Source organism: Hypanus sabinus, chromosome 16 (genome assembly GCF_030144855.1).
Source record: "Hypanus sabinus isolate sHypSab1 chromosome 16, sHypSab1.hap1, whole genome shotgun sequence".
Classification (NCBI taxonomy): domain Eukaryota; kingdom Metazoa; phylum Chordata; class Chondrichthyes; order Myliobatiformes; family Dasyatidae; genus Hypanus; species Hypanus sabinus.
Window position 1 is genome coordinate 53,176,849 of NC_082721.1, and position 576,716 is coordinate 53,753,564.

At 41.2% G+C, this 576,716-nt stretch overlaps 3 protein-coding genes across 18 annotated transcripts in view; 2 read left to right on the plus strand and 1 right to left on the minus strand.

The window, feature by feature from the left end:
• LOC132406313 (calcium and integrin-binding family member 3-like) overlaps nucleotides 1-20,347 on the plus strand; it is an 80,797-nt gene extending 60,450 nt beyond the window's left edge. For both annotated transcript variants that reach the window (XM_059991813.1, XM_059991811.1), the window contains 3 exons: nucleotides 16,292-16,439; nucleotides 19,028-19,223; nucleotides 20,229-20,347. In XM_059991813.1, coding sequence (XP_059847796.1) covers nucleotides 16,292-16,439; nucleotides 19,028-19,223; nucleotides 20,229-20,250 — 366 coding nt within the window. In that variant the 3' untranslated portion in view covers nucleotides 20,251-20,347. The remainder of the gene's footprint in view (nucleotides 1-16,291; nucleotides 16,440-19,027; nucleotides 19,224-20,228) is intronic.
• Nucleotides 20,348-58,494: 38,147 nt separating this feature from the next.
• Nucleotides 58,495-103,458, minus strand: rab8a (RAB8A, member RAS oncogene family). Its single transcript, XM_059991810.1, has 8 exons — nucleotides 103,282-103,458; nucleotides 101,171-101,231; nucleotides 86,897-86,957; nucleotides 85,792-85,869; nucleotides 77,614-77,703; nucleotides 66,046-66,111; nucleotides 63,004-63,054; nucleotides 58,495-61,894 (listed from the first exon to the last, which is right to left on the minus strand). The coding sequence occupies exons 1-8, from the start codon at nucleotides 103,445-103,447 to the stop codon at nucleotides 61,805-61,807; spliced, it is 663 nt and encodes a 220-aa protein (XP_059847793.1). The 5' UTR covers nucleotides 103,448-103,458; the 3' UTR covers nucleotides 58,495-61,804.
• Nucleotides 103,459-103,545: 87 nt separating this feature from the next.
• LOC132406305 (E3 ubiquitin-protein ligase Arkadia-like) lies at nucleotides 103,546-294,125 on the plus strand. Of its 15 annotated transcripts, none has more exons than XM_059991777.1 (15): nucleotides 103,546-103,738; nucleotides 106,769-107,199; nucleotides 126,222-126,565; nucleotides 153,354-153,483; nucleotides 162,354-162,478; nucleotides 193,193-193,396; nucleotides 204,585-204,973; nucleotides 205,504-205,690; nucleotides 232,411-232,819; nucleotides 236,506-236,626; nucleotides 264,758-264,856; nucleotides 266,575-266,670; nucleotides 271,432-271,529; nucleotides 279,708-279,846; nucleotides 288,789-294,125. In XM_059991777.1, the coding sequence occupies exons 1-14, from the start codon at nucleotides 103,679-103,681 to the stop codon at nucleotides 279,823-279,825; spliced, it is 2,811 nt and encodes a 936-aa protein (XP_059847760.1). In that variant the 5' UTR covers nucleotides 103,546-103,678; the 3' UTR covers nucleotides 279,826-279,846; nucleotides 288,789-294,125. The 15 variants fall into 15 exon arrangements, 13 of the variants coding, with proteins under 13 accessions (XP_059847760.1, XP_059847770.1, XP_059847771.1 ...); XM_059991782.1 differs by having other exon boundaries at nucleotides 103,630-103,746; XM_059991783.1 differs by lacking the exon at nucleotides 103,546-103,738 and adding an exon at nucleotides 103,741-103,850.
• Nucleotides 294,126-576,716: the final 282,591 nt, after the last annotated feature.

Genomic DNA, 576,716 nt, shown 5'->3' on the forward strand with positions numbered 1-576,716 from the left:
GAGTCATGTCATCTGCAGAAATTCTCTGATCACTGAGCAATAGTTTGGTGTAGAAAGGGAGGACTGGAGGATGAATACATGGCCCCAGTTGAGGATGTTGTCAAATGTGCAAACTGAATCATCTGCAGCTCAACATCAGTAAGACAAAGGAGATGGCAATGGATCAACACAGTCTGTGTACAAGAAGGGCCAGAGTCACCTCTACTTCCTGAGGAGACTGAGATCCTTAGGAGTATGTAGGCCTCTCCTTCACATGTTGTCTGCTGTCCATATAACCATATAACAATTACAGCATGGAAACAGACCATCTCGGCCCTTCTAGTCCGTGTCACCAGTACAATCGTCTATGCGGTGGTGTGCTGGGGCAATGGCAGCAACATGGGTGATGCCAACAAAGTCAGTAAACTGATTAGAAAAGTTGGCTCTGTAATAGGAGACAAACTGGACACATTGGAGGCTGAGGCAGAACAAAGGGCCCTACGGAAAATCCTTGCAATTTTTCATCCTCTGCATGCCACCTTGGCTGAACAGAGGAGCACTTTAATAATAAACTAAGCCAACAGCGCTGCTCCAAAGAGTGCTATACGAAGTCATTCATATCCTTGGCCATTAGGCTCTATAATGACTCAACCTACTGTATAGCCAGGGAAGTGATGACCCTTTGCTGTTTGACTGTTTGTGGTACCTTATTTTTTATTTTTTTACTTCTGTTCTGATATTTATATCTGTGCATTTGTAATGCTACTGTGACTCTAAACTGGTCACCATGGGGCCCCCTGCTAGGATGTCCCCCTCAACAGTATCCGAAGTATGTACTTAATTATTGAGGGAAATGGCCACAGGGGTACTCTGCGTTAGCTTCCCGTTTCCTTTCCTTCTCCTCACAGTCATCCAGTTACCTGCTTCCTGCAACTTAGGGGTAACAACTGTATCTCCTATTTATCACTTCCTTGATCTTCCAAAAGTCTTCAAGCTACAGCTCCAGTTTCTCAATACATTTTTGGAGGAGCTGCAGTTCAGTGTTGCTGGTGCAGATATCATGATCCAGGAGGCTGGAGGTCTCCCAGAATTCTGACATCTGACACACAGAACAAAACACAGCCCCCAGAGCCATTCTCACCACACTAACTGTGCCCTAAAAGATGAGGAAGGAAGTATAAAGAAGAAAAAGAAACTTACCAGATACTTAACTTGCATGAGCCTGATCTCGCCGAAGCATGATAAGCCGAGGCCAATCCACTCACACAATGACTGCTTTTCTTGCTGCTGGATTATTTTTATTTGCCCTTTCCATTGAATCCCGCTTACTGTTTGGGCACAGTCCAGCTGTGAAAAACTGCTGTAAAGCTCTGCCTTTTTAATCTTATGTGTGAACCTAAGTGAAAACATAGCTTTGCTCCTGAGCTTTCGACTAAAGGGACTTAGCACAAGTATATTAATCCCTGGATATGGTGTCATAGGTCGACATGCCTTTATCAATCAGAGTACTGAATATAGATGTTGGGGTGTTATGATACAGGTGTATGAGACTTCGATAAGGCTGCATTTGGAATATTTTGTTCAGTTTGGTCACCCTACAAAAGATGCCATTAAGCCAAGAACAGTGCAGAGGAGATTGTGAGTTTGTTGCTAGGATTTGAGGATTTAAATTATTTGTTTTCTTATTTAGCAATACAGCAAGGAGTAGGCTCTTCCAGCCTTAAAAGCTATACCACTCTTGCAACCCCTGACAAGCCTGATTAACCCACTATAAATCACGGGACAATTTTGACAATGACCTATTACCCTACCTGGTATGTCTGAACTATGGGAGAACCAGAGCACCTGGGAAAACCAAACACATTCCACAGGGGAAAACGTACAGACTCCTTACAGATGGTGCCAGAATTGAACTCTGAGCTCCAGAACAACCTGTGCTGCAATAGCATCACACTAATCACTATGCTACATGGCTGTGGCATGCAAAGTCTGGAGACCGGTTGAGCAGGTTGCAACTGTTGCACTAGAGTGAATGAAAATGAGGGGTGATGTTATAAAACTGTGCAAAATCACAAGAAGCAGAAATAGGGTGAATGCATATAGTCTTTTTAGCAAATTTGAGGAATTGAGAACTAAAGGGCATAGGTTTAAGGTCTAAAAAGATCTAATAGAAATCTGAAGAGGAATTGTTTTATTCAGAGAGTGGTCAGTATATGAAATGAGCAGCCGGAGAAAGTGATTGAGGTGGGGTACTTTAACAACACTTCCCATTACTTGTGAAAGTACATGGATGGAAAAGGTTTAGTGGGATATGAGACAAAGGTGGGCAAATCAGAATCAGGTTTAAAATCACTGGGAGATATCATGAAAATTGTTGCTATGCGTCAGTGATACATTGAAATACATAATAATACAAAACTGTAAATTACAGTAAGTATGTGTGTGTGTGTGTGTCTGTGTGCAAAGAATGTGTGTGTGTGTGTATATATATATATATATATATATATATATATATAAATATATAAAGAGAGAGAAAAATGTGGTGGCATACTGTCTGTGGGTTCAATGTCTATTCAGAAATTGGATAGCAGAGGGGAAGCAGCTATTTCTGAATCAATAAGAGCGTGCCTTCAAGCTGAATGGTAGCAATGAGAAGCGTGATGGGTGATGGTGTCCTTCATGATGGATGCCACCTTTTTGGGGTATTGCTCCTTGAAAGTGTCCTGGATGCTGGGGAGGCAAGTGCCCAAGTTGGAGCTGACTGAGTTTACAACATTCTGTGGCTTACTTCAGTCCTGTGAATGCCTCTCTCTGACCCCCGCCCCACTGCCAATACCAGATGGTGATGCAGCCATTTAGAATGCTCTTCACACTTCGATGGGAATTTTGGTTGGCAATGAACAGTTGGATCAAGAGACCATCTCACCCACATCTTTCCTATAGTGTGATGACTAGAACAGCATTTATATTGAGTGTTTTGTAAAGTTGCAATGTAATGTGTCAATTTATATATTCAGAAATCAGATGGTAGAGGGGAAGCAGCTATTTCTGAATCAATAAGAGTGTGCCTTGCGTACGCCATGATGCAGAATTCTTCTTTTGCTGGCTCCGTCTCTGAGCTTATTTCCTTGGCAAGGACTCTCCTACCCCCACTGATGACCCCCTTCTCCCATCTTCAACCCTCCCCTGCTTTATGGACACCCCGCTCTGGTCTTCTGCCTGCTCTGGATCTCTTTATTGCTAATTGCCGACAGGACATCAACCGTCTTGACTTCACCACATCGTATTCCAAATCCTACCCCACTCCTTCCGAACACTCTGCTCTCCGTTCCCTCCGCACCAATCCCAATCTTACTATAAAACCTGCTGATAAGGGGGGAGCTGTTGTAGTCTGGCGTACTGACCTCTACCTGGCCGAGGCACAGCGGGAACTCTGATACCTCCTCTTATTTACCCCTTGATCATGACCCCACTAAGGAGCACCAGGCCACTGTCTCCTATACCATCACCAACCTTATCAGCTCTGGGGTTCTCCCATCCACCGCCATCAACGTCATAGTTTCCACACCCCGCACTTCCAATTTCTACCTCCTACCCAAAATCCACAAACTGCCTGTCCAGGTAGACCCATTGTCTCAGCTTGCTCCTGCTCCACCAAACTCATTTCTGCATACCTTGACACTGTTTTATCCCTCCTTGGTCAATCCCTCCCCACCTATGTTCGTGACACTTCTCACGCTTTGAATTTTTTCAGTGATTTTAAGCTCCCTGGCTCCCACAGCCTTATTTACACCATGGATGTCCAGTCCCTATATACCTCCATTCCCCACCAGGAAGGTCTCAAAGCTCTCTGCTTCTTTTTGGATTCCAGACCTAACCAATTCCCCTCTACCACTACTCTCCTCTGTCTAGCAGAATTAGTTCTTACTCTCAATAATTTCTCCTTTGGCTCCTCCCACTTCCTCCAAAGCAAAGGTGTAGCCATGGGCACCCGTATGGGTCCCAGTTATGCCTGCCTTTTTGTAGGCTTTGTGGAACAGTTCGTTTTCCAAGCCTATATGGATATCCATCCCCCTCTTTTCCTTCACTACATCGACGACTGCATTGGCGCTGTCTCCTGCACGCATGCTGAGCTCAATGACTTCATTAACTTTGCCTCCAACTTTCACCCTGCCCTCAAATTTACCTGGTCCATTTCCAACACCTCCCTCCCCTTTCATGATCTTTCTGTCTCCATCTCTGGAGACGGCTTATCTACTGATATCTACTATAAGCCTACAGACTCTCACACCTACCTGGCCTATTCCTCTTCCCACCCTGTCTCTTGCAAAAATGCCATCCCCTTCTCGCAATTCCTCCATCTCCGCCGCATGTGCTCTCAGGATGAGGCTTTTCATTCCAAGATGAAGGAGATGTCTTCCTTTTTTAAACAAAGGGATTCCCTTTCTCCACTATCAACTCTGCTCTCAAATGCATCTCTCCCATTTCCCGCACATCTGCCCACCACCCCACTCGGGATAGGGTTCCCTTTGTCCTCACCTACCATGCCACCAGCCTCCGGGTCCAACGTATAATTCTCCGTAACTTCCGCCACCTCCAACGGGATCTCACTACCAGGCACATCTTTCCCTCCCCCTCTCTTTCTGCTTTCCGTAGGAATCGCTCCCTATGTGACTCCCTTGTCCATTTGTCCCCGTCCCCCCCCCAATCCCTTCCCACTGATCTTCCTCCTGGCACTTATCCACTTATCCTTATAAGCGAAACAAGTACTACACCTGCCCTTACACATCCTCCCTCACCGCCATTCAGGGCCCCAGACAGTCCTTCCACACTTCACCTGTGAGTCTGCTGGTGTGGTATACTGTGTTCGGTGCTCCCAGTGTGGCCTTTTATATATTGGTGAGACCCGACGCAGACTGGGAGATGGTTTCGCTGAACACCTACACTTTGTCCGCCAGAGAAAGCAGGATCTCCCAGTGGCCACACATTTTAATTCCACATCCCACTTCCATTCTGATATGTCTATCCATGGCCTCCTCTACTGTCAAGATGAAGTCACACTCAGGTTGGAGGAACAACACCTTATATACTGGCTGGGTAGCCTCCAACCTGATGGCATGAACATTGGCTTCTCTAGCTTCTGTTAATGCCCCTCTTCCCCTTCTTACCTCATCTCTGATATATTTAGCTTTCTCCTCCCCCTCCTTTTTTTTCTCTCTTTCTGCCCATCACTCTGCCTGTTCCCCATCTCCCTCTGGTTCTCCCCTCTTCCTTTCTTTCTCCTTGGGCCTCCCGTCCCATGATCCTTTCCTTTCTCTAGCTCTGTATCCCTTTTGCCAATCACCTTTCCTGCTCTCAGCTTCACCCCACCCCCTCCAGTCTTCTCCTATTATTTTGTATTTTTCCGTCCTCCTCCTCCTTTCAAATCTCTTACTATCTTTCCTGTCAATTAGTCCTGATGAAGGGTCACGACCCAAAACGTTGACAGCGCTCCTCCCTATAGATGCTGCCTGGCCTGCTGCATTCCACCAGCATTTTGTGTGTGTGTTGCTTGAATTTCCAGCATCTGCAGATTTCCTTGTGTTTGCTGTCAATTTATATTCTATTTTCTCCCCTATCCATCTGTGGTGCAATTTTCACAGAACTATGGACTTGGATCCTGAGATCTTTATGTTAATCAACATTTCATAGTGACCAACCATTTACTGTACATATCCCACCCCTATCTGCATACCCTCACACCTGTTAGTTAAAATCTCCCAGTATTATAACCCTTTTACTTTTACATCTTTCTGTGGTTTGCTTCCATATGAGGCCAGGAAATTGATAAGTCTTCTCTTATCCCTATGTTTGACCTACATAGGCTCAATGAAAAATCCTTCTGGGATATCTTCCTGACATCCTGCTGTGATCATCTCCCTCATCAGTGTAACACTTACCCAATAGGCTGGTATATGTCTAGGGGAAAAGGAGATCCAGCCACTCACCAACCCCACCGCCCGTACACGCAGGGGCTGTGGGAATCAAGGTTATGCCGCGCGTACACACACAATATCAAACTCACACCAGATACCATTACGGAACACACTTAAAAGAGTTTACTAAAACTAAAAGAGTACTAGACAATACAATATATATGAAAGAAAAAGAAAAAGCAAAAGGCGCCAAACTTATCAAAGTCCAAACTACTTTGTGCACAGCTGTTGGAGCTCAATAACTGAAGTCTTCTGGCCACCATTCGACCCCCTCCGAACTCCTTGACTCACAACTCAGGACCATCCGAAGTGGTCAACCAAACACATCTATCTTTGTGTCCTCTCCTCGGGGTACCTCCTGGCCTCGGACCCCCCCCTTGAGGTACGTTCCTCGCCCAGTTTACCGTCTCACGTTCTTGCTCTCTCACCCCCTCGCACCGATCTCCCAAAAGCCCGCCAACAATAGTTTACAGACTCAGAAGAAAGAACAACATTAATCCCAATTGGTTAACAAAGGAATACAATTCTTCTTATCAGTACATTTTAACCCAAACAAGCTTCCAACATTCTCTCGCAACAAAAAAACATTCCTACTTTTAACAAAACAAAGAAACCATTCTGAGTAACATACGCAGTAACAATGAAAAAGAAGATACCCCCTTTACATCAGTATGACTCTTTGTGAGGTCCAAAACTTCTACACCTGTTAAGGATCCGGCCTGAACACTGGGTCAAAGGGGCTCTGCTGATAGCTCTGGACCACGACAGCCCTTAAATTTGACCTTCTTTCACCTGGCCATGTGGGCTTTGAACCAGCCCCTTCCCTAATTGGACTCTCGCCAATTACCCACTTACCTCCTCAATAGCACCCACCTGTTTCTGTTCTCGCTCATTACCCAGCCCATTTAAACCCTGCCTCGACTCACACTCTCTGCCTGTTTGTCCCAGTCCTGAACTGAGTTGTTTTAGCCTGCTGCAGTGACTACTGCCAACAGAAATTGTTGAATTCTGTGTTTCTGGATTCTGCCTGTTTGGAACCTGATTCTTGCCTGAAGCACCCGTAATCATCTGCCCTCGCCAGACAGCCTTTCCCGGGTAAGACCTCCGCCTGCCATTCTGGCTTCGTGCCTGCCTCCTGGTGTTGAAAGACTGTTGCCCCTGTGGCCGCTAATAAAATCCTGGTAAAAGAACATTCATTGGTCTGCACTTGAGTCCCACCACAACCGGCCCCTCCTGACAACACCTCAGAACATTAAACTACCCAGCCACATATCTGTGATTGCTACAATATCAGAATTCCTGGCACTGATCTGTGCTCATCTGAGTTACCCATGAAACTTTTTGCAATTAAAGTTGAACCTACCAGTCCTCACTTGCTCCCTAACCAGTCTCTCACTACTCTGCCCAATGGTCCTCTCGGATATATCCTCTATATTCAGACCAATCTCCCAACTACCATACTGACACTGACTTTGGAATTGGTTCTAATTAATTGGTTTACTAACAGAGACAATATGTAGTGAGACTCATAACAAAGAGAGGCTGATGATAGGAGCAAAATAGCAGTCAACAGGATGAGCTACAACATAAAAGGTGGGTAAAATCGAAAAGTGTGAACATAGGACTGCAGGTGTTATGTTTGAATGCATGCAGTATACAGAATAAGGTAGATGAACTTGTAGCACAGTTACAGATTGGCATGTATGATGTTGTTGGCATCACTGAATCATGGCTGAAAGAAGATTATAGCTGGGAGCTTAATGTCCAAGGATACACATTGTATTGAAAGGATAGGCAGGAAGGCAGAGGGGACAATGTTGTTCTGTTGGTAACAAATGAAATAAAATTATTAGAAAGGGTCAGAAGGTGTTGAATCATTGCAGTTAGAGCTAAGGAACTGCAAGGGTAAAAGGTTCCTGATGGGAGTTACATACAGACCCCAAGCAGTAGTAAGGATGTGGACTACAAATTACAATGGGAGATTAAAAAAAATGCATGCCAAAAGAGCAATGTTACAATAGTCATGGGGGAATTTCAATATGCAGGCAGATTGGGAAAATCAGTTTGTTGCTGGATTTCAGGAAGGGAAATTTCTAGGTTGGTTACCAGATTGCTTTTTAGAATAGCTTGTGGTTGAGCCACCAGGGGATCCAACTATTTAGGACTGCATGTTGTGCAATGATCTGGAATTGATTAGAAAGTTTATGTAAAAGAACCCTTAGAGGAAAATGATCATAATATGATTGAATTCACCCTGAAATTTGAGAAGGAGAAGCTGAAGTCAGATGTATCAGTATTTTACAGAGGAGTAAAGGGAGTTACAGAAACATGAGAGAGGAGTTGGCCAGAATTGATTGGAAAAGAACACTGGCAAGGATGATAGCAGAGTAGAGGTGGCTGGAATTTCCAGAAGCAACTCGGAAAGCAGGAAGAAGTATTCTAAAGGTAAAGTGACACAACCATGGCTAACAAGAGAGGTTTTAAAAAAAGACCACCATATATAGCAGCCATCGTCGTAATGGCCGTCGTTGGAGTAGACTTAGGCAGAGTGGGACGGCTTTGGCTCAACAGGCCAACAGTTTGAATGGGGCATGACTGTGCAAGTGCATGAAAGTCGGCCTCTGAGATCAGCAGGAGAATTTAAAAAGCGAGCAGAGGCTGAGGACGACCTTCACTCCAAGTGAGGTAAGGCCGGGTAAGTTCCTTTAATGAATTTAATTACATTAGGAGTAGGTAATGGAGGCAGCAATTAGGGCAGTTGAGTGCTCCGTTTGCAATATGTGGGAAGTCAGTGCGAGCATAGCTGTCCCTGGTGACTACACCTGCAAAATGTCCATCCAGCTGCAGCTCCTGACAAACTGAGTTAGGGAACTGGAGCTGGATGAACTTTGGATCATTCGGGAGGCACAGGCAGAAATAAAAAGGAGTTACAGGGAGATAGTCACCCCTAAGAGTCAGGAGACAAGTAGTTGGATGACTGTCAGGAGAGGGAAGGGGAATAGACAGGAAGAACAGAGCACCCCTGTGGCAGTTCCCATCAACAATAAGTATACCTTTTTGGATACTGTCAGTGGAGACGACCTACCAGGGACATGTTGCAATGGTTGTGTCTCTGGCACCGAGACTGGACCCTCAGCTCAGAAGGGAAGGAGGGAAAAGAGGAGAGCAGTAGTGATAGGGGATTCGATAGTTGGGGGGACAGATAGGAGGTATCGTGGTAGAGACTGAGAATCCCAGATGGTCTGTTGCCTCCCCGTTGCCAGGGTCTGCGATATCTCAGCTCGAGTTCTCAGTATTCTCAAGCAGCCAGATGTCGTGGTCCATGTAGGGACCAATGATGTGGGTAGGAAGAGTGAAGAGGTCCTGAAAGGTGAATTTAGGGAGTTAGGCATCAAGTTAAAGGACAGAACCTCCAAGATAGCAATCTCAGGATTGCTACCAATGCCACGTGCAGGTGGGTTTAGAAATAGTAAGATAGCACAGGTCAACTCGTGGCTGAAGACATGGTGCAGGAGGGACAGCTTCAGATTTATAGATAATTGGGCAGTTTTCTAGGGAAGGTGGGACCTGTTCCGACAGGACGGTTTACATCTGAACTGGAGGGGGACAAATATTCTTGCAGGTAGGTTTGCTAGAGAGGCTCCAGTGGATTTAAACTAGATACAAGGGGGGAGGGGAAACAGAGTATAGGAACAGATGTATGGGAGAAGGAAAAAAAAGATAGTTTGCACCATTAGAGGGGAAGAAGTGGAGCATTTCGTAAATGCATTTATTTTAAGAAAGGAGCATTGTAAGAAAGGTGGATGAGCTTAGAGCATGGATTGATACCCGGAAATATGATGTTGTAGCTATTAGTGAAACATGGTTGCAAGAGGGGTGTGATTGGCAACTAAATATTCCTGGATTTTGTTACTTCAGGTGTGATAGAATTGGAGGGACAAGATGGGGAGGTGTTGCATTGCTTGTCAGAGAAAATATTACAGTGGTACTCTGGCAGGATAGATTAGAGGGCTCATCTAGGGAGACTATTTGAGTGGAATTGAGGAATGGGAAAGGAGTTGTAACCCTTATAGGGGTGTATTATAAACCACCTAATGGGGAGCGAGAATAGGATGAGCAAATTTGTAAGGAGATAACAGATATTTGTAGTAAGCACAGGGTTGTGATTGTGAGAAATATTAATTTTCCACACATTAACTGGGAAGCCAATACTGTAAAAGGGCTGGATGGTTTGGAGTTTATAAAATGTGTGCAGGATAGTTTTTTGCAGCAATACATAGAGGTACCAACTAGAGAAGGGGCAGTGTTGGATCTTCTGTTAGGGAATGATATAGGTCAGGTGATGGATGGATGTGTTGGGGAGCACTTCGGGTCCAGTGATCACAATGCCATTAGTTTCAGTATAATTATGGAGAAGGATAGGACTGGACCTAGGGTTGAGATTTTTGATTGGAGAAAGGCTAACTTTGAGGAGATGCTAAAGGATTTAGGAGTGGATTGGGACAATTGGAAATGAGGTTGCTTTGGCAAGTAAGATGAAAATAAATCCAAAAGTTTTCTACAGTTATATTAATAGCAAAAGGATAGTGAGGAATAAAATTGGTCCCTTAGAGAATCAGAGTGGACAGCTATGTGTGGAGCCAAGAGAGATGGGGAAGAATTTGAACAATTTCTTTTCTTCGGTATTCACTAAGGAGAAAGATATTGAATTGTGTAAGGTAAGGGAAACAAGTAGGGATTTATGGAAACTATAACAATTAAAGAGGAGGAAGTGCTGGAGCTTTTAAGGAATATAAAAGTGGATAAATCTCCAGTCCTGACAGGATATTCCCTAGGACCTTGAGGGAAGTTAGTGTAGCAATAGCAGGGTCTCTGACAGAAATATTTCAAAAATCATTAGAAACAGGGATGGTGACAGAGGATTGGAATATTGTTCTATTGTTTAAAAAGGGTTCTAAGAGTAAACCTAGCAATTATAGGCCTGTAAGTTTGACATCAGTGGTGGGTAAATTAATGGAAAGTATTCTTAGAGATGGTATATCTAATTATCTGGATAGGCAGGCTCTGATTAGGAACAGTCAACATGGATTTGTGCATGGAAGGTCATGTTTGACAAATTGAATTTTTTGAAGAGGTTACTAGGAAAGTTGATGAGGTTAAAGCAGTGGATGTTGTCTATATGGACTTCAGTAAGGCCTTTGACAAGGTTCCGGATGGAAGATTAGTTAGGAAGGTTCAATCTTTAGGTGTTAATATTGAAGTAGTAAAATGGATTCAACAGTGGCTGGATGGGAGATGCCAGAGAGCAGTGGTGGATAACTGTTTGTCAGGTTGGAGACCAGTGACTAGTGGTGTGCATCAGGGATCTGTACTGGGTCCAATGTTGTTTGTCATATACTTTAATGATCTGGATGGTGGGTGGTAAATTACATTAGTAAATATGTAGATGATATAAAGATAGGTGGCGTTGTGGATAATGAAGTAGGTTTTCAAGGCTAGCAGAGAGATTTAGGCCAGTTAGAAGAGTGGGCTGAAAGATGGCAGATGGAGTTTAATGCTGATAAGTGTGAGATGCTACATTTTGGTAGGAATAATCAAAATAGGACATACATGGTAAATGGTAGGGCATTGAAGAATACAGTAGAACAGAGTGATCTAGGAATAATGGTGCATAGTTCCCTGAAGGTGGAATCACATGTGGATAGGGTGATGGAGAAAGCTTTTGGTATGCTGGCCTTTATAAATCAGAGCATTGAGTATAGGAGTTGGGATGTAATGTTAAAATTGTAGTAGTCATTGGTGAGGCCAAATTCGGAGTATTGTGTACAGTTCTGGTCACCAAATTATAGGAAAGATATTAACAATATAGAGAGTACAGAGGAGATTTATTAGAATGTTACCTGGGTTTCAGCACCTAAGTTACAGAGAAAGGTTGAACAAGTTAGTTCTTTATTCTTTGGAGCGTGGAAGGTTGAGGGGAGACTTGATAGAGGTATTTAAAATTATGAGGGGGATAGATAGAGTTGACATTGATAGGCTTTTTCCATTGAGAGTAGGGGAGATTCAAACAAGAGGACATGATTTGAGAGTTAGGGGGCAAAAGTTTAAGGGTAACACGAGGGGGAATTTCTTTACTCAGAGAGTGGTAGCTGTGTGGAATGAGCTTCCAGTAGATGTGGTAGAGGCAGGTTCGGTATTGTCATTTAAAGAAAAATTGGATAGGTTAATGGACAGGAAAGGAATAGAGGGTTATGGGCTGCGTGCAGGTCGGTGGGTCTAAGTGAGTGTAAGCATTTGGCATAGACTAGAAGGGCCAAGATGGCCTGTTTCTCTGCTGTAGTTGTTATATGGTTAAATCAAAGCCAACATAAAAACCAAAGAGAGGACATATAATAGAGCAAAAATTAGTGTACTCTATTATAGAGGATAGGGAAATTTTCAAATATCATTAGAAGACAACTAATAAGTTATTAAGAAGGTAAAGATGGAATAGATACCAAAAATTTCTTCAGATATATGAAGTGTAAAAGAGAGGCGGGAGTGGATATCTGACTGTTGGAAAGCAATGCTGCAGAGGTTGCAAAGGGGGACAAGGAAATGGTCAATGAAATGAATAAATATTTTCCATCAGTCTTCAATGTGGAAGACAATAGCAGAATGGTGGAAGTTCCAGGTGTCAGGGGTCATGAATCGTGTGGAGCTTCTATTGAGAAGCTGAAAGATCTGAAGGTAGATAAGTCACCTGGTCCAGATGATCTGAAGGTAGATAAGTCACCTGGTCCCAGGGTTCTGAAAGAGGTGGCTGAAAAGATTGTGGAGACAGTAATAATAATCTTTCAAGAATCACTAGATTCAAGAATGGTTTCAGAAGACTGGAAAGTTGTAAGTATAACTCCACACTTCAAGAAGGGAGAGAGGCAGAAGAAAAGAAATTATAGGCCAGTTAATCTGACCTCAGTGGTTGGGAAGATGTTGGAGTCAATTGTTAAGGATGTGGTTTCAGAGTTCCTGGAGGCACATGATAAAATAAGCCATAGTCAACATGATTTCTTCAAGGGAAAATCATGCCTGACAGATCTGTTGGAATTCTTTGAAGAAATAACAAGCAGGATTACTAGGGAGAATCAGTTGATGTATATTTGGATTTTCAGAAGGCCTTTGACAAGGTGGTACGCAAGAGGTTGCTGACAAGCTATGAACTCATGTTATTACAAGGAAGATTCTAGCATGGATAACCAGTGGCTGACTGGCAGGAGGCAAAGTGTGGGAATAAAGAAAGCCTTTTCTGATTGGATGCTGGTGACTAGTGGTGTTCTAAAAGAGTATGATTTGGAACCGATTCTTTTTACATCATATGTCAATGATTTGGATGATGGAATCGATGGCTTTGTTGCAAAGTTCACAGATGATATGAAGATATGTGGAGTGTCAGGCAGTTTTGAGGAAGTAAAGAGGCTATAGAAGGACTTAGACAGATTAGGAGAATGGGCAAAGAAGTGGCAGATGGAATACAGTGTCGGGAAGTGTATGGTCATGTACTTTGGTCGAGGAAATGAAAATAGTCAACTATTTTCTGAATGGAGAGAAGATGTAAAAAACTGAACTGCAAAGGGACTTGGGAGTCTTGTACATGATTCTCTAAAGGTTAAATTGCAGGTTGAATCTGCGGTGAGCAAGGCAAATGCAATGTTAGCATTCATTTCAAGAGAACTAGAATATAAAAGCCAGGATGTAATGTTCAGACCTCACTTAGAGTATTGTGAGCAGTTTTGAGCCCCTTATGTTAGAAAGGATATGTTGAAACTGGTGAGGGGTCAAACAAGGCTCATGAAAATTTGAATGGCTTATATGAAGAGCATTTGAGGGCTCTCGACCTGTCAAATTTGTTTAAACCTTTGTGAACAGTGTAAGTAAACCTCCTTGTATGGCTTCTGTTCTCTCTGACCCCCACCCCCCATCAGTTTAGGAGCAACCTGCTCTTGTACAGATCCCACCTTCCCAGAATTGATCCTAATGGCACCTAAGGTCTCCCTTCCTGTACCAGCTCCTCAGCCACGCATTCATCTGTCCTGTCCTCCTATTCTTATCCTTACTAGCATGTTGCATGAGGAGTAATCGTGAGACCACCCAAAGGGTCCTGCTGTTTAACTTTCTGTCCTACTCCCTGAATTCTTTCTGCAGGACCTCATCCCTCATTCTACATATGTCATTGGGACCAACATGCACTACAACCTCTGCCTCTTCTTCCTCTCCCCTCAGAATGTTCTGTAGCCACTCTGAGACATTGGACACGGATACCCTGTCTTTTCCCCACAATAGCAAACCTCCAGCAACACTGCTCACCTAGACTTTGCCCTCCCCTGCTATACAGCAGAGTCATGCAAAGTGCCACAAACTAGGCTATTGCTGCTTCCCAAGAGCCCATCTCCTGAACAGTATCCTACACAGTACACTTGTCTAAGAGGAGTATGCCCACAGGGGATCCCTGTACTATCAGTTTGCACTGCCCCTTCTTCTCTTTGTCTGTACCAGGTAGTACACTCACTAAATGTATTGTTCACCACATTTTCTAGATCATGGACATTCCATCTGAGTGCAACTTGTTCTGAAATTCCCGTAACTGGATCACTTACCAGCAAAGATAGAGAGGTCCGTTGAAGTCTGATGGTACTATTTTTAAAAGTCTTTATTTATAAAGGGGCACAAGACAAGATTAATACAGACATTCAGATAATATACGTCGTCAATACTCAATCTAAAAACGCAGGTATAATAATAATCATCAGTTAAGCAATAGCTCTATCGTTTGTCTAGGCCTAGGGGATATTGTATTGTCTGGTGGAAAGATAAAAGTCACTGTTCTTTCAAGCTGCAGCTCTTTGGGTTTAAGAGAGACGGTTTTAAACTTGCCCGGGTCTTTTATGAGGCCAATCCGTTGAGTCGGGGGGAGTTGGTTCCCCGTTGTTAGTTCCAAGTCGTTTTCCGTGGTACCAGCCACCAATCCCCAGGCAAGGGAACCGAACGCACGTGGCATCCTTCAAATGGCTCCCCACTATTACGGGATCGCTAGTGTTTCTGCTGGTGCGTCTGAAGGGATTGTTCCCCAGACCCTCTTTTATACTTCCTCACGGGGTCTCAGATGTCAATCAGGTTGGGATGATGCAATCCCTCAACCAGCCCACTCTGGTCATCCCCTGAGGGGCTTCAATGAATAGTACAGTACTCAATACACAACTTGCTCTTCCGGAGACAATGGCCATGTCCCGTAGCTTTACATCGCTATGGGGGGGGGGGGGGTGGAGAAATGTGACATCCTGCACATCTCTCTCTCATTTCCTGGGTCTCCTGACCCAAATCAATAGTGATCTTGCGATTCTCACAAAGGAGGGGGCTACCCCACACCCTTCGGCCCCTCAGAGCTGTGGTACATTCATAACCAGGGGATCCCTGTACTACCAGTTTGCACTGCCCCTTCTTCTCTCTGTCTGTACCAGGTATTACACTCACTTAATGTATTGTTCACCACACTTTCTAGATCATGGATATTCCATCTGAGTGCAACTGCATCTCCAGGTACTCTACGTCAGGAGCTACATCTGGGCACTCTTCCTGCAGGTGTCGTCACTGGAGACACTGGAGATGACCCCCAACTTCCACATCCTCCAGGAGAAGAATACCCTCCTACTGAGAGAGAGAAAATATCTTACCTGATCAACACTAACCCTCGTCACTGAAGACTGAACTTGCACCTCACTGCTTCTCTCAAGGTGGCTGCTTTCTCTCTAACTGTTGCTCCTTCTGTAACTCAATCTTGCCATCCTTATGCTAGTTCCATGATGCCCTAGGTGTTCCCTCTGTTACTCTCTCCACAGATGCTGCCTGGCCTGCTTAGTGTTTCCAGCATTTTATGCTCTTCAAATTAACTTCTGAGTAACAAAATTTCAGCAGAGCTGCCTAATTTCCAATGCTATAGAGTCCACTTTGATGGTCAGTTAAATCCTAAACCCTGAAAAACACCATCCCTCAAAGCAGTCTCAGTCCCCAAAATGTAACCCAAATAAAACACCCTATCCCAACTCACCTAACACACCAGAGATCCTTGAAGTCCAAAGCAAGCCATAGTAAGTCCGAATCCAAACCCCTTATCTCTACAAATAATGAACACAACATAATCTGAACCTGTCTGACCTCCCATTAGTTGTTAGAATTCTGACACAGGGTTCTTGATTCTGTTTCCCTGGTGTAATTATCTTAATGCTCAGTTCTCATCCCATCTGACAGTGGAAGTTTGCATCTGTTGTAACTCTGCTGTCTGTGGCCATCTTCTCTTACTACAGGATAATCCCTTCCGGCAGAGGATTGCAGAGGTGTTCTCCCAGGACAACAAGGGCAACATGACTTTGGACGACTTCCTGGACATGTTCTCCGTGTTGAGTGAAATGGCCCCACGTGATCTGAAGGCATGTTATGCATTTAAAATTTATGGTGAGTATATAACCAGATCAATGACCAGAGGAAACCATCAACCAGGGACAATGTGCAGAGAGATCACAGAATCTCCCTGAGAGTAATACAATAACAAAACTGTCACAATCAGATTCAGTTTTAATGTCACCAGCATATGTTGTGAAATTTGTTATCTTTGCAATACATAATCAGTACAATGCAATACATAACAATAGAGAAACAAACTGTGAATTACAATAAGCATATATATTAAATAGTAAAATTAAATAAGTAGTGCAAAACTAAAAATTAAAGAAGTAGTAAGGTGTCATAGATTAAACTTTCCTAACTCAGAGTGGGACTGCCAGGTAGAGTTCTAAGGTAGAATTTATTAAGTGTGTTCAGGCTAGTTTCTTCTTTTACTGTATAGCCCTTCCAGGGAGTGTGCAAAGCTTGACCTATCCTTGAGAATTGGGGCAGGTCAAGTGACTGAGATGTCAGTGAGAGATCATTTTGGGACCAGTGATCATGGTTCAATTAGCTTTAAAATATGAAATTATGTACCCATGCAGGAAATCAGGAGAGCAGAAATGACAGTAGAATATAGACAATAGGTGCAGGAGTAGGCCATTCAGCCTCTCGAGCCAGCACCACTGTTGAATGATCATGGCTGATCATCCACAATCAGTACTCCGTTACTGTCTTCTCCCTATATCCCTTAACTCTGCTATCTTTAAGAGCTCTATCTAACTCTTTCTTGAAAGCATCCAGAGAATTGGCCTTCACTACCTTCTGAGGCAGAGCATTCCATAGATCCACAACTCTCTGGGTGAAAAAGTTTTTCCTCAACCCCATTCTAAATGACCTACCCCTTATTCTTAAACTGTGGCCTCTGGTGCTGGACTCCCCCAACATCGGGAACATGTTTCCTGCCTCTAGCGTGTCCAATCCCTTAATAATCTTATATGTTTCAATCAGATCCTCTCTCATCCTTCTAAATTCTAGTGAGCAGAATGAGCAGAAAAGAGGAAAATCCAAAGAGATCTTACATGTATTTTAAGGGAAAAAGAATAACTACAGAGAGAATACCAAAGTGGGAGGCAGAAGAACATGTGTTACAAATCTGATTAAGGTTTTTGAAGAAGTAATCAAGAAGGTCTATGCAGGCAAGGTGACTACTATGTAATCTTCAGTAGCCCTTCAAGTAAAGCCTTTGATAAAATTTCCCATGGAAGGCTACCATGAAAGTTAGTTTGCATGAGATCCAGGGAGAGCTGGCTAACTGAATGCATGACTAGCTTGATGGCAGGAAGTAAAGGGTGATGGTAGAAGTTTGTTTAAGACCATAAGACATAGGAGTAGAATTAGGCCATTTAGCCCATCAAGTCTACTCCACCATTCCATCATGGTTGATTCCTGATCTCACTCAACCCCATACACCTACCTTCTCACCATATCCTTTAATGCCCTGACTGATCAGGAAACGATCAGCTTCTGCCTTAAAAATACCCATGGTCTTGGCCTCCACTGCAATCTGTGGCAGAGCATTCCACACATTCACTATTCCTTGGCTAAAAAAATTCTTCCTTACCTCTGTTGTAAAAGGTCACCCCTCAATTTTGAGGTTGTGCCCTCTAGTTCTGGATACCCTACTGTAGGAAACATCCTCTCCATATACACCCTATCTAGTCCTTTCAACATTTGGTAGGTTTCAATGAGATCCCCAGGCATTGTTTTTTGGACATTCTCCAGGAGTCGGTGCAAGGGACTCTGTTATTTTCATTTCGAGCAATGACTTGGATGAGAATATACAAGGTATGGTTAGTGAAAAATAGATGATGTTGCTGGCAGGATAAGTGGTTATCAGGATTACTGTGGGATCTTAATCAGCTGGATAAGTGGTTTAGAAATGGCAAATTGAATTTAATTTGAATAAATGCAAGGTGTTGCACTTTAGAAAAACAGGCCAGGGTAGGAATCTTGTAGAATAGAGATTGAAAGAGCGTCAAGGAAATCTACAAGGATATTGCTACAATTCAAGGGACTGAGTTAGGGACAGAGGTTGAGCAGGTTGGAACTTTATTCATTGGAACATAGGAGAATGAGGAGGATAGAGGTGTATAAAAACATGAGGGGCATTTACAGGATGAATGTGCATTATCTTCTTCCCAGGGTTGGGGAATACATTTGAGGTGAGAGGAGAGAGATTTAATAGGAATCTGGGGTGCAACTTTTTCACTCAAATGGGGGCCCTAATATGGAATGAGCTGGCAGAGGAAGTAGATGAGGCAGGTACATGAACAACATTTAAGAAGTACTTGGACAGGTACATGAACAGGAAAGGTTAAGAGGAACACAGATCAAATGTGGGCATTGGGACTAACTTGGATGAGTTAGGCCAAAGGATCTGTTTCCATGTACACTTCCAGGTTGTCTCTCACTGTTAAACAGTTGGGTGGAGTAGAGTTTCCACAATGAGTTGGGGAAAAGGTCTTTGGAGGAGGAGAGACTTTCGGGCACAGTGTGATAGCTCAAACAGATACATCTGCTACTCAGTTGGTATTGATTCTTTGGACACTGTTTTCATGAATTAAATGAAGTTACAATGTTGTATTTCTTTCAAACAGATTTTAACAATGACAATTTTATCTGTAAGTCTGACTTGGAGAAGACTTTGATTAAATTGACGCGAAATGAACTGTTACCAGAGGAGGTACAGTTGGTTTGTGATAAAGTACTGGGGGAAGCAGATCTGGACAATGATGGCAAATTATCACTGGAGGATTTTCAGCACATGCTTGTCCGCTCCCCTGACTTCCTCAGGTATGGTTCCCAGCTCCATTCACAGCTGCTTGGTGCCATAAATTGTGCTTCCCCTGGCTTTTCTGGGGTTGGGATAGACAGCATTTGTTCTCCATGATGCTTCTATCTTCCTCACTGCTCCATGCTCAGTCCATATCAGTCCATGCTCACTGGTCTTTACACCTACTCATGTGAAGGACCAGCAGAGAGCAGGGAGTATCCTGGGAGTAGGAGGGGATTAGGCCATTCTGCTGACACCAGGTACTGGGACTTCAGAATGCAGTGGGAGACACTGGTCAGCTATATTAGGATTGACTTTGTAATGGTGATGTGGTGGAACTACGGTGAAGTCCTTAAGAGAACACCTGCCTCAAAATTTCATGAAGGTTCTGGTCAGCTTGCTGGTTATCTTAGTGAACATTTGCAGTGTAGTTACACTGTTATCCCTGAACACAACTCTGACTGTTGATCAGTAAGTTACACTGCTGCTGTCCACAACCCTGACTGTTGATCAGTGCAAGTAGACAGCTGTCCCTGTCAGTGCAGGTAAACTGCTGTCACTCCACATGGCTCTGATCAGTGTAGTTACACTGCTGCCCCAGTGCACAGTTCCATTTGGTGATCAGGTTAGTTACACTATTGGCTCTGCACACGCTGAATGTTCAGCAATAAAGTTACATAGCTGAACCTGTACACAGCTGCAATTTTTGATCAGTCTGGCTACACATTCATCCCTGTACATGGCTCCAACTGTTTATTAGTATGGTTACACTACTATCCCTATTTGTGCCTCTGAGTGTTGATCAGGTACTACAATCCCTGTACAACATCCTGAGTGTTAATCAGTACTGTTATGCTGCCATCCCTGAAGATATTCCTACTATTGATTAGGGTAGTACACTGCTGTTTGTTTATATGTCTCCAGCTGTTGATCAGTTTTGTTATACTGCCGTCCCTGTTTACAGATCTGAATGTTAATGATTCTGTACCTGCACTGTCATATTGATTGGAAGATTTTTTTTGCAGCACCTTCCACATCCGAATCTGATTACCACCTGCGACTACGTTTGATACAGAACCTCAAATCGTCAAGAGAATGATATGTTCCTGAGCAGAGACCTACTGCATTTCCCTTGTCATGTAAAGGCAATAAAGTTCAATTCTCCAAACCTGTTTCTCTGTAGAATAATTTCTCAGGCTTGTAACAGCTCTGCTTCTTCATGTGTTATATATCTCCAAGTTATGTTCTTGCATGTGTTCTAGTCTCACAGCATTGAAACAGGTCCTTTGGTCCATCATACCATATGCACCATCGACTCCATGCCTACACCGTGCCTAATTTATCAAATGAGATTCTATTGAACTGTTTCTTTCCAGCATTCCTACATGTTGTGAGCTGCCAGTCTCCTCCTCATTCATGATCAGTGCCTCCAAATCATAGCAGTTGCTAGATGACAATGTTTTCCTCGTGTGATACCCTGCTTTAAGACTATGCTTTATTTTATTAATATGATTATGCTGTGGGGTATTTTATTTTCTGCAGATTTTCTCAAAATGCAATATGTATCCTTTAATTACATTATGCAATCAAGTAGTTCAATTTTGCTGTTTAAAATAAAAATTCAGTTCATTGATAAGTTAGGCTTGTTGAATTAGCCAATGGGATTTGTGTTGGGAACACTTTAGAGAGAGCGCAGGAAAAAGAATAGGGAGCCATTTTCTAGAGAGATTTCTAGACAGCACGGGACTGAAGAAGGGGAAAGAAGCAAGATATTAGATTAGATTCGATTCAACTTTATTGTCACTGCACGGAGGGCAGATACAAAGCCAAATGAAATGCAGTTAGGATTGAACCAGAAATGCAAAGAATAGTGTTATTTATAGACAATAGACAGTAGGTGCAGGAGGAGGGCCATTCAGCCCTTCTAGCCAGCACCACCATTCACTGTGATCATGGCTGATCATACACAATCAGTACCCTGTTCCTGCCCTCTCCTCATATCCCTTGACCCCGCAATCTATAAGAGCTCTATCTAACTCTCTCTTGAAAGCATTCAGAGACTCTGCCTCCATTGCCTCCTGAGGCAGAGCATTCCACATATCCACCACTCTCTGGGTGAAAAAGTTTTTCCGCATCTCTGTTCTAAGTGGCCGACCCCTTATTCTTAAACTGTGGCCTCTAGTTCTGGACCCACCCATCAGCAGGAACATGCTTCCTGCCTCCAGCGTGTCCAATCCCTTAATAATCTTGTATGTTTCAATCCGATCCCCTCTCATCCTTCTAAATTCCAGCGTATACAAGCCCAGTTGCTCCAATCTTTCAACATATGACAGTCCTGCCATTCCGGGAATTAACTTTGTGAACCTACGCTGCACTCCCTCAATAGCAAGAATGTCCTTCCTCAAATTTGGAGACCACAATTGGACACAATACTCCAGGTGGGGTCTCACCAGGGCCCTGTACAGCTGCAGAAGGACCTCTTTACTCCAATACTCAATTCCTCTTGTTATAAAGGCCAGCATGCCATTAGCTTTCTTCACTGCCTGCTGTACCTGCATGCTTGCTTTCATTGACTATTTACAAGAACACCTAGATCTCGTTGTACTTCCCCTTTTCCTAACTTGACTCCATTTAGATAATAATCTGCCTTCCTGTTCTTGCCACCTAAGTGGATAACCTCACATTTATCCATATTAAACTGCATCTGCCATATATTCGCCCACTCACCTAGACTGTCCAAGTCACCCTGCATTCTCATAACATCCTCCTGACATTTCACACTGCCACCCAGCTTTGTGTCATTGGCAAATTTGCTAATGTTGCTTTTAATCCCTTCATCTAAATCATTATTGTAAATTGTAAACAGCTGCGGTCCCAGTACCGAACTTTGCGGTACCCCACTGACCACTGGTCACTGGTCACTGGCCTGCCATTCTGAAAGGGACCCGTTAATCGCTACTCTTTGTTTCCTGTCAGCCAGCCAATTTTCAATCCATGTCTTTACTCTGCCCGCAATACCATGTACCCTAATTTTGCCCACTAATCTCCTATGTGGGACTTTATCACAGGCTTTCTGAAAGTCCAGGTACACTACATCCACTGGCTCTCCCTTGTCCATTTTCATAGTTACATCCTCAAAAAAACTCCAGAAGATTAGTCAAGCATGATTTTCCCTTCATAAATCCATGCTGACTCGGACTGATCCTTCTACTGCTATCCAAGTGTGTCATAATTTCATCTTTTATAATTGGCTTCAGCCTCTTTCCCACTGCTAACGTCAGGTCCATAATTCCCTGTTTTCTCTCTCCCTCTTTTCTTGAAAAGTGGGACAACATTAGCCACCCTCCAATCCGCAGGAACTGATCCTGAATCTATAATGCGTCCACAATTTCTAGAGCCACCTCCTTAAGTACCCTGGGATGCTGACCATCAGGTCCCGGGGACTTATCAGCCTTCAGACCCAACAGTCAATCCAACACTGTTTCTTGCCTAATATAAATTTCCTTCAGTTCATCCATTACCCTAGTTCCTTTGGCCACTATTACATCTGGGAGATTGTTTGTGTCTTCGCCAGTGAAGACAGATCCAAAGTACCTGTTCAACTCATCTGCCATTTCCTTGTTCCCCATAATAAATTCACCCTTTTCTGTCTTCAATGGCCCAATTTGGTCTTAACTATTTTTTTTTCACATACCTAAAGAAGCTTTTACTATCCTCCTTTATATTCTTGGCTAGTTTACCTTCGTACCTCATTTTTTCTCCACATATTGCCTTTTTTGTTATCTTCTGTTGCTCTTTAAAAGCTTCCCAGTCCTCCGGCTTCCTGCTCATCTTTGCTATGTTATACTTCTTCTCTTTTATTTTTATACTGTCCTTTACTTCCCTTGTCAGCCACGGCCGCCCCTTACTCCCCTTCCTTCCTTTCTCTTTCTTCCTCTTTGGAATGAACCGATCCTGCACCTTTTGCATTATTCCCAGAAATACCTGCCATTGTTGTTCTACTGTCTTCCCTGCTAGGGTATTGTTCCATTGAACTTTGGCCAGCTCCTCCCTCATAGCTCCATAGTTCCCTTTGTTCAACTGTAATACTGACACATCCGATTTTCCCTTCTCCTTCTCAAATTGTAGATTAAAACATATCATATTATGATCACTACCTCCTAATGGCTCCTTTACCTCCAGGTCCCTGATCAAATCTGGTTCATTGCACAACACTAAATCTAGAATTGCCTTCTCCCTGGTAGCCTCCCTGGTAGCTGTTCTAAGAATCCATCTTGGAGGCACTCCACAAACTCCCTTTCTTGGGGTCCAGTAACAACCTGATTTTCCCAGTCTACCTGCATGTTGAAATCCCCCATGACAACTGTATCATTACCTTTGTGACATGCCAATTTTAACTCTTCATTCAACTTACACCCTACATCCAGACTACTGTTTGGGGGCCTGTAGATAACTCCCATTAGGGTCTTTCTACCCTTAGAATTTCTCAGTTCTATCCATACTGACTCTACGTTCCCTGATTCTATGTCCCCCCTTGCAAGGGACTGAATATCATTCCTCACCAACAGAGCCACCCCACCCCCTCTGCCCATCAGTCTGTCCTTTTGATAAGATGTATATCCTTGAATATTCATTTCCCAGGCCCTGTCCACTTGAAGCCATGTTTCTGTTATTCCCACAACATCATACTTGCCAATTTCCAACTGAGCCTCAAGCTCATCTGCTTTATTCCTTATACTTCGTGCATTCATATATAATACCTTTAATTCTTTACTCCCCTCACCTTTCATATCAATTCCTATTTCACTTGGCCATACTGTATGATCTCTTCTTGAGCTTTCTGCTCCATTGATTCTGTTTTCCTTTTAAACTTTTTTTATTTTCACTTTCCCTTTAACTCCATCTTTATATTTCCAGTTCATCCCCTCCCCCCACTACATCCATGTTGCAGTGGCAAACCTGCCTGCCAGAATGCTGATCCCCCACCTATTAAGGTGCAACCCGTCCCTTTTGTACAATTTATCCTTACCCCAAAACATACCCCAGTGGTCGAAGAATGGTCCTTGCTTCCTGCACCAGTTCCTCAGCCATTCTGATCCATTATCTCCCTGTTCCTGCCCTCTCCAGCACGAGGAACTGGAAGCAAACCGGAGATAACCACCCTGGAAGTCCTGCTTTTCAGCCTTCTTCCGAGTTCTCTGAAGTCCCGTTGCAGAAAATCCTTCCTCTTCTTCCCGATGTCATTTGTGCCGACATACACTACCACTTCTGGCTGTTCACCTTCACCCTTGAGGATTCCCTGCAATCGATCCGTGATGTCCTGGATCCTAGCACCAAGGAGGCAACACACCATCCTTAAATCTCGTCTGTTGCTGCAGAAACCCCTTTCCGTACCTCTTACTATGGAGTCCCCTACTAACTCCTCGGCTCTGCTTCTGCACCAATTTTCAACTCGCAGACCTGTCCGCCTCTCAGACTGGCAGTATCTTCTGACAGCTTCCACGAAGGTGAACCTGTTTATGAGAGATACATCCCTGGGGTGTCCTGTACTTCAAGCATCCTTTCCTTCCTCATCGTCGCCCCTCCTCTCTCTTCCGGTATCCTCGGTGTAACAACCTCACTGTAGGTCCTGTCCAGAAAACTCTCGTTTTTTGCGGATGAACCTGAGGTCATCCAGTTCTTTCTTCAGTGCTGCAACATGCTCCTTCAGAAGCTGAATCTGAACAGACTTTCCACAGCTATAGCAGAAGGGTGCACCATCAGTGTCCCTGACCCCCCACATCAAGCACGTAGCACACTGAATCAGATTAGCGGTCATGTCTTCACCCTCTCCAATTGTGGCGTAGTCTCCTCCCTCAGCCTCTTCGCTGAAGACTCTTGAGCCAAAGACTAGCACTTTTCACACCAGGCACTTCCCTCGACCAGGCTGCTTCAGGAAATACAAAATAACTGTGAATAAAAAGTAAGTGCTACAGCACACAAATATAAAAGTACTGAGACAGTACAATATGGGTGCAATACTGCTTAGCACTGTGATGTGAGGTTCAGCAGGGTCAAAGCCTCAGGAAAGAAGCTCTTCCTGTGCCTGTTGGTGCGGGAGTGGAGGTTCCTGTAGTGCTTACCGGGAGGAGAGTAATAAGTCCATGGTTGGGGTGAGATGCATCTTTGATTATGCTTTTCGCCCTGCCCAGGCAGCGTTTATGGTAGATGTTCTCAATGGTGGGCAATTGGGTGCTGATAATCCGCTGGGCAGTTTTCACCACATGCTGGAGTGTTTTGTGGTCTGATATGGGACAATTGCCATTCCACACTGAGATGCAGTTGGTGAGTATGCTCTCAATGGTACAGCAGTAAAAATCCATCAGTATCCTGGGACAGAGGTGAGCTTTCTTGATGCTCCACAGGAAATAAAGGCACTGTTGCATCTTTTTGATCAGGATGGAGGAATTCAGGGACCAGGTGAGATCCTCGTGAATGTGGACACTGAGGAATTTGAAGCTTGATACATGCTCCACTACAACTCCATTGATGTAGGTGGGGATGTGAATGTGGCTCCTGGCATGCCTGAAATCTCCTTGGTCTTCTAGGTGTTAAGGGCCAGGTTGTTGTTGGAAGACCACGCGACCAGGTGCTGGACCTCATCCCTGTAGGCCGTCATGTCATCCCCTCTAAACAGGCCAATCACCGCGGTGTTGTCTGCGAACTTGATTATGGAGTTAGAACCATGTACAGGAACACAGTCATAGGTGAAAAGGGAGTACAGAAGAGGGCTCAGCACACAGCCTTCAGGCACGCTGGTATTCAGGGTGAGAGTGGAGGAGGAGAGGTTATCTAATTTAACAGATTGGAGTCTGTCAGTCAGAAAGTCCAAGGTCCAATTGCAGAGGGATGAGCTGATACTAAGCTGGCAAAATTTGGTGATCAGCTTAGAGGGGGTCACAGTATTGAATGCCGAACTAAAGTCAAAGAACAGCATTCTGACTTAAGAGTTGGGGCTGTCCAGGTGGGTCAGGGCAGAGTGAAGTGCCATGGAGATGGCATTCTCTGTTGACCTGTTGGTGCAATAGGCAAATTGATGGGGGTCCAGGGTAGTGGGCAGACAGGATTTCAGATGTGATAGAACCAGTCTCTCAAAGCACTTTGCAATAATGGGGGTGAGTGCAACTGGGCAGAAGTCATTCAGGCCCATGGCAGTGGAATGCTTCGGCACTGGCATGATGGTGGTAATCTTGAAGATATGAACAGATAACAATCATAGTAGAGGAACATGCACAGAACCCAGTTGGAATGATGGATACTGATGTTGGAAATTCCTCACACAGACAATGGTCTCAGGGAGAATGTGAAGATAACTTTCGCTTAGTTAGTTACCATGTGTCCATAGAACCATAGAACATTACAGCACAGTACAGGACCTTCAGCCCTCCATGTTGTGCCGACACATATAATCCTTAAAAAAAAAGTACTAAACCCACACTACCCCATAACCCTCCATTTTTCTTTCATCCATGCGCCTGTCCAAGAGGCTCTTAAATACCCCTAATGTTTTAGCTCCACCATCCCTGGCAAGTCATTCCAGGCACCCATAACCCTCTGTGTAAAAAAACTTGCCCCTGATGTCTCCCCTAAACTTCCCTCCCTTAATTTTGTACATATGCCCTCTGGTGTTTGCTATTGGTGCCCCAGGAAACAAGTACTGTCTATCCACCCTAATCTATGCCTCTCATAATCTTGTAGACCTCTATCAAGTCCCCTCTCATTCTTCTACGCTCCAAAGAGAAAAGTCCCAGCTCTGCTAACCTTGCTTCAAATGATTTGTTCTCCAAATCAGGTAACATCCTGGTAAATCTCCTCTGCACCCTCTCCATAGCTTCCACATCCTTCCCATGTTTACTTCCACACTCCTGGGACTGAGATCAGCATGTTCCTCAGTCCTCCCTCCCTCCAACCTGACATACCACTTACAGGTCTCCCAAAATGTATCACTCACATTTATCAGCCCAGAGCCTCTGTGCAACTGATCCACATTTCACTCACCCTGTGGCTGAAGACTATTTTCTGACACATCCTTTGTTCACCAAGGAGCCCTTAGTCACTACCTAATCCCTGCTCACAATCAGCTGCCTGACTCCTCAGGCCACCAGCTACTGGAAAGCTCATGCCACTTGTCAGGTACACAATAACTCTTACTTCTGACAGTCATCACCAACCCACGCTTCACAATCCCCCATGCCAGCCCCTCACATCTCGAATAACTGTAGTTTGGTTACTTCAGGCACTGTTTGCCATTCCTAAATAGTACATTGAACAGTGCAGCTCAGCTGAGGCCCTTTTGGCCACGATGTTGTGCTGACTGTTTAACCTGCTCCAAAATCTAACCCTTCCATCCCGTATAGCCCACCATTTTTTTTTCATCCATGTGCCTAAATGTCTCTTAAATGTCTCTAACATATCTGCCTTTACCACCACCCCTGGCAGCATGTTCTACACTCCTTGTGAAAAAAAAAACTTTGGTAAGATGGTGAGACACTTAGATATAGTGGCCACTCCAGGTCCAATCAAAGAAGTATTGTTCATCTTTTTTTTATGATGGCAAGTCACTGATGGATGCGAAGAATATCAAGTATGGCAGGAATATCCCATCAACAAGTCACTGAGTAGCAATGGAGCTGAACTTATTATGTACCATTGTATTGTTGCCTGGACTTGCTGTGTATCATTGGACAGTGTGCAGTCCAAAAAGGTGAGAGTGATGGTCTTGGACATTTTCTATTGTGATTGCAAGAGCCTGTTACATGGTAATGTAGAGCAGTGCAAGTACAGCTCACTGGTTCATTGGAGAGTCTAATTGCGGGGGAGCTGAGTCACTTTGGTTGTGGTAAGGACTAGGCCTCGGCTGTAAGGTCACCTGTTATGGTCGTCCAGGGGAGGAAACACTGAATCAGTGTGGGAGAGATCTTTATAGGCACTCTGGAATCCATTCTGGCTTGGAGGATGGCCCCTCCCAACGGTGCCAGCTCCAGGGTTCACTCAGTATAATCTGGACCAGATATTTTAGATGTTTTTCTGAACTCATAACTACTTGTGCACCTTGGCCCCAGAGGAATGCTGTTCTGTTTGACTAACTTCACGTGCGGTTGAATGATAATTAAACTTGAACTTGAAACCTCCTTCCAATTACCTTACAATTATGCCCTCTTATATTAATCATTTCCACCCTAGGAAAAATGTGCTGGTTGTCCACTTTCTTTTACCATGTTATATTCCTTTATTCGGTCACCTCACATCCTCCTTCATGCCAAAGAGAAAAGCCCTAGCTCACTTACTCTTTCCTTAAGATATGCACTGTAATCCAGCCAGTATCCTGGAAAATCTCCTCTGCATCCTTGCTAAAGCTTCCATCTCCTTTCTATAATGAGGTGATGAGAACTGAACACAATACTCCAGGTGTGGTCTGACCAGAATTTTATATAGAATTGCAACATTACCTTGCGACCTCTGAACTAAATTCCTTGATTAATGAAGGCCAGAATAGCATGCACCTTCTTTAACAACCCTATTAATTTCTCTGTCAACTTTAAAGGATCAATGGTCATGGATCCCAAGATCTTTCTGCTTCTCCATACTGCTAAGAACACTAGGAAAATGTATCACTTCACAATTTTCCAGATTAAACTCCTTTTGCCACTTTTCAGCACAGCTCTGTGTCCTAACTCTGTTGTAACCTACACCATCTATGCTATCTACCACACCACCAACCTTCATATCATTTGCAAACTTCTTAAACCACTCTTCCACTTCCTCAATTAAGCAATTTATAATAAGTCACAAAGAGCAGGGATCCCAGAACAAATCTCCACAGAACACTAGTAACTGAGCTCCAGCTAGAATATTCTCTGTCTACTGCCACCGTCTGCCTTCTGTGGCAAGTCAATTCTGAATTTTCACTCAGCCATGTTTCCCTGGATCCCATAGCGATTGAGGGATTTTCTTGTTCCCAATTGCCCAAACCAAATGTATCGCTCTCCTTTTTCCTGATCAGACCCTAATAACTTTCATCAACCAGGGTTCCTTAAACCTGCCACCCTTACAAGAACATGCTACCCCTGGACTTGAGATATCCCTTTATCTAGTTGACTCTATCTAAGCCTCTCACAGTTTTATTATCTTCTATCAGGTCTCCAATGCTCCAAAGGAAGTTCATAGTGAATACCTTCTAATCCAGACAAAATGCTGGTAAACCTCTTCTTCACCCTCTCTGCTGTCTCCACATTCTTCCTGTAATGGGCTGACCAGAATTGCACTCAGCATTCCAAACGTGGCCTTACTGAAATCTTACAAGTCTGCAACATGACTTGTTAGCTTTTATAGACATTACCTGATCAATCAAGAGAAAAATGTCATGTTCCCTCTTTATCACCCTTTTTGCATTAACATTTTCAGAAAGCTGTGGACTGGGACCCCAACGTTCCTCAGCTCATCAGTAGTTCTATGACCCCTGCCAATCGTTTAAAAACTTTGCTGTTACAGTTAACCTCCCAAAAAGTACCACTTCACACTTACCTGGATTAAGCTTCACCTGCCATTTCTCTGCCCACATTTACAATTGGTCTACATCCTGCTGGATTATCTGATGATTTTCCTTACTATCCACAACACTTATTTTTCATGTTATGTGCAAAGTTATTAATCAGCTAACCTACATCTTTATTCAAATCATTTATAAATTTTACAAACAGAGGTCCTGTAGAACACCACAGGTCACAAAGCGCTAGTGAGAATAACATTCTTCCACCACTACCTTCTGTCTTCTCTGGGCAAGCTAATTTTGAATTCACTTTACCAACTCACCGGCTAGAAATTTTAACCACCCATTGTTGCATGGATTTCCTGCATTTTGTTTTGTCAGAGATTAGATACTATTTAATGATAGTGACAGAAGTAAGGGAGACAAACAGGAGTTTGTGACCACAAAAAAGATGCCAAAATAGTGTATTGACTCTCAGGTGCCAGGTTCAAGGATGTTTCTGTGTGACTATAGAACATTCTTGAGGAATAAGGTGACAGATAACAGCCAGAGGTTGTTTTTCATGTTGGTATAATTAATATAGGTTGACCAAGGTATGTGGTTCTGTAGAATGAGTATAGGGACCTAGAAAAAAGAAAGTTAAACAGCAAGTACCAAGAATAGTAATCTTGGGATTTCTCTCATTGCCAAGTACTAATAAGGACAGAGGTATAAAGTTTGGCTAGATGAATCTGTGCCTGAGGAGCTGGTGCAGGGGCAGGGATTCGGGTTCTTGGAACATGTAAGTTTATTATCAAAGTGTGTAGATATTACCATATACTAACTTTAGATATATTTTCTCACAGACATTTACAAGAAAATAAATACAATAGAATTTAAAAAAACCTATACATACTGTAAAGACTGATGTCCAGTCAATGTGCAAAAGAAGACCAATTGAAAAAGAAGACACTGAGAACATGAGTTGTAAAGAGTTCTTAAAAATGTGTCTGTAAAATCAGTTTGGAGCTGTGGTCAGTAGTTATCCATGCAGATTCAGGAGCCTGTAGGGTGATAACTGTTCCTGAACCTGGTGATGAGGACTCAAGGTTCCTGAATCTTCTGTCCACTGTTAGTAGTGATAAGGCTGCATGTCCTGGATGGTCAGGGTCTTTGATGATGGATGTTGCTTTCTTGTGGCAGCACTCCATGTAAATGTGCTCAAAGGTGGGAAGGATTTAAGAGACTCTTAGAAAGGCACATGGATAAAAGTAAAATAGAGGGTTATGCAGGAGGGCAATGCTAAGTTGACCTTGGAGTAGGTTAAGAAGTCCGCACAGCATCATGGAAGCATACAAGAGGAAAATCAGGAATGGCAAAATAAAAGGGTATGAGAGTGATCTGGCAGGCAGGGTTAAGAAAAATGGCATGGGATTCTATAGGTATGCAGTGGTAAATAAAGGTACAGTGAGGCTGGCGGGGTGGATGGTGATATTCCAATCCCTATTTGTTTTGAATGTGCAAAGAAAGCAATAAGTGCCAGGAAGTGGTGTGCTGTTATTGGTGGTTCAGCAAAAATTTGTTTTGTAGCCTGTACTGGCATGTGAGCCCTGCCACAACTGATAGCTGGTCTGGGACTCAATCAGTGAAGGCAAATCTTCCCCATCTGAGAACTGGGTTGGTAAACAATTGGTTGCTACAGTGTCTCATAACTATATCACTCAGGCCATCCACATGTTGTGTGGTGCATCATGTTGCTAGAAAACATTCTGTATCATGATTTTCCACTGAGTTATATAGTATGGAAACAGACCCTTCATCTCAACTTGTCCATGCTGACTATGTCTGTCCAAAATGGTCCCATTTGCCTGTATTTGGCCTATCTCAGTTTCAAAGAACACTTATTATCAAAGAATGTATAAAAACTCTCATAATTTCACTTTTGAATCCTCCCACTTACCAAGTACATCTTTACCAGAAAACAGCCTGCCCCAATCCACACTTGCCAGATCCTTTCTGATGACTTCAAAATTGGCCTCTCTCCAATTTAGATTCTCAACCTGCAGCTTTTTTCATAATTACATTAAAACTAATTGCATTATTATAACTATATACAAAGTGTTCCCTGCAGAAAATTCTATTACCTGCCCTGTCTCATTCCCTAAAAGAGAACAAGTATTGCATCATCTCATAAGGACTTAATGTATTGATTACATAAACTTTCCTGAACAGATTTGACAAACTCCAAATCATCCTGGCTCTTTACAGTATGTGAGTTGCAGTCAATATGTGGGAAGTTAAAATCACTTATCACAACCTTCTGTTTCTTTCAACAGTCTGAGATCTCTCTATAAATTCATTCCTCTAAATCCTGTGGATTGTTGGGTGGTCTATAATACAACCTCATTAATGTGGTCGTGCCTTTCTTATTCCTCAGTTCCACCCATAAAGTCACACTAGATGAGTTCTCCAATCTATTCTGATTGAGCACTACCGTGATATTTTCCCTGACTAGTAACACCACCCCTCCTCCTTTAATCTGCCCTGCTCTGTTGTGTCTAAAACCCCAGAACCCCAGAATGTCAAGCTGCCAGTCCCACCATGCTCAATCTTATGGTTCTTTGTCTGAGGTCTTAACAACATCTGTCTCCACAACTATTCCACTATCTGTTCTGGCACTTAGGTCTCTTCTGTACAGATCCCACCTTCCCTGGAAGAGAACACAATGATTCAAAGATCTGAAGCCCTCCCTCCCACATCAACTCCTTAGCCACATGTTAAACTGTATGATCTTCCTATTTCTGACCTCACTAGCACGTGACACAGGTAGCAATCCTGAGACCACAACACTGACTCCCTGAACTCACTTTGCAGAACCTCCCCCCTCTTCTTACCTATGTTTTATCATGACCTCTGACTGCTCATCCTCACACTTTAAGAATGCTAAGTACTTGATCTGAGATGTCCTGGACCCTGGTGCCAGGTGGGCAACAGACCATCCAAGAATCTTGTTCTCATGCACAGAACCTCCTTACTGTTCCCTTAACAATTCGCACATCGCCTCTTTTCCCCCCCTTCCTTTCTGAGCCACAGAGCCAGACTCTGTGCCAGAGACCTGGCTGCTGTGACAACTGCTATGTCATCCCACAAACCACCCCCCTCACAACGCAACTGTATCCAAAGTGGTATACCTGCTGTTGAGGGAGACGGCCACAGGGGTAATCTGCACTGGTTGTTTAACCCCTTTCCCCTTCCCTTTTTTATCACTAATTTTATAGCAACAACAACAAATTACATTCAATACAACCAGTTGCAGATTACATTTTGACTGTCTAACCCAGCCACCCCCGAACCCCCATCCCTATCCCCCTCTCTCTCACCTCCACCAACCGAGTACACAGACAGAGCATTCCTATTTTAATAGATCTTTTAAGTTATATATCAAATTTGTCCACATTAAGATTGTGTTTGGTCGTGCATCATTTACTCTTGCTGATGATAATTCCAGGTAAGAAATGTCCAAAAAGCTCTGAAGCCAGAGGGTACTTGAAATATCATGAGGAGGTTTCCAACGCTGGACTACAATCTTCTTAGCTGCAGTCAGGCCTGCCAGCCAGATTTTGTGTGTTTTTTCCATAAGGGAAAGGTGGGAGTCATCATTTAGAAGATGTACAGTGGGGTCCATTGTTAATTGTACCCCTGTTATTTCTGTAAGAGTACTGATAACCTTTCCCCATAAACCAAAAACTCTTGACATTCCCATACAACATGTATAAAAGAGCCAACGGTTCCGTGGGGGCAAAATAAGCAATATGGGTCGGGAACCAATCCCATGTGATGTCTAATTCTCAGTGTTAGATACGCTCTATGACAAAATATCAAGTGCATATACCGATGATTTGGGTTTTTCGAAGCACTGGCAGCATTATCCCAAATTGCAACCCAATCTAAGTCTTGTCCCAATTCAGGTATGTCCCTATTCCGGACTTTCATTCCTGATGTAGGCATATATTTCTGTGAGTTTAATTTATCATAGGTATATGACACTATCTATCTTGGAGCACTCTGTATCCAACCTAAAATGGGATGGTCCTTAATATCTGACCCCCAGGGAAGCCCATAGGCTTTACCAGCTGATCTTACTCTAAAGTAGAAGAGAGTGTTTATCAATATTATATTGAAATACCAGTTCTTGTAAGCTAAGGATAGTACTTGCCCCATTAATATCTTGAAGAGTAGTAATACCTTTATCCTCCCAAGTTCTATATGTGAATGGTTCTCCCTCCAGATAGATAATGATCATTGTTCCATAATGGAGATGCACCATATGCTTTTAAATTTTAGGAATTTTTCTGCTGCTCTAAACACGTAGCATATGGGTTAAAATTGGACCATAATACAAATCACATTTTTTGGTAGATATACCTATAAGGAGAAAGTCCTGCAACCTTATTGGTGCTATTAGCTCTTGTTCTATATTTTTCCATGACAAAACTTTATCCTTCTCCACCCAATAGCTAAGATTTTTTAATACAAATGTCCAGATATACAGTTTAAAATTTGGACATGCTAATCCCCCATCCGACTTTTTGATTTGTAGAGCTGACCACTTTATATTGGGTCGTTAACCATTCCAAACATAGCATCATAGTAAGGAGTCCAGTTTTTGCCAATATCCTGCTGGAAGCACAAGTGGGATCGTTGAGCTGATAAAATTAATGCGGGGTAAGATGTTTATTTTAATGACTGATATATGGGCTGGGTCTGATGCTGGCAGGTGTCTCCATCTATTAATACCTTCTTTCATTTGTTTTCAAAATTAAAGGGTAATTTGTTTTAGCCACAGATGATAGGGAAGTATTAACTTTAATACCCAATCAGAGGACCTCATTTGTAACATTAATCTGGGGAGAGAGAGACACCTTACTTTTATCTGTTTAATCAGCATCAGTGCTGATTTTGACAAATTAACTTTGTATCCTGAAAGAAATCCAAATTGGTCCAGTGTTTTTAAAACATAGGGGAGAGCTTGTTGAACATTTGCCATATAAACTAATGTGTTGTCTGCGTAAAGTGATATTGAATGTGATGTTGTACCTATTGTAATAGGAGAGATCCAAGGAGAGTTTCTAATTAAATGTGCAAGTGGTTCAATAGATAAGGTAAAAATTAAAGGAGACAAAGGGTCTCCTTGTCGTGTGCCTCATTCTATGTCAAATAACTCTGAGAAACCTCCTCCCACACATATCCGGGCTGAAAGATCAGCGTACAGTGTTTGAATCATATTGATAAATTTATCGCGAACTTAAATTCTATATTACCATATAAGAATTACAGCACGGAAACAGGCCATCTCGGCCTTTCTAGTCAGTGTTGAACACTTACGCTCACCTAGTCCCACTGGCCCACACTCAGCCCATAACCCTCCATTCCTTTCCTGTCCATATAACTATCCAATTTACTTTAAATGACAATACCGAACCTGCCTCTACCACTTCTACTGGAAGCTCATTCCACACAGCTACCACTCTCTGAGTAAAGAAACTCCCCCTCGTGTTACCCTTAAACTTTTGCCCCCTAACTCTCAAATCATGTCTTCTTGTTTGAATCTCCCCTACTCTCAATGGAAAAAGCCTATCCACGTCAACTCTATCTATCTAATTTTAAATACCTCTATCAAGTTCCCCCTCAACCTTCTATGCTCCAAAGAATAAAGACCAAACTCGTTCAACCTTTCCTGTAACTTCAGGTGCTGAAACCTAGGTAACATTCTAGTAAATCTTTTCTGTAGTCTCTCTATTTTGTTGACATCTTTCCTATAATTCGGAGACCAGAACTGTACACAATACTCCAAATTCAGCCTGACCAATGCCTTGTACAATTTTAACATTACATCCCAACTCCTATACTCAATTCTCTGATTTATAAAGGCCAGCATACCAAAAGCTTTCTTCACCACCCTATCCACATGTGATTCCACCTTCAGGGAACTATGCACCATTATTCCTAGATCACTCTGTTCTACTGCATTCTTCAATGTCCTACCATTTACCATGTATGTCCTATTTTGATTATTCCTACCAAAATGCAGCACCTCACACTTATCAGCATTAAACTCCATCTGCCATCTTTCAGCCCACTCTTCTAACTGGCCTAAATCTCTCTGCAAGCTTTGAAAACCTACTTCATTATCAACAATGCCACCTATCTTCGTATCATCTGCATACTTACTAATCCAATTTACCACCTCATCATCCAGATTATTAATGTATATGACAAACAACATTGGACCCAGTACAGATCCCTGAGGCACACCACTAGTCACCAGCCTCCAACCTGACAAACAGTTATCCACCACCACTCTCTGGCATCTTCCATCCAGCCACTGTTGAATCCATTTTATTACTTCAATATTAATACCTAACGATTCTAACCCTTTGATATTTGTAAAGAATTGTTACAAATATCTCTACAGTCTCATCTTTCTGAACCCTGGGGTGAGTAAATCTGATCCAGGTGACTTATCTACCTTCAGATCTTTCATTTTCCCAAGCTCCTTCTCCCTAGCAAAAGCAACTGCACTCACTTCTGCCCCCTGACACTCTTGAACCTCTGGCACACTAGTTGTGTCTTCCACATCACTGTGAAGACTGACGGAAAATACTTAATTTATTTCATCTGCCATTTCTTTGTCCCCAATTATTACCTCTTCAGTGTTGTTTCCCAGCAGTACAATATCCACTCTTGCCTGTTTTCAAAGGTTCAAAGGTCAAAATGAATGTCAGAGAAACATATACAATATACATCCTGAAATGCTTTTTATTTGCAAAGAACAGAGAAGTGCCCCAAAGAATGGACAACAGTTAAATGTGAGAACCCCGAAGTACCCCACCCAGATCACCCCCCCCGCATGCAAGCGGTGGTGAGAAACAATCCCTCCTCCCCCACTGGTAAAAAAAATGTGCACCTGCTACCAAGCACAAGCGTGAGCTAAGCGATAGCACAGACCAAAGTTACCCCATGCTTCGCATTTCATCTGACATTCGACAAACCACAGGTTCTCTCTCTCCCTGGCAAGGGAGAGGGAGGTGTCCCCCATTTTCACAGTGAGCGGGAGATATAACAACAACCCACTGGTTTACAATGTTAAAAGTCTGTTTCATCGCTTTTCTCAAGCTCTGTGTCCAAAGATCGCAAAGACCTCGGGTCTTCAGGCCCAAAGCGAAAGATTGTCCGGCCTCCCCGACCACACACGAGTCTTCTGCTGTGACATTGACGTTCGATCCACCCGTCTCCAGAGCCCTGAGATCTTAGGCTTCTGAACATGATCGAGACTCTCAGGCCAAACCCTTGGCATGTTGAATAATGGCCAGTCATGGAACCCTGAGAATGGGTCCCATTCTCACAAAGGACCGAAGCTTGCATGTAAATCTAGGTCAGGGTCTTCAAAAGAACCCTGAAAGTGAAAAATAAAGATATTAAAGGTAGAAATAGAGTTGTTTCCGAAGATACAAGCAAAGCAGTCGCCATTAAGCTATCTGTCTTTTCACTCTTTATACATCTGAAGAACTTTTGGCACCCTTTTTTATATTATTGGTTAGCTTACCTTAATATTTACTCTTTTTCCTCCTTTTGGCTCTTTTATTTGCCTTTTGTTAGTTCTTAAAAGCTTCCCAATCCTCTAATTTTTGCTGTACTACATGTCCTCTCTTGCTTTTAGTTTGGCTTTGACATCCCTTCTCAGCCATAGTTGTGTCATCTAGCTTTTAGAATACTACTTCTTTGGGATGTATTGTCCAAATTTCCTCCAGAAACTCCAGCCATTGTTGCTCTGCTGTTATTTCTGCTGGTGAGCCCTTCCAATCAACTTTGGCCAGTTCCTCTCTCATGTCTCTGTAATTCCCTTTACTCTACTGTAATACTAATATATTTGACTTTAGTTTTCCCTCTTAAATTGCAGGGTAAATTCTATATTATGGTCACTGCCCCTTAAGGGCTCTTTTACCTTAAACTCTCTAATCTAATCTGATTCAATACCCAATCCAGTATAGTACTGCCTTTTCCCTAGTGGGCACAACCAAAAGCTGCTCTAAACAGGCATTTTACAAATCCTTTTTCTAGGGATCTAAAATCAGCAGCATCCTGACTTTACAAGTCTACCTGCATATTGAAATTCCAAATGCCTATCATAACATTTTTCTTTTGATGTTCATTTTCCATTGTAATTTGTAGCCCACATATATAACTGCATATAATTCTCAGCAGGGGCTTTTTACTCCTGCAGTTCATTAACTCTGTACACAACGATTTCATATCTTCTAGTCCTATGTCACCTTTTCCTAAAGATTTGATTTCATTTTTTACCAACAGAGCCATGTAATCCCTTCTGCATACCAGTCTGTGCTTTTGATACAATGTGTATCCTTGGATGTTAAGCTCCCAACTATTACCTTCTTTTGGCAATGACTCAACCCTATTCTCCTGCCTTCTTCCTGTTATCTTTTATGCCTTTACTAATCAAGAACCTATCAAACTCCACTTTAAATATATGCAATGATATTGTTTCCATCTGTGTCTAGATTCACCACCCTAGACAGTCCCACTACAAGAAACATCCTCTCCACCTCAACTTTATCTGGACCTTCCAATATTCAATAATGTTGACCGTTCTCAACAGAACTATGTTAGGAAATTCACTGCACAACTTGCAATTAATTGAAGCTCACACTTTATTGTTTCTGCACAAACAACTTAAATATGTTGACCCCAGGCTAACAACTTGGAACATGAATTTTACTGTCCCCACTGTACCAATACTCAATTTTCCAATTTGTAACACTGAAACAGGGGATCTCTGTTTGCCAGTTGATCGATTCTTTCTTTTCCTAGCCCCTGGCATGGGCATTCTTCCTTATGATGGTATGTCTCTTGAGAAGTTATCGCTGATAGCATGCTTGAGGTGTCCACTTTTATATGTATTCCTTAATAATTCAATTAATGCTTTTGTGTTATTGGCTGCAAGTCATCTTGATTGACCTTTAACACCTTTTTATTGGCTCTGCTCCAGGCCAGTATCCATTTATTGCCCTTTTCCCAGCAAGTGACAATCTTTTGTGAATCTTTGTTCTCTTCGGTAACCAGCTTCGGCACCAACCCCAACATTCACAAGCCTGTATATTATATCATATCAAAGAAGACTTCACAATTAACTTCTTTGGAAATGATCTCTAGTTCAGCAGATTACCTGAAGCATCATTGCGCCCACTTTAAAAACAAAGTAACTTCTTACAAAATAGAGAATGTAAAACAAAATGGCATTCTCCATCTCCAAGCACATGGTAGGAACAAAGACCCTACGCTGACCCACTACCACATCTTCGACCATGTGCTCACCCAGATCCGCTACCAAAGGCCCCAAACTTCTACTGTACCCTTTTCTTGGATTTCCAACATCTGCAGATTTTCTCTTGTTTGTGACAGAAGTTTATAAGATTATGAGATATAGATAGACAGGTAGTATATTTTTCTCAAGATGGAAATGTCTAATTTCAGAAGGCATGCTCTTAAGGTGTGAGAGTTGGTGGATCTGACTGTTTAATTCTTAGATTAGACTTCTTATTTGTTATTTTCTTTACAACTTAATAATTATTTATCTGCTTGTATTTTAAACAATTTTAATATGCCTCTCGTGGCTCTAATCCTGAAAAGATTTGTAAGTTTCTTTGTTCTGTGTTTTCACATTAGTTAACTTGGTACCACAGTATTGAATGAGTTCTTTTTCAATATTTTTACTAATTTTCACATAGAGTACATGAAGATATATACAGTATAATGAATCAAAAAAAGATAGAATAGTACCAAATACATTATATTTAAATCACACTTGCAATCGCAGTACCCTATATTCATAATCAAACACATACATTAATTAAAGCAACACACACAAAATGCTAGTGGAACGTAGCAGGCCAGGCAGCATCTATGAGAAAACAATGTCGACGTTTCGGGCCGAGACTAACTGAAATAAAAGGTAGTAAGAGATTTGAAAGTAGGGGGGAGGGGGAAATCCAAAATGATAGGAGAAGACTGGAGGGGGTGGGGTGAAGCCAAGAGCTGGAAAGGTGATTGGCAAAAGGGATACAGAGCTGGAGAAGGGAAAGGATCATGGGACAGGAGACCTAGGGAGAAAGTACGGGGGAGGGGAGCACCAGAGGGAGATGGAGAACAGGCAAAGAGTGATGGGCAGAGAGAAAGAAAAAAAGGGAGGGGGAATAAATAAATCACAGATGGGTTAAGAAGGGGAGGACGGGCATTAATGCCATCAGGTTGTAGGCTACCCAGTTGGAATATAAGGTGTTGTTCTTCCAATGTGAATGTGGCTTCATCTTGATGGTAGAGGAGGCCATGGATAGACATATCAGAATGGGAATGGAATTAAAATGTGTGGCCACTGGGAGATTCTGCTTTCTTTGGTGAACAGAGCATATGTGCTCAGCAAAACGGTCTCCCAGTCTGCGTCAGGTCTCACCAATATATAAAAGGCCGCACCGGGAGCACTGGACGCAGTATACCACACCAGCAGACTCACAGGTGAAGTGTCGCCTCACCCGGAAGGACTGTCTGGGGCCCTGAATGGTGGTGAGGGAGGAAATGTAAGGGCAGGTGTAGCACTTGTTCTGCTTACAAGGATAAGTGCCAGGAGGGAGAGTGGTGGGAAGGGATGGGGGGGGGGGAGACAAATGGACAAGGGAGTCACATAGGGAGCGATTCCTATGGAAAGCAGAAAGGGAGGGGGAGGTAGTGCCTGGTAGTGGGATCCCATTGGAGGTGGCGGAAGTTACGGAGAATTATACGTTGGACCCGGAGGCTGGTGGCATGGTAGGTGAGGACAAGGGGAACCCTATCCCGAGTGGGGTGGTGGGCAGATGTGCGGGAAATGGGAGAGATGCATTTGTGAGCAGAGTTGATAGTGGAGAAAGGGAACCCCTTTGTTTAAAAAAGGAAGACATCTCCTTCATCTTGGAATGAAAAGCCTCATCCTGAGAGCACATGCAGCGGAGATGGAGGAATTGCGAGAAGGGGATGGCATTTTTGCCAGAGACAGGGTGGGAAGAGGAATAGTCCAGGTAGGTGTGAGAGTCTGTAGGCTTATAGTAGATATCAGTAGGTAAGCTGTCTCTAGAGATGGAGACAGAAAGATCATGAAAGGGGAGGGAGGTGTCGGAAATGGACCAGGTATATCTGAGGGCAGGGTGAAAGTTGGAGGCAAAGTTAATGAAGTCAACGAGCTCAGCATGCGTGCAGGAGGCAGCGCCAATGCAGTCGTCGATGTAGCAAAGGAAAAGAGGGGGATGGATACCTGTACAGGCTTGGAACATGGACTGTTCCACAAAGCAAACAAAAAGGCAGGCATAGCTGGGACTCATGTGGGTGCCCATGGTTCCTTTGGTTTGGAGGAAGTGGGAGGAGCCAAAGGAGAAATTATTGAGAGTGAGAACTCATTCTGCAGCACGGAGGAGAGTGGTGATAGAGGGGAATTGGTTAAGTCTGGAATCCAAAAAGAAGCGGACAGCTTTGAGACCTTCCTGGTGGGGGATGGAGGTATACAGGGACTGGACGTCCATGGTGAAAATAAAGCTGTGGCGGCCAGGGAGCTTAAAATCATTGAAAAAATTCAAAGCATGAGAAGTGTCATGAACGTAGGTGGGAAGGGATTGACCAAGGGGGGATAAAACAGTGTCAAGGTATGCAGAAATGAGTTTGGTGGGGCAGGACCAAGCTGAGACAATGGGTCTACCAGGACAGGCAGGTTTGTGGATCTTGGGTAGGAGGTAGAAACGGGAAGTGTGGGGTGTGGGAACTATGAGGTTGGTGGCAGTGGATGGGAGAACCCCAGAGCTGATAAGGTTAGTGATGATGTGGGAGACAGTGGCCTCGTGCTCATGGGGTCATGATTGAGCGGTAGGTAAGAGGAGGCATCAGCAAGTTGTCACTGTGCCTTGGCAAGGTAGAGGTCAGTACACCAGACTGCAACAGAACTTCTAAGTTCCTTATAAGTGGAATACCTTATATTCTGTCCACACTTCCTTGAACATCACCTTATATTCCGTCTGGGTAGCCTCCAACCAAATGGCATGAACATTGACTTCTCTAACTTCCGTTAATGCCCCTCCTCCCCTTCTTACCCTATCCCTGATTTATTTATTCCCTCCTTTTTTTTTCTTTCTCTCTCTCTGCCCATCACTCTGCCTGTTTTCCTTCTTCCTCTGGTGCTCCCCTCCCCCACTCTTTCTCCCTAGGCCTCCTGTCCCATGATCCTTTCCCTTCTCCAGCTCTGTATCCCTTTTGCCAATCACCTTTCCAGCTCTTGGCTTCACCCCACCCCTTCTGGTCTTTTCCTATCATTTCAGATTTCCTCCTCCCCCTCCCCCTCCTACTTTCAAATCTCTTACTATCTTTTATTTCAGTTAGTCCTGACGAAGGGTCTCTGCCCGAAACATCGACAGTGCTTCTTCTCATAGATGCTGCGTTCCACCAGCATTTTGTACGTGTTGCTTGAATTTCCAGCATCTGCAGATTTCCTCGTGCGTATATTAATTAAATTGTAATTTGAATCGTAATAGTTTTATTATAAAAAAAGAATCTAAACGCACTACCAAAGTTGAAGCTGTTTGGTAAAGAAAGAAAGACGGAAAAATATCCTTATCACCTAGTGATTTATGTTATTAGCCAACATCTGTACTTTAACACCAAATCAAAGGCTTTGAAAGTAGTTCAGGAATGGTCCCCACAATGTTTGAAAGTCTTGGTTAGAATCAGAAATTGAACAATCGATTTTCTCTAAATTTAAGCATGACATATCATCACGTAACCATTAAAAATTATTCCGAAGGTCAGCTGGAGACGCTCATGGAGTGAGTACCGTTTTGGATTCGCTCCATAACCTTTACTTTTTTTAACCTTTGATCACCCTTATTCAGCTTATTTTTACCTATACCGAAAGTTTCTTTATTCTTTTTTTTTGGATTTACTGCCAAGAGTTTGTTGTGAACTTTTGAAGATATGCAAACAGAAATGTCTCTCAGGTCTAAGGGACGGGATCCCGGACGTAATCCGAACGGTAACGAAAAAAAGCAGGCTCCGACACAACAAACACAATTAACTTTTGAATTGTTTATGGAGGTTTTGGATAAAAAATTTGCTGAACTACAACAATTTTTTAAAGAAGATATAAAGGCTTTTCAAGAGTACATGGTTAAGACGGATTTAGTAATTAAACAGCAACAAGCTCTTATTGCGTCTCTGCAAGAAGAAGCTCGGAAGCGAGATTTGACTATTGGAAAACTGCAACAGGATTTAATTTCGACCATTAAGCTGATGGAAGCCCTTAAAGCCAAGAGTGACGATTTTGAGAATCGGTCCAGAAGACAGAACTTACGTATACTTGGTCTTCCAGACGGCATAGAAAAAGATGACCCTTCGAAATATTTTGCTCAACTTTTAAAAGAAGCGTTTCCGACGATTTTCCCGAATAACCCTCCTTTATTGGATCGGGCACATAGAATTCGGCGTCGATCACCGAGTGTTACAGACAAACCTTCGGTGGTAATTGTCCGGTTCCATTATGTACATGACAAAGAACAAGTTATAAGAGCAGCTCGTCGGGTAGGAATGATTAAAATCAAAGATTTTTGCTTCCGCCTGATCGAAGATTTTAGTTCAGATCTTTTAAAAAGAAGGCTTCTTTTCAAACCGTTGATGGCTGAATGTTATGAGAAAAATCTGAAACCTGCGCTTCTATACCCTGCGAAGCTTCGAATTGCTCCGTCGAATGCGCCACGACAAGTTTTCCTTTCAACTTCAGAAGCGAGAAAATATCTGGAGGAGAACTTCCCTACTGCTACAGACACCAGTCTTTAATAAATGAATGATTCTGATCGTGTAAGATGGTTCTCGATCTCTTAAACCAGAATTATAATCTGGTTATTGGTGTAGGTTCATCCTACACTTTATACTCAAGTTAAAGTGTGTTTGCGTCATGTTAATTGTTTTGCCTTATACACTTTAATCATTTAACTACATACTTGTCTATTAACTTTGTTCCTTCGAAGGTATATTTTTAATTCTTTGAAGGTAAATTTTTCCTTGATTAAGATGGTGGTTTTTTGGAAAAGATTTTTGGTTTTGCTTAAGATGGCATTATGTTTATATTTTTCGCGTTTCTTCCGTACAATGCATCGCTTATCTTAGCTTAAATATTTTTTGTTTTGTCTGGGCCAGAGCCCGAGTTATAATTGTTTTTTAGTGATTATATTTTTATTCTTTTTACAACTAACTATACTTAGAAATATGGTTTTTATTATAGCGATTTTATTTTTAAAGTTGGGGTGATTCTTTTATATATATCCTTTTTATATGGAGTGTTCTTCAGCTGACATGGGGGTAGGATTAGTCTTACTTTTTCTCTTTTTAAGTCATATTTTGGCTTTTTCTCTTTTTCTCGGGGGGTGGGGGGGATGGTCTGTTTTCTAATTCTATTTTTTTTGTACCAGTTTGTGTTAGTTTTTTTATTCGGGCTGTTTTTGAACTTCAAATATGTCTGTGTTGTCGTCACTTCCGGGTCTTCTCACTACTTTTGTTCCTCTTCCGGGTGCATGAGTTTATGTTGGTTAACCCTTTCTATACCAAAGGGTTGATTATAGAATTATGGCTCAGACCATTAATTTTGTGTTTTGGAATAATAATGGTTTAAATCATCCAATTAAACGAAAGAAGATTTTCAAAGTATTCCAAAGACTTAATGCTCATATCATTTTTGTACAAGAAACTCATGTGAGGAGGGAGGACAAATTTCGTTTTTTTAGATTTTGGCGGGGTCAACAGTATCACGCAAATTCGAATGCTAAAGTAAAAGGAGTTTCAATTTTTATTGACTCCTCTATTTCATTTGTTCAACATGATATTTTTTCGGATCTGAATGGCAGATTTTTGTTAATTACGGGTTTACTTTGTAATAAAAAGGTTGCTTTGGTTAATGTTTATGCTCCAAATGTGGATTGTTCTGACTTTTTTAAGTCTTTATTTACTTGTTTACCCAATCTAAACGAATATAAGTTAATAATGGGTGGTGACTTTAATTGTTGTTTAAATCCTCTGATGGATAAATCTTTATCTATTCAGACTTTACCTAATAAGTCGGCCACTTGTATTAACTCTTTTTTGACTGACAATGGAGTTTTTGATATTTGGAGATTCCGGTATCCTAATGACAAAGAGTTTTCTTTTTTCTCACATGTTTATCACTCTTATTCAAGAATTGATTATTTTTTTGTAGACTCTTGTTTTATTCCATTGGTAATTGGTTGTAACTATGATATTATAGCTATCTCTGATCATGCTCCGTTATTACTTTCTATCAAATTTACGGATACAGCTTCTAATGCTAGACAATGGCGATTTGACTCTACCTTGTTGCAAGACTCTGACTTTATAAAATTTATGGAGGAGCAGATCGACTTCTTCTTCTCAACTAATTCTACAGATATTTCCTGCGGAACACTTTGGGACACTTTTAAAGCTTATATACGTGGACAGATTATTTCTTATTCTGTTGGATTGAGGAAACGTATCAAGATGGAAACTCTTTTATTGGTTGATAAAATTAAAGAGATTGATAAGAAATATTCGATTGCTCCTAGTAAGGAGCTTTACAAACAAAGGGTTGAACTTCAAATGGAAAATAGTTTATTACTTACATCCTCGATTGAAAATCAATTAATGAAAACTAAATCTGATTTTTATATACATAGTGATAAATCTGGTAAACTGTTAGCTAGTCAATTGAAGAATGCTCTGGTTAAACGTCAAATCACTAAGATTGGTCAGCAGAATGGGAATCTGACAGTTAATCATGATGAGATAAATAAGGCATTTCAAGATTTCTATACCTCCCTGTATCAATCTGAATTTCCTCAAGATTATAATACCATGTCTGATTTTCTTGGAAAATTAAATTTTCCAATGTTATCATCTGATGATCTTTTGATATTGGATACTCCTATTACGGATGTAGAAATTAAGGGGGCTATTTCCTCAATGAATTCTGGGAAAGCACCGGGTCCAGATGGTTATACAGTTGAATTTTTAAAATTTTTTTCCGCTACTCTTTCCCCTTGGTGAGGTAAGGTTTTTGAGGAGGCCATTAGATTAGGGAATTTGCCACAATCTTTTTATAGAGCTTCCATTTCTCTAATATTGAAGAAAGATAAAGACCCTACTAATTGTGCTTCTTATAGACCTATATCTTTATTGAATGTAGACTCCAAGATTTTTTCTAAGTTACTGGCATCTAGATTGGAGAAGGTATTACCCAAAATTATTTCAGATGATCAAACTGGCTTTATTAAAAATCGTTATTCTTTTTTTAACATTAGGAGATTGTTGAATATTGTTTATACTCCCTCACATGATACTTCAGAATGCGTGATTTCATTAGATGCGGAGAAAGCATTTGACAGAGTTGAATGGCCTTACTTATTTAATGTGTTGGAGAAGTTTAATTTTAGTCCGATATTTATATCATGGATTAAATTGATTTATCATACTCCAGTAGCCTCAGTGGTTACCAATAATCAAAGATCTCCCTTTTTTCGCCTATTTCGGGGCACTAGACAGGGATGTCCTCTTAGTCCATTACTATTTAACATTGCCTTAGAACCTTTGGCAATTGCCATCAGACAATCACAGGATATTTTGGGTATTAATCGTGGGACAGATATTCATAAGTTATCTTTGTATGCAGATGATTTATTACTATTCATTTCTAACCCGGAGAAATCCATTCCAGCAGTTTTATCATTATTGGCTCAATTTAGTGAGTTTTCTGGGTATAAGTTAAATCTTAATAAAAGTGAATTGTTTCCATTGAATAAACGGGTCCCAATTTATGGAAATTTACCCTTTAAATTAGTTAATGACTCTTTTACTTATTTAGGGATCAAAATCACAAAAAATCATAAAGATTTGTTTAGATTTAATTTTTTACCCTTAATTGATCAGATTAAAGGTTTGTTTACTAAGTGGTCACCTTTGTCTCTATCCCTAATAGGTAGGATTAATGCTATTAAGATGGTTATTTTACCTAAGTTTTTATATATTTTTCAAGCGATACCAATTTTTATCCCGAAATCTTTTTTTACTAATGTTGACTCTAAAATTTCTTCATATATATGGCAGTATAAAAATCCCAGGTTAGGTAAAACATATTTACAGAAGACAAAAAAGGAAGGCGGGTTAGCATTACCTAATTTCAGATTTTACTATTGGGCAGTTAATATTAGATATTTGTTATGTTGGTTGAAAGATGGGGGTGGATCTTTTGGCCCTTGTTGGGTGAGTTTAGAAACTAAATCGGTATCAGCTTATGCTTTGGGTTCTATTTTAGGGACTTCTCTCCCTTTTGCTCTTTCTAAATTGCCGAAACGAATTGACAACCCGATAGTTAAATATACATTGCGTATATGGTTTCAATTTCGGAGATTTTTTGGGTTGACTCAATTCGTTTTAAATAGTCCTATTGTATCTAATTGTTTTTTTCACCCTTCCATTATAGATCAAGCTTATTCAGCTTGGAAAACTAAGGTATTACTAAGATTTTCTGATTTATTTTTAGATAATTGTTTCATGTCTTTTGAACAATTATCCAACAAATATAACTTGCCGAGATTTCATTTTTTTAGATATTTACAGATTAGACATTTTTTAAGTTCTGTACTCTCTACGTTTCCAAATTTTGTGCCTTCAGATACTTTGGAGAGTTTATTTGAATTAGACCCTTTTCAAAAAGGGCTTATTTCAAAACTTTATAATTATGAAGATACGTTCAGAGCCTCTTTATAAGACTAAACAGGATTGGGAAAGAGAGCTTAGTTTTAGTATTTCTAGTGAGAATTGGGATAGAATTCTTCAATTAGTTAATACATCATCGTTATGTGCCAAACATTCACTAATACAATTTAAGGTCGTACATAGGGCCCATATGTCTAAGGATAAATTAGCTCATTTTTACTCTCATATAAGTCCTATTTGTGATAAATGTCATTCTGAAATTGCATCTTTAACTCACATGTTTTGGTCGTGTTCATTTTTGGAGAAATATTGGAAAGATATTTTTGATATTATTTCTGCGGTTTTGAATATTGATTTACAACCTCATCCTATTACCGCAATTTTTGGTTTACCAATGTTAGATTCACTGCATTTATCTTCTTCAACCCGTCAAATGATTGCATTTCTAACTCATGGCTAGAAGATCTATATTGTTGAATTGGAAAGAAATTGATCCTCCCACTGTATTTAATTGGTTCTCTCAAACTATGTTATGTTTAAATTTAGAAAAAATTAGAAGTGGTACTTCTGAGACTTCTATTAAATTTGAAAAGTTATGGAGACCATTTATTCAACATTTTCATATGATGTAATATGACCCTGTGCCAAGTTCATTTGATTTCCCAGCTTTCAGCTTATGTATTTTGAGAGGACCGGAAGTGACGGCATTGATGAATACTTATTTTTGTGAGATATTATAAACAGCCTGCTTTTTTTTCCCTTCTCTTTTGTTTTTTTTTCTTTTATATTACTTATTAGTTATAGTTATTAGATTAGATTAGCTAGTTCTGCATTATATAAATTTTTTTTTGTTTTTTTTTCTTTCTTTTTTCTGTTTTTTTTATATTATACATTATGAAATATTTAGATTTACTATGTCCATACATATATCTTATGGCTTATGTCTTGGTAAACTCATTTATATTGTAACTATTATGTATGTTTTTTTTTCATATGTAATGGAATGTGTATGTTGGTAATTTCTTTATCAATATATCATCTGTATTCTGTCCATATTACTAATATTAATAAAAAGAGAAAGAAAGAAAGAAAAATTATTCCAAAATGACTGCAATGGAAAAACATAATAATGCATTCACAGATGAAATTGCAAAAAAGGCAGCACCGGAGGGAGTAAAAGAAGTACTGAGTAGGTATGCAGTGAACCCAACAACTGGAATTATGAAAACAAAATTGAACTCTCTCACAGACAAACATACAAGATATTCTAGAGAAGCTTCAAGTTCAGGTTTAATTGTCATTCAACCATACATGAACACAGTACCAGAAGTCATACACAAGCAAGTACATGTAGGATAACAGTGAAATACAGTCACACAATAATATATCTATTCCAAGACCCCATGAATGTTGCAGCAGTCTGCAGTCAAACACAATACAGCTTGTCTTCTGCTGAGCATACTCTGGGGGAGGAGTGGGGGGAGACAAACCACTGAATCCAGCTTGGACTGTGCACCACATTGCCTCTGGTCGAGCACACCAACTCGGAAGCCCCTCTCCTGGGTGGCTGTAAACAGGCGACACCACAGTTTGAGGCCTAGTCATTGCTACAACTGAGGCCATGCAGCTCCCCGATGTCCGCCAATAATTCAGTGAATTGGACTTGTAGCATTCCATATTAACAATGTCTAACAGGGTCTTGTAATCATAAGAAAAAGCAAGTAAGATTCTTGTGGTTCTTGGAGGAGAATGGCAGAAAGTTAAACAGTAATGGAGTATGGAAATATGGCAATAGTCATGGACTTGTAGACCCAACTATATTGCTTCCTTTTCTTGCACAGCAAATACACTCTCAAGGAAGCATTGGAGTGCTTAGGTGATTGACAGATTCTGGTTGAATCCGAAGTTCAGGGCACAAGCTTGATAAATGCTTGAAAGTTGCATGACATGCCAGAAAATGAATCCTAGAGCAGTGTAAAAGCTACAACAATTAAGTGCTCCTACCCACCTGGTCCATATTGTTTACACTTACAAGCGGACCACATTGCTTTACCAAAGTGTCAAGGATACTCAGATGGTTCTACTGGAAATAGTAATGGTGGACAAGTTTTCAAGATGAGTGTAAGCTATTCCAGCAAGAAAAGCCACTGCCACATACACAGCAAAAATTCTGAACAAGGATTATATTCCTTGATGGAGATTGACACATCAGATTGACTCTGACCAAAAAATACATTCCACTGGGAGTGTTTGTCATGAATTAAGTTGATTGACGGACATTGAATGGTCTTTGCAATGGCCGCATCATCCGGAGTCATCAGAACAAGTCAAATGAATGAATTGAATCATTGACGAAGTATTACAAAGAAGGCATGCCATGGTCTATGGCTTTGCTGGTGGTATTATATAGCATCAGGGCAATGCCAAATAAGAAAACTAAACTGTCTATTCAAAGTGGTAAAAGAGCATCCTAAATCACTGCCAAGAGCCCCCAGTCTGAGAGAGGCTGATCTACATATTACGATAGACAGTTCTCCTACCTCAGCAAGGGCCTGGACCCATTGCAGCATGCCTATTGCCACAATAGGTCAACGGCAGACGCAAACTCAATGGGCCAAACTCAACTATAGCTCAGCATTTAATACCATCATTCCCACAATCCTGATTGAGAAGTTGCACAACCTGGGCCTCTGTACCTCCCTCAACAATTGGATCCTCAACTTCTTAACTGGAAGACCACCATCTGTGCGGATTGGTGATAACATATCGTCCTCGCTGACAATCAACACTGGCGCACCTCAGGGGTGTGTGCTTAGCCCACTGCTCTACTCTCTATATACACATAGAACATAGAATAGTACAACATAGTACAGGCCTTTCAGCCCACTTGTGCTGACTCTTTAACCCTGCCTCCCGTATAAACCCCCACCTTAAATTCCTCCATATATCCTGTACCTGTCTAGTAGTCTCTTAAATTTCACTAGTGTATCTGCCTCCACCACTGACTCAGGAGTGTACCAACCACTCTGAGTGAAAAAATCTTCCACTAATATCCCCCTTGAACTTCCCACCCCTTACCTTAAAGCCATGTCCTCTTGTATTGAGCAGTGGTGCACTGGGGAAGAGGCGCTGGCTGTCCACTCTATCTATTCCTCTTAATATCTTGTATACCTCTATCATGTCTCCTCTCAAAAGAGTAAAGCCCTAGCTCCCTTAATCTCTGATCATAATGCATACTCTCTAAACCAGGCAGCATCCAGGCAAACCTCCTCTGTACCCTTTCCAATGCTTCCACATTGTAGCGGCCATTGTTGGAGTGGACTGAATAAGAGTGGGACGACTTTGGCTCAACAGGCGTGAACAGGCAGAGGCAAGGGTAGGTTCCGGTAAGTTTTGTTTTTGTTCTTTTAGGGTAGAGAGAATGCCAGGCAGGATGTGGGAAGTCAGGGAGACCTCTGGTCTCCCTGATGACACCTGCAAGAAGTGCATCCAGCTGCAGCACTTAACAAACCGTGCTAGGGAACTGGAGCAGGAGCTGGATGACCTCCTGATCATTCGGGAGAATGAGAAGTTTATAGATTATAGCTAGAGGGAGGCAGTTACACCAAAGGAGCAGCACACAGGTGATAGGGTTACTGTCAGGCGAGGGAAGGGGAAAGGGCAGGCAGAGCAGGTCTCCCTGTGGCCATTCCCCTCAACAACAAGTATATCGATTAGGATACCGTTGGGGGGGGGGGGGGATGGCTTACCTGGGACAAGCTGCGGAAGCCGGATCTCTGGTACTGAGTCTGGTTCTGCAGTGCAAAAGGGAGGGGGTGGAGAGGAGAGCGGTAGTGATAGGGAGTCGATAGTTAGAGGTACAGACAGGAGGTTCTGTGGTCGTGACAGAGACTCCCAGATGGTTTGTTGCCTCCCAGGTGCGAGGGTCAGGGATGTCTCTGATCGTGTGCAGAGCATTCTGAAATGTGAGGGTGAGCAGCCAGATGTCATGGTACACATTGGTACCAATGACCGAGGAAGAAAGAGTGAGGAGGTCCTTAAGAGTGACTATAGAGAGCTTGGTAGGAAGTTAAAAAAGCAGGACCTCATGCTACCTGTGCTACGTGCCAGTGAGGGTAAGAATAGGATGCTCTGGAGGATGATGGACTGGTGTACGGGGCAGGGTTTCAGATTTTAGGATCATTGGGACCTCTTCTGGCAGGTGGGACCTGCACAAGAGAGCCGGGTAACACCTGAACTACAGGGGGACCAATATCCTTGCAGGGAGGTTTGCTAGTGCTACTGGGGTGGGTTTAAGCTAGATTTGCTGGGGGATGGGAACCAGAGTGCCAGAGCATATAGTGGAGCGGGGTTGAAAACAAATGATGTTAAAAATTCTTGCAAAGTCAGAAATAAAAGGGTTGTGTGTGGTGGTAATATTCTTCTGAGGTGTGTCTATTTCATTGCGAGGAGTATTGTGGGGAAGGCTGACGAGCTGAGGGCGTGGATTGACATGTGGAATTATGACATTGTAGCCATTACTGAAACTTGGCTACAAGAGGGGCAGAACTGGCATTTAATGTTCCAGGGTTCCGATGTTTCACATGTGATAGAGGCAGAGGGATGAAGGGTGGGGGGGGGGGGGGGTGGTTGGCATTGCTAGTCAGGAAAAATGTTACAGCAGTGTTCAAGCAGGACAGATTAGAAGGCTTGTCTACCGAAGCCATATGGTGGAGCTGAGAAACAGGAAAGGTATGACCACATTATTGGGGTTGTATTATAGACCACCCAATAGTCAGCGAGAATTGGAGGAGCAAATCTGCAGAGAGATAGCAGACAACTGCTGGAAACATAAAGTTGTGACAGTAGGGGATTTTAATTTTCCACATATTGATTGGGACTCCCTTACTGTTAAAGGTCTAGACTGGTTAGAGTTTGTAAGATGTGTTGAGGAAAGTTTTCTAAATCAATATATAGAGATACTGACTAGGGAGGATCCAATATTCTATTAGGAAACGAGTTTGGACAGGTGACAGAAGTGTGTGTAGGTGAACACTTTGGTTCCAGTGATCATAACACCATTAGTTTCAGCTTGATCATAGATAAAGATAGATCTGGTCATCGGGTTCAGGTTCTAAACTGGAAAAAGGCAAAATTTGAAGAAATGAGAAAGGATCTAAAAAGCGTGGATTGGGACAGGTTGTTCTTTGGCAAGGATGTTCGTTGGTAAGTGGGAGGCCTTCAAAGGAGAAATTTTGAGAGTGCAGAATTTGTATGTTCATGTCGGGATTAAAGGCAAAATGAATAAGGAACCTTGGTTCTCTAGGATATTGGAACTCTGATAAAGAAGAAGAGAGATGTATGACATATATAGGAAACGGAGCAAATAAGGTACTTGAGTATAAAAACTGCAAAAAAAATTTAAGAAAGAAATCAGGAGGGCTAAAAGAAGACATGAAATAGCTTTGGCAGTCAAGGTGAAGGATAATCCAAAGAGCTTCTATGGGTATATTAAGAGCAAAAGGATAGTAAGGGATAAAATTGATCCTCTTGAAGCTCAGAGTGGTTGGTTATGTATAGAACCAAAAGAAATGGGGGAGATCTTAAAAGGGCTTTTTGCATTTGTATTTATGAAGGAAACTGGCATGGAGTCAATGGAAATAAGGCAAACAAGTAATGAGGTAATGGAATCTATACAGATTGAAGAGGAGGAGGTGCTTGCTATCTGGAGGCAAATCAGAGTAGATAAACCCCCAGGACCTGACAGGGTATTCCCTCAGATCCTTAAGGAGACTAGTGTTGAAATTTCAGGGGCCCTGGCAGATATATTTAAAATGTCGGTATCTACGGGTGAGGTACCGGAGAATTGGAGGATAGCTCATGTTGTTCCATTGTCTAAAAAAGGCTCAAAAAGTAATTGGGAAATTATAGGCAAGTAAGTTTGATGTCTGTAGTAGGCAAATTATTGGAAGGAGTACTAAGAGATAGGATCTACAAGTATTTGGATAGAAAGGGACTTATTAGGGAGAGTCAACATGGCTTTGTGCGTGGTAGGTCATGTTTAATAAAGCTGTTAAAGAGTTTTTCAAGAAGGTTACCAGGAAAGTGGATGTTGTCTACATGGACTTCAGCAAGGCCTTTGACTAGGTCCCATATAGGAGGTTAGGAAGATTCAGTTGCTAGGTATTCATGGTGAGGTAGTAAATTGGATTAGACATTGGCACAATGGGAGAAGTCAGAGAGTGGTAGTGGAGGATTGCTTCTGTGAGTGGAGGTATGTGACTAGTGGTATGCCACAGGGATCAGTGCTGGGTCCATTGTTCTTTGTCATCTACATCAATGATCTGGATGATAATGTGGTAAATTGGATCAGCGAATTTGCTGATGATACAAAGATTGGAGGTGTAGTGGACAGTGAGGAAGATTTTCAAAGCTTGCAGAGGGATTTGGACCAGCTGGAAAAATGGCAGATGGAGTTTAATACAGACAAGTGTGAGGTATTGCACTTTGGAAGGACAAACCGAGATAGAACATACAAGGTAAATGGTAGGGGACTGAGCAGTGTAATAGAAGAGGGATCTGGGAATACAGATACAAAATTCCCTGAAAGTGGCATCACAAGTAGATAGGGTTGTAAAGAGAGTTTTTGGAACATTGGCCTTTATAAATCAATGTATTGAATATAAAAGTTGTAATGTTATGGTGAGGTTGTACAAGGCATTGGTGAGGCCGAATTTGGAGTATTGTGTACAGTTTTGGTCACCAAATTACAGGAAGGATATTAATAAGGTTGAAAGAGTGCAGAGAAGGTTTACAAGGATGTTACCGGGACTTGAGAAACTGAGTTACAGAGAAAGGTTGAATAGGTTAGGACTTTATTCCCTGGAGCATAGAAGAATGAGGGGAGACTTGATAGAGGCATATAAAATTATGATGGGTATAGATAGAGTGAATGGAAGCAGGCTTTTTCCACTGAGGCTAGGGGAGAAAAAAAAAAGAGGACATGGGTTAAGGGTGAAGGGGGAAAAGTTTAAAGGGAACATTAGGGGAGGCTTCTTCACACAGAGAGTGGTGGGAGTGTGGAATGAGCTGCCAGATGAAGTTGTAAATGCTGGCTCACTTTTAACATTCAAGACAGGTACATGGATGAGAGGTGTATGGAGGGATATGGGCTGGGCACAGGTCAGTGGGACTAGGCAGAAAAATGGTTCAGCACAGCCAAGAAGGGCCAAAAGGCCTGTTTCTGTGCTGTAATGTTCTGTGGTTCTATCCCTCCTATAGTGAGGTGCCCAGAAATGGATACAGTACTCCAAGTGTGGCCTAACCAGAGATTTATAGAGCTGCATCATTACCTTGCGACTCTTAAACTCTATCCCTCGAATTATGAAAGCTAACACCCCATATGCTTTCTTAACTACCCTATCTATCTGTGAGGCAACTTTCAGGGATCTGTGGACATGTACCCCCAGATCCCTCTGCTCCTCCACACTCCCAAGTATCCTGCCATTTACTTTATACTCTGCCTTGGAGTTTGTCCTTCCAAAGTGTACCACTTCACACTTCTCCGGGTTGAACTCCATCTGCCACTTTTCAGCCCACTTCTGCATCCTATCAATGTCTTTCTGCAATCTTTGACACTCCTCTACATGATTCACAACATCACTAACCTTTGTGTCATCTAGAAACTTGCCAACCCACCCTTCTTCCCCCAGATTCAGGTCATTAATAAAAATCACGAAAAGTAGAGGTCTCGGAACCAATCCTTGTGGGACACCACTGTTCCAAGGACAAGGCTGAGGATGAACCCAAGTGCTGGACACAGGCTTGGAGGCAGAATCAAGAGGTGTTCTTGACGTAGCGAGTGTGGGATCAGTATCCAGGAGTGAGGCTAGACTTAGAACTGGCAGTCCTAAGAACCATGAAACAAGGTTACTCACACCAGAGTCGACCAACGAACTGGCAGCTCCTTGTTGTGATAATGGTACAAAGACAGGATCTGTATGTTCCACAACCGCTGGACCAAGTGTGTAAACGTAGGAGGGGACTATGTTGAAAAATAAATGTGCTAGGTTTTTAAAAATTGACGCTTTCTGACTTAGGTCATGAACTTATCAATCACCCCTTGTATGTACTGTGCCTTCTGACAGCTGCATCACTGTCTGGTATTGGGGGAGGGAGGGCTACTGCACAGGACTGAAAGAAGCTGCAGAAGGTTGGAAATCTAGTCAGCTTCATCTTGGAAACTAGCTTAGAAAGTACCCAGGGTATCTTCAGAGAGCAGTGTCTCAGAAAGGCAGTACCCATTAAGGACCTCCAGCACCCAGGACAAGCCCTTTTCTCACTGTTATCATCAGGTAGGAGGTACAGAAGCCTGAAGGCACACACTCAACAATTCAGGAACAGCTTCTTCCTCTCTGCCATCAGATTCCTAAATGGACGTTGAACCCTTGAACTCGCTTTTTTAACATACCGTATTTTTTTGCATATTTTAAATCTTTAATCTTTTCAATACACATATACTGTAATTGATTTACTTACTTATTGCTCTTTTTACTATTTTATGCATTTTAGACGTCCTGGTCATCCACTGTGATGATCTAAGGTGGTGATCTCTTTAAACTCACCCGGCAGCAGAAGGCAAAGGCAAACCACTGCTGTAACTTACTGAGTACGATTTCCCAATATGTCAGAGTGGTGTGGAGGGAAATTCCAGATGTGACCTAACGACGACGACTACCCATTGACTTCCTTTTCTTCTATCAACTGTTAACAAAAGCATCATGAAGCTTTGTGCCTCGTTCTGAGTTCTAAAAGAGACATGGATTTAAACAGAATCCTACAGTTCCAAGGAAATGCGTAGGGCATTTTCTTTATACACATAGAAATATGCTGCAAGGGATGATGGCAGATGCAAACATGATAGGAGCCTTTGAAGTCATTCTAGGTAGGCATGCAAATATGTAGGAAACAGAAAGGCATGCCCTTTTCTCACTGTTACCATCGGGTAGGAGATACAGAAGCCTGAAGGCACACAGTCGGCAATTAAGGAACAGCTTCTTCCTCTCTGCCATCTGATTCCTAAATGGACATTGAAGCTTTAGACACTACCTCACTTTTTTATTGTTATGCTTTATTTTATTTATTACTATTATTTTTTTCTATTGCATTGAACTGCTGCTGCTAAGTTAACAAATTTCACTTCACATGCTGGTGATAATAAACCTGATTCTGATATGGGCCCATTGTGTAGGAAGAAGGGATTAGCTTAGTTGGGCATTTGATTACTAATTTAATTAGTTCAACATGTCAATGTAGGCCAAAGGGTCCATTCCTCTGCAATACTATTCTATGTCCAGAGCTAGAATTCACTAGCAGCAAATCTATGGGATACTGGTAGTCTTGGCAACTGGGATGTCCTGCATTTTGGTGGAAGGAATAAAGGGAGAGCAAATTCAGAAATCTGAGGTGCAAAAGAACCTGGGAGCCCTAGTGCAGATTCCATAAAGGTCAACTTGCAGGTTGAATAAGTAGTAAGGAAAGCAAATGCATTCATCTTGAGAGCACTAGAATATAAAAGGATACAATTCTGAGGCTTTATAAGCCAGCGGTCAGACCACACTTGGGAGTATTATGAGCAGTTTTGGGTTCCATATCTAAGAAAGGATGTACTGCCATTGGAGTCCAGAAGGTTTACTAGAATGATCCCAGAAATGAATGTACGAGGAGCATTTGATAACTTTGGCCCTATATTCACTGGGGCTTAGAAGAATGAGGGGGAATCTCATTGAAACGTATTGAATATTGAAAGGCCTAGACAACAGAGGATGTTTCCAATAGCAGGAGAATCTGGGATCTGAGGGCACAGCCTCAGAATAGGATGTCCCATTAGGAGAAATTTATTTAACCAGAAGTTGGTGTATCTGTGGAATTCATTGCCAGAGAACTGTGGAGGCCATGTTATTGGATATACGTATTTAAAGCAGGGGTTGATAGGTTCTTGATTAGCAAGGGTGTCAAAAGTTACAGGGAGAAGGTAGGAGAATGGAAGAGGGAAAATACATCAGCTATGATCGAATAGTGGAGCAGATTCGATGGGCTGAATGGGCTAATTCTGCTCCTATGTGACTTTAATCTGACTGAAATTGATAGTTTGACAATATAAATACAAGCAGAATTAACTTGTCTCAGACAATCCTTCACAAGGAGCTAAGAATTCTACAAATTATGACCACTCCTCCCATGGTTTTAATCTCAGCAGGTTGAAAGACTTGGAATAAGTTAACATCAAAAATCCTCAGAGAATAAATAGATCAAAGAACTTGCTTTTTAAAGGACTTACATTTTAATCTCTTTAAAACTCCACTTCTGTCTATAAATCCAGTAACATCAGCAAGTACAGAACAATTATAAAGTAGGTCCTTTTTAATGTAAAGTTATTTACAGTCACCTGAAACAATTCAGCTCCCCTATCTTTTTGAACCAACTGAATTCTGGACTTTGCATTTCATGGTTTGTAGGATTTACATTGGACAATGAGAGTGAAATAGACAGAATATTTTCCTCCCACATTCTTTGTACAATACTGTTATAGCAGGAATTGTTCAAACTGACACAAGGGGACAATGAAGTCTATAGTTTATGTACTGTGCTGTTAGGTCCAACTGTGTTGGATAAGGTTCAGTCTCCTTACAGAGGGGACTTATGCACCACTCTCACAGTGTCACCATCAAACCACAATGCCCTGTAAAAGCAGAAGAGTAGGAAAAACACTGACTGTTCCACACCTGTCAAGAGGTTATAGCTGAAGTAACCACACATCACTTGCCACATACTGGGTCATGTTTCAAACAGCTCCTTTGCTATAAGTTATCTAGTTTTTGAAACTAGAGAGAAATTCATGTGGAAATTTGACCCTACAGAAACACAGTCTCCACTAGTACGACAGAAAGGCAGTTGAATTGAATGGAATGGCCATTTAATTCTGCTTTATTGATGGGGATCCATTTCATTGGGGACATGTCCTTCCCAGTGAGCACCCTTCTCTGGCTGTGTGACTTTCAAGATGCAAAAAAAAATTAACCAAGCAAGGCTTGTGGTGCTAACCAGGGACAATCCACTCTACTTGTTGGACAATGGCATCAATATTATCCATCAGCAAGGGCCTGCAACACAGTTGTTATTTAATGGTCACCACTAGTAATAAGAGCAAAGTCAAATTCATTTGGAAACTTGGAACCGTTTTCACATATTAGATACAGGTATAATCCTTTTCTGTTATCTGCCTCTTGAAACATTGAAAATATTGTTTGCTCTAAATGATGTGAAATATTATGAGAATTCTGCTTCTCAACATAGTTAAAGCCCACTTGAATCACTGAGTCCGGATGGTACATTAAATTCCAGGTGCAGCTGTAAAGTGATACCAACAATAAAATATATCTGTATTATAGTGGGAATTGAACAAACTGTTAATCTAACAACTATTACAATGCCACAGTCATCTTGGATGACTTACATCATGAAGTAATGACAAGATTTAAGGACTATGGGATTACGGGTGGTGGTGGGGGCAGGGAGATGGGGAAGAAAAAGACATTTACATAAAATTAAACTTTTTAAACAACTCAAAACAAACATTTGACAGAAGAGAATACTGTAAGATGACAAAATGGATGGGATTCAGGGAATATGGCCAATTCTAGCCTGAAAACTGCAGGTCACACTCCAGAAAGTGAATAAATAATTTCCTTTCAAGTGAGATCCAAAGTAGTGGAATCAGTGGATATCAAACAAGAATAAGAAATATTTTTAATGATTGGGGCAGTGACAGCTGGAAACTTTAGAGGAGCGAGGCCTTCTACATCCTGCAAAATGCCCCGGGAATTAACTTATTCACCTTAATCACAAGACCATTATATTTAGAAGGAGTAGGAAACAGAAAAACAGGTCTGCAAATGTCAGTCTATTCCTGACTGCTTGGAAAGGGACATTTAGAAATGCTCAGACTGGTGAACTCTGATGAAGTAATCAGCTTAGATATCCAAACAGGTGACATGATTCGCACAAGGCCAGCTTTTTGATAATTACATAGTTTCTATATTTAGGATTAAGGGATGCATGTCTTCACTCCTTCATCCAAACTACACAAAGTGCACAGTGAAATACAAAAGGATATTCTGGTTTCACCAAGTGCAGTACCTGCTAAACCAACTTGCCACATATATGTGGAAAAGCAGTTATCACTGTACACAACCATCTTTGTATCATCAATACAGGAGTATACTCCATTACTAATGCCCACATGATAACTTTAAACACCCATAGTGCAGGTCTTTAACCTTCAACGTTTAAGAATAAGCATTATGTTCAAGGGCTCTGAATAACCATGTACTCTTGGCTTTGTGGGTTTCCATTTCTGTGAGGAGATCTGACAGAGATACACTCATCTCCTTGATCACTGTTAGTGGGCAAAAGTGTGAAAATGGTATGGGAGGAGGTGATGCCAAATGTTGGTCAGAATAGAAGCCACCGTTCTCACTGTCTTTCTAATTAATAATCTAGAAACTAAAATTAACTTCATAGCTACTCATTGGTTTTAAAGGAATCAAAACATTACCATACCTAAAGCAAGTCTGTAACAATTGTCTTATCAGTAAATCCTGACTTACTAACCAATTTATACAGTGATAGGTACAGCCTGGCATGGAAATTTATAACAAAAAATGAGACAAACCACCTGGTGATAAAGTGTGCATAATTCTCATGCTCCACATTCAATTATTACAACATTGACAGCTCTTCAACTGAAAGTGCAATTTATCTCCCTGAGAGAATTTTACTATGTCGATACTCAGGTTCCAGAAATATACATGACGCTTATTAACAGAACCTGCCCATAGTGCATTACCTCTCTATTCTGCTAAACTGCTGATTCTTGCAGCCTGTGAGCTACAAATGAATCAGTTCTGGTCCACTTCTTGCAACCATGGACAGCACCCGCACTGACCTGTGGCTTTACGCATCTGTATTCAGGGAGTTTTCAGAACATAGTTCAGTAAGGGTCTGTCAACCGAGCAGTGCTGAAATGAAGTAATGGCTAATGAATAAGGCTATAAATAAATGAATGGCTAATGCAGCTCAGCTCTAATCAGGGGCTGGGATGGTGGGGGGAAGGGGTTTGTTTCAATCCAGGCTGCCCTGCCAACTCTTTGGTCTCAACCCCTTTGCTACATTCTCTACCCCTCAACAACACCCACCATCCCTGTTCTCTGGTCCTCAGTATACTGAACCTGCACTAATCGGTGCCACTTGCAGGGATAACCTCACAATATAGGCAATCATTGTTTGGAAACATTAGCTTTGGTTGATTCTGGCCGCTTGCCTCTGAAGCCCCAGGAAAGCAGAGCAGTATTGATGCGCTGCCATAGTAAACATCAGGAATAAAGGAAAAGTCTACCCGAAGATCCAATTTTTGTCTGGTGATTCAGGACAAAGTGCCCATTAGCAACACTTAGCTAAACCTGCCACAGATATAACAGTCACAGTGACACTGCTGCACTACATCGCCAGCAGTTTCAGCACACTGCACAACAATGAAAACCTAAATACAGGGAAAGCAATGAGACAAAGAATTCAATAGACATGGGAAAAGAAGTGATCAACTGAGCAGTTTTCAGCACCATAACCATCCACGGAACAGGTATACTTGACTCTCAGTCTGAAAACGGACGTTTGGACTACTCTAACCTTCTCATAATCATCACATCCACCAATATATGGACATTATACACTGGCAGAAAGCAAACAAAGCCCTTCCAGACATAGCAATGTACAAGGAGAGTCACATGTGAAGCAACAACAGTAGTAGCACATTAAAATACTGGGCTGCTGGAACAGGAAAAGGCGCAATGCTGATACCATGTTCACAACACGATCAGTAGGGAGAAACAAAGCAGGAAAAGCAGAGGGAATTAGAGGAAGCAGGATTGCTAGAATTTCACACAACTGCACCTCAATAGATTGGAAATCAGTAATATGGGGGGGGGGCTTTCCCAACAGAGTATTCTGATGTGCACATTTCCATCACTGAGGTAATCATCATTGGACAGGTCCTAAAAGCCAAAAACCTCAACTGTTTGGTCACTGTAAGTCTTTGACTGCACAACAAGGCTTGTCCAAAGGAAGTGTCCATCTGTACAAGAAAAGCACAGTGTGTGCACATTTCATTCAAGTCTGAAAGTGCTTGGACTTTTCCAAAGGCAGAGTTCATCACAGGAGGAGACAACGGAAGAAACTGCTCTTTTTCTGTTCTGAGGTGATTCGCACACCCTGGTTGCTGCCTTGTGGACTGTTACCTTCCTACATAAAAAGAAAAAAGAGTTTAGCCAAAGCAGTCACATCTCATCATATTAATACATTCAGCATTTAAGGTAATTATTTAAAAAACCTAATTCAGGTGAGTCACAGCCCAACTCAAACCAGCACCTCTCTCCCATCAGCAATAACCTCATTGTACATCAAACATGATAGCCAACTCTGTCTGCACCCTCCTGTACTCTACACACCTTAGCAGTCATTGCTGGACTTCTCCCCTTCTAGCTTTCTCTGCCTTGTTGACCAGGGGTGGTACAGTTAGGCCTGGGGCCAGTCCAGGACACTTGGGCACTGAGTAGAAAGAGGCAGCTTGATATTCCACTTGTGTGGTACAGCAGGCCTTCTTGTCACTGCAGGAGTCAGTGCAGTGGGGAAGAAAGATTAAAATCGCAGTGACAGAGGGGATGCCAGTTACATGAAAGTGGTGTAAGTGAAGGATAGTGATGGGGGAGGAGCAACTGACCATACAGCAATCAGCAATCACAGAAATTAAGAAAAACCACCAGGCATCCCTGTCTGTACATTAACAGCAAAGCAGTCAGCTACCCTCTACAGGCCTATTAAGCACAGTTTGTTCAAAGTGACATCAGCTGACAATTTGATGTGAATGCAGAGGATAAAACTCCCCATAAACAATCTCACTGGCAGAGCCAGGAAAAGTCCCTGTCAAGGATCATAGATGGCTTCCCCAGCACAAAGATTCATAGACCTCAGCTTACCTATCTATTTCAGAATTCACTAACCATAGACCCACTGCTTCCCTTTCATTTTTTAAGGCTACATAAGCTCAACTCATTAAACTTTGGTCAACTGGCTTAACATTCAATTCTAAGCGAGGGTCAATGGGATTTTTTCATTCATTTTAGGGGTCAGCAGCAGGGCAAGAGTTAGCATTGTGCCATGTGATGATGCCACTAGTGCTGTGCTGACAAGAAAGATGTGTAGAATTTCATGCATTTAATCCTACTCAGTCATACTAACTTTCGTGTCCAGTTACCAACTCACCAAAAGCAGCCCCTTAAGTTGACTACATGCTGAACTTGTCCTGGGTAATGAGCACAGAAAGGAAGGCAAAGGAGGTAAAAGACACTCACCAGCTTTTTGTCCATTTTTGTTTTTATGTCTCTGGCAAGAGTAAAAAATGCCTGAAACAGTAAACATCAGAATGGTCCATTGAGAAAGAATAAACAAAGAAAACTACAACTCAGCAGCACACCAGCAGGCACTGGTACTGCGGAGGTTGCACAAGATCTCCCTCTGAGGTCATGGCAAGTCACCTACCCATGTGCATACATGGTTTTACCCATGACTCTTCACGTTACTTTACAATTGTTCATCAGACCATTCCTTTTTGCCCCCATTCAGGATGTTTCCTTCTTGGTGGCCACTTCCACGTTTCCTTTGACCCTGTCACTCAAAAACTGACAATAATACTGCACAGAATCAGTTTGCTTCTACTCTAACAAGCTAATGTTGGCTATAGCATTGGCCCCAGTCATTGCAAATTTCTCACAATTCCTCAGCTCTTATTCTTTCCTTTGTTTCAGCCAACTCAAAACCCACCGTCCCCAATACCCATAGACTTCTACAACATAGAAGTGCTTTTTAACCCAACTGGTCCATGCCAAACAAGATCTCCATCTAAGATAGACCCATTTTCCAGCGCTTGGCCATTATCCCTTTAGCATAGCATAGCTTGACCCTATTGCAGCTCAGGGCACTCCAGAGTTCAGAGTTCAGTACAAAGCACTGCTTGTAAGCAGTTTGTACGTTCTCCCAGTGAACCACATACGTTTGAACTTCCTAGACCCTTTGCACCTTGGATTTTTGAATTTTCTCCCCATTTAGAAAATAGTCCACACTTTTCCTCCTACCAAAGTGCATGACCATACATTTCCCAACACTGTATTTCATCTGCTACTTCTTTGCCTATTCTTCTAATCTGCCCAAGTTCTTCTAGAGCCTCCGTTTCCTTAACACTACCTGCCCTCCGCCTATCTTCGTATTATCTGCAAAATTGGCCACAAAGCCATCAATTCCATCATCTAAATCATTGACATATAACAAAAAGAAGTGATCCCAACATTAAACCCTGTGGAACACCACTAGTCACCGGCAGCCAACAAGACTCCCTTTATTATCACTCTTTACCCCCTGCCAATCAGCCAATGCTCCATCCATGCCTGTATTTGTCCTGTAATGCTATGGGCTGTCGCATTGTTAATCAGCCTCGTGTATTGTAACTTTTTCCAAAGTCCTTCTGAAAATTTGTAAACATCCGCTGATTCCTTTTTTTTATTCTGCTTGTTACTTCCTCAAAGAATTCCAACAGATTTGTCAAGTAAGGTTTTCCCTTAAGCAAACCGTCTACTGGTAATTTCTTTGCTATTATTGTCTAGCTTACCTTCATATTTCATCTTCCCCTCCATGGCTTTTTTAGTTGTTTTCTATTGGTTTCTAAAAGCTTCCCTATCCTAAAACTTCCTACTAATTTTTGCTCTATTATGTGCCCCCCATTTGCTTTTAAGTTGAGCTCCTGTACTCAATGCACTGATTGATGAAGCCCAGTGTTTCAAACATCATCTTCACCACTTTGATTACTTATGATACCGCTTTCAGTGAACCACGTACTTATTCCCCCAAATCTCTCTGCTTTCCAGCACTGCCCAGCACACTGCTATTCATTATGAAACCAAATCTGAAGAAAAACTGATTGCACCCATTTTACAGTCGCAAAGTTTTAAGCCAAAAAGAGGTAGCTGCAGAGATAGGTCACAGCAACCGACAGTTCTGAAGGATGCCCGAGACAAACCGAACCAGAATTAGGTTTATTATCATTGTCTTTTTGATGTGAGATTTGTTGTTTTATAGCAACAATAATAAATGGTGTTAATGTATTCAAGAATTGCATCAGATCAGTACACATGACAATAATAAACCAATTTATTATTGGAACAAAATACCTTTTGTAATAAACCTCACCCCTCCACCCCCCACAATATGGGCCATCACCACTGCTGGAATTCTTTGCAAAGTTTCTACATGAAATCTCAGTCAAATGTCAGTGATAATAAACCGGATTCTGACTCATATGGACATCAGATGATTTTTTAAATCTCACTATTTAAATAATACCCTGCCAATATTTTTTTCTACCAAAGTAAATAAGCTCATTTTGCTATACTATATTCTACCAGCCATGCTTCATTCATTCACTTACTGCCCTGAAGTCCCGCTAACTACACAGGAGCTTGTAGACCCATACCTCAAGATTTAACAGCTTTCCCCCACTATCTTTATGTATTCAATTATAATAAATCATCAGGTACAAACTGTCTCTTCACTCCAAACTTACAAGAGTGCAGAAGGCAAAAGGAGCAGGAGATGAACAAGCAAGCCATATCTAAACTAACTATGTAGTTGTATGAAACATAAACAGGTCCTTCAGCCTGACCATGGTGCCATCCAGAGCCAGTCCTCTCTGCCTGTGTTTAGTTTCAAACTTCATAATTGTACCCACTTTACCACTTTCGCTGGCAGTTTGTTTCACATACCAAACACCCTCTGTATGAAAAATGCTTCAGATCTACTTTAAAAACTTCCCCTTAAACCTATTTAGAAAAATAGGACTATGGGTAACTCTAGGTAATTTCTAAAGTAAGTACATGTTTGGCACAACATTGTGGACCGAAAGGCTTGTATTGTGCTGTAGGTTTTCTATGTTCTATGCCCTCTCACTTTGACTTCACTATCTGGGGAAAAGACTGACAGTTTACTTCATCTAAGCTCCTCACAATTTTATATCACCCTCATTCACTCTAGGGAATATAGTTAAAGCCGATCTACTCTTTGTACGTAACTCAAGATCCCTAGTCCCAGTAACATACTTGTGAATCATCACTGAACTCTTCGGTTTAATCACAACTGCCCTATAATATGGTGACTAGAACTGCACGCAGAATTCTTTTGTGGTTTCTACATGTGTGCATGTTCTGTTTGTGACTACACAAACCAGGTGTTAGGTTACCAATCTAATAATTACTGGACCAGAATTCATCTTTCTAATGATAGAAAGTGTTTACATTAAAAGTATAACACAAAAAACAGGAAATGACCAGACAATAATAAACACTTACATTCTCCACATTTATATTTGCCTTTGCGCTGGTTTCCATGAACTTAATTCCATAGTCACCGGCTAACTGGAAAAGAAAGATAAAAAAATGTACAGAATGGAACAATGAAGTGAGGAACGGAGTAAGGGAGACATGTCTCAAGCGCTTAAATCTCAAGCAATCCCAAAATGCTTGAAGCACTTTCAGGTTAATTTTCAAGTACTTTAATTTTTAAACAATTACTCATGAGAGAGGATCATTCTGTTAACCTAAAAAGCAGAAATTGATAGTGTTGATTTAAAATAGTTATAGGTTTTCTCTCCACAACCAGCCAAATGTGATTTTTATAATATCACTCTTCAATTTAATTACAATTCAAATATTCCACTTTATTTTCTATTTACAAAGAAACTAATCAACTTCTTTCTCAAACTATTCAGAATAGTGTCATAGACCACCACAGCACAGAAACAGGGCCCTCAGCTCATGAAGTCTGTGCCAAACCATTAATGTGCCCAGTCCTATCACTTGGAATATGGCCTTCCATATCAGACATATACCCATCTAAATTTCTCTTAAATGGTTAAATTGACCCTGAATCCACTACTTGCATTGGTAGCTTGTTCCAGTCTCACCACCCTGAGTTCCCCTTAAACATTTCACTTTTCACCCTTAACCCATGATCTCTAGTTGTAGACTCACCCAACCTCAGCGGAAAAAAAGACTGCTTGCAATTACTGTATCTTTAATCTTCATAATTTTGAATATATCTATCAAATCTTACCTCAATCTTTTAAGTTCTGACATTCAACAATTCCCAATAACTCAAGTGTCCTTGTAACTTTTCTCTGCACTCCTTCAGTCTTATTTACATATTTCCTGTGGGTAGGTGACCAAAACTAGACACAATATACCAGATTAAGCCTCACCAGCATCTTGTACATAACATAAGTGAAGAAGGCTAATGGAATGTTTGCCTTTATTACAAAGGTAATTGAGTACAAGAGCAAGGAAATCCTTCTGCATTTGCACAGGGCCCTGGTGAGACCACAACTGGAGTATTGTTTACAGTTTTGGTCTCCAGGGTTAAGGAAGGATATCCTGGCTGTAGAGGAAGTGCAGCGTAGATTCACAAGGTTAATTCCTGGGGACTGTTTTACGCAGAGAGGTTAGAGAGACTGGACTTGTACACGCTGGAATTAAGGAGATTGAGAAGGGATCTGATTGCAACATATAAGATTATTAAGGGATTGGACAAGATAGAGGCAGGAAATATGTTCCAGATGCTGGGAGTCCAGTACCAGAGGGCATGGTTTGAGAACAAGGGGTAGGTCATTTAGGACAGAGTTAAGGAAAAACTTCTTCTCCCAGAGAGTTGTGGGGGTCTGGAATGCACTGCCTCAGAAGGCAGTGAAGGCCAATTCTCTGGATGCTTTCAAGGAGCTAGATAGGTATCTTATGGATAGGGGAATCAAGGGATATGGGGACAAGGCAGGAACTGGGTATTGATAGTAGATGATCAGCCATGATCTCAGAATGGCGGTGCAGGCTCAAAGGGCCGAATGGTCTACTTCTGCACCTATTGTCTATCCTAACTCCTGCACTCAATACATTGATTTATGAAGGCCAATGTGCCAAAAACTTTCTTTACAGCACTATCAACCTGTGACACCACTTCCAAGGAATTCCAGATCTGTATTCCCAGATCCTTTTGTTCGACTGCATTCCTCAGTGCTCTACTTCTCACTGTGTAAGACCTACACTGGTTGGTCCTTCCAAAGTCCCAGTGGCCACACATTTTAATTCCACGTCCCATTTCCATTCTGATACGTCTATCCATGGCCCCCCGGTCCTATGATCCTTTCCCTTCTCCAGATCTGTATCACTTTCACCAATCAGCTTTCCAGCTCTTAGCTTCATCCCACCCCCTCCGGTCTTCTCCTATCAATTCGCTTTTCCCCCTCCCCCCACCACTTTCAAATCTTTCCTTTCAGTTAGTCCTGACGAAGGGTCTTGGCCCGAAACGTTGACAATGCTTCTCCTTATAGATGCTGCCTGGCCTGCTGTGTCCCACCAGCATTTTGTGTGTGTTGTTTGTATTTCCAGCATCTGCAGATTTCTTCATGTTTACACCTAACACTTGTCTGCTTTAAGTTCCATCTGCCATTTTTCCAGCTGGTTCAGATTCCGCTGCAAGCTTTGATAGTCTTCCTCACTATCCACAACATCTTCAATCTTGGAATTGTCCTTTGTTATTCAAATAACAAGCCATGGGTAACAAAGGACATTAACATAGAACATAGAATAGTACAGCACATTACAGGCCCTTTGGCCCATAATGTTGTGCCAACCCTCAAATCCTGCCTCCCATATAACCCCCCACCTTAAATTCCTCCATATACCTGTCTAGTAGTCTCTTAAACTTCACTAGTGTATCTGCCTCCACCACTGACTCAGGCAGTGCATTCCACACACCAACCACTCTCTGAGTGAAAAACCTTCCTCTAATATCCCCCTTGAACTTCCCTCCTCTTACCTTAAAGCCATGTCCTCTTGTACTGAGCAGTGATACCCTGGGGAAGAGGCGATGGCTGTCCACTCTGTCTATTCCTCTTAATATCTTGTACACCTCTATCATGTCTCCTCTCATCCTCCTCCTCCCCGAGCTCCCTTGATCTCTGATCATAATCCATACTCTCTAAACCAGGCAGCATCCTGGTAAATCTCCTCTGTACCCTTTCCAATGCTTCCACATCCTTCCTATAGTGAGGCGACCAGAACTGGACACAGTACTCCAAGTGTGGCCTAACCAGAGTTTTATAGAGCTGCATCACTACATCGCGACTCTTAAACTCTAACCCTCGACTTATGAAAGCTAACACCCCATAAGCTTTCTTAACTACCCTATCTACCTGTGAGGCAACCTTCAAAGATCTGTGGACATGTACCCCCAGATCCCTCAGCTCCTCCACACTACCAAGTATCCTGCCATTTACTTTGTACTCTGCCTTGGAGTTGGTCCTTCCAAAGTGTACCACCTCACACTTTGCCGGGTTGAACTCCATCTGCCACTTCTCAGTCCACTTCTGCATCCTATCAACGTCTCTCTGCAATCTTCGACAATCCTCTACACTACCTATAACACCACTAACCTTTCTGTTGTCTGCAAACTTGCCAACTCACCCTTCTACCCCCACATCCAGATCGTTAATAAAAATCACAAAAAGTAGAGGTCCCAGAACAGATCTTTGTAGGACACCACTAGTCACAACCCTCCAATCTGAATGTACTCCTTCCACCATGACCCTCTGCCTTCTGCAGGCAAGCCAATTCTGAATCCACCTGGCCAAACTTCCCTGGATCCCATGCCTTCTGACTTTCTGAATAAGCCTGTGTGGAACCTTGTCAAATGCCTTATTAAAATCCATGTAGATCACATCCACTGCACTACCCTCATCTATATGCCTGGTCACTTCCTCAAAGAACTCTATCAGGCTTGTTAGGCACGATCTGCCCTTCACAAAGCCATGCTGACTATCCCTGATCAGACCATGATTCTCTAAATGCCCAGAGATCCTATCTCTAAGAATCTTTAAGAACATCCCGAATGCGAAAATGAGGGCGTTTAGAGATGGAAATAGGGAGGAGCTGAGGACAATACAGAGGGACCTGAAAGCCAAGATCAGGGAGGCTAAAGACAGGTATAGGAGGAAGCTTGAGTGGAAACTCCAGCAGAACAACATGAGAGAGGTCTGGAGTGGGATGAGGGCCATCACTGGGTTCCGGCAAACTAGCAACAGAGGAGCTGAAGGCAGTGTGGACAGGGCCAACAAACAATCTATTCTTCAACAGATTTGACCCTGTGGCCCCTGCCCATCCCCCACGATTCATCTGTTGTCAGCCCCCAACACATACTCCACTCTTCCCTCCTATGCCTCCTCACAGCCCCCCACCCTGCCCTCATGACTACACCCCTCCCCCACCTGAAATGTCTCCACCCAAGCAAGGCTGCAGGCCCGGATGGTGTCAGCCCCAAGGTGCTCAAAGCCTGTGTCCCCCAGCTAAGTGGAGTACTTCATCATGTCTTCAACCTGAGCCTGAGTGTCCAGGGGGTTCCTGTGCTGTGGAAGACAACCTGCCTCGTCCCTGTACCGAAGACCCTGTGGCTCCAAAGACTACAGACCGGAGGCATTGACCTCCCACATCATGAAGACCCTAGAGAGACATGTTCTAGAGCAGCTCCTGCCAGTGGTTAGGCCACACTTAGACCCCCTCCAGTTCGCCCACCAGCCTAGGAGTTGAGGATGCCATCGTCTACCTGCTGAACCTTGTCTATGCCCACCTGGACAAGCCGGCGAGCACTGTGAGGGTCATGTTTTTTGATTTCTCCAGTGTGTTCAACACCATCCGCCCTGCTCTGCTGGGTGAGGAGCTGACAGTGATGCAGGTGGATGCTTCCCTGGTGTCATGGATTATTGATTACTTGACTGGCAGACCATAGTATGTGCGCTTGCAACTCTGTATGTCAGACAGCGTAGTCAGCAGCACTGGGGCTCCACAGGGGACTGTCCTGTCTCCCTTTCTCTTCACCATCTACACCTTGGACTTCAACTACAACACAGAGTCTTGCCATCTTCAGAAGTTTTCTGATGACTCTGCAATAGTTGGATGCATCAGCAAGGGAGATGAGGCAGAATACAGGGCTATGGTGGGAAACTTTGCCACATGGTGTGAGCAGAATCATCTGCAGCTTAATGTGAAAAAGACTAAGGAGCTGGTGGTGGACCTGAGGAGGGCTAAGGCACCGGTGACCCCTGTTTCCATCCAAGGGGTCAGTGTGGACATGGTGGAGGATTACAAATACCTGGGGATACAAACTGACAATAAACTGGACTGGTCAAAGAACACTGAGGCTGTCTACAAGAAGGGTCAGAGCCATCTCTACTTCCTGAGGAGACTGAGATCCTTTAACATCTGCCAGACGATACTGAGGATGTTCTACGAGTCTGTGGTGGCCACTGCTATCATGTTTGCTGTTGTGTGCTGGGGCAGTAGGCTGAGGGTAGCAGACAACAACAGAATCAACAAACTCATTCGTAAGGCCAGTGATGTTGTGGGGATGGAACTGGACTCTCTGACGGTGGTGTCTGAAAAGAGGATGCTGTCCAAGTTGCATGCCATCTTGGACAATGTCTCCCATCCACTCCATAGTGTACTGGTTAGGCACAGGAGTATGTTTAGCCAGAGACTCATTCCACCGAGATACAACACTGAGCGTCATTCCTGCCTGTGGCCATCAAACTTTACAACTCCTCCCTCTGTGGGTCAGACACCCTGAGCCAATAGGCTGGTCCTGGACTTATTTCCACTTGGAATAATTTACTTATTATTATTTAATTATTTATGGTTTTATATTGCTATATTTCTACACTATTTTTGGTTGGTGAGACTGTAATGAAACCCAATTTCCCTCGGGATCAGTAAAGCATGTCTGTCTGAATCATCCACAAATTTCTTGATCCAGATTACATATTATCATCCAGATTGCTGACTCATAGATGACAAACAGACTCAGCACCACTAGTCACAGTCTCCAGTCAGGAAGACAATCATCCACAACCACACTCTGGCTTCTTCCACAAAGCCAATGTCGAACTTTGAATACTAAGTGACTGAATATTCTTGACCAAATTCCCATGCAGTATCTTGTCAAAGGCCTTGCTAAAATCCATGTAGACAATATCAACTGCCTTGCTTTCATCAACTTTCCTGGTAACTTCCTTGAAAAACTCTAAGATTCTAAACACAAGAGATTATGCAGATGTTGGAAATCCAGAGGAACACACACAAAATGCTGGAGTAACTCAGATTAGACAGCATCCATGGAAATGAATAAACAGTTGACTTTTGGGACAGTTGAAGAAGAGTCTCGGCCTAACAAGTCAACTGTTTATTCATTTCCACATATGCTGCCTGACCTGCTAAGTACTTCCATATTGTGTGTATTTTTTTTAGAATATCACACATTTCATCCCAGCCGGAAAGTCCAGAGCATCTGCTCTAAGATTTCAGTGTCAGCATCAGTATGGTTAAGAAAAGTGCACTGCATTAAAAGTGTACTACAAAGATTGATGAAATTAGAGTATTCATCAGCACATGGAAATGTGACATACTTGCCATCACAGACACAGGGTTGAAAGGAGAGTGACACCAGCAGCTCAAAATTTCAGAGTATACAAGTTTCAGGCGTGATAAGCAGGAAATGTTAAAATATTCATTAGGAAGATCATAGCAATACTCAGACAGGATGCCTTCAAAAGTTTCTTCCAATGAGCCCATATGCATAAAATTTGAAAGTAACAAAGAGTAATCACTTACTTACTTACTTATTGAGAAACTGCACAGAATAGGCCCTTCAGGCCCTTTGAGCTGTGCCACCCAGCAATCCCCAGATTTAATCCCAATCTAATCATTGGACAATTTACAGTGACCAATTAACCTAATGGCTGGTACATCTTTGGACTGTGAGAGGTAGTCATGGGGAGAACGTACAAATTCTTAACAAGGCAATGGCGGGAATTGAACCTGGGTCGCTGGTATTGTACAGTGGTGTGCTAACCACTATGCTACCATGTCATTATCATTTTGCAACACCCCCTCTCCTGGCCAGGCAATTAGGGGACAGAGGAGCAGATACGTGAACAATCCCCCTCCACAAATAAAAATTGCAAATGCTGGAAATCCAAAAATAATGACAGTGCCATAAGTACTCAGCATTTCACAACTTCTACAATAATTTGCCTCAGTTCTCACACTCACACATGCTCCCATCCCTCCTTCCTCACCTTCCCTGTAGCTTAATGCACTTCTTTTGGTCTCCTTCCCTGTTATGATGAAGGGTCATCGAACTGAAATGTTGACTCAGTTTCTCTTCCTATATACGCAACCCAGCCTAATGTGAACTTTATAGATACACAGACAAATGACAGATGCAATTGGGTTATCATTGTGGCAGATTTTAACTCTCAGTTGATTGAGAACACTTCAGTGTGAAGGCTTGGTGGAATTTGTAAAGTGTAGCGATACAGAGCTAGAAACAACGACACGCATACCAACAAACTCCTGCAGGCCTTTGACTGTGTTGGGCCGGGCAAAGTGGCGGATCGCGTCTACCCTGGCAAGCAGAGGTGTTGCCCCATCTTTGGTAATCCTGTGGCCCAGGAAGTCGACGGTTTCGAGACCGAACTGGCATTTGGCTGGGTTGATTGTGAGGCCGAAATCACTCAGGCAGGAGTAGAGCTGGCAGAGGTGGGACAGATGCTCCTGACGACTACTGCTGGCTATGAGGATGTCATCCAAATAGATGAACGCAAAGTCCAGGTCGCGTCCCGCCACATCCATTAGCCGCTGGAACGTCTGTGCGGCATTCTGAGGAATTCGAACAGGCCAAACGGGGTGATGAGTGCTGTTTTGGGGATGTCTTCAGGGTGTACCGGGATTTGATGGTATCCCCGGATGAGGTCTACTTTGGAAAAGATTCTTGCCCTGTGCAGGTTTGCTGCAAAGTCCTGGGGTAGCGGTCTGGAGTTGTAGCCTAGTTCAGTCTGCAGTAGTCGCCACATGGTCTCCGACCCCCGGCTGCTTTGGACACCATGTGCAGGGGGGAGACCCATGGACTGTCGGACCTCCGTACGATTCCCAATTCCTCCATCCTCTTGAACTCCTTCGCCAGGTGGAGCTTCTCCGGGGGGAGCCTTCATGCGCGGGCGTGGAGGGGTGGTCCCCGGGTCGGGATGTGGTGCTGTACTCCGTTCCGTGTCTGGGCCGGCAACTTGGCTTCACCAAGGGAGAACGTCTGGAAAGTCTCTGCATGTACCAGTCTTTTCCCTTGCAAGTCAACCAGCAGGCTGTGGGTTCGAAAGAAGTCTGCTCCCAGGAGTGGCTGGGCCACAATGGCCAGTGTGAAGTCCCATGTGAACCTGCTGGCACCGAACTGCAGCTGCACTGTGCACTGTACACTGTGTTGGTCCATATCGTGCTGCTGTTTGCGGCCCTCAGGGTGGGTCCTGGCTTCCTGTTGCGGGTGTTGTACCCCGTTAGGGGTAAGCCGCTGATTTTTGCTCTGGTGTCGACCAAGAAGCAGAATCCTGACTGTTTGTCCCAGACGTATAAGAGGCTGTCCTGGTGGCCAGCCGCCATAGCCATTAGCGGCAGCTGGCCCTGGCCCTTGCAGAGTGGGCGACAACGGCGGGCTTCTGTGCCCCACCGCTGGTGGTAGAAACACCACTGTTCACTGTCCTGCTAACTCCTGCCTCTTTGTTGTGTGCACCCCCCCTGCCGGGCCTGGTCTGGTCTACTGTTGGGCGTGTGGCTTGTTAATCTGACCAACAGACGCTACGCTCTCCCTCTTGGCTCTCCAGGGCACGTCTGCTCGGGCCGCCACCTTCCGGGGGGGGGGGTCACTGAAATCTGTGTTGGCCATCAGCAGACGTATGTCCTCGGGCAGTTGCTCTAGGAATGCTTGCTCAAACATGAGGCAGGGCTTGTGTCTGTCAGCCAGGGCCAGCATCTTGTTCATTAATGCTGACGGCGGCCTGTCTCCCAAACCATCCAGGTGCAGCGGTGGGCAGCTTGCTCACTCTGTGAGAGGCCAAAAGTCCCAATGAGCAGCGCTTTGAATGCTTCATATTTGCCTTCTTCCAGGGGCGACTGTATGAAATATGCAACCTGGGCGGCTGTCTCCTGGTCAAGGGTGCTCACCACGTAATAGTAACACGTGAAATCAGAAGAGATCTGCCGAATCTGGAACTGGGCTTCTGCTTGGCTAAACCACACACGTGGTCCAGAAAGTTGGCAGTTTTAGCGAAACTGTGTGAACAGATGAAGAGTCCGTCATCTTTGGTCCAAATCCTGTTTGGACCGTCGGAGTCACCAACGTAGCGATGTACTACATACAGAGCTAGAAACAATGACACGCAGTCGGTAAGTCGTTTCGAGACTAGTTTATTCAAACTTCGCGGCGCTGGCTTTTAATCCCTAGCTCCTGCCCCCTCCGGGCGGAAATGACATCATAAGTGCATTACCAAAGTCTCTCCTCGCGCGCGGGCTATTTGTGAGCTGGTTCGCTTGTGCAGAAAGTGGGTCGCCACAAAAGCACTGTCTACATCTTGGGCTAAAGCTCTACATCAGGACTTCACTGTAAAAGATAGATGCTAGGCAGGAACTGCAGTCCCTTGTCCAGTTCTACTCAGCGCAATTGCATGGATGTGATAGCACTGGAGAGGGTGCTGATATTCAAATAAGATGGAAAATTTGAAGTTTTGAGGAGATCATTAAAACTACAGTTTTTTTTCCCTGTGATTAAATACTGATCTAATGGGAATATGAAAATTCCCAATTCTGTGCACAGGTTGGATCTATTTCCTTTAGCAGTCAGACAGAAACAGAATAAAGAGGCAGAGCCATTTGAAAATAAATTTAGTCCAAGACTAACGGGAATTGCCTCACTGCCTGAAATTCATAGCCCATTTATACCTGGATAATCTGTAACCTGCAAGAGCTGAGACACAAAAGGGAACCTAATTATCTGAGTCTGGTAGCATAGAGACAGAGTAAATTTCTTTCTGCATGGAAAACCTGATAATTCCACTACTCTGCCTCTTCTCCCTATTCTTTACTGTCTATTAGGTTCAGTTAAATACAGCTAGAAAGTCTCTCAGATGTTCTCAGAGTGAAGTCCTGATAGCATTGGACCAACGTTTGTAACCCAGTTACCCAACATAGAACTGCCACTGAAAGTGAGGGAATTCCATATACTGTTAAGAACCACCAAGAGTTACCACTGATGATTTGAAAAAGTGCAAAACCTGGACAAAAATATTGATGGATATTAGTGAATTCAGAATGATATAAAGACTATGGATACTATGGATCATGTAGAGAAGGTTACCAAAGTATACAGTAGGATATAGATCAGTTGCAGAGAAATGGCAGATAGAGTTTAATCTGTCCAAATGTGAGGTGTGGCTGATTCAAGATGAAATGTAGAAGGACTGTAATCTGTAATGACAGAACACTTTAATAACTTTGATGGAACCAAGAGGTCCAAGTCCCTAGCTCCCTGAAAGCAGCTGTGCTGGCTGACAGGGTAGTAAAATGTAAAATGTCTTTATACAATTTTGAATTCATTGTATCAACAATTGTAAGCTCTCCAGGCCCAGAGGCAGCAAGCCAGTCCTAAATTCTGATGCCCCTTCCACTATGCTTCACAGTTAGGATGAGGTTTTGGTATTGGTGTGCAGTGCTCTTTTACCTCCAAATGTAGCAGTGTGCATTTCTGCCAAAAGTTCAACTTTTATTGAAATCTCAACTGTCCACAGAACACTGTCCCAGAAGATGCATTGCATGTTTGCTTTTATTAGTCAAGGCACTAAGATAAAGATTTGGGAAGTTATGTTGCAGCTTTACAAAACTCTGGTTAGGCTGCATTAAGTTTTGGTCACCCTGTTTTTGGAAGGATGTGGTGCCTTTGAGAGGGTGCAGAAGAGCTTCAGCAGGATGCTGCCTGAAGGCTATGAACTATAAGCAGAAGTTGCACAAACTTTTTTTTTAATCTCTGAAGTGGCAGAAGCTGAAGGGACATTTGATAGAAGATTATAATAAGAAGTATATAGTGCAGAGAGCAGATACCTTTTTTTACAAGGTTTGACATGTCTAAAACTAGAGGGCATCCATTTAGAGTGGTGGCTGGGGCTGGGGAAGTTCACAGGAGATTTGACAATTAAAAAAAAGTATTAGCAGAGAGTGGCAGAGCCCAAGATCTGCTGCCAGGGCAGTGGTGCAGATAGATACCATAGGGACGATTAAGAGCTTCTTAGCTAGGCAATTTAATGTGCAGAGAAAGGAGGGACATGGATGTTATGTGGGCATAAAGGATGAGTTTATTTAAAGTACTTTGGCATAGATCATGGGCCAAAGGGCGAGTTCCTATTCTATGGTTTGCTGTTTCATCAATCAATAGTTGGGAAGTTGGAAAAGGGGCTGATGGGATTGTTCCAAAGAACGGTCCCCTCCTATATTGTAAAACAATATGAGAAGTAAGTTGGTGGTTAGTTTTATATATAAGTGGGAACTTAAAGACATATCAAGATGAGCAATCGGGTGCAAAGGCTGAAAAGTCAGGCAAGGGCAGGAGGATAGCACTGCAGCCCACTGATAAACCACAGCATGCTCATTACTTAAGTCAAGTAGAGATGACAAATGTTACTGGTTAAAATAAATATAACCATAACGGCTACTCCAGATCTGCTATGACTAAAATAAGTTAATAATTTGTGGACTTACCTCAGTCCCATCTCCGAAGGATACAGACAAAGCTGTGGAGATATTAGGGGATAGCTACAAGATTTGTTTCAAATGAATGCATTTGGACCAACCTTGGATAATCAGATCATCTAATAGTTTACAGTACAGGCAAAACATTAAAGAAACTATTCAAACTTGTGCCGAACACTGTCACAAACAGAGTACTTTAAAACAAAGCCCAGGCTTCCCGTAACAAGGCAGCAGTGGCAGCTCCAAGGCTCCTACCTTCTCTCCACGTTCTTTGCTGACTTGTCTTTTCTCATTTACATCACACTTGTTCCCAAGGATCATTTTCTCTACATCTCCTGAGGCATGCTAAGAAATAAAGCAAAGAACCTATAATGAAAAGGTCACAGCTAAATTTGCTTTTCTAACCTTCCATGCAATCCAGCACGCAATCCATTCTCCCACACACTGAAAGCCATTCCTTGATGGTATCTATTTTGTCGACATTAATAGTTTATTCCAAATAATTTTGTGAAATAGATGTCACAGTTTCAATGAACCAAATTATTAGTTTTGGTAAAATGGGATCTTGACAAATCACTTATCTAAACAAAATATATCTGACTATGTAATCCCAACTACAAAATTCAATTTTTCTTAATCCTTACAACCATTTTCCACAAGAGAACCATTTAATGTAACCTCTACAATATCATTCCAACTGTCATTAGGCTTTCACCTTTCCCACAAGGAGAGTACAGACCCTTTGGTCCAAGATATTGTGCTGACATTTTAACCCACACTAAGATCAATTTAATCTTTCCCTCTTACATAGCCCTCCATTTTCTATCATCAGCATGCATGTCTGTTTCTTATGCCCCTAATTTATCTGACTCTACCAGAAACCCCTATTGGAGTCTGTAAAATACATAACTCTCACATGCTCTCTATTCTTTCCTCTAATCACCTAAAAATTATAACCTTTTGTATTAGCCATTTCTGTCCTGGCAAAAAGTATCTTGCTATCCAATCAAATGCCTCTCATCATCTTGTACATTTCTATCAAGTCACCTCTCATTCTCCTTCTCTCCAAACAGTCCATTCAATCTTTTCCCATAAGCCAAGCTCTCTAATTAGGCAGCATTCTGGTAAATCTCCTTTGCTCCCTCTTTAAAGATACCACATCCTTCCTATCATGTGGTGACCAGAACTGAACACAAAATTCCAAGTGTGAACTAACCAGGGTTTTATACAATTACATTACTTTGGGTCTTAAACTCAGTCCTCGAATACCAAATACCAATACACCATACACCTTCTTAACCATCTTTATCAACTTGCGTGGCAACTTTGACGACTATGGACATGGACCCCAAGATCCCCATGTTTCTCCAAACAGCTAAGAATCCTATCATTAATCCTATATTTTCCCTTTAAATTCTACCTTGCAAAGTGAATCACTTCACACTTCTCAGGTTGAATTCCATTACCACTTCTCAGCCCCAGCTCTGCATCCTGTGAATGTCCCATTGCAACCTTTTATAACAACCTTCTACACCAGGAATTTTCAACTGGGGTTCTACGAGAGGTTATTAGGTCTTCCGCGAGAGATTGTGATTAAAAAAAACAAACATTGCTGTTTGAACTTTGTGTGACATGTAAGGCTAGCACGCAATGGTGGGCAATGATTGAGCAGCTCCGTTAACAATCATTAGAGGTCTCTCAGCCCAGTACGGCAGTGTGCAGTAGGACTGTGTTTATTTGGTTGTCCATTCTCAATTTTCGACATGAGATAGGGGAGGCCAATAATTGCACGGAGGGGAGGATGGTAGGCTATGAGAGTGAAGTACATTTTCTGAGCATTGAATGGGCTCCCCCAACTTGGGCTGTGACATCAGTCTCTCGCTCCCGAGTTACCTCCCACAACTTCTCTCCACAACAAACTCCACTGGTGTAGTAGAAAATTGGAAGAAAATTTTAATTCTAAAGGAGGAATTTTTATGAAGGAATCTACACTATCCACAGTTCATCAACCTTTGTGTCATCTGCACACTTACTAACCTATTTCTGCATCCAAGTCATTCATAAAAATCACAAGGAGCAGGGGCTCCAGAACAGATTCTTGAGGAACCCCATTGGTCACTGACCTCCAGGCAAAATATGTTCCATCTACAACCTTTTATAGAACACAGAAAATCTACAGCACTTTACAGGCTCTTCAGCCCACAATGTTGTGCCGACCATGTAACCTAATCTAGAAGCTGCCTAGAATTTCCCTACCGCATAGCCTTCTATTTTTCTAAGCTCCATTATCTAAGAGTCTCTTAAAAGAACCTATTATACCTGCCACTGCCTCCTTCGCTGGCAGTGCATTCCAGGCATCCACCACCCTGTGTGAAAAACTTACCTCCGACATCCCCCTTGTACCTACTTCCAAGCACCTTAAAACTACGTCTCCTTGTGTTAGCCATTTCAGCCTTGGGAAAAAGCTTCTGGCTATTCACATGATTACAGGTAGTCCCTGAGTTACGAATGTCCGACTTACGGACAACTCGTACTTATGAACCGAGGAAGGCAAACTCTGTCCACCATTTTAGGTCAAATCGTGACGCTGTCCACCATTTTAAGTCTTTGCCATTGACACTGTGTTGAGTGTTTAACTTTGTACTTGGCTTAAATTTTTCTTAGTAAGATTCACCCTGACCCCGCCCCCCCCATTCCGGTCAGCTGGTGGCGCAGTGAGATCAGCACCGGGCTGGAGAACGGAGGTTTCTGCGTTCGATCCAGTGACAGACCGCTCCCGTGCCAGGTTGATGTCGAGCTCGCAACTCGACCTTGTAAAAAAAAGTCACCTCCAGTTTAAATTCCCACGTGGAATATTGTGGAGGATCAAATACCCAAACTCAGCATAGGCCCCACTTGTCCCATTTAACCTGTCTCAGTGCAGAGGTCCTTAGGACCCAGCAGACATCGGGACCCAGTCGAGCTCAAGAGCCGGCAGAGGTTGGGACCCACTGCTCGCCGTGTTTCTGTTCCATTGACGAGAAACGATTGTGATTGAAAATAAAGTGGAAATAATAAAGCATTTGGAAAGAGGTGAAACGCCATCGGTCACTGGAAAAGCGTTAGGCTACAGTCAGTCAACGATCGGAACAATTTTAAAGGATAACAGATAAAGTGAAAATAATGGAGCATGTGAAAGGCCCTGCTCCGATAAAAGCTACAATTATTACTAAGCAACGTAGTGATTTAATTATTGGAATACATACGTTTCTTAAGTGTTTTATATGCATAGAAAGGTAAAATATATACTATATACTAAGATAAATGTTTGACTAACTGATGCTAAATAATACTGGATGTACTTGTTCTGACTTATGTACAAATCCAACTTAAAGACAGACTCAGGAACAGAACTCATATGTAACCTGGGGACCGCCTGTAATGGGCAAGTCAATTCTGTATCCACACAGCCTGGATCAAACATGCCTCCTAACCTTTTGAATGAATCTTTCATGGGGAATGTCATCAAATACATCAAACCCAGTGCTCCAGCTTCAATGTGCTTTGTGACACCCTCAAAATACTCAGTCAGACTCATGAATCATGAACTGCTCCTCACAGTCATGTTGATTATCCCTCATCAGACCATGCACTCCCAAATGTCTGTAAACCCTATCTCCGAGAACCTTGTCCAATAATTTGTCCACCACTTTAGTAAACTCACTGGCCTATATTTCCCAGGGTTATCCCTACTCATTTGCTACCCTCCAATTATCTGGTACTACTCTGGTAATGACATTTCAAATGTCATTAGAAATGGGGATGGTGCCGGAGGATTGGTGTATTGCTCATGTTGTTCCATTGTTTAAAAAGGGTTCTAAGAGTAAACCTAGCAATTATAGGCCTGCAAGTTTGACGTCAGTGGTGGGTAAATTAATGGAAAGTATTCTTAGAGATGGTGTATGTAATTATCTGTATACATAGGGTCTGATAAAGGAACAGTCAACATAGATTTGCGTGTGGAAGGTCATGTTTGACAAATCTTATTGAATTTTTTGAAGAGGTTACAAGGAAAGTTGATGAGGGTAAAGCAGTGGATGTTGTCTATATGGACTTCAGTAAGGCCTTTGACAAAGTTCCGCACAGAAGGTTAGTTAGGAAGGCTCAATCGTTAGGTATTAATATTGGAGTAGTAAAATGGATTCAACAGTGGCTGGATGGGAGATGCCAGAGAGTAGTGGTGGATAACTGTTTGTCAGGTTGGAGGCTGGTGACTAGTGGTGTGCCTCAGGGATCTGTACTGGGTCCAATGTTGTTTGTGATATACATTAATGATCTGGATGATGGGGTGGTAAATTGGATTAGTATGCAGATGATAATAAGATAGGTGGCATTGTGGATAATGAAGTAGGTTTTCAAGGCTTGCAGAGAGATTTAGGCCATTTAGAAGAGTGGGCTGAAAGATGGCAGATGGAGTTGAATGCTGATAAGTGTGAGGTGCTACATTTTGGTAGGAATAGTCTAAGTCGGACATACATGGTAAATGGTAGGGCATTGAAGAATGTAGTAGAACAGAGTGATCTAGGAATAATGGTGCATAGTTCCCTTAAGGTGGAATCTCATGTGGATATGATGGTAAAGAAAGCTTTTGGTATGCTGGCCTTTATAAATCAGAGCATTGAGTACAGAAGTTGGGATGTAATGTTAAAATAGTACAAGGCATTGGTGAGGCCAAATTTGGAGTATTGTGTACAGTTCTGGTTACCGAATTCAGGAAAGACGTCAACAGAATAGAGAGAGTACAGAGGAGATTTACTAGAATGTTACCTGGGTTTCAGCACCTATGTTACGGAGAAAGTTTGAACAAGTTAGGTCTTTATTCTTTGGAGCGTAGAAGGTTGAGGGGGAACTTGATAGAGGTATTTAAAATTATGAGGGGGATAGATAGAGTTGACGTGGATAGGCTTTTTCCATTGAGAGCAGGGGAGATTCAAACAAGAGAACATGAGTTGAGAGTTAGGGGGCAAAAGTTTAAGGGTAACACGAGGGGGAACTTCTTTACTCACAGAGTGGTAGCTGTGTTGAACGAGCTTCCAGTAGAAGTGGTAGAGGCAGGTTTGGTATTGGCATTTAAAGTAAAATTGGATAAGTATATGGACTGGAAAGGAATGGAGGGTTACGGGTTGAATGCAGGTCGGTGGGACTAGGTGAGAGTAAGCGTTCAGCATGGACTAGAAGGGCCGAGATGGCCTGTTTCCATGCTGTAATTGTTATATGGTTACTCCAAAGCCAATGAGCACACAAAGATCACCACCCAAAGCACAGCAACATTTTCCCTTGCTTCCCATAATAATCGGGGAATCTGTCCTAATTGTTTTTCCAAAAGTTCTCGCACATCCTCTTCCTTAACATTGACGTTTTATATAACAAGTCTGTTTTACACCGTCCTCACAAACTTCAAAGCCCCTCTTACTGGTGAACACTGATGTAGTCTTCATCAAAGACCTCCTCCAACTTTAGGCACATTTCCTCCTCTATCCCTAAACAGTTTTATCTTCAATCTAGTCACCCTTCATGTCTTCACATGTGTATCCTACATTCTTAATCCTATGTGCCAAAGCATTCTCATGCCCTAATCAAGCTCTCCTAAGTCCATTCTTCAGCTCCTTCCTAGTTATCTTGTAGCTTTCTGGAACCCTGTCTGATCCTTGCTTCCTAAATCTTAAGTAAGGCTTTCTTCTTTCCTTTGACAAGAAGTTTCACATCTCTTGCCAACCCTAGTTTCATCACCCTAGCATCCTTTCCATACCTCAATGGGACAAACCTATCTAGAACCTCATGCAAATGATCCCTAAACAATCTCCACATTTCTGTTGTGCAGTTCTGTTCCCAATTAACACTCCCACTTTCTGGCCTAATAGCATCACAATTCTCCCCCCTTCCTCAATAAAATCACTTGCACATACTGTCTGCTACTATCCCACTCTGCTACAGTAAAAATCAGTGTATTGTGGTCACTTTCACTGAAATGCTCACCAAAGAGAAACCCATCAATACAAGGAAGTTGAATTCATCATTTCAACAATCCTGTTATTTTTGCACCTTTCCAAAATCTGCCTCCTGATGTGTTCTTCAGGTTCAGCTAATGGTGGGGGGTATCCATTTCAATACTCTCAATAGAGTTATTGCTTTCTTTCTGTCTCTGACTTCTACCCAAACTGATTCAATTGACAATCCCTCAACAATGTCCTCTCTTCTTGCAGCTGTGATACCTTCCCTGATTAGAAATGCATTCCCTGAACTTTTACCTCCTTTCCAGTCACCTTTCAGACATCTAAATCCTTGAACATCCAACAGCTATTTCAGCCCTTCTGACAACCAAGTCTCTGTAATAGCCAGAATGTTCTTCTCCCTTGTTTCTGAAAATACATGCATTAGACACAATTCAACCTTTTCTACTTACAGTAGTTTTGTCCTATCAACTGCCAATCCTTCCTCACAGTCTCTTTACCTGTGCACCAACTGCCCATCCTCTGATTTCTCTGGTTCCTATCCCCCATCAATTCATTCTACCCTTACCTTCACTGGTGCAAGGTACAGGCAGCAATCCAGAGATTACTACCCTTGAGGTCCTGCTTTTCACCTTCCTATTTAGCTCCCTACATTCTCTCCAAGATTTCATCCCTTTTCCTACCTATGTTATTGGTATTGATATGTACCAGTGGCTAGCCCCCCCCCCCCCCCCACCAATGTTGTTTTAAGGAAGAATTCATGCATTAACATGGCCAGCACATTACTGGCCTTCAGTCATCCGGCTGCTGCAGTTTTACAAGCAGACATTGAATGCCATTGCTTCCTACAAGGTAAAACCTAACAGCATAAATAGCAATGATACTACTCCGCAGTGAGAACAATGCCTTTTATACATGCTTTGAAATAGAGAATAACACTACTGTGTGAATCTCCACAGCACCTGGTGACCCACTGATCTCTGCCTCAGAAGCCACTGTCAGAACAACATTCAAAAGGGCAAACTTTACTGCTGGGCCTCGAATGTGAACCTAGCTGGGTATTAAAAACCTATGCTGAACAACTGGTTCAAGTGTTTGCAGTCTGAGGTTCAAAAGGGCAGCATACATACCACTGCTCAAAAGAAAACAGCAAGATAAGCTTCCTTGCTCTTGATCAGAGGCACTCACATTTATAATGATGAATTGCTTTGACAGGTTGGTTATAGTCAGAATTAACTCCTGCTTGAGAAAGGACCTGGAGTTGCTGCAATTCACCTACTGCCAAAACAGTTCTACAGTGGAGGCAGCCTAAATAGTTCTGCACTTGGGTTTGTGGCACCTAGTCAGCAGCAAAACACATGTCATGCTGCTGTTTACTGATTACAGCTCAACATTCAATACCATCACCCTCTCACCTATACCAAGCACTAACTTTCTAAATGGGGGACTTTGCACCTCCATGTGTAACTGGATCCTTAACTTCCTTATTGGGAGATCCACAGTAAATATGGATTGGTAAAGACATCTCTTCCTCAACCTATGCACACTTCAAGGATGCATGCTTAGCCCAATGAATGGCTAAACACTGCTCAAATACTATCTATAAATTTCAGGATTAAACCATTGATGTTAAAATCTCAGATGGCAATGAGGTGGCATACAGGTGTGAGATAGATTGGCTGGTTAAGTAGTGTTGCAACTACCTTGCATTCAATGCCACAAAGACAAAATAACTAATTGTGTACTTCAGTAAGGCCAAGTAGGGAGAACCACTCCTCAATAAAGGGTCAATAGTAGAAAAGGTGAGCAGTTTCAAGTTTCTGGACCCCATACAATAACAAAGATGGCATGCCATCTGCTTTATTAGAGGTTTGAGGACATTGGGTATATCACTAAAGACTCCCGCAAATTTCTGTGGATGGACAACATTCTGACTGGTTTGGAGCCTCCAATGCACATGATGACAAGAGGCTGCAGAGAGTTGTAGACTTAGTCAGCTCCATCATGGGCACAAACCTTCCAACAATCCAAGATATCTTCAAGAGACAGTGCCTCAAGAAGACTGCATCCATCATTAAAGACCATCTTCACTGGGGATTTTACTACTATGGGGAGGAGTTTCAGTAACCTAAAGATCCACACTCAACGATTTTGGAGCAGCTTCCCCATGGCCACCAGATTTCTGAATGATCCATGAACATTACTTTGTTGTTCTTTATTCTGGAAGCTCTATTTATTTTGTGATTCATATTAATTTGTCTTTGCACTATATGTGGGTATCATCTTATATTGACTGTTTTATAACTGGACTAGAAAGGAAGTACTTAACTCCTGGATAATGTTTTACAAAACAAATATAATTAAAACTTCTCAGATGCAAATGTGTAAATGATAAGCCAAGGCAATATGTCAAGTTGAAGCTGCATAAGTTGCTAAAGCATACCTCCTCAATATTCCGGATCCAATTCTTGATATTATCAAAGGACTTTTCATTGGTGATGTCGTACACTAACATAATACCCTGCATGGAAACAAAGTGAAAAATTCATCGCTACAAGTACCATAAAATTTGGCATGCATCATAACCCACATTAACAAATAATGTGACTCACAAGTAACATAGGCTGTGTGGCCATCTAAGTAAACTTAGATTTTTGGAAAGCATTTGTTAAGGCACTGCCTTAAAAATCTAAAGGTCATACTATGCTGGGCATCAGACTAGTATCAATATGACAAAGCAAACAGAGTGGGCTTAAATAGATCTCTCTCTCTCTCTCTGGTTGACATATACTCATTGCATAGACAAATGAGAGGCAATCGTACTGAACATGCACAACTCTGATGGGCTAACAAAATCCCGAGTCTATATTTCCTTCAGTGGGGATTTACAAAGTAGGGACCCAAAGAAGGAATACCCAGGATAAGTAATAGGCAGGTGAGAAGAGGTAAAGGGTCAGAGTGAGGAATAGAGGGAGGATGGGAGTAATTTTATTTTACCAAAAGGAGAAATTGATAAAGGCATAGAAGAGGAACATTTTCTCTTCGGTGTTGTGACTAAACTGATGAAGACTTTGCACCTGACCTTAGTAAACAATTTGGGCTTTTAACAAGATCCCACATAGTAGGTTGGTCCAGAAAATTAAGGCACAAGAGATCTGAGGCATGTTTTTAAGAGTCGGGGATAGTGCTGGATGGGTGTTTTATTGATTAAAAGTCAGTAACAAATGGCATACTGCTGGAATTGATTTTTTTTTGCTTTATATGTAAATGACTTGCCTGAGAACATAAGGTTCTGATGAAAATTAATGAAGTCAGATAATGAAAAACAATGTCCACCACCACTTGTATTCTCTCGCACACAGCTCAAGTAACTAACAGACTAGATCTGATCATACCATTTGTCATTTTTGCACCAAGAAGGGAGTCCTTTTCTTTATTTGGCTGGACAAGTGTCTATTTTCAGATCATTGTATGGAATGTGTATCTTCTACCGCAGCTCTTACTCAGGAAAGTCAACGAAGGAAGCTGGTGTAATATTGACATCTTACCATTGCCCCTCGGTAGTATGCAGTAGTGATTGTCCGAAACCGTTCCTGACCAGCTGTGTCCCTAGGACATGAAGAATTAATTAGAATCTGATCCACTTCACTTTCTTTTACACTTTATCCTATTTATGTCACAACCTTCTCTTCTGTGAACACAAAAACCATTGTTCTGTTGCCAAGATTATCACAACACAACCATGCAAGGTGCATTATGGGATAGCCCACAGTCAAGAACTGGATTTCACCAAGACTTCTTGGAAAGGTTGCTACACGGTTGTTCCAAGGAACCTATTTCAACATGTGAGAAAAATGGTGAGTACAATTTCTATTAAGATTATGCTAAACAAGCTAATTGATGATAAAGAGGTTTGCCAAGTGCCACCAGTGAAGTCCTGCTATACAGGACATCACAAACACAAGGTATCTATAATTAACCAGGCTAGAGAGCATCTATAGAAGAGTAAAAAGTCAGTATTTCATACTTCATCAGGATTGAAAAAAAAGTCAGAGGAAGAAGGTGGTTAATAAAGGGTCAGCCTGAAATGCCAACTGGTTACTCTTTTCCATAGATGCTGCCTGGCCTGCTGAATTCCTCCAGCATTTTGTGCACATTGCTTGGATTTCCAGCATCTGCAGACCTCATCATTCTAGTTAAGTTGTGACCTAGTTTTGTTATACCAACTGACTTAAGATGAAGCAGCAGGTGAAATGATGCTCTTCTCTACAGAAGACAACTTCTGTATAGAATAGGAGCAGAATTAGGCCATTTGGCCCTCTGCTCTGCTATTTCATCTTGGCTGATCCATTTCCCCCCTCACCCCTAATCTCCTGCCTTCTCCCCGTATCCCTTCATGCCCTGACTATTCAAGAATCCATCAAACTCTGCCTTAAATATACCCAATGACTTAGCCACCTGTAGCAATTAATTCCACAGATTCGTCACTCTCTGGTTGAAGAAATTCTTCCTCATTTCCATTTTAAAAGGACACCCCTCTATTCTGAGGCCGTGTCCTTGGGGCTTAGATTATCCCACCATAGGAAGTACCCTCTCCACATCCACTCCATTGAGTTTCACCATTCAATAGATTTCAATGAGGTCACCCCTCATTCTTCTGAAGTCCAGGGAGTAGAGACCCAGGGCCATCAAATGACAAGCCTTTCAATCCCAGAATCATCTTTGTAAACTTCCTATGAACCTTCAATGTCAGCATATTCTTTCTTGGATAATAGGTCAAAAGACTGCTCACAAAACCCCAAGTAAAGCCTCAACATTACATCTTTGCTTTTATATTCAATTTCTCTTGAAATGAATGCTAACATTGCATTTGTCTTCCTCACCATTGACTCAATCTGCAAATTAACCTTTAGAGAAGCCTGCACAAAAACTCCCAAGTCCCTTTGCAATTCAAATATTTGCATTTTCTCTCCATTTAGAAAATAGTCAACCCTTCTGTTTCTTCGATTAAAGTGCATGACTATGCACTTCCCGACACTTCTTTGCAAATTCTCCTAATCTAAGTCCTTCTGTAGACTCCCTACTTCCTTAAAATTACATGCTCACCCCCCACCTATTGTATCGTTCACAAACAGCCTCAAAGCCATCACTTCCGTCATTGACATATAATGTTAAAAGAAGTAGTCCCAACACAGACCTCTGTGAAACACTACAGTCACTGGCAGCCAGTCAGAAAAGGCTCCCCTTCCCCCCACATTTTGCCTCCTACTAGTCATCCAATGCATTATCCATGATAGTATCTTTCCTGTAATACCATGGGCTTTTAGCTTGTTCAGCAGCCTCATGTGTGGCACCTAGTCAAAGGCCTTCTAAAAATCCAACAACATCTACCAATTCTCTTTCATCTATCCTGCTTGTCATTTCTTCAAAGAATTACACAGATTTGTCAGACAAATTTTTCCCTTAAAGTAGCCATGCTGAAGGGCCTAATTTGTCATATGCCTTGAACTATTCTGAAGCCAAATCTTTAACAATTCATTCCAACATCTTCCAAACCACTGAGATCAGACTAACTGGCCCATAATTTCAATTCTTCTGCTTCTCTCCCTCCTTGGAGTGACATTTGAAAACTTCCATTCCTCCAGAGCCATGTCAAAGTCATTGATATCGATGTCATGACCAATGCCTCTATATCTCTTCAGCCACCTCTTTCAGAACTCAGGGGTGTAGAACTCTGGTCCAGATGACTTCCATCTTCTCAAGCACCTTTTCCCTAGTAATGGCAACTGCATTCACTTCTGCCCCTTGATATTCTTGAACTTCCAGCATTGATTTCAACAGCGAAGACTGATACAAAATACTTATTCCGTTCATCCACCATTTCCTTGTTCCCTTTCACTACCTCTCCAGCATCATTTTCTAGAAGTCTGACATCTGCTTTTGCCTTTCTTTTACACTTTACTTATTGAAGAAAACTGATTATGCTCCACATTATTGGCCATCTTACCTTCGTATTTGTTTCCTCCATTTATAGTTGCTTCTCAATCCTCTAACTTCCCATGAAACTTTGCCCAGCTCCAAATCAACTTTGGCCAGCTCCTCTCATGCCTCTGTAATTACTCCACTGTAATAGCGAATTTATCTGACTTTAGCTTGTCCTTCTCTAATCAATTCTGGTTCATTGCACAAAAGAATAGCTGACCCCTAGTGGCCTCAACCACAAACTGCTCTAAAAAGCTGTTCTGTCGGCATTCTACAAATTCTTCCTCTCGGGATGCAACACCAACATGATTTTGCTAATCTACCTGCATAATGAAACCCCCTATAACTGTTGTAACATGCCTTTTTGTCATGCATTTTCTATTTTCCATTGTAATTTGGATACTACATCTCTACCACTGTTTGGGAGTCTGTATATAATCCCCTTTTTTAACCCTTGCAGCTCCTTAGCTCCACCCACTATGATTTAACACCTTCCAACCCTATGTCACCTATGATTTTTTTTTACCAAGAGAGCCACACCATCCCCTCTGCTTACATGCTGATCCTTTTTTTTTGTAAATTTTTTTATTGAAGTTCATCAAACATTTCCATAAGATGTATTTCAGATATTGTACATGTATATCATAGTCATATTTGCCACAAATCTCCACATATTTGTCTGAAGTATATACATAGAAAAGAGAGGCAAGAAAGAACAAACAAAAGGAGAAAACTATGTACAATGTATGTATATGATCCTTTTGTGAACATCATATTCATTGATTTGTGAGAATAAAATCAGGCCTATGAGGTGTTATGTAGTTAAACCATTTTCCCCAGTATGAATCAAATTGTTCCAATAGATGCTGTTATCTTTTCCATTTTGTAAATGTCCATTGTAATTTCCATCCATGCATTTAAAGTTGGGCTCTCCTGTGATAACCATCTCCTGGTAAGAGTCTTTTTACCGGCCAGCAGCTGGTATTCATTATTCATTAAATATTTATCTCTTTTCAACCATTCTTGAGGTATACAGTCAGTCCTCCTTATCCGCGAGGAATTGGTTCTGGGACCCCTCGTGGATACCAAAATTCGCGGATGCTTAAGTCTCTTATTCAACCTGTCTCAGTGCAGTGGACATTAGAACCTGGTGGCAGAACTCTGAATCCGCAGTGTTTCTGTACACAAAAATAATCACGATCACGATTGAAAATAAAGTGGAAATAATAAAGCGATCGGAAAGAGGTGAAACACCATCGGTCATTGGAAAAGCGTATGTCAGTCAACGATCGGAACAATTTTAAAGGATAAAGTGAGAAAAACTCTGCCCCGATGAAAGCTACAATTATTTCTAAGCAACGCAGTGGTTTAATTACTGGGTTTTGGGTTTTTGATCTTCCTATCAACCCTGCACTCGGGAGCGGTCTGTCACTGGATTGAACTCCTGAGCCCGGCGCTGAAACATATGTTCTTAAGTGTTTTATATGCATAGAAAGGTAAAATATATACTATATACTACGATAAACGTTTGACTATATACTAAGACTAATTGATGCTAAATAATACCGGATGTACCTGTTCCGACTTACTTAGTAAGAGAACTTTCGATTTTTTCTGATCCCGATCCACGATAACCCATGCACATCCGCTCGTATGTTTTAAATCATCTCTAGATTACTTATAATACCCAATACAATGTAAACGCTATGTAAATTAGTTGTTATACTGCATTGCTTAGGGAATAATGACAAGAAAAAAGAAGTCAGTACATGCTCGAACAACAATTGCTGGAAGAGAACTTCCGAGTTTTCGTTATTCACGGTTGGTTGAATTCACGCATGTGGAATTCACGGATAAGGAGGGCCGACGGTATACCCAAAATACATGGTCTTACTGTCTAAGGATATTTCACATTTAAAGATGTCTTGAGGGGCATTGTGTATCCCACTCCAATAGTCTTTGATAACAGGGCATTCCCAGAAAATATGATTATGGTTTGCATTTTGATTTCCACAATTTCTCCAGCAAACAGGGAGGTTACTATGATAATGGGATTTCTGAGAGGGTGTAATGAAATACCAAGTTTTTCCATCCGAACTCCCTCCATTTCTGTGAACTGATACACTTCCATAGATACCTCCATATTATTGTCCATTCTTCCTCAGATGTATGAAGTTTTAAAGTATGAAGTTGAATGTGTTTTAAAATTTGACAAACCCTTATATACGCCTGAAATTAGTCTACCACTGTTATTTCAATTATATGCTTTTCTAAATAGCTCTATCAAACATGTACTTGCCTTGGTTACATTTTTTATTGTCCTATTAACATACTGTCGCAGCAATAAATACCGATAAAAGTCTTGTTTTTCTAATAAGTGTTTCTCTTTAAGCATTTCAAAACTGAAGTGCTCCGTCCTTCATTATATTGCAAAGAACTGTTATTCCTTTAGCTGTCCAGTCCTTAAATCTAGCATCCAATTTATTCGGGTGTAAAATCTGAGTCATATGCACACCATTTAAGAATGGAAATATTTCCCTCTAGTTTATATTCTTTTATAATAGTTTTCCATATTTTAGGAGTCCATTTCACCCATGGGTTATCAATAGTATTTATGTACCTTTGCAGGTTGTTTTCAGCCAAAATTGTATGGGGACAGGAAGTATCCCCCCCACAATGTTTTTCCATTGAGTGTCATATGACAGGTTGCACCAACATATCACAGCTCTCAACTGTGCTGCAAAATAATAATGTCTAAGAGAAGGAAGGCCCCACCCTGCCTTTTCCTTGGCTAATTGCAAAGCTTTGAGACAAACTCTAGGCATTTTACCTTGCCATATATATCTCGATAACATTTTGTTCCATTCATTGAATTGATTTTGATTAATCTCTATTGGTAGGGTCTGGAAGATATATAATAGTCTGGGCAGTATATTCATTTTAATAGACTCAATCCTTGAACTGAAACTAAAAAAGAGGAATTAGGTTCCATCTTGTTATATCTTGCTTATTTTTTATATAAAGGCTGATAAATGCATTCTGTTAATTTTGCCAAATCTTTTGGCATAACGATGCCCAAATATTTGAAAGACTCTGTTTGCCATGCCCAGGGATATCTATTTTCAATTTCTTTTGCTGGGCTATAGTTATATGAAAGTAATTGGGTTTTATCTATGTTGGACTTGTATCCTGATAATTAACCATATTGTTCAAAGGGTTGCATCAATTTAGGTAAAGAGTACGTTGGTTGCCCTAGATAGATCAAAATGTCATCCGCATAACAGGCCAATTTATGCTCTGTCCCTTTAGTAGTAATTCCCCTGATATCTTCATTTTGTCTGATGTATTGAGCTAATCGTTCCAGATATAATGCGAAGAGTAGCAGTGACCATGCACAACCCTGTCTTGTGCTCCTTTCCAGGGTAAGACTATCTTATTATGGTATAAATATCCATTGATTTCAATCCTAGCAGTAGGGTTGTCATATAGTGCCTGTATAATTTTAATAATTGTGTCATGGAAACCAGATCTATGTAAAACTCTGTAAAGAAAATTCCAATTAACCGAATCAAATGCTTTTTCAGCATGCACACTTATCACTATTGCTGATTTTATCTCTTTGTACATGATCCATAATGTGAAGTGTCCTTCGTATATTGACTTGTGTTTGGCGTTGTCGTATAAAACCTGTCTGATTGTTATGTATCAGTGTGGGTAGAAACTCTTCTAATCATTTGGCCATGATGGAGGAAAATAATTTATAATCTACATAGAGAATTCAGGAAGGTATCAATTTGGGTTATGCTTCCCCTTGGAACCTTGGAATATAGAGTTTTGTAAAATACTTCAAAAGCTTCTTGAATTTTACTTAGCTTATTTTTTTTTATCATTTTTGTTCTTGGATCCCTAATTCTATGAATTGTATTTTCTGCTATCTTTTTTTCCAGTTTCCACGCCAGTACTTTCACAGACTTAGATCCACTTTCATAATGTCTGTTGCAGAAACATTAAATTTTTCCTGAATTTCTTGCGTAGCCAAACTTGTGTTTTTTTCTAATTCCTTCAGCCTATTTTGTAATTCCTCTAATGTTTTATTCCTTATGTTTTTTATATGAAAATATCGCTAGAATTTTCCCTCTTAAAACAGTTTTCAGAGTATCCCATAGAATGGGACGTGAAACCTCTCCATTATCATTGAACTCCAAGTACAGACCACTTACTTTTTTTAAAATTTGTTCCTTAGAGTAGGGATCATTGAGTAGACTTGAATTTAGTTTCCAAATAGTACCGGTATGCCTTGGTTGTAGGTCAAAAATCTATAGATAAGTATGGTGCATGGTCACTTACATCTATTTTCCCAATTCCACAAGTGTTTATTTTGTCTTTTCCAAATATTATGAAATAGTTAATTCTTGTATATACAGAATGGGGTATAGAATAATGAGTGTAATCCCTTCTGTCAGGGAAAAGGTCCCTCCATATATCAATTAGACCAACATCCTCAGAAAATGTATAGTCGGCCCCCCTTATTCGCAGCGGATTGGTTCTGGAACCCCGTGCAGATACCAGATTTCACGGATGCTCAGGTCCCTTATTCAACCTGTCTCAATGCGGTGGATCTTAGGATCCAGCAGAACCCAAGACCTTATTTAACCTGTCTCAGTGCGGTGGATATTAGGACCCGGTGCCAGAGCTCTGAATGTGCAGTGTTTCTGTTCACAAAAATTATCACAATTATGATTGAAAATAAAGTGGAAACAATAAAGCAATCGGAAAGAGGTGAAATAGCATTGGTCACTGGAAAATGTATACGTTGGTCAACGATTGGAACAATTTTAAAGGATAAAGTGAGAAAGGCTCTGTCCCGATGAAAGCTACAATTATTACTAAGCAACGCAGTGGTCTAATTATTGGGTTTTGGGTTTTTGATCCTCCACATCAACCGGGCACAGTGGAGAGCGCACTAGGGAGCGATCTGTCCCGAGTCCCGAGAACTTCCATTTCTGAGCCCAGCGCTGAAACATACGTTCTTAAGTGTTTTATGTGCAAAGAAAGGTAAAATATATACTATATACTAAGACAAACGTTTGACTAACTGATGCTAAATAATACTGGATGTACCTGTTCCGACTTACTTAGTAAGAGAACTTCTGATTTTTTTCAATCCCGATCCACGATAACCCATGCTCATCCTCCCATATACCTTAAATCATCTCTAGATTACTTAGAATACCTAATACAATGTAAATGCTATATAAAATGGTTGTTAAACTGCATTGTTTAGGGAATAATGACAAGAAAAAAAAAGTCTGTACGTGCTCGAACAACAAATGCTGGAAGCACTTCCGGGTTTTCGTGATTGGTTGAATTTGCGCATGCAGAATCCGCGGATTAAGAGGGCCGACTGTATTAACTTTCTTATGTAAGGATTTTGTTTCATAGGTTTTTCTACTGGAAGAGTCCAACTTTGGTTGTAATTGTAAATTTAAGACTCTCCCACATATCAGGAGACCTTCTGTTCATATTACCATATTAGTAATTTGCTGAAAGGAACCAGTATCACTTCCTGGGAGTGCGTATAGATTCAATAGAGTAACTGAATTTCTGTCCATATTCTCCCTTTACCAGAATATATCTGCCCTCCTTATCTCCCATTTTGAATATTTTTTCAGAATTTAGCTTGCTTAAGAATAGCACCTCCTCTCCTATGTCCTTGTTATGAGGAGAAAAACAAATTAGTGAATCCCATTCTCTTTAGTTTTCCATGCTCATTATCACTTAAGTGAGTTTCCTTTGCTGTGTGCATGCATCTACTGATGCTTCTGGACACATCAGTGATGTTCCTGGAATCATTGGGTGTTTCGGGTCTTTCAACATCATACACCTTCTCCAGGTGTCCCAGCTGGGGCTGATCAGACCCCAGCTTGTGTCCAAATGGCTAGCTATATATGACTCCATGGCTCCCCTCTCTTGAGCCACAGCCACCCTGAGGCCCTCTCTGCCGCATCGGTGGTACTGTGGATGGCTCTCCTCTTCCTCTTCCCCTCGATGCCCAAATTTCTGTAGGCTCTGGCTGCGAATCCCCTGCAACCAACTTCCACTGGGAGACACCTTGCTCTCTATCCAGCCTGCTGGCAGTTGCTGACCAGTCCTGCGTACTTACATAGCTTCCTTTCAAATGCCACTTCCAAGTGATCTTCCCATGGCACTGTCAGCTCCAGCAACACCACCTGCTTCGTAGACTCAGACACAAGGACAATGTCTGGTCGCAGGGTGGTGGCTGTGATATGGTCGGGGAACCTCAGCTGCCTTTCAAGGTCCACCAACAGCTGCCACTCTCTTACAGAAGTCAGGATACCTGCCGAAGTTCCTTTGGCAGGTATTGGCTTCTCCCCAGCTCTTACAAAGGCAATAGTCTGCTTGGAGGGACTTCTGCGCTGATGGCTTCAACGATGGTCTTCAGGACCTGATCATACCTCCATCAGTACCGTCCCTCAGCAAATGCCCTTGTGCAGCTGCTGAGGATGTGCTCCAGGGTTCCTCGCTTGGAACACAGTGGGCATGCTGAGGACTCTGCTTTGCCCCATGTGTGCAGGTTTGATGGGCTTGGAAGCACATCGTACACTGCCTGGATGAGAAATTGGATGCGGTGTGGCTCGGCTTTCCAAAGCTCAGCCCAGGTCACTTTCCTCTCCACCGCATTATCCCATCTTGTCCAAGCTCCCTGTTGCTTCATTCCCACTGCCTTGAAGGTTCTCCTCTCCTTCACTGCTGCTCTCACCTCCTCCTGAACTAGATAGCGCCTTTCCTTCCCCCTAATGGTGTCCATCTGGGGAGTTGGAAAGGATCCTAGCCCAGCTCTGCCTCGTGTGACGCAGCCTTTCCTCTGCTTCCTGAACAGCTTCCTCTGCCCTCCACTTCGTGCGAGTCCTCAGTTGGATGCCTGCTCTAGAAACCTTCGGATAACTTGAGTCCCTGTACTGTATCACTTCTCTGGCTCTTGTAACTTTGAATTCCTCCTCCAGGGATTTGAAGGGCAGTTGCAGTTTATGGTGGTGTCCATAGACTGCGATGCTGCTCAGGCTCCTTGGAAGCCCCAGCCATCTTTTGAGGTGCTTACTGACCCTCCTCTCTAAGGTTTCGACTGTCAAGATCGGAATTGCATAGACGAGGAGAGGCCACAGGATCCTGGGAAGAATGCCATGCTGATACACCCAGGCTTTGAACTTCCCAGGTAAGCCAGACTTGTTCAGATTTCAGCCAGCCATCCAACTCGGTGCAGGTCGCCTGAATTGGATGCCGTGTCCCTTACAGAGCTGTCAAAGACCTTACCTAAGCTCTTGACTGGCTTTTCTGTGATGGTTGGGATGGCTGAACCTGTGATGCTGAACTGGAACTTGTTTTCCACCTTGCCTTTCCGCAGCCATTGATCTTGATTTGGCTGGTTTGAAACGGATCCGGGCCCACTCCACCAGCTTTTCGAGCCCCTGCAGAATCCACCGGCAGCCTGGGACTGATTCTCTGGTGACTGTGAGGTCATCCATGTAGTGTGGTTGCCGTTGAGTGGAATTCATTCTGGGCCCTCTGCACTCTGTTTCAGCAGACTTAGTGAGCATGTTCATGGCTAGGGAGAACAGTGTCACTGAGATAGTGAACCCTGTGATGATGCCAATCTCCACCTTGTGCCAGCTTATGTAATTGCTCCTGAAAATATCCCCATCCTGAAGTTGCTGTAATAATCAGCGATAAGGTCTGTAATTCTGCTGGGGATGTGATACTTGGTCAGTGTGAGCTGCACCAGCTTGTGTGGAATGGAGCCATATGCATTTGCCAGGTCAAGCCACAGCAAAGACAGGTTGCCCTCGTTCTCTCTGGCCTCCCTGATGAGCTGTGTCACCACACCGGTGTGCTCCAGACAGCCCGGCATCCCTCAAATGCCACCCTTCTGGACTGATGTATCGAGGCAGCCTACTGGAAACTGTGCTGAAGAAGATCTTTGCCTCAACACACAGCAGGGAGATGATACGGAATTGGTCCAGCTGAGTGGCGTTTTCTTCCTTCGGGATCCCTACCCCTTCAGCCACTCTCCACTGATCTGGGATCTTCCCCCTTCTTCAGAAGACTCACAGAGTCTTCCACAGACGCAATAGGAGTTTGGAGCAGTTCTTATATACTTCGTACGAGGTGCCGCTTGGTCCTGGAGCTGAGCTTGCCCTTGCTTTGCGGACAACCTCTCTGACTTCCTTTAGCTGCAGCTCTGACATGTAGAATTGCACATCCGGTTCGGGGGTCTATCAGGATGTTGCACTCTCCCAACTCCTGCTCTCCTTCAGGATCACTGTATACCTTTTTCAGATGTTGGTCTATGTCTTCTTCCAAACAGGCTGATTTCCCACTGTGCTTCTGCCCCAGCAACTCCTTGGTGAACTTGAATGGGTTGGCGATAAAGGCAGCACATTTTCGGGCCCTTTCACGCCGCCGCCTCCGATGCCACTCTGCACGGTGGAGAACCCCGATCTTCTTTTGTAGTATGCACGTCAGCTGGGCCAAGCCGATGCGCTCCTCTTCTCCTGCCTCCTTGTACTGGGACTTCAGCGCTTTCATCTCCTGCCTGATGTTGTGGATCCTCAATGTTCTTTGGTTCTTTGAGTAAGGTTTTCTGGACCCTTTCTTCTCCTCTTCTCTGAACCGTTCAGCTGCAATGCTGACCATGATTGTTGTCATGGTTTGCAGCTTTCTATCAACCATTCCCTTTGCCGTCGCCTCCAGAATTTGGTTGACATCTTCGCCAAACTGTTTACACAGTGACATCATGTTAGCTGCAGGCCATTTGATCTGCCTCCTGTTAGAATTGATGTTAGTGGGATCAGTTTGCAACACTTGGGAGGTTCCGGGCACTATGGGATGACTCCGGGCCTGGCACCTCCTTTGTCTCACCAGGCTGGACACCTGCGCGCTGTGCTGCTCCTGCTCTCACCAGACACTTCATCCTCGCTTGGTGGATCTTCAAGCAGTGGTCGTTCTTGCAGATTTTGCCACGTGCACACTGCTTGCTCATAGTCATTTGTCCATTGCCTGGGTCTGTTGCCATCATGTCCGTCTAACTGGGGTGCTCATCCGCCCCCCCGCACACCCCTAGGGGTATCTTTCCCTTAGAATCATAGAAGCTCTCGTGGGGGTCCTCCTCTCAGAGGATACAGATTGGGTTGCCAGCCCGTTCTGCCCTGGTTGCCATCTCTCTGAGCTGTTACTCTCTCTCCAGTCATCACCACTCTTTTCATAGTTGTCACCCAGTCTTTCCTGGCTGTCACTGATAAACTCAGGGTGTGAGCTGTGTGTATACATCTACTGATGCTTCTGGACACATCATCAGTGATGTTCCTGGAATCATCGGATATATTGTAATATACTACATGGGCTTGTTCTGCGTTTGATTGGATTTAACAGCCCATTGACATTAAAAGAAATGAATTTTTGTCCTTAGTCATGTGTATTTATCTGTCAATATATCATTGAAATTAGCAGAATAAAACTAACAAAGGTGTAATTCCAAGTCTCTAGTAGATAACCCTGGTTTGAGCTGGAGGAAATGTCTAGCCATGGGGGATAGCCCCTCCTACCTGTGAGTTGAGGGCCCTCATTGCAGTACCCATAAAAGTGAACAAATCTATGTCCATTACACAGAAAAGGTTTCCCTGTGTATTCCATATTCTCATTTAGGTGGAGAAAAAGGAGTAAATGAAAGAATAAAAAAATTGAGTAATATAAAATCCAGGTTATGATAAGCATTTCTTCAGATAGGTAGAGCACAGTCTATTTTTGCCTCCGTTTAGCTTATCAAAACTTAAAGTTGGCCAAACCTTAAGGCTCTTCTGGAGGGGGTGAGAGCTGTCTTTGGAAAACTCACCGTCTCTTCCTGATATTCTTCTCTCGCCCACCTCTCCCTGCTTTTTCAGTTCTCTTACTATTTCCCAAGCAGATCAGATTAGCTGCTCAGCCAGGCTTTCCCTTGGTTTGATCACACTAACAGGCAGCCCTCTGGCCTTCATGTCTGTAGTCGCCTCTTCCACTGTCTGATACAATTGTGTCCCATTTTCATAAAACACTCACAGTTTAGCAGGGTACGGAGTTTGGAATCTAATCTTTCCTTGCTTTAATATTTTCTTTACTTCAGAGTATTCCTTATGTTTCTGCAGGACCGCCGGGGCGGTGGGGGAGATAATCTTGATTGAAGTATATTAATTTCCTGTTCAAAAACATCCTTTTCTTTCTCCAGGTCCTTCGTAGAATCTCCGCTTTGGTATTATATTGAAGGAATCTAATTACTATTGAGCATAGCTTATCTTCTCTGTCTCCTGTAGGCCTCGGGACGAGCGCATGATGCGCCCTCTCATTTCAAGCTCCATAGTCGAGGGACTATGTAATGGAGATTAGCATTTAAATCACGCAAGTTGTCCCACAGCTTCCCAACATATCATTCCAAGCACACCGTGGTGAAATCAATTACAGATCCCACCACAATAATCCCTGAATGCATCTTGTACCACCAATAGGACAGCTATGGGAGAGGTGTTGCTACAATGGCAAAGAACCAAGAAATGGTGGTTAACCAAATGTTCCAGTTGATAACTTACACGTCAAATGCAGCAAAGAAATTTCTTGCTGATTTTTTTCCTTCTTAGTTTTAATAGTGCTGCCACCGTTGTCTCTGCTTCTTTAAACTGCAATGTACATACAATCCTGCATTTCCTGCTTGACTGCTCAGAGCTGATTACCAGTTTGACAAAACAATTCATTTAAAACCTTGGCAAACTTCTATATAGTAGATGTGTGGTGGAAAGTGGCTGCATTATGGCCTGTTATTGTAGCAGAAAATTCTACAAAAAGTAGTGGATTCAGCCCAGTATATCACAGATAAATCCCTCTCAACCACTGAGCACATCTACCTGACATGTTGCTGTAGAAAAGCAGCATCTATCAAAGATCCTCACCACCCAGGCCATGCTCTTTTCTCACTGCTGCCATTAGGTTCAAGGTACAAGTGCTTGAGGACTCGCACCACCAGGGTCAAGAATAGTTATTACCCCTCAAACATCAGTCTCTAGAACAAAAATGAATAACTACACTGATTCTACTTCTGGTGTTCCCACAACCGATGGTCTCACTTTAAGGACTCTTTATCTCGTAATTTCATTCTTGTTATATATATCTGCATTTCGTTTGTTGTCCATTGGTATTTTTTAAAGTTACTATTCTATAGATTTGCTAAGTACACCTACAGTAAAAGAATCTCAGGGTTGTATGTGGTGATATCTATGAACTCTGATAATAAATTCTACTTTGACCTTTTGAACTTTGAACTCTGGCACTATTTCCAACTTGAGCTGTTAATCTTTTGCTTTAACTCAATATCTTAGATGCAAATACAGTCCTTCCAAGTCTTTTACTGAACCACTGAAGTATATGAGGACACTTTATAATATAGAATGCACAAATTCAAATTGTTTTTTAAAAGAGTTACAGTGGGAGAATGGCAAATCATATCGCACTGTAAATTTAATTTTGTGTTTTGTTGCCCTGAGTTAATACCATGGAAAATGCTCCACAACAGGGATCCCCAACCTTCTTTATGCAATGGACCTTTACCATTAATTGGTGGGACCTCAGGTTGGGAAATGCTGCTTCAAAGACAATTCCTTTGTTAAAAACACAATGAGCTTGATTGGACAGCCGGTGAACACAATGGTTTTTCAAATTATGCATATGATGTTACAAGCAATTAGCTATTAGGGTAAATGCAGTTTGCAGACCCTAGTCAAAGTGGCCCTACATATCCTCACCATATCTGCAGTTTGATCTTCTTTCCATCCAACTCAATAGTTCTGATTTTAAAGTCAATACCTGAAAAGAAAGAAATCAAGTTCAGTCATTTTAAATTTAAAAACTTAACTTGAAGGACAAAGCCCTCAGTCTTAGCTGCAATTAGACATAAGACATAGGAGCAGATTATGCCATATAACCATATAACAATTACAGCATGAGAACAGGCTATCTCGGCCTGTGCCAAACGCTTACTCTCACCTAGTCCCACCGATCTGCACTCAGCCCATTGTGTCCGATCTGTTATTCAATTATGGGTAAATATTTCGATCTACATGTGACAAAATATGCTAATCTCCCTTTATTTTCCTCAACCTCATTCTCTTGCCAACCTTCGATATCCTTACTAATTAATAACGATCAATCTTATTTTAAATATACCCAATGACTTGGCCTCTACAGCATATGTGCCAAAGATTTCCACGGATTCACCACCTTCCAGCTTCAGAAAATTCTTCACATTTCTGTTCTAAAGGGATATTCTCCTATTCTGAATCTCTGCTCCCAGACTCTCATGCTATTGGAAACATCTTCACAATGTTCACTCTATTTCAATATTTGGCAGGTTTCAATGAGATCCCCTCCTGTTCATTTAAAGTTCAGAACGCACAGGCCGAGAGCCATCAAACACTCCTCAGACATTAATCTTTTCATTTGTGGGATAATTCTCATAAACCTCCTCTGGAACCTCTCCAATGATTCCATCTTGTTTTAGATGAGGCCCAAAACTGTTCATAATTCTCCTGATTGCAACCTGACATAAACACTCAGCATTACATCCTTGCTATTACATTCTAGTCCTCTTGAAATGAATGCTAACATTACATTTGCCTCCTGTATTACTGACTGAACCTGCAATTAATATATCCGTATATATTAATCCTGCACTACCTGTCTAGAAAATAATCTATCCCTTTACTGGCTCTACTGAAGTGCAATGTTCTACGCTTCCCTACACTGTATTCCATCGAACACTTTGCCCATTCTTCCATTCTGTCCAGTTCTACAACAACATCCTGCTTCCTCAACATTACCTGCTCTCCAATTATCTTCTATCACCTGTAAACTTGGCCATCAACTTTATCATCCAGATAATTAACATTTAACATGAAAAGTAATGCATCCAACCCTGACGGCTGCTGAATACCACTGGTCACTGGCAGTCATTCTTCACATTATAATGTCAATGTGGTCTCTAACATGGAAGTCTCTCTGAGGGTTGATTTTCCGAATTCAATTCAGCTGTGTCAACAAACACTATGTACACGGAACCATAAAAAACCATTCAAATCCATCTATGTACCCAAATGGCCTAATGAAAATGAGATAAGACAGATTGTGCAGGAACATTTAAGATTTTACCGACTGCTCCCAAGCTTAAAGTATTACAAACCAGAAAGGAAAAAAAAACCTAAATAGCTCAAGGAGCTCCCCGCCTTGCCAAGCAGAAAAAGTAGGAATACTAAGCCGAGTTAATCACAGTTAGAAGAAATGAACCTTAAATTCTAAGTAACCTAAACTGTGCTGACATCATAGAAACGAATACAAGTCTTAAGTCTATCACGGGGAAACGAGAACTCAGTTAGACATCACGACTAAGCTGGGCAGTCCAGAGAGCTATTACAGCCGCTGATCTGTATCCGGTGCTGCCTATATGGGATTTGCACATTCTACCCGTAACCACATGTGACCTTTTGGGGCTCCGGTTTCCTCACGTCTCAAAGTTAATGCAGGTCGGAAGTTTAACCGATCGCTGTAAATTGCCCCGAGTGTGTCAGTAAGCGGCAGACCTGGAGAGCGGGAAAGTTGATGGGGACATTGTTGGAGTAACAGGCCGGCTGTTGAGGCAGCCACGGACTTGAACCATCTCCACCTGGAGCAGACGTCAACTTCCTGCCGACTGCGAGGTTTCAGATGAGAGGGAAAGGGAGATCCGCGTAGCAGTTATCTGGTGGCTGGGCCCGGGGTCTCGACCGGCGGGAGGGAAAGAATGGGGCCGGGTTCGGCCCTTGACCTTCGCACCCTGCACTCCAATAGCCAGAAACGAGAAACTGCGCGCAACTGGCCATACCGATAGTCGAGATGAAGGTGGTGTTAAAGGCGTCCTCGGAGAAGCGGAAAAGGACGCAGGTTTTGCCGACGCCACTATCTCCGATTAGCAGTAGCTTGAACAGGTAATCGTAGGTCTTCGCCATGGCGCCCAGCTCCGCCGGAAGTCCTGCCTCCAAGATGCCCATTGGCCGGCAAAGGGAAAATTACAACGCTGATTGGACAGTGGGATTCGCTCTACCATCAACCGACTGGCAGGTTAGAGCGACAATCATTTGACGGACAGGTGTGTCGTTTTCCTATTCAGGATTGACAACAGTTTCCGGTAGGAGATCGGAACTTGGGTTCGTCTTGATTCGGCTGGTTTATTGTGGAGCCCTGCCACTCCTAGTCAAACCGCACGGCACGCGGACAGATGAATGGGAGGTGATGACGAGCCGGAAGACTTTTCCCCCGGGAAAGCGGATGCTTCTTGCTTTGTGAGTCTGTGAGTGCGAGTTTCTGTGTCCGCGATCCCGGAAGGTGCGTCATAGTACAGGACCCCGGAAATGATGTCACAGAGATTGGAGCCCGGGCAGTGGTAGTGGGTTGGTGAGTGTCGGCCGGCGGGTATGGGGTAGTTTCTGGCCGCGGATGTGCGAGTCCTTTTCCCCTTTCTTCCTCTTGATGACGTTAGGCAGGAGTGTTGTGGGAATGTAGGTAGGGTTCTCTACGAGACCATCGGGCCGAAGTGGTTGGTGCTGTTGCGGGAAGTGAGTGAATGAGTGTCAGCGATGAGCTTCACCACCCCCCCCCCCGACTTAGTGACTGTGGCGTGGGTGGTGATTGTGTATCCCATTTTAACACTTTCCCAACAAATGCAGACGGCGTGATACCTCCTCTTGTCCATTGGTGGTAGCGACCCTGATCCCTTCCCCCAATATGCTCTCTGCCACAACTTAACCAAAATGTGGGGGAAGATTCTACTTTGTTTTTAGGGGTTGTCGATCTAGACAAGCCGATATAAAATTGGTTTAGATTGGACGTCTGTGACCATTGGGTAATGTGCCACAGGGTACACTATTAATCAAGTGTATTGATTTCCATGAGAATGTAGTCGACGTGCTTGGTAAGTTTGTGGATGATGCAAAATTGCTAGTGTAGTGGATGGTAGAGCTGTTAGTCTATGATCAATACACACAAAATATTTGAAGAACTCAGCCAATCAGAGAATATCTATGTTGGGGGAATAAACAGTTGAAGTTTGGATCCAAGACTCTTAATTAGGACTGAAAAAGAAAGGGTAGAAAGCAGAATGGTGGTGAGGGGAAGCTGGCAGGTGTTAGGTGAAAAAAGGTGAGGGCGAATGTGGGTGGTGGAAAAGGGCTGGAAGTAAAGGTCTGAAGAAGGAGGAATCTGATAGGAGAAAGGGAAGGAGGAGGGGTACCAGAGGGAGGCAATGGGCAGGTTATGAGTAGAGGAGTGAGAGAGGAACCAGAGTGGGGAATTGAAAAAGAGAAGGAGGGGAAGGAATTACCTGAAGTTAGAGAAATCACTGTCATGTGATCAGGTTGGCAGCTACTCGGACAGAATGTGAGGTATTGCTCCTCTAGCCTGAATGTGGCATTAGAGGAAGCCGTGGACTGACATGTCAGAAAGGAATGGGAAGTTGAATTGAAATGGATGGCTGTTGAGAAATCCCATCTTTTGCAGTGGACAGAGCAAGAGCGCTTGACAAAGTGATCCACCAATCTGTTGGGTTTCATTGATGTAAAAGAGCCTGCACCAGATGTATTAGCTGACCCTCATAGATGTGCAGGTGAAATTTTGTCTCACCTAGGACTGTTTGGAGCCTTGAATAATGCGGATAGAAGAGGTGTAAGGGCAAGTGTAGCACTTGTCACACTAGCGTGGATTATTGCCCAGAGGATGATCATTGGACAAGGGAGAGTGATCCCTGTAGAAAGCAGAGGGGGATGGAGGGGTTGTGGGAAAGATATAGTCAGTGGTAGGATCCTATTGTAGATGGTGGATGTCTAAGCTTGCAACCAAATCTACAGTGGATCTCCTCAGAAAGTGGGAAAAGGCTGGGACGTGCACAGGATGCATTGTTTCCAGTTAGCAGTGATACAAGTAGACAATTTTGTGAAAAAGTTGTTTGGCATGCGTTCCTTCATTCACGTCATTGACTATATAAATTGGGAAATTATGTTACAACTATACAACACAAGGTGTGCTTTTTTTTTCACTCTGAAGTGGTCTGTAGGGGTCTGAAATGTATTCCAAAGGGAGGTGGTAGAAGTGTTAGGAATATTTAAGAGATTTTAGATGGGCACATGAATAGAAAAAAAAAATGTTATGAGACTACAGATGCTGAAAGCTGGAGCAACACACAGAAAGCTGGAGGAACTCAACAGGTCAGGCAGCATCTATGGATAGGAATTGATGGTTAGCATTTTGAGTAGAGACCTGTATCAGGATTGGATAAGTTAAACCCACTTTTGGGGAATGAAAGGATATGGGCATTGTGCAGGAAGATGGGGGATGATTATTTAGATTAGTGTCATTGCTGTCACAGATATGATAGGCCAAAGTCCTGATCTTGCTGTGCCTCAGATACAGTTTATCCTGGGTATTTTTCCTGTTGATCATCCCTCTGAATCACTGACTTAAGTACCACAGTTGCAATGACATCTGGTATCCGGATTTAAAAATGAGCTTAAATTTTTTAAAGCTGTAATTGTTCCCTTATAGCCCAGGTGTAAATCAAGTCCTATATTATAGCTTGATAAGAATGGCAACACACACAAAATGCTGGAGGAGTTTGGCAGGCCAGACAGCGGCTATGCAAAAAGTACAGTCCAAGTTTCGGGCTAAGACCCTTTGGCAGGAGTGGAGAAAAATGCTGAGGAGTATATATAAAAGGTGGGGTGGGGAGTGAGACCACAAGGTGATAGGTGAAGCTGGGAGGAGGAGGGGTGAAATAAAGAGCTGGGAAGTTGATTGGTGAACGAGATAGCAGGAGTCCAATAGGAGAAAACCGAAGCATTGTAAGAAAGTAAAGGTGGAGGAGCACCAGAGGGAGGTGATGGACAGGCAAGGAGATATGGTGAGGTCATCTTTTTTTTCTCCAGTCCTGCCGAAGGGTCTTGACCTGAAATGTCAAATCTACATTTTTCTGAATATGCTGCCTGGCCTGCTGAGTTCATCCAGCATTTTGTGTGTGTTGCTTGGATTTCCAGCATCTGCAGATTTTCTCTTGTTTGAGATAAGAATGGCCTTGTTTAATAGTCTAACATTTTTCTTAATAATTTCCTGGTGACATTAGTCAGTGGTTTTGTATAAAAGGCAACAGTGTAGACATTATTAGGCCAGTTTTACTTTTTCACTGCAATAAGATGGTTTAAGATAAAAAATTGGATGCTAATGTAAAACTTTAGGAGGTAGCATGGGGAAGGATCTTGTTAAATAAGTTTGCATTATAGCGCTTTCGTATTATGGAGTTCTTCTTTACAAACTTTACACCACAGGTTTCCGTAACATTGGTTTCTTGTTTGATAATGGACCCAGCAGCAAAATTGCCAGAGAATCCCCTTGTTTCCAGTACAGAGCAGGAACTCAAGGGAACACCACCATCTGCAGGCTTCGATGGTTCTTGTCCTTCACCTTTCAATGGCATTATTCAAGATATTAACCAGGTGCCTTTGAGTCCAGAGCTGAAAGAGCAGGAGCCTGTTCAGTGGATGGAGTGTCTGAACCCTGAGCATTCCAGCTTTTCAAAGGAACTCAAACTTGCTTTGCAAACTGATCACCACTATGTGCGGAGCTATATTTACGCAAGCAGTAACTCTTCTAATGCCATCGAGACAGTTCCATCTTCTAGTACCAACCTTGCTGAATCTGGCGATCTTGTATCAGAGAAGAATGAAGGGAGAATGATGATGTGGATGGGAGCGAACAGGTAGGAACAACAAGCATAACAAACTCAATATCTGAACATTCCGGTTTGAAGTTCCTTGTGGATATCTGTCATAAAGAAAGCAATTCTTAAATAATACTGCAGTCATTAACCTCTTTAGCTTGAGTAGTGTGTACATATCTGGTGTGCGCCATTCCAATAGTTACTCAGGCACATAATAAGGTTAGTGAATTTGTCTCCCCATATGTGCTGTAGGTTCTGAATTGAGGGATTAGATATTGATGCTTGTACTAAGGACATCTCTACGTAAAGTCACATTATGAAAATTATTTTATAGTCATTATTTTTTGTAAAGTCACATTATGAAAATTCCAGTAAAGTATTTGTACACAGTATTATCCGCCAGAATAGAATTTGATCAAATTGATGTAGTATAAATGTGTGCCTTGTGGCCCAAGGTAGTGGACTAGGATTGATTCGTCAGTACAGTATCAAGTTGAAGAAAATTGCAATGTTGTAGATATTGGTAACAGGCTAGAAGACAGATGCATTAGAAGCCAGAAGAAAGATAAACAAAAAGAGAGAAAATATATTGAGATTAAGCTATCCTGACATGTTGAGGCAGGTAATAAAATTATTAAAGGTAAGTAAAGGAAGAAGGACGTTAAAGTCATATGTTTAAAAACATTGGAGATGTGACAAAGATGGGGTTAAATGTGGATACTTTGAACAAATATTTTTCATCAGTCCTCTGAGCAGAAAATATCTAAATAACTGCAAGAAAATCTTGAGAAAGGGGTACAGGCTTTGGTGTGTAAACACAAAGTGCACTGCAGATGCTGGGGTCAAAGTCATAAAGTACAACAAGCTGGAGGAACAAGCAGGTCGGGCAGCATCTGTGGAAACGAACAGTCAACGTTTTGGGCTGAGACCCTTTGTCAGGACTGAAGAGGGAGGGGGCAGGGGCCCTATAAAGAAGGTGAGGGGAGGGTGGGAAGAAGGCTGGTAGGTGCTAGGTGAAAAACCAGTAGGAGGAAGGTGGGGGAGGGGATGGGCAGGAAGGGTGAAGAAGGAATGTAAACAAAGAACTATGGGCCGTAGAAGGCAGCGGAATCATGAGAGGTGATGGGCAGCTGGAAGAGGAGGCAGAGTGAAACTAGGTTGGGGGAAGGGGGGGTGAGGGAATTAGTGGAAGTTGGAGAATTCAATGTTCATGCCAAGGGTCTGGAGACTACCCAAACGGTAAATGACATGTTCCCCTCCAACCTGAGTTTGGCCTCAACCTGGCAGTAGAGGAGGCCATGTATGGATGTATCTGAATGGGAATGTGAAGCAGAGTTGAAATGGGTGGCAACCAGGAGATCCTGTTTGTTGTGGCAGACGGAGTGGAGGTGGTCGACGAAGTGGTTCCCCCAATCTGCGTCGGGTCTCGCCGATACAGAGGAGGCTGCACCAGATGCATTAGATGACCCGAATAGACTCACAAGTGAAGTGTTGCCTCACCTGGAAGGACCTATCCTCCCGTCACCACAACTGGGACAGAACTCCCCTGGTCTTCACCTATCACCCCATCAGCCTCGAGATCCAGCACATTATCCTCCACAACTTCCGCCACCTTCAATAGGACCCCTCCACTAAACACATGGACCCCACCTTCTCTACCCCTCTCTGCTTTCTGCAGGGATCGATTTCTCTGTAACTCCCTGGTCCACCCGTCCCTCCCCGTGGAGCTCCCACCTGGCACTTATCCCTGCAAGCGTAAGTGCTACTACACCTGTCCCTACACCTCCTCTCTTACCACCATTCAGGGCCCCAAACAGTCCTTCCAGGTGAGGCAACGCTCGTGAGACCTGACACAGATTGAGGACAGCTTTGTCAAGCACCTCCGCTCTGTCCGCCATAACAGACAGGATCTCCCGGTTGCCACCCACTTCAACTCTGCTTCACATTCCCATTCAGATATGACCATACGTCATGTCCTCTACTGCCATGATGAGGCCAAACTCAAGTTGGAGGATCAACACCGCATATACTGTCTATCACCTCTCTCATGATTCCGCCTCCTTCTACTACCCATAGTGCTTTCCCCTTACATTCCTTCTTCATCTTTCCTGCCTATCCCTTACCCCACCCCTTGATCTTTCCTCTGATTGGTTTTTCACCTGGCACCTCCAAGCCTTCTTCCCACCCTCCCCCCACCTTCTTTATAGGGCCCCTGCCCCTGCCCCTCTTCAGTCCTGATGAAGGGTCTCGGCCCGAAATGTTGACTGCTCATTTCCATGGATGCTGTCCGACCTGCTGAGTTCCTCCAGCTTGTTGTAGATCTTGGTGTATGTGTGAGGATGTTAATAGAAGTCAATTCAGAGAAGGTGAAACTTTCAAGTTTTGCTTAGTTGTTTTTGTGCCTTGGAAAAGTGCAAAATAATACTGAAAAATATAAAGCATTACATTTTGCTGGGGAGAATAATGAAATACAATATTAGGGGTAATTTTGAAAGAGGTCTGGGAACAGAAGCAGTGATGTATGGAACTATAGATATATGTTTTGTTGGAAGTGACAGGACTGGTTGAAAAAGTTTATACATTTACCAAGAAAGAGCAAATAGATCTTTAGCATAATTGTTATAGGAACAACTCAAGAAAGGCATGGTAAATCTTTAAAGCACCAATTCAGCTACATCTGGAGATTACATCTTGTTCTTGGTAACTAAATGTATTATTTCTAAGGATGCCATGGCATGACACAATTCAGCTGGAATTTGGAGTTCAATCCCAGCATCCTCTGTAAGGAGTTTTGTATGTTCTCAAAGTGGAATGTATTGGTTTTCTCCAAGTGCTTCCTTCCACAGTCCCAAAGATGTACAAGTTATTAGGATAATTTGTCATTGCAAGTTGTCCCATGATTAGGCCAAAGTTAAATTGGGTGTTTCTGGGTGCTGTGGCTCAAAGGGCTGGAATGACCTAATATCTCTAAATAAAATGAATAAGCTTGCTGATCAACAATCAGGGTTAATTCCCATCATTGCTTGCAAGGAATTTGAATTTTCTGCTGTGACCATGAGTTTCCTCTGATATTCCAAAGATGCATAGACTATAGTTAGGGTTAATAAGTTGTGGCCATGCTGGTAAACATTCTGACACTTGTGGGCTACCTCCAAGCACATTTATGACAGTGTTTGAGAGTTCTTTCTACTGGAAAGTAGTAACTTTGTTTGTTGTAACTTGGTGAGTGAAATTGCAGTGGTTGGTTACAGATGTAAGGCAATGAAGTTTGCATAATTTTCCACTCTTTGTAGATTAGACCATAATACGTTGGAGCAGAATTAGACCATTCTTTGGGTATCCTCTTTTATATTATTGGCTTGCTTGCCTTCATATTTCATCTTTTTTGCTCCTTGTTGCTTTTTTACTTGTCTTTTGTAAGTGTTTAAAAGCTTCCCAATACTCTAACTTCCCACTAATTTTTGCTCTATTACATATTCTCTCTTTTGCTTTTATAGAAACAGAAATATAGAAAACCTACAGCACAATACAGGCCCTTTGGCCCACAAAGCTGTGCTGAATATGCCCTTACTTTAGAAATTACCTAGGGTTACCATAGCCCTCTAGTTTTCTAAGCACCATGTACCTATCCAGGAGTCTCTTAAAAGACCCTATAGTGTTCGCCTCCACCGTCACCGACAGCCCATTCCACGCACTCACCACTCTCTGAGTTAAAAACTTATCCCTGACATCTCCTCTGTCCCTACTCCCAGCACCTAAACCTGTGTCCTCTTGTGCATGCCATCTGAGCCCTGTGAAAAAGCCTCTGACTATCCACATGATCAATGCCTCTCATCATCTTGTACACCTCTATCAGGTCACGTCTTATCCTTCGTTGCTGTAGGGAGGAAAGGCTGAGTTCACTCAACCTATTCTCATAAGGTATGCTCCCCAATCCAGGCAACATGCTTGTAAATATCCTCTGCAGCCTTTCTATGGTTTCCACATCCTTCCTGTAGTGAACCGACCAGAACAGAGCACAGTACTCCAAGTGGGGTCTGATCAGGGTCCTATATAGCTGCAACATTACTTCTCAGCTTGTAAACTCAATCCCATGATTGATGAAGGCCAATGCACCATATGCCTTCTTAACCACGGAGTCAGCCTGTGCAGCATCTTTGAGTGTCCTAAGGACTTGGACCCCAGAGGACTCTGATCCTCCATACTGCCAAGAGTCTTACCATTAATACTATATTCTGCCATCATATTTGACCTACCAAAATGAACCACCTCACACTTATCTGGGTTGAACTCCATCTGCCACTTCTTAGCCCAGAATTGCATCCTATCAATGTCTTGCTGTAACCTCTGAAAGCCCTCCACACTATCCACAACACCCCCAACCTTTGTGTCATCAGCAAATTTACTCACCCATCCCTCCACTTCTCATCCAGATCATTTCTAAAAATCACAAGTAGTAGGGGTCCCAAAACAGATTCCTGAGGCACACCACTGGTCACGGAACTCCACGCAGAATATGACCCATCTACAACCACTCTTTGCCTTCTGTGGGCAAGCCAGTTCTGGATCCAGAAAGCAATGTCCCCTTGGACCCAATGTCACCCTACTTTCTCAATAAGCCTTGCATGAGGTACCTTGTCAAATGCCTTGCTGAAATCCATATACACTACATCTGCTCTACCTTCATCAAGGTGTTTTGTCACATTATGCTGTCTTTGACTTCGCTCATCATCAATGGTTGTGCCATCCTGCCTTTCAAGTTCTTATTTGTGATATATCTATACAGTGCCTTATGAATTGCTCCTGAAACTTCAGCCATTGCTGCTCTACTGTCATCCCTGCTAGTGTCCCCTTCCAGTCAACTTTGGCCAGCTCGGAGGACTTCCGGTAAGATGGCGATTGTTTAGTCGCTCCGAACTTTTGCTCCGTTATCCTTCTTATCTTTGCACTATATGTCTCCCTTCTTAAACCTTAGTTCTCTTTTACCTGCCTGCGAACACATCTATCTTACCTGCTACCAAAAGTACTAAAACTGGGAAAAAGGAAACTTCTACGGCTTTGCCGGCTGAGATTCTCGCTGTTTTGGAACAACATCGACAAGATACTTTAATGGATTTTAGAACTGAATTTAGAACTTCTTTCAACCAGCTGGATTCCAAATTGGATCAGATTAATGCTAGAGTGGATGAACATGCTGAACATTTATCTCGCATTGACTTAACTTCTGAAGATTTAAAACACCGTGTTCAACATCTTGAAACTTTCTGCTCCAACCTAGAGGAGAAGAACAGTAAACTTTCTTCCAAAATGGTGGATCTTGAAAATCGGAGCAGACGTTGCAATCTACAAATTCTTGGTTTGCCAGAGGCCACCGAAAAGGGCTCTCCCGTTGAATTTTTTTCTGATTTTCTCTGTGAGATTTTCGGGAAAGAATTTCTTCCGACTCCACCTGAGCTTGAAAGGGCTCACAGGATTTATGTTCCTCGTGCAACTCTGGGTTCCCGTCCACGGCCAGTTATTTTATGCTTTCATTAATACCTGGTGAAAAACTGTTTGATTATGGAGGCATGCTGCAGAGGTACTTTTGCTTTTCAAAATACAGTCATTCGTTTTGTGGAGGATTATGCCCCCCAGGTTCTGTAGATGCGTGCTGAGTTTAAAGGTGTAACGAAAGTGCTTTTTGATCGCGGATTCAGACCCTCTCTCCAAAATCCAGCCGATCTTTGAATTACGCTTACTACTGGAGATTATAAGTGGTTTAAATCGGTGAAGGAGGCTGAGGCATTTGTTGGAAGTCTTCCAGCCACCTCGTCTTCTTTGGAACCGGCCTGACCTTCTAAAATGGTTGATAAGTACTTCTCGAAGTAAAACTATTTTTTCCGAACTCAGACTTTAATAATTCAGACATTAACTATTGAAACTCTGAGGGCTGTAGTCAATCTCTCCCTGGACTTGGTGCGTTTTTTCTAAATAGATAATTTAAGTTTAATGTTTCCCTGCGGATTTTTAGATTTTGTGTAATCTATTTTATTTTTGTATAACTTTATCTATAGAGAACTACAATTGACTTTGGAGGTTTGGAGTTTTTATTGAAGGCCTCCCTGTTGGTTGATTTATAGTTTAAGTTTTGCTTTTTTATCTGTACATGGTTGATAAGTACTCTCTTGGAATTTATAATTTCCCCCTTTTTCCCCCCTTTTTTTCTTTTAATCTTTTATAATTTTCGTGGGTAGGTTAGTTTTAGTTTTCTTCTGATTTTTTTTGTATTAAGTTTTATACTTCTGTTGAAGTTGTTCTTATTTGTAATTCTGTTTTCTAGTGCATAAATTAGTTATTATTTGCTATATTATTTATACGGAACTTTTGTTAATGATATGGAACTGGAAGTCATATTTGGGTTAATTTTTTTGGTAGAGCTAGCTGCTTTTTTAGGTAGTTTTGGGTTGCGAGGGTGGGGTGGATTTTCCAGTTCCAACACTACTCACTGTTTCTTTTGTTTTCCTTTGTTATTCAGGACATGTCTCTGTTTTGATTCTACGGATCTATGTTTACATTTTTGCTCCCAGACTGTTAATGTACTGCTTGATTTTTTATAAGCCTGCTACCTTCTATGCACTAACAATTGATAATGGTTAATGCACTTAAATTTGTGAGCTGGAATGTAAAGGGATTGAATCATCCTGTTAAAAGAAGGAAGGTCTTCTCGCATATTAAGCAACTCAAAGCTGACATTGCTTTCCTTCAAGAAACTCATATTCGCAGTTTTGATAGTTCTCGGCTTTTGTCAAAGTGGGCGAGTCAGCATTTTTATTCAGCCTTTGCCGCCAAAGCTGGGGGGGGGGGGGGGGTCTCCATCCTTATTAATTCAGATATTCCTTTTGAACTCTATAATAAGATATGTGATACGAATTTTATTATTGTTTCTGGTAAATTATATAATACTAAAGTTGTACTAACAAACCTGTATGCTCCCAATTTTGATGATGTTAATTTTTTTGAATGTTTTTTCTCCTAACTACCAGATTTAAACTCAAACTCTCTTATACTGGGTGGTGATTTTAATTGTTGGTTAGATCCTAATTTGGATCGATCGTCCTCTGTTACTAGATTACCTACTAAATCTGCCTTAGCTATTCACTCTTTTCTCTCTAATTATGGTATCTCTGATATATGGCGTTTCCTTCATCCTACTGAGAGAGATTATTCTTCTTTTTCACATGTTCACCATACCTTTACTAGAATTGACTACTTTTTACTTGATAATCAACTTATTCCATTTGTCTATTCTTGTGATTATCAGAGTATACTGATTTCTGACCATGCCCCAATTACTTTGTCTTTAAATTTTCCTGGTCTCCCTCAGAGGAATAAACACTGGTGTTTTGACTCGACTTTATTATCGGATGATGATTTTCTAAAATTTATTAAGGATCAGATAACCTTTTATCTTAACACCAATATGTCATCTGAAATGTTATCCCAGATTGTCTGGGATGCCATGAAAGCATATTTGAGGGGTCAAATAATCTCCTATACAGCAAATCTTAATAGAAAGTCCTGTGCAGATCGATTAGACCTCATTAATGAGATTAAAGAATTGGATCAACTGTATGCTCAAACTAAGAATCCTGAATTATATAAGAAGCGTGTAGAACTTCAAACTAAATTTAATCTTATGTCTACTCAACTTGTTGAACGCCAACTTCTTGAAAGCAAGAGTCGCTTTTATATTCATGGTGACAAATCTGGTAAATTTCTAGCCAATCAGCTGAGGTGTTTAAAGCCTAACAACATATTAAAAAGATCCGGAAGGAGAATGGAGACTTTACATCAGATCACTTAGAAATCAATGACGCATTTAAAAATTTTTATCCTGGACTTTATTCCTCTGAATCACTGAATGAGAATATCTCTGTTGATCATTTTTTAAATAATCTGAATATTCCTTCGCTTTCATTTGAACTTAATGCGCCTATATCATCAGAAGAAATATCTTTTGCAATTTCTGCATTGTCTTCAGGGAAATCTCCTGGACCTGATGGGTTCCCCGTAGAATTTTATAAATCATTCTCTTCATTTCTTTCTCCTCAGTTATTCTCATTATTATCTGACTCGTTTAATTACGGTAAATTGCCACCCTCTTTTAATGAGGCATCTATTATATAGGCCGATTTCTTTGCTTAATGTTGATGTTAAAATCTTGGCCAAAATTTTGGCTTATAGATTAGAAACTGTTATTCCCTCTATTATTTCTGATGATCAAACTGGTTTTATTAAAAACTGTCTTCCTTTTTTTAATATTTGGCGTTTATTTAACATTTTATATTCACCTCCAGCTGGGATTCCTGAATGTGTTATTTCCCTCGATGCGGAGAAAGCATTTGATCGTATAGAGTGGAACTACCTTTTTGCAGTTTCAGAAAAATTTGACTTAAGTCAATGTTTATCTCTTGGATCAAATTGCTGTATCTGTGTCCTACTGCCTCTGTTTTGACTAATTTTCAGAAATCCCAGTTATTTAACTTCAAACGTGGCACCCGTCAGGGATGCCCTTTAAGTCCCTTTCTCTTTGATTTGGCTATAGAACCTTTGGCGATAGCATTTCGAAACTGTCCTGAATTGACTGGGATTTGGAGGGGGGGTGTTGAGCATAAAGTTTCTCTTTATGCTGATGACTTATTACTTTGTCTTTCAAATCTGTCTACATCCTTACCTCCAATGTTTTCACTTCTTGATCAGTTTAGCCAGTTCTCTGGCTATAAACTTAATTTACATAAGAGTGAACTTTTCCCAATTAATAAAGAAGCACAAGAATTAACATTCCGTGATCTCCCTTTTAAAGTAGTTCATAATCAATTTACTTATCTTGGGATTACAGCAACAACGAAGTTTAAAGATCTTTCTCGTGAAAATTTTGCCAATCTTTCATATACTATAAAACAGAGTCTGTTACAGTGGTCACTTCTATCTATGTCTTTGGTAGGCGTATTAATGTTGTTAAAATGTATGTTCTCCCTAAACTTTTATATTTATTTCAATCAATCCCAATTTTTATTCCTAAATCTTTTTTTGATTCCTTAGACTCTATTATTTTGTCATATCTGTGGAAGAATAAGCATTCTAGAATTAATAAAGTTTATCTCCAAAAATCTGAAAAAGAGGGTGGCATGGCTTTACCTAACTTTCGTTTATATTATTGGGCAGCCAATATACGTTGTGCTACCTTTTGGTCTTTTTTCCATGGCCAACCCGAGTGTCCTAATTGGGTGGCAATGGAACTGAGTTCCACTAAAGATTTATCTATTTCTGCACTTGTTGGCTCTGTACTCCCTAGTAGTTTGTCCACATTAATTGTTAATCCTCTTGTTAGACACACTTTGCGTATATGGGCTCAGTTTAGGAAATTTTATGGTTTCTATGGTTTTTCCTTTTCTAGTCCGATCTTACATAATCACCTTTTTTTACCTACTACGTATAATTCAGCATTCCATGATTGGTATAGGAAGGGCATTAGACATTTTGAAGATCTTTTTATTGATAATCGCTTCGCATCTTTTCAACAGCTCTCTGCTAAGTTCAATCTGCCCAATGCTCATTTTTTTAGATATCTCCATATTAGACACTGTAGCGGTGTGCTACACGCAGCGCTAAAATTACGACACGGAGTCGGTAACTGCAGTCGAAGGAAAAAACTTTATTCGAAAACTTCAGCCTCACTTTTAAGCCTCCCTCAACCGGCCCCCCATGGCACAGAGGCTCCAAAGCTCTGTGCTCGCAAACCCCCGTAGGCTATCTAATTGTGAGTCGGTTCGGATGCAAAAGGAAATGGGTCGCCACATAACCTCCCCCCCAGAACCGGCGATACACCCCCCAATGTCCACAGTCTGGGCCAGAACCTGCTTGGGAGGTCGGCCTCTGCGCCGAGGCGCCGGAAACTCGGCCGGTTGCGCCAGGTCCACATGGGCCGGTTTGAGGCGGTCCACCGTGAAAACCTCCTCTTTCCCCCCAACGTCCAGCACGAACGTGGACCCGTTGTTCCGGAGCACCATAAACGGCCCCTCGTATGGCCGCTGCAGCGGCGGCCGATGCCCGCCCCTTCGTACAAACACAAACTTACAGTTCTGTAGGTCTTTGGGTACGCAGGTCGGGTGCCGCCCGTGCTGTGAAGTGGGTATGGGGGCCAGGTTACCGAGCTTCTCGTGTAGTCTGCCCAGGACTGCTGCGGGTTCTTCCTCTTGCCCCCTTGGGGCTGGTAGGAACTCACCGGGGACGACCAGGGGTGCGCCGTATACCAACTCGGCCGAAGAGGCGTGCAGGTCATCCTTGGGTGCTGTGCGGATGCCGAGTAGGACCCAGGGAAGCTCGTCCGCCCAGTTGGCTCCTCGCAGGTGGGCCATGAGGGCCGACTTCAGGTGACGGTGGAAACGCTCCACTAGCCCATTCGACTGTGGGTGGTAGGCAGTTGTGTGGTGCAGCTGAGTCCCCAAAAGGCTGGCCATAGCTGACCACAGGCTGGAGGTGAACTGGGCGCCTCTGTCGGAGGTAATGTGGGCTGGTACACCAAAGCGAGATATCCAGGTGGCGATCAGGGCTCGGGCGCAAGATTCGGAGGTGGTGTCGGTGAGCGGGACCGCCTCTGGCCATCTTGTGAACCGGTCCACGATAGTCAGGAGGTGCCGTGCTCCGCGCGACACTGGCAGGGGGCCCACGATATCCACATGAATGTGGTCGAAACGCCGGTGGGCGGGATGGAACTGCTGCGGCTTTGGTGTGCCGCTGCACCTTGGCCGTCTGGCAGTGCATGCACGTTTTGGCCCATTCACTGACCTGTTTGCGGAGTCCGTGCCAAACGAACCTGCTGGAAACCATCCGGACAGTTGTTCAGATGGAGGGATGCGCCAAGTTATGAATGGAGTCGAAAACGCGGCGCCGCCATGCTGTCAGGACGACTGGACGGGGCTGGCCGGTGGCAATGTCACAGAGTAGGGTCCTCTCACCTGGGCCTACGGGGAGGTCCTGGAGCTGCAAACCGGAGACTGCGGTTCTGTAATTCGGAATCTCCTCATCCGCCTGCTGCGCCTCTGCCAGTGCCTCAAAGTCTACCCCTTTGGGAAAGGGCATGAACGGTAGGGCGAGAGAGCGCATCCGCCACGACATTGTCCTTACTCGAGACGTGCCGGACATCCGTCGTGTATTCAGAGATGTAGGACAGGTGGCGTTGCTGGCGGGACGACCAGGGGTCAGACGCTTTCGTAAACGCAAAGGTAAGCGGTTTGTGGTCCGTGAACGCGGTGAAGGGCCGACCTTCTAGGAAGTACCTGAAATGCCGGATTGCCAGGTAGAGCGCCAACAGTTCCCGGTCGAAAGCACTGTACTTAAGCTCGGGTGGTCGCAGGTGTTTGCTGAGGTGATCTGGCGAACGTGGAATTGGGCTTCGGCTTGCTGGAACCATAGGTTCGGGCGCTGTGTCCAGAAACCCGGCAGTTTCAACGAAACCGCATGAACAGAGGTGGCGTCGGTCATTTCTGGTCCAAAAATCATTTGGACCGTCGGGGTCACCAATTGTAGCGGTGTGCTACACGCAGCGCTAAAATTACGACACGGAGTCGGTAACTGCAGTCGAAGGAAAAAACTTTATTCGAAAACTTCAGCCTCACTTTTAAGCCTCCCTCAACTGGCCCCCCATGGCACAGAGGCTCTAAAGCTCTGTGCTCGCAAACCCCCGTAGGCTATCTAATTGTGAGTCGGTTCGGATGCAAAAGGAAATGGGTCGCCACAACACTTTATTAATCCTTTAATTCCTAACTTCTCTGAAATGCCTGAGAAAAATGTTATGGATTTATTTCTTTCTATTAATCCACTGGGTAAAGGGTTAATATCATTTATTCGTGATAAATTAGCATCCTTATGACGTGCCCCTGCGGATAAAATTAGAATGGCTTGGGAGCATGATTTAAATATCTCTTTATCTGATGAGACTTGGGACTCGATTCTCAAATCGGTTAATTCAACCTCTCTTTGTGCTCGCCATTGCCTTTTACAGTTTAAGATTGTTCATAGAGCCCATATGTCTAAATCTAAACTATCTCGATTTTACCCTAATATTAGTCCTCTTTGTGATAAATGCAAAAGGGGCGAGGCCTCTCTTATTCATATGTACTAGTTTTGTCCTAGCTTGGAGAAATTTTGGAAAGATGTCTTCATAACTTTATCTTATATTCTGAATCACCACCTAGAACCTAACCCTTTAATTGCTTTGTTCGGTTTTTTGGGTGAGACAGATTTATGTTTGAGTTCCACTAAGTGTCGAATATTATCTTTTACTTCTCTCCTGGCTAGATGTTTAATCCTGCTTAGATGGAGAGATGTTGCCCCGCCCATGCATGTTCAATAGCTTAATGATATTATGTCCTGCTTAGACCTTGAAAAAATTCATTATTCAGTTCTTAATTTGGATATAAAGTTCCATAAGGTCTGGGGACCTTTTATTGAGTACTTTCATAACCTTCCTCTTAACTAAGGTTTTTTTTTCGGTCCCTTGCTTTCAGCTCCTTTTTTTTGGTAGTAGGCATTAATATCTTCTGTTTTTAAGTGTATTTACAGTTTTGGGGGTTTGAATGTCCTGATTTATATTCTCTATATTGTGTTATGGTTGGTCTGGAGTTCTTTTTTGTTGCGGGGCTTGGGGAGGATACTAATTTTACATGTCTTCAATTTGGGTGCTTTCTCAATGATCTTTTTTTGTATTATATTATTATTGTATGTTTATTTTTGCACTGTATTAATGTTCTTCATTTTGATTTGGGTTTTTTTTATCTGTAGCGATGTAGAAAATGCATAAAAAAAACGAATTAAAAAAATAAAAAAAAACTTTGGCCAGCTCTCCTCTGATGCACGGTAATTCCCTTTACTCCACTTAATACTGATACATCTGACCTTAGCTTCTCCCTCTCAAACTCAGGATGGATTCTATTATAATGGGGTTCTTTTACCTTATGCTCCCTAATCAAATGTGGTTCATTACACAACACCAAATCCAGTCAGAGAGACAACCATCTACTGCCACTCTCTGGCTTCTCTCTCAAAGCCAACATCTAATCCAATTTTCTACCTCATCTCGAATCCCGAGTAACTGAACCTTTTTGATCAACCTCCCATGCAGGGCCTTGTCAAATGTCCTGGTAAAGTTAGCATTGATTTCAGAAGAACTAGAATGTGAAAACAAGGATGTAATGCTAGGACTTTTATAAAGCATTGGTAAGACCTCATTTAGAGTATCGAGAGTCGTTTTAGTCCTCCTAATTTCCTTCTTGAGTGTATTCCTACATTGTCTATACTCTAGGGATTCACTTGAGCGTGGCTGCTTGTACCTGATCCATGCCTTCTTTCTCCTGAGCAGAACCTTAATGTCCCCCTTCATTCAGGGTTCCTTACTGCCAACCTTGCCTGTCATTCTAACAGGAACATGCAGATATTGAACTTTCCACCTTACTTTTTTAAAAACCTCCCACTTGCCAGATGTCTCTTTGCAAACAACCTACTCCTGTGATCTTCTGCAAGCTCTGTCTAATACTGTCAAAATTTGCCTTGCTTTTATTTAGTACTTTGACTGGGATCAGATCTGTCCCTTTCCATAACTAACTTAAAACTAATGGTCACTGGTCTCAAAGTGTGTGGGGTGGGGAAGGAGTAGGTAATTTTTTTCAGCTTTGTTTCTTCATCCATGCACAGATGATGCATAATATAAAGTTGTGATACAGCCTGTTTTCTAAGAGGTCTCAATATGTGGATCACCTGCAGTTTATTTTGGGTGTATTTGCATTTTCATTTGGATGTGTTCCCTCACTGAAATTTGTAATATAGCTGGAGTCTAGCATCAGTCTGTACAATATTACACTGACTACAGAATTCCAACTTGAAAATGACCATAAGACAGAGGAGCAAAATAAGGCCATTTGGCCCATCAAGTCTGTCCTGCCACTTCATCATATGTGATTTATTATCCCCTCAACCCCATTCTCTTGTGTTGTCCTGTAACCTTTGACATCCTTATTAATCAAGAACTTGCAAACCTCTGCTTTAAATATACCTAATGACTTGGCTTCATAGCTGTCTGTGGCAATGAATTCTACAGATTCACCATTCTCTAACTAAAGAGATGCCTTCTCATCTCCGTTCTAAAGGAATGTTCTTTTATTATGAGGCTGTGCTTTGTGGTCCGAGAATCCTCCACTATAGGAAGCATCCTCTCCATGGCCTATTCAGTATTCAATAGATTTCAATGAGATTCTCTTCCTCCCCCCCCCCCCCCCCCCACTGCCAACCTTTTAATTTTCAGCCAGTACAGGCCCAGAGCCATTAAACACTCATCGTATGTTAACCCTTTCGTTCCCAGGATCATTCTTGTGAACCTCCTCTGGACCTTCTCCAATGCCAGCGCATCCTTTCTTAGATAAGGGGCCCAAAACTGCTCACTATACTTAAAGTGCAGTCTGACCAATGTCTTATAAAAGCCTCAGTATTCCATTCTTGCTCTTATATTCTAGTCCTGTCAAAATGGAATGCTAACATTGCTGTTGCTTTCCTTATCACCAACTCGATCTGCAAGTTAACCTGTAGAGAATCACAAACGAGAGAAAATCTGCAGATACTGGAAGTCAAAGTAATACACAGAAAACAGGAACTCTAGGCCAGGCAGAATCTATGAAAAAGAGTAAACAGTTGACTTTTCAGGCCAAAGCACTTCATCAGGACTGCTTGATCCAGTCCTATGAAATGTTTCAGCCTGAAACATTGACTTTTTACTTTTTTTCCATATATGTTGCCTGTTCTGCTGAGTTCCTTCAGCATTTTGTACGTAATACTAACCTTTAGGGAATTCTGCATGAGGATTCCCAAGTCTTTGCACCTCTGATGACACTATTGTTTTCTCCAACTGTCCTCTATAAATTACCTGTGTTCTAATTTTGTTTAATTGTCCTTCCCTTGGCAAGAGGTTTTTCTGAAATCCAAGTGCACTGCATAAACTGATTCTCATTTATCTATTCACCTGGTTATTGTTCTTCCTTTTATACCTTGTGGTACATTAGTGGCATTTTTGCCATTTTATAACATCTGACTTTTTTTACGAGGCTGAGTTGCTGTCTCGATGCTTGACCCAGCACGGATGGAAAACATGCAGGCCAGCTGGATTCAAACTGGGACCACTCGCCTCGAAGTCCAGTGCTCTTGCCACTACACCATTAGCCACCTACTTACCTAGTTAGAACACAAAAATCCAACAGATTTTTTGAACATCTTTTTATTTTCTAAAGCCGAATGTTGACTCTGCCTAGGTGTCCAGTTACCAGTTACTTATAAACAAATTCCAACATTTTATCTTCATTGATATTAGACTCACTAGTCTACCTTCCATTTTATTTTCCTTAGTCTTTCTCCCTGTAGGAACTTCTGTAATTTTATGGGACTTGGACATAGAACAGCGTAGCACAGTATGTGCTCTTCAGCTCATGATGCTATGCCCTTTAACCTACTTTAAGATCAATCTAACTTTTCCCTTCCACTTTTCTCTCCATTTTAATTTTATCCATGTGCCTATTGAAGAATTCCATGAATGCCTCTAATGTATCTGCCTCTGCCACATCCCTGGCAGTACATTCCTAGCACCAACTGCTCTCTGTGTTAAAATAACCTACCTCTGACAAGTCTCTACTTTTTTCCAAGCACCTTAAGGTTATATCCCTTTTTATTAGCTATCTTGCCAGGGAAAAGTCTAACTCGATAAATGCCAATTATCATCTTGTACACTTCTACCAAGTGACCTCTCATTTTCCTTCACTTCAAAGGAAAAAAACCCTAGATTGCTCAACATGTCATCAAAAGACTTGCTCTCTAATCCAGACAGCATCCTGGTAAACCTCCTCTGTGCCCTCTCTAAAGCTTCCACATCCTTCCTATAATGAGCATAATATTCCAGGTGTTGTCTAACTAGTGTTTTATAGAGTTGCAACATTACCTTGTATCTCTTTACTCAGTACCTTGACTAATGAAGGCCAACACTCTGTGTGCATTCTTAACCACCCTCAACTCATGCAGAAAATTGCAGCCAGTACGTGTAATGTTTCCATAACCTTCCTTTCAAAATTTCATGTCACGGGCCCTGAGGATTTATTGCCTTTAAGTCCTATTCAGTCCTACTCAGCTTGTAAGTCCAACTCATAATTTATTTGTGTTCATTTATTCTAAATTTGAAGTCATTCACTATTTCTGTACAGTTTTTCTGTGTTTTTCTGGGAAATGATAAAAAAGTGCAATGCAAAATAGTAAAAGAATTAAAATTTTTTGCTCATCTTTCTGAAAAGCAATATTTTACAGTATTGTGGCGACCCACTTCCCAGCGCACTCGAACCGGCTCACAAAGCCTGCTTCACCAGCAAGGGGAAAAGCCCGCGCGCAGGACGGGACTGTGAATACAGCATTCCCGCCTGGGGAGGGCGGGATCAGGAAGGCTTTAAAGTGAGGCCACGAAGCTTGAATAAACCTCTTTTGTAACTGCAGCTCACTGACTCCGTGTTGTTATTGTAGTGCTGCGTGTAGCACACCGCTACAATTGGTGACCCCGATTATAGTGAGGGGGGAAAAAAGAGAGAGAAAGAGAACCAGACTAAAATAATAGATAGGGATGGGGGTAAGGAGGGGCATTATTTTAGTCTGGTTCTCTTTCTCTCTCTTTCCCCCCCTCACTATAATCTCTCCCCAGCCCTACCTTTCTTTTTCTTTTATTTCCCATAATTCTCCACCTTCCCCCCCCCCAGCCCATTTCCCTCCAACCTATCACTTCCCAGCTCTCTACTTTATCCCTCCCCCCACTTCTTATCCCTTTTCCACCATCCCATGTTACTTCACTCCTGATGAAGGGTTTCAGTCCGAAAAGTCGTCACTACCTCCTCTCATAGATGCTGTCTGGGCTGCTGAGTTCTGCCAGCATTTTGTGTTTTTACACTACATCCACTGCTCTTTCATCAATGTGTTTTGTTACATCCTCAAAGAATTCAGTTAGGCTCATTAAGCATGACCTGCCCTTGACAAGAAGTAATACTCACTGGTCTATAATTTCCTGAGTTATCTCTACTCCATTTCTTGAACAAGGGAACAACATTTGCAACCTTCCAATCCTCTGGTACTTCTCCAGTTTCTATTGATGCAAAGATCGTTGCCAGAGGCTCAGCAATCTCCTCCCTCACTTTCAGCAGTAGCCTGGGTATATCTTGTCTGGACCTGGCAACTTATCTAACTTGCAAACACGAGGAAATCTGCAGATGCTGGAAATTCAAACAACACACACAAAATGCTGGTGGAACACAGCAGGCCAGGCAGCATCTATAAGGAGAAGCACTGTCGATGTTTCGGGCGGAGACCCTTTGTCAGGACTAACTGAAAGGAGAGATACTAAGAGATTTGAAAGTAGTGGGGGGAGAGGGAAATGCAAAATGATAGGAGAAGACCTGAGGGGTGGGATGAAGCTAAGAGCTGGAAAGGTGATTGGCGAAAGTGATACAGAGCTTGAGAAGGGAAAGGATCATGGGAAGGGAGGCCTCGGGAGAAAGAAAGGGGAAGGGGGAGGAACACCAGAGGGAGATGGAGAATAGGCAGAGAGAGAGAGAGAAAAAACAAACAACTAAGTATGTCAGGGATGGGGTAAGAAGGGGAGGAGGGGCATTAACTGAAGATAGAGAAGTCAATGTTCATGCCATCAGGTTGGAGGCTACCTAGCCGGTATATAAGGTGTTGTTCCTCCAACCTGAGTGTGGCTCTACTGTCCTCTACTGTCAAGATGAAGCATGGACAAGTTTCCACTGTTGCACCTGATTGGTCATATTCTCACATACTTGTAGAATGCCTTGGGGTTTTCCTTAATTCTGCTTGCCAAGGCCTCCTCATGGCCCCCTCTGGCTCTCCTAATTTCATTCTTAAGCTCCTTCCTGGCAACCCTGTAATTTTCTGGAACTCTTATCAGTACCTAGTTCCTGGCACCTTTTGTGAGTTTTTTTTCTTAACTAGATTTTCTACATCTTTTGTACACCATGGTTCCTTTACCCTACCATCCTTTCCCTGCTTCAATGGGACATACCTATGCAGAATGCCATGCAAAAGTTCCCTGAACACTTGCCACCTTTCTGCCGTGCATTTCCCTGAAAATATCTGTTCCCAATTTATGGAACCAAGTTCCTGCCTAATATCATGATATTTCTCCCTACCCCAATGATATGCTTTCCCAAATTGTTTGCTCATATCCCTCTCCAGCACTATGGTAAAGGAGATAGAGTTGTGATCACTGCCTCCAAAATGCTGATCTGACACCTGGCCAGATTCATTTCCCAATACTAGATCATGTACTGCCTCTCCTCTAGTTGGCTTATCTACATATCGCATCAGGAAATCTTCCTGAACACAGCCAACAAACTCCACCCCTTGCTCTAAGAAGATGTCATTCAGTGTTAGAAAAGTTAAGATCACCCATCACAACAAGCCTATTATTGTTGCATCGTTCCAGAATCTGCCTTCCTATCTGCTGCTTGATGTCTCTGTTACTATCGGGGAGAGGTCAATAAAAAACACCCAATGGAGTTATTGCCCCCTTCCTGTTTTGACTTACACCCACACTACTCAGTGAATAATCCCTCCATGATTTTCTCCCTTTCTGCAGTCATGACACTATCCCTGATTAACATTGCCATGCCTCCACCTCTTTTGCTTCCCTCCCTGTCCTTTTTGAAACATCTAAAGCCTGGTACACTCTGCAGCTATTCCTGCCTCTGAGTCATCCAAGTCTCTGTAATGTCCACAACATTATCATGTCACTGTTTGATAATTGCTCCTAAACTGCCATATTATTAATTAAGCCTTTTTCATTATGCAATTACCATTCTTAAAAAACCCTATTCCCTGGAAATATTGAACCCAAAAGCCATCATGGTTTTATGGATGATCTTGTCTTTGGCTCTTTTTATGCAATTTTGTCTAACTTGGCTAATTATATGAAATTATTTGATCTTTTTCAGGCTCCCAGATGCTAGCCTATCAGCAAGGATTGCAGAGGAACATCAGGAAAACGTGGCTGGGATTGCCTCATCTTCTGGGACCCAAAATGTCAAAACCGGCAAGTTCAATATTAAGGCAGTTAGCTCATCCTCCCGAAAGCTCCTTCGCTTGAAAAAGAGTCAGAGGACCCAGCAACAGAAAGAACAGATGCATCGAATGCGCAGGTCGAGGGAGGTCATGATCCACAGCAAATGCCCTCCGCAGTGGATAGGCAGCTCTAGTGATGGAGGCTCCAGCAGCAATTCAGAAATTGATGAGGTCATTACCTGTGACATTAACCAGACCAACCATCACAAACCTCTAGGTACAGTATTGTCATCAATTAGAATGGGCTGTTCATAGAAATTACCACAAGACACAAAAGGTCAGCAAGAACTGTTCCTCCAGCTGTTTGCTGTGAGCTGTCCTTCCATTTTTAATTTAAAATGTGTTTTTTTTTAACCACATGGTATTTTCCATAATTTGAAAATTATTTGTAGTTGTTAAAGATTTAATACTGAAATGTTGATTGGAAGCCATATTAAAAGTACATGAATACAGAAGGTTGGCAGGTACACAGCAACATGTTTCAGGGTAACTTGATTTAAATAAGGGCATGCATTGTCAGAAGACCTGTACCTGTGATCTATAGGAGTACAGAAGAAGCACTTCATCTTTCTGCAACACTGGTATACCTATCATACATTCTGTTTGTGTTCTTCATCCTGTCCTAGGGAGGACAAGATAGTTGGTGCATTGGCAGATTTTGCTTATAAGAGGGTATTGGTGCAATAGTTCTCCATTGCAACTTTCTAAAGAGTAAAGTATCCTGCTTGCAGGTTTTATAGCTTGGGTAGCATTCAGGTTCCAGCAGAAACTAATATCTTTTTAAATTAGTGTCAACTGTTGGCAGTTCTACCAAGATTGAATCTATTTCCCCATGGCTCAATACCTTTACCATTTCAAATAGCAAACATCCGCATTGTGAAGTTTGCCAGTAACTGGGAAGTTCATTGAACTAGACCAGTGGCTCTTAGTGGCTGTGTGTTGTGGAGTTAGTAGTTTAGCTGCAGGTTACCCTGTGCCATGCTAGCTTTTAAGATTGTGACAGGACGTTGTCTACCTGCCTAGATGGCCAGAGATCTGGTTTAACATGAAAGCCATACTATCTGTGTTAAAGCAGTATCCCTGATTGGCACCCCATTGTAAGTATTCATATTTTAGATTCACAAGGTTAATTCCTGGGATGTCCGGACTGTCTTATGCAGAGAGGCTAGAGAGACTGGGCTTGTACACGCTGGAATTAAGGAGATTGAGAGGGGATCTGATTGCAACATAAAAGATTATTAAGGGTTTGGACAAGATAGAGGCAGGAAATATGTTCCAGATGCTGGGAGAGTCCAGTACCAGAGGGCATGGTTTGAGAATAAGGGGTAGGTCATTTAGGACAGAGTTAAGGAAAAGCTTCTTCTCCCAGAGAGTTGTGGGGGTCTGGAATGCACTGCCTCGGAAGGTAGTGGAGGCCAATACTCTGGATGCTTTCAAGAAGGAGCTAGATAGGTATCTTATGGATAGGGGAATCAAGGGATATGGGGACAAGGCAGGAACTGGGTATTGATAGTAGATGATCAGCCATGATCTCAGAATGGCGGTGCATGCTCAAAGGGCCTAATGGTCTGTTTCTGCACCTATTGTCTATTGTCTATAGTAGGGCAAATGGGGATGTAACCACTTCTAAGTTGCAAGCTATTTTAATGATTTAAGGAAATGGAACTAAAAATGATGCTGTTCCTAAAAAAAGACATTCAGATTTATATAACACATTAATTTTTCAAGACATCCCAAAATGGTTAGCATCTTCCACCATCTTTTAGTCATCTAAAGCAGTCATTTGTTTTGGACACCTTACTATAAGAAATACATCATTGAACAGGAAAGAGTGTAAAGAAGATTTACAAGGCCAAAGGCCCTGTGTCATATGGAGAGGTTGTGTAGGCTTGGTAATTGCTTGGAACATTGGAAACCTTATGGAGGTGTATAAACAGGGTGAATGTGCATTGCCTTTTTTCTGAGGAAGGGGAGCTAAAAACTAGAAGACATGGGTTTATGGTGACATGAAAAATTTAAAAGGGGTTTGAGGGAACCACCTTATGCAGAGAGTGCTAGGTATGTGGAACAAACTGCCAGAGATGACAGTTGAGGCAGTGACAACAGCATTTGAAATACATGGTTAGAAGTTTCGAGGGAATAGGTTAAACAGTAGTGGATACCATAGTTGGCATGGACTAGTTGATATTAGTATTGATTTATTATTGTCACATGTACTGAGGTACTGTGGAAAGCATAGGTTTGCATGCTATTCATACAGATGATTTCAAAACATTTGAGGTAGAACAAGAGAAAAGCAGTAACAAAATAGAACATAGAACAGTACAGCTCAGGAACAAGCCTTTCGACCCACAATGTTGTGCCAAGCCAATTAAATTAGTTATCAAATGGCCAACTAAATTGGCCTTCTGCCTCCATAATGCCCATATTCTTCACATTCGTGTACCTAAATAAATGTGGAGGCAGTGCATTCCAGATACCCACCACTCTCTGTGTAAAGAAAATTAAAAAAAATACTTGCCCAACTTGCCACTCACATCTTCTTTGAACTTAGCTCCCTCTTACCTTAAATGCATGCCATCTTGTATTAGACATTTCAATCCTGGGAAAATCCTGGTTTTCTTGAGGAAAAATCTTGCTTGATAAGATTTTCAGGAAGGGTGCGAGTGAATGGCTGATTTCCGGAGCAAAGGCAGTTTTTACCACTCGGGGTAAAAGAGAGGCAAGACTGCACAGGCACGTGACGCCAGTCAGTAGAACGTGAAAGGTTTAAAAAGGCAAGGGATCTTCATTGGTTTTTGATTTGGAGCAAGAAGGCTGTGAGTGAATGGCTGATTTCCGGAGCAAAGGCAATTTTTACTACTCGGGGTAAAAGAGAGGCAAGACTGCGCAGATGCGTGAAGTCAGCCAGTAGAATGCGAAAGGTTTAAAAAGAAGACCGCCATATCCAGTGGGCAGCGTTCGGAGTGAGCAGCGGAATGAGAGGGAGGCAGAGTGATAGGGCTTTGGCTCAACGGGCTTAGGCGGTAACGGGACGAGGCAAGGTAGGTTTAACTGTGTTACTTACAGAACGGAGGAAGTATGTACGTGAGTCCAGTGTCCTGTGCTGTGTCAGATGTGGGATGTCTCCCAGCCTCCCAGACGGCCATATCTGCAACAGGTGTGTTGAGCTGCAGCTCCTAAGGGGCTGAGTTAGGGAACTGGAGATGCAGCTCAATGACCTTCGCCTGGTCAGGAAGAGTGAGGAGGTGATAGAATGGAGTTATAGGCAGGTGGTCACACCGGGGCCACGGGAGACAGACAAGTGGGTCACAGTCAGGAGGTGGAAGGGGAAGAGTCAGTTACTAGAGAGTACCTGTGGCTGTATCCCTTGACAATAAGTAGAGTCGGCCCTCCTTATCCGCAAGGTCCACATGCTCAAATTCAACCAGCTGCGAATCAAGAAAACCCGGAAGTGCTCTTCCAGCTCTTGTTGTTCGAGCATGTACAGACTTTTTTCCCTTGTTATTATTCCCTAAACAATGCAGTATAACAACTAGTTTACATAGCATTTACATTGTATTAGGTATTATAAGTAATCTAGAGATGATTTAAAGTATATAGGAGGATGTGTTGGGTTATTGTGGATCGGGATCAGAAAAAATCGGAAGTTCTCTTACTAAGTAAGTCAGAACAGGTACATTGGTATTATTTAGCGACAGTTAGTCTTAGTATATAGTATATATTTTACCTTTCTATGCATATAAAACACTTAAGAATGTATGTTTCAGCACGGAGTTTGATCCAGTGACAGACCACTTCCAAGCACGCTCTCCTATCGTGCCATGTTGATGTGGCGGATCAAAACCTCAAAACGCAATAATTAAACCACTGCGTTGCTTAGTAATAATTGTAGCTCTCATCGGGGCAGTGCCTTTTTTATTAATCTGGATGAGTATGAGGGACTTTGCAAAATGCCTTACTAAAATCCACGCAGACAACATCCATACAATACCCTTCATCAATAATCCTTATGTAACTCTGGCTTCGGCTAGCAGCTTAATATAGGGGGTGAAAGCCCCCGGCGTGGCCAAACTTAAGAAATCTCGTATGGGTGGATGCTGTGCAATGTGTCCCCTGTTACTATTCAGTACCCCGAAATAAACAATACACAATATGAGATTAAACGAGTAAGCTTTATAATTCTTACTTTGACAATATGATTAGTAAAGAAACGAAGAAAGGAAAAAAGGGCCCAATCTTATTAAACAGTCTGTTGCGTAATGTTGGAGCTCACAAATACAGCCATTCATCCACCATTGATTTCACCGATCATCGCTGCCCTTTGGACCCTTGCTCCAAGTCCACCCCGTCCAGCGGTCTACCAACTCTCTCCATTTGCGTCTTCTCTCCTCATCATCACTCCCAACAAAAGACCGTGGAAATCTCTCTTCCAGCTCACAAGAAAGAACAGCAGCATTCCTTACCCCGTTATCTCTAGTCATAACTCAAGTATTGCTGCTACAGAGAAACCATTATCAGTGAAATCTTACAGCATGTTACACAGCAGTGAAACCCTACAGCATGTTACACTTGTCACTTCATCAAAAACCTATTATAACACAACTTGGCACAAAGCCAAGCTGGCTCTCCCTAAGTAAACCATGGTTTTCCAAATGCTTGAATCCCATCCCTGAGAATTCTTTTCAGTAACATCCCTACCACTGACATGAGACTTGCTGGACTATAGTTTCCAGGATTAGCTCTGGTTCTCTTGTTGAATCTTCCCTGTCGTTTTGGGAGATTTTAACCAGGCCAACTTGAAAAAGACACTAAGTAATTATCATCAACAAATCACTTGCGGTACCAGAGGAAACAACACACTGGACCACTCTTAAACCACCATCAAGAATGCTCACTGTGCTGTTCCATGGCGACACTTTGGAAAGTCTGATCACCTGCTGTACTTCTACTCCTTGAGTGTGTGTAGCGAATGCAGCACCAGTAGTAAGGACCATGAAGGTATGGACAAGGGTAGTACAGGAGCACTTACAGAACTGCTTTGAATCAGTGGACTGGATAGTATTCAGCGATTCATCTTCAAGTCTGGATGAGTATACCACAGTTCTCACTGACTTCATTAAAACCTGTATGGATGTGTTGACCTAAGAAAACTTACGTGTACATTCCCAAACCAAAAGCCATGGATGAATCAGGAGGTTTGTCATCTGCTAAGAGCTAGATCTGTGACACTTAAGTCTGGTGATACAGGTCTGTAAAGAAAACCAGGTATGACTTGCAGAAGACTATTTCAAGAGGTAGGAAACAATTCTGAGCAAATTTGGAGTCGACATCAGATGCACAGCAACTCTGGCAGGGTTTGCAGGCTATTGCTTCCTACAAAGTGAAACCCAACATCATGAATGGCAGCGATGCTTCACTGCCAGACAAGCTCAGTGCTTTTTATGCCTGCTTTGAAAGGGAGAATAAAACTAGCTGTAAGGATTCCTGCTGCACCTATTGACCCTGTGATCTCTGTCTCAGAGATCAATGTCAGGCTGTCTTTCAGGAGGGTGAATCCTCACAAGGTGGTACCTGGAGTACCTGGTAAGCCTCTGCAAATGTGCCAACCAACTGGTGGGTGTATTCAAAGGCATTTTTGATCCCACTGCTATGGTCAGAAGTTTTTACTTACTTCAAAATGACAACAATTACACTAGTGCCCAAGAGAGCAGTCTGCCTTTACGACTATCGTCCAGGAATACACACATCTACGGCGATGAAATGTTTTGAGAGTTGGTCATGACTAAATCAACTCTTGCCTCAGCAAGGACTTCGACCTATTGTATTTTACCTATCACCACATTGGGGGACATGATCTCAATGGCTCTCCACATGACCTTGGATTACCTGGACAATATAAATACTGTTACAATTTCGGGATGCTGTTTATTGACTATAGCTCAGCATTTAATACCATCATTCCTGTAGCTAAATGAAAAGCTACAAAACCTGGGCCTCTGTACCTCGCTCTGCAAATGGATCCTCGACTTTCTAACCGGAAAACCATAATATGTGCGGATTGGTAATAACATTTCCTCCTTGCTGACAATCAACACTGGCATACCTCAGGGATGTGTGCTTAGTCCACTGCTCTACTCTCTGTATACCTGAAATGCTATCTATAAATTTGCTGATGATACAATCATTATTGGCAGAATCTCAGATGGAGCGAAGTTCAGGAGTGAAATTTGCCAGCTGGTTGAGTTGTGTCGCAGTAGTAACTTTGCACTCAATGTCAATAAGTTCAAAGAACTGATTGTGGACTTCAGAAAGTGTAGGACAAGGGAACACAAACAAATCCTCATAGAGGGATCAGAAGTGGAGAAAGTGAGCAGTTTAAAGGTCCTGGGTGTCAATACCTGAGGATCTGACCAAGTCAGTTATAAAGAAGGCAAGACAGTGTAGTTATATTTCATTAGAAGTTTGAGGCGATGTGGTTTGTTGCCTAAAACAATCAAACTCCTACAGATGTATAGTGGAGAGCATTCTGACTGGGTGCATCATTGTCTGGTGGTGGGGTGGTGGGGGGGGGAGTTACTGCTCAGGATTATAGGAAGCTACAGAAATTAGTCGGTCAGTCATGGGTACTAGCCACCATGGTACTTAATACATCTTTAAGGAGTGGTGCTTCAGAAAAGTGGCATTGATTATTATAAATCCCTACTGTGCTGGACAGGCCTTCTTATTGTTAGTCAGGAAGGAGGTACAGAAGCCTGAAGAGAGACAGTCAGTGATTCAAGAACAGCTTCTTCCTCTCTGCCATCCAATTCTAAAGGGACATTGAATCCATTAATAGTACCTCACTGTGGAAGTCGAATCCGGATAAAGTCACTCAGAGACTGTATCAGTACAAACTCTTTATTCAAAGCACCTGGGGCCCACTTAGTTAGTCGCTCAAACAGAACAGTCTGTCTGTGACTGTTCCTGTCCAATCCACCAACTAACTAACAATTCCCCTTCCAACACAGATATATTTGTTCAGATACCTCCCACACAAGACAGGCTGGAGTCAAAGTTACCTTCTACATGATAGTCCAGAAAGACAAATTACAAAATAGGCATAATGGACAGAACATACAGAAACAGGCTAGTGTGGTCCTATCTTTACGTATGAGTGCACAAGGAGATAAGCATCCTGAAACCCTAGCTAGCTACCTTCAAGAAGAAATATGGCTCAGCGTGGCTTAGCACATCTATTGATCATCAGCGGTTTCTTTCAGAAAAACAGGCTGCTATTGTTTAACTAAGTGTTAACCCTTTTACATACTTCACTACTTTTTATTTCTGTTTTTGCACTATTTATTTTAATTTAATTATTTAGTACATATACATTCAGTTTTTTTCCTGTATTGATCATGTATTGCATTGTACTGCTGCAGCTGGTGATATTAAATCTGATTCTGAATAATGAAACAACTGTAGCTACTTGCCAGTCCTCTGGGACCTTGCCTGTGCTGAGAGAAGACACGAAGATATTGATCAAGATACCACAATCTCATCTTCTCTCTCCCCCTCTCTCCCCCTCAGCCTGGTGTATAGCCCATCAGGTCCTGGGGACGGCCACCTTAATGGTCTTTAAGAGACCTAACACTACCTCCTCCTTTAAGTTGAAATGCCCTAATTTATAAATATGCTCAGCAATGACCTCTCTATTCCTCCACGTCCTTCTACTTCATAAATACTAATGTAAGGTACCAATTAAGCATCTCACCCACATCTTCCATCCGAGTAATTGTTCCCTCTTTATACTTCAGTGGTCCGACCCGCTCCCGAGTTATACTCTTGCTCTTGATGTATAAAATACATGTGGATTCTCTTTAAATACTACTTGCCAAAGACTTTTCATGGTTCCTCCTGGCTTTCCTGTTTCTTTTTTTGAGTTCTTTCTCACGTTATAATACTCAAGGGCTCTGTTTGATACTAGCTTCCTAATAAGCTTTGCATACTTTTCCTTTTTTTCTTGACGAAATTCATCACATCTCTCAACATCTTTTATCTTGCCATCCTTGTCCATCCTTCTGACTGGAACATACCTGCCCTGTAATCTAATCACAAACAAGAGAATATCTGCAGATACTGGAAATCCAAGCAACACACACAAAACGCTAGAGTAGTGGTCACCAACCTTTAAGCCCAAGATCCCCTACCTTGGTCTTAGTGAAGCGGGGTGCTTGGACTAAGGGTACCGAAGCCATTTTGAAGGCTTCATTGCCTTGGGCAGCCTCCCAGCCCGCCACCAGATGCCTTGGCCAGGTGCGGCTGGTTGCGGATGGGGTGAGAGGGCAAGGTCAGGGCCAGAGAGGTCCCCGTGCCGGGGCCGCGGTGGTCGCAGTCCAGAAAGAGCGACCGACCGAGCGAACAGTGTGACAGGCCCGCCTCCCCCCTTGTAGGATCTATCGGCCGACAAAAGTTTGTTTTCGTAGATTGCAGCGTGGTAGCTGCTCTGATACTTACAAAACCTTGAGCCCAAATTAGGTCGTCTGTGAATATTTTAACACCAGCTTCCCCACGAACATTCGGTGTGGTGAACAGGTTTAGAGGCGGCGCTTATCTGTCTGCGCTCTGGGCCCATAGCAACAGCACTTCCCGCCGGCTGTGCTCTGGGCCAGTATCATTGGCACTTCCTGCCGGCCGCGCTCTGGGGCAGTAGCATCTGCACTTCCCGCCGGCCGCGCTCTGGGGCAGTAGCATCGGCACTTCCCGCCGGCCGCACTCTGGGCCAGTAGCATCGGCACTTCCCGCCGGCCGCGCTCTGGGGCAGTAGCATTGGCACTTCCTGCCGGCCGCGCTCCGGGCCGGTAGCATCGGCACTTCCCGCCGGCCGCACTCTGGGGCAGTAGCATCGGCACTTCCTGCCGGCCGCGCTCTGGGGCAGTAGCATCGGCACTTCCCGCCGGCCGCGCTCCGGGCCAGTAGCATCGGCACTTCCTGTCGTCTGCACTCCGGGCCAGTAGCATCGGCACTTCCTGCCGTCTGCACTCCGGGCCAGTAGCATCGGCACTTCCTGCCGTCTGCACTCCGGGCCAGTAGCATCGGCACTTCCTGCCGGCCGCACTCCAGGCCAGTAGCATCGGCTCTTCCCGCCGGCCGCGCTCTGGGGCAGTAGCATCGGCACTTACCGCCAACCGCGATCTGAGCCAGTAGCTTTGGCAGTTCTCACCAGCCGTGTCAGGCGAACACTGGCACAAGTGTATTACTGCGTTTAGGCGACTGATGATCTTGCGTGCGTTCAAGTTCAACAGTGGATGTGACAGGGAATGAAGAAAAGTGCAGCTGACTCATATTGTTTCCTCATGGCCCAGTGGTTGGGGACCATTGAATTACACTGTGTAGTGCGGGGGAGCTACACGCATGCGTACTGGGCAGAAAGAACGGAACTAAAACCCGGCAACCCGGAAACAATCTCTCAACAGTATTTGTGTATTTATTTTTCATTTTTTTTCGGGATCTACTGAGAAAGTCTCAAAGATCGACTAGTCGATCGTGATCGACGGGTTGGTGACCACTATGCTAGAGGAATCAGCTAGCCTTGCAGCATCAATGGAAAAAAGTACTGAAACACTGTGGCAGGACTGGAGAAAAAAGATGAGGAGTAGATGTAAAAGGAGGGGGAGGGGAGAGAGAAATAAGGTGATAGGTGAAAGGGAGGGATGAAGTAAAGAGCTGGGAAGTTGATTGGTGAAAGAGATACACAGTTGGAGAAGGAGAAGTTTGATAGGAGAAAACAGAAGGCCATGGAAGAAATAAAAGGGGAGATTAGCACCAGAGGGAGGCGATGGGTCAGCAAGGAGTTGAGGTGAGAGAAGGAAAAGGGGATGGGGCATGGTGGGGTGGGGGGGGAGTGCATGTACCAGAAGTTCAAGAAATTGATGTTCATGCCATCAGATTGGAGGCTACCCAATTGGAATATAAGGTATCGTCTCTCCAACCTGAGTGTGGCCTCATTGCGACAGTAAAGGAGGCCATGGATTGATATAGGGGAATGGGAAGTGGAATTAAAAATGTGTGGCCACTGGGAGATCCTGCTTCTTGTGGTGGACAGAGCATTGGCACTTGGCAAAAACAGTCTCCCAATCTATGCCGGGTCTCACTGATAGACAAGAGGCCACTCTGGGAATACCGGACACAGTCTATTACCCCAACAGACACATAAGTGAAGTGTCGCCTCACCTGGAAGGACTGTTTGGGGCCCTGAATGGTGGTGAGGACGTAGGTGTAGGGGCAGGTGCAGTCTTTTTTCAGCTTGCAAGGATAAGTGCCAGGAGGGAGATCGTTGGGGAGGGTTGAATGGGAGCAAGAGAGTTGTGTAGGGAGCGATCCCTGCAGAAAGCAGAAAGTGGGGGCGGGGAGAGGGAGGAAAGGTGTGCTCGGTGTTGGATCCCGCTGGAGATGGCGGAAGTTCCAGGGCTTTTTAGGCTGGATGCGGAAGCTGTTAGGGTGATAGGTGAAAACAAGAGAAACCCTATCCCTGGTAGCGTGGCGGAAAGATAGTGTAAGACTGGGCGTACATGTAATGGAAGAGATGTGGTTGAGGGCTGCGTTGATGGTGGTGGAAGAGAAGCACCTTTCTTTGAAGAAGGAGGACTTCTCCTTCATTCTAGAATGAAAAGCCTCATCTTGAGAGCAGATGCAATGAAGACGGAGGAATTGAGAGAAGTGGGTGGCGTTTGTACAAGTAACAGGGTGGGAAGAGGTATATTCCAGTTGGCTGTGAGAGTCCATGGGTTTATATTAAAAATCAATAGAAAAGCTCTCTCCAGTGAGATCAAGAAAGGGGAGGAAGGTGTCAGAAATGGACCAGGTAAACTTCAGCGCATGGTGGAAGTTGGAGGCAAAGTTAATGAAGTAGGCTTGGAACATAGACTGTTCCACGTAGCTGACAAAAAGGCAGGCGTAGCTGTGACCCATGTAAGCGCCAATGGCTACATGTTTTGTTTGAAGGAAGTGGGAGGGGCAACAGGAGTGATTATTAAGAGTGAGGACATTCCACTGGATGGAGGAGAGTGGTGGTGGAGGGAAACTGGTTGGGTTTGGCGTCCAGAAAGAAGCGGAGAGCGTTGATGCCTTTTCTAGTGAGGTATGGAGATGTATAGAGTTTCTGAGCCAAAGAAGTAGGCTCGGAGACTGAGGTGGAGGAAGAAAAGTTCAGCATCATGGTGTATATGGAACTTGCTGGGTTGTGGGTGCAGGGGGACAAAGGTGAGGCCCTTCCTAAAGGACAGAATGTTCTGCCTTAGAGAGAGGAAGGTCAGAGGGAATGGTGAAGACCCAGCATGGATGGGAGCTGAGATCAAAGGTCGTGTCTGAGGAGAAGGGAGGTTTGGGGTGGTTCTGGGAGGGCTTTTCTTTCATAGATGTTGCCTGGCCTACTAATTTCCTCCAGTATTTTGTGTGTGTTGTCTTGTAGTCTGTGTATTTGGTCTTTATATGACATGTAGTGTTATGGTTACACAGAAAATGCAGTGTAGGCAGACAGCAAGTTGTTAAGGCCGTTTTGAGGTAAACACATGAGAAAGACTTCAGATGCTAAAACACAAAAGGTGGTTGATGAATTCAGTGAGTCAGGCAACATCTGTGGAGGGAAATAGGCATTTGACTGTTATTGTTGAAATCATTCATCAGAGTTGGCCTGTGAGGCAATTACGTTGTAAGGTCAAGATATTATCTTTAAAGTGCAAGAAGTCGGTTCCAGAGAGTCTTTTAACAGCAGATAGAAAAGCTTTACCTTTGAGCTTGGTGGTTTGTGCTTTCAGGCTTCTGATGGAAAGGGGAAGAAGAGAGAATGTCCAGAAAAGTGGGATATTTGATTGTGTTGTTTGTGTGTTTGAGGCAGGGACCATACGAATGAAGATCCTTGGCTCAAGATGTCGACTGTTTATTTCTCTCTAGAGATGCTGCCTGAACTGCTGAATTCCTCCAGAATCTTATGTCTGTTGCTCAATATTTCCAGCCCTCCTGGTCCAAAACATCAACTATACTTTTTTCCATAGTTACTGCCTGGCTTGCTGAGCTCCTCCAGCATTTTGTGTGTGTTCTCTGCAGAATCTTTAAGGCACGTTACCATGTTTTTCTTTGGCACCATAATGCCAATAGATGAAGAATACTTTAAGGAAGAGCAAGATCAGACCCGAGGACCTGGAGGATGTTGCTGCTGACCTTATCACTTGGCGACAGCTGTGTAGAGACAGGGTTCGTATTCTGGAGATGGAAAGAACAACCAGAAGACAGCAGAAGAGAGCCAGGAGAAATGCAGCCATGGTTGGCATCACTACCACCACTACCACATATACATGTCTGACCTGGAGTAGAGCTTGTGGGTCCAGGATAAGACTGTATAGTCATCAAAGATCTCACCGTTAAAGGAGTGGACATCGTCATTGGATTTCGACGGACAACCGAAGAGAAGACGAGAGAGAATTGCCAATAGTCTTCTTAAGCCAGTGGAAACCTTAGATTTGAGGAGGGAGCAATGTTCCCTCCAATTTGTAATGACCAATGTGTGCAAAAGTCTTGTGCTGTGCAAATTTTTGTCTGGTGTCAATAACGTGTGCACTGAATAATTTCTTCAATAATAGTAGTATAAATAAGCCAGTCCTAAAACCTGCAGACAAATCATCGCAAGCTCCATGTTGTTAACACTGCATCAGAAACCAGAAAAGAAAATGTGATTGTGTATGATTGTAAAATATACGTAACATGCCAATTAGGTAGGGGGTGCACAGTTTAAATTCCTTTGTGCGCTAGTAGCAGAAGATGTGTATGTGTGTGTGCGCACACCCTAGAGAGAACATTTGTAAGGAGAGGTAAAAATGTTCGCTTCCTGCCAGCTGATTCACAAAGGATCTGGGTCAGATGCTTTCTACAGGTTCACTCTCTAAAGGGTTGGACTGATATCTGCAATGATGATTGAGAGCACGTGCATTTGAGGTTGTGGGGCAGGTCATGTCAGTTCACAGAAACATAGAAAACCTACAGCACAATACAGGCCCTTTGGCCCACAAAGTTGTGCTGAACATGTCCCTACTTTAGAATTTACTGGGATTACCTATTGCCATCTATTTTACTAAGCTCCATGTACCTATCTAAAAGCCTCTTAAAAGATCCTATCATATCCGCCTCCACCACCGTTGCCAGCAGCCCATTCACACACTCTCCACTCTGAGTAAAAAAACTTACCCCTGACATCTCCTCTGTATTTACTCCCCAGCAACTTAAACCTGTGTCCTCTTGTGTCAACCATTTCAGCCCTGAGTAAAAGCCTCTGAGAATCCACAAGAGCAATGCCTCTCATCATCTTATACACCTCTCTCAGGTCACATCTCATCCTCCATCGCTCCAAGGAGAAAAGGCTGAGTTCACTCAACCTATTCTCATAAGGCATGCTCCCCAATCCAGGCAACATCCTTGTAAATCTCCTCTGCACCCTTTCTATGGCTTCCACATCCTTCCTGTAGTGAGGTGACCAGGACTGAGCACTGTACTCCAAGTGGGGTCTGACCAGGGTCCTATATAGCTGCAATGTTATCTCTCGGCTCCACGATTGATGAAGGCCAGTACACCATGTGCCTTCTTTACCACAGAATCAACCTGCATAGCTACTGATCCCTTTGATCCTCCACACTGCCAAGAGTCTTACCATTATTACTATATTGTGCCACCATATTTGACCTACCAAAATGAACCACTTCGCACTTATCTGGGTTGAACTCCATCTACCACTTCTCAGCCCAGTTTTGTGTCCTATCAATGTCCCACTGTAACCTCTGACAGGCCTCCACACTATCCACACCAACCTCTGTGTCATCAGCATTGCCCTTCTGTGCATAGCCTGCGGCTCTACCATGACTCATGGTTGGTTTGGGATTTAATTTTGGGCTGGTATTGTCTCTTGGCATTCTTGGCATTGAAAAGGTCCTCCCTCAATTTCCTGTGTAGGGCACGGTCACCCAAGTTGAATGCTACAGTCTTCAACTTCAGTAAGGAGTGAATCTCTGGGTTCATCCATGGTTTCTGGTTTGGGAATACCAGATTGACCACTTTGTTACTTTGTTCACTACGCACTTGCTGATGAATCCTGTGATGGCAGTGATGTGCTTATCCAGGTTGGCTGCTGAGTCTTTTTAGAAGCTCATCTATTTTCTCTTTTCTTTTCCAATCTTTTTATTATTATTATTAATATCAGCATAATATTAATACATAGATAATGGGATTACAAACATACAAATTTAAACTGAACATAAAAGGATACATAAGCAATAGTTACAATATAAATGAGTCTTCCCAAATCATGGCCGATACAAGTAACGTATAAACAAAGCAAAACTAGGTATATCATAATATGTATTAAAAAAAAACAGAAAAGAGAAAAAGAAAAAAAAATTATGCTAGAAAAGCTAATCTAACAACCTAATAACTAATAAGGAAAAAAAAGAAAAAAGAAAAAAAAGGGAAAAAAATGATGAACAAAAAAATGGGCTGTTTATAATCTCTAACAAAAGTACAAAATCATCAGTGTCGTCAACTCCGATCCTCTCAACATATGTAAAATCAAAACTGGAAAAACAAATAGGCTTGGAACAGTGTCACATTACATCATATGAAAATATTGAATAAATGGTCTCCATATCTTTTCAAATTTAATAGAAGGGTCAAATACAACACTTCTAATTTTTTCTAAATTTAGACATAACATAGTTTGAAAAAACCGAAAATTGCAGTAAGAGGATGCGGTTGAAAATTAATATTTAAGACTTTTGAAATAATACTGAAAATATCTTTCCAATAATTTTGTAAACAAGGACAAGACCAGAACATATGAGTCAATGAAGCAACATCAGAATGACATCTATCGCAGGCTGAGTTAAGATGAGAATAAAATCGAGCCAGTTTATCCTTAGACATATGAGCTCTATGTACAACCTTAAATTGTATTAGGGCATGTTTAGCACAAATAGAGGACGAATTTACCAATAATAAAATTTTTTCCCATTGCTCAGTAGATATAGGACAATGCAACTCTTCTTGCCATTCCTTAATTTTTTCTGATACATCTAACTGTAAATTCATGATCATCTTATAAATGATGGCTACTAAACCCTTTTGATAAGGATTAAGGGCTAAAATTCTATCTGTAATGTCCAATGGACATTCTTTCGAAAAAGACTGTAACTCATTATACAAAAAATTTCTAACTTGCAAATATCTAAAAAAAAATGGGTTTTAGGTAAATTATATTTATTAGATAGCTGTTCAAAGGACATAATGTTATCATCCAGAAACAGATCACGAAAACATGTTATACTTTTTGTTTTCCATAAAAGAAAAGCTTGATCCATAGATGAAGGCCGAAAAAAATAATTAGATATTATAGGACATCATAAAATAAATTTATTCAAACCTAAAAATTTACGAAATTTAAACCAAATTCGTAATGTATATCTGACTATAGGATTAGTTATCTGTTTATTCAATTTGAATAAAGAAAAAGGAAGTGAAGATCCTAAGATTGAAATCAGTGAAAAATCTTGCACAGATTTACATTCCAAATTTACCCATTGTGGGCAAGTAACTATAGTCCATTCTTGTGTCCAGAATATTAAATACTGTATATTGACTGCCCAATAATAAAATCTTAAGTTTGGTAAAGCCAAGCCGCCCTCCTTCTTAGGCTTCTGTAAATATTTTGTACCCAATCTAGGATATTTGTTCTGCCACAAGTAAGAAGATATTTTAGAGTTAATAGTATCAAAAAAAGCTTTAGGAATAAAAATTGGTAATGCTTGAAATAAATATAAGAATTTAGGTAGTATCATCATCTTAATAGCTTTAACTCTACCAACCAATGACAAAGATAGTGGAGACCACCTAATAGCAAGTTGCTTAATTTGATCAATTAAAGGTAAAAAGTTAACCTTAAATAAATCTTTATGTTTTTTAGTAATTTTAATACCTAGGTATGTAAAATAATCTGTAACAATTTTATATGGTAAATGTTTATAAATATTTAATGGAAATAGTTCACTCTTGTTAAAATTCAATTTATAACCAGAAAAATTACTAAATTGAGCAAGCAAAGACGAAATAGTAGGGATAGATCTTTCAGGGTCAGATATATATAATAACAAATCATCAGCGTATAATGATACTTTATCCGTCCTCTCCCCATGGGTAATACCCAGAATATTATGTGATTCACGAATAGCTATAGCCAATGGTTCTAAAGCAATATCAAATAGTAAAGGACTTAAAGGGCAACCTTGCCTTGTACCACGAAATAGCTGAAAAAAAGGGGATCTTTGATTATTGGTAAAAACCGAAACTAAAGGTTTATGGTATATTAATTTAATCCATGATATAAATTTTGAACTAAAATTAAATTGTTGCATTGTAGTAAATAAATATGGCCATTCAACTCTGTCAAATGCTTTTTCAGCATCTAAAGAAATAACACATTCTGGTATTTTAGATGAAGAAGTATAAATAATATTAATTAATTTTCTAATGTTAAAAGATGTATAGCAATTTTTAATAAATCCAGTCTGATCTTCAGAAATAATTCGAGGTAATATATTTTCTAATCTAATAGCCAAAATTTTACTGAAAATCTTAAAATCCGTATTTAATAAGGATATAGGTCGATAGGATGCACATTCAGTAGGGTCTTTATCTTTTTTAAGAATTAAAGAAATAGAAGCTTCATAAAAAGATTGTGGTAATTTACCTACACTTAATACATCTTTAAAAATTTTACAAAGCCAAGGAGAAAGTATAGGAGAAAAAGATTTAAAAAATTCTACAGGAAAACCATCTGGACCAGAAGCTTTACCAGAATTCATTAAAAAAAAGCCTTTTCTATTTCAGACTCCATAATAGGTGTATCTAAAATTACATTATCCTCAACAGTTACTTTTGGAATATTCAATTTCCGTAAAAATTCATTTATTATTTATTTTATTATATTAATTTTCAACCGCATCCTCTTACTGCAATTTTCGGTTTACCAATAACGGATAATAATAATCTGCTTCATCTCAATGAATGATTGCATTTGTTACATTAATGGCTAGAAGATCTATATTATTGAATTGGAAAGAAATTAATCCTCCTACTGTATTTCAGTGGTTTTCTCAAACTATTTCTTGTTTGAGTTTAGAAAAAATTAGAAGTGTAGTTTTTGATCCTTCGGTTAAATTTGAAGAAACTTGGAGACCTTTTATTCAACATTTTCACATGAGTTGAATTGTCTTTTCCTAAACCTTACTTATATTATCCTTAATCAATTGGATGGAGGTTCGGAGTTATTGGCACTACTGTATATGTACTTAATATTATTCAATGGCCCATGTTGGTTCGTGTTTTTTTTTGCTTTTTTTTCTCTTTTTACTTCTTTGTTCATTAATGTTCTGGGTTTGAGAGGTTATATATTTTTATTATTAATTATATTTTTATTACATATCTGAATGTCTATTTAAACTATTAATTATGTACTCTCAAACATTTTGTATTCATGTTTCATTTATGTTTGTTTAAAACTAATAAAAATATTTAAAAAGAAAGAAAAAGAAAGAGAAAACCAATGAAATACGGTAGGAGGATTAATTTCTTTCCAATTCAACAAAATAGATCTTCTATCCATTAATGTAAGAAATGCAATCATTCGACAAGCAGAAGAAGATAAATGGACTGAGTCCATCATTGGTAAACCAAAAATTGCAGTAATAGGATGAGGTTGTAAATCCAATGTTCAATACCGTGGAAATAATATCAAAAATGTCTTTCCAATATTTTTTCAAAAGCGGACAAGACCAAAACATATGAGTTAAAGACGCTATCTCAGAATGACATCTGTCACAAATAGGATTTATATAGGAATAAAAATGAGCCAATTTATCCTTGAACATATGAGCCCTATGCACAACTTTAAACTGTATTAATGAATGTTTAGCACATATAAATGATAAATTGACTAATTGAAGAATTTTATCCCAATTCTCAATAGGGATAGTAAGGTTAAGTTCTCTTTCCCAATCATTTTTAATCTTATAGAAGGGCTCTGAACGTATCTTCATAATTATATTGTAGAGTTTTGATATTACCCTTGTCTCCAAAATACTCGAAGACTCAAGATTTGGAAAGGTAGGAAGTACAGTATTTAAGAAATTCCTAATCTGTAAATATCTAAAAAAATGAAATCTAGGCAAATTATATTTATTAGATATTTGTTCAAAAGACATAAAACAATTATCCAAAAATAAATTGGAAAATCGTAGTAATCCTTTAGTCTTCCAAGCTGAATAAGCTTGGTCTATAATAGAAGGATGAAAAAAGAAATTGGATACAATAGGAATATTTAAAACAAACTGAGTCAACCCAAAAAATTTCCGAAATTGAAACCATATGCGTAAAGTATATTTAACTATCGGATTGTCAATTCGTTTCTGCAATTGAGAAAGAGCAAAGGGAAGAGAAGACCCTAAAATAGAACACAATGAAAATCCTTGTACAGATTTAATTTCCAGGTTCACCCAATGAGGGCTAAAAGATAAATCCCAATCCTTTAACCAACATATCAAATATCGGATATTAACTGCCCAATAATAAAATCTAAAATTAGGCAATGCCAATCCACCTTCCTTCCTTGCCTTCTGTAAATATTTTTTTACCTAATCTAGGATTTTCATTCTGCCATATGCATGAGGAAATTTTTGAATCAACATTAGCAAAAAAAGATTTCGGAATAAAAATTGGTACCGCTTGAAATATATATAAAGACTTGGGTAAAATAATCATCTTAATAGCATTAATCCGACCTATCAGAGATAAAGATAATGGTGACCATTTAGTGAATAAACATTTAATCTGATCGATTAAGGGTAAAAAATTAACCTTAAATATGTCCTTATAATTTTTTGTGATTTTAATCCCTAAGTATATAAAAAAGTTATTAACTAATTTAAAAGGTAAATTTCCATAAATTGGATCCTGTCTATTTAAAGGAAACAATTCACTCTTATTAAGATTTATACCCAGAAAAATTACTAAATTGAGCCAACAATGATATAACTGCAGGAATGGATTTCTCAGGATCAGAAATAAATAATAATAAATCATCTGCATATAATGATAACTTATGTATATTCATCCCACGAGTAATGCCAAAAATGTTCGGTGATTCTCTAATAGCAATTGCCAAGGGTTGTAAAGCAATATCAAATAATAATGGACTAAGAGGACAGCCTTGTCTAGTACCCTGAAATAAATGAAAAAAGGGAGATCTTTGGTTGTTAGTAAAAACCGAGGTTACTGGAGTATGATATATCAGTTTAATCCAGGAAATGAATGTCGGACTAAAATTAAACTTCGCAAGCACAGTAAATATGTATGGCCATTCAACTCTATCAAATGCTTTCTCCGCATCTAATGAAATGACACATTCTGAGGTGCTATGTGAAGGAGTATAAACAATATTCAATAATCTCCTAACTTTGAAAAAAAAATAGCAATTTTTAATAAAACCAGTTTGATCTTCCGAGATAATTTGAGGTAATACCTTCTCCAGCCTGGATGCCAGTAACTTGGAAAAGATCTTGGAATCTACATTCAATAAGGATTTTGGTCTATAGGATGCACAGTCAGTAGGGTCTTTATCGTTCTTCAATATTAAAGAAATGGAAGCTCTTTAAAAAGATTGTGGCAGATTACCCAATCTAATTGCTTCTTCAAAAACCCTGCATAACCAAGGAGAAAGAGTAGAGGAAAAACATTAAAAAAATTCTACTGTATACCCATCTGGACCTGGTGCTTTCCCAGAATTCATAGAGGAAATAACCCCTTTAATTTCTGTATCCATAATAGGAGTTTCTAATATTGAAAGATCATCTGATGATAATTTTGGAAAATTCAATTTCCCAAGAAAATCATACATGATATTATAATCATGAGGGAATTCAGAATGATACAGGGAGGTATAAAAATCTTGAAAAGATTTGTTTATCTCATCATGGTTAACTGTCAAATCAGCATTCTGCTGACGAATCTTAATAATTTGGCGTTTAACCAAAGCATTCTTCAATTGATTAGCTAACAGTTTACCTGATTTATTACTATGTATATAAAAATCAGATCTGGTTTTCATTAATTGATTTTCAATCGAAGATGTAAGTAATAAACTATGTTCCATTTGAAGTTCAACCCTTTGTTTGTAAAGCTCCTTACTAGGAGCAGTCAAATATTTCTTGTCAATCTCTTTAATTTTATCAACCAATAAAAGAGTTTCCTTCTTAATGCGTTTTCTTAAACCAACAGAATAGGAGATAATCTGTCCATGTATATATGCTTTAAAAGTGTCCCAAAGTGTTCCGCAAGAAATATCATCCGTGGAGTTAGTTGAAATGAAGAAATCGATCTGTTCCTTCATAAATTTAATGAAATCCAGATCTTGCAGTAAGGTAGAATCAAATCGCCATTGTCTAGCACTAGAAGCTGTATCCATAAATTTAATAGAAAGTTTTAATGGAGCATGGTCAGAGATGGCTATAATATCATAATTACAACCAATTACCGGTGGAATAAAACAAGAATCAATAAAAAAATAATCAATTCTCGAGTAAGAATGATAAACATGTGTCTTTGTCCTTAGAATGCTGAAATCTCCAAATATCAAAAATTCTATTATCAGTCAAAAAAGAACTAATATAAGTGGCCAACTTATTAGATAAAGTCTGAGTAGATATAGATCTGTCCAACAAAGGATTTAAACAACAATTAAAGTCACCACCCATTATTAACCTATATTCATTTAGATTAGGTAGAGAAGGAAATAAGGACTTAAAAAAATCGGGATAATCCACGTTTGGAGCATAAACATTAACTGTAGCAACCTTTTTGTTAAAAAGTAACCCAGTAATTAACAAAAATCTACCATTCGGATCCGAAATAATATTGTGTTGGACAAATGCAATAGAGGAGTCAATAAAAATTGAAACTCCCTTTACTTTCGCATTCGAATTCGAATGGTACTGTTGACCCCCCCCCCCCCCAACCTAAAAAAACAGTGATTGTCCTCTTTCCTCACATGAGTTTCTTGTACAAAAATAATATGTGCATTCAGTCTTTGGAATACTTTGAAAATCTTTTTCCGTTTAATCGGATGGTTTAAGCCATTAGTATTCCAAGAGACAAAATTAATGGTCTGAGCCATTTTTCTGAAATCAACCCTTGGGTATATAAAGGGTTAACCAAATTATGAACTCATGCATCTGGAAGAGGAACAAAAATAAGGGGCGGACCCGGAAGTGACAACATCGCGGACATTTTAGTAGTTTAAAATCAGACCAAGTGAAAAAACTTAAAAAAAACTGATAAAAAGAACAATAGATTTAGGAAAAAAAAACCCACCCCCCATCCAAGAAGAGAAAGCCCCTCCCAAGCCAGGAGAATGCTGGGAACAAAGAGGAATGAAACTAAATCTACGCCCATATCAGCAGAAGGCAACTCCGTATATTAAGGAAAAAAAAGATCACTATACTAAAACAAACTTCTTAATATAATTGCTAGTGAAAAAACAAAAAAGAATATAATCACTAGTAACTTATAAATCGGGTTAAAACCCAAACAAACCAAAAAAAATTTAAACTCTGATAAGAAATGCATTATAGGAAGAAGACGAGAGAAAAAAATGGCGAAAGCAAAAAATATTTTAGAGAAGATGCCGCCATCTTAGTAAAAAAAAATTCACCTTCGAAGGATTAGTAATAATGACCAAAGATAAAGTACAATGGTTAAAGTAAGTAAAATAAAAAGATTAGTACGTCGAAAAAAAAAACTTTAATTAGAATATAAAATATAGAGTAAATCTACACCAATAGCCAGAAACAAAATTTTGTTTTGGAAACAAAAACTGTTTTGTAACGATCAAAATCACTCATTTATTAAAAACAAGAGTCAAACAGTAGAATAATGCTCATCCAGAAAGCTTTGAGCTTCAGATGTGGAGAGAAAAACACACCGTGGTGCATTCGGAGGCAAAATTCTGAGCTTTGCAGGGTATAAGACCGCAGGTTTTAGATTTTTCTCATAACATTCGGACATCAGAGGTTTAAAAAGAAGCTTTGCCTTCATAACTTCTGGGCTAAAATCCTCCACTAATCGAAAGTCAAAATCTTGGAATTTGACCATCCCTAAACGCCGAGCCACACGAATAAGTTGCTCGTTGACATGCACATAGTGAAATCGGACAATTACAACCGATGGTTTAGATGAAGAACTTAGTGATCGGCGTATAATTCTGTGGGCGTGATCAAGTAACGGAGGACTGTCTGGGAATACAGAAGGGAACGCATCCTTTAAAAGTTGAGCAAAATACTTCGAGGGGTCCCCTTGTTCAATACCTTCCTGGAGACCAAGTTCTGTCTTCTGGACCGATTTTCAAAGTCGACACTCTTGGCTTTAAGTGTTTCCACCTGTTTAATTGTCGAAGATAATTTCTGCTCCAGTTTTTCGATTATCAAGTCTCACTTCCAAGCGTCCTCTTGCAAAGTAGTGATTAGAGCTTGCTGCTGGTTAACTACTGAATCAGTCTTATCCATATAATCCTGAAAAGCCTTTATATCTTGTTTGAAAATTTGTCGTCGTTCTTCAAATTTTTCATTTAAAAGCTCCAATAACATTTCATAAGTCAATTCAGTGCACTTAGGATCGATCTTTTTTTTCCTTCCGTTCCCGTTAGAATCTTTCCCAGGGTCTCGCCCTTTAGATCTCAAAGTCATTTCTGTACTCATTTCTTCAAAATTCACAATAGACTTAAAGCTAAGTCCAAAAAAGTAGCAAGAATCTTTTGGTGTAGGTAAAAGTAAGTTAAATAAGGGTGATCATAGGTTAAAAAAAGTAAAGGTTATGGAGCGAATCTGAAACAGTGCTCACTCCATGAGCGTCTCCTGTTGACCTCCCCTCATCTATTTTCTCAGACTATCACTTTATGATTTTCAGTACTGGATACTCCTGTTTCAGTTTCTTTTATTACACTGTTGGACTGATTTATCAAAGTTAGATGGGGGTTGGGGTGGCAAGCCTCTTTGGTCAAGGATGCTTGGGGGCCCTGGCAGGCCAGGAGATGTGCTGGTAGTAACACTCTTGAAGTTGCAATATTTGAAGTCACTGGCAATGATGAAGTGGGGCCTCAGGGTATCCTGCTTCAAGGCTATTAATTGTGGAGTACAATTCCCTTAGTATAGGCCTGCTTTTTTACTTTATAACTCTCTTTGATTCCAGGATATTTGGGCATCTTCTAAATAGATGTTTTCCTCTAATTCAGCGAGGAGGATGTTAAGGATAGGAAGTTCACAAATGGGGATATCAATTGTCTGGAGGTGGAGGTGGTGGATGTTTTGGAGCATACCCAGTGCTGAATGAGATCTATCTCAGCATGTTATGAAAAACAAGGGAGGAGATTGCTGGGTCTCCGAGATTGTTGTGTGTTCTTTAGCCACAGGTGAGCCACCAGTAGACTGGAGAATGGTTAATGGTATGGAAACACAGATGCTCTTGAATGGAAAACCCCACAAAATAGTAGATACAGCCCAGTACATCGTAACTAAAACCACCCCCCACCATTGAGCACATCTACATGGAGCTTTGTTGCAGGAAAGAAGTATCCATCACCAATGTCCCCCACCATTTAAGCCATGCATTTTTCTTGTCTCTGCCATCAAGAAGGAGGTACAGGAGCCTCAGGACCTGTACCATCAGGCTGTTGAACCAGACTGGATAACTTCACTCAACTTCAGTTACCCCATCAATGAGCTGTACCCACCACCAATGGATTCACTTTCAAGCACTCTTCCTCTCATGTTCTTGATACTTGTTACTTACTTATGATTTTTTTTTGCATTTCTTTCTGTGTTTGTAGATTGGGTGTTTGTCCATCCTGTTGGGTATGGTGTTTCATTGATTCTATTGATGGCTTTTGTACTTACTGTGAATGCCTGCAAGAAATCTTAGGGTTGCATGTGGTGACATATATGTCATTTGATACTGTGAACGTAAGAGATTCTGCAGATGCTGGAATCCAGAGCAACACACAAAATGCTGGGGGAAGTTAGCAGGTCAGGCAGCATCTGTGGGAATGAATGAACAGTTGACCTTTTAGGCCAAGTCTCTTTATCAGGTTAATATTGTTCCTTTATTTAAGGGCAGCAGGGATAAGCCAAATAACTATAGGTCAGTGAGCCTATAGTTTACCACCTGTCAGTGGTAAGGAAATTATGAGAGTAAATTCTAATGGACAGATTAATGCTCATTTTGAAAGGCCAGAATTGCGCAGGTACAGTTAATTTAGCATAGTGCGAGGTGAGGGAGAGTCCCTTACCACTAACCGTGATTGAATTTTATGAGGAAGTAACAAAGGCAATTGACAGAGACAGGCCAATAGATGTCTCTGTGGACTTCTGTAAGGTATTTAATAAGATCCCTTATGGTAGGCTGTTTCAATGGGAAAGCTGGCTAATTATATCCAAAATTGGCATGGTGATTGGAGGCAGAGTGCTGTGTAGTGAAGGGCATTTCACTGATTGGTACAGTGGGATAGGTACTGGGACTTTGTTGTTTGTGATAGATGTGGATGTTAATGAATAAGGTATGATTAGTATCTTTGTGCATGATATGAAAGTAGGAGGTGTTGTGCACTGCAGGGAGGGTTGTCCATGGCTATAGTGAGTTATAAATCAATTGGAAAGTTGACTGGTGTTTTAATGAAATTTAATCCTGAAAACAAGTACAATATGATGAGGTTGTATTGGGGTAGAATATATACAATTAAAAAATGTCTGAAGAGCATCTATGAGCAAAGGACTTAAGAGTCCATATTTCCCTGAAAGTTACTGAAGGTGTATAGTATTTTTGCTTTTTTATTTCAGGGCATTAAATTATAAGTTGGATTATGTTGAAACTTCACAAAAGACTGCACTTGGAGTATTGTGTGTAGTTCTGAATTGAATTAACTTTATTTCTTACATCCTTCACTTACATGAGGAGTAAAAATCTTAATGTTATGTCTCCATCTGAATGTGCAATGTGCAATCATAGTAATTTATAATAAATAAAACAGTCAATGTAATATAGAGTACACTCAAATCAGTGTGAGTTCATCAGTCTGATTGCCTGAGAATCCTGCGATTCAGGGAGGTATGGTTCTTGTACCAGGCAGTGATGTAGCCAGTCAGGATGCTCCCAATTGTGCCCCTGTAGAAAGTTCTTAGGATTTGGGAGCCCATACCAAACTTCCTCAACCACCTGAGGTGAAAGAGGTCCTGTTGTGCATTTTTCACCACACAGCTGGTGTGTACAGACCATATGAGGTCCTTCTTAACCCCAGATCCATTGATGTCAAATAGGGGTTAGCCCATCTCCATTCCTCCTGTAATCCACAACCAGCTCCTTTGTTTTTGTGACATTGAGGGAGAGGTTGTGTTCTTGACAAGAGAACATAAGAGATCTGAAATAAGTTTTAAATGAGCAGAGGCATAGGTAGGGTAGATAAACAATCTTTTTCCTAGGGTAGAAATGTCAAATTTCAGAGGACATGTGTTTAAGTATGTTTTTACATTGAGTGGCGGTGTCTAGAACAGTCTGTTGGGGAGAAAATACGATGGAAGTGTTTAAGAGGCTATTAGTATACATGAGGTTTGCAGGGAATGATGAAAAGTACTTGGTCCCCAGGAAGTGGCAATAGAAGTGGACAGTGTGGTGGTGAATGTTTTTAGAGTGCTGGCCCTTATCAGTAAGGACATTGTATATAGAAGTTGGGATGTTATGTTGCAATTGTATGGAGGTTGCCTTTGGTGTATTTTGGTTAGCCTGTGATATGAATGATGCCATTAAGCTGGAAAGAGTGCAGAAAAGATTTGAGGATGTAGCTGTGACATTGGATAAAATGTTTGTTAAAGAAAAAGGTTGAGCAGACAAGTGCTTTATTCCTTGGAGTGTAGGAGACTTAGAAGTCTCCTTAGGTGTTTAAAAATCATGAGGTGCCTAGATATGATGAATGTGCTTGACTTCCCAACCCTGAGTAAAAGAGGGCACAGGTTTAAGGTGAGATGGGAAAAATATAATGGGAACCTGATGGACAACTTCTGCATTGACCATGAAACCATGTATTTCACTTTTATGTCTTTTATATCTATATTCTATCTTGAATGTGAATCTGGAACTGTTGGAACCCGTGATTTGCAGTTTGCGGATTGGTTGTTTCAGTGCTCTGCAGTCTCTGAGAGGATTATGGGGAGTAGAAGCTGCATGCGCAGACTTTGTGGCAAGAAAACTGTGAGCCGATGTTCAACTCCATTTCACTGATCAAAGCTTCCGTTGTTTGACAATTAAAGTGATGAATGAGATTGAAAAATCAAGGTGAATGCGGCAAGGTGAGCCTGCCTTTTTGTCACTGGTGGGATTGCTGTCCTGCCAGAGAGGGGAGAGGCTGACACTGTTACCCGGATATTCTGCATTTTGGATATGGATATGAATATGGACTTGGACTATAGACTTCTTATCAGTCTTATAGTTTTTTATATTTGTTCTTCATCCAATTTTTCTCATTTGTGTGTGCTGGGAAGGAGGATTTGGGGGTTGTTAATCATGCTGCTGTTCTTTTCATTCTTGGTTTTATGGCTATCTGGAGAAGAATAATTTCAGAATTGTATACTTTGATAATAAATAAACCTTTGAGTCTTTGATGAACAACTTTTTCTCACTGGCTGCAAGAGAATGTGTTTGAAGCAGGTACGATTAATCACATTTGAAGGTACTTCGTCAGATACATGCTTAGGAAGGTATAGCGGGATATGGGTCAAGCACAAGTAAATGGGATTAGCTTAGCTGGGCATGGATGAGTTGGGTGTAATGGCCTATTTCTATGTTGCATGACTGCAAAACCTTTACTCTAAACTGTATGAAACCTGTTCTCACCACAGAACAAATGGATGAAGATGACGTTTTGGTTGTTGAGCCCCTACCTGGGTCCACGTTGCCAGTTAGTGAAGAAGTAAATATCACTACCATTGACAGTGAGGTGGAAATCATCAATGTTGTTGATGATGAAAGGTAAGGTGATACAACGGTCTGTTCTGGCATCTAACTGTAATTACTTATTGTGGGGAGGACTGTTGAGCTGAGGGTGTGGATTGACACATGGAATGACGACATTATAGCCGTTAGTGAAACTTGGCTACAGGAGGGGCAGGATTGGCAGCTCAATGTTCCAGAGTTCCAATGTTTCAGATGTGATAGAGGCAGAGGAATGAAGGGTTGGGGGGGTGGCATTGCTAGTCAGGGAAAATGTTACAACAATGCTCAGGCGGGACAGATTAGAAGGCTTGTCTACTGAGGCCATATGGGTGGAGCTGAGAAACAGGAAAGGTATGACCACATTAATGGGGTTGTATTATAGACCACCCAATAGTCAGTGAGAATTGGAGGAGCAAATCTGCAGAAAGATAGCAGACAACTGCAGGAAACAGAAAGTTGTGGTAGTAGGGGATTTTAATTGTCCAAATATTGCTTGGGACTCCCATACTGTTAAAGGTCTAGATGGGTAAGAGTTTGCAAAATGTGTTCCAGGAAAGTTTTCTAAATCAATATATAGAGGTACCGACTGGAGAGGATGCAATATTAGATCTCCTATTAGGAAACAAGTTAGGACAGGTAGGAGAGCACTTTGATTCCAGTGATCATAACACCATCAGTTTCAACTTGGTCATGGATAAAAATAGATCTGGTCCTCGGGTTGAGGTTCTAAACTGGAAAAAGGCCAAATTTGAAGAAATGAGAAAAGATCTAAAAAGCGTGGATTAGGACAGGTTGTTCTCTGGCAAGGATGTGATTGGTAAGTGGGAGGCCTTCAAAGGAGAAGTTTTGAGAGTGCAGAGTTTTTATGTTCCTGTCAGGATTAAAGGCAAAGTGAATAAGAATAAGGAACCTTGGTTCTCTAGGGATATTGGAACTCTGATAAAGAAGAAGAGAGGGATGTATCATATGTATAGGAAACGGAGCAAATAAGGTGCTTGAGGAGTATAAAAAGTGCAAAAATATACTTAAGAAAGAAATCAGGAGGATTAAAAGAAGACATGAGGTAGCTTTGGCAGTCAAGGTGAAGGATAATCCAAAGAGCTTCTATAGGTATATTAAGAACAAAAGGATAGTAAGGGATAAAATTGGTCCTCTTGAAAATCAGAGTGGTCGGCTATGTATGGAACCAAAAGAAAAGGGGGAGATCTTAAATGGGTTTTTTTGCATCTGTATTTACTAAGGAAACTGGCATGGAGTCAATGGAAATGAGCAAAAAGTAGTGAGGTCATGGAATCTCTTGAGATTGAAAAGGAGGAGATGCTTGCTATATTTTTTTCAATATTTTAATTAATATATAAATTGCATGAATACAAATACAAAATTCATAAGGATGCAAGTAATATGAATTACATTACATTACAGTAATATATCACAGTATCCCATATTCCAAATCACTCATGTAGACAAAAAGATTGAATTATGAAATGAAATAAGATAATTGTATTTTATTAAAAAAATCTACCTCCAGTACCAAAGTGAGCTGGTTGGTGGAAAAAAAGAGCAAAAAAAACCTTACCATATAATATTATATTAATAATGGCTCAGATCTATACTTTAATAACAGTTCAAAGATTATGAAAATAACTCAGAAAGGGTCCCTATAACATTAGAAAATCAGGTTTAGAATCAGAAATCGAACAACAGATCTTCTCTAGATCAAGGCATTTCAGATAGCCATTGAACATGAATTGGTGGGGCAGCCTCCTTCCATTTGAGCAAGATTGCCCTCCTGGCCATAAGCGACATGAAAGCAAATTAGATGGCTTCAGTTTTGTAATACTATCCTCAACAATACCAAACGTGGCAATCAAGGGATTAGGCTTAAAACTAACATTGAAATGTACAGAAAAAGTTTGAAATACATCTTTCCAAAATTTTTCAAGGCTCGGACATATCCAAAACATATGAATTAGTGTGGCCACTCCATTAGTGCATCTATCACAGTAGGGAGAAATATCTGTGTGGAAACGAGAAACCTTGTCTTTAGACATATGAACTCTATGTACCACTTTGAATTGTAATAAAGAATGATGAGCACATAATGATGAAGAATTAATCAATTTTAAAATACTCTTCTGGCTCTCTTCAGATAAGAAAATCTGTAAATCCTTTTCCCAGTCTCTTTTAATTTTATCTAAAGAGGCCTTTTTCAGTCCCAACAGCAGACCGTAAATGTAAGATACTGAACCGTTGTCAAAGGGTTTTAGATTAAAAATTGTATTTATTATATTCTTATCTGGACTTGTAGGAAATATATGTAGTTGGGATCTTAAAAAATCTCTAATCTGTAAGTATTGAAAAAAGTGAGTACTGGAAAGGTTAAATTTCCTTGAAAGCTGCACAAAAGAAGAGAGATTCCCTCCATCAAACAAATCCCGAAATCGTTTAATACCCAATCTATCCCATTCTTTAAAAGATATGTCAATTAAAGACGGTTTAAAAAAAAAACAATTAGAAAAGCTGGGACTTAAGAGAGATAATCTGAATAAACTAAAATGTTTTCTAAACTGTAACCAAATCCTCAAAGTATGTTTGGCCACTACATTGTCAGTTAGTTTATTTAAAGATAAAGGAAGCGAGGATCCAAGTAAAGAAATAATGGAAAATTTCGTAACAGAGTTGACTTCCAAAGGAACCCATATAGGCCAATTCTCATGGTTAATGTAATATATCCAGAATGTAATATTTTGTATATTAACTGCCTAATAATATAATCTAAAATTGGGTAAGACAAAGCCTCCATTCTGTTTTGTTTTTCGAAGGTGAGCTTTATTTATTCAAAGTTTTTTATTCTTCCGTATATAGGAAGAAAGAATTGAATCCAAAGAGTCAAAAAAAGATTTAGGAATAAAAACAGGCACAGCTTGAAAAAGGTATATAAATTTAGGTAAGATATTCATTTTAACCATATAACGATTACAGCACAGAAGCAGGCCATCTCAGCCCTTCTAGTCTGTGCCAAACGCTTACTCTCACCTAATCCCATGGACCTGCACAGAGCCCATAACCCTCTGTTCCTTTCCTGTCCATGTACCTATCCAATTTTTATTTAAATGACAAAATCGAACCACTTCTACTGGAAGCGCATTCCACACAGCTACCACTCTCTGAGTAAAGAAGTTTTCTCTCATGTTACCCCTAAATTTTTGCCCTTTAACTCTCAACTCATGTCCTCTTGTTTGAATCTCCCCTAATCAAGCACCTCACACTTAACAGCATTAAACTCCATCTGCCATCTTTCAGCCCACTCTTCTAACTGGCCTAAATTTCTCTGCAAGCTTTGAAAACCTACTTCATTATCCACAACTCCACCTATCTTAGTATCATCTGCATACTTACTAATCCAATTTACCAGCCCATCATCCAGATCATTAATGTATATGACAAACAATAGTGGACCTAGTACAGATCCCTGAGGCACGCCACTAGTCAGTGGCCTCCAACCTGACAAACAGTTATCCATCACTACTCTCTGGCATTTTACTAGAATTAATTCAGCCGATCAATGATAAAGAGAAACCAATGAGAAAATGTTTTTTTTAAACATAATTCATTAAAGTTAAAAAATTTTCCTTAAATATACCTTTATAATTCTTAGTAATTGTTACTCTTAAACTCCTTGGTATTAAATTGTTTAAAGTAAACAGTTCACTTTTATGTAAATTTATTTTATATCCTGAGAACTAACTAAAGTTAGTCAGTAGACGGAACACAAATGGTAAAGAGGTATAAAAAGCAATAAGTTATCAGCATAGAGTGATGCTTTATGGATAGTACCTCTTCTTAAAATAACAGTAATCTCTGTAGACTCTTGAAAAGCAATTGCTAAGGGTTTTAGTGCCAAATCAAAAAGGAGAGGGCTCAAAGGACAACCTTGTCTAGTTCCATGTTGGAGTTTAAAGGGTTTTGAATTCTGAAGATTAGTAAGAACCCGAGCGGAGGGAAATGAATAAAGCAATTTAATCCAATGAATAAAATTAGGTCCAAATTAAATTCTTCTTAAGGGTGGAAAAAGATAATTCCATTCAACTGTCAAAGGCCTTCTCCGCATCCAAAGATATCACATATTCCGATATTTCCTTAGATGGAGAATGCATAATATTTAACAAACGCAGAATATTAAAATGGGAATATTGATTTTTAATAAATCCTATCTGATCATCTGAAACTATAGAAGGTATAATATTTTCAAGTGTATGAGCCAACACTTTAGGTAAAATTTTAGTATCAAAATTGAGTGAAGAGATAAGTCTATACGAAGAGCATTCAGTAGGATTCTTGTTCTTTTTTGAGAATAAGTGAAATGGAAGCTTCTTAAAAAGACTGCGGTAATCTTCCTACCTTGAAGGAATCTGTAAGGGTAGAACATAAGTGTGGTATAAGCAAGGAGGAAAAGCCTCATAAAACTCTCCAGAGGATCCATCAGGTCCTGGGGATTTCCCATAATGCAATTTTCGAATATCCTGAGCAATTTCCTCCTGGGAAATGGATAGATCTAATTGCCTATGATCATCAATTGAAAGATTAGAAAAATTCTCTAAAAGTGTCATTAATTTCAAAGTGATCAGTTGTCATATCACCATTAATTTTACGTATTTCTTTAATTTGCCGTTTGGCTATAAATGGCTTCAATTGATTAGCCAGTAGCTTACCAGTTTTATCTCTGTGAATATAAAATTGACTTCTATCTTTTTATTAGCTGGCTTTCAATACATTATTTAGATCATATTTAGTTTTGGTTTCAATACGTCTCTTATATGTTTCTGGATCAGGTACCAAAGCATATTTATGATCCAGTTGTTTTTGAGGCTAGTTCGTTGTTAGCTTTTTTAATGATATTTGCAGTATAAGAAATAATTTGACCCGGATATATGCTTTAAAAGTATCCCATATAATAAGACTACATGTCTCTTCCAACGTGTTTTCTTCAAAAAAAAGAGTAATTTGATTCTTCATAAATTTTAATAAGTCATCATCGGAAAACGGAATTGAACTAAATTGCCAAAATTTACTCATAGGGATAGGACCAGGAAGATTTAGAGATAGTACAGGAGGGTGGTCAGAAATAGCAATCTCTTTATATTTAATTGATCGAATCAATGGAATCATTTGTCTGTCAATAAAAAAATAATCAATCCTGGTATAAGAATGATGGACATGAGAGAAGAAAGAATACTCCCTGTCAGTTGGATGAAGAAAACTCCAAGCATTTAGTTGGATAAACAAAGCTGATCTATTAAGTGTGTCTGGTCTGACAGATGAGCAATCTAATATTGGATCTAACCAGCAGTTGAAATCTCCTCCCATTACAAGAGAGTAAGTAGACAAATCTGGCAAAAATTAAAATATGTGTTCAAAAAATCCTGGATCATCTACGCTGGGGACATATATATTAGCAAAGACAATCAATTTATTGTCTAACCCCCTGATACAATAGCAACTCGACCATTAGGATCCAAAACAATTTTATGCTGAACAAAGGAAACTATTATCTACAAAAATCGAAACTCCACGTGATTTTGCGTTAAACAAAGAATGGAATTGCATACCCTTCCACCACGTAAAAAAAATGTAAACTATCACAGCTGCATATGTGCGTTACTTGTAAGAAAATAATGGATGATTTAAATTTTTTAATATAAGCAAACACTTTGTTCCATTTAATAGGGTGATTTAGCCCTTTCACATTCAAACTAAATAAGTTAATATTTCGCACCATTTTAAATACAAATCATCATGTAATTAAAAGATCTGGCCATAAGTTATTAAAACTAGAAAGCAAATCGTAAGGTAAGGTAGTCAAACAGGCTAGAATCAACCCAACACAGCTGCCAGAAAGAAATAGGCCATAGCCCCTCATCCGCCCAAAGCTAGAAGGCTGACCAATAGACAGTAAGCGAGCTATCAACTTAGTTCCTTCCCTAAAATCCTGTTGACAGAAACTCCGATCCTTCAAGGTTAATTATGTCCCTACCAAGACACAACATAAAAAGAAAAATAACTCGGTATTCAAAAAAAAGTAATATATAGAAAATATATATATAAAAATATAAACAAATTGAAAGAAAACTATATTCAAATAAAGCCTCAAAAAGGGATATAATAAAACAAGTGTCAAAAAAAGTCAATATATGAATAGCCAAAATGTAAGCTTATTGAAACTTTTTTTCAAATTCATATTAACTGAAGAAAAATCATCAAATATGAAATATAAGTTTTAGACTTCAGTCTTCAGAAACTCTTTTGCATCTTTAACCGACTTTATTCTTCTTTGCAATCTGTTCTTCAAAACAATACTCAGACAGGTGGGAAACCGAAGGGATGGTTTAAATCCTTTATTGTAAAGTTCCAACATAACTTCTTTATATTTCATACATTGAGCCATAACTTCAGGTGAATAGTCTTCCACAAATCTGACCTTGTAACCATGGAAATCGATTATTCCTAGTCGATGGGTATGGCAAATAAAAATGTCCTTAATACAAAATTCGTGAAAACTTAGAATGACCGACCTGGGTCTCACTGCCGACGACAATGGCCTCGAAGTCGGCAAGCGATATGCCAGATCGATCTTCGGCTCAGAAGTGAATAAAACAGGGAATAACTGTTTCAAAAAGTTTTCAATGAAGTTCGTAGGGTCAGCACCTTCAATTGATTCTTCAAGACCCAGAATTCACAAGTTATTTCTGTTGTTTCTATTTTGTAGACTGATAATAATTTTCATCATTTTTTCATTGGATAAAGATAACTCTTTGTAGAGTTTAATTGTATCTTCAACATCCTCTTCAAGTGCTACCAACTTCGCAGTATTTTCCTGAATTCAGTTCTCATGCTCAGTGTAAGTTTGTTGGATTGTATCCAATTTGCCATTAAGTTGGTGAAACTCCTCAGAAAATTTGATTTTTGCTGTTTAAGGAAGTCACTGATTGAATCCAAAGTGTCTGGGTATTCATCTTCTGTTTCTCTTTCTTTTGCAAAAGTTTTTGTTCTTTTCCCAGCCATAGTAGAATAGTATTAAAGTAATATATTAAGATTTCAAAAAAACGACTGGTAGGAGACAATATAGTAAGTAAGGTAGGAGCATTCTAAAATGTTGTTACTCCATTGGCTGTCAACAGGGCTCTCTGTGCTTGCTATCTTGAGGCAAATCAGAGTAGATAAATCCCCAGGACCTGACAGGGTATTCCCTCGGACCTTGAAGGAGACTAGAGTTGAAATTGCAGGGGCCCTGGCAGATATATTTAAAATGTCGGTATCTACAGGTGAGGTGATGGAGGATTGGAGGATAGTTCATGTTGTTCCGTTGTTTAAAAAAGGCTTTGAAAGTAATCGGGAAATTATAGGATCTGTTAGCATCTGTACTAACATATAGGATCTACAAGATAGACAGACTTATTTGGGAGAGTCAACAGGGCTTTGTGTGTGGTAAGTCATGTTTAACAAATCTATTAAGAGTTTTTTGAGGAGGTTACCAGGAAAGTGGATGAAGGGAAGGCAGTTGATGTTGTCTACATGGACTTCAGTAAAGCCTTTGACAAGGTCCCGCATGGGAGGTTGGTTAGGAAGATTCAGTCGTTAGATATACATGGTGAGGTAGTAAATTGGATTAGACATTGGCTCAATGGGAGAAGCCAGAGAGCAGTAGAGGAGGATTGCTTCTGTGAGTGGAGGCCTGTGACTAGTGGTGTGCCACAAGGATCAGTGCTGGGTCCATTGTTATTTGTCATCTATATCAATGATCTGGATGATAATGTGTTAAATTGGATGAGCAAATTTACTGATGATACAAAGATTGGAGGTGTAGTGGACAGTGAGGGAGGTTTTCAAAGCTTGCAGAGTGATTTGGACCAACTGGAAAAATGGGTTGAAAAATGGCAGATGGAGTTTAATACAGACAAGTGTGAGGTATTGCACTTTGGAAGGACAAATCAAGGTAGAACATACAAGGTAAATGGCAGGACACTGAGGAGTGCAGTAGAACAGAGGGATCTGGGAATACAGATACAAAATTTCCTAAAAGTGGCGTCATAGGTAGATAGGGTTGTAAAGAGAGCTTTTGGTACATTGACCTTTATAGATCAAAGTATTGAATATAAGAGTTGGAATATTATGGTGAGGTTGTATAATGCATTAGTGAGGCTGAATTTGGAGTATTGTGAACAGTTTTGATCACCAAATTACAGGAAGGATATTAAGATTGAAAGAGTGCAGAGAAGGATGTTGCTGGGACTTGAGAAACTGAGTTACAGAGAAAGGTTGAATAGGTTAGGACTTTATTCTCTGGAGCGTAGAAGAATGAGGGGAGATTTGATAGAGGTATGTAAAATTATGATGGGTATAGATAGAGTGAATGCAGGCAGGCTTTTTTCACTGAGGTTCGGGTAGAAAAAACCCAGAAGACATGGGTTAAGGGTGAAGGGGGAAAAGTTTAAAGGGCTTCTTCACACAGAGTGGTGGGAGTTTGGAATGAGCTGCCAGATGAAGTGGTAAATGCAGGCTCACTTTTAACATTTAAGAAAAACTTGGACAGGTAAATGGATGAGAGGTGTGTATGGAGGGATGTTGTCCAGGTGCAGGTGAGTGGGACTAGGCAGAAAAATGATTTGGCACAGCCAAGAAGGGCCAAAAGGCCTGTTTCTGTGCTGTAATGTTCTATGGTTCTAAGCTTCTTTTAACTTTTGACTGGGGTATCATCTGATCGTTAGAAACATGTAATCCTCTGTCATACTGTAGAGTAATCTGTTGTTGGAGACAGTTCCCCAGTTTTTGTAAGTATTTTTAATGCGTTAAAAAATTTTTTATGGTCAGTGTTGGATGACTCTTATCATTCTATTGTACCTGTACAGGCCATCGGTATCAGGAGCATGGAGTGGCCGCATCATGAAAAAACTAGCAACTTCCAATGTCCAGGCTCCACCTGGGCACCGAACAACATCCGCTGAGGTTGTAGACCTTACGATCGACGATAATGGTACAGATGTGATTTCTTTTTTAATTGCTCCCATATCTTTGTTATTCTTAATGGTTCTTTTCTTCCCTTTTTCTCAACTATCTGTTCAGACAGATACCTGGTACTGTGATAGTTTCACAAATCTAACTGCATTTGTGGAGTTCATTATAATTATACATCAGAGCAACCATTCTTACTTGTTGATATTTCATTTAGTAACAAGTTATTAGGAACCTCCTCTCAGAGACATAAGCAGTGGTTTTACAGTTTTTTGTGTAACAACAATGCTGTATCTGAAACACTTATGAGCAGTTTTTAATCTCAGTGAAGAGGAAACAATGATTTTCATTTACAAATTACCTGTCACAATACAAGTCATACAGCACCATACAAACAATGTGCATTTTGTTGTGTGGTCACTGATGCATTTCAGCAAATGCACAACTCAGTGTGAGAAATGTAACCTCCACTGGTAGCAGTGGTGGGACAATTGGGTGGGATGAGGGATAACTGTTGGCTTGGATACTGGAGCAAACTACTGCTCTGGATTGCATCTTGTAATTCAACACGACAGGTTGGAGACTAAATGGCAATTAGATTTTAGTGCTGCTTTTGAAATACTGCATTTGCTAAAGATTATTCTCAGGTATTTGGATTTGGTTACTTTGACACTGGAGCTACTTGTGTACGTAGGAATGTTAGTTTTGTGATTGGCAGGATCTGGCATTTTTAATCATTTGCGTATTTGTTTGGGTTCTGTCTGTAACAAATGTACGTTGGGGATCTGATTTAAAAAGAAAAATACTGTTCTAAAATGTTCCTTTAACTGGGCCACAGGATCAGTTTTGGGGAAAAAAGAAATTTGATAGTTTTCTTTGATTTTTTAAAAAATATTTTCATTTTCTGAATTGTGGGCAAGACCCTAAATGGTCTTGAGAAGGTGGAAATGAGCTGTGTTTTTTGAACTGCTTTAGTCCTGCTGGTGAAGGCGCTTCATCATTACTGGATATATTTCCCAGTTTAGGATTGCATCCAATTTAGAAGGAAACATGCAGGTAGTTGCCATGCTCTACCTGGCCTTTTGGTGTTACAGGTTGTGGTTTTGGGTGCTGCTGCTCGAGACACTTGAATGAGCACCCCAACAGCTGTATGCTGCTGACAGACGAGATGAATGTTTGGACTGGTGGATGCGATGTAAGACAAGCAGGACTGTTCTGATTGAGTTATTTGAGAGTTTGAAGCAGCATGCATTTGTGCAATTGGAGTATTCTATCCCACTCTTGATTTGTTCATCCAAATAAGGAACAAAGGCTTTGATTTACATGCCTCAGGATATGCAGAACTTGTGTGACTTGTCCTGATGAGTTTCTGGCTGAAAATTGCTTCCTAGTGCTAATGTTATTGAATGTCAAGGGTAGGGGATTAAATTTGAGTCGGAGATGTTTCTTGCCACTTTGATTATGTCTGCATGTTATCTAGATCTTGCTCCTTTATTTGCTGAATTGACAAAGGAACATAAAATTGTGCAGCCATCCTGAACAGTCTGAATGATAAAGTGTTAGGATAGAAAGACGATAGGACAGGGCTGATGAATCTGTGACCAAAAACCTGTTGCAAGGAAGATGTGGGCACTTCTGGGGCAGTTGGGACAGATTATACATAAATGGAGGTGTTTGAACTAAATTGGCCTGGGATGGAAATTTAGCCTCCTGATGCGAAGCATAGCATGGAAGGCTGGTCAAGAAGGTTCAGTTTCTCAGCATTTAGGATGAGTTACTAAATTGGATTAGACATTGGCTCTGCGGGAGAAGCCAAGAGTGGTAGTAGAGGGTTGCCTTTTTGACTGCAGGTCTGTGACTAGAGGTGTGCCACGTGGATCAGTGCTAAGTCCTTTGTTGTTAGCCATCTATATCAATGATCTGGATGATTATGTGGTTAACTGTATCATCAGATTTGCAGATGACACCAAAATTGGGGTGTAGGAAGGCCATCATGACTTACAGAGTGATCTGCATCAGTTGGAAGAATAGGCTGAAAAATGGCAGATGGAACTTAATTCAGACAAGTGCGAGGTTTTGCTCTTTGGTAGGACCAGCCAGTGTGTGTCTTTCATAGTGAATGGTGGGCCACTGTGTTAGAGCAAAGGGCTGTAGGTATTCCTAGGTAATTTCTAAGGTAAGGACATGTTCGGAACAGCTTTGTGGGCTGAAGGGCCTGTATTGTGCTGTAGGTTTTCTTTGTTTCTATGATCTGGGAATACAGATCCATAATTTGTTGAAAGTGACTTCACATGTAGATAGGGTCATAACGAAAGCTTTTGGCGCAGTGGCCTTCATAAATCAACGTATTGTCTATTGTTACTATCCCAGGGAGGCTACTATCATAATGGAATTTCTGAGAGGGTGTAATAAAATAACAAGTTTTTCCATCCAAACTCCCTCCATTTCTGTGAACTGGTACTGTTACGAAATCCCGTAACTGGATCACTTACCAGCAAAGATAGAGAGGTCCGTTGAGGTCTGCTGGTACTATTTTTAAAAGTCTTTATCTATGAAAGGAGCACAAACGTAAGATTAATACAAACACTCAGATAATATACGTAGTCACTACTTAATCTAAAAGCATGGGTCTAATAATAACCATCAATAAGAAACAGCTCGATCGTTTGTAAGGGGATAATATAGTGTCCGATGGAAATAAAAAAGTCACTCAAATTCCTGCAGGCTTCTGGCTGTGGGGGGGGGGGGGGGGGCGCTGGGTTTCCACTTGTTGGAGAGAGAGAGAGAGATTGGTGAGAAAAGGAAAACTTGCCTGGGTCTTTATGAAGCAAATCTGTTGAATCAGGGGAGCGGGCTTCCCCGTTGTTAGTTAAAAGCGGTTTTCCGTGATTCCAGCCACAGACTCCAGGCCCGGAATCTAACGCACGTGGCTTCCTTCAAAATGGCTTCCCGCTACAACGGGATCGCTATCATGTCTTCTTGGTGTGTCTGAAGGGGTTGTCCCCCCCCAGACCCTCCTTTATACTTCCTCACGGGGTCTCAGGTGTCAGTCAGGTTGGGATGATGCAATCTCTCTCTCAACCAGCCCACTTTGCCCGAGGGCTTTACACGTAGTCTCCAATAGTCATAGGGATGCCTTATTTTGCATCCCGGTGGAACGCGGTATTCGGCACGTCTCTCTCTCTCTCTCCCACTTCCTCGTTCTACTGACCCCCCCCCCCCCCCAGTGCTCTTGCGATTCTCACAAAGGAGGGGGCTGCGGCCATAACACCTCCCCTCTTAAAGGTTTTTATCAGCGGTAAAAAAAAAACGGATTCGTAGAGTCTTACAGGATTTTTGAATCTAACACAATACACAAGCTTTTCTTTTCACAGAGTACTACCGTTATACATTCAAGTCAGTATCTAAACAGTTAACGATTACAGTGTCCCTTTCTTTAATATCTTAACATCGCGTACCGTACTAAAGTCTTGTAGCATCAGACTTCAATTTAATAACCACCTATTTTTTTAAAATTTCTTTCCTTCAGCAACAAAACTAAGGAGGTGTGATCTCAGCTTAGGTGCATCTACAAAAGTTTATGCGAATACTAATCGTTTCGGTCGTTTTACTTAACCGGCAGGTCTCCAAGGGGCTGTCTTTATTATTCCCAGGCTTTGGCGCAATCCCATACAACCTGCTTTGCTGTTTAAAATGGCATCCCCATTAACCGTCACCTCTTTTCCGGTGAGTCCCCCCCCGAGGGGAACTTGAGTAATTTGGCGTGGTGAGTTCCTGCCTGCCTCGTTCGTAGGGGTTATTTTATCAACACCATGCTCCAAACTTAGACCATTTCCACCCAATTCTTTAATTTTACCCAGGTGGCTAGCCCTTTTGTCAGGACCCTTCAGGCTATTGGTTTTTAATCCGAACTCTTCGTTCAAGTAGCATTTCGATTTTGGCCTCTTCACACCCCATCCTGGCATAACAATAGAGTGGGGGGCCCCCGCTATCTCCCGGCTCACTCTGTGAGCGATCTGCCAGGTTTAACATTTCTTCATTTGACTTGGGAACTACAGACTTTCTGTTTCCTTCAATAATAATCCTCATCCCCCCATTCTTAAATTCTGCATTAACTTTGAACCCACCTTCGAGTACAAACACCGGGGAACTCACACTTCCCACGGTTACCAAGGTTAACCCTTTTTCCACTGAACCAAGTCTATCTGACCCACAAGGACAGCCGCCCCGTTCCACTGAATCAAATACCTCAGACTTCTTCTGAGCTCCGTTACCAGGTTCAGCATCACGTGCATCCCCATCTTGGACACACTCAAACGGGACATTGGCCTCTTCCAGGCTTTCAATACCCGTACCCTTTTTAAATCCTAAGTTCCCCCGTTTCTCCCAGGTACTCTCTGGGCAACTCCCTTCTGGAGTAAACTCAACCCCGGGGGCTGAAACAACCTCATCTGTCAACCCAGCAGACTTCTTCGAGGTAAGGGCACCCTTTCCGTCTAGGGCTGCCCTAGACGGTGTTTCCGATAAAGGTGTTCACTATCGGGAACACCTTTAGAAGTTTCAACTTCCTCAAACAGTTCTGCCAACCCAGACAGATCATCTATGTCCAACCCTGGACTTTTTAACCGCTCTATCGGTTCCGCATCTTTATTTTCTGTCTCTAGGACCTTTCTCCTCGCTAAAGGCAGATCTACCACTGCTCCCTTCTCCTCTTTCACTTTACTACTCTTCGTTTTACCACCCTCTAAACCCTCGTGGTACAGGGTCGGTAGAAACGTCTCGGCCAAATCAAAACTGGCCCGATTTAAACTGCTCTCATTCTCAGCTGCCTTTCTCGACAGGCTGCGAGTGACCTCGAATGCGGGATGGATTTGGGACCCTAGGGGCGGGGCCACCGCACTCGCCGGTCGGCGGGTCGGCATCATGGCTGCTCAAACCTTACCTCCTGCTAAATCGTTACCGAGAAAGACGTCCACGTCAGTTCTCGGGAACTCGGATGGCACCCCTATTTCAACGGGTCCAGACAGCAGCTCACAATCCATAATGACCTCATGTAAAGCCACCATTTCTATTCTTTTGCTGATCCCCTCTACCTTTACCATGCCCGTTTTTTGACCAAATTCTAGTACCTTACTGCTGATCAACGACAGCTCAGCCCCCGTATCTCTCCAGATTCATACGGGAACGGGTGTGTCTCCCTCCCTCACAGCCACAGTTCCGTGTGACAGACAAGTCTCAGAGCCTTCTCGTACTCTGTCTACCCGGGGCTCTCTGGTCGGTTTTCTGATTACCACGGCACACCCGAAAGGGACTGCGGCTCTTCCTTTTCCTATCTCTTTCCTCGGAGCAAAGCATCGAGAGGCAATATGCCCTTCCTTCCCACAATTAAAACAGGTCAAGCCCGGAAACCTCTGGCCGTCTTGCCTTTCCCCCTCAACCTTACTGCTAGCTCCCGGTGGGAACTCTGCCTCACTCGTTGGACTTTCTTGATCGTTCCCACGGTCTCTCTGGGAACTTTTATTCGAGGAAAACTTTGTCTTGTGGGTTAGGGCATATTCATCCGTGAACCTAGCAAATTCTGAAAAGGACTTATTCGGCCTCTCATTCAAATACATCCGGATCTCCTCCGGAGCACAACCTTTAAATTCCTCAATCAAAAGTAACTCCCTGAGACGCCCATAATCCTCGTCCACTTTTTCCGCGGTGCACCAACGGTCCAAGAGCACGCCCTTCTCATAGGCAAACTCGGTATACGTCTGATTCCACCCTTTTTGTAAATTTCTGAACTTTTGTCTATATGCTTCAGCTACTAGCTCGTAACCCCGGAGAATGGCCGCCTTTACTTGGTCATATTTCTCTTCCCCTCCCCCCTCCGTGGACAACGCCGCATATGCCCGCTGGGCCTTCCCTCTTAACACACTTTGTAACAACGCCACCCACTGGTCTTTGGGCCACTTTTGATTCACTGCCACCTTTTCAAAAAGCAAGAAGTAACTATCAACATCCGTCTCCTCGAACGGGGGTACTAACCTCAACGCCCCACTGACATCAAACCGCTCCTCTCGGTCCGACCCCTGACTTCGTTGCTCTAGCTTTAACTTCTCTATCTCCAAGTCATGTTTCCTCTGTCTCTCTGCCTCCTTCTCCCTCTCGGCCCTCTCCTTCTCCCTCTCGGCTGTTTCCAGCTCTTTTAACTTAATTTCATGTTCCCACCTTAATTTTTCCAACTCTAACTGATCTGCCCCACTAGCTGGTACCTTTTCAGGGATATTTTCCAATACCTCGGCTGTAAACACATTCTTCCCAATATAATACTGAGCTATTGCCCTTCGCACCTCCCGCTTTTTCATCGACAACCTCACCCCTGTGAGGTTTAACTCCTTCGCCAATTTTATCAAGTCCGATTTGGAGGCCCCCTCCAACGCCTCCAGAGTCGGGTTTTCTATAAATTCACCCACGTCCATCTTTGCTGGTTTCCCGTCTGGCTACTCGTGTAACCAGATCCAAGTTTTGGACCTACAAGCCCGATTCACTGGCCCTCCAATTTGGTGTCAAATCCTGAGATGAGAACCCCAACTGTTACGAAATCCCATAACTGGATCACTTACCAGCAAAGATAGAGAGGTCCGTTGAGGTCTGCTGGTACTATTTTTAAAAGTCTATCTATGAAAGGGGCACAAACGTAAGATTAATACAAACACTCAGATAATATACGTAGTCACTTCTTAATCTAAAAGCATGGGTCTAATAATAACCATCAATAAGAAACAGCTCGATCGTTTGTCAAGGGGATAATATAGTGTCCGATGGAAATAAAAAAGTCACTCAAATTCCTGCAGGCTTCTGGCTGTCGGGGGGGGGGGGGGCGCTGGGTTTCCACTTGTTGGAGAGAGAGAGAGAGATTGGTGAGAAAAGGAAAACTTGCCTGGGTCTTTATGAAGCAAATCCGTCGAATCAGGGGAGCGGGCTTCCCCGTTGTTAGTTAAAAGCGGTTTTCCGTGATTCCAGCCACAGACTCCAGGCCCAGAATCTAACGCACGTGGCTTCCTTCAAAATGGCTTCCCGCTATGACGGGATCGCTATCATGTCTTCTTGACATGACCCTCCTTTATACTTCCTCACCGGGTCTCAGGTGTCAGTCAGGTTGGGATGATGCAATCTCTCTCTCAACCAGCCCACTTTGCCCGAGGGCTTTACACGTGGTCTCCATGAGACATTAGTCATAGGGATGCCTTATTTTGCATCCCGGTATTCGACACGTCTCTCTCTCTCTCTCCCTCCCATTTCTTGTGTCTATTCCGCACGTCTCTCTCTCCCACTTCCTGGGTCTACTGACCCCTCCCTCAACTAGTGCTCTTGCGATTCTCACAAAGGAGGGGGCTGCGGACATAACAGTACACTTCCATTGACACCTCCATATTATTGTCCATTCTTCCTCAGATATAATTATCCCTCCTTCTTTCTCCCATTTTGTTTTTGTGTATGTAGTCGAATGTGTTTTAAGATTTGACAACCCTTTATACATACTTGGAATTATTCTACTACCGTTATCTGAATTATATGCTTTTCTAAATAGCTCTAACAAGCATGTTCTTGCCTTGTTTACATTTTTAAGCATCTTATTAACATATTGTCGCATCTGTAAATACCGATTTTAAAAAAATCTTGTTTTTCTAGTAAGTGTTTCTCTTTAAGCATTTCAAAACCGAACAGTGTTCCTTTTTTCATTATGTTGCAAAGAACTGTTATTCCTTTAGCTGTCCAGTCCTTAAATCTAGCATCCAATTTATTTGGTGTAAAATCTGAGTCATATGCACACCATTTAAGAATTGCAATATCTCCCTCTAGTTTATATTCTTTTATAGTGGTTTTCCATATTTTAAGAGTCAATTTCACCCGTGGGTTATCAATAGTATTTATGTACCTTTGCAGGTTGTTATCAGCCAAAATTGCTTGTATGGGGATGGGAAGTACCCGCTCCTCAATGTTTTTCCACTGAGCATCATATGATGGGTTGCACCAACATATCACAGCTCTCAAATGTGCTGAAAAATAATAACCTCTAAGAGAAGATAGGCCCCATCCCCCCTTTTTCTTTGCTAATTGCAATGTTTTGAGAAGAACTCTAGGCTTTTTATCCTGCCAAATATACCTTGACAGCATCTTATTCCATTCATTGAATTGATTTTGATTAATCCCTATTGGTAGGGTCTGAAAGAGTCTGGGCAGTATATATTCATTTTAATTCATTTTAATCCTTGAACTGAGACTAAAAAAAAGGAATCAGGTTCCATCTTGCCATATCTTCCTTATTTTTTTTATATAAAGGCTGATGATTACATTCTGATAATTTTGCCAAATCTTTTGGCATAATGATGCCCAAATATTTGAAAGACTCAGTTTGCCATGCCCAGGGATATCTACTTTCAATTTCTCATGCTAGGCTATAGTTATATGAAAGTAATTAGGTTTTATCTATGTTGATCTTGTATCCTGATAATTGTCCATATTGTTCAAAAGATTGCATCAATTTAGGTGAAGAGTATGTTGGTTGCCCTAGATAGATCAAAATGTCATCCGCGTAACAGGCCAATTTATGCTCTGTCCCTTTAATAGTAATTCCCCTGATATCTTCATTTTGTCTGATGTATTGAGCTAATGGTTCCAGATATAACGCGAAGAGTAGCAGTAGCACAACCCTGTCTCGTGCCCTTTCTAGGGTAAGACTATTTGATAAATATCCATTGATTTTAATCTGAGCAGTAGGGTTATCATATAGTGCCTGTACAGTTTTAATAATTGTGTATTGGAAACCAAATCTATGTAAAACTCCGTAAAGAAAATTCCAATTAACCGAATCAAATGCCTTTTCAGCGTCCACGCTTATCACTATTGATTCAATTTTATTTTTTTGTATATGGTCCGTATGTTGTGTCCTCCGTATGTTGTCTTGTGTTTGGCGTTGTCGTATAAAACCTGTCTGATTGTTACGTATCAGTATGGGTAGAAACTCCTAATCGTTTGGCCATGATGGAGGTAAATAATCTATAATCTACATTAAGAATGCATATTGGTCTTAATGACCCACATTCCATTTTATCCTTGCCTTCTTTCGGTATAGCTGAGATTATTGCTTCCTTCCAACCGGGTAGCATTTGTGCCTTTTTTAGAGCCCAGTTCAGTGTGGGGAGTAAAACAGGAATTAACTCATTTTAAAATCCTTTGTACCACTCTGCCGTATACCCATCTGATCCTGGTGACTTGCTTAATTTAAGCCTTCTAATTGCAGCTTTTAATTCAACTTCAGTTATGTCAGCAGTCATCGTTCTATTTTGTTCTTCACTTAAAGTGGGTAACTAGAGAATTCAGGAAGGTGTCAATTTGGGTTATGCTTCCCCCTGGAACTTTGGAATATAGAGTTTTGCTGTGTTGAGGGCCCCCATCACAGTATTCATAAAAATCAGTAAACAAATCCATTACATAGAAAAGATTTCCCTGTGTACTCCTGTGTGTGTGTGTGTGTGTGTGTGTGTGTGTATTTATATATATATGTACACTCATTCTCTCTCTCTCTCTCTCTCTATCTCTCACTCTCTCTATATATATATATTAGATCTGTATTCACCTGTCTTTGAATATCAAGAAGGATTTTAACTGTTTTGTTTTGTGACTTCAAAATGTTAAATTAATTCAGAGGAAGGCACGGAAGTCCGAAATGTGAGCCTGACTTTGTGTTTACTTTAAGTGAAGTGTGCAGGTATCATATGGTAGCGTCATAACATAGGCAATTCAATTATTCAATTATTTTAACGTATAGCCTGTAACGGATTAATTAAATGAACAATCAAACAATATATTTATAATATTACTCAAATACTACTGAAATGTTAAATACACAACACTCCTCCCTGTTTAGCTATAAACTAACTCAATAGATAATACATCTCAACTATATACACATTATATAATACATTTACAATATATAGGCACCCACAGTATAGTGAATTTTAAGATGTCCCATTCAGGCCCAAAGATTTAATCATTGTGGAGGATTTCTTATTCGAGTGGGATAATGTCTTTCCTGACAGGGGGAATCACCATGTTTGAGGCTGCAAAACAAGTTCTGGTTCTGTGACTGGAGGAAGTGTTTTGACACCTTTCGTCCTTTTTCTTCTAGTTTATGCATTGAACTTTTTGAACTTAGGAAGATCCATTTAGTTCACTGTAATATTCTCTAATTAATCCTATTGCCGCCTTTAAGAACTGATCTCTTCTCTTGGTTTCTTCATTCACAACATCATCCGATAAATCCTCTGTTATTGTATCTCCATAGATTCCTTTCTCTTTGGCTTTCCATTCATCCAACTGGGCTTTGGTCTTTGCATCTACTTCTACAAGCAGCTTTTTGTCTCCCACTTGAACCCCTGAAATTCATAAAATAACCTATTACACACAGAGTAAATTTTGGTTCTTTGTACTCAGAAAAGGCAAAAGCTTGCAAATCTTTGAACTCTCTTCTAGCTTAAAACCAAGCCACGTTTTGCAAGTAACTGCCTGATTAACATGTCAGAATGTATAAACTCTTCTCTGGCTTGAAGGTGGGTACAGGTATGCTGGGAAGGCACTAGATCCTTTTTCATATCAGATGCTTTTTCAAATATGTTTCCTACAAAAACTGTTGTAGTCAGACCACTGCTTTTGTCCCTTTCATGCTTCCTCAGAGCAGCATGGCCTTCCTTGCACCAATATGCTTTCCAAGCAAAGATACAGAGGTTGTCACCAACACCGATTTACCCTCTGTTGGGGAATGATTCATAGTGTGCAACATGGAGACAGCTGTGGCATCATCCAGTACCCTTCTTAATTTGCTTTCTTCTTTCTTTTTCAATCTTTTTATTAATATCAAAATAGTGGATACAACATAGTAATGCTGCACAATTATTGGGATTACATTGTTAATATCTAACATATAAATATATATTCAGTTAAAATAAAGGTAATAAACCTCCCAAAATTGTTCGAGTACAAATGTAATGTGGGACCTACAGTAAGGTGGAGCATATTAATGGACAGTGGATACCCCCGTAATTTTCTAATATGATGGTTATATTATTTTTATTGCTTTGGTTTGTTATTTTGTTAATTAGAATTTGATTAATGTTCAGTTGCACTAGCAACGGTAATATTTTAGTAGGTTAATTGACGGTCACGAGGAGCAAAGCTTATACAGGCACTTGGGGGCAGCTGAGAGATCTTAGGGGATGGCAATGCGCATGTGATAGAGTATTCGAGGACAGCCTGGCAGCATGTTTGGGAAGCCGATGCGCTTGTGTTCCGGTATTTCCAGAAAGGTAAATAAAGTCGTTATTTTAAACTTCTGCATGCCTGGAAGTCCCTTTTGTGTCCAAGTGTGCAACAAATATTGGAGGCACCGCTGAGATTATTAACGTCGTGCTCAGTGTGGCAACAACGAGGACACGGATCGCCGTTGATCCTGCAACCTCGAGGTCAGTGAGGAAATTGTCTGGGGAGGCATATGAGGCACTCCAGGATTGTTTTGAGGTGACAGACTGGCAGGCCCTCTGTGAGCCACATGGAGAGGACATTGATGGGCTCACAGAATGCATCACTGGTTACATCAACTTCTGCATGGACTGCAGTGTTCTGGCAAGAACTGTTATTCAAATAACAAGCCATGGGTAACAAAGGACATTAAGGACATCCTGAACGCTAAAAAGAAGGCATTTAGAGATGGAAATAGGGAGGAGCTGAGGACAATACAGAGGGACCTGAAAGCCAAGATCAGGGAGGCTAAAGACAGGTATAGGAGGAAGCTTGAGTGGAAACTCCAGCAGTACAACATGAGAGAGGTCTGGAGTGGGATGAGGACCATCACTGGGTTCCGGCAAACTAGCAACTGAGGAGCTGAAGGCAGTGTGGACAGGGCCAACGAACTTAACCTGTTCTTCAACAGGTTTGACACTGTGGCTGCTGCCCATCCCCCACATGATTCATCTGTTGTCGGCCCCCAACCAACACATACTCCACTCTCCCCTCCTACCCCTCTTCACAGCCCCCCACCCTGCTCTCATGACTACACCCCTCCCACACCTGAAACCACCATGGTGGGCTTCACAGCTGAACAGGTGAGAAGACAGCTGAAATGTCTCCACCCAAGCAAGGCTGCAGGCCCGGATGGTGTCAACCCTAGGGTGCTCAAAGCCTGTACCCCCAGCTATGTGGAGTACTTCACCATGTCTTCAACCTGAGCCTGAGTCTCCAGAGGGTTCCTATGCTGTGGAAGATGTCCTGCCTCGTCCCTGTACCGAAGATGCCGCGCCCCTGTGGCTCTAATTACTACAGGCCGGTGGCATTGACCTCCCACATCATGAAGACCCGGGAGAGACTTGTTCTAGAAAAGCTCCGGCCTAAGGCCACACTTAGACCCCCTCCAGTTAGCCTATCAGCCCCGACTAGGAGTTGAGGATGCCATCGTATACCTGCTGAACCGTGTCTACGCCCACCTGGACAAGCCGGCGAGTACTATGAGGGTCATGTTTTTTGACTTCTCCAGTGCGTTCAACACCATCCCGCCCTGCTCTGCTGGGTGAGAACCTGACAGTGATGTAGGTGGATGCTTCCCTGGTGTCCTGGATTATTGATTACCTGACTGGCAGACCACAGTATGTGCGCTTGCAACACTGTGTGTCAGACGGAATGCTCAGCAGCACTGGGGTTCCACAGGGGACTGTCCTGTCTCCCTTGCTCTTCACCATCTACACCACGGACTTCAACTACAACACAGAGTCTTGCCATCTTCAGAAGTTTTCTGATGGCTCTGCCATAGTTGGATGCATCAGCAAGGGAGTTGAGGCTGAGTACAGGGCTACGGTGGGAAACTGTGTCACATGGTGCGAGCAGAATCATCTGCAGCTTAATGTGAAAAAGACTAAGGAGCTGGTGGTGGACCTGGGGAGGGCTAAGGCACCAGTGACCCCTGTTTCCATCCAAAGGGTCAGTGTGGACATGGTGGAGGATCACAAGTACCTGGGGATACGTATTGACAATAAACTGGATTGGTCAAAGAACACTGAGGCTGTCTACAAGAAAGGGCAGAGCCGTCTCTAATTCCTGAGGAGACTGAGGTCCTTTAACATCTGCTGGACGATGCTGAGAATGTTCTACGAGTCTGTGGTGGCCAGTATCGTGTTTGCTGTTGTGTACTGGGGCAGCAGGCTGAGGGTAGCAGACACCAGCAGAATCAACAAACTCATTCGTAAGGCCAGTGATGTTGTGGGGGTGGAACTGAACTCTGATGGTGGTGTCTGAAAAGAGGATGCTGTCCAAGTTGCATGCCATCTTGGACAATGACTCCCATCCACTCCATAATGTACTGATTAGGCACAGGAGTATATTCAGCCAGAGACTCATTCCACCAAGATGTAACACTGAGCGTCATAGGAAGTCATTCCTACCTGTGGCTATCAAACTTTACAACTCCTCCCTTGGCGTGTCAGACAGCTTGAGCCAATAGGCTGGTCCTGGACTTATTTCCACTTTTGATATCCACTATCTTAAAATTAAAGAAATAGAAGCCCTCTAAAATGATTGTGGTAATTTACCTAATCTGATTGCTTTTTTTAAAAACTTTACCTAACCAGGGAGAGAGAATAGAAGAAAAACACTTAAAGAATTCTACTGTATAACCATCTGGACCTGGTGCTTTACCAGAAATCATTGAAAAAAATAACATCTTTTATTTCTTCATCTGTAATGGGAGTTTCTAATATTGAATATTCTTTGGGTGATAGTTTTGGAAAATTCAATTTCCTTAAAAAGTCATACATGAAATTAGGATCATTGAGAAATTCAGAGTTATATAAAGAGGTATAAAAGTCTTGAAAAGATTTGTTTATTTCATCATGATTAACTGTCGAATTATCATCTTGTTTATAAATCTTAATAATTTGGTGTTTAGCCGAGGCAGTTTTCAATTGATTAGCCAATAATTTACCTGTTTTATCACTATGTATATAAAACTCACTTCTAGTTTTCATTAAATGATTTTCAATCGAGGTTGTAAGTAATAAGTTATGTTCCATTTGAAGCTCAACTCTTTGCTTATAAAGCTCCTTACTAGGAGCGATGGAATATTTCTTATCAATTTCTTTGATCTTATCAGCTAATAATGTTTCATTCTTAATACGTTTCCTCATACCAACAGAATAGGAAATAATCTGAACACGGATATATGCCTTAAAAGTGTCCCAAAATGTCCAGTTGGAGTTTTCTTCTGTAAAATTAGTTGAAAAAAAGAAAAGCATCTGTTCCTTCATAAACTTAACAAAATCATAGCCTTGAAGCAGATTGGAATTAAATCGCCATTGTCTAATAGTAGGAGCTGTATCCATTACTTTGATAGAAAGTTTCATTGGAGCATGATCAGAAATGGCAATAATATCATAGTTACAGTCAATCACAGATGGAGTTAGATGAGAGTCAATAAAAAAGTAATCAATTCTAGAGTAAGAATGATAAACATGTGAAAAGAATGAAAACACTTTATCCTTGGGGTGTAGAAATCTCCAAATATGCAAAAGTCCAGAATCATTCATGAACGAGTTGATAAGAGTAGCCAATTTGTTTGGTAAAGCTTGAGTTAGGTATGGATCTATCCATCGAGGGATTTAAACAACAATTAAAATCACCACCCATTATCAACATATATTCATTTACATTAGGAAAAGCAGTAAATAAATTCTTTAAAAAATTGGGATAATCCACATTTGGGGCGTAAACATTAGTTATAACCACTTTTTTTTATTAAAAAGTAACCCAGTAATAAACAAAAATCTGTCATTTGGATCCGAAACAGTATCATGATGAATAAACATAATTGAGGGATCTATGAAAATTGCAACTTCTCTCACTTTAGCATGCACATTCAAATGAAACTGTTGACCCTTCCAAAACCTGAAAAAACTCTGATTATCCTATTTCCTCACATGAGTTTCTTGTACAAAAATAATATGAGCATTCAGTCTTTGTAATACTTGAAAAGTCTTCTTCTGTTTAATCGGATGGTTTAAATCATTTGTATTCCAAGAGACAAAATTAATAATCTGAGCCATAAATACGTAGAATCAACACTTCAGTATGTAAAGAGTTAACCATGTGAACTCATGAACCTGGAAGAGGAAGAAAAGCTCAGAGAGGAACTGGAAGTGACGACACTGCAGACATTTTAGTTCTAAGTCAGCCCAAATGAGAAAACTGAAAAAACTGAAAATAATATGGAAACCACCCCCCCCCACCCTCCACCCAGAAAGCCCTAAGACTAAGCCTAAAGGAGGCCAGAAAGAGAAATAATACTAACTCTACCCCCATTTCTCAAGAAGTCAACTCCAAAAATCTATGTTAAAAAAGACCACTCAAAATCCAAAAAAATTAAAGATTGTCCTGTAACAACCTGCATAATAAAAAGAAAAAAATGTCAGCATATTATTAATCAGAAAAAACATGAACAATTAAAAATAACACTTCAAAAAAAGCAAAAAGGCATTATGGGAAGAAGAGTGCAGAAACAAAATAGAAATGGCAAAGTAAAAGAACAAGAGGGAAGATGAGACAAGAAAAACAAGCCGCCATCTTGATTATACGAAACAAAAAGAGAAAGGAGATTTTCCTCCAAAATAATAAAAATCCACCATCAAATCATTAAGAAAAATGTCAAAAATCAAATAATTTAAAAAAATTATTAGCAAAATTAAAAGGAAAAAAAGGATGGGTATATCAACTAAAAAAAACTATAGTTAAACTGTAAAGCATAACTACACTAGTAACCAAAAGCAAAAATCTTAAACTTATAAAGATCAAACTTTATAGACAAATTGTAGACTTTTAAAAAGGTGCATAAGTACAGAGCCAGGACAACAAAGCCATAAATTAATTAAAGCGGAGTGTTTGAAGGAGATGGATAGTGTTCATCCAAGAAACTTCAAGCTTCACTTGTAGAAAGGAAGATACGGCATTGTCCTTCCGAAGGGGAAATTCTGAAGCATGCAGGGTATAATATAGTCAGGGGGGCAGATAGGAGATTTTGTGGGGCAGATCGGGAGTCTCGGATGGTATGTTGCCTCCCTGGTGCCAGTATCCGGGACATCTCAGATCGGGTGCAGGCTATTCTTGAGAACGAGGGCATGAACCCAGATGTAGTGGTCCATGTAGGGACCAACGACGTAGGTAAGGTGAATGAGGGGGTCCTGCTTAGAGAGTTCAGGGAGTTAGGAGTGAAGCTGAAAGGCAGGACCTCCAGGGTGACAATCTCGGGATTGCTACCTGTGCCACATGTGAGTGAGGCGAAGAATAGAATGATTATGCACATTAATACGAGGCATGGTGCAGGAAGGAAGGGTTTAGGTTTTTGGATAATTGGTCTTTGTTCCAGGGACATTGGGATCTGTTTCGAAGGGAAGGTCTACATCTGAACCGGAGGGGTACTAACATTCTTGCAGGAGTGTTTGCTGCTCGGGGGAGTTTAAACTAGATGTGCAGGGGGCAGGGATCCAGATCCAGAGGGTTGGTCAGAAGGAGCATGGGGTTAAATGTGTAGAAGGTTTGGGTGATCTTGAGAAGGTCATCAAAATTCAGGGTGCAGTTAGCCCGATGGAAGTTCAAGGAGCTGGGTTAGGTACAGTAGACAGTGTTTTAAGCAAAGACAGGAGGAATGGGCTCAGAATTCTATAATTGAATGCGCGTAGTGTCAGAAATAAGACAGATGAGCTTGAAGCTCAGATGAAAATGGGGAACTACGATATTGTTGGGATAACAGAGACATGGCTGCAAGGGGATCAGGCCTGGGAATTGAGTGTACCAGGGTATACTTGCTATTGTAGAGACAGAAATATGGGAAGAGGGGGTGGGGTGGCCCTGTTGGTGAGGAATGAGATTCAGTCCTTAGCAAGAGGTGACTTGGGAACAGGGGAAGTAGAGTCTGTGTGGATTGAGCTGAGGAACAGTAAGGGTAAGAAGACCCTAATGGGTGTTGTGTACAGGCCCCCAAACAGTAGCATGGATATTGGGTACAAGTTGATTAGGGAGTTAACATTGGCATGTGCTAAAGGTAATGCAGTCGTTATGGGAGATTTCAACATGCAGGTGAACTGGGAGAATCAGGTAGGTGCTGGACCCCAGGATAGGGAGTTTGTGGAGTGTCTAAGGGATGTATTTTTGGAACAGCTTGTGCTTGAGCCAACCAGGAACGACGCTATTTTGGACTTGGTGATGTGTAATGAACAGGAATTGATAAGTGATCTTGAAGTAAAGGAGCCATTAGGAAGTAGTGATCATAACATGATAAGTTTTTATCTACAATTTGAGAGGGATAAGGGCAGATCAGAGGTGTCAGTGTTGCAATTAAATAAAGGAGACTATGGAGCCATGAGGGAAGAGCTGGCCAAAGTTAAATGGGCGGATGCCCTGGCAGGAAAGACAGTGGATCAGCAGTGGCAGATATTCTTGGGGATAATACAAAAGATGCAAAAGCAGTTCATTCCAATGAGAAGGAAGGAGTCAAAGAGGGGGAAGGGGCCACAGTGGTTGACAAAGGAAGTCAGAGATTGTATAGCATTAAAGAAAAAGAAGTATGACAGGGCTAAGATGAGTGGGAATACAGATGATTGGGAAAGTTTTAAGGAACAGCAGATCTTAACTAAAAAAGCAATACGGAGAGAAAAAATCAGGTATGAGCTCAGTCTAGCCAGGAATATAAAAGGGGATAGCAAAAGCTTTTTTAGCTATGTGAAGAGAAAGAAGATAGTTAAGAACAATGTTGGCCCCTTGAAGAATGAATTGGGAGAAATTGTTATGGGAAACAGGGAAATGGCAACAGAATTTAATGCGTACTTTAGATCTGTCTTCAGCAGGGAGGACACAAGCAATCTCCCAGATGTATGGATGGGCCAGGGTCATAAGATTTCAGAGGAATTGAGACAGATTGACATTAGGAAAGAAACTGTGATGAGTTGACTGGTAGGACTGAAGGCTAATAAATCCCTGGGTCCAGATGGTCTGCATCCGAGGGTTCTAAAAGAGGTGGCTCAGGAAATTGCGGATGCATTGGTAATCATTTTCCAATGTTCCTTAGATTCAGGATCAGTTCCTGAAGATTGGAGAGCGGCTAATGTTATCCCACTTTTCAAGAAGGGAGGGAAGGAGAAAACGGAGAACTATCGCCCTGTTAGCCTAACATCAGTCGTGGGGAAGATGCTTGAGTCCATTATTAAGGACGAAATAGTGGCACATCTTGATGGCAGAAATAGGATTAGGCCGAGCCAGCATGGATTTACCAAGGGCAAATCATGCTTGACTAATCTGTTGGAGTTTTTTGAGGGTGTAACAAGGATGTTAGACGAGGGTAAGCCAGTGGATGTTGTGTACCTAGATTTTCAGAAGGCATTCGTAAGGTGCCACATAGGAGATTGGTGAGTAAAATCAGAGCTCATGGCATTGGGGGCAGGGTTTCAACATGGATAGAAAACTGGTTGGCAGATAGAAAGCAAAGGGTAGCAGTGAATGGGTGTTTCTCGGACTGGCTGGAGGTGACTAGTGGGGTACCACAGGGCTCTGTATTGGGACTACAGCTCTTTACGATTTATGTCAATGATTTAGATGAGGGCATTGAAAACTATATCAGCAAGTTTGCTGACGATGCTAAACTGGGTGGCAGTGTGACATGCGAAGAGGACGTTAGGAGAATACAGGGAGACTTGGATAGGCTGGGTGAGTGGGCAGATACTTGGCAGATGTCATTCAATGTGAATAAATGTGGTTATCCACTTTGGAAGCAGGAACAAGAGTATTGTCTGAACGGTGTAGAGTTAGGTAAGGGAGAAATGCAAAGAGACCTAGGAGTCCTAGTTCACCAGTCAATGAAGGTGAATGAGCAAGTGCAACAGGCAGTGAAGAGGGCAAATGGAATGTTGGCCTTTGTTACAAGGGGCATTGAGTACAAGAGCAAGGATGTCCTTTTGCATTTGTACAGGGCCCTGGTGAGACCACACCTGGAATATTGTGTACAGTTTTGGTCTCCAGGTTTAAGGAAGGACATTCTGGCAATTGAGGAAGTGCTGCATAGATTCACTAGGTTGATTCCTGGGATGGCAGGGCTGTCTTACGCAGAGAGATTGGAGAGATTGGGCTTGTACACGCTGGAATTGAGGAGATTGAGAGGGGATCTGATTGAAACGTTTAAGATAATTAAAGGATTTGATAGGATTGAGGCAGGAAATATGTTCCAGATGTTGGGAGAGTCCAGTACCAGAGGGCATGGATTGAGAATAAGAGGTCAGTTATTTAAAACAGAGTTGAGGAAGAGCTTCTTCTCCCAGAGAGTTGTGGAGGTGTGGAATGCACTGCCTCGGAAGACGGTGGAGGCCAATTCTCTGGATGCTTTCAAGAAGGAGCTAGATAGATATCTGATGGATAGGGGAATCAAGGGATATGGGGACAAGGCAGGGACTGGGTATTGATAGTGAATGATCAGCCATGATCTCAGAATGGCGGTGCAGACTCGAGGGGCCGAATGGTCTACTTCTGCACCTATTGTCTATTGTCTATAATAACGCTGGTTTGAGACCCTTTTCATAACATTATGACATCAGAGATTTTTAAACGAACCATGCCTTCATCACTTCTGGGCTATAATCTTCAGCGAGACGGAATTGATAATTTTGAAATTTAATCATACCTTGCCGATGAGCAATGATGTTCTTTAACATGCACGTAATGAAACCGGACATTCACTGTTCAGGGTCTAGAGCCAGGGACACGTCTTCGGGGAAAGGAGCAGAGCGCATGGTCAAGTAATGGAGGGACGTTTGGAAATTCAGAGATAATCCTGTAACATCCTTTAACAGTTGAGAAAAGAATTTTATAGGGTCCCCTTTCTCGACTTCTTTGGGGAGACCGATTATACATAGATTCTGTCTTCTGGATCGATTTTCAAGATCAATAGTCTTGGATTTAATACTCTCCAACTGTTTAACCGTCGAGACAGAGTTTGTTCCAAGCAATCAATTTTCTGATCTCTCTTCCGAGCTTCGTCCTGTAGATCTGTGGTTTTGGATTGTTGTTCCTTAACTTCGAGACCTAGAGCATCCAAGGAATCCTGGAGTTCCTTAAAGTCTTCTTTAATAGTTTGGCGTAATTCAATAGATTGTGCATTTGAAAGTTCCAACATTATATCATAAGTTAATTCAGTATGCTTATGTTCCCCTCTTTTCATCTTAACATTACCGTCGGCATCCTTCCCATTTGTTGCATCTAGCCTTTTAGATCTTGTACTCATTTCTGTGCTCATTTCTTCAAAAATTCACAATCAAAACTCAATCACAACTTCAAAAACTAAAATCTTCTAGTGTATATAAAAATATATTAAATAGGGTGATCATTAGTTTTAAAAAAAACGGTAATGGAGAGATGCCGAATCAAACCTCACTCTATGAGCACCTAGTGGAGAATCCTTAATTTGCTTTCTGATGACTTCATTGCAGGAGATGTGGCATTCAAATTGTGGATGCATCTCCAATTGTATTGTTGTTGTTTCAGCCAGTCACATCCCCACAATGCTAGTCCAACCTGCTTTAACCACGGACAAGTCCATTGTGGCTTGTTGGTTGTTGTATTTCACTGTTATGAATTTCATGCCCAAGGTTATCTTATCTCCAATATAGGTTCTTAAGTTGGATATTTGCAGGCTTCAGTTTAGTAACTTTCAAATGCCATTCAGCCTCATTTAATTAATGAAACAGCCAAGACAATGTCCAATTTCATTTCAACTAATTAGCTGTTGGCTTCTAGTGTAAGCTATAAGGTTGGCCATTGCTAGTTTTTGCATTGTAAATCTGAAGGCTACATAGTCCTGTGTCACTCTCACCATTAGATTTTTTCATCAATAGCATGCAGATTAGTGCTCTTCTTGAAACTGCAACTTTTTATCTTTTCTCTCATCCTTGTGCAGTTTATTTATTCTTGTCTGCCTGACATGCTCTTTGAAAGCGTCCTACTTTGTTGCATTTTCTGCAAGTTTCACATTTAAATGTACATTCGCCTGGTGATTGCGAGCCTGTGACATCGGTAACAAAATTTGTTCAGTCAGGCCAGTTTCTGTTTAGATGTTGCAATTTTGTTCACACCTTCTTTCATTCCTGATTGCAACCCGATTGCAGCTCTGTCTTCTGTTCCCATTGATACAGCAATTTCATCTGCTCTTTTTAATGTAAGTCATGCTTCATTTAAGAGCAGTTTCTGAATGCTTTCTTGTAAGATTTCACAAACTAAATGATCTCTTAGTGTGTCATTAAGTCAGTTCACATGTACACTGAAATGGACTGCCCTTCTTTTTCATTCTGTTTATGAAACCTAAAGCTTTATGCCATCAACAATGTGTAGTGGCTACTTGAAAAACAAGCCAAAACCACTGAGAGACTGCATGAGGTAATTAGCACTGTGTGACGTCCTTCCAAATAACTGAGTTCCAAGCAAAAAAAAAGTACATTTGATCCTTTAATACGAAACCAAAGATGAATGATCAAAAATATGGGTTATAAAAGTACTTAAATTACCAGAGCAATAGTAAAATTAGCAGTCAATCAAAAATATCCATTGCCTACTCACCCCCTCTCTAACTAAACTAATGGCACAAAGGGTGACTACAGAACTATACTCATTTATTTCTATCACGCTGCAACCCATAATAAAAATATGCAACACAAAATACAATACAGACAAACAGAAAATAGATACGTAGCTCTTACATCCCACTCCCTAATTATTACACTATAATAATTACAACTACATACTATGAAAATAAGAGACATATTTTCAGGAGTCCATGAAGTTGATGTGGCTTTGCTTCACTTCAGTAGACTGTCTGTTTCCTGAGTAAATACAGATGTAAAAGAATTATTTAAGATTTCTGCCATCTGCTTTGGCTCCACACATGGTTTACCATTCTGGCCTTCCAGAAGACCAATTGTGTCCCTTGCTGTTAACCTATCTGTAGAATCCCTTACCTTGACTTTGACTTGACTTACTAACTTGACAAAGAATGGTGGTAAAAATCACTCTGTAATTGGCCTTAGCCAGTAAATTTTGACCTCGCAGACCATTACATGACTTGGCTTAAAGAAGAAAAAGGACATTTGTATAAGTATTAAAATATTTGTCTTTGAAGATATATGTCTTGAAGGTAGCCAACTTCTCTTGCACCTGTAAAGTGGTGTAACAGTGCAGCAGTAACTTCACCAAAATCCAGGAGCTTCAAATTACTAACAACCTTAAAGTCTTCCTACTTTCAAGAGTTGTTACAGCTGTCATGTCCACTTATGAGCAACTGATGTTGGTATAGTGTCACCCCAACCAAACTCTTTCTTACATAGATCTTGTAGGATCTTCTTAGCAGATAGCACCACTGGACTCCAACTTTCTTAAGGATCATAGATAGAACTAACTGCCAAAAAGTTCAAAGGAACATCTAAACAAGCCGGATGCATTTTGGAAACAAGTCCTGTAGACTGATGAAGTTAAAATAGAACATTTTGGCCACAATGAGCAAAGGTATGTTTGGAGGAAAAAAGGTGCAGAATTTCATAAAAAGAACACCACTCCAACCGTTAAGCACGGGGGTGGATCGATCATGCTTTGGCACAGGGATCATTTCACTGGTAGAGGGAAGAATGAATTCAATTAAATATAAGCAAATTCTGAAAGCAAAAGTCACAATGTCTGTAAAAAAAAAAGTTGAAAAGAGGATGGCTTCTACAACAGGATAATGATCCTAAACGCACCTCAAAATTCACAATGGACTACCTCAAGAGGCACAAGCTGAAGGTTTTGCCATGGCCCTTACAATCCCCCACCATCGAAAATCTGTGGATAGACCTCAAAAGAGCAGTGTATGCAAGACGGCCCAAAAATCTCATAGAACTAGAAGCCTTTTGCAAAGAAGAATGGGCGAAAATCCCCAAACAAGAATTGAAAGACTTTTAGCTGGCTACAGAAAGTGTTTACAAGCTGTGATACTTGTCAAACGGGGTGTTAGTAAGTACTGACCATGCAGGGTGCCCAAATTTTTGCTTTGGGCCCGTTTCCTTTTTTGTTATTTTGAAACTGTAAAAGATGGAAATAAAAAAATACTCTTGCTTTAACTTTGCCTTTTGGAAATCGGGTCATCTTTTACTCGCTGAGCTATTCACAGTAACATAAATTTGACCAGGGGTGCCCAAACTTTTGCATGCCACTGTATAAAAAGGTAGTTGCATCCAAGGTGCAGGACACAGAAAACTGGGTGACAGTCAGGAAGGGAAGAAGAGTTAAATAGCCAGTGCAAAGTAGCACTGTGGCCACCCCCCACAACAACAGATGTATTGCTTTGCAAACACAAAGTACACTGCAGTTGCTGGGGTCAAAACAACATGTACAACAAGATGGAGGAACTCAGCAGGTTGGGCAGCATCCGTGGGAACGAGCAGTCAACGTTTCGAGCCGACCTGCTGATATTGCTTTGCATACTTTTAGGGGGGGATGGGGGGGGTGACCTAACAGAGGAAAGTCGCAGTGGTCAGGTCTTGGGCACTGAGTCTGACTTTGTGATTCAGAAGAGAAGGGAGAGAAGAGGCAAGCTGTAATGATAAAGGATTCATTGGTTCATTGATTCATTGGTTCAGCAAGTAGGTTCTGTTGCTGAAAAGTTTCTCAGATGGTATGTTGCCTTCCGGATGCCAGGGTCCAAGATATCTCAGATTGAGTCCTCAGCATTCTTAAGTGGGAGGGTAAACAGCCAGAGGTGGAGGTTCATGTAGGTACTAATGACATAGGTAGGAAGAGTGACAAGGTTGTGCATAAGGAGTTCAGCGAGTTAGGTGCTAAATTAAAGGGCAAGACTTTCGGGGTTGTAATTTCAGGATTGCTAATCGTGCCATGTACCAGTGAGGCCAGAAATAGGGATATTGTACAGTTTAACATGTGGCTAAAGAGTTGGTGTAGGAGAGAGAGCATAAGTCTTTTCATTGAGCTCCTTGTGGGACCTGTACAGAAGAGAAGGTTTGCACCTGAACTGGAAGAGGACTGATATTCCAGTGGGATGGTTTGCTAGTGGGCTTTAAATTGGAGTTGCAGAAAGATGGGAACCAGAGTGCCAGAACAGATAGTGGAGAGGATATAGTGTCATAGAGAAGTTTAGCACAGATATAGCTCCTTCAGCCCATCTAGTCCATGTTGAAACCATTTAAACTACTTACTCCCAATAGAACATAGAACAATACAGCACAGTACAGTCCCTTCAGCCCACAATGTTGTGCTGACCCTTAAACCCTGCCTCCCATATAAACCCCCCCACTTTAAATTCCTCCATATACCTGTCTAGTAGTCTCTTAAATTTCACTAGTGTATCTGCCTCCACCACCGACTCAGGCAGTGCATTCCACGCACCAACCACTCTCTAAGTAAAAACCTTCCTCTAATATCCCCCTTGAACTTCCCACCCCTTACCTTAAAGCCATGTCCTCTTGTATTGAGCAGAGGTGCCCTGGGAAAGAGGCGCTGGCTGTCCACTCTATCTATTCCTCTTAATATCTTGTACACCTCTATCATGTCCTCCTCTCATCCTCCTTCTCTCCAGAGAGTAAAGTCCTAGCTCCCTCAATCTCTGATCATAATGCATACTCTCTGAACCAGGCAGCATCCTGGTAAATCTCCTCTGTACCCTTTTCAATCCTTCCTCTACTGAGGCAACCAGAACTGGACACAGTACTCCAAGTGCGGCCTAACCAGAGTTTTATAGAGCTGCATCATTACCCCGTGACTCCTAAGCTCTATCCCTCGATTTATGAAAGCTAACACTCCATAAGCTTTCTTAACTATCCTATCTACCTGTGAGGCATCTTTCAGGGATCTGTGGACATGTACCCCCAGATCCCTCTGCTCCTCCACACTTGTACTCTACCTTGGACATTGTCCTTCCAAAGTGTACCACCTCACACTTCTCTGGGTTGAACTCCATCTGCCACTTCTCAGCCCACTTCTGCATCCTATCAATATCTTTCTGCAATCTTTGACAATCCTCAACATTATCCACAACACCACCAACCTTTGTGCATTTTTTGCAAACTTGCCAACCCACCCTTCTACCCCCACATCCAGGTCGTTAATAAAAATCACGAGAAGTAAAGGTCCCAGAACCGATACTCGTGGGACACCACGAGTCACAACCCTCCAATCTGAATTCACTCCCTCTGCCACAACCCTTTGCTTTCTGCAGGCAAGCCAATTCTGAATTCACCTGGCCAAACTTCCCTGGATCCCATGCCTTTCCCATGACTTTCTGAGTAAGCATACAGTGTGGTACCTTGTCATATGCCAGGGGTTCCCAACCTGGGGTGCCTGCACCCCCAGGGGGTGCAAGATGGAATTTCAGGGGGTGCGACAAAGAGTGGCTTGTGTCTTTGAGGGACAAAATAATTAACATATAAGTAAGTAACTGATTGTCAGAGTATTGCTTTTAAAATCATTATAAAGCAACATCTGACATAATGATTGTATATTGTTTCACTCATAAATTCACGATTGTGAGAGTTCGTTAGGTATTTCACCCCTTGGGGCCTCTCAGCTCACCCGTCGCCTCTGCTCACACGCACCGTGCCTCCCTCCATCACTTGAATTCACTCGGCCAATCCTGTGCTTTTCCCCACTTTGTCCAGCCAATCAAACACCTCCCTCGTTGCCACTGACTGCCCCGTATATAATGCGAGGGACTAAGGAGCGCAGGGGAGACAGGAGATAATGTTTGTCCCAAGGATCGCAGGGGAGACAGGAGATAATGTTTGTCCCAAGCACACACCGGTCTCCTGCTGCCCGAGTCGAGAGAGACGTAAACTCATGCCAGTCTCCCGCTACCCGAGTCAGCGTTGAGGATTTTCATCAGTGTTACCTGGGAAGTTGCACCTTAGAGTTGAGGAGTCTCATCAATGTTAGCTAGAAGGTTACATCTCAGAGTTAAAAATCATCTCATAATGCCAAAATCTTTATATATCCTGAATCAACTATCGAGTAACGACTTTTCATTAAAACCAAACCCGCAGACAGGAGGTAAATTATTCAATTATAACATTTTAAAAAGTCACATTTTGATAAAAAGCAGTTGAAGTCATTTGTTCGTATTTGTCTTAATGCGTTAAAGAAGTTTTTGAACTTCAAAGTTTTTTTTCTCTTAAAAGGTTTTTTTTTCTTGAATCGTTGATAATTTTGAATTGTGTTAGTTGAGGAGGTATCGTGGTTAGTACCGAGGACTTTGAATCGTGTGATGGGAGTTCATATCTCCGGTATTCATCGGAAATAGGTGAATGTGATCTGGTCGGAGCAATGGAATCACAGGAATTCGCCCAAATGCTGGCTTACTTAGCTGACATTTTCACTCAAATGAATGACCTGAGTGTTTCTCTTCAAGGAAGAGGAATAAACATATTGAAGGCTTGTGAAAAGTTGAATGCCTTCAAAGGAAAGAAGGATGGAAAGAAGCAGTCTCCCAAATTTTCCTTCACTAGAAGAGATGGTTGATGATGCTGGATCCATAACTCCTACTGTGCGTGAAGAAATTGTGCCTCATTTGGAAATGCTGTCAGAATCATTTGATGGATATTTTGCTGCTGGAGACCTGAAGATTTCAGAAGAAAGGATCATGAATCCATATTCCTACAATTTGGAGAAAACGTCAGATGATGAAGAGTTGAAGGAAGATCTTATTGATTTGCGGACAAATCGAGCTCTTAAAATCCAATTTTAAAGCAAGACTTTGGAGGAGATTCGGTGTGCAGTACTGGATATGTTCCCAAGACTTGGTGGAAAAGCACTCCGTGTCCTTATTCCATTTGCAACAACATACTTGTGTGAATCTGGATTCAGTTCTCTTTTGTCAATCAAGACAATATCTAGGAATCCATAGGCAGACCTGGGGATCGCAGTCAGCAAGAAGGTTCCATGTTTTGACAAAATCATGAATGAGAAGCAGAAGCAAAGAAATCATTGAATTTTATGTTCACAATTTGGATTGATTTTACTGTTTACAATTTTTTCTGAATAAATTAGAATCTAATTGCTCAATTTATATTTGCATTTTATGCACTGAGTTAAAAGCTTATTTTTTTAAGTTCAGTTTGTTCACCTGCAGTATTGTATGTGGTTCAAAAATTAGAAATTAGACTGCTTCATCTTCAAATGTGATATTACTTTTGTAGGGCGTGCGAACATTAATCAAACATTTCCTGGGGTGTGGAGCATAGAAAAGGTTGGGAACCACTGTGACGTATGCCTTACTAAAATCCATGTAGATCACATCCACTGCACTACCCTCATCTATATGCCTGGTCACCTCCTCAAAGAACTTTTATCAGGCTTGTTAGACACGATCTGCCCTTCACAAAGCCATGGTGACTGTCCCTGATCAAACCATGATTCTCTAAATGCCCATAGATTCGATCTCTAAGAATCTTTTCCTACAGCTTTCCCACCACAGACATAAGGCTCACTGGTCTATAATTACCCGTTCTATCCCTACTACCTGTTTTGAACAAGGGGACAACATTCGCCTCCCTCCAATCCTCTGGTACCATTCCCGTGGACAATGAGGACATGAAGATCCTAGCCAGAGGCTCAGTAATTTTTTCCCTCGTCTTGTAGAGCAAGACGAATATAACCCTGGCGAATATTCCGTCAGGTCCTGGGGACTTATCCGTCCTAATGTATTTTAACAACTCCAACACCTCCTTTCCCTTAATATCAACATGCTCCAGAACATCAACCTCATATTGTCCTCACTGTCATCAAGTTCCCTCTCATTGGTGAATACCGAAGAGAAGTATTCATTGAGGACCTCGCTCACTTCCACAGTCTCCAGGCACATCTTCTCACCTTTATCTCTAGTCGGTCCTATCTTCACTCCTGTCAACATTTTGTTCTTCACATAATTGATGAATGCCTTAGGGTTTTCCTTTACCCTACTCGCCAAGGCCTTCTCATGCCCCCTTCTTGCTCTCCTCAGCTCCTTCTTAATCTCTTTTCTAGCTACCCTATATTCCTCAATAGACTCATCTGATCCTTGCTTCCTAAACCTCACGTATGCTGCCTTCTTCCATCTGACTAGATTCTCCACTTCACTTGTCACCCATGGTTCCTTCACCCTACCATTCTTTATCTTCCTCACTGGGACAAATTTATCCCTAACATCCTGCAAGAGATCCCTAAACATCGACCACATGTCCATTGTACATTTCCCTGCAAAAACATCATTCCAATTCACACCCACAAGTTTTAGCCTTATAGCCTCATAATTTGCCCTTCCCCAATTAAAAATGTTCCTGTCCTCTCTGATTCTATCCTTTTCCATGATAAATGTTAGAAGCCAGGGAGCAGTGGTCTATGTCCCCCAGATGCTCACCCACTGAGAGATCTGTGATCTGACCCGGTTCTTTACCTAATACTAGATCTAGTGTGGCATTCCCCCGAGTCAGCCTACCAACATATGTGACAGGAATCTGTCCTGGATGCACTTGACAAACTCTGCCCCTTCTAAACGCTTGGAACTAATCAGGTGCCAATCAATGTTAGGGAAGTTAAAGTCACCCATGATAACAACCCTGTTATTTTTGCACCTTTCCAAAATCTGCCTCCCAATCTGCTCCTCAGTATCTCTGCTGCTACCAGGGGGCCTATAGAATACTCCCAGTAGAGTAACTGCTCCCTTCCTGTTCCTGACTTCTACCCATTCAGACTCAAAAGAGGATCCTGCTACATTACCCACCCTTTCTGTAGCTGTAATAGTATCCCTGACCAGTAATGCCACCCTTCCTTCCCCCTTTTCCCCCTTCTCCATCCCTTTTAAAGCACTGAAATCCAGGAATATTGAGAATCCATTCCAGCCCTGGTGCCAACCAAGTCTCTGTAATGGCCACTACATCATCATTCCATGTATGTATCCAAGCTCTCAGTTCATCACCTTTGTTCCTGATGCTTCTTGCATTGAAGTACACACACTTCAGCCCTTCTACCTTCCTACCTTTACACCCTTTATTCTGTTTCTCTTTCCTCAAAGCCTCTTTATATGTTAGATCTGGCTTTACTCCATGCACTATACTTGCAGCTCTCGCATGACCTTTATCCTCCACCACCTCACTATCTGCTCCAACACTCTGGTTCTCCTCCCCCTGCAAATCTAGTTTAAACCCCCCTAGCAAGCCTTCCCACAAGGATGTTAGTCCCCCTCCAGTTCAGGTGCAACCCGTCCCGTCAGAACAGGTCCCACCTTCCCTGGAACAAGGCCCAATTGTCCAGAAGCATGAAGCCCACCCTCCTGCACCAACTCCTCAGCCATATATTTCGCTGTATTATCTTCCTATTTCTAGCCTCACTAGCATGTGGCATGGGTAGTAATCCTGAGATTGTAACCCTGGAAGTCCTGTCCTTCAACTTTGCACCTAACTCCCTAAACTCTCTTTGCAGGTCCTCCTCCTTCCTATCCACGTCATTGGTCCCTACATGGACCACAACATCTGGCTGTTCACCCTCCCTCTTGAGAATACTGAGAACTGGATCCGAGATATCACGGACCCTGGCACCAGGGAGAAAACAGACTCTCGATATTCTCGATCTCTTCCACAGAACCTCTTATCTGTCCCCCTAACTATCGAATCCCCTATCACTACTGCTCTCCTCTTTTCCCTCCTTCCCTTCTGAGCTGAGGGTCCAGTCTCAGTGCCAGAGACACAACCACTGCATCTTATCCCTGGTAGGTCGTCTCCACCAACAGTATCCAAAACGGTATACTTATTATTGATGGGAACGGCCACAGGGATGCTCTGCTCATTCTGTATATTCCCCTTCCCTCTCCTGACAGTCACCCAGCTATCTGCCTCCTGACTTTTAGGGGTGACTATCTACCTGTAACTCCTGTTTATTTCTGCCTCTGCCTCCCAAATGATCCAAAGTTCATCCAGCTCCAGCTCCAGCTCCAGTTCCTTAATTCAGTTTGTCAGGAGCTGCATCTAGATGCACCTTTTACAGGTGTAGTCATCAGGGACAATTGTCTCACCCTGACCTCCCACATACTGCAAAGAGAGCACTCAACTGCTCTAACTGCTGCCTCTATTACCTACTTCTAAGTTAATTAGAGTTATTAAAGGAACTTAACTGGCCTTACCTCACTGGGAGCAAGCGCGTCCTCAGCCACTGCTCGCCGAAGTGTTTCGAGCCAAAGCCTTCCTACTCCGGCTCCCACTACTCTGTTGCCTGCTCTGTTAATCTGCTGGCTTTTTAATCTCTCCCGCTGCCTCATGGGCCGACTTTCACACATTTGCGCAGTCGTGTCCCGTTCCAACTGCCGAAGAAATGACCCAAATTTTACTAACCAAGTTTATCTCTGTCTTACTGATTCAGTGTTTGACTCTTGTGCTGCTACCAGTTGTAGTTTCCACAATTTAATATTGGCAGAGTAACAGTTTTCTCGGCAATAAATCTCATGTAACTGGCCTAACCAAACTTTTGGTCATTCTTAGTGGGGTGGTGTAGTTTATTCCTTCATTACAGAATGTGGTTCATAATTCATTTCTAACAATATGATTTAAAAATAAATGATGAAGTGTTCCTTTGTGCTGCTTTATCTTTCCTTTTGTTCTGATTTCTATGGCAGATCCGCTGACTATACAGGGTGATCAGCCTTTTGATGACTCCTTCAGTAGTCCTGAAGTTGTACAGCCAAGATTGCCTGCTTGTTCATCATCGGCAATATCATTGCCAGTCAGCATTGGTGCAATGAGCTTACCACCTGCATCCTTCAGTACCACAGCTGCTTGTACATCCATCATCAGCTCAGCAGCTTCCCACAGAACATTGGGTAGTGTATCATCTTTCTACCTATGCACCTTTGTTTTATGTCCTATGCCATTACCATACTTAATTTTAATCCTGGTTCAGGAGTTTGTATGTTCTCCCTGTGACTGCGTGGATTTCCTCCAGGTGCTCTGGTTTCCTGTCATGTACTAGTTGATAGGCTAATTGGTCATTATAAATTGTCCCGTGCTTGGGATAGGATTAAATGATAAGATTGCTGGATAGCGTAGCTTGAAGGACCGGAAGGCCTTATTCCATGTTGTATCTTGAACAATCAATCAAAGTAATGTAGCCTCCAGAGTTGTTACTGCACAAAAATGCCCTTCAAATTTGTGAGTGACATTAGGGGAGGCATAGTGAACAGCGAGAAAGGCTACCAAAGCTTGACCAGCTGGGAAAACGGACTGAAAGTTGGCAGATGGAATTTGAATGTGGTGTGGTGGACAAGAATACTTCCCAGCAAGTAGTCAAAACTGCAAAACACATCACCAACACCAACCTACTTGCCATCAAAGACATAAATACAGAAAAGTGCCAGAAAAAGGCCAGCAATATCATGAATGATCTGACCCACCCTGTTTGTCTCATTTCCATCAGGAAGGAGGCTTCTTTGCATCTACACCAAGACCACAAAGCTTAGTTTCCACAAGCAGTAAGGCTGATCAATACCTCCACCCACTAACCGACCCCATCACAAACCCTGGTATTATTTTATCATTTCCTGTAAAAGTCACTGTATGTATAGACACTCCTATACCTGGTGTCACTTTTTATATATATTTTTAAAGTATGTATATAAGCTATCATATGTGTGTGTGTGTATATATATATATATATACACACACAGACACAGATATATACACATGTATTATTATATCTCTCTTGTGTTTTTTTTATTATTGTGTTCTTTGTCCTAGTCTATATGCTGCTTTGGATCTGTACTAATAATTTTCCTTTACATTTGCGTGGTAGAACTGACGTTAAACAATCATGAATCTTGAATCTTTGGCAGGACAAACCAAGGTAAGACTTGTGTAGAGAGCTGAGGTATGTGGTAGAATAAAGGGACCTGGAAATATAGATCCATAGTTCCTGGAAGTGGATTCACAGGTAGATAGGATCATAAAGACAGCATTTGGCACATTAGTCTTCATAAATCAGGGATTTGAGTACACAATTTGGAATGTTATGTTGAAGTTGTATGAGACATTTGTGAAGCCAAATTTGAAGTATTGTGTGCAGTTTTGGTCACCTACCTACAGGAAAGATATCAAAGAGCTTAAAAGAGTGATAAGAAAATTTACCAGAAATATTTAAAGTAAATCTGAGGAGGAACTTACTCATTGAGAGGGTGGTGTAAGTGTGGAATGAGCTGCCAGTGGAAGTGGTAAATGCATTTAATTGTAAAATTTAAGAAAAATTTAGATAGAAGGATGGGATATTGTCTTGGTGCAAGTAGATAGCACTAGCCAGAAGATCTGCTCAGCTTGGATTAGCTGAGTTAAAGGGTCTGTTTCTTTGCTGTAGTACTCTGTGAGTCTAAAGTCTGCCCTGGCTGTCAGAAGAGCAATTTAGTCTATATCATCCCAGTGAATTCAATGAATTTTAGAAAACAAAAAAATCCTGATCCTTTTGCATCTTTTGTTCAAAATTAACTCTCACATCCTGTTTTTTTTTAAACTCCACTTGTGCCATCCACAGATTTGGAAATGTTACTTTGCAGATTTGGAAATGGTATAGTGCACACTCATGTATGCTATTAATGAATATCAAAAAACGTCAGTTCCATTATCACCCCCACCCCCTGGAGTCACCTACAGCTGCAGTTAAGTTTGAAAAGTAATGTAAGGTTGTGATATCTGAGAGCTAAAATAGGTTCGTCCTGACTTCTGCACCATTTCATAATGTGTTGGCTGATCAGATTGTAAGGTTAACATTGCCTTCCTGTTACCAGCACTAACTTTTTACCCCCTGACTCATGTCTCTGCTTCAGAGATTTTGCCCTATAAACCTGGACAAGATTTTGTCCTAAAGACTTTCCTGATTAGATATGAACTGTATACAATATAGCTCACCCTGAAGGATTCTGCTCCCTAGGCAAGGTATTGCAGCAACTTACAATTCCTTTGAGATGGGAGATTCTTCTTCACAGTATGAATTTGGATACTGCTTTATTCTGAGACCATGCTCCCTTGTTTCGACTCCCTTACAACAGAAAATATCTACTAAACAGTTAGTATAAAATAAAACAGAAAATGCATGAAATTCTCTGGAGGACAGGCAGCATTTGTGGAAAGAGAAACAATAAAGCTTCAAATCTGAGACCATTCACTAGGACTGAAAGAGGGAAAGCAAGTTAATTTTCAGCTGCAGATGAGATGGTTGAGGTAAGGGTAGGACAAAAGGGAGTGTGTTTATATTAAATCCTGAGCACTTTAATACAGTATTATTTGTTGCAGGTGAGGTGTTGCTTATTCCTGCATTGGGCTGAGCTGTAACTTTGCAGGAGGTGGGGGCAATTGGGATGGAGAGTTAAAGTGGCAGCAGCTGACAGTGTTCAGGAGCTCCACAAAGCAGTCATTTACTTGACATTTGGATTCTCCAGCATAGAGGAGATCACATTGGACCAATGTCTTTGAAATATCTTATTTCTTCCTGAACCACAGCTTCCTTTGTATGATGCCCTTGACAGACCCTTGACAACATGCCATCCAATTTCTGCACGTCTATGTCTGGGACAGAGCAAGATTAGAATTGTAACACGCTGGAGAAACTCAGCAGTTCGGGCAACATCTGTGGAAATGAGCAGTCAATGTTTCGGACTGAGACCCTTCATCAGGACTGAAGAGGGAGGGGGCAGGGGCCTTATAAAGAAGGTGGGGGGGAGGGTGGGAAGGAGAAGGCTGGTAGGTGCCAGGTGAAAAACCAGTAAGGGGAAAGATCAAGGAGTGGGGGAGGGGATAGGCAGGAAAGGTGAAGAAGGAATGTAAGGGGAAAGCACTATGGGTAGTAGAAGAAGGCAGAATCATGAGAGAGGTGGTAGGCATCTGGAGGAGGAGGTGGAGTGAAACTGGGATAGGGGAAGGGAGTGGGAGGGAATTACCGGAAGTTGTAGAGGTTAATATTCATGCCAAGGGGCTGGAGACTAACCAGACGGTATATGAGGAGTTGCTTCTCCAACCTGAGTTTGGCCTTATCATGGTAGTAGAGGACGCCATGTATGGACATATCTGAATGGAATGTGAAGGAGAGTTGAAGTGGGTGGCAACCGGGAGATCCTGTCTGTTGTGGAGGTGCTCAATGAAGCAGTCCCCCAATCTGCATTGTGTCTCGCCGATGTAGAGGAGGCCACACCAGGAGCACCGGGTGCAATAGATGACCCCAATAGACTCACAAGTGAAGTGCTGCCTCACCTGGAAGGACGGTTTTGGGCCCTGAATGGTGGTAAGAGAGTAGGTGTAGGGATTTACGCTTGCAGGGATAAGTGCCAGGTGGGAGATCTGTGGGGAGCGACGTGTGGACCAGGTAGTCGCGGAGGGAACGATCCCTGTGGAAAGCGGAAAGGGGTAGAGAGGGAAAGATGTGCTTAGTGGTGGGGCCCTGTTGAAGGTGACGGAAGTTGCAGAGGATAATATGCTGGATCTGGAGGCTGGTGGGGTGATAGGTAAGAACAAGGGGAACTCGGTCCCTGTTGTGGTGACGGGAGGATGGGGTGAGGCCCGAAGTGTGGGAAATGGAGGAGATGCAGGTGAGGGCATCATTGATGATGGCAGGAGGGAAACCACTGCTTCACATTCCCATTCAGATATGTCCGTACATGGCCTCCTGTACTGCCATGATGAGGCCAAACTCGGGTTGGAGGAGCAACACCTCATATACCGTCTGAATAGTCTCCAGCCCCTTGACATGGACATTGAACTCTACAACTTCCGGTAATTCCCTCCCCCTCCCTTCCCCCATCCCAGTTTCACTCTGCCTCCTCCTCCAGCTGCCTGTCACCTCTCTCATGATTCTGCCTTCTACTACATATAATGCTTTCCCCTTACATTCCTTCTTCACCTTTCCTGCCTATCCCCTCCTTGCTTCCCCTCCCCCACCCCTTGATCTTTCCCCTTACTGGTTTTTCACCTGGCACCTACCAGCCTTCTCCTTCCCACCCTCCCCCCACCTTCTTTATAGGGCCCCTGCCCCCTCCCTCTTCAGTCCTGACGAAGGGTCTCAGTCCAAAATGTTGACTGCTCATTTCCATGGGTCCTGCCTGACCTGCTGAGTTCCTTTAGTGTGTTGTACGTGTTGCTTTGACCACAGCATCTGCAGTGTACTTTGTGTTTAAGATTAGAATTGCTGTGGTTCATGTTTTCCATTCAGTAAGCAAGTTTGTTGAACTGATTTGTCCTTTGCAACTTTCACCACTAAAATATCAGCACTAGATACTTTCCCCTTCCCTTCCCTTTCAGTATATTTCTGTTGTGTTTGGTGCTGTTATTGTGGACAGTTTCCATGCAGTTTCTATGTAACTTATGAGTAAAAGGAGTAATGTTATAATAATGGGAGAGTTTATTCTTCGTGTAGATTGAGTAATCATGTGGGAAAGGAGACTAATTTGTAGAGCGCATTTGAGATTGTTTTTGGAGCTGTAGATTATAAGAGGATAATAAGTAATAGGACATTATGGATACCCTATGAGCTAACAGTTTTCCAAACTGAATTGATTTATCCAATAGGTGTTTGGCTAACTAGCCCACTGAGTGGTACTATTAGCCAACATTTACAATGTCCAACATTAATCCCATTTTATATTCTTCCTATGTTCTTGTCAACTTCCTCAAAATTCTTCCATTCATATACACTCTAGGGATAATTTACCATCACTTAATCTACTAATTCACAAATCTTTGAGATGTGAGAGGAAAGAAGAACATCTAGAGGAAAGCACTCAATCTGTAGGACCACTCAAGGATAAAAAGGAGAACAATTGCTTGGATGCAAAGGATGTGGGTGAGGTCCTTAATAAATACTTTAATCAGGGAGATGGATGAAGAATTTAACAAGATCAATGTGGAGCTATGATATTTCAAGGTGAAGGAGGAGATAGTGTGAGTCTCTTAAGCTTTAAGGTGGATATCCCCAGGGACCGACGGGATATACCGCAGTTATTAAGAGAGGCAAGAGAAGAGGTTGCTGGGACTTTGACCAATATCTTCATGTCCCCCAACTCCACAGGCAATATCGCAAAGGACTGGAGAAAATTCTTAGAAACATAGAAACTTAGAAAATAGGTGCAGGAGTAGGCCATTCGGCCCTTTGAGCCTGCACCGCCATTCAGTATGATCATGGCTGATCATCCAACTCAGAACCCTGTACCTGCTTTCTCTCCATACCCCTTGATCCCTTTAGCCACAAGGGCCATATCTAACTTCCTCTTAACTATAGCCAGTGAACCGGCCTCAACTGTTTCCTGTGGCAGAGAATTCCACAGATTCACCACTCTCTGTGTGAAGAAGTTTTTCCTCATCTCGGTCCTAAAAGGCTTCCCCTTTATCCTTAAACTGTGACCCCTCGTTCTGGACTTCCCCAACATCAGAAACAATCTTCCTGCATCTAGCCTGTCCAATCCCTTTAGAATTTTATACGTTTCAATAAGATCCCCCCTCAATCTTCTAAATTCCAGTGAGTATAAGCCTAGTCCAATTAGGAATTGGATTTATGAGCATTTGAAAGGGTATGGCCTGATTAGGGAGAGCTAGTTAGACTTTATGTGGGGCAAGTTGTGTTTTACTATGTTGATTGAGTTTTGTGACGAGGGTAATTGATGAAGGTAGAGCTCTGGATGTGGTCTAAATGGAATTTTGTAAGATATGTGATAAGGTCACTCATTGGAGGCTCAGCTAGAAGATTAGGATGCATGGGATCCATGGTGAAGTGATGGTTTGGATTCCCAACTGGTTTGCCCATAGAAGACAGCTGGTAGCGGTCGAAGGAACTTATTCTAGCTGGAGGTCTGTGATTAGTGAAATCCTGCAGGGATCTGTAGTAGAACCTATTCTTTTTGCGATGTGTATAAATTTCCTGGATGAAAATGTAGATGGATGCGTTTGCAAGTTTGCAGATGATACAAAATTTGTGGTGAGAATAGCACAGAAGACTGGCAAAGAATACCATGGGACATACACACACACACACACAAACACACTTTCATTCAGCAGGCTAGGCAGCATCTGTGGAAAAGAGCAAATAGTTGACGTTTCAGCTGAGACCCTTCATCAGGACTGATGAAGGGTCTCGGTCCGAAACATTGACTATTTACTCTTTTCCATAGATGCTGCTTGGCTTGCTGAGCTCCTCCAGCATTTTTTGGCTTCGTTGTTGTTTGTTGTGTGTTGTGTGTTGTTTGGCTTTCCAGCATCTGCAGCTTCTCTCTTGTTTGTGATTGGACAATGAGAGATAGATTATTTGCAGATCTGTTGGGAGATATGGCTGATGGCATTTAATCTGGCCAGATATGAAGTACTGCATCTTGGTAGGTCAAATGCAAAAAGACAGTAAGTATACTGATAAGGGTAAGATCCTTAGCAATGTTGATGAACAGAGGAATCTTGAGGCCCAAGTTCATAACTTCCTGCAAGTGGCTACTCAGGTTGATAGGGTGGTAAAGAAGGCATATGGCATGCTTGCCTTCATTTAGTTCAAAAGTCAGGAAGTTATGTTGCAGCTTTATAAAACACTAGTTGGGCCACATCTAGAGTATTGCGTACAGTTCTGGTCGCCTCATTATAGGAAGAATGTTGAGGCTTTGGAGAGGGTGCAGGAGAGAATTCTTCTCTAGCATTATTCATTACTATAATGGGGTGTTTATCATAAATTCTCTTGTAAATCCTGGTGCAAAATATTTGTTTAAATCCTTTTGCATTTTCTTCTCAACATCAATTTCCCTATTTTTTCTTTAAGGGGCTTCTTTCTCCCTTTTTATATTCTTAAAGGCACTTTTATTGTCTGTGGCTATAACTCTTCATGGTTTTCCCTCAGTTTATTGCTTCTATTATTTTTGCCCCTTGTTGGATTCCAAGTGTATTCCTATTCGCCTCCCAGTCATTTTTCTTAGAGGGCCCAAGTTCTCAATCCTAAAACATCAAATGTCCATTTCTGCAAGCAGGTTTTCGAATGGAGGCTGTCCTATTTGTGCAGGTCCGAACTTCCCTAGCTCGTGTCCCAGAAATCAACCTCCCCTCCCTAGTTCCTCATTTTTTCAGCCAAGGATCCAATTAGTTTATTCTGCTATTCCTGCCCTCATTCAGGATGGTTGGAGCTATTTCATTATCTATTATTAACACTCGCAGAAGAGTGGACACATGCTAAACTGGAGTTGCATCAGGGCAAAAGAAGGTCCCCTATCTTACTACTATCTCTCTGCATTGCCTTGAGAGGCCACATCTCTCAGAATGATGCTCCTGCTGGAACTTGGGTGGCCACGGTGCTTCCCTGCTCTGCTCACCTTCCTCTAGTCTGACTGGCTGTTAGCCATTGCATTTCTGTTGGTGGAGTTTGCACTTGCAGTTTAACCCCCTCACAAAATGTTCTATCCAATTACACCTCAACGTCATGCATGCTCTGCAGCTAGAGCACCAACTATATAATCTGGTTCCTGAGAAACTGTGTGTATTTGCTGCACACAAGGTCACCATAGACACAGGAAATATCTACAAGGAGTGTCTGCTGCCACAAAAATTACCCTCCAGTTTACTGCCCCCATTGTTATTACTAATTATGTTAAGGGATCTTATTCCTGACTGTATTTGCCTTATTGTAAGCTCTATCTAAGCTAATGAATTGAAGAAAGAGTAAATGATGATGGGCAGGCAGATGATAGGACAAAACTATAGCCATCAGGGTGAGTTTCAGTGTATTAGGGATGCAGAATGAAAAAGGGTAGCAAATACAGTACTTGAAGTGTTATATCTCAATGCATGGAGTATAATTAATAAGGTGGATGATCGTGTTGCACTATTACAAATTGTCAAGTATGATGTTGTGGCCATCACTGAATCGTGGCTGAAAGATGGTTGTAGTTGGGAGCTGAATGTTCAAAGTTACACATTGTATCAGAGGTTAGGAAGATAGAGGAGGTAGCTTTGTTCTGCTGGTAAAAAATGGCATCAAATCAGTAGAAAGATGTGAAATAGGATTGGAAGATGTTGAATCCTTGTGGGTTGAGTTAAGAAACTTCAGGTGTAAAAGGACCCTCATGGCAATTATCCTCCCATCCTCTCAACAGGCCTCCCAACAGTAGCTGGGATGTGGACCACACGTTACAACAGGACATTGAAAAAGTGTGTCAAAAGGGCAATGTTATGATAGTCATGGGAGATTTCAACGTGCAGGTCGATTAGAGAAAATCAAGTTGGTAATGGATCTGAAGAGAGCGAGTTTGTTGAATGCCTATGAGATGGCTTTTTAGAGCAGTTTGTTGAGTCTACTAGGGGAGCAGCTATAATGGATTAGGTGTAATGTAATGAACCGGTGATTAGGGAGCTCAAGTTAAAAAGAACATTTAGGAGGCAGTGATCGCAGTATGATTGAGTTCAACTTGAAATTTGATGGGGAGAAAGTAAAGTCTGATGTTGGAGTATTTCAGTGGAGTACTGAAAATTACAGTGGTATGAGAGAGGAGCTGGCCAAAGTAAATTGGAAGGAGATGCTGGCAGGGACAACAGCAGAGCAGTTATGGTGTGAATTTCTGGGGAAAATCCCTAAAGTTTAATTTGCAGGTTGAGTTAGTGGTGAGGAATGTAAATGCAATATTAGCATTCAAGCTGAGGTAGTTCATTGGATTAGATAGTAACTTTATGGAAAAAGCCAGAGAGTGGTGCAAATGGTTGCCTCTTTGAATGGAGATCGGCGACAAGTGGTGTGTCACAGGGCTTGTTGTTTAGTCTATTGTTATTTGGCATATATCAATGATCTGAATAGTAATGTAGTTAGTAGGATCAGAAAATTCATGGGTGACACCAAGATTGAAGGTATAGTGGACAACAAAGAAGACTATTAAAGCCTGCAGCAGAATCTCAACCAGCTGGAAAAATGGGCTGAAAAATGGCAGATGGAATTTAATGCAGATGAGTGAATTGTTGGATTTTGGGAGAACTAACCAGGGTAGGTCTTGTACAGTGAGTGGTAGAACTGAAGGTTTTGGGAATGCACATAGAAACATAGAAAACCTACAGCACAATACAGGCTCTTTGGCCCACAAAGCTGTACCAAATATGTCCTTACCTGAGAAATCACCTAAGGTTACCCATAACCCTCTATTTTTCTGAACTCCACATACCTGTCTGTCTAGGAGTCTCTTAGAAGACCGCATTGTATCTGCCTCCACCACCGTCACTGGCAGCCCATTTCGTGCACTCACAACTCTCTGCATAAAAAAAACTTACCTCTGATATCTCCTCCATACCTACTTCCAAGCACTTTAAAACTGTGTCCTCTTGTGCTGGCATTTCAGATCCATAATTCCTTGAAAGTGGCATCACTGATAGAGAGTGTCATATTGAAAACATTGAGCACATAAATTGGCTTTCATAAATCAATACATTGAGTATAGAAGTTGGGAAGACAAAGGAGATGGTGACGGACTTTAGGAAGACTAAGCCTGCTTTGCTTCCTGTTACTGTTTATGGTGTGGATGTGGGGATGCACCTGGATGACAGATTTACGAGTACCAACACAAAGGCTGTGTACAAGAAGGGCCAGGGTCACTTCTACTTTCTGAATGAGACTGGGGTCCTTTAGAGTATGCAGGCCTCTCCTTCACACGTTCTACCAGTCTGATGACGTCAATATAATCTTCTGTTCGGTGGTGTGCTGGGGCAATGGCATCAACACAAGTGTTGCCAGCAGGCTCAATAAACTGATTAGAAAGGCTGGCTTTGTTATAGGAGTCATACTGGACACACTGGAGGCTGTGGTGGAGCAAAAGACCCTGCCAGTTCCAGACAATATTTCTCACCTTTTGAATGCCACCTTGGCTGAACAGAGGAGCACTGTAGTAATAGGCTAAGGCAACTGTGCTCCTCCAAAAAGCATTTAATGAGGTCATTTGTACCCTACAGGAAAGATGTAAATAAGATTGAAAATAGTTTAGAAGGATGCTGCTGGGACTTGAGCACCTAAGTTATGGGGAAGTGTTGAATAGGTTAGGATTTTATTCCCTGGAACATAGATTAAGTGGAGATTCAATAGAGGTATACAAAATTATGAGGGGTATAAATAGGGCAAATGCAAGCTGGCTTTTTCCACTGAGGTTGTGTGGGACTGCAACTAGAGGTCAGGGGTAAAAGCTGAAGGGTGAAATGTATTAGAAAAATATGAGGGGGAACTTATTCTTTCAGAGGGTAGTGAGAGTATGGAACGAGCTGCCTGGGTAGGTGGAGGATGTGGAGTCGATTTCGAAATTTACTAAATTTGGATAGGCACATGGATGGGAGGGGTTTGGAAAGGACAGGTTGACAGGACCAGGCAAAATAATGGCTTGGACAAACTAGATGGGCTGAAGTACCTTTTTCTGTGCTATGGTGTTCTGTGATTCTAAACGTGGCAGGGGGAAGAGGTTCATTCCAAGAAGAATGTGGAGTTTTGCCATTTTTGTTGGGGAAGATGTGCAGAAATGTAGAGGATCCTAATTAAGCAAGAGGTACTTTTCTGGCTCCAGGTGAAATCTGTGACTTGCTGACTGGCTCTGTAGAGGGAAAGAACCAGTCCCCATGTGCTGTATTACTTGTTCTTTCAGATTTGGTTTGTCATCAAAGACTCCAGCAAATCTCTAAGGTTGCGCTGTGAAGAGCATTCAGAGTGGTTGGAGGTGCCATTGCACAGAATTGTAAAAAGCTGCAGAGCATCATAAACTCAGCCAGCACTAGCCTGCCACATTTGAGAACATCTTCAATAAGCGATGCCTCAAGAAGGCGGATTCTTCATTAAGGGTGTCTTTTCATTGCTGCCTTCAGGGAGAAGGTACTTGAGCTTGGGCTCAGGAACAGCTTCTTCCACTCCACCATCAGATTTCTACCTCACCTTTTGCGCTCTTTTTGCAATAGTTTCTTGTTTTTATAATTCTGTATTGCTGCTGCAAACCAACCGATTTCATGATGTACTGTATGTCAGTGATAATAAACATGATTCTCATTTTGATTTTACAGGAGAGATGCCTATTATCTCAAGCACTACAAGCCTAGTGTCAACATCCTGTCAACACCAGAGGTCATCAAAATACACTGCCTGCTGTACTCAGAGGTGTCTCTGCAGATCAACGAGGCTGGTGTCTCACCAGTCCTGCCCTGGCCAATCTTATTTCCAGCAGTACCATATCACCCAGGGCCAGGTGTACCATGTACATTGTTCACAGCCTCAGCACCTCCATTCTCACTCCCAGCTCCTCAACCAGCAAAGCCAGCAGACCTGGGTACACTCACCATACCCACAGATCCCATCTCTGGGGTTCCAGCACGTTCAGCAGGGCAGTTCGCAATCTGTATTCAGCAGTGTCAGCTCACGGGTTGGAGAATCCTCTGATAACCAGGAGAATCAGGTATCAACACCTCTACTTTGACCAGTGAAAGTGGAGTGACAGTTCGTGTGTGTGGTTAGATGAGACCATAATTCTGTTCCAAATGCCTTTTTTGGCCATAGATTATAGCAATGTAATTAAAGTGGATCTCCCAACTTCTGTTTTTTATTCAGAAATGCATTTCCATTTAAAAGGGAAAATAAGTTGTCAGGTAACGATTAACTGGAATTTCTGCTAAGTATTTCTCCAAAGCCATATTGAGAATCATTCACTTTTTTGCTAGTGTTTATAGTTCCTGGCGTCACTGAATTTGCCGTTCTGACTATGATTTGGGGTCTAATGAGTTTTATTTATCATTGGAAGATGATGTCCATGTGTATCTTCTGTTTCTGTACAAAATGGGAAGGGTATGAGAAACCCGAACAGCTTGCAAGAGGGTGATTTATGACTTCTAATGCATGTTCATTTTATGATTTCACTGTTGATATAAACCTGATGATTTTACCTTGAAGAACCTCTGAACTGATTGTTTTCCTTACTGGTAACTTTAGGCTTCTTTATGTGACCTGACTAACCTGGCAGAAGATGTTGATGGGGTTGAAGCTGTCCAGAAGAGCAGTGTCCAAGTACCATCTTGGCCTGCCCATAGTTCCCAGGAGATGGAAGTGAATGGAAACCAGCCACCGACTGTTTTGTCACCAATCCTTTGGCATTCTCATGGTTCTCCTCTAAATGAGGGTAATGGCAGCAGATATGATGCAAACTAGCTCAACACAGTTAACTCTTCCTCTTGTTTCGGTTCAGCTTGCTACAGTCTAACATCCAGCCAAGTCACGTTCCAGGGATTCAGCATGAATCTCAAGGTCACCAAGGCCATGGTGCACCTTACCATTTTTCCAGATACCTGTTAAGTTTTGCTGGGTGTATGTTTGTTATTTCTTTTTTTTTTCTCAGAGATTATTTATTCAGGGTTTCACTGAAAAATTTATGAAAGAACAGAAACCTTATCATTTCCTGTTGACAACCAGCTGGTCTAATTTCACCCTTTATGTTACTTATAAGTGTTTTATATTTAACAGAGGGTAGCACAAGTACCTTCAGTTCTTTAATATTCTGTCCTGTGTCCGGATCCTTTTCCTTTAATGGACTATCTAGTCTTCAATTACTTTCTGCAAAGCCTCTCATACTCAATCACCTAATTCTCCATTTAGTTTACCATCCCATTGTCTTCTTCAAATGCTACCGAACTCTGGGTTGCCATTTATTCACTACATGCTTATAACGGCCATTTGCACATTATGCTGCAGTGTGCATAATGCAGTATGCTGCATTATGCTCTGGCAGCCCTGTTTAGTTTTCTCTGTAATATGGGTTGGTTAGGCTCTGGGATTGGTCAGTACCTATCATTTGTGAAGCATAAGTGTTATTTGTTACTCTGGTCTGAACTGTGTGGTACTGAGGATACAACAGAGATGTTCTGGGATTATCGTGGTTGGTACTAATAATCACAGCCAGTTTTAAATGGGTATATATGACTGAAGCTAATAGTGATTGTGTCTTAATTCCCATTAATAACCTTTACCAGAGTTCCTTGATGAAAAGAATCAACTAAATATTTGTTGACTATAGGTGCTTTTGATATGCTGTAGCTGGAATTCAACGCTTCACCATTTCCTATCAAGTGTTCATGTCATTGACCATTTCCTTTGGAGCTTTCATTTGATACTTGAAGAATTTTCAAATAATTCTTCATGGTGTTTTCCCTTCCTCATCAACAATCATATGTCTAAATTTGTTATCTCAATTCTTGGAAGTCAGCTTGACTGTACCCAATGCAGTCTAGATTTATTTAAGATTAACTTTTGCACTTAATATCACTGTTACGCTTTATGAAATTCTAACATGTGATCACTCTGTATAGAGTTTCCTTTACTACTAAAGAGTTAAGCAAATCACAGTGTTAAATTGCCTGGAGTATAGGAAACCTCAAATTTAGTCTGTATCTCAGCCTTTGGATCATCCTCCTTAAGCCAATCTATCTAATTTGTGTTAGCGCTGGTACCCCTCGAACCTCAGTTACAAGTGCTTTTTTCAGCAGTGTACTAATGCTGGTGTTCACTATCTCCTGGTATTTATGCCACACTAATGAAAATCCTGAAGTTAGTGCTCAGGTCTTTAAACAAAGCTGTAGGTGCTCATTAAGTGTATTCATGTTTGAGATGGAGAGATTCCAGGATGGCATGAGAATTTGAAGGTGGAAGGCAGAGGAAGAGACTCAATAACATTCATTACATGCCTACACCAATTCCTGCCTATGTTGTGCAAGAAACCCTTAGAAGCACTAGTAGGGGGGCGTCACGTGATGACGTAGGATCGAGACGTTGGGAATCCAGCTCCCTCGTAAAAAGTAATGAAATAGGGTTTAAATGAAGAAGAGTTAACAAATATCTACTAGAATCTATTTATAAGTAACTCAGGATTATCTTTTAATATGGCTCCTAAACCAAAACAGAAGAAAGCTACTACTTCGAAGACAGAGCAAATTGGCGGGGAAAAAGGCCTAACCGTCTCGGCGAAGCCTCGGACTCAAGTTGGATCTCCTCCCGGTGAAGTGCATGGCACTTCTGATGATGCGGGACAGGAAGTTGCAGCAATGTTGGCGGTCCCTAAGAAGAAACGGCAAGAACAGCGCATGTGCGAAGAAACAAGTATGCATGAACAGATATTAACAAAACTACAGATCCCAACTATGGCTGGAAGTGAAATTGGAAGTGAATCGGAAGTGGAATCAGACTCTTCGGGAAGTTCAGAGGGGGAAGAAGAGGAAAAGAAGGAAGAGGTTAAAGGAGACATAAAAGATATCCTGATATATATTATGAATGAATTAAAAGCTATAAGAAGGATGCAGAATACACTCGATAATGTGGTGGTAAAACAAAAGAAGATGGATAATAAAGTTAAAGAGATGGAAGTAAAAGTGGAAGAAAACACTGAAAGAATAGATAAGATAGAAGACAATAATCTTGCCTGGACAATAGAAAGAAAACGGATGTTGGAAAAAATAGATGCGCTTGAAAATTCTAGTAGACGAAATAATATCAAAATTGTTGATCTTATGGAAGGTACAGAGGGAGAAAATGCAATAAAATTCTTTCAAGAATGGATTCCGAAAATTTTGGAAATGAAAGAAGGAAGTCAAGTAATTGAAATTGGAAGAGCACACAGAGCTTTAAGACCAAGACCTCAACAAGATCAAAATCCAAGATCAATTTTGATAAAATGCTTAGTGGACCAAGATAAAGAAATGATCTTGAAGGCAGCTACTCAAGGTGCTAAAAAGAGAAATGGGCCATTGATAATAGAAGGGAAAAGAGTTTTTTTTTATCCAGACATAAGTTACGATCTTCTGAAGAGGCGGAAGGAATTTACTCCAGTGAAAAAATCTTTATGGGAAAAGGGCTATAAATTTTTATTGAGCTACCCAGCAAAATTGATCATTTTCCTGGATAACGAAGAAAGAAGATTTTTCGTTGACTACTGGAAAACGGAGAAATTCGTACAAGAATTACCTGATGTCCATGAAGAGGAGTAAAGAATTATAGAAATGAAATGGACTAATGATGAAGACTGAAAGAAGGTTGGACTTGATGGACATTTATTAAAAAAAAGTTGAGTATTAATTGGGAGTAGAGACATTAATTATTTTCTTTTTTTTCTTCACTAATATATTTTCTTTTTTTTTGCGGGGGAGCCGGAGGAGCTCCTGATCAATGGCTGCGAGTTTCACGTGTACAAACATGGCGATTGACATGACCCGTAAAATGGGGGGGGGGGGGCCATAATGTTGTGTTCTTTTTATTCACAACATTGTTATCTTTCTTCTATTTTTCTTCTCTTTTGCCTGGATGGTTGGGGAGAAACTCATAGCAACATGGAGAATTTTAAAGAGTTCCCAAGGTATTATGAATGATTAATTTACTTAATTTTTAAAGTTTTATTGTTAATGGAATTAATGGACCTGTGAAAAGAAAAAGAGTTTTAATATATATTAAGAAAATGAAAGGAGATATAGCGTTTTTACAAGAAACACATTTAACAGAAACAGAACATAACAAATTAAAGAGGGATTGGGTTGGAAATGTCATTGCAGCTTCATTTAATTCAAAATCGAGAGGAGTTGCAATTTTGGTTAATAAATCTTTACCAATTAAAATACTAAATGTAGTAATTGATTCTGTGGGGAGATATGTGATTATACATTGTCAAATTTTTTCAGAATTATGGACACTTATGAACATTTATGCACCAAATGAAAATGATGCAAAATTCATACAAGAAGATTTTTTGAACTTGGCTGATGCACATGATAAAATATTAATAGGTGGAGATTTTAATTTTTGTTTAGATCCAGTTTTGGATAGGTCAACTAAAGTTGCTACAAAATCAAAAGTAATAAAACTAACTTTATCATTAATGAAAGATTTAAACCTGTTTGATATATGGAGAAAAATTAATCCAAGAGAAAGAGACTATTCATTTTATTCAAATAGACATAAAACTTACTCAAGGATTGATTTTTTTATTATTAAAAAATATTCAAGATAGAGTGAAAAGTGTGGAATATAAAGCAAGGATACTGTCAGATCATTCCCCCTTGACAATGACAATGATAATGATGGATAAGGAGGAATCGATTTATAGATGGAGATTTAATTCAATTTTACTAAAACTTCAGGATTTTTGTGATTTTTATGAAAAAACGGATTCAGTTTTTTTTTGGGATACAAATTTACATTCAGTTGAGGATAAAATTGTATTATGGGAAGCGATGAAAGCATATTTAAGGGATCAGATTATAAGTTATACATCTAAAATTAAGAAGGGATACATGGCAGAAATAGATCAATTGGAAAAAGATATCATAAAGTTAGAAGAAGAATCTCAAAGATATATGACAGAAGAAAAACAAAGACAACCTGTTAATAAAAAACTACAATATAATACACTCCAAACATACAGAAAAAGTAAGTATGAGAACTAAACAGAAATATTACGAATTAGGTGAAAGATCACATAAAATTCTTGCTTGGCAGCTGAAAACAGAACAGACTTCTAAAACAATAAATGCAATTAGAACAAGTGTAAATAAGGTTACTTATAAACCTTTAGAAATTAATGAGACTTTAAAAATTTTTTACACTGAACTATATCAAACAGAATCACAAAATAAGATTGCTGAGATAGATAAATTTTTATCACAAATAATCCTTCCAAAATTAAATTTGGAAGAACAGAAAGGATTAGATATGCCCTTTACATTAAAAGAGGTTGAAGAAGCTTTAGGATCACTTCAGAGTAATAAATCCCCAGGAGAAGGTGGTTTTCCTCCTGAATTTTATAAAAAATTTAAAGATTTATTAATTCCTCCTTTTATGGAATTAATATGCCAAGTGGAAAGAATGCATAAAGTCCCACAATCTTTTTTAACAGCGATTTTAACTGTATTGCCAAAAAAAGATAGGGGCCCTTTAAAACCAACATCATATAGGCCTATTTCTTTGTTGAATACAGATTATAAAATAATAGCAAAAATTTTATCTAATAGAATATCTAAATATTTACCAAAATTAATACATATGGATCAAACAGGTTTTATTAAAAACAATGAATGGATAATATAACCCGGTTACTTAGTATAATTCATTTGGCACAAAAAAGAGAGGAAATGAGTGTGGCAGTTGCTTTGGATGCAGAGGAAGCATTTGATAGATTGGAGTGGGATTTTTTATTTAAGGTATTGGAAAAATATGAGTTAGGAAAATCTTTTATACAATGGATTAAAACCTTAAATACTAATCCTCAAGCTAAAGTAGTTACAAATGGTTAGATTTCAACACTATTTTGCTTAACGAGGTCAACTAGACAAGGCTGCCCATTATCACCTGCTTTATTTGTGTTGGCAATAGAACCATTAGCTGAATTAATTAGAACAGATTCAGACATTGGGGGCTTTAGAGGTAATCAAGAAGAATATAAGATTAATTTATTTGCTGATGATGTTTTAATTTATTTAACAAACCCATTGCAATCTTTGCAAAGACTATCTTTTAGATTGGAAGAATATGGGAAAGTATCAGAGTATAAAGTAAATTGGGATAAAAGTGAAATTTTACCCCTTACCAAAGGAAATTATAATCAATGTCGATTAGTAACTCAATTTCGATGGTCAATAAATGGGATAAAATATTTAGGTATTAGAGTTGATAATGATGTAAAAAATTTATATAAACTAAATTATTTGCCATTATTAAAAAAAAAGAGGATCTTGATAAATGAATGATGTTACCAATAACATTAATAGGTAGACTTAATGCTGTAAAAATGAATATATTTCCTAGATTGCAATATTTATTCCAAACTTTACCAATACAATTACCTCAGAAGTTTTTTCAAGAACTGAATAAATATGTAAGGAAATTTCTTTGGAAAGGAAAGATGTCAAGAATATCATTGGAAAAATTGACATGTAAATTTGATTTAGGAGGGATACAACTTCCAAATTTTAAGAATTATTATAAAGCAAATCAACTTAGATTTATTGCGTCTTTATTTGATGAAGAAAAACCGGCATGGATTAGAATAGAATTAGATAAGATAGGAGAAAACATACCAGAACATTTTATATATAAATGGGAATCCAAATGGATACGGGAAAAAAAAATCTATATTAAGACACTTGATTGATTTATGGAATAAGGTAAATATGGACGATGAGATAAAGACATCTTTATTAGCAAATTTATTAGCAAAAAGAACCTTAATTCAAAATAGGCTTATTCCTTTTACAATGGATAATAAACTTTTACATAATTGGTTCCAAAAGGGGATTAACTATATAGGTGATTGTTTTGAAGGAGGTATATTGATGTCGTTTGATCAATTAAAAAATAAATATAAAATATCAAATAACACCTTTTTCCCCGCCAACTTGCGCAGTCTTCGAAGTAGTAGCTTTCTTCTGTTTCAGTTTAGGAGCCATATCTAAAAATATGGTAATTGTATTGGTAAAGTTTCGATGTAATCAAGAAATTGGTACTTTTTTACATTCTACTTGGTCTTGTTTTAAAATTCAACCATTTTGGATAAATCTAAGACTTTTATTGGAACAAATTACTGGAGTACAACTCCCACATAGTCCAGTATTATTCTTATTAGACATTGAAGGGACAATACCGAAACTTAAATTGAGTAAGTATCAGAAAAAATTTATAAAAATTGCATTGGCAGTAGCCAAAAAAGTTATTGCAGTTACTTGGAAATCTGATTTATATTTAACTATGGATTGTTGGAATAATGAAATACATAGTTGTATTCCATTGTATGTATTGAAAAAATTACATACAATCTAAGAAATGAATATGATATATTTTTGAAAACTTGGCTCCCGTACCTACAAAAGATAGGTCCTTTGAAGATAAAATTTTAAAGTAATTGGGGAAAATTAAAAATAATAATTAAAATTATTTTGAACTCCATGGAGCATGTGAGGATCCTCTGATATCCAGGCAATCTTTCTCTTCTTTCTTTCTCTTTTTTTTTCTTTCTTTAGATGAGGGGGGGAGGGTTAATATTTTTCTCACTTTTTTATCATCACATTTATTCTTTGTAATTTTCTAAAATTTAATAAATTTTAAAAAATTTAAAATTTTTTTTAAAATGGGGGGGGCGTCATGTGATGACATAGGCTCGAGACATTGGGAATCCAGCTCCCTCGTAAAAAGTAATGAAATAGGGTTTAAGTGAAGAAGAGTTAACAAATACCTACTAGAAACTATTTATAAGCAACTCAGAAAGAGATTATTCATTTTATTCAAATAGACATAAAACATACTCGAGGATAGATTTTTTTCTATTATCAACGAATACTCAAGATAGAGTGAAAAATGTGGAATATAAAGCAAGAATATTGTCTGATCATTCTCCTTTAATAATGACAATGATAATGATAGATAAAGAGGAATCAATTTATAGATGGAGATTTAATTCAATTCTACTAAAACGTCAAGATTTTTGTGATTTTATGAAAAAGCAGATTCAGTTCTTTTTAGATACAAATTTACATTCAGTTGATGATAAATTTATATGGTGGGAAGCAATGAAAGCATATTTGAGAGGCCAGATAATAAGTTATACTTCTAAAATTAAGAAGGAATATACGATAGAAATAGACCAATTGGAAAAAGAGATTATAAAATTAGAAAAAGAATCTCAAAGAAATATGACAGAAGAAAAACGAAGACAACTTATTAATAAGAAGTTAAAATATAATACACTCCAGACATATCGAACAGAAAAAGCAATTATGAGAACTAAACAGAGATATTATGAACTAGGTGAAAGATGACATAAGGTCCTTGCATGGCAGTTAAAAACAGACCAGACTTCTAAAACAATAAATGCAATTCGATCAAAAGTGAATGAAATTACTTATAAGCCTCTAGAAATTAATGAGGCTTTTAAGAATTTTTATTCTGAGTTGTATAAATCAGAATCAAAGAATGATGATGTTAAGATAGAAGGATTTTTATCACAAATAACTCTTCCAAAATTAAATACAGAAGAACAGAAGGGATTAGGTATGCCTTTTACATTGAAGGAAATTGAAGAAGTTCTGGGATCACTTCAAAGTAATAAATCTCCAGGAGAAGATGGTTTTCCGCCTGAATTTTTAAAACGTTTAAAGATTTATTAATCCCTCCTTTTATGGAGTTAATACAGCAAGCGGAAAGAACGCATAAACTTCCAGAATCTTTTTCAACAGCTATTTTAATAGTATTGCTAAAAAAAGATAGAGACCTTTTAAAACCAGCATCATATAGACCTATTTCTTTATTAAACACTGATTATAAAATAATAGCAAAAATCTTATCTAATAGATTATCTAAATGCTTACCAAAATTAGTGCATATGGATCAAACAGGATTTATCAAAAATAGACAATCGGCAGATAATGTAGCCCGGTTATTTAGTATAATCCATTTAGCACAAAAGAGGGAGGAAACAAGTGTGGCAGTTGCTTTAGATGCAGAAAAAGCATTTGATAGATTGGAATGGGATTTTTTATTTAAGGTATTGGAAAAATATGGATTAGGAACATCATTTATAAAATCGATTAAAACCTTAAATACTAATCCCAAAGCTAAAGTAGTGACAAATGGTCAAATTTCAACATCATTTCAGTTAACAAGATCAACTAGGCAAGGTTGTCCATTATCACCTGCTTTGTTTGTGTTGGCAATAGAGCCACTAGCTGAATTAATTAGAATGGACTCAGATATTAAGAGTTTCAGAGTTAATCAGAAAGAATACAAGATTAACTTATTTGCTGATGTTCTACTTTATTTAACAGATCCATTACATTCACTACGCAAATTATCTTATAGATTAGAAGAATATGGGAAAACACCGGGTTATAAAATAAATTGGGATAAAAGTGAAATTTTACCTCTTACTAAAGGAGATTATAATCAATGTCGATTAATAACTCAATTTAGATGGCCGGCAAACGGTATAAAATATTTAGGTATAAGAGTTGATAATGACATAAAAAACTTATACAAATTAAATTATTCACCACTTTTGAAAAAAATTCAGGAACATCTTGATAAATGGATGGCATTACCAATAACATTAGTAGGTAGAGTAAATACTATAAAAATGAATATATTCCCTAGACTACAATATTTATTTCAACCATTACCAATACAATTACCCCAGAAGTTTTTTCAAGAGTTAAACAAATACGTGAGGAAATTTCTCTGGAAAGGTAAGATGTCAAGAATATCGTTGGAAAAATTGACATGGAAATTTGATCTAGGATGATTACAACTTCCAAATTTTAAGAATTATTATAAAGCAAATCAACTTAGATTTATTGCATCTTTTTTCGAGAAAGATAAACCGGCATGGATTAGAATAGAACTAGATAAAATAGGAGAAAACGTACCAGAAGATTTTATATATACATGGGAATCTAAATGGATACGGGAAAAGAAAGAATCTCCTATATTAAAACATTTGATTGACTTATGGAATAAGATAAATGTTGATGATGAGACAAAAAAATCTTTATTAGCAAAGAGATCTTTAATTCAAAATAGACTTATTCCTTTCACAATGGACAATCAACTTTTATATAATTGGTTTCAAAAAGGGATTAGATATATAGGAGATTGTTTTGAAGGAGGTATATTAATGTCATTTGATCAATTAAAGAATAAATATAAATGATACTTTATTTTACTTTCAATTAAGGGCTTATTTAAGAGAAAAATTAGGTCAAACAATGTTATTGCCGAAATCTAATGAAATAGAAATTTTAATTCAAAAAGGAAATATTAAAAAATTTATATCTTGTATGTATAATTTGATTCAAAAACAGGCAATTAAACAAGGAGTCCATAAGTCAAGACAAAAATGGGAAAGTGATTTGAATATTAAAATTGAAGAAACAAATTGGTCAAGACTATGTCTTGATAGTATGACAAATACAATAAATGTTCGGTTAAGATTAGGGCAGTATAATTTTCTACATCAATTATATATGACACCACAAAAAATAAATTAATTAAATCCAAATTTATCGGATCAATGTTTCTGATGTAACCAAGAAACTGGTACTTTTTTACATTCTACATGGTCTTGTTCTAAAATTCAACCTTTTTGGACAAATTTAAGACTTTTACTGGAACAAATTACAGGAACACAATTTCCTCATAATCCAATATTACTCTTACTAGGTGATATTGAAGGGGTAAAACCGAAACTTAAACTAAATAAATATCAGAAAGAATTCATAAAAATTGCACTGGCAGTAGCCAAAAAAGCTATTGCAGTTACTTGGAAATCGGATACATATTTAAGTATAGACTCTTGGAAGAAAGAAATCTATAGTTGTATTCCATTAGAAAAAATTACTTATAATTTAAGAGATAAATATGAAACATTTCTGAAAATTTGGAGCCCTTATTTACAAAAGACAGGACTAAATATATAGATGCTCTGAAGATGAAACAATTGGTTATTTGGGGAAAGAAATAAATATATATATTAAAGTTATTACGAACTCCATGGAGCATGTGGAGATCTACCAACAACCAGGCACTCTTTCTTTCTCTTTTTTTTCTATAGGGTAGTCAGGGGGGAGGGGGGAAGGGTTATATACATTTTTTTTCATATTTACTCTGTAATTACTTAAAAATGCAATAAAAAAAGTTTTCAAAAAAAAAGAACAGATATAAGAAGGATGCAGATTACACTGGATAATGTGGTGGAAAAACAATAGAAGATGGATAATATAGTTAAAGAGATGGAAGTAAAAATGGAAGAAAACACAAAGAATAGATAAGATAGAAGACAATAATCTTGCCTGGACAACAGAAAGAAAACGGGTGTTGGAAAAAATAGATGCGCTTGAAAACTCTAGTAGATGAAATAATATCAAAATTGTTGATCTTATGGAAGGTACAGAGGGAGAAAATGCAATAAATTTCTTTCAAGAATGGATTCCGAAAATTTTGGAAATGAAAGAAGGAAGTCAAGTAATTGAAATTGAAAGAGCACACAGAGCTTTAAGACCAAGACCTCAACAAGATCAAAATCCAAGATCAATTTTGATAAAATGCTTAGTGGACCAAGATAAAGAAATGATCTTGAAGGCAGCTACTCAAGGTGCTAAAAAGAGAAATGGGCCATTGATGGTAGAAGGGAAAAGAGTTTTTTTTTTATCCAGACATAAGTTACGATCTTCTGAAGAGGCAGAAGGAATTTAATCCAGTGAAAAAATCTTTATGGGAAAAGGGCTATAAATTTTTATTGAGCTACCCAGCAAAATTGATAATTTTCCTGGATAACGAAGAAAGAAGATTTTTCGTTGACTACCGGAAAGCGGAGTAATTTGTACAAGAACTACCTGATATCCATGAGGGGGATTAAAGAATTATAGAAATGAAGTGGACTAATGATGAAGACTGAAATAAGGTTGGACTTGATGGACATTTATAAGGAATAAGAAGAAAAAAAATAGTTGAGTATTAACTGGGAGTAGAGACATTAATTATTTTCTTTTTTGTTTCTTCACTAATATATTTTTTTTGCATGGGAGTTGGAGGAGCTTCTGATTGATGGCTGCGAGTTTCACGTGTACAATCATGGCGATTGCCATAACCCGTAAAATGGGAAGGTAATGTTGTGTTCTTTTTATTCGCAACATTAGTGGAGGGGTATTTTGTTTTTTTTCTTATATATTAGTTATCTTTTTTCTATTTTTCTTCTTTTTTTGCCTGGATGGTTGGGGAGAGACTCATAGCAACATGGAGAATTTTAAACAGTTCCCAGGGTATTATGAATGATTAATTTACTTAATTTTTTAAGTTTTAATGTTAATGGACTTAATGGACCTGTGAAAATACATGGCAGAAATAGATCAATTGGAAAAAGATATCATCAAATTAGAAAAAGAACTCAAAGATATATGACAGAAGAAAAATGAAGACAACTTGTTAATAAAAAATTACAATATAATACACTCCAGACATATCGTACAGAAAAAGTAATTATGAGAACTAACAGAAATATTATGAATTAGGTGAAAGATCACATAAGATTCTGGCTTGGCAGCTGAAAACAGAACAGGCTTCTAAGACAATAAATACAATTAGAACAAGTGCAAATAAGGTTACTTATAAAACTTTAGAAATTAATGAAAATTTAAAAAAAATTTATACTGAACTATATCAATCAGAATCACAAAATAAGATTGCTGAGGTAGATAAATTTTTATCACAAATAACCCTTCCAAAATTAAAATTGATGGAAAAAGCTGGTCAAGATTATGTTCTGATAGTATGATCAATACAATAAATGTTCAACTTAGATTAGTACAATAGAATTTTTTACATGAATTATATATAACACCACAGAAAATAAATAGATTAAATTCAAATATGTCTGACCATTGTTTTCGATGTAATCAAGAAATTGGTACTTTTTTACATTCTACATGTTCTTGTTTTAAAATTCAATCATTTTGGATAAATCTGAGACTTTTATTGGAACAAATTACTGGAGTACAACTCCCACATAGTCCAATATTATTTTTATTAGGAGACATTGAAGGGACAATACCGAAACTTAAATTGAATAAGTATCAGAAAAAATTTATAAAAATTGCATTGGCAGTAGCCAAAAATGTTATCGCAGTTACATGTAAATCTGATTTATATTTAACTATGGATCATTGGAATAATGAAATATATAGTTGTATTCCACTTGAAAAAATTACATACAATGTAAGAAATGAATATGATATATTTGTGAAAATTTGGCTCCCGTACCTACAAAAGATAGGTCCTTTGAAGATAAAATTTTAAAGTAATTGGGGAAAATTTGAAATAATAATTAAAATTATTTTGAACTCCATGGAGCATGTGGGGATCCTCTGATATCCAAGCAATCTTTCTCTTCTTTCTTTCTTTTTTTTCTTTCTTTAGATAAGGGTTAAGGGGGGGGAGGGTTAATATAATTTTTTCTCTTTCATACTATTTTATCATTACATTTATTCTTTGTAATCTTCTAAAAATTTAATAAATAATTTTTTTAAAAAAGAAGCTAGTAATGTAGAAAAGTTTGGAACATTAGGTTATTAAAACTGAGTGATCATAGCTTTTGGGAAACATTTAACAAGTTTGAGGTTTTTACTTCAGAAAACTTGTATGTTAGAGGTCTTCAAAGTTGGCCAGTATGGCAAAAGAAATGATAAAAAATCTGAAATCAGGAACTATAATTCTGGTAAAAAGAAATAGCTCAGTTTTATTTGAAAGGAAATATGTGGGAAAGACTGAGAGAAGATGGGTGACATGTAAAGAGTTCTAAGTATATAGTGTAGAAATGGGCCATTTCATGAATCCTAATTATTCATCCTACTTCTCTTTATCAATCTTTTTATTAATTTAAAAACGGTATGTATCTATATGTAGATGAGGAGAATTATCTGAAATATGTATATCAATAACAGTTCATATAAAGGGTAAAATAAACATTATCAAGATCATACATAGTATTAATCTAATAATATATAATAAAAAAGATAATTGATTCTCCTCTTATCATTCCATGAAAAGAAGAAAAAAGATAAAGAAACTTTTATAATTTTTATGTACATAAAAAACCCCACTAAACACAAAAAAAACAAAAAAAAGGAGAAAAAAGGAACTGGGCAGCTCATACTGAGAGTGAAAGCAAGAAAAAAGAGAAAATTTCTGATCAAATCCAATGTTTCAAGAAAGTAACTAGAAGCACAATAATTCAAATCATGAAATTATTGAATAAAAGGTCGCCAGGTTTCTTCAAATTCAAAGGATGTATCAAATGTCCGACTTCTTATTTTCTCTAAACTTAGACAGGACATAATGGAGATAGGCCAATAAAAAAACTGTAGGTGGATTATAATCCTTCCATTTAAGCAAATGGCTCTCCTAGTCAATAAAGTTGTAAAAGCTATCATCTGTTGAGCGGAAACAGGAATATATCCTGTTTCCGGTGGAGTGATCCCAAAAATTGCTTTAAGTAAATTCATTTGTAGGTCCAAATTCAAGACTTTTGATAAAGTTTTAAAGACATCTTTCCAAAAATTATCTATCTTGATACAAGACCAAAACATATGTGTTAAAGTAGCCACCTCAATATTACATCTGTTGCAAATAGTATTAATATTGGAAAAGAGACGGGCTAATTTATCCTTTGACATATGTGCCCAATGAACTACCTTGAACTGTATCAAGGAATGACGGGCACAAATAGATGAAGTATTTACCAAATGAAAAATGTTATCCCATTGATTATCTGGAAGTGACTCTCGAAATTCCAATTCCCACGCAGCTTTAATTTTATTGTTAGATAACATTCGCAAATTCAGTAACCATTTATAAATTATAGCTATCAGTCCTTTTTGAAATGGTTTAACCTGGAAAAGAGTATCTATTGGATGAATAAGCAGAGGGAATATTTGGAAGTCAACTACGTAGAAAATTCCTAATTTGTAAATATTTATAAAAGTGTGTATTAGATAAGTCATATTTGTCCGCTAACTGAGTAAAAGACAATTCCCCATAAACATGTCTAAAAAAGTTGTTATTGCTTTGGTTTTCCAAATTAAAAAGGTCTGATCAGAGATTGATGGTTTAAAAAATAATTAAGGTGGATTTTACTAGAAAGAACAAAGTTATTAAACTCAAAGAATCTACAAAACTGAAACCAAATTCTTAATGTATGTTTAATAATGGGATTGAGGTCTCGACTACCAATCTTAGCAAAAAAAAAAGAGGAACTCCCAGTAAAGAGGCTAAAGACTACCCCTTCTCCGAGTTTTTCTCCAAATCCACCCATAAAGGACAGTCATGTATGTAATAAATCCAAAAAGAAATATATTGAATATTAATTGCCCAATAATACATTCTAAAATTTGGCAAAGCCATACTACCATACTTCTTTAATTTCTGCAATAAAGGTTTACTCAATCTAGGATTTTTATTATTCCAAATGTAAGATAAAATTTTAGAGTTTATTCTATCTAAAAACAGTTTGGGAACAAAAGCAGGGATTGCTTGGAATACATATAAGAACTTCGGTAACACTATTATTTTTATAGCATTAATTTGACCAATTAATGATAATGCCATAGGAGACCATTTAGAAAGTACTTGTTGTATGTATTCAATTAATGGAAGGAAGTTATATTTATACTGGTCCTTAAAATTTTTGGTAATTTTAATACCAAGATAAGTAAAGTTATTTTTAGCAATGCTGAAAGGAATTTGATCATATTGATCCAAGTAGTTATTAATATGGAACTTGTGTGCAAATTTAATTTATATCCAGAAAAACTACTAAAATCAGAAAATATAGATAACATAGCAGGAATAGATTTTTTTAGGATCCGAAATATAAATGAGCAAGTCATCTGCATACAACAAAACCTTATGCACTTTATCTCCTCTCTTAATACTTGAACCTTGTTGGAGTCCTGAAGAGCAATAGCAAGAGATTCTAAAGCCAGGTTGAATAACAGCAGGCTAAGAGGACAATCCTGGCAGGTACCTCTATATAGCCTAAAATATGGCGATTTTTGATTGTTAGTTATAACTGCCTCCATAGGGGCTTGATAGATCAGCTTAATCCAGGAAATAAACTCAGACCAAAATTAAATCTTTCTAAAACCTTGAATAAATAGGACCATTCTACCCTATCAAAGGCTTTCTCTTTCTGCTACTGAATAAACTTTATCTATTTCTTTAATCTTGTTAGTAATCACTAAAAGCTCCACTTACGTTTTCTTCTTAAAGCTACTGAATTTGAAATTATCTGTCCCCTAAGAAAAGATTTCATTGCATCCCAAGTAACCAAATTTGACATTCCCCCAGTTGTATTTATTTCAAAAAATAAACAAATTTGCTCTTTAATAAAACTTACAAATGCCGAATCATGCAGTAGTGTAGCATTAAATCTCCACTGAGATGCCTTCCATATGTTATCGGAAAACTTCATTATTAGTTTCATGGGCGCATGATACGACAACACAATAGCGTCATACGCACAGTCAACAACAAAAGGCACCAATCACGTATCCAAGAGAAAATAATCAATTCTTGAATATTTATGATGTACATGTGGAAAAAAAGAAAAAACTCCTTATCTTTAGGATGTAGAAATCTCCAAATATCGACCAAACCGTATTCTAGTAAAAAGGAATTAATACAGGACGCAGTCTCATTAGGGTGCCATGGATTGGTTGATAACCTATCAATCAAAGGGTTGAGGCAACAGTTAAAGTCACTGCCCATAATCAACTTATATTCATTTAAATTCGGCAGCGCAGAGAATAACCTTAACAAATTCAGGGCTATCTACATTAGGTGCATACACACACACCAAAGCCACCTTTTGACCACGTAACAAACCAGTAACAATTAAGTATCTTCCAATTGAATCAATGACAGTATTAAAATGTACAAAAGAGATTTTAAAATTAATAAAAATAGATACCCTTCTAATTTTAGTTACTGATGGAGAAAGAAACGGAGAGCCCCTCCAAAATAAAAAAAAATGGTTTTCATCTAACTTACGGATATGGGTCTCTTGCGCAAAAATAATATCAGCTTGAAGTGTTTTTAATTTCTTAAAGATCTTTCTATGCTTAATAGGTTGGTTCAAGCCATTCAGGTTCCAAGAAAATATACTAATTTTATTAACATCCATAATACGGTTTTAATTTAAAGTTTTATAAAATAAGTTGGTGCGCCGACACAGACCAAAACCGCAGGGAAGAACAAATTATGGATTTGATCAGAGAGGAAAAAAAACATAATTGACAGGAAAACCTCTCAGGACTGCCCAATCGAAAAAAACTAAACTAATAGCCCCACCCCTCTCCCCCCAAAACCCCCAAAAAAACGATCCAATAGGCGGATAGCATGCTAAACTAAACACCCTAAACCCTTTGTCTCTAATAAGCAGACTCCTTATTTTAAAAAAGTTATACGCTGATACCACTGATTAAAGACACAACAACAGATACGTAAAGAAATAAACAGATTCCAAATATTTTGATGTCTAACAGGTTGAAACGTAGTTAACAGTGGCTATCTTAAATTTATTTAATAAAAATTGATCATACATTCAGAAAAGATAGATTCAACCAAATAATATCTTACGACTGGTGTTAAACTCTTATAAATCGTAAAGAAAAAAAATAAAACAGCTAAAACGATGTCTGGACAGACATAAAACGTAGATTAAACTTTCAACGATCCAGCTACAAACCAGCTAAGGATTAAGTGATGGAGTGGCTTGCAAGACAAGCTTAAACTCCTTTATAAATTTTAAAGCCTCTTCTGGGGAGTCAAGCTGTTTTACCGAGCATTGGGCAGAAAAATTATCAAATGAGCTGGATAATGCAGAGAGGGATGACAGTTCTTCTTATAAAGATCAGCCATCACTTCCTGATATTTAAATATTTCTGCATAAACCTCAGGGGCAAAATCTTCAACTATATGAATCTCTACTCCATTATAAATTAGCTTCCTCCGCTTCCTAGCATCTCGCAGAATTGCTTGTTTAGTAGCAAAGTAATGCAGACATAAAATCACTGGACGTGGTTTTGTCTCCACCGAAGGCTTTGGGTGGGGGATTCGGTGAGCTCTATCTATCAATGGAGGAGCTTTGAGTATCACATTAAAAAATGAGTATAGCATATTCATGAAAAACTCACCGGTTTCCATGTTTTCAGACAAACCCAGTATGCGGGAATTCCTCCTATGACTTCAGCTTTCCAGATCAATCATTTTCTTCTTAATTCTTAATAATTCCGAAGAAACCTCCACAATTTTCTTCTCCATAGTAGAACACTTTAATTCTTGTTCTTTAATCACTTGATGCATTGTCTCCTGTTGTTTTATAATTCTGTTAGTGTCCTTTTTAAGCGTCTGATATTGAAATTCCAGATTCCTCGAAGATTCCTGGACTGCAGAGACGGTTTTTTTAAGCTTTTCATTAGCATTGGTCAGTTTATCAATCTTAGTGTCCACCATTCCGATCTTGGAATTAATATCTTGCAACAAAGAAAACATTCTTTCTGAAGTAGAGACTCCCTCTGCCTCCTTTGTTTGTTCAGTTTCAGAAACAATTTTGCCACCTCTTAATTCGATTCCAGTTCGGGTTCCAGCCGTTGTAATTAAATCGTAAATCCTTCATTAAAATCAATAAATCTTCAAAGTTTAAACAAAACTAGCAGTGGAAAGTAAGTTGTAAAAGGCAAGAGTAGAGCCAACAGGCGTCTTACTCCCTGAGCTGCCGAGAAGAGATTCCACCCTACTTCTCACCAACTCCAACCAGCCTATGTAGGAAGAAACTGAGGCCCCTGGAAAAAAACACACAGTAACAGAGTAGATACAGAGTGCCAAAAGTCAGGACTGAATTTGTATCTCTGGTGCTGTGAGTTAGCAGCTCTACCAACTGCATTGCTCTCTCCTGTGGACCATGAATACCAGTGCAGACAATTTTGTCTGATGATTATGTAACATATCTGACACAAATAGACCTATGTTGAGAATAGTGGCAAAATAGGTGAACTACTGCTCCAAAACCAGAAAGCTGAAATAAACATGTCTAAAATTCCTGCTCCGAGTCACACCAACCATTAACCAGCCATTTTGCTAACTTGTTATTAATATAACCATATAACAATTACAGCATGGAAACAGGCCATCTCGGCCTTTCTAGTCCATGCCAAACGCTTACTCTCACCTAGTCCCACCGACCTGCACTCATCCCATAACCCTCCATTTTACTAATTTTACTTTAAGTGACAATACCAAACCTGCCTCTACCACTTCTACTGGAAGCTCGTTCCACACAGCTACCACTCTCTGAGTAAAGAAATCCCCCCCTCGTGTTACCCCTAAACTTTTGCCCCCTAACTTTCAACTCATGTCCTCTTGTTTGAATCTGCCCTACTCTCAATGGAAAAAGTCTATCCACGTCAACTGTATTTAGCCCCCTCATAATTTTAGATACCTCTATCAAGTCTCCCCTCAACCTTCTACACTCCAAAGAATAAAGACCTAATTTGTTCAACCTTTCTCTGTAACTTAGATGCTGAAACCCAGGTAACATTCTAGTAAGTCTTCTCTGTACTCTCTCTATTTTGTTGACATCTTTCCTATAATTCGGTGACCAGAACTGTACACAATACTCCAAGTTTGGCCTCACCGATGCCTTGTACAATTTTAACATTACATCCCAACTCCTATACTTAATGCTCTGATTTATAAAGGCCAGCATACCAAAAGCTTTCTTCACCACCCTATCCACATGAGATTCCACCGTCAGGGAACTATGCACCATTATTCCTAGATCACTCTGTTCTTCTGCATTCTTCAATGCCCTACCATTTACCATGTATGTCTTATTTTGATTATTCCTACCAAAATGTAGCACCTCACACTTATCAGCATTAAACTCCATCTGCCATCTTTCAGCCCACTCTTCTAACTGGCCTAAATCCCCTGCAAGCTTTGAAAACCTACTTCATTATCCACAATGCCACCTATTTTCGTATCATCTGCATACTTACTAATCCAATTTACCACCCCATCATCCAGATCATTCATGTATATGACAAACAACATTAGAGCCAGTACAGATCCCTGAGGCACACCACTAGTCACCAGCCTCCAACCTGACAAACAGTTATCCACCACTACTCTCTGGCATCTCCCATCTAGCCACTGGATGGATTCTGTTTGTTTTTCATTCTCCCCATATTCTCATCAACTTTTCTGAGATTTTCTCCTTCACTTAAACAGCAGGAGCAATTTATGGCTGCAAATTAACCTACCAATCTGCATATCTTTGGGATATGGAAGGAAACCAGAACACATGGAAGAAACCTAAACCACTGCAGAGAGAATTTGCAACTGTACCAGAGTTAAGAATTGAACCTGGATTCCTGGAGTTGCAAAGTAGCAGCGCTATTTGCTGTGCTTCAGTAGAGGGAGTATATCCTGCACATAAATACTCTGCTTGGTTGCCAGTTATTCCTCTTTCCTCTTTGAGTACTAGTTTTATCCCTCCTGGTTATCTAATTACTTAAATAAAAAAAATTCTGTTTCCTCCATCTTTAAAGCCTGAGTGTTCCTAGTCATAATCGTTGTCTGAATTATTTTTCCCACCAAAATATGAATTAGGAACAAGAGTAGGTGACTTGGTGCCATCATTTACTGAAATGGCGGCTGATTGGATTCTTGTTAAGAATCAATTTGCCACGGCCTAAAAGACTCAGCATTCACCTCCCTTTGAGAAAGATTTAAATACTTCTGCAACCCTTTAAGAAATTTTACTTCGTCTACCTTAAATGAGTGATCCCTTATTTTTAAACAACAATCCCTAGTTCAATTCTTCCACTAAATAATCAACTAATTCATCCTGCCATGAATTTTTAGAATCTTGTGTTACAATCATTTTCACTTGCTCTTCTGAATTCCAGCAGATAATAACAGAGTTTGTTCAACTTTCCTTGTAAAGTTTATGTCAATTCTACCTAAAATTTGTGTTTCCTGATCTTTGAGCCATCCACAACTGGGAATAACTTTATCTTCATTAACCTTCTGTGCTCCAGTGAGAACAAACTGTCTTTTTTCATCTAACTTAATAGCTGCATCATTTAACCATTTTCCGTTTCATAAATCTTTCCTAGGCCCTTCATATCTTGGTCATAAAATGTGAATGCAATACTCCAGTTATGTCTAACCATTTTTTAAGAGTTCAAAATGCTTCCCCGTGTATGCTTTGTTAGTACATCTCTCTATCATTTGCTTTACAAACCATTTGTCATGTTGTTCCACTTGAAAATATTTATATATGTATGCACCCAGGTTCCACAATCTCTATTTCCCATAAAGTGGTGCCATTCAATCTATATTTTCTCTCCTTATTTTTCTTTCCAAAATATATCTCATCACTGATCTATGTATTAATTTTTTACGTTACTTCCTTGTTCTTCTTAGACAGCTTATCTGTGACTTCTGGCAGTCCATTCCTGCAAGAAGAGACAAAAAGACTGTGGTAAAGCTACATGATATGGTGCAGTCAGTACCAATTATCAACAGAAGGGAAAAATCTATTAGACATCATCCTTTGTTATCTGTATCTGTACCACTGGTATGAGTAATCACCACTCTGTCGTGAGGACAAGAAAACATCTGCCTATTATGAAACATTTAGTGTGTGGCTCTGTTACTATGCTAAAATAGGGTGATTTGAAAACATCTAGCATTTTCAATTTCAACATCCTTGAGTGTGGTCTTGCACTACAGAATTATGCTCCTCTGTAATCTCACTATCAGTAGTGTTAAGCCTGTGGACCAGTCCTTGTTTAATGAAGAATATAGGTGAACATGACAGGAGAAACACCAGACATAACTAAAAATGTTCAAGGCTTTGCAAACTAGCTAGATTTGCTGTAACTAATCAAATATCTGACTGGATCAGGAATCTTGGTGAATGTCAGAAGTATCAGTACAAGTAGAAGTTTAGGACAGGAATGTTCTCCATCTGTCCTTGATTGCCTGTCATCACGGTCAATATTCACCAAATTAACTTTTCTACAGGTAATGATAAATGGTTGAGAACACTAAACACCACAACGAAGGTGAGACTCAGCCCATCTTGGCTGTTGTATTGTGGAGGTATACCAACAGCACTTGTAGTTACAGAGTTCTATTGGCAGCTAACAGTTGTCCAGGTATGTTCTTCCACAGAAAGAATGGAAAATTTGGTTTGATGATGATGCCCCATTAGAATTCACTCTGCTGAAAGTGATGGAAGATTTTGGGGAGAGTTCTATTAGCTGGCACTTGCCAAAATGGTCAGCACTACTCAGCAACATAGCAACATTACTGCAAACATGGATAAAAGATGTGGTTATCAAATATGGAGGAGAAGTGTATTGGAGGTTGTGTTGGTGGAATATGACATCAAGTAGTAACTTGTTCATTGGAATTTGAGGAGATTACATGTAGGGTAGATAAAGAGGATCCAATGGATGTTGTACATTTGGACTTTCAGAAGGCCTTTGACAAGATGCCACACAAGGCTACTTAACAAGTTAAGAGCCCGTGGTATTACAGGAAAGTTTCTGGCATGAATAGAGCATTGGCTGATTGGTGGGAGGCAGCAAGTGGGAGTAAAAGGACCCTTTTCCGGTTGGCTGCCAGTGAGTAGTGGTGTTCCGTAGGGGATAGGTATTGGACCTCTTGTTTTTATGCTGTATGTCAATGATTTAGATGATGGAATTGATGACTTTGTTGTCAAGTTTGCAGATGATATGAATATTGGTGGAGAAGACAGGTACGCTGCAGAAGGACTTCAGCAGATTAAGAGAATGGGCAAGAGAGTGGCAAATGAAATACAATATTGGAAACTGCATGGTAATGCAGTTTGGTAGTAGAAATAAAGGTGTAGACTATTTTCTAAATGGGGACAAAATCCAAAATTTTGAGATGCGAAGAGATTTGGGTGTCCTTGTGCTGAACGAAGGCAAATGCAATGTTAGCATTCGTTTCAAGAGGTCTAGAATACAAGAGCAGGGATGTGATGCTGAGGCTTTATAAGGCACTGTTGATACCTCATCTTGAGTATTGTGAACAGTTTTGAGCTCCTCATCTAAGAAAAGATGTGCTGGCATTGGCGAGGGTTCAGGGTAGGTTCACAAGGATGATTCCGGGAATGAAAGTGTTATCATACGAGGAACATTTGATGGCTCTGTGCCTGTACTTGCTGGAATTTAGAAGGATGAGGGGGGATCTTATTGAAACTTTTTGAACATTGAAAGGCCTAGACAGAGTAGATATGGAAAGGATGTTTCCCATGGTGGGCAAGTCTAGGACAAGAGGGTGCTGCCTCAGGATAGAGGGGCATCCATTTAAATGCGGAGAAATTTCTTTAGCCAGAGTGTGGTGAATTTGTGGAATTTATTACCACAGGCAGCTGTGGAGGCCAGGTTGCTGGCTGTATTTAAGGCAGAGCTGTGTAGGTTTTTGATTGGACACTGCATCAAAGGTTACAGACAAAGGCTGGGGAGTGGAACTGAGTAGGAAAAAAATGGATCAGTCATGATTGAATGGCAGAGCAGACCCAGTGGACTAAATGGCCTAATCTGCTCCAATACTTATGGTCTTATGAAATTGAGTGAACTTTCTCCACTTACTGGAGTTGTACCTGCAGAAGTATATTTGTAAATGTCAGAAAGCAGCCAGTTCTGTCACTTAGCCCAGGACATTGCCGCAGGAGTTCCCCCACCTTTGTGCTGCTCCAAAGTGTTTGTGGATATTTGTAACTCCCCCAGAAATAAAGTTTACAATATAGTGGGCAGTAGGGCTTAAATGGTGTTCAAGTCTGGACAGCTAATACCAGCAGTTACAATACCAGTAAGAATCTAACCACCCTTGATCTTTGGTATCACCTTTGGACATTACCATCAAATTCTGAACAGATACGCAACTTGTATCTTATAGTCTTACAACTGGCTCAGTCATGTACATGAGCAAGTTCAAGTCTTGTTTCCAATACCTTGAGCGACTTGGCTCCTGACAATCCCAGACTTTTGCTATTGTTGCATCTGTGGCTGAGTTTAGCTGTAACAACACTTGAAGCTGAACCCAAGCCAACACAAACCAACTCACTTCAATACTCTTCATCCTGAACATCTGCTCCATCCACCAATGGAACACTGTAGCTACCATATGTACCATCTACAGATTGTAGCAACCTCTAAGGCTTTAAATAGTTTCAACAGGCTATGTTGAGTGTATGGGTAGAGGACTGGTTAAATAATAGAAAGCAGACAGAATAAATATGAAAACTGCTTTTGTGGATTTTGAGTGTATGAAAAAAATTATATATACACACTGTAAATCCACAATTGGGGCTCTTCTGTGAAGGGTGAAGCAGGTAACGTTTTAAGTTAATGAGCTTTATTCAGATTTTTTCTTACAGCCTTTGCCACAAGTGTATCTGTTCTAGGCTCTCATCGACTCACAGTTTATATTAGTGAATTTGATAATTAATGAGTTTAATGTATTTGTTTTTTGAGAGATCACAACCATCTGGGAAAGAACTGTGAGAAGAAAGAAAAGGTTGCAGAGGAATCTAAAGAGATTGGGCAACACACTAAATCCTCCATCGTATACATCGTATCCCCAAGGAGAAGACCAGAGCTGTTTTCCTCTTGAGGTTTTATTTGTCAGTGGAATGATACATTGAGAATTTTCAAATACTGCTTCATGAAGTTTTTCCTTCCTCATCATCAATCATGTCTAAATTTGACTTCTCAATCCTCTTTAGTATGCTTGTAGGTACACTTATGCAGTTGGCTATATTTAAGTTTAAGATTCTGGCTTTTGCTCTTGATGTCACTTTATGAAATTTTATCATATAATCACTCTTAACCCATGAACGCTATTCGTATTTTGCACTTTTAATTTTATTCTGAAATAGTGTTTTTTTTATGTCTTTCTCTGTGCTGCTGCCACAGAACAACAAATTAAAGGACATACTATATGTCAATGATTATAAATCTGATTCTCTTCCTTGGATTTCCTAGGAACCCAAGGCACACCGCTAGATAACAATACGTTAGGCTGTGGGCTACTTCACCTCACGTTAGTCTGATTTTTCAAAACCTTTTGTCTCCCCTACTACTTTGTGTGGCCTGTTCTATTGCAGTATTTATCATTGTAGATCTGGCTTTTCCTGCTGCCTTTGCCAACTTAAGGTTGCATTTACAATTAAAATTCACTGACTGACCTGCCCTCTTTCTTCAGTCCCATCAACTCCCATTCCTATCCCCCAGAGATCAGAATAGGGATACAAATGCTACTGGGAAAAGAACAAGATCTGCAGCATCATAGGAAGTCATTCCTGCCTGTGCCCATCGAACTTTACAACTCCTCCCTCAGAATATCAGACACCCTGAGCCATAGGCTGGTCCTGGACTTATTTCCACTTCGCTTAATTTACTTATTATTATTTAATTATTTATGGTCTTATATTGCTATATTTCTACTCTATTCTTGGTTGCTGCGATTGCAGCAAAACCCAATTTCCCTCGGGATCAATAAAGTATGTCTGTCTGACTGTATATCACAAGGCAGGAATTAAAAACATGAACTGCTAAAAAGTGGGTGTGAGATAAATGGAACTTGGATAGGTAACGATTATCAGAGCATTTAGGAAATAGATGAAACATTTTTTGATATCGATGGCATGGATGCAAAATGAAGCAAGAGAATAACTTGAGAAAAGTTTTAAATCTTTGGGGATCCTTGGACAATTGATTCAAGTCAGAGATGGGAAGTAAAGATGTTGGCAAAGAGAGCTAGACAAAAGTTATTAAGAAAGACTGGACCATGATAAATACTAGGTGACAATTGAAGCTTTCAGTTTATTGTTGACTCTAGAGAAGGTGTGGAACAAGGCAGGTTAATGAAGTGAGGTATCAACTGGCTAATCAACTGACAGAACAAGCTTGCTGCATGAATAACAGTGCCTCCCTCTTGATTGTGCAGACACACTATCCTTAACAGGAATAATACCAGAAATGAGATGTGATAAGTGTCTTGAAAGATCAAACAGACTTTAAGGGACACACACAAATGCTGGTGGAACACAGCAGGCCAGGCAGCATCTATAAGGAGAAGCACTGTCAACGTTTTGGGCCGAGACCCTTCGAGACCTGACAAAGGGTCTCGGCCTGAAACATCGACAGTGCTTCTCCTTATAGATGCTGCCTAGCCTGCTGCGTTCCACCAGCATTTTGTGTGTGTTGTTTGAATTTCCAGCATCTGCAGATTTCCTTGAGACTTTAAAGTAAATAGGTACCTAATCAATATATTTAAAATTAGGCAAAGATTTTACGAAGTGAACATAGGGTCATCTGTTTGCTTTAAGGTAGGGAGAGTTTAAAACTAAATGTCAAAAAGCACAATTTGCTCGGCGATAAAGCCAGTGGGAAATTCAGGAATTCTTTTTGCTGGGAAAGTAGTGAGAATGTGGAGCTCACCAGCTTGGTGCAGGTGTATGATAATCTGTACTTCAAGAACATCGACACAGGTCATGCTTGTAAAGGCAGATAAAAGATGAGTGTTTTTCATAAATGCTAGCGCATGTTTATATTGCTGGGCATCCTGCTGTATTTTTCATTTATGCCCATGCTCGAGTGATAATGTTGCACAAATGCAAAGTTTGTCCTGACTATTCGGACAGGTTTTGTATCACTTCAAGAAAGCTGTGATCGGAAAATAGTTGGTTCTTTAAAATGCCTGGTGCAGATTTCTGCTGGCCTCATTTGACAGCATCAGCAAGTTATAGTAGTGTGTAGAAGACTGTTCTAGCTTTCTGTAATTTAATGTTTATAATCTTGTTAATTAAGTTATTGTGGAGGGTACAGTAGCGTAGCAGTTAGTTACACAGCACATTACAGTGCTAGCGATCAACATTTGTGGTTAAATTCTCTCCGCTGACTGTAAGGTGTTTGTGTGTTCTCCCTGTGATCACTTGGATTTCCTCTGGGTGCTCAGCTTTCTTCCCACATTCCAAAGCTGTCCAGGTTAGGATTAATAAGTTATAGACATGCCATGATGGCACCAGAAGCACGGCGACACTTGTGGGCTACCTCCAGCATTTCCCTGTACTGTGTCATTTGACACAAATGACACTTTTCACTGTATGCTTTAATGTATATGTGACAAACAAAACATAACTTAGATTAGGTAGTCTTTACACATTCATGTAACAACTTAATGCAAATTAATATAAAGCTGATTTTTTTTTCTGCTCTCTTACAGACTCTGCATTTTCAAATGCTTTATCTCGTCCCACACCCTCTACTCAGGTAGCGAGCCAGTCCTGTCAACCTCCCATATCAGCCAGTTACCCCATTGCCCGACCTGTGCCATCTTATCATGCGCGCATGCAGCCCGGGCTCCTGACCTCGTACAGGCCTACTGCTTCACAGCGGCTTCCGACTCTGCCAGCTACTCAACAACCAGTGCCACCTCTACACTTGGTGCCATTTCAGCAGCCACCCTTGACAGCCACTCCTATGTTGATGAATACCCCATTAGTACCAGCCAGTACTCCACCACAACAGCAGCAACAGTGTTCAGTTTACCAGTACCAGCAGCAGCAACAGTGTTCAGTTTATCAACAGAGAGGCCCTGAGATCCAGAGAAACCATTGGATGGAGACTGTTAGGTAAGAAGTAAGATTCATCTGTACCTTCCTTTAAGTTCTGCAGGATGATCTCAAAAAGTGATTTGGATTCATTCATTTGCAATGGCAAACTGATTGCTTGTGCTCTTAACTTTGTAGCAAATCACAGAACTTTTTTAAACTAAGGAATCTTAATTTCAGAGCCTATTAGACTATTGTAAAAACCTTTCTGGTTCACTTATATTCAGTGGGGATGGTGGGGTGAAGAGGATCCACCACCTTAAACCATTGTGGTTGTCCCCAAACCCCTGTTGTCCGTGTGACCGATAATTTAATAGTCATCATTGATCATAATACCAATAAATAATTGAATTAAATTTCCATGGCCACATTGTTGAGGTTTAAAGTCTGGTCTCTGGATTACTAGCACAGTAATTTAATCACTACATACCAAGTATCCATTACTTCTTTTAGAGCCATACAGTAGTACAACATGGAAACTTGTCCTTCAGCCGAACTCATCTGTACTTGTTCAGATTGTCTTGAGTGTTGTAGTGTACCTGGCTCAACTACTTTTCAAAGCAACATGCACAAACTGTTGGAGGAACTCAGTTGATTTTTCAGGCTGAGACCCTTCAACATGACGAGAGGGAAAAAAGATGGTGGTGGGAGGTGAGAGAGAAACATTAGGTGATAGGTGAAGCTGGGAGGGGAAGTAAAGATCTGGGAAGTTGATTGATGAAAGAGATACAAGGCTGGAGAAGGGGGAATCTAACAGGAGAGGACAGAAGGCCATGAAAGAAAGAAAAGGCTGAAGGAGCACCAGAGGGAGACAGTGGAAGTCAAGGAGATAAGGTGAGAGAGAGAAAAGGGTGAATGGTGAAGGAGGGGGTGGGGAAGTTAGGAAGTTCGAGAAATCGATGTTCAGGCCGTCAGGTTGGAGACTACCCAGACGTTGTTCCTCCAACCTGAGTGTGGCCTCATCACGACAGTAGAGGAGGCCATGGATAGCATATCAAAATGCGAATGAGGAGCAGGGTCTCCCAGTTTAATTCTACTTTCCAGCTCTTTACTGCACCCCTACCCCTCCTGGTTTCACCCATTACCTAGTGTTTCTCTCTCCCCTCCGCTCCCCTATCTTTTAAATCTACTCCTCATCTTTTTTTCTCCAGTCCTGTTGAAGGGTCTCGGCCTGAAGCGTCAACTGTACACTTTTTCAAGTTGCTGCCTGGCCTGCTGAGTTCCTCCAGCATTTTGTGTGTGTTCTTTGGATTTCCAGCATCTGCAGATTTTCTCTTGTTTGTACTTGCTCTTTGTTTAATTTGAGTGAAAAAGTTGCCCCTCAGGTTCCTTTTAAATCTTACCCTCTCAGTTTGAACCGATATTTTCTCATTTTAGACCATAAGACTATAACATATAGGAGCAGAATTAGGCCATTTGGCCCTTTGAGTCTGCTCTGCCATTTCATCATGGCTAATGCAATTTTCCTCTCAGCTCCAATCTCCTGCCTTACCCCTTCATGCGCTGATTAATCAAGAATCTATCAACCTTTGCCTTAAATATGTGTACAGACAGTTTCCACTGCTACTGTGGCAAAGAATTCCTCTGATTCACCACTTTGGCTAAAGAAATTCTTCCTCACCTGTTCTAAAAGGACATCCCTCTATTCTCAGACTGTATTCTTCTGGTCTTTGACTCTCCCACCATAGGAAACATCCACTCCATCAAGGCCTTTCACCATTTGAAAGGCTTCAATGAGGTCGCCCCTCATTCTTCTGAATTCTATTGAATACAGGGCCAGAGGAATCAAACACATTTCATATGATAAGCCATTCCTTTCTGGAATAGTTTTCATGAACTTCCTTTGAACCTTCTCTAATTCAGTACATCCTTTCTAAGATATGGGGCTCAAACCTACTCACAATGCTCCAAGTGAGGTCTCACATGTGCTTTATAAGTTTTCAACATTACATCCTTGTGTAGCCCCCTGGCTAGCCTCAGGCTCACTTCCGTCTAGGGGGAGCAGCCTTCGGCCCCACCAAACTGAATAATCAGCTTGTGTGGATGCTGTGTGATGCCCCACCCCACCAAATAACAGACAGTACACCATATGCATTTAAATGATTACACTTTATAGAGATTACTAAACTAAGTGATTAATAATGATACAGTATATATGAAGGAAAAGAAAATAAAGAAAAGGCGCCAAAACTTATCAAAGTCCAAACCACTTCGTGTACAACTGTTGGAGCTCAACTAACAAAGTCTTCTGGCCACCATTCGATCCCCTCAGACCTCCTCGACTTGTAGCTCAGGACCACCCAAAGTGATAAACCAAGCACCCCTGGCATGTCTGTCTTCATCTCCTCTCCTCGCCGAACCTCCTGGCCTCGGACCCTCGCTTGGGGTCCGTTCCATCGCCCAGCTTACAGCATCGCATCCTCCCTCTCTCACCCCCTCGCGCCAACTCCCCAAAAGTCCGCCAACAGTAGTTTACAGACTCAGAAGAAAGAGAATAACATTAATCCTGATTGGTTAACAAATGAATACAATTCTCATTATCAGTAATTTTAATCCAAACAAACTGCAAGAAAAGCGCTTATCATAACAAAGAAGCATTCCTACTTTTAACAAAACAAAGAAGCCATTTTGATTAACATACGCAGTAACAAAAGAATTCCATTACACAAAAAAAACCCCAAAAGAAGAAAACCCCCTTACATTTGATTTTATATTCTAGTTCTCTTGAAATGAATGCTAACGTTGCATTTGCCTTCCTCACCACAGACTCAACCTGCAAATTAGCATTTAGGGAATCCTGCACAAGGACTCCTAAGTCCCGTTGTACCTCAGATTTTTGTATTTTCTCTCGATTTAGAAAATAGTCAAACCTTTCATTTCTTCTACTAAAGGCATGACCATGCACTTCCCAACACCTCATTACATCTTCCATTTTTTTTGCCCATTTTCATAATCTAAGCCCTTTTGTAGTCTCTTTACTTCCTCAAAATTATCTGTCCCTCCACCTATCTTCATATCTTTTGCAGATTCCATCATCCAAATCATTGACCAGAGTATAAAAAGAATCAGTCCCAACACAGACCCCTGTGAAACATCACTAGTCACTGACAACCAGCAGAAAAGGCTTGCTTTATTCCTACTCTTTTACTCCTGCCAGTTAGCCACTGCTTTATCCATGCTATAATCTTTCCTGGGGTCGTAGCTTGTTAAGCAGCCTTGTGTGGCACCTTGTCAAAGGCCTTCTGAAAATCCAAGTACACAACATCAACTAATTCTCCTTTGTCTATCCTGCTTGTTATTTCTTCATAGAATTTCAAAGATATATCAGGCAGGATTTTCCCTTGAGGAAACCATGCTGACTACGGTCTTTGCAAAATTTTTGTAAATTTTTCACTCTCAAGCAATACTCTTAATGGCCTCAGATATTGTACAGCTGCACCGTAGCATTGCAACTATTATATTCAGTGCCCTGACAGATGAAGGCCAGTGTGACAAACACCAACCTCACCACCCTGTCCAATTTTGGAGGCAGTTACTTGTACCACCCCAGGGTGCTACCCTGATTTAACTTTCAACAGTACATTGCACTATCTGATTGAAAGATGTTTACCATTAATGGGGCCCTTTTTCTAGCTGATCAGGATCCCATCTGTTTTGAGAGCTGATTCTGTTGGTGTAGTTACTAATCTCTGTGTCTGGATTTACAGGGAAGAGAGAGTGACATCAAATTTCCCGCAGTATCACTCGGGTCATGTTCACCTGCATCGATACCAGTTAGTTCCACCTAGACTACACCTGGTCTCCATGGCAGCTCCATCTGTTCCTATGGTAAGACAAAAATGCTTTGAAGGTAGTATTTACCTGTGTGCTTCTGTTGAAATTTTGTTCCGGATAACTTCCCAGTCCATTCAAAACAGTTTATTCTGATTGCTAATACACAGTAATTTCTATTAATTTAATGAAAATTTATTTGACATCTGATTGTATTGAAAGAAACATTGCAGTCCTTTAAAATTTTATATAAAGTTAATGCATGGCTGGATATGTATGTGATGAGTTTGTTGGAGAGGTCAGAATAACACAATCTATATCCCCAGGATTAGGAGAACCACATGATTTTATACACCTTGTACTAGGTCCAGACTCTGTCTTGTACCAGAGGGTATGATCTGAATCACACAAATTTTTGTCTATAGCCATAGGTTCAACTTACATAACCTCACAGCCCAGTGATCATATGATCAGAAATCCCAGGAGTTGGGCTGTGTTGCAAGAGTTCATGTACTGAGGATTAAGTGTGAATTAGTAATGAGCAAAACCTCGACTGTGAAATTTGAATATGGATTGGGGGAATATCAAAATATACCCCCATTCCCCTGTAGTGTTTGGACCTATGTTTATTAATATGAAATTGCATAATAACTTCCCATAGTGATTTCCTTAATAAGAAATTTAGCTTTTACAATATCAGATCATATAATTCCTGGACGCTTCTACTCCATTGAAGTAGACTGAATTGTTCCTCCACAACAATTTCATTCCCTATTCCCATGCCCTTTTTGTTACTGTAACATCCAGAATCCTGTTATGAATGTCATGAATGACTAAGCCTTGAATGTCCTCTTGAATAGGACATTCCAAAGATTTAATGCCCCCAAGTGAAGATATTTCTCCTTACCTCCTAAATGATCTAAACCCTAGCCCAGATTCCTCATGGGCAACCTCCTTCTGCATCTCTCAAGGCTTCAGAAGATTTTTTTCTATTAGCTATATTGTTCTTAGACTCTCCTGGTCACCACCAACAAGCAGTGTTATTTCTAAACTTCCCAATCATATCTTCAATATCCCTATTCAGAGCATTCATGTATGCAACAGACAGTGAGCTCCCAACTCTGATTCCAGTGGTTTGCTCCTGGTCACAGGCTTCACATCACAAAAACAATTCACCATCAGCTTCTCCCTCTTAAGGCATCAGCAATTGCATTGTGCTTAGGGAGCACCACGGTAGAGTAGCAGTTAGTATGACGCTATGACAGCTTGGGGCATTGGAGTTCAGAGTTCAATTCCACATCCTTGGTAAGACTGTTTGTACATTCCTTCCATTGTGCCTGTGGATTTCCTCCAGGTGCTCTGGTTTCTTCCCGACACCCAAAGATGTAGAGATTAGCAGATTAATTGGTCATTATAAATTGTCCTGTGATTAGGGTAGGATTAAGTAAGTGGGTTGTTGGGCAGTGCAGTTTGAAGGGCTGAAGGGCTTGTTCCAAGCTGTATCTCTAAACGAATAAACAAAGAAACAAACATAAACACGAGGAAATCTGCAGATGCTGGAAGTTCAAGCAACAAACGCAAAATGCTGGTGGAATGCAGCAGGCCAGCATCTATAGGAAGAAGCACTGTTGACGTTTCGGGCCGAGACCCTTCGTGAGGGCTCAGTCCTGACGAAGGGTCTCGGCCCGAAAACGTCGACAGTGCTTCTTCCTAAAGAAACAAACATGCTGTGTTCCTCCAGTGATTTAGGTACAATTTGTCCACTTGCCTTTGATCCCAGGGCTGAAATCTTGTGGGTCTGTCTTTCATGTGGAAACATGTTATGTCCTTACAGAAACCTGTGCACAGAACAACATCCTCCCTATTCTTGTCAAGATATCTTGGTGGTATGTCAGAAAAATTCAAATTGTACCAGTAGGATTTCCCCTTAATAAAACTATGCTGATTCATTTTGATTGATTCCAGCATTTCGAGGTGTAAATTAATCCTGTCCTTCTGGATGTTTTCCAATAATTTCCCTACCACTGATGTTAGTGGCTTGTGTTAGAACATAGCAGTACAGCACACTTTAGGCCCTTTAGCCCACAATGTTGTGCCGATCTTTTAATGTACTCCAAATTCAATCTAATGCTTCTTTCTCGCATAGCCCTGCATTTTCTCTCATCCATGTAGCTATCTAAAGGTTACTTAGATGTCCCTAATGATTGTGCCATCATTATCACTCCTGACAACACTTTCCATGCACCCAAAAAAAAATTTAAAAAAAAATTGCCCTCTCATATTAGCCCTTTCTGCCCTAGGAAGTAGGCATTGGTTGTCCGCTCTATCTATGCCTCTCATCATCCGATGCACTTCTATCAAGACACCTTTCATCTCCTTAACTCTGAAGTTTTCAGCCCTAGCATCAACCTTTTCTCATAAGAAGTGCTGTCTATAACCCAGACATCATCATGGAAACATAGAAAACCTACAGTACAATGCTGTGCTGAACATGTACTTACTTTAGAAATTACCTAGGGTTACACATAACCGTCTATTTTTCTAAGTTCCATGTACCTATCCAAGAGTCTCATAAAAGACCTTATTGTAGCCTTCTCCACCACCATTGCCAGCAGCCGATTCCATGCACTCAACACCCTCTACGTTTAAAAAAAAACTTACCCTGACATCTCCCCGTTACCTACTTCCAAGCACCTTAAAATTGTGCCCTTTCACGTTTGCCATCTCAGCCCTGGGAAAAAGCCTCTGACTATTCACGCGATCAGTGCCTCTATCAGGTCACTTCTCATCCTCTGTCACTCCAAGGAGAAAAGGTCAAGTTCACTCAACCTATTCTCATAAGGCATGGTCCCCAATCCTGGCAACATCCTTGTAAATCTCCTCTGCACCCTTTCTATAGTTTCCACATCCTTCCTTTAGTGAGGCAACCAGAACTGAACCACAGTACACTAAGTGGGGTCTGACCAGGGTCCTGTATAGCTGTCACATTACCTCTTGGCTCTTGAACTTATTCTCATAGTTGATGAAGGTCAATACACTGTATACCTTCTTAACCACACAGTCAACCTGCACAGCAGCTTTGAGTGTCCTTTGGACTTGGACCCCAAGATCCCTCTGATCCACCACACTGCCAAGAGACTTACCATTAATACTATATTCTGCCATCATATTTGATCTAACAAAATGAACCACCTAACACTTACCCAGGTTGAACACCATCTGCCACTTCTCAACCAAGTTTTGCATCCGTAGCCCCCGACACACTCCATACTATCCACAACACCCCCAACCTTTGCGTCATCAGCAAATTTACTAACCTATCCCTCTACTTCCTCATCCAGGTCGTTTATAAAAAATCACGAAGAGAAGGGGTCCCAGAACAGATCCCTGAGGCACACTGCTGGTGACCAACCTCCATGCAGAATATGACCTGTCTACAACCACTCTTTGCCTTCTGTGGGCAAGCCAATTCTGGATCCACAAAGCAAGGTCCCCTTGGATCCCATGCCTCCTTATTTTCTCAATAAGCCTTGCATGGGGTACCTTATCAAATGCCTTGCTGAAATCCATATACACTACATCTTGTGCTCTACCTTCATTAATGTGTTTAGTCACATCCTCAAAAAATTAAATCAGGCTTGTCAGGCACAACCTGCCTTTGACAAAGCCATGCTGACTATTCTTAATCATATTATGCCTCACCAAATATTCATATGTTCTTGCCTGTCAGGATCTTCTCTATCAACTTACCAACCACTTACCAATTTACCAATCACTGGTCTATAATTTCCTGGGCTATCTCTACAACATCTGCAACTGTCTAATCCTCAGGAACCTCTCCCATCCCCATTAATGATACAAAGATTATTGCCAGAGGCTCAGTGGGAGGCTCTTTTGCCTCCCACAGTAGCCTGGGGTATATCTCATCCAGTCCCAGTGACTTATCGTACTTGATGTTTTCCAAAAGCTGCAGCACATCCTCTTTCTTAATTTGCTCAAGCTTTTCAGTCTGCTGTTAGTCATCCCAACAATCGCCAAGGTCCTTTTTCATAGTGAATACTGAAGCAAAGTATTCATTAAGTTCCTCCGGTACACACTTTCCATTGTCTCACTTGATTGGTCCTATTCTGTGTTGCTCTTGCTCTCTCTTGCTCTTCACATACTTCTGGTAAATGCCATCTGCATCCATATACTTCCTATAATGGACTAGAACTGAACATAATACTTCAAGTGGGGAATAAGCAGAGTTCTATAGAGCTACTTCATGCCTCTAGAACTGAATTCCCCAAATAATGAAGGCCAACACAGCATAAACATACTTTTCGGGTTGGCTACCAGTGATTAGTGATCTTCTGCAGTAGTTGGTGTTGGAACAGCTTCTTTTCACGTTATGTGCCAATGGTTTGGTTGATGGAATTGATGGCTTTGTGGCCATGTTTGCAGCTGAAATGAAGATAGGTAGAGGGGTAGGTTATGTTGAGGGAGTCTTCAGAAGGACAGATTGGGAAAATGGGCATAGAAGTAGTTAATCCATCTAGTGCAGGGAAGTATATGGTCATGCAGTTTGGTAGAAGGAATAAAGGTGTAGACTATATTCTAAATGGAAAGAAAATTTAAAAAATTAAAGGTGCAATGGAACTTGGGAGTCCTCATGCAGGATTCCCTAAAGTATAACTTGCAGGATGAGTTGGTTATAAGGAAGGCAAATGCGTTCATTAGAATTTATTTTGAGGACTAGGGTATAAGAGCAAGGATATAATGCAAGGATATAAACAACTGGTCAGACTGCACTTGAACTATTGTGCGTAGTTTAGGATGCCTTATCGAAGAAAAGATGTGCTGAGTGGAGAGGGTCCAGAGGAGGTTCATGAGAATGATTCTAGGAACTAAAGTATTAATGTACGAGGAATATTTGATGGTTCTGGACATGTACTCACTGGAGTTTAGAAGAATAGGGGGTGGGGTCCAGAATCTCATTGAAATCTACCAAATACTGAAAGGCCTAGATAAAGTGGATCAGGAGAGGTGTTTCCTGTAGTGGGCGAGTCTAGGAGCAGAGGGTACAACCTCAATGTCGATCTGCCTCTCTACCAGAGGACTTGTTCAGACCAAGGGAATAATTGTTAAACACAGTTTACTTAAAATTACATACTGTTTATTGGCAAGCTTGTATCTCAGTTGATATTACAGAGCCCCTGCTCATAAAGCCTGGAAATCTGTAATCAATTGAGCTCTGAGCACTGTCTGGGGCTGCTTGTTAAACATTCGTTATCTCATATGTACTCTGATTATTGCAGCCACCCTTGATTAGTGTTTACACAAAGCAGCTGTCTCATGCAACAAGTACACTCCATGTAGGCCAGTCCCGATTTTCTGGATTTTATTTACCTCCTTTTGAATGTGAACAGAGAGAGAGGTAGTGTTCTCCGATTCATCTGAGATGTAGCTGCAGCATTCTTGTCCAATAACGGTACATGCAGCTCCTTTTTTGGTCAGACAAAATCGAGAGCCATTCAGTTCTGCGAAACTGTCTCTTGTAGCGCCATTACTTCAGTGGTGATTCCCTCACCTGATCCTGGACCGCATCCATGGCCTTAGCAGTACTATCAGCGATCTCCTCTAAAACTGCTGCCAGGTTGATGATTTCCCTTGAATGGTGGACCACCCCGTAGAAGGGGAAAGCTATTATCTGGAAGCACTCTGGTTGTGAGATCCTCATTTTTGCCATAGGAGGGAAGGATGCTGGTCCAGGGTTTCCAGCATTTGTATTTGGGGTACAAGGTAAACCAGGAAGCAGCATCTCATCCAATTTCTGCTCCCTTGTTGGGTGTCCTATTGGCTAGCTCTCTCTCCTGGGAGCCACAAGTTGGCCCTTTCTCTGCAAACCCATTGAGTTCCATTGAGGTTTGGCTGTTATATGAATGGTACAAGTGCTACTGTCCAGAAAGTAAGTCCCTTTTGAAATTACAGTTGCTGATAGTATTACCTGGTTGGTCAGATCTGACAATAGTGGAGGGCCATGATGTCTGACCATCAGATGGCTTTTCCCGGGGGGGGGGGGGGGGGGTGGTAACTAATGTACCAACCATCAAAGCAGTGGCATCCACCGTCTCCAGTTGCATCACTCATGCAGTTTTGGGCCTCATTAGTCTCAGTGTCATTAGAAAAGGCCCAGGATGACCATTGTTCACTGCTGCTTAGCGAAATAGCTATTAGGGGAAACTCTGTCTTCCCATGGGGAGGAATCGCTGCACACACCCAGCAGGCAGATGAGTCATTTTCCCAGCATAACTAGAGCAAAGCCACAGGAGGGTGTTTGGCTTGGTTACTACAAGTGCTTAAGATTACGAGTATAGACAGTAATAGCTTAGTCATGAATGCACGTTTGACATGTCCTTGATACATCCATTTCGGAAGTCCTTGCAGTTTGACTGCCGTCTGAGTGGTCAGTTACACTTGGTAGGGTACTTTCCAGTGAGTCTCAGACTTCTTTTTAAGATGTTCTTTATGAGAACAAAGTCTCCTGGGTGAACTTGATGTTCCTCTCCCATCCCTCTCCTTCCCGATGGGCGTCCTTCACCTGCGAATGCAACGCCTGGAGAGATTTGGTTAGTGCCAGGATATACCCTATAATCTCATTCAACATTTGATTCAAGTCCATCTCAGGCAATTTTGGGGTCAACAAGGCAGCCTTCTAGAGGGTTCTTAACAGTCTGCCACTACTTCAGCAACTGACAAAATATGTTTGGCCTGATAATGAGTTCTCATCTGGAACAAGACTATCGGTAGCACTTTGAGCCAATTTTGACAGGTTTCTTGTCCAAGTTTAACCAATTTGTTTTTCAGCATCCCATTAGCCCTTTCAATCAGGCCAGCGGCCTGTATTCTGTGGGGGCAGTGGAATGTCCGTTTAATACCCAGAGCCTGACATAGTTGAGTATGTTGTCAGATACAACCTGAATCTGGGAATGATTTTTTTCAACAAAGTACACACCACAGTATCGGCTTTGTTATCTGTGGTGGAATATGCTTCAATCCATCTACTAAAAACATCAAGAATTAGAAGACAATACAACAGTGCATGTGCAGTAATTTGATTAAATCGAGTTGTAGTTGGCAGAAAAGGTATATTCCTTTGGACATGGGGTGCCTTTTCCTGGATTATGTTCTTGGCATATCAGACATCGTCTGGCAACATTCTCTACTACTTTCTCCAGGTCTGGGCTCTACCATGGTTCCAAACATTGCCTTACCATTCCATCCTTGCCAAGGTGAGTATTGGTATGTACAATATAGCTCAGTATAGTTTCAGGTATGCAGACCTGACGGACAGGAGTAAGCCAGAGGTCCTCGGTCGGTGAGTAAAATCATCCAGCCGATTCCCAGGTGGCTTTCCCTTTCTCAGAGGCGTCCCTCTGTAAAAGACACACCTCCTCAATTCCAGGCATACCCTTTGATTCGGAAACAGGGGATTCAGTTTTTCCCTGGCGATTCGTCATTTGGGGAACAATCAGTGCGAAACACGGGCAGCTTGTTTCACAGCTGAGTCAGCTCTTGTTTCCATGGTCAATCTCAGTAATACCTTTAGTGTGTGCAGAGCATTTAATAATGGCCAATTGAGAAGGAAAACAGATGGCAGACAAAAGGTTGTTGTGGTAAATTTTATTAGTGATGGGCATACCAAGAGGAGGTGACAAGCCCTAGCTTTCCAAAGTTGGTCGAAGTCATGATCAACTCCAAAGGCGTATCTAGAGTCTGTAAAACTATTGGCCAATTTCCCAGTGGCTAGGATGCATGCTCTAGTGAGTGTAAGGAATTCAGCTTGCTGCACCAAGTGAGGAGAAAGAAAGGAAGTAGATGCCATGGTTTCTACGTCAAACAACCGCATAGCCTGCACAGTGCTGGCCTTGGTTGTCTATGAAGGAGCTCCCATCATAGAAGACTAAGTCCAGGTTAGCAAGTGGGGTGTCAGTCATGTCAAATCGGACTTCTGTCAATTGGTGATTTATTGTTACACAATCACGGGGTGGTGAATCTAGTCGCTTAGGTGGGCGTTCTAAAAAGATGGCTGGGTTCACAGTAGAAGAGGGGAAAAACTGGAGAAGGGGATTCTGTAGAAGAAGGACCTCATATTTAGTGTGGCAGGCCTGCGTAAGGCCCTGAGATTGGCATGAGAGGTGAGTCTGTCCACTGGCTGGTGCAAGGTAATGTTACTTGCGGCCAGAACCATATCATATACTGCAGGGAGATTATGAGCACAGGGAGGTAAGCCGGAAGTTACCGGATCCAGTTTCTTGGAGAAGTAGGCAACAGGTTGGCGATCACCATGGCTCTGAGAAAGGGCAACAGTGGCTCACCTGTCCTTGATTGTCACATAGAGTGCAAAACAGTAATCATATAGGAGCCAGCCCAAGGAGGGGTGCTATATCAGGGCTTGCTTGAGGGAAGCAAAATCCTCCAGGGCCTGCTCTGAGAGTTGAAAGGGAGTCTCGCATTTGGGCACGGAATAAGGAATGAGGGATTTTGTGAGCAGGGCAACAGCAGGAATCCAAGTGCGGCAGAAATTGACAAGGCCCAGGATTTATGTATCTGAGTCAGTGTGGTGGGGGATGAGGTATTAACAATGGGGGTTATAAGTTCTGAGATGAGGGATCTGTCAGAAGCAGAGATGACCATACCCAGGAACTTCACTGAGGACTTGGGAGGGAGGAACAATGTAGCTACAGTAATGTAGAAAATTCAGAAGGGCTGTAGTATCCTTCCGACATGCTTCCTCACTGGAGCTGGCTATCAGAAGTTTATCAACATATTGGACTACCGTTGAGCCCTCAGGGAGCGTGAAAGTGGTCAGTTGAGATAGCAGACACTGAAAGAAAGTTGAGGGAAAATGAATGAAATCCTGGGGTAGGTGGGTCCATGTATATTGCTCGCCTTTATAAGTAAAGGCAAAGAGATATTGGCATGTGTTGGCTATAGGGATGGAAAAGAAAGCATTTTGCAAACCCACAAGGGAAAAGACTGAGCTGTCAGATGGGACTCAACTCAGTATGGTGGCTGGGTTGGGCACTACAGCTACGTAGGTGCAACCACAACGTTAATGACCATGAGGTCTTGGACTAAGCGATATTCTGAACATCCGGGCTTCTGCACTGGGAAAATGGGAGTGTTGCAGGGAGGGTTGCATGGGACTAGGATCCCCTGTAATAAGAAAGAACAGATCATGGGCTCAGTACCAGATGGCCTCGGATTAAACCATAGAACTCTACAGCACAGTACAGACCCTTCAGCCCTCCATGTCGTGCTGACCCATATAATCCTTAAAAAAGGTACTAAACCCCCACTACCTCATAACCCTCTATTTTTCTTTCAACCATGTGCCTGTCCAAGAGGCTCTTAAATACCCCTAATGTTTTAGCCTCCACCAGGTTTGAGTGGATATTTTGGAATATTGGGTAACTTTACCTCTTCTCTCATGGTAATACGGACAGGGTCAATGTTAACGCTTCCCACTTCAGTTTTACTCCATAGTTCAGGTTCCACACCACTCTTTGAAGCAGTGGAACTATGCCGAGTAAGTACGCCAGCCAAGGTATATGGTTCGAGGTAGTAGTGGATGATTCCTTCAGGAAAACCTTAGATGGTAAAGCACTGAGGGTTAGCCTGGTCCACAAGGAAAACCTAGATCCTTTGGTTTGTGATGAGACGCAACAGTAAGGGTGAAATGTGGAAAAGTGAGGTGGGACTTTTTGCGCAAGGTGGGATCAATAGCTACCAAAAGAGCAGTTCCTGCAGGCCCCTTAATCTTTCGCACACAGAGAAAGTCTGTTGCGGAGTAGAAGGATTCTAACTCTGAATTATTACCAGAAGAATTGCAGGCCTAAGTAACATGAGAGTCTCGAGGGGCAGGAGATGGGATTACTGAGGGATCTAGGTTGAGTGCCCACCATTGTGGGATGACAAAATTAGGACACTGTCGCATTGTAACTGGGCCAGAGACTGATATGTCCTCGTTGGCACATTCGATTTGCAACCCCGGACCATATTGTACATCCGTTGCTGCTACATTCACCCCAGTGTTGCCATAGACAGCAAACTCAACCTCCTTTGGGGATACTAGGTTTTAGGAAGTGGGAAGGGGCTTGGGAAGTGTGCAACTAATTACCGAACCTTCAAATCCTTGGAGGGAGATGGTCTTATCAGAAAGGGAATTGACTGACAACTGAGTGGTGAATCATGTCTGATCAGTTGGAGGAAGGGCATCCTTAGCAGAGGGAACAAATCTTGGGAGTTAGCGAAATTCAGGCTCATGGTTTTGTAAGCAGCAGAACAGCTATCTTGCTGCGATCTACTGAAAATCATCCCTCGAGCCAAACTTTTGTCGGCCGATAGATTCTACGGGGGTGGGTGCGCATCCTGTTGCACTCCTCGCACAGTCGGTCCGTCGCTCCCTCCGGACTGCGACCACCACGGCCCCGGTACAGGAATATCCGCATCTGGCAATGGGCGGGCGGGAGTCTGTCTAATGAGGCAATGAGGCCCTCAAAACTCCTTTGGTACCCTGCGTCTAAGCAAGACAAACCTGTTGAGTTTTTTTCCAGCAGAAAAAAACATGAGCAAGCGGGACAGCAGCTAAGTGCTGAGAGCCATGAAAACTAAATTGCAGAATAGACTGGACATAAGGAACCTGCTTCGAGTAGCGCTGTATTCCGGTCGTGTTTAACACCCCCCCCCCGTCAGCTGGTCCACAAGAATATTGTCAATATTAAACCGGTCTGCGGTGCAAAAAACGTTGGTGACCCCTGGTGTTCATACATAATTTCTATTTCTGGTTTGTGGGGTCTTACTTCCGGTCTTTTCTGCTCCGGCGCACATGCGTGTAACTAATCGATTTGGCATCGATCTTGCCTTTCACTAAGGCCAAGGTAGGGGATTTTGGGCTGAAAAAGGTTGGTGACCACTATTATAGAGCCTGGAAATCTATAATCAAGTGAGCCCCGAGCACTGTCTGGGGCCACTTGTTAAACATTTTTTATCACATACTTATTCTGATTATTGCCAGACACCCTTAATTAGTGTTTACGCAAACCAGCTGTCTCATGCTACAAGCACTCCTTTGTTCCTTGTATCAATCCACAGTTTGCAGATTAGTTATCTTGTAACATTATTCTCACAAGTGCGATTTACTCAAGCTGCAAATGTCAGTCAGGTTTTAGCCCTTTTAATTCTGTATCTAAGACCATAAGATATAAGAGCAGAAGTAGGGTATTTGGCCCGGCGAGTCTGCTCCACCATTCAGTCATGGCCTGATCCAATTCTTTCAGTCATCCCCACTCCCCTGCCTTTTCTCCACACAGACAGACAGACATACTTTATTGATCCCAAGGGAAATTGGGTTTCGTTACAGTGGCACTAACCAAGAACAGTGTGGAGATATAGCAATATAAAACCATAAATAATTAAATAATAATAAGAAGAAGTAAATTATGACAAGTGGAAATAAGTCCAGGACCAGCCTATTGGCTCAGGGTGTCTGACACTCCCAGGAAGGAGCTGTAAAATTTGATAGCCACAGGCAGGAATGACTTCCTATGACGCTCAGTGTTGCATCTCAGTGGAATGAGTCTCTGGCTGAATGTACTCCTGTGCCTAACCAGTACATTAAGGAGTGGATGGGAGACATTGTCCAAGATGGCATGCAACTTGGACAGCATCCTCTTTTCCGACACCACCGTCAGAGAGTCCATTTCCATCCCCACAACATCACTGGCCTTACGAATGAGTTTGTTGATTCTGTTGGTGTCTGCTACCCTCAGCCTGCTGCCCCAGCGCACAACAGCAAACATGATAACACTGGCCACCACAGATTCATAAAACATCCTCAGCATTGTCTGGCAGATGTTAAAGGACCTCTGTCTCCTCAAGAAGTAGAGATGGCTCTGACGCTTCTTGAAGACAGTCTCAGTGTTCTTTGACCAATCCAGTTTATTGTCAATTTGTATCCCCAGGTATTTGTAATCCTTCACCATGTCCACACTGATCCCTTGGATGGAAACGGGTCACCGGTGCCTTAGCCCTCCTCAGGTCCACCACCAGCTCCGTAGTCTTTTTCACATTAAGCTGCAGGTGATTCTTCTCACACCATGTGACAAAGTTTCCCACTGTAGCCCTGTACTCCGCCTCATCTCCCTTGCTGATGCATCCAACTATGGCGGAGTCATCAGAAAACTTCTGAAGATGGCAAGACTCTGTGCAGTAGTTGAAGTCCGAGGTGTAGACGGTGAAGAGAAAGGGAGACAGCTAAGATTTTCTGATTTATTTTTGGACAATTGTTTTATGTCTTTTGAGCAATTATCCAGCAAATATAACTTGCCCAGATTTCATTTTTTTAGATATTTACAGATTAGACATTTTTTAAGTACTGTACTCCCTTACGTTTCCAAATTTTGTGCCTTCAGATATTTTGGAGAGTTTGTTTGAATTAGACCCTTTTCAAAAAGGGCTTATTTCAAAACTTTATAATATAATTATGAAGATACGTTCAGAGCCCCTTTATAAGACCAAAAGGGATTGGGAAAGAGAGCTTAACATTATTCCTAGTGAGAATTGGGACAGAATTCTTCAATTAGTTAATACATCTTCGATATGTGCCAAACATTCATTAATACGATTTAAGGCCCATATGTCCAAGGATAAATTAGCTCATTTTTATTCTTATATAAATCCTATTTGTGATAGATGTCAATTTGAAATCGCGTCTTTAACTCATATGTTTTGGTCATGTCCGCTTTTGAAAAAATATTGGAAAGATATTTTTGATATTATCTCTGCGGTTTTGAATATTGATTTACAACCTTATCCTATTACCGCAATTTTTGGTCCAATGATGGACCCACTGCATTTATCTTCTTCTGCCCGTCGAATGATTGCATTTCTAACTCTGATGGCTAGAAGATCTATATTGTTGAATTGGAAGGAAATTAATCCTCCCACTGTATTTAATTGGTTCTCTCAAACTAAGTTATGTTTAAATTTAGAAAAAATTAGAAGTGGTGTTTTCGATACTTCTATTAAATTTGAAAAGTTATGGAGACCATTTATTCAATATTTTCATATGATGTAATATGACCCCATTCCAAGTTCATTTGACTTTCCAGCTTTTAGCTTATGTATGTTGAGAGGACCGGAAGTTACGGCATTGATGATTATTTATTCTTGTGAGATATTATAAACTGCCCTTTTTTTTTCTTCCAATGTTTCTTTTTTTTTCTTCTTTTTTCTTCTTTATTAGTCATTAGATTAGTGGATTAGTTAATTTTGCATTATATTTTTTTTTCTTTTTTCTGTTTTTTATATCATATTATGAAATATCTAGACTTACCATGTTCATACATATACTGTATGGTTTATGTCTTGGTAAACCCATTTATACTGTAACCATTGTTTATGTCTTTTTTCATCTGTAATGGAATTTGTATGTTTGTAATTTTTTTATTAATATATCATTTGTATTTTGTCCATATTATTATTAATAATAAAAAGATTGAGAAAGAAAGAAAGAGAAAGGGAGACAGGACAGTCCCCTGTGAAGCCCCAGTGCTGCTGACCAACAGTGTTGCAAGCGCACATACTGTGGTCTGCCAGTCAGGTAATCAATAATCCATGACACCAGGGAAGCATCCACCTGCATCACTGTCAGCTTCTCACCCAGCAGAGCAGGGCGAATGGTGTTGAACGCACAGGAGAAATCAAAAAACATGACCCTCACAGTGCTCGCTGGCTTGTCCAGGTGGGCGTAGACACGGTTCAGCAGGTAGACGATGGCATCCTCAACTCCTAGCCGGGGCTGGTAGGCGAACTGGAGGGGGTCTAAGTGTGGCCTAACCATAGGCCGGAGCTGCTCTAGAACAAGTCTCTCCAGGGTCTTCATGATGTGGGAGGTCAATGCCACTGGCCTGGAGTCATTAGAGCCACTGGGGTGCGGCGTCTTCGGAGCAGGGATGAGGCAGGGCATCTTCCACAGCACAGGAACCCTCTGGAGACTCAGAATCAGTTTGAAGACATGGTGTAGTACTCCACATAGCTGGGGGGCACAGCACCCTGGGGCTGACACCATCTGGGCCTGCAGCTTTGCTTGGGTGGAGACATCTCAGCTGTCTTCTCACCTGTTCAGCTGTGAAGCCCACCATGGTGGTTTCAGGTGTGGGAGGGGTGTAGTCATGAGAGCAGGGTGGGGGGCTGTGAAGAGGGGTAGGAGGGGAGAGTGGAGTATGTGTTAGTTGGGGGCTGACAACAGATGAATCATGTTGAACCCTTTGATGCCCTAGCTAATCAATAACCTATCTATTGCTGCCTTAAATTCACCCAATGACTTGGCCTCCACAGTTGCTTGTGGCAGCAAGTTCCACAGATTTACCACCCTCTGACTATAATAATTTCTCCGCTTCTCTGTTCTAAATGGACATCCTTCAATCCTGAAGTCGTGCCCTGTTGCCTTAGACTCCCCTACCATGGAAAATAACTTTGCCATATCTAATCGGTTCAGACCTTTTAACATTCAGAATGTTTCTTTGATATCCCCCCCTCATTCTCCTGAACTCCAGGGAATACAGCCCACGAACTGCCAGACGTTCCTTTATACGGTAACCCTTTCATTCCTGGAACCATTCCCATGAATCTTCTCTGAACCCTCTCCAATGTCAGTATATCAAGAAAAGGAGCCCAAATCTGCATATGATACTCTAGGTGTGGTCTCACAAGTACCTTATTGACCCTCAATATCACAGCCCTGCTCTTATATTCTACAGTGGCATACAAAAGTTTGGGCACCCCTGGTCAAAATTTCTGTTACTGTGAATAGCTAATTGAGTAAAAAATGAACTGATAAAGTCATAAAGTGAAAGATGAAACATTCTTTTCAACACTTTAAGAAAGATTAGTGTATTATTTTTGTTTTGTACAATTTTAGAGTGGGGGGAAAAAAAGGAAAGGAGCACCTCGCAAAAGTTTGGGCACTCCAAGAGATTTGAGCTCTCAGATGACTTTTACCAAGGTCTCAGACATTAATTAGCGTGTCAGGGCTATGGCTTGTTCACAGTCATTGTTAAGAAAGGCCGGGTGATGCAAATTTCAAAGCTTTATAAATACCCTGACTCTTCAAACCTTGTCCCAACAACAAGCAGCCTAGGCTCCTCTAAGCTGCTGTCTAGCACTCTGAATATTAAAATAAATGATGCCCACAAAACAGGAGAAGGCTATAAGAAGATAGCAAAGCGCTTTCAGGTAGCCGTTTTCTCAGTTCATAATGTAAATAAGAAATGGCAGGTAACAGGAATGGTGGAGGTCAAGTTGAGGTCTGGAAGACCAGGAAAACTTTGCGAGAGAACGGCTCATAGGATTGTTAGAAAGGCAAATCAAAACCCCTGTTTGACAGCAAAAGACCTTCAAGAAGATTTAGCAGACTCTGGAGTGGTGGTGCACTGTTCTACTGTGCAGTTATGCCTGCATAAATATGACCTTCATGGAAGAGTCATCAGAAGAAAACCTTTCCTGTGTCCTCACCAGCATTCAGCATCAGAAGTTTGCAAAGGAACGTGTAAACAAGCCTGATGCAATTTGGAAACAAGTCTTGTGGACTGATGAAGTTAAAATAGAACGTTTTGGCTGCAATAAGCAAAGGTATGTTTGGAGAAAAAAGGGTGCAGAATTTCATGAAAAGAACACCTCTCCAACTGTTAAGGACAGGGGTGGATCAATCATGCTTTGGCCTTGTGTTGCAGCCAGTGGCATGGGGAACATTTCACTGGTAGAGGGAAGAATGAATTCAGTTAAATACCAGCAAATTCCGGAAGCAAACATCACACCGTCTATAAAAAAGAATGCTGAAGATTAAAAGAGGATGGCTTTTACAACAGGATAATGATCCTAAGCACACCTCAAAATCCACAATGGACTACCTCAAGGCACAAACTGAAGGTTTTGCCATGGCCCTCACTCCCCCGACCTAAACATCATTGAAAATCTGTGGATAGACCTCAAAAGAGCAGTGCATGCAAAACAGCCGAAGAATCTTACAGAACTAGAAGCCTTTTTGCAAAGAAGAATGGGCGAAAATCCCCAAACAAGAATTGAAAGACTCTTAGCTGGCTACAGAAAGCATTTACAAGCTGTGATACTTGCCAAAGGAGGTGTTAGTAAGTACTGACCATGTAGGGTGCCCAAACTTTTGCTTTGGGCCCTTCTCCTTTTTTGTTATTTTGAAACTGTAAAAGATGGAAATAAAAAGTAATCTTGCTTAAAATGTTCAAGAAATGTTTCATCTTTAACTTTATGCCTTTTGGAAATCAGGTCATCTTTTACTCACTTAGCTATTCACAATAACATAAATTTGACCGGGTGCCCAAACTTTTGCATGCCACTATATACCTCTAGAAATAAATCCCAACATTGCATTCGCCCTCTGCACCACTGACTCAACCTGGAGGTTAACCTTAAGTTATCCTACATAAGAACTCCCAAGTCCCTTTGTGTCTCTGCATTTTGAATCCTCTCCCCACCTAAATAATAGTCTGCCCATTTATTTCTTCCACCAAAGTTCATGACCATACACTTTCCAACATTGTATTTCATTTGTCACTTCTTTGCCCATTCCCCTAAACTATCTAAGTCTCTCTGCAGGCTCTGTGTTTCCTCAACACTACCTGCTCCTCCACCTAGCTTTATATCATCGGCAAATTTAGCCGCAAATCCATCAATCCCATTGTCCACATCATTGACATACGTTGTGAAAAGCAGTGGTCTCAACAGCGACCCCTGTGGAACTCCACTGATAACTGGCAGCTAGCCAGAATAGGATCCCTTTATTCCCCCTCTCTGTTTTCTGCCAATCAGCCAATGCTCCACCATGCTAGCAACTTCCCTGTAATTCCCCATTATCTTGCTAAGCAGCCTCATGTGCAGCACCTTGTCAAAGGCCTTCTGAAAATTTAGCTACACCACTACATCTCCTTTGTCTACCCTGCTTGTAACTTCCTCAAAGAATTGCAGTAGGTTTGTCAGGCAGGATTTTCCTTTCAGGAAACCATGCTGGCTTTGGCCTATCTTGTCCTGTGCCTCCAGGTACTCCGTAATCTCATCCCTAACAATCGACTTCCAACAACTTCCCAACCACTGATGTCAGGCTAACAGGTCTATAGTTTCCTTTCTGCTGCCTCCCACCCTTCTTAAATAGCGGAGTAACACTTGCAATTTTCAAATTATCTGGTACAGTGGCAGAATCTATCAATTCTTGAAAGATCACATCATTAGTGCCTCTGCAATCCCTCCAGCTACTTCTTTCAGAACCCAATGGTGCATTCCATCAGGTCCATGAAATCCACCTGTCACTTATTGGCCCAGCTCTTCATCCTATTAACCTGTGACTCTTCTACATTGTCCACAATACAGCAAACTTCACATCATCTACAAACTTACTAACCCACTTCCACCTTCTCTTCTCAGTCACATATAGAAAATCATAAAGAGTAGTGGTTACAGAATTGATCCCTGTGATACACCACTGGTCATTTGACCTCCAGGCAGAACACACTCCAAGTACTACCACCCTCTGCCTCCTATGGGCAAGTCAATTCTGTTTCCACACAGCCAAGTTTCCTTAGATCCAGTGCCTCCTGACTTTCTGGCAATGGGGAACCTTTTTGAATGCCTTACTAAAATCTGTATACACCACATCTGCTGCTAAATCTTTGTCAGTTTATTTTGTTACTTCCTTAAATAATTCAATCAGGTTTGTGAGGCATGACGTGCCCCTCAAAATGCAATGCCAATTATCCCTAATTAGACAATGCTGCAAATGAAATACATTGTTGGAAGGTGTATGGTCATGCACTTTGGTGGAAGAAACAACAAGCAGACTATTATCTAGATGGGGAGAGAATTCAAAATGCAGAGATGCAAAAGAACTGGGGAGTCCCTAAGGAGATACCCTAAAGGTTAACCTTCAGGTTGAGTCAGTAGTGAAGAAGTCAAATGCAACATTGGCATTCATTTCTAGAAGTATAGAATATAAGAACAGGGATGTGATGTTGAGGCACTATAGATACTCGTGAGACCACACTTGGAGTATTGTGTACAGTTTTGGACTCCTTATTTTAGAAAAGATATACTGACATTAGAGAGGGTTCAGAGAAGATTCATGAGAATGATTCCAGGAATGAAATGGCTACTGTATGAGGAATATTGGCAGCTCTTGGGCTGCATTCCCTGGAGTTCAGGAGAATGAGGGGGTGATCTAAAAGAAACATTCCAAATTTAAAAGGCCTAAACAGATTAGATAGGGCAAAATTATTTTCCTTGGTAGGGGAGTCTAGGACAAGAGGGCACGACTTCAGGATTGGAGGATGTCCATTTAGAACAGAGATGCAGAGAAATTATTTCAGTTGGAGGGTGGTAAATCTGGAATTTATTGCCATGAGCAGCTGTGGAGGCAAAGTCATTGGGTGCATTTAAGGCAGCGATAGATAGGTTCCTGATTAACCAGGACATTAAAGGGTATGGGGAAAAGGCAGGGGAGTGGGGATGACTGGAAGAATTGGATCAGCCCATGATTGAATGGCAGAGCAGATTTGAAGGGCCTACTTTTGCTTCTATATCTTATGGTCTTATGAACTTAAATGCTTGTAAATCTGGTTAATAAGAATCATCTCCATTAGTTTTCTCACCACTTATGATAAAACCCACTAGTCAATATCTCCCAGGATTACTCCTATTACTATTTTTAAATAAAGGACTAACATTTGCCACCCTCCAATCTTCTGTTACTACTTCTGTGGCTAATGGGGACACAAAGATCATAGCTAAAGGCACAGCAGTATCTTCCATCACTTAACGTATTTACCTATGATATATCCCATTAGGCCAAGGGAATTTATCTGTACTAATGTTTTTCAAAAGTGCCTCTTTTTTTAAAGTTGACTTGTCAGCATGTTCTATACTGTCCTCACATTCATCAAGGTTTCCATAACTAGTGAATGGTGAAATAAACATTGATTAAGGACCTCCCCTTCCTCCTCTGACTTCAAGCACATGTTTCCTCTTTTATCCTTGATTAGTCCTGCCCTCACTTTAATCATTCTCAAGTTATGCATGTACATGTAGGACTCTGGGATTTTCCTTATTCCTACTCGGTAAAACTTCTCATGTATCCTCGTCGCTCTTAAGTCTCTTCTTCAGGTCCTTCCTGGTCACCTTTTAAATTGTCGAACACCCTATTTGATCCTTGCTTCCTCAGTATGCTTGCTTCTTCATCTTAACTACATGTTCCTTCACTCTTCTATCCTTTCCCTGTCTCAATGGGACAAACCTATCCAGAACCCCATGCAAGTGTCCAGTACCTGTCTGGCCTTCCTCACAGTCTGTCTACGTATTGCATCTACCTTTACATTAACTACTCCATCCTAGTTTAAACCTCAGCAGCTCTATAGTAAACTGCCTGCAAGGATATCAGTCCCCTTTGAGGTCAGGTGTAACCTATCCCTTTTTTACAGGTCATACATTCCCCAGAAAAGATCCCAATGATCTACAAATCCCTGCACCAAAGTTCAGTCTCACATTCAATTGCTATATCCTATATTTATTATCACTAATGTATGGCACAGGCAGTAATACAAAAATTATTACCTTTGAGATCCTGTTTTTTAACTTCCTTCTAAGTTCTGTATATTTGCTTTCCAGTACCCCATTTCTTTTCTTCCTTAAATTTTTGGTATCAATGTGTGACACGTGGTCAAGTGGATAAGGTATCGGTGTAGTGATCTGAAGGTCGCTAGTTCGAGCCTCAGCTAAGGCAGCGTGTTGTGTCCTCGAGCAAGGAACTTTACCGCACATTGCCCTGTGACGACACTGGTGGCAAGTTGTATGGGTCCTATTGCCCTTCCCTTGGACAACATAGATGGCGTGGAGAGGGGAGACTTGCAGCATGGGCAAATGCAGCTCTTCCATACAACCTTGCCTAGGCCTCAGTCATCATCGAAAATTGATGGACAGCTGAAGAAGAGAAGAAGGTATCAATGTGCACCACAGCTTCCGGCTGCTCACCCTCTCCTTTATAAATACTGTAGACCAGATTTGTGGTGCCCCTGAACCTGGCACCTTGGTATCAAAATACCATCTGGGACTCTCTTTTATGTCCACAGAATCTTGTTTGTTGTCCTAACAATTGAATCCCAATCACTATTAACTTGTTTCTTCTCGCCCTTCCCTTCTGAACCACAGAGCCAGACTCAGTGCCAGAGCCTCAGTCACTGCATCTCTCCCCTGGTAGGGCATTTCCAGCATTTCCCTCCCCCCCCAACATTATCCAAAGTGGTATACTTGTTATCGAGGGGATCTCAATGCCTTGTCTGCCAATGAAATTTCATGCTTCACACCTGCTTTTCCTTCCTGATATCTTTTTTGTTAAGTACTCTCTATCTATAATCTATGAAGGACCTTCACTCATTTCAGTTCTCTTGTTGTTATTTTTGTAGCACCCCCCCACCCCCCCAGCCCACATGTCATGATATTTATGGTTCCCTGAACTTGCTGCCCATATTTTTTACTCTTGTGGGAACATATTGTACCTGAGCTCTCACTATTCCACACTTGTCAAATAGCTTTTTCAATTCCACTTTTATGACATCATACTCAATGACATTGAAATTAATTTTCCCCTAATACAGGACTTTTAAATTTCCTAACCATGACTATCTTGAAACTTAAAGTTATTGTCTCACTCCTTCTGCAAAATGCACTGTCCTGTCAGCCTTCGACTAAGCCTGGTACTTTACATTCTCTATTATGATTATTTATGTACTGGCTCAAAATGCCTTCATAGGCACACTTTAAAAATTCTGTCTCTTCCAAGCCTTTCATACTAAAATGGTCACAGTTAGCTTGGAGGAGGTTGAAATCTCCTTTTAGTATAACTATTACTTTCTTTATGATTTGTCCATGTGTGCATTCCTTTATCTCTACGGCTTTTTGACTGTAAGGACTCTAGTATGCCCACAGCAAAGAGACTGCCCCATTTTTGTCCCCAAATACTCCTCATGTAACCATATATGCTGATCAGCAGATCAAAGTTTATCTTTCTTATTAGTCAGGCTTCTAATATAAATATATTTTGACTTTGCAATCATTTGATATACCCATGTTTGTTCTGCCTACCACACTGGCATTGTTTTCTTTATTGTTTTGACTACGCCTCCTGCACTATGCATCTACTCTACCACATTCCCTGATGAATTAGTCATAACCATCCCCAAAAGTACAAGTACAAGCTCTTTTGTCATTCAACCATACACATGTATGTATGTACATAAACATGTATGTATGTAAACAAGACATTGTTCCTCTGGGGAGAGTTTTCCTGGTTTTGGTTCCAGTGCAACTGGTCCGATTTGCAGTTATTCAAGGGAACCAAAGTGTTAAAGCTTTCCCTCTGACATCACTCTATTAGCCAGACATTCATCTAACCAAAAGCTCTGGTTACTACACTTACTAGAATGTGACATAGGAGGTAATCCAGAGATTATGGCTTTGGAGGTTTTATTTGCTTTAAATTCATATAACAATAACAATCACAGCACGGAAACAGGCCATCTTGGCCCTCCTAGTCCGTGCCGAACCCTTAATCTCACCTAGTCCCACCTACCCGCACTCAGCCCATAACCCTCCACTCCTTTCCTGTCCATATACCTATCCAATTTTACCTTAAATGACACAACTGAACTGGCCTCTACTACTTCTACAGGAAGCTCATTCCACACAGCTATCACTCTTTGAGTAAAGAAATACCCCCTCGTGTTTCCCTTAAACTTCTGCCCCCTAACTCTCAAATCATGTCCTCTAGTTTGAATCTCCCCCACTCTCAATGGAAACAGCCTGTTCACGTCAACTCTATCTATCCCTCTCAAAATTTTAAATACCTCGATCAAATCCCCCCTCAACCTTCTACGCTCCAATGAATAGAGACCTAACTTGTTCAACCTTTCTCTGTAACTTAATTGCTGAAACCCAGGTAACATCCTAGTAAATCGTCTCTGCACTCTCTCTAATTTATTGATATCTTTCCTATAATTCGGTGACCAGAACTGCACACAATATTCCAAATTTGGCCTTACCAATGCCTTGTACAACTTTAGCATTACATCCCAACTTCTGTACTCAATGCTTTGATTTATAAAGGCCAGCGTTCCAAAAGCCCTCTTCACCACCCTATCTACATGAGACTCCACTTTCAGGGAACTAAGCACAGTTATTCCTAGATCTCTCTGTTCCTCTGCATTCCTCAATGCCCTACCATTTACTCTGTATGTTCTATTTGGATTATTCCTGCCAAAATGTAGAACCTCACACTTCTCAGCATTAAACTCCATCTGCCAACTTTCAGCCCATTATTCTAATCGGCATAAATCTCCCTGCAAGCTTTGAAAATCCACCTCATTATCCACAACACCTCCTACCTTAGTATCATCGACATACTTACTAATCCAATTTACCACCCCATCATCCAGATCATTTATGTATATTACAAACAACATTGGGCCTAAAACAGATCCCTGAGGCACCCCGCTAGTCACCGGCCTCCATCCCGATAAACAATTATCCACCACTACTCTCTGGCATCTCCCATCTAGCCACTGTTGAATCCATTTTATTACTCCAGCATTAATACCTAACGACTGAACCTTCTTAACCAACCTTCCATGTGGAACTTTGTCAAAGGCTTTGCTGAAGTCCATATAGACTACATCCACTGCCTTACCCTCGTCAACATTCCTCGTAACTTCTTCAAAAAATTCAATAAGGTTTGTCAAACATGACCTTCCACGCACAAATCCATGCTGGCTACTTCTAATCAGATCCCGTCTATCCAGATAATTATAAATACTATCTCTAAGAATACTTTCCATTAATTTACCCACCACTGATGTCAAACTGACAGGTCTATAATTGCTAGGCTTCCTTCTAGAACCCTTTTTAAACAATGGAACCACATGAGCAATACGCCAATCCCCATTTCTAATGACATATTAAAGATCTCCGTCAGAGCTCCTGCTATTTCTACACAAACTTCCCTCAAGGTCCTGGGGAATATCCTGTCAGGTCCTGGAGATTTATCCACTTTTAAATTTCTTAAAAGTGCCAGTACCTCCACCTCTTTAATTGTCATAGGTTCCATAACTTCCTTACTTGTTTCCCACACCTTACACAATTCAATATCCTTCTCCTTAGTGAATACCGAAGAGAAGAAATCATTCAAAATCTCTCCCATCTCCTTCGGTTCCACACATAGCTGACCACTCTGATTCTCTAAGGGGCCAATTTTATCCCTCACTATCCTCTTGCTTTTAATATAACTGTAGAAACCTTTCGGATTTACTTTCACCTTATTTGCCAAACCAACCTCGTATCTTCTTTTAGCTTTTCTAATCTCTTTCTTAAGATTCCTTTTACATTCTTTATATTCCTCGAGCAATTCCTTTACTCCATGCTGCCTATATCTATTGTAGACATCCCTCTTTTTCTGAACCAAATTTCTAATATCCCTTGAAAACCATGGTGCTCTCAAACCTTTAACCTTTCCTTTCACCCTAACAGGAACATAAAGATTCTGTACCCTCATAATTTCACCCTTAAATGACCTCCATTTCTCTATTACATCCTTCCCATAAAACAACTTGACCCAATCCACTCTCTCTAAATCCCTTCGCATCCCCTCAAAGTTAGCCTTTCTCCAATCAAAAATCTCAACTCTAGGTTCAGTCCTGTCCTTCTCCATAATTATATTGAAGCTAATGCTATTGTGATCACTGGACCCGAAGTGCTCCCCAACACATACATCTGTCAGCTGACCTATCGCATTGCCTAACAGGAGATCCAACACTGCCCCATCTCTAGTCGGTACTTCTATGTATTGTTGCAAAAAACTATCCTGCACACATTTCACAAACTCTAAACCATCCAGCCCTTTTACAGAATGAGCTTCCCAGTCTACGTGTGGAAAATTAAAATCTCCCACTATCACCACCTTGTGTTTACTACAAATATCTGCTATCTCCTTACACATTTGCACTTCCAACTCACGCGCCCCATTAGGTGGCCTATAATACACTCCTATCAGTGTTACTGCACCTTTCCCATTCTTCAATTCCATCCAAATGGCCTCCCTAGAGGAGCTCTCTAATCTATCCTTCCAAAGCACCACCATAAGATTTTCTCGGACAAGCAATGCAACACCTCCTCCTCTGGCCCCTCCTACTCTATCACACCTGAAGCAACTAAATCCAGGAATATTTAGTTGCCAAACACACCCTTCCTGCAACCATGTTTCACTAATAGCTACAACATCATAATTCCAGGTATCAATCCACGCTTTAAGCTCATCCACCTTTCTTACAATGCTCCTAGCATTAAAATAGATACATTTAAGATACTCTCCATCTCCTCCTCTCTTTCCATCCCTAACAATGCATTCAAATTTATTATCCTTTTCTTTCTTCTCCCCTACATCTTCGGGCTGAGCGCATCCCTTCTCCATCACCTGCCTTTCCTCCCTCACACACTGTCTATTTACTTGCTCCACTGGTGAACTAACCTCCTCTCCCATTGTCTCCTCAAATAGTCTCCCGCCCCCCCATCTTACTAGTTTAAAGTCCGCCCTGCAGCCCTAGCAAACCTCCCCGCTAGGATATTGGTCCCCCCACGATTCAAGTGTAACCCGTCCTTCTTGAACAGGTCACTCCTGCCCCAATGATCCAGAAACTTGAATCCCTGCCCCCTGCTCCAATCCCACAGCCACGCATTCATCCTCCACCTAATTCTATTCCTACTCTCACTGTCGCATGGCACAGGCAGTAATCCCGAGATTACTACCTTTGCGGACCTTCTTAACTGCCTTCCTAACTCCCTATACTCTCGTTTCAGGACCTCTTCCCCTTTCCTTCCTATGTCATTGGTACCTACATGTACCACGACCTCTGGCTCTTCACCCTCCCACTTCAGGATATCTTGGACGCGATCAGAAATGTCCCGAACCCTGGCACCAGGGAGGCAAATTACCATCCGGGACTCCCGGTCACCTCCACAGAAACGCCTGTCTGAGCCCCTGACTATTGAGTCCCCTATTACTATGGACCTCTTTCTTCTCACCCTACCCTTCTGAGCTACAGGGCCGTCCTCTGTGCCGGAGGCTCGGCCACTGTCACTCCCACCAGGTTGGCTGTCCCCCCCAACAGTACTCAAACATGAGTACTTATTGTCAAGGGGTACAGCCACTGGGGTACTCTCTAGTACCTGCCTCTTCCCCTTCCTGACTGTAACCCACCTATCTGCCTCCCGTGGTCCCGGAGTGACCACCTGCCTGTAACTCCTCTCTATCACCTCCTCACTCTCCCTGACCAGGCGAAGGTCATCGAGCTGCAGCTCCAGTTCCCTAACTCGGTCCCTCAGGAGCTGCAGTTCGGCGCACCTGGCGCAGATGTGGACGTCCGGGAGGCTCGGAGACTCCAGGATCTCCCACATCCGACACCGAGAACAACAAGCTGCCCTCACACTCATACCTCCCAAATAACTGAAAATACAAGAACTAAAAGATAAGCCTACTGTGCCCTCTTCCGCCTAAGCCCTCTGAGCCCAAGCCCTACACTCTGCGCCCAGCTCACTAAAGCCCTCTGAGCCCAAGTCCTACACTCTGCACCCAGCTCACTCCGCTGCCCGCAAACGAAGCTGCCGGCTTCTTAAGGCGGCTTTCTTTATATATCTTCCCTCCTTCCCGGGCCTCCTTCACGCGCCTGCGCAGTCCCGCCTCTCAGAACTCCGATCTGAGAAGCAATTGGACAATTTGAAAATGGCCGCCGCCGCACTTCCTCTCAAGCCTCGCTGTCCTCTTCCAAAAGAGAACTACCTCACTCAGTATCTCCTTTATATATCTTCCCTCCTTCCCGGGCCTCCTTCACGCGCCTGAGCAGTCCCGCCTCTCAGAACTCCGATCTGAGAAGCAATTGGACAATTTGAAAATGGCCGCCACCGCACTTCCTCTCAAGCCTCGCTGTCCTCTTCCAAAAGACTTTCAGGACTTCCTCTCTCTTGTTACGTATGTCATTAGTATCAATGTGGACTATGATGTCCAGCTATTTACCCTCCTTTTTTTAGAATGATGAGGTCAGTTCTGTATCAGGAAACTTGTGTATATATGGTCACCAGGGGAACAGTACCCATTCCTGATCCCCTACATTTTGCAGGAAATGCATTCCACATGCCCAGGTTCTCCTGACATGGATTCCCCTCTAATCGTACTCTGAAGAAGAGGGCCCATCATATCCCTGTTCGCTATCAAATACCAATTTACACTAATCCCATTCACCAGCACATGCTTTATTGCCTGCTGTCCTTCAGCAATCTCATTGCTCATCCAGGTACTTCCGTGTGTGTCTACATCCAGACAATGTTGGTGGAAATATCCTTCTGCTCCTAAATTTTTCACTCCTCACCTTAAACCCTCTGGTCTTAAATACCTCTGCCTTGCAGAAAAGTTTCCTACAATCTATTCAATCTTTGCTCTTTAATTTTGCCTATCAGATTCCATCCCCCATCTCCCGCCCATCAGCCTCCTCTGATTCAAGGAAAAGAGACACAACAAAACTGCCATTGCTCCTCAGAAATGAAATACTCCATTTGAGGCAACATCTGGGTAATGTCCTCCGCATCCTCTTTGGTGCAATCAGTCCTTCCAATAGAATGATGATCAGAACAGTGCACAGCATTCTAGCTGTGGATTACTCAATGATTTTATAAAGTTGCACCAAGATCTCCTTACTCCAGCTAATGAAGTCCAGTATGCTGGCTTCATCATCTTATCTGACACAGAGCCACCTTCAGGGATCTGTAGATATACACTCTTTGTTCCTTCCTAGAAACATAGAAAACCTGCAGCATAATACAGGCCCACAATGCTGTGCCGAACATGTACTTAGATAGATATTACCTAAGGTTAGCCACAGCCCCCTATTTTTCTAAGCTCCATGTACCCATCCAGGAGTCTCTTAAAAGACCCTATCGTATCTGCCTCCATCACTGTTGCCAGCAGCCCATACCACGCACTCACCACTCTGTGTAAAAAAAAATTACCCAAGACATCTTGTCTGTCCTTACTTCCAAGCACCTTAAAACTCTGTCCTGTCATGTTTGCCATTTCAGCCCTGGGAAAAACCCTCTGACTATCCACACAATCAATGCCTCGCACCACCTGATACACCTCTATCGGGTTACCTCTCATCCTCTTGTCGTTCTAAGGAGAAAAGGCCCAGTTCACTCAACCTTTTCTCATTATGCATGTTCCACAATCCAGGGAACATCCTTGTAAATCTCCTCTGCACCCTTTCTATAGTTTTCACATCCTTCCTGTAGTGAGGTGACCAGACTGAGCACAGTACTCCAAATGGGGCCTGACCAGAGTTCTATGTAGCTGCAACATTGCCTCTTGGCTCTAAAACTCAATCCCACGGTTGATGAAGGCCAATGCACCGTATGTCTTCTTAACCACAGAGTCAACCTGTGCAGTAGCTTTCAGTGGCCTATGAACACAGACCCCAAGATCCCTCCTATCCTCCACACTGCCAAGTCTTACCATAAATACTATATTCTGCTATCATATTTGACCTACCAAAATGAACCACCTCACACTAATCTGGGTTGAAGTCCATCTGCCACTTCTCAACCGTGTTTTGCATCCTATCGATATCCCGCTGTAACCCCCTCATAGCCCTCCACACTATCCACAACACCCCCAACATTTGTGTCATCAGCAAATTTACTAACCCATCCCTCCACTTCCTCATCCAGACTGTTTATAAAAATCACAGAGAAGGGGTCCCAGAACAGATCCCTGAGCCACACCACTGGTCACCAACCTCCATGCAGAATATGAACCATCTACAACCACTCTTTGCCTTCTGTGGGCAAGCCAGTTCTAGATCCACAAAGCAAGGTCCCCTTGGATCACCTTAATGAATTGTGTCAATTCTTATCCCATTGCTGGTGGTGAAAATTGAATTTGAGGCTTTTCTAAAGTTGTGGATGAATGTTTTCTGTGCAGATAAGACTGTGAAACTACTGCGGAATGTACAGTGACTTCCATGTTTGCTCTGCCAGGTAATGCCCGATATCTTCATTCACCCTCATTTACAAGTCTTTCCTCAGCACGGACTGCGAGCGATGCAGAGCCATGTCATGGTGCACAGGGGATATCAGGTAAACACACCTGCTGGAGATGGACAATGACAGAAGTTCATTGTTACAGAGCACATATTTACTATAGGTGGTGATCAAACAGTCAGCCTAACAATGTAACTTTGCTCCTGAGTGAAAATTTGACGGATATTGTCTGCACATCCCATTTCCACCTTCTGTTTAACACTGAGAAGGCAGCTTGAAAGTTCTGTAGAATATTCAGACAAACACTTTCCTCACTTTACTCATGGCAGAGTTCTGCTACACTGAGTGCTCAAGTAGTTCCAATGTGAGATAAGCCAGTTTCTGGATGTGTTTTTTAAGCAAAGGAAGGGCTTGGTGTCTAGTTTCTGAGAGCAAATAGAATGGCTGTTATATTTCAGCAGGAGATATTGAACGGAGCTAGGTTTAACACACTATTCTTTCAGTTCTGTAGTACTTTAAAGCTGTGTACTCGAGGATTTTATATTTTCATCACGGAGAAAAGACTGTGACTATCTACTTTTATCAGGGTCACTGCTCACCCACCGACTCTTCATTCACCATTTACGGCCTCGCTCCCTAAGTTAGGTCCAGCACAGCTCCATCATGGGGGAGGGGTGCTCTATACCTACTGGCACAAGTTTCTTTTAGGATGCACTTTAAAGTTTCAATCTTGTCTAATCCTTTCACAGTAAGACAATTCCAGCTAATAGCAGGAAAGTTAAAATCCCGATAACCCTCTTCCTTTTGCACCTCCTTGTGATTTATTTGCTCCTCTATCTCATGTGGACTGTTGGGACACCTGTAGTGTAATCGTCATAATCTGATCTTTTCTTGTGGGGTAATTCTCACCTTACACTGTTTTTGCTGGACTCCATTTGTTCCTGACATGCAAATTTTCTCAATTCCATCTGAAATGCTCCTCTACTTTAAATCAAGAGTTAAACATAGAAACATAGAAAACCTACAGTACAATACAGGCCCCTCGGCCCAAAAAGTTCTGCCAAACGTGTCCCTACCTTAGAAATTACTAGGCTTATCTATAGCCCTCTATTTTACCAAGTTCCCAACAAGTTCCCAATTGTTTTTATACCATAGACCAATACCATTAAGCAAGAGTTCAGTGGACCCTAGGTTGGGAACCCCTGCTTTAAATGGGCCTGGCCTGGACATTCCCAGGTCCAGGTGGCCATTTTGCTTTTTTTTCTTGTTTGAGGGAAGCGAGCACAATTTTGACCACTCTCTACTTCGTAACCTCAGAGCTTGGAAAAGCGTATTAGATTTGGGAGTGTGGTGTTGGGTTCACCTCTCGAGCTGGCTGATTGGCATTAAGGCCTGAATGCTGGAAGTGGGGTGTTGGCTGGAAGGAGACACTTACTTTGGTTCATTTGTCCTGGCAGTGAATTTGGAGGATTTTGTAAAAGCAGTGTTGGTAGGATTTTCAGTGCTTTAATGTGTTAGCTGTAAGTCATCCAGTTCTTTGAGGAGGGGTGTTAGTGTTTCACAGTAGACTAGTGCCTCTTGATTTTGAAATGTGATCAGATGTGACGGTGCTACCACTGAGACAGACATGGCCCACAGCATCAGGAAGCTTGTGATTTCTCCCATTAAATACCAAATTAATATATTTTTCAGCTTAGTTTTATTGTTGTCATAATTCTGCAGGTTCAGTGAATGTATGAGTGATGTGCTGTAAACCAAGAGTTTTTTTTGAAGACTGCAACTCAAAGTTGCTTTTTTGTTCTTTCATTTTTGAGGACTTCCTGCATTTGGAAGATCAATTTAGTGACTTAAACCATGGAGCAACACAAAGCACCATTGAGAGATGCACGTTCCTGCACAAGTATGAAAAGGTGAGAGTTTTCTTTCTGTTAGAACAGTCACATCATTGTCTGCAGGAATTACTGAGTTGCTAGTGAGTTGGTTGTGTATATTGTGTTATTAGGAAGTAGGTAGTATGCAGACTCTTCAATATTGTCTGATGACCTACCCTAAGCAGAGTATGCATGTAGATGGCACTGAAGTGATAAAATAAGAGTTTGGCTGTATCCCTTGTAACCAGATTCAATCATATTTGAAACTGGTAATGGGAAATAGGGCTCCAGAAATGCAAGCTACCTACGAAGGAGCTGAAGAATGGACTTGGGAGAGCTAGAAGGGAGCATGAGAAGGCTGTGGCAAATAGGATTAAGTATGATGCATTAGAGTACCACAACCCGGGTTCATTTCCCACTGCTGTCTGTAGGGAATTTATACATTCTCCCCGTGAGTGCATGGGTTTCTCCGAGTGCTCTGGTTTCCTCCCACAGTCCGAAGATGTACCAGGTAGTTTAATTGGTCATTGCAAATTGTCCTGTGATTAGGCTAGGGTTAAATCAGGGGTTGTTGGACTCAAAGGGCCTGAAGGGCCTACTCGGTGCTGCATCTCAATGAATAAATTAACAAATAAATAAACAAAGGAAGTGTTCTACACATATGTGAAGAACACGGCGTCGCGATAGTGTAGCGGTTAGGAGTTCATTTCTAACGCCGTTTGTAAGGAGTTTCTGTACGTCCTTCTGGTGGAATGCATGGGTTTCCCCCGGATGCTTCTGTTTCCTTCCACAGTCCAAAGATGTACCAGGTAGGTTAATTGGTCCTTGTAAATTGGCTCATAATTAGGTTAGGGTTAATCAGGGTTGTTGGGGTTGTGTGGTTGGAAGGGCCTACTTCACACTATATTGCATAATAAATAAAAAACAGGAGGATGACCAGAATGAGGATCAGACCGATAAGGGATAGTGGAGGGAACATGTGACTGTAGTTAGAGGAGGTAGTGGAGGTCCTTAACTGATTCTTTCCTTTAGTACTCTTCAGTGACAGAGACCTTGATGTTTGTAAAGACAGTGTAAAACAGTCTGATGTTCATATTAAGAAAGAAGATGTGATAGAACTTTTGAAAAACATTAGGATTGATAACGCTCTAATTCTTCAGTTTTGGAAGGTTGAATTTGAAACCAGAATATTGTGTTACTGGCAGGATTCTTGACAGCATGGAAGAGCTAGAAACATAGAAAACATACAGCACAATACAGGCCCTTCGGCCCACAAAGCTGTGGCGAACATGTCCCTACCTTAGAACTACCTAGGCTTTACCCATAGCCTTCTAGTTTTCTAAGGTCCATGTGGCCAAACAGGAGTCTCTTAAAAGACCCTATCGTTTCCGCCTCCACCACCACCGCCGACAGTCCATTCCACATACTCACCACTCTCTGCGTAAAAAAAAACTTACCCTGACATCTCCTCTGCACCTACTATCAAGCACCTTAAAACTATGCCTTCTTGTGCTAGCCATTTCAGCCCTGGGGAAATGCCTCTGACTATCCACACGATCAATGCTTCTCATAATCTTGTACAGCTCTATCAAGTCACCTCTCATGCTCCATCGCTCCAAGGAGAAAAGGTCGAGTTCACTCAACCTATTCTCATAAGGTATGCTCCCCAATCCAGGCAGCATCCTTGTAAATCTGCTCTGCACCCTTTCATGTTTTCATGTCCTGCCAGAATTGGCAGGAATTGAGGCGACCAGAATTGAGCACAGTACTCTAGTAGGGTCTAACCAGGGTCCTATTTGGCTGCAACATTACCTTTCGGCTCTTGAACTCAATCCCACAGTTGATTAAGGCCAATGCACAGTGTGCCTTCTTAACCAGAGTCAACCTGCATAGCAGCTTTGAGTGTCCTTTGGACTCGGACCCCAAGATCCCTCTGATCCTCCACACTGCCAAGAGTCTTACCATTAATACTATATTCTGCCATCATATTTGACCTACCAAAATGAACCACCTCACACTTATCTGGGTTGAACTCCATCTGCCACTTCTCAGCCCAGTCTTCAATCCTATCAATATCCCGTTGTAACCTCTGACAGCTCTCCACACTATCCACAACACCTCCAACCTTTGTGTCATCAGCAAACTTAACTAACCCATCCCTGAGGCACACCACTGGTTACTGGCCTCCATGCAGAATATGACCTGTCTACAACTACTCTTTGCCTTCTGTGGGCAAACCAATTCTGGATCCACAAAGCAATGTCCCCTTGGATCCTATGCCTGTTTATTTTCTCAATAAGCCTTGTATGGGGTACCTTATCAAATGCCTTGCTAAAATCTATATACACTACTTCTACGGCTCTACCTTCATCATTGTGCTTCAATCACATCCTCAAAAAATTCAGTCAGGCTTGTAAGGCACGACCTGCCTTTGACAAAGCCATGCTGACTATTCCTAATCATATTATGCCTCTCCAAATGTTCATAAAACCTGCCTCTCAGGATCTTCTCCATCAACGTACCAACCACTGAAGTAAGACTCACTGGCCTATAATTTCTTGGGCTATCTCTACTCCCTTTCTTGAATAAGGGAAGAACATCTGCAACCCTCCAATTCTCCAGAACCTCTCCCATCCTCATTGATGATGCAAAGATCATTGCCAGAGGCTCAGCAATCTCCTCCCTCGCTTTCCACAGTCGCCTGGGTACATCCTGTCCAGTCCCAGTGACTTATCCAACTTGATGCTTTCCAAAAGCTCCAGAACATCCTCTTTCTTAATATCTACATTCTCAAGCTTCCCACAGTCCACTGCGTCATCCCTACAATCGCCAAGATCCTTTTCCATAGTGAATACTGAACCAAAGTATTCATTAAGTACCTCTGCTATTTCCTCTGGTTCCATACACACTTTTCCATTGTCACACTTGATTGGTCCTATTCTCTTGCTCTTCACATACCTGTAGAATGCCTTGGGGTTTTCCTTAAATTGTGTCTGCCAAGGCCTTCTCATGGCCCCTTCCGCTCTCCTGTTTTCATTGTTAAGCTCCTTCCTGCTAGCTTTATAATCTTCTGGATTCATATTATTGCCTAGTATTTTGAATCTTTCGTAAGCTCTTCTTTTCTTCTTGACTAGATTTACAACAGCCTTTGTGCACCGTGGCTCTTGTACCCTACCATCCTTTCCATGTCTCATTGGAACGTACCTACTCAGAACCCCATGCTAATATCCCCTGAACATTTGTCATATTTCTTGGGTTCATTTCCCTGAGAACATCTGTTTCCAATTTATGCTTCCAAGTTGCTGCCTGATGGCCTCATATTTCTACTTACTCCAATTAAACATTTCCCTGACTTGTCCCTCTCCAATGCTATGGTTAAAGAAATAGAATTGTGATCACCATCTCCAAAATGCTCTCCCGCTGAGAGACCTGACAACTGACCAGGTTCATTTCCCAATACCAGATCAAGTACACCCCTCTTGTAGGCTTATCTACATACTGTGTGAAGAAACCTTCCTGAAGACACCTAACCACCTGCACCACATCTAAACTCCTCACTCTACGGAGGTGCCAATCAATATTTGGGAAATTATTATCTCCCACCACAACAAACCTGTTATTATTGCTCCTTTCCAAAATCTCTATCTGCTCCTCAACGTCCCTGTTACTATTGAGTGGTCTATAAAATACACCCAGTAGAGTTATTGACCCCTTCCTATTCCTAACTTCCACCCACAGAGACAACCCCTCCATGATTTCCTCCTTTTCTGCAGCTATGACACTGTCTCTGATCAACAGTGCCAAGCACCACCTCTTTTGCCTCCCTCCCTATCCTTTCTGAAACATCTAAAGCCTGGCATTTGAAGTAACCATTCCTGCCCCTGCACCATCTAAGTCTCTGTAATGGCCACAACATCATAGCTCCAAGTGCTGATCGACACTCTAAGCTCATTCACTTTATTCATGATACTCCTCGCATTAAAATAGACACATCTCAAACCATCGGACTGAGCACAACCCTTCTCTGTAACCTGCCTATCCTCCCTTTCGCACTGTCTCCAAACTTGCTCTATTTATGAGCCAACCTCCCTTTCCTCTGTCACTTCAGTTCGGTTCCCACCCCCCAGCAATTCCAGTTTAAACTCTCTTGGATCCATGTCTATAGGTCTTTCAACATTGCTGCACAAATTGATAGGCAGGTTAAGAAGGCATATGTTGTGTTGGCCTTCATTAGTCGGGAGAACTTAAGAGCCGCAAGGTAACGTTGCAGCTCTATAAACCCTAGTTAGACCACATGGAATTCTGTTGTCATCACCTCATTGTATGAAAGACGTGGAGAAGAGATTTACCAGGATGCTACCTGGACAAGAAGGTATAGTATGTCTTTTGAAAATATGTTGAGCAAGCTGAGGCTTTACCCTATTGAGTAAAGGAGGATGAGCAGAGGATGGAACTCTACAAGATGATAAGGCACAAATGGAGTTGATGGCCAGAGACCTTTTCACAGGATGGAAATTCCTAATACAAGTGGCATATTTTTAAGGTGTTTGGAGGAAAGTATGGGAGATGTCAGAGTTAAGTTCTTTACAGTATAGTGGGTATGTGGAATGCCCTACCAGGGATTAAGTTAAAGGCAGATTCATCAGGGGCATTTGTGATAATCACATGGATGATGGAAAAATGGATGCCTATTTAGGAAGGAAGGATTAGATTGATCTCAGAGTAGGTTAAATCGTTGGCAAAACAATGTGGACCGAAGGACCTGTACTGTGCTGCAATATTCTATGTTTTATATTTCAGAGGACACTGGAGACCAGTGAGGAAAGGAAAGAAGCTTCAGAGGTTGAGGAGAAATGCACTATCTGTCTGTCACCGTTGGAGGAAGGAGAAGATGTAAGGTGAGGAAACCCTTAAGGGTTGCTGTTTGTCACATGATCTCCAGACAGCCAATGTAGATGTTGGATGCACCTAAACTGCGAACAGGATGGATGTAAACTTTCTTGGAACTTCCTGACTTTCTCAGGAGTTACCAGAGGTTAAAATGAGAATTTCTAAGCACACCTGCCTATGATTGCCATTTTGTTTGTGGTGTCTGATCAGTCTCCTCTCGCCCTTGCTCTCGCTCTCTCTCTCCCACTCTCCCTCTCTCTCACTCACCCTCTCTCACCCCACTCTCTCTCCCTCCCTCTCCCCTCACTCAGGATCTCTCCCTCTCTCCTCAATCTGGTGTTCTCCCCCTTTGCTCCCTCTGTCCCCATTCACCACCCTGGCTGTATTCCCCCATACCTGGCTTCTCCCACTTGCCTCTCTTCTCCCTGTCTCCCCACCTCTCTTCCCCTGCCCCCCCAGCCTCTCTTCCCGTGCACCTGCTCTCTCTCCCCATCCCTCCGCTCTCTCTCTCCCCACCCCCACCCCGGCTCTTTCCTACCCACCTCTCTCTCCCATCCCCACGCTCTCTCTCCCCCCCCCCCCCCCCCGCTCTCTCTCTTTTAGGATGTATAGTGTATACATTTCTCTGACATTAAATGTACCTATTGATTGAACCTATTGAGAAAAGTGGCAGTAATTTTACCTTTGTAAATCAAACACAGGCAAGTATAACGGGTTTGGACAGATGTCTTGGCAAGGACAGATGTCTATTTTCGGTGATCTCTATGACTATTCAGTTTGAACCAACAGTCTTAACATGTGAACCAAAACTTAAATGACAACTATATTGGTATCAGAAAATTGGTATACTTGCAAACCAAGTTTAAATATACATTAACAAAGTATAATTAATAACTTATTAAGTACAACTGACCTCCAGTAAGATGGTGCCATGCTCGGATGCTGAGGCTTCTGCAGGGGTCAACCAAAGGTGCTATTGTCTATTTAAAACATAATTTTTTTACATTGCAAGACCGTGCTGAAGATTAAGACCTTAACATACTGCAGGTCTGCTCCATCAACAAGTTGCTCATTGGCAGAGAAACTGAAGGAGCTGGACTTGGTGAGAACTGTGATGCTGTCTGCGGCAGAAAGTTGTTGGTGCATAAAGTCTAACAGTGATTGTCTGAGATTGCAATACCCCGTTACGCTGCTACAAGTCCAATTAATTAGTTTATTGGCAAATGGTGGGGAGTTGCATGCCCTCAGTCATAGCAAGAAGCAGACCTCAAGCTCTGGTGTTGCCTGTTTGCAGCTGTCATAGGGAGGTGTCAGATTGAGTGCTCCACAAAAAAGCTGATGGTGGGTGAGGTGTCCATGCTGGAGTTGGTGCTCAGCAGAAGACAGGCTGTATTGCGTTCAACTGCAGACTGCTGCAATGCTCAGGGATTCAGGGACTTGGACTATATTTTTTGTGTGATTGTATTTTACTGCTACTTATATACTCATCGTCTTATATATGCCTTGTGTATATATGACTGTTGGTACTGTGATTTGCACCTTGGCCCCAAAGTAATGCTGTTTCCTTTGGCTGTATTCATGCAAGGTTGAATAACAATTAAACTTGAATTTGTTAGTCCATAAATATTGTAATCTTTGACTTGTAAATCTTGTACATCTTATTTTTAAGGTAACTTATTTATTTTCTTTCTTACTTTCTTCTAATATTTGTACATCTGTGCATTTGTCGCTCTACTGTGACACTGTAATTTCCTTTGGGATTAATAAAGTACTTTTCTATTGATCGATCTGTCTGGTCCAAATCATCATCATGTGGTCCCTTAGAATTGTGGATGTCTTGTTTCTGTGGGATCAACATTAGCAACTCACAAGTTGTCCAGGACCTTGCTTGGAGAATTGGGGCAGGCTGTTTTCTAGCAAAAGTATACTTGGTCTTCAAAAGTGAAATTTTGAGAGCACAAAGCTTGTATATGCCTGTCAGCATAAAAGGTAAAGATAACAGGTGTAGGGAACATTGTTTTTTGAGAGATATTGAGGACCTGGTTAATTAAAAAAAAGGAGGTGCTTGGAAAGTTTAGGCAGGTAGGAACAAATGAAGTGCTTATGAAAGTATAAGAAATGCAAGAGAACACTTAAGCAAGGAGTCAGGAGGGCTAAAAGAAGGCATGGGTTTGCCTTAGACAAGATGAAGGAGAATCTTACAGGACTCTGGATATGTTGAGAGCAGAAGGATTGCAAAGGACAAAATTGGTTCTCCGGATGATCAGAATGGTAATTCATGTATGGAGCCAGAAGAGATAGGGGAGATCTTAAATGCATTTTTTGCATCTGTCTACTCAGGAGATGAACAAATACAGTTGGCCCTCCTTATCCGTGAGTTCCACATGCGCAAATTCAACCAACCACGAATCAAGAAAACCTGGAACTGCTCTTCCAGCACTTGTTGTTTGAGCATATACAGACTTTTTTTTCTTGTCATTATTCCCTAAACAATGCAGTATAACAACTATTTTACATAGGATTTACATTGTATTAGGTATTATAAGTAATCTAGAGATGATTTAAAGTATGCGGGAGGATGTGCATGGGTTATCGTGGATCGGGATCGGATAAAATCAATAGTTCTCTTACTAAATAAGTTGGAGCAGGTACATCTGGTATTATTTAGCGTCAGTTAGTCAAACATTTGTCTTAGTATTTAGTATATATTTTACCTTTCTGTGCATATAATATACTTAAGAATGTTAGTTTCAGCACCGGGCTCGGGAGCGGAAGTTCCCGAGTTCAATCCAGTGTCAGACCGCTCCCAAGTGCCATCCGTGCTGGGTTGATGTGGAGGATCAAAAACCCAAAACCCAAAAACCTATTAATTAAACCACTGCGTTGCTTAGTAATAATTGTAGCTTTCATCGGGGCCGGGCCTTTCTCACTTAATTCTTTAAAATTTTTCCGATCGTTCACCGATGTAACCTAACGCTTTTCCAGTGACTGACGACGTGTCACCTCTTTCCAATTGCTTTATTATTTCTGCTTTATTTTCAATCATGATTGTGATTATTTTCATGAACAGAAAAACTGTGGGTTCAGAGCTCTGCCGCCGGGTCCTAATGTCCACCTCACTGAGGCAGGTTAAATAAGGTCTGGGGTTCCACTGGGTCCACCGCATTGAGACACGTTGAATAAGGGACTTGAGCATCCGCGTTTTTTGGTATCCTCGAGGGGTCCCAGGACCAATCCCTCACAGATAAGGAGGGCCGACTGTAGTCTTACGGAAGTAAGGCCTACAAGCACCAACTTCTTGGACACTGCAGATTACAGGGGAGATTACAAGGGTAGGTCTTACATCGTGATTGGTAGGGCACTGGGGAGTGCAGTAGAGCAAAGTGATCTGGGAATATGTCCATAATTAATTGAAAGTGGTGTCATGGGTTGATGAGGTTGGAAAAAAGCTTTTGGAACTTTGGCCTTCATAAATCAAAATATTGAGCACAGAAAATGGGATGTTTTGTTGAAGATGTCTAAGACATTGGTGAGGCCTAATTTGGAGTATTGTGTGCAGTCTTGATCACCTACCTACAGGAAAGATGTAAATAAGGTTGAAAGAGTACAGAGAAAATTTACAAGAATGTTGCCTGGTCTGGAGGGCCTGATTTATAATGAAAGATTGAATAGGTTAGTGCTTTATTCCATGGAGTGTGGAACATTGAGAGGAGACTTGATAGATGTATACAAAATTATGAGGGGAATATTAAGGTAAAGGCAAGCATACTTTTTCAATTGAGGTTTGGTGGAACTACTACTAGAAGTCATGGGTTCAGGATGAAAGGTGGAAAGATTAAGGGGAACATGATGCAAAACCTCTTCACTCAGAGGGTCGAGAATGTGTGGAACAAGCTGCCGATGGAAATGGTGCATGTGAGCTCGATTTCAACTCTTAAGACAGGTTTGTTGGGTACATGGATGGTTGGGATATGGAGAGCTGTAGTGCAGATCGATGTGAGTAGCCAGTTTAAATGGCTTGATAAAGAATTTTAAAAGCAAACACGAGGAAATCTGCAGATGCTGGAAATTCAAGCAACACACACACAATGCTGGTGGAACGTAGCAGGCCAGGGAGCATCTATAGGGAGAAGCACAACAGGCCTGCTGCATTCCACCAGCATTTTTTGTGTGTTGCTCGGCAAAGAATTGACCGAGGGAAGAAGGGCCTGTTTCTGTGCTGTACTTCCTATGAATCTAATACTTCCAGTATTAAGATAAGCATACTTCAACTTTCATGTCTATTTTCTGTCTCCTGCCTCTCCTTATTTACAGGCTTGTTGGTCATGTCATCCAGCTCCCATTCAATCTCTCCACTTTCTGACCTGGTGCTTTAATTTCTGACCCATGAAACACAGAAATATTAAAGAAATACTTGAGTTCATGTTAAAGCTAAAAATCATATTATAAGGTTAACAGTTTCAGGGTGAAGGCAGGACTGAAAGAACTTGGCATTGGGTTTAAAGAAAAAGTAGTGGAGAAATTTGCATGCTTGAAAAATATTGATTGATTCCAAAATCCTGATGAGATACTTAATGGAGGTCTTGAAAGAGGTAGCTGATTAAATGTGGATAAATTTTACTGTTGTCTCCACAGATTAGAAACTATCAAATGCAACCAATCTTTTTAAAGGATGTGTTAGATGGAGTGCAATCTGGAAAATTGTGGAAATTGCTTCAGCAGAAAAAGAGCAAAAAACTTTTTTTCTTTAAATAGTGGGAGTTTGAAAAACTGTTGGGATTCAGAAGCAACAGGGTGTCCTTGTATATCACCAAGATACAGGAAGCAATTAAGCAATATTTACTGCAAGAGGATTTGAGTGTGATCCTGGTGAAACAACAGAGATTATTTTCCCATGGCAGTGTATTTTCTTATATAAAGGAGGATACATTTGTAATGGGCAGAGTACTTTTAAAGTTCATCAGATCGATGCTGGGATGGAAGATACGTTGTGCGAGAGGAGAAAGTGCAGAATAAAACCATCACTAGAGAAGCTCAGCAGGTCAAGCAGAGTTCTTCCAACATCTATGCTAGATTCAGGTATCTGCAACGTCTATTATAAATGGAGGGATGTTCAGTGTTGGAACACACTCTCAGTAATAAGGCCATAGGATATAGAAGCAGAATCAAGTCATGTGGCCGGTCAAGTCTACTCCACCATTTCACCATGGCTGATTCATTTTACCTCTCAGCACCAATCTCCTCCCTCCCCCCACCATCCCTTCATGCTCTGATCAACCAAGAATCTATCAACCTCTGCCTTAAACACATATTCAAAAAGACAGCTGCCTGTGGCAATGAATTCCACAGAGTCAGCACTCGTTTGTCTCATCTGAGACACTCCCATCTGAGGAAACATGATATCCACATCCACTCTATCAAGACCTTGCACCATTCGATAGGTTTCAATGTGGTCACCCCTCATTCTTCTGAATTCCAGTGAATACAAGCCCAGAGCCATGAAATGCTCTTCATACGACAAGCCATTTAATCCTGGAATCATTTTCATGAACTTCCTTTGAACCCTCTCCAGTGAATAATAATTTAGAAGAATAAAAGATGATCTTGTTAATATTTTTTTCAGGGGTGTCCAAGAATAAAGGAAATAATGCACTCGGTGGAAATGGAAATAAAGGCAAACTCCAGATGCAGGAAATCCAAAATATCACAAAATCAGAGATGCACAAGATTCTGTATATGTTGAAAATCTTGAGCAACACTCAGAATATTAACAAGATGATCCCAACGACCAATGTGACCTACAGCTACATCCTGCAAACAGTTCAGGAAAATACTATTTCTTAATATTATTTTTAAAATGCTTCTACTACTAAACTGTATGTGATTGGAATATGTAATTTACAATTCGATTATGTCTTTTTGGGCCTACTCAGTGATCTGGCCCTTTCACTGTCACTGGGGGAATTCAGCAGGGTTAAGAACAGTGTGCAGCCAAATGGTGGAGTGCAAACCTTCATCAATTGGGGAATTGAATTTAGGAGCCGAGAGGTATAATGTTGCAGCTATATAGAACCCTGGTCAGACCCCACTTGGAGTACTGTGCTCAGTTCTGGTTGCCTCACTACAGGAGGGATGTGGAAGCCATAGAAAGGGTGCAGAGGAGATTTACAAGGATGTTGCCTGGATTGGGGAGCATGCCTTATGAGAATAGGTTGAATGAACTCAGCCTTTTCTCTTTGGAGCTACAGAGGATGAGAGGTGACCTGATAGAGGTGTGTAAGATAATGAGAGGCATTGATCGTGTGGATAGTCAGAGGCTTTTTCCCAGGGCTGAAGTGGTTGCCACAAGAGGACACAGGTTTAAGGTGCTGGGGAGGAGGTACAGAGGAGATGACAAGGGTAAGTTTTTTACTCAGAGAGTAGTGAGTGTTTGGAATGGGCTGCCGGCAACGGTGGTGGAGGCAGATATGATAGGGTCTTTTAAGAGTCTTTTGGATAGGTACATGAAGCTTAGTAAAATAGAGGGCTATGGGTAAGCCTAGTAATTTCTAAAGTAGGGACATGTTTGGCACAACTTTGTGGACCGAAGGGTCTGTATTGTGCTGTAGGTTTTCTGTGTTTCTATCTTCCGGTCCATTACTCCTCACAGATTAAAGTGGCAAGCAAGATTGAAATCGATGAGGATGATGTTGCACTGTCTACCTGTGTTTGATAGGTCTCCCTCTCTCTCTTGCTCACTGCTGCTGGAAGAAGGTGCAGGAATCTTCCTCACACTGTAAGGTTTAATCAGCACAGCTTGTGGCTGCAGACACGTTTCTATGGTTCTTGTTACATGCGCTTCTAGCTACTTTTTGCTATTTTTGCGTTGTTTGATTGGGGTGCTTCAGCATGCATTGGTTCTGTGGTCTGCAGACAACAAATGACACAGCACTATCCTGAACACTCCTGGACTGTTTTGAGGACTCTGCAGTTTGATGTTTAATATTCTGTGTGTTATTCGCTCATTTTTTGCTATTTGCACAAGTTGTTCTTTTTCTCATGTGTTGGGTGTTTGATGTTCTCTTTGAATGGATTTCGTGGTGTTTCCTTGTTTCATGGCTGTCCATGGGAGGATGAATCTCAGGGTTGTATTCTGTATACATACTTTGATAATAAATATACTTCGAATTTTTGAAATGCCTGAAGTACTCAGCAGGTCGGGCAGCAACTGTGGGAAGAGAAACAGTTAATGTTTCAGGTTGAAGAAGTGTTTCTTCTTGTTGTGATGTTTTGCATTATTATGTAAAGAGCATATTATCCTATAAAGTTCAAGTTTAATTATCATTCAGCCATACATGAATATCCATGAATACAACCAAATGAAACCTTGTTATTCTAATATGCAAATCAGTACCAACAGCCATACACAGCACAAGGCACATATAGCACCTATAAAACAGCAGTAAAATACAGTCACACAGAAAAAAAGGATATAGTCCATATACCCGAATGCAAGAATGTTGCTGAAGTCTGCAGTCGAACACAATGCAACTTGTCTTCTGCTGAGCAAACTCTGGAGGCAGCACTGACTCCAACACATTCACTGATGTACACTGCCTACAGTACTCCAGTGCAGCACAAACTAATGACAATGCAACTTGAGGCTTAGTGGTTGCTTTGACTGAGGCCACGGAGCTCCTCCGTCGCCCTTTTGCCAGTGAACCAGTGAATTGGACTTAGTGTTCCTGATTAACAATGTCCAACATGTTCTTCCGATCACAAGAAAAGCAACTAAGATGATCACTCACTGTTAGGCTGCATACCTGCTTTGCACACCCACTCTGACACCTCTCTGATGCAGACAGCAGCATGATCTGCATGAAGTGCAGCTTCTTCAGTTTCTCTGCCAACTTGCAACTCACTGATGAGCAGACTTTAAGTTTTTAATGTCCAGCAGGGTCTTGCAATTGTAAAAAGTATATTTAAAAAAGACAAACTCCTTTGGTTGGTCCCATAGAAGCTGCTGCTTCTGAGCGCATTGCCATTTTACCTGAAAGCATCTTCACCCTTAAATGAATATTTTGATAATATTTATGATAGTATAATTCAGTGATTAGGTTATAAAGAGCATGTGAGACCATTACGACAATGAATGCTGAGGTACTGAAGTAACTAACCAAACAAAACTGGTTTATTGTTCTTCTCAGGCGTCTCCCTTGTATGCACCTTTTCCACCAGATCTGTGTGGATCAGTGGTTAGCCACCAGTAAGAAGTGTCCAATTTGTCGAGTAGACATTGAAGCCCAGATGCCTGTTGACATCTAATTAGCCATTAGAAATAAAAAGGTAAGGTAATTGATGTGAAATTCAATAACAGAGTGGGTGAAGGCACCTTTCTAGTTTTCTCCATTGCTAAGAATTGGAATAATATGTATTAATATATTTAGGGAAACTGCACTGATTATATACTTAATGAATTTTCAATCTTTAATGTTCTCTTGTGTTCATTGTTCTGTGATTAGTCATATCTGTAAGCAGCCACCATGTACCATTACTCAATGATTGATACCAAATGATTATTTCCAAGAATTGTCCTATGTAACTGCCCTATATAATTTTTCAAAGAACCAATTAGTCCCATACAGCTATTTTGTTGTATCTGTATCTTGTCTGAAAAAACTTTAGCCAGCAATGTTCATTTGCCTTTCTTGTTCAACTTTGGAATTGCAGTTGGTTTATTTTGTCACATGTATCGAGATACAGTGAAAAGTTTATCTTGCTTACTATTCATACAGATCAAGTCATTACACAGTGCATTGAGGTAGAACAAGGTAAACCAGTAACAATGCAGAATTAAGTGCAACATGTGCAGAGTAAGTACAGTGAAGATAAGCAATATCATAAGATCATAACAAGGTAGATTGAGATGTCACGAGTCATTCTTATAGTACTGTGCAACCATTTAATAGTCTTATAATGCCAGGGTAGAAGCTGTCCTGGAGCATGGTGGAATGTATCTTCTGTCTCATGAAATAGAGAAGAGAGAATGTCTGGTGTAACTGGGGCCTTTGATTATGCAAGCTGCTTTACTGAAGTAGCAAAAAATAGAGACAGAGTCATAGACCACAAGACCATAAAACATAGCGGCAGAATTGGGTCATCCGCCATTCAATCATAGCTGATCCTTTTCTCCCCTCCTCAGCCCCACTCCCCTGCTTTCTCCCTGTAACCTTTAATGTCATGTCCAATCAAGAACCTATCAAGCTCTTCTTTAAAAACACCAAACAACCTGGCTTCCAAAGCTGCCTATTGAACTAAATTCCACAAATTCACCACCTTATGGCTAAAGTCATATCTGTAAGCTGCCACCATGTACCATTCTCTGCATCTCTATTTTAAATGAACACCCCTCTATCCTGAGGCTGTACCCTCTTGTCCTAGACTCACCTACCATGAGAAACATTCTTTCCACATCTACTGTCTTGGCCTTTCAACATCAACATTTTTTTTTTATAAACTTTTTTTATTGCATTTTTAAATGGTTACAAAGTATGAAAAAACAATGTATATAACCCATACCCCCTCCCCTTAACCCCTCCCCCCTAACTGCCCTATAGAAAAGAAAGAAAGAAAGAATGCCTGGTTGTTGGAAGATCTCCACATGCTCCATGGAATTCGTAATAACTTTAATAATGTATATTTATTTCTTTCCCCTAATAACCAATTGTTTCATCTTCAGAGCATCTATATATTTAATCCTGTCTTTTGTAAATAAGGGCTCCAAATTTTCAAAAATGTTTCATATTTATCTCTTAAATTATAAGTAATTTTTTCTAATGGAATACAACCATAGATTTCTTTCTTCCAAGAATCTATACTTAAATGTGTATCCGATTTCCAAGTAACTGCAATAGCTTTTTTGGCTACTGCCAGTGCAATTTTTTGACGTTTTAGTAAAATTGAATTAAATCTCCATCTATAAATTGATTCCTCTTTATCTATCATTATCATTGTCATTATTAAAGGAGAGTGATCAGACAATATTCTTGCTTTATATTCCATGTTTTTCACTCTTTGAGTATTTGTTGATAATAGGAAAAAATCTATCCTTGAATATGTTTTATGTCTATTTGAATAGAATGAATAATCCCTTTCTTTTGGATTGATTCTTCTCCATATATCAATCAAATTTAAATCTTTCATCAATGATAGAGTTAATTTTGCTACTTTTGATTTTGTAATAGCCTTTGTTGATCTATCTAAAACTGGATCTAAACAAAAATTAAAATCTCCACCTATTAATATTTTATCATGTGCGTTAGCCAAATTCAAAAAGACCTCCTGTATAAATTTTACATCATTTTCATTTGGTGCATAAATATTCATAAGAGTCCATAGTTCTGAAAAAATTTGACAATGTATAATTAAATATCTTCCTGCCGAATCAATTAATACATTTTGTATTTTAATTGGTAAATTTTTATTAACCAAAATTGCAACTCCTCTTGCCTTTGAGTTAAATGAAGCTGCAATAACATTTCCAACCCAGTCTCTTTTTAATTTCTGATGTTCTATATCCGTTAAATGAGTTTCTTGTAAGAAAGCTATATCTATTTTCATTTTTTTAATGTATGTTAAAATTCTTTTTCTTTTTATTGGTCCATTAAGCCCATTAACATTAAAACTTAAAAAATTCAATAAATTAGTCATTATTTTTATTTATGTTACTCCAATCTATAATAATACCTAATCTTTCAACTTTCATTGTATCCTGGGAAATCTTTTTAGAAGTCTCCATGTTGCTATGTGTGTCCCCACCAATCATCCAGGCAAAAGAATAGAAGAAAAATAGAAAATAAAGAAAAAAAACAAAATACCCCCCTACTAATGTTGTGAAAGAAAGGAAACACAACATTACCCCCCTCTATTGTACGGGTCATGGCAATCGCCATGATTACACACGTGAATCCCGTAGTAACCGATTCAAAGCTCCCCAGCACCCCCCCGCAACATAAAAAATATATATATAAAAAAAACATACTATTCTCAATTAATATTTCTAAAATATTACTTTTCTCCCTTATATCGTCCTTAAATGTCCATCAGTTCCATTTGCTTTCTCTGTCTTCGTCTTTAACCATTACATTTAGAAATCTCTGCTTTTAATTAACGAAGAGATGAAAGTTTTTGTGCAAACACTTCCGCATCTTGATAATCAGAAAAAAATCTTTTTCCTTCCTCCAAAAAAATTATCAGTGTTGCTGGGTGACGCATTAAAAACTTATAACCTTTTTCCCACAAAACCTTTTTAACTGGATTAAATTCTTTCTTTCTCTTCAAAAGGTTATAACTTATATCAGGATAAAAAAGAACTGCTTTCTCAGCTATCATCAACGGACCTTTTCTTCTTTTAGCACCCTGGGCAGCCGCCCTCAAAATCTTTTCTTTATCCTGGTATCTTAAACATCTTATCAAAATTGATCGCGGATTTTGATCATCTTGAGATCTTGGTCTTAAGGCTCTGTGCACCCTTTCAATCTCAATTAAAGTTTCTTCTCCCATTTCCAATTTTTCAGGAATCCATTTTTGAAAAAAATTTATTGGGTCTTCTCCTTCGGTACCTTCTTTAAGTCCAACAATTTTAATATTGTTGCGTCTACTAAAATTTTCAAGTTTATCAATTTTTCCCACGAGTTGTTTTCTTTCTGATGTCCAGGCATCATTATCATCTTCCATCCTCTTCATTCTTCCCTCCATTTCTTCCATTTTGACGTCCAAATCTATAATTTTCTTTTCCATTTTTTCCTGTTTCTTTGTCATTTTATCAAACATAGCCTCCATATTTGTTATTTTTTCTGTAATTACTTTTTGGTTACTTTTAATTACTTTTTCTAATTTTAGTAATCTATGCATTATTTGCCTCAAAGTCTTTTTTGTATTTTCAGAGGAACTTTCATCTTCTCCATCTTCGTCTGATTTTTCCAGAGAGTCCGGCTCTCTCTCAGACTCACTTTCACTGTCGGTTTCAGTCGTTGCTGGGTTTTGTAGTTCTGGTTGCTCTCTTTTGCGCATGCTCGTTCCTTTACGCTTGCACAGTTCTCGTTGATCTTTCCCTTTAGAAATGGCCGATGCTGCCGCAGTCTCCTTTTCTGTTTCACCGGTGGTGTGTTGTACCTGAGTCCGCGGTTCTTCGGTAGAAGTAGGCCTTGATTCTGTTCCAACTTGAGCGGTCTTCGCGGTAGCAGTTTTCTTCGTCCTCTGTTTATGAGGCATAGCTTAAAACAATCCGGAGTAATTTATAAGTAACCTTAAAAAAGTATTAATTAACTTTTCTTCACTTAAACATTAATTTATTAACTTTTTTTTACGGGAGGGCTGGGTTCCAGCGTCTCGATCCTACGTCATCACGTGACGTCCCCTGGCCTTTCAACATTTGAAAGGTTTCAGTGAGATCCCTCCTCGTCCTTCTAAATTCCAGCAAGTACAGACCCAGTGCTATCAAACACCTGTCGTATGATAAACCTTTCATTCCTGGAATCATCCTTGTGAACTTCCTCTGAACCCTCTCCAATGCCAACATATCTTTTCTTAGTTAAGGAGCTCAAAACTGTTCTCAATGTTCAAGGTGAGGCCTCAGCAGTGCTTTATAAAGCCTCAGCATCACATCCCTGCTCTTGTGATCCAGACCTCTTGAAATGAATGCTCACTTTGCATTTGTCTTCCTCACCAGCAACTCTACCTGTAAGTTAACCTTCAAGGTGTTCTGCACAAGGATTCCCAGGTCCCTTTGCATCTCAGATTTTTGGATTTTCTCCCCATTTAGAAAATAGTCTGCACATTTATTTCTACTGCCAAAGTGCATGATCATGCATGTTCCAATATTATATTTCTTTTGCCACTCTTGCCCATTCTCTTAATCTGTCTTAAGTCCTTCTGCAGCCTACCTGTTTCTTCAACACTACCTGCCCCTCCACTAATCTGCAAACTTGATAACAAAGCCATCTATTGCATCATCTGAATCATTATATATCGCATAAAAAGCAGTTCCAACAGTGACCCCTTTGGAGCACCAGAAAAGTGTCCTTTTATTCCCACTTGCTGCCTCCTACCAATCAGCCAATGTTCTAAGCAAGCCAGAAACTTTCCTGTAATACCATGGGCTCTTAACTTGGTAAGCAGCCTCATGTGTGTGGCACCATGTCAAAGGCCTTCTGAAAGTCCAAATATACGACATCCACTGCATCCTCTTTATCCATCCTGTGTGTATTTTCCTCAAAGAATTCCAACTGGTTCGTCAGGCAAGATTTCCCTTAAGGAAACCATGCTGATTTTGTCCTATCTTGTCCTGTGTCACCGAGTACTCCGTAATCTCATCCTTAAGAATTGACTCCAACGTTTTCCCAGCTACTGAGGTCAGGCTAACTGGTCTATAATTTACTTTCTGCTGCCTTCCTCCTTTCTTAAAGAGTGGAGTGACGTTTTCAATTTTCCAGTCATCTGGCACCATGCCAGAGTCCAATGAGTTACTAATGCCTCCACAATCTCTACCACTATCTCTTTCAGAACCAACGGGTATAGTTCATCTGGTCTGGGTAACTTGCGTCCCCTTGGGTCTTTCAGCTTTTTGAACACCTTCTTCCTTGTAATAGCAACTGCACTCACTTCTCTTCCCTCACATTTTTTAACATCTGGCATTCTGCTAGTGTCTTCCACAGTGAAGACTGAAGCAAATTACTATTTTATTGCATCTGCCATTTCCTTGCCCCCCCCCCCCACTCCCTGTTATTATTCCAGCTTGATTTTTTTTTTTTAACATACTTCTCTAAGCATAGGTGAAGACCCAGAGGACTGGCAAGTAGCTAATGTTGTACCTCTATTTAAGAAGGAAACAAAGGAAAATCCTGGGAAATTGCTGGAGGAAATTCTTAGGGATAGGATCAAAATCAATGGGATGGCAGTTGAGAGGGTGAGCGGTTTCAAGTTCCTCAGTAAGCACATCACCGAAGGTCTCACCTGGCTGTGCGGCAAAAAAAGCACAACAGCATCTCTTTCACCTCAGGTGACTGAAGAAGTTCGGCATAAACCCCCAAATCCCTTCTACAGGGGCACCATTGAGAGCATCCTGACAGGCTGTATCACTACCTGGTACAGAAACTGCTCCAACCTTGACCGTTGGGCACTGCAGAGAGTGGTACGGACAGCCCAGCGCATCTGTGGATGTGAACTTCCCTCCATTGAGGACATTTATAGCAGCAGGTGCGTAACGAAGGCCTGGAAGATTGTTGGGGACACCAGTTACCCAACTATAAACTGTTTCAACTGCTTCCGTCTGACAAAGGGTACCACAGCGTTAAAGCCAGGAACAACAGGCTACAGGACGGCTTCTTTCTACAAGCCATCCAACTTATAAATGCACATGTCTGTACACTGCGACAGAGTTGTATTGCAAACATTTTAAATCCCTCACATTGTGGGGCAGATTAAGATTTAAATAAATAAACAAACAAATAAATAAATAACTAAGAGCATTTGGAAACCCATGGCCTAATTAGGGAGAGCCATTATGGCTTTGTGCATGGCACGGCATGCCTTACCAAACTTGAATGACGTTTTTGACAAGGTGACTAGAGAGGTGTTGTCTGTATGGGTTTTAGTAAGGCGTTTGACAGAGTCCCTCGTGGGAGCCTAATCCAGAAGATTAAGTTGCATAGGGTCCATAGTAAATTGGCTGTTTGGATTCAGAAATGGCTTGTTCATAGGTAACAGAGGGTAGTGGTTGAAGGAACTTATTTGAGCTGAAGGTCTGTAATTAATGGTGTTCCGCGGGGATCTATGCTGGGACCTCTGCTGTTTATAATGTATATTACTTTATATTACGCTACATTACCTGGATGAAAATGTAGACAAGTGGGTTAGTAAATCTGAGGATGATCCCAAGATTGAGTGATGGATAGTGCAGAAGACTGGCAAAGAATGCAGCATAATATAGACAGGTATGGGCAGAGAAATGGCAGATGGAGTGTAACTGAGATAAATATGAAGTGTTACATCATGGTAGGGCAAATGCAATAAGATGGTACACTGTTAAGGGCAAACTCCTTAGCAGTATTGCTGAGCAGAGAGATCTTGAGATCCAAGTATGTAGGTGCTTGACACAGGTCAATAAGGTGGTTAAGAAGGCTTATGGAAAGCTTGATTTTATTAGTCAAGGCATTAAGTTAAAAGTCAGAAGGTTGTATTGCAACTTAATAAAACTCCGGTTAGGCCTCATTGAGAGTTCTGTGTACAGTTCTAGTTGCTCCATTATAGGAAGGTTGTAGCTTTGGAGAGAGTGCAGAAGAGGTTCACCAGCATGCTGCCTGGTTGGTAGAGAATACCTGTTTCCCAGGGTTGAAATGTCTAATACCAGAGGGCGTACATTGAAGTCGGGGGTGGGGGGGTAGGTTTTTTACTTAGTCATGGATGCCTGGTATAGAGGCTTTTAAGAGACATTTGGATAGGCACATGGATATAAGGAGGATGGAGGGATATGGAATTGGTCTAGGTAAGAGGGAGTAGTATTTGGGTGTTTTTGATTTCCTTTTTAGTTGGTTCAGCACAACATTGGCTGTATTCTTCCATATTCTATTGTTATTACTTACTTATTGAGATACAGCGTGGAATTAGCTCCTCCGGTCCTTCAAGTAACGCCTCCCGGCAACCCCTGATTTAACCTTCGCCTAATTACAGGAAAATTTACAGTGATGAATTAACCTACCCACTGGTACATCTTCCGACTGTTGGAGAAAACCGGAGCACCCAGAGGAAACCTACATGGGGAAAATGTACAAACTGCTTATAGAGAGAGGCGGGAATTGAACTTGAGTCACTGGTACTGTAAAGCATTGTGCTAGCCATTACGCTAGTGATCTAATCACAAATTGTAGAATGAGAGACAGCTTTGGTAGAATCCACACTCCAGTAAAGCTAACTATATAGGAATGAGGCTGGAATTAGATGTTAGATTGTGAATTTTCTGTGCAGATTATGTGAGCTTTCAGCATTTTGCTTTTAGCTTAGATTTTCAGCATCAACAGTTTACAAAAGTTTATATTGTTTTTATATACAACAATATATAAAACAATAAAGGGTAGTAAAAAATTGTAGAGACTATTACAGGAGAAATTAAAGCATTACGCTATTATTTTGCACATTGTATTTGATAAAGTTAGCAGGTGAGGGAATGCAGTGTCAAATGACAGCAAGAAATCATTAATCATTTGTTATGATGGAAAATAACTGGTTCTTTGAGTCTCAACAGTAGAGGCCTGGACACACACAGTTTTAATAATAAGGAATTTATTATTAAAGGGGAAGTCGGGTCAACACAAGCAACTACAATACACAGGAAGCGGTGTGGGGACAGGGTACGGTTACACAAACAAAGAACAAGGAAAAAGCACTACGACAGCTATCCCCCTTGACCTTGGATAGCTGCGGCTCCCTTACCAGGGCAAACAATAGACCTTCCCAAACATAAATCAATACACTTACCTCCAATGTGGTGGTCTGTAAGAGAGGGCTAGCCAAGGCCAAGTCTCACCTTTTAAAGCATGGGGCTGGGCGAGTTAATCCAATTAAGGTGACCAATAATTTAGGTGTGCATTGATTAGTTGGGAGGGACCAAATGTTGATTGGCATGTGGTGTGTCCTCCGACCAGCCAGGTGGTAGTGCATCTGTCACCTGGCCGGTATCTCTGGATACACCATTGCTGAAGAAATTATTGGAAACTGCAGCCAGATACATCACCATAGACGTGATAGACTGCAACCTACAGCAGAGATATCAACGGTTGTGGATACATTAGTGATCAGCTTCAAAAATTCCCTCCAACTTGCAGCAGTCATAGCAACATTATAAGATGACGTAAGTAAAAGTGTTTGAAGAAGAATTACTGAGGTTGAAGGATTTGTTCTGTAAGGAGAGATAGAGACAATTAGACAATTAGTTCCCTGAAGCTCAAACTGGTGATAAAAGAGAGATGATGTTTCTGGAGAACTGAGGAGTGATCTTGAAATTCAGAGCTAAGACTTCTTTAACATTGGCCAATGGGACGTTGATTATTTTTGAATCTCAGGATTCACAACAAGAAGAGAAAACTGGTAGATAATGAAGATAGAAATTGATCAAAGTTAAGAGGAATGTTATTGTGCATCAAAACCAGCACAGATTAGTTAAGCCAAGCTGCTTGTTTCAGTTTTCCCTGTTAAGAGGATTGTCAACAAATGCTCTTTTTTGCTTTGCTTAGGTGTTGGTATTGAGTTCCTTGAGCATGCTGGCTTGCATCTGGAATATGCAAGAGGCTGTGGCGGGCTTTGACTGAAATGCAAAAGGCTCTCCACTACCTGGGCCTGTGTACAGCTACTCTTCTGCTGCAGGAAGAACCATTGCATAACTGAAGATCCAAGCCAGTTGCAGTCTCCAGATATTGTTCCCAGATCAGCCTTACACCAAAGGACCAACATACTTCTGTCCCTGTGTTCTCATCAACTCCTTTGATTTGTTCAGTAGTACTTACCTGACAGTGTTACTGTATACTACGCTGAGTTTCAAATGTCTCCTCAGATATAATATTCTAGCTGTTTGCAAATAATTAAATTAAGTTGCCTTCTGATATTCATTGTTCTGAATGTGCTTTATGACATGTGGTGAAACACATGCGTTTCCTCCCGTGCACAGGTGCCAATTTCAGAGGCCATAGTAAACATATGTATGATGAGGGAAGAAATTGGTGATGCTACAGCTGTCTTTTGATCTGATCAATGCCTCTGGGATTTGGTGTGGCTGCAACTCCTTTCACCCAGGGTTTCCTGGCTTCCTAAATGTGCGCCCTAGAGGTCTATGGATAACTTGGCCTAGCAGGGTCTGCCAGTACTGGTTCAGTGATTGATCTGGTGAGGACCCTAGCTTCTTCTGAAGCTGGCCAGGCTCTACTCACCTCTCTGACGGGAATACTGGTCACTATTTGAAGTGATATCGACTCCAGGTCTCACAGTTCTTAGGTTTTAGAAACATAGAAAACCTACAGTACAATACAGGCCTTTTGGCCTACAATGCTGTGCCGAGCATGTCCTTACCTTAGAAATTACCTAGGGTTACCCATAGCCCTCTTATTTTTCTGAGCTCCATGTACCTGTCCAGGAGTTTCTTAAAAGACCCTATTGTATCTGCTTCTATCACCGTCACCGGCAGCCCATTCCACGCTCTCACCACTCTCTGTGTAAAAAACTTACCCCTGACATCTCCACTGTCCCTGATTTGCTGGACTGATACCAGCAGATGGTGACTTTCCAGAGGGGATGGACTCACTGGGTCAGTAAATTCCCTGATATTAACCACCCTTGCCCACCCCCAGGTCCAGAGACAGCAAATCAGCTCCCCAGATTCCCCAGTCTGAAGGCTGGAGGTCACTAGTTGCAGTCAGGGTGGCTGCTTACCCTGGTGTTCTGTACTGGAGTTACCAGATACCCTGACTTGACCCCAGCGCAGAAGCAGAACCAAGGAGGACCAGGCAAAGAGGACAGGAGACAATCAGGCCTTTCACAGTTACCCAGGGCAGCAGCTCAACTCTTTGGTGAGTATCAACTCAGTGCATGTTCCTGCTGATTCAGGAGTGGGTAAGTAGAACTCAATTATGACCATGACATAGCAACAGAATCAGGCCATTTGGCCCATTGAGCCTGCTCCACAATTTCATCATGGCTGATTGATATTTCCTCTCAGCCCCCTACTCCAGTATCCCTTCATGCCCTGACCAATCACGAATCTATCAACCTTCGCCTTAAGTATACATAAAGACGGCCTCCAGAGCAACAAATTCCACAGATTCATATTTCTCTGGCTAAAGAAATTCCTCCTCATCTCTGTTCTAAATGGATGCCCCTCTATTCTGAGGCTGTCCTCTGGTCTTAGACTCTCGTACCATAGGAAACATCCTCTCCACATCCACTCTGTCAAGGCCTGTCACCTAAAGGGTATAATTCTGACCCAGATCGCAGGTGAACGCTGTTCCATGCAATGTCCCTCTTGAGGTACGTGGGAGAACACAATGTCCCTGCTGTCCAGGTGTGTAGCTGCAGCTCCTGACTGACTGTATCATGTAGCTGGGCCTGTGTATGGACTTTTAGTATGTTTAGGAACATGTCAAAGCAGCAGGGAGCCAGACTATCATGGCCTTGTTCAGTTCAACTAGCATGGTGTTGTGGGTGAGGTGGGGGAAAGTGAGTTCCCACAACAAGAATTTAGGTAGTTGGGTAGCAGATTAAAGAGCACTGTGGTATCTTTATAGTGGAATTGGACCTCTTTCATTTCCCGGTATATGTTGTTGTGGAGGCCAGTGGCCCAAATTTCCTGGGTAGAAATTGGATTAAAAATATGCCATTGGTGTTGTCCTGCATCAATCATATTGGGGATGGGGCAGAAGGGGAAGAACCTTGCATTGAAAACAGTCAGTTTTCCAAGCTGATGCTTGGTTCAGCTAAGTTCAAGTTTAAAGTTGTACAAGGCCTGCTAATGGCACGGAGCCACAATAGTGTAGCTGTTAGTGCAACGCTAATAGAACTCAGGGTTTTCTGGAGTTCAGAATTCAATATAGGCACCATGTGAAATTGGTCCTTATGAAATGAGTGGTTTCTCCTCGGGTGCTCTGGTTTCCTCCCATTGTCCAAGATATCCACCCTAATTTACCTCAGGACAGCAAACGGCTCTGTAATCTGTACAGGGTCTATGTATTTGATGCCATTTTGCCTCATACTGTGTCCAATTAAGTAAATACTGTTGCAAAAAAAAATTAAGATCTCTGCCATCTGTTTTACCAGACAGAATGGATTACCATTCTGATCTTCCAGAGAACAAATATTGTCCCTTGCAATCCTCTTGCTCTTAACATCTATAGAATCCATTAGGATTCTCTTTCACCTTTTAACCTTCCTGATTTCTTTCTTAAGTGTTTTCTTGCAATTCTTATACTTCATAATTACCTAATTTCTTCCTACCTGTCTATACCTGCTATGCACCTCCTCTTTTTCTCTTCAACAGGGTCGCGATATCTCTTGGAAAACACAATTCCCTACACTTGTTATATTTTCCTTTTATTCTGGCAAGCACATACAACCTTATGTGTTTTACAACAGTATGCTGCCTTTCTACAAATTAGTTCCACTAAATCCCTAGGGTTATTGGGTGATCTGTAATATAGCCCATTAACATGGTTATACCTTTCTGTCCTAACGCAGCACTGCTGTGATAATTTCCCTGTCCAGTAATGCCACCTCCCTTCCTTTAATCCCTCTTGCTCTGTCATGTCTAAAACAATGGAACTCCGGAATACTGAGCTGTCAGTTCTGCCCCTCCTGCAACCAAGTCTCATTAATGGCTACAATGTCAGAATTCCAGGTGTTGATCCATGCCCTAAGCTCATCTGCCTTTCCTATGATACTTGGTGCATTGGAATAGTCACATCATGCTCAACATTTTGATTCTTGACTTTGTCTGAGGTATCCATAACCTTGCCACTAACTTTGGATACTATGGTTCCCATCCTCCTGCAACTCACCATGGGTAAACCTTCCCACTAGGATATTAGTCCCTTCCAGTTCAGGTGCAAACAATCTCTTCTATACAGGCCCCACCTTTTCTGGAAGATCATAAGATATGGGAGCAGAATTAGGCCATTTGGCCCATCGAATCTCCCACACTGTTCATCAACGGCCACTCTGTTATTTTTGTCTCAGCCCCAATCACCTACCTTCTCCCCATATCTCTTCAAGTCCTGTCCAATCAAGAATCTATCAAGTTCTGCCTCTGGCAAAGAATTCCACAGAGAAGAGAACCTCATGATTCAAAACTCCTATGCACCCCCCACACCAACTCCTTAGCCATGTGTTAGACTGTATAATCTTCATATTTGTGGCCACACTAGCATGTGGCATAGGTAGCAATCCTGATATCACAACACTGGAGGTTCTGCCCTTAACTTAGCACCTAACTGCGTGAACTTCCTTAGTGGAATCTCGTCACTCATCCTACCCCATACCATCAGCACCTACGTGGAGCATGACCTCTGGCTGTTCACCCTCCCACTTAAGAAAGCTGATGTCCCAGACCTTGACACTTTGGAGGCAACATACCATCAGGGAATATCGTTCTTGCCCACAGAACTTCATTTCTGTTCCTCTAACTAACAAATCCCCTATTGCCACAACACACCTCTTCCCCTTTCCTTCGGAGTCACAGAGCTAGACTCAATGCCAGACAACCTACTGCTGTGATACACTTTTTCAAAGGTTTCAAAGGTACATTTAATGTCAGAGAAATGTATATAATATGCATCCTGAAATAATTTTTCTTCATAACCATTTGCGAAAACAGTGCCCCAAATAATGAATGACAGTTAAATATTAGAACACCAAAGCCCCTCCCCCACATAGCAGCAGCGAAGCAACGACTCCCCCTCCCCACCAGAAAAAATGCATTCCTCCCCCCCCCCCACCAAGCACTCATGCATGCAGCAAAGCATTAATAAAGACACAGGCTTGCAGTACCCCAAAGACTACTCAAATAGCTGTGGTATTCGACATTCCACTGTGTGTGTGTGTCTGTCTGCCTCTCTCTCACTCAGGAAAAAGAGGTGTCCGTTACACAGCGAGAGGGGAGACATGACAAATAGCTCACTGATTTACCATGTTAAAAGTCCGTTGCATCGCTTTTTCCAAGCTCTGTGCCCAAAGAATTCGGGTCTCTGGGCACACAGACAGAATGACACACTGATTTCCCGCAGAGGCCCCGACCTCGAGTCCGCCCGCCTCTAGAGCCACAAAATCCCAAAACTCCGAAGGCAAGCTAATCTTCAAGGCCATGCCTTTGTCATATCGAATAACGGCCAGTCGCAAGACCCCAAGAGCAGGTCCCATTTCCACAAAAAATTGGTCAGTGTGTAACTCTAGGTCAGGGTCATCAGAAGAACCTGGAAAGGGAAAAATAGACATATTAAAGATAAAAATAGAGCTTTGTCTGAAAATGCAAGTAAAGGAGTTGCTGTTAGATGCCATTGTCTCATAAGCTTTATTGAGGAGGATGGCCACAGGGGTACTCTGCACTTAACCTCCTTCCACTTCCTGACTGTCACCCAGTTTCCTGTGTCCTGAACCTCGGATGTAACAACTGTAACACAATGTAAGGTTTCACTGCTAATGTAATGGCCTCTGTAATGTTCCACTGCTAAGACAATGGTTTCTCTGTAGCAGCAATGTTTGGGTTATGACTAGAAAAAATGGGGCATGTTAGCCAATGAACGAGATGCTGTTCTTTCTTGTGTGTCTGAGAGCCAGGAATTCACAGACTTTTGCCATGGAGAGAAGATGTGAATGGCAAGGGTTGGTAGACCGCCGGACGGAGAGGACTTGGAGCGAGGGTCCAAAGGTCAGCAACGATTGGAGGAGGTTGATGGTGGACGAATGGCCTTATCAGTAAGCTCCAACACTGCGCATTAGACTGTTTCATGAGAATGTGCCCTGTTTGTTTTTCTGTTTTCTTTACTAACCGTATAGTCAAATTAAGAATCATAAAGCTCAATCATTTAATCGCATATTGTGTACTGTTTGTTATTTCGTGGTAGTAATTTGTAATGGGACACATCGTGCAGCATCCACCCAAACGAGCTTTCTTAAGTTTGACAGGGTCAGGACTATCATTCCCTATATTAAGCTGCTCAGTTTACCAAGAGTTACACTACCTCTCTAGATGTCATCTTTCACTCCTTCAGCCTCCCAAATGATGGGCTGAGTGCGGGTAGGTGGGACTAGGTGAGATTAAGGGTTCGGCACGGACTAGGAGGGCCAAGATGGCCTGTTTCCGTGCTGTGATTGTTATATGGTTATATGGTTATAGTTCTAGTTCCAGCTCCACCTCTTTAACATTGTTAGCAGCTGCAGTTAGATGCACTTCTTACAGGTGTAGTTGTCGGGGACACTGGAGGTCTCCCTGTCTTCCCATATCCCGTGAGGAACATTCTGTCATCCTGCTGGCATCTCTACTGTTCTAGCTGATCAAATGTAAAGCGGGGGGGGGGGGGGGGGGGTGGAAACTCTACCTACAGCTTTTCTTTGCTTTCTCTAACTGAAGCCTCAAAATCTCCACTCTAACTGTTCACACTAATGATGGCTGGTCCACTTGTATCTATCTTTCTTTAATTTGTTCTTGTTAATCAATCCCAAATGCTGATTGGTCATTAGTCAAAACTCTTCCCTTCTTTTTCTATCCCTCACACTCTTCCTGATTTTTGTTTGCTCCTCATTCTCTCTTCCCTTTATTTCACAATCTTACCATGCTGTCCTCCTCCCTTTCTACCCACTGCTGCCTCTATCCTTCACATGCACTCTCAACTGCAGACTCTTAGCCTTTTCTCCCTCTATTTCTCTCTCCTTTCTACACAATATGTCAATAAACCTACAAGAGGAGAGGCTGTACTTGATTTGGTATTGGGAAATGAACCTGGTCAGGTGTCAGATCTTTCGGTGGGAGAGCATTTTGGAGATAGAGATCATAATTCTCTCTCCTTTACAATAGCATTGGAGAGAGATAGGAACAGACAAGTTAGAAAAGTGTTTAATTGGAGTAAGGGAAATTATGAGGCTATCAGGCAGGAAATTGGAAATAGATGTTCTCAGAGAAAAGTACAGAAGATATATAGCAAATGTTCAGGGGATATTTGTTTGGAGTTCTGCACAGGTACATTCCAATGAGACAGGGAAGTTATGGTAGGGTACAGGAACCGTAGTGTACAAAGGCTGTAATAAATCTAGTCAAGAAGGAAAAAAAAAGCTTACAAAAGGTTCAGAGAGCTAAGTAATGTTAGAGATCCAGAAGATTATAAGGCTAATAGGGAGGAGCTTAAGGAGGAAATTAGGAGAGCCAGAAGGGGCCATGAGAAGGCCTTGTCGGGCAGGATTGAGGAAAACCCCAAGGCATTCTACAAGTATGTGAAGAGCAAGAGGATAAGATGTGGAAGAATAGGACCTATCAAGTGTGACAGTGGGAAAGTGTGTATGGAACCGGAGGAAATAGCAGAGGTACTTAATGAATACTTTACTTCAGTATTCACTATGGAAAAGGATCTTGGTGATTGTAGTAATGACTTGCAGTAGACTGAAAAGCTTGAGCATGTAGAAATTAAAGAGGATGTGCTGGAGCTTTTGGAAAGCAAGTTGGATAAGTTGCTGGGACCAGATGAGATGTACCCCAGGCTTCTGTGGGAGGCAAGGGAGGAGATTGCTGAGCCTCTGGTGATGATCTGATGTTGTTCCTTTATTCAAGAAAGGGAGTAGAGGTAGCCCAGGAAATTACAGACCAGTGAGTCTTACCTCTGTGGTTGGTAAGTTGATGGAGAAGATCCTGAGAGGCAGGATTTATGAACATTTGGAGAGGTATAATATGGCTTTGTCAAGGCAGGTCGTGCCTTACGAGCCTGATTGAATTTTTTGAGGATGTAATTAAGCACATTGAAGAAGGAAGAGAAGTAGATATAGTGTATATGGTAGGAGGTACGGAAGCTTCGAGTCCCACATCATCATATTCAGAAACAGTTATTACCCTACAACCATCAGACTCCTAAACTATCACGGATAGCTTCAGCCAATTCAATTCTGAACTGTCCCCACAACCAACAGATTCACTTTCAAGGGTTCAATAACTCATGATATCAGCTTGTGAATCTGTTGGGGTCGGCTATTGTATCAGGTGCTTCCGATACAGCCTCCTCTATATTTGTGAGATCTGACGTAAATTAGGGGGTTGGTTTGTTAAGCGGCTCCGCTACTTCCACCAAAAGCGGAATTTCCTGATAGCCAACTGTTTTAATTTCTATCTCCTATTCCCATTCCAACATGTCCATGGCCTCCATTTTTGCCACAATGAGGCTTGTCTCAGGGTGGAGGAGCAATACCTCATATTCCATCTAGGTAGACTCTAACCAGATGGCATGAACATCGATTTCTCCTTCTGATATTTTTTTTCTTTCCTCGCATTTCCTGTTCTTTCATTTCCCAATCTGGTCTCTTACTTGGACTTCTAACCTATCTGTCACCCCCTGTGGTGCCCCTCCTTCACTTTCTTGCATGGTCCACTCTCCTTTCTTCCCCCTCCAGCTCTTTTATTTCCCACCCACCTGGTTTCTCTTATCACCCTTGCTTTCCATTCCTGAAGAAGGGTCTCGGCCCAAAATGTTGACTGAATTTATTTCCTAGATGCTGCCTGACCTGAGTTCCTCTGGCAATTTGTGTGTTTCTCGTGTTCTTAGTATTATTTATTTACTTAAAAACACTTGCAAGATTTGTCTTCTTTTGCATGTCGTTTGTCAGTTTTATTAATGTATAGTTTTTTTCATTGATTCTGTTGTCTTTATTTTCCTGTAAAAACAAGTATCAGGCTGGTACATGGTGACATGTACGCACTTTGATAATAGATTTACTTCGAACTTTAAATTTGAAACTTTAGCTCTTGCTGTCTCTACTCTCTTCGCTTTTACGATGAGCTGTGTACCACAGTTTGAACGCCACACCCTCATCTTTGCCATTGCCGTCTTCATGAACTTCGTCAGCATCGCCTACGGCTTTCTCCTAGACAGCATGGCATCATGGTGACACGCTTTCTGATGATGCAAGTTCCTTGTGTTGCTGAAGCGAACGCTGGCTGTGCAGCGGGAATAACCAGGAGCGGTTTGGTCTGCGTGGGGCATTGTTCGTATTATATAGGATGACAATATGGAGTCAAAACATGGAAATATGCCATTTGGCCCATCTTGCCCATGCAAGTTATATAGTATTTGCCTGCATTTGACCCATATCCTTCTGAACCTTTCATGAATTTCAAAGTCAAAGTAAGTTATTATCAAACTATGCATACGTTACCATACACTACATTGATATTCATTTCCATCTATCCACATACCTGTCCTAATGTCCCTTGAACAATGTAATTGTACCTGCTTGTACCACTTTCTCTGGCATTACGTTCCACGCATGTCCTCATCACTGTGAAAGCGCTTGCTTCCACCAGAGCGGTTGTCTTTAAATCTTCCAACCTCAACTTTAAGTTCTTGGTTTTCTGGGAAGAAAGATAGTATACATTCATCCTATCTGTGCCCCTCATGATTTTAAAAGTTCACCCCTCTACAGCAATTATTCTAGAGAAATTAGAGAGATTATTCAAGAGAAAAAAGCAACTCGGCCTGGCCAACGTTCCCCTATAATTCAGGACCCTAGAGTCCTGGCAACATCCTCGTAGATCTTCTCTTTATTGATAATATGTTGACAAAATTGCTTCCCTCTATTAGTCGCATATGCCCCCATTTGTCCCATTTCTATTGAAGTGCATGTTCAAGGCATTTTTTACAGTTGCAATCGTACTCGCCTTTACAAGTTCCTCTGGTAGCCCGTTTCATGTATTTGAAAAAGGTTGCTCTTCGGATCCCATTTGAAACTTTACCCCTTGACCTCTAACCCATAGCTCTGCTACAAGGAGAGGAAGATTGTGGACATGCCTACAGTGACATTACTTTGGTCACATCAGTTGTTTGCCTGAGGGTCAAGAGGGATGTTCTTTATTAGGGCACTTAACTCCGGAATAGCGCGCGTGTTTTGACAAGTCTCTTGGTCAGAGAGGTTGCTGATAATATGCTTCATATTATCATAAGTAGGTCTGGAAACCCTAGGGTTCTAGAATTGTAATTAGTTTATGTTGTCACACATACCAAAGTCAAGTGAAAAGCCTTCCTTGAATACCGTCCATACAGATCAAATCATTAAACAGTGAATTGAGGGGGTACAAGATAAAACTATGTCTATGGAGCTACAACGGCTACAGGAAAGATGTAGTACAGGTAGTCAATAAGCTGCAAAATCACAACGAGATAGATTGTGAGATCAATAGTCATATGGGAGCACGACTGCACTACCACATTGAATTGTGTCATGAATTTATCTTAATGATGTAGAAGGCAAATTTATCCCAGGACGTGCTGCTCCCATAGATTCACACAGATTAATTAATTACACATAACACTGAAGTAGAACCAGGTAAAACTAATATAAAGTGTAACAGCTACAGAGCAAGACAGACAATAAAATGCAAGGCCATAACCAGGTAGATTGTGAGATCAAGACTCCATCTTGTGATGCTAGGGAACCATTCAATAGTTTTATAACAGCGAGATGGAAGCTGCATTGAGCCTTGTGGTGCATGCTGTGAGACAGAAGGTACTTTTGACCCATGGGAATTCTGAAAGGTAAAAGGCAGTTTGCGCTTCTTGAAATTAAGGAGTTTCAGTTGTAATTGGGTGATTCCCCTGTGTTTCACAGCAGGGTTTTGCTCTGGAGAGGAGTTACAGGGCATGGGTAAGAGTCTGAAATATTCACCTGCGTGCTACAGGTGAGGCCACCAAGCAGTTGAGGGAGCAGGGACCGCAAATCTGTCGCAGATGCCAGATGACTTCCCAGGAGAACTGGTTAAGTGGACATACAAACGATTTGTTGGTAGGATGCAGAAGGCAGTGGAGGAAGTTTGCTTTGGGGTCCCAATGAAAAGGAGTCTTAGGCGAGGTGAGACGAGTAAGGGGCGCTGCCACCCAGCTGAAATCTCTGATGAAACAATGATAAAAGTTTGCGAACCCCAGAAATCGCTGGAGTTGCTTGAGTGCCATGGGTGTTGGCCACTCCGCTACCGCCTGGATCTTTTCAGGACGCTTGCCTGCTCTCGATGATGTATCCTAAGAAACTGACTGAAGGAACGTGAAATTCACACTTCTCGGCTTTTACGAATAGTTTGTTCTCTCAAAGCCTCTGCAGAACCTGACAGACGTGGTGGGCATGTTCTTGAAGATTGCTGAAGAAGATTAAAATGTTATCCAAATAAACAAACATGAAGCTGTTAATAAAATCTCTAAGGACATCGTTTACCAGAGCTTGGAAAACTGCGGGGACATTGGTGAGGCCGAAAGGCATGACCAGGTACTCGAAGTGACCAAGAGAGGTGTTGAAAATGGTTTTCCACTCATCTCCCTCCGTTTTCCTGACCAGATGATAGGCACTTCATGGTTCCAACTTGGAGAAGATGGTGGCTCTGTGAAGTGGTTTGAAACCAGAGTTGAGAAGAGGTAGTGGATATTTGTTCTTTACGGTTATGCTATTCAGGCCTCGATAATCAATACAGGGGCGCAGTGAGCAGTCCTTAGAACCATAGAACATTACAGCACAGAAACAGGCCTTTTGGCCCTTCTTGGCTGTGCCGAACCATTTTTCTGCCCAGTTCCACTGACCTGCACCTGGCCCATATCCCTCCATACACCTCTCATCCATGTACCTGTTTGTGATGAGGTCCTGAATTACCCCTGTGAACTGTGCTTTTGAAAAGAAAGAGAGAGTTGTTGTTCAACACCAGACAGCTTGTTATTAAGAGAGAGAGAGAGAGGCGAAGACTGCTCGGAGATGGTGTTATGGTTTCTCTGCAAGCATGTTTACACTTTTGCAAGGACACTCAGCTTCTGTATTCTTATAGAAAGAGAAGGGAGGAGCTGCTTGATGGACAGCTGGTGTTCAGCACAGTGAGATAAATAGAAGGTCCGCTGATGGACCTACAGACACGTGGTTTTGGACACTGAATGAGCTTTGTTGTGCCCACAGAAAAGGTGGGTTTTGGAGAATCGATTAGGTGGATTGATCAGTGGTGCTCGCAGTGTGAAAGTGTGTGACCGGTGGGGAGTTATTAGTGTGTCCAACCCTCGCCTGGGTTGATAGTTCCACCACGGAAGAACAGTCCCCTTTGTTGTGGTCACAGTCGGTGACTTCTAAAGGATTTCGGAGGACAACGGGAAGATCGACGGCTTCAGCTCACCTGAAGTACTAAACATCTCTCTCTCTCCATCACTACTCAATTCCATATCACAAACTGAACTGAACTTTACTCATCACCGTAAGACTGTATCTATTCACCCCTAAGCTTGAAGAAGCTTGGTTTTCATATATTTCCACACATATATATGTATAATCATTGCTAACCTGTTTAATATATCTGAATTTATATTACCATATTGCGTAGTTACTAATAAATACCCTTAGTTAGTAGTAATACTGGACTCCAAAGTTTTTTCTATTTCTGCTGGTTCTTTAACCCATCACGGGGTACGTGACATGTCCAAGTTTTTCTTAAAAGTGAGCCCGCCTTTACCACTTCATCTGGCAGCTCATTCCACACTCCCACCACTCTCTGTGTGAAGAAGCCTCCCCTAATGTTCCCTCTAAACTTTTCCCCCTTCACCCTTAACTCATGTCCTCTGGTTTTTATCCTCCCCTAGCCTCAGTGGAAAAAGCCTGCTTGCATTCACTCTATCTACACCCATCATAATTTTATATACCTCTATCAACTCTCCCCTCATTCTTCTACGCTTCAGGGAATAAAGTCCTAACCTATTCAACCTTTCTCTGTAACTCAGTTTCTCAAGTCCCAGCAACATCCTTGTAAACCTTCTCTGCACTCTTTCAACCTTATTAATATCCTTCCTGTAATTCAGTGACCAAAACTGCACACAATACTCAAAATTCGGCCTCACCAATGGCTTATACAACCTCAACATAACATTCCAACTCTGATACTCAATACTTTGATTTATAAAGGCCAATGTACCAAAAGCTCTCTTGACTACCCTGTTTACCTGTGACGCCACTTTTAGGGAATTTTGTATCTGTATTCCTAGATCCCTCTGTTCTACTGCACCCCTCAGTGCCCTACCATATACCTTGTATGTTCTACCATGGTTTTTCCTTCCAAAGTGTAATACTTTGTCATACTTGTGTCAAAGTGGCATACTTGTCTGTATTAAGCTCCATCTGCGATTTTTCACCCCAATTTTCCAGCTGGTCCAGATTCCTCTGCAAGCTTTGAAAACCTTCCTCACTGTCTGCTACACCTTCAATCTTGGTATCATCAGCAAATTTGCTGATTCAATTTACCACATTATCATCCAGATCATTGATATAGATGACAAATAACAATGGACCCAGCACTGATCCCTGTGGCACACCACTAGTCACAGGCCTCCACTCAGAGAAGCAATCCTCCACTACCACTCTCTGGCTTCTCCCATTGAGCCAATGTCTAATCCAATTTACTACCTCACCATGTATACCTAGCGACTGAATCTTCCTAATTAACCTCCCATGCGGGACCTTGTCAAATGCCCTACTGAAGTCCATGTAGACAACATCCGCTGCCTTCCCTTCATCCACTTTCCTGGTAACCTCCTTGAAAAACTCTAATTGATTTGTTAAACACGACCGACCACGCACAAAGCCGTGTTGACTCTCCCTAATAAGTCCCTGTCCATCCAAATACTTGTAGATCCTATCTCTTAGTACTCCTTCCAATAATTTACCTACTACCAACCTCAAACTTACTGGCCTATAATTTCCTGGATTACTTTTAGAACCTTTTTTAAACAACAGAACAACATGAGCTATCCTCCAATCCTTTGGCACCTCACCCGTAGATAGCGACATTTAAAATATATCCTGCAACTTAAACACTAGTCTCCCTCAAAGTCAGAGGGAATACCCTGTCAGGTCCTGTGGATTTATCTACTCTGATTTGCCTCAAGATAGCAAGTACCTCCTCCTCTTCAATCTGTATAGGTTCCATGACCTCACTACTTGTTTGCCTTATTTCCATTGACTCTATGCCAGTTTCCTTAGTAAATACAAACGCAAAAAACCCATTTAAGATCTTCCCCATTTCTTTTGGTTCTATACATAGCCAACCACTCTGATCTTCAAGAGGACCAATTTTATCCCTTACTATCCTTTTGCTCTTAATATACCTGTAGAAGCTCTTTGGATTATCCTTCATCTTGACTGCAAAGCTACCTTTGCCTTGCAGTCTTCTTTTAGCCCTCCTGATTTCTTTCTTAAATATTTTTTGCACTTTTTATACTCCTCAAGTACCTTATTTACTCCCTGTTTCCTATACATGTCATACATCGCTCTCTTCTTCTTTATCGGAGTTCCAATATCCCTAGAGAACCCAGGTACCTTATTCTTATTCACTTCGCTTTAATCCTGACAGGAACATACAAACTCTGCACTCTCAAAATTTCTCCTTTGAAGGCCTCCCACTTACCAACAACATCCTTGCCAGACAACAACCTGTCCCAATCCAGGCATTTTAGATCCTTTCTCATTTCTTCAAAATTGGCCTTTTTCCAGTTTAGAACCTGAACCCGGGGACCAGATCTATCTTTATCCATGATCAAGTTGAAACTAATAGTGTTATGATCACTGGAACCGAAGTGTTCACCTACACATACTTTCGTCACCTGTCCTAACTCATTGCATCCTCCCTAGTTGGTACATCTATATATTGATTTAGAAAACTTTCCTGGACACATTTTACAAACTAACCCATCTCGACCTTTAACAGTATAGGAGTCCCAATCAATGTGTGGAAAATTAAAATCCCCTACTATCACAACTTTCTGTTTCCTGCAGTTGTCTGCTATCTCTCTGCAGATTTGCTCCTCCAATTCTCGCTGACTATTGGGTGGTCTATAATACAACCCCATTAATGTGGTCATACCTTTCCTGTTTCTCAGCTCCACCCATATGGCCTCAGTAGACTCGCCCTCTAATCTGTTCTGCCTGAGCACTGCTGTAACATTTTCCCTGACTAGCAATGCCAGCCCCGCCCCCCCCCCCCCCCCCCCCCGCCCACCCTTCATCCCTCTGCCTCTATCACGTCTGAAACATTGGAACCCTGAACATTAAGCTGCCAGTCCTGCCCCTCCTGTAGCCTAGTTTCACTAATGGCTACAATGTCATAATTCCATGTGTCAATCCACGCCCTCAGCTGATCAGCTTCCCCACAATACTACTCACATTGAAATAGAGACACCTCAGAAGATTATTACCACCATACACAACCCTTCTATTTGTGAGTTTGCATGAAACTTTAAACCCCGCTCCACTATCTACTCTGGCACTCTGATTCCCATTCCCCTGCAAATCTAGTTTAAATGCCCCTGTAAATCCTTCTTCCCCACAAAGAAGAAACCTGCGCCAGCAGGGTAGATGAGGGTTGGATAATGCCCGCTGGGAGAGATTCATTTAAGTACGCCTCCATTGCCTCCCTTTCTGGCCGGGACAAGTTCATTTTCAATCTTTTTTATTGATTAAAAAAAAGATACAAATCAGAGGAGAAGTTATAGCAAACACATAATGCAAAAAACATACAAACTACAAAAGGGATATATACTGTCAAAGTCATATAAATATAATATTAAGCTATTGTATATAAACAAGAAACCACAACTCCTCTTGGCAATTCATAAAAAGACTGGAAGTTTTTATAATAAAAAAACCCGCTAAACTAACCTAGAACAAAAAAAAAGACTGAGCAGTTCGTTTGAGGCTAAAATTAGAAAAGAGAATAAGAAAATAAAGATCCTTCTAGTCAGATCTGAACCTCTGCGGATAAAGAGGAACAGAAAGAGAAAAAAGGAAAAAAAACAATTATATGGAACAAGTTATACAACCGACTGGTGGATAGAGAAGCCCTGGGGAGAAGGTGGATTGCGCAATCATAAGGGTGGTGTGGCAGAAGGGAAAGGGCCCATTGTTTGCTAAATACTTCACCCAGATCGTGGAACTCTGCTGGAACCTTAGATAGGTCAGGGCTCTCAGCGACAGGCAAGGTTGCGGTGACTTTCACAAGGGAAAGGGCTGATTGATGACAAGTGGCATGACAGAATGGGCTCCAGCTGGCTATCTTCCCAGAGGACCAGTTGATGTGAAGATTATGGTGGACCAACCAGGGATACCCAAGAACTATAGGAGCTTGAGTGGAGGAAATTAATTTAAATTGTACCTACTCCCGATGGTTCCCAGAGAGAATTAGAGATGGGGTGGTGTGCAGTGTGTGACTCAGGCCAGAAGTCCACCATCCAGTGCCTGAGCTTCCAGAGGGGTACTCAATGGTTCCCGAGGATTTCTGGCCTGGGAAGCTATGTCTTCATCCAGAAGATTGCCCTCAGCACCGGAGTCCACTAGAGCTGACAGACGTAGGAATTGTTAACATAAAGTTGCCGGGATCTGCATTCAGGTTCTGGGAATGGAAGGGAATGTTGTCTGGCTCACCAGGATCCCCCTGATAATGGTGAGCCTTCCTTCTTTGGCTGAAGGAAACAGGTAGCATGAAGATGGCCAGACTGACCACAATAGAGACAATCCCTGCTCTTAATTTCCGGAGTCGCTCTGTGGGATGAAGACGGTTCCATCCCAGCTGCATTGGTTCCTCTCCTGGGGTGGTGAAAACGGCCGGACCAGGAGCTATTCTAGGAGTGGGAGGAGGTGAGAGGCTAGGGTTGGGAGAAGATGATAAAGCATGCCGTGGAGTTACCAGAGGTGTAGGATGACCGGTCCTCTCCCTCTGACGTTCTCGGAGTCGGTTGTCCAGCCTGGTTGCTAGGGAGATCAATGAATCCAGGCTGTTAGTGTCATCCCTTGCCACCAACTCGTCCTTTACCATGTCACAGAGGTCTTGCCGATCCTGGAGCATCTCATCATTGCTCCGGGAGTTGACCACTAGCATCCAGAACTCCACAGAGTATATGGCAACACTGCGTGACTCCTGATGGAGGGTGAGTAGACGCTTAGTGGCATACTTACTGCGAATGAGATGGTCAAAAATCTTCCTCATTTCTGAGATGAATGTGGGGAATGAAGAGCAGGTCTCTGGCTGATTATCCCAAATTGCAGTGGCCCATGCTAAGGCACTTCCTTGCAACAACCCCTTGATGTAAGCTGTCTTTGATCTGTCTGTGGTGTATGTGGATGACTGCTGCTCGAACACCAAGGAGCATTGCAGCAGAAAGGCCCAGCACTTCCCCAGATCCCCAGCATAGGGTTCTGGTTCAGGTACGTCTAGCTCTCTTAGCGGTCGTGTTGTCGACACATAGGGCGTTGCCACTACTGGTTGTCCAGGTTGTCAGACAGAGTTCTCGGAGTGGATGGGGTAAGATGAGCAGATACTCGGTCGACCTGTTCACTGACCTTTTTTACATTCACTGACAGGGAATGGAGGTTCTCCATGACATCCTGGTGCAGCTGATCATGCAGGCCCAGTAGGGAGCCTTGGCTGGCGAGGACTTGTTGCTAAACTTGGCAAACTTATTGCTAAAGTCCACGTGGACAGCACCTTCCTGCTGTTCTACACTTCATTATTTATCCAAATCAGGAGGATTAAAATAAAAAAGAATGCAATACTGGGGCTTTGTAAAACTACCCTCTTGAACACAGATGAGGAAGAATTTCTTAAGCCAAATACAGTGAATATATGGAATTCATTGCCACAGATGGTTCTGGAGGCTAATTCACTGGGTATATTTAAAGCGGGGATTTATACGTTCCTGATTAATAAGGGTGATAAAGGTTTTGAGGAGAAAGCAGGAGAATAAAATTGAGAGAAATAATAAATCAGCCATGATAGAATAGTAGAGCTGAATGGCTGAATTCTGCTCCTATGCCTTATGGCCCATGGATTCCTGGTAGATTCTGTCCTTCTTAATCCTCCCCAGTAATCCCATGAATCAGCTTGCCTTGCTCTTCCCCCTTATTGAAATATGCTGACTATGAACTTTTGGATTTTTTTTTCACCCAGGAAAACAGAAACAAAATTTAGAGGGCAACTGTTTGAGGTGAGAGGTGGAAAAACTAGGAAATGAACTGGGGAATCAATTCTTTATGCAGAATATGGTGAGTAGATAGGACAAGATACTTGAGGAACTGTCTCAGGCAGATATGTTAAGCATACAAAATAACTACAGACAGATACATGGAAAGAATACAATAAGATTTAGAGGGATATGGGAAGAGCTCTGATACACTTTAGTGGTCTGTATGGATAATTCAGGACAAAAGGCCTTTTGCTGTGCTGTATTATTCTGTGGATTGTCCCAACTAAAATTCAAAGGGTGTAGATTGAGCGCCAGATTGACAAGAGACTGGGTGGTGGTAGCTCTACACTGTGAATGGGCAAGTGCAGAGGGAGTTGTGGTTTATCAAACTGAAATTGCAGACACAAATCCGAACAGTCAGCAGAGCAGTACAGAGTTCTGAGAGGGACCATAGAGGGATCAGAGAGGGACCATAGAGTGCAAGGTGTCTGGTGCATATTTCAAATTCACAAGAGATTATGTATATGTTGAAATCCAGAGCAATGCACACAAAATGCTGGAGGAACTCAGCAGATCAGGCAGCATCTATGGAAAAAAAATAAGAGTTGACCTTTCAAGCCAAAACTATTAATCAAGACAGGAAAGGAAGGGGGAAGAAACCAGAGTGAGAAAGTAGGGAGAGGAGAAGATGTACAAACTGGAAGCCAGGTGAGGGGGGAGGTGGGTTGGGGGAGAGGTGAAGCATGAAGGTAATCTTTGAAAAGGGTAAAGGGCTGAATAAGAAGCAACCCAATAGGAGAGGAAGGTTGACAATAGAAGAGGGAAGAAGGAGGGGCAACAGAGGAAGGTGATGGGGAGGGGAAAATACTGGAAGTTGAAGAAATCAATATTCATGCTGCCATGTTAGGAGCTGCCCATAAGGAATATGGAATATCGCTCCTCCAACCCGAAAATGGCCTCATTGTGGCAATAGAGGAGGCCATGGACCAACATGTTGGAATGGGAATGGGAAGTAGAATTAAAATGGATGGCGACCAACAAAACCAGCTTGTTGTGGCAGATTAAGCAAAAGTGGTCCTTCAAATGTAGGGTGGCCAGACATCAGGTTCGATCATCACCTTGGATGCATTAGTTTCCTCCCACATCCAAAGACCTTCTGGTTATGGGTTGCTTGACCACTGTAGAAGTCCTCTCAGAATGTGTGCTGACGAGAGGTACAATCTGGGGTCATGAGCTGATAGGAATGTGGAGAGACCAAATTAGCATTAATGTAGAATCAGTGTAACTGAGAGGGAGGTCGACTCAACGGCCTGTTTCTGTGTAATTTTCATCTATGTCCACTGAGAGGGAGCACTGGTTATCAACAGGTTAGTGACCTGACCTGTTGATGGGACTATCCTGATGGTCAGCTCCTCCATGTACTGAGCAACACACAAAAGCAGGCCAGGCAGCATCTATAGGAGGAAATACAGTTGACGTTTCAGGCCGAGACCTTTCGTCAGGACTCAGTAGTTTTGAGCTATTGTATAAGGACTACTGTGGTAACTGTGCATGGTCTGCAGTGAGGAAGCATTACATTCTCAATCTGGCAGTACTGAGAGACAGTGTCCAAGGTCAGGCTGGGGTAGATAGCTGGATTTCTCTATGCACGTGGACAGTGCCCCTCACATCGTGTGATGATCCCTTGGTACCACTGTGCTCCTCCTGTCCTGACAAAATGTGGCACTCCCTGAGTACCGCCCCCGCCACTGTCTAGCATTCCTTCAGTAGAATCCCTCTGACAGTGTTTTGCTCCCTCATTATTGCCATCTCCAATTGCGGCATTCCATCAGCACTGTCCTTCTGACAGCATGGCACACTCCTGAATACTGCATCTCCCATAATGTCACACTCCCTTTTTGATGGTTAACAGATGACAGCGTTCCCTTCTAGAGGGCACAGAAGTGCTTTAGTATAGCCTCCTGAAAGTACGGCCATCCAACTGTCTTTAAGTGCTCCCTTCTCAAATGGCAGGAATTCTACGGTGTAAATAGATTTGTAGAATAGTATATTTAATGATAATATTCCATTGTGGTGCTGATCAGATTTACTTTCTCGACTCTTAGAAACATAGAAAGCCTACAGCACAATACAGGCCCTTCGGCCCACAAAGTTGTGCCGAACATGTCCCTACCTTAGAAATTACTAGGCTTACCCATGGCCCTCCATTTTACTAAGCTCCATGTACCTATCCAAAAGATTCTTAAAAGACCCTATTGAATCCACCTCCATCATGGGTTGTTGGCAGCCCATTCCATGCACTCACCACTCTCTGAGTAACAAACTTACCCCTGACATCTCCTTTGTACCTACTCCCCAGCACCTTAAACCTGTGTCATCTTGTAGCAACCATTTCAGCTCTGGGAAAAAGCCTCTGACTATCCACACGATCAATGCCTCTCATCATCTTATACATCCTATCCCTTGTAGTGTGGTGGAAGGATAGTATAAGAGCAGGCATGCATGAAATGGAAAAGGTGTGGTTGAGGGCAACGTTGATGGTGGTGGAAGAGAAGCACCTATCTTTGAAGGAAGAGGAAATCTCCATCATTCTAGAATTCTAGCTTCATCTTGAGAGCAAATGCAATGAAAACGGAGGAATTGAGAGAAGTGGGTGGCGTTTGTACAAGTAACAGGGTGGGAAGAGGTATATTCCAGGTGGCTGTGAGAGTCCGTGGGTTTATATTAAAAATCAATAGAAAAGCTGTCTCCAGTGAGATCGAGAAAGGAGAGGGAGGTGTCAGAAATGGACCAGGTAAACTTGAGGGCATGGTGGAAGTTGGAGGCAAAGTTGATGAAGTAGGCATGGAACATAGACTGTTCCACATAGCTGACAAAAAGGCAGGCATAGCTGTGACCCATGTGACCACCAATGACTACACGTTTTGTTTGAAGGAAGTGTCCAAAGGAGTAATTATTAAGAGTGAGGACATTCTGCTGGATGGAGGAGAGTGGTGGTGGAGGGGAACTGGTTGGGTTTGGTGTCCAGAAAGAAGCGGAGAGCGTCGAGGCCTTTCCTAGTGGGGTATGGAGATGTATAGAGTTTCCGAGCCAAAGAAGAAGGCTCGAAGACTGAGGTGGCGGAAGAAAAGTTCAGCATCATGGTGTACATGGAACTTGCTGGGTTGTGGGTGCAGGGGGACAAAGGTGAGGCCCTTCCTAAAGAACAGAATGTTCTGCCTCAGAGAGAGGAAGGTCAGAGGGAATGATGAAGACCCAGCATGGATGAGAGCTGAGATCAAAGGTTGTGTCTGAGGATAAGGGAGGTTTGGGGTGGTCCTGGGAGGGTTTTTCTTTCATAGATGTTGCCTGGCCTGCTAATTTCCTCCAGTATTTTGTGTGTGTTGTCTTGTAGTCTGTGTATTTGGTCTTTATATGACATGTAGTGTTACGGTTACACAGAAAATGCAGTGTAGGCAGACAGCAAGTTGTTAAGGCCGTTTTGAGGTAAACACATGAGAAAGACTTCAGATGCTAAAACACAAAAAGTGGTTGATGAATTCAGTGAGTCAGGCAACATCTGTGGAGGGAAATAGGCATTTGACTGTTATTGTTGAAATCATTCATCAGAGTTGGCCTGTGAGGCAATTATGTTGTAAGGTCAAGATATCATCTTTAACGTGCAAGAGGTTAGTTGCAGAGAGTCTTTTAACAGCAGATAGAAAAGCTTTACCTTTGAGCCTGGTGGTTTGTGCTTTCAGGCTTCTGATGGAAGGGGGAGAAGAGAGAATGTCCAGAAAAGTGGGATATTTGATTGTGTTGTTTGTGTGTTTGAGGCAGGGACCACACGAATGAAGATCATTGGCTCAAAATGACGACTGTTTATTTCTCTCTAGAGATGCTGCCTGAATTGCTGAGTTCCTCCAGCATTTTGTGTCTGTTGCTCAAGATTTCCAGCTCTCCTGGTCCAAAACATCAACTATACTTTTTTCCATAGTTACTGCCTGGCTTGCTGAGCTCCTCCAGCATTTTGAGTGTGTTGTCTGCAGAATCTTATGTCTCTAAGACACGTTACCAAGGTTTTCTTTGGCACCATAATGCCAATAGATGAAGAATACTTTAAGGAAGTGCAAGATCAGACCTGAGGACCTGGAGGATGTTGCTGCTGACCTTATCACTTGGCGACAGCTGTGTAGAAACAGGGTTTGTATTCTGGAGATGGAAAGAACAACCAGAAGACAGTAGAAGAGAGCCAGGAAAAATGCAGCCATGGTTGCCATCACTATCACCACTACCACATATACATATCCGACCTGCAATAGAGCTTGTGGGTCCAGGACGGGTCTGTATGGTCATCAAAGATCTCACCGTTAAAGGATTTTGATGGACAACCGAAGAGAAGACAAGAAAGAAATGCCAATAGTCTTCTTAAACTGGTGGAAACCTTAGATTTGAGGAGGGAGCAATGTTCCCTCTAATTTGTAATGACCAGTGTGGGCAAAAGTCTTGTGCTGTGCAAATTTTTGTCCAGTGTCAACAGTATGTGTGTACTGAATAATTTCTTCAATAATAGCAGCATAAATAAGCCTAACTAAATAAATAAATCTGCAGACAGATCATCGCAAGCTCCATGTTGTTAACACTGTCTGCATCAGAAACCAGAAAAGGAAATGTGATTGCGTATGTAAAGGAAGGTTTTTTCTTTTCCTTTGTTACTGATTATGTTAATCAAAATGGCTTCTTTGTTGCGAGAGAGTGCTGGAAGCTTGTTTGGGGTAAAATTTACTAACGAGAATTGTATTCCTTTAACCAATTGGGATTAATGTTCTTTCTTCTGAGTCTGTAAGCTATTGTTGGCGAGCTTTTGGGGAGATCGGCGCGAGGGGGTGAAAGAGAGAGGTCATGATGCTGTAAATGGGGCAAGGAACAGACCCCAAGCGGGGGTCCGAGGCCAGGAGGTACCCCGAGGAGAGGAGACGAAGATAGATGTGCTTGGTTGACCATTTCGGGTGGTCCTGAGCTGCAAGTCGAGGAATTCGGAGGGGATTGAATGGTGGCCAGAAGACTTCAGTAATTGAGCTCCAACGGTTGTGCACGAAGTGGTTTGGACTTTGATAAGTTTGGCTCCTTTTCATTATTTTCTTTTCCTTCATATATACTGTATTGTTATTAATCAATTAGTTCTAGTAACCTTTATAAATTGTACTCATTTAATCGCATACGGTGTACTGTCTGATTTTTGGGTGAGGCAGGGACATCACACAGCATCCACACAAGCTAATTACCCAGTCTGGCGGGGCTGAAGGCTGAGCTGAGTCAGCCTGAGGTGACCCAGGGGGTTACATGGACGATTGTGAAATATACTTAACATGCCAATTAGGTAGAGGGTGCACAGTTTAAATTCCTTTGTGCGCTAGTAGCAAAAGATGTGTGTGCGTGTGTGTGTGTGCATGCGCGTGTGTGTGCGTGCGTGCGCACACACCCTAGAGACAGCATTGGTAGGGAGAGGTAAAAAAGTTTGCTTCCTGCCAGCTGATTCACAAAGGATCTGGGTCAGATGCTTTCTACAGGTTTACTCTCCAAAGGGTTGAACTGATGTCTGCAATGATGATTGAGAGTATGTGCGTTGGAGGTTGTGGGGCAGGTCATGTCAGTACATAGAAAACCTACAGCACAATACAGGACCTTCTGCCCACAAACTTGTGCCGAACATGTCCCTACTTTAGAAATTACTAGGTTTACCTATTGCCCTCTATTTTACTAAACTCCATGTACCTATCTAAAAGCCTCTTAAAAGATCCTATCGTATCCGCCTCCACCACCATTGCCAGCAGCCCATTCACGCACTCTCCACTCTGAATAAAAAAACCTAACTCCCCAGCACCTTAAACCTGTGTCTTCTTGTGTCAACCATTTCAGCCCTGAGTAAAAGCCTCTGAGAATCCACAAGAGCAATCTTATACACCTCTCTCAGGTCACCTCTCATCCTCCGTCGCTCCAAGGAGAAAAGGCCGAGTTCACTCAACCTGTTTTCATAAGGCATGTTTCCAGGTAACATCCTTGTAAATCTCCTCTGCACCCTTTTTATGGCTTCCACATCCTTCTTTGTGGAGCTTTTACACTGTGTTAGCACTGGGTGTCACACACCGGCTAAGATCAGACTGGCGATGAACAGAGAGATTCTGTGCAGTCTGTGTTATTGGAGATCAGAGTCAAAGTTGACATCACTGCACTATGCAAGAGTATCTGCATGCACAGGTGCAATGATAAACTTACAGCAACATTCACAGCATATAAGCAGTATTCACAACAGAACTAAATTAAGCATAAACTTTACATTAATTTTACAAGAAAGAACTATTTTATTGCATAAATTCTATTGTATTTTAGGATTTTACATAATAAAGTGGCCACAGAGTGCAGGTTTGGGATCTTCTGCTGCCTTTGCCCATGCACTGCAATGTTCCAGATGTTGTGTGTTCAGAGACGCTGTTTGGCACACCACTGGTGTAATGCCTGATTATTTTAATTACTGTCGCTTTCCTGTCAGCTCGTGTGAGTTTGGACATTCTCCTCTGACCTCCCTCATTAACAGGGCATTATCATCACAGCTGCTCACTTTTTTCTCATTACTCACACCATTCTCTGTGAACTCAAGAGACAGTTGGTGCATGAAAATACAAGGAAATCAGCAGTTTTGAGATACTTAAACCACCTTGTCTGGCATCAGCAGTCACTTAGATCACATTTCTTTCCCATTCTGATGTTTGCTCTGAACAGCTGAACTATGATAATGTTGGAATACTTTTATGCATTGAGTTGCTGCCATGTGATTGGCTAAATATGTATTTGCATTACAAGCAGGTGTACAGTACATGGGTACCAAATAAAGAGGCTGTTAAGTGCATTCTTACTTCGATAATAAATGTACTTTGACATTCAGTTATTGAGTTAGGAGTGAACATTTTAGCAGCTTCTGCATCAGAGTCCCAGTAACCGTTCCATTTGTGTCTGAATTCTCCAGACTGGAAACCTGTTCAGAGGAAGCGGTCCACGGGAATCATTGGTTCAGCTGCGGTCATCTTCCCAGTGGTTAAGGTGAAATATTTGTCAACATGAATGAACAAGGTTTGAGGGAAGTGAACACATCCAGATCAACACATAAAGCATTGGAGCAACATGTGACACGGAACACTCTGGTTCAAAATTTCATTTTGAGACTCTTCATCAGGACTGCAAAGAGAGGAAGGGCTGATAGCCAGTACATAAAAAGTGGTGGGAGATGGGACAGAAGCTGAAGGAGATGGAAATTGCAAACTTCTTGGACAGAAATGGCTAATATAAGGGAGTGTTATTTTTAGGTGATTAAAGAAAAGTACGGGGGAGGATGTCAGATGCATTTTCTTTACTCCAAGATTAGTGGGTGTGTGGAATGCCCTGCCAAGAGTACGATAGAGTCAATTCATTAGGAGCATTTAAGAAATACTTAAATAGGCACATGGATGATAGAAAAGTGGATAGCTATGTAGAATAGCAGTGTTAAATTGGCATTAGGGTAGGTTAAAAGGTCGGCACAACAACTTGGCTGAAGACCTGCACTGTACTGTGTACATTCTATATTCTATGAGATTGTCATGGTCCCGATCGTTAATCCCCTATTTTCTCCTAATTTCCTTTGATTGTGTCATGGTTCCGACCGTTAATTTCCCATTTGCTCCTAATTCTCTTTGATGACGGTACACCTGGTTTCCATCAAGACCTGCAGCATAAGAACCCCGGCGTTATAACCACCAGTTGCCAGATCTTTGGTTTTGCTCCAGTACCGAGAACTGCCTGTGAAACTCAGACTCTTCGTGTCAAGATCAGTTTTCTAAGTTCTACTCCAGTTCCAAGGTTTACCTGTGAAACCCAGCCTCTCCATGTCCTGATGAAGAGTCTCAGCCCGAAATGTTGACATTACTTCTTCTTATAGATGCTGCCTGGCCTGCTGTGCTCCACCAGCATTTTGTGTGTGTTGCTTGCATTTCCAGCATCTGCAGATTTCCTCATGTTCTCTCCGCGTCAAGGTAAGTCTTCTCCATGCTGAAGCAAAATTTTAGGTTTGCCTGCGTAACTCCTTCTCTCCGTGCTAAGAAGAGTTTTCATTTTTCCATTTCTGTTTCCATTTCTATGCTCCGTGTCAAGATAAATTCTGCCAACCTGCCCTCCCTCCTGTTTGCTGTTCACGTCTGCATCCTAACTAAATCTCCATGCCGGTGTCCTGCAATTGGGTTCGCCTCATTCACTCATTGCAACAGAGCAATCTGGCCACAATGGACCCAACAGACTCGAATACCCTGCAACAAGCCCTCGCCAGCCAAGGCTCCCTACCGGGTCTGCACGACCAGCTCCTCTGAGAGAGAGGTCATGGAGAACCTCCGTTTCCTGTCTGCTGACCAGGTGGACCGTGTATCGACTCATTTTACCCCATCCACTCCTGGAATTCTGTCTAACCAACCCAGACAGCCTGTAGTGGCAACCCTTTATGTGTTAGCAACACCCCTGCCAAGAGAACCGCATGTACCTGAACCAGAGCGCTATACTGGGGATTTGGGGAATGCCGGGCCTGAAATGTTCCTTGGTGTTCGAACAGCAGTCATCCACAAACTCCCCAGATAAGTCTGATGCACCATCAATAACTCCGAAACGTGAGGCGAGATATAGGCTTTTATTGGCTGGAAGAAAGAACAAGCAGCAATTGACCACCACACTACATCCTGGAGACTGAGGCCGGGACTCAGTCTCCAATTGCCTTTTATACCGGGGTCCGTGGGAGGAGCCACAGAAGCAGTCAGCAGGGGGGCATGTCCAGACAGGTATATGTAGTTCACCACCTTCACCCCCACTTTGTTTTAAAAGAGAGTCCCCATGGGGCGAAGTTTCTTACAAGTATATTTACAGGTTAAGTCTATCAGGTGGTCGAATCTGTCACTGTGATCTACGTAGCACTGGCTGTGATTGCACAGGTGCCGGTGGTGATTGCACCGGAGACGGTGGTTGTGCTGGTTACGGCCTAACTGGAGGTGTCAGCCCACTAGGAGTCAATGATCCCTCATGCGTGTGCGAGGCGCCTGGTATATGCGCGTGTGAGACGCCGGGTATAGGAGTGTCGTGAGGAGTCAGTGTAGGGCTCGGTGTGCGTGGTGTCACCTCGGGTACAGGGTTCATAGTTACCGTGGAGTGTTCGGGGTAGTGGTCTGCCGCTCCTGCGGGCGCCAGGTTGCGGACGGAGACCGTGTCCTCCCGCCCAACCGGTAAGGCCACGCAGGCATACTGGGGGTTCGCATGTAGAAGGTGAACCCTCTCGACCAGCAGGGAGTATTTTTTGCTCTTCACATGCTTCTGGAGCAGCACTGGCCCTGGGGACGTCAGCCAAGCCGGTAGGGTGGTCCCAGTGGCAGACTTCCTGGGAAAAGAAAATAGGCACTTGTGAGGGGTGGCATTGGTGGACGTACATAACAGGGAGCGGATAGAGTGGAGTGCCTCGGGGAGGACCTCCTGCCATCGAGAGACCGGCAACCCTTTTGACTTAAGGGCTAAAAGTGTGGCCTTCCACACTGTGGCATTCTCCCTCTCCACCTGTCCATTTCCCCGGGGACTATAGCTCGTGGTCCTACGAGTAGCAATGCCCCTAGCCAGCAGGTACTGGCACAGCTTGTCACTCATAAAGGAGGACCCTCTATCACTGTGGATATAGCAGGGATATCCGAACAGAGTGAAGAGCTGGCACAGGGCTTTTATGACGGACGTGGCAGTGGTGTCGAGCAGGGGATGGCAAAGGGGAACTGTGAGTACTCGTCGATAATGTTGAGAAAGTAGACATTGCGGTTGGTGGAGGGAAGGGGGCCCTTAAAGTCAACACTCAGTCTCTCCAAGGGGCAGGTGGCCTTGATAAGTTGCACCTTTTCAGGATGGTAGAAATGCGGTTTGCACTCAGCGCAGACTTGGCAGTCCCTGGTCATCGTCCTGATGTCCTCAAGGGAGTATGGCAGGTTCCGGGCTTTCACGAAATAATAAAATCGGGTGACCCCCGGGTGGCAAAGATGTACATGGAGGGCGTATAGCTGGTCGAGCTGTGCACTGGCACACGCACCCCGGGATAGGGCATCAGGGGGCTCATTGAACCTTCCAGGCCGGTACAGGATATCATAGTTGTAGGTGGAGAGTTCTATTCTCCACTGCAAAATTTTATCATTTTTGATTTTGCCCCGCTGTTGGTTGCTGAACATGAATGCAACTGAGCGCTGGTCGGTCAGCAAGGTGAACCTTTTGCCGGCGAGATAGTGCCTTATGGCCTGGGCTTCTTTCTCCACCACGGAATGCCGAATTTCAGGGCCTTGAAGGGTACGAGAAAAGAATGCTACTGGCCTGCCTGATTGAGGGTAGCAGCCAGCGCGAAATCAGAGGCGTCACTCTCTACTTGGAAGGGAATGGTCTCATCCACCACATGCATCGTTGCTTTGGCAATGTCCCCTTTAATGCGGCTGAAGGCCGCGCAGGCCTTGGCAGAGAGGGGAAATGTAGTAGACTTGACCAGGGGGCGGGCCTTGTCTGCGTAATGGGGGACCCATTGGGCGTGATAGGAAAAGAAGCCCAGGCACCGTCTGAGGGCTTTGAGGGTGGTGGGAAGAGGGAGTTCTAACTGACGGGATCAAGGCCAATGACCCCGTTCTCCACGACATACCCAAGGATAGCGAGTCGGGTGTTTCCGAACACACACTTGTCCCTGTTATAAGTAAGGTTCAGGGCTTTGGCCACTTGGAAAAGTCGTTGGAGTTTGGCGTTGTGATGCGACCAGCCATGACCGCAGATGGTGATATTATCCAGATAGGGGAATGTGGCCTTCAGTTGGCACTGGTCCACCGTCTGGTCCATTTCCCTCTGGAACACAGAGACACCATTCGTGGCACTGAAGGGGACGCGCAGGAAGTGATAGAGCCTGCCACCCGCCTCGAAGGGGCGGTCCTCCAGGCAGATGGGGAGCTGGTGGTAAGCGGATTTCAGACCTATTGTCGAGTACACCTTGTACTGAGCTATCTGGTTGACCATATCTGCGATGCGGGGTAGGGGGTACGCATCAAGCTGCGTGAACCTATTGATGGTCTGGCTATAGTCCATGACCATCCTATTTTTCTGCCCGGTCTGAACAACAACCACCTGGGCCCTCCAAGGACTTGTGCTTGGCTCAATGATCCCCTCCCTGAGCAGCCGCTGCACCTCCGACTGAATGAAGGCCCTGTCCCCCGCGCTGTACCTCCTGCTTTTAGTTGCCACAGGTTTACAGTCGGGGGTCAGGTTGGCGAACAGCGGTGGGGGAGGGATCTTGAGGGTGGAGAGGCTGCAAGTGGTGTCAGTAGCGTGGCTGTCGGCATGGTGCTGGGTGGGATGTGCGGGTCAGTCGGTGTGTGTGTGTGGTCAGTAGCGGGGACGAAGTCCCACAAAACTGAGGATTCCTGACATTGAGTGGTGGGAGGGCCCATCATATGCCATAGTCACACTTTTGCAGTGGCTCTGGAAGTCCAGCCCCAATAGCACAGGCACGCACAGTTGAGGCATGACCAGTAGTGCAAAGTTTCCGATATTCTGTGCCCTGCACCACCAATGTCACTACACAACCCACCCGGATGTCTGTGGAATGCGACCCAGAAGCCATGGTGACCCTCTGGTTTACTGGCCGTGTCACGAGTCCACAGCGTTGCACTGTGTCCGGGTCAATAAAATTCTCAGTGCTGCCCATGTCAAACTGGCAGCTAATCCTGTGCCCCTCCATCAGGATTCCATCATTGACCTTGCAAGCTGGTGTGGGGCACTTTGGTCGAGGGTTACAGAGGCCAGAGTTGAACCGCCGTCTTGGTGCCCGGTAAGCACCGGTGGGTCGGGGGCGGGGTGAGGCGGCGCCGACAAAGATGGCTGCCCCCATGTCTCGCACGAGGTGGGCAGGCAAGATGGCGGCCCCCATGCCTCACATGCAGTGCTGCCCGACCCCGCTCGTTGTTTAGACTTACAGACCTTGGTAAAATGGCCCTTCTTCCCGCAGCTGGAGCAGGTCGCTTCTCGGGTCAGGCAGCGTTTTCGGGGGTGCTTTTCGAGCAGAAGTAACACTGCGCGGACTTGCGACTGGCAGCAGCTGTGGTCGGTTTCGGGGAGTTCGTGAACGTGACTGGCAGCAGCAGCGGGGTCTGCAGCGACCACGGAACCGGCGGGGGATCACGCTGCTGGTCAGCGTTGTGCAGAGCAGCGTTGTGTTGGTCGCCTTGATCGCCGAGTGTAAAGTAAGATTGGCATTTTCCAGCAGCCGCTGGCGCACGTACACTGACCTGATCCCCGTAATGAAGGTGTCTCGTACTAGCAGCTCCGCATGTTGTTCCGCCGTCAGTCCTTTGCAGTCGCAAGTTCGCAAGAGTGTCTGTAGGGCTCGGAGAAACTCGGCGCTTGACTCGCCAGGTCGCTGTCGTCGCGTTGCTAAGCAATGTCTTGTGTAGACGGTGTTCACCGGCCACTGGTACTGTCTTTTGAGGGCATCCAGTGCCCCTTGCTTGGTCGGCAGGTCTCTGATAAGGGAGAATACTTTCGGACTTACTCTGGATAGTAGTATTTTGTACATTGTGGCAGGCTCAGTCACTGGAATTGCTTCCAAGTATGATTGGAAGCATGCAAGCCAGAGTTCAAAGGCAAGAGCTGCTTCTGGGGCTTGGGGGTTCAAGTCTAATTTTTCCGGACGTAAAATACTTTCCATGTTTACCACAAAGTCAAAGATTGCTTATATCATAGGGTTGTTGCGGGGAAGTGGCTTAGCGTGGGCTACAGCTGTTTGGGATAATCAACGGGAGATCTGCTTTTCTTTCGCCACCTTTGTCGCAGAAATGAGAAAGTTCTTTTACCATCCCGTCCGTGGCAAAGACGCTGCCAGACGTCTACTCAATCTTCAGCAGGGCTCACGCAGTGTTGCCGAATATTCTGTCGAGCTCCGGACGTTAGCAGCTGACTCGAGGTGGAACGATGAGGCACTCCAAGTGATATTTTGGAATGGTCTCAGCAACATGGTAAAAGACAAGTTGGCGGCAAGAGACGATACTGACAGCCTGGATTCTTTGATCTCCCTAGCCACCAGGTTAGCCACCAAGAACGTCACAGAGAAAGAACGGATCGTCCACCACCTTTGGCCACTCCACGGCACTCCCGCCAGAACAAGCCTCTCTCCTCCTGTTCGTAGAGTAGCTCCCAGCCGGGACGTTTCCACCGCTCCCTTGCAGCCGGGACGGAACCGCCTTTCCCCCACAGAACGACTACGGAGATTGAGAGTAGGTGAGTGTCTATATTGCAGCCAGTCCGGCTACTTCCGTGCTACCTGTCCCCTTCGGCTAAAATGGGAAGGTTCACCAGTAGAAACGCGGATCCTGGTGAGCCAGACAACATTCACTTCTGTTCCCCCAACCCGGATGCTGCTGCAAGCTACTTTACGTTACAACCAACAGTCCCTGCCTCTGTCAACACTGGTGGACTCCAGCACTGAGAGAACCATTTGGATGAAAACATAGCTTCCTAGGCCGGAATTCCTCGCGAGCCATTGAGTAACCCCTTGGAAGCCCGGATACTGGACGGTAGACTACTGGCCCGAGGCACACATTGCACATCACCCCTGTCTCCTTTACTCTCCAGGAACCATAGGGAACAGATAAGATTCAATTTAATTTCCTCTCCTCAAGCTCTCATAGTTCTTGGTTAACCTTTGTTAAGCCGCCGTAACCCCCACATTGACTGGTCCACCGGGAAGATAATCAACTGGGGTCCGTTCTGTCACTCCACTTGTCTACAACCGGCCCTTTCCGCTGTGGAAGTCACCGCGACCTCGTCTGTCTCTGAAACCTCTGACTTATCCGAGGTTCCAAGAGAGTATCATGATCTGGGAGAAGTGGTTAGCAAACAACGGGCTCTTTTCCTGCCTCCATACCGCCCTTACGATTGCGCAATTGACTTTCTCTCCGGAGCCCCTCTACCCAAGCTGTAGAGCTTGTCCCGGCCAGAAAGGGAAACAATGGAGGCTTACCTAAATGATTCTCTCGCGGCTGGTATTATCCGACCCTCATCTTTCTCTGTAGGCGCAGGTTTGTTCTTTGTAGGGAAGAAAGACGGCTCACTGCGCCCCTGCATTGACTATTGTTATCTGAATAGCATCACCATAAAAAATAAGTATCCACTGCCCCTTATCAGCTCTGCTTTCGAACCCCTTCACGGAGCTACCATTTTCTCTATCTTGGACCTACGGAATGCCTACCACCTGGTCAAGATAAGGGAGAGAATTGAGTGGAAAACAGTTTTTAACAACCCTCTTGGTCATTTCGAATATCTGGCCATGCCCTTCGGTCTCACCAATCCTCCCGTCGTCTTCTAAGCCCTGATAAACGATGTCCTTAAGGACTTTATTAAGCGTTTCGTTTTTGTTTATTTAGACGACATCTTAATCTTCTCCCGCAATCTTCAGGAACACATCCACCATGTCCGTCAGGTTCTGCAGAGGCTTTGGGAAAACAAACTATTCATTAAGGCTGAGAAGTACGAGTTTCATGTCCCTTCCGCCAGTTTCCTGGGTTACATCATCGAGAGCGGGCAAGTGAGGGCGGATCCCGAGAAGATCCGGGTGGTGGCGGAGTGGCCAAAACCCAGACACTCAAGCAACTCCAGCGATTTCTGGGGTTCGCAAACTTCTACCGTTGCTTCATCAGAGATTACAGCCGGGTGGCAGCACCCCTTACTCGACTCACTTCTCCTGCGACCCCTTTTCACTGGACCCCCGAAGCGGACTCAGCCTTCTCGGAGCTGAAGAGGTGTTTCAACTCCATTCCCATCCTGGTCCAATCAGACCCCTCTCCGCCAATTCATTGTGGAAGTCGACGCTTCCGACTCTGGGGTGGGAGCGGTCCTTTCCCCACCCTTCGGCCCAGACCAAAAACTCCATCCCTGCGCCGCCTTCTCTCGCTTTCCCCGCTGAACGGAACTACGACATTGGGAACCGGGATTTACTGGCCATCAAACTCGCTTTGGAGGTATGGAAGCACTGGCTAGAGGGAGCGGAACATCCATTCATCGTCTGGACAGACCACAAGAACCTCGCTTACATCCAAACCGCCAAACGCCTGAATTTCGCCAAGCCCGTTGGGCATTATTTTTTGGCCGTTTCAAATTCACACTCGCCTATCGTCCGGGGTCCAAGAAAGGGAAGCCCGATGCTCTCTCCTGTCGATACGTCTCCAAGGAGGGCCTTCCCAACCCTAAGACCATCCTTCCACCATCCTGTGTAGTGGCTGCCCTCACCTGGGAGATCGAATTTTTACGTACACGCAACATTGTATAAGTATCAGCAACAATAGAACACCCCTGGAGTCTGGTTTTGCTGTTGACAAAACACTACTTTATTAGTAACTAAGTAACTTAAACCAGTTAAATAGCTCTCGCCCTCGCCCTTTCTCTGGCTGCTGGCATTGTCTCCCTCTGTCTTACAGACATGGTTCTTAAAGGCACAGTCCATAATGAATAAAACTTAAGATTCAATTACAGATTCCATAGTCAAAGAGGCCCAATGTACTCAACCTGACCCAGGCAATGGGCCCTCCAATCACCTCTTCATGCCTGAGTCTGTTCGGTCTCAGGTTCACAAGTGGGGGCACACTTCTCATTTCGCCTGCCATTCTGGGATCTCAAACCAGAAGGTTTGGCTCTCTTCAAAAGACACCCCCCTCAAGAATGAACCCAAGAACCTCACACCTCGCTACCTGGGTCCATTCGAGATTGAGAGTGTCATCAACCTCTCAGTGGTCAGACTCAAACTGCCCGGATCCATGCACATTCATCCCACATTCCATGTCTCCTAACTGAAACCTGTATCTGTCAGCCCTTTTTGCCCTCCTGTTGAACCCCCTCTAGCTGCCCAGGTCACTGACGACTACCCAGCATACACCATCCGACGAATACTGGATGTGCGCCGCTGAGGCAGGGGCCTTCAGTATCTGGTCAATTGGGAAGGATACAGTCCAGAAGAACGCTCCTGGATTCCCTGCTCCTTCATCCTGGACCCTTCCCTCATCCATGATTTCCATTGAGACAATCCAGACAAGCCTGGTGGTTCACCTGGTGGCTCCTGTTTGGGGTACTATCATGGTCCTGATCATTAATTCCCTATTTTCTCCTGATTTCCTTTGGTTGTGCCATGGACCTGACCGTTAATTTCCTGTTTGTTCCCAATTCTCTTTGATGATGGCACACCTGGTTTTCCATCAAGACCTGTAGTATAAGAACCCCGGCATTACAACCACTAGTTGCCAAATCATTGGTTTTGCCTGTATAGTAGTCAACATTTCCAAACTGCTTAGGACTGTGTGTTCTAAGTTTTGCTCCAGTACCGAGACTTACCTGTGGAACTCAGTCTCCTTGTGTCAAGATCAGTTTTCTAAGTTCTACTCCAGTTCCAAGGTTTACCTGTGAAACCCAGCCTCCACGTCAAGATAAGCCTTCTAGAGTTTCACTTCAGCACCGAGGTTTGCCTGCATAACTCCTTTTCTCCGTGTTAAGAAGAGTTTTGTCTGCCATTTCCATTTCTATGCTCCATGTCAAGATAAATTCTGCCTGTCTCCTGCCTTCCTGCTCTCCTTCCTGTTTGCCATTCATGTCTGCATCCTAACTAAATCTCCGTGCCGGTGTCCTGCACTTGGGTTTGCCTCATTCACTCATTTCAACAGAGATAGCATTTGATATGAATAACTGGAATAAATTGAGGGAAGCAGGAAGGGGAACAGGAGAGAGTAATGTGTAGGTGATGAACAGAAAGAGAGCACAGGGGAGGGAAAAGGGAGGAGGTGATAGGGAGGAGGTTGGAAAAAAGAAAACAAAAAGGAACAGAGACAGAGAGGAATGCCAACTGAAACTTGGGGAAATGGATATTCAAGCTGACAGGTCGGCATCCACCAAAGCACAATTTGAGGTGTTGTCCCTCTAATATGCATCTGGCCTTGATTTGACAGTACAGGAGGCCATGGACTGGCACATCACTGTGGAAAGTGGGTTAATTTCCTGTACCACCTGGATGACAGGTCCATTGAGCAATAGGTGCAAAAACATTGGCAAGAAGTGAATTAGAAGGATGAGGCCTCACTTAGAGCATTGTGAACAGTTTTGACCTCCTCATCTGAGAAAAGATGTGCTGGCATTGGAGAGGGTTCAGAGGAGGTTCACAAGGGTGGTTCTAGGAATGAAAGAGTTATCATATGAGGAATGTTTGATAGCTCTGGGTCTGTACTCGCTGGAATTTAGAAGGATGATGGGAGATCTTATTGAAGCCTTTTGAATGTTGAAATGCCTAGATAGAATCGATGTGGAAAGGATGTTTCCCGTGTTGGTGGAGTCTCGGAAAAGAGGGCACAGCCTCAGAGGACGTCCATTTAAAACAGATGTGAAGAAATTTCTTTAGCCAGAGGGTAGTGAATTTGCTGAATTTATTACCATAGACAGCTATGGAGGCAGGTCGTTGGGCATATTTAAGGCAGAGATTGATAGGTTCTTGATTGGACATGGCGTCAAAGGTCAAAAGATGGGAGAAGACAATCAACTTCCCAGCTTTTAGCTTCACCCCTCCCCCTCCTGTCTTCTCCTATCATTTCAGGTCTCCCCTTCCCCCTCCCCCTCCCACTTTCAAATCTCTTACTATCTCTTTTTTCCGTTATTCCTGACGTGAGTTGGAAGAGCAAATGTGTAAGGAGATAGCAGATATTTGTAGTAAACACAAGGTGGTGATTGTGGGAGATTTTGATTTTCCACACGTAGACTGGGAAGCTCATTCTGTAAAAGGGCTGGATGGTTTAGAGTTTGTGAAATGTGTGCAGGATAGTTTTTTGCAACAATACATAGAAGTACCGACTAGAGATGGGGCAGTGTTGGATCTCCTGTTAGGCAATGCGATAGGTCAGCTGACAGATGTATGTGTTGGGGAGCACTTCGGGTCCAGTGATCACAATAGCATTAGCTTCAATATAATTATGGAGAAGGACAGGACTGAACCTAGAGTTGAGATTTTTGATTGGAGAAAGGCTAACTTTGAGGGGATGCGAAGGGATTTAGAGAGAATGGATTGGGTCAAGTTGTTTTATGGGAAGGATGTAATAGAGAAATGGAGGTCATTTAAGGGTGAAATTATGAGGGTACAGAATCTTTATGTTCCTGTTAGGGTGAAAGGAAAGGTTAAAGGTTTGAGAGCACCATGGTTTTCAAGGGATATTAGAAATTTGGTTCAGAAAAAGAGGGATGTCTACAATAGATATAGGCAGCATGGAGTAAAGGAATTGCTCGAGGAATAAAAAGAATGTAAAAGGAATCTTAAGAAAGAGATTAGAAAAGCTAAAAGAAGATACGAGGTTGGTTTGGCAAATAAGGTGAAAGTAAATCCGAAAGGTTTCTACAGTTATATTAAAAGCAAGAGGATAGTGAGGGATAAAATTGGCCCCTTAGAGAATCAGAGTGGTCAGCTATGTGTGGAACCGAAGGAGATGGGAGAGATTTTGAATGATTTCTTCTCTTCGGTATTCACTAAGGAGAAGGATATTGAATTGTGTAAGGTGTGGGAAACAAGTAAGGAAGTTATGGAACCTATGACAATTAAAGAGGTGGAGGTACTGGCGCTTTTAAGAAATTTAAAAGTGGATAAATCTCCGGGTCCTGACAGGATATTCCCCAGGACCCTGAGGGAAGTTTGTGTAGAAATAGCAGAGCTCTGACGGAGATCTTTAATATGTCATTAGAAACGGGGATTGTGCCGGAGGATTGGCGTATTGCTCATGTGGTTCCATTGTTTAAAAAGGGTTCTAGAAGGAAGCCTAGCAATTATAGACCTGTCAGTTTGACATCAGTGGTGGGTAAATTAATGGAAAGTATTCTTAGAGATAGTATTTATAATTATCTGGATAGACGGGATCTGATTAGAAGTAGCCAGCATGGATTTGTGCGTGGAAGGTCATGTTTGACAAACCTTATTGAATTTTTTGAAGAAGTTACGAGGAATGTTGACGAGGGTAAGGCAGTGGATGTAGTCTATATGGACTTCAGCAAAGCCTTTGACAAAGTTCCACATGGAAGGTTGGTTAAGAAGGTTCAGTCGTTAGGTATTAATGCTGGAGTAATAAAATGGATTCAACAGTGGCTAGATGGGAGATGCCAGAGAGTAGTGGTGGATAATTGTTTATCGGGATGGAGGCCGGTGACTAGCGGGGTGCCTCAGGGATCTGTTTTGGGCCCAATGTTGTTTGTAATATACATAAATGATCTGGATGATGGGGTGGTAAATTGGATTAGTAAGTATGCCGATGATACTAAGGTAGGAGGTGTTGTGGATAATGAGGTGGATTTTCAAAGCTTGCAGGGAGATTTATGCCGATTAGAAGAATGGGCTGAACGTTGGCAGATGGAGTTTAATGCTGAGAAGTGTGAGGTTCTACATTTTGGCGGGAATAATCCAAATAGAACATACAGAGTAAATGGTAGGGCATTGAGGAATGCAGAGGAACAGAGAGATCTAGGAATAACTGTGCATAGTTCCCTGAAAGTGGAGTCTCATGTAGATAGGGTGGTGAAGAGGGCTTTTGGAATGCTGGCCTTTATAAATCAAAGCATTGAGTACAGAAGTTGGGATGTAATGCATAAGTTGTACAAGGCATTGGTAAGGCCAAATTTGGAATATTGTATGCAGTTCTGGTCACCGAATTATAGGAAAGATATCAATAAATTAGAGAGAGTGCAGAGACGATTTACTAGGATGTTACCTGGGTTTCAGCAATTAAGTTACAGAGAAAGGTTGAACAAGTTAGGTCTCTATTCATTGGAGCGTAGATGGTTGAGGGGGGATTTGATCGAGGTATTTAAAATTTTGAGGGGGATAGATAGAGTTGACGTGAACAGGCTGTTTCCATTGAGCGTAGGGGAGATTCAAACTAGAGGACATGATTTGAGAGTTAGGGGGCAGAAGTTTAAGGGAAACATGAGGGGGTATTTCTTTACTCAAAGAGTGATAGCTGTGTGGAATGAGCTTCCTGTAGAAGTAGTAGAGGCCAGTTCAGTTGTGTCATTTAAGGTAAAATTGGATAGGTATATGGACAGGAAAGGAGTGGAGGGTTATGGGCTGAGTGCGGGTAGGTGGGACTAGGTGAGATTAAGGGTTCGGCACGGACTAGGAGGGCCAAGATGGCCTGTTTCCGTGCTGTGATTGTTATATGGTTATATGGTTATATGGAAAGGTCTAGACCCAAAACATTGGCTGTACTTCTTCCTATAGATGCTGCCTGGCCTGCTGCGTTCCACCAGCATTTTGTGTGTGTTGCAAAGGTCAGGGTTCAGTTCAGACCAAGTGTCTTATTGTGTCTCCCTCCTCTGATCTCTCTCATTTTCTCTCCCCCTTCAGGAGGTCTATGAAGCTGGTTTCTCTCTCTAATGTCCAACTTCCTGTTCATCAGCTACCTGAGCCTCCTTCATGTCCTGCACCTGATATTCCTCCTTCCATGGAAACACATTTCCTACCCATTGCTGAAGGGTTTCACCTACGAGTAATGTACAGAATTTGAATGGGGGTCTATGCTCAAATGTAGGAGCCTATGAATGGTTCACAAGCTGAAATTAAATGGGGAGATAAGGTAGTATATATCATTATGGAATAACTGGTGTTAGGAGTAGGTTTTAGACTGGGATATAATAAAAGGGTTCAGTAGGTTTATATATAAAATAACTGGTATTCTGACTGGAATTATAGAATGGGATATAATCTAGTGGTTGTGTAATTTATGCATAGATAACAGGTGATCAGGAGTCTTTTATAGGCTGGGATATAAAACAAGAATTTAGTAGGTTTATATATCAAATTACTGGTCCTCTGGAGGAATTTATAGGATTTTATATAATCCAAGGGTTGAGTAGGTAAGTATTATAGAATAAGAGGCCCTGGAGCATTTTATAAGTTGGGATATGATCCAGGAATTTTATTGTTTTTATATTTATATCTCAGATCCTACTAGGGTGTCAGGAGGGGCCAGTTGCAGTAGGACTCAAGTGCAGACTAATGAATGTTCTTTTACCAGGATTTTATTAGCGGCCACAGGGGCAACAGTCTTTCAACACCAGGAGGCAGGCACGAAGCTGGAATGGCAGGCAGAGGTCTTACCCGGGAAAGGCTGTCCGGCGAGGGCAGACGATTATGGGTGTTTCAGGCAAGAATCAGGTTCCAAACAGGCAGAATCCGGAGACACAGAATTCAATAATTTCCGTTGGCAGTAGTCACTATAGCAGGCTGGAACGACTCAGTTCAGGACTGGGACAAACAGGCAGAGAGTGTGAGTTGAGGCAGGGTTTAAGTGGACCGGGTAATGAGCAAGAACAGAAACAGGTGGGTGCTATTGAGGAGGTAAGTGGGTAATTGGTGAGAGTCCAATTAGGGAAGGGGCTTGGTTCAAAGCCCACATGGCCAGGTGAAAGAAGGTAGAATCTAAGGGCTGTTGTGGTCCAGAGCCCCTTTGACTCAATGTTCAGGCTGGATCCTTAACACAGGGAGAATGCAATTCTGGATCTGGTGTTGTGTAATGAACTGGATTTGATAAGGGAATTTGAGGTAAAAGAGCCATTAGGAGCTAGTGACCATAATATGCTAAGTTTTAATCTACAGTTTGAGAGGGAGAAGGGAAAATCTGAAGTGTCAGTTTACAGTAGAACAAAGGGGACTATGGAGCCATGAGGGAGGAACTAGCCAAAGTTGACTGGAAGGATACCCTAGCAGGGATGACAGTGGAACAACAATGGCAAGTATTTCTGGGAATAATACAGAAGGTGCAGGATCAGTTCATTCCAAAGATGAAGAAAGATTCTAAGGGGAGTAGGGGGTGACTGTGGCTAACAAGGGAAGTCAAGGACAGTATAAAAATAAAAAAGTATAATATAGCAAAGATGAGCAGGTAGCCAGAGGATTGGGAAACTTTTAAAGAGCAACAGAAGATAACTAAAAAGGCAATACAGGGAGAAAAGATGAGATACGAAGGTAAGCTAGCCAAGAATATAAAGGAGGATAGTAAAAACTTCTTTAGGTATGTGAAGAGGAAAAAATCAGTTAGACCAAAGTTGGGCCCTTGAAGGCAGAAACGGGTGAATTTATTATGGGGAACAAGGAGATGGCAGACGAGTTGAACAGGTACTTTGGATCTTTCTTCACTAGGGAAGACACAGACAATATCCCAGATGTAATAGTGGCCAGAGGACCTAGGGTAATGGAGGAACTGAGGGAAATTCACATTAGGCAGAAAATGGTGTTAGGTAGACTGATGGGACTGAAGGCTGATAAATCCCCAGGGCCTGCTGGTCTGCATCCCAGGGTACTTAAGGAGGTGGATATAGAAATCGTGGATGCATTGGTAATCATTTTTCAATGTTCTATAGATTCAGGATCAGTTCCTGAGGATTGGAGGGTAGCTAATGTTATCCCACTTTTTAAGAAAGGAGGGACAGAGGAAATAGGGAGTTATAGACCAGTTAGCCTAACATCAGTGGGGGGGGGGGAAGATGCTGGAGTCAATTATAAAAGATGAAATAGCGGCACATTTGGATAGCAGTAACAGGATTGGTCCAAGTCAGCATGGATTTATGAAGTGGAAATCATGCTTGACTAATCTTTTGGAATTTTTTGAGGATGTAACTATAAAAATGGACAAGGGAGACCCAGTGCATGTAGAGTACCTGGACTTTCAGAAAGCCTTTGATAAGGAGATTAGTGGGCAAAATTAGAGCACATGGTATTGGAGGTAGGGCACAAACATGGATAGAAAATTGGTTGGCAGACAGGAAACAAAGAGTAGGGATTAACGGGTCCTTTTCAGAATGGCGAGCAGTGACTAGTGGGGTACCACAAAGCTCGGTGCTGGGACCGAAGCTATTTACAATATACATTAATGATTTAGATGAAGGGATTAAAAGTAACATTAGCAAATTTGCAAATGACACAAAGCTGGGTGGCAGTGTGAAATATGAAGAGGATGTTAGGGGAATGCAGGGTGAATTGGACAGGTTGGATGAGAGGGCAGATGCATGGCAGATGCAGTTTAATGTGGATAATTGTGAGGTTATCCACTTTGGTGGCAAGAACAGGAAGGCAGATTACTATCTAAATGGTGTCAAGTTAGGAAAAGGGGAAGTACAACAAGATCTAGGTGTTCTGAAAGTAAGCATGCAAATATAGCAGGCAGTGAAGAAAGCTAATGGCATGTTGGCCTTCATAACAAGGAGAGTTGAGTATAGGAACAAAGAGGTCCTTCTGCAGTTGTACCAGGCCCTGGTGAGACCACACCTAGAGTATTGTGTTCAGTTTTGGTTTCCAAATTTGAGGAAGGACATTCTTGCTATTGAGGAAGTGCAGCGTAGGTTCACAAGATTAATTCCCTGGATGGCGGGACTGTCATATGTTGAAAAATTGGAGCGACTTATAGACAATAGACGGTAGGTGCAGGAGTAGGCCATTTGGCCCTCCTAGCCAGCACCGCCATTCACTGTGATCGTGGCTGATCATACACAATCAGTACCCTGTTCCTGCCCTCTCCCCATAGCCCTTGACCCCGCTATCTATAAGAGCTCTATCTAACTCTCTCTTGAATGCATCCAGAGACTTGGCCTCCACTGCCTTCTGGGGCAGAGCATTCCACATATCCACCACTCTCTGGGTGAAAAAGTTTTTCTGCATCTCTGTTCTAAATGGCCTACCGCTTATTCTTAAACTGTGGCCTCTAGTTCTGGACTCACCCATCAGCGGGAACATGCTTCCTGCCTCCAGTGTGTCCAATCCCTTAATAATCTTATATGTTTCAATCAGATCCCCTCTCATCCTTCTAAATTCCAGCGTATACAAGCCCAGTTGCTCCAATCTTTCAACATATGACAGTCCCGCCATTCCGGGAATTAACCTTGTGAACCTACGCTGCACTTCCTCAATAGCAAGAATGTCCTTCCTCAAATTTGGAAACCAAAACTGAACACAATACTCTAGGTGTGGTCTCACCAGGGCCCTGTACAGCTGCAGAAGGACCTCTTTACTCCTATACTCAATTCCTCTTGTTACAAAGGCCAGCATGCCATTAGCTTTCTTCACTGCCTGCTGTATACACTGACTGGGCTTGTATACACTGGAATTTGGAAGGATGAAAGGGTATCTGATTGAAACATATAAGAGTATTAAAGGATTGGACACACTAGAGGCAGGAAACGGGTTCTCGATGTTGGGATAGTCCAGAACCAGAGGTCACAGTTAAGAATAAGAGGTAGGCCATTTAGAACGGAGTTCAGGAAAACTTTTTCACCCAGAGAGTTGCGGATCTATGGAATCCTCTGCCTCAGAAGGCAGTGGAGACCAACTCTCTGGATGCTTTCAAGAAAGAGTTAGATAGAGCTCTTAAAATAGCGGATTCAAGGGATATGGGGAGAAGGCAGGAACGGGGTACTGATTGTGGATGATCAGCCATGATCACATTGAATGGCGGTGCTGGCTCGAAGGGCCCAATAGCCTACTCCTGCACCTATTGTCTTTTAACAGGTGTCCGGGGAGTAAGTTAAAGTTTGTATATAATTGAGAGTTTTGGTGGACTTGTATATAGTATTTGGAAACTAAATTCAAATCTACTCAATGATCTGTATTTAAGGAACAAATTAAAAAAAGAAATTGGTCTCTATTGGTTTCACCTCCCATTTTATGGGATACTCTTAAGGTAGTCTTAAGAGGGAAAATTATAGCGATATCATATAAGAAAAAAATAAGGAATAAAACATTAGAGGAATTACAAAGGCTGAAGGAACTAGAGAAAAAACACAAATTGAATTTGGCACAGGATACATTAGGGGAAATTAAAAGAATTAGGAATGAAATAAATAATTTGGCTATGCAAGAAATCAGAAAAAACTTAATGTTTCTGAAACAGAGACATTATGACAATGGATTGAAATCTATGAAAATACTGGCTTGGAAACTTAAAAAAAATAGCAGAAAATACAATTCATAGAATTAGGACCCCAAGAACGAAAAAAATAAAAAATAAGCTAAGTGAAATTCAAGAAACTTTTGAAGTGTTTTACAAAAATCTATATTCCAAGGTTCCGGGGGAAGCTTAACCCAGATTGACACCTTCTTGAATTCTCTAGAGTTACCCACTTTAAGCAAAGAACAAAATAGAATGATGACTGCAGATGTAACTGAAGTTGAATTAAAAGCTGCAATTAGTAGGCTTAAATTAAGCAAGTCACCAGGATCAGACGGGTATACGGCAGGTGGTACAAAGAATTTTTAAATGAGTTAATTCCTGTTTTACTCCCCACACTGAACTGGGCTCTAAAAAAGGCACAAATGCCACCCAGTTGGAAGGAAGCGATAATCTCAGCTATACCGAAAGAAGGCAAGGATAAAATGGAATGCGGGTCATTTAAACCAATATCTGTTCTTAATGTGGATTATAGGTTATTTACCTCCATCATGGCCAACCGATTAGAGGAGTTTCTACCCATACTGATATGTAATGATCGGACAGGTTTTATTCAACAATGCCAGACACAAGACAATATACGAAGGACACTTCACATTATGGATCATATAGAAAAAAATAAAATCAAAGCAATAGTGATAAGCAAGGACACTGAAAAAGCATTGATTCAGTTAATTGGAATTTTCTTTAGAGTTTTACATAGATTTGGTTTCCAAGACACAATTATTAAAACTATACAGACACTATATGACAATCCTACTGCTAGGATTAAAATCAATGGATATTTATCAAATAGTCTTACTCTAGAAAGGGGCACGAGACAGGGTTGTGCATGGTCATCGCTACTCTTCGCATTATATCTGGAACCATTAGCTCAATACATCAGACAAAATGAAGATATCAGGGGAATTACTATTAAAGGGTCAGGGCATAAATTGGCTTGTTATGCAGATGACATTTTGATCTATCTAGGGCAACCAACATACTCTTTACCTAAATTGAATCCTTTGAAAAATATGGTCAATTATCAGGATACAAGATCAACATAGATAAAACCCAATTACTTTCATATTACTATAACCCACCAAGAGAAATTGAAAGTCGATACCCTGGGCATGGCACACAGAGACTTTCAAATATTTGGGCATCATTATGCCAAAAGATTTGGCAAAATTATCAAAATGTAATTATCAGCCTTTATATAAAAAAATTAAGGATGTGGCAAGATGGAACCTGATTCCTTTTTTCAATCTCAGTTCAAGGACTGAGTCTATTAAAATGAATATACTGCCCAGACTGTTATATCTCTTTCAGACCCTACCAATAGAGATTAATCAAAATCAATTTAATGAATGGAACAAGATGCTGTCAAGGTATATTTGGCAGGGTAAAAGGCTTGGAGCTCGTCTCAAAACTTTGCAGTTAGCAAAGGAAAAGGGGAGATGGGGTCTACCTTCTCTTAGAGATTATTATTTTGCAGCACAGTTGAGAGCTGTGATATGTTGGTGTAACCCATCATATGATGCTCAATGGAAAAACATTGAGGAACGGGTGCTTCCCATCCCCATACAAGCAATTTTGGCTGATAACAACCTGCAAAGGTACATAAATACAATTGATAACCTATGGGTGAAATTGACTGTTAAAATATGGAAAACTACTATAAAAGAATATAATCTAGAGGGAGATATTGCAATTCATAAATGCTGTGCATATGACTTGGATTTTATACCAAATAAATTAGATGCTAGATTTAAGGACTGGACAGCTAAAGGCATAACAGTTCTTTGCAACATAATGAAAAAAGGAACACTGTTCAGTTTTGAAATGCTTAAAGAGAAACACTTACTAGAAAAACAATATTTTTATTACAGATGCGACAATATGTTAATAAGACGCTTAAAAATGTAACCAAGGCAAATACATGCTTGATAGAGCTCTTTAGAAAACCATGTAAGTCAGATAATGGTAGTAGAATCATTTCAGGTATATATAAGCGGTTATCAAATCTTAAATCACATTCAGCTTCATACATTAAAACAAAATGGGAGAAGGAAGGAGGGGTAATTATTTCTGAGGAAGAATGGACAACAATATGGAGATATCAATGGAAGTGTACAAGTTCACAGAAATGGAGGGAGTTTGGATGGAAAAACTTGATAAGATATTTTATTACACCCTCTAAGAAATCCCATTATGATAGTAACCTCCCTGTTTGCTAGAGAAATTGTGGAAATCAAAATGTAAATCATTATCATATTTTTGGGACTGCCCTGTTATCAAAAACTATTGGAGGGGGATACACAATGCCCTACAAGACATCTTTAAATGTGAGATACCCTTAGGGACTAAGACCATATATTTTGGATATATACCTCAAGAAGGGTTGAAAAGAGATAAATATTTAATGAATATACTGTTGGTGGCTGGTAAAAAGACTCTTACTAGGAAATGGTTATCACAGGAGAGCCCAACTTTAAATACATGGATGGAAATTACAATGAACATTTACAAAATGGAGAAGATAACAGCATCTGTTAACCATAAGCTGGAACAAATGGATTCATACCTGGAAAAATGGTTTAACTACATAATGCCTCATAGGCCTGATTTTATTCTCACAAATCAATGAATCTGTTGTAAAAAAAAAAAGATCACTCCCTACTTGTACATAGTTCTTTCTTTTTGCTTGTTTTTTCTTTCCACTCTTTTCTATAAGTGTATACCCCAGATAAATACTTAGTGGAGATTTGTGATATACGTGTACAATGTCTGAAATACATCTTATGGAAATATTTGTTTGATGATGAACTTCAATAAAAAGATAAATTACAAAAAAGGATAGAACCAGATGGGGAGACCAGGGCGTGCAAAAGAGATGTGCTAGGTAATCCTGGGGTTCAGAGAGAGTTTGTGGCTAGGCCAGATCCCAGAGTTCATGGCTAGGCCAGGTCTTGGGGTCCATGGCTAGGCAGGAGAGCCTGCTGGGCAGCCACCTAACTCCTGGGCAGGGCCGCCTCCCAGGCAGGAACACGGAGGTCTGGGCAAGATGAAGAATACCTGGGCAGGTGTGGACACAACCCATAGGGAGCAAGGGGTAGGAAGGGGTAGAGACCTCACAGTGGGCTGCATACTCCTGGGCAGGGCCGCCTCCCAGGCAGGAACACGGAGGCCCAGGTAAGACGCGGGACACCTGCGCAGGTAGTGGGCACAACCCATCAGAGGTGAGGGGTAGGAAGGAGACAGAGTCCCCCCACCAGGCAATGGCAGTCCAGCCTGCTACCCGATGGAGGCAAGGGATTGGAAGGGAACTTGTTCTGGGGTGACTCCAAGGCTGACTCACAGAACTTGAGGATGAATCTGGGGCCCTCCAAGCCAGGACAACTGGAACGAACAGAGCCAATCAGATGAAACACCTCAGAACATGGCAAACCAGCTCAAATAAGACAAACAGGACAACCCTCCAACTAGGCTCAGTCCCAGAGTCCCTATATCCACCTGCCAGCTGATAGGCAACAGGTGCACCTTCTTCAGCCAAGATGATCCTATTTGGCTTTAGTGTGACAGGAGGGATTGCTGTAAGACCCGGAGTCCGGAGTCCATGGATCGGATCAAGACCTAGAATGCAGGCTCCAGACCGGACCATAGCAGTTTGTAAAATTTGTGCAGGATAGTTTTTTGCAGCAATACATAGAAGTACTAACTAAAGAATGGGCAGTGTTGGATCTCCTGTTCGGGAATGAGATAGGTCAGGTGATGGAGGTATGTGTTGGGGAGCACTTTGGGTCCAGTGATCACAATGTCATTAGTTTCAATATAATTATGGAGAAGGATAGGACTGGACCCAGGGTTGAGATTTTTGATTGGAGAAAGTCTAACTTTGAGGAGATGTGAAAGGATTTAGAAGGAGTGGATTGGGACAATTTGTTTTATGGGAAGGATGTAATAGAGAAATGGCAGTCATTTAAAGGTGAAATTTTGAGGGTACAGAATTTTCTTTCAACCTATGTTGAAACAGAATGTTCCTGTTAGGTTGAAAGGAAAGGTTAAAGGTTTGAGAGAGCTATGGTTTTCAAGGGAAATTGGAAACTTGGTTCGGAAAAAGAGAGATATCCACAATAAATATAGGCAGCATGGAGTAAATGAAGTGCTCGAGGAATATAAAGAATGTAAAATGAATCTTAAGAAAGAAATTAGAAAAGCTAAAAAAAGCTAAAAAAAAAAGTTAAATGGGCGGATGCCCTGGCAGGAATGACAGTGGATCAGCAGTGGCAGATATTCTTGGGGATAATACAAAAGATGCAAAAGCAGTTCATTCCAATGAGAAGGAAGGATTCAAAGAGGGGGAAGGGGCCACAGTGGTTGACAAAGGAAGTCAGAGATTGTATAGCATTAAAGAAAAAGAAGTATGACAGGGCTAAGATGAGTTGGAATACAGATGATTGGGAAAGTTTTAAGGAACAGCAGATCTTAACTAAAAAAGCAATACGGAGAGAAAAAATCAGGTATGAGCTCAGTCTAGCCAGGAATATAAAAGGGGATAGCAAAAGCTTTTTTAGCTATGTGAAGAGAAAGAAGATAGTTAAGAACAATGTTGGCCCCTTGAAGAATGAATTGGGAGAAATTGTTATGGGAAACAGGGAAATGGCAACAGAATTTAATGCGTACTTTAGATCTGTCTTCACCAGGGAGGACACAAGCAATCTCCCAGATGTATGGATGGGCCAGGGTCATAAGATATCAGAGGAATTGAGACAGATTGACATTAGGAAAGAAACTGTGATGAGTAGACTGGTAGGACTGAAGGCTAATAAATCCCCTGGTCCAGATGGTCTGCATCCGAGGGTTCTAAAAGAGGTGGCTCAGGAAATTGTGGATGCATTGGTAATCATTTTCCAATGTTCCTTAGATTCAGGATCAGTTCCTGAAGATTGGAGAGTGGCTAATGTTATCCCACTTTTCAAGAAGGGAGGGAAGGAGAAAACGGAGAACTATCGCCCTGTTAGCCTAACGTCAGTCGTGGGGAAGATGCTTGAGTCCATTATTAAGGACGAAATAGTGGCACATCTTGATGGCAGTAATAGGATTAGGCCGAGCCAGCATGGATTTACCAAGGGCAAATCATGCTTGACTAATCTGTTGGAGTTTTTTGAGGGTGTAACAAGGATGTTAGATGAGGGTAAGCTAGTGGATGTTGTGTACCTAGATATTGGTGAGTAAAATCAGAGCTCATGGCATTGGGGGCAGGGTTTCAACATGGATAGAAAACTGGTTGGCAGATAGAAAGCAAAGGGTAGCAGTGAATGGGTGTTTCTCGGACTGGCTGGAGGTGACTAGTGGGGTACCACAGGGCTCTGTATTGGGACCACAGCTCTTTACGATTTATGTCAACAATTTAGATGAGGGCATTTCAGCAAGTTTGCTGACGATACTAAACTGGGTGGCAGTGTGACATGCAACGAGGATGCTAGGAGAATACAGGGAGACTTGGATAGGCTGGGTGAGTGGGCAGATACTTGGCAGATGTCATTCAATGAGAATAAATGTGAAGTTATCCACTTTGGAAGCAGGAACAAGAGGGCAGAGTATTGTCTGAATGGTGTAGAGTTAGGTAAGGGAGAAATGCAAAGAGACCTAGGAGTCCTAGTTCATCAGTCAATGAAGGTGAATGAGCAAGTGCAACAGGCAGTGAAGAGGGCAAATGGAATGTTGGCCTTTATTACAAGGGGAATTGAGTACAAGAGCAAGGATGTCCTTTTGCATTTGTACAGGGCCCTGGTGAGACCACACCTGGAATATTGTGTACAGTTTTGGTCTCCAGGTTTAAGGAAGGACATTCTGGCAATTGAGGAAGTGCAGCGTAGATTCACTAGGTTGATTCCTGGGATGGCAGGGCTGTCTTACACAGAGAGATTGGAGAGATTGGGCTTGTACACACTGGAATTGAGGAGATTGAGAGGGGATCTGATTGAAATGTTTAAGACAATTAAAGGATTTGATAGGATTGAGGCAGGAAATATGTTCCAGATGTTGGGAGAGTCCAGTACCAGAGGGCGTGGATTGAGAATAAGAGGTCAGTTATTTAAAACAGAGTTGAGGAAGAACTTCTTCTCCCAGAGAGTTGTGGAGGTGTGGAATGCACTGCCCCAGAAGACGGTGGAGGCCAATTCTCTGGATGCTTTCAAGAAGGAGCTAGATAGATATCTGATGGATAGGGGAATCAAGGGATATGGGGACAAGGCAGGGACTGGGTATTGATAGTGAATGATCAGCCATGATCTCAGAATGGCGGTGCAGACTCGAGGGGCCGAATGGTCTACTTCTGCACCTATTGTCTATTGTCTATACAAGGTTGCTTTGGCAAATAAGGGGAAAATAAATCCAAAGGATTAATAGCAAAAGGATAGTGAGGGAGAAAATTTGTCCCTTAGAGAATCAGTGTGGAGCCAAAAGAGATGGGGGAGATTTTGAACAATTTCTTTTCTTCAGTATTCACTAAGGAGAAGGATATTGAATTGTGTCAGGTAAGGAAAACTAGTAGGGAAGTGATGGAAACTATGATCATTAAAGAAGAGGAAGTCCTGGAGCTTTTAAGGAATATAAAAGGACCTTGATGGAAGTTAGTGTAGAAGTAACAGGGGCTCTGACAGAAATATTTCAAATGTCATTGGAAACAGGGATGGTGCCAGAGGATTGGCTTATTGCTCATGTTGTCATCAGGTCAAGGGGGCGGGATACACGCTCGACGTTTAAAAAAGGTTCTAAGAGTAAACCTAGCAATTATTGGCCTGTAAGTTTGCCGTCAGTGGGAAGTATTCTTAGAGATGGTATATTTAATTATCTGGATAGACAGGGTCTGATTAGGAACAGTCAACATGGATTTTTGCGTGGAAAGTCATGTTTGACAAATCTTATTGAATATTTTGAAGAGGTTACTAGGAAAGTTGATGAGGGTAAAGCAGTGGATGTTGTCTACATGGACTTCGGTAAGGCCTTTGACAAGGTTCCACATGGAAGATTAGTTAGGAAGGTTCAATTGTTAGGTATTAATATTGAAGTAGTAAAATGGATTCATCAGTGGCTGGATGGGAAATGCCAGAGAGTATGGTGGGTAACTGTTTCAGGTTGGAGGCCTGTGACTGGTGATGTGCCTCAGAGATCTGTACTTGGTACAATGTTGTTTGTCATATACATTAATGATCTGGATGATGGGGTGGTAAATTGGATTAGTAAGTATGCAGATGATACTAAGATAGGTAGTGTTGTGGATAATGAAGTAGGTTTTCAAAGCTTGCAGAGAAATTTAGGCCAGTTAGAAGAGTGGGCTGAAAGATGGCAGATGGAGTTTAATGCTGATAAGTGTGAGGTGCTACATTTTGGTAGGACGAATCAAAATAAGATACACATGGTAAATGGTAGGGCATTGAAGAATGCAGTAGAACAGAGTGATCTAGGAATAATGGTGCATAGTTCCCTGAAGGTGGAATCTCATGTGGATAGAGTGGTGAAGAAAGCTTTTGGTATGCTGGCCTTTATAAATCACAGCATTGAGAATAGGAATTGGGATGTAATGTTAAAATTGTACAAGGCATTAGGAAGGCCAAATTTGGAGTATTGTGTACAGTTCTTGTCACCAAATTATAGGAAAGATGAGAGAGTACAGAGAAGATTTACTAGAATGTTACCTGGGTTTCAGCACCTAAGTTATAGGGAAAGGTTGAACAAGTTAGGTCTTTATTCTTTGGAGCGTAGAAGGTTGAGGGGGGACTTGATAGAGGTATTTAAAATTATGAGGGGGATAGATAGAGTTGACATGGATAGGCTTTTTCCATTGAGAGTAGGGGAGATTCAAACAAGAGGACATGAGTTGAGAGTTAGGGGGCAAAAGTTTAGGGGTAACATGAGGGGGGGATTTCTTTACTCAGAGAGTGGTAGCTGTGTGGAACGAGCTTCCAGTAGAAGTGGTAGAGGCAGGTTCGATATTGTCATTTAAAGTAAAATTAGATAGGTATATGAGCAGGAAAGGAATGGCAGGTTATGGGCTGAGTGCAGGTCGGTGGGATTATTTAACCAAATAACCATGTAACAATTAAAGCATGGAAACAGGTCATCTCAGCCCTTCTAGTCCAAGCTGAATGCTTACACTCACCTAGTCCCACTGACTCGCACTCAGCCCTTAGGTGAGAGTAAGCATTCAGCATGGACTAGAAGGGCTGAGATGACCTGTTTCCATGCTGTAATTGTTATATGGTTATATCCCTAATTCTATGAATTGTATTTTCCGCTATCTTTAGTTTTTCAGTTTCCACACCAATATTTTCATAGACTTAGATCCACTTTCATAATGTCTGTTTCAGAAACGTTAAATTTTTCCTGATTTCTTGCATAGCCAAACTATTAATTTCATTCCTAATTTTTAATAATTCCTCTAATGTATCCTGTGCCAAATTCAATTTGTGTTTTTGACTAGTTCCTTCAGCCTATTTTGTAATTCCTCTAATGTTTTATTCATTTTTTTTCTTATATGAAGATATTGCTAGAATTTTCCCTCTTAAAACAGCTTTCAGAGTATCCTATAGAACGGGAGGTGAAACTCTTCATTATCATTGAATTCTAAGTAAAGACCAATTTCTATCTTAATTTGTTCCTTAAGTAGGGATCATTGAGTAGACTTGAATTTAGTTTCCAAATAGTATTCTTTGGTTGTAGGTCAAAATCAACAGATAAAAATATAGGTGCATGGTCACTTACATCTATTGTCCCAATTCCACAGGTGTTTATTTTGTCTTTGTCTTTTCCAAAAGTTATGAAATAGTCTATTCTTGTATATATAGAATGGGGGGGCAGAATAATGAGTGTAATCCCTTCTGCTGGGGAAAAGGTCCCTCCATATATCAATTAGACCAACATCCTTAAAAATGTATTAACTTTCTTATGTAAGGATTTTGTTTCATAGGTTTTTTCATTGGAAGAGTCTAATTTTGGTTGTAATTGTAAATTTAAGTCTCTCCCATATATCAGGAGACCTTCTGTTTCTGTTACCATAACATTAGCAATTTTCTGAAAGAAACCAATATCACTTCCTGAGAGTGTGTATCTATTCAATAGAGTAACTGCATTTCCGTCTATATTCCCCCCTACCGGAATATATCTGTCCTCCCTATCTCCCATTTCGGATACTTTTTCAAAATTTAGCTTGCTTGAGATAAGAATAACAACTCCTCTCCTATGTCCTGATTTATATGAGGAGAAAAACAAATTAGTGAAGCCCATTCTCTTTAGTTTTAGACAATAGACAATAGACAATAGGTGCAGAAGTAGACCATTCGGCCCCTTGAGTCTGCACCGCCATTCTGAGATCATGGCTGATCATTCACTATCAATACCCAGTCCCTGCCTTGTCCCCATATCCCTTGATTCCCCTATCCATCAGATATCTATCTAGCTCCTTCTTGAAAGCATCCAGAGAATTGGCCTCCACTGTCTTCCGAGGCAGTGCATTCCACACCTCCACAACTCTCTGGGAGAAGAAGCTCTTCCTCAACTCTGTAGAAGCTCTTCCTCAACTCTGTTGAGGAATGATCATTTTCCATGATCATTGTTACTAAAGTGAGTTTCCTGTAAATATACTACATGGGCTTGTTTGTTTTTCATTTTGGATAGAATTCTACTATGTTTGATTGGATTTAACAGCTCATTGACATTAAAAGAAATTAATTTTTCTTTGTCCTTAGCCATGTTTATTTATCTGTCAATATATCATTGAAATTAGCAGAATAAAACTTAATCGATCTACTCCCTGAACAAATAAGAACGAAGAAATGCGAATAATAAAAAAAAGCAACAAAAGTGTGATTCCAAGGCAGAGGTCTCTAGTAGATGACCCAGGGTTGAGATAGAGGAAATGTCTAGCTGTGGGGGATAGCCTGTGAGTTGAGGGCCCCTATTGCAGTACCCATAAAAGTAAGTGAACAAATCTATGTCCATTACATAGAAAAGATTTCCTTGTGTATTCCTCCCATATATATATTCTCATTTAGGTGGGGAAAAAAGAGTGAATGAATGAATAAAAATTGAGTAATATAAAATTCACATTATAATAAGTATTTCTCAAGATAGGTATATCACCATTTATTTTTGCTTCCGTTTAGCTTATCAACATTTTTAAAGTTAGCCAAACCTTATGGTCCTTCTGGAAGGGGTGAGGGCTGTCTTCAGAAAACTCACAGTCTCTTCCTGATATGCTTCTCTCTGCCTCCTCCCATCCCCTGCTTTCTCGATTCTCTCACTATTTCCCAAGCAGGATAACTGCTCAGCCAGGCTTTCCCTCGGTTTGATCACGCTGACGGGCAACCCTCTGGCCTTCATGTCTGTAGTCACCTCTTCCACTGTCTGATATAGATGCATCCCATCTTCATAAAACACTTGCAGTTTAACAGGGTACGGAGCTGGAATCTAATCTTTCCTTGCTTTAATATTCTCTTTACTTCAGAGTATTCTTTATGTTCCTGCAGGACCGCTGGGGGGTAATCTTGATTGAAATATATTAATTTCCCATCCAAAAACACCCTCTTCTTTCCCCTGGCCCTTTACAGAATCTGTGCCTTGGTACTTTATCGATGGAATCTCATTACTATTGAGCGTGGCTTATCTTCTCTGTCTCCAGTAGGCCGCAGGATGAGCACACGATGTTCCCTCTCAATTTCAAGCTCGATATTCGAAGGAATCTCTAGCGTGTCCCACAGCAACCCTCTGCTCCTTCGGGAACATTGTATATCCTGATATTTTTCCACTGTGATCTTCCCTCCTGGTCAAGCAGTTTACTTTCTTGTTGATTTAATATTTTTATCGTCTTTCTTAGCATCCGTTCCATGTTTTGCATGTGATCTTCCGCCTTCTCAATTCATGTCTCTGCCTCCGCTATTTTTTTATTTTTTTAAACCCTCCTTGACAGCTCTATTAAATGTGCCCATTAGGATACAGGACCCCTTTGGATTCAGGTGTAACCTGTCCTTTATGTACAGGTCGTACCTCCCCCAGAAGAGGCCCCAATAATCCAGGAATCTGAAGCCCTTCCCCTACACCAGTATCTCAGCCACACATTAACATGCTATTATACACTATTATACACATTACACACAGCATATTATTACACACATTAATACACAATGGACTAAAGCCCACGAAGATCTCATTTTAAATAACTGCCTCTGACCTGTGAGAAGCACTCCTTCGTCAAGCTCAGTTGCCGCCACTGATAAATCCCCCACTGAACCTGTGGCGGGTTAAACCCATATAAGATTTAATCCTCTAGAAATCAATTTCTGGTATGATAGTGCATGAAAAGTAGAAAATAGAATAAATAACAGAAAGTGTCGAATAAAGAAAATATAACTCAGCACGTCCTGGACAGAGAACATCGAAAACATAGGTCACAGAACCGAACAGCACAGGAGCAGGCATTTGGAACCATTGTGTCTATGCTGGACGTGATGTCAGGCAGGCTAACCCAACCTGCACTTGATCCATACCTGTCCATTCCCGTTCAGGTGCCAGTCTTGCTGTTTCTTAAGCGTAGCTGTTGTATCTATTTCAACCCCTTTCATATAGACAACAGAGGGATCCAGACAGTTAACATAAAAACTTGCATTGTAAATTTACTTTAAACTTTTCCCTTCTCAAACCTTCGATATTTCCACCCTTGGGATGGGAATCTGACCTGTCCACCCTATCTGTGCCCCATAGTTTTTCTAAAATTTATAAACCGCAGTCAGAACTGCATATTGAAAATCAAAAGGTCGCCTTTATCCACACACCCTAGAACGGTCCTTGGTTTGATACGTTGGCATGAATGGCTCTCCCTCTGCCGTTTCCTGCATTTACCACTGCTGTTCACCTCCCGCTGCAGGTTCAAGGGTGAGAGCTGTTCAGAGAGGTTCAGAGAACTCCCTCCTTTCAGAACTATGCCTTCTCCCAGCTGTTCCTGACAAATCTGCCTTGGATCTCACTTCTCCAGCTGCATCTTTCATTTCTCATTGGACCACTGCTCAACCTCATGGTTGATGGCAATGCTGAGCAAGGTAAGGGGGCAGAGGAAAATTGCTGATGTTGCTACAAGTGCAGGAGAAAGGAGAGACCATGCTGAAGGAGGAGGAAGCAGTAGAGAGGCAAAAAGAATGACAGAGAAAGGGAGGAGGGACAAGGAAAAGGTCAGAGAACTGGATGAGGTGGAAATTGAGATGGAGAAGGGGACATGTGGAGAGAGATGAAGGAGAGAGATGAAGGAGGATGGAGTAATGGTGGAGGAGTGGAGGGATAGCGGAAGTGAGTGCAAAGTGAAATATCAAGGGGCGGAGACTGAAAAGGGGAGGAGGAAAGGGAGACAGAAAGATGGAGGTGGATGAGAAGGGGAGAGAGAGAAAGTTGAAGTGGAGAGGTTGGGGAGGGAGAGGTGGAAGTGGATTGTTGGAGAGAAGCTTAGTATGGAATTGGAGATGTAGGAATGGAGAAAGAGTGCAAGAATGAGTGAGAGAGGTGGATGTGGTAAACTATGTATACCTGTCTGGACACGCCCCTCTGCTGACTGCTCCTGTGACTTCTCCCACAGACCCCTGTGTAAAGGTGATTGGGGCACTGCTCCTCCCTCAGTCTTCGAGGTCATGCTCCCTTTTGCTGTTAATAAAAGTCTATTGTTCACTTCCAGTCTCTTAGAGTTATTGATGGTACATCAGTGGAGAAGACGAGGGATGGAGAAAAGGAGGGAAGAGGTGGGCAGCGAGAGAATGAAGTGGGGGCAGGGAAATGGAGGGAGGTTGAGGAGGTTGGAAGATGGGTGGGAGAAAGGAGGGAGAAGAGGAGAGGAAGAGAGATGATGGATAGGGGTGGAGTTGGCAAGGGAGATGGATGAGGATGGAATAGGGTCAGAGGAGAGAGGCATCACAAAAGTAGGCAAAACGCCTGTTTTAGTGGATACTGGGATCTAGAACAAAAAGAATATAGGGGGTAAAAAAGCATCTGTGGGGGCAAATGTTGTAGGTCTGGCATTAGGATCAGTGCCTACACTAGGTATGGAACTCATCCCAGAGTGCAAGAAAAACTTGGACAAGGCAGACCTACATCCACTGGGGTCCAAAAGATTGAGATGTATGTTGACTGAATTACATGAAGTCCCACAAGGTTTCACAGACTGGTGGTGGAAAGAATATTCCATGTTGTGAGGGCTGCTTGTTCTTAGTTATGGTTTGGATGCGAATGCCAAAGACTTTATCAGTAACTCTGTGGATGACATGAAGTTAGGGAGCTTTGTTGGTAGCTATGAAGGTTATCATAGATTAAAGGACTATTTTGATTGAGTAAGAAACAAGCAGTGGTAAATAGAATTCAATACAGATCAGTGTGAGTTGATCAATTTTGGAATGCCATGTCTGCATAGGATTTGTACTATAAATGATTAGACTCTAGGGTGTGGAATGCCACAGGGGAATCTAGGATTCCAGTAAGTAGTTCATTGAAAGTGACATCTCAAGTAGACAGTGCAGTACAAAAGGCGTTCAGCTCGCTAGCCTTCCTGAGGCAGGACATTGAGAATAGGAGTCGAGACATTGTGACATAGAGCATAGATCATAGACCATAGAGAATGGAAGATAGAACATACTGCATAGACCATAGCGCATAGGGCACAGAGCATACAGCCTAGACAATAGAGCATAGAGCACAGCCCACAGAGCTTAGATCATACACCATTGAGCTTCAGAGCCTAGACAATGGACTATCGAACCATTGAGCATAGACCATAGAGCATACCCCATAGAGCATAGACCATAGAACAACAGCGCAGAGAGCACATGCCATAGACCACAGACCATAGGATAAGACTCATAATAAGACTCCAACAGCTCCAGTTAGCCCTTGCCAGATTGTTGGTTGACTCTCAGAGAGAGAGGAACCTTGCTCCAAGTTTTCAACACCATATCTCTTCGTAAACCAAATCTCTCAGGTCCTGACCCAGCTTGGTCCCGATTCTACACCCACTACGGAGATTCTGCATACAGTCAGATCAGATCAGTTTTATTATCACCGGCATGTGACAGGAAATTTGTTAACTTAGCTGTGTTAGCTGTGGAAAGCAGCCAGTGAGTGGGCCAGTGAAAGAGTGGAGCTTTGAGGCTTTGACTCGAGAGGCTTTGATGAGAAGAGGTGGAGGACGAGCTTGTTCCCAGTTAGTCTTTACAATGCCTCCTGAGACGGTGCTGTGCCTCTCCTGTGAGATGTGGCAGTCTTGGGGGAATTCCCCCCTTCTGCGAGTCACATCTGCCAAAAGTGCATGCGGCTGGGCAATCTGGAAGACCGTGTGAGGAATCTGGAACAGCAGCTGGATGACCTTTAACTCATAAGGGAGAATGAAGCAGTCATAGATGAGAGCTACAGGGAGGTAGTCACACCTAGGCTGTCGGAAGCAGGTTGTTGGGTGACAGTCTGAGGGGGGAAAGCGAAGGTGAATAGACAGGTAGTGCAGAGCACCCCTGCAACCATTCCCCTGAATAATAAGTTTACCGTCCTGGATACTGTTGGTGGGAACGACCAACCAGGTGTGAGCCACGCTGGCAGGGCCTCTAGCACTGAGTCTGACCCTGTGGTGCAGAAGGTGGGATGGAGAAAAGGAGAGCTGTCATCATTGGAGACACTATAGTCAGGGAACAGAAAGGAGATTTTGTGGACGTGAGAAGGACACCTGCATGGTTTATTGCCTCCCGGGTGACAAGGTCCGGGATGTCTCTGACCGGGTGCATGACATCCTGGTACGAGAGGGAAAACAACCAGAAGACATGATACATGTTGGTACCAATGACATAGGCAGGAAGAGGGATGAGGTGTCATGGTCCTGGCTGGCATTTCCCACCTTTTCCCTTTCCTCCCTAATTGGTCCTTAATCCCCACACTTGATTCCCAATCTTTCCCAATTCCTCTCAATCATCAGCACCTGGTTTCCATTAGCCACCAGAGGATAAGACTCCAACAGCTCCAGTTAGCCCTTGCCAGATTGTTGGTTGACTCTCAGAGAGAGAGGAACCTTGCTCCAAGTTTTCAACACCATATCTCTTCGTAAACCAAATCTCCCAGGTCCTGACCCAGCTTGGTCCCGATTCTACACCCACTATGGAGATTCTGCCTCCTGATCCTGCCTCTGTGTCAGAGTCCTGCACTTGGGTTCATTTTCCTGCCACGTCCCTGTCACATGAGGTCCTGAAGTGTGAGTTTTGGGAACTAGGCAGAAGGCTGAAGAACAGGACCTCAAGGGTGGCATTCTCAGGATTGCTGCCAGTGCTACATGATAGTGATGGTAAGAATTGGAGGAGATGGCAGTTGAGTGTGTGACTGAGGAGTTGGTGCAAGGGGCAGGGTTTTAGATTTTTGGATCATTGGGATCTCTTCTGGGGAAGGTGGGACCTGTACAGATTGGATGGGTTGCACCTGAACTTGAGGGGGAGCAATATCCTTGCAGTTAAATTTGCTAGCATGGTTTGAGAGGGTTTAAACTAATTTGCAAGGGGGATGGGACCCAGAGTGATAGAGCAGTGAAAGAAGTGCATGGAGTAAAGCCAGATAAAGCCAGATCTAAAGTCTCTATAGAGGCTTTGAGGAAAGAGAAGCAGAATAATGGGTGTAAAGGTAGTAAGGTAGAAGGGCTAAAGTGTGTGTACTTCAATGCAAGAAGCATCAGGAAGAAAGGTGATGAACTAAGAGTTTGGATACATACATGGAATTATGATGTAGTGGCCATTACAGAGACTTGGCTGGCACCAGGGCAGGAATGGATTTTCAATATTCAATATTCAGTAATACTGGACTTAGTATTATGTAACAAACTGGGTCAGGTCACAGATCTGTCAGTGGGTGAGCATCTGGAGGACAATGATCCATTGATGCAATGAGCATTACCATGGAAAAGGATGAATCAGAGAGGACAGGAAAACTTTTAATTGGGGAAGGGCAAATTATGAGGTCACTCTGCCCAATGCCATGATCAAGAAAGCAAGGAGAAATGCAGTCATTATAGGGGATTCCATCATGAGGGGAACAGACAAGAGATTCTGCGAGCCGGACAAGGATACCCAGATGGTGTGTTGCCTCCCTGGTGCCAGGGTACGGGATATCTCGGATTGGGTCCAGAGTATTCTCAGGAGAGAGGGCGAGCAACCAGAAGTCTTGGTATATGTTGGTACCAATAACATATAAAAAGAGAGGAGGTCCTGAAGGAAGATTACTGGGAGCCAGGAAGGAAATAGAAAAGCCAGACCTCCAGAGTAATAATCTCAGGATTACTGCCTGAGCCACGTGCTAACGATGGTAAGAATAGCAGAATTAAGCAGATGAATGTGTGGCTAAGTAACTGGTGCAGGGGGCAAGGCTTCAAATTCTTAGATCACTGGGATCTATTTTGGGGAAGATGGGTTATACAGAAACGATGGGTTACAGCTGAACTCAAAGGGAACTAATATCTTGTTGGCATTGTTTAATATAGCTGTTAGGGAGGGTTTAAACTGAGTTGGCAAGGGGAAGGAAACCAGGGTGTTAGGGTCAAGGAAGAGGAAAATAGAAATAAGTCAAGGAAGTCCTGCTGTTCAGGAGAATTTAAACTAATGTGGCAGGGGGATGGGAACAAGTGCAGAGAGACGGGTGTAAAATGAGGGTAAAAGCAAAAAGTAGTAAGGTGAAAAGTAAAAGTGGCAGGCAGGCAAAATCAGGGCAAAAAATCAAAGGGCCACTTTTCAACATAATTGTATAAGTGTTGTAAAAACAAGCCTGAAGGCTTTGTGTGTCAATGCAAAGAGCATTCGTAACAAGGTGGATGAATTGAATGTGCAGATAGTTATTAATGAATATGATTGTTGGGATCACAGAGACATGGCTCCAGGGTGACCAAGGATGGGAGCTCAACATCTAGGGATACTCAATATTCAGGAGGGATAGAAAGGAAAGAAAAGGAGGTGGGGTAGGGTTGCTGGTTAGAGAGGAGATCAACGCAATACAAAGGAAGGACATTAGCCTGGAGGATGTAGAATCAATATGGGTAGAGCTGCATAACACTAAGGGGCAGAAAACGCTGGTGGGAGTTGTGTACAGGCCACCTAACAGTAGTAGTGAGGTTGAGGACGGCATTAAACAGGAAATTAGAAATGTGTGCAATAAAGGAACAGCAGATGTAATGGGTGACTTCAATCTACATATAGATTGGGTAAACCAAATTGGTAAGGGTGCTGAGGAAGAGGATTTCTTGGAATGTATGCAGGATGGTTTTCTGAACCAACATGTCGAGGAATCAACTAGAGAGCAGGCCATTCTAGACTGGGCATTGAGCAATGAGGAAGAGTTAGTTAGCAATCTTGTCGTGTGAGGCCCCTTGGGTAAGAGTGACCATAATATGGTGGAATTCTTCATTAAGATGGAGAGTGACATAGTTAATTGAGAAACAAAGGTTCTGAACATAAAGAAGGGTAACTTTGAAGGTATGAGACATGAATTAGCTAAGTTAGACTGGCAAATGATACTTAAAGAGTTGACTGTGGATATGCAATGGGAAGCATTTAAAGATCCCATGGATGAACTACAATAATTGTTCATCCCAGTTTGGCAAAAGAATAAACCAGGGAATGTAGTGCATCTGTGGCTGACAAGGGAAATTAGGGATAGTATCAAGTCCAAAGAAGAAATATACAAATTAGCCAGAAAAAGCGGCACACCTGAGGACTGGGAGAAATTCAGAGTCCAGCAGGGGAGGACAAAGGGCTTAATTAGGAAGGGGAAAAAAGATTATGAGAGAAAGCTGACAGGGAACATAAAAATTGACTGTAAAAGCTTTTATAGATATGTGAAAAGAAAAAGATTGGTTAAGACAAATGTAGGTCCCTTACAGTCAGAAACAGGTGAATTGATCATGGGGAACAAGGACATGGCAGACCAATTGAATAATTACTTTGGTTCTGTCTTCACGAAGGAGGACATAAATAATCTTCTGGAAATAGCAGGGGTCCAAGGGTCTAGTGAGATGGAGGAACTGAGGAAAATACATGTTAGTAGGGAAGTGGTGTTAGGTAAATAGAAGGGATTAAAGGCGGATAAATCCCCAGGGCCAGATGGTCTGCATCCCAGAGTGCTTAAGGAGGTAGCCCAAGAGATAATGGATGCATTAGTGATAATTTTTCAAAACTCTTTAGTTCTTGAGGATTGGAGGATGGCTAATGTAATCCGACTTTTTAAGAAAGGAGGGAGAGACAAACTGGGGAATTATAGACTGGTTAGCCTAACGTTGGTGGTGGGGAAAATGCTAGTCAGTTATCAAAGATGTGATAACAGCACATTTGGAAAGCGGTGAAATCATCGGACAAAGTCAGCATGGATTTATGAAAGGAAAATCATATCTGACAAATCTTATAGAATTTTTTAAGGATGTAACTAGTAGAGTGGATAGCAGAGAACCAGTGGATGTGGTATATTTAGATTTTCAAAAGGCTTTTGATAAGGTCCCACACAGGAGATTAGTGTGCAAACTTAAAGCACGTGTTATTGGGGGTATGGTATTGATGTGGATAGAGAATTGGTTGGCAGACAGGAACCAAAGAGTGGGAATAAATGGGACCTTTTCAGAATGGCAGGTAGTGACTAGTGGGGTACTGCAAGGCTCAGTATTGGAACCCCAGTTGTTTACAATATATATTAATGATTTAGACAAGTGAATTAAATGTAGCATCTCCAAGTTTGTGGATGACACAAAGCTAGGCAGCAGTGTTAGCTGTGAGGAGGATGCTAAGAAGATGCAAGGTGACTTGGATAGGTTAGGTGAGTGGGCAAATTCATGGCAGATGTAATTTAATGTGGATAAATGTGAGGTTATCCACTTTGGTGGCAAGAACAGGAAAACAGATTATTATCTGAATGGTGGCCGACTAGGAAAAGGGGAGGTGCAACAAGACCTGGGCGTCATTGTACACCAGTCATTGAAAGTGGGCATGCAGGTACAGCAGGCAGTGAGAAAGGCCAATGGTATGTTGGCATTCACAGCAAGAGGATTCGAGTACAGGAGCAGGGAGGTTCTACTGCAGTTGTACAAGGCCTTGGTGAGACCACACCTAGAGTATTGTGTGCAGTTTTGGTCCCCTAATCTGAGGAAAGACATTCTTGCCATAGAGGGAGTATAAAGAAGGTTTACCAGATTGATTCCTGGGATGGCAGGACTTTCATATGAAGAAAGACTGAATCGACTGGGCTTATACTTGCTGGAATTTAGAAGATTGAGGGGGGGATCTTATTGAAATGTATAAAATTGTGAAGGGATTTGACAGGCTAGATGTAGGAAGATTGTTCCTGATGTTGGGGAAGTCCAGAATGAGGGGATCACAGTTTAAGGATAAGAATCCTTTTAGGACTGAGATGAGGAAAAACTTCTTCACACAGAGTGGTGATTCTGTGGAATTCTCTGCCACAGGAAACAGTTGAGGCCAGTTCATTGGCTATATTTAAGAGGGAGTTAGATATGATCCTTGTGGCTAAAGGGATCAGGGGGTATGGAGAGAAGTCAGGTACAGGGTTCTGAGTTGGATGATCAGCCATGATCATACTGAATGGCGGTGCAGGCTCGAAGGGTCAAATGGCTTACTCCTGCACCTATTTTCTATGTTTCTGTGGTTCTGATCTTTTAAAATTACTGAATCCAATCTGCTTTGAAAACTTACTTTTGGAGTATTAGGGTGTCTCGTGCTGAAACTTCTATTAAAAAAAAGAAGAGGATCCTTCTGTGACTATGGAAGCTTTTGTGGAGCTAATTCGGAAAGCTCAGAGTGAAATGTCTGAACAACTTTTGGATGTGTGCGTAAAAGTTACCACAGCGCTTAAATGAATGGAGATTCTGCTGTAGACTATTCAAAAAAACTTTACAGGAACATACTACTCAGATTCAAGAACATGAAGGTGCTTTAACGAGACTTGATACTAATACGGATGAATTGGAAAAGTTCAGAGATAAACAATCAAAAATTGTTGAATCTTTAAGACAAAAGATTGTTGCCTTGGAGAATAGATCAAGAAGGAACAATATATGAATTCTGGGTCTTCCTGAGTTGGTCAAAGGCAACGGACCTTCAGTATTTTTTGCAAAGCTGTTGGCTCGTTTGTTTTCTGATGTTTTGGATACTACACCTAGAACAGACTGGGCACACCTAGCCCCATTGCTTAAATCCTCTTCTCAACCCAAACCTCGACCTGTGATAATTGCCTTTCATGACTTACGAACAAAGGTTACTATAATTCGCCAAGCTCGTGGGTTAGGTATGATTAGCTTTGAAGATTACAAGGCTGGTTGAAGATTATTCGCCCGAGGTATTAAATGAATATTTTAAGTATAACAAAGTCATGGCTGAGTTAAATAACAAAGGCTATAAACCTTCCCTAAATGAACCCGTTCACCTCAGGATCATTTTGAAAAATGGATCTCCTAAGTGGTTTCTTTTGATTGAGGAAGTGCACGATTTTCTTCAGGCCGAATCAAGTCCAGTAGATTAATTGTTTAATACCATATTATATAAATTATGCTTCCTCAGCTTGACTGATTCTTTGTTGTAGGAAGTTTGCAGTCTAATGGTTTAGTCAATTCAGTCAGTCAGTCACTTTCTTTGTCATTTCAACCATAACTGCTGGTACAGTACATAGTAAAAGTGAGACAACATTTTTCAGGACCATGGTGTTACATTACACAGTACAAAAACTAGACTGAACTACGTTTAAAAAAAACACAACACAGAGAAAGCTACACTAGACTACAGACTTACACAGGACTACATAAAGTGCACAAAAACAGTGCAGGCATTACAATAAATAATAAACAGAACAATAGGGCAAGGTGTCAGTCCAGGCTTCGGGTATTGAGGAGTCTGATAGCTTGGGGGAAGAAACTGTTACATACTCTGGCCGTGAGAGCCCGAATGCTTTGGAGCCTTTTTCCCAGACGGCAGGAGGGAGAAGAAATTGTATGAGGGGTGCATGAGGTCCGTCAAAATGCTGTTTCCTTTGCGGATGCAGCATGCAGTGTAAATGTCTGTGATGGTGGGAAGAGAGACTCTGATCTTCTCAGCTGACCTCACTATCCGCTGCAGGGTCTTGCGATCCGAGATGGTGCAATTTCCGAACCAGGCAATGATGCAGCTGCTCAGGATGCTCTCAATACAACCGCTGTAGAATGTGATGAGGATGGGGGGTGGGAGATGGACTTTCCTCAGCCTTCGCAGAAAGTAGAGATGCTGCTGGGCTTTCTTTGCTATGGAGCTGGTGTTGAGGGACCAGGTGAGCTTCTCCGTCAGGTGAACACCAAGAAATTTGGTGCTCTTTACAATCTCTACCAAGGAGCCATCGATGTTCAGCGGGGAGTGGTCACTCCGTGCCCTCCTGAAGTCAACAACCATCTCTATTGTTTTGTTCACATTAAGAGACAGATTGTTGGCTCTTCCCCAGTCTGTTAGCCGCTGCACCTCCTCTCTGTAAGCTGACTCGTTGTTCTTGCTGATGAGACCCACCACAGTCGTGTCATCGGCGAACTTGACGATATGGTTCGAGCTGTGTTTTGCAGCACAGTCATGGATCAGCAGAGTGAACAGCAGTGGACTGAACACGCAGCCCTGGGGAGCTCCCGTGCTCAGTGTGATGGTGTTGGAGATGCTGCTCCCAATCCGGACTGACTGAGGTCTCCCATTTGGATCTAAACTAGGATCCAGTTGCAGAGGGAGGTGTTCAGGCCCAGTAGGCTCAACTTTCCAATCAGTTTCTGAGGGATGATTGTGTTGAACGCTGAACTGAAGTCTATGAAGAGCATCCAAACGTATGTGTGTTTTTTGTCCAGGTGGGACAAAAGTACGTTTAGTACATCTTTCTTTTGAACAATTCTCTCTTCTATTCTTGTATACTCTTATAATTAGTTTTTGTTCTTATTGTATTTTAACATGATGTTTTGAATTCTTCTTTAGCACTTTTGAATAATATTTAGACTATCAACTCCAGAAGTTTAACTGTTTATTTCTGTTTCTTATAACCTTGTTCACTCAGTTTGACTGATCAATTTGTTGCATTTTTGCGGTTTATTTGTTTAGTACTTCTTTCTTTGAACAATTCTTTTCTTTTGATACATTTTCATAAATAATCCTTTTCCTTATTTTTTAAATTTTTTTCTGGTTAGAAAATTAATGGACATAACTTCAGTAAGCTTTCTTTGTAATTATTTTTTTCAAACACTAGAAAAAAATTTAATTCGTTTGAAGGTTATTTAGCCTAGGTTGGAATTCATTTTGTACTAATCTTTTCTTCTCTTGGAGCTCTGCCAGTAGGATGCTGGGGGTGGGATTTTTCAGTAGATTAGCTTTCTTGGGTGATTTTTTTTCTTTGGGAGTGGGTGGGCGGGAGTGGGCTGTTTTCTTTTTCCTTTTTATCAACTGTTTGGTTATCCCTGCCTCATCTATTGCTTGGTTAAGTATTTTGAATTTTAAGGTTTGGATTTCTGGTATATTCCAGTGGTTCATATGTTTAACATCTGTTTTAAACATATTTGAATGGTACGCAATATTAATGTTCTTAGTTTAAATGTGAAAGGTTTAAACCACCCTGTGAAATGCAATAAGATTTTTACCTACATTAAGAAATTGAATGCTTCAATTTTTTTTTTAAGAAACACAATTGACAATTCAGTTGCCTTTGTTCAACATGATGTAATGTCTGACCCCAATGGGTGGTTTGTTATAGTCTCAGGAAAATTAGATAACAAACTAATGGTTTTTGCTAATCTCTATGCTCCGTATATAGATGATCCCGACTTTTTTGAACGTTTTTTTTCTTTTTTATCAGACTTACATTTGTACTCTTATAATTTTAGGAGGTTTTAATTGCTGTCTTGACCCTGTTTTAGATCATTCATCTTTGAAACGATTGAATATTAGTAGATCTTCCTCCTATATCCAATCTTTTCTAATGGAATGTGACATTATTGATATTTGGCATTTTTTTACATCCAACAAGTAGAGAATATTCTTTTTTTCTCATGTTCATCATACCTATCCAGGATTGTTTTTTTTTTGTTGATAGTCATTTGATACCCTCTGTTTGATCCTGTGAATATGAAGAAATTGCTGTTTCAGATCATGCCCCTGTGTTTTTATCTGTAAATCTTCCAGGTGTTTCTCGATCAAACTGATTTTGGCATTTTAATCCAATTTTACTATCGAATAAGGCTTTAAAAATTTTTTTAGAGTCAAATTACTTTTTTCTTTGCAAAGAATATGCTAGATGGTACTTCTAGCCTTATTATTTGGGATGCTTTCAAGGCTTATATTTGAGGCTAAATTATTTCCTATACAGGAAGTATTAAGAAAAATGCTAATAAGGAGAGAACTGTTTTATCCAATCAGCTGAAACATTTAGATCAAAAATATGTTTCTGATCCAGATCCCATCTTGTATAAAAGACATGTTGAAGTTAAAACTAAATATGATCTGTTCTTAACTTACCCTGTTGAAATTCAACTTTTAAAAGATAAAAGTCATTTTTATGTTCATGGTGATAAAGCGGGCAAACTTTTGGTGAATCAATTTAAAACTTTAATAGCTAAATGTCAAATTAAGGAAATCTCCAAAGTGAATGGTGATATAACTTCTACTCACTTGGAAATAAACGATACTTTTAGAGAATTTTACTCTAAATGGTATAGCTCTGATTCTCCAAAAGCCATTTTTGCTATGAATAATTTTCTAGATTGTTTAAATATTCCCTCACTTTCTGAGGTTAATTGAAAATGGTTAGATCAGCCATTTTCTTCTGAGGAAATTACCCTGGTTGTCTATACTCTAAGTTCGGGGAAGGCTCCCGGACCTGACAAATTTTCTGGAGTGTTTTATAAGGCTTTCACTCTTTTGTTTATTCCTCACTTACTTTCTGTCCTTTTTGACTCTTTTAAATTAGGCAAGTTTCCACATTTTTTAAATGACAGCTCTAATTCATTTATTCTCACAAAGAATTAAGATCCAACTGATTGCTCTTCCCACAGACCTATTTCTATAGAATAGAATAATACAGCACATTGCAGGCCCTTCAGCCCACAATGTTGCGCTGACCCTCAAACCCTGCCTCACATATAACCCCTCACCTTAAATTCCTCCATATACTTGTCAAGTAGTCTCTTAAACTTCACTAGTGTATCTGCCTCCACCACCAACTCAGGCAGTGCATTCCACGCACCAACCACCCTCTGAGTGAAAAACCTTCCTCTAATATCCCCCTTGAACTTCCCTCCCCTTAACTTAAAGCCATGTCTTCTTGTACTGAGCAGCGGTGCCCTGGGAAAGAGGCACTGACTGTCCACTCTGTGTATTCCTCTTAATATCTTGTACACCTCTATCATGTCTCCTCTCATCCACCTTCTCTCCAAAGAGTAAAGCCCGAGCTCCCTTAATCTCTGATCATAATCCATACTCTCTAAACCAGGCAGCATCCAGGTAAATCTCCTCTGTACCCTTTCCAATGCTTTCACATCCTTCTTATACTGAGGTGACCAGATCTGGACACAGTACTCCAAGTGTGGCTTAACTAGAGTTTTATAGAGCTGCATCATTACATCGCGTCTCTTAAACTCTATCCCTTGACTTATGAAAGCTAACACCCCATAAGCATTCTTAACTACCCTATCTACCTGTGAGGCAAATTTCAGGGATCTGTGGACATGTACCCCCAGAGCCCTCTGCTCCTCCACACTACCAAGTATCCTGCCATTTACTTTGCACTCTGCCTTGGAGTTTGTCCTTCCAAAGTCTATCACCTCACACTTCTCTGGGTTGAACTCCATCTGCCACTGCTCAGCCCACTTCTGCATACTATCAATCCTCTACACTATCTACAACACCACCTACTTTTGTGTCATCTGCAAACTTTGCCAACCCACCCTTCTACCCTCACATCCAGGTCATTCATAAAAATCACAAAAAGTAGAAATCCCAGAACCGATCCTTGTGGGACACCACTAGTCACAACCCTCCAATCCAAATGTACTCCCTCCACCATGACCCTCTGCTTTCTGCAGGCAATTCAATTTTGAATCCACATGACCAAACCTCCCTGGATCTCATGCCTTCTGACTTTCTGAATAAGCCTACCATGTGGTACCTTGTCAAATGCCTTACTAAAATCCATGTAGGTCACAGCCACATCACTATCCTCATCTATATGCCTGGTCACCTCCTCAAAGGACTCTATCAGGCTTGTTAGATATGATCTGCCCTTCACAAAGCCATCCTGACTGTCCCTGATCAGACCATAATTCTCAAAATGCCCATAGATCCTATCTCTAAGAATCTTTTCCAACAGCTTCCCCACCACAGATGTAAGTCTTATTGGTCTATAATTATGCGGACTATTCTTACTACATTTTTTGAACAAGGGGACAACATTCATCTTCCTCCAATCCTCCAGTACCATTCCCGTGGACAACAAGGACATAAAGATCCTAGCCAGATGCTCAGCAATCTCTTCCCTCGCATCGTGGAGCAGCCTGGGGAATATTCTGTCAGGCCCCGGGGACTTATCCATCCTAATGTATTTTAACAACTCCAACACCTCCTCTCCCTTAATATCAACATGCTCCAGAACATCAACCTCACTCATATTGTCCTCACCATCATCAAGTTCCCTCTCATTGGTGAATACCGAAGAGAAATATTCATTGAGGACCTTGCTCACTTCCACAACCTCCAGGCACAATTTCCCACCTTAATCTCTAATCGGTCCTATCTTCACTCCTGTCAACCTTTTGTTCTTTACATAATTGAAGAATGCCTTGGGGTTTTCCTTTACCTTACTCGCCAAGGCCTTCTCATGCCCCCTTCTTGCTCTCCTCAGCCCCTTCTTGAGCTCCTTTCTTGCTACCCTATATTCCTCAATAGACTCATCTGATCCTTGCTTCCTAAACCTCATGTATGCTGCCTTCTTCCATCTGACTAGATTCTCCACCTCACTTGTCACCCATGGTTCCTTCACCCTACCATTCTTTATCTTCCTCACCAGGACAAATTTATTCCTAACATCCTGCAAGAGATCCCTAAACATCAACCACATGTCCATGGTACATTTCCCTGCAAAAACATCATCCCAATTCACACCCACAAGTTTTAGCCTTATAGCCTCATAATTGCCCTTCCCCAATTAAAAAATTTCCTGTCCTCTCTGATTCTATCCTTTTCCATGATAATGTTAAAGGCCAGGGAGCATTGGTCACTGTCCCCCAGATGCTCACCCACTGAGAGATCTGTGACCTGACCCCGTTCATTACCTAATACTAGATCTGGTATGGCATTCACTCGAGTCAGCCTGTCAACATACTGTGACAGGAATCCGCCCTGGATGCATTTTACAAACTCTGCCCAGTCTAAACCATTGGAATTAATAAGGTGCCAATCACTATTAGGGAAGTTAAAGTCACCCAGGATAACAATCCTGTTATTTTTTGCACCTTTCCAAAATCTGCCTCCCAATCTGCTCCTCGGTATCTCTGCTGCTACCAGGGGGCCTATAGAATACTCCTAATAGAGTAACTGTGTTGCCCTGAGGCATTTGTTTAGCTTTATTACATTTTTGCTTTAGTGATTCATCTGCAATCGTTTTCTAGTTAAAATTATGGTTGTTGAAAGTGAATTAATTAGTTGTGAGGTATCATGGCATGCAATGACGCCACACCCAGTTTCGCCACATCTTGTGGGAAAATACCGGTTTGGAGAAACTGGAAGGTAATTTACCCTTGCAACTTTGCGATGAAATCAAGAATGAAAGGGCTGATGACAAATACTTCTCGACACCAAACTTACCAGATTTGGTGAAAGAAGAGGTAAAGGCTGAATTCAAAACAGCAAATCCCATAACAAACATATACCCTCAGTCATATACCCATCGACATATTCCCCTAGCCAGTGTGCCACTTGCAGTTGAACCCATGGCACAGTATTTAGCACGACGAGATCTCGACACTTCAGGACTATATCAGTTTGATGATGCCTGAAAATTACCGTGCATGGTACTCATCATTCACCAACGCTACTGGCGGAGTCCAGCTCGAAGCAACTCAAGAGTTGGATCTTATGACAAAATGGCTGGGAAAAGAATCATGCGAACAGGTGAGATGCATACATTCAGTGTACATCAACAACCCCAAGTTAGCCTTACGCAAAGCATGGGAGAGACTTCGGGAGTGCTATGCAGCCCCTGAAATTATTGAAACAGCACTATTTTGATGTCTAGAATATTTTACTAGGGTGTCAGCCAAGGATCACACTAAATTAAGAGAGCTTGGAGCTCTACTCAAGGAGATTGAAGGTGCTAAAGAAGATGGCTATTTAACTGGCCTGTCATATCTAGATACTTCATATGGAATTAGACCAATCGTGGACAAACTTTCATTTCGGCTGCAGGAAAGGTGGGTGTCTGTTGGCTTAGAGTACAAGGAAGAGAATGGTGGTCGATTTCCTCCCTTTAAGTATTTCACTAGGTTTGTGTGCAATGAGGCGAAGAAGTGAAACGACCCTAGCTTCATGAGTCAAGGTAGCAGTACAATTCACACCAAGCCAGTCAAATCCACTTCCAATAATTTTAATATCAATAAACCTGTCTCAGTGTGTAAAACTGAAGTCTCCACAACTAACAATGACCCTAGCAAGAATTGTCCATTACACAACAAACCCCACCCCCTCAAAATGCAGAACATTTAGAAAAAACCCTTTGACTTGTGAATGGCTCTTCTCAAGTTGAAAAAAATGTTTTGAATGTTGTTCCTCTACCTCTTATCTTGCTAGAGAGTGTACGATCCCCGTGAGGTGCTTGGAATGTAATAGCACTATTCATGATGGGGCCATGCACTCCGTCCCGTTACCGCAAACTGACAAAGCTCCTTCACCCTCACAAGAGGATGGCAGGGAGGGAGAGGATCACTCCAAGACAACTGTTGTCAGCTCGAGCTGCACAGAAGTTTGCGGTCAAGGTCAGTCAAGCCGTTCTTGCTCAAAGATCTGCCTCACTAAGGTGTACTCTAAGGGAGCCAAAGACATGGCCATCAAAGCCTATGTAATTCTGGATGACCAGAGCAATCACTCACTAGTCTTTGACTTGTTCAACGTAGAGACTAATCAGTTCCCATACTACCTTAGAACTTGCTCAGGCAGCGTAGAAACATATGGCAGGAAGGCAGAAGGATTCCAGCTCTAGTTGCTGGATGGCAAAGTTGTTATCTGTCTCCCTCTGCTCTTAGAGTGCAACGAAATTTTGAATAAGCGCACCGAGACCCTGACGCCTAGTGCTGTGCGGCACCAGCCGCATCTCCACCACATTGCCAAGCACATCCCAGAACTGGATCCAAAAGCAGAAATACTCCTGCTACTTGGAAGAGACGTTCTCCAGGTGCGCAAGGTAAGGCAGCAGGTCAATGGACTACATGACGCCCCCTTTGCCCAACACCTGGATCTGGGCTGGGTGGTGATAGGAGAGTTGTGCCTTGGCAATGTACACAAAGCAACAGTTAACACACTCAAGACCAACGTGCTAGAGAATGGCCACCATTCAATTTTTCAACCCTGCACAAGCTTCATGTGTATCAAAGAAGCACGATGAGGCTTTAACAAGTGTGGTAAAGTAACTGACAAGACACTGGGACAGTCAGTCTTTGCATCAAACTGTCAGGTGGTAATGGAGGCCTTTCCACACAATGACTTTCCTTGATCTGGCAATCAAGGACCTAGATCTAGATGGAGAAACCATACCCACACAAAGGAGTTTGGGGCTCCTTTGGGAGATTACAACTGACACATTCATGTTCTCCGTGCTGACCGCGATCAAGCCATTCACCCGCCGTGGAGTTCTCTCCACTGTCAACAGTGTTTTCGATCCCTTGGGTCTACTGGCGCCAGTTACGATCCAAGGAAGAGCCCTTCTCAGGGAACTTACCTCTGAGCTCTCCGAATGGGATACTCCCCTACCAGAAGACAAGCTAAGCAAATGGGAGGCTTGGAGAGATTCACTTCAAGAGCTAAAACAACTTCATATCCCACGTAGGTACACTGCAACCTCACTTACTGAGGCAGTGCACAGAGAATTGTGCGTGTTTTCGGATGCGTCAACCAAGGCCATTGGTGCTGTGGCTTACTTGAAAGTAGTTGGGAAGGATGGTCAAGTTGAATTAGGATTTATAACTGTTAAGGTGAAGCTCGCTCCTCAGTCCAAGCCGACAGTTCCGAGGCTTGAACTGTGCGCAGTTGTCCTGACTGTGGAAATGGCGGATCTTATCCAGGACGAGCTAGACCTAGAGCTGCATGACACCAAGTTCTACACGGATAGCAAAGTTTATATTTATAATGAATCAAAACGTTTCTACATTTCAAAATGTTCATAATAGAGTTCAACGTATCCGCCTGTCATCAAAGCCTGAACAATGGCATTATGTACGTACAGAGGACAACCCTGCAGACTATGCATCGAGATCCTTACCTGCACCCTGCCTGCCACAGACTTACTGGTTTACAGGACCCCCCTTTCTGTATCAGCCAACGACGGAAAAAACTCAAATAAGTGAGACATTTGAGATGATCGAACCCGAAAGAGACTCGGAAATTCGTCCGCAAATACAAACAGGAGTCACCTACCTCGAAGAATCAGCGGTTCTCCACTTTGAATTCCTTAGTGAGAGGACTTGCGTTCCTCATTCACATGGCCAGATCTCATAAACACTCATCCCGAAATAGTAAATGCAAGGGATGGCACACCCTCATACCAGAGGCGGACAAGCAGAGAGCAAACGGTGGGCCATCATGTTCAGCTACATGAGTTCAAGAGCGGTACACATTGAAGTCATCGAATCTTTGGATACATCCAGCTGCATTAATGCTCTCAGGTGCTTCTTTGCACTAAGAGGCCCTGCAAAACAGTTAAGGTCTGATTGTGGCACAAATTTTGTTGGAGCGTCCAAGGAGCTCGGGATGGACAAAGCAGTGCAAAGGCACCTCAGTGAGCAGGGATGCAACTGGGAATTCAACACACCACACGCCTCTCACACGGAAGGCTCATGGGAGCGGATGATTGGTATCGCCAGAAGGATTCTTGATTCAATGTTTTTGCAGCAATGCACCCGACTGACCCACGAAGTGCTGTGCACACTAATGGCAGAGGTCGCAGCCATTATAAATGCACAACCACTCCTACCTGTGTCTTCTGAACTGGAAAGCCCCTTCATACTCTTGTCATCAATGCTCCTCACGCAGAAGACAGGAGTTCCCCCTCCACCTGTGGACTTCTCAGATAATGACTTGTACACAAAGCAATAGAGACAGGTTCAGGTTCTTGCAAATCAGTTCTGGTCCCATTAGAGGCATGAATATCTACCTTTGTTGCAACACAGACAAAAGTGGACAGAGCCTTGCAGGAATCTTCAAGTTGGAGATTTAGTCCTGCTCAGGGACAAGCAGATCACCTGCAACTTCTGGCCAATGGCTTCTATCCAGACTGACTGCTACATTACCCACCCTTTCTGTAGCTATAATAGTATACCTGACCAGTAATGCCACCACTCCTCTCCTTCCCCCCAGCTCTATCCCTTTTAAAGCACTGAAGTCCAGACTCGATTACATCTTCTTATTTATGGAAGAATAAAACTCCTCAATTAAACAAAGTTCATTTTCAGAAAACTAAAAAAAAAATCCAATTTTAAGTTTTACTACTGGGCAGTCAACCATTTTGGTGATATTATATTAATAGTGATGACTGTCTGGTTTGGGTTTCTTCAGAAGTTAATTCTGTTAACAAATTTTCTAGTATTTCTCTTCTTGGTTCTTCAGTTCCTCTATCCTTAAGTAATTTAACTGATTACATAGTTAAACATTCTTTGAGGATTAGGTTACAATTTAGAAAATTCTTTGGGAAATTTGGTTTTTCACTCTCTAGTCCCATTTTTTCTAGGTTTTTAAAAAAACTTCTTTGACTGATGTAGGTTTTAAAGAGTGGAATAGACTAGGTATTAAATGTTTTCAGGATCTGTTTGTTGGAGATAGTCTTTCCTCATTTGATCAACTATCTATTAAATATAATCTTCGTAAAGCTCACTTTTTTAGATATTTACAAATTAGAGACTTCTTGCGTTCTCAGCTTCATACATTTCCTAAATGTCCAGATAAGAATTTAATTGATACAATTTTTACTCTGAAGCCTTTTCATAATGCATCTGTTTCTAATATTTATAGTATGTTGTTGGCAATGAGAAACATTCTGTTAGGCAAAATTAAAAATCTCTGGGAACAAGACCTACAGATTTCAATTGATGAGGATACTTGGAATGAAATTTTTAAACTTGTTCATACCTCTTCGTTATGTGCGCGTCATTGTCTTTTACAATTTAAAGATGTTAATAGAGCCTATATTACCAAAGATAAGCTCTCTCATTTTTACTCAGCTTTTTCTCTTTACTGTAATAGGTGTAATGTTGAAGAGGCCTCTCTAATTCGTATGTTTTGGTCCTGTCTGTGGGTTGATAAATTTTGGAAAGAAGTATTTCAAACTTTCTCGGAGCTTTTTAAAGTAAACTTTAAACTCAACCCTCTGACTGCCTTGTTTAGCATTGTTGGAGGAAATGATTTTGCTGAATGATTTGCATGTTTTGGCTTTTATTTCTCTTTTAGCTAGAAGAGTTTTGTTGCTTAAATGGAAAGATGCTGCTCCGCCTACTCGTGCCCATTGGGTGATTGATGTTATGTCATGTTTAAATCTAGAGAAGATTAGGTGTTCTATTTCTATACCTAGACAAGATTGTTCCACGTTATGGGGACCTTTTTGGAACTACTTCCACAATCTTTGACTTGTTCAACAATGATGATGGCTACTATATGTTTGAATTTACGACTATATATCCAAGACTTTTTTTCCTTTTCTTTTAACCAAACAGCTGTATTTTTTCCTCTTTTTTTTTGTTATGGGGTTTTGATTTTTCTTTGGATTAGAATAAAATATACCTTTTCAGTAGTATGGTTAACTTGCTATACATAGATATGGAGTATTTCAACCTTGTTTCTGTTTCCATAATATCATAATGTATTTTTTATTCGTCTATGCATGTAATTAGTAAAAATACTGAAAGAAGCTACTGTGACAATAGGCAAATTGCAATGGGTCTATGTCCTCGCTGAGGCAGGAGTTCAGTCTAGTCATGACCAACCTCTCAAAGCATTTCATCACTGTCAATGTTAGTGCTACAGGGCAATAGTCATTAAGGCAAGTCACATTATTCTTCTGAGACACTGGTATAATTGTTGCTTTTTCGAAGCAATTGAAAACTCCCACTCGTAGCAGTGAGAGGTTGAAAATGTCCTTGAATACTCCTGCTAGTTGGTTGGCACAGGTTTTCAGAGCCATATCAGATACTCCATCAGGACCTTCTGCCTTGTGGGGGTTCACTCTCTTTAAAAATAGCCTAATATTGGCCTCTGAGACAGAGATCACAGGCTAATCAGATGCAGTAGGGATCTTCATAGTTGTAGTTGTGTTTTCCCTTTCAAAGCATGCATAGAAGGCATTGAGTTCATCTGGTAGTGAAGCATCGCTGCCATTCATATTATTGGGTTTCGCTTTATAGGAACTAATGTCTTGCAGACCCTGCCAGAGTTGCTATGCATCCGATCAAAACCTTGTTCAAAGTTGTTTCTTTGCCCTTGTAATAGCCCTCTTCAAATCATAGCTGGTTTTCTGGTACAGGCCTGGGTCCAGACTTGAATGCCACAGATCTAGCCTTCAGCAGGTGATGCATGTCCTGGTTCATCCATAGCTTTTGGACCACAGCATGGAGCAGACAGCATACGCCATAGAGCACAGACCATGGAATACACAGCATAGACCACAGAACATAGATCATAGACCATAGCACCTGCAGTATGGAGCATACAGACTTGAAGATAGACGATTGTGCACAGAGCCTATAATGTAGAACATAGAGCATAGACAATAGGGCAATAGGGCATAGATCACAGAGCATAGAGCATGCTTCATAGAGTATAGAACACAGACCAGACACCATCCAGAATGGAGCATAGACCACAGAATATAGAACAGATAGCATATGCATCAGAGCACAGACCATGGGCCATATAGCATAGACTATTGAGCATAGAGCATAGGACACAGACCACAGAACACAGAGCAAGTTTCCTAGAGCACAGAGCATAGAGAATAGACCACAGAACATACTCCATAGGGCTTACAGCATAGACCACAGAACATAGGGCAGTGAGTATAGACCATAGAACACAAAGCAGAGAGCATATATCATAAAGCATAGACCACAGAACATAGAGCAGAAAGCATAGGCCATAGAGCAGACACCATACACTATAGCATATATCAGCAACCATTAGATCATACACCAAAGACCATAAACCATAGAACTTAAAACATAGAGCATAGACCACAGACCATAGTCCATTGACCACAGATGAAGTAAAGTTGCTTTCAGCAACTTATCACCTGGCATTGGTCAGGAATGTGGTAATGTATGCACGGCTTTGATAATTTATGAGCAAGTTGTAAAAAAAAATATATGTAACTCTCATCTTTGGATGGCTGATACATATAACTGCTTCTAATCCACTTTGCACCATACGATATGAACAGAAAAGATGTTTACATGGCAGTGCTGAGCAAAATGTAATTGTACTTGTTTTGGTTTGGAAGTGTTACTTTGCATTCTGTAGAATTATGTGCACATAAACTTTCAGCTTCAAGTAGTGTTGTTATGCCAGTGAATGAATAGTGCTCAGGAACATAAAACACATGAAGTAATGAAGTAATTTCAACAGATAGTCACTGATATACTACCCTGATATTCATTTTCTGGTGCTCATGCACAGTTAATACAAAGAAACACAATCGAATCAATGAAAAATGCACACAACAAAATTCAAACAATAAATGTGCAAAAGGCAACAAACTGTGTGAATACAAGACACCAACATTGTAATAGTCTCAAATAAATAAACAATAAATATCAAGAACATGAGTCAAAGAGTAATTGAAAATGTGTCCATAGGTTGTGGAGTTCTGGAGGAAAAATAGTAAGACATTGTGATGAATGTTAAGGGGTTGAAGACCTTCTTCTAGTATGTGAATTCAAAGTCTCTAATCACTTATCTGTGACTAATGCACACTGTGTGACTGAAATGTGCTTTGTAGATGGAATAGGAAAATAACTATGTTTGTGCTCCCTTGTTCTAAGAATCATCACATGTCTGCACTTGGGAAAGCCTGATATACTGTCCTGAGAACTAACAGTTAAGAAAATGTAGTGCAACATGTGTAATACGTAGTCAAGGACATATAGTGCAACTTTACTATTCTAACGAGTTGTAGTTGAAGTTCCCTCCTTTTTCAGATTTAAGTGCTTCTTGTCACATACGCCTGGGGTATAAATAAGAATGTAATCCATTGTTGAGCAGAGTCTCAGTACTCCGCTTTAGGTGTCTGGGCTTGCCATGATATCATGTAATAAAACCCTTTAGTCTGAAACAATTCTCTGAATTGGCCTGATCTATTCTGTCTGCTGCTCCTGAGACTTTTTTTTTCCATAACAGAGTTGGTTGAGTGCTTGATGAGGATCAGTGAAGCTGAGTGAAGTTATCTGCATTGGTTCAAGAGCCTAATGTTTCAGGGGTTATAACTGTTCTTGGACCTGATAGTGTCAGACCTGGGGCCCCATTATCTCCTTATTCATGGCAGCAGTGAGAAGAGAGTATGGCCTTGATGGTGGGGGTGCTTGATGATGCATGCAGCTATCCTGCGACAGTGCATCTTGCAGACGAGCTCAGTGGTGGGGAGGGCTTTACCCGCGATCGACTGGGTTGTATCCACAACTTTTTGTAGACTTTTCCACTTCAGGGCATTAGTGTTTCCATACCAGGCCATGATGCAACCAAACAGTATGCTCTACACCATGCACCTATAGAAGTTTATCAAAGCTTCACATGCTGAAAATTGGCAAACTTCCAAAAAAGTAGAGGTGCTGCCGTGCCATCTTGGTAATAGTGTTTGCATACTGTTGCCCAGAACAGATTCCAAGAAACTGCAGTTAAAGGTCAAGACAGATTCCAATAAACTATAGTTGAAGGTCAGAACAGATTCCAAGGAACTGCAGTTGACGATCAGGACAGATTACAATGAAGTGCAGTTGTAGGTTTCTGCAAATAAAACATAGTGAGGCATTTTACGTTTAATGAAACCTGTAACCTATTTTATTAAACTCCACAACCTATGCAAGAAAAGCACGCTAAAAACTTGTACATAATAACATCACCACACCAGACGAGACTCTCAAAGTGAAATCCCAACTCGTTGGCTGTGGTTGTGAATTCTGTACATTTCTCCCAATTTTGTTACACTACAGTCACTTGTGCAAATGCTACATGCTGCAGACAGTGCATACAGCTTTGACAAGAGTGAAGAGCTTAGACTGCACGCTGGACTGCCAATCACAACAACTTGGTTTGTCTTGATATGACAATTCTTGCCGTAGTGTTGTGAGGTGTGGTCCACCACTGGAGGCTTATAGACAGTGACATGAAATTGGTTAGTTATTGTCACGTGTACCAAGATATAGCTTTTCCTATAATATAGAATATGCACTATTCATATAAATCAGATCATTACATTGGGGCATGACTGTGCAAGTGTGTGATGCCAGCCAGTGAGAACAACAAGAAAAGTTTAAAAGGACACAGCTTTACAGAGTGGGCTGTGGAGGAGCTGGCGTCAGAGTAGGATGGCTTTGGCTCAACAGGGCTTTGGTCATAACGGGTTGAGGTGAGGTAGGTTATCTGTGTAGAATACAGACAGGAAGAATGTATGTGAGACAGTGTTCTGTGCTCGATGTCAGATGTGGGAAGTCCAGGAGATTCCCAGCCTCCCAGATGGCCACATCTGCACCAGGTGCGTCAAGCTGCAGCTCCTTAGGAACAATGTTAGGGAACTGGAGATGCAGCTCGAAGACCTTCGTCTGGTCAGGGAGAGTGAAGAGGTAAAAGAGAGGAGCTATAAGCAGGTAGTCACACCGGGGCCTGGGGAGATAGATAAGTGGGTAACAGTCAGGAGGGGGAAGGGCAGGAGTCAAAGGTTAGAGAGCACCCCTGTGGCTGTATCCCTTGACAATAAGTACTCCTGCTTGAGTACTATTGGGGCGGGGGGGGGGGGGGGGGGGACAGCCTATCTGGAAGAAACAACAGCGGCTGTGCTTCTGGCGGAGTCTGGCCCTAAGGCTCAGAAGGGTAGGGAAAGAAAGAGGATAGCATCTGTGATAGGGGACAGGCAAGTGATTTTGTGGATGCAGGAAAGAAGCGCGGATGGTAGTTTGCCTCCCAGGTGCCAGGGTCCAGGATGTTTCTGATTGCAACCAAAATATCCTGAAGTGGGAATGAGAAAAGCCAGAGTTCGTGGTACATATTGGTACCAATGACATAAGCAGGAAAAGAGAGGAGGTCCTGAAAGCATACTATAGGGAGTGAGGAAGGAAGTTCAGAAGCAGGACCACATGGATAGTCATCTCAGGTTTGCTGTCTGTGCCATGTGACAGTGAGTAGAGGAATAGAGTGAGGTGGAGGATAGACTTGCGGCTGAGGAATTGGAGCAGGGGGCAGAGATTCAGCTTTCTGGATCATTGGGACCACTTTTGGGGTAGGAGTGATCTGTACAAAAAAGGACGGGTTGCACTTCAATCCCAAGGCAACCAATATTCTGGTGGAGAGGGTTACTAAAGGTATTGGGGAGAGTTTAAACTAGCATTGCTGGGTGGGGGGGGGACCAAACTGAAGTGATAGAGAAAGAGGTGGTGGGCTCACAAATAGAGAAAGCTTGGAGGTAGTACAAGAAGGAGGACAGGCAGGTGATAGAGAAGGGAAGTGCTCAGACCATAGAACCATAGAACATTACAGCACAGAAACAGGCTTTTGGCCCTTCTTGGCTGTGCGGAACCATTTTTCTGCCTAGTCCCACTGACCTGAACCTGGGCCATATCCCTCCAAACCCCTCTCATCCATATACCTGTCCAAGTTTTTCTTAAATGTCAAGAGTGAGCCCACATTCACCACTTCATCTGGCAACTCATTCCATGCTCTCACCACTCTCTGCATGTAGAAGCCCCCCCCCCCCATGTTCCCTTTACAGTTTTCCCCCTCACCCTTAACCCATGACCTCTTTTTTTTCTCCCCTAGCCTCAGTGGAAAAAACCTGCTTGCATTCACTCTATCTATACCCATCATAATTTTATACACCCCTATCAAATCACCCCCCATTCGCCTACTCTCCAGAGAATGAAGTCCTAACCTATTCAACCTTTGTCTGTAACTCAGTTTCTCAAGTCCTGGCAACATCTTTGTAAACCTTCTCTGCACTCTTTCAACCTTAATAATATCTTTTCTGTAATTCGGTGATCAAAACTGCACACAATACTCTAAATTCGGTCTCACCAATGTCTTATACAACCTCACCATTACATTCCAACTCTTATACTCAATACTTTGATTTATAAAGGCCAATGTACCAAAAGCTCTCTTTATGACCCTTTCTACTTGTGACGCCACTTTTAGGGAATTATGTATCTGTATTCCCAGATCCCTCTGTTCTACTGCACTGCTCAGTGTCCTACCATTGACCTTGCATGTTCTACCTTAGTTTGACCTTCCGAAGTGCAATACCTCACTCTTCTCTGCATTAAACCCCATCTGCCATTTTTTAGCCCATTCCTCCAACTGGTCCAAATCCCTCTGCAAGCTTTGAAAACCTTCCTCACTGTCCACTACACCTCCATTCTTTGTATCATCCGCAAATTTGCTGATCCAATTTGCCACATTATCATCCAGATCATTGATATAGAGGACAAATAAAAATGAACCCAGCACTGATTCCTGTAGAACACCACTAGTCACAGGCCTCCACTCTCACTACCACTCTCTGGCTTCTTCCATTGAGCCAATGTCTAATCCAATTTACTACCTCTCCATGTATACCTAACGACTGAATCTTCCTAACTAACCTCCCATGCGGGACCTTGTCAAAGGCCTTACTGAAGTCCATGTAGACAACATCCACTGCCTTCCCTTCATCCACTTTCCTGGTAACTTCCTTGAATAATAGATTGTTTAAGCATGACTTACCATGCACAAAGCCATGCTGACTTTTTCTAATAAGTCCCTGTCTATCAAATACCCTGTCAAATACTTGTAGATCTTATCTCTTAGTATTTCTTCCAATAATTTACCTACTACCAATGTCAAACTTACCGGCCTATAATTTCTCGGCTTACTTTTTGAGCCTTTTTTAAACAACGGAACTACGAGCTATCCTCCAATCCTCTGGCACCTGACCTGTGGATATCGACATTTTAAATATTTCTGCCAGGGCCCCTGCAATTTCAACACTAGTCTCCTTATCTCAAACCAATGGTTTGAGATGTGTATATTTTAATGCAAGGAGTACTACGAACAAAGTGGATGAGCTTAGAGCATGGATCAGTACTTGGAGCTATGATGTTGTGACCATTACAGAGACTTGGATGGCTCAGGGGCAGGAATGCTTACTTCGAATGCCAGGCTTTAGATGTTTCAGAAAGGACAGGGAGGGAGGCAAAATAGGTGGGGCTTGGCATTGTTGATCAAAGATACGGCTACGGGAAAGGAGGAAGGCATGGAAGGATTGTCTAAGGTGTCTCGGTGGGTGGAAGTTAGGAACAGGAGGGGTCAATAACTCTACTGGGAGTTTTTTATAGACCACTCAATAGTAAAAGGGACATCAAGGAGCAGTTAGGGAGACAGATTCTGAAAAGGTGTAATAATAACAGGATTATTGTGGTGGGAGATTTTAATTTCCCAAATATTGATTGGCATGTTCCTAGACCGATGGGTTTAGATGGAGTGGAGTTTGTTAGGTGTGTTCAATAAGGTTTCTTACACAATATGTACATAAGCCTACAAGAGGAGAGGCTGCACTTGATCTGGTATTGGGAAATTAACCCGGTTAGATGTCAGAACTCTCAGTGAGAAAACATTTTGGAGATAGAGATCACAATTCTATCCCCTTCACCACATCATTGGAGAGGGATAGGAACAGATAAGTTATGAAAGCATTTATTTGGAGTAAGGGTAAATATGAGGCTATTGGGCAGGAACTTGGAAGCATAAATTGGGAACAGATGTTATCAGGGAAATGTACGGAAGAAATGAAGCAAATGTTCAGGGGATATTTGCTTGGAGTTCTGCATAGGTACGTTCCAATGAGAAAGGGAAAATGGTAGGGTACAGGAACCGTGTTGTACAAAGGCTGTTGCAAATCTAGTCAAGAAGAAAAGAAGAGCTTACAAAAGGTTCAACATACTAGGCAATAATATGAATCCAGAAGATTATAAGGCTAGCAGGAAGGAGCTTAAGAAAGAAATTAGGAGAGCCAGAAGTGGCCATGAGAAGGTCTTGGTGGACAGGATTAAGGAAAACCCCAAGGCATTTTACAAGTACATGAAGAGCAAGAGGATAAGACATGAGAGAATAGGACCAATCAAGTGTGACAGTGGAGAAGTGTCTATGGAACCAGAGGAGATAGCAGAGGTACTTAATGAGTACTTTAGTATTCACTATGGGAAAGAATCTTGGCAATTGTAGGGATGACTTACAGTGGACTGAAAAGCCTGAGCAAATAGATATTAAAAAAGAGGATGTGCCAGAGCTTTTGGAAAGCATCAAGTTGGTTAATTCACCGGGACCGGATGAGATGTACCCCAAGCTACTGTGGGAGGTGAGGGAGGAGATTGCTGAGCCTCTGGCAATGATCTTTGCATTATCAATGAGGATGGGAGAGGTTTCGGAGAATTGGAGGGTTGCAGATGTTGTTCTATTATTCAAGAAAGGGAGTAGAGATTGTTCAGGAAATTATAAACCAGCGAGTCTTACCTCAGTGGTTGGAGAAGATCCTGAGAGAGAGGATTTATGAACATTTGAAGAGGCATAGTATGATTAGGAATATTCAGCATGGCTTTGTCAAAGGCAGGTTGTGCCTTATGAAGCTATTTGAATTTTTTGAGGATGTAACTAAACACATTGATGAAGGTAGAGCAGTAGATGTAGTGTATTTGGATTTCAGCAAAGCCTTTGACAAGGCACCCCATTCAAGGTTTATTGAGAAAGTAAGTACTTTACTTTACTTACTTTACTTTATTGTCACCAAACAATTGATACTAGAGCATACAATCATCACAGTGATATTTGATTCTGCGCTTTGTGCTCCTTAAAGTACAAATCCAAGTAAATATAATACAAAATTTAAATTATAAATCATAATTAGAAAATAGAAAAGGGAAAGTAATGTAGTGCAAGTTAGGTTGGGATATTTGGAAGGTACGGCCCAGATCCGGGTCAGGATCTGTTCAGCAGTCTTATCACAGTTGGAAAGAAGCTGTTCTCAAATCTGGCCGTACAAATCTTCAAGCTCCTGAACCTTTTCCCAGAGGGAAGAAGGACAAAAAGTGTGTGGGCTGGGTGGGTTGTTTCCTTGATTATCCTGGCAGCACTGCTCCGACAGCATGTGATGTAAAGTGAGTCCAAGGATGGAAGATCTGTTTGTGTGATGTGCTGGGTGATGTGCAGCTTCTTCCAGTCTTGGACAGGACAATTTCCATACCAGGTTGTGATGCACCCTAGAAGAATGCTTTCTACGGTGCATCTATAAAAATTAGTGAGGGTTTTAGGGGACAGGCCAAATTTCTTCAGCTTTCTCAGGGCCTTCTCGGCAGTGGACTCTGCTTGGTTAGACCAAGTCAGGTCATTTGTGATATTCACCCCGAGGAACTTAAAGCTCTTGACCTGTTCCACCTGCGCACCACCGATATAAATGGGGTCTTGCAGTCCGCTACTCCTTCTGAAGTCAACAACCAATTCCTTTGTCTTGCTGACGTTGAGGGATAGGTTATTGTCTTCGCACCATGCCATCAGGTACTCATCATCACCCAAGATATGGCCTACAATTGTGGTGTCATCAGCAAACTTATTGAGTTCGATGGAAACTTGGCTACACAATCATGGGTGTACAATGAGTACAGCAGGGGGCTGAGTACATAGCCTTGTGGGGCACCAGTGCTCAGAGTGATTGTAGAGGATAGCTTGTCCCCTATTTTTACAGCCTGGGTTCTGCCTGTGAAGAAGTTGAAGATCCAGCTGCAGATCTGAATGCTAAGACCCAGGTTTCAGAGCTTAGGAATCAGTTTATTTGGAATGATGATATTAAAGGCAGAGCTGTAGTCAATGAAAAGCAGCCTCACATATGAGTCTTTATTCTCCAGGTGTTCTAAGGAGGAATGTAGTGCCAAAGAGATGTCATCTGCCGTTGACCTGCTGCTCCGGTAGGCGAATTGCAAAGCGTCGAGGTTGACCGGTAGGCTATGGTTGATGTGTGCCATAACCAATCGCTCAAAGCACTTCATAGCAGTTGATGTCAGAGCCACAGGTCAATAGGCATGCCTCCTTGCTTTTCTTCAGCACCGGGATTATCGTTGCCCACTTAAAATCTTAGACAAGCAGGGAACAGTTGAAGATGACATGGAACCCAAGGGGACATTGCTTTGTAAATCCAGAACTGGCATGCCCACAGAAGGCAAAGAGTGATTATGGACTAGTCATTTTCTGTATGGAGGTCAGTTAACAGTGGTGTGCCTCAGGGATCTGTTCTGGGACACTACTCTTCATGATTTTTATAGATGATCTGGATGAAGAAATGGAGGGATGGGTTAGTATATTTGCTGATGATACAAAGGTTGGAAGTTTTGTGGATAGTGTGGAGGGCTGTCAGAGGTTACAGTGGGACATTGATAGGATGCAAAACTGGGCTGAGAAGTGGAAGATGGAGTTCAACCCAGATAAGTGTGTGGTGGTTCATTTTGTTAGATCAAATATGATGGCAGAATCTAGTATTAATGGTAAGACTCTTGGCAAAGTAGAGGATCAGAAGGATCTGGGGGTCTGAGTCCATAGGACACTCAAAGCTGCTGCACAGGTTAACTCTGTGGTTACATTGGCCTTCATCAATCGTGGGACTGAATTTAGGGAGGTAATATTGCAGCACTATAGGACCCTGGCCAGATCCCACTTGGAGTACTGTGCTCCGTTCTGGTGACCTCACTACAGGAAGGATGTGGAAACTATAGAAAGAGTGCAGAGGAGATTTACAAGTATGTTGCCTGGATTGGGGAGCATGCCTTATGAGAATAGGTTGAATAAACTCGCCCTTTTTTCCATGGAGTGACAGAGGATGAGAGGTGACCTGATAGAGGTGTATAAGATGATGAGAGGTATTGTTCGTGTGGATAGTCAGAGGCTTTTTCCCAGGGCTGAAATGGCCAACACAAGTGGGCACAGTTTTAAGGTGCTTGGAAGTAGGTACAAGGTCAGGACTAGGTTTTTTACACAGAGAGTGGTGAATGCGTGGAATGGTCTGTCAGTGATGGAATCCTCCCAATACGCCTGGGTCCTCTTGCCCTATCCCTCTTCCTCTCCCCCTAACTCTCTCCCCTGCTTCTCCCCATCCTCCTTTCCTATCCCCCTCCTTCCACCTTCCTTCTTCCCTTCCCTCCCTACTCCCCTTCTCCCCCACTCCCTCTCTCCCCTCTCTCTTCATACCAGTCTCTCACCCTCTCCCCATCTTGTCTCCCCTCCCACTTCCACTCTCCTCCTCACTCCCTCATCCCCATCTCCCCATGAACTCCCTCAAACCCTCCAATCACCCCACACCCTCCCTCCTCCATACCCCCTCTCCCCTCCTACTACCACTCCCCTCCTCCCATCTCTCCCCTCCCCTACCCCGCATCTTCCCCCCACCCCAATTCCCTGCCCTCCCATTCCCTCTCCCCTCCCGCTCCCTCTCCCCTCCACTCTGTCCCCTCCACCTCCCCACACCTTGCTCCTCCCACTGCCCCACCCTCACCATCTCCTCCTCACCCTCTCTCCTCCCCATCATCCTTTCCGCCCATCCCTTCCCCTCTCCCTCAATCTGCCTGTCTCCTCATTCCACACAGAACCTCGACTCCCCCCCTCTGCCTCACCTTCAATACACCTGTCTCCTCTTCTAACACAGCCTGTTTTCCATCTCGCTCTTCCTCTCCCTCACGCTCTTTACCTCCCTCTTACTCTCCTCTATCAGTACACCTGATCTTCATTCAACACATCCTTAAACCTTCTCCCCACCCCTCCCCCTCCCTCTTTCCATCCTCTATCAATACACTTGATCCTCATTCAACATATCCTCCCTTCACTTCCACACCTCACACATCCTTCTCCCTCTCTATCTCCCCCTCTTCCAGTAAAGCTGTCTCCTTGAACACATTCTTCCCTCCCTTCACTCTCTCTCCATCTCCCTATCCCCCTCCCATCTACTCCCATATTTCACACATATCACTTCCCACTCACCCTCCCCCACCCTCTCTGCCTACACCTCCCCTCCCCTCTACCTGTTCCACCCTCTCTGACCCCCTCTACCACCCTACTTCCCTCACCCTCTCATGCATGTCTCCTAATTCTACGCACAATCTTGCCTCTCCCCCTTAGCCTCCACCTGTTCCCCCCCTCAATCTGTCTTCTCTTTCAATAGAGCCTATTTTCCCTCTCGTTCTCCCCTTCTTCCTCTTCTCTCTCTAATACACCTGATCCTCACACATGTATCCTGTTCCCTTCAACCTCCCCGTCCTGTCAATACACTTTCTCCTCATTCATTACATACCTTAGTTCTCCCTCTCCCTCTTACCCTCCATATCCATCTCCATCTTCCTATCTCCCTAACCCACCTCACACCCTCCCCCTCTCTATCCCCCTCCATCCCCTTCTCTACCCCCTCTCCATCGCCACCTCCATCCACCCTCCATCCCTTCCCCGTTCCCCTCCACCTCTGCATTTCCCTCTGCCTCTTAGTTTCCATCTCAATATGCCTGTCTCCTCTTTCAACACAGCCTGATCTCCCTTTCACTCGCCCACTTCCTTTCCCTCTCCTCTCTCCATCAATACACTTTCAACACAAATCCTTAGTCGCCTCCCCCTCCCCTCCCCCTCCTCCCCTCTTCCTTCTCCTCCTCCCCTCTCCCTCCTGCCCCTCCCCCTGAGATGACCCTGTTTCACAATGAAAGGGGAGACATAACAAAACAGCTTGATGATTTATGGTATTAAAAGTCTGTTGTGTCACTTTTTCTGAGCTCTGTGCCCAAAGATCTTGGTCTCTGGGCACACAGCCAACATGCTGCTTAGGATCTTCCATCTCCCACAACGCACCAGGCAGTGGCACTGGCCTTGAGACCACCCGCCTCCACAGCCATGAAAATCCGGCACCCTGAACGCGCTAGTCTTCCAGGCCGTACCCTTGGTGTATTGAAAAGCGACTGGTCGTGAGATCTCCAGAGTGGGTCCCAATTCCGCAAAGAACTGAAGTCAGCATGTAATTTCAGGTCAGGGTCTTCAAAAGAACCCTGAAAATGAAAAAAAAGAGATATTAAAGATAGAAATTGAGCTGTTTCTGAAGATGCAAGCAAAGGAGTTGCTGTTAGGCATCATCCTTAGCTCCGCCCTCCTAAACATACAACTATAAATAAAGTGTATTTACTAATTTCAGCTTTATCAACCAGTTACTATGAGAAAAAGAAAAGTAATAAAAGGGCACATTACAATTAAACCAGTCTATATCTCGTATCTTCCAAAAGCTGGGTACAGTGTGTCCATTACTCATGACACCGAATTCTCATCACCACTCACCAGTAGAGCTTCCCATTTTGAACTTCTTCGACTTGCGAAGCACTTCTTACAATTACGTCTTCCCATCAGATCGATTCCTATGGCTGCCTCTCCCGATCTTCTCCTCTGTCCATCTTCCACCATAAAGCCCACCTGTTCATCACAAATCTCTCTCCTCCCAGCTTTCTCTAGAACCTTCTCCCAATTCCACCATTCTGGTTGGCTGACACAACACTCCTAAGCTGAACATCACAACCCCTTATCTTTAACCAAAACCCAAACACAACCAGCAGGACACATTGCTTCTACATAAAGCCACTAAATGAAATACCCTATAGCATTATCAGTAAAAATCTTAACCAGGGCATTACAATCTCCCCTCATCAAAAATAGTCATGTTATTAATAATGGTTTGATAAATTTCAGAGACATTTTGTGATTTCAGGACCCCCAACCCATTTGTAACATATTTCACCATGGAGACACAGTACTCTGTTTCCCCTGTGCATCATATGCCAGACTATCAGGGTGTTTCCTGATTCTCTGAAACCTTCTTATCTGGTCTTCAGCTTCTTCTGCCTCAAGCATTGCTTGGGACCTTTCCTGTCTACTTGGGGATACCTCCTCTGACAATTACTCGTATCTTCCAGTAACTCAGGTACCCTTGTCACCTGACTGAGCTCAGTTTCATTCCCAATTACGTTGGAGGCCAGCTTCCCTTCACTGTCACGTACACACAACCCTGTAAAAATATCAACAGCAATAGAACACACCTGGAGCCTGAGTTTAGCTGTTAACAAAACACTGTTTTATTAGTAACTACGTCATATAGTAACTTAAACCAGTTAAATCAAGAATTAACCGCATTATGCATATATAGGTGTCAATATATAAATCCCCAAAACTTCTTCAAGCTTATGTAGTAAGTGATACAGTCTTACGATGGTATGTAAGAAAAGTTCAGTTCAAATGCACAGGTTAATTAATGCGAGATGTTTGTAATCCAAAGGCGAATGTTGTGAGAAGGCAATTACATCGATATTCCGCAGATTCCACAACAACAATACAAAATAACAATAGCAGTAGGTTTTATCTCTGAAGTTGTTACACTCCACACATGAAGTATCACCGACAGTGATCTTCAACGAATATCCTTTCAACACAAGTGATACCACACCCGAGTTCAGCTACGAGACATCCCAAAGTGGTGGCCACAGGATACTCAAACAGAATCCATGTATGGATTATCACCAACAGTAGCTTAACACAAAGGGGACCATCTTCAAGACAACCACCACCTAGGCAAGGGTCGACACACATAAACTTATCCCAATCACATACAACATGATAGCCATGATAGTTCCATGACATATGAAATATCTCCAACAGTGATTTGCCACAGGGGTGCCTTTCTTCAGTGAACTACCACACCCAGTCAAAGGATAAACACACACATTGTATTCACAAAGGTTTTCTCCTAACCAGAGAACCCACTCCTGTGGATTAACTATGTGACAATCACACTTTCGTTTTCGAATGGAAACAAATTCACCCTCACGAGCTACTTAGAGAGAGAGTCCAAACAGTGATCTCTTTGTCACTAGGTTTCTTCTGTTTCAAATCTTCCTCTCCTCGCTTCTCTTCTCTTCACTGCAAACTTCTTCTAGTTGCAGCACTTGTGAGAGTCATTTATCAATACTCTGGATCGAACTCAACTCACCCCGTTTGGGCTGCTGAAAGTTTAAACCAGCGACCGACTCACTTGTGTCCTCCATTGACCGAATGCATCTTGACTCTGAGCATGTGGGTCTGTGTGTCCTTGTGTAATGCTTATGCGATTGGCTGGTGTATGTCTATGGGGAGATTCGTTCATCCGCCAAACTGCACCTCCCATACACGTGGATGCTGTGAAATGCATACTAATACAAACTCGCACACACAATTATCAAATCGCACACCATGTATGTTTACAGGATACACTTTATAAATCTTACTAGAACTAAGTGATCAATAACGATACAATATATATGAAAGAAAGAAAATAAAGAAAAAGGCGCCAGGCTTATCAAAGTTCAGTCAATTAGTGCACATCATTGGAGCTCAACCATCAAGTCTTTCCTCCACTCTTCGATCTTCTCCGACCTCCACGACCCGCGCACCTGGGACCACCCTCAGTGATCGACCAGCACCCGTCCGCCTTCCTCGCGGTCTCCTTCCCGACTCCCCAAAAGTCTGCACGAATCACAGCTCACAGACCCACACGAGAGAATAACATCTATCCCACTTGGTTAATAAATGAATACAATTCTTGTTATCAGTAAATATAGCCCTAACAAGCTTCAAGAGTGCTCTGCAAGAAGAAGCACTTGCTCACCAGTTATAGCATGACAAAGAAGCTTTCTTACTTTTAACAAACAAAGAAGCCATTTTGATTAACATACGCAGTACACTCAGTACACTCTTCCCCACCAACAAAAGTCATGCCCTCACGACATTAACAGAGTTCCCCAAAGCTTCTTGTAAAACACAAAACCCAATCCAGGTGCAGAAAGCAGGGCGATAGAGATCACACTCGGTTCTCCCAGCACTGCATATGTCAACCGCTCCGGGGAGGGTGCCGACTTCTCTGAGACCTCTGTACCCCCTCTGCCAACAGTTCTGCCTCAGACAGCACAGGGGACACCCCGGGTCTACCTGACGGACCCTCACCCTCACCCTCACTGGGATCCCTCCTCACCTGAGAGCCCTCTGTCTCATGTTCAGGTTCCACCCTCTCTCCCCCCACTGCCGGCGGCATCTCAGTCTGTCTCTCAACACTCTCCCTCCTCTCACCTAACTCAGTAGGGGAAGGGCCAGGAGCCTCTTCTTCCGGTACTGGGGAACTCCGCAGCCAACTCCTTCCTCACCCCGCACCCTCGCAGAGTCTTCGTACTAGGCGTAACCTCCCACTCAGGCTCTTGATCCACCTGCACTTCTTGACCCAGGGGCAACAGGTGGTTCCGATGGAGTACCTTGACAGGCCCTTTCCCATCCTCGGATTTCACCTGGTAAACAGGTAGATTCGGCATCCGGTTCTCAACCACATAGGGGTGGCTGCCCATCGATCCGCCAACCTGTGCTTACCAGGTAGTCCTAAATTCCGTATAAGGACCCGCTCTCCTCCCAGTAGTTGAGCAAACTTCACTTTCTGATCATATCTCCTCTTATTCCTCTGATTCTGTTTGGTGGTCTCAGCCAACTCATACGCCCTTTTCAACTCTCTCCTCATATCGGACACATACTTCAGATATGGCTTCGAGGGTAATTTACCCGCTTCAGTCCCAAAACACAAGTCAATGGGCAATCTCACTTCTGACTATGCTGACTCCACTTACTTTTCCGACCAATCTCCAGCGTCCCGAGCATATCCAACAGTATCTGGTTAAACCTCTCAGGCTGAGGATCACCCAGCGGGTGATAGGGAGTGGTCCTGGATTTGTCAACCCCAAGCATAGTCAGTAATTCATGGATAAGCTGGCTCTCAAAGTCCCGCCCCGATTACTATGGATTCACCTGGGAAGGCCATAATGAACAAGGTACTTCTCCCATAACACCTTTGCCACTGTATTTGCTTTCTGATCCTTACTGGGAAATGCCTGAGCATATCAAGAGTAATGATCTATGATAACTAAGACATCCTCAGTGTTGTTGGTGTCTGGCTCAATAGACAGGAAATCCATTCACACTAGATCCAGGGGTCCCACACTCTGTAAGTACGACAAAGGGGACGCCAGCACAGGCAGGGTCTTTACAGTATTGTTCAACCTCCCCCCTCTTCCGGGGCCAGTAGAACCACTCCTTGAGTCTTAGGTCTTTTCCACCCCCAAGTGCCCGGAGTCATCAGTCATCAAGACTGGAGCACAGTCTTCCGATACTTCTCAGGCATGACCAGCTGCCAGCGCTGGGGTTGGTCTGGAGGGCCGTGAGCCGGTACAAGACTTGGTTCTTCAACTTCAACCGAGGCCATTCCTTCAATAACGGAGGCACTTAAGTGTGTTTCGTCTTCTCTGCCCATACTACATCCCCCTTCTCCACCGCACTCCACACAGAGCCAATGCCTGGGTCATTTCGCTGAGTAGCTGCCACTTTCCCTGGACTTAGTTCCGGCAACTGTTTAATCTTCAGTTCAGTCAAGTCACAGTAAACCTGGGGCAGGGTGTCCTCAAAAGTCCCCAGTGGGTCCACTGCTTGCTCTGGCCTTCCCTCAGCCTTCATGGTGATAGCAAACTGACACATGGTTTTCACCCCAGGGGCAGGAATGCTCTCCCACTCCTCATCCATCTCCGGATGGATGACAAAGCATCCGCATCGACATTCCTACTTCCCGGCTGGTACTTCAGGCTGAAATCATATACTGACAAAGCTGCCAACCACTGATGCCCTGTGGCATCCAGTTTTGCCGAAGTCAGGATATAAGTGAGAGAATTGTTATCCGTTCTCACCTCAAACTTGGCTCCATATAGGTAGTCACTCAACTTGTCCACCGCCGCCCTTTTCAGCGCCAAGAACTCTAACTTGTGAGTGGGATAGTTTCTCTCAGATGACGACAAACTTCGGCTGACAAACGCCACCAGTTTCAAGGTGTTGCCCTGCTCCTGGTACAGGGCAGCCACTAGAACCTCTCGGCTGGCATCCATGTGCAGCACATATGGCTTCCGGGGATCAGCAAAAGCCAACACTGGGGCCTGGGTCAGCGCCCTTTTCAGAAATTGGAAAGCCTCCTCACATTGATCATCCCATCTCAATCCAAAAGGCTCCGCTGGGTTCCAATATCCTTCTGCATCTTGCCCTCGGTCCCCCTTCCTTTTCTTCCCCAAAGGTGGATAGCTACATAATAGCTGGGTCAACGGCTGACACATTTTAGTGTATCTTTTCACGAATTGCTGATAATACCCACAGAACCCCAAAAATGAGCATAGGGCGCTTACCTTCTGGGGTCCGGACACACCAACACCAACATCTCAATAGCTTCAGACACTCCCACATCGCCCTCCGGGAATTTCAGTCTCACTGACAGGTACCCATCATACGGATAATCACCCTCACTCACACCCCAAATCTCCAGTGCGTCAAATGGGGTGACTGGCAAGTGCTTTAGATATTTGTTGTAGAACGACCGGTACAATAAGGTAACCTGCGATCCTGTGTCGAGGATGGCTTTGGCGTAAACTCCCTCTATCAGTAAGCATACACTGGAATGGGGTCCCACCAGCCCAGCCGGAATAAAGGCTTGGGCTTTCGGTGGTCCCCTGGCTGATTTCTGGGAACGTGTTCCTCCAGAGACTCCAGTCCGTTCCCTTACTGAGTCTCCCCTATGTTTCCCGACACCTCTCCCTTCTTAGTTGCCCAGGGGCTTGCCCTCCGCGGGACGCCTTGTCTCTCACAATCCCCCCGAAAGTGTCCCTCTTCCCCACGTCTATAGCACACCCTTGGCCGCTCACATTCCCACCGGAAATGCCCCTCTTTCCCACAGTTATAGCACACGCTACCGCCACCCCTCCTCTCCAGAGATACCCACCACTCCCAGCCCACGGCGCGGGTCGTCCCCCGGGGGGGGGGGGTACTCTCCCTGTCCATCCCCTCAAACGGGGGGACCCTATTCTTCTGGGACCCCTTGGGTTTCTCGGTCCTCCACCCGGCCACCTCTTCTTGTACCGCTGAGGATCGCCCCCGGTGGCCTTTTTTCTGCCCAACACGCTCTTTTCCTCCCGCACCTCTCTAATCAGCTGCCCGATTGACGGTGGGGGGGGGGGGGCTCTTTTTATAGGACTGTCGGAGACTCCACGCCACCTTGTCCTCCTCCAGAGAACCACTAAATATCTGACTCATCCTCACTCTCGCCACGTCGTGCGCCTTCACTACCCCCCCCCCCCCCCGGCGCCGCAACCCCGTAAGCAATCTCTCCAGCCAAAATATGTACTCTGAGAGCTTTTCCCCTCTCTCTTGCTCCATGTGGTGAAACTCCGCTAAAAGCTCCCAGGGATCCTCTGACAACCCAAACGCTCCCTCCAAAACTTCTAAATACTCCTCCAAAGAAGCCAAGGGCCATTCAACTTTCAACTCCTGGGCTACTTTGACCGCCCCGCCGCACCCCTCAAACTTCCAATCTCCTCCTCATCCGAGCCTGGCCACTCCTCTAAGAACGGGGACGTGTTTTCAATCCAGGTCTCATAGCCAACCTCCCCGTCCGGAGTAGGCGTGGCTCCTGAGAAAATCCCCAGCTTCTGCCGTGGCCTCTCACCCACTCCCACTAGGGAGTTACGGGCAGCTGCCAACTCGGAGGCCTCCTCTCCCGCTGGAGGACGGGGCCTGGCCAAGTCTTCCCACTCCGACACCCCCCCCCCCCCCCCGTTACTGGTTGCTGGCACCTTCCCTGGGGTTAACTCTAGCTCCGCCGGTGTCTCCTCACCTTCGTCCTTCGGGAGGGTGTGGAGGCCCCACGGTCTCGCCTCCCCCTGGACACTGACCATTGCTGGCAGTTCTAACGTCCTAACATCAGCACTTGTACGAACTAACACCCAGCTTGCCTCCATCTCTTTACTGCACGTCCGTGCTACCAGTTCTATCGGCCCCATACCTTTGACCAAACTCAACCCCCGCACTAATGCACGATCCGAAATGCGGAACTCCACCCCGCTCACCACACACGCATAATTCACCGATACATCCTCTAACTCACACCAGTTTACAATCATATCTTTATTCATCACCGCACTACTGAACGTGCGCGATTTACATAGTGTTAGAGAGATTGGGCTTGTACACGCTGGAATTAAGGAGATTGAGAGGGGATCTGATTGCAACATATAAGATTATTAAGGAATTGGACAAGATAGAGGCAGGAAATATGTTCCAGATGCTGGGAGAGTCCAGTACCAGAGGGCATGGTTTGAGAATAAGGGGTAGGTCATTTAGGACAGAGCTAAGGAAAAACTTCTCCCAGAGAGTTGTGGGGGTCTGGAATGCACTGCCTCGGAAGGCAGTGGAGGTCAATTCTCTGGATGCTTTCAAGAAGGAGCTAGATAGGTATCTTATGGATAGGGGAATAAAGGGATATGGGGACAAGGCAGGAACTGGGTATTGATAGTAGATGATCAGCCATGATCTCAAAATGGCGGTGCAGGCTCGAAGGGCCGTGTGGTCTACTTCTACACCTATTGTCTATTGTACTGAAAATTCAATCCCGAGACGAGCACCCCACAAATGGAACGCTTATGCGATCGGCTGGTGTATGTCTAGGGGCAGATTCGTCCACCCGCCAAACCGCTTCTCCCGTACACGTGGATGCTGTGAAATGCAAACTAATACAAGCTCGCACACACAATATCAAACCGCACACCATGTACGTTTACAGAATACACTTTATAAATCTTACTAGAAATAAGTGATTAATAACGATACAATATATATGAAAGAAAGAAAATAAAGAAAAAGGCGCCAGGGTTTATCAGAGTTATCAGAGTTCAGCCAATTAGTGCACATCGTTGGAGCTCAACCATCGAGTCTTTCCTCCACTCTTCGATCTTCTCCGACCTCCACGACCTGTGCACCTGGGACCACCCTCAGTGATCGACCAGCAGCACCTCCAGCACCTGTCCGCCTTCCTCGCGGTCTCCTTCCCGACTCCCCAAAAGTCTGCACGAATCACAGCTCACAGACCCACACGAGAGAATAATGTCTATTCCAATTGGTTAATAAATGAATACAGTTCTCGTTATCAGTAAATATAGCCCTAGCAAGCTTCGAGAGTGCTCTGCAAGAAGAAGCACTCGCTCACCAGTTTGCATGACAAAGAAACATTCTTACTTTTAACAAAGAAGCCATTTTGATTAACATACGCAGTACACTCAGTACACTTGTATATTCAAAACAAGCCGCGAGAAACTATTAACATTCATTTGTCCATCAAATAACTCCATCTCTTTCTCTCTCTCTCACTCTGTGTCCAAAAGTCAGTCTCATTCTCCTGGCATTTTAAAGTGACAGTCCACAGAAAAAATGAACCTTGGGGGTATATTACATTCACTGTCTAGCATCATGTCTTCCTGTCCACTGCTAGCCTCCTACCCCACACTACATCTGAGTCAGGGTGAGGAGATTCAGGGATTTCTTCATCAATTTTTGGGAGTTTGCATAGGGTAATGTATACTCAGCCCCATTTCCTCACCCTCTGACAATAAAGCATTCAGTGGTTGAGTCCTTTTCAATTCTTTTTGCTGATTGCCTTTCTGGTCTCCTCTTTCTACGCAGTGTTCTCCTTTTAGGTGGAGGGTCCATGTCAGGCTGTGTATCATCAGTCCCAGAGGTAAAAGGTGATTTTGATGGAGAATTTTGACAGGGCCATTCCCATCTTCTGGCTTCACCCAGAAAACTTGGCATCTGGCTCTCCACTATGTAAGGCATAGACACACAGTGGTCAGCCATTTTATGCTTCCATGGTAGCATCGGTTGAGGGAATCTTTTGATTATATCTCTTCCTGTTTCCTTGATTTTGCTTGGTAGTAGAGACTGCTGCTAGCTCATAAGCCTTTTGCAGTTCTTTCCTCATATCAGACACATACTTAAGATACGTTTTCTGTGACAAGTCTTCACTGTCATTCCCAAAACAGAGATCTACAGGATATAAGTTGAACATCTCAACCCCTTATATTTAACCAAAACCCAAACACTATCAACAGGACACACTGCTTCTACAGAAAACTACTAAAAAGTCTTAAAAACCAGGGCATTACACTACTAAAGTATTTAGGGTCAATTTTAGCATTATCAAGAATAGCCTTCTCAGCCTGCTTTTTGGCAATCCAAATTTCCTTCTTGTCTATAGTTCTCATATTTTCACGTCAATACTATTTTTTCTGTATTCCTGTAGAGTTGCCGTTTCTTCCATAATTTTTATATATATCTTTATTCATCCACATAGCTGATCTATTTTTATTGCTTCTTAGGTAATTGCCTTAGGTATGAACATTTCCTGCACTGTGTGTATTAGTTCTTTAAATCGATCCCATTGTTCCTCAACTGACTTAACGTCAAGCAGTTAATTTCAGTTTACCTTCTGAATCGTTTGCCATATATGCACAGACTTTGCCTTTCTGAAATTCAATTTGATGACTTTGGTTTTTACTGAAATACTCCCCCAAAAAACTCTGAGACTAACAATGTTATGATTACTTGTTTCTAAAGGCTCAACAACTTCCATACTCAAAATTTGATCCTGATTGTTATAGAATATCAAATCTAGACAGGCCTCCTTGTTGGTGCATTAGCATACACCAGGTCTATGGGTTCTCCCATTCAGTATTTGGGAAATTAAAGTCACCCATAATTATAACATCACCCTCAGAATTTGCCTTTTTAACATTGTTGGAGTTATTTATTAACATCAACTATCAGCATTAGGGGTCTATAACAAACACCCAATGATATTCCTTTATCTTTATAGCTTTCAATTCTCACCCAGTTAGCTTCACTAATTCTCAATTTACCTCCTATCATAAGCAGCCTCAGATTTAAATTCTCTCTTATGTGGATGGCTACTCCTCCACCTATATGACCTTGCCTATCTTTCCTAAGTATATCCTTTAATACCGTCCTTTCAGGTCAGCCAGGTTTCAATTATTGCTATTATATCATACTGATGCGCACTAAAAATAGAATTCAAGCTCGCTTATTTTATTCTTAATACTTCTTGCATTTATATAGGTCAGTCTTTTACTGATTGCTTATTACTGATATTTTTCATCCTATCCCGACCCATTTTTTATATCTTTGATGCGTATACTCGGCTTACGCCTGAATGTGAGTTCAAGCTAACGCCATATTCTCCCGGTTCCCAACTAATTGATCCTCTGTTTATGGTATATTTAATATACCTATAAAATATTTGATTATTTATTTGAAAATTCAACTCAGTTTTACAGTTGACTGTTTTAGGTTATTTACACAGCAAACCGTTTAACGTAAGCACATATTTCAACCCATTTCTCAACTCCTTTCGGAACTTCCTTTGCGTTAGCGTATAGATGCACGTGTTGGTGCAGGTACTGAGGAACTGTAACATAAACCCACATTGTTGCATGACGTATATTGGCGTGTTCAAATATTTGTTTTCATAGGCGATATTCACCGTTTGCCAGTTCATAGAATGTGTTACATAAGGCAGCCAGAGTAATATGAAATTGGTTGACAGGGCGAACAATAAGATCATGGACTTTCTCCGGTTCTCCACTTCTGAATCTTTTTGATTCTCTCTGCAGCTCTGGAGCCCCCTGCGGATTCTATTTGCCGCGATAATGTGCCTAATTGTTAAACAATTAAAAAGAAGAATAAAACAAATTGGCAATAACGGTGTTATGATGCTGTCAATCAATTCATGTGTTTTCCACATGGATGAAGTAAAATATTCAGGTACAGGGACGCAACCCCAAGGTGTCTTGTCAATTACTGCTTGAGGCTGCATTACAAAGTAAAACGGAATGCACCTCAAACAGCTCAAGGCAGCCACTGTGATCATAACAATTGTTGCTGTTCTTGCCGTACAATATTTTTCCCGCTTGTTTTGACAGCAAATTGCAACATGACGATCGAACGTGAAAGCAACAGTGAGCCAAACGGAGCAGTCCATGCTTGCAACTTTAAAAAGAAGCGTCAGGGCACATATCGGAGTTATGAGCAAGAAACGAGCATACGAATAGAGAAGGTTAATCTGTTCCATAACAATGGCAATGATAACCACCATGAAATCAGTCCCTGCCATTCCAATTAGGTATCGAGTGATACATTTCGAGAGTCCGCATTTTCCACCGGAGAGAATAACAATCGCTGTTAAATTAACTGCAAGGAGTAAGGAAAGTAGAATGTTAATTAAAATATAAATGGAACATATTCATTGCATATAAAGAAAGTTTTTCAGCATTCTATTCAAACAGTGATTTACTGTGTTAGCGCGAGGCCAGCATTTCTATGGGGAAAAAACCCCCCGCGTTATCGGGTAGGTGACAATTATGCGCGAAGAGAAAGAACCTTCGCCCTCGAAACCCACGAAATGAGATTGAGAACGGAGAAAAAATGAAAGTAAATTATAGTAAATACATAGTTGTATCACTGACCAGGTAAGTGCCAAACGGATCTAAAGAAACTGGACCAGTGCCACAGACTGATGAGCGGCCGGTACAGCTTGGTCCATGTCCTGGCATGGAGGGTACAGGCATATTAGAAGGCTGTAATTTGCGTTTGTGGTATTTTCTTATTTCTCCTCCGTCCATTCATGTAGAATGAGCTGCTGGGCACATGAGATGTATCTACATTTCACAATTCTTATGCAGAATTCGTGTGCTCACTTCCTTCTTTTGTAGATTTTATAAACAAAGGTCAACGCTTTCACTTTGCAAAACATTCTATTTAACCAGCCATCAAATAACTGGATTTGTACCATCCCCATTTTTCGATCTCAAACGTTAACTTTGTTTCCCCTTTTTTACAAGCTCTTTATCCAGTGGTGTGGAATTAGGATTGTCTATATTATAACATTAATAATATATTATTAATCAACACATTATTATTATTATTATTATTGTTGTTGTTGTTGTTGTTAATCAACAATTATTATTAATTAATTAACACATTATTATTAATCAACACATACATAGCCATGATCATTGCAGGCTGACAATACCTTTATAATTCCTGGAGTTGCAGAAACCAGAGACAAACTCAATGCGATCAATAACTGAAAGGATGCGATTTGATAAGGAATTGCATATAAAACAACATCAAAGTACAGTAAATGCCATGCTACAGTTAACAATACTCACATACTAATCAGATCCAGTGCCTTACCGGGAATGCCGACTGTTGCAAGTAAAGGATAATAAATACTTGCTATGTAGTAAATTGCTGGAAATGGCATTTTTCCTGTGCGAAACTACATTAGCTGTTCAAACTGTTGCATGACAGTTTGACTGAGACGCTCTTATACAGGAAAGAGAATACACAATAGGCCAATTAATAGAGAGGCCTCTTTGCTCCTATTAGCTACACACATTGAACACTGATGGTACCCTATTTTTAATCATAGTTCCATTATGCAATGCATTTCGCTCCTCCAGGGATATTGATCTAATCAATTTTCATCTAACCTACCTGGATGGCACGTAAACAAAACCTGCCCAAACAGGGCATTCTAGTTTTGTATCAACTTGTCCTGTCATCTACAATGAATCTTTACAAAAAATCAATATTGCCTGTCTACCCATATTTCTCCTTGAACACAAACATTCAGTGCCTTCATATTAACCTTCTCACTATTCATCTTTGTGTCTTCTGCCAGTTCACGAACCATTCCTCTTACATTATTGTCGTTAACATTTCAGGGGATACTAAAGCAGCATGGAGCGCTAAAGCCGCATATCTTGAACAAAGGCCTTCAGCCCATCTTGTCCATGGTGACCAAGTATGCATTTATAAGCTACTACCTTTTATCAGTAATTGGCCCATATTGACTCGAATCTCCCATATCCTTCAGGCATTGACATCACGGTGCTACTTGAGAGTGAAAAATTTAGAGCATTTGCAAAGCATAAATTCCACAGAATGCAAAGTAACGCTTCCTGACCAAAATTATACACTTCTATTTTGCCCAACAATCCCAAGCGGTAAATTCTTGTAAGCATTCTTATTGTTAGTATCTTATTGTGCAAAGTGGATTAGAACCCGTTATTTGTATGAGCTTTCAAAAGATGAAGTTACAGAGTTTTATTACAAATTGCTCTGAATTGATATCAGCATGACATGAGTAAAGTGCATACATTGCAACTTTACAGAAAAATGTGTACACCTTCCACCCGTGCAACTCTCAGTAGGCTAGGGGGAGCAGCCATCGGCCCCGCCAAACTGGGTACTCAAGTTTGTGTGGATGTGGTGTAATGTACCCCAGTATGAACCCATAATGCAAAATATTGGACTGTACACCATAGGCGATTTAAATGATTATACTTTATAATTCTTACTTTGGCTATAGAGTTAATAGAGAAACAACATACAAAAGAAAAAGGCACCACTCTTAACAAAGTTAAAAATTTCGTGCACAGTCATTGGAGCTCATGGAACAGATTCTTCTTTCCACCATTCGATCTCCTCCGAACTCCTCGACTCTCAGACAACTAGAGCACTTCCCACACATCTCTCCTTTTCTCCTCTCCTCGCCAAAAACAAGCACACTCACCCAGGTTCCCATACATACAGATAGAATAACATAACTTCCATTGGTTAGTTCCCCTATCTATAGTTATAACCCAAACATTTCACCTACAAAGAAACATTACCTCATCAGTTAGCATTACAGAGAAGCCATTCCATTATAACACTACCGAGAAGCCATTTTATTATTAGTTAACAGTTAACATTGCTGAGAACCCTACATTCTCCCCCCACCGAATTTAGTCATGCCCTCATGATGTTCAGATAATTTGCCAACCCTTCCTACAAAACACAGAGCCTGATCCAAGTACAGAAAGCAGTAACATAGCTTGGCAAAACAATAGAGATCACATCCTGTTCCCCAGGTGCTACATAGACCAACTTATCTGGGGGGGGGGGGGGTGGTTCCTAATCCACTGAGACCTCCATACCTCCTCTTCTAAGTCTTCCAGCTCAGTCACTTACTGGGGACACCTTGTGGCTACCTGCCGGAACCTTTCGCGATCTATCACTCAAACCCCTCAGCAACTCGAAGCCCCCTGTTTTGGGTTCAGGCCCTACTTCCTCTCCTCCAGAGTCCTGCCGTATTCCCTGTTGGCCACCAATAGCCCCCCTTACCTCACCTGATGCAGAGGGAGAAGGCCCTGGAGTCTCTTCTTCCATCACGGGGAAGTTAGTGAGCAGCATGTACCGCTCATCCGAATCAGTATCTCTTTCCGGGGTTTGGCCTGGCTCAGTCTCTTTCTTAGTGGGCTCTTCCATCACCTCACACTTCCACAGAGTTCTCGTACTAGGTGTATACTCCGTTAGGCTCTAGGTCTACCTGCACCTCTTGTCCTGGGGAAACAGGTGGTTCTGATGGAGAATCTTGACAGGCCCCTTTCCCCCCTTGGGTCTCACCCGGAAAATCGGTAGGTTTGGCATCTGACTCTCTGCTTTCCAGGTAATCCAAAATTCCTTATGAGGACTCGGTCTCCTGGCAGGAGTTGGGAGAACTTCACTTTCTAGTCATACCTAATTTCCCCAATTTTGCTTGGTGGCCGCCTCCCCAGCCAACTCATAAGCCCTTTTTAGCTCTTTCCTCATATCAGACACATACTGTACTTTGGCAGTGTGTCAACCACGTCAGTCCTGAAACAAGGGTCAATGGGCAACCTTGCCTCATGCCCGAACATCAGATAGTAGGGTGAGTATCCAGTAACTTTATTGCGTGTACAGTTGTAACAGTGAACCAGATGTCCAATATGTTGACTCCATCGGCTCTTCTTGCTGATCTCCAGAATCCCGAGCATGTCTAGCAAGGTCTGATTAAACCTCTCAGGCTGGGTATGCCCTGCAGATGACAGGGTGTGATCCTCAATTTCTCAACTCCCGGCATGCCCAGTAACTCATAGCTTACTCTCAAAGTCCCGACCATGGTCACTATGTATCCACCGGGGAAGGCCATAATGCAAATACTTCTCCCATGTCACTTTTGCCACCGTAGTCACCCTCGGTCCTTGGTAGGAAAAGCCAGGCATATCTAGCATAGTGGCCATGATGACTAAAACATTTGCCATGTTGCTGGTATCAGGTTCGATGGACAGGAAATCCATACACACCAGGTCCAGGGGCCCCGAACTGCAAGTGGGACAAAGGAGCTGCTTGCATAGGCAGTGGCTTTTGGCGTACGCAGCGAATGCATGACAGCAGTACTCTTCAACCTCCAACTTCGTTCGGGGCCAGTAAAACCGGTCTTTGAGTTTTTTCCACTCTCAAATGTCCAGAATCAACATGCAGTGACTGCAGCACAATCTTCTGATACTTCTCAGGCAGGACCGTGCCAACGCCAAGGTCGATCCAGGGGTAATGTTACTGGGTAAAAAATTTGGTTCTGCGAATTTGGTTCTGCCAAGAATGAGCACAGAGCACTCACAATCTGAGGCTTCGGCCATGTGGTCACCGTTTCTATCTTAGCCGGGTCTGTAGCTACTCCATCCTGCGAGATTATGTGCCCAACATAACTAACTGACATCTTGCAGCACTGACACTTGTCCAAAGAAAGTTTTAACCCTTCTCCCTTCAGTCAGCTCAGCACCTTCAGTAGCCCCACTTTGTGTTCTTCCAAGGTGGATCCAAATACTATCAAGTCATCCAAGTATACCAACAATTCAGGCAAGTTCATATCCCCTACTGTCTTCTCATGACCCTCTGGAAAGTGGCAGGGCTCCTGATATGCCCTGGGATATCCTTTCAAACTGGAATCCCAGAGGGCATATAAGTGCTATCTTCTCCTTATCTGCCACACTCATGGGGATCTGGTAATATCCTCTCCTCAAGTCCAGCACACTGAACCACTTCGCCCCACTCAGACAAGCCAGCGCGTCTTCAAACCTCAGAACCAGGCACTTGTCAGGGACAGTGCGCCTATTCAGGGTCCTATAGTCCATACACATGCACACTTTCTAGTTTTTCTTCCGGGCCGCTACTATTGGAGATACATAAGGGCTTCGGGACTCAGTGATGATCCCAGCTTCCTTCAACTTACACAAATGCTGCTGCACGTCTTCCATGTCTGCAGGGGCCAGTCGCTGCAACCTTTCTCTAAACTTGGTATTCTCAGTTACCTGGATGGTGTGTCGGGTGCTCTTGGAACAACCCACATCAATCTCACCAAGGGAAAAGACATCTTCCAGCTTCAACATCTTCTCTACCAGCCTCCATTTTCAACCTGGCAGCACATGGGAGTCCCCAAAGTTAAAGGCCTCAGCAGTCAACTTTTCCCTGTTTCTCAATAGTTTCTCCCCTGTGGGCCTTACGGGTGTTCTAGACATTTCTATCACTGGGGACAAATGCACCAGGGGCATCCCTCTCTTAAAGATGATCTCTCTCTTCATAGTGTTTCTGACAGTCACAACCATCCTTGTGTGCCTGTACCACCGAGGGCCTCTGCAATTTGGGTCTCACCAGCACCCCAGCCAGAAATCGCAACTCCCCCCCAAGGTCTTCAGGGGTGTCCACTAAAAGGGCACCGCCATCAGGCACTCTGGGAAATCTGGGGGTCCCCATCACTCTTGCTACTTCCCCGGGCCATACTACCCTAGGCTTTAACTGGGCACATCACACAGTCCTCTTTTAAATTCAATATCCAGCCCAATGCGGTCCCACACTTCCTCAAAAGCAGCTTGAAACATTGGGTGCCCAAGAAGCTCTCACCTGCCTTCTCCTTGCAAGCCCCCATGAACCTCCATACTATAGGGATGTTGGTCTCCACCAGAACTGAAACACCGCCAGTCTCAACTGGGTTCAGGCAAGCCAGCACCAAGGCCTCATGAATCTCAGACACTCCCACATCGGCCTCCGAGAACTCCAGTTTCACTGACAAATAATCACCGGCACTGATACCCCAAATCTCCAGTGCACTGAAGGGTGTCAAGGGTGCTGATGATAATGATTATCATCATCATTGACTGGTGGTTAAGTGGCATCAGCTCCGGACTCTGGAATGGAGGTTTCCCAGGTTCGAATCCGGTCGGGTCATTCCCGAATACGCTTTCCATCCGTGCCAGGTTAAGTGTTGAGCTTGCAACTCAACCACTTAAATAAAAAGCAAAATGTCTGTGTGAGGAGTGACGCGCCACACAGTCTTTTGTCCCATGCCTTGTAAGGAATGAAATGCCTGCCACTGGCCTCTCAGGTCTGAGTCGATGTCATTGTGTCAAGGGTAAATGTTTCAAATACTGATTGCAGAACGAACGGTACAGCAATGTAACCAGCAACCCAGTCTCAAATATGGCTTTTGCATATATTCCCTCTATCCGTACCGACATTCTGGATCAGGGTCCTACAAATCCTTCTGGGATAGGGTCTTTTCCTTCCGGGTGTCCTGTGGCACATTGCTGGGAATGTGTTTTCCCAGAGACACCAGGCTGTTCCCTCACCGGGTCTCCTCTAAGTTTCCCAACCCCTCTTCTGGCTGGGATACCTGTGGGCTCACTTTCTGGGGGGCTTCCTGCCATTCACATTCCCGCTGGAAGTGCCCCTCTTCCCCACAGTTATAACATATGCCTCCTCTTGCAGAACCCCACCCCCCCACGGGCCATTGTGTAGTCTTTCCCCTCAGGGAAGGGCCCTATCTGCTAGTCCTATCATGCGGAAGGTCCCAACCTACCCTCCCGTGATCTCTCTGTTCTCAGCTCTGCCACCACCGCCTTTACTATTTCCCGGGTGGAACTGACCCCGGTCACTTCATCACAAGGGGCTACTACTGAGGACTGCACCATGTGAACGACACGACTGCTGCGTACTCCTCCCTCACCTCTCTGAGCAGCTGAACAAATCACCCGTGTTCTATGGGACTTCCGGAAACTCCAAGCAATCAAGTCATGCTGCTGGGTGCCTCTGGTTAACTGGTCCATCCTTATCTGATCTACATCAGCTGCCAGAATGACCCCCCAGTGCCTCAAACAATTTAGCTGTTTCTCTAGCCGAAAAAGATACGCGGAAAGCTTCTCCCCTTTCTCCTGACGGAGGTTTTGAAACATCCGTAAGAGCTCCAGCGTGCTCTCTGTCAGACCAAAAGTTGTCTAGATACTCAGCAGGGGAAGCAGAGGGCTGGTTAACTTTCACACCTCATACTACTTCAGCCGCCAACCCCTTCAAACTTTCAACCAATCTTTGTCACTTTTCTTCCACAGAACACTGCCACTCACCTAATAACTGAGAGACTTGCTCCACCCATGTCTCATAATCATCTTCCCCTTCGGGGGTAGGTGTATTCCCAGAGAAAATTCTTAGCTTCTGACGTGGACCCGCTGCCTTGTTCACCAGGAAGGTAATGGTTGATGCCAACTCAGAGCAACCCTTCAGTGGGGGATGGAGACTAGTTAAATTCTCCAAATCCAACTATTCCTTCCCTCATCCTGCAGAAACGATAGGACCCGGTCTCTAAAATCTCTGCCCCCAGCTGCAGGCAACTCCTCTGGTGTCCCATCAGACCCTTCCTCCGTGACAATGTGCACACCCCCATGGCCCCACCTCACTGATAGGCACTGGCAGTCCCACCGCAGTGATGTCAGCACTAATCTGAACTAACAAAAAAGCCTGAGTCTACCATTTTACCAATCTTTCTAGCTACGATTTCAACCTTGCCGACAGCTGTAACCAGTACTCAAACATTGAATTAACACTTCACCCGGGGTATGCATATTCACCCCACTTAATATGCACACGTGATCAACCGGTAATTCCTTGGACTCACACCAGCATGCAATCTTAGCCGGGTCCATCTCAGCACTAATTTAAACAGGGCATCCGACAGAATCAGATCCCGGATGAGCATCCCACAATGTACACCTTCGACTTGCTCAACTCTCAGTAGTAGAGGGGGAGCAGCCATCGGCCCCGCCAAACTGGGCAATCAAGTTTGTGTGGATGCTGTGTAATATGCCCCAGTATGAACCCAGAATGCAAAATATCAAACTGTACACCATAGGCAATTTAAATAATTATACTTTATAATTCTTACTTTGGCTATAGGGTTAATAGAGAAGCAAAATACAAAAGAAAAAGGTGCCACTCTTAACAAAGTTATAAAAGTTCATGCACAATCGTTGGAGCTCATGGAACAGGGTCTTCTTTCTGCCATTCGATCTCCTCTGAACTCCTCAACCCCCGGACTGGGACCAACCATGGTAGTCTACCAGAGTGCTTCCCGCATGTTCTTCCTCTTTGCCTCTCCTCACCGAAAACCCTTGCACTCTCCCAGGTTCCCACACATACAGATAGAATAACATGACTTCCATTGGTTAGTTCCTCAGTTATCTATAGTTATAACCCAAACATTTCACCTACTAAGAGACATTACCTTATCAGTTAACATTACAGAGAAGCCATTCAGTTATCACACTACAGAGAAGCCATTTTATTATTAGCAGTTAACAGTTAACATTGCAGTTAATATTGCTGAGAACCCTACAAATGCTAGGTGGTAAGTCATTGAAAACAACTTTGTACTATTGACGAATTCACATCACAACGCTGCTTGAGGCTGAAAAGTGCACTGGTGAAGCTTAAATCCACAGAATTACATGAATTTTCATTACCAATTGCATTGAATTTATATAAGCGTTGTAAGAGAAAAGTACATATATTGCCACATTAAGTTGTTGAAAACAGCTTTACATTATGTATTCTATGGTCCTGAGCACTCTTTATGCATCAGCATCATCATACTACTAAAGGCTACACAAATTAAGTGCAGTTGTACAATGAAAATTCCACTGAATGCAAAGAAACACTTCCAGACCAACAAGTAAACAGTTCTAATTTGCTCAAGAATGCCATGTGGTAACTTTTGTAAACATTTCTATTGTTAGTATTCCATGGTGTAAAGTGATTTAGAACCAGTTATATCTAACAGCCATCCAAAAATGAGATTACATACAGTTTTCTTAAAATTTGCTCTGAATGTTAGTTCATTTCTTCATCTTTTCTATGTTCCTGAGCATAATTCATGCATTGGCATCAAGCACAACTTCAAACTGAAAGGTTACAAGCACTGGTATAACACAAGTTCCACAGAATGCAAAGTAATGCTTTCAAACCAAAAAACATACAATTCTATTTTATTCTACAATGCCATCCACTGACTTGTTGTAAACATCTTCATTGTTAGTATCCGATGGTGTAAAGTGTATGAGTCTTCAAAAGATGAGAAGTTACATCGAGTTTATTTCAAATTGTTCTGAATCTATTTGAGTGTTACAAGAACAAAGAGCATACATAGAAACATAGAAAACCTACAGCACTATCAGGTCCTTCAGCCCATAATGCTGTGCTGGACATGTACTTACTTTAGAGATTAGCTAGGGTTACCCATAGCCCTCTATTTTTCTAAGCTCCATGTACCTATCCAAGAGTCTCTTAAAAGATCCTATTGTATCCGCCTCAGCCACAGTTGCCTGCAGCTCATTTCACGCACTCTCCACTCTCTGTGTAAAAAACTTATCCCTGACATCCCCTCTCCAAGCACCTTAAAATTGTGCCCTCTTGTGTTAACCATTTCAGCCCTGGGAAAAAGCCTCTGACTATCCACATGATCAAATCCTCTTATCTTATACACCTCTATCAGGTCATCTCTCATCCTCCATCACTCCAAGGAGAAAAGGCCAAGTTCACTCAACGTACTCTCGTAAGGCATGCTCCCCAAGCAACATCCTTGTAAATCTCCTCTGCACCCTTTCTATAGTTTCCACATCCTTCCTGTAGTGAGGTGACCAGAACTGAGCACAGTACTGCAAGGGGGGTTTGACTAGGGTCCTATAAAGTTGTAACATTACCTCTCAGCTCAATCTCTCAGTTGATGAAGGCCAATGCACCATATGCTTTCTTAACCAGTAAACCAGTGCAGCAGCTTTGAGTATCCTACGGACACAGACCCCAAGATCCCTCTGCTCTTCTACACTGTCAAGAGTTACAATTAAAACTATATTCTGCCATCATATTTGACCTACCAAAACAAACCACCTCACATCTAACTGGGTTGAACTCCATCTGCCACTTCTCAGCCCAGTTTTGCATCATATCAATGTCCCGCTGTAACCTCTGACAGCCCTCCACACTATGCACAACACCCCAAACCTTTGAGTTTGATTTTATTTTACTAACACATCCCTCCACTTCCTGATCCAGGTCATTTATAAAAATCATGAACAGAAGGGGACCCAGAACAGATCCCTGAGGCACACCACTAGAGAATATGACCCACCTACAACCATTCTTTGCCTTCTGTGTGCAAGCCAATCCGGGATCCACAAAGCAAGGCCCACTTGGATCCCATGCCTCCTTACTTTCTTAATAAGCCTTGCATGGGGTACCTTGTTAAATGCCTTACTAAAATCCATATACACTACATCTACTGTTCTATCTTCATCAATGTGTTTAGTCACATCCTCAAAAAATTCAATCAGGCTCATAAGGCATGACCTGCTTTTGACAAAACCATGCTGACTATTCCTAATCATATTATGCCTCTCCAAGTGTTCATAAGTCCCGCATCTCAGGATCTTCTCCATCCACTTACCAACCACTGAAGTAAGACTCTCTGGTCTATAATTTCGTGGGCTATCTCTGCTCCTTTTCTTGAATAAGTGAACAACATCTGCAGCTCTCCAATCCTCTGGATCCTCTCCTGTTCCCGTTGATGATGCAAAGATCATTGCCAGAGGCACAGCAATCTCCTGCCTCACTTTCCACAGTAGCCTGGGGCATATCTTGTCTGGTCCCAGTGACTTATCCAACTTGATGCTTTCCAAAAACTCCAGTACATCTTCTTTCTTAATGTCTATATGCTCAATATTTTCAGTCCACTGTAAGTCATCCCTACAATCTCAAGGCCCTTTTCCATAGTGAATACTGAAGGAACGTATTAATTAAGTACTTCCGCTATCTCCCCCACGTCTATTGTGCGGCTAATGAGTGATTTTAGTTTAAACTCTCCTCAATAGCCTTAGCAAACCTAAGTGCCAGGCTATTGGTCCGCCTCGGATTCACATGCAACCCGTCCGTTTTGTAAAGATCATGCCTGCTCCAAATGCGGTCACATTAATCTGCACATACACGCATGCACACATCATATATGCACACATCACGCATGCGCACACAGGTGCCTGTGCAAGGCTTCATGGTCATGGTAGTCTTTCTCGGGGTAAACACAAGCGTCCCATATTTGACTGCTACTTTTGTCCCTTATTTGGGAGTGAGAAAGTCAGCAGCCCTACCTGAACACCCCCTCCCGTTGGCCGGTCAGCAAGAATATTGTCAATATTAAACCTGTTCGCGGTGCAAAAAAAGGCTGGGGACCCCTGCAGTGAGTGACTTGTGCCAGAAGTCTTCCGTCCAGTGCACAGGCTTCCAGAGGGGTACTCAACAGCTCCCGAGAAATTCCGGCTTGGGAAGCTATATCTTCATCCAACAGATTTCCCTTGGCACCAGAGTCCACCAAGGTGGACAGAGACAGGGACTGTTGGTGGTAGCTTACAGTTGCTTGGATCTGCATCTGGGATTGGGGGACAGAAGGGAATGTTGTCTGACTCACCAGGGTCCCCCTTTCTACTGGTGAGCCCTCCCTTTTGGCTGAAGGGGACAGTAGCATGAAAATGGCCAGACTGACTCGCAATAGAGACAATCTCCGGAGTCGCTCTGTGGGAGAAAGATGATTCCGTTCCAGCTGCATTGGTTCCTCTCCCAGGGTGGTGGTAATGGGCTATTCTATGAGCGGGAGGAGGAGAGAGGCTATGGTTGGGCGAAGATGGTAAAGCATATCGTGGATGACCAAAGGTGTAGGATGACCAGTCCTCTCCCTCTGAAAGTCTCAGAGTCGGTTGCCCAGCCTGGTGGCGAGGGAGATCAATTAATCCAGGCTGTTAGTGTCATCCCTTGCTGCCAACTCGTCCTTTACCATGTCACAGAGGCCTTGCCGAAATACCTCCTGGAGTGCCTCATCATTCCACCCCAAGTTGGCCACTAGCATCTGGAACTCCACAGAGTATTCGGCAACACTGTGTGAGCCCTGATGGAGGGTGAGTAGACGCTTAGTGGCATACTTACTGCGAATGAGATGGTCAAAAATCTTCCTCATTTCTGAGATGAATGTGGGGAATGAAGAGCGGGTCTCTGGCTGATTATCCCAAATCGCGGTGGCCCACACTAAGGCTCTTCCTTGCAACAACTCCATGATGTAAGCTGTCTTTGATCTGTCCATGTCATACATGGATGACTGCTGCTCAAACACCAAGGAACATTGCAGCAGAAAGGCCCAACACTTCCCCTGATCCCCCGCATAGGGTTCTGGTTCAGGTACGTCCAGCTCTCTTAGTGGTTGTGTTGTCAACACATAGGGCATTGCCACTACGGATGTCCAGGCTGGTCAGACAGAGTTCCGGGAGTGGACGGGGTAAGATGAGCAGATACTCAGTCGACCTGTTCCCTGACATTCTTTACGTTCACTGACAGGGAACGGAGGTTCTCTATGACATCCTGGAGCAGCTGATCGTGCAGGCCGAGTAGGGAGCCCTCGCTGGCGAGGGCTTGTTGCAGGGGATTCGTGTCCACTGGGTTCATAATGGCCAGTTGGTTCTGTTGCACAGAGCGACTGAGGAGAACCCAATTGCAGGACACAGGCACAGAGATTGAGTTGGGATGCTTGGCAAATGTGAACGTTGAACAGCAAACAGAAAGAACCTTGGCACAGAGCTCTGATATGGAGTCTTGGCACAGGGACAGGATTTTTCAGGGAATATCTTAAAACTGGAGCTGAACTTAGAACTAATGGTTCTAAGCGGTCGGGAAATGAAATCATCACATGGGAATAGACCAACAAACCGGCGACCAGTGGTTGTGACGCCAGGGTTCTTATACTGCAGTTCTTGATGGAGACCAGGTGTGCTGTCATCAAGCGAATTAGCAGTAAATAGGAAATTAATTATTGAAATCAAGGCATTATCAAAGGAGATTGGGGTAAGATAGGGGATTAACAATCAGCACCATGACAAATCAAGGAACAACTCTGGTATTAAGTACTGACGTCATGACACATAATGTGCTACCTTATGGCTTCTCAGATGCAGTCTTGTTCATCATCCTCTTCTATCACTGGCTCTTTTGTCATATTGTCACAGTTGCCATCTTGGCAATGCCCACATGTACTGGTGCATTCCAGCCCATGCTTTCTGCAGGTACACTTTAGCATATTGCACCTTCCCGAACAGTTGCAGTGAATCATCTGAATAAGTACCTCTGGAGCAGGCCTTTTGACTGTCATCACTGGAATGAATTTTTCCCCTTCTACCCTTCATCCCCGCTCAGATGGCTCCATTTCATCACTACAGCTCATCCACTCCATAACCTGGTAGTAAGTCCACAGGGAGTGAAACTTACAAGCCGAGGTGGTTGGTAGCAGTCTCTCAGGCGTAATGGAAGTCTTAGCTCTCGCAGCTTTCTGGCAGAGCATATTGTATCTGATAGATGCCAGGGAGTCATTCTGATTTCCATTGAACAATGCCACCATTGCCCTACAGCCATTGGTTTCCACAACATCCTGTCTTTGCTTTGGTGAACAGAATGCTTTCAAACAGTCTCTGATTCCCTTTTCTTTCTTGATGGTTCTTTGGAACCCTGACTTCTTTCTGATCCCAAATACTCTGGACATTGAGTCGCATCCGATAAAGGCATGGAGAAACAATAGATCATTACAAGCTGCTTCTCCGAGTATCTGCTTAAGGACCTTGATATTATAGGCATTTGATTTTGCCTTGTTCGAGCGGAAATAGAGTTCAGTGCAGTTTGTTACCACTACATGGTAGAGCAAGAGTATGAGGAGATCTGCGTCTTCTCCAATGAGGGTGGTAGATTTGAAAGCAGACATTGTGATGGCTGCTTTTGCGATCTCAACGTCAGCATCTCCTTCAACCTGAATCAATTCGCAGCCTCTCTGTCGCAAACCAAAGGGTTTCCCATCATTCACACTCCCATCTGATGTGTCTCTCTTCACTACAGTTATAACAGACAATACCGGCTGCTCCCCTTCTCGTGGGACCCCAGTCACTAGCAGTTCTCTGTGTAGTCCATCCCCTCAGGGAGTCCGCCTCCCTATCAACTTTGTTGCGTGAGATGGCCACACCTGCTGATAACAACCGAGACATCTCAGTTCTCAACTCTGCCATGAGCTCCTTTACAACCCCAGGTGTACTATCAGTGGTTACTTCAGCACAGGAGGCTAATACCAAGGGCAGTACCCTGCTAATGGAAGCTCCCCATGCCTCCAACACATTCTCTATCTCTCTTGCTTCTATGATCAGCTCAACAACCAAGGGTGCATCTTATGAGACAGTTGGAGACCCCAAACTAAACCCCTAACTAAAGGGTTAGTAAAAATAAAGAAAAGGGTCCATTTTAATTAAGCATTCAAATCTGCATGAGTTGGAGCTCAACATTTCAGCATATCACCAATCCTCAATTGATCTTGTCCCCTAGCTTCATCGAATCATTGAGTCTCACTCTGGGTCAAATTCTACAACTTATTCTCACCAGCTCTCTTCATCTTGTTCTCTTCATCCCCCACCAAACAAAAGCCCCAAGCCCAACCTCAGTGTCCTTCATCAGAAAAAACTCCCCTCAGTTCCACCATCCTAATTGGATGACACATATTCATCATCCCTTATCTTAAACAATAACCCAAACAGGCTAAAAGCAGAACAGACTACTTTTACTGAACTGCTAAATGAAATACATGCAGAATAACAGAGAAAGATATGAACCAGGGCATTGTATACAAGTGCTGTTAACTTTTTAGCCTCAAGTAACATGGTGCTACCAATGCAAGAATACTGCTCACGGCCATAAAATACTTAATGAAAAGTTGTTTTCAACAACTTACCGCCTAGCATTTTTTCAGGAAATTAGTAATGTATGCACTTTGTTTGTGTAACGTTCATATCGATTCAGAACATTTTGAAATAAAATTTCTCATCTTTTGTAGGCTCATAGATATAACTGGTTCAAAGCCATTTTACATCAAAAGATACAAATAATAAAAATGTTTACAGCAAACTACTACATGGCATTCTTGAGCAAAATAGTATTCTGTGGAATTTGAGTTTTACAAGTGCATTTAGGTGCCAGTGCATGAATAGTACTCAGAACCATTGAATACATAGAGTAAAGTTGTTTTCAAAACCTTACTCTCAAGCAATTTTCAGGAAAGTGGTAACATATACACTTTGCTCTTGTAACACACATATAGTTTCAGAACAAATTGAAAGAAAACTCAATATAACTTCTCATAATATGAAGGCACACAAACAGTAAAGATGTTTACTATAAGTTAGCAGATGGCAAATCTTTGCAAAATAGAATTTTATATTTTTTGGGTTTTGAAACATTGCTTTCCATTCTGTGGAATTTGAGTTATACAAGTGCACTTAACTTTTCAGCCTCCAGTAATGCTGTGACGTTAATTCATAAAATGTCTTCAGTACTATAGAATACATGAAATAAAACACCTTTCAAAAACTTATCACCTTGCATTTTTAAGCAAAGTGGGAATGTTTGCTCTTGGAAAATTAATATGTATTCAGAGCAATTTTTAGGAAACTGTATGTAACCTCATATTTTTCAAAAACTTATTCTCAACCATTTTTTTCAGGAAAGTGTCTGTGTCCTTTAACAATAAGTACACAGCCACTTTGAGTACTGTTTGAGTACTGTTGGGGAGGAACAACCTACCTGGGGGAAGCAACAGTGGCCGTGCCTCTGGCACAGAGTTGACCCTATGGCTCAGAAGGGTAGGGAAAGGAAGAGGATGGTAACAGTAATAGGGGACTCTATAGTTAGGGAGTCAGACAGGCGATTCTGTGGAAGCAGAAAAGAAACATAGATGGTAGTTTGCCTCCCAGGTGCCAGGGTCTAGGATGTTTCTGAACACAACCATGACATCCTGAAGTGAGAAGGTGAACAGCCAGAGGTTGTGGTACATATTGGTACCAACGACATAGGTAGGAAAACTGAGGAGGTCCTGAAAACAGACTGCAGGGAGTTAGGAAGGAAGTTGAGAAACAGGACCACAAAGTAATCTCAGGATTATTGCCTGTGCCATGTGACAGTGAGTATAGGAATAGAGTGACGTAGAAGATGAATGTGTGCCTGAGGGATTGGAGCAGGGGATACGGATTCCATCTACTTTTCTGCCCAATCTCCAGCGTCCCGAGCATATCCAACAGGGTCCTGTTGAACCTCTCTGGCTGAGGATCTCCCTGTGGATGGTAAGGGGTAATCCTGGATTTCTCAACCCCAAGCATAGTCAGTAATTCATGGATAAGGTGGCTCTCAAAGTCCTGCCCCTGTTCACTATGGATTCGCCTGGGAAGGCCGTAATGAACAAAATACTTCTCCCATAACACCTTCGCCACTGTCGTCTCCTTCTGATCCTTAGTGGGAAATGCCTGAGCATAGCGAGTGTAATGATCGGTGATGACTAAGACATTTGCGGTGTTGTTGGTGTCAGGCTCAATCGCCAGGAAATCCATACACACCAAGTCCAGAGGTCCCGCACTCTGCAAGTGCGACACTGGAGCCGCCGACGCTGGCAGGGTCTTCTTCCGGATGCAACGACTCCATCCCCGACAGTATTCTTCGACTTCCTCCCTCATCCGGGGCCAGTAGAACCGGTCTTTGAGTAATCCATAGGTCTTTTCCACCCCCAAGTGTCCAGAATCATCATGTAAGGCCTGGAGTACAGCCTGTTGATACTCCCCTGGCAGGACCAGTTGCCAACAGCGGGGTTGGTCCGGATGCGCCGTTACCCGGTACAAGATTTGGTTCTTTAACTTTAACCGAGACCACTCCTTCAACAACAGAGGCACGCATGGGTGTTTCGCCTTCTCAGCCAATGCCACATCCCCCTTCTCGACCGCTCTCCACACTGTGCCAATGCCCGGGTCATTTTGCTGAGCAGCTGCCACTTCCACTGGACTCAGTTCCGGCAACTGTTTAGTCTGCAGTGCGCTCAGGTCAAAGTAAGAGAGGGGTATGGCGTTGTCAAAAACCCCCAAATGGTCCACGGCTTGCTCCAGCCTCCATCTTCCCTCGGCCTTCATGGTGATAGCAAACTGACACATCACCTTCACTCCAGGGGCTGGGACACTCTCCCACTCCTCGTCCTTCTCCTGTTCCCCCGGTTCCCGACGTGACAAAGCATCCGCATCGACATTCTTGCTTCCGGGGCGGTACCTCAGGCTGAAATCATATGAAAACTTGTGAGTGGGATAGTTTCCCTCAGATGGCGACAAGCTTCGGCTGACAAAGGCTACTGGCCTCAATGCTTTGCCATGCTCCTGGTACAGAACAGCCCCTAGACCCTCTTGGCTGGCATCCGTGTGCAGCACATAGGGCTTCTGGGGATCGGCAAAAGCCAACACCAGGGCCTGGGTCAGTGCCCTTTTCAAAGATCGGAACGCCTCTTCACATTGATCATCCCATCTCAAGCCAAAAGGTTCCGCCGGGTTCCAGTATCCTCCAGCGTCCTGCTTCTGGTCCCCCGTCCTCTTCTTTCTCACCGGGGGATAGCCACACAACAGCTGAGTCAAAGGATACTTTGGCGTATCCTTTCACAAATCAGCCGTAATACCCACAGAACCCCAAAAATGAGCGCAGAGCGCCCACTTTCTGGGGTCTCGGCCAGGTGGTCATGGCCTCTATCTTGGTTGGTTGACTCCCTCTTGCGAAATGAAATGGCCAACGTAGCTAACCGATGACTTGCAGAACTGGCATTTGTCCAGGGAAAGCTTCAACCCTTCTTCATTAAGCTGGCCCAACACCTTCAACAGCCTCTCCTCATGTTCCTCCAAAGTCGATCCAAACACTATCAAATCGTCCAGGTACACCAGCACCTCTAACAGATTCATATCCCCCACAGTTCTCTCCATGAGCCTCTGGAAGGTGGCTGGGGCTCCCGATATGCCTTGGGGCATTCGTTCGAACTGAAAGAACCCCAGCGGGCAGATAAAAGCGGTCTTCTCTTTATCAGCCGCACTCATCGGGATCTGGTAATACCCACTTCTTAAATCCAGCACACTGAACCACTTCGCACCGCTCAGGCAGGGCAACGCATCCTCGATTCTTGGGACAGTATATTGATCAGGGACAGTTCGCCGATTCAAAGTCCTGTAGTCAACACACATGCGCACTCTCCCATTCTTCTTCCGTGCCACCACTATTGGGGATGCATAAGGATTTCGAGACTCAGCTATGATTCCGGCCTCCTTCAACTTGCACAAGTGCTGCCGCACATCCTCAACATCTGCCGGAGCCAGCCGCCGGGATCTCTCTCGGAACGGGGTGTCTTCCATCACCCGGATGGTGTGGCGAGTGCTTTTGGAGCAGCCAACATCAAACTCACCCCGAGAAAAAAACAGCTTCCACCTTCAGCATCTTCTCCACTAGCCTGCGTTTCCACTCCGGCGACACTGGGGAATCCCCGAAGTTAAAGGCTTCAGCGGTCAGCTCCCTTCGATGCTCCGATCCCTCCCCGGTAGGGGTCCTCACTAGTGCGCTAGACATTACCGTCACTGGGAACAGATGTGCCAGTGGCAATCCCCTCTTAAAGGTGATTTCTCTTCCCGTGGTGTTCCTGACACTTATAGCTATATGCCTCGCATATACCACCTCTGGTCTCTGCACTTCGGGCCTCACCAGCGCCCCCGCCGGAAATCGTGTCTCCCCTTCAAGATCGTCCGGGGCGTCTACTAACAGGGCTTTGCCCTTCGGCACTCCTGGGAATCTGGGGGTCCCCATCACTAGTGCTACCTCCCCTGGACGGATCACCTTGGGCCTCACCTGCGCACACCACACCGTCCCTCGTTTACACTGGGTCCAGCCCTTGGGAGCCAACCCCTTTTTCGAACACCGCTCAAAACTCTGGATGCACCGAGAGGGTCTCCAGAAAGTCTTCCCCCCTTTCTCCTTACAAGCTCCCAGGAGCCGTCGCACAACGGGGGAGTTAGTCCCCACCACGAGGGCAGCACCACTGGTTTCCAGCGGGTCAGGACACACCAACACCAACGTCTCAATAGCTTCTGACACTCCCACATCGCCCTCCGAGAACTCCAATCTCACCGATAGGTACCCATCGTACGGGTAGTCGTCCTCGCTCACACCCCAAATCTGCAGGGCGTCAAATGGGGTTACAGGCAAATGCTTTAGATATTGATTGTAGAAAGACCGGTACAAAAAGGTCACCTGCGATCCCGTATCAAGAACGGCTTTTGCGTAAACTTCCTCTATCCGTAGACCCACACTGGCACGGGGTCCTACCAGCCCATCCGGAATAGAGGCGTGGGCACCCAGTGGTCTTCCGGCTGATCTCTGGGAACGTGTTCCTCCAGAGGCTCCAGTCCGTTCCCTCAATGAGCCTCTCCTAAGTTTCCCGACACCTCTCCCTTCTTAGTCGCAGGGGGGCTTGTCTTCTGCGGGTCTCCTTGTCTCTCACAATCCCACCTAAAGTGTCCCTCCTCTCCACAGCTATAGCACACCCTTGGCCGCCCACAGTCCCGCCTGAAATGCCCCTCTTTCCCACAGTTAAAGCACACGCTGCCTGCCGCCACTCCTCTCCCAGGACGGCTCCCGCTCCCAACCCACTGCACTGGTCGCCCCCGGGAGTGGGTACCTCCCCTGTCCCTCCCCTCCAGAGGAGGTTCCCTACTCCCCGGGGGGTTGTCAATCCTCCACCCAGCCACCACTTCCTGTATCGCTGAGGATCGCTCCCATAGGCCCGTGCCCCTTTTCCGCCCCAACGCTCTCTCTTCCTCCCGCACCTCTCTAATCAGTTGCCCGAACAATGGAGGGGGGCCTTTCCTATAAGCCTGCCGGATAGTCCACGCCACCTTGTCCTCCTCCAGAGAGTCACTGAATATCTGACTCATCCTCATGCTAGCCACGTCAGTCGCCTTCACTACCCCCCGGCACCGCAACCCCGAGAGCATCCCCTCCATCCGAAATATGTACTCGGAGAGCTTTTCCCCTCTCCGTTGTTCCAGGCGTTGGAACTCTGCTAAAAGCAGCCAGGGTTCCCGTGACAACCCAAACGCTCCCTCCAAAACTTCTATGCATTCCTCCACTGAGGCCCCAGGCTTCTCAGCTTTCAACTCCTGGACTATTTTGGCTGCTAAACCCCTCAAACTTCCCACCAATCGCTGCCTCTTCTCCTCCTCCGAGCCTGGCCACTCCTCTAACATCAAAGACGTATGCTCGATCCAGGTCTCAAAGTCAACCTCCAATCTACCAAGCAGTAGGCTTGGCTCCGGAGAACACCCCCAGCTTCAGCCGTGGCCTCTCCGCCACTCCCACCAGGGAATTAAGAGCGGCTGCCAGCTCCGAGGCTTCCACCCTACCTGGGGAGCGGGGCCTAGTCACGACTCCCTCCTCCCACCTCCCTTTACTAGTGGCAGGCACCTCTCTGGGGTCCACCTCTAGCTCTAACTCCTCCTCCGATGTCTCCTCAGCCTCATCCTTGTAGAAGTGGAACCCCCACGGCCCCTCCTCCCCTCCTCCCCCGGTACACTGACTGTCGCCGGCAGTTCCAACGTCCTGACGTCAGCACTCATACGAACCAACACCCAGCTAGACTCTACCTCTTTACCACACCATCTAGCTACCAATTCTACCTGCCCAATACCCTTCACCGAACTTAAGCCCCGCACTAACGCGTCTCCCGAAACTCGAAAATCCACTCCGCTTACTGCACAGGCATACTGCACCGATACACCTTCAAATTCACACCAGCTAACAATCTTATCTCTGTCCATCTCCGCTCTGCTGCCTGAGCGATTCCACAGCCCCTGACAATCCAATCCGGGACGAGAACCCCACAAATGTAACACTTGCCCAACAGGCTGGTATATATCTAGGGGAAAAGGAGATCCAGCCACACACCAATCCCACCTCCCGTACACGCAGGTGGTGTGAGAATCGAGTTTATGCCTCACGCCCGCCTACAGTATCAAACCCACAACAAATACCGTTAAGAAATACACTTTAAAGTGTTTACTAAAATTAAAAGAGTATTAGGCAATACAATATATACGCAAGGGAAAAAAACAAAAAGGCGCCAACTTATCAAAGTTCAGTCAGTTTAGTGCACATTGTTGGAGCTCAAACATCGAACCATTCGACCCCTTGTTGCTTGCCTCCGACCTCCACGTCTTTGCACCTAGGACCACGCCCGGTGGTCTTCCGAGCAGTGCAGCGCACGTCCACCTTCCTCGATGTCTTCCTCCCGGCTCTCTACCAAAAGCCTGTGAAAAACCCCACCCCCAAGTTCCCAGCCTCACAAGACAAAATAACATTCCCCATTGGTTAACAAATGAATACAATTACCATATCAACAAGTATAAAGCAAAACAACTGCGAGAGAAACACTTATCAGACAAAGAAGCATTCCTACTCTTAACAAACCAAAAAAACCCATTTTGAGTAACATACACAGGACATTGTACATTAGTGTTATTTTAAGTTTTATGTGTTATTTAGTATGATTTGGTAGGTTATTTCAAGTTCAATAGTGCGTGACAGAGAATGAGGAAAGGTGCAGCTGACTCATATCGTTTCATATCACCAAATCATATTGTTTCCTCACGGCCCGGTAGCACATGATTTGCAGCCCGGTGGTTGGGGCCATTGACTCACTGTACACCACCACTGTCTTTGGTGCTCTCTGGGAACCATTGAGAAATTTACCTAATTTCTTCACCTCAAGCTCCTATAGCTCTTGGATATCCCTGGTTAAGCTGCCATAATCTGCACATTGATTGGTCCACTGGGTAGATAGCCAGTTGAAGTCCGTTTTGTCACTCTACTTGTCTACAGTTGGCCCTTTCCCCTGTAAAAGCCACGGCTACCTATTCTTCTGCTGAACCCTCTGACTTGTCCACCTGGGACCTGGGCCAAGTGTTTAATAAGCAATGGACCCTTTCCCTGACCATACAATTGTGCTATTGACCTTCTCCCCGGAGCTCCTCTACCCACTAGTCAGCTGTATAACTTGTCCTGACCAGAGAGGGAAGCAATAGAGGGTTACATCAGTGAATCTCTCGTGGCAGGCATTATCCGACCCTCATCCTCCCCGGTAGCTGCAGGATTCTTCTTTGTGAGGAAGAAGGATGGTTCACTATGTCCCTGCATCGATTACTGAGGCCTAAATAATATAACCATAAAGAACAAGTATCCACTGCTCCTCATAAACTCCGCTTTCGAACCACTTCACGGAGCCACCATCTTCTCCAAGTTGGACCTACAAAGCGCCTACCATCTGGTCAGAATAAGAGAGGGAGACGAGTGGAAAATGACATTCAATACTCCTCTAGGCCACTTCGAATACCTGGTCATGCCGTTCAGCCTCACCAATGCCCCTGCCGTGTTCCAAGCCCTGATTAATGATGTCCTAAGAGACTTCATTAACCGTTTTGTGTTTGCTTATCTGGATGACATCCTAATCTTCTCCAGAAGTTTCCAGGAACACACCCACCATGTCTGTCAGGTTCTATAGAGGCTTTGGGAGAACAAATTATTCGTTAAAGCTGAGAAGTGTGATTTCCATGTCCCTCAGTCAGCTTCTTAGGGTACATCATCAAGAGTGGACGAGTGAGAGTGGATCCCGAGAAGATCCGGGCGGTGGCAGAGTGGCACGACACGCAAGCAACTCCAGTAATTTTTGTGGATTGCGAACTTCTATCGCTGGTTCATCAGGGATCATAGTCGGGTGGTGACACCCCTTACCCAACTCACCTCACCTACAAACCCTTTGCATTGGGATCCCGAAGCTGACTCAGTGTTCTCAGAGCTGAAGAGGTGTTTCACATCCGCTCCTATCCTGGTCCAACCAGACACCTCTTGTCAATTCATTGTGGAGGTCGACGCCTCCGACTCTGGGTTGGGAGTGGTCCTCTCCCAACGGTCAGGCCCTGATCAGAAACATCATCCTTGTGCCTTTTTTTCTCGCCTGCTGTCCCCCGCTGAACGAAATTACAATGTAGGGAACCGGGAGTCACTGGCAGTCAGATTTGCTTTGGAGGAGTGGAGGAACTGGCCGGAGGGAGCGGGACATCTGTTTATCGTCTGGACTGATCAAGAGAACCTTGCATATTTCCAAACTGTCAAACACCTGAATTCCCGCCAGGCCTATTGGGCATTATTTTTTGGCCGTTTCAAGTTTGCACTCACCTATCGTCCAGGGTCCAAGAACGGGAAGCCTGATGCTCCTCCCCGTCAATACATTTCTGAGGAGGGCCTTCCCAACCCCGAGACCATCCTTCCACCATTCTGTGTGGTGGCATCCCTCATCTGGGAGATCGAGGCCATAGTCAAAGAGGCCAAATGGGCCCAACCTGACCTTTTCGTGCGCGATTCCGTTCGATCTCAGGGGTTCCAGTGGGGGCACACATCTTGTTTCGCCTGCCATCCCGGGACTGATTGGACATGATCCCTTCTGAAGAGGCACTTCTGGTGGCTCTCCATGCATGCTGATACCTGTTCCTTTGACTCAGCCTGTTCTGTTTGTGCCTATGGAAAAGCCTCCCACCGACCACCTGCTGGATTGCTTCATCCCCTACCTGTTCCTAGTTGTTGGTCTCACATAGCGCTGGATTTTGTCACATGGGAACACTGCCGTACTCACTGTGGTGGACCGCTTCTCCAAAGTTGTGCACTTTGTAGCCATTCCCAAACTCCCTACAACTTGGGAAACAGCCGACCTTCTCGTCCATCACGTCTTCCGCCTTCACGGGATTCCTTCAGACATTATTTCTGATGGGGTCCCCAGTTCGTCTCTCAGGTCTGGAGATCTTTTTGTCAAGCCCTTGGTGCCTCAGTAAGTCTGTTGTCCGGCTTTCATCCGCAGATGAACGGTCAAACAGAATGGACTGACCAGGATTTGGAAGCAGCACTGCGCTGCGTAACTGCCAACAACCTGTCAGCCTGGAGCACCCATCTCGCTTGGGTAGAGTATGCCCACAACTCCCTGGTCAGCACTGCCACCGGAATGTCTCCCTTTGAATGCTGCCTCAGTTACCAACCCCCTCTGTTCTCCACTAATGAAGAGGATATCGCTGTGCCTTCTGTTTAAGTCCGTCTCTGCTGGTGCCGCAAGATCTGGAAAGACACAGGCGTGGCCCTGATCCGCTCAGCTAACAGCAACCGGAGGACTGCTGATCGCCATCAGATTCCTGCATCTGATAATCGACCTGGGCAGAAGGTTTGACTCTCTTCTAAAGACATCCCCCTCAAGAATGAGCTTAAGAAACTCACCCCTCGCTTCCTGGGAAATTTTGAGAATGAGAGCATTATCAAACCCACAGCGGTCCAATTCAAACTGCCTGGAACTATGTACATCCATCCTACATTCCACATTTCTCAATAAAAACCGGTATCTGTAAGCCCTTTGTGCCCTCTGGCTGAACACCCTCCACCCGCCTGGATCATTGACGACCATCCAGCTTACACCGTTTGGCGATTATGGATGTGCGCTGCCGAGGCAGGAGCCTCCAGTACCTGGTCGATTGGGAAGGATCCGGCCCAGAGGAATGCTCCTGGATTCCCCACTGCTTCATCTTGGACCCTTCCCTCATCTGTGATTTCCATTGGGACCATCCGGACAAGCCTGGTGGATCGTCTGGAGGCTCCCGTTGAGGGGATGGGGCACTGTCATGGTCCCGATTGTTCATCCCCTATCTTGTGCCTAATTTCCTTCAATTATGCCTTGATTCCAATCATTAATTTCCCATTTACTGCTAATTCGCTTGATGACAGCACACCTGGTCTCCATCTAGAACTGCAGTATCAGAACCCTGGCGTCACAACCTCTGGTCACCAGTTCGTTGGTCTATTCCCATGTGATAACCTCATTTTCTGACCATTTAGAACTGTTAGTTCTAAGTTCAGCTCCAGTTTCAAGATATTCCCTGAAAAACCCTATCTGTGTCGAGACTCCATATCAGAGCTCCATGTCAGGATTCTTTCTGTTTGCTGCTCAACGTTCATGTCTGTGCAAGCATCCCAGCTCAGTCTCTGTGCCTGTGCCCTGCACTTGGGTTTTACTCAGTCGTTCCATGCAACGTGATTATGTCATTGATGACGTCATGACGCCAGTACAAATGCAACTTTTATTCCAGGAACTACTATTATTTGAAAAACATTGGTGAAAAGAGCATTCATTAAAACATCAGTTTTAAAAAACTTGCAATTTGATGACTATCAGTCAGATTTTTGACATTTTTCTGCTGGCAGCCATCTTGTTTTTTGATGTTATTTTTGGAGACCTTCCTGTGTCTCAACGTTGTCCAACTTTTGATATATTGTTCTCCATATTGAATAGTACTAGAAACAATCATAAAACATTTTCTTGCATATTTTTTGGGGTTAGGTGCTATATTGACTTATCAATATGTGTCCCCAATAGTGGTGGCCAAGAATAGGAATGGGAAGGTACGGATGTGTGCAGACTATAGTACTCTGAATAGGCGTACAGTCACTGACCAGTATACAGTCCTGAGGATCAAAGATATGCTGGCCTGTCTGAGTGGTGTGAAATGGTTCAGTACTTGAGGAGTGGGTATCTTTAGATCCCCATGGGTGGTTTTTCTGGTGATGTCATCGTTGAGAATGGCAGCTTAATTCACTAGCTCCTCTGGAAAAATGCACATTAAGCCCCATTAACCCATCAAATATAATATTTTTTGAAAAATATTTGAACTGAAAAGAGGGGCAAGAATGGGGAAAAGAAATGGAAATAAAAAAAGTGACACTGCGGAGCCTGTGTCCGAGAGGAGTGCAGTGAGTGGCTCTCCGACCCGACCGCTTGCTAGCGAGTCGGCTGCTGGGCCTCGTTCAAACGAAGTGACGAATATGTTCGAAATCTTGAAAGAGATAAGGGAGTTCCGGAAAGAAACAGAGCAGCAGCTCCGGGATTTAAGGCAGAGCTCGCCAGCATTAATCAAAAAATAGCAGTGGCAGAGACTCAAATTGAGAAGGTGGAAGATTGCGTTCAAAGCTTGGAACAGATACTGAGCAAGACAATAAAAATAATACATCAACAAGAAGGTAAACTGCTTGACCTGGAGGGAAGATCACGGCAGAAAATTATCAGAATCTATGACGTTCCTGAAGGAGCCTATGACAGAGTTTGTCAGAAAGTTACTGCAGGATGCACTGGATCTTCCCCCGGCTATGGAGCTGGAAATCGAAAGAACCCACCGCGCGTTAGTCCCAAACCCTATCCAGGATAGAAAGTCACGCTCAATAATAATTAAATTCCTTTAGTACAGCACCAAGGTGGATATTCTGCGAAGGGCCTGAGGTAAGAAGAGTGTGTTTTTAGAGGATAAATTAATATATTTCAACCATGATTACCACCCCCACCCGCACGGTCCTCCAGAAATGCAAAGAATACTCTGAAGTAAAGTGAGTACTAAAGCAAAATAAGATTAGATTCCAAACTCTGTACCCTGCTAAACTTTGAGTGTTTTATGACAACGGGACAGTGGAAGAGGCAACTACAGACATGAAGGCCAGAGGGTTTCCAGTCAGCATGACCAAAACGAGGGAAAGCCTGACTGAAGAATTATCCCGCTCCGCTTGGGAAATAATGCAAGAATCGAGAAGGCAGGAGACGGGAGGAGGCCGAGAGAAATATATCAGGAAGAGACCGGGAGTTTCCCAAAGACAGTCCTCACCCCCTTCAGAAGAGCCATAAGGTTTGGCTAACTTTAAAAATGTTGAGAAGCTAAATGGAAGCAAAAGTACATGGTGATATACCTATCTCGAGAAATACTTATTATAATGTGGATTTTATATTACTTAGTTGTTATTCTTTATTCGCTCACTTACTCCTTTCTCCCCACCAAAATGAGAATATATATATGTGTGCATATATGTGTTTGTGTGTAATGTGTGTGTGTGTGTGTGTGTGTATATAAGTGTATGTGTGTATAAGTGTATGTGTGTATATGCATATGTATGTATATATATATGTGTGTGTGCACATATATATGCATATATAGGAGTACACAGGGAAATCTTTTCTGTGTAATGGATTGTTCACTGACTTTTATGAACACTGCAAAGGGGGCCTTCAACTCACAAGTAGGAGGGGTTATCCCCCACAGCTAGACATTTCCTCTAGCTCAATGCAGGGTCATCTACTAGAGACCTCAGCCTTGGAATCACACGTTCATTGCCATTTTTGTTATTGTTTGCGTTTCTTGGTTCTTATTTGTTCAGGGAGCAGATCGATTAAGTTTTATTCTAATTTCAATGATACATTGACAGCTAAATACAGATGGCTAAGGACAAGATAAAATTCATTTCATTTAATGTAAATGGGCTATTAAATCCAATCAAACGTAAGAGAATTTTATCCAAAATGAAAAAAGAACAAGCCCATGTAGTATATTTACAGGAAACTCACTTAAGTGATAATGAGCATAAAAGTCTAATGAGAATAGGCTTCACTTATCTGTTTTTCTCCTCATATAAATCAGGACATAGGAGAGGAGTTGCTATTCTTATCTCAAGTAAGCTAAATTTTGAAAAGGTGTTCGAAATGGGAGATATAGAGGGCAAATATATTCTGGTAAGGGGGAATATAGATGGCAATTCAGTTACTCTATCGAATATATATGCACCCCTGGGAAGTGATATTGGTTTCTTTCAGAAAATTACTGATATTATGGTAATGGAAACAGAAGGTCTCCTGATATGTGGGGGAGACTTAAATTTACAAGTACAACCAAACTTAGACTCTTCCAATAGAAAAACCTTTGAAACAAAATCTTTACATAAGAAAGTTAATACACTTTTTGAGGATGTTGGTTTAATTGACATATGGAGGGACCTTTTCCCTGACAGAAGGGATTACACTCATTATTGTGTTCCCCATTGTATATATACAAGAATAGACTATTTCATAATATTTGGAAAAGACAAAGACAAAATAAACACCTGTAGAATTGGGACAATAGATGTAAGTGACCATGCACCTATATATTTATCCGTTGATTTTGACCTACAACCAAAGAATACTATTTGGAAACTAAATTCAAGTCTACTCAATGATCCGTACTTTAAGGAACAAATTAAAAAAGAAATTGGTCTTACTCTGAAGGTGGTCTTAAGAGGGAAAATTTAGCAATATCTTCATATAAGAAAAAAATAAGGAATAAAACATTAAAGGAATTACAAAATAGGCTGAAGGAACTAGAGAAAAAACACAAATTGAATTTGGCACAGGATACATTAGGGGAAATTAAAAGAATTAGGAATGAAATAAATAATTTGGCTATGCAAGAAATCAGGAAAAACTTAATGTTTCTGAAACGAGACATTATGAAAGTGGATTGAAATCTATGAAAATACTGGCATGGAAACTGAAAAAAAAAGATAGCAGAAAATACAATTCATAGAATTAGGGACCCAAGAATGAAAATGATAAAAAATAAGCTAAGTGAAATTCAAGAAGCTTTTGAAGTGTTTTACAAAACGCAATATTCCAAAGTTCCAAGGGGAAGCATAACCCAAATTGACACCTTCTTGAATTCTCTAGAGTTACCCACTTTAAGTGAAGAACAAAATAGAAGGATGACTGTTTATAACCGAAGTTGAATTAAAAGCTGCAATTAGTAGGCTTAAATTAAGCAAGTCACCAGGATCAGATGGGTGTATGGCAGAGTGGTACAAAGAATTTAAAAATGAGTTAATTCCTATTTTACTCCCCAAACTGAACTGGGCTCTAAAAACGGCACACATGCCACCCAGTTGGAAGGAAGCGATAATCTCAGCTATACCGAAAGAAGGCAAGGATAAAATGGAATTCAGTTCATTTAGACCAATATCCATTCTTAATGTAGATTATAGGTTATTTACCTTCATCATGGCCAAATGATTAGAGGAGTTTCTACCCATACTGATACGTAATGATCAGACAGGTTTTATACGACAATGCCAGACTCAAGACAATATACGAAGGACACTTCACATAATGGATCATATACAAAAAAATAAAATCGAAGCAATAGTGATAAGCGTGGATGCTGAAAGTGCATTTGATTCAGTTAATTGGAATTTTCTTTACAGAGTTTTACATAGATTTGGTTTCCAAGACACAATATAGAAACTATATATAAACTATATAGACGCTATATGACAATCCTACTGCTAGGTTTAAAATCAATGGATATTTATCAAATAGTCTTACCCTAGAAAGAGGCACGAGACAGGGTTATGCATGGTCACCACTACTCTTTGCGTTATATCTGGAACCATTAGCTAAATACATCAGACAAAATGAAGATATCAGGGGAATTACTATTAAAGGGACAGAGCATAAATTGGCTTGTTATGCGGATGACATTTTGATCTACCTAGGGCAACCAACATACTCTTTACCTAAATTGACGCAATCCTTTGAACAATATGGTCAATTATCAGGATACAAGATCCACATAGATAAAACCCAATTACTTTCATATTACTATAGCCCACCAAGAGAAATTGTAAGTTGATACCCCTGGGCATGGCACACAGAGTCTTTCAAATATTTGGGCATCATTATGCAAAAAAGATTTGGCAAAATTATCAGAATTATCAGCCTTTATATAAAAAAAGGAAGATTTGGCAAGATGAAACCTGATTCCTTTTTTCAGTCTCAGTTCAAGGATTTAATCTATTAAAATGAATATACTGCCCAGACTGTTATATCTCTGTCAGACCCTACCAATAGAGATTAATCAAAATCAATTCAATGAATGGAACAAGATGCTGTCAAGGTATATTTGGCAGGGTAAAAGGCCTAGAGTTTGTCTCAAAACTTTGCAGTTAGCAAAGGAAAAGGGGGGATGGGGCCTACCTTATTTTAGAGATTATTATTTTTCAGCACAGTTGAGAGCTGTGATATGTTGATGTAACCCATCATATGATGCTCAATGGAAAAACATTGAGGAGCAGGTACTTCCCATCCCCATACAAGCAATTGTGGCTGATAACTACCTGCAAAGGTACATAAATGCTATTGATAACCTATGGGCGAAATTGACTGTTAAAATATGGAAAACTACCATAAAAGAATATAATCTAGAGGGAGATATTGCAATTCTTAAATGGTGTGCATATGACTCTGATTTTACACCAAATAAATTGGATGCTAGATTTAAGGACTGGACAGCTAAATGAATAACAGTTCTTTGTAACATAATGAAAGAAGGAACACTGTTCAGTTTTGAAATGCTTAAAGAGAAACACTTTTTAGAAAAACAAGATTTTTATTGGTATTTACAGATGCGACAATATGTTAATAAGACGCTTAAAAATGTAACCAGGGCAAATACAGGCTTGATAGAGCTCTTTAGAAAAGCATATAATTCAGATAATGGTAGTAGAATCATTTCAAGCGTGTATAAGGGGTTGTCAAATCTTAAAACACATTTGGCTTCATACATTAAAACAAAATGGGAGAAGGAAGGAGCAATAATTATATCTGAGGAAGAATGGACAACAATATGGAGATATCAATGGAAGTGTACCAGTTCACAGAAATGGAGGGAATTTGGATGGAAAAACTTGATAAGATATTTTATTACATCCTCTCAGAAATCCCATTATGATAGTAACCTCCCTGTTTGCTGGAGAAATTGTTGAAATCAAAATGCAAATCACTATCATATTTTTTGCAACTGCCCTGTTATCAAAAACTATTGGAGGGGGATCCACAATGCCCTACAAGACATCTTTAAATGTGAAATACCCTTGGAGAGTAAGACTATATATTTTGGATATATACCTCAAGAATGGTTGAATGAATTGAGAATAAGAGGTCAGTTATTTAAAACAGAGTTGAGGAAGAGCTTCTTCTCCCAGAGAGTTGTGGAGGTGTGGAATGCACTGCCTCGGAAGACGGCGGAGGCCAATTCTCTGGATGCTTTCAAGAAGGAGCTGGATAGATATCTGATGCATAGGGGAATCAAGGGATATGGGGATAAGGCAGGGACTGGGTATTGATAGTGAATGATCAGCCATGATCTCAGAATGGCGGTGCAGACTCGAGGGGCCGATTGGTCTACTTCTGCACCTATTGTCTACTGTCTATTGTCTATTGTCTATTGAATATTTAATATTCATATTTAATGAATATACTGTTGGCGGCTGGTAAAAAAGACTCTTACTAGGAAATGGTTATCACAGGAGAGCCCAACTTTAAATACATGGACGGAAATTACAATGGACACTTACAAAATGGAGAAGATAACAGCATCTGTTAACCATAAGCTGGAACAATTTGATTCATACTGGGAAAAATGGATTAACTACATAATGCCTCATAGGACTGATTTTATTCTCACAAATCAATGAATCTGTTGTAAAAAAAGGATCACTCCCTACTTGTACATAGTTCTTTCCTTTTGCTTGTTTTTTCTTTCCACTCTTTTCAATAAGTGTATACCCCAGATAAATATTTCGTGGAGATTTGTGATATATATGATTATATGATATATATGTACAATGTCTGAAATACATCTTATGGAAATATTTGTTTGATCATGAACCTCAATAAAAAAATAAATTACAAAAAAGAAGATCCCCATGAATGAGGCTGACAAATAGAAGATGGCATTCAAATGTCCCCTGGGATTCTTCCAATTCGAAAGGATGACCCAGGGCATATTGAAAGCACCAGCGACTTTCCAGCCGTTCATACAGAAAACTGTTGGGGATATGAACTTGCTGCGGTGTTGGTGTAGCTGGACAATCTTCATAGTGTATGGGTCCACCTTGGAGGAACACGAAGTGGGGCTTTCAGGTGCTGGGCTACCTGAAAGCTGAAAGGTTAAAAATTTCTTTGGACAAGTGTCAGTTCTGTAAGACATCTGTCAACTATGTTGGGCATATGGTCTCAAGTGATGGAGTAGCTACGGATCTGTCTAAGATAGAAGTGGTGACCACTTGGCCAAGGCCCTAGACTGTGATCACCCTGCGTTCATTCCTTGGATTCCGTGGGTACTATCAGAGGTTTGTGAAGGACTGCTCTAAAGTGAGTCACCCTTTAAATCAGCTTCTGTGCAGTTACCCTCCCTTGGGGACAAAAGAGGAGAGGACTAAAGGAAAGGACAAAAGATTCTTAGGAAAGATTCTTAGCCCTTCAGAGCCTTCTGGAATTAAATGAGATCCAAATGTGAAGAGGCCTTTCAGTTGTGAAGGAGCTGCTGATGAAAACATCTGTGCTGGCTTTTGCAGACTCCTGATTGCCGCATGTACTGCATATGGATGCCAACAGAGAGGGCTTAGGGGGTGTTCTGTATCAGGATCAGGGAACAGGGTTGAAATATATCACATTTGTCAGCTGGAATCTGTCACCCTCTGAGAAAAACTTTCCCACGTATAAGTTGGAGTTCCTGGCATTGAAATGGGCTATGATTGATTAGTTAAAGGACTAACTCTGTGGTGCCAAGTTTGAGGTGATGACGGACAACAATCCCCTAACTTGCACCCTGACCTTGGCAAAATTTGATGCCATGGGCCATCGGTGGTTGGTGGCATTGTCTGCCTATGATTTCAGCCTGAAGTACCAGCAGGGAAGTAGGAATATTGATACTGATGTGTTGCCCTGATGTGCACATCAAGGGCTGAACAGGGACAGAGAGTGGGAGAGTGTTCCTACCTTTGGAGTGGAAGCCATATGCCAGTTTTCCATCATGGTGAAGGCAGAAGCAGGGCAAGGGTAGGATCAAGTGGTAGATTATTTGGGAGCTACTGATTGTGCTTTTGCAAAACCTGACTGCTCTGTAGACAAACCAGTTGCCAGAATTGAGTCCTGGGGAGCGGCAGATGCTCAGTGAGATGACCCATGCATTGGTACTGTTTGGTCAATGGTTGCAAAAGGGGATGTGGTCAAAGTAGACAGGATGAAACCCTCGTGGTATCTCAATTACTGAGAGAATGGCCTATATCCTATATCGGGTCATGTTCCCTCTGGACCAGCCTCGGTGTTCTCAGCTGGTTCTGCCTGAGAAGTATCAGAGGATTGTGTTGAAGTTACTTCATGATGATTCTGGACATTTGGGGGTTCTACCAGCCCCAGATGAAGCCAGAGGTCGAAGAGTACTGCAAGTCATGCATTCAATGTATTTGGAGAAAGACACTGCCTTCTTTGTCCCACTTGCAGAGTGCAAGGGCCTCTTGACCTGGTGTGTATGGATTTCCTGTCCATAGAACCAGATGCCTGCAACTTGATGAATGTCTTGGTTATTACAGATCACTACACCAGGTATGCGCAAGCTTTCCCTACCAAGGATCAGAGGGCGTCCACTGTAGCCAAAGTGTTATGGGAAAAGTATTTCATTTATTATGGCTTACCCAAGCACATGCATAGTGATCAGGAATGGGATATCAACCATAGGCTCATACTTGAGTTACTGAACATGCTTGGAGTTGAGAAGTTGAGGACTATGCCTTATCACCCACAGGGTGATTCCCAGCCCAAGAGGTTCAATCTTGGAGGATGAGGAAATGGGGGTGTGTATATGTTGCCTTTCACTAACTCCCCACTATTTGAGGAAGAGAATCCCAACCTTTCTCACTCTGAGTCAGGTGGAATGGGGGGGGGGGGGCTAACATAGATAGGCAGATTTAAAGCTGGACAGTGCAGGGGTGTTGGGCTCTAAAGTAACTGGGAATGAGCTCAGCCAAATGGCCGAGGAGTTAGAGCAGGGGTCTGCAACCTTCTTTTCACCACGGACTGGTTCAATATTGACAATATTCTTGTAGACTGGTCGACAGGGGAGGTGGGTGGTGTTCAAGTAGGGCTGCCAACTTTCTCACTCCTAAATAAGGGACAAAAGTAGCAGTCAAATATGGGACACTTGTGTTTACCCCGAGAAAGACTACCATGACCATGAAGCCTTGCACGGGCACCTGTGTGCTCATGCGTGACATGTACATACACAGCGTGCGCATATGTGTACATGCCGATTTTTTTCTCTACAAAGGAAAGGTGCAGCTGACTCATATCGTTTCATATCACCAAACCATATCATTTTGTTGCGGCTTGGTAGCACATGCTTTGCAGCCCAATACCGGTCTGTGGCCCGGTGGTTGGGGACCACTGAGTTAGAGATGCCGGAAGGCACAATTAATAACTCGGGGGAAGTTTTGTCATGTAGACCAGTAGTAGTCCAAGGACTGTCTGAAACTGAAGAGGTAGATCATGGGATAAGGATATCTCAAAGAGTCAGGAAAGCCCCAGATAGGCTGGCTAATGTAGCACCAGGGGAACAGACTGTTACGACTATCCCCCAAATGGATCGGAGGTTTTGACATCACAAAATTCATTTGAAAATGGTGTTATTAATTATGGGATGACAAATTATCTTAAAGTCATGAGGACATGACTATTTTTGTGGGGAGAGAGTGTAATGCCCTGGTTCATATTTTTAACATTATGCTGTAGGTATTTAATTTAGCAGTTGTGTAAGAACAGGCTGTTCTGCTTTCAGTCTGTTTGGATTATTGTTGTAGATAAGGGATGATGAGGAATGTTTGCCATCCAATTAGAATGATAGAACTGAGGGGAGGTTTTTCTGGTGAGGGACACAAAGATTGGATGCGGGGCTTTTGTTTGGCGGGAGTTGAAGGGAGAAGATGCTGGAGAGAACAGGTAGTACTCAGAGCAGGACAGTGATTTGATGAAGCCAGGATTCAGGATCAATTGAGGATTGGTGAATATGGTGAAATGTTGAGCTTGTAGCGGTGTGCAACACGCAGCACTGCAATAAATGACACGGAGTTGGTGAGCTGCAGTTGCAAAAGAGATTTATTCAAACTTCGTGGCCTCGCTTTAAAGCCTTCCTGATCCCGCCCTCCCCGGACGGGAATACTGTAGGGGGCACGTATTCACAGTCCCGTCCCACGCGCGGGCTTTTCCCCTTGCTGGTGAAGCAGACTTGGTGCCCTCTTTGGAACCGGCCTCTATGCCGGCGTGCACCACTTTGTGAGCCGGTTTGAGTGCGCTGGGAAGTGGGTCACCACAAGCTCCAACATTTGACTGTTTAATTAAAATAGGCCCTTTTCTTTTTGTTTTTCTTTACTAGCCCTTAAGTTAAAATTCATAAATATAATTCCTTTATTGTCTCATTTTGTGACACTAATTTGTAACAGGATGGCAAATTACATAACATCCACATAAATCGCGGTTTGGGGTGGGAGAGGGGTCTGAATCTCACAAGTTTGTTGGGACTGGAGAGTGTCTTCCCGTGACTTATGAATTCAAGAAAACTAGGGGATTTCATGTATAACTCAAATTCAACAGATTGCAAAATAACACCTCCTAACCAAAAACATACAATTCTACTTTGCTCAACAATGCTATGTGCTAACTTGTAGTGAACATCTTTATTGTTAGTATCCTATGGTGTAAAGTGTTCTAGAACCAGTTATATCTATAAGCCCTCAAAAGATGAGAATTTACATGGAGTTTCCTTTCAAATAATTCTGAATCTATATGAGCATTACAAGAGCAAATTGCAATTTTCCTGGAAAAATGCTAGTTGATAATTTGTTGCAAACAACTTTACATTGTGTATTCTATGGTCCTGAGAAGTTTTCCTGCATTGGCAGCACGGTGCTCCTTGAGTCTGTGAAGTTAACTGCTCTTAAAAAGCTCAAATTCCACAGAATGCAAAGTAACACTTCAGACTAAGAAGCATACCATATAACCATATAACAATTACAACACAGAAACAGGCCATCTTGGCCCTTCTAGTTCGTGCCGAACACTTACTCTCAGCTAGTCCCACTGGCCCGCACTCAGCCCATAACCCTCCATTCCTATCCTGTCCATATACCTATCCAATTTTACTTTAAATGACAATACTGAACTTGCCTCTACCACTTCTGCTGGAAGCTCGTTCCACACAGCTACCACTCTGTAAAGAAATTCCCCTCATGTTACCCTTAAACTTTTGCCCCCTAACTCTCAACTCATGTCCTCTTGTTTGAATCTCCCCTACTCTCAATGGAAAAAGCCTATCCACGTCAACTCTATCTATCCCCCTCATAATTTTAAATACCTCTATCAAGTCCCTCCTCAACCTTCTACACTCCAAAGAATAAAGACCTAACTTGTTCAACCTTTCCCTGTAACTTAGGTGCTGAAACCCAGGTAACATTCTAGTAAGTCTTCTCTGTACTCTCTCTATTTTGTTGACTTCTTTCCTATAATTTAATGACCAGAACTGTACACAATACTCCAAAATTCGGCCTTACCAATGCCTTGTACAATTTTAACATTACATCCCAACTCCTATACTCAATGCTCTGATTTATAAAGGCCAGCATACCAAAAGCTTTCTTCACCACCCTATCCGCATGAGATTCCACCTTCGGGGAACTATGCACCATTATTCCTCGATCACTCTGTTCTACTGCATTCTTCAATGCCCTACCATTTACCATGTATGTTCTATCTGGATTATTCTTACCAAAGTGTAGCACCTCACACTTATCAGCATTAAACTCCGTCTGCCATTGTTCAGCCCACTCTTCTAGCTGGCCTAGATCTCTCTGCAAGCTTTGAAAACTTACTTCATTATCCACAATGCCACCTACCTTAGTATCATCTGCATACTTGCTAATCCAATTTACCACCCCATCATCCAGATCATTAATGTATATGACAAACAACATTGGACCCAGTACAGATCCCTGAGGCACACCATTAGTCACCGGCCTCCAACCTGACAAACAGTTATTCACCACTACTCTCTGGCATCTCCCATCCAGCAACTGTTGAATCCATTTTACTACTTCAATATTAATACCTAACTATTCCTTCCTAACCTTCTGTGTGGAACCTTGTCAGAGGCTTTACTGAAGTCCATATAGACAATATCCACTGCTTTAACCTTGACAACTTTCCTCATAACCTCTTCAAAATATTCAATAAGATTTGTCAAACATGACCTTCCACACACAAATCCATGTTGACTGTGCCTAATCAGACCCTGCCTATCCAGATACCATCTCTAAGAATACTTTCCATTAATTTACCCACCACTGACATCAAACTGACAGGCCTATAATTGCTAGGTTTACTCTTAGAACCCTTTTTTAAACAATGGAACCACATGAGCAATATGCCAATCCACCAGCACCATCCCCGTTTCTAATGACATTTGAAATATTTCTGTCAGAGCCCCTGCTATTTCTACACTAACTTCCCTCAAGGTCCTAGGGAATATCCTGTCAGGACACAGAGATTTATCCATTTTTATATTCCTTAAAAGCGCCAGTACTTCCTCTTCTTTAATCACCATAGTTTCCATATCTTCCCTACTTGTTTCCCTTACCTTACTCAATTCAATATCCTTCTCCTTAATGAATACCGAAGAAAAGAAATTGTTCAAAATCTCCCCCATCTCTTTCGGCACCACACATAGTTGTTCACTTTGATTCTCTAAGGGGCCAATTTTATCCCTCCCTATCCTTTTGCCAGTAACATAAGTGTAGAACCCCTTCAGATTTATTTTCACCTTACTTGCCAAAGCAACCTCGTATCTTCTTTTGGCTTTTCTAATTTCTTTCTTAAGATTCTTCTTACATTCTTTATATTCCTCAAGCGCCTCATTTACTCCATGCTGCCTGTATTTATTGTAGATATCTCTCTTTTTCCTAACCAAATTTCCAATATCCCTTGAAAACCATGGCTTTCTCAAACTTTTAACCTTTCCTTTCAACCTAACAGGAACATAAAGACTCTGTACCCTTAAAATTTCACCTTTAAATGACCTCCATTTCTCTATTACATCCTTCCTATAAAACAAATTGTCCCAATCCACTCCTTCTAAGTCTTTTCGCATCTCCTCAAAGATTGAGATAAATATTTTGTATTTTGCTCAAGAATGCCATATGGTAACTTGTGTAAACATTTTTATTGTTAGTAACCTGTGCTGTAAAGTGGTTTTGAACCTGTTATATCTAAGAGCTATCAAAAATAAGAAGTTACATACAGTTTCCTCAAAAATTGCTCTGAATGTATATACTCAGAACCAAATATATATATGAACCTTCAAAAAGATGAGAAGTTAAATAGAATTTTATTTCAAATTGTTCTGAATCTAAATGAGCATTTCAAGAGCAAAGTGCATACATCACCACTTTCCTGTAAAATGGTAGTTAGTAAGCTTTTGAAAACAACTTCATTATGCAGTCTCTGGTCCTGAGCAGTATTCTTATATTGGCAGCATCGTACTACTTGGGGCTGAGAATTTAAGTGCACTTGTATAACTCAACTTCCACAGAATGGAAAGAAATGCTTCGAAACAAAAATGCTCAAAAATGCTTTCTGCTAACTTTTTGTAAACATCTTTACTGTTAGAATCCAATGGGGCAAAATGGTTCAGAGCCTTGAAAATATATCATAAAAGATGAGAAGTTACAAAGTGGTTTATTTCAAATTGTGTTGAATCTATATCAGCATTACAAGTGCATACATTGCCACTTTCCTGAAAAAATGCTAGGCACTAAGTTATTGAGAACATATTTACTTAATATATGCTATGGTCCTGAGCAGTAATCTTGCACTGGCAGCACTGTGCTAACTCGAGACTGAGAAGTTAAGTGCACTTGTAGAACTCAAAATTCACAGATTGCAAAATAACAGTCCCTAAACCCAAAAAACTACAATTCTATTTGCTCAACATTGCCATGTGCGAGCTTATAATAAAAATCTTTACTGTTAGCATCTTATGATGTAAAGTGGTTTAGAATCAATTATATCTATGAGCTTTCAGAAGGTGCGAAGTTACATCGAGTTTTATTACAAATTGCTCTGGCTCTATAATCGCATTCCAAGTGCAAAGTGCATACATTGCCACATTCCTAAAAAAGTGCTAGGTTGAAAACAACCTTACATTATGTACTCTATGGTCCTGAGCATTGGCAGCACCATGCAACTTGAGCCTGAGAAGTTAATGCACCTTTATAACTCAAATTCCACAGATCGCAAAGTAATGCTTCCAAACCAGCTGTTCAAAAGAACTTTTCATTATGTATTCTATGGTCCAGAGCAATATTCTTGCATAGGCAGCACCATGCTACTTTAGGCTGCACTTGTATTCCTCAGACAGCAATGTAATGCTTCCAAACCAAAAAAAACACTTCCATATGCCAAGTGCTAACCTGTGGTGAACATCTTTACTGTTAGTATCTTATAGGATAAAGTGGTTTAGAATCAGTTATATCTCTGAGACTTCAAAAGATTAGAAGTTACATGGAGTTTTATTTCAAAATGTTCTGAATCTACATGAGCATTACCAAAGCAATATGCATACGCTGAGACTTTTCTGAAAAATGCTTGATGTTAAGTTTTCGAAAACAACTGCACTCTATGTATTCTATGTTTTTGAGCACAATTCATAAATTAGCATCACAGCGCTACTTGAGGCTGAAAAATTAATGTCAGAACCATGGATTCAGCAGCGCAGCATATACAGCAATTGGATTCGTGAATATGCATGTGTCAGCTAATTATTATTCCATTCTATTTAACTCCATTCATTCCGTCATTGTATTTGTTGAGACTACACTTCGCTGCCTACTTGAGTTCTGCCTGCCTGAGAAATTGGACTGAAGAGTCAACTGACTCTGAAGACTAGTGGTATTTGTTTTATTCTTAGTTGTTCTTTTCAGCTGCAGTGTAGGCTTCGTTTACCATTTGAGAGTTTTACCTAATAGCCCTGTTTGGCCTAGCGTTGATTGTTTTCTTTTCCCTTTAACACTGTTTGCATTAAACTCTCTGAACTATCGACTTGCTTCAGTGTCTCTCACTCCGCACTTGGACCATATCCGAACCTGGGGACAGCAAGACTCGACTACACACACACACACACACACACACACACACACACACACACACACGGGGGGGGGGGGGCGGGGGTGAGAGAGGGTGGGGTGGGGGAAGGGAGGTTCCTTTTATAGGTTTCAAGTTTCATTTTTTTAAAGTTTTCCAAGGACTTTTTTTTATGTTCCTGAAGTTTTTATTTTTCTGATTGTTTCCAAGGCTTGTTCAATGTGTTTAGGGTTTTTCAATGTCCGCTCCATCTGGAGGACTCCCAAGACTCCCTCTTAGCCCTGCCTGAGGTTTCTTGATGTCAGTCTGTTATGGTTCCCAGGTCCCTCAGACTGTTTGGGTTCCTAGGTCTCCCAGGATTCCCCAGTCTCTCATTTTGTTGGGATTCTCATGTCTCAGTCTCTCTGGATCACGAATCTCCCTCCCCCTCGAGTTCCCCACATCTCTTGAGTCATCCCTGGATCTCGAGTTTTCAGGTTTTTCTGGGCCATCAGGTGCCAGATATAGACAGCAGGGGTGGGGTGGGGGGAGAGTCATGTAGTGACCTCTTCAGGCCTGCGAAGGGCATCAGAGAGCATTGGGCTCTGAAGTTTAATTGTTGCTTAACCACAGTTATTAATGGTTTAGGAGTTCCTTGTGTTTTTCCTGAGCGAGGGGAGCCCTGTCACAACCATGGATTTGGCAGTGCAGCAGATACAGCAATTGCGTTCATGAATATGCATGTGTCAGCTAATAATTATTTAATTGTGGTAGTATTCAATATTCATTCTGTCGTAGTAGTTTTCAGGACTTAAACACAGCTATGCTTCGCTGCCTGCTTGCATTCCACCTTGCCTGAGAAATTGGACTGTAGAGTCAACTGACTCTCAAGACTAGTGGGGTTCGTTTTATTCTTAGTTGTGCTTTCCAGCTGTGGTGTTTATTATTTGAGAGTTTAGCTAACAGCTCTGCTTGGCTTAGCATTATTGTTTTATGTTCTTTCCCTGTTTAACACTGTTCGCATTTGTTACGTAACCTGTAACTGGGTGACTTACCAGCAAATGTAGAAGTATCCATTGGAGTCTGGTGGTACTATTTTCAACAGTGTTTATTAGTAAAATATACAAGTCAATATCAATGCAAATATACAGATAATACACGTTAGCAATACTAAACCTAAAGGTGTGGGTACAATAATAATTAATAATAAACAAGCTCTATCATTGTCCAGGGGCTAATGAATTGTCACATGGAAATATAAAGTTCAGTTCAGTTCATGCAGACTGAGGTAGCTGTTGGTCGATGTGTTGTAATTGTTGGAGAGAGAGAGAGAGAGGGTGATCAAACCGTGACAGCTATTGTCTTTCAAACCTTCCTTTACGATCTTGATCCGTCGATGTGTGGTTGTGGCCATTCAAGCATGACCCCTCTGTCCTTTAGCTAGACCGTTCTTCCATGGTGGACTCATCACCCAGGCAAGGATGGACACACACACAAGCCCCCACCGGCCTTGCTATAACCACTGTAAGTGAAATTGACTGATCCTTCGCTCGGTCTCCGATGCCCCACACTTACTCGTGGGTTTCTGGTGCTCACATCTGCAAGTGATCCCTCTTTGTCAAAACAACATTTTTGATTCTGTCCCTCCAAATCACATCCTTGAATAATATCAGCAAGTTGTTTATCTTTACATTCCAAAACAAACTGTAATTGATTCACAGGCACCTTGTTAACAGGCCATTGTTCCTTCAGCATGGTTACTGCTTCTAAAATCAGTCCAGACTTTAAATTTTCTTTATTCAATTTAGGAATAATACCTTTCCCTTCTCCTTCAATAATATTTACATCACCACCTTTCATCTCCTCACTAACTTTTAACACACCTTCTAATACATACAACTGAGAACTCTCACTTTCCACTGGTACCAAGGTTAACCCTTTCTTCACTGAACCAAGTCCGTCTGACCCAAAAGGACTGCATTCCTTTTCAACTAAATCAGATACCTCAGACTTTTCCTGAGTTTCATTACTAGGTTCAGTACCATGTGCATCCACATCTTGAACACACTCAAACAGGACATCTACCTCTTCCAGGCTTTCCATACCAGTCCCTTTTTCAACTTCTAAGTTCCCCTGATCCTCCCAGTTACTCTCTGGGCAACTCCCATCTGGAGTAAACTCAACCCTGCGGGTTAAAACAACTTCATCTGCTAACCCAGCAGACTCCTTCAAGGTAGCAGCATCCTTTTCATCTAGGACTGCCCTTATATCATTATTGGGAACACATTTAAATTTTTCAACTTCTTCAAACAGTTCTGTCAAGCCAGACAGATCATCCATGTCCAGCCCTGGACCTTCTAACTGTCTTATCTGTTTCTCATCTTTACTCTGTGCCTCTATAAAGTCCCTCCTGGCTAAGGGTAGGTCTACCTCCTCTCCTTTACTCTCTTTCACCTCCCTATTCTCCACTTCACCCTCCACTAACCCCTCCTGGTACAGGGTTGGTAAAAATGTCTCAGCCAAATCAACACTGGACTCATTTAAACTGTCCTCTTTCTCAGCCGCCTTTCTCAACATACTGCGAGTGATTGCGCACGTGGGATAGATCTTAGAATCCACGGGTGTGTCCTCAGCCCTCACAGGCTTGATTGTTAATTTCACTGCTGTACATACGTCACCACCTGCTATATCATTACCAAGAAGGACGTCCACGCCGTCTCTTGGTAATTCTGACCGCACCCCTATTTCAACTGGTCCAGATACCAGGTCACAATTTATAATGATCCCATGCAAAGGTACAGCTTCTGTTCCTTTTCCTATGCCTCTCAAAACTACCTCTCTAGTCTCAGGACCAAAATCTAGCACCTTACTTAGGATTAATGATTGATCAGCCCCAGTATCTCTCCAGATCCTCACTGGAACTGGAGTTTCTCCCTCTTTCACAGACACTGTCCCTTCTGAAATAAATTTCTCACGCCCCTCTCGTATTTTATCTACCTTGGCCTTTCTCGTCAATTTGCTGATCGACTCAATACACCCTGTAGGGACTGCTGCTTTCCCTTTTCTTTTCTCCTTCTTTGGAGCAAAGCACTTAGATGCAATATGACCAACCTTTCCACAATTATAACAGGTCAAGCCAGGAACTTCCCTGCCACCCTGCTTGTCTTCCTCCTCACCTTTTTCACTAGCTCCCGGCCTACTCTCTACCTTAGCCAGTGGACTTTCTTTACTGTCCCTACTACCTTTCTGGTAACTCTTATTTGAGAAAACTTTGTCTTGTGGGTTAGGGCATATTCATCTGCGAACCTGGCAAATTCTGATATAGACTTATTCGGCTTCTCATTCAGATACATCTGGATATTATCCAAAACACAACCTTTAAATTCCTCAATCAGAATTAACTCTCTGAAATGATGGAAATCCTCCTCCACCTTTTCTGCAGCACACCAACGAACCAAGAGCACACCCTTTTCATAGGCAAACTCTGCATGCGTCTGATTCCACACTTTCTTTAAATCTCTGAACTTCTGTCTATATGCCTCAGGTACCAACTCATAGGCCCGAAGGATAGTCTGCTTTTATTTCCTCATAATCCGCAGACACGTCCATGGACAATGCCGCATATGCCCGTTGAGCCTTCCCTCTTAATGCACTTTGTAACAACGCCACCCACTGATCTCTGGGCCACTTCTGATTCACTGCCACCTTTTCAAAATGCAAGAAGGTTGGAAAGGTTGGTCATATTGCATCTAAGTGCTTTGCTCCAAAGAAGGAGAAAAGAAAAGGGAAAGCAGCTGTCCCTACAGGGTGTATTTATTTCCTCAAATAAGAGTTACCAGAAAGGTAGTAGGGACGGTAAAGAAAGTCCACTGGCTAAGGTAGAGAGTAGGCCGGGAGCTAGTGGAAAAGGTGAGGAGGAAGACAACATCTGCCTCCTCGAATGGAGGTACTAACTTAAACTCCCTACTAACATTAAACTTCTCCTCTCAGTCTGCCCCTTGGACTCTTCCCTGTTGCTTTAACTTCTCCATGTCCAGCTCATGCTGCCTCTGTTTCTCCTTTTCCTCCCTGTCAGCCTGTTCCTTCACCCTTTTTGCCTCTAGCTCAGCTCTTTCCTTCTCCCTTTTCACCTCTAACTCCCTTAGCTGGAGCTCATACTCCCTTTTCTTCTGTTCTGCGTCCAACCTTAACCTTTCCAACTCTAACTGAACCATCCCAACAACTGGTTTCTTTTCCGGGAACTGATCCAATACCCCAGCTGAAAACACATCCTTATCCATATAATACTGAGCTATGGCCCTCTGTATCTCCCACTTTTTCATTGACGACTTCACCTCTGTGAGATTTAATCGTTTCGCAATATTCACCAAGTCTGTCTTTTTGGCATCCTCCAGTGCCTTCAAAGTCAGATTTTCTAAAAATTTGTCTATATCCATCTTTGCTGGTTTCCCATCTGGTTATCCATGCAACCAGATCAAAGTCTGGACATATAGCCCGATTCACTGCCCCCCCCCCCCAAATTTGGTATCAAATCCCAGATGAGCCCCCAATTTGTTACATACACCGTAACTGGGTGTCTTACCAGCAAATAAAGAAGTATCCGTTGGAGTCTGGTGGTACTATTTTCAACAGTGTTTATTAGTAAAATATACAAATCAATATCAATGCAAATATACAGATAATACATGTTAGCAATGCTAAACTTAAAGGTGTGGGTATTATAATAATTAATAATAAACAAGCTCTATCGTTGTCTAGGGGATAATGAATTGTCACATGGAAATATAAAGTTCAGTTCAGTTCATGCAGGCTGAGGTAGTTGTTGGTCAATGTGTTGTAATTGTTGGAGAGAGAGAGAAAGAGAGAGAGAGAGAGAGAGGGCAATCAAACCGTGACAGCTATTGTCTTTCAAACCTTCCTTTACAATCTTGATCCGTCGATGTGTGGTTGTGGCCATTCAAGCATGACCCCTCTGTCCTTTAGCTAGACCGTTCTTCCGTGGTGGACTCGTCACACAGGCAAGGGTGGACACACACACAAGCCCCCACTGGCCTTGCTATAACCACTGTGATTAAAATTGACCAATCCTTCGCTCGGTCTCCGATACCCCACACTTTTTCGTGGGTTTCTGATGCTCACTAGTGTGTCTCCTGGTGTGTCTGAGGGGTGTTACCCCAGACCTCACTTTTATCCCTACTCACAGGGTCTCAGGCATCAATCAGGTTTGAATGACTTATCCCATCAAACCAGCCCACTCTGGCTGTCCACTGTGGAATTTTAATGAGCAGGATGGTACCAGATAAACAGCCCTCTCCACAGCCATAAGTCTTTCGGGAGTCATAACATGGTGGATAAACATAACTCTCTCTCAGGCTGTTATCAGTAACAGATGTCCTGGCCTGTTTTCTTTTGTCTCTCTTACTCTGTTGTTAGCAGCATCGAAATAGTAACAGTTTGCGATTCTCCAAAAGAGGGGGGGGTATGGGCAACTCTGCACCCTTCTGCCCATCACAGTTGTTTTTCCTTCGCATTAAAGTCTGTGAACTAATGACCTGTTTCAGTGTCACTCACTCTGCACTTGTGCCATATCAGCATAGGTGACAGTTAACTGCAGTTGTATTACTCAATTTCCACATTTGCAAACCAAAAAAAAAACATACAATTCTATTTTGCTCAACAATGCCATCTGCTAACTTGTAGGAACATCTTTACTGTTAGTATCTTATGGTGCAAGGTGCTCTGAATCAGCATTACAAGAACCAAATGCTTACATTGTCACTTTCCTAAAAAATTCCAGGTTGAATACAACTTTACATTATAAATTATAAATTATACATTATAAATGGGCACTGACATCGCAATGCTACTTGAGTCTGAGAAGTTAAAGAGCACTTGTAAAGCTCAAATTCCACAGTCTGTAAAGTAACATTTCCAAACCAAAAAAAAATACAGTTCTATTTTGCTCAACAAAGCCATGTGCTAACTTATAGTCAACATCATTCTTATTAGTACCCTGTAATGTAAAGTGGTTTAGAACCAGTTATATTTATGAGCCATGAAAAGATGCGAAGTTACATCAAGTCTTATTTGAAACTGTTCTGAATCTATATGAGCATTACAATTGCCACTTTCTTGAAAAATACACAAGGTTAAGTTTTTGAAAACAAATTTACTCTGTTTTCTATGATCCTGAGCATTATTCATGCATTGACATCACAGTGCTACTTGAAGCTGAAATGTTAAGTACACTTGTAGAACTCAATTTCCACAGAATGCAAAGTAACATTTCCAGACTAAAAAAGAAATAAAATTCTATTTTGCTCAACAATGCCATGGATTAGAACCAGTTATATCTATGATCCTTGAAAAGATCAGAAGTTTCATGGAGTTTCATTTCAAATTCTTCTGAATCTATATGAGCATTACAAGAGCAAAGTGTGTACTCAAATTCCACAGAATTGAAAGTAACACTTAAAAACCAAAAAACATAGATTTCTATTTTCTGTGTAGCCTCCGTGCCCCCAGTTGACTTCTGTTCGCCTAGGGTAAACCGCCATCGCCCCGCCAGTAGTGCAACACTTCTGTGCAAATATGGTGTAATGCCCTCCCCAGTACACGCTCACAAGGCAAATATCAGACAATACCCAAAAGCGAGTAAATATTTGCAATTTTATAGTGATTTCTTAGTGATGGGTTAGTAGAAACAGATAACCTAAAGGTGCCAAAGTAATAATCAGTTTGTGCACATATTTTAATCCATTGGAGCTCACGCTTCCAGTTCCCTTCCACAACGACCTTCCAAGCCTTCGGCCACCGTCTGAACAGCCGACGTCCAGTATCGGTTGCTCTGGAACCGCTGCCCACTCCACATACATCCATCTTCCTCGCTTTCCTCCTGAAAAAGACCACAAACACCTGCTCAGCTTACACAGACAAGATAGCATAACAATTCTCCATTGGTTAATTGTCCCCTTATCAATACCCATAACCCAAACACAGGATCCCATTGCAGTATTACAGAGAAGACATTTCATTATAAAATGCAGAGAAGCCATTTTTTTTAGCCTGAACTGTTAACACCACTGTTACTGGTACTGAGAACCCTACATCTGCAATGATGCCATGTGTGATCTTGTAGTAAACATCTTTACTGTTAATATCCTATGGTGTAAAATGGTTTAGAACCAGTTACATCGATGAACCTTCAAAAGAGCCCATGGAATTATTGGGAAGTTACATACATGGATAGAGCATTAGTTGATTGGCAGGAAACAGAGAGTGGGAATATAGGGATCACATTCTGGCTGGCTGCCCGGTTACCAGTGGTGTTCCACAGGGTCCGTGTTGGGGCCGCTTCTTTTCACGTTGTATATCAATGATTTGGATTATGGAATAGATGGCTTTGTGGCTAAGTTTGCTGATGATACAAAGATAGGTGGAGGGGCCGGTAGTGCTGAGGAAACAGAGAGTCTGCAGAGGGACTTGGATAGATTTGTGGAATGGGCAAAGAAGTGGGCAACTGGGCAATGAATTACAATATTGGAAAGTGTACGGTCATGCACTTTGATAGAAGAAATAAATGGGCAGACTATTATTTAAATGGGGAGAGAATTCAAAGTTCTGAGATGCAATGGGACTTGGGAGTCCTCATGCAGGATACCCTTAAGGTTAACCTCCAGGTTGAGTCGGTGGTGAAGAAGGTGAATGGTATTCATTTCTAGAGGAATAGAGTAAAGGAGCAGGGATGTGATGTTGAGGCTCTATAAGGCACTGGTAAGACCTCACTTGGAACATTGTGTGCAGTTTTGGGCTCCTTATTTAAGAAAGGATGTGCTGATATTGGAGAGGGTTCAGAGAAGATTCACTAGAATGATTCCAGGAATGAAAGGGTTAACATATGAGGAATGTTTGACCACTCTTGGACTGTACTCCTTGAAGTTTAGAAGAATGAGGAGGGACTTCATAAAAACATTTCGAAGGTTGAAAGGCATGGACAGAGTGGATGTGGCAAAGTTGCTTCCCATGGTAGGGGAGTCTAATATGAGAGGACATGACTTGGGGATTGCAGGATGCCCATTCAGAACAGAGATATGAAAAGATGAGAAGTTGTATTCTGTTCTACTGCATATCTTTCTGAATCTATATGAGTGTTAGAACAAAGTGCATACATTGCCACTTTCCTGAATAATGCTAGGCGCTAAGGTGTTGAAGGGAATTTTACTAAATGCATTCTATCATCCTGAGCATGATTCATGCATTAGAATCACAGTGCTACTTGAGGCTGAGAAGTTAACTTCTCACAGAATGGAAATTAATAATGCTTAAAAACTGAAAACATACAATTCTATTTTCCTGGACAATGTCATTTGCTAACTTATAGTAAACATTATGTGTTACTGTTAGTATCCTACGGGGTAAAGTGGTTTAGAATCAGATATATCTATGAGACTTCAAAAAATTAGAAGTTACATCAAGCTTTATTTCAAATTGTTTTGAATCGACATGAGCGTTACAAGAGCAAAGTGCATACACTAAGTCTTTTCTGAAAAATGCTTGAGATTAAGTTTTTGAAAACAACTTTGTTCTGTGTTCCTGAGCACTATTAATGCATTAGTGTCACAGTGTTATTTGAGTCTGAAGAGATAAGTTCACTTGTAAAACTCAAACTCCAGAGAATGGAAAGTAATGCTTCCAGACCAAAAAGCACACAATCTTATTGTTGTAACCATTTTAATTGTTACTATCCTGTGGTGTTAAGTGGTTTGAAACCACTTATATCTATGAGTCATCAGAAAGGAGGAAGTCATATACAGTTTTCTCAAAAATTGCTCTGAATGTATATTAGAGTTATAAGAGCAAATTGCATATACTCCCTCTTTCCTGAAAAACTCCCTAAGTGGTCAGTTGTTGAAAAGTTACTTCATTACTTCATGTATTCTATGTTCCTGAGCACTGTTCATGCACTGGCATTACAGCTGAAAAGTTATGTGCACTTGTGAAGTTCAAATTCTACAGAATGCAAAGTAGCATTTCCAAATCAAAAAATTTCATTTTGCTCAACAAAGCCATGTCCCATGTACTAACTTGTAGTAAGCATCTTTGCTGTTAGTATCCTCTGTGGTAAAGTGTTTTAGAATCAGTTATATTGATATAATATATATATATTATATATATATAAAATATATTATATATATATATATATATGAGTGTTACAAGAGTAAAGTGCATACATTGCCACTTTTCTGAAAAATGCTAGACACCAAGTTGTTGAAAATAACTTTACTACATGTATTCTATGGTCTATGACTTATGCATTAACATCACAGCTCTACTTGAGGCTGAAAAGTAATATACACTGATATAACTCTAATTCCACAGTATGGAAAGTAACGCCTCAAAACCAAAAAACATACAATTCTGTTTTTCTCAGCAATACCATGTGTTAACTTGTAGTCAACATCTGTTATGGTGCAAAGTGGTTTAAAACCAGTTAAACCTAAGATCCCTCAACAAATAAGAAGTTATATACATTTTTCTCAAAAATACTCGGAATGTATATTGGCAATGTAAGAGTAAAGTGCCAATTTGCCACTTTTCTGAAAAATGCTCAAAGCTAAGTTGTTGAAAACAACTGTAAAGGGGATTCCTTCTTTTTCTTTGTTACTGTGTATGTAATCAAAATGGCTTCTTTGTTTTGGTAAAAGTAGGAGTGCTTCTTTGTTGCGAGAGAGTGCTGGAAGCTTGTTTGGGTTAAAATTTACTGATAACGAGAATTGTATTCCTTTGTAAACCAATTGGGATTAATGTTGTTCTTTCTTCTGAGTCTGTAAGCTATTGTTGGCGGGCTTTTGGGGAGATCGGCGTGAGGGGTTGAGAGGGAGAGGACGCGATGCTGTAAACTGGGCGAGGAATGGACTCCAAGCAGGGGTCCAAGGCCAGGAGGTACCCCGAGGAGAGGAGATGAAGCTAGATGTGCTTGGTTGACTGCTTCAGATGGTCCTAAGCTGTGAGTCGAGGATTTCGTAGGGGATCGAATGGTGGCCAGAAGACTTCAGAAATTGAGTTCCAACGGTTGTGCACAAAGTGGTTTGGACTTTGATAAGTTTGGCGCCTTTTCTTTATTTTTTTTTTCCATATATACTGTATCATTATTATTCACTTAGTTATAGTAACCTTTATAAATTGTACTCATTTAATCACATATGGTGTACTGTCTGTTTTTGGGCGAGGCGGGGACATCACACAGCATCCACACCAGCTGATTACCCAGTTTGGCGGGGCTGAAGGGTGCTCCCCCAGATGAGAATGAGCTGAGCGAGCCTGAGGCGACCCAGGGGGTTACATTGTGGGGGCTCATCCGGGATTGATTTCTGCAGAAGCTGTGTGATCACCCTTTTTAAATTATGTCTGCGACGAAGAGCTGGTGTACCTTTGTAGGTGTGCGATTGCTGGTTATTACTGCATGTGTGTTGGGTGGGGTGGCTGCTGTTGGTAGCCTGGAGGTCATTGTTCGAGTTCAGACAAGCACTGATGAAATGGTGGTGGGACCATGGGTTGTCCGTACTGTTTGAAGAGTGAGGAGTGACAGGTTGGGATGTTTCAGCAGTGGTAGGCTCTGCCTGGTTGTTGGAATAATGTCCAGCCCTAAAGGGGCGGAGGTGTGGGCGGAGCGGACCTCTCAGTTGTTGGTTGAGTGGCAGTGCTTGGCAGAGGGAAAGCGACAGGAATTGGTTGGAAGTTTGAGTAGGCGGGCTGGTGGCGATGTTAGAACTGTTGGGTACAATTACCTCGGGGTGACAGCTGTCAGTTATGTGAAAATGTGGGAAAATGCATGTGGTTCGACTGGAAGTCAAATGCCGCAGCTGGGGGGCTTATCATATCCGTGGCAGGAGATTGGTGGAAAGTTTTTAGGGTATCCCTTTTGGTTAGCGGGGCAGATAAATTGCTTGCAGTGCCAAGGGGATCTGTCAAGGGGATCAGCTCCTCCCTCAGTTGTTCAGTTGATCCGAGAGGTGTCGGGAAACTTAGAGGAGGCTCAGTGGGGGAACGGCTTGGGGTCTCTGGGGGAGCACATTCCCAGCAATGTACCAAGGAATTCCCGAAAGGAACAGACCCTATTCCTGAATGCTTAGAGGGACCATGCGCACAGGTGTTGTTACAGATGGATGGAAGTCAAGTTAAAGCCAACCTCGGCACCGGGGCACCGGTTAAGTTGCTGTACAGTTTGTTTTATAACCGTTATTGGAAGCATTTACCCTTGACGACATTGAGGGCACTGGAGATTTGGGGTACCAGTGCCAGTGATTATCCAGATGACGTTTGTTGGTCAGTGAAAATGGAGTTCTTAGAGGCAAATATGGAGGTGACTGAGGTTCGTGAATCGTTAATGCTGATGTGTCCAGACACTGCTGAGATGGGCAGCGTTTCAGTTCTGGAGAGAACCAATATCCTGCTGGTGCGTTTGGGGGCCTGCTTGGAGGAGGCAGGTGAGAGCTGTTTGGAGGCATTGTCAATGCACCCAGAGTTTCGAGCTGCTTGTGCGGACGTGTGCAGCAGCATTGGGCCAATACTGAATTCAAACAAGAGCCGGTGGTGGTATGGCCTGGGGAAAGTATCTGAGGGTGAGACCCTCTTAGTGGACACTGCAAAATACCACGAGGGAGGGGAGTTGACCGCTGAAGACACCTCGGTGAGAGAGAGGTTGCGGCGACTGGCCCCTGAAGCCATGGAAGACATAGGCAGCGTGTGTGTGGATTATATTGTGCTGAAGAGGCACACTGTTAGTGACGAAAGTATGGCCCTGAGGGCCGAAGAGGCGATGGCCTGTCTGAGTGATGTGAAGTGGTTTAAGGTGCTGGATCTGAGGAGTGGATGTTGCCCGATCCCGATGAGTGGGGCCAACAAGGAGAAGACAGCTGTTATAAGTTCCCTAGGAGTCTTCTGGTCCAAAAAGATACCACAGGGCATATCTGGAGCTCTTACAACCTTCCCGCGGGGCATGTGGAAGACCATGGGGGATGTGGGGGCATTTAGAGTTTTGGCATATGTGGATGATCTCTTGGTATTTGGATTTGCCTCAGGAGAATATGAAGTGAGGTCATTGCAGGAGCGGCTGAGAACTACAGAGTTAAAGTGTTTTCTGGACATGTGCCAGGGCTAGTGATGGTCGCAGCTTGTGAGTGACTGTCTCTACAGAATCAAGTTTGAAATGAAGACGGAGAGACCAGAGAAAGTTGATCTGGAAGAAGTCATGAGGAAGAAAAAGCTGGAGAGAAGTGCATTGAATACTGAACTGGAGGCTGACCAATCTTTAACTGCTGCTTTTCAGGTCGGGGTGGAAGAAGCTGTTGGAGTAACTGCGTCCCAGATTGAGATGGCCGGGATGCGTGAGTCAGAACTGCTGAGCCTGTGGCGAGAGTTGCAGGGGCCAGAGAAGAAGCTGATATCTCAATTGCAGGAGGCTGAAGAGACTGCAGGAGCAGTACAGGCCACGTGTTTCCATTTGGAGAAGATCAAACAGCAGCTACCAATCGCAGAAATGAGGAAGAATACAGATTCGATGGATAATGTGCTAGATGTGTGGTGCATGCTGCCTTTTGCTGACTTTCCCTCAATTGAGGAAGAGACCTTTGGCCCTTCTCCCACTGAGTCAGGTGTAGTGGGGAGGGTTAGCTGTGTGCCGTGGGGGGCATGAGTGAGAGGAGTTGGTAGCAGGCCCGAGGTATCCCCAGTTGTGTCCGAGCCTGAAGGGTTTAGGTGAGGGGGTACTGAGGTCTCAGAAGGGTTAGGGAACTCCCAGATAGTTGCCCTATGTAGCACCTGAGGAAAAGGGCATGAAGTTTACTGTGTGAGGAGGAGGAGATGTCACTGTTTGTGCTTGGGTTAGGGTGTGTTAGCAGGAAAGGTGGCGAGTTATTTAATAGTCATGAGGATATGACTTTTATTTGGTGGGGGGAGAGTGTAAAGGGGATTTCTTCTTTTTCTTTGTTACTGTGTATGTAATCAAAATGGCTTCTTTGTTTTGTTAAAAGTAGGAATGTTTCTTTGTTGCGAGAGAGTGCTGGAAGCTTGTTTAGGTTAAAATTTACTCATAATGAGAATTGTGTTCCTTTGTTAACCAATTGGGATTAATGTTGTTCTTTCTTCTGAGTCTATAAGCTATTGTTGGCGGGCTTTTGGGGAGATCGGCGTGAGGGGTTGAGAGAGAGAGGACATGATGCTGTAAACTGGTTGAGGAACGGACCCCAAGCAGGGGTCCAAGGCCAGGAGGTACCCCGAGGAGAGGAGATGAAGCTAGATGTGCTTGGTTGAATACTTCGGATGGTCCTAAGCTGCGAGTCGAGGAGTTCAGAGGGGATCGAATGGTGGCCAGTAAGACTTCAGTAATTGAGTTCCAACGGTTGTGCACGAAGTGGTTTGGACTTTGATAAGTTTGGCGCCTTTACTTTATTTTTTTTCCTTCATATATACTGTATCGTTATTAACCACTTAGTTATAGTAACCTTTATAAATTGTTCTCATTTAATTGCATATGGTGTACTGTCTGTTTTTGGGTGAGGCGGGGACATCACACAGCGTCCACACCAGCTGATTACCCAGTTTGGCGGGGCTGAAGGTTGCTCCCCCTAGACGAGAATGAGCTGAGCGAGCCTCAGGTGACCTAGGGGGTTACACAACTTTTCTCTGTGTACACTATGGTCCTGAGTACTATTCATTCATCAGCATCAGAGTGCTACTTGAATCTGAGAAGTGCAGTTGTAAAACTCACATTCCGAAAATGCAAAGTAACACTTCCAGACCAAAAAACACACAATGCTATTTTGCTCAAGAATGCATGGGGTATCTTGCTGTAAACATTTTTATTGTTAGTATCCTATGGTGTAAAGTGGTTTAGAACCAGTTATATCTGAGCCGTAAAAAAATAAGAAGTTAGTTACAGTTTTCTCAAAAATTGCTCTGAATGCATATTAGCATTATAAGAGCAAAGTGTATTTTCTGCCACTTTGCTGAAAAATGTTAGGCAGTTAATTTTTGAAAAGTTGCTTCATTACTTCATGTATTCTATGTTCCTGAGCACTATTCATGCACTGGCATTGCAGTGTTACTTGATGCTGAAAGGTTACGTGGACTTGCAAAGCCCAAGTTCAACAGAATGCAAATTTACTCTCTCAAACTAAAATAAATATAATTTGAATTTTTTCAACAGTGACATGTAGTAACGTCTTGTAAACATCTTTATTGTTAGTATCCTATGGTGTAAAGTGGTTTAGAAGCAGTTATATCTATGAGCCACCCTAAGATGAGAGCTGCATATAGTTTTCTTACAACTTCTTCGCAATCTGTCTGAGCATTACCAAAAGCCAAGTGCGTACATTGCCATTTCTCTGAAAATGCTCGATGCTACGTTGTTCAAAACAACTTTCCATTATGTATTCTATGCTCCTGGCAGCATCTTGCTACTTGAGGCTGAGAAGTTAAGTGTACTTGTATAAGTCAAATTCCACAGTTTGCAAAGTAACGCTTCCAAACCAATAAACATACAATTCTATTTGCTCAACAATGTTATCTGCTAGTTTGAAGTAAACATCTTTGCTGTTAGTATCCTATGGTGTAAAATGGTTTATAATCAGTTCAATGTATAAACATTCAGAAGATGAGAATTTGCACAGAACTTTATTACAAATATCTCTGAATAGTGTTACAAGAGCAAATTATGCACATTGCAATTTTCCTAAAAAATGCTCAAGGTTAGGTTGTTGAATTATGTATTCTATATGCCTGAGCACTGGCAGCACCATGGTCCTTGAGCCTGAGAAGTTAATTGATGTTAAACTCAAATTGCAAAATAATACTTCCAAACAAAAAAAATAGTTCTATTTTGCTCAACAATGCCATGTGCTAACTTGTATTCAACAACTTTATTACATGTATTCTATCATCGTGAGGACAATTCATGCATTAGCATCATAGCGCTACTTAGGGTTGAAATGTTAACTGCGTGTCTATAACTCAAATTCCACAGAATGGAAAGCAAAGCTTCAAAACCAAAAGACATAGTATTCTATTTTTCTGAACTATGCCATGTGCTAACTTGTAGTAAGTATCTTTCCTGTTACACCTGGCACTTATCCTTGCAAGCGGAATAAGTGCTACACTTGCCCCTACACCTCTTCCCTTACTACTATTCAGGGCCACAATATGTGTAAGCTACAAATGACAAACACAATCAATACTTAAGTTACCCATCTGCCTACAAAGAGGTTTGAGCATCTTGTTCAGAACACTTTCTTTTCAACATCTTCATGGTTTCCTTGGCAGATCCTACTCCCAATTTACAGCCAACAACAGTCCTTTGAGATGACATCTCCTGAAGTAAAAAACACTTCTTGATGAAGTCCGTGTTTCATTACATAGTTTAAGGAAAATGTTTTCATTTAATTGTATTAAAATAAATAAAGGTTAAATTGAAAACAGATTTAATATGTTTGTGAACGATTAAAATTCATAGGAAATCAAGGTCAAACTGATATGCATCCACTTGCTATTCTCTCAGACATCTCAACTGGATTTCCAGTGCCCATAATTTTTTGTATAATTGATCCACAATGTTGTGAAGACCATGAATGAGCAGTGTGCTCCACGATCCCACATTGCAGGAGCTTTCCCAGTTTTCCTTAGCTCTTTGTGCAATGAAGAAGTGTAAAATACTGTGATTACAATTTCAAAATCTTTTGAAGGTTGTTAAAAGGTATAGTGAAAATTGATTCCCTATATTAACGTAATAAATTAAAATGCAAAATGAGAAAAAAATTATGTGGAAATATTTAAGCAGTAGATGATATTTACTTATTAGACACTTATAACTGGTTCATTTTGGTGTCCTTTTTAAAACCAGGGAGGAAGTTATGAATCTGAACTCATGTGTAATTAAAGAGTGTGATGACCTTCAAGCCATGGTAAGCAAATATGAAAGGTATTTTGCAGAGCTGCTAGCAAATAACTAGAGATGATGTTGATGGAAAGCATCAGTTCGCATTGTACTTTTTGTCCATTCAATGCAAATATCTGTGTTAATTCAGGCTATTTCTGTTACTCCTATTCATTGCCTGCAGCATTTTTGAAAGATCTGATTCCATTGTCTATTTGTCCCTCTGTCCCTCCTCGCTAACCTTCCCTCCTGGCGCATATCCCTACAAGCAACAGAAATGCTACATCTGTCAATACACTTCCTCCTTCACCTCCATTCAGGGTCTCAAACAGTCTTTCAAATGTGACAACATTTCACCTGTGAATTTGTAGCTGGCACTCCCAATGCAGCCTACTCTAAATTGATGAGACTTGATGTAAATTGGGGGACCACTTTGTTGAGAACCTTCTGTCAGAAACGGTATTTCCCAGTGGCCAACCATTTTAAATGCTGTCCCCATTTCCATTCTGACATGTTGGACCATGGCCTCCTCACTTTGCCATGAGGAAACCACTTTCGGTGGAGAAGCATATTCTGTCTAGGTAGCCTCCAAACATTGATTTCTCATTCTGGTAATTTGTTTCCCTCTCCCTTCTCTCTTCACCTGTTCCCTACTCTGGCCTCTTAACTTGTCTCCTCACCTGCTTATCACCACCACTCTTGCCCCTTCTCCTTCCCTTTCTCTCATGGTCTGTTCTCCTCTCCTCTCCAATCAGATTCCTTCTTCTCCAGCCCTTCAACATCCCCATTCATGTGGCTTCCCCTTCTAGCTAGTCCTCCTTCCTCCTCTCTCCATCTTTTTATTCTGGCATCTTCTCCCTTTCTTTCCGGTCTTAGGGTCTCAGCCTGAAATGTTGACTATTTATTCCTTTCTGTAGATAATTGATGGCTGGGATAGACATAGTGGGCTTAAGGGCCTGTTTTGTGCAGTTGGAAATTATGACAATGGGACTGATTTGTCCTTAGTTAATAACCAATTTGTATTTTTCCCATTTAGTGCAGGTTTGCCAGTTTTATTATGCACATAAAAGAGTAAACCTTGGACGTAGCAAAGATATCCCCATCCATGGTTTTAACAATAAGGCAGTGTTAGAGAGCTAAAAGAAGTTGTAACAATGATGTGGAGTTAGGGAGTGAAATCACTACTTGGGTATTGTTAACCGGATATTGAGAGCATTGTGAACTGTGATAATTGCTCTGTTGTTCCAGTTGTTTCTTGCATTATATAATTCAATTCAATGAGAGAAGCAAGGCAATATAATCTAGAAATGCAGCACTGCCATTCAGGGTCTTCGTTTGCCACATTAGGGGATAATTGGCCTTTGAAGTATCTGTCACCTCAGGTTCTCAGAGTGCTAGATCAAGAGAAGTTTAAACTTGCAATCATTGGCAATACCTCAAGAAGAAGAGAAAGATTTTGTTCTCATGCCTTGTGATAGATGTGAATGAGCACGTCCTCTTCCAGAAGAACTGTATCTCATCCATGCTAAAGATTGGTAGGGGACAGACCACTTTCACTGATTTGTTTTAGCTCTTTGAGAACTATCTGCACATGCTGGTCTCTGCAAGAGCCATGGCTGGCCTTCCATGCTTAAGCTGTTCTATGTCTTGCCATAGTCTATTATTTATTTATTTGTATTTTTAGAGCTTGTCTTCTTTTGCACAAGACTGATAGTTTGTCAGTGTTTGTTTTGTGTACTTCATTGATTTTCATTGTCTTTATTTGTTATACTGTGATTGCCTCAAGAGAATGAATCTCAGGGTTGTATATGGTGATGTTAATAATAAATTTACCTTGAACTTTTAACCTGGAACTTCTTGAACTTTGATAGTGATCTCATTTATTCTTGAATCGTTATCAAACTCCAGAATGCTAATGTATTCAGATTTCCAATGTTTGCTAGTCCAGTCCTGCTGGTGGCCTAACCTCTGTGTGTGTGTGTGTGTGTGTGTGTGTGTGTGTGTGTGTGTGTGTGTGTGTGTGTGTGTGTGTGTGTGTGTGTGTGTGTGTGTGTGTGTGTGTGTGTGTGAGAGAGAGAGAGAGAGAGAGAGAGAGTGGATGGGAATAAGAAATAAGGGATTGTTTTGCTGCTGTTCTGCTGAACATTACAGGTATGCCATGTTGGCACCCTAACATGTGATGACCTTGCAGGCTGCTCCCAGCACATCGTTAAGTCTTAGCTAGTAGACTTGAGACAGTAGTTGGGAAAATAATTAGCCCAGATCAAATGGGCTTTATCAGGGGACATCTCACAACTGATAATATTCACCGGCTCGTACACATACTGAGTGCAACACATAAAATCCTGCCTGCCTATGGCCTGCTATTATTAGATGCTGAAAAAGCATTCGAATGCCTAGAATGGCCATACCTTTAGAGAGTTCTAAAAGAATTTATATTCAACAATAAATTTATCAATATGATTCAAACACAGTATGCTAATCCTTTAGCCCCGGTATATGTGGGAGGAGGTTTCTCAGAGTTATTTGACATAGGACGGGGCACACGACAAGGGGACCCTCTGTCTCCGTTAATTTTTACTATATCTATTGAACCGCTTGCACATTTAATTAGAAACTCTTGTCAGATCTCACCTATTACCATAGGTACAACATCACATTCGCTATCACTTTACGTGGACGACACACTAATTTATATGGAAAATGTTTAACAAACTCTCCCCTATGTTTTAAAAACACTGGAGCAATTTGGATTCCTTTTAGGATACAAAGTTAATTTGTCAAAATCAGCACTGATGTCTTTCCCTCCCCAGATTAAGGTTACAAAAGAGGTCCTCTACTTGGGTATTAAAGTTATTACTTCCCTATTGTCTGTGTCTAAAACAAATTACTCTTTAATTTTGAAAAAAAAATAGATGATATTAATAGATGGAGACACCTGCCAGTCCCAGCCCGTATATCAGTCATTAAGATGAACATCTTACCCCACATTAATTTTATCAGCTCAATGATCCCACTTGCCCCTCCAGCAGGATATTGGGAAAAAACTGGACTCCTTACAGTAATGCTATGTTTGGAATGGTGAACGACCCAATATAAAGTGGTCAGCTGTACAATTCAAAGTCAGATTGGGGATTGGCATGTCCAAATTTTAAACTGTGTATCTGGGCATTTGTGTTATAAAGTCTTAGCTATTGGATGGAGGAGGATAAAGTTTCATCATGGAAAAATATAGAACAAGAGCTAATAGCACCAATAAGGTTGAAGGACTTTTTCCTTATAGGTATGTCTACCAAAAAAAGTGATTTGTATTACTGTCCAATTTTAACAGACAGACAGACATACTTTATTGATTCCAAGGGAAATATGCTACAAGTGTTTAGAGCAGCAGTAAAATTTCTAAAATTTAAAAGCATATGATGTAAATCATCTCCATTATGGAACAATAATCATCTTCTATCTGGGGGGAAACCATTCACTAACAGAACTTGGGAGGATAAAAGTATTACTGCTTTTCAAGATATTAATGGGGCAAGTACTATCCTTAGCTTTCAAGAACTGGTATCTCAATATAATATTGATCAACACTCACTTTTCTACTTTAGAGTAAGATAAGCTGGTAAACCTACAGGGTTCCCTGGGGGGTCAGATTTTAAGAACCACCCCATTTTACAGAGTACTCCAAGACAGATTGTGTCATATATCTATGATAAATTAAACTCCCAGAAACATATGTCCACTTCAGGAATGAAAGCCTGGGATAGAGACATATCAGAATTGGGACAAGGCTTAGATTGGGATATGATTTGGGATAATGCTTTGAAAAACCTAAATCATTGGTATATACACTTGAAATTTTGTCATAGAGCATATCTAACACCGAGAATTAGACATCAAATGGGACTGGTTCCTGACTCATATTGCTCATTTTGCCCCTACAGAACCGTTGGCTCTTTTATACATGTTGTATGGGAATGTCCAGGGGTATTTGGTTTATGAGGGAAGGTTATCAGTACTCTTACAGAACTAACGGGTGTACAATTACCAATGGACCCCACTGTACATCTTCTAAATGATGACTCCCACCTTTCCCTTATGGAAAAAACATGCAATATCTGGCTGGCAGGCCTGACTGCAGCTAAGAAGATTATAGTCCAGCGTTGGAAACCTCCTCATGATATATCAAGCACTCACTGGCTTTGGAGCTTTTTGGACATTTCTTACCTGGAACTATCATCAGCAAGAGTAAATGATACATGACCAAACACAATCTTAATGTGGACAAATTTGATATCTAACTTAAAAGATCTTCTGTTAAAATATCTTCTGTCTGTGCATGCACTACTATTCAGTTGGTTGGTGGAGGGGAGAGGGGTGGGGGGAAGAGAGAGGGGTGGAGGGGGGATGGTGATGAGGGTTGAGGGATGGCTGGGTTAAACAGTCAAAATGTAATCGGTAAATGGTTGTATTGAATTTAATTTGTTGGTGTTGCAATAAAAATTAGTTATTAAAAAAGTGCGGCCTCACCAATGACTTGAATAACTGCAACATAATGTCCCTACCCCTAAAACTTGATGCACTGATGGATGAAGGCCAGCATTCCAAACACCTTTTTCACTATGCTGTCTGCTTGAGAGGCTGCTTTCATTGTATTCTTAGGTACCAAACACTCATCAGTGTTCTGTCATTCATTGTATGCATCCTATCCTGAAATCCATTTTACGTTCCTCAGCCCATCTCCCTAACTAATCAAAATCTCTTTGTAATTCATTGTAACCTACTTCACTATCAATACTATCCTCAGATTTAGTATCATTAGTAAACTTGCTAATTGTGTCATGTAAATTCATATCCAAATATTTTTTAATAAATAATGAATAATGGAGATCCCAACACTGGTCCCTGGGCCACCCCACGAGTCACTGGCATTCAGTTACAGAATTGTCCTTCAACCTTCACGAGTCACTGGCATTCAGTTACAGAATTATCCTTGGCAGTGTGGAGGTTTCATAGGGATCTTGGGGTCCGAGTCCAGAGGACACTCAAAGCCGCTGTGCAGGTTGACTCTGTGGTTAAGAAGGTGCATTGGCTTTCATCATTCATGGGATTGAGTTTAAAAGCCAAGAGGTAACGTTGCAGCTATATAGGACTCTGGTCAGATCCCACTTGTAGTACCGAGCTCAATTCTGGTCACTTCACTACAGGAGCAATGTGGAAACCATAGAAAGGGTGCAGAGGAGATTTACAAGGATGTTGCCTGGATTGGGAAACATATCTTATGAGAATAGGTCTAAGAATGAGAATGGCCTTTTCTCCTTGGAGCGATGGAGGATGAGAGGTGACCTGATAGAGGGGTACAAGATAATGTGAGGCATTGATCATGTGGATAGTCAGAGGCTTTTCCCCAGGGCTGAAATGGCTAGCACGAGACAGCATAGTTTTAAGGTGCTTGGAAGTAGGTACAGAGGAGATGCTGTGTAAGTTTTTTACGTAGAGAGTGGTAAGTGCCTGGAATGTGCTGCCGGCGGTGGTGGTTGAGGCGGAAATGATAGGATCTTTTAAGAGATTCCCAGATGGCTACATGAAGCTTAGAAAAATAGAGGGCTATGGGCAAAAGCTAGGTAGGTCTAAGGTAGGGACATGTTCAGCACAGCTTTGTGGGTCGAAGGGCCTGTATTGTGCTGTAGATTTTCTATGTTTCTATGTTTATCTAATTGAGGTTAATTGGACAAACTATGCTACATATAGTTCAGTGATTCCCAAATTTGTTGGCTTACCTACCGCTTGGCTCCCAGATCACATCCCCAGCAACCCCCTCTTCCTTTCCAGCCATTACATAAAAATGTAAATAATTTTGATTTATGATGGTCAGTGAAAGAAAAAAAAGTAACTACAAATTTAAAGCAGTGAAAAATAATTGAAAAATTTTATGGAAATCTTGTAGCAGTATGCTACACACAGCGCTGGAATAATGACACGCAGACGGTGAGTTGCATTAAAGCATTAAAGCTTTATTCAAACTTCGCGGTCTCACTTTTAAGCCTTCCCATTTCCACTCTCCCCAGGCGGGAATGCTGTAGGAGGTGCATATTCACAGTCCCTTCTTGCACGCGGGCTTTTCGCCTTGCTGGTGAAGAAGGCCTGGCGTCCTTTTTGGGGCCGGCCTCCCTGCCAGCGCACACCGTTTTGTGAGCCAGTTCGAGTCCACATAACCCCCGCCCCCAGAACCGGCGATACACCCCCCCAGTGTCCACAGTCTGAGTCGGTCTCTGTTTAGAAGGTCTGCCTCTGCGTCACAGTGCCTGAGCCCTGACCGGCTGCGCCAAGTCCACATGGGCCGGTTTGAGTCAGTCCACTGAGAAAACCTCCTCTTCCCCCCAACCAATGTCCAGTACGAACGTGGAACCATTGTTCCTGATCACCTTAAACGGCCCCTCGTAGGGCCGCTGTCTGCCCTGGTGTACAAAAACAAACTTACAGTTCTGCAGCTCTTTGGGTACGCAGGTCAGGCTCTGTCCATGCTGTGAAGTGGGTATGGGGGCCAGATTACCAAACCTCTCACGTAGTCTGTCCAGGACTGCTGTGGATTCTTCCTCCTGCCCCCTTGGGGCCAGTATGAACTCTCCTGGGATGACCAGGGGTGCACCGTACACTAACTCAGCCGATGAGGTGTGCAGATCCTCTTTGGGCGATGTGCGGATTCCGAGCAGGATCCAGGGAAGTTCGTCCGCCCAGTTAGGCCCTTTCAGGCAGGCCATGAGAGCCGACTTCAGGTGACGGTGGAAACGCTCCACTAGCCTGTTCGATTGTGGGTGGTAGGCAGTTGTGTGGTGCAGCTGCATTCCCAACAGGCTGGCCATACCTGACCACAGGCTGGAGGTGAACTGGGCACCTCTGTGAAAGGTAATGTGAGCCGGTACACCAAAGTGAGATACCCAGGTTGCAATCAGTGCTCGGGTGCAGGATTCGGTGGTGGTGTTGGTGAGTGGGACTGCCTCTGGCCATCTTGTGAACTGGTCTATGATAGTTAGGAGGTGCCGCGCCCTTCACGACACTGGCAGGGAGCCCAAGATGTCCACATGAATGTGGCCGGAACGCCAGCGGGTGGGGTGGAACTGCTGCAACATAGCTTTGGTGTGCCCCTACACCTTGGCTGTTTGGCACTGCATGCACGTTTTGGCCCATTCATTGACCTGCTTGCGGAGTCCGTGCCAAACTAACCTGTTGGAGGCCTGTTGTCCTGATGGAGGGGTGCGCTAAGTTGTGAATAGAGTCCAAAACTCGCCGCTGCCAGGCTGCGATGGGGCGAGGTTGGCCGGTAGCTATGTCACACAGTAAGGACTTCTCACCTGGACCTACGGGGAAGTCTTGGAGCTGCAAACCGGAGACTGCAGTCCTGTAACTAGGGATCTCATTGTCTACCTGCTGCGCCTCCGCCAACGCTGCATAGTCCACTCCCTGGGACAGGGCCTGGATGGTAGGTCTGGATAGGGCATCTGCCATGACATAGTCCTTTCCCGAGACATGCCGGATGTCTGTCATGTATTCGGAGATGTAGGACAGATGTTGCTGCTGGCGAGACGACCAGGGATCGGACGCCTTCGTGAACGCAAAAATGAGCGGTTTGTGGTCTGTGAACACAGTGAAGGGCCTACCTTCTAAGAAGTACCGGAAATGCTGGATTGCCAGGTATAGTGCCAACAGTTCCCAGTCGAAAGCACTGTATTTGAGTTAGGGTGGTTGTGGGTGTATGCTGAAGAATGCCAGGGGTTGCTAGCAACCCTCGATGAGTTGTTCCAGCACTCCACCGACTGCTGTGTTGGATGCGTCCACTGTGAGGGCAGTAGGGATGTCCATTCTGGGGTGCACTAGCATTGCGGCATTTGCCAAGGCTTCTTTGGTTTTAACGAAAGCGGCTGCGGTCTCCTCGTCCCAGGTAATGTCCTTGCCCTTACCTGACATCAGGGTGAACAAGAGGTGAATGATTCGAGCTGCTGAAGGGAGGAAACGATGGTAGAAATTCACCATACCCACGAATTCCTGCAGGCCTTTGAGTGTGTTGGGTCAGGGGAAGTGGTGGACCGCGTCTACCTTGGTGGGTAGAGGGGTTGCCTCGTCTTTAGTAATCCTGTGGCCCAGGAAGTCAATGGTGTCGAGTCCGAACTAGCATTTGGCTGGGTTGATTGTTAGGCCGTATTCACTCATTCGGGCGTAGAGTTGACAGAGGTGGGACAGATGCTCCTGACGACTACTGCTGGCTATGAGGATGTCATCCACATAGATGAATGCAAAGTCCAGCTCGTGTCCCACCGCATCCATGAGCCGCTGGAACGTCTGTGCGGCATTCTTTAGGTCGAACGGCTTTCGGAGGAATTTGAAAAGGCCAAATGGAGGCCAAAAGTGCTGTTTTGGGGATGTCGTCCGGATGCATCGGGATTTGATGGTATCCCTGGACGAGGTCTACCTTGGAAAAGATCCTTGCGCCATGCAGGTTCACTGCAAAGTCCTGAATGTGCAGCACAGGGTAGCAGTCCGGTGTTGTAGCCTCATTCAGTCTGCAGTAGTCGCTGTATGATCTCCAGCAACATGTGCAGAGGGGTGGCCCATGGGCTGTCGGACTGCCGTATGATCCCCAATTCCTCCATCCTCATAAGCTCCTCCTTTGCCAGTCGGAGTCTGTCCGGGGGAAGCCTTTGAGCATGGGCATGGAAGAGTGGTCCCTGGGTCAGGATATGGTGCTATACTCTGTGTCTGGGCATGGGTGCCATGAACTGAGGTGCCAGTACTGATGGGAAATCCACCAGGACTCTGGTGAATTCGTTGTCGGACAGCATGACGGAGTCCAGGTGTGGGGCTGGCAACTTGGCTTCACCCAGGGAGAAAGTTTGAAAAGTCTTGGCGTAGACTAGTCTCTTCCCTTGCAGGTCAACCAGCAGGCTGTGAGCTCACAAAAAATCCGCCCCCATGAGTGGTTGGGCCACAGCAGCCAGTGTGAAGTCCCACGTGAGCCGGCTGGAGCCGAACTGTAGCCGCACTGCGGGTGTCGTAACTTGTCGGAGGTAAGACGCTGATCTCGGCCCCGGTGTTGACCAAAAAGTGGAGTCCTGACTGTTTGTCCCAGACATACAGGAGGCTATCCTGATGGCCAGCTGCTGTAGCCATCAGTGGCGGCTGGTCCTGGCATTTAACGGGAAGTTGCAGGGCGGGCTACAGTGGCGAGCTTCTGCGCCCCACCGCTGGTGGTAGAAGCACCATTGTTCATTGACCTCCACACTCCTACCTCTGGGTTTTGTGGGCTCTGCTGCCGGATCTGGTCCGGTCTGCTGTTGGGCGCATGGCTCGGTGATCTGTGATCTCACTCTCCTTCTTGGCTTTCCACAGCACATCTGCCCAGGCTGCCACCTTCCAGGGGTCGCTGAAATCCACGTTGGACAGCAGCAGGCGTATGTCCTCCGGCAGCTGCTCTAGGAATGCCTGCTCAAACATGAGGCAGGGCTTGTGACCTTCAGCCAGGCCCAGCATCTCGTTCATCAATGCTGATGGCAGCCTGTCTCCCAAACCAACCAGGTGCAGTAAGCGGGCAGCTCACTCGTGCCGTGAGAGTCCAAAAGTCCTTATGAACAGGGCTTTGAATGTTGTGTATTTGCCATCCTCCGGGGGCGACTGTATGAACTCCTCAACCTGGTGGCCATCTCCTGGTCGAGGGAGCTCACCACGTAGTAGTAACGTGTGGAATCCAAGGTTATCTGCCGAATGTGGAATTGGGCTTCTGCTTGTTGGAATCATAGGTGAGGTCACACCGTCCAGAAACTTGGCAGTTTCGCTTTTAAGCCTTCCCATTTCTGCCCTCCCTGGGCAGGAATGCTGTATTCATATTGCATATTCACAGTCCCTTCCCGCATGTGGGCTTTTCCCCTTGCTGGTGAAGAAGGCCTGGCGCCCTTTTTGGGGCCAGCCTCCCTGCCGGCACGCACCGTTTTGTGAGCCGGTTCGAGTGCACTGGAAAGTGGGTCGCCACAATCTATTTAAAGCTACAAATAAAATTATTTCTTTATTTAATTACAGTAAGAAGAATTTCAGAGTGTAGATTAGTAATTCAACTATTCATGACTTTGTTGTTTTTTCACCTTTCACTGAGGAGAATGAGCTCGGTGCAGTGATACCAGCTTCACAACATCAGGCTGAATGTCACTCAGAAGGACTCTCACATCCCCACGTTCAGTAATTTGCAGTCCGTTATTTTGCTTTGAAAGAAGTTGGCTGACAGAAACCATGCCTCACTTAATATGGTGTTGGAATTGCTTGACATGAAACACTGTCATAGGAAAGCAGCATTCATCATCAGAGATCCTCACCATCAAGCTCATGCTCTCTTCTCACTGCTGCCATCAGGAGAAGGTACAAAAGCCTCAGGACTCACACCACCAGGTTCAAGAACTGTTGTACCCCTCAGCCATTAGGCTCCTGAACAAAAGGGTTCACTCAACTTCCACTTGCCTCATCATTGAAATATTTTCACAACCAATCAATTCACTTTTAAGGGCTCTTATCTCATATTATCATTATTTATTGCTAATTATTTATATTTGCAATTGCATGGTTTTTAGTTTTCTGCACTCTAGTTGATCTTTCATTGATTCTGTTGAAGTTACTATTCTATAGATTTGTTCAGTATGCCCACAAGAAAATGAATCTTATAGTTGTATATGGTGATATATACTGTGGCATACAATAGATTGGTCACCCCTGGTCAAAATTTCTGTTACTGTGAATAGCTAAGCGAATAAAAGATGACCTGATTTCCAAAAGGCATAACGTTAAAGATGACACATTTTTTTAATATTTTAATTAATATTACTTTTTTATTTCCATCTTTTACAGTTTCAAAATAACAAAAAAAGGAAAAGGGCCCAAAGCAAAAGTTTGGACACCTTGCATGGTTAGTACTTAGTAACACCCCTTTTGACAAGTATCACAGCTTTTAAACGCTTTCTGTAGCCAGCTAAGAGACTTTCTATTCTTGTTTGGAGGATTTTCGCCCAATCTTCCTTGCAAAAGGAAGTTCTGTGAGTTCTGTGAGATTCTTGGGATGTCTTGCATGCACTGCTCTTTTGAGGTCTAGTCACAGATTTTCGATAATGTTTAGATCGGGGGACTGTGAGGGCTATGGCAAAACCTTCATCTTGCACCTCTTGAGGTAGTCCATTGTGGATTTTGAGGTGCGTTTAGAATCATTATCCTGTTGTAGAAGCCATCCTCTTTTTATCTTCAGCATTTTTACAGACAGTGTGATGTTTGCTTCCAGAATTTTCTGGTATTTAATTGAATTCATTCTTTCCTCTACTAGTGAAATGTTCCCCGTGCAGCTGGCTGCAACACAAGCCCAAAACATGATCAATCCACCCCTGTGCTTAACCATTGGAGAGGTGTTCTTTTCATGAAATTCTGTACCCTTTTATCTCCAAACATACCTTTGCTCATTGCGGCCAAAAAGTTCTATTTTAACTTCATTTATCCTCAGGACTTGTTTCCAAAATGCATCTGGCTTGTTTAGATGTTTCTTTACAAACTTCTGATGCTGAAGTTTGTGGTGAGGATGCAAGAAAGGTTACTTCTGATAACTCTTCCATGAAGGTCAAATTTGTGCAGGTGTTGCTGCACAGTAAAACAGAGCACCAGAGCACCACTCCAGTGCCTGCTAAATCTTCCTGAAGGTCTTTTGCAATCTAACAGGAGTTTTAATTTGTCTTTCTAGCAATCCTATGAGCAGTTCTCTCGGGAAGTTTTCTTGGTCTTCCTGACCTCAACTTGACCTTCATCGTTCCTGTTAACTGCCATTTCTTAATTACATTACAAACTGAGGAAATGGCTATCTGAAAATGCTTTGCTATCTTCTTATAGCCTTCTCCTGCTTTGTGGGCATCATTTATTTTAAGTTTTGGAGTGCTAGGCAGCTGCTTAGAAGAGCCCATGGGTGCTGATTGTTGGAACGAGGTTTGAGTATTTATAAAGTTTTGAAATTTGCATCACCTGCCCTTTCCTAACAATGACTGTGAACAAGCCATAGCCCTAACAAACTAATTAAGGTCTGAAACCTCAGTAAAAGTTATCTTAGAGCTCAAATCTCTTGGAGTGCCCAAAATTTTGCATGATGCTCCTTTCCTTTTTTCACTCTAAAATTGTATAAAATAAAAATAATAGATTGACCTTGCTTAAAATGTTGAAAAAATGTTTCATCTTTAACTTTATGACTTTTGGAGATCAGTTCATCTTCCATTCACTTAAATATTCACAATAACAGAAATTTTGACCGGGGTGCCCACTTTGAACTTTGGCTTTTTTCTAGCATTGACAGATTTCGTTTGAGAGATCAAATGCCCCAAAGGGATTGTTTGAAACTTGGCTTTAGCTCAGTCATATTGTAACAAGACCAGATTTAATTTGGCATTTTGGAGACATGGCTGCAGGGCAACAGAAGCTGGGAATTAAATATCCAATATGGTTTGGTATTTATGAAAGACAGGCAACAAGGAAAATGGAATGGTGTGATGCTATTAATTAGAAAAATCAGTGCAAATACCTTGATTTCATAGATCATGATGTAAAATTTGGATCAAGCTCAAAATAGCAGACAGAAAGTCAATGAAAGTATAAGAGGAGAACTGGTAGTGACTGAGAGAATACAAAGAAGGAGAAGGCAGTGGGAAGGAATGTGTAACATTTAAAGAAATAATGCAAATTAAAAAAAACTCCATTAAGGCACAAATACCAGTAGGAAAAGAAGTACAGAATTAGAATAAAAACACAAAATGATGGCAGAACTCAGCAGGCCAGACAGCATCTATGGGAGGAGGTAGTGACGACGTTTCGGGCCAAAACCCTTCATCAGGAGTGAAGTAACATGGGATGGTCGAGGGGGGATAAGAAGTGGGGGGAGAGCTGGGAAGTGATAGGCTGAAGGGAAATGGGTTGGGGAAAGGTGGAGAATTACAGGAAATAAAAGAGAAAGAAAGGTAGGGCTGGGGGGAGATTATAGTGAGGGGGAAAAAGAGAGAGAAAGAGAACCAGACTAAAACTAAAATAGGGATGGGGTAAGGAGGGGGGGGCAGGGGTATCAACGGAGGTCTGTGAGTTGAATGTTCAAGCCAGCAGGTAGGAGGCTACCTAGGCGGGAGATAAGGTATTGCTCCATCGACCTGCGTGTGGCCTCATTTTGACGGTAGAGGAGACCATGAACAGACATATCAGAGTGGGAGTTGTCTGTGGAATTGAAGTGTGTGGCCACAGGGAGATCCCGCCACTGCTGGAGGACTGAGTGTCGGTGTTCGGCGAAATGGTTTCCCAGTCTGCGGTAGGTCTCCCTAATGTATAATTCACCACATCGGGAGCACCGGATACAGTATATCACCCCAGTTGACTCGCAGGTGAAGTGGTGCCTCACCTGAAAGGACTGTCTGGGGCCTAGGATGGTGGTGAGGGAAGAAGTGTGGGGGCAGGTGTAGCACTTCTTCCGTTTGCAGGGATGAGTGCCTGGAAGGAGGTCGCTGGGGAGGGATGGGGCAATGAATGGACAAAGGAGTTGCGTAGGGAACGATCCCTCCTGAAAGCTGAGAGCAGGGGTAGGGGAAGATGTGGCTGGTGGTGGGATCTCAAGACTCCTTTGTCTATTCATCCCCCTCCCCATCGACCTCCCTTCATTTCGAACGATCTCACAGAGCATCAATGATTATCTTGCACACTTAGATGTGTTAGTTCTTTCGCAGTGCTCATATATTTTCTTCTTTGCCTTCCTCTTCCGTGTTTCCCAGGCATACAACCTTGTAATGTAAGGCATTCTATTTCTCCCTTTCTGATGACATGGCCCAAGAATTTAAGTTTCCTCTCATTTAATGTTCTCATTAAAGATCTTTTTGTATGGGCATGAAACTCACTGGGACTACATTTACAACACCCTGCTCAACCTCACAGTAAGCACTATCCACTCACTACTCTGAAACTCACTTTAACCACAATCACCTCACTACCCTGAAACTCACTGGGACCACTATCCCTGCACTAGCATGAAACTCATTGTGACCACTATCCCCTCACTACCCTGAAACTCACTGGGACTACATTTACAGCACCATGCTCAACCACACTGTGACCACTATCCCATCACTACCCTTAAACTCACATTAACCACTATCACCTCACTACCCTGAAACTCACTATGACCACTATCCCCACATGACCCTGAAACTCACTTTGACCCCGATACTCATATTACGCTGAAACTCACTGTGACCACTATCCCGTCACTACCCTTAAACTCACTTTGACCAGTATCGCCTCACTACCGTGAAACTCACTGTGACCAATCCCCACACGACCCTGAAACTGACTTTGACCCCTAGACTCACATTACGCTGAAACTCACTTTGAGCACTATCCCGTCACTAATCTGAAACTCTCTGTGACCACTATCCACATACGACCCTGAAATTCACTGTGACTAAATTTACAACACTTTCCTCAACCTCACTGTAAACGCTATCCACTCACTGCCCTGAAACTCACATTGACAACTATACTCTCACTATCCTGAAACAGACTGTGACCTCTATACTCTGATTGCCCTGAAACTCACTGTGACCACTATCCCCTCATTACCCTGAAACTCAATGGGACCACTATCCCTGCACTACCCTGAAGGTCAGTGTGACTACTATCCTCTTCCTACCCTGAAGCCCAACGGGACCACTATCCCCACATTACCCTTAAACCCAACTGGACCACTATCCCCAGATTACCCTTAAACTCACTGTGACCACTATCTACACATTACTCTGAAACTCAATGGGCGCACTGTCCCCAGACTATCCTGAAACTCTCTGGAACCACTATACCCACATGACCCTGAAATGTACTGGGTCCACATTCCCCTCAATACCCTGAAACTCAGAGGGACTATTATTCATAAACTACGCTAAAACTAACAGATTCACAATCCCCTCAGTACACGGAAACTCACAAGGACCACTGTATCCACACTATCCTGTAACTCACTGGGACCACTATCCCCTTACAACCCTGAATCCTTCTGGCAACACTATCCCCACACCATCCTAAAACTCACTGTGACCACTTTTCCCTCACTACCCTGAAACTCAGTGGGAACACTGCTGCAAACTACCCGAAAAACTAACTCGGACCACAGTCCTCACACTACAATGAAAATCATAGGGACCACTTAACTCATATTATCCTGAAAGTCAGAGGTACCATTATTCCCACACAGCCATGAAAGTCACTGTGACCACTATCCCCACACTACCTGGAAACTAGCAGGGACCATTGAAAACACAATAACCTGAAAGTAAGAGGGACCAGTGTTTTCACATGACCCTGAAGGTCACTGTGACCACTATATCCTCATGATCCAAAAACTCTACCGGACCTTTAACCCCTCATTACCTGAAACTCACTGTGATCACTGTGAAACACAGGGTATAGTGAGTATAGTAAACGCTAATGTTCAATTGTGTACAAAAGGAGATGTTACTGAAAGTAACTTCTTGAACTTTGGTAGCACACTCATAAAATTGATTGCAACATACTCTAAGTCCTATGGTAAGTAAAATAATAATGTTTACATCAACTTACCACATAGTAGTTTTCAGAAAAATTCAACACTGCACTCTATTGAACTGAAAGCATTACTTTCTATTCTATGCATTTTGAGTTAAGGATGTGTACATAACTACTCAGGGTGAGATGAAACTGTATAGATATTGCATGTATACTACTCAGAGCCATGGAATACTCAAATGCAAGTTGAGTTCAGGAACCCACCTCTTAACATTTAGAGTGGAAAAGTCAATATCTTTGTTTAGTTCTGTAAATGCTAATGTTCCATTGTGCACAAAAGGTGAAGTTACTGAAAGTAACTTTTCGAACATTGGTAGCACACTCATAAAATTGGTGGCAGACTACTCTAAATCATATGGTGAGTAAAACAATAAGGTGTACATCATGTTAGCACATAGTGGTTTTCAGCAAAATTGAACTGTACACTCCATTGAGCTGAATACATTACTTTCTATTCTCTGCATTTTGAGATAAGGATGTGTAGATAACTACTCAGGGTGAGTTGGAACTGTATAGATATTGCATGTATACTACTTAGAGCCATGCAACACTCAAATCCAAGCTGAATTCTGGAAATTACCACATTGCACTTAGAGTGGAACAGCCAATATCTTTGTTTAGCTTTGCAAGTACTAATATTCCATTATGTACGAAAGGTGATACTACTGAAAGTGACTTCTCTCACTTTAGTAGCACACTCATAAAATTAGTTGCAGACATCTCTCAATCATGTGCTGAGTATAAATAAATGGATGACAAGTTAGCACATATCAGTTTTCAGCAAAATTCAAATCCACACTCTTTTGAGTTGAATGCATTATTTTATATTCTATGAATTCTGAGTTAAGGATGTGTACATAACTACACAGGGTTAGTTGGAACTGTATAGATATTGCATGTATACTACTCAGAGCCATGGAATACGCAAATGCACACTGAATTCATGAACCTACCTCATAAAATTTACAGTGGAACAGCCAATGACTTAGTTTAGTTCTGTAAACGCAAATGTTCAATTGTGTACAAAAGGTGATGTTACTGAAAGTAACTTCTCAAAATTAGGTAGCACACTCATAAAATTGTTTGCAGACTACTCTAAGTCAAATATTAAGTAAAATACTAATGTTTACATCAAGTTACCACATAGTAGTTTTCAGCAAAATTCAACATTACACTCTATTGAGCTGAATGCATTACTTTCAATTCTACGCACTTGGAGTTAAGGATGTGTACATAACTACTCAGGGTGAGCTGGAACTGTATAGATATTGCATATATACTAATCAGTGCTTTGGAATATTCCAATGCAAGCTCAATTCTGGAAATTACCAACGTGCAGTTAGAGTGGAACAGCCAATATCTTTGTTTAGCTTTGGAAGTGCTAATATTCTATTATGTACGAAAGGTGATACTACTGAAAGTAACTTCTCTCACTTTAGTAGCATGCTCATAATATTGGTTGCAGACATCTCTAAATCATATGCTGAGTATAATTAAATGGTTTACAACAAGTTAGCACATAGCAGTTTTCAGCAAGCTTCAAATCTACACTCTTTTGAGCTGAATGCATTACTTTCTATTCTATGAATTCTGAGTTATGGATGTGGACATAACTATTCAGGGTTAGTTGGAACTGTATAGATATTGCATATATACAGCTCAGAAGCATGCAATACTCAAATGCAATCTGAATTCAGCAAGCTACCTCATAACATTTCGAGTGCAACAGCCAAAGACTTTGGTTAATTTTGTTAATGCTAATGTTCAAATGTGTACAAAAGGTGATGTTACTGAAAGTAACCTCAAACTTTCGTAGCAGACTGAGAAAATTGTTTGCAGACTACTCTAAGTCATATGGAAAGTAAAATAATAAGGTTTATATCAAGATAGCACATAACAGTTTTCAGCAAAATTCAGATGAATTTCAACAAATTTCAAATTTGTTCAAATTTGTTGAAATTCAGCAAATTTCAGCACTACACTCTATTGAGCTGAATGCATTAGATTCTATTCTATGCATTTTGAGTTATGGATGTGTACTTAACTACTCAGGGTGAGTTGGAACTGTGTAGATATTGCATGTATACTATTCTGTGCCTTGGAATATTCAAATGCAAGTTGAATTCTGAAACTTACCACCTTGCAGTTAGAGTGGAACAGCCAACATCTTTGTTCAGTTTGGAAGTGCTAATATTCTATTATGTACGTCAAATGATACTACTGAAAGTAACTTCTCTCACGTTAGTAGCACGCTCATAATATTGGTTGCAGACATCTCTAAATCATATGCCGAGTATAATTAAATGGTTTACAACAAGGTAGCACATAGCAGTTTTCAGCAAGATTCAAATCTACACTCTTTTGAGCTGAATGCATTACTTTCTATACTATGAATTCTGAGTTAAGGATGTGTACACAACTACGCACGGTTAGTTGGAACTGTATATATACAGCTCAGAAGCATGCAATACTCAAATGAAATCTGAATTCAGCAACCTACCTCATAGCATTTCGAGTGCAACAGCCAGTGAGGTTGGTTAATTTTGTTAATGCTAATATTCAAATGTGTACAAAAAGTGATGTCACTGAAAGTAATTTCTCGAGCTTTGGTAGCACACTCATAAAATTGTTTGCAGACTACTCTAAGTCATATGTTAAGTAAAATAATAATGTTTACATCAAGTTACTACATAGTAGTTTTCAGCAAAATTCAACACTACACTCTCGTGAGCTGAATGCATTACGTTCTATTCTATGAATTTTGAGTTAAGAATGCGTACATACTAATTAGGGTTAGTTGGAACTGTATAGATATTGCATGTATACTACTCAGAGCCATGGAATACTCAAATGCATGCTGAATTCATGAACCTACTTCATAACATTTACAGTGTACAGCCAATGACTTGTTTTAGTTCTGTAAACGCTAATGTTCAATTGTGTACAAAAGGTTATGTTACTGAAAGTAACTTCTCGAACTTTGGTAGCAGACTCATAAAATTGTTTTCAGTCATATGCAAAATATTAATATTTACATCAAGTTACCACATAGTAGTTTTCAGCAAAATTCAACACTACACTCTATTGCATTACTTTCTATTCTATGCATTTTGAGTTAAGGATGTGTACATAACTACTCAGGGTGAGCTAGAGCTGTCTAGATATTGCATGTATACTAATCAGTGCCTTTGAATATTCAAATGCAAGCTGAATTCTGGAACTTACCACCTTGCAGTTAGAGTGGAACAGCCAATATCTTTGTTTAGCTTTGGAAGTTCTAATATTCTATTATGTACGAAAAGTGATACTACTGAAAGTAACCTCTCTCACTTTGGTAGCACACTCATAAAATTGTTTGCAGACTACTCTAAGTCATATGTTAAGTAAAATAATAATGTTTACAACAAGTTACTACATAGTAGTTTTCAGCAAAATTCAACACTACACTCTCGTGAGCTGAATGCATTACGTTCTATTCTATGAATTTTGAGGTAAGGATGTGTACATAACTAATTACGGTTAGTTGGAACTGTATGCATATTGCATGTATACTACTCAGAGCCATGGATACTCAAATGCAAGCTGAATTCTTGAACCTACCTCATAACATTTACAGTGGAACACCCCATGACTTGGTTTAGTTCTGTGAATGTGAATATTCAATTGTGTACAAAAGGTGATGTTACTGAAAGTAAGTTCTCGAACCTTGGTAGCACACTCATAAAATTGTTTGCAGACTACTCTAAGTCATACGTTAGGTAAAATAATAATATTTACATCGTTACCACATAGTAGTTTTCAGCAAAATTCAACACTACACTCTATTGACATGAATGCGTTACTTTCTATTCTATGCATTCTGAGTTAAGAATGAGTACAGAACTACTCAGGGTGAGTTGGAACTGTGTAGATATTGCATGTATACTAATCAGTGCCTTGGAATATTCAAATGCAAGCTGAATTCTGGAACTTACCACCTTGCAGTTAGAGTGGAACAGCCGATATCTTTGTTTAGCTTTGGAAGTGCTAATATTCTATTATGTCCGAAAGGTGATACTACTGAAAGTAACTTCTCTCACTTTAGTAGCACGCTCATAATATTGGTTGCAGACATCTCTAAATCATATGCTGAGTATAATTAAATGGTTTACAACAAGTTAGCACATAGCAGTTTTCAGCAAGATTCAAATCTACACTCTTTTGAGCTGAATGCATTACTTTCTATTCTATGAATTCTGAGTTAAGGATGTGGACATAACTACTCAGGGTTAGTTGGAACTGTATTTATATTGCATATATACTTCTCAGAGGTATGCAATACATAAATGCAAGCTGAATTCAGCAACCTACCTGATAACATTTAGAGTGCAACAGCCAATGACGTTGGTGTAGTTCTGTGAATGCTAATGTTCAATTGTTACAATAGGTGATGTTACTGAAAGTAACGTCGCGAGCTTTGGTAGCAGACTCATAAAATTGGTTGTAGACTACTCTAAGTAATATGGTAAGTAAAATAATAACGTTTACATCAAGTTAGCACATAGCTGTTTTCAGCAACATTTAACTCTACAGTCTATTGAGCTGAATGCATTACTTTCTATTCAATGCATTTTGAGTCTAAGGATGTATTAATAACTAATCAGGGTGAGTTCGAACTGTATAGATATTGCTTGTATACTACTTAGAGCTATGGAATTCTGGAATGCAAGCTGTATGCAGGAACCTACCTCATAACATTTAGAGTGGAACAGCCAATATCTTTGTTTATTTCTGTAAATGCTAATGTTCCATTGTATCGTTACAGATTCAAGCAACAATAAATATAAGAGTTAGGCCGGGGTTTTTATAAGAAATAACACGTTTATTAAACACTGAAAACAAACCCCCCAAAAGTAAACAAATCACTAACGTAACCGGAAATCAGCTGCTGTGCGGCAGCTTAAACAGTTCTATGCATTTTTAGTTAAGGATGCGTACATAACTGCTCAGGGTGAGTTGGAACTATATGGATATAGCTTGTATACTACTCAGTGCCCTGTAATACTCGAATGCAAGCTGAATTCAGGAATCTACCTCATAACATTTACAGTGGAATAGCCAATATCTTTGTTTAGTTCTGTAAACGCTAATGTTCCATTGCATGCAAAACGTGAAGATACTGAAAGTAACTTCCCGAACATTGGTAGTACACTCTGAGAAGTGGTTGCAGACTACTCTAAATTATATGGTAAGTAAATTAATAAGGTTTACATCAAGTTAGCACATAGTAGTTTTCAGCAAAGTTCAACTCTACACTCTATTGAGCTGAATGCATTACTTTCTATTCTGTGGATTCTGAGTTAGGAATGTTTACATAGGAACTCAAGGTGAGTTGGAACTATATGGACATAGCTTGTATACTACTCAGTGCCCTGTAATACTCGAATGCAAGCTGAATTCAGGAATCTACCTCATAACATTTAGAGTGGAACAGCCAATATCATTGTTTAGTTCTGTAAACGCTAATGTTCCATTGCATACAAAAGGTGAAGTTACTGAAAGTAACTTCCCGAACATTATTAGCACACTGAGAAAATTGGTTGCAGACTACTCTAAATCATATGGTAAGTAAAATAATAAGGTTTACATCACATTAGCACATAGTAGTTTTCAGCAAAGTTCAACTCTACACTCTATTGAACTGAATGCATTACTTTCTCTAGTATGCATTTTGAGTTAAGAATATGCACATAGCCACTCAGGGTGAGTTGGAACTGTATGGATATTGCTTGTATATTAGTCAGAGCCATGGAATACTAGAATGCAAGCTGAATTCAGGAATCTACCTCATAACATTTAGAGTGGAATAGCCAATATCTTTGTTTATTTCTGTCAACGCCAATGTTTCATTGTGTACACAAGATGAAGTTACTGAATGTAACTTCTCGAACATTGATAGCACACTCATAAGAGTGGTTGCAGACTACTCTAAATCATCTGGTAAGTTAAATAATAAGGTGTACATCACGTTAGCACATAGTGGTTTTCAGCAAAATTCAACTCTGCACTCCATTGAGCTGAATGCATTACTTCCTATTTTATGCATTTTTATTAAATGATGCTTACATAACTACGCAGGGTAAGTTGGAACTGATTAGATATTGCTTGTACAGTACTCAGAGCCATGGAATACTCGAATGCAAGCTGATTACTGGAATCTACCTCATAACATTTAGAGCGGAACAGCCAATATCTCAGTTAGTTCTGTGAACACTAATTTTCCATTATATAGAAATCGTGAAGGTACTGAAAGTAACATCTTGAACATTGGTAGTACACTCAGAGAAGTGGTTGCAGACTACTCTAAATCATATGGTAAGTAAATTAATAAGGTTTACATCAAGTTAGGACATAGTAGTCTTCAGCAAAATTCAACTCTACACTCCATTGAGCAGAATGCATTACTTTCTATTCTATGCCTTTCGAGTTAAGGATGTGTAGATCACTACTCAGGTTGAGTTGGAATTGCATAGATATACTTAGTATACTACTCAGAGCCATGGAATACTCAAATGGACATTGAATTACAAACCTACCTCATAACATTTAGAGCGGAACAGCCAATATCTTTGTTTAGTTCTGTAAACGCTAATGTCCCATTGCATACAAAAGGTGAAGTTACTGAAAGTAACTTCTCGAACATAATTAGAGCACTGACAAAATTGGTTGCAGACTACTCTAAATCATATGGTAAGTAAAATAATAAGGTTTACATCACATTAGCACATAGTGGTTTTCAGCAAAATTCACCTCTACGCTCCATTGAGCTGAATGCATTACTTTTTGTTCTATGCATTTTTAGTTAAGGATGCGTACATAACTACTCAGGGTGAGTTGGAACTGTATGGATATAGCTTGTATTCTACTCAGTGCCCTGTAATACTCGAATGCAAGCTGAATTCAGGAACCTACCTCATAACATTTAGAATGGAACAGCCAATATCTTAGTTAGTTCTGTAAACGCTAATGTTCCATTGTATACAAAAGATGAAGTTACTAAAAGTAACTTCTCGAACATTGGTAGCACACTCATAAAGTTGCTTGCAGACTACTCTATATAATATGGTAAGTAAAATAATAAGGTGTACATCACGTTAGCACATAGTGGTTTTCAGCAAAATTCAACTCTGCACTCCATTGAGCTGAATGCATTACTTTCTATTTTATGCATTTTTATTAAATGATGCTTACATAACTACGCAGGGTAAGTGGGAACTGATTAGATATTGCTTGTACACTACTCAGAGCCATGGAATACCCGAATGCAAGTTGAATCAGGAACATACCTCATAACATTTAGAGTGGAACAGCCAATATCTTGGTTTAGTTCTGTAAACGCTAATGGTCCATTGCATAGAAAAGGTGAAGTTACTGAAACTAACTTCTCCAACATTATTAGCACACTGAGAAAATTGGTTGCAGACTACTCTAAATCATATGGTACGTAAAACAATAAGGTTTACATCAAGTTAGGTCATATTAGTTTTTAGCGAAATTCACCTCTACGCTCCATTGAGCTGAATGCATTACTTTCTATTCTATGCATTTTCAGTTAAGGATGTGTAGATCACTACTCAGGGTGAGTTGGAATTGCATTGATATACCTTGTATACTACTCCGAGCCATGGAATACTCAAATGGAATTTGAATCAGGAACCTACCTCATAACATTTAGAGTGGAACAGCCAATATCTTAGTTAGTTCTGTGAACGCTAATGTTCCATTATATAGAAATCATGAAGATACTGAAAGTAACTTCTCGAACATTGGTAGTACACTCAGAGACGTGTTTGCAGACTACTCTAAATCATATGGTAAGTAAATTAATAAGGTTTACATCAAGTTAGCACGTAGAAGTTTTCAGCAAAATTCTACTCTACACTCCATTGAGCTGAACGCATTACTTTCTATTCTATGCATTGTGAGTTAAGGATGTGTAGATCACTACTCAGGGTGAGTTGGAACTGCATTGATATACCTTGTATAATACTCAGAACGATGGGATACTCAGATGGAAGTTGAATCAGGAAACAACCTCATAACGTTTACAGTGGAACAGCCAATATCTTTGTTTAGTTCTGTAAAGGCAAACATTCCATTGCATACAAGATGTGAAGTTACTGAAAGTAACTTCTCAACCATTGGAAGCACACACATAAAATTGGTTGCACAGTACTCTAAATCATACAGTAAGTTAAATAATGATTACATCAATTTTTCACATAGCAGTTTTCAGCAAAATTCAACTATACCCTCCATTGAGCTGAATGCATTACTTTCTATTCTATGCATTCTTAGTTAAGGATGTGTAAATATCTACTCAGGGTAAATTGGAACTGTATAGATATTGCTTCTATAGTACTCAGCACCAAGGAATACTCGAATGCAAGCTAAATTCAGGAACCTACCTCATAACATTTAGAGTGGAACAGCCAATATCTTAGTTAGTTCTGTGACTGCTAATGTTCCATTGCATACAAAATGTGAAGATACTGAAAGTAACATCTCGAACATTGGTAGTACACTCAGAGACGTGTTTGCAGACTACTCTAAATCATATGGTAAGTAAATTAATAAGGTTTACATCGTTAGCACATAGTAGTTTTCAGCAATATTCTACTCTACACTCCATTGAGCTGAATTCATTACTTTCTATTGCATGCATTTTGAGTTAAGGATGTGTAGATCACTACTCTGGGTGAGTTGGAATTGCATTGATATACCTTGTATACTACTCCGAGCCATGGAATACTCAAATGGAATTTGAATCAGGAACCTACCTCATAACATATAGAGTGGAACACCCAATATCTTTGTTTAGTTCTGTAAACGTTAATGTCCCATTGCATACAAAAGGTGAAGTTACTGAAAGTAACTTCTCGAACATTATTAGCACACTGAGAAAATTGGTTGCAGAATACTCTAAATCATATGGTAAGTAAAATAATAAGGTTTACATCACATTAGCACATAGTGGTTTTCAAAAAAATTCAACTCTAAGCTCTATTGAGCTGAGTACATTACATTCTCCACCATGCAGTTTTCGTGAAGGATATGTACATATAGATATAGTTTTAGTTAAGGATATGTAGATATAGATATAGCTTATATACTACTCAGTGCCATGGAAAACTGGTATGAAAACTGAATTCAGTAATCTACCTCATAACATTTAGAGTGGAACAGCCAATGTCTTTGTTTAGATCTTTGAACGCTAATGTTCCATTGTGTAGAAAACGTGATGCTACTGAATGTAACTACTGGAGCTTAGGTAGCACCCACATAAAATTGGTTGCAGACTACTCTAAATCATATGGTGAGTATAATAATATGGTTTACATCATGTTAGCACATAGTAGTAGTTTTCAGCAAAATTGAACTGAACACTCCATTGAGTTGAATGCCTTACATTTTGTGGTAAGGTTATGTACATAACTACTCAGGGTGATTTGAAACTGTACAGATATTGCAAGTAGGGTGCTCACTTCTATGGAATAGTCAAATGCAAGCTGAATTCTGGAACCTACCTGGTACCATTTACACTGGAACAGCCTTTGATTTAGTTTGATTATGCAAACTCGAATGTTGAACTGTGTAGAAAACGTGATGTTACTGAAAGTAACTAGTGGAGCTCAGGTAGCACACTCATATAATTGGTTACAGACTACTGTAAATCATATGGTGAATATAATAATACGGTTTACATTATGTTAGCATATACTAGCTTTCAGCAAAATTGAACTGAACACTCCTATGACTTGAATGCTTTACTTTCTATTCAATGCATTTTGTGGTACGTTTTTGTACATAAATACCCAGGGTGATTTGGAATTGTGTAGATATTGCATGTAGAGTGCTCAGCGCCATGGAATACTCAACTGCATGCTGAATTCAGTAACCTACCTGCGACCATTTACAATGGAACAGCTTTTGACTTGGTATAGTTCTGCAAAAGCTAATTTTCAACCGTGTAGAGATCGTGATGTTACTGAAAGTAACTTCAGGAGCTTAGGTAGAAGACTCATAAAATTGGTTGCAGACTAATCTAAACCATTATGGTGAGTATAATAATAAGGTTTCCATGATGTTAGCACATACTGGTTTTCAGCAAAATTGAACAATACAATCCTTTGAGTTGAATGCATTACTTTCTATTCAATGCATTTTGTGGGAAGGTTGTGCACATAACTACTCAGGGTGATTTGGAACTGTGTAGATATTGCATGTAGAGTGCTCAGTGCCATGGAATACTCCAATGCAGGCTGAATTCAGGATCCTACCTGCGACCATTTACAGTGGAACAGCCTTTGACTTGGTATAGTTCTGCAAACGCTAAGGTTCAACTGTGTAGAGAACGTGATGTTACTGAAAGTAACTTCAGGAGCTTAGGTAGAAGACTCATAAAATTGGTTGCAGACTACTCTAAATCATATGGTGAGTATAATAATATGGTTTACATCATGTTAGCACATAGTAGTTTTCAGCAAAATTGAACTGAACACTCCATTGAGTTGAATGCCTTACTTTCAATTCAATGCATTTTGTGGTAAGGTTGTGTACATAACTGCTCAGGGTGATTTGGAACTGTGTAGATATTGTATGTAGAGTGCTCAGTGCCATGGAATACTCCAATGCAGGCTGAATTCAGGATCCTAACTGGTACCATTTCGATTGGTACAGCCAATGACTTGGGATAGTTCTTTAAACGCTAATGTTCTACTGTGTAATGAACGTGATGTTACTGAAAGTAACTTCAAGAGCTTAGGTAGCACACACAAAAAATGTTTGCAGAATACTCTAATTCATATGATGAGTATAATAATAAGTTTTCCATGATGTTAGCACATCGTAGTTTTCAGCAAAATTGAACTGTACACTCCATTGAGTTGAATGCTTTACTTTCTATTCAATGCATTTTGTGGTAAGGTTGTGTACATAACTGCTCAGGGTGATTTGGAACTGTGTAGATATTGTATGTAGAGTGCTCAGTGCCATGGAATACTCCAATGCAGGCTGAATTCAGGATCCTAACTGGTACCATTTCGATTGGTACAGCCAATGACTTGGGATAGTTCTTTAAACGCTAATGTTCTACTGTGTAATGAACGTGATGTTACTGAAAGTAACTTCAAGAGCTTAGGTAGCACACACAAAAAATGTTTGCTGACTACTCTACATCATATGGTGAGTATAATAAAAAAGTTTGTATCATGATAGCGCATTCTATTTTTCAGCAGTATTGAACTGTACTCTCCATTGAGTTGAATGCATTAATTTCTATTCAATTCATTTTGTGTTAATCTTGTGAACATAACTACTCAGGGGTATTTGGAACTGTGTAGATATTGCATGTAGAGTGCTCAGTGCCATGGAATACTCAACTGCAAGCTGAATTCAGTAACCTAGCTGCGACCATTTGAAGTGGAACAGCAATTGACTTGGTATAGTTCTGCAAACGCTGTTCAACTATGTAGAGAACGTGATGTTACTGAAAGTAACTTCTGGAGCGTAGGTAGCACACTCATTAAATTGGTTGCAGACTACTCTAAATCATGTGGTGAATATAATAATATGGTTTACATCATGTTAGCAATTAGTAGTAGTTTTCAGCAAAATTGAACTGAACACTCCATTGAGTTGAATGCCTTACTTTCCATTCAATGCATTTTGTGATAAGGCTGTGTACATAACTACTCAGGGTGATTTGGAACTGTATAGATATTGCAAGTAGGGTGCTCACTGCAATCGTATACACCAATGCAAGCTGAATTATGAGACCTACCTGGTACCATTTGGAGTGGAAAAGCTTTTGACTTGGTTTAGATCTGCAAACGCTAATATTCAACTGTGTAGAAAACGTGATGTTACTGAAAGTAACTTCTGGAGCTTAGGTAGCACACTCATATAATTGGTTGCAGACTACTCTAAATCAAATAGTGAGTATAACATTATGGATTACATCATGTTAGCACATACTAGTTTTCAGCAAAATTGAACTGCACCCTCCAATGAGTTGAATGCATTACTTTGTATTAAATGCATTTTGTGGTACGTTTTTGTGCATAACTACTCAGGGTGATTTGGAAGTGAATAGATATTGCATGTAGAGTGCTTAGTGCCATGGAATACTCCAATGCAAGCTGAATTCAGCAACCTACCTGGTACCATTTACACTGGAACAGCTTTTGACTTGGTTTAGATCTGCAAACGCTAATGTTCAACTGTGTAGAAAACGTGATGTTACTGAAAGTAACTTCTGGAGCTTAGGTAGCACACTCATAAAATTGGTTGCAGACTACTCTAAATCTCATGGGGAGTATAATAATATGGTTTACATCATGTTAGCAGATAGTAGTTTTCAGCAAAATTGATCTGAACACTCCATTGAGTTGAAAGTCTTACTTCCTATTCAGTGCATTTTGTGGTAAGGTTGTGACATAACTACTCAGGGTGATTTGGAGTAGATATTGCATGTAGAGTGCTCAGTGCCATGGAATATTCCAATGCAGGCTGAATTCAGCATACTACCTGGTGCCATGTGGAGTGGAACAGCCAATGACTTGGTTTAGTTCTTAAACGCTAATGTTCTACTGTGTAGAGAACGTGATTTTACCTAAAGTAACTTCAAGAGCTTAGGAAGCACACACATAAAATTGTTGGCAGACTACTCTAAATCATATGGTGAGTATAATAATAAGCTTTACATCATCTTAGCACAATCTAGATTTCAGCAAAATTGAACTTCACATTCCATGTGTTGAATGCTTTACTTTCTAATCAATGCATTTTGTGGTAAGGTTATGTACATAACCACTCACGGTGATTTGAAACTGTATAGATATTGCAAGAAGGGTGCTCACTGCCATGGAATACTCAAATGGAGACTGAATTGAGGAACCTACCTGGTACCATTTGGAGTGGAATAGCCAATGACTTGGGTTAGTTCTGTAAACGCGTAGAACTGTTCAACTGTGTAGAAAACTTGATGCTACTGAAAGTAACTTCTGGAGCTTAGGTAGCACACTCATAACATTGGCTGCAGACTACTGTAAATCATATGGTGAATATAATAATATGGTTTACATCATGTTTGCACATACTAGTTTTCAGCAAAATTGAACTGCACCCTCCAATGAGTTGAATGCATTACTTTGTATTAAATGCATTTTGTGATAAGGTTTTGTGCATAACTACTCAGAGTGATTTGGAAGTGAATTGATATTGCATGTAGAGTGCTTAGTGCCATGGAATACTCCAATGCATGCTGAATTCAGTAACCTACCTGGTACCATTTACACTGGAACAGCTTTTGACTTGGTTTAGTTCTGCATACGCTAATGTTCCACTGTGTAGAAAACGTGATGTTACTGAAAGTAACTTCAAGAGCTTAGGTAGCACACACAAAAATTGTTTGCAGACTACTCTAAATCATATGGTGAGTATAATAATATGGTTTACATCATGTTAGCACATACTAGTTTTCAGCAAAATTGAACTGTACAGTCCATTGAGTTGAATGCCATAATTATTATTCAATTCATTTTGTGATAATGTTCTGTACATAACTACTCCGGTTGATTTGGAACTGTATAGATACTGCAAGTTGGGTGCTCAGTGCCATGGAGTACTCCAAATCAAGCTGAATTCAGTAACCTACCTGGTACCATTTACACTGGAACAGCCTTTGATTTGGTTTAGTTCTGCATACGCTAATGTTCCACTGTGTAGAAAACGTGATGTAACTGAAAGTAACTTCACGAGCTTAGGTAGCACACACAAAAATTGTTTGCAGACAACTCTAAATCATATGGCGAGTATAATAATATGGTTTACATCATGTTAGCACATAGTACTTTTCAGCAAAATTGACCTGAACACTCCTTTTTGTTGAATGCCTTAATTTCAATTCACTGCATTTTGTGGTAAGGTTATGTACATAACTACACAGGGTGATTTGAAACTTTATAGATATTGCACGAAGGGTGTCACTGCTTTGGAATACTCAAATGCAAGCTGAATTGAGGAACCTACCTGGTACCATTTGGAGTGGAATAGCCAACGACTTGGGTGAGTTTTGTAAACGCTAATGTTCTACTGTGTAGAGAACGTGATGTTACTGAAAGTAACTTCAAGAGCTTAGGTAGCACACAGAAAAATTGATTGCAGACAACTCTAAATGATATGGTGAGTATATTAATATGGTTTACATCATGTTAGCACATAGTACTTTTCAGCAAAATTGATCTGAACACTCCTTTTAGTTGAATGCCTTACTATCAATTCACTGCATTTTGTGTTAATCTTGTGTACATAACTACTCAGGGGTATTTGGAACTGTATAGATATTGCATGTAGAGTGCTCAGTGCCATGGAATACTCCAATGCAGGCTGAATTCAGGATCCTACCTGGTACCATTTGGAGTGGAACAGCCAATGACTTGGGTTAGTTCTGTAAACGCTAATGTTCTACTGTGTAGAGAACGTGCTTTACTGAAAGTGACTTCAAGAGCTTAGGTAGCACACACAAAAATTGTTTGCAGACTACTCTAAATCATATGGTGAGAATAATAGAAAGGTTGACATCATGTTAGCGCATTCTATTTTTCAGCAAAATTGAACTGAAGACTCCATTGAGTTGAATGCTTTAATTTCTTTTCAATGTGTTTTGTGGTAAGGGTGTGTACATAACTACTCAGGGAGATTTGGAACTGTGTAGATATTGTATGTAGAGTGCTCAGTGCCATGGAATACTCAACTGCAAGCTGAATTCAGTAACTTACCTGCGACCATTTACAGTGGAACAGCATTTGACTTGGTATTGTTCTGCAAACGCTAAGGTTCAACTGTGTAGAGAACATGATGTTACTGAAAGTAACTTCTGGAGCGTAGATAGCACACACATAAAATTGGTTGCAGACTACTCTAAATCATATGGTGAGTATAATAATATGGTTTACATCATGTTAGCACATAGTAGTTTTCAGCAAAATTGAACTGAACAGTCCTTTGAGTTGAATGCCTTACTTCCTATTCAATGCATTTTGTGGTAATGTTGTGACATAACTACTCAGGGTGATTTGGAGTAGATATTGCATGTAGAGTGCTCAGTGCCATGGAATACTCCAATGCAGGCTGAATTCAGCATACTACCTGGTGCCATTTGGAGTGGAACAGCCAATGACTTGGGTTAGTTCTGTAAACGATAATGTTCTACTGTGTAGAGAACGTGCTTTACTGAAAGTGACTTCAAGAGCTTAGGTAGCACACACAAAAATTGTTTGCAGACTACTCTAAATCATATGGTGAGAATAATAGAAAGGTTGACATCATGTTAGCGCATTCTATTTTTCAGCAAAATTGAACTGAAGACTCCATTGAGTTGAATGCTTTAATTTCTTTTCAATGCGTTTTGTGGTAAGGGTGTGTACATAACTACTCAGGGAGATTTGGAACTGTGTAGATATTGTATGTAGAGTGCTCAGTGTCATGGAATACTCCAATGCAGGCTGAATTCAGGATCCTACCTGGTACCATTTGGAGTGGAACAGCCAAAGACTTGGGTTAGTTCTGTAAACGCTAATGTTCTACTGTGTAGAGAACGTGATGTTACTGAAAGTAACTTCAAGAGCTGAGGTAGCACACAGAAAAATTGTTTGCAGACAACTCTAAATGATATGGTGAATATATTAATATGGTTTACATCATGTTAGCACATAGTACTATTCAGCAAAATTGACCTGAACACTCCTTTCAGTTGAATCCCTTACTATCAATTCACTGCATTTTGTGTTAATCTTGTGTACATAACTACTCAGGGGCATTTGGAACTGTATTGATATTGCATGTAGAGTGCTCAGTGCCATGGAATACTCAACTGCAAGCTGAATTCAGTAACTTACCTGCGACCATTTACAGTGGAACAGCATTTGACTTGGTATTGTTCTGCAAACGCTAAGGTTCAACTGTGTAGAGAACATGATGTTACTGAAAGTAACTTCTGGAGCGTAGATAGCACACACATAAAATTGGTTGCAGACTACTCTAAATCATATGGTGAGTATAATAATATGGTTTACATCATGTTAGCACATAGTACTTTTCAGCAAAATTGACCTGAACACTCCTTTTTGTTGAATGCCTTAATTTCAATTCACTGCATTTTGTGGTAAGGTTACGTACATAACTACACAGGGTGATTTGAAACTTTATAGATATTGCACGAAGGGTGTCACTGCTTTGGAATACTCAAATGCAAGCTGAATTGAGGAACCTACCTGGTACCATTTGGAGTGGAATAGCCAACGACTTGGGTGAGTTTTGTAAACGCTAATGTTCTACTGTGTAGAGAACGTGATGTTACTGAAAGTAACTTCTGGAGCGTAGATAGCACACACATAAAATTGGTTGCAGACTACTCTAAATCATATGGTGAGTATAATAATATAGTTTACATCATGTTAGCACATAGTAGTTTTCAGCAAAATTGAACTGAACAGTCCTTTGAGTTGAATGCCTTACTTTCAATTCAATGCATGTTGTGGTAAGATTATGTACATAACTTCACAGGGAGATTTGAAACTGTATAGATATTGCAAGAAGGGTGCTCACTGACATGGAATACTCAAATGGAAGCTGAATTCTGGAAACTACATGGTACCATTTGGAGTGGAACAGCCTTTGACTTGGTTTAGTTCTGCAAACGCTGATGTTCAACTGTGTTGAAAACGTGATGTTACTGAAAGTAACGTCTGCAGCTTTGTTAGCACACTCATAAAATTGGTTGCGGTCTACTCTAAATCATATGGTGAGTATAATAATATGGTTTACATCATGTTAGCACATACTAGCTTTCAGCAAAATTGAACTGTACAGTCCATTGAGTTCAATGCCTTAATTTTTATTCAATTCATTTTGCGATAATGTTCTGTACATAACTACACCGGTTGATTTGGAACTGTATAGATATTGCAAGTTGGGTGCTCAGTGCCATGGAGTACTACAATGGAAGCTGAATTCAGTAACCTACCTGGTGCCATTTACACCGGAACAGCCTTTGACTTGGGTTAGTTCTGTAAACGCTAATGTTCTACAGTGTAGAGAACGTGATGTTACTGAAAGTAACTTCAAGAGCTTAGGTAGCACACACATAAAACTGTATGCAGACTACTCTAAATCATATGGTGAGTATAATAATAAGGTTTACATCATGTTAGCACATACTAGTTTTCAGCAAAATTGAACTGTACACTCCATTGAGTTGAATGCTTTACTTTCTATTCAATGCATTTTACGATAAGGTGGTGTACCTAACTACTCAGGGTGATTTGGAACTGTATAGATATTGCATGTAGAGCGCTCTCTGCCATGGAGTACTCCAATGCAAGCTGAATTCAGTTACCTACCAGCTACCATTTACAATGGAACAGCCTTTGACTTGGTTTAGTTCTGCATACGCTAATGTTCCACTGTGTAGAAAACGTGATGAAACTGAAAGTAACTTCTGGAGCGTAGGTAGCGCAATCATGAAATTGGTTGCAGACTACTGCAAATAATATGGTGAATATAATAATAAGGTTTACATCATGTTAGCACATACTAGTTTTCTGCAAAATTGAACTGAACACTCCATTGAGTTGACTGCTTTACTTTCTATTCAATGCATTTTGTGGTAAGGTTGTGTGCATAACTACTCAGGGAGATTTGGAACTGTGTTGATATTGTATGCAGAGTGCTCAATGCCATGGAATACTCCGAAGCAGGCTGAATTCAGTATCTAACCTGGTACCATTTGGAGTGGAACAGCCAAATGACTTGGGTTAGTTCTGTAAACTCTAATGTTATACTGTGTAGAGAACGTGATGTTACTGAAAGTAACTTCAAGAGCTTAGGTAGCACACACATAAAACTGTGTGCAGACTACTCTAAATCATATGGTGAGTATAAGAAAAAGGTTTACATCATGGTAGCTCATTCTATTTTTCAGCAATATTGAACTGTAGTCTCCATTGTGTTGAAGAAATTAATTTCTATTCAGTTAATTTTGTGTTAATCTTGTTTGCATGACTACTCCGGGGTATTTGGAACTGTATAGATATTGCATGTAGAGTGCTCAGTGCCATGGAATACTCAACTGCAAGCTGAATTCAGCAACTTACCCGCGACCATTTACAGTGGAACAGCATTTGACTTGGTATTGTTCTGCAAACGCTAAGGTTCAACTGTGTAGAGAACGTGAGGTTACTGAATGTAACTTCTGGAGCGTAGATAGCACACTCATAAAATTGGTTGCAGACTACTCTAAATCATATGGTGAGTATAATAATATGGTTTACATCATGTTAGCACATAGTAGTTTTCAGCAAAATTGAACTGAACAGTCCATTGAGTTGAATGCCTTACTTTCAATTCAATGCATTTTGTGGTAATGTTATGTACATAACTTCACAGGGAGATTTGAAACTGTATAGATACTGCAGGAAGGGTGCTCACTGACATGGAATACTCAAATGGAAGCTGAATTCAGGAACCTACCTGGTACCATTTGGAGTGGAACAGCCTTTGACTTGGTTTAGTTCTGCAAACGCTGATGTTCAACTGTGTAGAAAACGTGCTGAAAGTAACATCTGCAGCTTTGTTAGCACACTCATAAAATTGGTTGCGGACTACTCTAAATCATATGGTGAGTATAATAATATGGTTTACATCATGTTAGCACATACTAGTTTTCAGCAAAATTGAACTGTACAGTCCATTGAGTTGAATGCCTTAATTTTTATTCAATTCATTTTGTGATAATGTTCTGTACATAACTAATCCGGTTGATTTGGAACTGTATAGATATTGCAAGTTGGGTGCCCAGTGCCATGGAGTACTCCAATGCAAGCTGAATTCAGTAACCTACCGGAGCAGCCTTTGACTTGGGTTAGTTCTTTAAACGCTAATGCTCTACAGTGTAGAGAACGTGATGTTACTGAAAGTAACTTCAAGAGCTTAGGTAGCACACACAAAAATTGTTTGCAGACAACTCTAAATCATATGGTGAGTATAATAAAACGGTTTACATCATGATAGCGCATTCTATTTGTCAGCAATATTGAACTGTAGTCTCCATTGTGTTGAAGGCATTAATTTCTATTCAATTAATTTTGTGTTAATCTTGTTTGCATGACTACTCAGGGGTATTTGGAACTGTATTGATATTGCATGTAGAGTGCTCAGTGCCATGGAATACTCAACTGCAAGCTGAATTCAGCAACTTACCCGCGACCATTTACAGTGGAACAGCATTTGAATTGGTATTGTTCTGCAAACGCTAAGGTTCAACTGTGTAGAGAATGTGAGGTTACTGAAAGTAACTTCTGGAGCGTAGATAGCACACTCATAAAATTGGTTGCACACTACTCTAAATCATATGGTGAGTATAATAATATGGTTTACATCATGTTAGCATATAGTAGTTTTCAGCAAAATTGAACTGAACAGTCCATTGAGTTGAATGCCTTATTTTCTATTCAATGCATTTTGTGGTAAGTTTGTGTACATAATTACTCTGGGTGATTTGGAACTGTATAGATATTGCACGTAGGGTGCTCACTGCCATGGGATACTCTAATGCAAGCTGAATTCAGGAACCTGCCTGGTACCATTTACAGTGGAACAGCCTTTGACTTGCAAACGCTAATGTTTCAATGCGTAGAAAACGTTATTTTACTGAAAGTAACTTCTGGTGCTTAGGTCGCACACTCATAAAATTGGATGCAGACTACTCTAAATCAGATAGTGAGCATAATAATATGGTTTACATCATGTTAGCACATACTAGTTTTCTGCAGAATTGAACTGTACACTCCATTGAGTTGAATGCATTAATTTCTATTCAATTCATTTTGTGATAATATTGTGTACATAACTACTCCGGGTTATTTGAAACTGTATAGATATTGCAAGAAGGGTGCTCACTGCCATGGAATACTCAAATGCAAGCTGAATTCAGGAACCTACCTGGTACCATTTACAGTGGAACAGCTTTTGACTTCGTATAGTTCGGCAAACGCTAATGTTCAACTGTGTAGAGAACGTGATTTTACTGAAAGTAACTTCTGGAGCGTAGATAGCACACTCATAAAATTTGTTGCAGACTAATCTAAACCATATGGTTAGTATAATAATAATGTTTATATCACGTTAGCACATACTAGTTATCAGCAAAATTGAACTATACAATCCATTGAGTTGAATGCATTACTTTCTTTACAATGCATTTTGTGGTAAGTTTATGTACATAACTACTCTGGGTGATTTGGAACTGTATAGATATTGCAAGTCGGTTGCTCACTGCCATGGGATACTCCAATGCAAGCTGAATTCAGGAAACTGCCTGGTACCATTTACAGTGGAACAGCCTTTGACTTGGTTTAGATCTGCAAACGCTAATGTTTCAATGTGTAGAAAACGTTATTTTACTGAAAGTAACTGCTGGAGCTTAGGTAGCATACTCATAAAATTCGTTGCAGACTAATCCAAATCAGATGGTGAGTATAATAATATGGTTTACATCATGTTAGCAGATACTAGTTTTCAGCAAACTTGAATTGAACATTCCATTGAGTTGAATGCCTTACTTTCAATACAATTCATTTTGTGGTAAGGTTCTGTACATAACTACTCTGGGTTATTTGGAACTGTATAGCTATTGCAAGCAGGGTGCTCACAGTCATCGGATACTCCAATGCAAGCTGAATTCAGGAACCTACCTGTTACCATTGGGAGTGGAACAGATTTTGACTTGGTTTAGTTCTGCAAACGCTAATGTTCAGCAGTGCTGAAAACGTGATGTTACTGAAACTAACTTCTGGAGCTTATATAGCACACTCATGAAATTGGTTGCAGACTACCGTAAATCATATGGTGAATATAATAATATGGTTTACAACATGTTAACACATACTAGCTTACAGGAAAATTGAACTGAACACTCCATTTACTTGAATTCCTTACTTTCTATTCAATGTATTTTGTGGTAAGGTTGTGTACATAACTACTCAGAGTGATTTGGAACTGTGTAGATATTGCATGTAGAGTGCTCCGTGCTATGGAATACTCTAATGCAGGCTGAATTCAGGATCCTACCTGGTACGATTTGGAGTGGAAATGCCAATGACTTGGGATGGTTCTGTAAACGCTAATGTTCTACTCTGTAGAGAACGTGATGTTACTGAAACTAACTTCAAGAGCTTAGGTACCACACACATTAAATTGTTTGCAGACTACTCTGATTCAGATGTTTATAATAGAAATGTTCACATCATATTAGCGCATTCTATTTTTCAGCAAAATTGAACTGAACACTCCATTGAGTTGCGTGCTTTACTTTCTATTCAATGCATTTTGTGGTAAGGTTGTGTACATAACTACTCAGATTGATTTGGAACTGTGTAGATATTGCATGTAGACTCCTCGGTGCCGTGGAATACTCAAATGAAAGCTGTATTCAGGAATCTACCTGCGATAATTTACAGTGGAACAGCTTTTGACTTCGTATAGTTCTGCAAACGCGAATGTTCAACTGTGTAGAGAACGTGATTTTACTGAAAGTAACTTCTGGAGCTTAGATAGCACACTCATGAAATTGGTTGCAGACTACTGTAAATCATATGGTGAATATAATAATATGGATTACATCATGTTAGGATATAGTAGTTTTCAGCAAAATTGAAATGAACACTCCATTGCGTCGAATGCTTTACTTTCTATTCAATGTATTTTGCTGAAAGTTTGTGTACATAACTACTCAGGGTGAATTGTAATTGTATAGATATTGCATGTAGAGTGCTCAGTGCCATGGAGTACTACAATGCAAGCTGAATTCAGTAACCTACCTGGTACCATTTACACTGGAACAGCCTTTGATTTAGATTAGTTATGCAAACGCGAACGTTCCACTGTGTAGAAAACGTGATGTTACTGAAAGTAACTTCTGGTGACTAAGTAGCACACTCATAAAATTGGTTGCAGACTACTCTAAATCATATGGTGAGTATAATAATATGGTTTACATCATGTTTGCGCATTCTATTTTTCAGCAAAATTGAACTGTACACTCCATTGAGTTGAATGCATTAATTTCTATTCAACTCATTTTCTGATAATGTTGTGTACATAACTACTCTGGGTGATTTGGAACTGTATAGATATTGCAGGTAGGGTGCTGACTGCCATGGAATACACAAATTCAAGCTGAATTATGAAACCTACCTGGTACCATTTGCATTGGAACAGCTTTTGACTTGGTTTAGATCTGCAAACGCTAATGTCGAATTCTGTAGAAAAAGTGCTGTTACGGAAAGCACCTTCTGGAGCTTATATAGCACACTCATGAAATTGGTTGCAGACTACCGTAAATCATATGGTGAATACAATAATATGGTTTACAACATGTTAGCACATACTAGTTTTCAGCAAAATTGAACTGAATACTGCATTGAGTTGAATCCTTTACTTTAATTTCAATGCTTTTTGTGGTAGGTTTGTGTACATAACTATTCATAGTGATTTGGAACTGTGTAGTTATTGCAAGTAGAGTGCTCAGTCCCATGGAATACTCAACTGCAAGCTGAATTCAGTAAACTACCAGCGACCATTTACAGTGGAACAGCCTTTAACTTGGTATAGTTCTGCAAACGCTAAGATTCATCTGTGTAGAGGACGTGATGTTACTGAAAGTAACTTCTGGAGCGTAGGTAGCACATTCATGAAATTGGTTCCAGACTACTGTAAATCATATGGTGAATATAATAATATGGTTTACATCATGTTAGCACATACTAGTTTTCAGCAAAATTGAACTGAACACTGCATTGAGTTGAATCCTTTACTTTTTATTCAATGCTTTTTGTGGTAAGGTTGTGTACATAACTACTCATAGTGATTTGGAACTGCGTAGTTATTGCAAGTAGAGTGCTCATTCGCATGGAATACTCAACTGCAAGCTGAATTCAGTAAACTACCAGCGACCATTTACAGTGGAACAGTCTTTAACTTGGTATAGTTCTGCAAACGCTAAGATTCATCTGTGTAGAGGACGTGATGTTACTGAAAGTAACTTCTGGAGCGTAGGTAGCACATTCATGAAATTGGTTCCAGACTACTGTAAATCATATGGTGAATATAATAATATGGTTTACATCATGTTAGCGCATACTAGTTTTCAGCAAAATTGATCTGAACACTCCATTGAGTTGTATGCTTTACTTCTTATTCAATGCATTTTGTGGTAAGGTTGTGTACATAACTACTCAGGGTGATTTGGAACTGTGTAGATATTGCAAGTCGGGTGCTCAGTGCTATGGAATACTCTAATGCAGGCTGAATTCAGGATCCTACCTGGTACGATTTGGAGTGGAAATGCCAATGACTTGGGATGGTTCTGTAAACGCTAATGTTCTACTCTGTAGAGAACGTGATGTTACTGAAACTAACTTCAAGAGCTTAGGTACCACACACATTAAATTGTTTGCAGACTACTCTGATTCAGATGTTTATAATAGAAATGTTCACATCATATTAGCGCATTCTATTTTTCAGCAAAATTGAACTGAACACTCCATTGAGTTGAGTGCTTTACTTTCTATTCACTGCATTGTGTGGTAAGGTTGTGTACATAACTACTCAGAGTGATTTGGAACTGTGTGGATATTGCATGTAGACTCCTCGGTGCCGTGGAATACTCAAATGAAAGCTGTATTCAGGAATCTACCTGCGACAATTTACTGTGGAACAGCTTTTGACTTCGTATAGTTCTGCAAACGCGAATGTTCAACTGTGTAGAGAACGTGATTTTACTGAAAGTAACTTCTGGAGCTTAGATAGCACACTCATGAAATTGGTTGCAGACTACCGTAAATCATATGGTGAGTATAATAATATGGTTTACATCATGTTAGCACATACTAGTTTTCAGCAAAATTGAACTGAACACTGCATTGAGTTGAATCCTTTACTTTTTATTCAATGCTTTTTGTGGTAAGGTTGTGTACATAACTACTCATAGTGATTTGGAACTGTGTAGTTATTGCAAGTAGAGTGCTCAGTCCCATGGAATACTCAACTGCAAGCTGAATTCAGTAAACTACCAGCGACCATTTACAGTGGAACAGCCTTTAACTTGGTATAGTTCTGCAAACGCTAAGATTCATCTGTGTAGAGGACGTGATGTTACTGAAAGTAACTTCTGGAGCGTAGGTAGCACATTCATGAAATTGGTTCCAGACTACAGTAAATCATATGGTGAATATAATAATATGGTTTACATCATGTTAGCGCATACTAGCTTTCAGCAAAATTGATCTGAACACTCCATTGAGTTGTATGCTTTACTTCTTATTCAATGCATTTTGTGGTAAGGTTGTGTACATAACTACTCAGGGTGATTTGGAACTGTGTAGATATTGCAAGTCGGGTGCTCACTGCCATGGGATACTCCAATGCAAGCTGCATTCAGGAACTTGCCTGGTACCGTTTACAGTGGAACAGCCTTTGACTTGGTTTAGTTCTGCAAGCGCAAATGTTCAACTGCGTAGAAAACGTCATGCTACTGAAAGAAACTTCAGGTGCTTAGGTAGCACACTCATAAAATTCTTTGCAGAATACTCGAATTCATATGGTGGGTATAATAATAAGGTTTACAACATGTTGGCACATACTAGCTTTCAGCAAAATTGAACTGTACACTCCTTTGACTTGAATGCATTACTTTCTATTCAATGCATTTTGTGATAGGGTTGTGTACCTAACTACTCAGGGAGATTTGGAAAGGTATAGATTTTGCAAGAAGGGTATTCACTGCCATGGAATACTCAAATGGAAGCTGAATTCAGGAACCTACCTGGTACCATTTGCAGTGGAACAGCTTTTGACTTGGTTTAGATCTGCAAACGCTAATGTTCAGCAGTGTTGGAAATATGATGTTACTGAAAGTAACTTCTGGAGCTTAGGTAGCACACGCATAAAATTGGTTGCTGACTACTCTAAATCATATGATGAGTATAATAATATGGTTTACATCATGTTAGCACATAGTAGTTTTCAACAAAATTGAACTGAACACTCCATTGAGTCGAATGGCTTACTTTCAATTCAATGCATTTTGTGGTAAGGTTGTGTACATAACTACTCAGGCTGATTTGGAACTGTGTAGATATTGCATGTAGAGTGCTCAGTGCTATGGAATACTCTAATGCAGGCAGAACTCAGGATCCTACCTGGTACGATTTGGAGTGGAAATGCCAATGACTTGGGATGGTTCTGTAAACGCTAATGTTCTACTCTGTAGAGAACGTGATGTTACTGAAACTAACTTCAAGAGCTTAGGTACCACACACATTAAATTGTTTGCAGACTACTCTGATTCAGATGTTTATAATAGAAATGTTCACATCATATTAGCGCATTCTATTTTTCAGCAAAATTGAACTGAACACTCCATTGAGTTGCGTGCTTTACTTTCTATTCAATGCATTTTGTGGTAAGGTTGTGTACATAACTACTCAGATTGATTTGGAACTGTGTAGATATTGCATGTAGACTCCTCGGTGCCGTGGAATACTCAAATGAAAGCTGTATTCAGGAATCTACCTGCGATAATTTACAGTGGAACAGCTTTTGACTTCGTATAGTTCTGCAAACACGAATGTTCAAATGTGTAGAGAACGTGATTTTACTGAAAGTAACTTCTGGAGCTTAGATAGCACACTCATGAAATTGGTTGCAGACTACTGTAAATCATATGGTGAATATAATAATATGGATTACATCATGTTAGCATATAGTAGTTTTCAGCAAAATTGAACTGAACACTCCATTGCGTCGAATGCTTTACTTTCTATTCAATGTATTTTGCTGAAAGTTTGTGTACATAACTACTCAGGGTGAATTGGAATTGTATAGATATTGCATGTAGAGTGCTCAGTGCCATGGAGTACTACAATGCAAGCTGAATTCAGTAACCTACCTGGTACCATTTACATTGGAACAGCCTTTGATTTAGTTTAGTTATGCAAACGCGAACGTTCCACTATGTAGAAAACGTGATGTTACTGAAAGTAACTTCTGGTGACTAAGTAGCACACTCATAAAATTGGTTGCAGACTACTCTAAATCATATGGTGAGTATAATAATATGGTTTACATCATGTTAGCGCATTCTATTTTTCTGCAAAATTGAACTGTACACTCCATTGAGTTGAATGCATTAATTTCTATTCAACTCATTTTGTGATAATGTTGTGTACATAACTACTCTGGGTGATTTGGAACTGTATAGATATTGCAGGTAGGGTGCTGACTGCCATGGAATACACAAATTCAAGCTGAATTATGAAACCTACCTGGTACCATTTGCATTGGAACAGCTTTTGACTTGGTTTAGATCTGCAAACGCTAATGTCGAATTCTGTAGAAAAAGTGCTGTTACGGAAAGCAACTTCTGGAGCTTATATAGCACACTCATGAAATTGGTTGCAGACTACCGTAAATCATATGGTGAATACAATAATATGGTGTACAACATGTTAGCACATACTAGTTTTCAGCAAAATTGAACTGAACACTGCATTGAGTTGAATCCTTTACTTTAATTTCAATGCTTTTTGTGGTAAGGTTGTGTACATAACTATTCATAGTGATTTGGAACTGTGTAGTTATTGCAAGTAGAGTGCTCAGTCCCATGGAATACTCAACTGCAAGCTGAATTCAGTAAACTACCAGCGACCATTTACAGTGGAACAGCCTTTAACTTGGTATAGTTCTGCAAACGCTAAGATTCATCTGTGTAGAGGACGTGATGTTACTGAAAGTAACTTCTGGAGCGTAGGTAGCACATTCATGAAATTGGTTCCAGACTACTGTAAATCATATGGTGAATATAATAATATGGTTTACATCATGTTAGCACATACTAGTTTTCAGCAAAATTGAACTGAACACTCCTTTGAGTTGAATGCTTTACTTCTTATTCAATGCATTTTGTGGTAAGGTTGTGTACATAACTACTCAGGGTGATTTGGAACTGTGTAGATATTGCAAGTCGGGTGCTCACTGCCATGGGATACTCCAATGCAAGCTGCATTCAGGAACCTGCCTGGTACCGTTTACAGTGGAACAGCCTTTGACTTGGTTTAGTTCTGCAAGCGCAAATGTTCAACTGCGTAGAAAACGTCATGCTACTGAAAGAAACTTCAGGTGCTTAGGTAGCACACTCATAAAATTCTTTGCAGAATACTCGAATTTATATGGTGGGTATAATAATAAGGTTTACAACATGTTGGCACATACTAGCTTTCAGCAAAATTGAACTGTACACTCCTTTGACTTGAGTGCATTACTTTCTATTCAATGCATTTTGTGATAGGGTTGTGTACCTAACTACTCAGGGAGATTTGGAAAGGTATAGATATTGCAAGAAGGGTATTCACTGCCATGGAATACTCAAATGGAAGCTGAATTCAGGAACCGACCTAGTACCATTTGCAGTGGAACAGCTTTTGACTTGGTTTAGATCTGCAAACGCTAATGTTCAACAGTGTTGGAAATATGATGTTACTGAAAGTAACTTCTGGAGCTTAGGTAGCACACGCATAAAATTGGTTGCTGACTACTCTAAATCATATGGTGAGTATAATAATATGGTTTACATCATGTTAGCACATAGTAGTTTTCAACAAAATTGAACTGAACACTCCATTGAGTCGAATGGCTTACTTTCAATTCAATGCATTTTGTGGTAAGGTTGTGTACATAACTACTCAGGGTGATTTGGAACTGTGTAGATATTGCATGTAGAGTGCTCAGTGCTATGGAATACTCTAATGCAGGCTGAATTCAGGATCCTACCTGGTACGATTTGGAGTGGAAATGCCAATGACTTGGGATGGTTCTGTAAACGCTAATGTTCTACTCTGTAGAGAACGTGATGTTACTGAAACTAACTTCAAGAGCTTAGGTACCACACACATTAAATTGTTTGCAGACTACTCTGATTCAGATGTTTATAATAGAAATGTTCACATCATATTAGCGCATTCTATTTTTCAGCAAAATTGAACTGAACACTCCATTGAGTTGAGTGCTTTACTTTCTATTCACTGCATTTTGTGGTAAGGTTGTGTACATAACTACTCAGAGTGATTTGGAACTGTGTGGATATTGCATGTAGACTCCTCGGTGCCGTGGAATACTCAAATGAAAGCTGTATTCAGGAATCTACCTGCGACAATTTACAGTGGAACAGCTTTTGACTTCGTATAGTTCTGCAAACGCGAATGTTCAACTGTGTAGAGAACGTAATTTTACTGAAAGTAACTTCTGGAGCTTAGATAGCACACTCATGAAATTGGTTGCAGACTACCGTAAATCATATGGTGAGTATAATAATATGGTTTACATCATGTTAGCATATACTAGTTTTCAGCAAAATTGAACTGAACACTGCATTGAGTTGAATCCTTTACTTTTTATTCAATGCTTTTTGTGGTAAGGTTGTGTACATAACTACTCATAGTGATTTGGAACTGTGTAGTTATTGCAAGTAGAGTGCTCAGTCCCATGGAATACTCAACTGCAAGCTGAATTCAGTAAACTACCAGCGACCATTTACAGTGGAACAGCCTTTAACTTGTTATAGTTCTGCAAACGCTAAGATTCATCTGTGTAGAGGACGTGATGTTACTGAAAGTAACTTCTGGAGCGTAGGTAGCACATTCATGAAATTGGTTCCAGACTACTGTAAATCATATGGTGAATATAATAATATGGTTTACATCATGTTAGCACATACTAGTTTTCAGCAAAATTGATCTGAACACTCCATTGAGTTGTATGCTTTACTTCTTATTCAATGCATTTTGTGATAAGGTTGTGTACATAACTACTCAGGGTGATTTGGAACTGTGTAGATATTGCATGTAGAGTGCTCAGTGCTATGGAATACTCTAATGCAGGCTGAATTCAGGATCCTACCTGGTACGATTTGGAGTGGAAATGCCAATGACTTGGGATGGTTCTGTAAACGCTAATGTTCTACTCTGTAGAGAACGTGATGTTACTGAAACTAACTTCAAGAGCTTAGGTACCACACACATTAAATTGTTTGCAGACTTCTCTGATTCAGATGTTTATAATAGAAATGTTCACATCATATTAGCGCATTCTATTTTTCAGCAAAATTGAACTGAACACTCCATTGAGTTGAGTGCTTTACTTTCTATTCACTGCATTTTGTGGTAAGGTTGTGTACATAACTACTCAGAGTGATTTGGAACTGTGTGGATATTGCATGTAGACTCCTCGGTGCCGTGGAATACTCAAATGAAAGCTGTATTCAGGAATCTACCTGCGACAATTTACAGTGGAACAGCTTTTGACTTCGTATAGTTCTGCAAACGCGAATGTTCAACTGTGTAGAGAACGTGATTTTACTGAAAGTAACTTCTGGAGCTTAGATAGCACACTCATGAAATTGGTTGCAGACTACCGTAAATCATATGGTGAGTATAATAATATGGTTTACATCATGTTAGCACATACTAGTTTTCAGCAAAATTGAACTGAACACTGCATTGAGTTGAATCCTTTACTTTAATTTCAATGCTTTTTGTGGTAAGGTTGTGTACATAACTACTCATAGTGATTTGGAACTGTGTAGTTATTGCAAGTAGAGTGCTCAGTCCCATGGAATACTCAACTGCAAGCTGAATTCAGTAAACTACCAGCGACCATTTACAGTGGAACAGCCTTTAACTTGTTATAGTTCTGCAAACGCTAAGATTCATCTGTGTAGAGGACGTGATGTTACTGAAAGTAACTTCTGGAGCGTAGGTAGCACATTCATGAAATTGGTTCCAGACTACTGTAAATCATATGGTGAATATAATAATATGGTTTACATCATGTTAGCGCATACTAGTTTTCAGCAAAATTGATCTGAACACTCCATTGAGTTGTATGCTTTACTTCTTATTCAATGCATTTTGTGGTAAGGTTGTGTACATAACTACTCAGGGTGATTTGGAACTGTGTAGATATTGCAAGTCGGGTGCTCACTGCCATGGGATACTCCAATGCAAGCTGCATTCAGGAACTTGCCTGGTACCGTTTACAGTGGAACAGCCTTTGACTTGGTTTAGTTCTGCAAGCGCAAATGTTCAACTGCGTAGAAAACGTCATGCTACTGAAAGAAACTTCAGGTGCTTAGGTAGCACACTCATAAAATTCTTTGCAGAATACTCGAATTCATATGGTGGGTATAATAATAAGGTTTACAACATGTTGGCACATGCTAGCTTTCAGCAAAATTGAACTGTACACTCCTTTGACTTGAATGCATTACTTTCTATTCAATGCATTTTGTGATAGGGTTGTGTACCTAACTACTCAGGGAGATTTGGAAAGGTATAGATATTGCAAGAAGGGTATTCACTGCCATGGAATACTCAAATGGAAGCTGAATTCAGGAACCTACCTGGTACCATTTGCAGTGGAACAGCCTTTGACTTGGTTTAGATCTGCAAACGCTAATGTTCAGCAGTGTTGGAAATATGATGTTACTGAAAGTAACTTCTGGAGCTTAGGTAGCACACGCATAAAATTGGTTGCTGACTACTCTAAATCATATGGTGAGTATAATAATATGGTTTACATCATGTTAGCACATAGTAGTTTTCAACAAAATTGAACTGAACACTCCATTGAGTCGAATGGCTTACTTTCAATTCAATGCATTTTGTGGTAAGGTTGTGTACATAACTACTCAGGGTGATTTGGAACTGTGTAGATATTGCATGTAGAGTGCTCAGTCCCATGGAATACTCAACTGCAAGCTGAATTCAGTAAACTACCAGCGACCATTTACAGTGGAACAGCCTTTAACTTGTTATAGTTCTGCAAACGCTAAGATTCATCTGTGTAGAGGACGTGATGTTACTGAAAGTAACTTCTGGAGCGTAGGTAGCACATTCATGAAATTGGTTCCAGACTACTGTAAATCATATGGTGAATATAATAATATGGTTTACATCATGTTAGCGCATACTAGTTTTCAGCAAAATTGATCTGAACACTCCATTGAGTTGTATGCTTTACTTCTTATTCAATGCATTTTGTGGTAAGGTTGTGTACATAACTACTCAGGGTGATTTGGAACTGTGTAGATATTGCAAGTCGGGTGCTCACTGCCATGGGATACTCCAATGCAAGCTGCATTCAGGAACTTGCCTGGTACCGTTTACAGTGGAACAGCCTTTGACTTGGTTTAGTTCTGCAAGCGCAAATGTTCAACTGCGTAGAAAACGTCATGCTACTGAAAGAAACTTCAGGTGCTTAGGTAGCACACTCATAAAATTCTTTGCAGAATACTCGAATTCATATGGTGGGTATAATAATAAGGTTTACAACATGTTGGCACATACTAGCTTTCAGCAAAATTGAACTGTACACTCCTTTGACTTGAATGCATTACTTTCTATTCAATGCATTTTGTGATAGGGTTGTGTACCTAACTACTCAGGGAGATTTGGAAAGGTATAGATATTGCAAGAAGGGTATTCACTGCCATGGAATACTCAAATGGAAGCTGAATTCAGGAACCTACCTGGTACCATTTGCAGTGGAACAGCTTTTGACTTGGTTTAGATCTGCAAACGCTAATGTTCAGCAGTGTTGGAAATATGATGTTACTGAAAGTAACTTCTGGAGCTTAGGTAGCACACGCATAAAATTGGTTGCTGACTACTCTAAATCATATGGTGAGTATAATAATATGGTTTACATCATGTTAGCACATAGTAGTTTTCAACAAAATTGAACTGAACACTCCATTGAGTCGAATGGCTTACTTTCAATTCAATGCATTTTGTGGTAAGGTTGTGTACATAACTACTCAGGGTGATTTGGAACTGTGTAGATATTGCATGTAGAGTGCTCAGTGCTATGGAATACTCTAATGCAGGCTGAATTCAGGATCCTACCTGGTACGATTTGGAGTGGAAATGCCAATGACTTGGGATGGTTCTGTAAACGCTAATGTTCTACTCTGTAGAGAACGTGATGTTACTGAAACTAACTTCAAGAGCTTAGGTACCACACACATTAAATTGTTTGCAGACTACTCTGATTCAGATGTTTATAATAGAAATGTTCACATCATATTAGCGCATTCTATTTTTCAGCAAAATTGAACTGAACACTCCATTGAGTTGAGTGCTTTACTTTCTATTCACTGCATTTTGTGGTAAGGTTGTGTACATAACTACTCAGAGTGATTTGGAACTGTGTGGATATTGCATGTAGACTCCTCGGTGCCGTGGAATACTCAAATGAAAGCTGTATTCAGGAATCTACCTGCGACAATTTACAGTGGAACAGCTTTTGACTTCGTATAGTTCTGCAAACGCGAATGTTCAACTGTGTAGAGAACGTGATTTTACTGAAAGTAACTTCTGGAGCTTAGATAGCACACTCATGAAATTGGTTGCAGACTACCGTAAATCATATGGTGAGTATAATAATATGGTTTACATCATGTTAGCATATACTAGTTTTCAGCAAAATTGAACTGAACACTGCATTGAGTTGAATCCTTTACTTTTTATTCAATGCTTTTTGTGGTAAGGTTGTGTACATAACTACTCATAGTGATTTGGAACTGTGTAGTTATTGCAAGTAGAGTGCTCAGTCCCATGGATTACTCAACTGCAAGCTGAATTCAGTAAACTACCAGCGACCATTTACAGTGGAACAGCCTTTAACTTGTTATAGTTCTGCAAACGCTAAGATTCATCTGTGTAGAGGACGTGATGTTACTGAAAGTAACTTCTGGAGCGTAGGTAGCACATTCATGAAATTGGTTCCAGACTACTGTAAATCATATGGTGAATATAATAATATGGTTTACATCATGTTAGCACATACTAGTTTTCAGCAAAATTGATCTGAACACTCCATTGAGTTGTATGCTTTACTTCTTATTCAATGCATTTTGTGGTAAGGTTGTGTACATAACTACTCAGGGTGATTTGGAACTGTGTAGATATTCCAAGTCGGGTGCTCACTGCCATGGGATACTCCAATGCAAGCTGCATTCAGGAACTTGCCTGGTACCGTTTACAGTGGAACAGCCTTTGACTTGGTTTAGTTCTGCAAGCGCAAATGTTCAACTGCGTAGAAAACGTCATGCTACTGAAAGAAACTTCAGGTGCTTAGGTAGCACACTCATAAAATTCTTTGCAGAATACTCGAATTCATATGGTGGGTATAATAATAAGGTTTACAACATGTTGGCACATACTAGCTTTCAGCAAAATTGAACTGTACACTCCTTTGACTTGAATGCATTACTTTCTATTCAATGCATTTTGTGATAGGGTTGTGTACCTAACTACTCAGGGAGATTTGGAAAGATATAGATATTGCAAGAAGGGTATTCACTGCCATGGAATACTCAAATGGAAGCTGAATTCAGGAACCTACCTGGTACCATTTGCAGTGGAACAGCTTTTGACTTGGTTTAGATCTGCAAACGCTAATGTTCAGCAGTGTTGGAAATATGATGTTACTGAAAGTAACTTCTGGAGCTTAGGTAGCACACGCATAAAATTGGTTGCTGACTACTCTAAATCATATGGTGAGTATAATAATATGGTTTACATCATGTTAGCACATAGTAGTTTTCAACAAAATTGAACTGAACACTCCATTGAGTCGAATGGCTTACTTTCAATTCAATGCATTTTGTGGTAAGGTTGTGTACATAACTACTCAGGGTGATTTGGAACTGTGTGGATATTGCATGTAGACTCCTCGGTGCCGTGGAATACTCAAATGAAAGCTGTATTCAGGAATCTACCTGCGACAATTTACAGTGGAACAGCTTTTGACTTCGTATAGTTCTGCAAACGCGAATGTTCAACTGTGTAGAGAACGTGATTTTACTGAAAGTAACTTCTGGAGCTTAGATAGCACACTCATGAAATTGGTTGCAGACTACCGTAAATCATATGGTGAGTATAATAATATGGTTTACATCATGTTAGCATATACTAGTTTTCAGCAAAATTGAACTGAACACTGCATTGAGTTGAATCCTTTACTTTTTATTCAATGCTTTTTGTGGTAAGGTTGTGTACATAACTACTCATAGTGATTTGGAACTGTGTAGTTATTGCAAGTAGAGTGCTCAGTCCCATGGATTACTCAACTGCAAGCTGAATTCAGTAAACTACCAGCGACCATTTACAGTGGAACAGCGTTTAACTTGTTATAGTTCTGCAAACGCTAAGATTCATCTGTGTAGAGGACGTGATGTTACTGAAAGTAACTTCTGGAGCGTAGGTAGCACATTCATGAAATTGGTTCCAGACTACTGTAAATCATATGGTGAATATAATAATATGGTTTACATCATGTTAGCACATACTAGTTTTCAGCAAAATTGATCTGAACACTCCATTGAGTTGTATGCTTTACTTCTTATTCAATGCATTTTGTGGTAAGGTTGTGTACATAACTACTCAGGGTGATTTGGAACTGTGTAGATATTCCAAGTCGGGTGCTCACTGCCATGGGATACTCCAATGCAAGCTGCATTCAGGAACTTGCCTGGTACCGTTTACAGTGGAACAGCCTTTGACTTGGTTTAGTTCTGCAAGCGCAAATGTTCAACTGCGTAGAAAACGTCATGCTACTGAAAGAAACTTCAGGTGCTTAGGTAGCACACTCATAAAATTCTTTGCAGAATACTCGAATTCATATGGTGGGTATAATAATAAGGTTTACAACATGTTGGCACATACTAGCTTTCAGCAAAATTGAACTGTACACTCCTTTGACTTGAATGCATTACTTTCTATTCAATGCATTTTGTGATAGGGTTGTGTACCTAACTACTCAGGGAGATTTGGAAAGATATAGATATTGCAAGAAGGGTATTCACTGCCATGGAATACTCAAATGGAAGCTGAATTCAGGAACCTACCTGGTACCATTTGCAGTGGAACAGCTTTTGACTTGGTTTAGATCTGCAAACGCTAATGTTCAGCAGTGTTGGAAATATGATGTTACTGAAAGTAACTTCTGGAGCTTAGGTAGCACACGCATAAAATTGGTTGCTGACTACTCTAAATCATATGGTGAGTATAATAATATGGTTTACATCATGTTAGCACATAGTAGTTTTCAACAAAATTGAACTGAACACTCCATTGAGTCGAATGGCTTACTTTCAATTCAATGCATTTTGTGGTAAGGTTGTGTACATAACTACTCAGGGTGATTTGGAACTGTGTAGATATTGCATGTAGAGTGCTCAGTCCCATGGAATACTCAACTGCAAGCTGAATTCAGTAAACTACCAGCGACCATTTACAGTGGAACAGCCTTTAACTTGTTATAGTTCTGCAAACGCTAAGATTCATCTGTGTAGAGGACGTGATGTTACTGAAAGTAACTTCTGGAGCGTAGGTAGCACATTCATGAAATTGGTTCCAGACTACTGTAAATCATATGGTGAATATAATAATATGGTTTACATCATGTTAGCGCATACTAGTTTTCAGCAAAATTGATCTGAACACTCCATTGAGTTGTATGCTTTACTTCTTATTCAATGCATTTTGTGGTAAGGTTGTGTACATAACTACTCAGGGTGATTTGGAACTGTGTAGATATTGCAAGTCGGGTGCTCACTGCCATGGGATACTCCAATGCAAGCTGCATTCAGGAACTTGCCTGGTACCGTTTACAGTGGAACAGCCTTTGACTTGGTTTAGTTCTGCAAGCGCAAATGTTCAACTGCGTAGAAAACGTCATGCTACTGAAAGAAACTTCAGGTGCTTAGGTAGCACACTCATAAAATTCTTTGCAGAATACTCGAATTCATATGGTGGGTATAATAATAAGGTTTACAACATGTTGGCACATACTAGCTTTCAGCAAAATTGAACTGTACACTCCTTTGACTTGAATGCATTACTTTCTATTCAATGCATTTTGTGATAGGGTTGTGTACCTAACTACTCAGGGAGATTTGGAAAGATATAGATATTGCAAGAAGGGTATTCACTGCCATGGAATACTCAAATGGAAGCTGAATTCAGGAACCTACCTGGTACCATTTGCAGTGGAACAGCTTTTGACTTGGTTTAGATCTGCAAACGCTAATGTTCAGCAGTGTTGGAAATATGATGTTACTGAAAGTAACTTCTGGAGCTTAGGTAGCACACGCATAAAATTGGTTGCTGACTACTCTAAATCATATGATGAGTATAATAATATGGTTTACATCATGTTAGCACATAGTAGTTTTCAACAAAATTGAACTGAACACTCCATTGAGTCGAATGGCTTACTTTCAATTCAATGCATTTTGTGGTAAGGTTGTGTACATAACTACTCAGGGTGATTTGGAACTGTGTAGATATTGCATGTAGAGTGCTCAGTCCCATGGAATACTCAACTGCAAGCTGAATTCAGTAAACTACCAGCGACCATTTACAGTGGAACAGCCTTTAACTTGTTATAGTTCTGCAAACGCTAAGATTCATCTGTGTAGAGGACGTGATGTTACTGAAAGTAACTTCTGGAGCGTAGGTAGCACATTCATGAAATTGGTTCCAGACTACTGTAAATCATATGGTGAATATAATAATATGGTTTACATCATGTTAGCGCATACTAGTTTTCAGCAAAATTGATCTGAACACTCCATTGAGTTGTATGCTTTACTTCTTATTCAATGCATTTTGTGGTAAGGTTGTGTACATAACTACTCAGGGTGATTTGGAACTGTGTAGATATTGCAAGTCGGGTGCTCACTGCCATGGGATACTCCAATGCAAGCTGCATTCAGGAACTTGCCTGGTACCGTTTACAGTGGAACAGCCTTTGACTTGGTTTAGTTCTGCAAGCGCAAATGTTCAACTGCGTAGAAAACGTCATGCTACTGAAAGAAACTTCAGGTGCTTAGGTAGCACACTCATGAAATTCTTTGCAGAATACTCGAATTCATATGGTGGGTATAATAATAAGGTTTACAACATGTTGGCACATACTAGCTTTCAGCAAAATTGAACTGTACACTCCTTTGACTTGAATGCATTACTTTCTATTCAATGCATTTTGTGATAGGGTTGTGTACCTAACTACTCAGGGAGATTTGGAAAGGTATAGATATTGCAAGAAGGGTATTCACTGCCATGGAATACTCAAATGGAAGCTGAATTCAGGAACCTACCTGGTACCATTTGCAGTGGAACAGCTTTTGACTTGGTTTAGATCTGCAAACGCTAATGTTTAGCAGTGTTGGAAATATGATGTTACTGAAAGTAACTTCTGGAGCTTAGGTAGCACACGCATAAAATTGGTTGCTGACTACTCTAAATCATATGGTGAGTATAATAATATGGTTTACATCATGTTAGCACATAGTAGTTTTCAACAAAATTGAACTGAACACTCCTTTGAGTCGAATGGCTTACTTTCAATTCAATGCATTTTGTGGTAAGGTTGTGGACATAACTACTCAGGGTGATTTGGAACTGTGTAGATATTGCATGTAGAGTGCTCAGTCCCATGGAATACTCAACTGCAAGCTGAATTCAGTAAACTACCAGCGACCATTTACAGTGGAACAGCCTTTAACTTGTTATAGTTCTGCAAACGCTAAGATTCATCTGTGTAGAGGACGTGATGTTACTGAAAGTAACTTCTGGAGCGCAGGTAGCACATTCATGAAATTGGTTCCAGACTACTGTAAATCATATGGTGAATATAATAATATGGTTTACATCATGTTAGCACATACTAGTTTTCAGCAAAATTGATCTGAACACTCCATTGAGTTGTATGCTTTACTTCTTATTCAATGCATTTTGTGGTAAGGTTGTGTACATAACTACTCAGGGTGATTTGGAACTGTGTAGATATTGCATGTAGAGTGCTCAGTGCTATGGAATACTCTAATGCAGGCTGAATTCAGGATCCTACCTGGTACGATTTGGAGTGGAAATGCCAATGACTTGGGATGGTTCTGTAAACGCTAATGTTCTACTCTGTAGAGAACGTGATGTTACTGAAACTAACTTCAAGAGCTTAGGTACCACACACATTAAATTGTTTGCAGACTACTCTGATTCAGATGTTTATAATAGAAATGTTCACATCATATTAGCGCATTCTATTTTTCAGCAAAATTGAACTGAACACTCCATTGAGTTGAGTGCTTTACTTTCTATTCACTGCATTTTGTGGTAAGGTTGTGTACATAACTACTCAGAGTGATTTGGAACTGTGTGGATATTGCATGTAGACTCCTCGGTGCCGTGGAATACTCAAATGAAAGCTGTATTCAGGAATCTACCTGCGACAATTTACAGTGGAACAGCTTTTGACTTCGTATAGTTCTGCAAACGCGAATGTTCAACTGTGTAGAGAACGTGATTTTACTGAAAGTAACTTCTGGAGCTTAGATAGCACACTCATGAAATTGGTTGCAGACTACCGTAAATCATATGGTGAGTATAATAATATGGTTTACATCATGTTAGCACATACTAGTTTTCAGCAAAATTGAACTGAACACTGCATTGAGTTGAATCCTTTACTTTTTATTCAATGCTTTTTGTGGTAAGGTTGTGTACATAACTACTCATAGTGATTTGGAACTGTGTAGTTATTGCAAGTAGAGTGCTCAGTCCCATGGAATACTCAACTGCAAGCTGAATTCAGTAAACTACCAGCGACCATTTACAGTGGAACAGCCTTTAACTTGTTATAGTTCTGCAAACGCTAAGATTCATCTGTGTAGAGGACGTGATGTTACTGAAAGTAACTTCTGGAGCGTAGGTAGCACATTCATGAAATTGGTTCCAGACTACTGTAAATCATATGGTGAATATAATAATATGGTTTACATCATGTTAGCACATACTAGTTTTCAGCAAAATTGATCTGAACACTCCATTGAGTTGTATGCTTTACTTCTTATTCAATGCATTTTGTGGTAAGGTTGTGTACATAACTACTCAGGGTGATTTGGAACTGTGTAGATATTGCAAGTCGGGTGCTCACTGCCATGGGATACTCCAATGCAAGCTGCATTCAGGAACTTGCCTGGTACCGTTTACAGTGGAACAGCCTTTGACTTGGTTTAGTTCTGCAATCGCAAATGTTCAACTGCGTAGAAAACGTCATGCTACTGAAAGGAACTTCAGGTGCTTAGGTAGCACACTCATAAAATTCTTTGCAGAATACTCGAATTCATATGGTGGGTATAATAATAAGGTTTACAACATGTTGGCACATGCTAGCTTTCAGCAAAATTGAACTGTACACTCCTTTGACTTGAATGCATTACTTTCTATTCAATGCATTTTGTGATAGGGTTGTGTACCTAACTACTCAGGGAGATTTGGAAAGGTATAGATATTGCAAGAAGGGTATTCACTGCCATGGAATACTCAAATGGAAGCTGAATTCAGGAACCTACCTGGTACCATTTGCAGTGGAACAGCTTTTGACTTGGTTTAGATCTGCAAACGCTAATGTTCAGCAGTGTTGGAAATATGATGTTACTGAAAGTAACTTCTGGAGCTTAGGTAGCACACGCATAAAATTGGTTGCTGACTACTCTAAATCATATGGTGAGTATAATAATATGGTTTACATCATGTTAGCACATAGTAGTTTTCAACAAAATTGAACTGAACACTCCATTGAGTCGAATGGCTTACTTTCAATTCAATGCATTTTGTGGTAAGGTTGTGTACATAACTACTCAGGGTGATTTGGAACTGTGTAGATATTGCATGTAGAGTGCTCAGTCCCATGGAATACTCAACTGCAAGCTGAATTCAGTAAACTACCAGCGACCATTTACAGTGGAACAGCCTTTAACTTGTTATAGTTCTGCAAACGCTAAGATTCATCTGTGTAGAGGACGTGATGTTACTGAAAGTAACTTCTGGAGCGTAGGTAGCACATTCATGAAATTGGTTCCAGACTACTGTAAATCATATGGTGAATATAATAATATGGTTTACATCATGTTAGCACATACTAGTTTTCAGCAAAATTGAACGGAACACTCCATTGAGTTGTATGCTTTACTTCTTATTCAATGCATTTTGTGGTAAGGTTTTGTACATAACTACTCAGGGTGATTTGGAACTGTGTAGATATTGCATGTAGAGTGCTCAGTGCTATGGAATACTCTAATGCAGGCTGAATTCAGGATCCTACCTGGTACGATTTGGAGTGGAAATGCCAATGACTTGGGATGGTTCTGTAAACGCTAATGTTCTGCTCTGTAGAGAACGTGATGTTACTGAAACTAACTTCAAGAGCTTAGGTACCACACACATTAAATTGTTTGCAGACTACTCTGATTCAGATGTTTATAATAGAAATGTTCACATCATATTAGCGCATTCTATTTTTCAGCAAAATTGAACTGAACACTCCATTGAGTTGAGTGCTTTACTTTCTATTCACTGCATTTTGTGGTAAGGTTGTGTACATAACTACTCAGAGTGATTTGGAACTGTGTGGATATTGCATGTAGACTCCTCGGTGCCGTGGAATACTCAAATGAAAGCTGTATTCAGGAATCTACCTGCGACAATTTACAGTGGAACAGCTTTTGACTTCGTATAGTTCTGCAAACGCGAATGTTCAACTGTGTAGAGAACGTGATTTTACTGAAAGTAACTTCTGGAGCTTAGATAGCACACTCATGAAATTGGTTGCAGACTACCGTAAATCATATGGTGAGTATAATAATATGGTTTACATCATGTTAGCATATACTAGTTTTCAGCAAAATTGAACTGAACACTGCATTGAGTTGAATCCTTTACTTTTTATTCAATGCTTTTTGTGGTAAGGTTGTGTACATAACTACTCATAGTGATTTGGAACTGTGTAGTTATTGCAAGTAGAGTGCTCAGTCCCATGGATTACTCAACTGCAAGCTGAATTCAGTAAACTACCAGCGACCATTTACAGTGGAACAGCCTTTAACTTGTTATAGTTCTGCAAACGCTAAGATTCATCTGTGTAGAGGACGTGATGTTACTGAAAGTAACTTCTGGAGCGTAGGTAGCACATTCATGAAATTGGTTCCAGACTACTGTAAATCATATGGTGAATATAATAATATGGTTTACATCATGTTAGCACATACTAGTTTTCAGCAAAATTGATCCGAACATTCCATTGAGTTGTATGCTTTACTTCTTATTCAATGCATTTTGTGGTAAGGTTGTGTACATAACTACTCAGGGTGATTTGGAACTGTGTAGATATTGCAAGTCGGGTGCTCACTGCCATGGGATACTCCAATGCAAGCTGCATTCAGGAACTTGCCTGGTACCGTTTACAGTGGAACAGCCTTTGACTTGGTTTAGTTCTGCAATCGCAAATGTTCAACTGCGTAGAAAACGTCATGCTACTGAAAGGAACTTCAGGTGCTTAGGTAGCACACTCATAAAATTCTTTGCAGAATACTCGAATTCATATGGTGGGTATAATAATAAGGTTTACAACATGTTGGCACATGCTAGCTTTCAGCAAAATTGAACTGTACACTCCTTTGACTTGAATGCATTACTTTCTATTCAATGCATTTTGTGATAGGGTTGTGTACCTAACTACTCAGGGAGATTTGGAAAGGTATAGATATTGCAAGAAGGGTATTCACTGCCATGGAATACTCAAATGGAAGCTGAATTCAGGAACCTACCTGGTACCATTTGCAGTGGAACAGCTTTTGACTTGGTTTAGATCTGCAAACGCTAATGTTCAGCAGTGTTGGAAATATGATGTTACTGAAAGTAACTTCTGGAGCTTAGGTAGCACACGCATAAAATTGGTTGCTGACTACTCTAAATCATATGGTGAGTATAATAATATGGTTTACATCATGTTAGCACATAGTAGTTTTCAACAAAATTGAACTGAACACTCCATTGAGTCGAATGGCTTACTTTCAATTCAATGCATTTTGTGGTAAGGTTGTGTACATAACTACTCAGGGTGATTTGGAACTGTGTAGATATTGCATGTAGAGTGCTCAGTCCCATGGAATACTCAACTGCAAGCTGAATTCAGTAAACTACCAGCGACCATTTACAGTGGAACAGCCTTTAACTTGTTATAGTTCTGCAAACGCTAAGATTCATCTGTGTAGAGGACGTGATGTTACTGAAAGTAACTTCTGGAGCGTAGGTAGCACATTCATGAAATTGGTTCCAGACTACTGTAAATCATATGGTGAATATAATAATATGGTTTACATCATGTTAGCACATACTAGTTTTCAGCAAAATTGAACGGAACACTCCATTGAGTCGTATGCTGTACTTCTTATTCAATGCATTTTGTGGTAAGGTTGTGTACATAACTACTCAGGCTGATTTGGAACTGTGTAGATATTGCATGTAGAGTGCTCAGTGCTATGGAATACTCTAATGCAGGCTGAATTCAGGATCCTACCTGGTACGATTTGGAGTGGAAATGCCAATGACTTGGGATGGTTCTGTAAACGCTAATGTTCTACTCTGTAGAGAACGTGATGTTACTGAAACTAACTTCAAGAGCTTAGGTACCACACACATTAAATTGTTTGCAGTCTACTCTGATTCAGATGTTTATAATAGAAATGTTCACATCATATTAGCGCATTCTATTTTTCAGCAAAATTGAACTGAACACTCCATTGAGTTGCGTGCTTTACTTTCTATTGAATGCATTTTGTGGTAAGGTTGTGTACATAACTACTCAGATTGATTTGGAACTGTGTGAATATTGCATGTAGACTCCTCGGTGCCGTGGAATACTCAAATGAAAGCTGTATTCAGGAATCTACCTGCGACAATTTACAGTGGAACAGCTTTTGACTTCGTATAGTTCTGCAAACGCGAATGTTCAACTGTGTAGAGAACGTGATTTTACTGAAAGTAACTTCTGGAGCTTAGATTGCACACTCATGAAATTGGTTGCAGACTACCGTAAATCATATGGTGAGTATAATAATATGGTTTACATCATGTTAGCACATACTAGTTTTCAGCAAAATTGAACTGAACACTGCATTGAGTTGAATCCTTTACTTTTTATTCAATGCTTTTTGTGGTAAGGTTGTGTACATAACTACTCATAGTGATTTGGAACTGTGTAGTTATTGCAAGTAGAGTGCTCAGTCCCATGGAATACTCAACTGCAAGCTGAATTCAGTAAACTACCAGCGACCATTTACAGTGGAACAGCCTTTAACTTGTTATAGTTCTGCAAACGCTAAGATTCATCTGTGTGGAGGACGTGATGTTACTGAAAGTAACTTCTGGAGCGTAGGTAGCACATTCATGAAATTGGTTCCAGACTACTGTAAATCATATGGTGAATATAATAATATGGTTTACATCATGTTAGCACATACTAGTTTTCAGCAAAATTGATCTGAACACTCCATTGAGTTGTATGCTTTACTTCTTATTCAATGCATTTTGTGGTAAGGTTGTGTACATAACTACTCAGGGTGATTTGGAACTGTGTAGATATTGCAAGTCGGGTGCTCACTGCCATGGGATACTCCAATGCAAGCTGCATTCAGGAACTTGCCTGGTACCGTTTACAGTGGAACAGCCTTTGACTTGGTTTAGTTCTGCAAGCGCAAATGTTCAACTGCGTAGAAAACGTCATGCTACTGAAAGAAACTTCAGGTGCTTAGGTAGCACACTCATAAAATTCTTTGCAGAATACTCGAATTCATATGGTGGGTATAATAATAAGGTTTACAACATGTTGGCACATGCTAGCTTTCAGCAAAATTGAACTGTACACTCCTTTGACTTGAATGCATTACTTTCTATTCAATGCATTTTGTGATAGGGTTGTGTACCTAACTACTCAGGGAGATTTGGAAAGGTATAGATATTGCAAGAAGGGTATTCACTGCCATGGAATACTCAAATGGAAGCTGAATTCAGGAACCTACCTGGTACCATTTGCTGTGGAACAGCTTTTGACTTGGTTTAGATCTGCAAACGCTAATGTTCAGCAGTGTTGGAAATATGATGTTACTGAAAGTAACTTCTGGAGCTTAGGTAGCACACGCATAAAATTGGTTGCTGACTACTCTAAATCATATGATGAGTATAATAATATGGTTTACATCATGTTAGCACATAGTAGTTTTCAACAAAATTGAACTGAACACTCCATTGAGTCGAATGGCTTTACTTCTTATTCAATGCATTTTGTGGTAAGGTTGTGTACATAACTACTCAGGGTGATTTGGAACTGTGTAGATATTGCAAGTCGGGTGCTCACTGCCATGGGATACTCCAATGCAAGCTGCATTCAGGAACTTGCCTGGTACCGTTTACAGTGGAACAGCCTTTGAATTGGTTTAGTTCTGCAAGCGCAAATGTTCAACTGCGTAGAAAACGTCATGCTACTGAAAGAAACTTCAGGTGCTTAGGTAGCACACTCATAAAATTCTTTGCAGAATACTCGAATTCATATGGTGGGTATAATAATAAGGTTTACAACATGTTGGCACATGCTAGCTTTCAGCAAAATTCAACTGTACACTCCTTTGACTTGAATGCATTACTTTCTATTCAATGCATTTTGTGATAGGGTTGTGTACCTAACTACTCAGGGAGATTTGGAAAGGTATAGATATTGCAAGAAGGGTATTCACTGCCATGGAATACTCAAATGGAAGCTGAATTCAGGAACCTACCTGGTACCATTTGCAGTGGAACAGCTTTTGACTTGGTTGAGATCTGCAAACGCTAATGTTCAGCAGTGTTGGAAATATGATGTTACTGAAAGTAACTTCTGGAGCTTAGGTAGCACACGCATAAAATTGGTTGCTGACTACTCTAAATCATATGGTGAGTATAATAATATGGTTTACATCATGTTAGCACATAGTAGTTTTCAACAAAATTGAACTGAACACTCCATTGAGTCGAATGGCTTACTTTCAATTCAATGCATTTTGTGGTAAGGTTGTGTACATAACTACTCAGGGTGATTTGGAACTGTGTAGATATTGCATGTAGAGTGCTCAGTCCCATGGAATACTCTAATGCAGGCTGAATTCAGGATCCTACCTGGTACGATTTGGAGTGGAAATGCCAATGACTTGGAATGGTTCTGTAAACGCTAATGTTCTACTCTGTAGAGAACGTGATGTTACTGAAACTAACTTCAAGAGCTTAGGTACCACACACATTAAATTGTTTGCAGTCTACTCTGATTCAGATGTTTATAATAGAAATGTTCACATCATATTAGCGCATTCTATTTTTCAGCAAAATTGAACTGAACACTCCATTGAGTTGCGTGCTTTACTTTCTATTGAATGCATTTTGTGGTAAGGTTGTGTACATAACTACTCAGATTGATTTGGAACTGTGTGAATATTGCATGTAGACTCCTCGGTGCCGTGGAATACTCAAATGAAAGCTGTATTCAGGAATCTACCTGCGACAATTTACAGTGGAACAGCTTTTGACTTCGTATAGTTCTGCAAACGCGAATGTTCAACTGTGTAGAGAACGTGATTTTACTGAAAGTAACTTCTGGAGCTTAGATTGCACACTCATGAAATTGGTTGCAGACTACCGTAAATCATATGGTGAGTATAATAATATGGTTTACATCATGTTAGCACATACTAGTTTTCAGCAAAATTGATCTGAACACTCCATTGAGTTGAATCCTTTACTTTTTATTCAATGCTTTTTGTGGTAAGGTTGTGTACATAACTACTCATAGTGATTTGGAACTGTGTAGTTATTGCAAGTAGAGTGCTCAGTCCCATGGAATACTCAACTGCAAGCTGAATTCAGTAAACTACCAGCGACCATTTACAGTGGAACAGCCTTTAACTTGTTATAGTTCTGCAAACGCTAAGATTCATCTGTGTGGAGGACGTGATGTTACTGAAAGTAACTTCTGGAGCGTAGGTAGCACATTCATGAAATTGGTTCCAGACTACTGTAAATCATATGGTGAATATAATAATATGGTTTACATCATGTTAGCACATACTAGTTTTCAGCAAAATTGATCTGAACACTCCATTGAGTTGTATGCTTTACTTCTTATTCAATGCATTTTGTGGTAAGGTTGTGTACATAACTACTCAGGGTGATTTGGAACTGTGTAGATATTGCAAGTCGGGTGCTCACTGCCATGGGATACTCCAATGCAAGCTGCATTCAGGAACTTGCCTGGTACCGTTTACAGTGGAACAGCCTTTGACTTGGTTTAGTTCTGCAAGCGCAAATGTTCAACTGCGTAGAAAACGTCATGCTACTGAAAGAAACTTCAGGTGCTTAGGTAGCACACTCATAAAATTCTTTGCAGAATACTCGAATTCATATGGTGGGTATAATAATAAGGTTTACAACATGTTGGCACATGCTAGCTTTCAGCAAAATTGAACTGTACACTCCTTTGACTTGAATGCATTACTTTCTATTCAATGCATTTTGTGATAGGGTTGTGTACCTAACTACTCAGGGAGATTTGGAAAGGTATAGATATTGCAAGAACGGTATTCACTGCCATGGAATACTCAAATGGAAGCTGAATTCAGGAACCTACCTGGTACCATTTGCTGTGGAACAGCTTTTGACTTGGTTTAGATCTGCAAACGCTAATGTTCAGCAGTGTTGGAAATATGATGTTACTGAAAGTAACTTCTGGAGCTTAGGTAGCACACGCATAAAATTGGTTGCTGACTACTCTAAATCATATGATGAGTATAATAATATGGTTTACATCATGTTAGCACATAGTAGTTTTCAACAAAATTGAACTGAACACTCCATTGAGTCGAATGGCTTACTTTCAATTCAATGCATTTTGTGGTAAGGTTGTGTACATAACTACTCAGGCTGATTTGGAACTGTTTAGATATTGCATGTAGAGTGCTCAGTGCTATGGAATACTCTAATGCAGGCTGAATTCAGGATCCTACCTGGTACGATTTGGAGTGGAAATGCCAATGACTTGGGATGGTTCTGTAAACGCTAATGTTCTACTCTGTAGAGAACGTGATGTTACTGAAACTAACTTCAAGAGCTTAGGTACCACACACATTAAATTGTTTGCAGACTACTCTGATTCAGATGTTTATAATAGAAATGTTCACATCATATTAGCGCATTCTATTTTTCAGCAAAATTGAACTGAACACTCCATTGAGTTGAGTGCTTTACTTTCTATTCAATGCATTTTGTCGTAAGGTTGTGTACATAACTACTCAGATTGATTTGGAACTGTGTAGATATTGCATGTAGACTCCTCGGTGCCGTGGAATACTCAAATGAAAGCTGTATTCAGGAATCGACCTGCGATAATTTACAGTGGAACAGCTTTTGACTTCGTATAGTTCTGCAAACGCGAATGTTCAAATGTGTAGAGAACGTGATTTTACTGAAAGTAACTTCTGGTGCTTAGATAGCACACTCATGAAATTGGTTGCAGACTACTGTAAATCATATGGTGAATATAATAATATGGATTACATCATGTTAGCATATAGTAGTTTTCAGCAAAATTGAACTGAACACTCCATTGCGTCGAATGCTTTACTTTCTATTCAATGTATTTTGCTGAAAGTTTGTGTACATAACTACTCAGGGTGAATTGGAATTGTATAGATATTGCATGTAGAGTGCTCAGTGCCATGGAGTACTACAATGCAAGCTGAATTCAGTAACCTACCTGGTACCATTTACACTGGAACAGCCTTTGATTTAGTTTAGTTATGCAAACGCGAACGTTCCACTGTGTAGAAAACGTGATGTTACTGAAAGTAACTTCTGGTGACTAAGTAGCACACTCATAAAATTGGTTGCAGACTACTCTAAATCATATGGTGAGTATAATAATATGGTTTACATCATGTTAGCGCATTCTATTTTTCAGCAAAATTGAACTGTACACTCCATTGAGTTGAATGCATTAATTTCTATTCAACTCATTTTGTGATAATGTTGTGTACATAACTACTCTGGGTGATTTGGAAGTGTATAGATATTGCAGGTAGGGTGCTGACTGCCATGGAATACACAAATTCAAGCTGAATTATGAAACCTACCTGGTACCATTTGCTTTGGAACAGCTTTTGACTTGGTTTAGATCTGCAAACGCTAATGTCGAATTGTGTAGAAAAAGTGCTGTTACGGAAAGCAACGTCTGGAGCTTATATAGCACACTCATGAAATTGGTTGCAGACTACCGTAAATCATATGGTGAATACAATAATATGGTTTACAACATGTTAGCACATACTAGTTTTCAGCAAAATTGAACTGAGCACTGCATTGAGTTGATTCCTTTACTTTTTATTCAATGCTTTTTGTGGTAAGGTTGTGTACATAACTACTCATAGTGATTTGGAACTGTGGAGTTATTGCAAGTAGAGTGCTCAGTCCCATGGAATACTCAACTGCAAGCTGAATTCAGTAAACTACCAGCGACCATTTACAGTGGAACAGCCTTTGACTTGGTATAGTTCTGCAAACGCTAAGATTCTACTGTGTAGAGTACGTGATGTTACTGAAAGTAACTTCTGGAGCGCAGGTAGCACATTCATGAAATTGGTTGCATACTACTCTAGGTAATATGGTGAGTATAATAATATGGTTTCCATCATCTTAGCACATACTAGCTTACAGGAAAATTGAACTGAACACTCCATTTATTTGAATTCCTTACTTTCTATTCAATGCAGTTTGTGGTAAGTTTGTGTTTATAACTACTCAGTGTGCTTTGGAACTTTATAGATATTGCATGTAGGGTGCTCAGTGGCACTCTACAATCTGGATTCAGTAACCTACCTGCGACCATTGTCACTGGAACAGCCTTTGACTTGGTTTAGTTCTGCAAGCGCAAATGTTCAGCTGCGTAGAAAACGTCATGCTACTGAAAGTAACTTCAGGTGCTTAGGTAGCACACTCATAAAATTCTTTGCGGAATACTCTAATTCATATGGTGGGTATAATAATAAGGTTTACAACATGTTAGCACATAGTAGTTTTCAGCAAAATTGAACTGAACAATCCATTGAGTTGAATGCCTTACTTTCAATTCAATGTATTTTGTGGTAATGTTATGTACATAACTACACAGAGGGATTTGAAACCGTATAGATATTGCAAGAAGGGTGTTCACTGCCATGGAATACTCAAATGGAAGCTCAGTTCAGGAACCTACCTGGTACCATTTTGAGTGGTACAGCTTTTGACTTGGTTTAGTTCTGCAAACGCTAATGTTGAACTGTGTAGAAAACGAGATGTTACTGAAAGTAACTTCTGGAGCTTAGGTAGCTCACTCATGAAATTGTTTGCAGACTACTGTAAATCATATGATGAGTATAATAAAAAGGATTATATCATGTTAGCGCATTCTATTTTTCAGCAAAATTGAACTGTACACACCATTCAGTTGAATGCATTAATTTCTATTCGATTCATTTTGTGATAATGTTGTGTACATAAAGAATCAGGGGTATTTGGAACTGTATAGATACAGCATGTAGAGTGCTCAGTGCCATGGAATACTCAACTGCAAGGTGAATTCAGGAACCTACCTGCGACCATTTACAGTTGACATGGTATAGTTCTGCAAACGCTAAGTTCCAACTGCGTAGAGAACGTGATGTTACTGAAAGTAACTTATGGAGCGTAGGTAGCACACGCATAAAATTGCTTGCAGACTACTCTAAATCATATGGTGAGTATACTAATATGGTTTACATCATGTTAGCACATAGTAGTTTTCAGCAAAATTGAACTGAACACTCCATTGAGTTGTATGCCTTACTTTGAAGTCAATGCATTTTGTGGTAAGGTTATGTACATAACTACTCAGGGTGTTTTGAAACTGTATAGATATTGCAAGTAGGGTGCTCACTGCCATGCAATATTCAAATGGAAGCTGAATTATGAAACCTACCTGGTACCATTTGCAGTGGAACAGCCTTTGACTTGGTTTAGTTCTGCAAGCCCAAATGTTCAACTGCGTAGAAAACGACATGCTACTGAAAGAAACCTCAGGTGCTTAGGTAGCACACTCATAAAATTCTTTGCAGAATACTCGAATTCATATGGTGGGTATAATAATAAGGTTGACAACATGTTGGCGCATACTAGCTTTCAGCAAAATTGAACTGTACACTCCTTTGACTTGAATGCATTACTTTCTATTCAATGTATTTTGTGTTAGGGTTGTGTACCTAACTACTCAGGGAGATTTGGAAAGGTATAGATATTGCAAGAAGGATACTCACTGCCATGGAATACTCAAATGGAAGCTGAATTCAGGAACCTGCCTGGTACCATTTACAGTGGAACAGCCTTTGACTTGGTTTAGTTCTGCAAGCGCAAATGTTCAACCTCGCAGAAAACGTGATGCTACTGAAAGTAACTTCAGGTGCTTAGGTAGCACACGCATAAAATTGGTTGCAGACTACTCTAAATCATATGGTGAGTATACTAATATAGTTTACATCCTGTTAGCACATAGTAGTTTTCAGCAAAATTGAACTGAACACTCCATTGAGTTGAATGCTTTACTTTCTATTCAATGCATCTCGTGGTAAGGTTGTTTACATAACTACTCAGTGTCATTTGGAACTGTGCAGATATTGCATGTAGAGTGCTCAGTGCCATGGAATACACCAATGGAAGCTGAATTGAGGAACCTACCTGGTACCATTGGGAATGGAACAGCCATTGACTTGCTTTAGTACTGCAAACTCTAATGTTCCACTATGTAGAGAATGTGTTGTTACTGAAAGTAAATTCTGGAGATTAGGTAGCGCACACATAAAATTGGTTGCAGACGATTCTAAGTCATATGGTGAGTATAATAATAAGGTTTACATCATGTTAGCACATACTTTTTTTCACCAAAATTGTACTTGACACTCCATTGTGTTGAATGCTTTACTTTCTATTCAATGCATTTTGTGGTAAGGTTGTGTACATACCTACTCAGGGTGATTTGGAACAGTGTAGATATTGCATGTAGAGTGCTCAGTGCCATGGAATACAACAATGCAAGCTGAATTGAGGAACCTACCTTGTACCATTTGGAATGGAACAGCCATTGACTTGCTTTAGTACTGCAAACTCTAATGTTCCACTATGCAGAGAATGTGTTGTTACTGAAAGTAAATACTGGAGCTTAGGTAGCACACTCATAAAATTGTTTGCAGACTATTCTAAATCATATGGTGAGTATAATAATAAGGTTTACATGATGTTAGCACATACTTGTTTTCACCAAAATTGTACTTGACACTCCATTGTGTTCAAATGCTTTACTTTCTATTCAATGCATTTCGTGGTAAGGTTGTGTACATAACAACTCCATGTGATTTGGAACTGTGTAGATATTGCATGTAGAGTGCTCAGAACCATGGAGTACACCAATACAAGCTGAATATAGGAAACTACCTGGTACCACTTGGAATGGAACAGCCATTGACATGCTTTAGTACTGCAAACTCTAATGTTCCACTATGTAGAGAATCTGTTGTTACCGAAAGTAAATTCTGGAGCTTAGGTAGCACACACATAAAATTGGTTGCTGACGATTCTAAATCATATGGTGAGTATAATAATAACGTTTACATCATGTTAGCACATACTTGTTTTCACCAAAATTCTACTTGACACTCCATTGTGTTGAATGCTTTACTTTCTATTCAATGAATTTTGTGGTAAGGTTGTGTACATACCTACTCAGGGTGATTTGGAACAGTGTAGATATTGCATGTAGAGTGCTCAGTGCCATGGAATACACCAATGCAAGCTGAATTGAGGAACCTACCTGGTACCATTTGGAATGGAACAGCCATTGACTTCCTTTAGTACTGCAAACTCTAATGTTCCACTATGTAGAGAATCTGTTGTTACTGAAAGTAAATTCTGGATATTAGGTAGCACACACATAAAATTGGTTGCAGACGATTCGAAAGCATATGGTGAGTATAATAATAAGGTTTATATCATGTTAGCACATACTAGTTTTCAGCGAAATTGTACTTGACACTCCATTGTGTTGAATGCTTTACCTTCTATCAATGAATTTTCTGGTAAGGTTGTGTACATACCTACTCAGTGTGATTTGGAACAGTGTAGATATTGCATGTAGAGTGCTCAGTGCCATGGAAGACACCAATGCAAGCTGAATTGAGGAACCTACCTGGTGCCATTTGGAATAGAACAGCCATTGACATGCTTTAGTACTGCAAACTCTGATGTTCCACTATGTGGAGAATGCGTTGTTACTGAAAGTAAATTCTGGAGCTTAGGTAGCACAGTCATAAAATTTTGTTGCAGACGATTCTAAATCATATGGTGAGTATAATAATAAGGTTTACATCATGTTAGCACATACTAGTTTTCAGCGAAATTGTACTTGTCACTCCATTGTGTTGAATGCTTTACTTTCTATTCAATGCATTTCGTGGTAAGGTTGTGTACATAACTACTCAGAGTGATTTAGAGCTGTGCAGATATTGCATGTACATTGCTCAGTGCCAAGGAATACTACAATGCAAGTTGAATTCAGGAACTTACCTGGTAGTATTTGGAGTGGAACAGCCATTTACTTGGTTTAGCAGTGCAATCACTAATGTTCAACTGTGTAGAGAACATAATGTTACTGAAAATAACTTCAGGTTCATAGATAGCACACTCATAAAATTGATTGCAGACTACTCTAAATCATACTGTAATAATAGGGCTTACATCATGTTAGGTCTTACTAGTTTTCCGCAACATTGAACTGTACACTCCATTGATTTGAAGGCAATACGTTATATTCAAAGTATTTTGTGATAGGATTGTGTATATACATAGTCAGGGTGATTTGGAACTGTATAGATATTGCATGTATAGTGCTCAGTGCCATGGAATACACCAATGCAAGCTGAATTCAGGAACCTACCTGGTACCATTTGGAATGGAACAGCCATTGACTTGCTTTAGTACTGCAGACTCTAATGTTGCACTATGTAGAGAATGTGTTGTTACTGAAAGTAAATTCTGGAGCTTAGGTAGCACAGTCATAAAATTTTGTTGCAGACGATTCTAAATCATATGGTGAGTATAATAATAAGGTTTACATCATGTTAGCATATACCTGTTTTTTAGCAAAATTGTACTTGGCACTCCATTGTGTTGAATGCTTTACTTTCTATTCAATGCATTTTGTGGTAAGGTTGTGTACATAACTACTCAGGGTGATATGGAACACTGTATATATTGCATGTAGAGTGCTCAATGCCATGGAATACACCAATGCAAGGTGAATTGAGGAACCTACCTGGTACCATTTGGAATGGAACAGCCATTGACTTGCTTTAGTACTGCAAACTCTAATGTTGCACTATGTAGAAAATGTGTTGTTACTGAAACTAAATTCTGGAGCTTAGGTAGCACTCTCATAAAATTGTTTCCAGACTATTCTAAATCATATGGTGAGTATAATAATAAGGTTTACATCATGTCAGCCATACATGCTTTCACCAAAATTGTACTTGACTCTCCATTGTGTTCAATGCTTTGCTTTCTATTCAATGCATTTCGTGGTAAGGTTGTGTACATAACTACTCCATGTGATTTGGAACTGTATAGATATTGCATGTAGAGTGCTCGGTGCCATTCAATACACCAATGCAAGCTGAATTGAGGAACCTACCTGGTACCATTTGGAATGGAACAGCCATTGACTTGCTTTAGTACTGCAGACTCTAATGTTGCACTATGTAGACAATGTGTTGTTACTGAAAGTAAATTCTGGAGCTCAGGTAGCACACTCATAAAATTGGTTGCAGACGATTCTAAATCATATGGTGAGTATAATAATAAGGTTTACATCATGTTAGCACATACTTGTTTTCACCAAAATTGTACTTGACACTCCATTGTGTTCAATGCTTTACTTTCTATTCAATGCATTTCGTGGTAAGGTTGTGTACATAACTACTCAGGGTGATATGGAACACTGTATATATTGCATGTAGAGTGCTCAGTGCCATGGAATACACCAATGCAAGCTGAATTGAGGAACCTACCTGGTACCATTTGGAATGGAACAGCCATTGACTTGCTTTAGTACTGCAAACACTAATGTTGCACTATGTAGAAAATGTGTTGTTACTGAAAGTAAATTCTGGAGCTTAGGTAGCACTCTAATAAAATTGTTTCCAGACTATTCTAAATCATATGGTGAGTATAATAATAAGGTTTACATCATGATAGCCATACTTGTTTTCACCAAAATTGTACTTGACTCTCCATTGTGTTCAATGCTTTACTTTCTATTCAATGCATTTCGTGGTAAGGTTGTGTACATAACTACTCCATGTGATTTGGAACTGTATAGATATTGCATGTAGAGTGCTCAGTGCCATTCAATACACCAATGCAAGCTGAATATAGGAACCTACCTGGTACCATTTGGAATGGAACAGCCATTGACTTGCTTTAGTACTACAAACTCTAATGTTGCACTATGTAGAAAATGTGTTGTTACTGAAAGTAAATTCTGGAGCTTAGGTAGCACACTCATAAAATTGTTCGCAGACTATTCTAAATCATATGGTGAGTATAATAATAAGGTTTACATCATTTTAGCAAATACCTGTTTTTAGCAAAATTGTACTTGGCACTCCATTGTGTTGAATGCTTTAATTTCTATTCAATGTGTTTTGTGGTAAGTTTGTGTACATAACTACACAGGGTGATTTGGAACAGTGTAGATATTGCATGTAGAGTGCTCACTGCCATGGAATACACCAATGCAAGCTGAATTGAGGAACCTACCTGGTACCATTTGGAATGGAACAGCCATTGACTTTCTTTAGTACTGCAAACTCTAATGTTGCACTGTGTAGAAAATGCGTTGTTACTGAAAGTAAATTCTTGAGCTTAGGTAGCACACTCATAAAATTGTTTGCAGACTATTCTAAATCATATGGTGAGTATAATAATAAGGTTTATATCATGTTAGCACATACTTGTTTTCAGCAAAATTGTACTTGACACTCCATTGTGTTCAATGCTTTACTTTCTGTTCAATGCATTTCGTGGTAAGGTTGTGTACATAACAACTCCATGTGATTTGGAACTGTGTAGATATTGCATGTAGAGTGCTCAGTACCATGGAGTGCACCAATACAAGCTGAATATAGGAACCTACCTGGTACCACTTGGAATGGAACTGCCATTGACATGCTTTAGTACTGCAAACTCTAATGTTCCACTATGTAGAGAATCTGTTGTTACTGAAAGTAGATTCTGGAGCTTAGGTAGCACACACATAAAATTGGTTGCAGACGATTCTAAATCATATGGTGAGTATAATAATAAGGTTTACATCATGTTAGCACATACTTGTTTTCACCAAAATTGTACTTGACACTCCATTGTGTTGAATGCTTTACTTTCTATTCAATGCATTTTGTGGTAAGGTTGTGTACATACCTACTCGGGGTGATTTGGAACAGTGTAGATATTGCATGTAGAGTGCTCAGTGCCATGGAATACAACAATGCAAGCTGAACTGAGGAACCTACCTTGTACCATTTGGAATGGAACAGCCATTGACTTGCTTTAGTACTGCAAACTCTAATGTTCCACTATGCAGAGAATGTGTTGTTACTGAAAGTAAATTCTGGAGCCTAGGTAGCACACTCATAAAATTGTTTGCAGACTATTCTAAATCATATGGTGAGTATAAAAATAAGGTTTACATGATGTTAGCACATACTTGTTTTCACCAAAATTGTACTTGACACTCCATTGTGTTGAATGCTTTACTTTCTATTCAATGCATTTTGTGGTAAGGTTGTGTACATACCTACTCAGGGTGATTTGGAACAGTGTAGATATTGCATGTAGAGTGCTCAGTGCCATGGAATACACCAATGCAAGCTGAATTGAGGAACCTACCTGGTACCATTTGGAATGGAACAGCCATTGACTTCCTTTAGTACTGCAAACTCTAATGTTTCACTATGTAGAGAATGTGTTGTTACTGAAAGTAAATTCTGGAGATTAGGTAGCACACACATAAAATTGGTTGCAGACGATTCGAAAGCATATGGTGAGTATAAGAATAAGGTTTACATCATGTTAGCACATACTAGTTTTCAGCGAAATTGTACTTGACACTCCATTGTGTTGAATGCTTTACCTTCTATTCAATGAATTTTCTGGTAAGGTTGTGTACATACCTACTCAGGGTGATTTGGAACAGTGTCGATATTGCATGTAGAGTGCTCAGTGCCATGGAAGACACCAATGCAAGCTGAATTGAGGAACCTACCTGGTGCCATTTGGAATAGAACAGCCATTGACTTGCTTTAGTACTGCAAACTCTGATGTTCCACTATGTGGAGAATGCGTTGTTACTGAAAGTAAATTCTGGAGCTTAGGTAGAACAGTCATAAAATTTTGTTGCAGACGATTCTAAATCATATGGTGAGTATAATAATAAGGTTTACATCATGTTAGCAAATACCTGTTTTTTAGCAAAATTGTACTTGGCACTCCATTGTGTTGAATGCTTTACTTTCTATTCAATGCATTTCGTGGTAAGGTTGTGTACATAACTACTCAGATTGATTTAGAGCTGTGCAGATATTGCATGTACATTGCTCAGTGCCAAGGAATACTACAATGCAAGATGAATTCAGGAACTTACCTGGTAGTATTTGGAGTGGAACAGCCATTTACTTGGTTTAGCAGTGCAATCACTAATGTTCAACTGTGTAGAGAACATGATGTTACTGAAAATAACTTCAGGTTCATAGATAGCACACTCATAAAATTGATTGCAGACTACTCTAAATCATACTGTAATAATAGGGCTTACATCATGTTAGGTCTTACTAGTTTTCAGCAACATTGAACTGTACACTAGATTAATTTGAAGGCAATACGTTATATTCAAAGTATTTTGTGATAAGATTGTGTATATACATAGTCAGGGTGATTAGGAACTGTATAGATATTGCATGTATAGTGCTCAGTGCCATGGAATACACCAATGCAAGCTGAATTCAGGAACCTACCTGGTACCATTTGGAATGGAAAAGCCATTGACTTGCTTTAGTACTGCAGACTCTAATGTTGCACTATGTAGAGAATGTGTTGTTACTGAAAGTAAATTCTGCAGCTTAGGTAGCACAGTCATAAAATTTTGTTGCAGACGATTCTAAATCATATGGTGAGTATAATAATAAGGTTTACATCATGTTAGCATATACCTGTTTTTTTAGCAAAATTGTACTTGGCACTCCATTGTGTTGAATGCTTTACTTTCTATTCAATGCATTTTGTGGTAAGGTTGTGTACATAACTACTCAGGGTGATATGGAACACTGTATATATTGCATGTAGAGTGCTCAGTGCCATGGAATACACCAATGCAAGCTGAATTGAGGAACCTACCTGGTACCATTTGGAATGGAACAGCCATTGACTTGCTTTAGTACTGCAAACTCTAATGTTGCACTATGTAGAAAATGTGTTGTTACTGAAACTAAATTCTGGAGCTTAGGTAGCACTCTCATATAATTGTTTCCACACTATTCTAAATCATATGGTGAGTATAATAATAAGGTTTACATCATGTCAACCATACTTGCTTTCACCAAAATTGTACTTGACTCTCCATTGTGTTCAATGCTTTGCTTTCTATTCAATGCATTTCGTGGTAAGGTTGTGTACATAACTACTCCATGTGATTTGGAACTGCATAGATATTGCATGTAGAGTGCTCAGTGCCATTCAATACACCAATGCAAGCTGAATATACAAACCTACCTGGTACCATTTGGAATGGAACAGCCATTGACTTGCTTTAGTACTGCAGACTCTAATGTTGCACTATGTAGAAAATGTGTTGTTACTGAAAGTAAATTCTGGAGCTTAGGTAGCACACTCATAAAATTGGTTGCAGACGATTCTAAATCATATGGTGAGTATAATAATAAGGTTTACATCATGTTAGCACATACTTGTTTTCACCAAAATTGTACTTGACACTCCATTGTGTTCAATGCTTTACTTTCTATTCAATGCATTTTGTGGTAAGGTTGTGTACATAACTACTCAGGGTGATTTGGAACAGTGTAGATATTGCATGTAGAGTGCTCAGTGCCATGGAATACACCAATGCAAGCTGAATTGAGGAACCTGCCTGGTACCATTTGGAATGGAACAGCCATTGACTTGCTTTAGTACTGCAGACTCTAATGTTGCACTATGTAGAAAATGTGTTGTTACTGAAAGTAAATTCTGGAGCTCAGGTAGCACACTCATAAAATTGGTTGCAGACGATTCTAAATCATATGGTGAGTATAATAATAAGGTTTACATCATGTTAGCACATGCTTGTTTTCACCAAAATTGTTCTTGACACTCCATTGTGTTGAATGCTTTACTTTCTATTCAATGCATTTTGTGGTAAGGTTGTGTACATAAATACTCAGGGTGATATGGAACACTGTATATATTGCATGTAGAGTGCTCAGTGCCATGGAATACACCAATGCAAGCTGAATTGAGGAACCTACCTGGTACCATTTGGAATGGAACAGTCATTGACTTGCTTTAGTACTGCAAACTCTAATGTTGCACTATGTAGAAAATGTGTTGTTACTGAAAGTAAATTCTGGAGCTTAGGTAGCACTCTAATAAAATTGTTTCCAGACTATTCTAAATCATATGGTGAGTATAATAATAAGGTTTACATCATGTCAGTCATACTTGTTTTCACCAAAATTGCACTTGACTCTCCATTGTGTTCAATGCTTTACTTTCTATTCAATGCATTTTGTGGTAAGGTTGTGTACATAACTACTCAGGGTGATACGGAACACTGTATATATTGCATGTAGAGTGCTCAGTGCCATGGAATACACCAATGCAAGCTGAACTGAGGAACCTACCTGGTACCATTTGGAATGGAACAGCCATTGACTTGATTTAGTACTGCATACTCTAATGTTGCACTATGTAGAAAATGTGTTGTTACTGAAAGTAAACTCTGGAGCTCAGGTAGCACACTCATAAAATTGGTTGCAGACGATTCTAAATCATATGGTGAGTATAATAATAAGGTTCACGTCATGTTAGCACATACTTGTTTTCACCAAAATTGTACTTGGCACTCCATTGTGTTGAATGCTTTACTTTCTATTCAATGCATTATGTGGTAAGGTTGTGTACATACCTACTCAGGGTGATTTGGAACAGTGTAGATATTGCATGTAGAGTGCTCAGTGCCATGGAATACACCAATGCAAGCTGAATTGAGGAACCTACCTGGTACCATTTGGAATGGAACAGCCATTGACTTGCTTTAGTACTGCAGACTCTAATGTTGCACTATGTAGAAAATGTGTTGTTACTGAAAGTAAATTCTGGAGCTCAGGTAGCACACTCATAAAATTGGTTGCAGACGATTCTAAATCATATGGTGAGTATAATAATAAGGTTTACATCATGTTAGCACATGCTTGTTTTCACCAAAATTGTACTTGACACTCCATTGTGTTGAATGCTTTACTTTCTATTCAATGCATTTTGTGGTAAGGTTGTGTACATAACTACTCAGGGTGATATGGAACACTGTATATATTGCATGTAGAGTGCTCAGTGCCATGGAATACACCAATGCAAGCTGAATTGAGGAACCTACCTGGTACCATTTGGAATGGAACAGCCATTGACTTGCTTTAGTACTGCAAACTCTAATGTTGCACTATGTAGTAAATGTGTTGTTACTGAAAGTAAATTCTGGAGCTTAGGTAGCACTCTAATAAAATTGTTTCCAGACTATTCTAAATCATATGGTGAGTATAATAATAAGGTTTACATCATGTCAGCCATACTTGTTTTCACCAAAATTGTACTTGACTCTCCATTGTGTTCAATGCTTTACTTTCTATTCAATGCATTTCGTGGTAAGGTTGTGTACATAACTACTCCATGTGATTTGGAACTGTATAGATATTGCATGTAGAGTGCTCAGTGCCATTCAATACACCAATGCAAGCTGAATATAGGAACCTACCTGATACCATTTGGAATGGAACAGCCATTGACTTGCTTTAGTACTGCAGACTCTAATGTTGCACTATGTAGAAAATGTGTTGTTACTGAAAGTAAATTCAGGAGCTTAGGTAGCACACTCATAAAATTGTTCGCAGACTATTCTAAATCATATGGAGAGTATAATAATAAGGTTTACATCATGTTAGCATATACCTGTTTTTTAGCAAAATTGTACTTGGCACTCCATTGTGTTGAATGCTTTACTTTCTATTCAATGCATTTTGTGGTAAGGTTGTGTACATAACTACTCAGGGTGATATGGAACACTGTATATATTGCATGTAGAGTGCTAGGTGCCATGGAATACACCAATGCAAGCTGAATTGAGGAACCTGCCTGGTACCATTTGGAATGGAACAGCCATTGACTTGCTTTAGTACTGCAAACTCTAATGTTGCACTATGTAGAAAATGTGTTGTTACTGAAACTAAATTCTGGAGCTTAGGTAGCACTCTCATAAAATTGTTTCCAGACTATTCTAAATCATATGGTGAGTATAATAATGTTTACATCATGTCAGCCATACTTGCTTTCACCAAAATTGTACTTGACTCTCCATTGTGTTCAATGCTTTGCTTTCTATTCAATGCATTTCGTGGTAAGGTTGTGTACATAACTACTCCATGTGATTTGGAACTGTATAGATATTGCATGTAGAGTGCTCAGTGCCATTCAATACACCAATGCAAGCTGAATATACGAACCTACCTGGTACCATTTGGAATGGAACAGCCATTGACTTGCTTTAGTACTGCAGACTCTAATGTTGCACTATGTAGAAAATGTGTTGTTACTGAAAGAAAATTCTGGAGCTCAGGTAGCACACTCATAAAATTGGTTGCAGACGATTCTAAATCATATGGTGAGTATAATAATAAGGTTTACATCATGTTAGCACATACTTGTTTTCACCAAAATTGTACTTGACTCTCCAGTGTGTTCAATGCTTTACTTTCTATTCAATGCATTTCGTGGTAAGGTTGTGTACATAACTACTCCATGTGATTTGGAACTGTATAGATATTGCATGTAGAGTGCTCAGTGCCATTCAATACACCAATGCAAGCTGAATATAGGAACCTACCTGGTACCATTTGGAATGGAACAGCCATTGACTTGCTTTAGTACTACAAACTCTAATGTTGCACTATGTAGAAAATGTGTTGTTACTGAAAGTAAATTCTGGAGCTTAGGTAGCACACTCATAAAATTGTTCGCAGACTATTCTAAATCATATGGTGAGTATAATAATAAGGTTTACATCATTTTAGCAAATACCTGTTTTTAGCAAAATTGTACTTGGCACTCCATTGTGTTGAATGCTTTAATTTCTATTCAATGTGTTTTGTGGTAAGTTTGTGTACATAACTACACAGGGTGATTTGGAACAGTGTAGATATTGCATGTAGAGTGCTCACTGCCATGGAATACACCAATGCAAGCTGAATTGAGGAACCTACCTGGTACCATTTGGAATGGAACAGCCATTGACTTGCTTTAGTACTGCATACTCTAATGTTGCACTATGTAGAAAATGTGTTGTTACTGAAAGTAAATTCTGGAGCTCAGGTAGCACACTCATAAAATTGGTTGCAGACGATTCTAAATCATATGGTGAGTATAATAATAAGGTTCACATCATGTTAGCACATACTTGTTTTCACCAAAATTGTACTTGACACTCCATTGTGTTCAATGCTTTACTTTCTGTTCAATGCATTTCGTGGTAAGGTTGTGTACATAACAACTCCATGTGATTTGGAACTGTGTAGATATTGCATGTAGAGTGCTCAGTACCATGGAGTGCACCAATACAAGCTGAATATAGGAACCTACCTGGTACCACTTGGAATGGAACTGCCATTGACATGCTTTAGTACTGCAAACTCTAATGTTCCACTATGTAGAGAATCTGTTGTTACTGAAAGTAGATTCTGGAGCTTAGGTAGCACACACATAAAATTGTTTGCAGACGATTCTAAATCATATGGTGAGCATAATAATAAGGTTTACATCATGTTAGCACATACTTGTTTTCACCAAAATTGTACTTGACACTCCATTGTGCTGAATGCTTTACTTTCTATGCAATGCATTTTGTGGTAAGGTTGTGTACATACCTACTCAGGGTGATTTGGAACAGTGTAGATATTGCATGTAGAGTGCTCAGTGCCATGGAATACAACAATGCAAGCTGAACTGAGGAACCTACCTTGTACCATTTGGAATGGAACAGCCATTGACTTGCTTTAGTACTGCAAACTCTAATGATCCACTATGCAGAGAATGTGTTGTTACTGAAAGTAAATTCTGGAGCTTAGGTAGCACACTCATAAAATTGTTTGCAGACTATTCTAAATCATATGGTGAGCATAAAAATAAGGTTTACATGATGTTAGCACATACTTGTTTTCACCAAAATTGTACTTGACACTCCATTGTGTTGAATGCTTTACTTTCTATTCAATGCATTTCGTGGTAAGGTTGTGTACATAACAACTCCATGTGATTTGGAACTGTGTAGATATTGCATGTAGAGTGCTCAGAACCATGGAGTACACCAATACAAGCTTAATATAGGAACCTACCTGGTACCACTTGGAATGGAACAGCCATTGACATGCTTTAGTACTGCAAACTCTAATGTTCCACTATGTAGAGAATCTGTTGTTACCGAAAGTAAATTCTGGAGATTAGGTAGCACACACATAAAATTGGTTGCAGACGATTCTAAATCATATGGTGAGTATAATAATAACGTTTACATCATGTTAGCAGATACTTGTTTTCACCAAAATTGTACTTGACACTCCATTGTGTTGAATGCTTTACTTTCTATTCAATGCATTTTCTGGTAAGGTTGTGTACATACCTACTCAGGGTGATTTGGAACAGTGTAGATATTGCATGTAGAGTGCTCAGTGCCATGGAAGACACCAATGCAAGCTGAATTGAGGAACCTACCTGGTGCCATTTGGAATAGAACAGCAATTGACTTGCTTTAGTACTGCAAACTCTGATGTTCCACTATGTGGAGAATGCGTTGTTACTGAAAGTAAATTCTGGAGCTTAGGTAGCACAGTCATAAAATTTTGTTTTAGACGATTCTAAATCATATGGTGAGTATAATAATAAGGTTTACATCATGTTAGCAAATACCTGTTTTTTAGCAAAATTGTACTTGGCACTCCATTGTGTTGAATGCTTTACTATCTATTCAATGCATTTCGTGGTAAGGTTGTGTACATAACTACTCAGAGTGATTTAGAGCTGTGCAGATATTGCATGTACATTGCTCAGTGCCAAGGAATACTACAATGCAAGTTGAATTCAGGAACTTACCTGGTAGTATTTGGAGTGGAACAGCCATTTACTTGGTTTAGCAGTGCAATCACTAATGTTCAACTGTGTAGAGAACATGATGTTACTGAAAATAACTTCAGGTTCATAGATCGCACTCTCATAAAATTGGTTGCAGACTACTCTAAATCATACTGTAATAATAGGGCTTACATCATGTTAGGACTTACTAGTTTTCAGCAACATTGAACTGTACACTCCATTGATTTGAAGGCAATACGTTATATTCAAAGTATCGTGTGATAAGATTGTGTATATACATAGTCAGGGTGATTTGGAACTGTATAGATATTGCATGTATCCTGCCTGGTACCATTTGGAATGGAACAGCCATTGACTTGCTTTAGTACTGCATACTCTAATGTTGCACTATGTAGAAAATGTGTTGTTACTGAAAGTAAACTCTGGAGCTCAGGTAGCACACTCATAAAATTGGTTGCAGACGATTCTAAATCATATGGTGAGTATAATAATAAGGTTCACATCATGTTAGCACATACTTGTTTTCACCAAAATTGTACTTGGCACTCCATTGTGTTGAATGCTTTACTTTCTATTCAATGCATTATGTGGTAAGGTTCTGTACATACCTACTCAGGGTGATTTGGAACAGTGTAGATATTGCATGTACAGTGCTCAGTGCCATGGAATACACCAATGCAAGCTGAATTGTGGAACCTACCTGGTACCATTTGAAATGGAACAGCCATTGACTTGCATTAGTACTGCAGACTCTAATGTTGCACTATGTAGAAAATGTGTTGTTACTGAAAGTAAATTCTGGAGCTCAGGTAGCACACTAATAAAATTGGTTGCAGACGATTCTAAATCATATGGTGAGTATAATAATAAGGTTTACATCATGTTAGCACATACTTGTTTTCCCCAAAATTGTACTTGACACTCCATTGTTTTCAATGCTTTACTTTCTATTCAATGCATTTCGTGGTAAGGTTGTATACATAACTACTCAGTGTGATTTGGAACTGAGTAGATATTGCATGTAGAGTGCTCAGTGCCAGGGAATACACGAATGCAAGCTGAATTGAGGAACCTACCTGGTACCATTTGGAATGGAACAGCCATTAACTTGCTTTAGTACTGCAAACTCTAATGTTGCACTATGTAGAAAATGTGTTGTTACTGAAAGTAAATTCTGGAGCTTAGGTAGCACACTCATAAAATTGTTCGCAGACTATTCTAAATCATATGGTGAGTATAATAATAAGGTTTACATCATTTTAGGAAATAACTGTTTTTAGCAAAATTGTACTTGACACTCCATTGTGTTGAATGCTTTACTTTCTATTCAATGCGTTTTGTGGTAAGTTTGTGTACATAACTACACAGTGTGATTTGGAACAGTGTAGATATTGAATGTAGTGTGCTCAGTGCAATGGAATACACCAATGCAAGCTGAATTGAGGAACCTACCTGGTACCATTTGGAATGGAACAGCCATTGACTTGCTTTAGTACTGCATACTCTAATGTTGCACTAAGTCGAAAATGTGTTGTTACTGAAAGTAAATTCTGGAGCTCAGGTAGCACACTCATAAAATTGGTTGCAGACGATTCTAAAACATATGGTGAGTATAATAATAAGGTTCACATCATGTTAGCACATACTTGTTTTCACCAAAATTGTACTTGGCACTCCATTGTGTTGAATGCTTTACTTTCTATTCAATGCATTTTGTGGTAAGATTGTGTACGTACCTACTCAGTGTAATTTAGAGCTGTGCAGATATTGCATGTACATTGCTCAGTGCCAAGGAATACTACAATGCAAGTTGAATTCAGGAACTTACCTGGTAGTATTTGGAGTGGAACATCCATTTTCTTGGTTTAGCAGTGCAATCACTAATGTTCAACTGTGTAGAGAACATGATGTTACTGAAAATAACTTCAGGTTCATAGATAGCACACTCATAAAATTGTTTGCAGACTACTCTAAATCGTACTGTAATAATAAGGCTTACATCATGTTAGGACTTACTAGTTTTCAGCAACATTGAACTGTACATTCCATTGAGTTAAAGGCAATACGTTATTTTCAACGTATTTTGTGATAAGATTGTGTATTTACATAGTCATGGTGATTTGGAACTGTATAGATATTGCATGTATAGTGCTCAGTGCCATGGAATACACCAATGCAAGCAGAATTCAGGAACCTACCTGGTACCATTTGGAATGGAACAGCCATTGACTTGCTTTAGTACTGCAGACTCTAATGTTGCACTATGTAGAAAATGTGTTGTTACTGAAAGTAAATTCTGGAACTTAGGTAGCACACACATAAAATTGGTTGCAGACGATTCTAAATCATATGGTGAGTATAATAATAAGGTTTACATCATGTTAGCACATACTAGTTTTCTGCGAAATTGTACTTGACACTCCATTGTGTTCAATGCTTTACTTTCTATTCAATGCATTTCGTGGTAAGGTTGTGTACATAACTACTCAGTGTGATTTGGAACTGCGCAGATATTGCATGTTGAGTGCTCAGTGCCATGGAATACACCAATGCAAACTGAACTGAGGAACCTACCTTGTACCATTTGGAATGGAACAGCCATTGACTTGCTTTAGTACTGCAAACTCTAATGTTCCACTATGTAGAGAATGCGTTGTTACTGAAAGTAAATTCTGGAGCTTAGGTAGCAGAGTCATTAAATTTTGTTGCAGACGATTCCAAATCATATGGTGAGTATAATAATAAGGTTTACATCATATTAGCACATACTTGTTTTCCCCAAAATTGTACTTGACACTCCATTATATTCAATGCTTTAATTTCTATTCAATGCATTTCGTCGTAAGGTTGTGTACATAACTACTCCATGTGATTTGGAACTGTGTAGATATTGCATGTAGAGTGCTCAAGTGCCATGGAATACACCAATGCAAGCTGAATATAGGAACCTACCTGGTACCATTTGGAATGGAACAGCCATTGACTTCATTTAGTACTGCAAACTCTTATGTTCCACTATGTAGAGAATGTGTTGTTACTGAAAGTAAATTCTGGAGCTTAGGTAGCACTGTCATAAAATTTTGTTGCAGACGATTCTAAATCATATGGTGAGTATAATAATAAGGTTTACCTCATGTTAGCACATACTTGTTTTCACCAAAATTGTACTTGACACTTCCTATTCAATGCATTTCGTGCTAAGGTTGTGTACATAACTAATCCATGTGATTTGGAACTGTGTAGATATTGCATGTAGAGTGCTCATTGCCATGGAATGCACCAATGCAAGCTGAATATAGGAACCTACCTGGTACAATTTGGAATGGAATAGCCATTGACTTCATTTAGTACTGCAAACTCTAATGTTCCACTATGTAGAGAATGTGTTGTTACTGAAAGTAAATTCTGGAGATCATGTAGCACACACATAAAATTGTTTGCAGAAGATTCCGAATCATATGGTGAGTATAATAATAAGGTTTACATCATGTTAGCACATACTAGTTTTCAGCGAAATTGTACTTGACACTCCATTGTGTTCAATGCTTTACTTTCTATTCAATGCATTTCGTGGTAAGTTTGTGTAGATAAATACTCAGTGTGATTTGGAACTGTGTAGATATTGCATGTAGAGTGCTCAGTGCCATGGAATACTCCAATGCAAGCTGAATTCAGGAACTTACCTGGTAGTATTTGGAGTGGAACAGCCATTGACTTCCTTTAGTACTGCAAACTCTAATGTTCCACTATGTAGAGAATGCGTTGTTCCTGAAAGTAAATTCTGGAGCTTAGGTAGCACAGTCATAAAATTGGTTGCAGACGATTCTAAATCATATGGTGTGTATAATAATAAGGTTTACATCATGTTAGCACATACTTGTTTTCACCAAAATTGTACTTGACACTCCATTGTGTTGAATGCTTTACTTTCTATTCAATGCATTTCGTGGAAAGGTTGAGTACATAACTACTCAGTGTGATTTGGAACTGTGTAGATATTGCTTGTAGAGTACTCAGTGCCAAGGAATACTCCAATGCAAGCGGAATTCAGGAACTTACCTGGTAGGATTTAGAGTGGAACAGCCACTTACCTGGTTTAGTAGTGCAAACTCTAATGTTCCACTGTGTAGAGAACATGATGTTACTGAAAATAACTTCAGGTTCTTCGGTAGCACACTCATAAAATTCTTTGCAGACTACGCTAAATCATATTCTGAGTATACGAATGAGGCTTACATCATGTTAGGACTTACTATTTTTCTGCAAAATTGATTTGTACACTCCTTTGAGATGAATGCAATACTTTGCATTCAATGCATTTTGTGATAAGATTGTGTATATACATACTCAGGGTGATTTGGAACTGTATAGATATTGCATGTAGAGAGCTCCATGCCATAGAATACTCCAATGCAAGCTGAATTCAGGAACTTACCTGGTAGTATTTAGAGTGGAACAGCCACTTACTTGGTTTAGTAGTGCAAACTCTAATGTTCCACTCTGTAGCGAACGTGTTGTTACTGACATTAACTTCCGGAGCTTAGATGGCAGACTCATAAAATTGGTTGCAGACAACTCTAAATCATATGCTGAATATAATAATAAGGTTTACATCATGTCAGCACATACTAGTTTTCAACAAAATTGAACTTGACACTCCATTGTGTTGAACGCTTTACTTTCTATTCAATGCAGTTCGTGGTAAGGATGTGTACATAACTACTCAGAGTAATTTGGAACTGTGTAGGTATTGCGTGTAATGTGCTCAGTGCCATGGAATACTCAAATGGAAGCTGAATTCAGGAACATACCTGGTACTACTTGGAGGGAACAGCCATTGACTTGCTTTAGTGCTGCAAACTCTAATGTTCCAATATGTAGAGAATGTGTTGTTGCTGAAAGTAAATTCTGGAGCTCAGGTAGCACACTCATAAAATTGGTTGCAGACTGTTCTAAATCATATGGTGAGTATGATAATAAGGTTTGCATCATGTTAGCACATACTAGATTTAAGCAAAATTGAACTTGACACTACATTGGGTTGAATGCTTTACTTTCTATTCAATGCATTTTGTGGTAAGCTTGTGTACATAACGACTCAGGGTGATTTGGAACTGTATAGATATTGCATGAAGAGAGCTCCGTGCCATAGAATACTCCAATGCAAGCTGAATTCAGGAACTTACCTGGTAGTATTTAGAGTGGAACAGCCACTTACCTGGTTTAGTAGTGCAAACTCTAATGTTCCACTGTGTAGAGAACATGATGTTACTGAAAATAACTTCAGGTTCATAGATAGCACACTCATAAAATTCTTTGCAGACTACTCTAAATCATATTCTGAGTATAGTAATGAGGCTTACATCATGTTAGGACTTACTATTTTTCAGCAAAATTGAACTGTACACTCCATTGAGATGAATGCAATACTTTGTATTCAATGCATTTTGTGATAAGTTTGTGCATATACGTACTCAGGGTGATTTGGAACTGTATAGATATTGCATGTAGAGTGCTCAGTGCCATGGAATACACCAAGGCAAGCTGAATTGAGGAACCTACCTGGTACCATTTGGAATGGAACAGCCATTGACTTCCTTTAGTACTGCAAACTCTAATGTTCCACTATGTAGAGAATGCGTTGTTCCTGAAAGTAAATTCTGGAGCTTAGGTAGCACAGTCATAAAATTGCTTGCAGACGATTCTAAATCATATGGTGAGTATAATAATAAGGTTTACATCATGTTAGCACATACTTGTTTACAGCAAAATTGAACTTGACACTACATTGGGTTGAATGCTTTACTTTCTATTCAATGCATTTTGTGGTAAGCTTGTGTACATAACGACTCAGGGTGATTTGGAACTGTATAGATATTGTATGAAGAGAGCTCCGTGCCATAGAATACTCCAATGCAAGCTGAATTCAGGAACTTACCTGGTAGTATTTGGAGTGGAACAGCCATTTACTTGGTTTAGTAGTGCAAAATCTAATGTTCCACTCCGTAGAGAACGTGATGTAACTGCAGTAAGTTCCGGAGCACAGATAGCAGACTCATAAAATTGGTTGCAGACTATTCTAAATCGTATGGTGAGTATATTAATAAGTTTTACTTCATGTTAGCACATACTAGATTACTGCAAAATTGAACTGTACACTCCATTGAGTTGAAGGCAATACGTTGTATTCAGTGCATTTTGTGATAGGCTTATTTATATACATACTCAGGGTGATTTGGAACTGTATAGATATAGCATGTATAGTGCTCAGTGCCATGGAATACACCAATGCAAGCTGAATTCAGGAAACTACCTGGTACCATTTTGAATGGAACTGCCATTGACTTGCTTTAGTGCTGCAAACTCTATTGTTCCACTATGTAGAGAATGTGTTGTTAATGAAAGATAAATTCTGGAGCTTAGGTAGCACAGTCATAAAATTGGTTGCAGACGATTCTAAATCATATGGTGAGTATAATAATAAGGTTTACATCATGTTAGCACATACTTGTTTTCAGCAAAATTGTACTTGACACTCGATGGTGTTGAATGCTTTACTTTCTATTCAAAGCATTTCGTGGAAAGGTTGAGTACATAACTACTCAGTGTGATTTGGAACTGTGTAGATATTGCTTGTAGAGTACTCAGTGCCAAGGAATACTCCAATGCAAGCTGAATTCAGGAACTTACCTGGTAGTATTTAGAGTGGAACAGCCACTTACTTGGTTTTGTAGTGCCAACTCTAATGTTCAACTGTGTAGAGAACATGATGTTCCTGAAAATGACTTCAGGTTCTTAGATAGCACACTCATAAAATTGTTTGCAGACTACTCTAAATCATATTGTGAGTATAGTAATGAGGCTTACATCATGTTAGGACTTACTATTTTTCAGCAAAATTGAACTGTACACTCCTTTGAGATGAATGCAATACTTTGTATTCAATGCATTTTGTGATAAGATTGTGTATATACATACTCCGGGTGATTTGGAACTGTATAGATATTGCATGAAGAGAGCTCCATGCCATAGAATACTCCAATGCAAGCTGAATTCAGGAACTTACCTGGTAGTATTTAGAGTGGAACAGCCACTTACTTGGTTTAGTAGTGCAAACTCTAATGTTCCACTCTGTAGAGAACGTGTTGTTACTGACATTAACTTCCGGAGCTTAGATGGCAGACTCATGAAATTGGTTGCAGACTACTCTAAATCATATGCTGAATATAATAATATAGTTTACATCATGTCAGCACATACTAGTTTTCAACAAAATTGAACTTGACACTCCATTGTGTTGAACGCTTTACTTTCTATTCAATGCAGTTCGTGGTAAGGATGTGTACATAACTACTCAGAGTAATTTGGAACTGTGTAGGTATTGCGTGTAAAGTGCTCAGTGCCATGGAATACTCAAATGGAAGCTGAATTCAGAAACATACCTGGTACTACTTGGAGGGAACAGCCATTGACTTGCTTTAGTGCTGCAAACTCTAATGTTCCAATATGTAGAGAATGTGTTGTTGCTGAAAGTAAATTCTGGAGCTCAGGTAGCACACTCATAAAATTGGTTGCAGACTGTTCTAAATGATATGGTGAGTATGATAATAAGGTTTGCATCATTTTAGCACATACTAGATTTAAGCAAAATTGAACTTGACACTCCATTGTGTTGAACGCTTTACTTTCTATTCAATGCATTTTGTGATAAGTTTGTGCATATACGTACTCAGGGTGATTTGGAACTGTATAGATATTGCATGTAGAGTGCTCAGTGCCATAGAATACACCAAGGCAAGCTGAATTGAGGAACCTACCTGATACCATTTGGAATGGAACAGCCATTGACTTCCTTTAGTACTGCAAACTCTAATGTTCCACTATGTAGAGAATGCGTTGTTCCTGAAAGTAAATTCTGGAGCTTAGGTAGCACAGTCATAAAATTGCTTGCAGACGATTCTAAATCATATGGTGAGTATAATAATAAGGTTTACATCATGTTAGCACATACTTGTTTACAGCAAAATTGAACTTGACACTACAATGGGTTGAATGCTTTACTTTCTATTCAATGCATTTTGTGGTAAGCTTGTGTACATAACGACTCAGGGTGATTTGGAACTGTATAGATATTGTATGAAGAGAGCTCCGTGCCATAGAATACTCCAATGCAAGCTGAATTCAGGAACTTACCTGGTAGTATTTGGAGTGGAACAGCCATTTACTTGGTTTAGTAGTGCAAAATCTAATGTTCCACTCCGTAGAGAACGTGATGTTACTGCAGTAAGTTCCGGAGCACAGATAGCAGACTCATAAAATTGGTTGCAGACTATTCTAAATCGTATGGTGAGTATATTAATAAGGTTTACTTCATGTTAGCACATACTAGATTACTGCAAAATTGAACTGTACACTCCATTGAGTTGAAGGCAATACGTTGTATTCAGTGCATTTTGTGATAAGCTTATTTATATACATACTCAGGGTGATTTGGAACTGTATAGATATAGCATGTATTGTGCTCAGTGCCATGGAATACACCAATGCAAGCTGAATTCAGGAAACTACCTGGTACCATTTTGAATGGAACTGCCATTGACTTGCTTTAGTGCTGCAAACTCTATTGTTCCACTATGTAGAGAATGTGTTGTTAATGAAAGATAAATTCTGGAGCTTAGGTAGCACAGTCATAAAATTGGTTGCAGACGATTCTAAATCATATGGTGAGTATAATAATAAGGTTTACATCATGTTAGCACATACTTGTTTTCAGCAAAATTGTACTTGACACTCGATGGTGTTGAATGCTTTACTTTCTATTCAAAGCATTTCGTGGAAAGGTTGAGTACATAACTACTCAGTGTGATTTGGAACTGTGTAGATATTGCTTGTAGAGTACTCAGTGCCAAGGAATACTCCAATGCAAGCTGAATTCAGGAACTTACCTGGTAGTATTTAGAGTGGAACAGCCACTTACTTGGTTTTGTAGTGCCAACTCTAATGTTCCACTGTGTAGAGAACATGATGTTCCTGAAAATGACTTCAGGTTCTTAGATAGCACACTCATAAAATTGTTTGCAGACTACTCTAAATCATATTGTGAGTATAGTAATGAGGCTTACATCATGTTAGGACTTACTATTTTTCAGCAAAATTGAACTGTACACTCCTTTGAGATGAATGCAATACTTTGTATTCAATGCATTTTGTGATAAGATTGTGTATATACATACTCCGGGTGATTTGGAACTGTATAGATATTGCATGAAGAGAGCTCCATGCCATAGAATACTCCAATGCAAGCTGAATTCAGGAACGTACCTGGTAGTATTTAGAGTGGAACAGCCACTTACTTGGTTTAGTAGTGCAAACTCTAATGTTCCACTCTGTAGAGAACGTGTTGTTACTGACATTAACTTCCGGAGCTTAGATGGCAGACTCATAAAATTGGTTGCAGACTACTCTAAATCATATGCTGAATATAATAATATAGTTTACATCATGTCAGCACATACTAGTTTTCAACAAAATTGAACTTGACACTCCATTGTGTTGAACGCTTTACTTTCTATTCAATGCATTTTGTGGTAAGCTTGTGTACATAACAACTCAGGGTGATTTGGAACTGTATAGATATTGCATGAAGAGAGCTCCGTGCCATAGAATACTCCAATGCAAGCTGAATTCAGGAACGTACCTGGTAGTATTTGAAGTGGAACAGCCATTAACTTGGTTTAGTAGTGCAAAATCTAATGTTCCACTCCGTAGAGAACGTGATGTTACTGCAGTAAGTTCCGGAGCTCAGATAGCAGACTCATAAAATTGGTTGCAGACTATTCTAAATCGTATGGTGAGTATATTAATAAGGTTTACATCATGTTAGCACATACTAGATTACAGCAAAATTGAACTGTACACTCCATTGAGTTGAAGGCAATACGTTGTATTCTGTGCATTTTGTGATAAGCTTATTTATATACATACTCAGTGTGATTTGGAACTGTATAGATATAGCATGTATAGTGCTCAGTGCCATGGAATACACCAATGCAAGCTGAATATAGGAATCTACCTGGTACCATTTGGAATGGAACAGCCATTGACATGATTTAGTACTGCAAACTCTAATGTTCCACTATGTAGAAAATGTGTTGTTACTGAAAGTAAATTCTGGAGCTTAGGTAGCACACTCATAAAATTGTTTGCAGACTATTCTAAATCATATGGTGAATATAATAATAAGGTTTACATCATGTTAGCAAATACCTGTTTTCAGCAAAATTGTACTTGGCAGTCCATTGTGTTGAATGCTTTACTTTCTATTCAATGCATTTTGTGGTAAGGTTGTGTTCATAACTACTCAGTGTGATTTGGAACTGTGCAGATATTGCATGTAGAGTGCTCAGAGCCATGCAATACACCAATGCAAGCTGAATTGAGGAACCTACCTGGTACCATTTGGAATGGAACAGCCATTGACTTCCTTTAGTACTGCAAACTCTAATGTTCCACTATGTAGAGAATGCGTTGTTCCTGAAAGTAAATTCTGGAGCTTAGGTAGCACAGTCATAAAATTGGTTGCAGACGATTCTAAATCATATGGTGTGTATAATAATAAGGTTTACATCATGTTAGCACATACTTGTTTTCACCAAAATTGTACTTGACACTCCATTGTGTTGAATGCTTTACTTTCTATTCAATGCATTTCGTGGAAAGGTTGAGTACATAACTACTCAGTGTGATTTGGAACTGTGTAGATATTGCTTGTAGAGTACTCAGTGCCAAGGAATACTCCAATGCAAGCGGAATTCAGGAACTTACCTGGTAGGATTTAGAGTGGAACAGCCACTTACCTGGTTTAGTAGTGCAAACTCTAATGTTCCACTGTGTAGAGAACATGATGTTACTGAAAATAACTTCAGGTTCATAGATAGCACACTCATAAAATTGTTTGCAGACTACTCTAAATCATATTCTGAGTATAGTAATGAGGCTTACATCATGTTAGGACTTACTATTTTTCAGCAAAATTGAACTGTACACTCCATTGAGATGAATGCAATACTTTGTATTCAATGCATTTTGTGATAAGTTTGTGCGTATACGTACTCAGGGTGATTTGGAACTGTATAGATATTGCATGTAGAGTGCTCAGTGCCATGGAATACACCAATGCAAGCTGAATTAAGGAACCTACCTGGTACCATTTGGAATGGAACAGCCATTGACTTCCTTTAGTACTGCAAACTCTAATGTTCCACTATGTAGAGAATGCGTTGTTCTTGAAAGTAAATTCTGGAGCTTAGGTAGCACAGTCATAAAATTGCTTGCAGACGATTCTAAATCATATGGTGAGTATAATAATAAGGTTTACATCATGTTAGCACATACTTGTTTACAGCAAAATTGAACTTGACACTACATTGGGTTGAATGCTTTACTTTCTATTCAATGCATTTTGTGGTAAGCTTGTGTACATAACGACTCAGGGTGATTTGGAACTGTATAGATATTGTATGAAGAGAGCTCCGTGCCATAGAATACTCCAATGCAAGCTGAATTCAGGAACTTACCTGGTAGTATTTGGAGTGGAACAGCCATTTACTTGGTTTAGTAGTGCAAAATCTAATGTTCCACTCCGTAGAGAACGTGATGTTACTGCAGTAAGTTCCGGAGCACAGATAGCAGACTCATAAAATTGGTTGCAGACTATTCTAAATCGTATGGTGAGTATATTAATAAGGTTTACATCATGTTAGCACATACTAGATTACAGCAAAATTGAACTGTACACTCCATTGAGTTGAAGGCAATACGTTGTATTCTGTGCATTTTGTGATAAGCTTATTTATATACATACTCAGTGTGATTTGGAACTGTATAGATATAGCATGTATAGTGCTGAGTGCCATGGAATACACAAATGCAAGCTGAATTCAGGAAACTACCTGGTACCATTTTGAATGGAACTGCCATTGACTTGCTTTAGTGCTGCAAACTCTATTTTTCCACTATGTAGAGAATGTGTTGTTAATGAAAGATAAATTCTGGAGCTTAGGTAGCACACTCATAAAATTGTTTGCAGACTATTCTAAATCATATGGTGAATATAATAATAAGGTTTACATCATGTTAGCAAATACCTGTTTTCAGCAAAATTGTACTTGGCAGTCCATTGTGTTGAATGCTTTACTTTCTATTCAATGCATTTTGTGGTAAGGTTGTCTTCATAACTACTCAGTGTGATTTGGAACTGCGCAGATATTGCATGTAGAGTGCTCAGTGCCATGCAACACACCAATGCAAGCTGAATTGAGGAACCTACCTGGTACCATTTGGAATGGAACAGCCATTGACTTCCTTTAGTACTGCAAACTCTAATGTTCCACTATGTAGAGAATGCGTTGTTCCTGAAAGTAAATTCTGGAGCTTAGGTAGCACAGTCATAAAATTGGTTGCAGACGATTCTAAATCATATGGTGTGTATAATAATAAGGTTTACATCATGTTAGCACATACTTGTTTTCACCAAAATTGTACTTGACACTCCATTGTGTTGAATGCTTTACTTTCTATTCAATGCATTTCGTGGAAAGGTTGAGTACATAACTACTCAGTGTGATTTGGAACTGTGTAGATATTGCTTGTAGAGTACTCAGTGCCAAGGAATACTCCAATGCAAGCGGAATTCAGGAACTTACCTGGTAGTATTTAGAGTGGAACAGCCATTGACTTCCTTTAGTACTGCAAACTCTAATGTTCCACTATGTAGAGAATGCGTTGTTCTTGAAAGTAAATTCTGGAGCTTAGGTAGCGCAGTCATAAAATTGCTTGCAGACGATTCTAAATCATATGGTGAGTATAATAATAAGGTTTACATCATGTTAGCACATACTTGTTTACAGCAAAATTGAACTTGACACTACATTGTGTTGAATGCTTTACTTTCTATTCAATGCATTTTGTGGTAAGCTTGTGTACATAACGACTGAGGGTGATTTGGAACTGTATAGATATTGTATGAAGAGAGCTCCGTGCCATAGAATACTCCAATGCAAGCTGAATTCAGGAACTTACCTGGTAGTATTTGGAGTGGAACAGCCATTCACTTGGTTTATTAGTGCAAAATCTAATGTTCCACTCCGTAGAGAACGTGATGTTACTGCAGTAAGTTCCGGAGCACAGATAGCAGACTCATAAAATTGGTTGCAGACTATTCTAAATCGTATGGTGAGTATATTAATAAGGTTTACATCATATTAGCACATACTAGATTACATCAAAATTGAACTGTACACTCCATTGAGTTGAAGGCAATACGTTGTATTCAGTGCATTTTGTGATAAGCTTATTTATATACATACTCAGTGTGATTTGGAACTGTATAGATATAGCATGTATAGTGCTCAGTGCCATGGAATACACAAATGCAAGCTGAATTCAGGAAACTACCTGGTACCATTTTGAATGGAACTGCCATTGACTTGCTTTAGTGCTGCAAACTCTATTTTTCCACTATGTAGAGAATGTGTTGTTAATGAAAGATAAATTCTGGAGCTTAGGTAGCACACTCATAAAATTGTTTGCAGACTATTCTAAATCATATGGTGAGTATAATAATAAGGTTTACATCATGTTAGCAAATACCTGTTTTCAGCAAAATTGTACTTGGCAGTCCATTGTGTTGAATGCTTTACTTTCTATTCAATGCATTTTGTGGTAAGGTTGTGTTCATAAGTACTCAGTGTGATTTGGAACTGTGTAGATATTGCATGTAGAGTGCTCAGTGCCATGGAATACACCAATGCAAGTTGAATTGACGAACCTAACTGGTACCATTTGGAATGGAACAGCCATTGACTTGCTTTAGTACTGCAAACTCTAATGTTCCACTATGTAGAGAATGTGTTGTTCCTGAAAGTAAATTCTGGAGCTTAGGTAGCACAGTTATAAAATTGGTTGCAGACGATTCTAAATCATATGGTGTGTATAATAATAAGGTTTACATCATGTTAGCACATACATGTTTTCAGCAAAATTGTTCTTGACACTCCATTGTGTTGAATGCTTTACTTTCTATTCAATGCATTTCGTGGAAAGGTTGAGTACATAACTACTCAGTGTGATTTGGAACTGTGTAGATATTGCTTGTAGAGTACTCAGTGCCAAGGAATACTCCAATGCAAGCTGAATTCAGGAACTTACCTGGTAGTATTTAGAGTGGAACAGCCACTTACCTGGTTTAGTAGTGCAAACTCTAATGTTCCACTGTGTAGAGAACATGATGTTACTGAAATTAACTTCAGGTTCATAGATAGCACACTCATAAAATTCTTTGCAGACTACTCTACATCATATTCTGAGTATGGTAATAAGGCTTACATCATGTTAGGACTTACTATTTTTCAGCAAAATTGAACTGTATCATTGAGATGAATGCAATACTTTGTATTCAATGCATTTTGTGATAAGATTGTGTATATACATACTCAGGGTGATTTGGAACTGTATAGATATTGCATGTAGAGTGCTCAGTGCCATGGAATACACCAATGCAAGCTGAATTGAGGAACCTACCTGGTACCATTTGGAATGGAACAGCCATTGACTTCCTTTAGTACTGCAAACTCTAATGTTCCACTATGTAGAGAATGCGTTGTTCCTGAAAGTAAATTCTGGAGCTTAGGTAGCACAGTCATAAAATTGGTTGCAGACGATTCTAAATCATATGGTGAGTATAATAATAAGGTTTACATCATGTTAGCACATACTTGTTTACAGCAAAATTGAACTTGACACTACATTGGGTTGAATGCTTTACTTTCTATTCAATGCATTTTGTGGTAAGCTTGTGTACATAACGACTCAGGGTGATTTGGAACTGTATAGATATTGTATGAAGAGAGCTCCGTGCCATAGAATACTCCAATGCAAGCTGAATTCAGGAACTTACCTGGTAGTATTTGGAGTGGAACAGCCATTAACTTGGTTTAGTAGTGCAAAATCTAATGTTCCACTCCGTAGAGAACGTGATGTTACTGCAGTAAGTTCCGGAGCTCAGATAGCAGACTCATAAAATTGGTTGCAGAATATTCTGAATCATATCGTGAGTATAATAATAAGGTTTACATCATGTTAGCACATACTAGATTACTGCAAAATTGAACTGTACACTCCATTGAGTTGAAGGCAATACGTTGTATTCAGTGCATTTTGTGATAAGCTTATTTATATACATACTCAGGGTGATTTGGAACTGTATAGATATTCCATGTAGAGTGCTCAGTACCATGGAGTACACCAATGCAAGCTGAATATAGGAACCTACCTGGTACCATTTGCAATGGAACTGCCATTGACTTGCTTTAGTGCTGCAAACACTATTGTTCCACTATGTAGAGAATGTGTTGTTAATGAAAGATAAATCCTGGAGCTTAGGTAGCACACTCATAAAATTGTTTGCAGACTATTCTAAATCATATGGTGAGTATAATAATAAGGTTTACATCATGTTAGCAATACCTGTTTTCAGCAAAATTGTACTTGGCAGTCCATTGTGTTGAATGCTTTACTTTCTATTCAATGCATTTTGTGGTAAGGTTGTGTTCATAAGTACTCAGTGTGATTTGGAACTGTGTAGATATTGCATGTAGAGTGCTCAGTGCCATGGAATACGCCAACGCAAGCTGAATTCAGTTACCTACCTGGTACCATTTGGAATGGAACAGCCATTGACTTGCTTTAGTACTGCAAACTCTAATGTTCCAATATGTAGAGAATGTGTTGTTACTGAAAGTAAATTCTGGAGCTTAGGTAGCACACTCATAAAATTGTTTGCAGACTATTCAATATCATATGGTGAGTATAATATTAAGTTTTACATCATGTTAGCAAATACTGTTTTCAGCAAAATTGTACTTGGCACTCCATCGTGTTCAATGCTTTACTTAGTATTCAATGCATTTTGTGGTAAGATTGTGTACATAACTACTCAGGGTAATTTGGAACTGTATAGATATTCCGTGTAGAGTGCTCAGTGCCAAGGAATACTCCAAAGCAAGCTGAATTCAGGAACTTACCTGGTAGTATTTAGAGTGGAACAGCCACTTACTTGGTTTAGTAGTGCAAACTCTAATGTTCCACTCTGCAGAGAACGTGCTGTTACTGACATTAACTTCTGGAGCTTAGATGGCACACTCATAAAATTGGTTGCAGACTGTTCTAAATCATATGGTGAGTATGATAATAAGGTTTACATCATGTTAGCACATACTAGAGTTAAGCAAAATTGAACTTGGCACTACATTGGGTTGAATGCTTTACTTTCTATTCAATGGATTTTGTGGTAAGCTTGTTTACATAACGACTCAGGGTGATTTGGAACTGTATAGATATTGCATGAAGAGAGCTCCGTGCCATAGAATACTCCAATGCAAGCTGAATTCAGGAACTTACCTGGTAGTATTTGGAGTGGAACAGCCATTTACTTGGTTTAGTATTGCAAAATCTAATGTTCCATTCCGTAGAGAACGTGATGTTACTGCAGTAAGTTCCGGAGCTTAGATAGCAGACTCATAAAATTGGTTGCAGACTATTCTAAATCGTATGGTGAGTATATTAATAAGGTTTACATCATGTTAGCACATACTAGATTACAGCAAAATTGAACTGTACACTCCATTGAGTTGAAGGCAATACGTTGTATTCAGTGCATTTTGTGATAAGATTACTTGTATACATACTCAGTGCGATTTGGAACTGTATAGATATAGCATGTATAGTGCTCAGTGCCATGGAATACAGCAATGCAAGCTGAATTCAGGAAACTACCTGGTACCATTTTGAATGGAACTGCCATTGACTTGCTTTAGTGCTGCAAACTCTATTGTTCCACTATGTAGAGAATGTGTTGTTAATGAAAGATAAATTCTGGAGCTTAGGTAGCACACTCATAAAATTGTTTGCAGACTATTCTAAATCAAATGGTGAGTATAATAATAAGGTTTACATCATGTTAGCAAATACCTGTTTTCAGCAAAATTGTACTTGGCAGTCCATTGTGTTGAATGCTTTACTTTCTATTCAATGCATTTTGTGGTAAGGTTGTGTTCATAAGTACTCAGGGTGATTTGGAACTGTATAGATATTGCATGTAGAGTGGTCAGTGCCATGGAATACGCCAAAGCAAGCTGAATTCAGGAACCTACCTGGTACCATTTGGAATGGAACAGCCATTGACTTGCTTTAGTACTGCAAACTCTAATGTTCCAATATGTAGAGAATGTGTTGTTACTGAAAGTAAATTCTGGACCTTAGGTAGCACAATCATAAAATTGGTTGCAGACTACTCTAAAGCATATGCTGAGTATAATAATAAGGTTTACATCATCTTAGCACATAGTAGTTTTCAGCAATATTGAACTTGACACTCCATTGTGTTGAATGCTTTACTTTCTATTCAATGCAGTTCGTGGTAAGGATGTGTACATAACAGTGTGATTCGGAACTGCGCAGATATTGCATGTAGAGTGCTCAGTGCCATGGAATACACCAGTACAAGATGAATTCAGGAACCTACCTGGTACCATTTGGAATGGAACCGCCATTGACTTGCTTTAGTACTGCAAACTCTAATGTTGTACTATGTAGAAAATGTGTTGTTACTGAAAGTAAATTCTGGAGCTTAGGTAGGTACCATTTGGAATGGAACAGCCATTGACTTCATTTAGTACTGCAAACTCTAATGTTCCACTATGTAGAGAATGTGTTGTTACTGAAAGTAAATTCTGGAGATTAGGTAGCACACACATAAAATTGGTTGCAGACGATTCTGAATCATATGGTGAGTATAATAATAAGGTTTACATCATGCTAGCACATACTAGATTTAAGCAAAATTGAACTTGACACTACATTGGGTTGAATGCTTTACTTTCTATTCAATGCATTTTGTGGTAAGCTTGTGTACATAACGACTCAGGGTGATTTGGAACTGTATAGATATTCCTTGTAGAGTACTCAGTGCCAAGGAATACTCCAATGCAAGCTGAATTCAGGAACCTACCTGGTAGTATTTAGAGTGGAACAGCCACTTACTTGGTTTAGTAGTGCAAACTCTAATGTTCCACTCTGCAGAGAACGTGCTGTTACTGACATTAACTTCTGGAGCTTAGATGGCACACTCATAAAATTGGTTGCAGACTGTTCTAAATCATATGGTGAGTATGATAATAAGGTTTACATCATGTTAGCACATACTAGATTTAAGCAAAATTGAACTTGACACTACATTGGGTTGAATGCTTTACTTTCTATTCAATGCATTTTGTGGTAAGCTTGTTTACATAACGACTCAGGGTGATTTGGAACTGTATAGATATTGCATGAAGAGAGCTCCGTGCCATAGAATACTCCAATGCAAGCTGAATTCAGGAACTTACCTGGTAGTATTTGGAGTGGAACAGCCATTTACTTGGTTTAGTAGTGCAAAATCTAATGTTCCATTCCGTAGAGAACGTGATGTTACTGCAGTAAGTTCCGGAGCTTAGATAGCAGACTCATAAAATTGGTTGCAGAATATTCTAAATCATATGGTGAGTATATTAATAAGGTTTACATCATGTTAGCACATACTAGATTACAGCAAAATTGAACTGTACACTCCATTGAGTTGAAGGCAATACGTTGTATTCAGTGCATTTTGTGATAAGATTACTTGTATACATACTCAGTGTGATTTGGAACTGTATAGATATAGCATGTATAGTGCTCAGTGCCATGGAATACACCAATGCAAGCTGAATTCAGGAAACTACCTGGTACCATTTTGAATGGAACTGCCATTGACTTGCTTTAGTGCTGCAAACTCTATTGTTCCACTATGTAGAGAATGTGTTGTTAATGAAAGATAAATTCTGGAGCTTAGGTAGCACACTCATAAAATTGTTTGCAGACTATTCTAAATCATATGGTGAGTATAATAATAAGGTTTACATCATGTTAGCAAATACCTGTTTTCAGCAAAATTGTACTTGGCAGTCCATTGTGTTGAATGCTTTACTTTCTATTCAATGCATTTTGTGGTAAGGTTGTGTTCATAAGTACTCAGGGTGATTTGGAACTGTATAGATATTGCATGTAGAGTGGTCAGTGCCATGGAATACGCCAAAGCAAGCTGAATTCAGGAACCTACCTGGTACCATTTGGAATGGAACAGCCATTGACTTGCTTTAGTACTGCAAACTCTAATGTTCCACTATGTAGAGAATGTGTTGTTACTGAAAGTAAATTATGGAGATTAGGTAGCAGACACATAAAATTGGTTGCAGACTACTCTAAAGCATATGCTGAGTATAATAATAAGGTTTACATCATCTTAGCACATAGTAGTTTTCAGCAATATTGAACTTGACACTCCATTGTGTTGAATGCTTTACTTTCTATTCAATGCAGTTCGTGGTAAGGATGTGTACATAACTATTCAGAGTGATTTGGAACTGTGTCGATATTGCATGTAGAGTGCTCAGTGCCATGGAATACACCAATGCCAGCTGAATTCAGGAACCTGCCCGGTACCATTTGGAAAGGAACAGCCATTGACTTGCTTTAGTACTGCAAACTCCAATGTTCCAATATGTAGAGAATGTGTTGTTACTGAAAGTAAATTCTGGAGCTTAGGTGGCACACTCATAAAATTGTTTGCAGACTATTCAATATCATATGGTGAGTATAATATTAAGTTTTACATCATGTTAGCAAATACCTGTTTTCAGCAAAATTGTACTTGGCACTCCATTGTGTTGAATGCGTTACTTTCTCTTCAATGCATTTTGTGGTAAGATTGTGTACATAACTAATCAGGGTAATTTGGAACTGTATAGATATTCCTTGTAGAGTGCTCAGTGCCAAGGAATACTCCAAAGCAAGCTGAATTCAGGAACTTACCTGGTAGTATTTAAGTGGATCAGCCACTTACGTGGTTTAGTAGTGCAAACTCTAATGTTCCACTCTGCAGAGATCGTGTTGTTACAGTCATTAACTTCTGGAGCTTAGATGGCAGACTCATAAAATTGGTTGCCGACTACTCTAAATCATATGCTGTATATAATAATACGGATTACCTCATGTCAGCACATACTAGTTTTCAACAAAATTGAACGTGACACTCCATTGTGTTGGATGCTTTACTTTCTATTCAATGCAGTTCGTGGTAAGGATGTGTACATAACTACTCAGTGTGATTTGGAACTGTGTAGATATTGCATGTAGAGAACTCAGTCCCATGGAATACACCAATGCAAGCTTAATTCAGGAACATACCTGGTATGACTTGGAGGGAACAGCCATTGACTTGCTTTAGTAGTGCAAACTCCAATGTTCCAATATGTAGAGAATGTGTTGTTACTGAAAGTAAATTCTGGAGCTTAGGTAGCACACTCATAAAATTGTTTGCAGACTATTCAATATCATATGGTGAGTATAATATTAAGTTTTACATCATGTTAGCAAATACTGTTTTAAGCAAAATTGTACTTGGCACTCCATCGTGTTGAATGCTTTACTTAGTATTCAATGCATTTTGTGGTAAGATTGTGTACATAACTACTCAGGGTAATTTGGAACTGTATAGATATTGTATGATGAGAGCTCCGTGCCATAGAATACTCCAATGCAAGCTGAATTCAGGAACTTACCTGGTAGTATTTGGAGTGGAACAGCCATTTACTTGGTTTAGTAGTGCAAAATCTAATGTTCCACTCCGTAGAGAACGTGATGTTACTGAAAATGACTTCAGGTTCTTAGATAGCACCCTCATAAAATTGTTTGCAGACTACTCTAAATCATATTGTGAGTATAGTAATGAGGCTTACATCATGTTAGGACTTAGTATTTTTCAGCAAAACTGAACTGTACACTCCATTGAGATGAATACAATACTTTGTATTCAATGCATTTTCTGATAAGATTGGGTATATACATACTCAGGGTGATTTGGAACTGTATAGATATTGCATGATCAGAGCTCCATGCCATAGAATACTCCAATGCAAGCTGAATTCAGGAACTTACCTGGTAGTATTTAGAGTGGAACAGCCACTTACTTGGTTTAGTAGTGCAAACTCTAATGTTCCAATCTGTAGAGAACGTGTTGTTACTGACATTAACTTCCGGAGCTTAGATGGCAGACTCATAAAATTGGTTGCAGACTACTCGAAATCATATGCTGAATATAATAATAAGGTTTACATCATGTCAGCACATACTAGGTTTCAACAAAATTGAACTTGACACTCTATTGTGTTGAACGCTTTACTTTCTATTCAATGCAGTTCGTGGTAAGGATGTGTACATAACTACTCAGAGTAATTTGGAACTGTGTAGGTATTGCGTGTTTAGTACTCAGTGCCATGGAATACTCAAATGGAAGCTGAATTCAGGAACATACCTGGTACTACTTGGAGGGAACAGCCATTGACTTGCTTTAGTGCTGCAAACTCTAATGTTCCAATATGTAGAGAATGTGTTGTTGCTGAAAGTAAATTCTGGAGCTCAGGTAGCACACTCATAAAATTGGTTGCAGACTGTTCTAAATCATATGGTGAGTATGATAATAAGGTTTGCATCATGTTAGCACATACTAGATTTAAGCAAAATTGAACTTGACACTACATTGGGTTGAATGCTTTAGTTTCTATTCAATGCATTTTGTGGTAAGCTTGTGTATATAACGACTCAGGGTGATTTGGAACTGTATAGATATTGCATGAAGAGAGCTCCGTGCCATAGAATACTCCAATGCAAGCTGAATTCAGGAACTTACCTGGTAGTATTTGGAGTGGAACAGCCATTAACTTGGTTTAGTAGTGCAAACTCTAATGTTCCACTCCGTAGAGAACGTGATGTTACTGCAGTAAGTTCCGGAGCTCAGATAGCAGACTCATAAAATTGGTTGCAGACTATTCTAAATCATATGGTGAGTATAATAATAAGGTTTACATCATGTTAGCAAATACCTGTTTTCAGCAAAATTGTACTTGGCAGTCCATTGTGTTGAATGCTTTACTTTCTATTCAATGCATTTTGTGGTAAGGTTGTGTTCATAAGTACTCAGGGTGATTTGGAACTGTATAGATATTGCATGTAGAGTGGTCAGTGCCATGGAATACGCCAAAGCAAGCTGAATTCAGGAACCTACCTGGTACCATTTGGAATGGAACAGCCATTGACTTGCTTTAGTACTGCAAACTCTAATGTTCCAATATGTAGAGAATGTGTTGTTACTGAAAGTAAATTCTGGAGCTTAGGTGGCACACTCATAAAATTGTTTGCAGACTATTCAATATCATATGGTGAGTATAATATTAAGTTTTACATCATGTTAGCAAATACCTGTTTTCAGCAAAATTGTACTTTGCACTCCATTGTGTTGAATGCATTACTTTCTCTTCAATGCATTTTGTGGTAAGATTGTGTACATAACTAATCAGGGTAATTTGGAACTGTATAGATATTCCTTGTACATTGCTCAGTGCCAAGGAATACTACAATGCAAGTTGAAATTCAGGAACTTACCTGGTAGTATTTGGAGTGGAACAGCCATTTTCTTGGTTTGGCTGTGCAATCACTAATATTCAACTGTGTTGAAAACATGATGTTACTGAGAATAACTTCAGGTTCATAGATAGCACACTCATAAAATTGGTTGCAGACTACTCTAAATCATACTGTAATAATAAGGCTTACATCATGTTAGGACTTACTAGTTTTCAGCAACATTGAACTGTACAATCCATTGAGTTGAAGGCAATACGTTATATTCCAAGTATTTTGTGATAAGTTTGTGTATATACATAGTCAGGGTGATTTGGAACTGTATAGATATTGCATGTAGAGTGCTCAGTACCATGGAGTACACCAATGCAGCTGAATATAGGAACCTACCTGGTACCATTTGCAATGGAACAGCCATTGACTTGCTTTAGTACTGCAAACTCTAATGTTCCACTATGTAGAGAATGTGTTGTTACTGAAAGTAAATTCTGGAGATTAGGTAGCACACACATAAAATTGGTTGCAGACGATTCTAAATCATATGGTGAGTATAATAATAAGGTTTACATCATGTTAGCACATACTAGATTCAGCGAAATTGTACTTGGCAGTCCATTGTGTTCAATGCTTTACCTTCTATTCAATGCATTTCGTGGTAAGTTTGTGTACATAACTACTCAGTGTGATTTAGAGCTGTGCAGATATTGCATGTAGAGTGCTCAGTGCCATGGAATACACCAATGCAAGCTGAATTGAGGAACCTACCTGGTACCATTTGGAATGGAACCGCCATTGACTTGCTTTAGTACTGCAAACTCTAATGTTGCACTATGTAGAAAATGTGTTGTTACTGAAAGTAAATTCTGGAGATTAGGAAAGCACACACATAAAATTGGGTGCAGACGATTCTAAATCATATGGTGAGTATAATAATAAGGTTTGCATCATGTTAGCACATACTTGTTTTCACCAAAATTGTACTTGACACTCCATTGTGTTCAATGCTTTACTTTCTATTCAATGCATTTTGTGGTAAGCTTGTGTACATAACGACTCAGTGTGATTTGGAACTGTATAGATATAGCATGTATAGTGTTCAGTGCCATGGAATACACCAATGCAAGCTGAATTCAGGAAACTACCTGGTACCATTTTGAATGGAACTGCCATTGACTTGCTTTAGTACTGCAAACACTGTTGTTCCACTATGTAGAGAATGTGTTGGTAATGAATGATAAATCCTGGAGCTTAGGTAGCACACTCATAAAATTGTTTGCAGGCTATTCTAAATCATATGGTGAGTATAATAATAAGGTTTACATCATGTCAGCAAATACCTGTTTTCAGCAAAATTGTACTTGGCAGTCCATTGTGTTGAATGCTTTACTTTCTACTCAATGCATTTTGTGGTAAGGTTCTGTTCATAAGTACTCAGGGTGATTTGGAACTGTATAGATATTGCATGTAGAGTGCTCAGTGCCATGGAATACACCAATGCAACCTGAATTGAGGAACCTACCTGGTACCATTTGGAATGGAACCGCCATTGAGTTGCTTTAGTACTGCAAACTCTAATGCTGTACTAAGTAGAGAATGTGTTCTTAATGAAAGATAAATCGTGGAGCTTAGGTAGCACACTCATAAAATTGTTTGCAGACTATTCTAAATCATATGGTGAGTATAATAATAAGGTTTACATCATGTTAGCAATACCTGTTTTCAGCAAAATTGTACTTGGCAGTCCATTGTGTTGAATGCTTTACTTTCTATTCAATGCATTTTGTGGTAAGGTTGTGTTCATAAGTACTCAGGGAGATTTGGAACTGTATAGATATTGCATGTAGATTGCTCAGTGCCATGGAATACACCAATGGAAGCTGAATTGAGGAACCTACCTGGTATCATTTGGAATGGAACCGCCATTGACTTGCTTTAGTACTGCAAACTCTAATGTTGTACTATGTAGAAAATGTGTTGTTACTGAAAGTAAAGTCTGGAGCTTAGGTAGCGCGGTCATAAAATTTTGTTGCAGACGTTTCTAAATCATATGGTGAGTATAATAATAAGGTTTACATCATGTTAGCACATACTTGTTTTCACCAAAATTGTAGTTGACACTCCATTGTATTCAATGCTTTACTTTCTATTCAATGCATTTCGTGGTAAGGTTGTGTACAAAACTACTCAGTGTGATTTGGAACTGCGCAGATATTGCATGTAGAGTGCTCAGTGCCATGGAATACACCAATGCAAGCTGAATTGAGGAACCTACCTGGTACCATTTGGAATGGAACAGCCATTGACTTGCTTTAGTACTGCAGACTCTAATGTTGCACTATGCAGAAAATGTGTTGTTACTGAAAGTATATTCTGGAGCTCAGGTAGCACACTCATCAAATTGGTTGCAGACGATTATAAATCATATGGTGAGTATAATAATAACGTTTACAGCATGTTAGCACATACTTGTTTTCTCCAAAATTGTACTTGACACTCCATTGTGTTCAATGCTTTACTTTCTATTCAATGCATTTCGTGGTAAGGTTGTGTACATAACTACTCCATGTGATTTGGAACTGTGTAGATATTGCATATAGAGTGCTCAGTACCATGGAGTACACCAATGGAAGCTGAATATAGGAACCTACATGGTACCATTTGGAATGGAACAGCCATTGACTTGCTTTAGTACTGCAAACTCTAATGTTGCACTATGTAGAAAATGTGTTGTTACTGAAAGTAAATTCTGGAGCTTAGGTAGCACACTCATAAAATTGGTTGCAGACGATTCTAAATCATATGGTGAGTATAATAATAAGGTTTACATCATGTTAGCACATACTAGTTTTCAGCGAAGTTGTACGTGATACTCCATTGTGTTCAATGCTTTACTTTCTATTCAATGCATTTTGTGGTAAGTTTGTGTACATAACTACTCAGGGTGATATGGAACTGTATAGATATTGCATGTAGAGTACTCAGTGCCATGGAATACACCAATGCAAGCTTAATTCAGGAAACTACCTGGTGCCATTTGGAATGGAACAGCCATTGACTTGCTTTAGTGCTGCAAACTCTAATGTTGCACTATGTAGAAAATGTGTTGTTACTGAAAGTAAATCCTGGAGCTTAGGTAGCACACTCATAAAATTGTTTGCAGACTATTCTAAATCATATGGTGAGTATAATAATAAGGTTTACATCATGTTAGCAATACCTGTTTTCAGCAAAATTGTACTTGGCAGTCCATTGTGTTGAATGCTTTACTTTCTATTCAATGCATTTTGTGGTAAGGTTGTGTTCATAAGTAGGGAGATTTGGAACTGTATAGATATTGCATGTAGATTGCTCAGTGCCATGGAATACACCAATGGAAGCTGAATTGAGGAACCTACCTGGTACCATTTGGAATGGAACCGCCATTGACTTGCTTTAGTACTGCAAACTCTAATGTTGTACTATTTAGAAAATGTGTTGTTACTGGAAGTAAAGTCTGGAGCTTAGGTAGCGCAGTCATAAAATTTTGTTGCAGACGTTTCTAAATCATATGGTGAGTATAATAATAAGGTTTACATCATGTTAGCACATACTTGTTTTCTCCAAAATTGTACTTGACACTCCATTGTGTTCAATGCTTTACTTACTATTCAATGCATTTCGTGGTAAGGTTGTGTACATAACTACTCCATGTGATTTGGAACTGTGTAGATATTGCATGTAGAGTGCTCAGTACCATGGAGTACACCAATGGAAGCTGAATGTAGGAACCTACATGGTACCATTTGGAATGGAACAGCCATTGACTTGCTTTAGTACTGCAAACTCTAATGTTGCACTATGTAGAAAATGTGTTGTTACTGAAAGTAAATTCTGGAGCTTAGGTAGCACACTCATAAAATTGGTTGCAGACGATTCTAAATCATATGGTGAGTATAATAATAAGGTTTACATCATGTTAGCACATACTAGTTTTCAGCGAAGTTGTACGTGATACTCCATTGTGTTCAATGCTTTTCTTTCTATTCAATGCATTTTGTGGTAAGTTTGTGTACATAACTACTCAGGGTGATATGGAACTGTATAGATATTGCATGTAGAGTACTCAGTGCCATGGAATACACCAATGCAAGCTTAATTCAGGAACCTACCTGGTGCCATTTGGAATGGAACAGCCATTGACTTGCTTTAGTGCTGCAAACTCTAATGTTCCAATATGTAGATAATGTGTTGTTGCTGGAAGTAAATTCTGGAGCTCAGGTAGCGCACTCATGAAATTGGTTGCAGACTGTTCTAAATCATATGGTGAGTATGAGAATAAGGTTTACATCATGTTAGCACATACTAGATTTAAGCAAAATTGAACTTGACACTACATTGGGTTGAATGCTTTACTTTCTATTCAATGCATTTTGTGGTAAGCTTGTGTACATAACGACTCAGTGTGATTTGGAACTGTATAGATATAGCATGTATAGTGTTCAGTGCCATGGAATACACCAATGCAAGCTGAATTCAGGAAACTTCCTGGTACCATTTTGAATGGAACTGCCATTGACTTGCTTTAGTGCTGCAAACACTATTGTTCCACTATGTAGAGAATGTGTTGTTAATGAAAGATAAATCCTGGAGCTTAGGTAGCACACTCATAAAATTGTTTGCAGACTATTCTAAATCATATGGTGAGTATAATAATAAGGTTTACATCATGTTAGCAATACCTGTTTTCAGCAAAATTGTACTTGGCAGTCCATTGTGTTGAATGCTTTACTTTCTATTCAATGCATTTTGTGGTAAGGTTGTGTTCATAAGTACTCAGGGAGATTTGGAACTGTATAGATATTGCCTATAGATTGCTCAGTGCCATGGAATACACCAATGGAAGCTGAATTGAGGAACCTACCTGGTACCATTTGGAATGGAACCGCCATTGACTTGCTTTAGTACTGCAAACTCTAATGTTGTACTATGTAGAAAATGTGTTGTTACTGAAAGTAAAGTCTGGAGCTTAGGTAGCGCAGTCATAAAATTTTGTTGCAGACGTTTCTAAATCATATGGTGTGTATAATAATAAGGTTTACATCATGTTAGCACATACTTGTTTTCACCAAAATTGTAGTTGACACTCCATTGTATTCAATGCTTTACTTTCTATTCAATGCATTTCGTGGTAAGGCTGTGTACAAAACTACTCCATGTGATTTGGAACTGTGTAGATATTGCATGTAGAGTGCTCAGTACCATGGAGTACACCAATGGAAGCTGAATGTAGGAACCTACATGGTACCATTTGGAATGGAACAGCCATTGACTTGCTTTAGTACTGCAAACTCTAATGTTGCACTATGTAGAAAATGTGTTGTTACTGAAAGTAAATTCTGGAGCTTAGGTAGCACACTCATAAAATTGGTTGCAGACGATTCTAAATCATATGGTGAGTATAATAATAAGGTTTACATCATGTTAGCACATACTAGTTTTCAGCGAAGTTGTACGTGATACTCCATTGTGTTCAATGCTTTTCTTTCTATTCAATGCATTTTGTGGTAAGTTTGTGTACATAACTACTCAGGGTGATATGGAACTGTATAGATATTGCATGTAGAGTACTCAGTGCCATGGAATACACCAATGCAAGCTTAATTCAGGAACCTACCTGGTGCCATTTGGAATGGAACAGCCATTGACTTGCTTTAGTGCTGCAAACTCTAATGTTCCAATATGTAGATAATGTGTTGTTGCTGGAAGTAAATTCTGGAGCTCAGGTAGCGCACTCATGAAATTGGTTGCAGACTGTTCTAAATCATATGGTGAGTATGAGAATAAGGTTTACATCATGTTAGCACATACTAGATTTAAGCAAAATTGAACTTGACACTACATTGGGTTGAATGCTTTACTTTCTATTCAATGCATTTTGTGGTAAGCTTGTGTACATAACGACTCAGTGTGATTTGGAACTGTATAGATATAGCATGTATAGTGTTCAGTGCCATGGAATACACCAATGCAAGCTGAATTCAGGAAACTTCCTGGTACCATTTTGAATGGAACTGCCATTGACTTGCTTTAGTGCTGCAAACACTATTGTTCCACTATGTAGAGAATGTGTTGTTAATGAAAGATAAATCCTGGAGCTTAGGTAGCACACTCATAAAATTGTTTGCAGACTATTCTAAATCATATGGTGAGTATAATAATAAGGTTTACATCATGTTAGCAATACCTGTTTTCAGCAAAATTGTACTTGGCAGTCCATTGTGTTGAATGCTTTACTTTCTATTCAATGCATTTTGTGGTAAGGTTGTGTTCATAAGTACTCAGGGAGATTTGGAACTGTATAGATATTGCCTGTAGATTGCTCAGTGCCATGGAATACACCAATGGAAGCTGAATTGAGGAACCTACCTGGTACCATTTGGAATGGAACCGCCATTGACTTGCTTTAGTACTGCAAACTCTAATGTTGTACTATGCAGAAAATGTGTTGTTACTGAAAGTAAAGTCTGGAGCTTAGGTAGCACAGTCATAAAATTTTGTTGCAGACGTTTCTAATTCATATGGTGTGTATAATAATAAGGTTTACATCATGTTAGCACATACTTGTTTTCACCAAAATTGTAGTTGACACTCCATTGTATTCAATGCTTTACTTTCTATTCAATGCATTTCGTGGTAAGGCTGTGTACAAAACTACTCAGTGTGATTTGGAACTGCGCAGATATTGCATGTAGAGTGCACAGTGCCATGGAATACACCAATGCAAGCTGAATTGAGGAACCTACCTGGTACCATTTGGAATGGAACAGCCATTGACTTGCTTTAGTACTGCAGACTCTAATGTTACACTATGCAGAAAATGTGTTGTTACTGACAGTATATTCTGGAGCTCAGGTAGCACACTCATAAAATTGGTTGCAGACGATTATAAATCATATGGTGAGTATAATAATAAGGTTTACAGCATGTTAGCACATACTTGTTTTCTCCAAAATTGTACTTGACACTCCATTGTGTTCAATGCTTTACTTTCTTTTCAATGCATTTCGTGGTAAGGTTGTGTACATAACTACTCCATGTGATTTGGAACTGTGTAGATATTGTATGTAGAGTGCTCAGTACCATGGAGTACACCAATGGAAGCTGAATATAGGAACCTACATGGTACCATTTGGAATGGAACAGCCATTGACTTGCTTTAGTACTGCAAACTCTAATGTTGCACTATGTAGAAAATGTGTTGTTACTGAAAGTAAATTCTGGAGCTTAGGTAGCACACTCATAAAATTGGTTGCAGACGATTCTAAATCATATGGTGAGTATAATAATAAGGTTTACATCATGTTAGCACATACTAGTTTTCAGCGCAGTTGTACGTGATACTCCATTCTGTTTAATGCTTTACTTTCTATTCAATGCATTTTGTGGTAAGTTTGTGTACATAACTACTCAGGGTGATATGGAACTGTATAGATATTGCATGTAGAGTACTCAGTGCCATGGAATACACCAATGCAAGCTTAATTCAGGAACCTACCTGGTGCCATTTGGAATGGAACAGCCATTGACTTGCTTTAGTGCTGCAAACTCTAATGTTCCAATATGTAGATAATGTGTTGTTGCTGGAAGTAAATTCTGGAGCTCAGGTAGCGCACTCATGAAATTTGTTGCAGACTGTTCTAAATCATATGGTGAGTATGAGAATAAGGTTTACACCATGTTAGCACATACTAGATTTAAGCAAAATTGAACTTGACACTACATTGTGTTGAATGCTTTACTTTCTACTCAATGCATTTTGTGGTAAGGTTGTGTTCATAAGTACTCAGGGTGATTTGGAACTGTATAGATATTGCATGTAGATTGCTCAGTGCCATGGAATACACCAATGGAAGCTGAATTGAGGAACCTACCTGGTACCATTTGGAATGGAACCGCCATTGACTTGCTTTAGTACTGCAAACACTAATGTTGTACTATGTAGAAAATGAGTTGTTACTGAAAGTAAATTCTGGAGCTTAGGTAGCACAGTCATAAAATATTGTTGCAGACGATTCTAAATCATATGGTGAGTAGAATAATAAGGTTTACATCATGTTAGCACATACTTGTTTTCACCAAAATTGTAGTTGACACTCCATTGTATTCAATTCTTTACTTTCTATTCAATGCATTTCGTGGTAAGGTTGTGTACAAAACTACTCAGTGTGATTTGGAACTGCGCAGATATTGCATGTAGAGTGCTCAGTGCCATGGAATACACCAATGCAATCTGAATTCAGGAACCTACCTGGTAACATTTGGAATGGAACAGCCATTGACTTGCTTTAGTACTGCAAACTCTAATGTTGTACTATGTAGAAAATGTGTTGTTACTGAAAGTAAATTCTGGAGATTAGGTAGCACACCCATAAAATTGGTTGCAGACGATTCTAAATCATATGGTGAGTATAATAATAAGGTTTACATCATGTTAGCACATACTTGTTTTCACCAAAATTGTACTTGACACTCCATTGTGTTCAATGCTTTACTTTCTATTCAATGCATTTCGTGGTAAGGTTGTGTACATAACTACTCCATGTGATTTGGAACTGTGTAGATATTGCATGTAGAGTGCTCAGTACCATGGAGTACACCAATGGAAGCTGAATATAGGAATCTACATGGTACCATTTGGAATGGAACAGCCATTGACTTGCTTTAGTACTGCAAACTCTAATGTTGCACTATGTAGAAAATGTGTTGTTACTGAAAGTAAATTCTGGAGCTTAGGTAGCACACTCATAAAATTGGTTGCAGACGATTCTAAATCATATGGTGAGTATAATAATAAGGTTTACATCATCTTAGCCCATACTATTTTTCAGCGAAGTTGTACTTGACACTCCATTGTGTTCAATGCTTTACTTTCTATTCAATGCATTTTGTGGTAAGTTTGTGTACATAACTACTCAGGGTGATATGGAACTGTATAGATATTGCATGTAGAGTACTCAGTGCCATGGAATACACCAATCCAAGCTTAATTCAGGAACCTACCTGGTACCATTTGGAATGGAACAGCCATTGACTTGCTTTAGTGCTGCAAACTCTAATGTTCCAATATGTAGATAATGTGTTGTATCTGGAAGTAAATTCTGGAGCTCAGGTAGCGCACTCATAAAATTGGTTGCAGACTGTTCTAAATCATATGGTGAGTATGAGAATAAGGTTTACATCATGTTAGCACATACTAGATTTAAGCAAAATTGAACTTGACACTACATTGGGTTGAATGCTTTACTTTCTATTCAATGCATTTTGTGGTAAGCTTGTGTACATAACGACTCAGTGTGATTTGGAACTGTATAGATATAGCATGTATAGTGTTCAGTGCCATGGAATACACCAATGCAAGCTGAATTCAGGAAACTACCTGGTACCATTTGGAATGGAACCGTCATTGACTTGCTTTAGTACTGCAAACTCTAATGTTGTACTAAGTAGAGAATGTGTTGTTAATGAAAGATAAATCCTGGAGCTTAGGTAGCACACTCATAAAATTGTTTGCAGACTATTCTAAATCATATGGTGAGTATAATAATAAGGTTTACATCATGTTAGCAATACCTGTTTTCAGCAAAATTGTACTTGGCAGTCCATTGTGTTGAATGCTTTACTTTCTATTCAATGCATTTCGTGGTAAGGTTGTGTACAAAACTACTCCATGTGATTTGGAACTGTGTAGATATTGCATGTAGACTGCTCAGTGCCATGGAATACACCAATGCAAGCTGAATATAGGAACCTACCTGGTACCATTTGGAATGGAACAGCTATTGACTTCATTTAGTACTGCAAACTCTATTGTTCCACTATGTAGGGAATGTGTTGTTACTGAAAGTATATTCTGGAGATAAGGTAGCACACACATAAAATTGGTTGCAGACGATTCTGAATCATATGGTGAGTATAATAATAAGGTTTACATCATGTTACCACATACCTCTTTTCACCAAAATTGTAGTTGACACTCCATTGTATTCAATGCTTTACTTTCTATTCGACGCATTTCGTGGTAAGGTTGTGTACATAACAACTCCATGTGATTTGGAACTGTGTAGATATTGCATGTAGAGTGCTCAGTACCATGGAGTACACCAATGCAAGCTGAATATAGGAACCTACCTGGTACCATTTGCAATGGAACAGCCATTGACTTGCTTTAGTACTGCAAACTCTAATGTTCCACTATGTAGAGAATGCGTTGTTACTGAAGGTAAATTCTGGAGATTAGGTAGCACACACATAAAATTGGTTGCAGAAGATTCTAAATCATATGGTGAGTATTATAATAAGGTTTACATCATGTTAGCACATACTAGTTTTCAGCGAAATTGTACTTGACACTCCATTGTGTTCAATGCTTTACTTTCTATTCAATGCATTTCGTGGTAAGGCTGTGTACAAAACTACTCAGTGTGATTTGGAACTGCGCAGATATTGCATGTAGAGTGCACAGTGCCATGGAATACACCAATGCAAGCTGAATTGAGGAACCTACCTGGTACCATTTGGAATGGAACAGCCATTGACTTGCTTTAGTACTGCAGACTCTAATGTTACACTATGCAGAAAATGTGTTGTTACTGACAGTATATTCTGGAGCTCAGGTAGCACACTCATAAAATTGTTTGCAGACGATTATAAATCATATGGTGAGTATAATAATAAGGTTTACAGCATGTTAGCACATACTTGTTTTCTCCAAAATTGTACTTGACACTCCATTGTGTTCAATGCTTTACTTTCTATTCAATGCATTTCGTGGTAAGGTTGTGTACATAACTACTCCATGTGATTTGGAACTGTGTAGATATTGTATGTAGAGTGCTCAGTACCATGGAGTACACCAATGGAAGCTGAATATAGGAACCTACATGGTACCATTTGGAATGGAACAGCCATTGACTTGCTTTAGTACTGCAAACTCTAATGTTGCACTATGTAGAAAATGTGTTGTTACTGAAAGTAAATTCTGGAGCTTAGGTAGCACACTCATAAAATTGGTTGCAGACGATTCTAAATCATATGGTGAGTATAATAATAAGGTTTACATCATGTTAGCACATACTAGTTTTCAGCGCAGTTGTACGTGATACTCCATTCTGTTTAATGCTTTACTTTCTATTCAATGCATTTTGTGGTAAGTTTGTGTACATAACTACTCAGGGTGATATGGAACTGTATAGATATTGCATGTAGAGTACTCAGTGCCATGGAATACACCAATGCAAGCTTAATTCAGGAACCTACCTGGTGCCATTTGGAATGGAACAGCCATTGACTTGCTTCAGTGCTGCAAACTCTAATGTTCCAATATGTAGATAATGTGTTGTTGCTGGAAGTAAATTCTGGAGCTCAGGTAGCGCACTCATGAAATTTGTTGCAGACTGTTCTAAATCATATGGTGAGTATGAGAATAAGGTTTACATCATGTTAGCACATACTAGATTTAAGCAAAATTGTACTTGACACTCCATTGTGTTCAATGCTTTACTTTCTATTCAATGCATTTTGTGGTAAGGTTGTGTTCATAAGTACTCAGGGTGATTTGGAACTGTATAGATATTGCATGTAGATTGCTCAGTGCCATGGAATACACCAATGGAAGCTGAATTGAGGAACCTACCTGGTACCATTTGGAATGGAACCGCCATTGACTTGCTTTAGTACTGCAAACACTAATGTTGTAATATGTAGAAAATGTGTTGTTACTGAAAGTAAATTCTGGAGATTAGGTAGCACACACATAAAATTGGTTGCAGACGATTCTAAATCATATGGTGAGTATAATAATAAGGTTTACATCATGTTAGCACATACTTGTTTTCACCAAAATTGTACTTGACACTCCATTGTGTTCAATGCTTTACTTTCTATTCAATGCATTTCGTGGTAAGGTTGTGTACATAACTACTCCATGTGATTTGGAACTGTGTAGATATTGCATGTAGAGTGCTCAGTACCATGGAGTACACCAATGGAAGCTGAATATAGGAATCTACATGGTACCATTTGGAATGGAACAGCCATTGACTTGCTTTAGTACTGCAAACTCTAATGTTGCACTATGTAGAAAATGTGTTGTTACTGAAAGTAAATTATGGAGCTTAGGTAGCACACTCATAAAATTGGTTGCAGACGATTCTAAATCATATGGTGAGTATAATAATAAGGTTTACATCATGTTAGCCCATACTAGTTTTCAGCGAAGTTGTACTTGACACTCCAATGTGTTCAATGCTTTACTTTCTATTCAATGCATTTTGTGGTAAGTTTGTGTACATAACTACTCAGGGTGATATGGAACTGTATAGATATTGCATGTAGAGTACTCAGTGCCATGGAATACACCAATCCAAGCTTAATTCAGGAACCTACCTGGTACCATTTGGAATGGAACAGCCATTGACTTGCTTTAGTGCTGCAAACTCTAATGTTCCAATATGTAGATAATGTGTTGTATCTGGAAGTAAATTCTGGAGCTCAGGTAGCGCACTCATAAAATTGGTTGCAGACTGTTCTAAATCATATGGTGAGTATGAGAATAAGGTTTACATCATGTTAGCACATACTAGATTTAAGCAACATTGAACTTGACACTACATTGGGTTGAATGCTTTACTTTCTATTCAATGCATTTTGTGGTAAGCTTGTGTACATAACGACTCAGTGTGATTTGGAACTGTATAGATATAGCATGTATAGTGTTCAGTGCCATGGAATACACCAATGCAAGCTGAATTCAGGAAACTACCTGGTACCATTTGGAATGGAACCGTCATTGACTTGCTTTAGTACTGCAAACTCTAATGTTGTACTAAGTAGAGAATGTGTTGTTAATGAAAGATAAATCCTGGAGCTTAGGTAGCACACTCATAAAATTGTTTGCAGACTATTCTAAATCATATGGTGAGTATAATAATAAGGTTTACATCATGTTAGCAATACCTGTTTTCAGCAAAATTGTACTTGGCAGTCCATTGTGTTGAATGCTTTACTTTCTATTCAATGCATTTCGTGGTAAGGTTGTGTACAAAACTACTCCATGTGATTTGGAACTGTGTAGATATTGCATGTAGACTGCTCAGTGCCATGGAATACACCAATGCAAGCTGAATATAGGAACCTACCTGGTACCATTTGGAATGGAACAGCTATTGACTTCATTTAGTACTGCAAACTCTATTGTTCCACTATGTAGAGAATGTGTTGTTACTGAAAGTATATTCTGGAGATAAGGTAGCACACACATAAAATTGGTTGCAGACGATTCTGAATCATATGGTGAGTATAATAATAAGGTTTACATCATGTTACCACATACTTCTTTTCACCAAAATTGTAGTTGACACTCCATTGTATTCAATGCTTTACTTTCTATTCGACGCATTTCGTGGTAAGGTTGTGTACATAACAACTCCATGTGATTTGGAACTGTGTAGATATTGCATGTAGAGTGCTCAGTACCATGGAGTACACCAATGCAAGCTGAATATAGGAACCTACCTGGTACCATTTGCAATGGAACAGCCATTGACTTGCTTTAGTACTGCAAACTCTAATGTTCCACTATGTAGAGAATGCGTTGTTACTGAAGGTAAATTCTGGAGATTAGGTAGCACACTCATAAAATTGGTTGCAGACGATTCTAAATCATATGGTGAGTATAATAATAAGGTTTACATCATGTTAGCACATACCTGTTTTCAGCAAAATTGTACTTTACACTCCATTGTGTTCAATGCTTTACTTTCTATTCAATGCATTTCGTGGTACGTTTGTGTACATAACTACTCAGTGTGATTTGGAACTGCGCAGATATTGCATGTAGAGTGCTCAGTGCCATGGAATACACCAATGCAAGCTGAATTGAGGAACCTACCTGGTACCATTTGGAATGGAACAGCCATTGACTTGCTTTAGTACTGCAGACTCTAATGTTGCACTATGCAGAAAACGTGTTTTTACTGAAAGTAAATTCTGGAGCTCAGGTAGCACACTCATAAAATTGGTTGCAGACGATTCTAAATCATATGGTGAGTATAATAATAAGGTTTACAGCATGTTAGCACATACTTGTTTTCTCCAAAATTGTACTTGACACTCCATTGTGTTCAATGCTTTACTTTCTATTCAATGCATTTCGTGGTAAAGTTGTTTACATAACTACTCAGTGTGATTTGGAACTGTGCAGATATTGCATGTAGAGTGCTCAGTGCCATGGAATACACCAATGCAAGCTGAATTGAGGAACCTACCTGGTACCATTTGGAATGGAACCGCCATTGACTTGCTTTAGTACTGCCAACTCTAATGTTGTACTATGTAGAAAATGTGTTGTTACTGAAAGTAAATTCTGGAGATTAGGTTGCACACACATAAAATTGGTTGCAGACGATTCTAAATCATATGGTGAATATAATAATAAGGTTTACATCATGTTAGCACATACTAGTTTTCAGCGAAATTGTACTTGACTCTCCATTGTGTTCAATGCTTTACCTTCTATTCAATGCATTTCGTGGTAAGGTTGTGTACATAACTATTCAGTGTGATTTGGAACTGCGCAGAAATTGCATGTAGAGTGCTCAGTGCCATGGAATACACCAATGCAAGCTGAATTGTGGAACCTACCAGGTACCATTTGGAATGGAACAGCCATTGACTTGCTTTAGTACTGCAAACTCTAATGTTGTACTATGTAGAAAATGTGTTATTACTGTAAGTAAATTCTGGAGATTAGGTAGCACAGTCATAAAATTTTGTTGCAGACGATTCTAAATCATATGGTGAGTCTAATAATAAGGTTTACATCATGTTAGCACATACTTGTTTTCACCAAAATTGTAGTTGACACTCAATTGTATTCAATGCTTTACTTTCTATTCAATGCATTTCGTGGTAAGGTTGTGTACAAAACTACTCAGTGTGATTTGGAACTGCGCAGATATTGCATGTAGAGTGCTCAGTGCCATGGAATACACCAATGCAAGCTGAATTGAGGAACCTACCTGGTACCATTTGGAATGGAACAGCCATTGACTTGCTTTAGTACTGCAAACTCTAATGTTGTGCTATTTAGAAAATGTGTTGTTACTGAAAGTAAATTCTGGAGATTAGGTAGCACACACATAAAATTGGTTGCAGACGATTCTAAATCATATGGTGAGTATAATAATAAGGTTTACATCATGTTAGCACATACTTGTTTTCACCAAAATTGTACTTGACACTCCATTGTGTTCAATGCTTTACTTTCTATTCAATGCATTTCGTGGTAAGGTTGTGTACATAACTACTCCATATGATTTGGAACTGTGTAGATATTGCATGTAGAGTGCTCAGTACCATGGAGTACACCAATGGAAGCTGAATATAGGAACCTACATGTTACCATTTGGAATGGAACAGCCATTGACTTGCTTTAGTACTGCAAACTCTAATGTTCCACTATGTAGAGAATGTGTTGTTACTGAAAGTAAATTCTGGAGATTAGGTAGCACGCACAAAATTGGTTGCAGACGATTCTGAATCATATGGTGAGTATAATACTAAGATTTACATCATGTTAGCACATACTAGTTTTCAGCGAAATTGTACTTGACACTCCATTGTGTTCAATGCTTTACCTTCTATTCAAAGCATTTCGTGGTAAGGTTGTGTACATAACTACTCAGTGTGATTTAGAGCTGTGCAGATATTGCATGTACATTGCTCAGTGCCAAGGAATACTACAATGCAAGTGGAATTCAGGAACTTACCTGGTAGTATTTGGAGTGGAACAGCCATTTTCTTGGTTTAGCAGTGCAATCACTAATGTTCAACTGTGTAGAGAACATGCTGTTACTGCGAATAACTTCAAGTTCATAGATAGCACACTCATAAAATTGGTTGCAGACTACTCTAAATCATACTGTAATAATAAGACTTACATCATGTTAGGACTTACTAGTTTTCAGCAACATTGAACTGTACACTCCATTGAGTTGAAGGCAATACGTTATATTCAAAGTATTTTGTGATAAGATTGTGTATATACATAGTCAGGGTGATTTGGAACTGTATAGATATTCCATGTAGAGTGCTCAGTACCATGGAGTACACCAATGCAAGCTGAATATAGGAACCTACCTGGTACCATTTGCAATGGAACAGCCATTGACTTGCTTTAGTACTGCAAACTCTAATGTTCCACTATGTAGAGAATGCGTTGTTACTGAAAGTAAATTCTGGAGATTAGGTAGCACACACATAAAATTGGTTGCAGAAGATTCTAAATCATATGGTGAGTGTAATAATAAGGTTTACATCACGTTAGCACATACTAGTTTTCAGCGAAATTGTACTTGACACTCCATTGTGTTCAATGCTTTACTTTCTATTCAATGCATTTCGTGGTAAGGTTGTGTACATAACTACTCAGTGTGATTTGGAACTGCGCAGATATTGCATGTAGAGTGCTCAGTGCCATGAAATACACGATTGCAAGCTGAATTGAGGAACCTACCTGGTACCATTTGGAATGGAACCGCCATCGACTTGCTTTAGTACTGCAAACTCTAATGTTGTACTATGTAGAAAATGTGTTGTTACTGAAAGTAAATTCTGGAGCTTAGGTAGCACACTCATAAAATTGGTTGCAGACGATTCTAAATCATATGGTGAATATAATAATAAGGTTTACATCATGTTAGCACATACTAGTTTTCAGCGAAATTGTACTTGACACTCCATTGTGTTCAATGCTTTACCTTCTATTCAATGCATTTCGTGGTAAGGTTGTGTACATAACTACTCAGTGTGATTTGGAACTGCGCAGATATTGCATATAGAGTGCTCAGTACACTGAAATACACCAATGCAAGCTGAATTGAGGAACCTACCTGGTACCATTTGGAATGGAACCGCCATTGACTTGCTTTAGTACTGCAAACTCTAATGTTGAACTATGTAGAAAATGTGGTGTTACTGAAAGTAAATTCTGGAGCTTAGGTAGCACACTCATAAAATTGGTTGCAGACGATTCTAAATCATATGGTGAGTATAATAATAAGGTTTACATCATGTTAGCACATACTTGTTTTCAGCAAAATTGTACTTGACATTCCATTGTGTTCCATGCTTTACTTTAAATTCAATGCATTTCGTGGTAAGGTTGTGTACATAACTACTCAGTGTGATTTGGAACTCCGCCGATATTGCATGTAGAGTGCTCAGTGCCATGGAATACACCAATGCAAGCTGAATATAGGAACCTACCTGGTACCATTTGGAATGGAACCGCCATTGACTTGCTTTAGTACTGCAAACTCTAATGTTGAACTATGTAGAAAATGTGGTGTTACTGAAAGTAAATTCTGGAGCTTAGGTAGCACACTCATAAAATTGGTTGCAGACGATTCTAAATCATATGGTGAGTATAATAATAAGGTTTACATCATGTTAGCACATACTTGTTTTCAGCAAAATTGTACTTGACATTCCATTGTGTTCCATGCTTTACTTTAAATTCAATGCATTTCGTGGTAAGGTTGTGTACATAACTACTCAGTGTGATTTGGAACTCCGCCGATATTGCATGTAGAGTGCTCAGTGCCATGGAATACACCAATGCAAGCTGAATATAGGAACCTACCTGGTACCATTTGGAATGGAACAGCTATTGACTTCATTTAGTACTGCAAACTCTATTGTTCCACTATGTAGAGAATGTGTTGTTACTGAAAGTAAATTCTGGAGATTAGGTAGCACACACATAAAATTGGTTGCAGACGATTCTGAATCATATGGTGAGTATAATAATAAGGTTTACATCATGTTACCACATACTTCTTTTCACCAAAATTGTAGTTGACACTCCATTGTATTCAATGCTTTACTTTCTATTCGATGCATTTCGTGTTAAGGTTGTGTACATAACAACTCCATGTGATTTGGAACTGTGTAGATATTGCATGTAGATTGCTCAGTACCATGGAGTACACCAATGCAAGCTGAATATAGGAACCTACCTGGTACCATTTGCAATGGAACAGCCATTGACTTGCTTTAGTACTGCAAACTCTAATGTTCCACTATGTAGAGAATGCGTTGTTACTGAAGGTAAATTCTGGAGATTAGGTAGCACACACATAAAATTGGTTGCAGAAGATTCTAAATCATATGGTGAGTATTATAATATGGTTTACATCATGTTAGCACATACTAGTTTTCAGCGAAATTGTACTTGACACTCCATTGTGTTCAATGCTTTACTTTCTATTCAATGCATTTTGTGGTAAGGTTGTGTACATAACTACTCAGTGTGATTTGGAACTGCGCGGATATTGCATGTAGAGTGCTCAGTGCCATGGAAAACACCAATGCAAGCTGAATTGAGGAACCTACCTGGTACCATTTGGAATGGAACCGCCATTGACTTGCTTTAGTACTGCAAACTCTAATGTTGTACTATGTAGAAAATGTGTTGTTACTGAAAGTAAATTCTGGAGCTTAGGTAGCACACTCATAAAATTGGTTGCAGACGATTCTAAATCATATGGTGAGTATAATAATAAGGTTTACATCATGTTAGCACATACCTGTTTTCAGCAAAATTGTACTTGACACTCCATTGTGTTCAATGCTTTACTTTCTATTCAATGCATTTCGTGGTACGTTTGTGTACATAACTACTCAGTGTGATTTGGAACTGTGCAGATATTGCATGTAGAGTGCTCAGTGCCATGGAATACACCAATGCAAGCTGAATTGAGGAACCTACCTGGTACCATTTGGAATGGAACCGCCATTGACTTGCATTAGTACTGCCAACTCTAATGTTGTACTATGTAGAAAATGTGTTGTTACTGAAAGTAAATTCTGGAGATTAGGTAGCACACACATAAAATTGGTTGCAGACGATTCTAAATCATATGGTGAATATAATAATAAGGTTTACATCATGTTAGCACATACTAGTTTTCAGCGAAATTGTACTTGACACTCCATTGTGTTCAATGCTTTACTTTCTATTCAATGCATTGTGTGATTTGGAACTGCGCAGATATTGCATGTAGAGAGCTCAGTGCCATGGAATACACCAATGCAAGCTGAATTGAGGAACCTACCTGGTACCATTTGGAATGGAACAGCCATTGACTTGCTTTAGTACTGCAGACTCTAATGTTGCACTATGCAGAAAACGTGTTGTTACTGAAAGTAAATTCTGGAGCTCAGGTAGCACACTCATAAAATTGGTTGCAGACGATTCTAAATCATATGGTGAGTATAATAATAAGGTTTACAGCATGTTAGCACATACTTGTTTTCTCCAAAATTGTACTTGACACTCCATTGTGTTCAATGCTTTACTTTCTATTCAATGCATTTCGTGGTAAAGTTGTTTACATAACTACTCAGTGTGATTTGGAACTGTGCAGATATTGCATGTAGAGTGCTCAGTGCCATGGAATACACCAATGCAAGCTGAATTGAGGAACCTACCTGGTACCATTTGGAATGGAACCGCCATTGACTTGCTTTAGTACTGCCAACTCTAATGTTGTACTATGTAGAAAATGTGTTGTTACTGAAAGTAAATTCTGGAGATTAGGTAGCACACACATAAAATTGGTTGCAGACGATTCTAAATCATATGGTGAATATAATAATAAGGTTTACATCATGTTAGCACATACTAGTTTTCAGCGAAATTGTACTTGACTCTCCATTGTGTTCAATGCTTTACCTTCTATTCAATGCATTTCGTGGTAAGGTTGTGTACATAACTACTCAGTGTGATTTGGAACTGCGCAGAAATTGCATGCAGAGTGCTCAGTGCCATGGAATACACCAATGCAAGCTGAATTGTGGAACCTACCAGGTACCATTTGGAATGGAACAGCCATTGACTTGCTTTAGTACTGCACACTCTAATGTTGTACTATGTCGAAAATGTGTTATTACTGTAAGTAAATTCTGGAGCTTAGGTAGCACACTCATAAAAATGTTTGCAGACTATTCTAAATCATATGGTGAGTATAATAATAAGGTTTACATCATGTTAGCAAATACCTGTTTTTAGCAAAATTGTACTTTACACTCCATTGTGTTGAATGCTTTACTTTCTATTCAATGCATTTTGTGGTAAGGTTGTGTACATACCTACTCAGGGTGATTTGGAACAGTGTAGATATTGCATGTAGAGTACTCAGTGCCATGGAATACACCAATGTAAGCTGAATTGAGGAACCTACCTGGTACCATTTGGAATTGAACAGCCATTGACTTGCTTTAGTCCTGCAAACTCTAATGTTACACTATGTAGAGAATGCGTTGTTACTGAAAGTAAATCCTGGAGCTTAGGTAGCACTGTCATAAAATTTTGTTGCAGACGATTCTAAATCATATGGTGAGTCTAATAATAAGGTTTACATCATGTTAGCACATACTTCTTTTCACCAAAATTGTAGTTGACACTCCATTGTATTCAATGCTTTACTTTCTATTCAATGCATTTCGTGGTAAGGTTGTGTACAAAACTACTCAGTGTGATTTGGAACTGCGCAGATATTGCATGTAGAGTGCTCAGTGCCATGGAATACACCAATGCAAGCTGAATTGAGGAACCTACCTGGTACCATTTGGAATGGAACAGCCATTGACTTGCTTTAGTACTGCAAACTCTAATGTTGTACTATGTAGAAAATGTGTTGTTACTGAAAGTAAATTCTGGAGATTAGGTAGCACACACATAAAATTGGTTGCAGACGATTCTAAATCATATGGTGAATATAATAATAAGGTTTACATCATGTTAGCACATACTAGTTTTCAGCGAAATTGTACTTGACTCTCCATTGTGTTCAATGCTTTACCTTCTATTCAATGCATTTCGTGGTAAGGTTGTGTACATAACTACTCAGTGTGATTTGGAACTGCGCAGAAATTGCATGTAGAGTGCTCAGTGCCATGGAATACACCAATGCAAGCTGAATTGTGGAACCTACCAGGTACCATTTGGAATGGAACAGCCATTGACTTGCTTTAGTACTGCACACTCTAATGTTGTACTATGTAGAAAATGTGTTATTACTGTAAGTAAATTCTGGAGCTTAGGTAGCACACTCATAAAAATGTTTGCAGACTATTCTAAATCATATGGTGAGTATAATAATAAGGTTTACATCATGTTAGCAAATACCTGTTTTTAGCAAAATTGTACTTTACACTCCATGGTGTTGAATGCTTTACTTTCTATTCAATGCATTTTGTGGTAAGGTTGTGTACATACCTACTCAGGGTGATTTGGAACAGTGTAGATATTGCATGTAGAGTACTCAGTGCCATGGAATACACCAATGCAAGCTGAATTGAGGAACCTACCTGGTACCATTTGGAATTGAACAGCCATTGACTTGCTTTAGTCCTGCAAACTCTAATGTTACACTATGTAGAGAATGCGTTGTTACTGAAAGTAAATCCTGGAGCTTAGGTAGCACTGTCATAAAATTTTGTTGCAGACGATTCTAAATCATATGGTGAGTCTAATAATAAGGTTTACATCATGTTAGCACATACTTGTTTTCACCAAAATTGTAGTTGACACTCCATTGTATTCAATGCTTTACTTTCTATTCAATGCATTTCGTGGTAAGGTTGTGTACAAAACTACTCAGTGTGATTTGGAACTGCGCAGATATTGCATGTAGAGTGCTCAGTGCCATGGAATACACCAATGCAAGCTGAATTGAGGAACCTACCTGGTACCATTTGGAATGGAACAGGCATTGACTTGCTTTAGTACTGCAAACTCTAATGTTGTACTATGTAGAAAATGTGTTGTTACTGAAAGTAAATTCTGGAGATTAGGTAGCACACACATATAATTGGTTGCAGACGATTCTAAATCATATGGTGAGTATAATAATAAGGTTTACATCATGTTAGCACATACTTGTTTTCACCAAAATTGTACTTGACACTCCATTGTGTTCAATGCTTTACTTTCTATTCAATGCATTTCGTGGTAAGGTTGTGTACATAACTACTCCATGTGATTTGGAACTGTGTAGATATTGCATGTAGAGTGCTCAGTACCATGGAGTACACCAATGGAAGCTGAATATAGGAACCTACATGTTACCATTTGGAATGGAACAGCCATTGACTTGTTTTAGTACTGCAAACTCTAATGTTCCACTATGTAGAGAATGTGTTGTCACTGAAAGTAAATTCTGGAGATTAGGTAGCACGCACAAAATTGGTTGCAGACGATTCTGAATCATATGGTGAGTATAATACTAAGATTTACATCATGTTAGCACATACTAGTTTTCAGCGAAATTGTACTTGACACTCCATTGTGTTCAATGCTTTACCTTCTATTCAAAGCATTTCGTGGTAAGGTTGTGTATATAACTACTCAGTGTGATTCAGAGCTGTGCAGATATTGCATGTACATTGCTCAGTGCCAAGGAATACTACAATGCAAGTGGAATTCAGGAACTTACCTGGTAGTATTTGGAGTGGAACAGCCATTTTCTTGGTTTAGCAGTGCAATCACTAATGTTCAACTGTGTAGAGAACATGCTGTTACTGCGAATAACTTCAAGTTCATAGATAGCACACTCATAAAATTGGTTGCAGACTACTCTAAATCATACTGTAATAATAAGACTTACATCATGTTAGGACTTACTAGTTTTCAGCAACATTGAACTGTACACTCCATTGAGTTGAAGGCAATACGTTATATTCAAAGTATTTTGTGATAAGATTGTGTATATACATAGTCAGGGTGATTTGGAACTGTATAGATATTCCATGTAGAGTGCTCAGTACCATGGAGTACACCAATGCAAGCTGAATTGAGGAACCTACCTGGTACCATTTGGAATGGAACCGCCATCGACTTGCTTTAGTACTGCAAACTCTAATGTTGTACTATGTAGAAAATGTGTTGTTACTGAAAGTAAATTCTGGAGCTTAGGTAGCACACTCATAAAATTGGTTGCAGACGATTCTAAATCATATGGTGAGTATAATAATAAGGTTTACATCATGTTAGCACATACTTGTTTTCACCAAAATTGTACTTGACACTCCATTGTGTTCAATGCTTTACTTTCTATTCAATGCATTTCGTGGTAAGGTTGTGTACATAACTACTCCATGTGATTTGGAACTGTGTAGATATTGCATGTAGAGTGCTCAGTACCATGGAGTACACCAATGGAAGCTGAATATAGGAACCTACATGTTACCATTTGGAATGGAACAGCCATTGACTTGCTTTAGTACTGCAAACTCTAATGTTCCACTATGTAGAGAATGTGTTGTTACTGAAAGTAAATTCTGGAGATTAGGTAGCAAGCACAAAATTGGTTGCAGACGATTCTGAATCATATGGTGAGTATAATACTAAGATTTACATCATGTTAGCACATACTAGTTTTCAGCGAAATTGTACTTGACACTCCATTGTGTTCAATGCTTTACCTTCTATTCAAAGCATTTCGTGGTAAGGTTGTGTACATAACTACTCAGTGTGATTTAGAGCTGTGCAGATATTGCATGTACATTGCTCAGTGCCAAGGAATACTACAATGCAAGTGGAATTCAGGAACTTACCTGGTAGTATTTGGAGTGGAACAGCCATTTTCTTGGTTTAGCAGTGCAATCACTAATGTTCAACTGTGTAGAGAACATGCTGTTACTGCGAATAACTTCAAGTTCATTGATAGCACACTCATAAAATTGGTTGCAGACTACTCTAAATCATACTGTAATAATAAGACTTACATCATGTTAGGACTTACTAGTTTTCAGCAACATTGAACTGTACACTCCATTGAGTTGAAGGCACTACGTTATATTCAAAGTATTTTGTGATAAGATTGTGTATATACATAGTCAGGGTGATTTGGAACTGTATAGATATTCCATGTAGAGTGCTCAGTACCATGGAGTACACCAATGCAAGCTGAATATAGGAACCTACCTGGTACCATTTGCAATGGAACAGCCATTGACTTGCTTTAGTACTGCAAACTCTAATGTTCCACTATGTAGAGAATGCGTTGTTACTGAAAGTAAATTCTGGAGATTAGGTAGCACACACATAAAATTGGTTGCAGAAGATTCTAGATCATATGGTGAGTATAATAATAAGGTTTACATCATGTTAGCACATACTAGTTTTCAGCGAAATTGTACTTGACACTCCATTGTGTTCAATGCTTTACTTTCTATTCAATGCATTTCGTGGTAAGGTTGTGTACATAACTACTCAGTGTGATTTGGAACTGCGCAGATATTGCATGTAGAGTGCTCAGTGCCATGAAATACACCAATGCAAGCTGAATTGAGGAACCTACCTGGTACCATTTGGAATGGAACCGCCATCGACTTGCTTTAGTACTGCAAACTCTAATGTTGTACTATGTAGAAAATGTGTTGTTACTGAAAGTAAATTCTGGAGCTTAGGTAGCACACTCATAAAATTGGTTGCAGACGATTCTAAATCATATGGTGAGTATAATAATAAGGTTTACATCATGTTAGCACATACTTGTTTTCACCAAAATTGTACTTGACACTCCATTGTGTTCAATGCTTTACTTTCTATTCAATGCATTTCGTGGTAAGGTTGTGTACATAACTACTCCATGTGATTTGGAACTGTGTAGATATTGCATGTAGAGTGCTCAGTACCATGGAGTACACCAATGGAAGCTGAATATAGGAACCTACATGTTACCATTTGGAATGGAACAGCCATTGACTTGCTTTAGTACTGCAAACTCTAATGTTCCACTATGTAGAGAATGTGTTGTTACTGAAAGTAAATTCTGGAGATTAGGTAGCACGCACAAAATTGGTTGCAGACGATTCTGAATCATATGGTGAGTATAATACTAAGATTTACATCATGTTAGCACATACTAGTTTTCAGCGAAATTGTACTTGACACTCCATTGTGTTCAATGCTTTACCTTCTATTCAAAGCATTTCGTGGTAAGGTTGTGTACATAACTACTCAGTGTGATTTAGAGCTGTGCAGATATTGCATGTACATTGCTCAGTGCCAAGGAATACTACAATGCAAGTGGAATTCAGGAACTTACCTGGTAGTATTTGGAGTGGAACAGCCATTTTCTTGGTTTAGCAGTGCAATCACTAATGATCAACTGTGTAGAGAACATGCTGTTACTGCGAATAACTTCAAGTTCATAGATAGCACACTCATAAAATTGGTTGCAGACTACTCTAAATCATACTGTAATAATAAGACTTACATCATGTTAGGACTTACTAGTTTTCAGCAACATTGAACTGTACACTCCATTGAGTTGAAGGCAATACGTTATATTCAAAGTATTTTGTGATAAGATTGTGTATATACATAGTCAGGGTGATTTGGAACTGTATAGATATTCCATGTAGAGTGCTCAGTACCATGGAGTACACCAATGCAAGCTGAATATAGGAACCTACCTGGTACCATTTGCAATGGAACAGCCATTGACTTGCTTTAGTACTGCAAACTCTAATGTTCCACTATGTAGAGAATGCGTTGTTAGTGAAAGTAAATTCTGGAGATTAGGTAGCACACACATAAAATTGGTTGCAGAAGATTCTAGATCATATGGTGAGTATAATAATAAGGTTTACATCATGTTAGCACATACTAGTTTTCAGCGAAATTGTACTTGACACTCCATTGTGTTCAATGCTTTACTTTCTATTCAATGCATTTCGTGGTAAGGTTGTGTAAATAACTACTCAGTGTGATTTGGAACTGCGCAGATATTGCATGTAGAGTGCTCAGTGCCATGAAATACACCAATGCAAGCTGAATTGAGGAACCTACCTGGTACCATTTGGAATGGAACCGCCATCGACTTGCTTTAGTACTGCAAACTCTAATGTTGTACTATGTAGAAAATGTGTTGTTACTGAAAGTAAATTCTGGAGCTTAGGTAGCACACTCATAAAATTGGTTGCAGACGATTCTAAATCATATGGTGCGTATAATAATAAGGTTTACATCATGTTAGCACATACTTGTTTTCACCAAAATTGTACTTGACACTCCATTGTGTTCAATGCTTTACTTTCTATTCAATGCATTTCGTGGTAAGGTTGTGTACATAACTACTCCATGTGATTTGGAACTGTGTAGATATTGCATGTAGAGTGCTCAGTACCATGGAGTACACCAATGGAAGCTGAATATAGGAACCTACATGTTACCATTTGGAATGGAACAGCCATTGACTTGCTTTAGTACTGCAAACTCTAATGTTCCACTATGTAGAGAATGTGTTGTTACTGAAATTAAATTCTGGAGATTAGGTAGCACGCACAAAATTGGTTGCAGACGATTCTGAATCATATGGTGAGTATAATACTAAGATTTACATCATGTTAGCACATACTAGTTTTCAGCGAAATTGTACTTGACACTCCATTGTGTTCAATGCTTTACCTTCTATTCAAAGCATTTCGTGGTAAGGTTGTGTACATAACTACTCAGTGTGATTTAGAGCTGTGCAGATATTGCATGTACATTGCTCAGTGCCAAGGAATACTACAATGCAAGTGGAATTCAGGAACTTACCTGGTAGTATTTGGAGTGGAACAGCCATTTTCTTGGTTTAGCAGTGCAATCACTAATGATCAACTGTGTAGAGAACATGCTGTTACTGCGAATAACTTCAAGTTCATAGATAGCACACTCATAAAATTGGTTGCAGACTACTCTAAATCATACTGTAATAATAAGACTTACATCATGTTAGGACTTACTAGTTTTCAGCAACATTGAACTGTACACTCCATTGAGTTGAAGGCAATACGTTATATTCAAAGTATTTTGTGATAAGATTGTGTATATACATAGTCAGGGTGATTTGGAACTGTATAGATATTCCATGTAGAGTGCTCAGTACCATGGAGTACACCAATGCAAGCTGAATATAGGAACCTACCTGGTACCATTTGCAATGGAACAGCCATTGACTTGCTTTAGTACTGCAAACTCTAATGTTCCACTATGTAGAGAATGCGTTGTTAGTGAAAGTAAATTCTGGAGATTAGGTAGCACACACATAAAATTGGTTGCAGAAGATTCTAGATCATATGGTGAGTATAATAATAAGGTTTACATCATGTTAGCACATACTAGTTTTCAGCGAAATTGTACTTGACACTCCATTGTGTTCAATGCTTTACTTTCTATTCAATGCATTTCGTGGTAAGGTTGTGTACATAACTACTCAGTGTGATTTGGAACTGCGCAGATATTGCATGTAGAGTGCTCAGTGCCATGAAATACACCAATGCAAGCTGAATTGAGGAACCTACCTGGTACCATTTGGAATGGAACCGCCATCGACTTGCTTTAGTACTGCAAACTCTAATGTTGTACTATGTAGAAAATGTGTTGTTACTGAAAGTAAATTCTGGAGCTTAGGTAGCACACTCATAAAATTGGTTGCAGACGATTCTAAATCATATGGTGCGTATAATAATAAGGTTTACATCATGTTAGCACATACTTGTTTTCACCAAAATTGTACTTGACACTCCATTGTGTTCAATGCTTTACTTTCTATTCAATGCATTTCGTGGTAAGGTTGTGTACATAACTACTCCATGTGATTTGGAACTGTGTAGATATTGCATGTAGAGTGCTCAGTACCATGGAGTACACCAATGGAAGCTGAATATAGGAACCTACATGTTACCATTTGGAATGGAACAGCCATTGACTTGCTTTAGTACTGCAAACTCTAATGTTCCACTATGTAGAGAATGTGTTGTTACTGAAAGTAAATTCTGGAGATTAGGTAGCACGCACAAAATTGGTTGCAGACGATTCTGAATCATATGGTGAGTATAATACTAAGATTTACATCATGTTAGCACATACTAGTTTTCAGCGAAATTGTACTTGACACTCCATTGTGTTCAATGCTTTACCTTCTATTCAAAGCATTTCGTGGTAAGGTTGTGTACATAACTACTCAGTGTGATTTAGAGCTGTGCAGATATTGCATGTACATTGCTCAGTGCCAAGGAATACTACAATGCAAGTGGAATTCAGGAACTTACCTGGTAGTATTTGGAGTGGAACAGCCATTTTCTTGGTTTAGCAGTGCAATCACTAATGTTCAACTGTGTAGAGAACATGCTGTTACTGCGAATAACTTCAAGTTCATTGATAGCACACTCATAAAATTGGTTGCAGACTACTCTAAATCATACTGTAATAATAAGACTTACATCATGTTAGGACTTACTAGTTTTCAGCAACATTGAACTGTACACTCCATTGAGTTGAAGGCACTACGTTATATTCAAAGTATTTTGTGATAAGATTGTGTATATACATAGTCAGGGTGATTTGGAACTGTATAGATATTCCATGTAGAGTGCTCAGTACCATGGAGTACACCAATGCAAGCTGAATATAGGAACCTACCTGGTACCATTTGCAATGGAACAGCCATTGACTTGCTTTAGTACTGCAAACTCTAATGTTCCACTATGTAGAGAATGCGTTGTTACTGAAAGTAAATTCTGGAGATTAGGTAGCACACACATAAAATTGGTTGCAGAAGATTCTAGATCATATGGTGAGTATAATAATAAGGTTTACATCATGTTAGCACATACTAGTTTTCAGCGAAATTGTACTTGACACTCCATTGTGTTCAATGCTTTACTTTCTATTCAATGCATTTCGTGGTAAGGTTGTGTACATAACTACTCAGTGTGATTTGGAACTGCGCAGATATTGCATGTAGAGTGCTCAGTGCCATGAAATACACCAATGCAAGCTGAATTGAGGAACCTACCTGGTACCATTTGGAATGGAACCGCCATCGACTTGCTTTAGTACTGCAAACTCTAATGTTGTACTATGTAGAAAATGTGTTGTTACTGAAAGTAAATTCTGGAGCTTAGGTAGCACACTCATAAAATTGGTTGCAGACGATTCTAAATCATATGGTGAGTATAATAATAAGGTTTACATCATGTTAGCACATACTTGTTTTCACCAAAATTGTACTTGACACTCCATTGTGTTCAATGCTTTACTTTCTATTCAATGCATTTCGTGGTAAGGTTGTGTACATAACTACTCCATGTGATTTGGAACTGTGTAGATATTGCATGTAGAGTGCTCAGTACCATGGAGTACACCAATGGAAGCTGAATATAGGAACCTACATGTTACCATTTGGAATGGAACAGCCATTGACTTGCTTTAGTACTGCAAACTCTAATGTTCCACTATGTAGAGAATGTGTTGTTACTGAAAGTAAATTCTGGAGATTAGGTAGCACGCACAAAATTGGTTGCAGACGATTCTGAATCATATGGTGAGTATAATACTAAGATTTACATCATGTTAGCACATACTAGTTTTCAGCGAAATTGTACTTGACACTCCATTGTGTTCAATGCTTTACCTTCTATTCAAAGCATTTCGTGGTAAGGTTGTGTACATAACTACTCAGTGTGATTTAGAGCTGTGCAGATATTGCATGTACATTGCTCAGTGCCAAGGAATACTACAATGCAAGTGGAATTCAGGAACTTACCTGGTAGTATTTGGAGTGGAACAGCCATTTTCTTGGTTTAGCAGTGCAATCACTAATGTTCAACTGTGTAGAGAACATGCTGTTACTGCGAATAACTTCAAGTTCATAGATAGCACACTCATAAAATTGGTTGCAGACTACTCTAAATCATACTGTAATAATAAGACTTACATCATGTTAGGACTTACTAGTTTTCAGCAACATTGAACTGTACACTCCATTGAGTTGAAGGCAATACGTTATATTCAAAGTATTTTGTGATAAGATTGTGTATATACATAGTCAGGGTGATTTGGAACTGTATAGATATTCCATGTAGAGTGCTCAGTACCATGGAGTACACCAATGCAAGCTGAATATAGGAACCTACCTGGTACCATTTGCAATGGAACAGCCATTGACTTGCTTTAGTACTGCAAACTCTAATGTTCCACTATGTAGAGAATGCGTTGTTAGTGAAAGTAAATTCTGGAGATTAGGTAGCACACACATAAAATTGGTTGCAGAAGATTCTAGATCATATGGTGAGTATAATAATAAGGTTTACATCATGTTAGCACATACTAGTTTTCAGCGAAATTGTACTTGACACTCCATTGTGTTCAATGCTTTACTTTCTATTCAATGCATTTCGTGGTAAGGTTGTGTACATAACTACTCAGTGTGATTTGGAACTGCGCAGATATTGCATGTAGAGTGCTCAGTGCCATGAAATACACCAATGCAAGCTGAATTGAGGAACCTACCTGGTACCATTTGGAATGGAACCGCCATCGACTTGCTTTAGTACTGCAAACTCTAATGTTGTACTATGTAGAAAATGTGTTGTTACTGAAAGTAAATTCTGGAGCTTAGGTAGCACACTAATAAAATTGGTTGCAGACGATTCTAAATCATATGGTGAGTATAATAATAAGGTTTACATCATGTTAGCACATACTTGTTTTCACCAAAATTGTACTTGACACTCCATTGTGTTCAATGCTTTACTTTCTATTCAATGCATTTCGTGGTAAGGTTGTGTACATAACTACTCCATGTGATTTGGAACTGTGTAGATATTGCATGTAGAGTGCTCAGTACCATGGAGTACACCAATGGAAGCTGAATATAGGAACCTACATGTTACCATTTGGAATGGAACAGCCATTGACTTGCTTTAGTACTGCAAACTCTAATGTTCCACTATGTAGAGAATGTGTTGTTACTGAAAGTAAATTCTGGAGATTAGGTAGCACGCACAAAATTGGTTGCAGATGATTCTGAATCATATGGTGAGTATAATAATAAGGATTACATCATGTTAGCACATACTAGTTTTCAGCGAAATTGTACTTGACACTCCATTGTGTTCAATGCTTTACCTTCTATTCAATGCATTTCGTGGTAAGGTTGTGTACATAACTACTCAGTGTGATTTGGAACTCCGCAGATATTGCATGTAGAGTGCTCAGTGCCATGGAATACACCAATGCAAGCTGAATTGAGGAACCGACCTGGTACCATTTGGAAAGGAACAGCCATTGACTTGCTTTAGTACTGCAGACTCTAATGTTGCACTATGCAGAAAATGTGTTGTTACTGAAAGTAAATTCTGGAGCTCAGGTAGCACACTCATAAAATTGGTTGCAGACGATTCTAAATCATATGGTGAGTATAATAATAAGGTTTACATCATGTTAGCACATACTTGTTTTCAGCAAAATTGTACTTGACACTCCATTGTGTTCAATGCTTTACTTTCTATTCAATGCATTTCGTGGTAAGGTTGTGTACATAACTACTCCATGTGATTTGGAACTGCGCAGATATTGCATGTAGAGTGCTCAGTGCCATGGAATACACCAATGCAAGCTGAATTGAGGAACCTACCTGGTACCATTTGGAATGGAACAGCCATTGACTTGCTTTAGTACTGCAAACTCTAATGTTCTACTATGTAGAGAATGTGTTGTTACTGAAAGTAAATTCTGGAGCTTAAGTAGCACACACATAAAAATGGTTGCAGATGATTCTGAATCATATGGTGAGTATAATAATAAGGTTTACATCATGTTAGCACATACTAGTTTTCAGCGAAATTGTACTTGACACTCCATTGTGTTCAATGCTTTACTTTCTATTCAATGCATTTCGTGGTAAGGTTGTGTACATAACCACTCAATGTGATTTGGAACTGCGCAGATATTGCATGTAGAGTGCTCAGTGCCATGGAATACACCAATGCAAGCTGAATTGAGGAACCTACCTGGTACCATTTGGAATGGAACAGCCATTGACTTGCTTTAGTACTGCAGACTCTAATGTTGCACTATGTAGAAAATGTGTTGTTACTGGAAGTAAATTCTGGAGCTTAGGAAGCACACTCATAAAATTGTTTGCAGACTATTCTAAATCATATGGTGAGTATAATAATAAGGTTTACATCATGTAAGCAAATACCTGTTTTTAGCAAAATTGTACTTTACACTCCATTGTATTGAATGCTTTACTTTCTATTCAAAGTATTTTGTGATAGTATTGTGTATATACATAGTCAGGGTGATTTGGAACTGTATAGATATTGCATGGATAGTGCTCAGTGCCATGGAATCCACCAATGCAAA

Bases quoted from the DNA above. Each gene is read 5' to 3' on its own strand.
- rab8a (XM_059991810.1), bottom strand. From the start codon at position 103,447: ATGGGCATCTTGGAGGCAGGACTTCCGGCGGAGCTGGGCGCCATGGCG. The intron at 85,870-86,896 runs GTAAGATGTCAA...GTTTCCATGCAG, and splicing joins CATACTACCGAGGGGCAATG to GGTATTATGTTAGTGTACGA. The intron at 63,055-66,045 runs GTAAGTGTTTAT...TTACTGTTTCAG, and splicing joins CAAATATAAATGTGGAGAAT to GCATTTTTTACTCTTGCCAG.
- LOC132406305 (XM_059991775.1), top strand. From the start codon at position 105,575: ATGAATAGAAAAAAAAAATGTTATGAGACTACAGATGCTGAAAGCTGG. The intron at 162,479-193,192 runs GTACAGATGTGA...TTTCTATGGCAG, and splicing joins CCTTACGATCGACGATAATG to ATCCGCTGACTATACAGGGT. The intron at 236,627-264,757 runs GTAAGACAAAAA...TTGCTCTGCCAG, and splicing joins CAGCTCCATCTGTTCCTATG to GTAATGCCCGATATCTTCAT.